Below are 576,716 nucleotides of genomic sequence, written 5' to 3' on the forward strand. Positions count from 1 at the left end.
GAGACGTGCAGCTGTAGCAGCTGCGGCAGATCCGGGACCCGAGAATTAGGTTAGAGCAGGGGGGAAGGAAGTGCCTGGCTCTAGTCTGGGGGCAGGGAGGGGGATTGGGTTGGGGGTGGAGTGCACACAACATTCCAGGCAGCACATCTCAAGGCTGGCCACTCAGCACACGCACCCTAGCGCCTGGAGGGAGATGCGTGTGGCTGTAGTGGTGGCTCCACCTCTGGGACCCAAGAATTAGGTTGGGGGGAATGTTATAGAGGGGGGCCGGTGCCTGGCTTTGGGGGGGTGTGGCTGGCTCTGGGGAAGGGGAGGGGATTGAGTGGAGGGGGGTGTGCTTGGCTCTGGAGAAGGGCAGGGGGATTGGGTTAGTGAGTGCGCGCGCACATGGCTCTTGGGAAGGGGAGGGGGATTGGGTTAGAGCAGGGGGGTGCCTGGGGGAGGGAGAGGGAGGGGAAGAGCAGCCAGCATGCTTCCTGAGACCTGGTATCCCAGGTACTGGCCCCAGATGTCTTTGTCCCCTCCTCCTGGCCAGACCCCCACATGAGTACCTTGCCCCAGCACCCTGTCCCCTGCCCCACCAGCACAGTTGGGGCCACATTAGTGAGACTTTTGAGGGTTTTAGAGTGGTTTTTTTTTTTTTTTTTGCATCTCACTTGTGTAGCCCCGACTGACTTTTCTGTGGGTCAGTGACCCTGACTCAAAACTGGTTCCCCGCCCCTCTCATAAAGACAACGCTGTAACATTGTGTTGACATTTTATTTAAAAATGAAGCTGGGCCAACCCCCCATCTGGCCGCAGCATCATAACACTCCTGCACCCTCACCCCGACACCAAACCTGAGCCTATCACACACTGGAACCTCGTCCTGAGCCTCTTACATCCCCAAACTCCTGCGCCCCACATCCCCAGTCTTCTGCCACAACACTCCCGCACCATCCACACACTGCACATCTGTGTCCTGAGCCCATCATACTCCTTGCCCTGAGCCTCTCATGCACCCCAACCCAAACTCCTGCACCCTCACAGCCACAAGCCTGCGGCTTGCTCAGCACCCCAACCCTACATCTGACCCAACACTCTCCAGCCTGGAGCCCCCTCCCTGAGCCAGCATCCTCTTTATTTCCTCTTGCACCAAATTCCCTCCCAGAGCTTGCACCTCTCACCCCTTCCCAGTGCTTTTTTTGTGAGCCACAATAGCAGTAGAGACAGCATGAAGAGGAGCCGGGCTAAAGTTGTTGAGTCCCCCCCTCCCCCAAAAAAAGAGGGAAGGGAGGGGAGGCAGGGAAAAGTTAACCAAAAAACCCAAACCAAACAAAACAAGAGCAGCACCATGCCCTGGGACAGATGTACCAGCACTGGCACTTTTCTTCTTCCTCAACAACTTTGTCACCACTACTATTGTGGCTCTTCGTCTGGAACAGGTTAGTCACCCCAGGACTAGGCTATGGTTCAAGATATGGCAACTACAGAACTTGCGGGGAGGTGATAGTAATCAAGCTTAGGCTCTATGAAGTTTTGGGATACTCTTTGGGACTTTTGGGACACTAATGCAGAAGAAGCAGAATTTAAGTGTTCCCACTCTAATCCCCTAGACCAGTGGTTCCCAAACTTTTTGGCATCACACCCCTTTTTGATTTTTGAGAAACCCTTACACGCACACACCCCAAAAAAATAGCAGCAAAACTTGGGGTGGGATTGATGGGTGTGTGGGGTTGGGTCACCTTACCCCCCCCCCCCCCAGAATTTCTTCACAGCCCCCCCAGTTTGGGAACCCATGCCCTAGATAGTCTTGCTTCTGGAAAAAAAATCTGCTAGACTAAATAAATATTTTAAGCCACAGCTAAAAGACGAACACTCCATTGGAACTTTGCCCTAATCAATAGTAGCTATGTGAATGTCACATGGGAATTAGATGATAGAGTATGGCTGCTTACTACTGAGCAAATAAAATAAATTATACTTGGTCCTGCTTGGAGAAGACAGCAAGTAAAGTCTGCCCTTATTAATGCAATTATCATTACCCTTATACTTTGTTTTGTGATTATGATATGAAGATCTAAGGTTCTTGTCGCAGGGGTGTTACTGACACCTGGTGGAAGAAATGCATTGGTACAGTCTAAGGTGTGCAATTTTTATCTGGGAAATAGGTTCAGGTTTAATTCAAGTTCACTGTTGCCTCTTGCAGAATATTGGGCTTTTATTTAAAAAAAATCTCCCCAAAGGTAATTTCCATACACAATTTTGTGATGTCCAAGGAGATGATTTATCCTTATAAGTGGATTTTCCCAATCTTGGACCGATAGCACCAATTAAATGTCTCAATGATCAAACCACGGCAGGTGTAACAAATTAAGTTTAAATGAATTAACATCACTAGAAGTAGATGCATTTTGTATGCAATACTAGACTAGTGAAGAATCTCTGTAGCAATTCTGAGCTGTTACTTTCTCAGCTGGCATTGCTCTTGATTTTTAAAGTAATTTAAAACATTCCAGTAAATGACAATTTCAGAACTGAAAAAATTGCTTTTCTAAAAAATAAAAATAGATTTAAGATTAAAGACAGATTTTTTTCAAAGCCACCTAGGACCAATATTCTCTCTATTCTATACGTGGATTTTTTCCATCCAGGCGACCCCTGCACGTACGGCCTAATTGGTTCCTGGAGAACCATGGTAAGTCAAGTCGAACCCTTATTTCCCATAGGCACGTTATAAATGGCGGTAACCCATTTCATACCCTAAAAATACCAAAATTGACTACGAAATGGAGGAAAACGAAACTGAATAGTTCAAATAATGCACAAAAATAGGAAGTGTGGTTAATAGTGGCTATAATATAGATGGGATAACCACAGATGGTTCAGACACCTTGAAAAACAGTGTGCTGAGGTGGAGTATTAAATTAAGAGATCTGTGTTTTGGGCCTTCAAGTAACCTTGCATAAATTCTCTCCTACCTCCAAAAATTCTCTAAGTGAATTTTCATCAGCTCTGCCCTATGAACCTACTTGGGGATTTCAACAGCAGTTAGAAGAGATGAGATTTAAACTCTAGGTTCCTCTTTCCCAGCATAGAGAACTCCCCTGGGTAGACTATCTCGGTATTTTGGAAGGAAAAGAGGTGGGTTTTTTTCATTTTTAATCCTTTAGAAATGAAGTTGCATGGGTTGATGTGTTGTCAGATTTAGCGAGGAGTGTTTTGCATGCATTTTCATTTAAGGTTAAAATACAGCAATCAGTACATACAATCAATAACGTGGCTAAAGGATTTGTCCCAGAGTGCTTTAGAATTCTTACATAAGGGACAGAGAAAAGGCAGTGAGAGAAAAACTTTCAAAAGAAGTGAACTTAAAACTTCTATCAATTTTGTTTTTCATCAAACCACCATGAAAAATTTAAATACTAAGTTTATATTGTTTTGATTTTTCCATATTATAATCCTTAAAAACAAAGGCTTAAAACACCTGTTGAACAGAATTCTGTGATGCAATCTAACATGGATATAGGTCTGAGTTGATCAGTTTGTAGAAGCATGAATGTGATCATCCTTAAAAGTGCTAAAACTGTGCAAGCTCATCTATGATAATCAAATGGAAGAGCATATATAAATTCTAATTTTGTGCGGTAGAATGCAAAGATCTACAAAAATGGGCATTTACATGCAAATTAAAAAAATAAAGAACATGATCAAGTCCTTTATTTCTAATTTATAGAATACACACTAAAAATGAAGTCAGAAGAAGATATACCAAACCAAATGGTTACTTATTTGAGTATGTTATTTTGGTGAATTCCAAGTCAATATTAACCATTCTGTTTCTTTTCGTGTTTCTATAAGTGATCTTTTGATTGATGTGTTTAAATAATTCTGGTTCTTTAAAACACAAAGTCTGGAAAATAACTGTCTTCCTATTATTGGGCCATAGTTCCTGTCCCCACTTCATGTTGTGAAATTCTAAAGCCCAGAGAAAATATAAAACATTTGCAGATTACATTCTCAAAGTATTTTAATTTAATTCTTTGATGGGGTCTAATGCCATTAAGAATTCTGATTTTCAAGAAAGTTGCAATCAAATGAGCTGCCTCGCCCTTTCCAATGACCTCTCTACCAAAAATAAACTACCTCTAATAGATGTTAGTTCAGTGCAACAAAACTTTGTTTTAAAAAAAGGCACAATAAGACTATTATATAATAAGTTTTATTAACAATACGATACATTAGCATTTTTTGGAAAAGCTTAGACCTTGCTAAGCAGTCTTAAATCAATGCAATTATGTAAGGCTATTTGGAGTACAGAAATAAACTACAACACACACACACATACATACACACACAACTTGAATGTAACCCAGCTAATGGTCATGTCAAATCTATAGTTTAACAAAATTACAAAGTTGATTTTCTAATAAAAACAGAGTAAGTGCATTCATAACTAAGCTTGGGACAAAGAAAATACTTCCTAGAAGTCCTGAATAAGACACTTTCATAACTATGAAATGCCATGCAGACTTGTTTACCAAAAAAATTAACTAGGTCCAAATTATGAAGCTAATTTTTTCTAGAAGTTGAAAATACACCCCTTCATACTAAAAATGTCATTATGTAGAATATTCTGTCCACCCTCTCTTATGTGATTTGGAATACTGTTCACAGGCCCTAATCATAACTGCTCTACTGGTGTAGTTATCATAAACAAGGCTTACAAAAAGCAAAAGTTAAATCTACTAACTTTCCTTTACAGAAAGGCAAGTAAATGGCATAAAGGGAAAACATATACTACCTATACATTTTTTGCTGCATAAACTCAGTTTGTAGATTCATATATACTTCCATTCTGTAAAGGATCTATGGCTGTTGCCAATTCAATAGTTCTACCAAGGCACTATACAATCATTAAACCTCTAATATTCTCCAAGATGCACCGAAGAACATTTATGAATGTGTTTAAGTTGGTAAAAAGCCCTGAGTCAGAACTTTCATAATTACTGCAGTTATAGCTATAAAAAATGGCACACAGTAAAACTTTATAGACAACAGTATTTTACTTTGTGAACAATACACATGATGTATTGTAAGAGGAAAATAGTATATGAATCTCAGAAACTTAGGAAAGGGAAACAGGAATGTACAGTACCATGAGGAATGACACATTCCTCTTGTACATCATTTATACAAGTCAGCAATGATCCTTTATGTCACATCTAGTCAGGCACCAACTGATGTATCAAAACTAAACTGCGGTTTTTAAGAAAACTCCCACTTCTTTCCAAAAGTAAAAGAGCAATTACTGTAGAACTGAACACTTTGACATAAAAAAGACAGTTACTAAAAGTAACATTGTAGTGATCTGAGAGAATTTCAGTTTGTGACTTATTCAGCACAAGTTATGGTCCAGGCTCTAAACAATTCACCAGCAACTATTAACAGAGCAAAAATGTAACTTTTGACATTTCATTTGCAATATTGTAGAAAAGCTCAGAGAGAGATATCTAATATTTCAAAAGTAACTCTCTCAAACTTAGTGTTTACACTAGCCACAAATTATAGTACTGCGATAAATAAGTCAGCATACGTTAGTAAAGCGCCACTTGTAGACAATCATCTACAAAGTATCAATGAGTACTCTTATCACAACATAAAAGCAAGAGCAAATCAGATTATTTTTAAAAGGCTAGCTTTGCAACTCTTTAGAACTTGATTTGAAACATTTTAAGACTATGTTAACAAGGCACACAAAATCTCTCTCTATTACAATCTGGCACATTTATAGTTAAATTAGTTTTTGAAGGAACTTTCCCATTTACAAAGTAACTTGTGTTTATTACTTTTAATAGTTTAATTATTTTATGCCCATTTTTCTTACATGGAATTTTACCCTAATCAAAAACTACTTAACTGGTATTTTTTTTTAAAAAGTACATAACAGTGACTCAAATCCTGCAAAGTGCCAAATACCTTCAACTATAGCTGAAGGTGGAGTACAAGAGAGTTAACACCTTTAAATAATAGGTCTGAAAAGTCATAGTGCATTGGCAGTGGGGGGAAAAAAACACCCTGGAAAGTTGAGTGATTAAATTCTGAAATCTTTATAAATTATTTAGCTTATTGTATAGAATCCTAAAATTTAAAAATAAGGTCTCTTTATAGTTCCTTTAATGTGTATTAAATCCAAATGCCTATTTATGGATTCTTTCTTATTTTATCAATTATTTGTTCCTTATTTCAGTAAAATCTGTACAGTCAGCCACAGACATACACTGACCTATCCTCATCTTTCCCTACTTGCCATGATCCCCACTCTGTCTTGTGAGCTGATCACTGTTTCAAAACAGGAAAAAATGTTATCCAATAGAAGTATACAGCCCTTCAGACAATATCAGGTTGCACATATACTGCTAAGCAATGGGAATATATTGTAAAAATATGATGTGCTATAGCTAGTTTCTTCAAAGCTACCTAAATGTTTAGGCTTTAACATACATCACAATCAGGAGTCTAAACACAAAAAGTCTAAAATTTAGTCACAATACAAGTCTTAACATTTATTTACATACACTTCAATGTTTTGGCAAACATTTCTTAAAATCAGTTTTAATCATATCATTGTGAAAGTACTATATTTGACTTCATAATGTCAGTTAGGATAAATTCTCACCTGTAAAATGAATGCCAACACTAGCATCTTAAATAGTAAGTGCTATAATCTGCCTAATTTTTTAAAGCAGTTGTCTAACCTACAAGGCTGGAATTTGTGATATCCAGTAATGTGTTTCATATTGCAATAATGCATGTAATATTGCTCAACCAGGTTGAGCACAAAATATACATGATGAGAAGTGAGTATGTGTTAATGGGGACAAACCATGGACTATGATGTGGGAAGGACTGCTCTTGAAGCAGCATCCTCCTTATATATAAAATCTGTATAAATCCTTAGTTGCCTGCACTGTAGCTATAGTTTTGTAGCTGAGGAACTGCTGAAAAATAAAGTAAATGGGGAACTGAATTCGTTTGATCACCCCCCCCCCCCCCACACACACACCCGATATCTCTGCTCTCCACAGATGAAGTATGTTCATAATTTTACCCAGGTTTTCTACCCTGGATCTCTTGATTTAGTCCTTTAGGACAAAACTTAATGCCCAGTTGAATTAGGTTCATGTATTAGTAGCATCATTAGATTAATGATCTTAAATTGCAGTTATCTAGCTAATCATGTAGTCAATAAGGACCGCTCTGCAGAGCCGCAGTGGGGGTAGCTCCGGGAACCACCTGCACTGCATTTCTGCATTTTAAATGTAAGAGCTGCTGGGTTCTTAGTACATTTAAAATGCAGAGGCACAGCATCTGGACCAGCGGAAGCCAGGACTGCTTGGTTCCAGGCTTGCACTGAGTCCAGTAGCCCCTGTTCATGGCAAACAGCACTGTCCGCCTCAAACAGGGGCTGCTGCCAGAGCAGCCTCTGGTTCGTGGTAGCCAGGGATGGCTACAGTCAGGGGCTGCCCTAGCAGCAGCCCCTGTTGGTGGCGGCCAGGGCTGGCCATGATCAGGAGCTGCTGGCAGAGCAACCCCTGCATGCAGCCAGTCTTGGCCATTGCGAACAGGGCTGCTTTGGAAGCAGCACCCCTGTTCACGGGTGGTGAGGGTGGGGGGGGGGACCAGCTCCTTGTTGGGACTCCTGTAGACAGGGGCAGCTTCACAGTAGCCTCCCCTATTCTCCCCTCCCCCCGCTACCTCTAATAGAGGCAGTGGGGATGAGGGGGGGTAGAGCGGCACCTCAGAGACAGGGGGGTGGGAGGGGTGAACTGGCTTTTAAGAAACAGCGGGGGGGGGGGGAAGAGATGAGTAGTCAATACTCCAGTCGACTGCCAGATAAGCATAGTCGACTACTCGTGACCATCCCTACATTAGATCATTAGCATCATTATATAGTAACATTTGATCAAATTAGTCAGACAATCTGAAAAGACCACGCATAAAAGATAGGCTAGATGAGGGAATCCTCTGACACCCACTGACTTGTTTGTCCCAGAGCTGAATGCTAACAAAACTTAGCACGATATACTTTCTGAATAATTTAAGTATGAAACAATGCTCAAAAATGTATCTGCCCTGGGCTAAAAAACCCAAGTCACAGACCTGAAAAAAGAGAATGAGATTCATATAGAGGGGACCAGTGTTGTGCCATATAAAATAAACTAGTTCTTTTGGAGAGAGATTGACAGGAGAACATGGAAGCCTGCCGCTATGCAAAACCAGCCATAGAAGCCAGATGAACCTTATGTCAAGCCAGGAAAAATCTGCAAGTGCAAGCAGCATGGGCTACCAAACCATTTCCCTAATGGAATTATTCTAATTACCCAAGAACAGAGAATGAGAGTAAGAATTGTCTAGCTTCTCTCAAACTTTAGAATTCAGAAGCCTCAGGTAATAAGGCTGCAACTCCAAAAGCATATAGAATTCCTGGTGCTAAAGAAACTAAAGCAGTTGCAGGTCTGCTAAACTAAGGAGATTTATTAGCAATCAAAGATTTTACATAAAAATTTCTGGTATCTGTCTACTTTAGAACACGTACCAGCAAAGCAGAAAGTTTGCTCAAAGTACCAGCAAAGCAGAAAGCTATCTAAATGACAACACACAGAGTGAGCTATGTGGTGTACATATATGACTGCTGGGACATCAAAACAAACAGAAAACTGGAATGGACTCAAGTGAAAAATTATGTTGTCCAGTTCAAAAATGTATTAAAAAGAACATGGAACTGTTTTGTTGGAACAGAAATGTTGGGGTATGGATTGTTTTATTAGATAATGCATTAAGTACTGATTTTCTAAGAAACCACTGTAGAGTTTCCTTTTACCATGTAGGTTTCCTAAATGCACAATCAAAACTTAAAACACATTGGTAAATTCTTTGAGATTTTTCCTCAAGTCTGCAGAATTCAGATGATCAACACACGTTTATCACAAACTTCAGAAGACTAGGCATTGTATAAGCAGGTGAGTTTCCAGTGAAGAATGAAAACTATTACTTCATTCTCACCTTGATCTTCCCCAGACCAATTCCCGTTTTCATGTCCCTGCCAAATGCAACAGGAGACTGGTGTTAGCTGCAAGTAAGGCACCTAACTGAATGTAGTGTTTATTTCCCAGTCCTTGAAATAAATTGTTCAAATCAAGGCTAAAAGACAGCAAGCACCTATTCCATATTCTATTCAATCAGTAATTCAGGTAACTGCTGAATTGCTTCTGTGCACCATCATTTGGCTGTAAGAGCTCCAAATATAACTACTTTCCTGAAATCTTAACTCCTGTCCCCCCCGACCAAAGCCTGAAGAACATTTGAATTGTGCTCATTTGGGGTTTTGGAGCTGCTGGTAGTTCTAGTCAAAGATCTCGGAGTGTAATTGCAACACAATTCCTTGCTTTCTCCAACAACTAGTTTCAGCTAGCCTAACCATGTGTTAGGAATGCCACAAATTTACGAAAACTATCTTGCTTAATATTAGCTATTAAAAGGTTCTCTCTGGGCTCTAAAATTAATACTTTATTGAGATGAACGAGCAAAATATAATTTACCTTCTTTATTTTCCTATAATTTTTCTGTAAGACTGACTTTATGTAACAAATGCACAGTCAACAACAGAGAAAGAACAGCTGATTACTACAGAATCTAAAGAAAAAATATAGCACTGTTTCCTTATATCATGAGATCCATAATTTCCCTTCTGCTCTCATCATACACTTGTCCTCCAAAGATTTTAATCAACTATACTCTTAAGATGCGAAATTGATAACCAAGCCACACTTTGTTTTTCTTTACAAGGTAGTTGAAAAATAATCAGTACACTCTTCTCATAATTTTATATATTAGTTTAGGAGTTTTTTTGCTACAGGATTAAGAAGTTCCTTATTTAGGGTAATTTGATCCTATCAGACTGAAGTACATTCTGAAACCAAATTTGTGCTTCTTTTCACAGACATTCTTCTCTAAACCCACACTGAGAATATAGTGCACGTTACAGTCAAAGTTATCCACGTGGTTATTCTGATGTAATCTTATAGGAACTGTATGGTACTAAATACTTCTTATATTGTGCTGATTTCACATTACTGTACCTTTCAAAACAATACCACTATGAGGTATAACTTTCTGTCATTTGTCAGCTGAACATATGCTGAAGAGGTTTCAAACATGAGTGTAAAAAAAAAATTGAAAGCAACTGGCAGTATAAAATGTGCATCACGTGATAGCAGTCCATATATACATATAAAAACATTAGAGAGACCAAAACAGAAACTCAAGATTGTCCTTTATACCTGGAGCTTGAAGGGGGCGGAAGGGGGCTTGAAGGGGGCGGAAGAGAAAGAGTGCTTTATTAAGTTAGCTGTTTCTTGATTTAACTAAAGTTTAACTAAAAGTTGCCTATTCAAATACTGTTTTCTGGTGTGCTCAGTCCTTAATGCAATTACAATACAGCACATATATACTGCAGTATTAGAAATCTTTTCATTAGAACCTTTAACTGCCTTTCAAATTAATAGAGATTTCATGACCAAAATGTATGACAATTTGATAAGCTAACAGAAGACACTTGTTTTATTGTTTAATATAAGAGGATTCTTCGTTCTATAGCCTTGCGACATATAGGGCATTCACTCATTCGGTCTCCACAAAGCTGACATGTTCCATGACCACAGAGAAAGATCATATTCTTCAGACGATCCAAACAAACAGGGCACATAGTCTGTAAAAGATTTTGATAAATTAGGTAGTGAACAGCAATTATGAGAAAGCAGTATCAAGTATGCATTTTATTAACTGTAGAAAATTTAATATATGCATCTGTTGAGTGAACAGTGATTATTGTGATAAATTAAATTATAGAACTGCAACAGATTCAATAACCCATTTGCTTTTTTAACATTAATACAGAATAGAAAACTTACTATTTTAATCCTCAGCTTAAAATATATGTTTCACCAAATATTTCATCAACCCTACAGTAGCTTTCTATAAAATCTGATGGCATCATTTAAGTTTACAGCAAAGTTAAGTAAGCAATTTGTAGCACAGCTTTAAGAAATCAGAGATATCTACCAAGCACAGATATTTGTGTATGTAATTCAATGAACAAATTATTTGCCAGCTATACTTCAAATTTCTACTTATTAAGTTACATCCCCCCTCCCCAAATACACACACCGAGCACTTCCTGGACTCAGACATAGTATGACTATGATTTTGCTTTTTAAATATTTAATACTCCCAACATACATGCTAAAAACCATAGGGCTGTGTCTACACTGGCCCCTTCTTCGGAATAGCCATGCTAATTTAGAACTTTGGAATAGGGAAATGCGCGGGGGATTTAAATAAACATGGCCGCCGCTTTTTTTCCGGCTTGGGGAAAAGCCGGAAAAGAGCGTCCAGACTGGCGCGATCTTCCGGAATAAAGCCCTATTCCGGAGGATCTCTTATACTTGAAAGTAGGAATAAGAGATCCTCCGGAATAGGGCTTTATTCCAGAGGATCGCGCCAGTCTGGACGCTCTTTTCCGGCTTTTCCCCAAGCCGGAAAAAAAGCGGCGGCCATGTTTATTTAAATCCCGTGGGGGATATTTAAATCCCCCGCGCATTTCCCTATTCCAAAGTTCTAAATTAGCATGGCTATTCCGAAGAAGGGGCCAGTGTAGACGTAGCCTAGATGTGAACTGATTTTCACTTTTCTTCTCGGAAGCAATTTGCTCACTGATTTCAAATCTTAAGTAACTCTGTATTTCCAGAGATATACCAAACAACATATGAAATACCATCTTTCTGAATAAAAGGAACTGGTGTACTCCAATATCTGCTTTAATTCTGCACTTCCAATGTTACTTGTAAAAGAAGAATCATCACTTGTATAGGGCCATATTCTGCCCTCATTCTGTTTTTTGGATATCCAGATAATATCTATGAAAATTTCATGTTTCAATGGAGGGCTGCTCAGCTTAGCTGAGCCTTTTACCCTAACTCAGATCCACACAACAAACCATTTAAACCAGTTTTTACTACTGAACATAAAGTGAGACCCATTACCCAAACAGATCTCTTATAAATGTTCATGAAAGTTTGTCCCTTAGAGAAACATCCTTGACTGTGCCCGCAGTGTCCTCCACCATGCAAAAATTCAACTACAAAGGGCACATGTTTGTTCCTTCACCATAATCACATTAAAGTTTCATTTATAACTAGTTTATAAAAGGCACATTAATTATTAAAATCTATTTATCAATTGTTATAGTTCAGATTGCTTATAACCACAACTTACATCTACCAAAGAGTTTCAACTCATGTTCTTAAACTGACATCTATAGTGTGCTTATAACCACCTGAGTTGCATGCTAATGACTGTAGCATGCTCATAACTGAACAGATGTTGTAAACCCTTTATAAACTATGCATAATTGAACACTTATTAACTGTGGCCCACATTTCAAACACAAATTTATTTCACCATCACCTTGCACTTGTGCACTTTTTTTTTTAAATCTACTCTTTGAATCACTGCAGGTTTACCAAAGTAGTTTGTTACAACAAGGAAAAGTGTACATATCCTTAGTAGCGTCCACACAATGAAACAAAATTTTAGGCATGCCTTCTATGGAAATAAGCTAAATGCAGGGACAAACATTCTTTAGCGTACTACTAGTTATAATAGCTCATGACTTCGTGTTTACACAGAATTCAAATCAGAATTTGGTCAATTCTCTCTTTTGTCAATCTGAGTGAAATCTGTGTATCTAAGGAACTGCCAGAAGGTATCTCATAGGTAAATCTACACTGCAAAAGAGACTTCTGACATAGCCATGGCTGTCCCAAGTCAGTGGATTCAGGCTCTCTCAGATAAAAATTGAAGTGTAGGGATTGTGCTAGAACCTAGGCTCTGAAACCCCGTAAGAGGGATAGGTCTCAGCCCAGACCCAAATATGTAACTGTGGTTTTTAGCCCAGCAGGCCCAGACCAGTGAGTTTTAAGACTCATGCCAGAAGTTTTTATTGCAGTATAGACACAATGACTGCCAGATAAATCTTTGAACTTTTTGAATGAATTTGCCAATATAAAAAATATGAATTCTCAACAACCATATTTCATAAGAAAATGCTATCAGGGCTAGTAATGGCATCACCATATCTAGTCACAGTTTTCAATAACTCAAAATGTAATCATTTTCCACTAAATCTTGCAAAGGACTGATTGTAAATTAGTCCATCCAGCCCATTCCTCACCAAAGCCTAATCCTCACCTGGTACAACTAAGTATCAGCCGTATAATTCACAGTATAGTAAAATCTCCAAGTACAGAGAAATTCTTCATTAATTACTTATTAACCTGAAGTAGCTTTCTAGAAATGCATGTGCGTAATTTAATAGTCCTCAAGTATCTCTTTTGAAAGGAACACAGAATGTAAACCCTAAATCTCATCCTGCAAGGACAGAATTCAAGTCCTCCTCACTGTATGTCCTTTACCCCTAAGGTTTGATTTGAGGTCTGTTTCTCTCAAATATACTGTAATTTGAAAATGTATATGCACATTATAAGACTCTATAAAAGTGTATTCTGCCTAAGCAATGGTGGAAAAAATAATTTTTGTTTACTTATTTCAACGCAGCACACAATTTAGATGAAATTTCCTGGTGTATTTCAAACTCACAAAATAGCACTAGCACATCATCCAGGTTTTTCCTACTTATAGTAAAAACTGGTGAATATTTATTTCTAGAGACCAGTTTAATTGTTCAGTGTCATACATGATTTAGTTTATTTACTTCACATGGCAACAGATTTAAGGAACTTTGCACAAAACAATCAACCTTCCTGCCTGCTCTCTAGTTACGAATATCAGTGCCTTACGCCTGCTTTTGTAACAAGAACAGCAAACAACATGGCAGATATTTCAACTACACTTTTAATCTGGCCTCTTACTTTAGCACAAAAGTTTGATGTACATCACCTCAGCCCTTTCTGAATAAATTAGGTGGAAATTTTTTTGAGGGGAAACAAATGAAAATTCTGTGCCTGGAGAAGGCATTTGATTTCTTTTTATACATTAGTATTTTCTTCTTTCTGAAACACCACCATAGAAGCACCCAGTCAGTTTTAATCAGTTGTAAACCACAGACACAGTTAAGGGAGTATGGAAAAGTCTTAGTAACAACATGAGATTATCACTGGGATATGATATTGCAAACAAGACAATTTTAGCAGAATATTTTTGTCTGACGTAGGTGACATAAGAACCTACAACAACCTTTTGTTACTGAGAACAGCATGTTTCCAGGCACAAGATATAGGTGCACAGTGACATTACAATAAGTTTAATTTTTAAAGAAAAAGAAATGACATACGTATGGTGAAGGAACACACATAAGATATTTATTACAGACAGATGGTGGTGATTACGTATGAAATGTGGTGGAGGACACTGCAATCTCAGTCAATGATGGTAAACATTCAGGGAATCCCTGAAGAACGATGTGGTCATCATGAGTGGATTTTCCTGACATCAGGCCTCACTTGTACTTGGCACCAGAAATGGTTTTAAAAGGTTGCTGCACTAATACATTAAATTATCATCGAAGACATGAGTTGAAACGTAGATATACCTGCTGAAAAGAACAAATAAGAAGTTTTAAGAACACACAAATACTGAATGTCCCATTAGGAGTGCAGCTTTAAAGGCAGAAATTGAAAGAAAAATGTGTTTAAAATGGAACTCTGTATAAACTTCAGGCACATATTTAAGGTACAACCAAAGAATCTGTTGAAAAATAGCCATTAACTAGCACCTGCAACATACTTTAGCTCTTCTCCCAACAATAAATAGAAAAGTCACCTAGAAGATAAATTAAAAGGTTCCACAAGAGAAAGGTCAGCCAGTTCCCTGAGAAACAAATTAGAATTGCAGACAAGCTGCATTTCAACAAGGTAATTCCTTGACATAGCAGTCAGTTAAGATACAGTGAGAAACAAGCAGTCATCTACATTATGCTGAGAGGCAAAGAAACCAGACATGAAAGTCAGCCTAAAAATAAAATGTACTGCAAAAATGCAAACAATAAAGATCTAAAAACAAGAACATTTAATTTTTTGTTAAACAGTTAACTTTTGATGACCAGAAAAGTAGAAAAACAAAACCAATAAGACACTGTCCTACTCTCACTGATAAATGCATCTGAACTTCCCGATGATGTCAAATCTTTTTTTTTCAGATGTATGAAAAGAAAAACAGACTGTGATAAGGACTACAAAATGTGTTTTGGAGTACTGCTTCTGAATATAATATTTGAAGTAAAAATACTGAAATATCACTTCCAATTGGAAAGGAAAGTTGCATTCACACCAGTACACATATATATTATTGGCTGGATTCAAATCACACTAAACAAAGTATTTAGATTTATGCAGAAATATTTTTATAAAAGTAAGCTCTCTAGAAGCAATTTTAATGGTTTTTCTGGGTACATTTCCAATGGAAAATGATTGACTGAATTTAAACTATCATATGCAGCTTGGAACACCATAGTGCTCAAGAACCAAAAAGTAAAAAAAATAAAATAAAAAAAATCAAACTTATTCTTACTGTCCAAAATGAAAGAAATTAAAAAGAAAAATAATGAAAAGTAGATTAAGAACATTTACCGAATGTTATTGGTGAGAACATTTTTTGAACTGCAGGTTTTAGTATACCTGTCCTTATACAGGCACTTATTAGGTTGGAAACGGCTTTTGAGTTGAACATAAAGATTTTCAATAATGTGGGTGTCAGCCAGTTGCTGGTGGAAGAGTAACTATTATTGACAGGTTTGCCTCTGCGGTTAATATCTGACAGTACATCAGGTCTCAAATTTTCAAAGGCACTTACAGGTGTAGGCTAAGAACTAGGGATCCAAAACTTTCTCTGAATTTTCATGTAGGTCGGTATCAGCCAGCCAGGGTGGTCTGGATTAGCTCAGAAGTCACCCATTTTTGAAGCATTATATGCTACTCAAAATCCAAAAGAGGAGTCAGGCCAGGTCTACACTAGACCTGGGAGCTCGGCTTACGGTATGCAACTTCAATGATGTAAAATATGTAGCCGGAGACGTTTTACCTTAAGCTGAGCAGGGTGGTGTCCCCAGAGTGAGAGGCCGACAGGAGCAATCACTCCCATTGGCTTCTCCCCTGAGTTCGAATTAGTGGGTCTTAACTAGACTCACTAAATCGAACTCCGGAAGATTGATCATGGCAGCAACAATCTTCCATGAACTGTAAACATAGCCTCAGTTCTCATCAGTTTTTTCCATTCACCAAAACATTTCATTTGTGACAAAGGTAGGACAGTCACATTTTAAAAGCAAATCTCCACTGCAGCTGTGCACGCCTCTCAGCAGGTAGCTCTGAGTTAGCAGGCCAAAAATTGCAGTGTAGTTGAAGGCAGCATGTGCAATGGTACAAGACAGATAATGTTCCATAATCCCAGGAGATTTAATAATTCACCACACAAAACATTTGTCCTTTATGTTAATACGTATATTATCTATTTTGCTCATAGTAACTTCTGAATGTAAGAAATACAGGCAGTCCCCGGGTTACGTACAAGATAGGGACTGTAGGTTTGTTCTTAAGTTGAATTTGTATGTAAGTCGGAACTGGTATACATTGTAGGGGAAACTCTAGCCAAACATTTCTCCAGAGCTCAGTTTTATTCTCCCACGCCTCACTTCCCTCAGTCCTTTATTCTCAAACTGAGGTGTCTGCTGAGAAAAGCCGCTCCACGTCTCCCTGGTCTGCTGGGGGGAAGCAGCTAGTGGGGGTTGCCTCACCCCGTTTGTAAGTAGGGATCCGATGTAAGTCGGATCCATGTAACCCGGGGACTGCCTGTATTTGATTTTTTCATATTACACAATATGTAAAGAGAATAGTTGTTGCTAGTTCGAATCATTTCATATTAAGTAATTTAAAAAAATGTAAGAGGAGGACTATAGGGTTTTGCAGAAACATCCATATTCAGTTTGCCTTTTGAAAGTCGAAATCTATCCAAGTTTTTAAAATTTTTTCCTCCTTTTCCAAGCACAGAATTTAAAAATTTAAAATACTTTAAAATCCATATAGTCAGAAATGTAATTACTGCATCTCAAAATTATATATGCAATGTTTTATACCTATCAATTTTTCATATTATAGACATATATAAATATCACTCATTTGACAGTGTGTATGCATTGCCACTGCACATACCCCATTAAATGCCAACTTGTGTCCAAAACTGGTTTGTTTCTGAATAGACAGGCTCACAACTCCTGCACTAGCTGGGCGCATACAGTTTTGTGAAGAAAAATGCACATATTTAATGATGTCCTGTGAACAAAGATCTTCACTGTACACTGTTATGAGGTCAAAAGATTGCGATAATATTCCTCGCCGCCTTTCATTCCTATATTTATTGTTGGGGTCAAGTATGTCAATTCAGTTACAATAAAACAGGTGTGATAAGAAATGAAATGTCAAATGTTGCTACTCATTAAGACCATGTGTGCATACAGAAGTCAGATAAGTTACAAACAAAAAAACAAAAAAAACCCCACAACTTTTTAGCCACACTAGAGCGCATCTTTACTTCACAGAATAAAAATGGCTTTGATTAATGAAAAATTAAGAACTGAAGGGTTTTAACTGATTTTCCTTATTTTGTTTTGGTGTTCAATATAAAGGAACGTGTGGCACTTTTACCTGTTCCTTTATGTCTTGTAACTGCTGTTGCAGTTTCTGTACATCTGCATTGACATTGGTGTTGTCCTTGTCTTTCTGTAAAACTGGAATGTTTCCACTTGCTGTAATGTAAAGGAGAATAATATTAAAAGCACTGAATACATTATGCACCGCTCATAATAAAGAATAATCACTATTCCTATTTATCTGAATTATTGAAGAACGTTATTTCTAGCAAATATATTTTGATAATCAAATTATATTTATTATGACTAGCTAGAATTCCATTCCTGAACTAAAATAATATGTTTATTGGGAAGCTTTATCAGCCTCAGTTTTTGACAAATATTTCCTTCACCATGGCAGCTTAAATGCCAGCAGTTACTTGAAGCTCTGTCTACACTAATGCCCTCATAGTTGCTACCAACCAGTGATGCTGCACCGGTGAAAATTTTTTGGCAAAAAACCAATGTAGACACCAAGATATCCACATTGCTTTATTGTTTGATAATTCCAGTCTAGGTCTGAACAAATACTGCTAAAAATATCATACAAATATTTGTTCAGATTGTTTCTGAACAAACAACTCTGTTTCAACTCATGTTCACTTTGTGAATGTTCCAGGAAACAAGTTTACTGACAGAAACAGCAGAAGTGGAAAGTTTCAAAATTCGAATTTTTAATTTTTAAACTTAAATGTTCATACTGGAAATGAGCGTAAGTCTGAAGACTTATGCTCAACAGTCTGGAAACTAGTATATCACTTAAGTATTCCAATTTAAATTAACAGGTCAGTTTCAAGTACTGAATGCATACAATGAACCACAGACATATTTTTTCACGCAACTCGAAATAACCCTTAGAATAAGTTAATAAATATAAGAACAATATCAGCTGTTTAAGAACTAGTCAAACAGAAAAAGGCAGAATAATTCTGACACCACAAATTATTTGGTGACCTTTACCTTAGACAAATGTTCTATTTCTATTTTCTGGGGATTCTGATTAGTCAGAGACCAAGAAGCCTAGCTAATATTTGTAATTTGTATGGGTTTTTGTGTGTATGCTCACTCGTGTATTTCAATTATATTAACATTTATTCTTAGACTTTATTCCAAGTGTCGGATACATGGCGAGGAAGTTCCGGAAGTTAGTGAGAAGGGTTCAAACCATCACTGGCATATATACACTCTTGTAACGTTTCAGTTTGTTTGGTATCATGCTTCTTGGTTACTGAAACGGCACTTTTCAGACATGATTTTTGCTGCAAATAGCATCTACCACTCTCCTATATGCCAAATGACAAATACTAGGTAGAAGTCAGATACAAAATTACTTTTTTTAAAACTTTATTTCAAAACAAAAGACGTAAGAGATATATGTCCAACCCTCTTTTCTCCAACAAAAGAAGAATGGAAGTATTAGAGAAAAAAAAAGAAGAACACTCACAAATGTCATCAGTGGTATCATCTGTGCCTTTCCCTCCACAACACATAATGAAAGGCACTCTCCGCTCAACCACTGCCCGGCACTGCACACACTTCTTCATCAGGCTTGCACAGTCTGGGAAAAGCATAGATAATTTACTTTCAGTAGCTTGCCAGTCTTTTGATTCTGCTTTTCTATCCATGAGTTTAATCTGTTCATTTTAACCACAGATTACATCAAATGATAATGTGTATTTACAACACTGATGGATGTGTTTACAAAAAATCATGTGAAAATTAGCACAAAGCCTATTCAGAAATTAGGATCCAAAGAATCCATAAACTACACTGTATATGACCTATAAAAATATGCCTTTTGTCTTTATTTCAAGCCAAAAATATTCCATGTTTTACTTACATGCAATGAGTAAATGAGTGTCCATAATTATTACAAAAAGAAATCAAACACTTTGGGTACGTCTAAACTACACCTCTGTTGACAGAGAGATATAGATTATGCATGTTGAAATTGCTAAAGAAGCAGCGATTTAAATATCCCACGCTTCATTAGCATAAACATGGCTGCCACTTTTTTCCAAAAAGGAGCTTTTTCGGGAAAAAAAATGGCAGTCTAGATGCGGATCTGTCAAAAATAAACCCTTTTTCAACAGATCCTGTAAACCTCATTTTTTGAGGAATACAGGATCTGCCACTTTTTCCCCGAAGAAGCTCCGTTTCGAAAAAAAAAGCGGTGGCCATGTTTATGCTAATGAAGAGCGGGATATTTAAATTCCTGCTTCATTAGCAATTTCAATGTGCCTAATCTACATCTCTCTGTTGACAGAGAGGTCGAGTCTAGCCACAGCCTTTGAAGGGTAAATCTATAGCTTTTGCTTGCATCTCAGGAGAAAGGTTGGAATTTTTTAAAGGAGAGAACAATGTCATCATTGCAGCAACACTGTGTTGGTTCTCAACGTAAGAGTTGTAAGCAGTTCTCAGTGAGTACTGGGGCACACATTAACCCTCTGATTCAGCGGACATTCCTTCCTCAAATTTGACAAGAAATAATCTGAAAAAACCTTTCCACGTTTAGAATCTTCACTTCCTAATACAAAGCAGATATTGACAATATGCACTTGATTGATCACACCTTTCACCATGGTAATCTATGTTCTTGCTTTCCACTTCCTTGGGATGTAATCCAAAAGCTCTCTTCTCACACCTATTCTCTCTCCACTGCATACAATGAAAAGAGTCTGGAGCATGACGACTGTGAAGGTAGTGAAAATGTGCCAGACCTCTGAGTCACAGCAAAGCAATAGAAATAATGCCAGATTTCCTTAGCAAGATCAATTAAGCTAGTGCTTATGGAGAGGGCTACCTCCCATCGTATGCAAACCCATCATATCAACCCATCATTATCAATAAAGCAGTTTTCTAGACTATTGACCATCAGTAAAACCTCAGCAAGATATTCCATAAGTTCTTGAAAGTTCTGGTGACAAAATGATCACTATATCCTCATCTTATTGACAAAGAGGAGAAAGTTTCTGGAGGGTCTTTCGTGTTTTTTCTCTCCTAATCAGTTGCTGTACCATATACATCGCATCAAGCAGAGTGATCCATGGTGCAGCAGATTCTCTTTCAAATATGCACCATTCTAAGTCTCTTGGGTAAAGACAGTTCTTGCTGGAACCTTTATATATATGGCGTTAATGGAAGATTTACTTAAAAGTGTCTTTTTAAGCATTGTTTGATTGTTATACCTACTAAGGTTTAATTATATTCACACCGCTAGATGCCCTGACAAAGGAATCATACGACTTGTAAAGATCTCAAAAAACATTTTTTTAAGGCTCATTTATTTGCAGAAATGTAAAATAGAACTTAGATTAGTCAGAATAAAATAATGCAGATATATGAAACCCAAATTTACTTTCTCAGTTTTCTAGTTAAGCAGCTAGAGTTCTGATAGCTGTTCTCCAAATAATTAAACTTTATTACAGGCAGGTGGTTTTATTGCATTCCAACTAATGTCAAAGCTCTGATTACCAAACCAAAAGTCAATTTACTCAAATAGCCTGTAGTTAAGTCAATATTTTAAAAGAATTTTTAACAACTATTTTTAACAGACATCTTTTGTTGCAAAATCATTATTTTGAAAGGTATTACTTGCCAAGGATACGTACTCTCACAAGCACACATGTGACCACAAGGCTGGAAGAGTACAGCTGCTTTTTTGTCTGAGCACACCACACATTCTTCAATCTGCAGAGAAGAACAGTAAGGAATAACCTGGGAAAGAATCTTCTCTTTTTTGTATTTATTCCATTTATTTCCATTTGCTTACTTACAAAGAAAAAGTAGGGAGGAAAAAGAAAAAAAAGCCCAGCTGATTCATCACCTTAAAGTGGGATTTAATAGGAGATTACCATATTTATATCTATGAGTCGTTGTTGGCATTATTTATGCTTTTTTTTCTTCACTACTGCTTATGTAGGAATCATAGATCAAAAAGCTAACACCAGCTTTCTGCAGGCCAATTTGGGAAACTGGTTTAGCAGAACTAAATTTTAATCTGGACTATGAAAAATGTCTATTTAATGAAAAATTACTTACACCTTCAGAGAGGCTGGCCAGAAGGTAGCATCTGGGCAACAATGCTCACTACAATAATCGCTGACCTCCTTTGATCAACACCCAATTATGGCAATTGGTGCGGTTGTCTGGCTGATGGGAGAAAGGTACCCACAGAGATAGCAGCAGGTGGAAGCAAACTTTTCTGATCCATTCTCCGCCATTTCAAAGCCCCTCCTTTCCTCCCTGTTTTTTTCCCAGACTTAATAGTACCATATGTTATCAGTCTGACACTCTGTATGTAAGTAGTTTGCTATATATCATTAATACAGGTCTAACAGTCTCAGAGATCAGGGGCACACATGGCCTTTGAAGCAACTGCATGCTTTGCACTTTGCAGGTGCCTTTGGATTTTGGAAAAACTTCACAAACATATAATATAATTATTTTCTCTTCAATTCACATGACTACAAATGCAGTGTGTCTGGTCCTAGAGTGCCATGGACTACATTCCTCTCAGATAAAATTGATGGAGGGAGGGGGCTCTGTTGGTGCTCCCAGTACCAAAGAAGTCATGCACCTTTAATGTAAATATAAGGACAAGTCTCAGAGGAGCAGCTGTGTTAGTCTGTATCTGCAAAAACAGTAAGGAGTCCTGTGGCACTAACAGATTTATCTGGACAACAGCTTTCATCGGTGAAAACCACTTTGTCAGGGTATGCATCCAATTAAGTGGTTTTTACCCACGAAAGCTTATACCCAAATAAATCTGTTGGTCTTACAATGAATGCCACAGGACTCCTTGTTGTTTGTAAACATAATGTAAGCCACACTTTGTTGGAGAGAGATCAAGGCATTTGTATGATGTCTGGTGGATGCCTCTGGCAGTGATTTGCATGGAGTAGGGATGTTAGATATCAAGTAATTGAATAGTCATCTAACCATATGAAATCATAGTGGTCACATGACTATTCAACAGTCCCTGGAGGCAGGGGTGGGGCTGGGAGCCAGTGTGAGGGAAGCAGAAGCACGGGGTGGCAGGTGAAGTCAGTCTGTGAGGGAAGCCAGTATAAAACCAGCTCCCTTCATGGACCACCTGCCTGCTGCCCAGTGCTGCTGCCTCTGATACAGAGGCCTGCTGCAGACAGAAGCTGCTTCACAGCAGTGTGTCCCCTTGCCCCCCCCCCAATCCCTCCCAGTGCTGTATCTAATAAAGGCAGCAGCATCGGGAGTGGGGTTGTGAAGCAGATGGCACCGCAGAGGCGCTGCTGGGGGGAAACGGCTTTTAAGTTGGCTCTCACCAGTACCAGCTCCTGCCTGCCCCCTGCTACTGGGGGAGGGGGAAGGGGAGGAGAAGGGAGGGAGACAGATCCACAGAGCTGATACATGCAAGAAGCTGGCTTGAAAACAGGTTTCTTGCACACATTAGCTCCACCTACCCCCATCACCCTCCACACTGCTGTCTCTATTATAGGCAGCAGCACTGGGAGGCGGGGGTAAGCGGATCTGGTGCTCATGGGGAGCCTGCTTAAAGCCAGCTCCTCACAGGCGCCTCTGATATAGAGGCAGAAAAAAGGAGGGGGGGGGGGGAAAGGGGGCTTACTGGTTAGTCATATAGTTGACTACACACTGATATCCCTAGCATGGAGTTCGGGCCAAGGCGTGTTCAGATGCTCTGAATTTGAGAACTGAAGAGGTGGAAGACTGCTGACAAGTTTGGGTGACTGTGACTCGACCCATGACATTGCTACCTTAGTAATTCTTATAATAAAGTTGCAGACACTTGCCTAAGTTACATAGATCATGTCTCTGTCCTCATTAGCCCTCTGTCATTTGCAATGTGGAACAAGGGACCATATCAAATAAATGCTGCACTCTGCTTTATCCAGCGAGAAACACGTGAGAGAAACTATGGCACTTGAGACAGGGTAGGTTTTTTTTTAGTCTCTCCTTTTTGCTGTGAATTCTTAAAAAAAAATCTCAACTGTGAGAACTGTGTTCAGTACCTTTGTTCTAGACTGAACTTGTTCTTTACAGATGAGGCATTTCTTCACCCTTGGTGAGCAGAGGGAACAGGTAGCAATATGTCCACATGGGCCAAATAATGTATCTCTCTTCATGTCTGAACACACCATACATTCTTCTAAAGTTTCTGAGTCATTGCTGATCATAGAAGGACTTCGAGAGCCAACCTGTCCACTTATTTAAAAAAAAAAAAAAAAAAAAAAAAAAAAAAAAAAGAAAGCTCACACTCAAGCTTAAGTCAGCATTACAACTATACGCATATTCTGAAAACAATTTAAATCATACTGTACATCAAGTCCTAAGTAATTTTCTTATCTTATGTATGTTACTCATAGTTTGTGCACAGATTATGTCACCCCTTCTATTAACTTATATGTAAAATTCCTAAGGTATCTGGGCATCAGTGTCATCAGCATACAGATTATAGATGTAATTTTTATGAGGTACAGACAGCACAATTTTGTGGCTGACAGGTGCATAGCTTCATACCTGGATAAATCAATCTGCAGAAAAAAAGCTGATAGTGGGCGAAAGAAGCATCTAAAGAAAGAGTATGAAGAGAACACTTCTCTTCCTATCTTGATGTTATTTAGTATTAAGACACATGTATCCCATTAGATTCAGATATTGGCCCACATTAAAACACTACTATATCATGATTTTATATATTTAACGCCTACTTGTATCAACTGAGAAATAAAACCCCAAACGTAGAAGTCTATATTTATCTAGGCCTTTTTCCCCCCCCATGCGGCTACATACCCAGCAGAGGGAGCATCTGTTAAACAAAACTTTACTTCCAGAGGTCTAACCAAAAAAGGTGCTGGTGTACAAGCAAAATAGCCAAGGATTCGTGTTTCAGGCCAAGGACCCATGTTCCCGGCAGAAGAAAATACCTGCCAAACAGGGTCAGATAATTGATTTTTGTGTTTTAAAATTTATTTAAAAAAAAAAAGACACCATGGAAATAATGTAAAAATCAACAGAAATAGCTATTTAGATCTGAGGATTAACGAAAGGAGCCTTTAACCTTTACATGGCTAATGTAAATCTAACCTGGATGGACAAGCAATATCTGAATATAACATTACTTACCTTTATCATGATTTTCAGTAGTGTATTTTCATTAATACTTGAAAAAGAGGCTTTTTATTTTATGTATTCTACTTCAATTGATCTTTTCCAAGGAAATGAAAAAATGTAAAACATGATACTCGGTAATTCCGTATTTTGTTGATATACAGACCTGACTTTTTCTTTGTGACATTTAGCCAATGCTTTGCAGAGGTTAGGATCAGGGCAGAGGTCAAGAGGAGACTGACCCTTCTTATTACGAATACTGAGATCAGCTCCATTTGCTGCCAGAAAGCAAGCAATAGATGCTGCACTCTTCTTCTCTGCTCCCTGGGTGCCAAGTCCCATTATTAACTGAAAGAAATTAAATAGGAACTGACTTGAGATTCTCTATTTAAATATTTGAGAATATAGTCTTATTGCTCAAGGAAAACTGAGCATTTAACACGTGCACATGTATAAGAATATATCTTCTAAATAGCATTTTGATGAGTTCTGAGCATGCATGTGTTCTAAAATAAAAAGCATTGTGTGATAACCCAATTTTCAACCAGGTTAGTTCCCTGCATAGATTAATTCAGGGCTACTCAACTTTGGAAGCCCCAGGGGCCACAATGGAACTCATAGCACATGCTGAGGGCCACAACTTAAGTGTGGTTGTATACATGCAAATGTATAAGAAAACAGCTTCTTTCACATTGAGGGGCATGAATACAAAGATTAAGGCAAGATCACACAACATGCAGGCCCCATTTAAGTCAGTTCTGCTGATATTAATAAAATGCAATGTTTATTTGACTTCCATCCATATAACATTACTTTTTAGGAGCAATGACAGTCCAGGAATTTAACGACTAAAACACATATCAACAGAAGACCATTATAATGACTTGCTATTGTGGAGAGTGATCCCAGTGGAGACCATGTTCAAAGGATCCCACCCATGGGCCATATGTTGAGCCCCATGTAAACCCAAACCATACCGCGGGCCACAAACGGGTCACATGTGGCCCACAGCCCATGAGCCATATGTTGAGTAACCTTAGATTAATTAATTAAAGGCAACAACATTTAAAGACACTGTTTATATACAATTAAATCAAAACAATGCAATCTCTGTCCCCTTGTATTCTGGGGGTCACTGAGCCAGTGCTCCCCAAATCTCACCCTAACTCTGTCACAAAGCTTAATGGTAGAACATCATTCCTCTCCATTTTCTTTATGCCTGTTTTTCTCATTATCCTGCTTTGAACAAACTGTTAAGGAAAAAAATTCAAGGCATTTTGTCTGAATGTGTATCCATTAGGTCATCTTAAACAAACGTTAGCCCCTCAATAATAAAGATCTTCTGTAGATTTAAAACTTTCGAAGTAGGAACTAGAAGAATATAGGACTTAACATTGAAAATATGTCTATACTGGAGGACTATGGACAGCTGGAGAACTAGAAGGATGCAAGTACCAAGGGGGGAAAAAAACCAAAGAAATGAAAGAGAAAGTGATTTCTCTTTCTACTGTGACACATTTTGAATTGAACAGTAAATTGGGAAATGAGTAACGTATGAAAGTAACTACTATAAAGAATACAAGAACAATATTAAATTATATAACAGTCAGCTATGGAACACTCAACAATTTAACACAAAAACGTTCATATTAACAAGTTCTAAGATCAACGGGAACAGAAACTGGTGACAGGGTGCATAAAAATCTCATGAGGATTTTGGTTTTTTTTGGAGAACTTGCCAGCCAATGTCATCATGTATGGAAAAACAAACCAAGACCCTTTACCTCACAGGGCTGAGGACATAGTAACCCCGTTGGTCATGACGATATGCCGGTGAAGGTTTGGGAGGAACAATAAATATTTATTGAAATATTTAAATCCTACTATAGTAGTTTTATAACTGAATTAAGAATGTATTTTTTCCTAATATTCTTATTCACAACTTTTTAATGTTGAAAGGAATACCCTTTTTTTATACATCTAATTTTACTTCTCTTTATTTCCTATTAAAAGTATCCTAAAGTGGTAACTATTAAAAAAATCATCAGGTACCACACAGATGATTTTCTGAGGTAACATTTACTGTATATACTCGAGTATAAGCCGAGTTTTTCAGCACACTTTTTGTGCTGAAAAATGCCCCCCTCGGCTTATACTCGAGTCAGCGTCTCGAGAACTGAGGCGGGCGGGCTCAGCGCGTCTCTGCTGCCGGCCGGGTCTAGCCGCGTGAGCCCAGAGCTCCGGCCCCGGTAACCGAGGCGCTCAGGGCGGGGGGCGCTGCCGGGAGCGGGCTGGGCTCCGTGTGTCGGGGGCCGTCGCTGCGCTCGGACCCTCTGCCGGCCGCTTGGGTTGCGGGTGCGCCCGCAGGTGCTGCTCGGAGCCAGCGGCCTCGCCCCGGGGCCGCCGGCAGGGAGGCTCGGGGAGCAGCCGAGAGGGGCTCTGGCCTGGGAAAGGTCCGGGCGGGGGCGGCGGGGGCTGAGCTGGTTGGGCCGAGTGTCCGAGCGTCTGTTCCCGTGTGTGACTGGTGCTGGCGCTGGGCGCTTTCTTGCAGGCGGCCCTTCAGGGGCTCATTGGATTGGCGGGAGGACTTTGAGCGGGAGTTACGGTATTTTTGATACCATATTGTTTTTGTTGACCCCCTTTTCCACTTACAGAGCTAGGTTATTGTTTTTCTTTGAAATAAATATTCATGTAATTTTATTGGTATCTATCTTCATTTTTTACATTTACCAGTAGCTGCCTCATTTCCTACCCTAGGCTTATACTCGAGTCAATATTTTTTCCCAGTTCTTTGTGGTAAAATTAGGTGCCTCGGCTTATATTCGGGTCGGCTTATGCTCGAGTATATACGGTACATCCCCATCATATTTATACAGGTTGGTATGTAATTAAAAATAATGTATTAATACTGCACAACGCATTTAGTTTTGAACATATGCTTTTTTCACTACAAAACTTTGGTTTAAACTGTTTCTGGAATATTATGTTCAATTACAGTAAAAATGACTGACTACTTAGCAAATGTAGTATATTGTGAATAAAATATTTAGCAACAGAAAAATAGATTTTACTTTTGTTTGCATTTCTTAGCCCTGCAAGAGCCAACACAGACATGAATGTGATACATGAATTCTACTCCTGGTTCCTGTAGGAACAAAACTGTTACCCTGAATTGCATGGTAAAATTCCATCTTATACCTATAAAACCCTATTGTTTCATCAGGTTTTGTAGAGTGATTGGAAAAGGGAAATTCTGCTTTAATCAAGAGAAAGGTTGCAACTGATGTACGTTTGTCTCACAGGTTTTTTATTAGTAGAGGTTAAGTTGAATGATTAAGGAAGAATTCCGCCCAACTTTCAGATCACAGGAGATTTAGCAGAACTGATTAAATGCTCCATTTTTTATTTTAAATTGAGTTAGTTTAATCTACAGTCGCTGAAAAATCACTGTTCACCAATTCATCTAGAATGCTTTTCAAAGCTAAACTGAAGTGTAAGGTTATCATTTAAAACAAGAGTCAAGAATTTTTACTGAGGCACTCCGTAACTACACTATGGCATGTTTATACCTCACTCATCACTTTACCGGTAAGTGGATGTGTAAAAATATTTTGTGTACCAAGTGCAATAAAAGCAAAAAAATCCTGAAATGTAATGTACACACAATAGCAAATATACACATTATAGTGAACCAATGGTAACACAATATGTCATTTTAAAATGTGATTTGTTTTTAAAAATTAATCACCAAAGCACTTAATATTCAAAAAGGACTAGACTAGAACAAAATTCTAAAAATGAGGTAATATATCAATTAAGAGGATTTATTCCTTTAAAAAGATGTATGTATCTAAGAAATAAACTGCAATTTTATCACAATAAGATAGCTGTCTTATTTATCTCTCTCTGCTTCTTCCTAGTATTGATGATCATCCTTAGTTTTTTGGGCGTTAGCAATTGAACTTTGTTCTTTGTTTTTCATATTTGGTGAGACACCAGCCTCATCAGAAGAAACTTCTGAAATGAATTTGTCTGCACATAAATATAGTTTACTAGCTAACATGATTAAACTATAGCTAAATACAATTAACCTGCATAAATTCTCAAAGTTTTGGAGCTAACACACAAAACATAACACCTCAAAGCCACAAAGCCATGAAAGATGTTAAATCAAAGCACATTTTAGTCTTAATCTCTGTACTGTATTAGGTTTATTTGTTTCTATTACAAAAAATTTCTTCCCAATTCCATACAAGTTGACTACCAAAGAAGAGTATGTTAATATTTTTGTGTGCATACCCCCATTTCTTTAAAACAGATGAGTTAATGTGTAAGCATAAAAATGTGCATGATTTCAATATGGCTAAATACAGTAAAACCTGTGTTATCTGGCACGCCTGGGGATTAGGGCATGCCGGTAACTTAAAAATTCTCGTTATCTGAGGGGGGAGGAAAGGAGCCATGCAGGGGCCAGGATGTGGCCTGCTGGGGGTAAGGAGCGGGCACAAGCCCCAGAGGGGGAGGGGATGTGGCCTGGTGGGAAGGAAGCCGAGGGGTGAGAGGCAGAGATGGAAGGGGAGGAGGAGAGAGCCGCGGGGGGGCTAGGCTGGGCTGCCAGAAGCTGTGGGGGGAGCGGAGATGCATGCTGCTTGCTTCCAGCTGCCGTTCGCCTCTCCCCCAGGTACATGCTCGTCTGAGGAGTGGCCCGGCACTTAAATGGCCAGTTTCCTTTTTTTGTTTTTTTGTTGTTTTGCTTTTCCCAGCGTCAGAAATTTGCCAGTTTCTACAGTTTTTAAGTTCTGGATAGCACAGGTTTTACTGTATGTAGTTTGGTGAAGAATGTCTCTAAATCTGTGCTGACAGGTGTAGTTCAACGGTACAGAAACTTCAGACTAGACTACAGAAAGAGGTGTACAGGAAAGAAAGTAATAAATAAATGAATTGTATTTACTGTGTTCTTTGATGGCTCCCAAGCAGTATCTACCTTGCCCACATCTTGCATGTCTTGGAGCTGGCGAAGCTGTGACAAAGTATGATGTCTTAGGGCTTCATGTAGGGGAGTATCTCCATCTTTATCCTGAATATCCAGTTTAGCACCTGCACGGACTAAGAGCTGAAAGAGAAATAATTTTATTTAGATAAAGTGGAGTTTTCCTTGTCTTAAGAAAAAAACATCATTGAAAAAAATCAGTTATTTTTAGCTACCCAAAAAGTCTGAAACTGAAGTTCTGGTTATTTACAGTCACTGGCTATGTCTAGACTGTAGAGCTTTTCCGGGTTACCAGAGGTATCCTGGAAAAGCTATGCCACATCCAAGGAACGTGTCCACTTTTTCGGTAAAATTTCTGAAAAAGTGGACATATTCTTTTACCATCCCTGTAATCCTTGTTCTATGAGGAAGAAGGGATGTGCCTAAAGTGGAGGTTTTTCCTGAAATTTGGTGCCATGTAGACAGGCCAAATTTCGGAAAAGCCTCTTTCGAAAGAAAAGCAGAAAGAGATACGCAAATTTGCGTATCTTTTTCCGACTTTTCTTTGCAGTGCCATTGATCAAGACATGTTGTCCTTATGTGGATTCCACTTCAGGTGCAAACACACTCCATGCACCTGAGAATGGAAGACTTTTCATTAGCAATGTCTGATGGCCTGTGCTGGTGTCCTCTATCTCTGACCTGAGAGAACAAGAGGCAGCAAGGACCAACTATGTCTTCATTTTCTTCTCTACCACAAATCACGTTACAAAGTAATCCAAAGCAGAGGAAAAGGAGGGTGAGTTATGGCATACATGTAGGGATCACACATCTCAAACTTCAGTTATCATAAACTAAGTAACCAGAATTTCCCCTCTTAGTGATGGGCCCCAACATATACTCTGCTTGAAGTGACTCACAAGCTATATTTATTGGAGAGAAAGATACCGCAGACTTCAGGACCACTACACCAAAGGATGTGTCTGCTAGCAAAGCTTGTATCAGGGCACAATATCAAGTAAAGGTACACAGAGAGACCCATAATGCTACTCTACAAATTTCAAGAAGGGGGACTCCATAGAGAATCTACTAAGGTGTCACTGTCCATGCATAGGAAAAGCTGGATGCAACCTGAAATCCATTTAGAATGTCTTTGTGAGGAGACTGCTTACCATTTAGTCTATTCAATAAAAGAGATGAAAAGCTTTAGAGATTTCCTTAAGGGTTTGTCCTCTATGCAAGGAGTATCTAAAGAATAAGACCTCCAGTCTTCTCTAGTGGCATAAAGTTTGGGCAGTAATCAGGGCCCCTGGGGCTCTTTGTATATTTCCAAAAAGGAATGTGGAACAAAGCGTGCAGCCCAGGACTAGCGGGAAGCCCCGCTGACTCCGGGCTGTAAGCAGGTGCCTGCTTTGAAATGTACAAGAGTCTCCAGTGGAGGGAGGCTCTTGTGCATTTCACATCCACAGCACCCTCATGGAGCCTGGGGTCAATCCTGGTTCCATTGAAATGCCGCGCAAAGCCAGGATTGGCTGGAGAGTTCCCTCGGCTTTTCAAAAGGGCTCCGTGTGGCATTTCAGCGGAACCTGAGATCAGCTGGGGACTCCCAGCTTCCACGTTTCAAAGGGGCAGCGCAGCACAGCTGAGCCAGGAATCAGCTGTGTGGCAGCTGCCCCTTTGAAATGCCAGCTTGGGGTTTCAAAGTGGCAGTACAACACAGCTGATCCCCAGCTCAGCTGTGTGGTGCTGCTGTTTTGAAGTACCCCTTCTTCCCCCCACCACCTTTGATGTCTCTATCTGACAGAGGCAGCATGGGGGGGAATTGGATAGTCGCCTAGTCCTTATCATCCTTAGTTGTGACCTTATTTAAGTGGAATCAGGAGAGAGTCTTTTGAATCAACAGAAAGTGCAGCCTGAAAGAAGCCTTGTTGTTAGAGAAAACTGTAGGATGGGTCGGTCATAAGGGTCTCCACGATCACCTACTCTTCTAGTGGACTACTGTCACAAAGTCCACCTTCATAGACAGATGAAGAGGATTGAAATGAAAGATTCATAAAATATTAGAACTCGAAAAGACCTCAACCAGTTATTAACTCCAGTCCCGGGCACTCACGGCAGAACCAAGCACCATCTAGATCATCCGTGACAGCAGTTTGTCTAAGCTGCTCTTAATCTCCAATGATGGAGATTCCACAAGCTCCTTAGGCAATTTATTCCAGTGTTTAACCATCCTAATGTCTAACCTAAATCTTCTTTGCTGCAATTTATGGCCACTGCTTTTGTCCTATCAGAGGTTAAGGAGAATAATTTTCCTTTCCTCCTTGTAACACCCTTTTAGGTACTTGAAAACTGTTGTGTCCTCTCTCAGTCTTCTCTTTTCCAGTCTTCTCTGTTCAATCTTCCCTCACAGGTCATGTTTTCTAGACCTTTAATCATTTTTGATGCCCTTCTCTGGGCCCTCTCCAATTTGTCCATATCCTTCCTGAAAAGTGACACCCAAACCTGAACACAATACTCCAGTTGAGACCTATCCAGAATAAAACAGAGTGGATACTCTAAGTACTGACAATATGAAATCAAGATCCCAAGTTAACATAAGTTTTAGTACCAAAGGAGAGATTTTTGGCAAGGCCTTGCAAAAAGTTCAGTCATACAGGGGAGAATACTCAACAATGTTTTACATCTTTGGTGGAAGTTTAACACCTGCCAAGTGTACTAACAGCAAGCTGAGAGACAGATGCAATCATTTTTAAAGAGGAGATAGTACGCAATGATAGGAATCTAAACCCTTTGGAAATATCAGATGATGCATATAGCAGATGAAAATTTACTCCATTTTGGAGCGTACCAGTTTCTTGCAGAGACTTTCTGCTATTCTTGATGATGGATTGTACCACCTACGAACATAAGTTCCTGAAACTTGCTGTCCATTCAAATACTGGGCTGTTAGATTGAACAATGCTGGGATTGGAATTGAAAGATCTTTCTTTTATCCTGACTCAGCAGGTTCAGAAACTGCTGGATTTATATGCACTGTGTCTTTCATGTTACCCAGAGTCACTGCCTTCCATAGCAGACAGGTATTGATTCCCTTGGCTATTTGGATCACAACAATCTCCACTGTAGATTTCCCCACTCCATATTGATTCCCTACTGAATGGTAGCTGTCTGTGTTGCAAGCTTCCACAGGGCAATTGTCACTTTCTTCTTCACTGTCAAGAGTGGGTGTACTGTTGCACTTCTGGGTGGGGGGAAAAGCAATTCACTAACTATTACGTTACATATGCATCCATTACAAATGCATAGTTCTGCAGCCACTGCGGATCATCTCATAGCTGCATCACTATGCAGTCCCACCAGTCTGTGCTTGTCTCACAGTACCAGAACCAGCATTCCACTATGTCCAGAGGATCAAATGCTGGTGGCGTGTGCTAGTCACTCAACAGAAGTGCTTCGCAGAAGAATATGTTTATGGCCTTCTGAGACTCTTCTTCATTCTGGCAGACCCTGGATACACTCTTGACATATTCCAGCATTAAGCACACCAAGGTTGACATCATCATCGTAATGCTTTGATGCTCAATGGGATCCATGATGGGTTTCATGTTTATGCTGCTATGGCCTGTATGAGCATAACCAGGGGGGAAAAAGGACACAAAAAGACCGTTTGCCGTTGCTTTCAAGCAGGGATTGGGGGAGATGACTGCATTATGAGACACTGATGACATATACCCAGAACCATCCACTGCACAGTTTTGACCTTAGCATGCACTAGGAGCATAATTCAGAATGCAAAGGGACACTGGAACCATGGTATAGCTACTCCCAGTGCATCACTGTCAAAGTCAATGGTAGCCACCCTACAGGTAATGCGCTACTTTGAACAATGTCAAATTCTTGTGTGCATGGGGGGAAATGCACCTTAAGTGACTGCTAAAAAAATACAACCTTATCTTGCAGCGTAGGCATGGCATAACTCACTAAAAGTTATTTACAGAAAAAGAAATTGGAGAAGGAATGCTAGTAAAGCTGAAGACCCTGAAGAGGATATGTTTCATACCCTGGGCAGTACCAAGGAACTGGAGAAGTGACTGGACTGTGTCACCCATTGAGATCTCAATTTAGAGGATAGTGAAGTAGAGGGCAAAGGCATAAAAAAACATCCAGGCTCAGGTTGTAGCTACAGATGTGATTCACAGCTGGTGTACATATGCTCATGCTAGCTTGATGAGAACTGATGTGAGCTAATGTGAGCTAGGGATGTTAAATTTAGATTAATTGGCTAATTGAATAGTCGATGCAATTTGTATCAACTATTTGATTAGCCAATAAAGGCGCCTCCATCTTTGCCACATTTAAAAAAACAAAGCGCTACAGGGAGCACAGGGCTATCAGGGGACTCAAGCAGTCTTCTGCTGGCTCTGTGCTCCCTGCAGCATTTCAAAGTGGCGCGCCACATGGAACCCCGGGTCAGCGGGAGAGTCCCCAGCAGACCCCGGCCTCCACACAGTGCTGCCGCTTTGAAGCATTCCCTCTGCTCCCCACTGCCCCCCGCTGCCTCTTTCTGATAGAGGCAGCGGGTGGGGGGGGGGGAGGCAGGGGAGGAAGCAACTAGTAGACTAGTGTGTCAATCATCCAATAAGCATTTGCTTATCAGATAGTCAACTAGTTGTTCACATCCCTAATGTAAGCATATGTATATCAACTGGGAATCACATCTCTCGTGTGTACTGCAGAAGCAGCTACATGCACATGGAGCACATGTGTAGAGCCCTATGCAGATACAAAATCTGTATCGTATCTGCATCCATCTCTGCAAAAATGAGCTGTGGATATCCGCATCCACATTTGCAGATGCAGATACCAGTGGATGTAAAGCAGATATCTGCGGAGTTCATGTACCTTGATTGGAATATGCATAAGCAGAATCACTAACTGAAATAGAGTATTCAAATTTCATTCTGTATTTTCCAGACTTTGTATTTCAATTCTAATTAGGATTTTTGTTATACTCTAATGCTTTCCATTTTGTTTCAGGAGGAACTTGATTTCAAGCTAAAACTTTGACGGGGAGCTTGGATAAAAACTATGCCAGAGGAACTACACCAGGCTTTTTAAAACTTGAGAGATATCCTACAAGTAAACAGTCATACTTCAGTATCAGTAGGTTAGAAATGAAGGGAGGATACCAAGGAAATCTCTAAGGGTGTGTCTAGACTACAGGGTTTTTTTTAAAAAAAAGTAGCCCTTTTTTAAAAAAAACTTCACCTGCGTCTAGACTGCAGCCACGTTCTTTCGAAAGTAAATCGAAAGAACATGGCAGTTTTTTTGATCACGGTAAACCTCATTTTATGAGGAATAACGCCTTTTTTCAAAAGTACTCTTTTGAAAAAAGGCGCTATTGAATGCAAACTGTATTTTTTCGAAAGAGCATCAAGACTCTCTTTCGAAAAAGTAGCTTGCTTTTTTGAAAAATCTGCTTGTAGTCTAGATGCTCTTTCCCGAAACAGGCTTGTAGTCTAGATGTAGCCTTAGTGGTTTTCATAATATTGTTCATAATTTTTACATTTTCACGATACCTGTCTTTACGTCTGTAAAAACGGCCCAAAAAAATCAACAAAACAATTAAGCACCTATGTACATCTAACTTTATTCAACAAAATAGCTAAACAACTGCTTCAAGTTAAGGGTAGGCTTAAACCCCATTGAAAGCAGCAAGATTTAAGAATCTTCTTAAAGTTAAGCAGGTGCTTAAGTGTTCTTGTGAATAGAAATGGACTGCTGAATCAGCACCTCCATGATGAGAGAGTATAATTATATCCCTCACTGGGGCTTGAAAAGCTCACTTGTAATGAGTAAGTAGAAAGTTTTATTTGCGAGTGTATGGCCTAAAGCCGTAAATCTCCACAGAATCTAAGGTTCAATTAAATTTTTTCTTCATAATAGTTTTCTAGTGAAGTCATTCATATGGCTTTAACATGTATGCTTATAAACACACATTTCCAAGTAAATCCAAATAAAGTCGAACTCTAAGAAAAGAAATTATAAAAATAATGAAGTTATCCAATATCATTAGTAACTTATACTAGCACTTTACATTGTAAAACAACCAATTGCTGAAGAACTGAAGAATTAACCTATCTCCAGATAATAATTGAATAAAGAATTCATAAGAAATTAAACTGCTAGTCACTATACTTGTGAAGGTAATGGTCAAACATGAGCCAATGCAGCACTACTTTCCCTAATGCACAGAAAGATCACAACAATGTAAAAAACAAGATCATCAATTTCACTGCTGCTATTAAAAAACCTGTTGGTAGCCGTTAAAATGTCAAAACATTAACTTCAAACTTCTGGGGGTTAGCAAAGCCATGAATTGCAGCAGAGACAAAAAGACCCAAAAAGCAAACATTTGAGAAGGAGCAAGAGAAACTCCAGTTCTATGATTCTATGAAACAAAACTCCCCTCCAGCAGACAGGATACTCTTTGAGATGGGTAAGATAAAAGACAATTTTCATACACACAATAGCCAGAAAGGTTTAGAGAAAATGAGACACCAGACTTCTAAAGCCCTCTTTCCCTTCTAGAGAGAGATCTGGAACTTAAATTTCTTCAGGCACCTACTAGCCAGAAGGAAGTATGCAAGACTGCCCCTTCCTACTCCCGAAGCAGGATAGCAGCTAGGTAAAAAGCCCTATCATCCTCCCCTTTACTTAGCAAATGGTGTAAGATAGCCTTCTTAATGAGTTCTCTCTGTATCTTATAAGTGGGCCCCATCCTCCTTTCCTTGTATTGCTTTCTGGTAGTCAGTGACTGGTATGTTTTTCTCAAGCTATTCTTCTCACATGGTTGGGATGGGAGGGGGGAGGAGAAGGTGGAAACTTGCAGAAGTTTCTTTTTAGTTACTGTTGGAATCTGCTCTCCTTCCTTGCAGAATGAGCAGAAGTAAGCTCTCTATGCCCTACATCGATCTCAGGGCAACCACAGAAACCCAAAGTCTCTGCTCAACAGCCTGAGCCACTCTTTCCTACAACAGCATGGCTCTTAAAAGAACTATACTATCCTTAACTGCTACTTCATGCATGAGGCTACACTTCTGGAAAGAACCCAGTAGGAATTAATAATGTCAATTCATGGGAGCCAATATATTCTTTGTATGGCTGCGTAAGTTATTTTAGGATTTTTAGTTAATCCAGCTTTGAGGTGTGGATGGTCTGCATGGGTTCCATTTCAAAATTCTTGGACATAAGCACTCCAATCTGATCCACCACACACTACTACTTCAACATGTCTACTCTCCTGATCATATTAGATTAGCAGCATTGTGCCCACAAGGTAGCATGCCAGCTCTAAAAGGGTGTAGAAGCTCACCAAATATAAATTTAAAATGCAAGTGGCATTGATTCTATGAAAAATATTCTTCTGGCGGTAAGAAGTTCCAGATATAGGGCCATATCATATGCTACACTGCAATGGTATCACATCTGTCAACACTTGTGGGCAAGATAAAACGTTTTCTAATAATGATAAATACAAGTACAAGACAGACAATATCTACCATTAGTCACAAGGTATTTTAAGTTTAAAAAAAGCTAGTTAGCTAAGGTTAGATCATAGGAATAATGGCAAAGCTTGTGTGTATCAAGAGTTCTTTACATTGTCTGTGTCTATCTTATTGATGTACTATGATTTTTATGGTCTAAAAATGGTAACCTGTGTAAGTCTGACATCTGGATATCTCAATCTGCAATTTGGTTCAGTATATCACCTAATGATCTGACCAACTAAAATTTCCACTGCAGTTTAAAAAACAAAAATGTATTCTTCCTACCCATCCTAAAGTAGTATTTCATTTCTATCTGGAAGTAACAGCTTTTCAGTAAAGTGTGAGAGTGCTATATAAAATTAAAATAATTACCCTATATGCTAAATATCGATTTCATTGCAACAAGCAGTTTGGGGCACACACAATTTTAAAAGTAATCTAAATATGATCTGAGTGTGAACAGATGCAGTATTTTCCTATTAATCAAAACAAATATTTGGGACTAGCTCCAGTGCCTCTGTTACTGCTCATGGCTTTGCCCAGGTGCAGGATGAAAACTGCCCTTATTAAAAAGTACTAAACAGCTACGAAAATGACAAGAATCAGTGGCAATACGTGTATTTTTCATCCTAGGAAAGGCTTAACTCTCTAGCCTAGGAGGTATTGGGAAAGCGTTTAAAATCCTGGTTATTGCTACCAATATTCCCTCTAATATTTTCCATTCATGTACAGAATCATTTTTATCTCTGGTTATCACCCAGGCAACATTTGACTCTCACTAGCGTGGCCATCCAAGCACTCATCTTACAGGGAACACTGATTGTTACCCTGTTTTGGGAGTCATGAATATTCCTGTATTGACTAGGCCTGATTTTCAAACTAGGCCTCACCATGTGCTTATAATTGTGTTTGCACTGGATTGTCAGAAAAAAGCATTAACAAATGGCAAGCACAAAATAGTAGATATTTACTACGCATACAAAGTGTGCCTCAAAATGATGTAATCAAGCTTTATTTATTTTACTATTTATTAAAAGACAAACTTTTATTATGTGTGTTAATCTGATAGTACAATTATTCAATCTATTGGTTCTGTGAAGCCTAAACAAGCAGTGACAATAAGTGTTCCAAGTCTTCTTTTGTTTTCATTGTATCTAGCAAAGAATGCTACTTGTGAAAGTAACAGATTGGAAAACTGATAACTGCTGTAGTTCCTCTTTCTTAACTCTCATCTCTCTCTCAACCTACCTTTCCCTTCCCCCTTCTTGCCACACTCGATTTTCCACATAGTAGAGGTTACTGCTTAAAACGTCAGACACATAACCTTAACACGTTACATAAGCTAGAGTTAAACATACTTAGTTGCTTTTATTTTTAAATGGCTTTACAAAAATAATTTGTAACTTACACTCTAGTAGTGCCAAGAGCCCATGGTATGGACTGGAACCTCCCCGCCCCCTACTATGGAAGGTATTTTATGAAACACATAACTAAAGCTCATGAATTCTACTTTCTCTTAATGATTAAAGTCACACTGCACAGAATAAAGCTAACCCATGCGGCTTACTACAATAGCTTACCCTAACTATTTGTGTGTGCTGTCGTTCAACGGCAAGGTGCAGTGCAGTTTGCTGATTTACATTCTGGATATCCAAGTTAGCATTGCCCTGAAAAAGATGTTAAGAATGTCAGATTTCAACATTCTATCCGGAAGTAAGGTAGCTAGTTAGAGCATACAATAAGATTCTGAATGTGCTAACTCTTCGATTTGGGAACATGGTAGAAAAAAATTAACAAGGTCAATTTTTTTTTTTTTAGAGTACCCAGCTTTCACTTAGGTACTAATACAAAGTAACTAGCTTTCAGAGGTGTTCAGCACCTACCAGCAATTTTAGGTACCTAAACGGGAAATTACTTTTGAAAATTTGGTCTCAAATTTTAGGTACAAAACTTCTGAAAAAGTTTCCCTGCATGTTTAATTTATGGAAATAAGTTAAGGAATGTAAAACCAATCTTCATTCTCTAAACTTGAATACCAAGAACTTCACATGTTGAATAGTAATAGAGAGGTAGCCGTGTTAGTCTGATCTTGCTAAAACATAAGGAAAAACTATGTAGCACTTTAAAGACTAACAAGATGGCTTAATAGGTGATGAGCTTTCATGGCCCAGACCCACTTCCTCAGATCATATTCTGGAAGAGAGTTGGCATGACCATATATACCAAAGGAAAACAATGAAAAAAAGTGAACACATTATTAAACTGACAAATCAGATTTAGTACAGAAGGTTAGGTAAGGGAGAGGGAGGGAGGGAATAGCTATTTATGAGTCAATGAATGGCTAATCAGGGGTGATAAGTGGGGAAGCTATCTTTGTTGCGATTACGGTAATAAGCATCTTTGTTAAGACCCATTCATAAAGTGTCAAATTTAAACATGAAAGAAAGTTCTGAAGTTTCCCTCTGTTGTTGGTAAGAATCTTCCTCGGGTTAGGTGGCTGTCTATGGGAGACTATGGGTCTGTCCCCCAGAGCCTCTTGGAGTATAAGTCCTGTTCCAGTATAGGTTGTAGGTTATTGATAATGCATTGGAGGGGTTTAAGTTGGGGGCTATAGGTGATGACAAGTTGTGTTCTAATATTGGCTTTCTTGGGACTATCTTGAAGTAGATGGTTTCTGGGTATTCATCTGGCTAACCTCAGGAAGATTCTTAAACACCACCAGAGGACATACCACATTAATACCAACCCTGGAACTTTCCCTGTAACAAACCCCATTGCCAACTTTGTCCACATATTTACTCTGATGACACCATCACTGGACCTAACCATGTCAGTTATATGATCAAGAACACATATTCCTGTTCATCCAGAAATATAATTTATGCCATCATGTGCCAACAGTGTCCTTCTGCTATATATATTGGACATACTTCTCAGACACTTCGCCAAAGAATTAATGCCCACAAATCAGACATCTTCACAAGGAAAAACCAGTTGCTTTTCATTTCAACCTACCTGGACATAGTCTTAACGACCTTTCTACATGCATCTTACTTCAAAGAGACTTTAACACCAGATTACAGAGGGAAACTTCAGAACTTTCTTTCATGTTTAAATTTTACGAATTTAACTTTACGAATGGGCCTTAACAAAGATGCTAATTACCTTAACCATTACAAAGATAGCTTCCCCACTTATCACCCCGATTAGCCATTCATTGACTCATAAATAGCTATTCCCTCTCTCTCTCTCCCTCACTTCACCTTCTGTACTAAATCTGATTTGTCAATTTAATAATGTGTTCACTTCTTTCATTGTATTCCTTTGGTATATATGGTCATGCCAACTCTCTTCCAGAATATGATCTGAGGAAGCAGATCTGGGCCATGAAAACTCATCACCTATTAAATCATCTTGTTAGTCTTTAAAGTGCTACGTAGTTTTTTCTTTTGTTTTAGCAAGAACGTCATAATTATAGGTAGAATGAAAGGGAGAAGGCTGAAGGCTGATGATATAGTTTTTAAACTATAACTGAAAAAACACAATTAGTGAATCCTTAAGCTATAAATAAATGAATTATCCTCAACCGCCTTATTTAAAAGGCTCAACATTCTTAACCCTTCAATTGTGCATTCAGGAGGCTGCTGAACTGCCTGTGGGATTGTCCAATTGGACTGTGAAAGAGGAAAGAGAAAACATTGCTAATCACTTAAATAAATGTTAATGATTTTTAAAATTACTACACAATTTCCAAGTTTTGTACTCTAAATTATTACATTTGTTCATAAAAGTAATACAGCAATTTTGTCTCTGCATCTATTACAACTAAGCCAATACAATAACGATCCAAAGGGCAAGCTTGGCACATAGTACTGGGAATGCAGCCCAGTACTATCCCAGTTGCCTTCTCAGGCATCTGCTTCAATAAGGTTAATCAAAGACATGTGACACATTTCAGTCCTCCTGAGAAGAAAGCTCTACCTGATGCACCAAGAGTTCAGCCACTTCCACATGATTATTGAGTGCTGCCAAATGTAAAGCAGTATAGCCGTCATCCTTCTTCTCATCCACAATCCATGGCCTTGGTAGCTTGGACAGCAACACACGCATTGCACTGAAATAAATATAAAAGGTTGTTACAGAAACATGGGCAGACATCTGTTGGATGACAACACTGTTCACATATCAGAACTATAAACAAGTTGCTAAGTTAAACTGGCAAATTTTAGAAGTATGTAAAAAAAAATCACATTAAAGAGCTTTAAACATAAAAATTCTAAATTAAGATGCTTGACTTAAAAGATAAACCAATTCTGTAAAACATCTGAACAGTTATGGAACCAAGTTTATTGCCCTACTGAAAGATTAAAGAGCAACTGCAATTATATTAAGCTAAAATACACACATGTTCAATTTTTGGAATGGTTATTTATGTATTTCTATTTGAAATTACCAAGAGTCTTCTTTCACTTAATTACACTGTGCTATGCCACTTTAAAATCTCGGATTTTAATACCTGACTAGGCTCATTATGACTCAGAAGAGGAAGATGGTGGCTCCTCACTGAGAAGGATTCTAATTTTTGAGATAAACTGGGAAATGACGCATGCAAATACACAACTGAAATTGTAGGTCGAATATTAATGCAATATATGTATTTTCATAATAATCAGACCAGTGGTCAATCTACTCCAATATCCTATCTCATAGAAGCCAGTACTAAATAGTGAGAAGGTGGTAAAGAAGCTTGTAACAGTTTACTGAGCTTTTAATAATATTTTCAAGTTCATGAGAATATAGCAGTTGACTTCTAAAATAGTTTCTATTTGACACAACTTGTGTCTAGCCTCCAGGCAGTCCCTATTCACAGATATCACAGCACATTGAACTCAGAGCTCATACTAGAAGCTGAAAATGTTTACTGTGATTATTCTAACTAATAAAAGCGTAACAGCTATATTAATTATAGTAATGTTATTCCCATAACAAGTGTTTTTAGAGCCAATGTATCTAGAAGGGATGATACTGAAACTGAAGTTGCACTGCTGTCTGGGGGAGGAGAGTTCAGCTGTATGGAATATCATGTGTTCTATCAAATTTCTGCCCCAAATTACTCTCTCATGGATTCACAAAGAGTATGTTGGACTGGAAGGGACCTTGTGAGGTCATTTAGTCCAGTCCCCTGCACTCACGGCACGACTAGACCATCCCTGGCAGGTGGTTTATCTAACCTGCCTTTAAAAATCTACAATGATGGTGATTCCACAATCTCCCTAGGCAATTTGTTAACCACCCTGACAGTTAGGAAGTTTTTCCTAAAGTTCAACCTAAACTGCCATTGAAGCAATTTAACTCCCTTGTCCTATCCTCAGAGGTTAAGGAGAACAATTTTTCTTCTACCTTCTTGCACAACCTTTTATGTACAGGCAGTCCCCGGGTTACATGGATCCGACTTACCCCGTTTGTAAGTAGGGATCCGATGCGAGGCAACCCCGCACTAGCTGCTTCCCGCCAGCAGACCAGGGAGACGCGAAGCTAGCGCCCCCCCTCCTCCAGCAGACCAGAGAGATGCGGAGCGGCTTTTCTCAGCAGACACCTCAGCTTGAGAATAAAGGACTGAGGGAAGTGAGGTGTGGGAGAATAAAACTGAGCTCTGGAGAAATGTTTGGCTAGAGTTTCCCCTACAATATGTACCAGTTCCGACTTACATACAAATTCAACTTAAGAACAAACCTACAGTCCCTATCTTGTACGTAACCCGGGGACTGCCTGTACAGGTTGAACCTCTCTAGTCTGGAACCCTTGGTATCCGATAGGTGCTGAATCAGAGAATTTACTGAATCATGCAACGTCAATGTTGTCTAGCAGCATTACCAACACTTCCACTGTTTACTTAACTCTTAGAAAACATGTAGGGGTAAATTAGAGTTAAATAACAGCACAGAACTCTAAGAGCCAGGACTGGTGGCTATAAACAAACTCTATGGAACCATGGGAAAGTTGGCCACACCAATGGTAAGTGGACATCCAACTAACTAAAATCATGCCAGACCACGGATGTTGCTGGACCAGAGTGTGCTGGACTACAGAGGTTCAACCTGTACTTGAAAACTGTTATCATCCCCATTATTATGATAAGAACAGATGTTCAGGCTGCCCATGTACCACCCAGTCTGCTACACTCCACCAGACTGACACTGCATATATTCTCCCTCTTACTTATGTAGGATTCAGAGGTAGCATAAAGTGATGTGGACAAATAGCAACACTGATATTTATCATGCATGCTTTTTAAACTTTTTTTTTAATTAAAGGAACGAGTAAAACTCGTCCTAAAGGGTTGTTGTTTTTATTATTAAATTTAGGTGCATTAGGCTCTGGTCAAATGTTCAGTGTGTTTGTGTGTGCATGCATGCACAAACAGTTGGCACAACAGACCTCAAGCAAATCGCTTGAGTATAAGATCCATTAAGGTATGAAGGCACCTGGCCAGGTTTATTTTTGACAAAGAACAGTATTAGCACCTTGCAGAATCTACAAGGATAGAGACACATGCCTGTGACAATGGACTCAGCTCAGACAATAGTGGGACTCTCCACTGCCCCCTTGGCTAGCCAAAGATACTCCTTCTGTGATACATCTTTATATCCTCAGATAAAGAAGTTACATACTGTATACTGACCTTATCTTTTAGGAAGGGTCAGTGTGTTTGTTATCTTTGGGGAATGTTTTTGTACTATCCTTGATATAAGGCAGGTCCCCTGTGGGGCTAAAGCAACACCCTGCCTGTGGGTATTTACCCACTATCCCAGAAAAGCACACAGCACTAACTGAAAAGGACCCAGCACACTAAATACCAGGACCGGCTCTAGGCATCAGCAAAACAAGCAGGTGCTTGGGGTGGCACATTGCCAGGAGCAGCATTCCGGCCCGCAGGAGGAGCAGGGCGGTGGGGAGTCCGGCGGAGGCCGCCCCAAGCTGGGAGCCCTGCACCTGGCTGCTCAGAGCCTGTGGCTGGCCCCGGAAAGCTGGGAGGGTGGGGTGTCACAGTGTCACAGCTGGTGACACTGAGCCCAGCGGGGCAGGCTGCGGCCACGGTGGCTGCTCCCAGCAGCCGGCACACTGGAGTGGAGTTCAGGGGCTCAGCGGGCCCTGGGCTCAGCCGTGGCGGGGCCCCATTCCCAGAGCGGGGAGACCCATGGACGCCGACCCAAGCTAGCAGCCCCGCGCCTGGCCCCGGGGCTCTGTGAGCTCTGTGTGGGCAGCCCTGAGGCACGGCCCATGCTGGGAGGGCGGCCACAGTTGGTGAGGCTTAGCCCGGCAGCCTCTTCTTCGCCTTCGTGAGTGCACCCCCCCCCCCCGGGCGCCCTCCCCACAACTCCCCCTCACTGCCCGTCTGTGTTCTCTCCCCCGCAACTCCCCTGCCTGTGAACCCCCCTTGCCCAGCTGGCCCCCCCCACTCCCGCTGCCTCTCCCCTCTCGGCCTTTGCCCAACAACCCCACCTCCTGGCCCACTGCAACCCTGCTGGGGCCCCGTCTCCTCTTCTCCGCCCCTCTCTCTCTCCCCCCCCCCCCCCCCCCCGGATATCCATCTCCTGTCTGGCTCTCTAAACAATCCCCCCTTCCCCCTCCTGCCACACACACACCCCTACCCAGGAACCCAGGCCGCTTGTGCTGTGTACTGACAATCTCAGCCCTGCCTGGGACCCAGGTGATTCTCCCTCCCCCTTTGTCTGAGGAAGGGAAACTCTGGTGTTCCCAGTGCCCGTGTCCCCAAGTCACTTCCTGTATCAGGCAGGAGAGCTTTATTAAAATTGGAATTGTGATCCCATTTAAATAGGCTTTGTTTTAAATAATGTACCTTAAAATTAAATTAAAAATTGTTATGGCCTAAATTTATCATAACCTATTTAAATAACTTATGAATTACATTTAAAAATTAAATAGAACATGTCTCCTGTCAAGTTTTAAAGAAATTCTACCAGTTCACTAGTGCAAGTACCCAGAACCAGTGTTTACATCAGCAGTAGATTCTTCTGCAGGTGAAAAGAGAATGTTTTTATCACTTTGGTTTATTCAGCTAGTTCAATTCAATGATTAGTTCATTCACCATTGAAAACCAAGAGTTGACGAACCAGAAAAACTTGTTTTCCTCTTCTCTCAGTTAAAAACTAGTTATGAGACCGTTCTAACATCTTGAAGAACATAATGACTAGATTCGATCTGTTAAATTCACTAAGGATATTTCCTTTGTTTAATAAATGAATTTTAGATGCAAAATGTGTTTGGATACTTTTTTTGTTATTTGTCCTTCACATTTAAGGTAGTTTTATTTCATACAAAAATTAAATGCTGGTTTTGTTTATTTTAAATTGAATCTCCATCCAGAGAGAAGTAGGTGCAAATCATATGTTTTAAAAAAAGTAGCCATCACTTAGCAAATAATAAATGGGGTAAAACCTGTCTCTTAGGTGTGCCGATTACACACCTTTTTGTAATAGAATAAAAATGTAAAAATTAAGAATCTGATTACATGTAAGTTACACAATTATTTGGGCATTTATTTAGTTGGTAGCTATACTGAGTGTATTCTCCTGGTTAGTAAATAGAAGCACCAAATTTGGCAAAAAGGTTATATTTAGTTGCAAATCAACATGTTTTAAAGGTTGCTAATCAATAAGACTCAACCACCCTTTAGGAAAAGGTTTTAAAAGTATAATTTAAATGATTAATTGCTAATTTAAACCTAGGTTTTTTGCTTGCCGGTTTAAATTATGATTAAAATTATAGATTTAAATCAAAGCTAATTAAATCAATCCACCCTGCTTCGGAGGCTGTTTGGTCCGTCCCTGAAGGAGAAAGCACAGGGCTGCGCTCATGGAATAGGTCCTAGGCTAGTGGAGTTTTGTTGCCTGGTGCCTGTCTTGTTCTGGACAGTTGAGCTGGGGAGTTGAAACAAAAGTTCTCTTAATCCCTTTGAACTGTTTCATTGTATAATGAGGCTGATTCTTGTCCATGGACGCCAAGAGTTGGACAGCTTATGTGTTGGGGTTGGAGTCTGAGTGATAAGGCTTCTAATAATAAAATCCCTTTGCAGAGTGAGGAGTGGGACCGGGACTCCAGTACTCAGTGATGTGAACAACTGCATGCTTTGGAAGTCTTTAACTGGCTTGCTGTGGATGAACATGCCCTCCCATTGTCTTCATGTGGGGAGTCTCTAGCGCTCTCCTAGGAGATGAAAATGCCTCGGGGTTTGAGCTCCCCCTGAAGCGCACCCCCCACCCCCCAGGAAGCTGCACAAGCTGCATTTGAGCATGCACCCCCAGCAAGCAATGCAAGCTGCATTTGTGCGTGGATCCTCCCCGGACAAAAGGCGGAGGGGGGAATTTTTTTGCTTGGAGCAGCAAAAAACCTAGAGCTGGCACTGCTAAATACTGTTTTTTGGCCATCCAGCTCCCAAACTCAGATGGGATTAGCAGAAGACTCAAGTTCTATCTGGTGATGACATAATAAAGAAGATCAGTACGGACTGAGGCTTATTCCTGTAAAAAGGGGTAGCGGTTTATAGCTCAATTGTAGTTTAGTTTTTATTCATGACACTTCATGGTATGATAGTAATCTTTTTAAAAAGTTATATTAAACAGACTTCACTACATCATTGGCTCACGCTTTGTCTGCACTACAGCCAGGCAATACACTTGATCATGAAATCCTCATGCCTAAGGAAACTCCCATTAGTACAGAATGCTGTACTCCATCTCCTTATTAGCATAGGCTACCACAAAAGGACATCAAACTTGTCTTTAAGATTTCCATACTGGCTTCATACGGAAGGAGGTATTCATCTAAAAGACAATCTAAAGCAATACCATTGTTAACAACTCCTCTTCTCAGGCACAAGTTAACATTCCACAAAAAGGGTAAATTCAGTCTGTTTAGGAGACAGGTTCTCAGAGGGGCCAGTCCAAGATTGTGGAAAAAATTCTTACGTGAACTAAGGATCATCACAAGATCTAACAGATATATTGGTGGTGACAAACAGTGATGGGGGAGTATGCAAATCAAAGGTTTTTTTAATCTTGTTCACCAGAAACAGTGGTATGTCTAGGCTGTTTTTGTTTGGTCTGTAAACTAAAATAAATCATGACTGGAGACAGAGCAGTGCTAATCTGGATATCCAAAATGTAAATCAGCAAACTACACTGCACCTTGCCATTGAAGACTGGAATGAGATATCATAAGTGTGCTTACAGTCAACTGCCCCAAAAGCTGGGGGCAGTGTCTGGTGAAATATAATGTTTAGTTTGCACGGTTTCTAAAAGCATGGAGAGACTGATGAATCCTTTGTGGGAGGAGCTCTGTCACTCAGAAAGAAACCAGGATTGGCTCCCACAAATTCTAGTCTCTATACTTGAATTAATGATGACTTTTGTATGTTGATTCTGAATAAATCCAAAGTTATATGGGTAATGTGCTGAGATTCAAAGGAGCATGATCTGAGTTGACAACTGTTCAGGTAAGGGTAGGTCATGATGCCCAGTAAGCATAAGTGAGCCACTATCAGAGACAGGACTTTGGAGAATACTCTGGGAGCCAGTGAGAGGCCTCTATATCAGTTTCTCAACCAGTGGTACGAATACTTTTAGGGGCACTCGAGAGAAGTCTGGGGAGTATGTCAACACAACTGAAATTTGGAGAATTTTTGTTTTAAGTTTTACAGCACTTTATTTTTGTACTTTTTAAACACCCAAAAATTTCATCGCTTGCCCAGCTATGATTAAGTTGTTTAAACAAATGTGTTGCAATAGTAGAAAAAAACTGTGGGAGTCTGAAAACTGTAAGTACTGGGGGTACTTATAAATTTTGTTAAAAGGGGGTACATATTTAAAAAAAAAAAAGGCTTGAGAAACACTGCTCTATACTAGTGGTGGCCCTGTGAAGCTGTGATTGAAATATCGATGTAAGAGTCTTTTGGATTGAGAGCCAAGAACTAGTCTCACTGTCTCAACATGGAAAAAACTGTTGCTAACGTGACCATCTTGAATTTCTGACAAAGTGACAAATTTGTTGACTGCCCTGAGGTCTAGTATGGGTCTTCCCTTTTTCTTGGGTATCAGGAAGTAACAAGAATAAAAACCTTTGCCTCTTAGCTGTTGAGGTATGCATTCTATGGCTCTAATGCTGACGGGGTGGTGTATCTCATGTCGTAACAGGCTCTCATGAGAAGAGGCCATAAAGGATAGGAAAAGGTATTGTGGGGGAGAGGAGGAAGGGAGATGAAATGGAGTACCATTCTGGCACCCATTTGTCAGAAATTATCCGCTCCCAGGCACCACAGAATGGGACAAGACATCATCCACAAAGATGGGAACGTTGGATAGAGTTAGATGTCATCGAAGAGAGTGATCTCACAGCACATCAACCAACCTCTCCAAACTGATGCTTTACCAAAAACATCCTTCCTCTCATGTTAAGATTCTAAAATAAGATAGAGAATGGAGGAATATTCTCTTTCACCAATGACAAAACCTCCCAATAATTAATTACATTTTGAGGTTTATCATTAAAGAAAAAAACTAAGGACTTGTATTAAATGAAAGATTAGGTCTCCAATCAATCATTTCACACTCCCTATTAAAATTGCCAGAATGATGAAAAATCTTTGGCATCATGTCAGCTAGATAGGAACTAAAATCTAGTTTCTTTTTTTTAAAATTGTGAAAGTATTTATTTTAAAAACACTTTTAGGATACACTTGCATAGGATGTTATCTTTCAAGAATTTAGTTAAAATAAGTGATATAAAAGTAGAGATGTTAAATGTGTTTATTTTTGTAAATGTGTAACCACGAAATTTACAGTGGTTGCATCTAACATGCGGGGAAGAGGGTTGAGGTCAGGCAGGAGCTTGTAAGCTCAAGCTTTTAAGCCAGATCCCTGCGAGCACCAACTCCCACCTGCCCTGCCTCTCCTCCACACCATCCTGCGCTACTGCCGCTGCACTTCCTCAAGGAGGCTCTGCAGCTGGCTCCCCAGGAGCTGCCAGCCCCACACCCAGGGAATTAGCATGTAATCTTCTGTGGGGTGGCCAAGCCAGGCAAAGCCAGGCCCACCATGTCATGGAGGGCTTGCTCTGGCTGGCTGGCCACAGCAACCCCTGCCTGCGGTGGGCCTGTGGAGCAGGAGCAGATACCTGGTAAGGAGTTGATCTAGCCCCTGCATTTAATCATAACTGGTAAACATTGCCAGTTTAGGGTGATGCTTACTAGTTAATGGTTTATCTTTCACATCCACAGTTCAAATTAGATTGAAATATTATAGATTCACCCTGGATTGAATCTACTAATTGAGGCCAGTGTGACATCTGGCTTTTGAAAGAAGTGAGGAGAAAGACACTGGGTTTATAATGAAAAGCTCATTTGAAGCCTCAGCTATGGAACAGAATATTGCTGCATAATGTAATGAATTCAAATTAGACTCTCAGATGCAAGGACCGCAGAAAAATAATCCAGTCAATCTTTTCCTGAATATACTGTAAATCAATTTATAAAAAAGGAACACTTATCAACACCGGGATGAGGTAAAGATGGTTTCTTATATTTATGTAGCTATGTTTAATCCTAAACATTCAAATGTTTCGTTATATTTGGAATTTACTCTTTTCTCCCTGCTGAAAAAACATTTTATGATGTCCCGAGTGCATATAGCTGTTTCACAAAGAATCCCAAAGCATATTTTTCCAAAGGGATTTTTGTCTAGAAAGACATAGGAAGTTTAGACTCAGTTATTTTTTTTTTTTACATACTATTGTCTGTGGTACTTAAATGAAGATTGTTAGCAGTTACTCCCAGCTATTCTCTTCTGCAGCAAATAAACTGTTCCATATTAAAATTAAAAAATTAATTTTCAGATTCTGAAAGCATAGCTACCGTATTTGTTGGAATACAGTATATATTAATGGAAATAATATCTGCAAAATAAATATTTGTAAATGTCTTTCCCAAGAAATATTTCAAAAGTTTTTCCAAAATACTGGCAGGCTACTTAGATTAGTGGTTTTTAAAAAAGCAAATGTATGCATATTAGTATTAAACACATTACCAAAATCACCAGCTCTTTAATAATAAAGCACAAATATTTTCCATTTCCCAAATAATTTCTGATTTTGCTAAGAACAGGAAAACAGCTCAATACTATGTCATAAAATGTAAGATTTATATAAAAATTAAAACTAGATAAATAATTAAACTACAAGGCCACTTAGGCCTGAGATTAAAAAGCCTATTATTATTCACAGCACTTTTCACTAATCCAAAAAACAGGTTACACAATCTATTGTGGCAGCAGGGTTATTTTCCTTTCAAATCTGCCTAAAGACCTTCTCTTGCTACCACCAGAGCTTTTTATTTTATTTTAGCTCCACAGAGTTTCTAAGTATAGTGACAGCCACATCAGGCTTAACTAGTAGCAGTGCAAGCTCAGTGCAAATCTGGGAAATATAAGTGGAAACATGAGAGACGGCTTTATTTGGCATTGCTAAAAAAATATCAGGACAAATGGCTAAGCAGTGTGGGGACAGCAGGATGAATAATCAATGAGCAGAGAGCAAGATAGAGACTCCCTCAGATTCTGGATCGACAATCAACAGCTGAGAGACTATTTTTTGCAATGGTTGACTAAATATGGTCAGGGAAGAGAGAGGCACAAGAGAGCCTGTTTGCCTGGGAGTGCATGTTTCGAATGCTTAGCTGCCTATAAAGCTGTAACAGTTTTGCTCATGCCCTCTGAGTAGGAAATACAGTTAGTTTCTTCTACAGTCTGCATGTGGGAGCCCTGACCTCACTAACAGACTTGACCTCTGGAGATGGAAAGTAGCTTCAACACAGATCTGCCTACAGTTAAGCCTGGAAACTTAACCTCAAGCAAGAACAGATGCAGTGCAATACTTAAGGAGCAGAAAGAAATCTTTATTTTTGGTCACTCCAACTTTTTCTCTGATTATTATCATCTTACAGTGGGCTGAGTTTACCTTCCCAGAGATTCCTAACATCTTTCCTTGGACACTTAATTTTTAGCCCACAAGACACAAGGTATTAATTTCTACGCAACATCATCCATATTTTAATCATTCCAAGAAAAGTAGCAGCACCAAGTAAGCTTCATTGTTCACACTATTTTGCTTTGAAGTTTTATCTATTTAAGGTGGTAAGATACTATATTCACTGACACTCCCCTTATTCCCCCTTGCATGTAACGAAGAGCTGAACAGACAAACACTCAGGATGATATGGCTGCTGCTGATGTATCTCTCTAGGTCATTAGCTCTCTTTCAACTGCAAATACTGCATGATACTAAACTTACAGGTAATAGAATGCAAGGAGGCCTGTGTTATTCTGCACATTTAAAGGATACCTATGACTTTCTGCATGTTTAACTATTTACTAGACTGTTTTATTGTTATAGTAATACCTCTATTCTGGATATCGCATAATTTCAGTGTATCAAGCATTTGTAAAGAGCAGATTAGCAAAAACTCTAAAAATCCAAATATCACAGCAAATATTTGACAGATCTTTTATCAGATATGCTCTGGTAGTATATTGTCATGCAATGATTTCTAAAACTCAAAATGGTTTAATTTAGTGAGAAACATCATCTTACCTTACAGATCACACAAACATTTTAAAACTATATTTTATAACTATATTTTTAAAAAGTCAATAGTATTCACTGCTTAACTCCAAAATATATTTGCCAGATTTTTATAGTGCTCTGCCTTAGATGAACATGAAAACAATTAGTTTTAAACCTACAATGTGCGTGCTGTAATTCTAATGCTGCATTGCTGTTTCTCCTTGTAGTACTGTGCTAGCTACTGCCACACTCTGATTTGCTCTCTATCAGCTGCACTAGCTTTTTGTCATGAGCTGCAGAAATGTTAACTTCCCCTGCTCTCACCTTTTCCGACTATTATTAAATTTACTAATTTGTAAAGTTAATTTCAAATTAGCATTTCTAACACTGGAAAGGCAAAGTCTACTCTTGCTTTAACTGAAACCCACTATTTAAAAAAAACCTACTAGCTATAAATTAGGCAATCATAATCTTCGTCTGGCAGCTTTTAAAAGTCACATCCTGCCAGCCCTGAATTGTTTACTGATCATTAAAAACTGATCATGTACCACTAAACCACATAAAAGAATGTTAGGAAAGAGGATAAATTTCAATTAAAAAAGATGAACGTTTATGCAAACTGTCATTAATATTGCAAGCCTAAAAAAGATTATGCGATTGAAGTAGGTGAGTGACTACACAAACTCAAAAAAACTATTCCAGAAGTGCTGAATAAGCATTGGCTCTCACATGTGACCTATGGCCTGCTAAAAGCCCAAATCCTGTCTCAATGGTTGTTTTTTTTTTAATTCTGTGTCTTCATGTTTTCAATCAGCATGATCATCAGCATTGTGGGAGTTTGGCAGGTGAGGGTTTTTTTTTTTTTTTTTTTTTTGGTTGGTTGGTTGGGTTTTTTTTAAAGTCTGAATCTGCCCTAGAAAGAATCTAGACCTAGGACATGTGGGAAGAGTTGGCAGGATTTTTTGAGGGGGGGTTGGGTGGGGTGACGGGGAGCTTAAAGTTATTTCCTTCCATCATATTAGATGAGTTTATACTTCCATTCAGGATGCTAAATGCAAAATTATACCAGCATGGAAATCTGGCAGAAGCCTCAAAGAAAACTGAACTTCTTATGGTGGACTACAATTATCCACTTCACTGAAGTACTTTGCAAAGCCACTCCTCAATGACATGTCTATCTTCAAAGATGGCCAATCAGAATGAACACCAAGAGACAACAAAAACCTGGACAAGTGCATCAAACGTCCATGTCATCACAGAACATGAAACTGTAATATGCTTTAAGTCACTTTGCAGGTAAATTGCATTGTAAAGTTCAGTCTTAGTAAAAAAGTTAGTTTATAATAATTTTATTGTAAGATTGTTCTTTAAAAAAAAATGACAATATGCATTTGCATCTTCTAACAAGGAAAGGAATGAAAAAGTAAAATACTTTCAGATTCATTTGACAGACAGCTGATCAACTTATGTATTCCTGCCCAGATTACATACTTCTTTATGTACCCATATGAACATACAATGCTATGGAATGTAAAGAAGTATGTATTTTTGGCAGGCACTGAACGACCTGTAAGAGGAAACTAAACTGCAGCGGAAGAAACAGGTCTCCTATTGTTTGAATGACTTTCATGTGGCAAATTAACTTGGGAAGGGTCAGATGACACTGCCAAAGTAAAATGACTTATTGCTAATGAATCATGAAATATTATTCCAAATCACTTACTTAGAGGGTGGATAGAGAAAGTTCCGTTACTGGTTGTAGATAAGTTTTGAGCAAAATTTTAATAATTTCAAAATATACATATGGAAATGCAAATAGTCACACTAGAACACACTGCATAAAATCTACAGAGTATTTACAAAACTGGATTATCAATCTTATTCATAATATTTAAACTCTAACTTTCTAATTAGAAATGAAGCATGTAATTTAAAAAAAAATCTTAAGTGTGCAGACCATGCACTGATTCCAAAATAAAGTTTGCCTAATAATCCACAGAAACCGAGTCTAGTAGTAATTAACAATGTAAGAAAATACTTGGAAGTTAGCCTTTGACTTAGAAAGCAGAGAAGAAATAGGTTGTCAAAATAAATGTAAACTATCATATACAAAATCTTACATTTTAGAGATAAAGTTGTCTTTCTGCAAATCAACCTTTATTAAACTCATTAAAAGCTTGGATGGAATAAATTGCCGTGTCAGGTTCATGCACGTAAAAGTAACAATGCAGAGATTTCTAGGCCAAAGCTGCCATTCAACAGATTATGGCTAATGACAGATTCCAAAATGAAAATGCAGCAATGACAGAACACAGGATTTCTACATTTTTCTGAAAAATGTACTCTAATTTTAACAAAACTTTCTAAGAAATTCTGAATGACATATGAAATTATCACCTAAAATTTCAATTTTCAATTATGAAACCTCTCTATGTTTGGTAAACTACTCAAAAGTTTACCAAGTGGTATGTAATTTATTTATTTCTAAAATTAATGTTAACTAAAATACACCATCACGTTCAGACTCTGACTAAAATAACTTACAACAAAAAAATCTTAATTAATGAATGCATCTACTCATTTAGGTATAGCAATTACGGGAAACTACACATAGTAATTCTTGCATATGATATATTTGCCATACAGGTACAAATGACCCAGATTAAAGAATAAAGACTCTGAGTACAGTCAGTTTAGTATTTTTAAAATTCTGGGATCGTTTCTTGTGTGAGGAAAGGAAACTCTCAAATGTAAGAGACCCAACGATAATTATGCCTTCAAAAACATTAGTATATTGGGATAAGTATGTAATTTTTCAACAGACATATTTTAATTTCCACAAAATACAAAATATTAGGTTTCAAACTTTTTTTAAAAAGTGTATTTAGCTGGAACTGTAGAATTAAGAGTTAGGCAAAAAGGAATCAAACTATTGTAATTGTGTTCATGAGGAGACAATTGCTGTCTTTTTAATTTAACTTTTAATAAATTAGCCTGAAAGTTATTTTCCACGTGATCAAATACCTTGGAATACACATGTATAAAACTCCAACCTCTAAATTACAAGCTGGTTTATAATGGAAAAAAGCTAAATGATAGCAATTCTACTGGGTTTCATAATGTTGTTTAGCTTCTAGGCTTGTAATGGACGGATCTGTGGACAGAGAGCCAAATTCACTACTGGAGTAAATGGTTCATTTGCTTCTCAGAAGCTTTCCTTCTCATGTCAGCAATTGGTTTGATCTTTAATCTACATATTGGACTAATTTTATTAAGGAACAAGCTTATTTTGACAGGTTCTTTATAACAAGTCACTAATGCTGAATCCACTATGCCACAATAACACAGCAATTCAACTATAAAACAAAATGAAAGATCTCAAAGAGATATAAAAGTTAAAATTATATATTGACACTGCTTCTTGCTAGCTCATGTTAACATATCTCTAAGAATACACTCAGTCACTCTAAAATGTCACCTCCAACACTTAGATCAGCTGTTCAATTTTAACTGAGCACATGCTGAACTCTGGGCATCTGCTGACACTGTTGTAACTCAAATATTTCAACTGTGTGACTGACAGGGATAACAGATGCTGACATTATCAAATGCTACACTGCTGTTTTCCATGGCCCCTTTTTTTGCCCCGATATGGCCAGTACATGAAACAGTATTGCAATCCAAAAGCATACTTGAGCAGCTGGATCTGTTAAACAGCTCCTGTGTAACTGGTAAAAATAGAAGCCACTTTCATAGCTGTCTTTAATGCTTAAGTTCAAATGACACACCTGCTATGTTTCTATTAGGATAGATGGTATAAAGAATATATTTACATAAATTTCATCAGCAGATTTCACAACAAACAGATGAAGACAACACCTGAGAGGAGAATTATTAGTGCATGGTTTGAACTAATGTCTACCTGGCAAAGCTTTTAAAAAAAGTCTGAGGTCTTCAAATGCAGTATTTGTATGTTTAGTGATCTACTGCAGTTTACAAGCACAAACTGCCTTTAAGAAAATGCATGAAATATAAGCACGTTTAACTTTACTCATAAAAGATATATTGTGTGTTAAGGAACCATCACACTAAAAGGGCTCAGCAACATTACTTTCAATAAAGAACATTCGAAATTGCTCACGTTGAGTGTTTGAACAAAAAGAGAAAACGTATAAACAAAAAAATTCCCTCATACTATAATGAAATATACGTAAATTCTTACAGTGTACACTAATTAGGAATGTACTGAAAAAGAATGAAAAGTACTTAACATTTATAAGAGAAAGGCTAAGATACTCTTCTTTCCACAACCTAGTCTGTTACTTGTGCTAATCAACTATTGTACTAAAGCAGCAATAAGATACAAGCAGGGAGGGGGCGGGGAGAAGGAGGAAGGAAGTGTTGCTTTCTTCAATGCAATTCAATGTAATGAGTAAGAGGAATAAATGTGAGTAGTTCAAAACAAAACTCCAAAATACTATTCCAAAATTAAACAAAAGGAAAAATGTTTAAAATTGCATCTGACCTTTGACATAAGCCTAGTTTACAGTTACAAACTGTACGTAAAAAAAGATTCTAAGAGAGTATAGATTGGTATATCATATAATGCATTCTTGGGTAAATCTTTCCTTTCTACCCTCCCTCCAAACAAAAATGACTTAAAAGTTAAATCTTCAATTGCTTTAAAACTTAAAAGCAGTGTCAATACGTGTAATGTTTGTAACTGAAAAATCTATATGTATGTGTACAGTAAAACTCAGCTGTTTTGTTATAAAAATTAATCAACTTCCTGCACTCCAATGCTTTGCTAAAGCTGGTAAAATGGAACCAAATCACCTCTTCAATGGATTTGGTCCCCTTCAACCAGCTGTAGCTATGCATTGATCACTACAGGACAGCAAATATTTTCAGCAATGGATTTAACACTTGTATAATAGCAACTTTGCTTCAACTATTCTGGACGAATTAAGTACACTCACATTGTCAACAGTGAAAGTATGGCATACAGTTATACTTCAAGATGTTCCAGAGGCTGTATTTGTAGATAAACAATTACCTGTGTTTCACTTTCTGTTCTTATTTTGTAAAAGTTATGCCAATGATAATTTCTACAAAAAAAATTAGGCTTTCAAATAAATTGATTGTTCACTGATGTATTGCTTCCCAGTTTTTCTTAAGGTTTCTCCTGCCTGCTTTAAATCACACAAAAGGGGGGAAGGGAGGAAAATGTACTTCACCATCCTATTTATTCTACTTCAGAGGCATTATTTTTCTAACAATACTGTCCAAGAGAGGAAATTCCTCAGGGGAGCAACTATATTTGCATCTTGTACATGTTGAAACTTATTTACAAGTAAGAGATAATAAATTTGTCACTGACCTCGATGCTACACTCTAATTCACTACCTAATCAAAGGTCTAACCATGATAGATTTATTCGTTCCCCACTCACATTTAGAGAAGATGTTTGTGAAAGCATTTTCTGAACTTATTTCTATACTTTAATACCTTAAAGTATTTCTCTTCCCAAATTGGATCACATGGTCTTACTTAATTAAGTGTAAATATCAAGCCAAGGATACTCAATTTGAGATATTAATTGTACTATTCTTTAGGTTATATACACAAGACAACGCAGAATCACAACGCTTGCAATTATGGGAACAAGTGCAACACTCACTTTTGACAGCTATATCCTTTAGCTCAAAATATTTGAAGCAACAGACGATTTCTAGACAAGTTAAATATAACTATGGTTATGGTAATTTGGAAAAATATTATTAACCAATAATAGTGGTATTTTAGTTTCTATTTGGTGGTTGAAAAATCTGGTAAAAGGTATGAACATATCTTAAAATTGGGGAAATGTTTTTACAACTTTGATCAATGGGGGTTCATAATCTGTAGGGGAAACTGCATGACCCTCATGACACATAAAAAAGCCTGAAGTTTAAGTTTCTAACAATAAGGTCTAATGTAACAAGGTTGTCTGTTAAATAAAAATGAAGCTTCTATACATATCCTCCATCTATCTTAAACATACTTGTTTCTTCTTTCTCAGCAATTCCTTTAAGCAAGAAGTATATCTATGGTACATACCAAATAAGGGCTAATACATTTTACACACTACTACAAAAGCCAAGAAAACACCATTCTGTATTGATTATTGTTATTTGATACATATATATACAAATGGAGGTAAAATTCTACTTTTTACAACAATTAAAGTAGAGCATCAGGATGCTGATTATTAGCAGTAATCTATATATGACATTAAAACACACTATATCCACACAAGCACATTTTCATAGAAGGATGAGGAGAAAAAAATTCTGAACTAACTAAAACTATAGACCTCTTAACTATGTATTGTCTTTTTCTACTTAATATCTAAGATCAATTAAACATGTAGTGATTTTTTTCAGATTATTAATTAAAACAAAGCATTACATAAGAACATAATAATGGCCGTACTGGGTCAGACCAAAGGTCCATCTAGCTCAGTAGCTTGTCTGCCGACAGTGGCCAGTACCAGGTGCCCCAGAGAGGGTGGACCAAAGACAATGATCAAGCGATTTGTCTCCTGACATCCTTCTCCAGCCTATGACAGACAGAGGCCAGGGACACCATTTCTATCCCCTGGCTAATAGCCTTTTATGGAACCAACCTCCATGAAATTATCTAGCTTCTCTTTAAACTCTGTTATAGTCCTAGCCTTCACAGCCTCCTCTGGCAAGGAGTTCCACAGGTTGACTACACGCTGTGTGAAGAAGAATGTTCTTTTATTAGTTTTAAACCTGCTATCCATTAATTTCATTTGGTGTCCTCCAGTTCTTCTATTATGGGGACTAAAAAATAACTTTTCCTTATCTGCCCTCTCCACACCACTCATGATTTGACATACCTCTATCATATCCCCCCTCAGTCTCCTCTTTTCTAAACTGAAAAGTCCCAGTCATTTTAACCTCTCTTCATATGGGACCCGTTCCAAACCCCTAATCATTTTAGTTGCCCTTTTCTGAACCCTTTCCAAGGCCAAAATATCTTTTTTGAGGTGAGGAGACCACATCTGTACACAGTATTCAAGATGTGGGTGCACCATAGTTTTATACAGGGGCAGTAAGATATACTGTATCTTATTTTCTATCCCTTTCTCAATAATTCCTAGCATCCTATTTGCCTTTTTGACTGCTGCTGCACACTGCATGGAAGTTTTCAGAGAACTATCCACGATAATTCCAAGATCTCTTTCCTGATTTGTCATAGCCAAATTAGCCTCCATCATACTGTATGTATAGTTGGGGTTATTTTTTCCCAATGCGCATTACTTTACACTTATCCACATTAAATTTCATTTGCCATTTTGTTGCCCAATCACTCAGTTTGGTGAGATCTTTTTGGAGTCCCTCACAGTCTGCTTCTGTCTTGACTATCCTTAACAGTTTGGTATCATCCGCAAACGTTACCACCTCACTGCTTACCCCTTTCTCCAGATGATTTATGAATAAGTTGAACAGGATTGGTCCCAGGACTGATCCTTGGGGGACACTACTAGTTATCCCTCTCCATTCTGAAAATTTACCATTTATTCCTACTCTTTGTTTCCTGTCTTTTAACCAGTTCTCTATCCACGAAAGGACCTTCCCTCTTATCCCATGGCATTACAAATAAGACATTAAGAAATAAGCAAAGAAAAATGGCAATACACGAAAACCCTGCAATTCAATATATTTCATGATGTTAGATAAAATATGCTGATATAGGTTGAACATTTGTAGTCTAGCACCCTTAAGACTGACCAATGCCAAACTAGAGAATTGGAAGAATGACAGGAGGTCAATGTTGTCTACCAGCATTACCTACACTTTCACTGCTTACTAGGCTCTTAGAAAACATTTTGGGGTAAATTAGAGTTAAACAACAGCACAGAACATTGAGAGCCAGGTCTGGTGGCTGTAAACACACTTTAAGGGATTGCAGGGGAAACTTGGCCATACCCATGATAATACGACATCCGGCTAACTAAAATCATGATGGACTGCTGATGTTGCCAGACCAAAGAGTGCTGGACTAGAGAGGTTCAACTGTAGTATCCAAGTTAAACCACATTTACCTTAATGATCGACAAACATGAAAAACTATCAAATAAAAGTTAAACCATAATTTTTAATAGCATGCTTCTATTTCCTGTGACCAAATGATGCTGAGAGCGTAAATTTATATGAGACTGAGAGAGACAGGCTAAATGTAAAGCATCCAGTATTGAAGGTCAACATTTAAAGATTATTAGACCTTTATTGAAACAAACAACAAAGCTTTACTAACACACCAACTATCTCAAATCTCCTATTTTTGGGGAGGAGCCACCTAAATCATAACAGAACTCCTCCAGAAAATTGTAGAGTCTTTAGCTAGCGGATCATATCTCCATACTATCCAAGAGCCTTCCCATATGAGGGAAAAACAATAGCGGAGATGGGGAAAATCTTGGATGTCAAATATCTACGATAGGTCTTTTAGAACAACTGCCTTCAATACTACTGACAAGGTGCTAACACACTTAAAGATTCACAGTTGCTCTTAATATGGTCTGCCTGCTGTTTTATTATTAGGACTAGCAACCGGTCATGAAGTGCAATATAGGGGTGTAGTAGACACCCAACTGCTTCTGCATGTCAACTTGGGAAGTGTCAAGAAAACTTGCCATCATCCATCTAATCTTTTAATAGTAAATGTACTGTATAACCCAAGCATTTCTGAAGTAAATTAAATCTTTTTAAATTTGGCAAGAAGTTTAGGCTCTTTTGTGATCTGGTCTTCACAATTATTCATGTCTGTGGCCTTGAGACTGGATTATTGCAGTACTCCTCACACATGTCTATAGCTTCAACCTATGTAAAAATTACAGTTAATCTAGTAAAACATCAAGATCTCACATGACACTATGGGAACTCATAAGATGCAATGACTACACTAGTTTCAAACTCATTTCCAGATAAATATGCTAGTTTTGACTCAAAGCCTTAAGTAGTTTGTCCCTCCTACTTAAACAGACTGCCACTTTTGTTTTTAAAAGTTACAGACTAACAAGGCTATCCCTCTTCTTAAGCTTGTTACCTCTTAAGTCTCCTATAAAGCGTGGGTTTGCACAACACTGAGAATTGTCAAACTAGAGCTCATTTGGATCAACGTGGGTTGGTTCCATACAGGGTACCATCATGGAAGAGAAGGCTTTTCGCTCCCAAAATTTTCCTCTGGGATCAGACAACTTTAGTGGTCCACAAAGTAATTGTCTCAATGAATGAGTGGTTTTGACCCTAAATACAGAGAACTATAGTAATCTAGTCTTGAGGTGAACATCATACGGAAAAGGGATGTAATAGTGAAGTCAATTAACCGATAAGCAAAAGCTTATAGGTTAATGCTTTAGACTACACACGTTCCTCCCCTGGCCCCCAAGTAATTTTTTTAGCAGGATGACCAGCAACCTGTCTCAGTCCTGGCTCGCAATGGGTCTGGGACCTACCCCTGCTGCGGCTCTGAATTTAAAGTTTATTAGGAGCTAGGCTGGGAGGCAGCCCGGCTCAGTTCTGGCTCATGGCAGGTCCAGGAGCACAGACTACCCTGTCCCGAACAGGGACTGTTGCCAGTGTGCAAGGGGAGCTGGTTTTAAAACTGGCTCCCCTCACAGACCAGCTCCCACCTGGCACCCCACACTGCTTCCTCTGATACAATATCAGACACAGCAGCAAAGAGTGGCGGGGGCTCTTCGGAAGTGGGGCTGGAGTGCAACGGCTGCCAGACCCGCCCCGCCCACCCCGTCCCCGAATACTATAGAGTAGTCGACTAACCAATAAGAATTCATGAGGTTACTCGACTATTCAATTAACTGATATTTAACATCCCTAATATGAAACAACAATTTAGCAGGGTCCTCAGAGCAATAGTCATTAAATTCTTGCAAGCTGGAGAAAGAAGATATTTTGGGCTACCACTGCTACCTAGATATCAAGAAGCAGTGATTAATCTAGTACAGTGATCTCCAACCTTTTTAACCACACAATCGCTTTTTTCAATTTAAGTGCAATGTAAGATCTACCTCAAACCCAAATACCCTTGCCCTGCTTCCTTCCTGCCCCTTCTTTGAGGCCCTACCCCTGCTCCACCCCTTCAGCGAGGCCTCACCCTGCTCACTCCATTTCCCTTCCTCCCCGAATCTCATTCACTTTCATCAGGCAGGGGTAGGGAGTTGGGGTACAGGCTCTGGTCTTGGGCCAAGGGGTTTGGACTGTGGGAGGGGACTCCATGAAGGAAGGGAGAGAGGAGGGATAAGTTCTGGAGTGCCCATGGGGATAGAGCATTTGCCTGGGAAGCACAGGGTTGGGGACTTGAATCCCTCCATGCTCCCTGAGAGCATCCAGACAGCCAACACAGCTGCCCCAGGGATGCACCTGGCTCCTCCATTAGGAAGGCAAGATAAGGGACCCTCTGATGAAAGGGAGGTAGAGTGGGCTCTGGAGTGGCCTAAGGGATAGGGCATTTCCCTGGGGAGTACAGGGTGGGGGGTTCAAGTCCTAGCAACCCTGGAAGCAGTAGGATAGTCATCAGCAGAGTCAAGGCAGGCCCACTCCCAAAAGCACCTGGGATGTATAGCAGTGGCTCCATGCACCACCCCTCATCCACAACAGGCCCTGACCTCCACTGGTCACAGTTCTCCATTACTGATCAATGGGAGCTGCAGGAGCGGTGCCTACAGGCAAGGACAGCACATGGAGACCCCCTGTGATGACCCTCCCAGGGGCTGCAGGGACATGCCAGCCACCTACAGGATCACAACCACCATCAGGAAAATTACTCCAGGCATGACAGATTAGGCATTTTAAAACTCACTTCTCAAAGAATTAAATTTAAGCATAAGAGAAATGCAAGTTATGAAATGCACACACCAGTCAAAAACTAAAAACTAAAACCAACCCACTTTGCAAGCAGTAAAAGTAGTAATGATTCCCCATGTACGTGCTGGGTCAGGACAGTGTGTGTTTGTGAGAATGACAGACACACACACAGTGTGTGAGTGTGAAAGAGATTTGCATTTCCAAGCTCCTTCCATGCCGTTCTCTCTGTGTGGAGACAGGGTACATGAGTGGAGGGAGGAAGGACACCCTTACATCAGCACCTCCCCTCTTCTCCCATCCCACACCCTGCACAGCGAGCAGGAGGCTCCAAGGCAGAGCGCAGGAGGCTGCATGACAGTGGGTGGAGGGGCAACTGAAGTGCCAGCACTTGATAGCTTCTTGGCCAAACCAGTCAGGATCACCTGTCAGAGGCTCCAAGATCTACTGGTAGATCCCGATCTACTGAGTGGTGACCACTGATCTAGTAAAATGCAAAGGCTTCAGATTCTGATAGTCAAAATGACAAATGCCTTCAAATGAGCGCATTTAGTGTATTGGCTAGTTTGTGTCTTGGCTAGTCTGTGTCTTGATTAGTTCCTGAAGTGTTTCCTAGCCTATGGTAATGAGTGCTGTAGAAAAAACTTAAGTATAATTTTCCCCATTCTTCAGAACATCATTTCCCCTGGATTAAAAAATGCTTAATGGCTCTTCTTAATAAAGGTTTATTCCATCCAAAATTTCAGCTTTCTAGCTATGGAATAGTTTAACGGTTGTATATAAAAAACTTGTGTAATATATCATAAAAACAATTAGCAACTCAAAGTGGGGTCAGAATTACTCCAGTAATTAACTGTAGTTGCTGTTGGTATTCCAGCTAGAGAAAAGGAAAAACTATTTAAGCAGAATCAGAATTCAAGAAATAAAGAGTATCACTATGGAATTTTGACGAAGTTTGAATATAATTGAAAAATGCTACAGCAATACCAAAATCTTTTCTCTCATTTTTCCTCTTTTAATCAAACATCATGCGCTAAACCAGTGAGGAGCAACCTTAGCTAACCGTATGAATTGCCTTCTTTCATCTCAGTGGGCACAAGATTGTCATAACCGAGTCAGCCTCTCAATATAGAGTAGTTTTGCTAACTGAGCTTGCTTATCTAGAATTTGTAGGATGTACTGACTGAACTGTAGCAGCACTTTGATTGGATGCAGAGGGAGTACAGGCAGTCCCCGACTTACGCAGATCCGACTTATGTCAGATCCGCACTTACGAACGGGGCCCTCTCCCTGGTCTCCAGCAGACCAGGGAGAGAAAGCAAAGCCCCGGAGCAGGCGTGCAGCGGGCAGCCCAGACACGTCTGGGCTGTCCGCCTGCTCCGGGGCTTTGCTCTGCTTTGCTCTCCGTCCCCCTGGTCTGCAGACCAGGAGGACGGGGAGCAAAGCGGCGGAACACGCGGGCAGCGGGCAGCCCAGACGCGTCTGGGCTGTCCGCCGCCCGCGTGCTCCGCGGCTGTGCTCTGCTTTGCTCCCCGTCCCCCTGGTCTGCAGACCAGGGGGACGGGGAGCAAAGCAGAGCAAAGCCGCGGAGCCCGAGGGCAGCAGGACAGCCACGGCGCGTCTGGGCTGTCCCGCTGCCCCCGTGCTCCGCAGCTTTGCTCCGGGCACCTGTGGTACAGCAGCTGGGGCGCTGCCGGTTGGTCCCGTAGCACCGCTCTTTGCGCTACGGGACCAACCCGGCAGCACCCCAGCTGCTCTGCCCCAGGCGTCCTGATTCAGCCACTGCTGGTCAGTTTCAGCAGCGGCTGAATCAGGACGCCTGGGGCAGAGCAGCTTGGGTGCTGCTGGGTTGGTCCAGAGGCGGCGCTACTGGACCAACCCAGCAGCACCCCACCTGCTCTGCCCCAGGCGTCCCCAAGTCAGCCGCTGCTGAAACTGACCAGTGGCTGACTACAGGAAGCCCCTGCCCGGGGCTTCCTGGAATCAGCTGCTGATCAGTTTCAGCAGCGGCTGACTTGGGGTGCCTGGGGTTCTTAAGTTGAATCTGTATGTAAGTCAGAACTGGCGTCCAGATTCAGCCACTGTTGAAACTGATCAGTTTCAGCAGCAGCTGAATCCGGACGCCAGTTCCGACTTACATACAGATTCAACTTAAGAACAAACCTATAGTCCCTATCTTGTACGTAACCTGGGGACTGCCTGTACACAGTTCTCACAATGTGTGCAATCAGGACGTACCTCACTTCATGTGCCCTTGCTTTAAGTGTATGTTACTTTTGTAATACCGGTAGGGAAAAAAATTATGCAGGCAAAAAATAGCAGAATCTGGCAACCCTGTGCCTGGGAATGGTAAACAAAATGTCTCCTGAGCCACACAAAGAACCCCAAATGGTCACATGCGGTTGTCGGGCCACAGGATACCCACCACTGAGCAAAACACTAAAGACAGAAAGTATTTACCTGGGATTCCCTCTTAGTGCAGCATGATGGAGAGCATTAAATCCATTGTTGTTTGTAATGGTAACATCTGCCCCAGCTTCTAAGAGTACAGCCAGGATGTCATCACGCTTTTTACTTATCGCATCATGGAGAGGAGTATCACCTTCAGAATCCTAAAAACAGAAATGTTTTTCTTCAACTTCCATATTTGTTTAAAAAAGAATTTTATGGTGAAAAAGGCCTCACATGTCACCACAGGAACTAATGAGATGCAAATACTAGATAACTTTTATTGCCATTTTCCAGCACTTACAATTGAAACTTCAGTCCAGTCTGCAGACTTAACACCGCCTTTTGGTCAAAATAGTTCTAATAATAAATAATTTAGAAAATAAAAATGAATAAAAAGCTAAATACAAAACAAAAAGACTGTCACTGCCCCCAATTAGCTTACAATCTAAACATAAGAGACGGGGAAGTAGAAAGAAACAATCTCTATATATTTTACAGTGAGTCGGTGTGTCTGTCCGCAAGTCCATTTGTTCAACAACTCCTCTTAAACAGGGCCACCAATTTGGTACACAGCTTCCTCTTCTCCTATCTTAAAGCAAGATCGGGTTTGGTTGTTCCAAGACAACTGGAAGCCATGGGAAAGGGACTATTTTCCATAATTGGTGGGATGTGGTTTGAGAACAACACATTAGAAGAAAGATCTCTGCAGCAGCATTCTGAGTGGATACGATTGGAGCAAAAATGCATTGTCAATGCCAGGGAAAAGAATGATGCAATGACAGATACGAGTTTGTTTTCTCTCACTGTGGTCAGCGCAACCATCTTATCACTGATGCCTGTAAACCTGAGAGTCCTCTTCAATTCAGAAACAGAGAGAAGGAGAATTAAGATATCTGTTATGGTCATGCTGATCTTTAACTGTCTGCTGAATATCCACGAGGAAGTGTCGGATGGATCTCAGTCTGGATAGATTCAAGTGTGGAATAGAGGCAGATCCATGTAATCTGAACTCAAAGAATTATGCATATTTTTCAAGTATGTAGGCAGTTTTCAGTTCAGTATCACCTACAAAAATCATTAACTACCATGTTTTCTGTGTATGTTTGGTATAAAAAGTGTCATGCATCACAAAAAGACAGCCATTAAAACAATTCTTGAAGTACAAGATTTATAAAAATTCAAATGTCTACTGTCAAATTTCAAATATAGAGTTCATAAATTTAGTTTTCATGCCTGTGACATAATTGTCACCCAAAAATTAAAGCTAAGTGCTCCTCTAATAGAAATAGGAATCTGAACAAAGCAGACCAATGAAAAATGTGAAGCCTTGAGGATAATTAAGCTTGTTGTACTTTTAATGAGCAAAAGCGGAGGTTTCATGGGGCAACGCTAAATTTTATAAATAATTTATAGCCAGTATCGACCACACAATACATGATTTAAAGGTTCTAGAAATCATAGAATACTAGAACTTGAAGGAACCTTGAGAGGTCATCAAAACTAGTCCCCTGCACTCTGGCCAGAACCAAGTACAATCTAGCTCATCCCTGACAAATATTTATCTAAACTGCTCTTAAATATCTGGAGATTACATAAGCTTCCTAAGTAATGTATTCCAATGCTTAACTACCCTGAGAGGAAATTGTCCCTAATGTCCAACCTAAACTTTCCTTGTTGAAATTTAAGCCCATTGTTTCTTGTCCTATCATTAAAGGTTAAGGAGAAAAATTTTCTCCTTCCTCCTTGTAACACCTTTGAAGTATATGAAAGCTGCTATATACCCTCTTCATCTTCTCTTTTCCGGACTATAAACCCAATTCTTTGACTCTTCCATCATCAGGTCATGTTTTCTAGATCTTTTATCATTTTTGTCGCAATTCTCTAGAATTTGTCCAATGAATCCACATCTTTCCTGAAATGTGGCACCCAGATATAGACAAAGCACTCCAGCTCCAGTGGAGGCCTAATCAGCACATAGTAGAATGGAAGAATAACTTCTTGTGTCTTGCTTACAACACTCTTGTTAATGCATCCCAGAATCATATTTGTTGCTTGCTTTATTTATTTATTTATTGATTGATTGATTGATTGATTGAATGATTGATTGCAGCAGAGTTACAGTGTTGCTTCATAGTGGACTACAAGCTAAATAAGATTCCTAGATCTTTCTCTCAATACTCTTTCCTAGACAGTCATTTCCCATTTTGTATGTGTGAAACTGATCACTCCTTCTTAAGTGGAGTACTTTGCATTTGTCATTATTGAATTTCATCTGCATGTTTCAGCACAAATGTGAACAAATGGTTTATATTCACTTTTTAGCTGGCTGAGATTTTAGTTTTGAGAAATATTAGTTGATCCATTCCAACTAATCATATTTCTTCAACTTACTGTACGTAAACTAAAATATTTTTTTTGTGCAGTTGGTTGGCTTTAGAGTTAGAAAACTTGCCAGTCAGCTCCAGCCAAGTGTCAACCCCAAATGCCTCCTGCATTCTCAGCAAGTTCAGTGAAATTAATTGCTTAATTACATCCACATATTAGACTTCTCTGCACATGTGCATAATCTAAAAATTTACTACTGTTATAGGCATTTTATGATTTTCATTAGCTCTGGATGGTGTAGTTTCATAGCTAAATGAGTTTATGGCAAGGGCTTTGCAACTTTTCCTTTCAGATGCTGACTTCAGTACATTTTTCTAACCTTTTTCATCTTCACATTTATATGTGCATGCAGCTTCACTGAAGTTTCAGCTCAGGCAGAACATAGCTGCCTTTTTTAGAAGTGGGGAGTTGTTCATTTTTGAGGAAGCATTTCTCTCTTTTGCACTACAGTTTGCACTAATTTCCAATTAGCTTACAGATGCAGCTTCCCCACTCCCTGTGTAATAACAACATGATAGCAGAGATTCTCAATAACAGACTTCATGTTTAAATGGAATTCTGTTGGCAGGCATACCGTCTGATGGGCTCAGCTCTAAAAGTTGTTTTCTTCCTTTTTCTATCAGTCTAAATCTGCTTGCCTTAAGATCATCCTGCAACACTTTTCTTACCAGATTACATACACAAGGGTGCTGACTGGATAAAGAGAGAATTAATCTGCATGTTAAACATATGTGTACACTGTATCAATCACTATAGGTTTAAAATATTATACGTATGCCTAGACCAAGCATTTTAAATCTCTATATAAAACACAGAAATCAATTCAATGTAACACCCTTAAGAGGAAGATTTACAGCATCCATATACCATACTTGCACAAACCTCACAGCTTGAAGACAAAAAACTGAAGTCAAAATTTGTTTTACCTGGAGACTAGGATGGCAGCCAAAGTCCAGTAAAGTCTTCACAACTTGTAAATGACCTTTGTTAACAGCAATGTGAAGAGGAGTTTGTCTGCGTTTGTTGCGAGCATTCAAATCGGCACTGCCTCTGTGCAAAACCTCTATAACAGCACCTTCATCTCCAAAAGCTGCATGGTGAACAGCTCTATCTCCATCTTTATCCTAAAGTATAAACATAAATTTAAAACAAATTCCTTTTATACTACACAATTATAAAAAGACTACTTTAAATTAATCAATTAAGAGATATTTATCACAGTTCCACAATTAGAGAAAAAGCTATCCATGGCATCATTCAAACATTCAACTAATCTATATTAAGTTAAGTTCTAAACTGATCAAGACTCAATAACACATTTATGTACAATATGCAATAATCAAGGAAGAAAACTGTAACATTACCTTGTGACCACTGGCTCCTGCCTGCTCTGCCTCCTCCTCACGCTGCTGCCTCCATGAGAGGCAGGTGAGCCAGGTGGCTCCACGGGAGCCAGCTCCCCATGTGCACTGGCTCCTGCCTCTCCCCTCCCCTGAACTGCTACCTCTGATACAGGGGCAGCAGCGTGGGGTGGGGCAGCAGTGTGTAACCATGTACACGTTCACATCCCCATCCTGGATATTTTCCAAATTCTTGTGCACCGCTTGAGATTAAAAAGTCCAATCCTGGCCCCCTCTCACGCCCCATGCTGTTGCGTCTGTATCAGAGGGTACACCTACACTTGCTCCCTAGTTTGAACTAGGGATGCAAATGTAGGCGACTGAAATAGCTAATGAAGTGGGGATTTAAATAGCCCGTGCTTCATTAGCATGATCTCGCCGGCACATTACTCCGCTCAACAGCTGTTTCGAAAGTGAAACTGCGTGCTGGGACACGTTAGTTCGAACCAAACCCCCTGGTTCGAATTAACGTTACTCCTCGTTAATCAGAGGGGGTATCACAAAGTTTGAGAACTCCTGGATTAACTGGTTATCTGTTCACATCCCTACTTTTAAGTAGTATGTTAATGAATTACTGGTAAGCTATTTTCCCCCTATTTAATTTCTCTTGCCAAAAGATTGAACTTAACACTACTGAACCATTAAAATAAATGCAGATGCTTTTATTTTAAATTGTGGCGTTCCAGGCAGATGTGTGCATTATTTCTAGAACTTCGATAAATTGTTACACTAGGGAAAAACACTGTATCACATGTTTTCTGTTCAGCAGAATCTTAACTGCACTACCTAGAGCGGGGGTGGGCAATTTTTTTGGCCTGAGGGCCATATTGGATACAGAAATTATATGAAGAGTCAAGTAGACAAGCCTGGGCCAAGACATGGTCCAGGCTCTACCCCTATCCAAATCACTCCACTTGCTGACCTTGATCCTAAGAGCTGCTGCAGCTGAGGGAGAGGCGCACTCCTCTGGCTTCAGCAGCAGGTCCTGATTCAAAAAGGGACTATGGAAGCTAAAATATTGCCTTATAACACAAAAAGCATCAAGAGACTGACTAAATGTTAAATGAGTGCAGTGCAAAAGATTAAATGCATTTCATCCCCAAAAATATGGAAGCAATTAATAGATATAGTGGTAGAAAGGAATTAGTGTAATCATGACATAGCTCTATTAAAGCTTAGTACGGATTTAGCCTCTCTAGTCTGGTAACATCCACAGTTCAGCATGATTTTAGTTAGCCAGATGTCCGCTTTTCATTGGCATGGCCAAGTTTCCCCAGTCCCATAAAATCTGTTAACAGCCACCAGTACTGGCTGTCAGCGTTCTGCGCTGTTATTTAACTCTAATTTACCCCTAAGTGTCTTCTAAGAGCCCAGTAAGCAGTGGAAGAGTTGATAATGCTACTAGATAATACTGACCTCCCGTGGTTCAGCAAATTCTCTGGTTTGTAACCAGTCAGGTCCCAAGAGTGCCAGACTAGAGAGGATCAAACTTTAGTAAATAAAACAAATCATATTTAAAATTACTTTACCTCCGCTTCCACATCCACATTCTGTTTCAGAAGCAATTTCAGAATGTCAACATGTCCATTCTGACTGGCGGCTTGCATAGCTGTGTGTCCAGCACACTGTCCATTAACCTGAAAGTATATTAAGAATACAAAGCTGATAAACAGTGTACATCAATACATAAACATCAGCAGGGCTCGCCAAACCGCGGCGAACCCCTTTCACCAGCCGCATGGTTCGGCGCGCTGCACATGCACTGACCGCGCAGCGCGGCTGTGCCGGCTTGTAATCTACTCGCCATGGGCGAGTAGATTACATTAATTGTCGAGCCCTGAACATCAGAAATCACAACCAATAATATCAGCAAATATCCATGTTATAAAAACGGTTTATTGTCAAACTTACACCTCACTTCCATCAAAACTAACGCCTTAAACATCTGAGCAGATTTCAAATAATAAGCAGAAAAAAAGTCCAGTCCATATTTTAAGACAGTACAATCTATTAGTTTTTCCCATCTTCTATACTTATTAGCAAGAATAAAGAAATAATAATGTCTCAATTTTATTAAATTGCTAGCATGAAGATTTTAATCTTCAGGCTGCTGCAAAGGTGGACTTCTGAGGAGAAGCAGATTTCTAAGAAGGGAATCAGTTGTGCTTTGCATAATTTATACAGCCAAGTATATACATTCCTTTTTATTTGTTACATAAATCTGATTTATAATTCAAACTAACATTTAAGGCCAGTGATATCCAACCTCTGCACTTCAAAAGCATGCAATTTTAAAAGAAAATATGCAGGGCTCGACAAATAATACAATCTACTCACCCATGGCAAGTAGATTGTAACCCAGAAGAGCTGGACAGTGCGGCTGGCAAGTGGGACTCGCCGCAGTTCAGCGAGCCATGAAAATATGTATTTGGCAACTGAAACACTTCCTGAACCAAGCTGAGCCCTATGACTCAGAAGGTTTTTTTTCAGCTCATTGTCCATAGGAAGGACAAGAACATCAGGAACAACAAGCTAGCAGCTTGACTGGCACAATAGTCTAGGGAAGTGCCTAGATAAGGATCGTTCTCCCTCTCCAACAAAGCCATCCAGGAGATCAGAGAAATTAAGGACAGTCACTAGTTATAGCTACTCAATTCCCTACCGCAGCACAAGTTAGAATAGTTGGAAGACTGTTTTAACTTTAAAAGCAACATATAGCACAAAAAATTTATTCACTGGGAATGGCTGTAGCACAGTGGCTTCTTGTCCCACCTCTACCTCCAAGGCTGTAGGACAGAGGCACAGGGACCAGCTACCTCAGCTCTCTGCATACCGGGGATTCATCCCTAGCAGAGGATTTGGAATCTAACTGTTCATTAGAAGCTTCAGGGGGTAGCCGAGTTAGTCTGTATAGTATTATAGCACTTAAAGTGCTACCAGACTATTTGTTCTTTTTTTATGTTTGTTCATTAGAAGTCATAAAAAAAAAACCCACTCACATCCACATCTGGTCTCTTTAGCAAATCTTCCACTTTAGCTACATCTCCATTAGCAGCAGCTTTAACCAGCTCTTCATTGAGGTCCCCAGATTCTTGTGTTTCAAACAGTTTCTTCAACAGCTGGGACAATCTCTCTACAGACATTAAACAAAGAATGTAAGATCATAACTCCAAACAGAGAACAACAAATCTGGCTGTTCTTCTATTGGAAGACACTTACACAAGTAGCCAGTTTATCTCCAAATACAGCACCTCAGCACGACAAAGCTTTAACTCACCGACAATTTCTCATCAGTTCAGAAACTTCCAATTTTCCCACAGATGACTAGTTTCATTCTACAGTTAGGGTTCCTGTCTAAGTGGTTTCGACAATACAAATAGATGGGACTAGCATAAGCTTATCAGATAGTCGACTAGTGATGCATCTAATTGCTTCTCCCCATTGCTACCTCAATCAGACAGAGGCAGTAAGGACAGGGGAGGGGGAGAGCAAGAGCTGGTGGAGCTGGCTTAAAAGCCAGTTCCCCCAGTACCATCTCCACATGGGGCAGGAGAGGTAGAAGCACAGCAGAAACAGCACGAGGGGGACTGAATCAGCCTCCGCTCGCACCGGTTCTGCTACTATTATGCTTTTGAAATTTCAAAAGCAGAAGCTGCAAGCTCCCTGCGGGGCTTCCTTTTGAAATGTACAAGAGCCCCAGTCCCCCACTGGCCCCGTGCTCCCTGCGGGGCATTCGTTTTTGAACTGTAGCAAGAGTCCGGTAGGGGCCTAAGGAGGGGAGATAAGGAGAGTTTTAGGGTAGGTGAGAGGAGGAGGGAAGGAAGGAAGGAAGAAGGGAGGGAGTAAGTGGCTTGGGGAGGAGGTTGGGAGGGGAGGGAAGTTTGGGGAGTCCCATCTGTGCAAGGAGAGTGAGAGGCAGAGGTAGAAACCCAGCACTCTCTGCAAGCCTCCTGGGAAAGGGAGTGATGGGGAAGCTGACTGCATAGGGGGTAGGTGGAGGTAAAAGGGGGTGAATGGGTGCTGGCATTGGGGATGAGGTAGAAACGGAGAGTTATGTTTGTGCTTTGTGTCCTGGGCTCAGGTGGGGTGGAGGGGGTGGAAAATTTGTGCTGTGTCCTGACTCCAATCTAGACTGCTGGTGCCTGCAATTTTGAGACGCAGGATTTTATCACAGCCCCCAACTGGACTGAGAGGAACAGACTGCATAGAGTAGTTGGGGGAAAGGGAATGGGTGGGTGCTGGCATCTCTTCAGTGAGGTGGAGGCAGAGGTAGTTTGTTTGGGGTGTCTTGATTCACTTGCTGCAGTCCAGATTGCAGCCCTCTCTGGCTGGCTCGGTTGGAGGGAGGAATGGAGAGAAAAGCAGGCTGCATGGGGGGGAATGTGTGCCAAGACAGTTGCATGACTACATTTCAAAGTTTACATAGATGTTAATGGCTTAAGGTAAGAAAAGAAAAAGATTCAAAAAAAGATCTAAAACTCTGATCTTAATGAATTTTTTAAAATCCTGTGTTACTAATTAATACATGGCATATTGTATTACATAAAGGCAGGGGTGGGCAAAAGGGCCTCCATGGGCCAGATCCTGCCCGCCCAGCTCGTGGATCCATCCTGCGGAGGCCCTGCTGATCCCACGCCCCCAGGCCAATTGGGACCTGGGGGTGGGGGAGCACGGGAAGCCTCCTCCCGCCCTGCCAGGAGCACGCAGCACTTTGAAGTGCCACACACTACTCGCAGGGCAGGGGGGTGGTGGAGGAGGACGAGAGAGCAGAGGAGGCTTTGTGCACTCCCCCGCTCCCAGGCCAATCAGGGCCTGGGCAGCTTCAGGAAGCTTCCGTTGCCCTACTCTGGTCCTGCGAAGAGGGCCACATGCTCTTCATAGGGTGGGAGGAGGCTTCCCACGTTCCCTCATCCCCAGGCCCTGATTGGCCTTGGGGTGGGAGAGCATGCCAAGACTCTTCCAGGGCATGGGTACCTAGTGGGAAGGGGGGGCAGCAAAGGGGTTCCCCCACCCCGACCAATCATGGGCTGGGGATGGGTAGCTCCACCCCTTCCTGATAGGCCCCGCCCCCTCGGGGGTGGCCCAGGGCTACTTAAAAAATGTTTGAATTGGCCCACAGGCAAAAATAATTGCCCACATCTGCATTAAAGGCAGAGGTGGGCAATTATTTGTTGTGGTAGAGTTGTGGCTCTTATGAGTCATAAATACCGAATACTAGGTCTCATTCTATTTGTTTTGTAGGATGAAACCTTATTTGAATGCTCTTTGAAACATGCATTTGTCTACATACCCTGAAGCCATGTGTTAATTTGTTCTTGGGCTTCTACTTTCTGAGTTGGTGATACACACAAGGTGAAAGTTTCAAACACGAGAACTTATCTGTTTTTAACTGGTCTCTGTTTCACTCATTCTTATATAGCATGGATCCCAAACACTCCCCAGAGAAATTGTATAAACCTTAATGAATACCTTTTACTCTCCTTTCCAGTGTCAGTAAATATTGTATTAGTATTTGCAAGGAGATCATGACTATTTCTAGTTGACTCTGATTTGCTTAGCATCTTAAGCTGAGCTATGTGTGGATAATATGCATTTTGGTGTTTGCCACTTGAGTTGTTAGAAAAGATGAGAATACATGTACTCCAAGAGCAGTGTTAATTTTCTTTTCTATTTGATTTCATATTAAATAGAAATATGGTTTTTTGTATTGGTGGTGCACATTCACACACTACCTCAATATTGGTATTGCAAATAGGAAATTTCAACTCGCCCAAAAGAAAATTCAACCCGCCGAAGGATAGAAAATGTTAAGAGGGAACACTGGATGGGATTAGTGCTTAGAGGGGAAAAATAAAGATTTATAGATCATTATATGTTGGATTTCTGCTTTTAAGAAGTTAATTAAAAATTAAGATTTTCCTCCAGGTGTTTATGCACAAAGTGACAGCTATTACAGCTCTACTATATCTCTTACAACAAATTCATATGCATTAGGGAAACTTAATTTTAGCATTCAACAATGGGAAAAAGTAGGAGAGCTACCCAGAATATTTTGGGGGCATCAAAGCCAAATATGGAAAAGAGGAAAGGAGACTGATGGGATGCCCAAAAGGAAAGTACAGGTTTATTAATAAAGACATTTTACAGAAGTCCATCTCAAAATAAACAATATGGAAAAGGCGGATTGGGTAACTGCATTTCTCCTGCCTCATAATTAAGGTTAAGATTTTGTCATGGTTATTTTTAGTAGAAGTCACTAATAGGTCATGGGCAAGAAACAAAAAATAATGGATACTTATAACCTGTCTGTGACTTGCTTAAAGGGGAGGGGGCGGTTACCTGCCTTCTCAGGCACAGGGCTGAAGCAGATAATGTCCTGGATGTCTCTAGAAGCCAAGGAAACTGTGACCTCTATGATAAAATCTTATTCTAACTCATAATACAAGGGCAAGAGGATGTTCTATCAAATAGAAATATGGTAAATTCAATACCGATAAAAGAAAATGTTTCCATACAAGGCATAATTAGACTATGGAAGTCAATCACTGGATTGTGAGGACAAAAAAAAAAGAGCAACATTCAAAAGCAAACTGGATGTTTATATGAGTAATGCTAATTTTGGTCATTCCTATTGAGTACCAAAAAAACAAAAACAAAAACAGGATAAAATATGAAATCTGTACTTCACCCACAAACACTCTGCCTCCCATATTAAAAACAATAAATTTCAATAAAAAACAAGGACTAACATGTTTGCCACACTCATGGTTACTCTATTTAATTGCTACATCTTTACTTCACCCACACCTATTGTCTCTTGACTGCAAGCTTTGGGAGCAGAGATGATGATATGTTTTTGCACTGCCTTGCACAACAGGACTCCAATCCTGACTCAGAGCCATTAGGCACTGTTTCTTTGTATTCTGATAAATGAACACTGGTTTAGATTTTTAGCCAACAGTAGCAAAAAGCACAGTTTTTCAAGAAGAAGATTATCCCACATCTGCCTTCAATAGGGTTTCCTGTACTTTTTACTGAAACAAAACAATGGACTTGATGGACAGCAGGTATGATCCAGCACGGAAATTCTTTTCAAATAGCTTTCCCCAGCCCTCAGTAGAAAACTACTTTACTGGAGATTATTAATCTTGCTTCATGTAGGAGTCATACCAATATTTATCAATTTTTTTAAGTTTATACAATTTTATTTATCAAAAACACTCATTCCCAAACAGCATGCAAACTTACCACCAGATGCATTACTTATAGCAGATCCCGCTGATGCCACCTTTGAGACAGCTGCTGGATTGTATGTCCAAGAGGTCCCACAAACCTCTACTTTTAAGTCACTGTCTGAATAAATCTGCTGGACTCGGCCAACTTTACCTAAAGTCTATATTGAGGAAAAGGAAGAGACCAATAAAGATATTTGGATGTTAGCATACTACAGCAATTTTATAAAGTAAAAGTTTTTGAAATCTCACTTTCACTTCAGTAACATTTTCATCTTAATTCTAATGGCTGAATTATAGTGTAAGCAGATTGTTAAACTGTGTCTACATTGCTACAGGTTGGAACCCACTGGTCCAGCACCTTTAGGACCTGTCCCAAACGAGGGGATTTGCCAAACTAGGGAAGGTCCCTCCCCTCTTGGCCCGGGCTGCCACCAGGCTAGAGCTGCTTCCCCAGACCCACGGGGGCTCTCTAGATGCTGCTGGTCCCGCTACTGCCAGAGCTGGAACACCACAGCAGTGCAACTAGGGCAGAGCTCCACAGCTCCCTGGCTCTGTGGCTGGAGCTCCACAGCTGGGGACAGGCAGAGGGACAGGGACAGAGCTCCATGGACGGGGACAGAGCTTCCTGGCTGCTGCTGGGGCTCCCCGGCTACTAGAGCCAGAACAGGGCCGCGCGCCACAGCCAGGGCCGGGACCAGAGCTCTCTGGCTGCCACCAGAGCTCCACAGCCACTGCCAGCCTAGAAGCTCCCTGGGTGCTGGGGCCAAGGAGCTCTTCTGGGGCCAGGGAGCTGCGCTGAGGCCTGAACTCCCCATCATGCCGCCCATCCTCCCTCCGCCTCCAGAAACGCACTGTGCTTCCATCTAAGTCGATGGTGCCCCCTATGGCACTCCTACCCTGCCACCAGACCTCCCTGTTCCTGGGCTCTGTGGTCCAGGAACATCCACGGTCCATGACACATCACCGATGTTGCTGGACCAGGGAGTCCCAGTTACAGGAGGTACAACCTGTATTAAGTTGGGCTTTCCAGAGTTATACTAGCTCAATTCAACCGAAAAAAGTACCTCTTTTCCTAGTCTAGACAAGGCCTAATGTCAACCCAACTCCAACATTTTGAAGGTTAAACCAATTCCAACTATAATGAAAAATACCATACTAATATACCACTGTGTACACGCACACACTTACAGGGAGCATTGCTTCAGCCCATTCTCCATGACCTCTTTGAAGAAGTTTAATTCGTTCTAAATCATAACAAACTTGAACAAGGTCACCAACTTGAAATTGTGAGGTACCTCCCTCTGCACCTTGAGCAGCATCTCCACTTCGTACAACATTGGCTTTGGTGAGAACAGCTGGATTAAATGTCCACCTAGAAAATAATGTATTTCAAATAAACGATCTTTTCTTTTTTTTAAATGAAAAAGTGGGGGCTGTATTTTAAAAGGTTACTTGTTGTCTTAAGATATGCTTTTGTGTCCAGATTTTTTTGTGATTGAACACTATGGCTTAGCTGCTGTATATTACTTTCCCCACAAATTTCCACATAAATTTACCAGCATGTAATTGTTACAGTAATCATCTGAAAGATGCACCTGAAGCAGTCAGAAAGGTCCATGGTTGGTTCTTGCAGCTTGAGGGGAAAAGCTACTCAGCTATGTAGTGACTGAGCTTTGATTTGCTGGGGAGAGAGAGAGACCCATTGCCTAGGGCAAGGATTAGTGGCTTAGAGTCTGGCATCCCTCTCAAAATACGGGTAAAAAAAGGAAAGGACCCAGGATAACTGGTAAGGGTGGATTGCTCTGGTAAGAATTGTTAGGGAAGGAGGTAGCTTGCAATCTAACTAAAGTGTTTTCTTCCCTCAGACAGAGTGGTGAAACCATTTCAACTAGGCCTGCAGCAAGATACTTGGTTAACAAATCAAACTATTTTGATTTGTACTGTGCAATATAGTGGTTTCTGTGCACTTAATTCTTGTTGCGCTAGATTATATTCACTTAAAGCAGCACATGACAGACAAACATGTGCATGTAGAGTGGGATCGGTAAAAGCCTCTCAGTGGGGCCCAGGGCTTTGATTCAGTCCATGAGACAGTTCCAGGCTCCGCCCCCTAGTGCGTTGCCGGGAAGCAGGAGAGGGACACGAGCCCTTTTAACGGCTCCTATTTAAAGGGCTTACATCTTCCCCACACCTTGCCTAGCAGCCACAGGGAAGGCACGAGACTTTTAAATAGAAGCAGTTGAAGGGGCTCGCATGTTTCTGGCTCCCTAGCAACGCGCTAAAGGCGCAGGGAGCTGCGAGCCCTTTTAAGTGCTTCTATTTAAAGGGCACTCGTTTTCCCCGCACCTGTCGGGCAATGCATTGCCTAGCAGCCACGGGGAAAATGAGAGCCTTTTAAATAGAAAGAGTTAGAGGGACTCACAGCTCTAGTGACTCTAGCGCATTACTAGGGAGCCAGAGACATACAAGCCCTTTCATCTGCTTCTATTTAAAGGCCTCGTACCTGCTGGGTGGCTGCATTGCCTGTCAGTCACCCGGCACATGCAAGCCCTTTAAACAGAAGCAATTAAAAGGGCTCGCAGCTTTCAGCTCCACTGCCCATTGCCTGGGAGCTGCCCTGGAGGCGTGAGCTCTTTCAACTGCTTCTATTCAAAGGGCTTGCGCCTGCTGGGTGGCTGCCAAGAAACAGGTTAGCAGTGGAGGCCTGGAGCTGCAAGCCCTGTTATATGAAATCTAAGCCTCCACCCCAGACAACTCTGGGAGGAGACAGCCCCCAGAACCCTCCCATCTGCTCCTGGTCCTTTCCACTGGCCAGAAGTCAGAGGGCAGGGACCCCAGGCCAAGCAAAGCTCCCAGTAGAGTAGCTCTCAACCCCACCACTTCTGGGTCAGCTCACAGCCACTTCCAAAATTTGTGAAGTGGCCTCCCTTCAAAAATTATTGCCCTCCCCGATCTAGAGCTATTTTTCGGTGGATAGTCCATGTTTGTCTGGTATCGCAGTCTCAATAAATCAAAAGCAAATTTTGTAATCAAGCTGTTGCTTAAAAGGTTACTGTGGTAAAGAATGCATTTGTTCTCAATCAAATGCCTAACGCTTTTGATCACTATAAAATTCCCTCTCCATTCACTTCTGTTTTAGAAATATGGAGATTTCTTATTTTGGAAAAATACAAAAAGATTATAAAAATATGTTGTGTGCTCACATATCAGAAAAGCAACATCCTCTAGATCTTAGCCATTCATGATCAGAACCACATACAGCTCACCCTCCCTTATAAGAGCAACATCTTCAGATACCCAAGAGGTGATAAATTTACACAAGGATATTTATCCTGTTTTGTTTCAAATATAAACACTGAACAAGAATGCTTTTATAATATAGATCTGTTGAACTTACTTGGACTCTTATGATATGTCTACACTGCAACTAGCACTATTCCGAAATAATTTAGTCCATGTCTACACAGGAAGCAGTTATTTCGAAATAGTGTCAAAATACTGTCAAGCTGGAGGGCTTCTTACTCCAACTCCTGTAACTCTCATTGTATGAGGAATAAGGGAAGTCGGAGAAAGAGTGCTCTATTCTGAAATAAGTGCAGTGTAGACGTTCCTAATTTTGAAATAAGCTATGAAATTGACGTAGCTCAATTTGCGTAGCTTATTTCAAGTTAAGCCCTGAAGTGTACATGCACCCTTAATTTGTTCTCCAGTGGTCACATTTGGCAATATGTATTACATATGAATCAAGGGACTGTGGACCTTTATGGTAAATATAAGTATCATATTAGCCTCTACTGTATGGTAGTATACTAGTTCTCAAAAATATTCCCTAAAGACATAGCCAAAAAAAGAAAAAAAAAAACAGATACAATACTGAAAGCTATATGCAACCAGGGCTTCATGCTTGGTGTAAAGGAGCCGTGTAATATTCATATTGTTAAGTAATCATTTTAATTAGAGAATAATTTTAACAAATACCACTATCTGACAAACAACATTCAAATAAAAGCTAAAGGGATTTTTTTTAATACATTATATCAAACACACACAAAAACTGAATTAAAGGCAGGTTAAAAGTGAGAAAATAGCATCTCTCTTTCATACCAAAACTTCTCATACATGTTATACAGGTTTTTATCATTGAGCTATGGTAGATGAGAAGCCCTTATTACATTAGCCAGGAAGAAGATGAGCATTTGTATTTGAATGGTGGTATGCGAGGAGAATCAAAAAATGGTTAAAAAAATTACAGGCTCTGCAACTTGTGAAATTAAAGAATATTGTCATAAGAAATGTTCAAGAACATGTAACAAACCTGTTGCCACTTGGATATTGTACTACTATGTCATGATCTTCATCAATACCACAAACTGTGCCAGTGGTGGTTAAGGTCTCAAACATGCCATCAGTCCATCCCCCATGACCATGCTGCAAAGACTGTACAATTTCCAAATCAAGGTCGATGTTTACCAGATCACCAATCTGCAACCCACCAGGATTCCTGTTACCATTTTGCTCACCTGAAATTGAATGAAAGGAAAGAGGACTCTGAACATCCAAATCAACATCTGTAAGCTCAATAAAAGCAACTTCAAAAAGAAATCTAACAGCTGCCAAATACACAGTTTTAAAGATTTGCTACTTTGCACGTTCCCTTCCCTCTTAAGTCAAGGTTTACATGTGTTGGGTGCTATACATATTAAGGAATTTTTGCACCAAACCTGACTGGACACACCCACACCTAAAAACCAAAATCAGCCTACTACTTTCATAATAAAATATGCCCATATACCACAGATCAGATACTAGAATGGTGAGTGCAGTGTAAGAACCTCTCTTAATAACTCACAAAATATAATAGTTCACGTAACATAAAATAAGCCAGTACAACTAATTAAAGACATTTAGTTAGAAGTTTGAATGCTGATGACTTCATGTTTATGTCTGCAATATTGTATTAAAATGATGTTTAAATAATTCTACAATACTATGCAGTTTTCTTTTGTTATTATCAGAAAAATGTAAAGGTTAAGCACACGCATGTCAGAAATATTAAATAGGAAACCAACTTTAACAACTTCCAAGCAACATATTTGGTATACCATTTAGCAAACATATCTACAAACAATTAAAGCGTATCAGTTAAGATACCAATTATTGTAGCATTTAACCATAGTAATGGAAATAAGTGCTACCATTGAAATCTCATTTATTTGGTGCATTCTTTTAAAAACCATTGATTTACTTTGGTTCAGCTCTCTCACAAACTCTGACTTGGACACTGAAATGTTTCTATTTACTTAAAACTATTGCTTTCCTTCTTCAACTCACCTAGCACAGGACAGTGGTCCCTGTAGAAAGAGCCTCCTTTGGCATCCTGAACACATTTCAGGTCAGACTACAGAAAGATTTTTAGACAACTTTAGTTTTAACAGAGTGAACTTGCAGGTAACAAAAATATAATGAAATAATAGAGGTTGAAAACCTAATGCATATACAAATAAATGCATTCTGCCATTTCTGAGAGGAAAGAAAATTTAAAATATTTTCCAGAATTCTAACAGATCTATTTCTACTACCTATTGCGTTAAGAAGGCCTGGACATTAATAGATTTGATAAGCTTTACCCAGAGTTATTATACGTTTTTAAATGTGATGCTGAAATTAATGCTTTTAGGAACTAATAAACAACAATAACCAAGAGGCCTCAAATTCATAATTACTATTAGAATCGCAAAGAGTAACTTTAAACTATTTCACAATGTTACCTTAATTAAAAACAGAATGCAAGTAGAAGAAGAATATAAAATTAACACTACAGAGTTCATGAATATCTGAAAACCATACTAGACATATTAGCCATGTCTGTGAAGCATCAGCTTGGGTAAGGATTTGTCAGTGTTACCATTATAGAGACTATACATTTTTGTTTAAAATGCTTATGACATTCATTTTAACATATTATGGAGTAAAACTTGCCTTCTAACTTCTGGATTCTGCAGAATATCTGATGAAGTGATAAAATAGCTGTTTTTATTCAGAAAAAAAGCAGAATAAAAGGATATTTTGGTTGCTTTCAGAATTCTAGGTTTAACTAAAACCAGATAATTTTCTTTAAAAAGTTCTACTGGTTATTTCTCCAAAAGGGACTGTTCCATAATATGAAAAAATTAAATGTGAAAAAGAGCTGCCACATAAACCCAATAAAAACTCTCACGATTTCCTCTTCATTTAGCTTCTGCATATCCCCTAATCCAAATTGCTGCCATCTGGTGTTACTCTTTAGGGAACACAATTCCCATCAGGCAAAGGTCATTCTATGTTTGAGGGGAAGGGAAGAGAAAACTGATCGGGCAATGCAATTCAAACTATAGTAATGGGGAAAAGAAAACAAAAGAACAGGTGGTGGAAGATATACAAGTTAAACATGCTTTCACAAAGCCCTTATTTTCACAAAGCCCTTATTTCAGTCTCTCACTTCCCCAAGCCTTTTTGCAATGAGCTATCCTCCAGCAAGAGAGATGAATGGAGATTCATTCATATCTCTTCTAATCCTTAAATTAGTAACAAACAGTGCTTTTTTTGTGATGGTACTGCCCGGTACGCAGTACTGGCACCTCCAGACAGAGCTCAACAACTTTTCCCCTGGAGCACCGGCACCTTTTTTTTTTTTAACCAAAAAAACACTGGTAACCAATATAATGCTTACATCCCTTTAAACACACAATACTACCTCCTAGCTACTAATGTCTCTAGGAGCTAAAAACAGTATGATGCAAGCCCCTTCTTTCGGAATTAATTCTCAAATTCTTAAAGCCGTATGCTGCTATTTAACAACACTACATATACACACACAGGAGAACAGATGCCAGTATAAATATATAAATTTTTTGAACTGTGCACAGTATTTTGCAATGTTATAGCTCCTCTGATACAGTACCATTATTAATGATATATACTGCCAGTACATACTATTAATACTTCCACGAAAGACTCTAGTTGTACATCAAGATTTCATCCACTTTACCAGGATTTTACATGGTAAATACACACAGTAGTCTATGGAGTGTGTAATAAATATTGGTCAGTATCTCAGGGTATGCCTACACAGCAAAGTTATTTCGAAATAACTTTCCTAGTGTCTACACAGCCAAACCACTATTTCAAAATAAATTCGAAATACCGGCGCGCTTATTTAGAATTTGGGAAACCTTATTCTTCAAGGAATAACACCAAATTCGAAATAGCTATTTCGAAATAAGTGCTCTGTAGACGCTTATTTCGAAATAGGGGGCCTCCAGCCTTCCCAGGGTGCCCTGGTGGCCACTCTGGCCTCAACCAAGAACATTTCTCTCCCTGCCTGCCTCCCCGGAGCCCTTAAAGGGGTAGACTCTGGACACAGTGCCTGTGCCAGCTCCAAGCCTGCCAGCCCAGAGCCAGCAGTCACTGACTCTGACCCAGTGGCCCCAAAACATGAGACAGAAAGCCACTGGCAGCCAGCCCTCCACCGCTCCCCAGAAGCAGTCTGCCAGCTCCCAGGAGCTCGCCATGGCCCAGAGAAGGCGGGCGCCTTCCTGGTCCAGGGTGGAGATCATGGACCTTATTCAGGTTTGGGGGGGATGTCCCCAACGTCCATGATCTCTGCACTAGACGGAGGATCGCGGCCATCTATGGCAGGATAGCTGCCAGCTTGGCCGCCAAAGGCCACATGCGAACCCAGGAGCAGGTCTGCATGAAAATCAAGTTGGTCTGGTGAGACCCTCCCACCCCTGAGCCTGAGCTTCCCCTCCCGCTTCTTCCCCTTGCTTCCCCCTTCCAGATTTCCCCTTCCCCTCTCCCACCCTCTCTCGTCCCCTCTCCTGCCTCCTTTCCCCAGTCTCACCAGAGTTTCATTCACCCTCCCACCCCCCCGTTTTGTTAAATAAAGAGAGTTTGTGTTTATGAAAAAACGTGTATTGTATTTTACATCAGTAAGGCGGGGGGGGGGGGGGCAATGGAAGGACGGGAAGGAGGCACAAACTCCCAGTGGGGCAGACCAGGGAAGCTCTTAGTGCTCCTCAGGGTGGAAGCTCTCCCGCAGAGCCTCCTGGATACTGACAGCCCCCCAATAGATCTCCCAGATGGCAGCCTGCAGAAAGTGCAGCCAGGCTCGCAGCAACGCAGCCAAGAGAAGCACCAGAGTCCCCGGGGGCAGCTCCAGCTCCATGTTGCAGAGTGCTGTGGTTTCCCGAGTGAGGGCAAGCAGAGCATGCAGAGACAAAATGCTTTGCTGTCCTTCATTGAAGTAGGCAAGCAAGCAGGGAAACCTGAGAACCGGCTGTACAGGGGGGTCCCTTTAAGCACAGCCATACAAAGACACTCCTGACTTGATGCCCTGCCGGACCTGGTTCTGGCCCGCCTTAAATGCAATTCAGTGTGCACTCAGTGTGGACGCACTATTCTGAAATAGCAAAACGCTATTTCTAAATGCAGTGTGTGTGTAGATGTGTTATTTCGAAATAAACAACTATTTCGAAATAGCTTATTTCAAAATAAGGTTGTAGAATAGACATACTCTTAGAGAATCAGATATAGTACTCGGAGAAGCATAGCCAGTTGGCATAGGCAATATGGATGTTTTATTCTTGGAAAGATAACATTTAAAATACATGTTCCAAGTAAGCAAAATCTCAAATTGTATCAGATTACAGCAATTCGCTCCATGTTCTGTCAACATAACTAGAGATATGCAAATCAAAATCAATAGAACTGTAATCTCCCCTCTTCTTTATATTATGCTTATTCTACTCCTCCTTTTGCTCAAATATTATTTTCTGATTGCCATGATAATAAATATACTGATACGTCATGCACCAAAAAGAGAGTTAATACATTTTTTTTCTTGAGTTGGTAAACTGCAATTTTGTAACACTTATTTAAAGGACACTCACAATGAAAACTTACTCTATAACTTAATCCTAAACAACCCCCACAATTTGGATAAAGCAGTAACAATGGTCAGACCATCAATACCTCTCTATAGTTAAGTTCATGCCATGAAATCATGCCAAAAATTAGTACTGACTAAACTTTAGAAAGACGACTATTTAAAAATAAGAAAACAGGCTAATCGTTCCATGTCAAAAATAACAGCACAAACAAATGTTCAGAGATAACTGTAAAAATAATTAGAAATAGTAAATGTCTACAGTATCAGGAGAGACTAAAAATACCAGGACTGTTTAGAGAAAAGATGAAGGTACACTGAGTAATGAATGATATGGAAAAAGGTGCATCAAACACTCCAAATTACCTTCTCCTCTCTCTACAAGAGCTTTTCAAAGAAAATGAAAGACAGCAAATTTAAAATGGGCAAAGGGAAATACATGGGGCAGCAGGAAACTATATTTCCTAGTATCTTAAGTGATCACATCACTTTCTGGTCATAACATTATGGCTAAAACTTGAAATGTGGATAGGGACCATTTGCTGCAGGCAATGTTGAAGCCTTAGTTTCCATCCACAGTTATAACTGATAAACACTGATATAAATAGTAAGTTACTGAAGAAGTAGATTTATAGCAAGATACATTTTAAATGTATAAAGTTGAAAACTGTCAATATGAAAAATTAAAGCACTTTTTATAAAAGTCAATGTAGTTTTTTTAATTGAAACTTCTTTTAAAAATAAGCTAGTATTCTTTATTAAATGTCTGATCAAACATTTCTGATTTGTATAAAATAGTATCTATCGAACACACATGTATTAAACCATTCTATTTGTGGTTGGGCTATTAAAAGTTTTATTATCTATTTAGCCAATATTCTAAGAACATTAATAATGTATCCAATTATAAATATTCCCCTTTGAGACCATGAACTTGTTTAGTCTGATTATGCCTCTGAACGACTGAAGTCAGATGAAGTGTGCTTGGGCAAAAACTGACAAGTGCTAGAATTTTGATTTTATTCTAACAAACTAAATTTTATCCTCTGAGTGCGAATGTGGTGCAAAAATGTACTGTTTTTCCAAAAGCTGATGTCATCCTGTTAAATTTAATCTTTGTTGCAGGAATATAACAGAAGGACATACTAACTTATATTAGAATATCTCCTCCCTGTAATATATGTAGCCAAGAAAAAAATAACAGAAAGGAAGCAATGATAATGTTCATCAATATGTCTCAGCAACTGACTATCAAAAAAAACCCTTTTCCTTGGGCCACACTAAGGTAAGTGCTTATAAAAAGAAACACAGCAATTAAAAGAAGTCTCATGACCAAATCTGACCCACTCTTTGTGGTTGTTATACTCTAAAAATTAAGAAATCAAAACTAGAAACTTAGTCTAAAGTTTCATATACACTATCTCTAATACAGGAAAAAAAATACTCAAACTAAGTGAAAACGTTTTGAGCGTACTTCACAGTGAAAATTAAATTATATCTGAAAGACTTGCAGCGTTATAATCTAGATACATGGTATTATGGCAATTTTCAAAAACCAAGTTCTGAGGATGTTAAAATTGGGGCCTTCTAAGGAAGTTTAAATAAATATATATTTATATTTTTTTAACCAATTCTAATTAAAGCAAACCATTAATGCCATGAGAAAAATTGTATTTGCAAATGTAAATAGCTATTATATTCAGATAAAAGTCCACCTTAAAGTTCAAATGATTTGTACCAATGTCTAATAAACTTTCAGATCAGCCTTCCTTCCTAATGCATATTCATTATCCATCCAGCTGTATTCACAATGAACTTATTAGAGCATGCAAACAGACAGAAGGATATCACAAAAGGAAAAGAACAAAAGCACAGCATACACTAGTCTTACTACCCTTCCCCTCTCCCAAGTATTTTACCCTTTGTGTTGCTTTACTCCTTACCATGCCCTCGAAGCCAACTCTGTAAAGATTTTTAGCACCATTGTCCCATAAAACATATGCTGCACTGTGTGGGCTTGATGCACTCCAGTCCTGAATTTCAGTTACCTATTGAATTTTAGAACAGAATAATGGGTTACAAGAGTTTAGCAACCTGTTTTGAACTTCATCCACCACTTTCACCTAAAGATAAAATCATGATACAGAAGGATTTACTGGCATTTTTTTAAACCAGAACCCCAATTCCCCTAACTCCATTTTATCATTTTCTACCAACAATGTTTATAGACCGTAATTAATGCCATCCCTAGGATATAAACATCCAGACTGCCACTTCTATAAAATGCATATTTTTCAAGTAAGCTGGTTTAACAATGGTTAAGAATTACAAAATGAAATTTACTGCTTTACAGTGCTTTTTACAAGTACTTACAAGAAAAAAAAAACCTTTCATATATGGTGCTAGGTGATTAAGTCATCCAGTTCCAGATGTGTTACCATAGTTAGAATACATATGATTAATATCGCTTTAAAATAAAAAATCTATTTTGAGGTTACATGAGAGAATTGGTGAAATGTTATTCAGTATATAATTCAATTTTCATTATTGCTTGTAAGTTCCTGTGTGTAGATTTTCATTATCAATAACGGAATTATTTTAATATTTTGAATAATCTGGAAATTTTAAGAAAAAAATACAAAAAAATGTCAGGAAGATATCGTCTCAAGGTGCAGTCTCTGAAACTCTTTTTAACTTATGTTTTAAAAATTGGATTTTAAGTCTGTTTCCCCATAGTAATCACTGGGGATCCCCAAATGGCTAATTCCAGATTGTATATAGATTCTTCATATCACTAAAATATATAGTAACTATGCTTGCATAGCAAAAATATTTAAATTATGCTTAGTAAGTAAAGTAAATGTAATTCAATGCATCAATTTACTAAAACAATAAAAGTTATTCCCATTTTCTATAATCTTTCTTTAACCTATGTCAAAGAAATCATATTCATGCCTTACTTCCTGTTTAAAATCCATACCTGATTTGGCCATATAATTAATTATCCTGAATTTTTTTCTACAATTTTTGTTTCCTAGAGCTATGATTAGTGCATAGTGGAGCACTATGCAAAGTGCTCCACCTAGGAAGGAACAATCAGTTTCACACATACAGAATGGGAAGCGATTGTCTAGGAAGGCGTATGGCAGAAAGGGATCTAGGGGTTATAGTGGACCACAAGCTGAATATGAGTCAGCAGTGTAATGCTGTTGCCAAAAAAGCAAACATGATTCTGGGCCACACTAAGGTAAGTGCTTATAAAAAGAAACACAGCAATTAAAAGAAATCTCATGACCAAATCTGACCCACTCTTTGTGGTTGTTATACTCTAAAAATTATTAGGTGTGTTGTGAGCAAGACACGAGAAGTCATTCTTCCGCTCTACTCTGCACTAGTTAGGCCTCAGTTGGAGTATTGTGTCCAGTTCTGAGCACCGCATTTCAAGAAGGATGTGGAGAAATTGGAGAGAGTCCAGAGAAGAGCAACAAGAATGATTAACGGTCTAGAGAACATGACCTATGAAGGAAGGCTGAAACAATTGAGTTTGTTTAGTTTAGGAAAGAGAAGACTGAGGGGGGACATGATAGCAGTTTTCAGATATCTAAAAGGGTGTCTAAGGAGGAGGGAGAAAACTTGTTCATCTTGGCCTCTGAGGATAGAACAAGAAGGAACGGGCTTAAACTGCAGCAAGGGAGGTTTAGGTTGGACATTAGGAAAAAGTTCCTAACTGTCAGGGTAGTCAAACACTGGAATAAATTGCCCAGGGCGGTTGTGCAATCTCCATCTCTGGAGATATTTAAGAGTAGGTTAGATAAATGTCTGTCAGGGTTGGTCTAGACCCGTCGTCACCAACCAGTAGATCGTGAGCTACCGGTAGATCTCAGGGGCTCTAAGAGTAGCTCTTGAGCACTCTCTGAACTGCGCACCTGCGCAGTACATTTACATTAGATTTCCTCATTTGAGGAGCAGCTACTCACTGAGCAACAACACAGGTGAGTAGCTGCGAGAAATGGTGGGAGCTGGGAGGTCGGGAGGGCTGAAACACCCCAGCCAGCTGACTGTGGCTTTCATAGCTGGAGCTAGGCGCAGTCTCTCTGGGCTGAGCGCAGGGCAGCCAGGCTGGAGGGAAGAGAAGCAGCTGCCCGGCCAGCTGGCCATGGTGCTCAGCCAGGATGCACCACGCTCCACGTGGGCTGGTGCAGAGGAGAAGCTGCCTGGCCTGCTGGCTGTGGCGTTCAGCCCAGAGGAGGCTGAACCGCGCGCCAGCTGATTGGGCGCCTTCCCCTCTGCGCCTGCCCACATGGAGCTTGGTGGCACCTGGCTGAGCACCATGGGCAGCTGGCCAGGCAGCCACTTTTCTTCGCTCCAGCCTGGCTGCCCTGCGATCAGTCCGGAGGGAGCGTGGGTCAGAGGCTTCCCTCTGTGGCTGGTGTAGGGAACTCCCTACCCCCAACCTTGCTCCCTCTCCTCTGCCCCAAACTTGTCCCCCGCCCTCCTGGCCCCCTGTTCCCTCTTCCTTGCCCCCCCAACCCTGCTGCAGAAACCTGCCCCCCCTGCAGAAACTTGTCACCCGGCACCCTGCCCCCCCCTGCAGAAACCAGTTCCTTCTGGCACCCTGTCTCCTACTACTGAAACCTGTCCCCCCTGCTCCCCTCTGCAAAAACCTGTCCCCCCCCAGCACCCTGTCCCCTGCTGCAGAAACCTGTCCTGGCACCCTGCCCCCTCTCCCCTGCCCCCACTGGCACCCTGTTCCCTGCTCCAGAACCCACTAGCACTCCTCCCCAGTACTGTGTCCCCTGCTCCCAAATGACTTTTCTATGGGTCAGTGACCCCTGACTCAAGGCAGGTTCCCTGCCATTCTCATAAATAAAGACAATGCAGAAACTTTTTGTGTTTAACATAGTATTTTATTTAAAAATGAAGTCTGGCCAACCAATTGGGGCCAAGCCCCCATCTGGCCACAACCACTCCTGCACTCCCCCTTCCCCAGACTCTAGATCTGAGCCTATCAAACACTGGAACCTCATGCCCTCAGCCCCTCACATACCCCAACCCAAATTCCTGCACCTTCACATCTGCAATCCTCTGGCTTGCTTATTATCCCAACACTGTCCAGCCTGGAGCCCCCTCCCCGAGCCAGTGTCCCCTTCTCCACTTCCTCCTGCATCCAGATTTCCTCCCAGAGCTTGCACCTCTCACCCCTTTCCACACCCAAATCCCTCATTCCCACCCCAGAGCCTACACATCCTGTCTCAACACAGCAAGGGTCCAGCTAGACTGCAGGAGTTTTTCAGGATTCTGGAGATATCCCAGAAAAACTCTTCTGCATCCAGGGTTGCATCTGTTCTTCCTCTTTTTTAGTGGAAGAGCAAACAGGCTCTTTTGGTCACCCCTATATTCCTCTTTCCACAAGGAATAAGGTGGCTTCCAAAAGAAGGGGTTTTTTTCTGACATTTGGTCCAGTGTAGACAGGCCAAATGTTGGAAAAACCTCTTCCTACAGAAGAATAAAAAAAAAAAAGCAGCAGTATAAGGATTGGGGATAGCAAGTGATGGAGAGAAGAACAGAGAGGGCGGGGCTTCAAGGAAGGGGCGGGGCAGGTAGATCTTGGCTTGGTCTGTCATTTAAAAAGTGATCTTGGGTATAAAAAGGTTGGAGACCACTGGTCTAGACTGTATTTGGTCCTGCCATGAGGGCAGGGGACTGGACTCAATGACCTCTCGAGGTCCCTTCCAGTCCTAGTATTCTATGATTCTGTGACTCATCAACTGATTAACAGAATTGCATCTGATTTTATATTAAGTTCTAACATGCTGAAGTTATCTTTATTCCAAGACAGCAGGCTAGCACAAACTATATCATGAAGAGATCATAATCTCTCTGTACCTGCAATTAAAAAACTTCCAGAATTGTCTAAAATCTAAAAAAGTCCAAATAAAACTGAAGACCTCTAAAACAACAAATCCCAAAGTAAAACCTGTTAAGTAAACACATTTTAAAATAACCTGCTGAGCCTGCCTGTATATCACCTGCTGAGTGATATACAGAACAGCTTGGTTTACTCGACAGTAGTTAAGAGAAAACCAAATCCCCTGTTATCAAGGCTGTTTGAGTAGGTATGTCTGATGATGTTAGTTTTTACATTAGCTCCTGAATGGTCATAAATATCACCCACAATCACTATTTTTATGAACATTCCAAAAACCAAGGGCATTCAGGTAATTTGCAAGTCTCATTTTCATTTTTCATCATTTAAACTCAAGACTACATTTTATAATAACTTTACAGTACAGGCAGTCCCTGGGTTACGTACAAGATAGGGACTGTAGGTTTGTTCTTAAGTTGAATCTGTATGTAAGTCGGAACTGGCATCCAGATTCAGCCGCTGCTGAAACTGATCAGTTTCAACAGCGGCTGAATGTGGACACCAGTTCTGACTTACATACAGATTCAACTTAACAACCCCAGGCGTCCCCAAGTCAGCTGCTGCTGACACTGATCAGCAGCTGATTCCAGGAAGCCCAGGGCAGAGCAACTCTGCCTCGGGCTTCCTGTAGTCAGCCGCTGGTCAGTTTCAGCAGCGGCTAACTTGGGGACGCCTGGGGCAGAGCAGCTCAGGTGCTGCTGGGTTGGTCCAGTAGCGTGGCCACTCCTCGGCGCTACTGGACCAACCCAGCAGCACCCCAGCTGCTCTGCCCCAGGCGTCCTGATTCAGCCGCTGCTGAAACTGATCAGCAGCAGCTGAATCAGGACTCCTGGGGCAGAGCAGCTGGGGTGCTGCCAGGTTGGTCCAGTAGCGCCAAGGAGCGGTGCTGTGGGACCAACTGGCAGCGCCCCACCTGCTCTACCACAGGCCCCGGGCTTTGCTCCACGTCTCCCTGGTCTGCTGGGGGGGACACTAGCTGCGTTCCCCCCCCCCCAGTAGACCAGGGAGACGCTGAGCAAAGCCACGGAGGACCCGGGCTGGACCCGCGGCAATTTCAGATCAGCTGGAAGCGCCGCGGGTCTGGCCCGGGTCCTCCGCCGCTTTGCTCAGCGTCTCCCTTGTCTGCAGACCAGGGAGACGCTGAGCAAAGCCACGGAGGACCCAGGCCGGACCCGCGGCAATTCCAGATCAGCTGGAAGCGCCGCGGGTCTGGGCCCGGGTCCTCCACCGCTTTGCTCAGCGTCTCTCTGGTCTACAGACCAGGGAGACGCTGAGCAAAGCGGCGGAGGACCCGGGGCCGGACCCGCGGCCGCTTCCAGATCAGCTGGAAGCGCCGCAGGTCCGGTTGGGTCCTCCGCCGCTTTGCTCAGCGTCTCCCTGGTCTGCTGGCTCCCCCAACAGACCAGGGAGACGGGGAGCAGCTTTTCTCGCCCCTGAGGAGGCGGGCGGCGGGACCAGGCGTCCTGCCGCTCCAGTCCTCCGGGGCGAGAAAAATCCCCGTTCGTAACTGCGGATCCGACATAAGTCGGATCCGCGTAAGTCGGGGACTGCCTGTAGTAAGTTAAAATTTTAAACTAAACACTAACTGTAAACAAAGTGGAATTTCAGAAGTTTATGGTAAAGTAATCTAAACACTTGTTATCAATAAGTAATATATGATGTACTTTCTTGTTTAACCTATTTTAATTTTTACCTTCCCTCTACGTCCATTGCCACCATCTTGATCTTCCCATTGCCAATCAACTCCTCGTACCACTCTGGCACCTGCAAAGATTCCTCTTGCTGTAATTTTCTTTGATTTACGACGAGACTCCAACAGTACTCTAAAATTAAATATCAAATGACAAGTGTATAAAAGCTATACACAAGAGATTCTGAAATGAAGCATTTAACCAACACTTTGAACATAAAAAGATCCCACAAAATGAAAAGAACAGGAAATGCAGAGTTAAGTAAGCTCAAATTTGCAGATAAACTTCAGCAAATTGTATTTAAGAACTCGGCATTCTGAAAAACCATGTGGTGAAAAGCTCTTCTATGTCTAAATTTTATTTTGTGCAGTATTTTAAGTAATATTAAGCTTGTTTGTGTCTCCAGGGTTTCTAGAAGCATCAAATCACAAAAAACAAAAACAAAAAACAACACACCCACACACACACACAAACCACAGTAACACTTACAGATGGGTATTAGAGATCATTAAGGTCAGAAAAGCAGCATGCAAACTCATTTGTAAACAACATATTTTTGCTCCTCAGGGCTAACTCTAAGCAAAATTCAACATCTATGTAAATCTGTATTTTCCCCTAACTCTGTATCTTTTTATTTTGAGAGTTGTGACACCGTTTCCCCCATATTCATCACTATCATATAATTATGATATGTTCTGTACAAAGCATACCTTGTGCGGTATCATTCTAGAAGACTTGTTCTATTGAATATCAATATCCTGATGGATAATATGTGCTGTCATTGTATGTCACGTTATGAAGTTTTGCTCCATGTGTGTTATTGAAAGATATTATGAAGGTTTAAGTATCCATAGCTAGTCTTTCAGGTACAACTATAAAAAAGCTAGACAATACTAATGGCCCATCAACAAAGGTGGAAGCCATGGAAAGGTTTTATCCTCATCAGGGGACACTTCAGACAGCCTATGGATTATGGCTGCCGTAACTCAATAAGCATGCAGGGGCATGTGACCAAACTACATGATTCTGAACTCCATTTTGGTATCTATATTTTTCCACAAACTGTGCTGGGAACTCAACTTAGAACAAAGGGGTATCTGCCATATGGAAGAAACTATAAAAGGGGAATATAATATTAACAAGTGACCTCACTCCCTGTAGAAATCAACACCTGGAAACATCTGAGAAACAAAGACTGAACAGGGAGAAGTGCTGGACCAAAGCTGGAAGAGAGGATTCCTGCCTGTGTATAAAACATCTACACACTGCTTGTACAACCTAACAGGCTGAGACAATTATTCAAAACCTGTGCCTGTGTTAGAATCAGACTGTGTTTTTATTTGGAAAGTAATAGGAAGGAAAAAATTGTCAAGTGACCTCTGATATGAAAACAAGACAGACAGATTTATAATCAACAACAACAGTGGTCACCAAACAGTAGATCAGGATCTACTGGTAGATCTTGGAACCTTTGACAGGTGATCCTGACAGGTTTGGCTGGGAAGCTATCCAGTGTCGGCACTTCATCTGCTCCTCTTAGCACTGCCATGTTGCTCCTGCCCTCTGCCTTGGAAGTGGTCCCTTACCCATGGGAGCCTCATGTTTGCTGTTCATGGCAAGGGAAAAAGAGGCCGGGGGAGGGGAGGGGGAAGGTTGCTGATGCCCCTCCCCCACCCTTTACCCCATCTCCACAGAGCAGATGGGGCAGGGATAGAGAGAGTTTGCTTCCTACTTTTGGGAGTGGTGCACAGCCAGAGTAGGGGTAAGCCTGCCTTAGCCCCCTGCACCACCACCCAGAAGCCACCTGTGGTAAGCAGTGCCCAGCTGGAGCCCGTATTCTGAATTCTGGCCCCAGTCCTAAACCCCTCCTGCACTCCAAACCCCTTCCCTAGCCCTGAGTCGCCCTGCACCCAAACTCCCTTCCAGAGCCAGCACCCTGAACCCCCTCCTGCACCTCAATTCCCTGCCCCAGGCTCAGCTCAGAACCCCTCCCACACACCAAATCTTTTAGCCCAAGATCAGCGTCTGCATCCCCACCCTTCGCCCCCAGCCTGATAAAAGTGAGTGAGATATGGGGGGGTGGGGGAAGGAGGATATAGTGAGCAGGGGCAGGACCTTGGAGAAGAGGTGAGAAGGAGGTAGGGCAAAGTTGTTTGGGTTTGAACTAGATCCTAGATTGCACTTATACTTAAAAAGGTTCGAGATCACTGAACTACAATCTATTTTTCTGTAGTTAAATATATTTTATATTGTTACTTAAAACAGTGGAGTGCTAGCAAAGTATCTGGGAAAAAAATCTCAGCTCCGTTAACAAAGGCTTTGTGCATATTTCTCTCCATATCAAGGGAACTGTCCAATTGGGTAACAGCTCTCATACACTGGCCAGGTTTTGACCAGGGCAGAACAGTATGGCTCTGGGGTTTTAGGCTGGGGAGCTGAGAGTGTTTTGGTCGAAGTTTCTCTATTGTTTGTTCATGAAGTGTAGAACATATCATTCATTAACACCACTGGGCGTGGCTCCTGCTTGTGAATGTCGGTTAGAGTGTGAGCTTGAGCCTGGAGGGCTTTGCAGCTTGTTACAACCTCACAGAATGGCAGGGAATCCAGACTGGTAAAACTGAAGGCTCAGCTGCACTTGAGTTCCTGGTGGCACATGGTGAGTAGGGGGACCCATCACATTTACATTCTGGTATCAGGCTAATCTGCTCCCTTGTTTTCATATTAGAAGTCATTTGGCAATTTTTTCCCTTCTTATTGAACATTTTGGAATCTTTCACTCATTATTTCAACTTGTCTTCCATCACTCTTATTTGTTTGCAATACAAAATTGTTTAAATAATATCTCCTCATGCCAATCCTCAATCTTCTGAAGAATCTAAGTAACATGCCTCAGTTGATCTGCCTGGACAGGATACTTCCTTGACTGCAAATGGAGGTAGGGACAGAACTGAACAGGAACAATTAAAAAATTTCTCTGAAGAACCATCATTCTGAATGCCTATAATCTCCCGCTCTATTCTCTAAAAGCCATGATGGCATGAAGCCTGAGATTTTTGGCAGACAAAGCATATCTTTAAGCAAAACTTTAGAACCCACTTTCACTCCCCCACAATTTTAGGAAGCAAATAAAACTCTACTGGCTGAACTTATCAGAGCCAGCAGATAAGAAGCCATAGAAGGAATAAGCTGCTATTGCAAAGTAGGGATGTAAAAGTGTAACCTTGTACAGGGTTAGCCAATGAGCCCGGGGTCATCAATTAACGTTCACGGTTACATAAAGGCTCCAGGTGCTCATGCTTAAAAGCCGGCTCACAGCACACAATGGCTCCTAAGAAGCTATCTGCTGCCCCGGGTACACTAGCTCCGAGGGGAGCTGGCTGTCTCCCCGCAATAGCAGCAGCAGCAGCAAGGAGCCCCTGGCCCCTTTGAATAACAGGGCCCCAAGACAACTGCATCCTTTGCCCCACCTCTTGCCCTTTTCCCACCCCCACTTTCCTGGTTGGCAAGACTGTGTATTTATGAGCTGCATCAGCAATGCACAAGTCAAACTGGAGTACAGGAAGAAACTAAAGGGATGAGCCATTAAGAGGACATAAGAGCCCTGCAAATCCAAAGGTATCTGCATCCACAGAAGTACATGTGGATACCTGCAAAAATGAGCTGCAGATGTGGATATGGATGCAAATTTTGTATTTGTGCAGGGCTCTAGGCATAAGTATACGATGATCCTAGGGATTGCTAACACTGCTTATCTCTGAAAATAAGGGGGAAAAAGCCTGTGCTGGAACCCTAAGGCTTTGTATCACAAAGCTGTGTAGTGTAGACAGTCATGTCACTAAAAGTCAGGCAGTTTAAATGCTATTTGTCAACACTTTTGCCAAAAAAAACACTTCCACACCTACAAGTGGGGTTCCTGCTGTCAACAAGAGAATGCTCCTGCAGACAATGAGCTGTTTACACTGTCATTTGCAGGGGCAAAACTTTTGTCTTTCAAGGTTTGTTTGGTTTTATAAAGCACCCACGAACAATAGAAGTTTTGTGATTCAATTGGCAGCATAGAGAAAATCTAACTCAGAAACATTCTGACTTTATTGAATACTTTTTTTTGAAAGAGACTGGAAAGCTCAACTATGAAGCAATATAAAGAAGACTACTCTATCAATGTAATGGGTGGGATTTTAAACAGAAGCAGATTTGAAAATAAAATATTTGTACAGAAATCAATTTCTCTTCCAGGTCATTTTCTGTGTTCTATTAAACATTATTAAATACTTCTGTTCGAGGGATAAAAAAATCCCCCTCCTCCCTGGCCCAACTTCTCCTTTATGCCTCATCTACCAACAAAGTTATAATCCTGTTCCTAATTCAGATATTCTGTTAACATTGAACAGAAAAAATACACTGCAGACTCTATTGGACAGTTTAGTTCAAATTTCATGTCTCTCCAAATGAGTGCCTGCTATGTAAAACCTCTAAACAGTTATGAAAACACTATACTTAATGTGTATTTGTTTCAGGTATATATGAAAAACCAATCTCAGTATTTCACAGAAAGAATTATTTTTCATGGACATTACTTGAAAGAAAGTTTTTTATACAAAAAGAAATACGCCTTCTTTCCCCATCACAACCAGAAATACAGTTTGTAAATTAGAACTCTGACACAGTAATGCTAATGTAATGCTAACACAGAATGCTGTAAGGGGAAAAGAGAAATATGGAGTTTGAAACACCATAAAATTGTAAATCTCAAAGGATTTAATAAATGTCAAACACCAAATTCCCATTTTACAGAGAGAAAGCCTGAGATAGATTAAGGCTGCAAAATAACTCATTGGCAGAACCAGCAACAGAATCTATGTCTTGAACAAATATGTTATGCTGCCAAGGTTACAGTAAACTAAATTATCAGCTAGAAAAAGTATTTATCCTCAATAAATTAGTTCCTCTGTTTAAACTCAGGGAAAAAACCCATACATTTTACCTTTCACTGCCTGGTGTGGTTATTCTATAAAAACGATGCCTCAAGTGATGCTTGTCCCCATGATAACAAACCGTGCATAAATCATAATTTGTGCATTCAGCACATTTCCATCTAATGCCAATGATTGGTTGCTGACGACAAGTATCACACATAGTTCCATCATGCTTGATACCTATAAAACAAGAATGTGACATCAGTACGATTTTAAAATACACAATTTAAATATTCATTGCACACCAACATTAAGTTAAATGTAATATCAAAGTATATTTGAGCAAGCAGGATTCAGTAACCATATAAACCATGCTGATGAAAAAATTACTGATGGAGGAAGAGATCTGCGGACTATCCTTCATCTTTCTGGTTGTTAGCCATGGCTGAAAGGTCTTTCCCTTCCCAAGAACTGAATATACATTACAGGCATTTTAATTTTTTTCCAGCTATACACTCAATACAGATATTTAAGAGGAAAGATAAAGAAGTTTTCCTTAACTTTTACGCATAAATTGTCAGAAATCCCCATCAAAATACTTATCTCTTGGGGAGTTTTAGCTGCCAAGTTAATTCTCTATCAATGGATAAATAAGGAACTGTGACAACTATTGTGCAGTGACACAGTTTATGTTAAGGATCTAACAGCTGATGCTTTAGTCTGATTTATATTTAATACCTGTAAGACAATAAAGAAGCTTAAATCCTATCCATCTATATTTTTTTAACCACACTTTAAAAAATGTATTTTCCCCATGACCAGTAGGAAGCTCTCCTGGACAACTGCCATTATTTCAGTCAATATGCTTTGATTTAAAGCAAAAATAAATTTTGTGATTTTTGGTTACTTGCCAAACCTGAACCATGTGCAAACTACTGGAGTGTTTTCTCCTAAATCTGGCAAAAGAGAGCTTCAAAGCCTCTCCATGCTAATGGCTTTTCCAAGCTACAGCAGAGTAAGAAACAAGCAGGCCTGAAAGTTTTCACTACTGCTGTTCAGAATCCTGTTGAGAGCAGTGAAATGGGTAAGAATCTAGTCAACTTCACTCTACTGCTGTTTAGGAAAGTTATGAGCACCAGAAGCAACAAGCAATGGGACTACTCCGTGGTTAAGTTAATGCAAAAACGGGTGCTAGAGGAGCGTTAGAATGAAGAATCCCTCCCCCAGTTACCCACCTTTGAGACAGTTAAGCATCTCTAACTAAGGACGTAAGCAACCAGTAGATAAGCATATGCTTATCGGGTAGTCGAGTAGTGACCCGACTAGTCACTTCCCGCCCCCTTGCTGCCTCTCTCTGATAGAGGCATGGGGGGAGCGGGAGCCGGTGCTGGGGAAAGCCGTCTTAAAATCTGATTCCCCCCAACACTGTCTCCTCTCTCTGATAGAGGCATGGGGAGGAGAGGGGGGAGAGCAGGGGAGACAAAGGCATAGTAAAGGAGCAGGGAATCATGAGCCAGGAATCAACTGATTCCTGGCTTGTGCTCAGTCCCAGACACTGCACCTTTGCTTTTTAAATGTATTCAGAGCCTGGCAGCTCTGAATACATTTAAAAAGCAGAAGCACAGTGGGGTTAGCTCCTGGGGCTGGGAACTAATCCCAGTGGGGCTCTGCAGTTTCCCCACTTCCCGACTAATTGAGTAGTCAATGGAAATTCCATCGACTACTCAATTACTGATTAAACACAATTTAACATCCCTATCTCTGACATTAGACAGGACACAAGAAAAAAGTACCGGTAAGTGTTCCTTCTCTTGTCCAGAAGAGACAGTGGTTTGTGAATGAAAGCTTCAAATTTATCAGCCACTTAATTTTACTAGATGCTGATATGAAAGATGGAAACCCCCCTTGTGCAAATTACAAAATAGACATAGTGGTAGGAACCAGTTTTCCTTTACCAATGGCTTGGGGGAGAGGAATCACAAAGGGGAGGAACAGAACTAACTGCCTTCCTATCCATCCATTGCTCCCAGATAAGGATCCTCTCACCCCTTCGTTTCTCTTTAGTAGCAAGGACTGGCATTTAGCAAACTTATGTGTGAAAATTTCCCTACCCAGGAACAACAGAAAGAGCCATAAGGGCTGTCCTACCTTCCGAGGATCCCCGGGTATGCCCAAGTATAGGAGACATGTCATTTTTGCTACACTAAATGGTAAAAATGACTCAAAGGCACCAAACTCCTTATTTTCCTACTTTGAGATCATAATGGAGTGACACTGCCCACTTTATAAGCAAAAAGGATACATTCCTATTGCAGACTTGAAAATAAGGTAAGTGACTAGTCAACTAGTCCAGTGTTTCTCAACCTTTTTTTTTTTATAAACTACGCCATTTAAAAAAAAATTGTAAGTATCTCCAGTACCTACAGTTTTCAGACACACAACATTTTTTTCTACCATTGCAACACATTTGTTTAAACAACTTGATAGTAGCCAGGCAGGCTATGACATTTTTGGGTGTAAAAAGTACAAAAATAATAAAGTGCTGTAAAACATAAATCAAAAATTCAGTTTTCTCCAAATTTCAGTTGTGTTGATGTACCCCCCAGACTTCTCTTGAGTACCCCTAAGGATACTTGAACCACTGGTTGAGAAACACTGAATTAATCACTTCCCTCCCCCCTTTCTGCCTCTATCAGAGGAGCCAGTGCTGGGGACAGGAACTAGTGCTGGGGGGAGCCGACTTAAAATCCAGTTCCTCAGAGCACTGTCTCTACAGGGAGCAAGGGAGGTAGCAAAGACTGGGCGTGAGCCAGGAATCCGCTATCCCAACTGGTGCCCAGTCCCAGGAGTTACACCTCTGCTGTCAGCTCTTAGTATGTTTAAAAAGAAGAAGCGCAGCAGGCGGGTGAGAGTGGGCCAGGAACCCGGCACGAACTGGGACAGCTGATTCCCAGCTCATGCCAGGTCCCCCCACTATGCACCAGCCTTTTAAGTGTATTAAGAGCCTACTGCTCTTTCTTCCTTTTAAATGTAGTGCCACAGCAGGAATCAGCTGTCCCTCCACTGCACTTCTGCTTTTTAAATGTATTAAGAGCCGGGAGGTCACAGGTCCATAAGCTAACCCTGCTGTGGCTCCCCCACTTATTAAATGACTGGTTGATGGAATTTTTTCTTCACTCAGCACACAGTCAACTGGTGGAACTCCTTGCCATAGGATGTGGTGAAGACTAGCACTTCAACGGGGTTCAAAAAAGAGCTAGATAGATTCACTGAGCTTAGGTTCATCAATGGTTATTAGCCACAATGGGTAGGAATGGTGTCCCTAGCCTCTGTTTTGTCTATAAATGGGTGACAGGAGAAGGATCACCTGAGGATTACCTGTTGTGTTTCCTCCCTCTGGGGCATCTGGTATTGGCTACTGTTGGCAGACAGGATACTTGGCTAGATGGACCTTTGGTCTGACCCAGCATGGCCGTTCTTATGAAATTCCATCAACTAGTTGATTAAACTAAATTTAACATCCCTAGTCTACAACATTTGTAATCACTTTCTATTCTGCCACTTATCTCATCCCAGGGCTTACCCCAAAGGGACTCAGAGGAAAATCTCCCCATTCCATCCCCCCATACTTTTTAAATTCCTTGGTTGATCCAAAAAATCATCCTCTTATCAGAAATTATTTTCTCTTCTTCTTTACATCTATTTCAGTGATGCACTCCAAATTCAAGATTGTATCATGCTTAATACGATACTGAAGATTTTTTTTGAAATCAAGATGATTTTGCAGCAAATGGGGGAATTAACTTAAAAATACTTTTGCTAAACAAACATTTATGGAATTGTATTATCAGCATTCACCTGGTCAAAATTAATAGAGAAGAACTATAACCAAAACACATGGTTTTATGATGAACCTCAAATATCTTGGCAATCCACAATTTTTCTCTTTGGTTGAATCAAGCTGTCTGTTAGTAGATCAATATAAAACATGTTTTATTGTTTACTTAAATGAAAATGAAGTTTCAACAACTGAAATTATAAAATACTTAAGGCAGGACTTAACTCTTAAGGTAGGTATGTGGAACATGGTTCTTGAAGTGTGATATTTTTAATGAAGCATGTGAAGTTTTTAATCCAATACATCATTTCGAGCAATAATGGGCATATTCACAAAAGAGAAGCAGAAACTCACTTTATAAAACTTTGACAGATCACAGCTAAGTCAGTGATTTTTTTGGCTAAATCTTAAGAATTTCTGAAAGTGGTTTTGATATTTTTGTAGTTGAGATTTATGAATGTTTCCTGTTTCTTTTTGGTTTAACAGCAACATATTTGTAGAAGAAAACTGTAACAAATCTGTAAAGTCTAAACAAGTACACTATATGATAGTGAAATATCTGATGATCGGAAATACAGGTAACAAAAATGCTTCTTATGAGACCAGTCAAGGTGCAGATGAGTTCTTTGCCATTTGAAAACCCAATGGTCACAATCAGATGTTATCCCGCCACAAAAAGATTCACTGGATCTCCATAATGGCAAGATGTCAAGACTGAGGCTAACACCTCTATCCATAAAGCAAAGAAGAAAACAATTACTGCAACAGCATGGTTTCCCAAACTACCTCACCAATGCAGCTCATCTCTGAAATGAAAGTGTCTAGTCAATATCTCTAGTTTGGCAGACATGGACTAAGAATTTCACTTCAGAAGTCACTAAACAATCTTCAGGCACCATTGAGTTTTAGTAAGCAATGTTTCAGAGAGGCAGCATTGTTAGACTGTTTCAGCAGCGAACTAGCCACACTCAGTCAGCCAAATATCCACAATGTTCAAGCCAACTAGCCAAGCTCAACCGGCCAAATAGCCACATGTGGCTAGTGACTAACATGTTGGACACCACAGTTATAACTACCACAAATATTTAAAAGGGTCATCTGAAGAAGTGGGCTGTGCCCACGAAAGCTCATGATACCATCTACATGTTTTGTTAGTCTTTAAAGTGCTACCATACTATTTGTTGTTTTTTAAGTTTATCCTGTACAGACTAACTAGGCTACCCCTCTGAAGCATTTAAAATATGTAATTTTTAAATACAAATATCTTCTGTCCATTATGTGTGTCCAGGCCAGCAAATAGTGAAAACAAATTATTTAATTAAGGTTATTTTCTAAGTCTAAATCTGTTTGACTCACATTTCTTTATGATTTGATAGTAGGAAAAGATTTTGTATTCTCATGAGACAACCAAAAGGATTATATGTGCCATAACGTTCTATAGCAATCTGGTAACAAAACTATAAAGATGCACCAGTGGAAACAAATGCACAGTGTATATTACTGAGAATTCTTTTTATTAGATACAGGCAGTCCCCGGGTTACGTACAAGATAGGGACTGTAGGTTTGTTCTTAAGTTGAATCTGTATGTAAGTCGGAACTGGCGTCCAGATTCAGCCGCTGCTGAAACTGACCGCCAGTTCTGACTTACATACAGATTCAACTTAAGAACCCCAAGCTTCCCCAAGTCAGCTGCTGCTGAAACTGATCAGCGCTGATTCCAGGAAGCCTGAAGCAGAGCAACTCTGCCTCGGGCTTCCTGTAGTCAGCGCTGGTCAGTTTCAGCAGCGGCTGACTTGGGGACGCCTGGGGCAGAGCAGCTGGGGTGCTGCTGGGTTGCTCCAGTAGCACCGCTCCTCGGCGCTACTGGACCAACCCAGCAGCACCCCAGCTGCTCTGCCCCAGGCGTCCTGATTCAGCCACTGCTGAAACTGACCAGCAGCGGCTGAAGCAGGACGCCTGAGGCAGAGCAGCTGGGGTGCTGCAGGGTTGGTCCAGTAGTGCCCATAGCGGGTGCTGCAGGACCAATCCGCAGCGCCCCAGCTGCTCTGCTCCAGGGTCCAAAACAAAAGCCTGGTCTGCTGGGGGGGGGGGGGGGCACACTATCCGCGCCCCCCCCCCCAGCAGACCAGGGACACGGGGAGCAGAGCAGCAGCAGCAGTGGGGTGCCGCGCCTCTGAGGCTTTGCTCTGGCAAAGTCTCAGAGGCGCGGGACCCCCCCTCCCCCGCGGCCGCGGCTTCAGTCCCGGTGCCTGTGGTCTGCTGGGGACCGTCCCCAGCAGACCACAGGCACCCGGACTCAAGCGGCAGCAGCGGGCGGGTTCCCGCGCTTCTGAGGCTTTGCCAGAGCAAAGCCTCAGAAGCGCGGGGAACCGCTGCTGCTGCTGCTTGAGACCGGGTGCCTGTGGTCTGCTGGGGACGGTCCCCAGCAGACCACAGGCACCCGGTCTCAAGCGGCAGCAGGGGCGGATCCCCGCGCTTCTGAGGCTTTGCTCTGGCAAAGCCTCAGAAGCGCGGGAACCCGCCCGCTGCTGCCGCTTGAGTCCCGGAGCCTGTGGTCTGCTGGGGACGGTCCCCAGCAGACCACAGGCACCCGGTCTCAAGCGGCAGCAGCGGCGGTTCCCGCGCTCCTGAGGCTTTGCTCTGGCAAAGCCTCAGAAGTGCGGGAACCCGCCCGGTGCCCCTGGTCTGCTGGAGACGGTCTCCAGCAGACCAGGGGCACCGGAGCAGCTTACGAACGGGGCTTTCTCGCCCCGGAGCTCGCAGGTAGCAATCCGCTACCTCGACCTCCGGGGGCGAGAGCCCCGTTCGTAAGTGCGGAGCCGACATAAGTCGGATCCGCGTAAGTCGGGGACTGCCTGTATTTAAAACAAGGCATGATCGTAAAATTGAGACAGAACACTTGTAGCTATTTATAAAATTAAAATTCAATTGATTTTCAATCAATATTTTAACAGTATATTCTGAAGACTCATAAGACAAGCAATTTCATTTCAAGGTCTCTATCATTAATGAAGATTAATTTCAATATTTTAAGATGAATAAAGATATCATTCCATGATTTTTATTATCTATTTAGGCACTTTAGTTCACTTATTTCAGTGGCATATTATTCTGGTAGTAATGCTGGAGTATAAAATGGATTAATTTTAATTATATATTATGATAAAACATCAGAACTATATCTCCAGAAACATACAAAATGCATTTTGGGATTGCTTTAATGCAGAATTAACTTGATTCATGTCTATACACAAAAATCCTTAACTTGAGTTTGGCAGTGTGCTTAACTTCAGTGGGCTGACCTGTCAGAGGATACACATTAAAGATCAAGTTAGCACAATTCATCGGGTGCCAACTAGGGATGTTTAAATAAGTTATTTTACTAATCGAGTAGTCGAATCTTTCACTACTCGATTAGTCGATAGGAGAAGGCAGCTGGCTCAGTCCCATCTCCTACCGGGACCAAACACCGCTATAGCTCTGCAATTTAAAACACAGTAGCAGTTGGGGGTCAAGCTGTAAGGCTGTTTGATCAGCTGGCAGCAGCCCCTATCTGCGAGGAGTCCTAGTGGGGAGTTGGGACCCTCCACACAGACAAGGGCTGCTATGGGAACAATCTCCCCTGACCCCCCACACTGCTGCCTCTGATAGAAGCAGCAGCATGGCACAAGTGGGGGGGAGGAGGAAAGTGCAAGGGAGATGTGCTGGGAGGAACCTGCCACTAACAGCATTGAGGTGTTGATTCCCAAATTCTAACAAACAATAACAGGAAATTGTGAGGGGTATGAATTACAGAAATACTTAGAGATCACAACTGAGGTCAGGATCCCTTTATGCTAGACAACAATCACATAGTGACAGAGTAAGACACGAAGCAAGCTTAGAGGTGATATGATTTACCCAGGTTAGTAACAGCAGGTTAGTGATAAAATGTATTAGGACTCTGGACCTTTAGATTCTAATGTTGTAGTCTATACTACCTCCCCTTCTTTCCAAATTCCTGTTGCTTCCACACCTGAGGAAATTTTGAAGAAGAGATTTAAGATTCATACACAACTCCAACTATTCCTTGACTTCAAGCAGGTGTTCTAATAAAAGGAGACACTCATTAGCCCAAAAAGTAAACAATAGCTCTATTAATCTTTTATGGCAAACACCTTCATGTGGAGCCTATAAAAAGCAAGAATATGAACTTTCCCCAAAACAAGAGCATGAGAATGCTGTCCTCGGGCTAATACCTGAGGCAGAAATTAAGACTATCCACACGTTCTATCAAACGCACAAAAATCAGAAAAATAACAAAAAATTATGAAAGCCTCAGCAGTCACTTGCAGCCCATGAAAGCTTATGACTAAATAAAATTGTTAGTCTTTAAAGTGCCACAGGACACCTCACTGTTTTCAGATGTATGAGATAGTTTCAGGTTTGACAACATTCCTTTGAAGTCTATACATTGGCTTGGAAACAGTTGCATTTGAGATGTGAATCCTGCATGCATACATACGCAGATGCTTAGTTTTAAGAACTTGCAAGGGCACTTTTTTCAGTAGGACTATTCACAAGTTAAGTGCAAGCATAAACATTTACAAAATAAGGATCCATGACTGAAATACACAACTCACTCACTTTCCTAATTGTTTCTGTAACAATTCATAAAAAATTTTCAGCTTAAGTTTCCAAACAATATCCCTCCTGAACAGCCAGTCCAATCTACCTACCGCACCAAAAGGATATGTACAAGAACAAGTAATTCATTTAGTAACCTGAATATCCATTTGAAGTGTTCAGTATGACCAAAGTTTTCTCTCTATTGCACGTTTGTATTAACTATAGTTATAGGTTTCAGTACTTTAGGAAGTCTGTTAAAAATTAACAAACATAAGTGTTCTACATTATTCTTCTTTGTATAAATAATTTGGACCCTGGACAGAATGCAAATATAAATACATGAAATAAAGAGAAATACAAGGAATTCCAATAAATCTGTCCAGTTATCCTTCCTCAAAACCAATCCTGGCAGTTATATACACATTTTAATTAAAAAAAAAAACTAAGACCACTGGGATTTTCCTTTTTCTGAAAGTTTCAATGAAAATGGGTTTTTTTGTTGTCTGAATATTCCCTGTGCAGTATTTACAACACCAAAATTGCCGCATAGTGCTGATGCAGGAGAGCATGAGAGTCAAACCAAAAGCTCTACCCTCATTGTCCAAGCTGAATCAAAGCATAAACAGTTAAAATACTTATTTAAAAAAATATTTTCTTCAGTGTTAACAGTCTATGGCTGTTTCGACATTAAAAATAAAGGACAAGATACTTCTTGAAAATCAGGAGATGTGTTTAGCTCTAACAAAGAGCTGCTGCCAGACATCTTGCTGCCCTCCATACAAAGTAACCAAACCATTGTGAGAGATGCTTTTAGAACAGAAAGAATAAAGAAATCTTGGGTCACCACCCTCTTTCTCCAGGCCAAACCCATTCCAACAGGACTGCTCCCTATGCGCTATCTAATCAAGATTTAAAAGTCCACAATAGAGACAGTCAGGCTACTTCCCCTACAGCTATATCCCGTCTACAACGCCCCGCGGTTGGGGGGGGACATCCCATCAGCGGCAATGGGAGGATTTCGTATCCTAAAGAGGGGAAGGGAAAAGAAGCCACCGGACCAGTCCCCGCAACACCCCCGCTGTCCCCGAGGACTCCAGCCCGGCTTGCCCCCTAGCAAAGAGGGCGGCCAGGAGGGACGTGCCTCCCTTACCGGTGGGCGCGCTGTCCAGGATGCGCAGGTCGTAGGCCCCGGAGCAGCGGTAATTGGCCGCGGTGCCGTTGTCCCAAACCACCACCACCTCCTCGGGGCTCTCGAAGCTGCGCACGGTGCCCACGTGGCCCTCGCCGCCGTCCTGCTTCCCCCACTTCCAGTCCGGGCCCCGCACCACCCGGGCCCCGACCCCCTCCACCATCACGCGGTTGTTCCGGGCGCTGCTCATGCCGGGGCCGCCCCTGGCCCACGGGCCCGCTGGAAGGACGCAGGGGCCCGGCCACGGGGGGCGTCTCCGCAGGGGCTGCACTGGGGGAGGACAGCGGGGCCTCTCCGCTCTGCTGCGCGGCGGGCGGGTTTCCCCTCCCCCGCGCTGGGCGCTCCCGGCTCGAGCCGCCCGCTGGCGCCGTCTACACGTCCCGGGCGCAGGAGCGAGCCTGGCGGCGGCTCAACCGCTACATCCGGGTACCTCGGCGACCGGGAATCGAGGGGCGGGGAGAGAGCGAGACCACCATCGCCGCTTCATCCTCTAGCACAGGGCGCATGCGCTGCCGCCTGCTAGGGCGCACGCGCACCGGGGGGCCCCGTGCAAGAAAGAACGGTACCTCGCAGGAGAAGGAGGCTCGTCAACGCCACCTAGCGAGAGGAGTTGAGCATTGCACACGGCATTGCGGGCGCATGTGTAACCCACTGGATCGCCCTAGCTTCGAGGATGCGCACCACCAGGGGCTACTGGTGCCTGCGGGAAAAGAGATGCAGGGAGGGGCACACAGAGGGTGGGGCATGTAGGGCACCCCATTTAGCAGCTAACGTTTTGGTAGAGTATGGGGTGCTGTGCGCGCGGCGTATAGGCAGCGTCGGCCCCGGGTGCGTGTTTGGGTGGCCCTGCCCCAGGGTGCGCCGCGTAAGGGCCTGTGCTGGCCCCGGGCGAACAGCATATGGGCAGCGCCAGTCCCAGCTGCGCGGCATTTGGGCAACCCTGGCCCTGGGCACGTGACACAAGGGTTGTGGCGGCCCCTGGGCACGCGACATATGGGCGGTGCTGGCCCCTGGGTACGCGGCACAGTGGTGGCACTGGCCCCGGGCACACAGGCACAGGAGCGGTGCTGGCCCTGGGCATGTAGCACATGGGCGGTGGCGGCCCCGCCCCTGGGAGTGCGGTGCATGGGCTATTCCAGCCCCTGCACACGGCGTATCAGCAGCCCCACCCCTGGGAACGCAGCACAGGAGCAGCCTGCCCCCAGGCGTGTGGCATATGGGCAGCCCCCACCTCTGGGCATGCGGCACAGGAGCGGTGCCAGCTCCGGGAGTGCGGCACATGGGTGTCGCCAGCATCGGGCGCATGGCATATGGGTGGCCCCTCCCCCAGGCATGTGCACAGCCCCGCCCCGGGTGCATGTGTGGCCCCTCCCCTGGGTGCCTGGTGCGTGAGCAGCCCTGCCCCCGTGCACCTGGCAGCCCCAAAAGGTTGGGGACCACTGCTGTGGACCTTTCAATCTGTTGCGGGTGGTAAAAGGCAGCCTTCCCAAGGTGGGGCCTCTAGCCACTATTGCAGTACACGTACATGATAATAATGGTGCCATGCACACCCCGGCTGTATATTTTAAGCTTTCCCTCATTTACTTAAGAGAGAATTCAGATGGTTTTTGGACCATAGCAGCTAGTTTCAACCCGCAGCAGCATCCGCCTCAACAGCTATACTCATTTCAGCCCATACATGGCCCTGCTGGCTACATATGAGCACTGGAGGGAAGAGGTGGGGAATAAGCTATGGGTAGGGTGACCAAGGTGTCCAGTTTTCAGTGTTGAGTGACTAATGCTGTCCTGGCTATTCACTGTGTCTCAGAAGCATCCCGCAAATCTGGCCTCTAGACAGGAAGGGCATGGGGCTCCACATGCTACCCATGCCCCCTAGCAATTGGTCTTCACTCCCATTGGCCGGGAATCACAGCCAAGGGGAGTTGCAGGCATCACACATACCCAGCCTCCCTGACCCCAGAGTCTGGGGACGGAGGAGGATACACGGCCCCAGCCTCCCCAGCCCTGGAGCATAGGGGAGGAAGGGCGGTGCATAACCCCAGCTCTAGAGCACAGGGAGGGAGGAAGATGCATAGCTCCAGCCTCCCTGGCCCGAAGCACTGGAGGGGTGGGTATTGGGGGCAGCAACACTCAACCCCTAGAACACCTACAGCAGGTGTTCTGGGGATAGAGTGTGGACAGGGCCAGGCTGGCAGTTTGGGAAGGCTGTGCCTTCTCCCACCTATTATACTGGACTCCCATGCTGCTACCCCTGCCATGAAGCCCTCTCAGACTTCAATCCCACCCAAACTTGGAGCTCTCTCCTGCATTCAAAACCCTCATCTCTGGCCCTACCCTAGAATCCATACCCCAAGTTAGAGCCTTCACTCTCTCCTGCACCTCATCCCTTGCCCCAATCAAGTGAAAGTGAGTAAGGGTGGATGAGTGCAAGTGATGCAGGAAGGGGGAATTCAGTGAGCTGGGGGTAGGGCCTTAGGGAAAGGCAGTATGTACCTTTTCCCACCTCTGGTCACACATGAAGTTCCCCTGCACAAAACTCTGACTTTCACAAAGTCAAGATCTAGGACAGGGCTACTCAACTTTGGAAGCCCTGGGGGCCACAATGATACAGCACATGCCGAGGGCCACAATTTAAGTGTGGTTGCATAAACATGCAAATATATATGCAAATAGCTTCTTTCACCCGGATAGGCATGAATACAAAACACTTTCCACAATGCCTCAGCACTCTCAGCACCTCCTTCCTGGGGGCTAAAAACACCGACGCCCTGTATCCATCTGTTCCAGCCAGCCCACCTGCTTGTGTCTTTCAATGCTCACCCCGCCAGGGATACACCTCGCCATTGTGGAGCGTGTTCCCAGTGGAGGCCATGTTCAAAGGATCCCATTTGTGGGCAGCATGTTGAGCCCCCTGTAAATCCAAACCGCACTGTGGGCCGCAAACAAACAGGCTGCAAGCCTGATCTAGAATATGGCTCTTAATAAATCCTTACACACACACACAGGCAAACATATTTCACTCTAAAAATTACTCTTGGGTTTCCTTTAATTCCACAGATGCCATGTTGATATTTATCCATCTTAAATAATGTTTTCCACTTCTTTTCTAATACAAAATTATATCATGATTTACAGAAGGCATAGCTAAAGGAAGACTAACTGATGTTATTTGATTGTTTTTGTCTGTCCTTACAAGTATGTGCTATGCTGAATAGTAAGCATCCTAGGCAGGATTTGAAAGAGAGAAGTGATTAGGCAGAAGAGAAAAATAACTGCTAAAAGATAGCTCTCTTCCCTTATAACTAGGTTATTATTTCCCTTTCTGTATTTCCTTTACACGTCAGGGATGGAAGAGCTCATGAAAGCATTTCCTGGCTTTTCTTGCATACAGCTTTCTCACAGTGCAGCATAATTGTGACATAAAACTTCTAAACCACCATAACACTGATCCCATTAGTCATTGTTTCCTCCATTATATTAAGACTGAAATGTTTACTCATAAGGAACAGCTTCTTTAATATGAAACTATGATCTGTGTGCATCCATTCCCTAGCAGAGTTTGATTTCTATTTCTGCAGTGGAAGCCTCAAAAAATTAACATATATCTTCCCAGGAAAGTGTGTCATTCTTAAATTGCTATGCTGAGAGTAAATTTTGCATATACTAAGCTTATAACATGAGTATGTGACGTTTTCCAGCCATTCAGCCAGAGCAGAACACCAATTCACAAGAGTTGTAAATCACAAAGTTACCAGAACATTTTTCTCTTTCTATATGTGGGTGTTTGATGTTCTGAAGATCTATTGATTTCCCTACAATCATAATTTTCTCATTTAATTCATTCTACTTTTTAGATACTGATTATCAGCAAGTGTACAGTTGGTGTTGTTTGCTGAGGATCCAGTGCTCATACTTTTTATTACTCTGGCTAAAATGGTTGAAGCAGTCTTCCTTGTGCCTGAGTTCTGTGTTTTTTTAAAAAATTACTCTCTCTTCCAAATCTTAGTCCTGAAAAAATTCTCATGTTAACAGAAGAACTAATGTGGCAGGATTTTTTGTTCTTTTTTTATTTTTTAAATATAATTTTGGGTTAAGATTAAACTACAAAAAGTATGGGCCAATTCTGCTTTCAAGGAATGAGCTATCCATAGCACATAAACAGATATGACAAGAGTTGAGGCTGTGTGAAGAAAGAGCCCTGGGAGGTAACAGGTATGATGATTTCTCAACAATCATGAGGTCAAGAGAACACATCTAGACAGAGACCAGTCATAGGGCAGTAGCTTAACAGGGTGATCTCCCATGGCCTCAGGGTGACTCTGCAAGCGGCCCTGGCTTCTATTTCTCTCTTCCAGAGTTTCTAATAACTCTGTGCAAGCTTTCCAAACATACATAACCCTTTGAGAGGTTAATTATGAGAATCCCACAACCATAGTCCAAAATTTCTCAGAGAAGTCCAAACACTACATTCAAGGCGCCCTAGTCTAAAAATATACCAAATATAGTTCTGCCATTTTTAACCATGACCCAGCTAGTTGGTATAGATCAAGCATCCGAGCTGCAATGCTGCATCTCTCACCACATCTCATCCCAGCCTCTCTAGCCGAGGTGCATCTCTGCCCTGCTTTATTCTCAGGTTTGGTTCTAGCTCTTGCCAAGAGACAACAGCAGGCTCACCCCTCATTGCATCATTATCCTCCAGCTTTCAGCTCCTTGGGATCTATAGCATCATATCATTGGCCCTTTTTGCTGCTCTCAGCCTTCTTTCCTCTTTGGTCATGGCTCTTTGGCCTGGGAAAGTTTGTAGATGGCCCGTAATTTGGCCCTGCTGCTCAGCTAGGGAACTCTCACTGCTCTCTCTTTCAGGGTCATCTGCTCTTGAAGCTCTCAGCCCCAGCTCTGTTTCTGAGCTCTGTCCCTCTATGCTCTAGCTCTGGGCTTTCCTGTACCTTTGGGCTTACTCTCATTTGTAACTCCCAAAGGCAATCCTGCACGCCCCTCCCCCATTTCACCAAACTATGCATTTGGACTGGAACAGGCAAGCTGAGCTTAGATATCCTGTTATGGTGAGCTACAACAGACAACTGAAACTATGCCAAATGTGCTTTTCCTATGAAAAACAGGAATCAGTACTTTTAACTACAAGCCTCTTCAACCTTTTCCCTTATGGCTTCATTGCCTGTCTTCCCACACTATAAAAAATAAAAAATGCTGATTCTCAGATATCTACGAAAAGTGTCACTTCAGTCACTTTGCTTCTTATTGCATTGAATTCAGATTTTTCATCCATATGTTCAAGGTTCTAAGTTATAGCCTTTCCCTACTCACTTTTGCTCTTTTTCCCTTGTATCGACTTTTTCATATCCAGCTGTGCCCCTAGTTTTATTTTCATTCTTTCCAAGTCAGGTTCTTGAATAGGCCCCATCTTTCAGGGCACATCTACATAGCAGGGCTAAAGCTGAAATAAGCTATGCAACTTGAGCTACATCAATTGTTTAGTTTAAGTTGAAATAGCTGATTTCAGATTTTGGCGCTGTCTACACAGCAGGAAGTACGAGAAAGAGCACTCTTCCTCCGACTTCCCCTCGTAAAATGAGGATTACAGGAGTCAAGAGTAAGAAGTTGTCCAGCTCGACATTATTTTGACATTATGTTGAAATAACTGCTTGTAGTGTAGCTGTAGGCTACGTTATTTCAGAATAATGTACGTTTTTCCGAAATAACACTGCTGTGTAGATGTACCCTCAGTGAGCCAAGTAACCTTCAAATCCCTCCTCAAAATTCACTCCTTTTGGTGAGAATTTTATTACTGATCTCAACTCGAATGATCTCTCGTCTGGCTGGCATCAAAGAAAGAAAAATATGAAACAGGACTACAAAGTGACCAGCTTTTTAAAAAAAAAATGCTCTCTCAAAAACTATTTCCTTTACCTTCCTCTAATACCATAAGCTCACAGACATTTACCTTCCTCCCCCTTCCCCCCCCCCCGCATCTCCCTTCTTTTCTGAAATTTGATTTGTCCTTTTCATATGTGTTCTTTTTTTTAATTGTATCCTTTGGTATATATGGTTGTGACTATTTTCTTCCACTATTTGATCTGAGGAAGTCGGTCTGGCCCACGAAAGCTCATCATCTAATAAACCATCTTGCTAGTCTTTAAAGTGCTACATAATCCTGTATTTTGCTTCCTCTATTGAGTGTTCTTAAAGCTACATCCACCACCATGGTTTGTTGATCATTTGTTAGCATGTCAATTTTATTTGACATTTAGATAACAAACTCTATGGGCCAGGTACTTTTGTATACAGGCAGTCCCCGGGTTACATGGATCCGACATACATCGGATCCCTACTTACAAACGGGGTGAGGCAACCCCGCACTAGCTGCTTCCCCCCAGCAGACCAGGGAGATGCGAAGCTAGCGCCCCCCACAGCAGACCAGGGAGACACGGAGCAGCTTTTCTCAGCAGACACCTCAGCTTGAGAATAAAGGACTGAGGGAAGTGAGGTGTGGGAGAATAGAACTGAGCTCTGGAGAAATGTTTGGCTAGAGTTTCCCCTACAATATGTACCAGTTCCAACTTACATACAAATTCAACTTAAGAACAAACCTACAGTCCCTATCTTGTACATAACCTGGGGACTGCCTGTACTTATATATAAAGTGACATGTAAGTGTATAGAATAAATAATGTCATGGATGAGTCTATAACGGTAATAAAATTTAGTGGGGTTTGGTTGTTTGCTTTTGAAAATTTAGCTAATTAGTAACTGTATTGTTGCCACTATAAAATTTGTGACTACTTAGAACTTTCTTGTTGACACATTTCTATATATAATAGCCACAGTAATTTTGGAGATAGTATTCAGATTCTCCAACTCTGAAAGCACCAGTTATTGCTGTAACTAGAACAGAATCTTCTCTGGAACTTAAGTGGACAGTTCAGATTCCAAACAGTAGATGGCACACACTGGTCACTATTATGTGAAGAGAAAAACACTTGGGGTAGAGGGAAACTGCAGGGAATAAATTCTCCATGATTCCTCCTGTGGAGGTAGGTTCAGTCCCCAAATCTCACTGATTCCTTAAGCAAAATGCAGGACTATGTAGCACTTTAAAGACTAACAAGATGGTTTATTAGATTATGAGCTTTCGTGGGCCAGACCCACTTCCTCAGATCAAATAGTGGAAGAAAATAGTCATAACCATATATACTAAAGGATACAATTAAAAAAAATGAACACATATGAAAAGGACAAATTACATTTCAGAACAGAAGGGGTATGCAAGCTGGGGGAAGGAAAATGTCTGAGAGTTAATGATATTGGAGGTGGGGAAGGTAGATGTCTGTGAACTAATGGCATTAGAGGTGATAATTGGGGAAGCTATCTTTGTAATGGGTAAGGTAGTTGGGGTCTATGTTCAATCCCCCCCGGAGAGTGTTGAATTTTAGCATGAATGACAGTTCAGAGGATTCCCTTTCAAGTGCAGACGTAAAAGTTCTTTGTAGCAGAATGCAGGTAGTTAAGTTGTTGAGACAGTGTCCTTTCTGGTTGAAATGGCAAGAAATTGTTTTTTCTTTGTGATCCTGTCTGATATCTGTTTTGTGGGCATTAATCCTTTGGCGAAGTGTCTGAGACGTTTGTCCAATGTACATAGCAGACGGACACTTTCGGCACATGATTGCATAAATTATATTTCTGGATGCGCAGGAATATGTGTTCTTGATCTTAAAACTCACTTGGTTAGGTCCAATAATGGTATCAGCAGAATGAATATGTGGACAAAGCTGGCAACAGGGTTTGTTGCAAGGGAAGGTACCAGGGTTGGTATTAGTGTGGTATGATTCCTTAAGATCTTCAAAAAGCACATGACTTTCCTCTTCAGATTCCAAAGCTCTTGTCATCCCCCAGGGCTCCTTAGCAACACCACTATTGCATAGTGCCTGCAGTGCAACCATGAATTCCCCCACTTAGTGAATGATTGTGCATTTGGCTGAGTTAGCTGAAAGATTTATAGATTTACATGCAATTAGACAAAGACTTGCACCTCGGGACACTCCCAAGTATCTCATAGACTGGATGGTATAAATTATACTCTCCTGGCATGCTGATTTCTAGATAGGATTATGTCTTAGGCCTTGTCTATGCTAGCACTTTTGTTGGTCAGGGGTGTGATAAAACCCACACCATTAATTGCTTTAAGTTCCAATGATAAAAGTGCCAAAGATGGCACTTGTTGTGGGTGATTTAATTATGCTGGTGAGAGAGTTCTGCTAGCTACACAGGATATCTTACAGCAGCACAGCTGCAGAAGTGCCCAGACCCACGGATGGGGGGAATAGCGGCGGGGGTGCAACTGCCTGAGGGCGCAGAGATTCAAAAGGGCCAGAGCTCCCAGACACTCCCACTGAGACAGTAGCTGGAGCCTTAGGGTTTCCTGGGGGAGGCGCAACATGCTTTGGGCAGCTCATAGGCTAGTCCCAGCCCTACTCCTTCCACCCAAGGCCCCACCCCTCCTCAGGGCACAGAGCAGAGTCCCTCTGCCTTGCCTCAGGGCCTGGCAAAGCTCTTAGGGTTGCCAGGTGTCCGGTATTGATCGGGACAGTCCGGTATTTTCGCCTCCTGTCTGTTAAAAAAAATTAGAAAATACCGGACACCTAAAATGTCTGGTATTTTCTGATTTTTTACCAGACAGGAGGTGAAAATCCTAGGTGCTTACTGGGCTCCACTGGGGAGCTGTCCGGCCCAGCACAGGGAGGCAAGATGGTGGGCTGCTGCTGACAGCCTGTTAGGGCCCCAAAGCCTCAAAAGCGTTTCTTAAAGGGGCCACGCTGGGTTTTTTTATTTTTATTTTTTATGCTTAGGAACTCTCGGGGTTCTTTTTTGTTTCTGTTTTTGTTCAGTATTTTTTCAGAAACCATCTGGCAACCCTACTGATTGTGCCACTGTAAGGTATGTAACGTAGACATAGCCTAACTGCTGAAAGGTAAAGCTTCTGATGCTTTTGCCAAATTAAGGCTTCCTTTTCAGGCATATCTACGGTGACTATACACTCCTTTTTTTGCCGGGACAGTCCCGGATTTAAGAGTTCTGTCCCAGTGTCCTGATAAAGGCGGCAAATGTCCCAGAAAACCCACTGGGATCCAGCTACAAATGGCACCGCCATTTCCCCCCCCCCTCCCGGGACACCCTCACAGACACCCAGCGCTAGCGTGGCGCACCAGCTACGCCCCACCTCCACCTAGCACGTAAGCGGATCCCTTGGTCCTTTGCGTGGACACCCAGGGCCGCTGCTGGTGGCGCACAGTATCTGGAGCTCCAAGCTCCCCTGTCGCACGCACCGCTGTCCAGCATGCCCTCTGCCCCTCCCCCATGGCCCTTCCCTCCTGCTGCAGGACTGCCAGCTCAGTCACACCGCCTCCTCCATTCACAGGTGGCCGCCGCCACTGCTAGAAGGGAAGGGGGATAAACCCAGCAAACCGCTCTTGGGAGCTGCCGCCGGAGTCCCGGCAGGGACTGCGCAGAGCCCAGCTGGAGTGCTGCAAAGCGGGGAGCGTTCGGGCTCTGCCGGTGCGCTCTGTGCACAGCCCTTTCTCCTCCTGCTCCTTCCCACCCCGCTGAATGAGGTTTAAGGGTTATTTCGAAAGAAGGGTTTTCTTTTGAAATAACCGCATCTAGACAGCGTTTTTTATTTTGAAATAGGGTATTTCAAAATAGCAGCCGGACACAATTATGCAAATGAAGCACAGGAAATTCAAATCCCCGCTTCATTTGCAATTTCGCTCGGCTGAATTTGCATTCCTCTCTTGAAAGAGGAATGCAGTGTAGACATACCCCATGTCCGATCCTTCAAACACATTTCCTTGGTTCCTAAGGCCTTGGTTACACAATGCAGTCAGTAACCATTATCTGGATAAAGCAAGAATGTCTGAACTTTGTCCCACTGAAGGCTGCAAACACAGCTATTCAATAGCCAAAGGTCATAAAATGGAATAGATTACAGATGTCCTGTCTTAAATACATAGGTGCAGTGTATCATAATGTTATGAGCTGGATAAAACCTTTTTATCTGGCTGAGTCACTGAGACTCAGGAGTGTGAATGCAACCCTGACATAACATAGCTAAGGATAAATGAATCATAATTCCCACCTAAAATCTGTCCAGGAGTTGTAGAGTATATGGCCCCAGGAGAAGGGGAAGGTAAGGAGAGTTGCCAAATATTGTTTTAAGTAAGTCTATGTGAGGGAAAACAGAAACAGAGGGAAAAAAACCTGAAGAAAATCAAGCAGAAACCTGTAAACATGGGTGATCTGGAGAACAGTCTATAGAGGTTCTGGGTTGGAACACTGGTTGAGAAGTGTCTTGGCTGTGTAAACTAAGAAACTAGTCCCTTTCCTTTGATTGCATCTTCATTCAGAGAAGCAGGAGATTATACATTCATTGGAAATGAATAAAATAATATCAAAGATAATACCAGACTTCAACATGCCTGGGGCCTTGAACTTTGAATAGCTGCTCAGGTCAAAGGGAATAACAGAAAATACCAGCATGCAATGCTCTTAGTCTAAGAATCCTAGCTACTTGGTTCAAAATGGAACATTGCAGTACCCTCGGGCCCCATCTCTGTTTCAAGAAGTGAGGGTAACCTAAAGCTGGTTAGGGAAAATAAATTCCCATGACAATAATTGATAAAAAAATTGTTTTTGCTAAAGACTCTACCATTTCTTTTGTTTGAGGGTGCGGTTGGATTGTCAAAAACAAAAACGACGACACTGGATCAGGGGAATCAGGGGAAAATGTCACCCAGATAAAATGTAGGGATTTTATAATACACTACAAATGTTTAATCTGAGATGGACATTTTTCAATAAAAATGTTTTGAATTAAAAATTTCAATCAGATTCCTTCATGGGCCACATTTAATCTACCTGTGGTTTAAAATACAGCCAACCTTTATGATTTTAAACTTTGCTGCCTTCTTATGGCCCTCATTATAAATATGATAGGTACACAGTTAATGTTGCATCTTGTTTCAGTTTAATTCTTTTCATTACATTTTATTTTACCAGCTTGATAATCAATAATCCTAATTTCTTCCCAATTTTTGTATAACATTTCAGCTACAGGATCAGTGCAAGAATTTTTCCCAGTCTCAGTAGAATGAGACGTTGATGACTTTAAATAAGATTTCATAAAACATGCTAAGCTTTTTTTAAGACAACACATTACTGATATATGAATTTAAAGTTTTTAAGTACAATAGACATTTCACCCACCCTTGTCTATTTTTGAGATATTGTCTCGTTTCCCATGTATTTGTTTCTTCCCCCAAAAAAGTCTTAACTTCTCGTTTTCTTCAGGAAGGATTGAGCCACTGGGCAGATGACAAGATAGAGCAGCGTTTCTCAAACTTTTTGGGCTCCGGAGCCCTTTACTTGCGTAAAAATTTATGCAGAGCCCCAGTGGTCCACTGATTGTATGTGTTGTACCGATCAATGTTTCCAGTTTATCAACCTTGCAGAGCCCCTGGAGATGTCAGGGCTCCGCTGAGCACAGTTTGAGAAACACTTGAGATAGAGGGATACCAGCTCCTGCTGCAGATCAACATTCAATTCTTAGGGACCTGTAGGGATAGAGGCTTTTTAGTTGGCTGAAAATATAGCAAAAGGTAGCAGACCATATGTCATCACAGTAGTGATGGGGCTAATCATTCAGAAGGGGGTGACAGGATGAAATGTGCAATGCATTCCCCAGTGAACAATAGGCTAATGTTGTCCTAAACACAGTTTGCCAAGTGGCCAGTTTAAAGTTGCAGTTCTTTGATCTTGAATGTGTAATCCTGAATTCTCTATTCATTCCTGTCTTTTGCTGAGTCAGATGGCAGATTTTCAATAAGAAAGGAAAATGGGGAAAGATGAGGATCCATGCCAGTCTATTGATGGAATAAACAATGTACTTATACTATAGTTAGGAGGATAGAGAGAGAATCATACAGACAGAGTATTTCATTTAAAGATAGATCACTCATTGAGTCAGGAGACTTGGTTTCTATTCCCTGATACGGAAGACATTGGACAAGTCATGTAGACACTGTCTACTCATTTTCCCTATGAAAAGGAGGCTAATAATACTTTTCTACCTTTGTGAAGTGCTTTAAGATCCATTAATTAAACAGATTATGTAAGTGCTAAATAATATGACAAAATTCATTTTTCTTATTATATAGGAACAGTATCTCAGTCATGGGCAAGAACAACTATGATAACACCTTTTCAAACCTCAGCATCAAGAGTACCAATACTTTGACAACTTAATCCTGCTCTTTTCCACACAAACTACAATCACAATCTCCCAGTGTTCTCTCTTGATAATGGCAATAAAGCAGTGGTCTCTAACCTTTTTAACCACAAGATCACGTTTACAATTTGGCTACATCTAGACTGGCATGATTTTCTGCAAATGCTTTTAACGGAAAAGTTTTCCGTTAAAAGCATTTGCAGAAAAGTGCATCTAGATTGGCACGGACGCTTTTCTGCAAAAGCACTTTTTGTGGAAAAGCGTCCGTGCCAATCTAGACGTGCTTTTGCGCAAAAAAGCCCCGATCGCCATTTTCGCGATCGGGGCTTTTTTGCGGAAAACAAAGCTGAGCTGTCTACACTGGCCTTTTTGCGCAAAAGTTTTGCGCAAAAGGACTTTTGCCCGAATGGGAGCAGCATAGTATTTCCGCAAAAAGCACTGATTTCTTACAGTAGGAAGTCAGTGCTTTTGCGGAAATTCAAGCGGCCAGTGTAGACAGCTGGCAAGTTTTTCTGGAAAAGCAGCTGATTTTCCGGAAAAACTGGCCAGTCTAGACACAGCCTTTAAGTGCAATGTAAGATTCCCCTCAAACTCAAATAGCCTTGCCCTATCCTTGCCTTCTCCGGGGCTTCACCCTGCTCCACCTCTTCTCCGAGGCCTCACCCTGCTCACTCGAACCTCATTTGCTTTCACCAGGCTGGGCGAGGGAGTTGGGGTGCAGGCTCTGGTCTTGGGCCAAAGGGTTTGGAGTGTGGAAGAGGCTCCAGGGTGGGGGATTGGAGCCCAGAATGAGTTTCAGGGTGCAAGCTCTGGGAAGGAGTTTGGATGCAGGGGGACTCACGCCTGGGCAAGAGGTTGGGTATAGGAAAAGATTCAGGGCTAGGACAGGGATTCAGGAAGCAGGCTCTGGCTGGGCACCACTTAACTGAGGTAACTGCTCTGTTCTGCCACCTGGAAGCTAAGGCAGGCTTACTCCTACCCTGGCCCAGCACCACTCCTGAAAGCAGCTGCCATGTACAGCAGTGGCTCCATAGTGCCATGTGCTGCCCCATATCTATAGGTACTGATCCCACAACTTCTACTGGCCACAGTTTCCTAATACTGATCAATGGGAGCTGCAGGAGTGATGTCTGCAGGCAAGGATAGCTTGTGGAGACCCCCTGCTCTGCCTTTTTCAGGGACTGCAGGGACATACCAGCCACTTCCAGGAGCAGCAGTTACCATAGAGATAATTAATCCAGCTGTGATGGGTTAGGCATTTTAGAACTCACTACTCACAGAATTAAATTTAAGCGTAAGAGCGAAATGAAAATTATGAAATACACAGACCAGTCAAAACCCAAAAATAACACACTTTGTAAGCTGTAAAAGTAGTAACAACAACCCCTCACACATGTGCTGGGTTGGGAGATGAGTGAAGGACAGTGTGTGTTTGTGAGAATGATGAGACGCATACAGTGTGTGAGTGACAGAGATTTGCATTGCCAAGCTCCCTACATCTCCTTCTCTCTGTGTGGAGATAGGTACAGGAGTGGGGGAAGGAGGGACACTGACATCAGCACCTCCCTTCTCCTTCCCACATCCTGCACAGCAAGCAGGAGGCTCCCAAGGGGGCAGCTCCAAGGCAGAGGGCAGGAGCCAGCATGACAGTGGATTGATAGCTCCTTGGCCAAACCAGTCAAGATCACCTGTCAGAGGCTCCAAGATCTACCAGTAGATCCCAATCTACTGGTTGGTGACCATTGCAATAAGAAGCTGCTATTTTTTCTGGCCATAGCAGGTGGCCAAAAATTGCAATGTAATTAATATTAACAGGGTTGAGTCCTTGCCTACATGAGAGGTTTTTTTTAAATCTATCACTTTTGCATTCCTAGGAGTTCTAATTTAGACAGGTTCTCAGCATTTTAACTACCAAGTCATCTAATCTGATCTCAATGAAAAGATAACTAAGAACTCAGTTTAGCAGGGTGCTTAACCATATACTTAACTTTAAGCATGTGAATAGTGCCACCACAATCAAATGTGACTACTGGAGTTCTTAAGGTTGCACAGGTAATTCTAGCCTAAAACATAAGCCTATCTACACACATGCTCCCAGCTGTGCCACTCCAGTGGAGCTCCAACGGTGGGAGATTGTACAAAAAATGCTAGTGAAGACAAGGTTACAGAGACCATTAAGACAGGCAACAACGGCTCAAGAGATTCTTAGAACTGTTTTCTCTCTATTCACTTTAAAACTCTACCTCAAGAGAGCTATTGATCTTAGCTATGCCTCTCTGTCATGCACATGTATATATAGGTATACGCACACATGCAAATGAGATGGCAGCTGCAGCTGTGCTCTTTTAATAGGCAACAGAAAGTGATGCATAGTGGATCAGACTGAGAGGGAGAATAATGAATCATTGGATCCTACTCTGGAGTAGACTAGGGAGTTTGGGCCCCCACCTCAGTCAGGCACCTCTTTAGAATCCAAAAGTTGAGATCCTCTCCCAGACTGAGTGGATTGTATAACCATTTTCTAGGCTGATCTGTATTATATGCAGAGGAAAATAATCTTAATGCAGTATGAAGGCTGAAATTTTCAGTCACGAGACAGACAAAAAATCAGAGTTAAGCGTCTTCTAACAATCTAGTAATAGAGTCAGCTGCTTCCCAACACCTCCTTATAGCCAATGGTGGCTCTGCCATACCCTGTGTCAGGGCTCCTTAAATATACTCTGCCAGTCCAGAGTCTATAGAACATTCCTTTCTGGATCTAATTTATTTATGATCAATTCCTCTCCCCTGCATCACTGCCAGGCCTTCCTTCCCACCTATAGTTTTCCCTTGCTTTTGGTAGATGATTCCCAGCCCTCCATGGCTAGAGCCCTGTTTCCCTGCCACCTCAGCATCAGTCCTGGGGCTTCTCCCAGGAAAGAATACAAGAGTTCCAGCTTCACCCTGGCTCTTCCCTGATTTTAGGAGCCTAGACCTCCCAGACTTACCTAGTGGGAATTTTTTGGTCTGTGAAGTCTCATGAAGCTTTCTGTGCACTGCAGCCTGTAGGAGCCTTCAACTCTCTGCAGCTTCAGTCTGCTACAACTTCCTCTTCTTGGTTCCTGTTCCCTTTGGGCTCTTTACAGAGACCAGCTGCCCTCTCCAGAGTCCATTACTGAGGTTCAAGTGGCCTGAACCAGATAACTCTTGAAGCCCAGTCCACTTGGTGATGTACACGTACACTACAGTAGCACATACACCAGCTTTCTCTGAATATACAACATTATTTCATTCTTTGTGCTGTCATATAAGTTCTTCCTAGTAGTCCAATGTATTTCAGTAGAGTTAAAAGTTATGTGCCTATTAAATGCTTTCAAATATGCAATAGGTTTTTGTTACATTTTCATACAAGATGGCTACGTCTAGACTGGCATGATTTTCCGCAAATGCTTTTAACGGAAAAGTTTTTCTGTTAAAAGCATTTGTGGAAAAGAACGTCTAGCTTGGCATGGACGCTTTTGCGCAACAGCACTTTTTGCAGAAAAGCGTCCGTGCCAATCTAGACGTGGTTTTGCGCAAGAAAGCCCTGATCACCATTTTTGCCATCGGGGCTTTTTTTGCAAAACGGTTCTCAGTACTGGCCTTCTTACGCAAAAGCATTTGTGCAAGAGGGCTTTTTCCCAAACAGGAGAGTCATTGTATTTGTGGAAGAAGACTGACAATCTTACATTAGATCGTCAGTGTTCTTGCGCAAATTCAAAGCAGCCAGTGTAGACAGCTGGCAAGCTGCTTTTGCGGAAAAACTTGCCAGTCTAGTCGCAGCCGATGTGTTTATACAGGAAAAAGTGCAGTTTCTTAAATCAGAGAGAATCACTGTCTGGTGATGCAATCAGGAGGATGTCATCCAGGAGCTCAGTTCTTCTCTGTATATATTTCCCTATCCATAAAAGTAACTCCCAGGGTTAAAGTCAGGCTCTATTACTTTGTATTTCTGAAGTACTTTGAAAATATATGATCAGGGACCAGGTACAGCAAGGTATTTAGGTGTGTACTTAAAGTGCCTGAGGACTGCTCTTGAAATCCATGTGCTCAAAGTTAAGCATGTGCATAAGGGCTTTCTGGATCAGGGCTTATAAAAGTACTGAATATATGTGGCAAACAATGGCTTATTGTTATGAAATTGTCAGATAAGTAGATTTCATACACATCAGGGCTATGTCTACACTTGTGGGTTCTTGTGTAAGTATAGCCATTCTTGCGCAAGAATCTGCAGAGTGTCCACACTACCCACCCACTCTTGCGCAAGGAAATTTACAGTATGGTGTGGTAAGAGAGGGCTTCTTGAGCAAGAGCTACGCTCTTTTTAAACAGGTGTAAGCCCTCTTGTGCAGGAGCTCTTGCGCAAGTGGGCAGCGTGGACGCTCAGCAGGGATTTCTTGCGCAAGAAAGCCCTATGGCTAAAATGGCAACCAGAGCTTTCTTGCGCAAGAAAGCGTCCACACTGCCATGGGCGCCCTTGCGCAAAAGCACAGCTCGCACATGGCAGTGTGGACGTTTTCTTGCGCAAGACTTCTTGCACAAGAACCCTTGTGCAAGATGTTCTTGCGCAAGAAGCCATCAGTGTAGACATAGCCCAGGTGTGGCTATTTAGTTGTGTGCTTATGGAAAAAAATGCCCCTACAAATTCCCTAATATACACACCTTAGTGCATGTTGCTGAATTTTTGTGAGTTACTATAAGACTTACCTGGCATTGCTTGGGTCCTTCAGAGGGGGTGCAGGAGTCAGGGCAGGAGTTTGAGGATGGGCAGGGGAGTCAGGGCAGGAGGCTGGGGGTATGGAGAGCAAGGAATCATCATTGGGGTGAGGAGAGGCACAGGGCAGGGATGGAGGAATCAGCAGAGGGTGGGGGTGCAGGAGTCAAAGCAGGGAGTTGAGCGGTGTGGAAGGGGTCAGGGAAGAGCTGGGGGGCTCAGAAGAAGATTTGGGGGCAGCCAGGGGCTGCTCCTTAGGGCCAGCGTGGGGCAGCAGGAGCTGCACCCACCAGCTTCTCCCCAGACCAGACCAGGCAGTGGGGACTGAGCGGCCCATCTGACGACTGCTCCCTGGACAGCAGTTTTAATTGGATTAGACATTAATATTTGAAAAATACCAAATGTAATACTTTATTTTTATGCTAATTCTGTTTATTTTATGCTGTCCCAATTAGTAGGCCACAAATTGTCATCTTTGGGGTTCAGAATTGTCTAATTCATGGGGGAATTCACACTTCTCTGAATTATTGTTTCATGCTATTTGTAAACTTAGGAAGGCATCACTACATTGGTTTGTTCTCAGGCCCCCTTCTGGGAGTTATCTTCTGAACATAGCGTTGCCAGCTTTTCTGACCAGATGGACCGGAGGCCTTTGCTGGGAATGGAATCTGGTGCAAAACTTGGCAATCTTAAAAAAATTACATTTTGATCACATTGCTGTGGCAAGCAGAGGATTTTGCAGTAAGTGTCACAGCACTGAGAAATATTTTAGCATTTCTGCAGCTTAGCATTTGCCTCAGGATGTAGAAAACACAAGCCTCAGAAAGATCAACATCTACTAATATAGTGGGGGACTTCGGGTAACCCTGTCTGATATCAGCCTGATATATCACAAAATTTTACCAGGTTTTAACATGGTGAACAGTATGAACACTTACATAGATGACAATGCAGAGACCAGTACAAATAATGTTCAACAACATGCCACCTACCATGATTAAACACTGGCCTAAAATAGATTTAATCAAAATTAGCTAACACAATACTGAATGTAATTTGTTCTCCACTCTTGCAAGGTCTCAGAGCTCAGGTTTCAGTTCAAGCCCAAACATCTACACAGAAATGTATTAGCCTCATAGCTTGAACACTGCAAGCCCAGATCAGCTTACCACGGCTGCATATTTTTTTATCCCCGTGTAGACATACTCTGACATCTTCCAGGGTAAACAAGACTTGAATGACAAGCAGAAAAACACCTTTTAATGTAAAGTCAGATACAAGCTTTCAGGACTTCTTCACAAAGAAACAAAGTGCATAAACCTAATTTTCCCTTGAAGCATTTCATACTTACGCCACAATTTAGTGGCCCATTAAGAAATGCAGTGAGAACAAAAAACTTGCAAAATTCTTGTCATGCTGCAAACCATTTGCTCTCAGATGCTTGTTTTTGGCAGTCTCTTCCTGTTTCCTATTAGTCCCTCTTCCTCAAGCTTCTTCATTTTGCAAGTCATTCTTCATACAAGCCTCTTCAACTGTCCGCTGCTACCAGCTGGCCTTTCCAATAATGGCTATGACTACCGATCATGACAAAGCTGTCTCTCAAATTTCTGAACCTACTCATAACTTCCGTAATAAAAAAAAAACCAGTAGTTCTCCCTAAAGTCCCCTATCATCACATAACAACTAAGCAGCAGATATAGCAGAGTGCCAAAGGGTAAGTCTCCACAGCAGCATTATTTAGGAATAATTGGTGTTATTCTGAAATAACATAGTGCACATTTACACTTCAAGCCGTTATTTCAAAATAACGTCAAGCTGGAGGACTTCTTTGACTTTGACTCACGGTAACCCTCATTTCATGAGGAGTAAGGAAAGTCAGAGGAATTGTTCTTCCTTTGACTTCCTGTTGTGTAGACGGCGCTAAAAGCGGAATTAAACTATTTTGACTTAGGTATGCAATTGACATAGTTGAAGATGTGTAGCTTAATTTGACTTTAGCCCCACTGTGTAGGTATACTGTGGAAAGGTCTTTGTCCAGATCCCTTGCCCTGGCACAGCTTCTTCAGCCACAGATCACCAGGAGACCCTCTCTTGAGCAATCACCAGTGACTTTTTATTGCTTGTGCCAACTTCCCACCACCTTCTATTTACAGAACTTGTTCCCCCCCAGCAGCTAACTCAGCTACCTTCACCATCTAACTGGCACACATGTGTACACACACATTCAGCCACTCTTTGACTCCTATCCATTCATTGCCCCCACTGGCTGCCTTATATAGCCCTCTGGCTAATGAGGCCCACACCTGCTTCCATTAGCCCTTCAGGCTTGGGCTTGCTCAGCTGGCTGTAATTGGCCTTTTCAGCCAGGCTGTAGTGGCAGAGCTCTTGCTTAGCCAGTGCTTTGTCACAATACTTAAAGGCTATGTCTACACTGGCGGCTTCTTGCGCAAGAAAAGAAGTCTTGCGCAAGAAAACGTCCACACTGCCATGTGCGAGCTTGCCATGTGCAAACTGCATGGCAGTATGGACGCTCTCTTGCGCAAGAAAGCTCTGATGGCCATTTTAGACATAGGGCTTTCTTGCGCAAGAAACCCCTGCCACGTGTCCACACTGCCCTCTTGCGCAAGAGAGCTTACACCTGTTAGAAAAGAGCATAGCTCTTGCACAAGAAACCCTCTCTTACTACGCCGTACTGTAAATCTTCTTGTGCAAGAGCAGGCGGGCAGTGTGGACGCTCTGCGGATTCTTGCACAAGAACGGCTGTTGTTGTGCAAGAACCCACCAGCGTAGACATAGCCAAAGTGAGTTCTCTTTAATTGCTTTTACAAAGCAACTAATTACAAAGATGACTAGCTGAACAATAGATTGAGTACTCTGTTTGAATAACCTGGTTGAAAGACATGCATAGAACATCAAAGAAAAATCTGTTGCTTCCCTCTCAAACCATTAAAGTTACGTTGATCCAATCAGGTATCTAAGGAAAGGTGGAGAAAGAGCGTTGTACATATTGCAAGCTGTGACGTAGTGGGGGTACCTGGCTGGTTTCTATGCTGCTGGCTCTGGGGTAACCCCCACTGGCTGCCGTGGGTACCACGACCCAGCAAAACAGGATGAGTCACTATGCAAACCAGTATGGCCAGACACCCCCCATGGAGAGGAACAAAGGAAGGTGGAATGCTGCCCTGGCTGGGGGGCAGGGCTGGAAGAGAGTTAGTTGCTGGCTGTCTGGGAGCATGGAGGAGACAGCCTAGGGAAAGGGGCTGCAGTTTAGGGGCCCGGTCTCCCCCATCTCAAGGGGGCCTGAGGCATCCTAGCCCAGCTCTGTGACCAGATTACATCTGTGCTGTACTGTATCCTGGAGAGGCAATAAACTTCCTCTATTCCACCGGCTGGTGCAGTCTGTTTGTGCCATTTCGGGGTGCAGGAGACGGGGGACCCCCAACACGCCATCACACAAGTATCCTTGGAATTTTAGACTCTGTTCCTTTGAAAAAGCTATAAAGAAAGTTCAAACTGGGCTCCCTCCCACTATTTACAATTCCAGTGACTCATGGAATTGAAAAAGGAGTGGTCTGTTCTCTTTTATCTCTGAGAAGATGCCAAAGGATTACAGGAAGACTACAGAAATAAAGATATATTGTATGAAAGAACAGCCACTGGCACACTCCCATCTTGCATGGTTATAGAGTCCAGCTCTAGTCTGAGCCCAAACATCTACACCATATTTAAACGGTCCTTTACCCTGAGCCCAGTGAGTCCACGTCAGCTGACACAAGCCAGGCACAGGAGTTCAATTGTGTGATCATACCCAGGGTGTCTCAGCAAAAAAGAAGGCGGAACAAATTCTTTAGCATATGTAGTCCCCTTACTAAAGGGGCCTCTGTTTTTCTGGAAAGACCCTTTGTCTTGCAATCCAGACTACAATTCCCATGAGCCCTTGGGAAAAACAGGAAGGATGTGACTCTTGTGTATGCATGAAAAGAGAGGCCTAGCAGTCTGGGACTCTGCTTTGGAACCAAAGGGGAGCCAGACTGCTGTGGAGGAGTTTACTCCAGTCCAGGGGCTGTTGGATGCAGCCACAGACTGGGACTAGATGCCTGTTGGAACTGGGATCTAGCAGGCTGCTTCCGATAGGCACAGCATGAGGCAGTAAGTTTTGGGCCTTGTTGGGAAAGTGCTGCCTGGGACAGAGCTGCTGTCTAGCTTGGACCAAAGCTCCACTACAACTGCAGTTAATCAGCGTGTCCATGCAAGCAAGAGTCTGGGACTGTGAGTCTTGGGGTGTGCACGCTCTGGGGTGGGATCACTGTTGTCAGTACAAATGTTAGCTATATAAGCTTCAATTATAGTTATGTGTTTTGTTAATGCTATTCATTGCTAATCTGTTAATCCCTGTTTATTTAAGTTAAGTAAAGATTGTTTATTTTAAAGTATTCTATTAGATGTAAATGATTTGTAGTTGTTCTGGAATTAGATCCAGATTATAGTTGGAATAAGTATATTCCTGGAGGCTCTCAAGGCACACCAATAAGTGTGTACAAGGCCAACCAGGTGGAAGCGCCGCCATTGTACATTCATTACGAGCAAGGGACTGCAGCAAGGGGGTGGAAAGGGTTCCCGCCCCCCCAAATTAAATACCATCAGTACTGGGGTGCTCAGGATCTCCTTTTGGGTTAAAACATCAGGCGCCCAGGCACATCTGTGAGCAGGGGCAGATGAGGACTTTGCGGGGCCCAGGGCAGCACAATTTCGCGGGTCCCCCCTTTTGACATGGCGCATGCACAGGGCTTCTTGAAGTGCGGGACCCGGGGTGACCGCCCCGCTCACCCTGCCCTATATCCGCCCTGCCTGTGAGTGTGACCTGCTCCCCAATAACCTGGGGAGGAAAAAGTGGGTTACACATAAGTAGTTGACACAAATTTTGAGGGACCATTCAACATGAAGTGGCCCATTAATATTCCTCCAATGATACGGAGGAAAGGGATGCCAAAGCAACCTCTATTTGTGGGGAGCTCAGGTCCCCCATGGACAGGAGCTGTTGCCACCCCACACTTTTGCCTCCGTATCAGATGGACCAGCTCCCACCCGCCATCTCGCACACAGCAGCGCAGGGTGGCAGGAGGCTCCCCGGGAGTGGGGCTGTGAGTGCACTGGCTGCTGGCCTGGCACCCTGAGAAGCACCAAATAACGGTGTAACTGCTAAGAATTTTAGCAGTTACACAATTACGAAAATAACTGATTTCTAACATCTCTAGTGACAACCAGGGATGTGTGATCAGAGCAGGTTTTATTTCTGTACTGGAGCAGGTTCTCTCAGAGTATTTGGATGGTTCATTCCATGATGTGATCTATTTCTCTGGTGATGTGTCCTTGTTTGCTAATGGCAGATATGAGTAAGATAAGATGTATATCCTGGATTTCCTCCTCAGAGCATCTGTTGTGAGTGTACACAACAGATTACTTGGTGCATTTGGGATGATTACTGAATCTGTGGCCATAGCTATAGTGTAGGTTTCCTTGTTTATATTTTCCATAGAGTTCCATTGTTGAAGCTGGTCATGATGTCCAGGAAATTAATGTTTGGGTGGGAGTGTTTCAGAGAGAGTTTAATTGACTGGTGAAGATTGTTGATGTGGTGAAAATCTGAGGGAGTTTAAGCTGTCTGCCCAGAGAATGAAAATATCATCAATGTATCTCAGGTATATAATTGGTTTTGTGGTGCATTTTTCTAGGAATTAGTTGTCAAGGTGGCCTGCAAAGAGTTGGCATACAGGAGAGCCACTGTAGTATAAAGGCTGTTCCCATGGTTTGGAAAGTGTTTGTTGCTGAATGACTATGCTGCATGGACAATGGCTCTTAAGTGTTGTCAATAAACATCTGGGGAATTCTGCTGGGAACCTGCAGACCAGTAGGTATCCCATGGCTGCTTGCCTAAAGGACATGGGCAGGTTAGTTGATCATGTGATCAGCTCCACTTTGGGAGGTACTATCACTCAGGAGAACAATGGATTTCCCTCCGCATGGGCCAGATTATAAAAGGATCCTGGGGATGTCTCCATCTTTGTCTTCATCCTTGCTCTCCACTCCAAGAAGCACCTTTGCTAAGGACAGAGAGCCAGGAAGGAGTGTTGATCCATCCTAAGATAGGATGTGCTCCAGAGACTTTTAAGCAGGCCTGGCCAAAGAGTTTGCTGGGCCCAAAGCAGTATGGCTGAGCCACACGGCCATGTGGTCAGGGCAGCAAGTGAGCAGGCTGATGGGCGGGGCTGGGAGCTGGGTAGTGCGGGGCCCTTAATGCACGGGGCCCAAGGAAACCGCCTGGCTCGCCTTGCCCAAAGGCCAAGCCTGCTTTTAAGCTAGCAGTTTATAACATCTCTGCTAAGAGCCTGCATCAAGAACTTGGTGACTGATGTATGTAATGTTATTTCCTTAACAATCCCACTCTCAATCTTTTCATTCTTTTATTAATAAACCTTTAGAATTTTAGATTCTAAAGGACTGGCACAGCATGCTCTTTTGGGTAAGATCTGAGGTATAACTTGACCTGGGACACAGGCTGGTCTTTTGGGAAAGAACGGTTATTTACCTTGTAACTGTTGTTCTTCGAGATGTGTTGTCCATTCCAATTAGGTGTGTACGTGCAGCGTACACGTGTCCTTAGAAGTTTTTCCCTCAGCAGTACCCATAGGGACAGCAACCCTCGTGGAATGCGCTCTAAAGGGAGGGGCTAGCACCCCTGCCAGGGAGTAGCACTCCTTGATGTATGTGGTAATCCAAGAAGAGATCTGCTGAGAGGACATGGGCTGACCTCTCACTTGTTTCGCAATGGCCACAAAAAGTTGTGGCAATTTTTGGAATGGTTTTGTCTTGCCTAAATAAAAGGCTAACGCCCTACGCACATCTAAAGTGTGTAAAGCCTGTTCTTTCCCAAACACATGCGGCTTAGGCTAAAACACTGGCAAGAAGATATCTTGGGAGGTGTGGAAGGCAGACACCACCTTGGGCAAAAAAGCCGGGTGAGGGCAAAGCCTGACCTTATCTTTGAAAAAACACCATGTAGGGGGACTCTGAGGTGAGCACCCTGAGTTTGGATACCCATCTGGCAGACATAAGTGCTACCAAGAGGGACACCTTGCATGATAGGTACAGGAGGGAACATGTCGCTAATGGCTCAAACGGGGGCCCCATGATCTCAGAAAGGACCAGGTTTAGGTCCCACTGGGGAGTGGGCTGGCGGACATATGGGTAGAGCCTGTCCATGCCTTTCAAAAACCTGTTGACCATAGGGTTGGTGAACAAGGTTTTCCCCTCTTCCTCTGGGTGGAAGGCCAAGATGGCTGCCAAATGAACCATAAAGGAGGAGGAAGAGAGGCCCTGGAGCCTGAGGTCCAACAGGTAATCCAGGATCAGGGAGACCATAGCCCGCCTTGTGTGCACCCCCTTCTGGGAAGCCCAAATGTAGAACCGCTTCCATTTGGCAAGATATGTGGCCCTAGTGGAGGGTTTCCTGCTACACAGTAGGATTTCCTGAACCCGCTCTGAGCACTGAAACGCCTCCGTCAGCCATGGAGCTTCCACGATGTCAAGGGCAGCGATTGTAGAACTGGGTGGCGGAGCCTGCCCAAGTCCTGAGATATCAGGTTCGGGACCAGCAGGAGGGCCAGGGGTCTCTCGCAAGACAGGCTGAGGAGAGTGGAGAACCAGTGCTGTCTGGGCTATGCAGGGGCGATTAGGATCAGGGATACCCTGAACTCCTGCATTCTCAGGAGGACCCTGTGAATGAGTGGGAATGACGGGAAGGCAAACAGTAGGCCCTCCGGCCATGGAAAAAGGAGAGCGTCTCCTAGGGAACCCCCTTGTCCCATGAGGGAACAGAACCTCGGGCACTTCTTGTTGTCTAGATAGGGAAACCCCCACGCATGGAAAATAGAGGGCCACATCCCACCTTAAGGACCATTTGTGACTCATTTTGGGACATTTTGGGAGCCTGGGAGGTACAAAGCCATTGGGTGGATATCCACCCCGAAACAGAGGTCCCAAAGGCGGATCGCCTCTGAGCACAGGTGAGGGAAACGTGCCCCCCCCTGCTTATTTATATACGCCACCACTGTCGTGTTGTCTGACAGAATGACAGACCTGCCATGGAGATGGGGAAGGCAAACTGCACAGGCTAGGCGGACTGCCTAGAGCTCCATGATGTTGATATGCAGGGAGATCTCTTCCGCGGATCACATACCTTGTGTGTGCAGGTCCCCCAGGTGGGCTCCCCAGCTGGTGTCCAACGCGTCTGAGACATAGCGGATGGAGGGCACTGATCTGGAGAACTGAACCCCTGCGTAGACCACTGCCTGGTGGGTCCACCAGTCCAGCGCAAGGAGGACATGGGAGGGAACTATCACGACCCTGTCCCATAAGTGAACAACCGGCTTGTGGACTCACGATAGCCACATCTGTAACGGGCACAGACGCAGTCTGGCGTGCTGCACTACATAAGTGCAAGTGGCCATGAGAGCCAGGAGACACATGCAGGTCTGGGCGGTAGTCACTGGAAAGTTCTGGAGCACCCTGACTGCCGTCTCTATTGTGAGGAACCTGGAGCTGGGTAGAGATGTTCTCGCCGACAAAGGATCCAGGGTGGCACCCACAAACTCTATTATCGGGGTGGGGGTTAGGGTTGATTTGTCCAGGTTTAGAAGAACACCTAAGTCTTTGAAGAGCCCATGGGCTATGGCAATGTGAGCTCTCACCTGCGACTTGGAGTCCCCCCTCAGGAGCCAGTCATGGAGATAGGGAAACAGGAAAAGGGGCGTTCAGGTGAGGGCAGCAGCCACCACCGCCATACATTTGGTGAAGACTCGAGGGGCCATCAAGATGCCAAAGGGGAGGGCTGTGAATTAGTAGTGGTCTGGGCCCACAGTAAAACGAAGGAACCTCCAGTGGTGGGAGGCGATTGAGATGTGAAAATAAGTGTCTTAAGTCGAGGGCAGTGTACCAGTCTCCGGGGGCTGATGAGAAAATTATGGATGCCAGTGTCACCATTTTGAATTTTGCTTTGGTGATGAAGGAATTGAGGGTTCTGAGATCTAGGATGGGACGGAGGCCCCCTTTGGGACCAGAAAGTAACGGGAATAGAACCCCTGCCTCGAAACTTGTAGGGGGGGGATGCGCTCTACCGCCCCTATCATAAGGAGATGTTGGACCTCTTCTTGAAGCAGAGGCTCTTGAGCGGGGTCCCTGAAAAGGGACTTGAGGTTGGGAAGGAGGGGGCAAGTGGAAAGGGATTATGTAACCCCTTTCCCCTATCTCCAGCACCCATCGGTCCGACATAACAGACTGCCAGGCTTGGAGGAAGCGGGATAAACAGTCCCGGAAAGTTAGTGGGGCAACTGGTAAAATGCTCTTGGGGGTCCCGTCAAAACCCTTGGTGGGGGGCTGAGGATTTGTTGTGGGGCTCCTGGTTGTTGCCTGGAGTTGGGCGCGGTCGGCACCTGTTGTTCCTGCTGTTACCACTCCTGCTCCTATGATGGGAGAAGTCAGGACATGGGGCCTGAGGGGGTGTTCTAGGAACATTCCTATTTGTGAAAGTGCGCCGCTGGATAGCAGGAGTGTGCATGCCCAAGGATTTTAGGGTAGCCCAGGTATCCTTGAGGCCATGAAGCCTCTGATTGGTCTGCTCAGAGAAGAGCGAAGGGACCTCAAACGGGAGGTCTTGGAGGGTGTTTTGGAGCTCTGGGGGAACCCTGGAGCCAGGAACTAGGGCGTAGGACCACACCTGTGGCCATCACCAAGGCAGCGGCATCTGCCATGTCACTTGGAGTGCTACTCGGGAGATCGCTCTCCCCTCCTCATGGAGAGCCTTAGGGTGTTTCTAGACTACAGGGTTTTGTCGACAAAAGTAGACTTTTGTTGACAAAACTAAACCTGCGTCTACACTACTGCTGAGTTCTGTCAACATAACATTGACAGAACTAAGCAGTTTTGTCGACGCTGGTAAACCTCATTTTACGAGGAATAACGCCTTTTGTTGACAGAGTTCTGTCGACAGAAGGCGCTATTGCATCTAAACTGTCCTTTGCGTCTACACTGCCATGTTGACAAAGCAGCTTGCTTTGTCGACAGAACTGAATGTAGTCTAGACGTTCTTTGTCGACAGAAGCTTTGTCGACAGTATCTGTCGACAAAACTTCTGTCGACAAAAGCCTGTAGTCTAGACATACCCTTATACTCTGAGCAGGAGTCCCTGGGGAGCAGGTCCGTGAACTTGTCCATGGACGTCCAGGTATTATAGTGATAGAAATGTAGCCGTGTTAGTCTGGGGTAGTTGAAGCAAAATGCAGGACAATGTAGCACTTTAAAGACTAACAAGATGGTTTATTAGATGATGAGCTTTCGTGGGCCAGACCCAATTCCTCAGATCAAATAGTGGAAGAAAGTAGTCACAACCATATATACCAAAGGATGCAATTAAAAAAAATGAACAAATATGAAAAGGACAATTATAGGCGTAATGTAACAAGAGGACCTGTTGATTGGCGATGCAGTACTGGATACCCCCGGATGCGTAGACTTTCCTGCCTAGCAGGTCAGTTGTTTTGGCCTCCGTGTTCTTAGGGAGAGCAGCCTGCTGGCCTTGTCTTTCTCTGTGGTTGAAGGCTTGTACCACCGGGAGCCTGAGAGAGGGTGAGAAAATAGGTGCTAGTTGCCCCCTTGGGGAACAAAGTACCTCCTTTCGGCTCACTTATCAGTCGGGGGGGATAGTTGCAGAGGTTTGCCACAAGGCCTTAGAAATTTTGGCTACAGTTTTATTAACTGGAAGAGCCACTCTGGAGGGAGCATCAGAGTGTAGGATGTCTACCATAGGGTCCAAGTCTTTGGACACCTTCTCCGCCTAGACCCCCAGACTCCTGGATCTGAATGCCCAGTGCAGGAGGTTGGAGGCCACCGCCCACCCCTACTGACTCTGGCAGCACTGCATACGGCACCTGCCACTGAGATGCCCTTACTCTTGCTGCCGCTCCAGGACACTGCACAAGACTTGGCACGGCACCACCATTTGGCACTGCTACCGGTCCAGGGGGCCCCGGCACCAACCTCTGCGCGAGATGCCCACACCACCATGACACCATCTCGGCACCGCAGCAAGCCAGAATCCATGGCCAGATATGCATTTTTTTCGTCGGCACCCATGTTGGCTCTACTTTGGTCTGCCTCTGAGTATTCGTCTGACTCTGAGGCGGAGTTCACCTGATCCTCAAGAGGTTCCCGGTCCTGTACGCAACACCGCTCCCACTCTCGGCACCATTCCCGGCACTGCAGCCCTCCCCATCTATACCAACAACAGTGGGCGCAGCCTGTTCCGGTGCCGATGTTGCAGCAAATGTGGCCCCCACAATCTCCGGGCCAGTGGCCGTTCTGGACACCCTGAGCGTACCACCAAAGCCAGGGCGTAGATCCACCCAGGCCGGGTTCTATTTCCTCAGGCCCACGAGCTCCTCCTTTGGTGACAACTCTGGCCAGGTCCCTTACTTCGGGCCAGTCACTACCTCCTGGTCAGTTGTCTCCGGGCCCCGGGGGGAGTGTGGCTCCAGTGAGCCAACCTCCCCCATCCTTGTCCCTGGGTTCCTTGCAAGATCCATCGCACTTGGACACCTCTGTAGGAGAGGTCCAGAAGGGGTTATCGTCCTCTTCTCCGGACAAGGCCTTAGGTGATTCTGCACCACCCATGCCCTCCATGGATTCTAGGGCCCACAAGGACCTTCTCTGCTGCTTAGAGGGCTGGTGCTGATTCCCCTCGTGCCACCTGGAGGGTGTTAGGATGGGAGGAGGAGAGGGAGAGGAGGCAATGGGGACCCTCGCTGCCTCTAAGGCCTCCGGCGTGGAGGGCTCAGGGAACTCCTTCATGGGACTTATCTCCCTGTGCTGGGAGGAAGGTCCGCCCGACCTGGAAGGCCTGGGCTCCAGACTTGTCGGCTTCACGTGCCCCGCTGGAGAACACGTCTGGATAGGGACCGGCTCCTGTTAGGTTTCTTTTTTTTTCCTGAGGTGCCGGAGACTGAGACTGGTGCCAGGGCCTCTGCAGTGCCGGAGAGGCGCAGTGCACAGAACTGTTCCATACTGATGCTGGTGTGCTTTGAGAGGCCGGTGCCGGGTCCGATGACGGTGCTAGCCTGAGAGCTGCCTCCATTAGCAGGATTTTGAGGTGTGATTCACTCTCACGCTTAGTATGGGGTTTGAAGGCCTTACAGATCTTACAGGCTTCTGTGAGGTGAGTCTCCCTCAGACACTTTAGACATGATGAATGGGGATCGCCACAGGGCATAGGCCTGTGAAACTTTTTTCAGGGCTTAAAGCCTTGTGGATCGGGCATGTTCTGCCATGGGTGCACGGCGTGCTGTGGCGGGGAGTAACTAAACAGAAAATAACAAAAAAAGTCTTAAACATAATTTGCAGCTTTATACCTGGAGACTAATTGAAAGAACGAGAAGAACAATGCTGAAGACAATGATCGCTGTGAAGAGCTGAGGTTGTTCCAATGACTGTCACAGTGGTAAGAAGGAACTGAGTGGGTGAGGGGCCAGCAGGGGTATATATGGGCCAGTATACTGGCGCCACTCCAGAGAGCTCCCCTGCTGGCCCTAAGGGTACTGCTGAGGGAAAAACTTCCGATGGCGCACACACGCTGCATATGCACACCTAATTGGAATGCACATGAGCAATCACTCAAAGAAGAATGGTTTTCATAGCCTCTCGTGTCAGGAGTAGTGCTGGTTGTGTCACAGGTAAAGCTGGAGTGTCTTAAGGGGGTTGCACATGTGTCGATCGTTGTCTTCAGCATTGTTCTTATTCTTTCAATTAGTAGCTTGGGATAGTAAAATTCCATGCACCTGGCAAAGGACATAAAAAGGCATCTGAGACACCTCAATTTTGTCTTCATTTCCTGCTTCATTTCTCTGGACTGGATTTCTAACAAGGAAACTTTGGACAAGGACTGATGACCTTCTTTTGAGCCTGGCTGCTAGGATTTCTCTTAAGTTTTTGAGTTATCACATCACATATCCTTTCTCTGTGCTTCAAATATATATATTAACACCAGCGGTGGAGCTATTCAGTTAAATTTGGGGGACAGAACCTTCAGGTGGTCTATGCTCTACAGAAGGTCAGGTTAGTAATCACAATGGTCCCTTGTAAGGTTAAAGTCTATGACTCTGTCAGTACATCTATCTCAGACTGAGGGTATGTCTACACTGCAGAGTTTTTTTTCCGGAAAAACGGCCATTTTTCAAAAAAAACCCTTCACTTACGTCCACACTGCAATCACGTTCTTTCAACAAAAAAAAAAAAAAAAAAAAAAAAAAGAAAGCACAGAAGGATTTTTCCGACATTGCTGAACTTCTTTTTACAAGGAAGAAGCCTTTTTCCAAAAAAGCTTTCGGAAAAAGGTGTGTGTGGACAAGGAAGAGGGAATTCTTTTGACAGAGAGGAAAAAGGAAAAAGCACACATGCCGTGGTGGCCACTCTGTCCATTGTAAACACAGCTGAAATGCGAGATAGCATCCACACTGAATGGATGCTATCTTTCAAAAAAGCAGATTGCTTTTTCAATGCACTTTTGCTGTGTGGACGCTCTCTTTTGGAAGAAGTTTTTTTTGGAAAATCTCTTCCAAAAAAGCTTCTTTCGAAAGAAGCCTGAAGTCTACATAGCCACAGGGCTGGCCTTACCCTAAGGCGAACTGAGGCAGCTGCCTCAGGTGCCAGACTGTGGGGGGGCTCCACTAGGACCCAGAGTGTAGAAAATTGTGTCTTCTGCTGGTTCAGCGAGGGGGGGAATGGGGGCATCATTTGAGCTCCCCGACTCGGGTGCCAAAATGTTGTGGGCCAGCCCTGCAAAGCCAGAAGGAATTGGTAAGAGAACCATTTTAAAACAAATATAGTTTCTTTAAAAATTTAAAAGCATAACTTGCAATTCAACTTGTGCTTTGAGAATTAACTGACAACAAGCTGTTATTGCAGAGTAAAAAATAGCTGTCTTAAAGTATGCCAATTAAGTTCACTTACCTCATTTGTGTGAAATAATGACTGTTCCTAATTACATGCAGCTCTACAGAAATATGGCTCAGGGCCCCACTTCTGCTCTCCCTGTTGTCAATGTCACGACTTTCATTGACTTCAATCCAGCTAGATACTGAGCACTCTCAACTCATGTAGGAGTTGAAGGTGCTTAGAACCTAGTAGGCTTAGGCCCTTCATTTACAAATGGACTGCTGACCACGTTTTGGTCCCAATCCTGCTGCTGCTGGGAGTTTTGATATTGAAGTCAGAATAGGTACATGTCCTATCATTGTAATTGCATCCTAATTTTATTCTTCTGTGATTGCTATTGAACTTCATGGCAGGCACAAATAATTTTAAATGGGAATCTTAGGTATTCAGGAAACCATATACAATACTGTGGTGTTGTTGGAGTTTTAATAGGAAAATGTAGATCTTTGTTGCACCCACTGTTGTGTGTGGTGCCCTAAATTAGGTGCAAAGTGGCCTATGTGAGGTGTCTAATGAAAGCTTCTGCTATGCTGATTCTATTTGTATACATGTATGATTTTTGTATGTAAAGTTATGAATATGGGCTCTATACCTATATTTTAAATGTTTTCTGTCTGGGAGACAGCAGCAGGCATTGACCACCTATTGTGAGGGGTGGGGACACAGTGAATAGCTATGCTGCATGCACAATGGCTCTTAAGTGTTGCCAATAGATAGCTGAGGAACAGACTATGGCCCCTTGACTAAAAAGGACATGGTCAGGTTAGTTGATCATGTGATCTGCTCCATTTTGGAGGTACCATCACTCAGGAGAGTGATTTTTTTTTTCCTCCACATGGGCAAGACTATAAAAGGATCCTGGGGATTCCTTCATCCAGTGCTGGTCCTAGCCCTAGGTGATGAGGGTAGCGCCCAGGGTAATGTGCTAATGGGGGAGCATATGAATAGTCTCATATAACCTTACCTGGGGCCAGCCAGCTAAGCAGAAGGGGAAATACAGCAACCAGGGGCAAGGAGGTCAGAGGCACTCACTCACTTGTCTCAGGTAACTCCTGTGTTCTATGGGAGCATAATCAGGGGTGGACGCCCAGCAGGGACTCTGGATTCTCCCTGGGACAGAGGGTCCCCTGTAGAAGCCACGTGGGGAGTGGGTGGGACAGGCTGGGCTGTAAAAGGCTCCCGGTGGGTGGCTGAGATTTGTAGGGATTGAAGGAATGTGTGTGCAGCTTCTCTCTGTGCTCTGGCTGGCTGGGGTTTAGAGCAGCCCTGCTATCTGGATGTGTGTTACTGTGGAGCATGTCTGGGTCCACCCTCCCTTTTTTCCTTTTCCCTCTAAGAGCCACTTATCCAGGAAAGGGCTTTTCCCTGGCTCTGTCAGCAGGACTGGTGCACTGTGCGCACATTTAGCTCTGCAAAGTGAGCAGCAGAATAACTCAGGAGGATGGTGTTGCACCTGCCTGCAATCCTTTCCCTGCACAGAGGTGACACGTGGGGGACATACACTGCACTGAGTCACATTACGACCTCACACCCAGTTTTCTGTCACAGTATGCCTGCCCAGCTCTCTCCCCCCTCCCTCTCTTTCTTGCTGGAGGTAGCCCAGGCCAGGACAGGAGAGATAAATAAGTAGCATGTGCACCAAATAGCTGAGACTGGAGGGCTGTGTCTAGACTGGCAAGTTTTTCCGCAAATTGATCTGATTTTGCGGAAAAACTTGCCAGTTGTCTACACTGGCTGTTTGAATTTCCGCAAGAACACTGACGATCTCATGTAAGGTCGTCAGTGTTCTTGTGGAAATATTGTGCTGCTCCCGTTTGGGCAAAAGCCCTCTTGTGCAAATCATTTGCGCAAGAGGGCCAGTGTAAACAGCACAGTACTGTTTTTCGCAAAAAAGCCCTGATCACGAAAACGGCGATCGGGGCTTTTTTGCGGAAATCCGCGTCTAGATTGGCCACGGACGTTTTTCTGCAAAAAGTGGTTTTGCAGAAAAGCATCCTGCCAATCTAGATGTGCTTCTTCCGAAAATGCTTTTAACGGAAAACTTTTCCGTTAAAAGCATTTTTGGAAAATCATGCCAGTGTAGACATAGCCGAGTAGTAGGGAGGAGGGAAGACTGCTGAGGTTAGGTGAGGGAGGAAGAAACAGTTGCTTTCCCATAGGGGAACTGAGGGAGAGGGCTGGTGGAGGGGTGTATGACACTTGAGTTGTTGGGGGGGGGACCTTTAAATTGTGGCCTTCATTAGCAACTGAAGGTCTGGTCCTCCCTGCTCCTCAGGCTCAGAAGCTTCACTCACTTTTTTGCGGGGGGAGGGGAGGTGCTGCTGCTTCTTTCCCAATGGGAGGCAGATGGGTGGGTTGTACTTAACAGGATGATGAAATTTCTCAGGACAGGGGGCCTTGTCAGAGCTGTTGTTGGACACAGTATTGTTATTGCATCAATATTAACAATAAGGAAATTTTCTTTCCTCCCATCTTAACGTGCAAACCTTCTTCGTGCTTAAGAAGTCACTTGGGTTCCTAGTGTGAAAATAAGAGGATAATGTGCGATTGCTGTGACTCGCACTTTCAATCAGGCCCTTAAACTCAGAAGGAACTTAGTGGGAATATAGGCTCTGCCTCATTCCCCCATCCCTGGTGTTCTGGTTTATAAATATGCTCATTGGAATGCCCTTTTTATTTTTATTTTTTATAACTTTAAGTAATAAATGTTTTTAAGCTTTTTGTCTTTTTATAATTTTCACAGTTGTGGGAAATTATGGGGGTAAGCCAGATAATTTTTTAATGACAATAGAAGATGAGATTCAAAGAGTTCAAGTTTTAAAGCTGTTAAAATACAAACAGAGAGACAAGGTGAATGAGGTAATATCTCTTTTGATTTTGGACTAGCTTTGGTTGGTGGGAGATTAGCCCTTTTGAGATCCACGGACCTAAAGAATAGCTCTCTGGAGTTCCAAAGGCTGTCTCTTCCGCCAACCATATTTGGTCCAATTAAAAATATTATTTGCTCACCTTGTGACTCTCATCCCCGGTACCAACATGACTACAGCAAAACCTCTAATAATCAATATTGTTACCCACCAGCTCTGTGATTCTTGGGAAACTAGAACAAGGTCACCTGTCAGCCTTGTGCTCTTGGGGAGCCAGGGAGTGACATTCATGGAAAACCATTCCCCTCCCTCAGGCCTCTGCTAGAATCAAAGACAAAGCAATGAAAAGGCCGGGGAAGACACACCTAAACTGCTTCAGACCAGGGTGATATAATTAAGGAAACACCCCAGCCTCATTTGCATTAAAGATGGAACAGAGGGACATCTCATTAGCATACAGAATGGAGAGCAGCTCTTCCAAGGCAGGAACCGCAGTGAACTATGGGACACCGAAAGCAGAGAAGCATTGCCTGATGGGAAATCCCTGCTCCAGATGCTAATGAACCTAGGCCTGCTCACACCCAGATTTAGTCATTATCAGACCAATTCTAGTAACGATCCTATTGACATCTAAAATACTGAAACTGCCTAGTTGCATTGTGAGCTCGTTCAAGGAACATCACCCATAACCAGGGGTGATCAGTCTCTAATGTCTCTCCTCTTTCTCTTTGAACTATCCCTATAAAAACTCCTATCCTTGCCCCAAGAAAACTGTTCTGATACCTGGACTTAAACTGCATCAGTTGCATTGAGACTTCTTCCTCTCCTGACTGATCGTGCTGGGGGCTCTGTCCTGCTTTTCTCCTTCCCTCTGGACCCCCGGCTACCATCATCATCTGGGAACCCCGATCAGTGCACAGTGGAGTGGTGAGGTGTCTCTCTCTCTCTCTCTCATCAACTCTCTCTCTAAGCATAGACTCCTGACCCTGCCCTGTGTAAACTGTTATATGGTTACCTAACATTTGTAATCAGTTTCCATTTAGATTTAATATTGTAACCTTTTGATATCTATTCACTACTCAGAAATAAATCACTTTCATTGTTAAACTGGTTGCTTCTCTCTCTTTCTTTCTCTTTTGCTCACTCTTCCTTAAGGGGTGTTGTTTTGGCTTCCCCATTCGCTCTGCAACAACGCTTCTTGTACCCAAGCAAAAGATCCCTGTAGTGCCTAAAATCCTATGGGGTTTGCTCATCGTGTGGTTTACCAGTGAATGACTGCGGTGTGAAAGTGGGGATAGGGGGTGCTGAACCTGGGGGCTTATGAGGATGGCAGCTTAAAGTGCTGTTTAATCCAGCCCACGGAGTCCAAAGGCACATGAGGGTGCAGTGTGGCATTGCTGTGAAACCCAGCCAGCTGAGTCCAGGGACATATGAGGGGGTCAGCTTGTGAGTGCTGAGTACCCAGTCCTCTCAGATGTGCTCTGATTAGTGGGTGTGAGTGTCTGTGTGTGTTGCCAAGGTGGCAAGAACCCCATCCTGAGGTACCTAGTTCCTGTGGGAGAGCTCCAGTGGGAGGGGGAATTGGCAGCAGGGAGAATTCAGCTCCATATGAGAGCACAAGTAAGCACCAACAGCACACTGATAGAATTGTTAACCTTCCCCCGGTCCCATCAGGGTAACCCTGATAAATGAGCATACCCCAGAGTATTGGGCAAATCTGGTAACAATATCACATATCAAGATATACAAAATAAATATCCTAAAACCAGATATGTTTTATTGATTGATTTAACTGTTTGTTCACTTGTCCATTTGTAACAAGCCCAAATTCAGAAGTTTATATCACTCAATTTTAACTCTTAACAAGTTCTCAAGCAGCATTTTTCTTCCCTTACCTGTAAATAATTTAACTATTACTGATGGAAATATTTTGGGTTTGAATGGGAGTGGACTGAACAAAGAGAAAATTGGAATTAAGGAAAAGTGAATCTAGTAGTCTTCCTGGTAATTTTTCTTTATTATGTGGTTTTGTTTGAACTGCTCTGAATCTATGCCTCCCCTCCCCATTTTAATACCTCACTCTCACTACATCTACACAACGAGTTTTCTCAGCAAAAATATGCAAATGAGGGGCTCATTTGCATGAGACGCAATCTCAGTGGCATATTTTCTGCCAATCCATTTTTGCGCTGGGGTTTTTGTGCAAAAACAAACAGTGTGGATGTTTTCTTTTTGCACAAAAAAACCTTTTTTCCACAAGATCTTTATACCTCCTTTCGGGGGGCATACCGATCTTGTGGAAAAAGGGGTTTTTGGACAAAAAGAAAACGTCCACACTGAAAAACCCCAGCGCAAAAACGGATTGGCAGAAAATATGCAAATGAGTCCCTTACTAGCATATTTTTTGCAGAGAGAACTCATAGTGTAGATGTAGTCATTGTGCCCAGAGACTTTTTTCTGTGATTTAATTTGTTTTTCTTAGTTGCTTTGTAATATCTACAACCAAGTATACTTTATCAAGTTTATCTTTTGTTTTGTAATAAAAATCTTTTTTTTTTTTTTTTTTTTTTTAAGGTGATTTGATTCTTGTGTCCTGGAGGTCTGTCGGTCTGTATCTGCATGCCTCTGACTGAGGGGTCAGCTACCAGAGACTGCAGCTTGTTTTTCACTTTTCTTTTCTCTAGCTCTTTTGGGCAGAAGAGCTTGGGTACCCCTAGGGGTAGGTTCAAGTGTTCATCCCCAGTTTTAGGGATTAAAAAAAATCACTTGAAGGTGGCTGGCAGCTTGTTTGTTTGTCTGTTTATTTCTCAGAGCCAGGGAATCTGTGACTCTGGGAAGTTTTGGTAACCAGTGCCTGTAGAGGCAAAGGTTTTGTTGTTGTTGTTTGTTTTTTCTTTTGAGCTCTTTGCGGGCCCCCATCTTCTGCACTTAGGATATGTCTAGATTACATGGCTCCGTCAACGGAGCCATGTAAACTAGTTTACCCGGCATAGTCAATGAAGTGGGGATTTAAATAATCCCCGCTTCATTAAAATGAACATGACCTCCGCGCTGTGCCGACGATCAGCTGATCCGGCACAGCATGGCAGTCTAGACGCGGATCTGTCGGCTGGGGAAGCCTTTACAGGATTGGTTGGCAAACCTCGTTTCACAGCCGACAGATCCGCATCTAGACTGCTGCGCTGTGCCGGATCAGCTGATCGTCAGCACAGCGTGGTGGCCATGTTTATTTTAATGAAGCTGGGATTATTTAAATACCCGCTTCATTGACGCTGCCAGGTAAACTAGTTTACATGGCTCCGTCGATCGAACCATGTAGTCTAGACATACCCTTGGAGTGCCAGAGTGGGGAACAACCCTGACCGCCCCCCCCCTTGCTGCCTGATGCACTCCCCCTCTTGCTGCTTCTGTAAGTGGTCGATAGGATTAACCAATAGACCTAGGCTTATCGGTTAATTGTGTATGCAACAAAACCCTGACATCCCTAGCTTGTGCTAACTTTGGTAGTGTGTTTCATGTCACCTGTTGTAAAACTAGACACATGTCTGGAAGAGCTGGTGTACCCTCTGGAAGAGCTCTATGTACCCCCTTGGCATATCTGACTGATGTGCACTGCCCCTCTGTGCCTCTGCTAAAATTTCAATTGTTAACTGGGGTGCCCCCTCATACTTCCACCCCATTCCTCTGGGTGGCCCTCCCTGCACCCCTTTCCCCTCCCCTCTCCTCGCAGGTACTAGTGGCCTGTGCCCCTAGGGGTATGTGTACCCACCAGCTTAGACAAGCCCATGGCGAGCAGGCCAGCAGCCCTGGGGAGCCCTTTCTTACACCAGGGCTCCCACTTGCCGGCGAGTCCAAACTCACTGCAAGCATGGCCTGGAGCCCCCCCTGCCACCAGCTCCATGCTCCCCATCCCCTCGCTCACTGGAGGGCGGCAGGCTCCTCCTGGCACGCCGCTCTCCTCCCCCCTCCCGCGCCGCTCAGCCCCCTGCCCGCGCGCGGCTCTGGCGCCTTGTCACGGCTGTCGCGCCCCGTCCCCTACTGCGGTCACCTCCGCCCCAGCGCGGGGCCCGGCCGCGGGCAGCCGGAGGGGAGGGACAAGGGAGGAGCAGGCGGAGCAGCCACGAGAAGAGGCGGCTTCGCTGCGGCACCGGCAGCGCCTGGATCCCGGCGAAGCAGCGGGGAGAGGCTCAGCGGCCGGGCTCCCCGCCTCCCCGGGTGGATGTGCCGCTCCCCAGCCCTGCGCCGCCGTGCCGGGCGCTCCCCCCGCGTGTGCGTGTGACCCGCATCCCGCCGGCCCGAGCTGCCTTCGCTGCTATGAGGCTGCTGGAGACCAATCTGCAGGGGCTGACCCGGGAGCTGGCCCTGTACCTGGAGAGCCAGGTGCCGGTGGGGCTCTTCGGCTCCGGGGTGGGCTTGTCCCTGGTGCTGGGCTTCAGCGCCGCTTTCGCCTGCTACTACCTCAGCAGCATCGCCAAGGTGAGTGGGAACAGGCGGCAGCAGAGGGGAGGGACCCACTGACCCCAGGCGGGCTAAACAGGGGGGAGCTGGAAGCCCCATCCGTGCCCCAACCGGCCTCCGAGAAAATGCTGGGTGAGCGCTTTACACCAGGGGCACTGCCGGGTTAAACCGTTAAAAAAGAGACGAATGTCCTTGGCCGTGCTACAATGGATTGCTAAAGCGGAGAGGAGTTTGCTGACCGCAGACACTCTTCAGTGCTCCCCCCCTCCCCCCCATTCACTTCTGGTCTGAAGGCTTCACCTTTGGACAAGTAAGAGCAAAGCCGTGGCCGTGGTGATCTCACTTTCAAGACGTCTAGCGGCAGGGTCTCTCCCTCAGGCTCACTTGTCCTAGGGAGGGCTCCTTCGTTTGGGGGCAGACACTTGCCAAGGGAATGCTTAGGGGGTTTTCCTCCTGTTGATCTTAGGCTCATTAAGTCTTTTTTTCATATCCAGTTTTTGGGGGACAGGGATTGGGGAGAACTTTATCCTGACAGCATTTTTAAGTGTCATTTGTTGTAGCCAGACCTTAGCTAGGAACAGTTGTTTTGAAGGAGAAATTAAGAAAATTCTCCCCCTTCTAAACTCTGTTCTCTGATTCTGAGCATTTACTAACATTGCAGCCAAAGGAAGTGGTTTTCTCCTCAGTACAATGTTTCTATTCCCTGCATTGTCATTCGCTAGATATATACTAGGTACTTTGACAAACAACACAGATACTTCTGTGTTCCCCTGCTTGTATTACACACATCAATAATTGACTTTGAAGGAGTTCACTCACAACAGATTACATCTCCTTGTGGCTGGGTCTGGGTTATTAGTTTTTACCCCATCTGATTCTTCTATTGGTCCTCTCTCTCTCTCTCTCTGAGTTGGCATGCTCCCCCTTCTGGCCATGTCACTATGTAATCCCTTCCCCTACTTCCAGGGTAACAAGACTCACACCAGACAGGCTGTCAGGATGCCACTTCAGAGGCCATTTCATTGCATTTCTAGGTCCTGCACCACTTCCCAGCAGCTGGCAGGAGGGCCTGGCTTCCCATACTACATTAAATTCCAGGGACCCTCTGACTTGCAATCCAGACCTGCTTAATCTCAGTTATTGTTCCCTGTTCTTTCCTACCCCACCTCTGTCTCCTTGCTTATCTCTGGGATTACCAGCAGAGCTTCCATGCCTCGGCTTCCCATGCCTACTTCAGCCTTCTAAACCTCTTGCGAGACTGCCTAGTCTAGGACAGGATACCAAGGCTTTCTCTTCCTTGCTCCCTGGCTAACTACTTTTCCTTCTAGAGAGTGACTACAGATCTCCTCCTTTCAGCCCCGTCTTGCTTTCACTTCCTGGCTTTATACTATTAATCCATCTGAGATTTGTCTGCTATTAGGCCCTGTCAAGCCTTCATTTCCCTCCAGGCATAGTATCTAAGGTTAATTGACTTTACTGGTCCCACATTAACATGGTCAAGGCTTGTGGGGGTGGACCTCTCCATCACAGATTTTCAATTTGGATACAGTGAACCAGAAACGCATCTAGCTGGCCTGATAGTTCATCTGTGGAGAAAGTAGAGGAATGGCAGTGTATATGATTACTGGAAACACACACTGATGCTTTTCCACCAAAGGAAGGATGGCCTTGTGGGTAAGGCAAAGGATTGGGAGTCAGGATAATTTGGTCCTATTCTGGCTGGGCTTTAGGCTGCGTCAAACATTTTTCTTCAAATTTCCCACTGTTGCACTACTGCTGCGGAGCTAGAGAGGACTAAGTGACACCTTGTTTAAAATACCAGCAGCTTGTCAGCACTAGCATTTTCACAGACCTCAAGCTTTCTGTGCAAAGGTTGTGTTTGTTTCTTCATTTCCACATCTGTGAAATGGAGGAAATAATACCTGCCTATCACACAAGCTTATTTTGAGATGTAAGTAATATTTGCAAAGTGCTTTCCATCCTTTGATGGAAGGCATTATGGCAGTGTAAACTATTTTTCATTAGAGATAAGTACTTTAATAGCCAGACTGTTTTGGAAACCTCTCATGAATCCATACCCTTCAGAATCAATAGTGTTGTTCATTGCTTTTTGTTGGTGGTTTTTGTTTTTTGGTGTACTTATGTTTTTAAAATGAAAACAAAAATTAATTTAAAAAAAAAGTCAGCTCACTGATAGACAATGAAACAGCTTTGCCTGAGTATTGTTCAGGGATGCTGCATACTTAGCAGTGGTCTCTTTTCCTAGAAACCTCAGCTGGTGACTGGCAGTGAGAGCTTTTGCCACTTTCTCCAAGAACATTGTCCTGTCGTGATGGAAACTTACTATCCCACAGTGTGGTGCTGGGAGGGCCGAGTGCAGACCCTCTTGCGTCCCTTCATCACCTCAAGACCCCAACTACAGTATAGGAAGTGAGTGCTTCTTTCTTGCAAATTACTAACTTTTCTGCAGCCATATTCTCATTAATGCTGATAGTATTTCATGTAACAAGTAATTTAGGTAACACCAGAACTCAGACATTACAGGAATGCTTGTGGTATAAAAACCTAGGTAGATCTACATGTCTGAGTGTATCCGCGCATTAGGGGGGATACCATTATTCTTTTTCCCAGTACAAACACTTCTCCTTTAGTATTCCTTTTAATTCTACCAGAGCCAAATTCATCCCTTTGGTAAGTGGGTACCATTCTTCTGAGTCCCGGGGATAAATTTTGCCTCTGGGTTTATCGTATGTTCTTGGTTGCTTAAGGTACGACATGAATATATATTTATTGCTCCTTTTCTTATAATCTCCCTTACATACAAATGGGGCTTGGTCTTCATGTCCTTCAAAGCAGCATTTGGCACAGAACCCGAGGGTAATGGAAAAGTGGGTTTGTCACCAGTACGACTCATCTGAGTCTGAAAGCTTCAGGAGGTAGCAGAGCTAGTTTGTAACAGGAAAAACTTAAACAACAACAAATAGTCTAATAGCATCTTAAAGACTAACAAAATATGTAGATGGTGAGCTGTCATCTGAAAAAGTGGGTTGTGCCCACAAATGCTCATGATACCAACTACAGTAAAACTCTGATGGTCCGGCATCTGACGGTCCGGCACTCCTGATGGTCCGGCACCATCAGGAACCCGGAAGTGCTCCGGGCAGCCGGACCATTGGATCTGCTCTGCCCCCAGCTTCCCCGATTCAGCCGCTGCTAAAACTGACCAGCGGCTGAATCGGGGAAGCCGGGGGCAGAGCAGCTGGAGTGCTGCCGGGTAGGTCCCGTAGCGCTGCTCCTCGGGGCTGCGGGACCAACCCGGCAACACCCCAACTGTCCCCGATTCAGCCGCTGCTGAAACTGACCAGCGGCTGACTCCAGGAAGCCCGGGGCAGATCTGCTCTGCCCCAGCTTCCTGGAGTCAGCCGCTGATCAGTAGCAGCAGCAGCTGACTTGGGTACACCTGGGGCAGAGAAGCGAGGGTGCTGCCGGGTTGGTCCCCGCAGCACCAAGGTGCGGCGCTGCGGGACCAACCTGACAGCACCCCAGCTGCTCTGCCCCAGGCGTCCCCAAGAGCAGCTGGGGTGCTGCCGGGTTGGTCTCGCTGCGCCAAGGGTTGGCGCTACTGGACCAACCCGGCAGCACTCCAGCTGCTCTGCTGCAGGCGTCCAGATTCAGCTGCTGCTGAAACTGACCAGCAGCGGCTGAATCAGGGACGCCTGGGGCAGAGCCGGACTATCGGAAGGGGGGGGCTATGAGGGGTCTGGGGTGGCATCCCCCCCACCCCACCCCAGACCCCTCATAGCCCCCCCCTTCCAATAGTCCGGCATATCTGATCATCTGGGACCCCCGGGTCCTAAAGGTGCCGGATTATCGGAAGTTTACTGTACATGTTTTGTTAGTCTTTAAGGTGCTACTAGATTATTTATTGTTTTTAAAGCTTTTTCATCTGAGTCTTGGCTGAGACGGAGGCTACTTCAGTCCCTTGTGCAACATAGAGTAACTTTGGCATGTAATGGCTTCCAAAGGGCTATTCAAAACAACAACTAGAATGGGAGGCACGCAGCACTGCTCTGGCCAGTTCCCCTTTCTTTGCCCCACATTTCCTCTATTCCCGGGTCTGCGAGGAAGGTCTGGGAACACTAACTTGGTGCATTGCCTCATGAGAATTGCCTCATGCTACTTGAGAACTGCCTCATTCAAGAAGAATCCTCAACCGGCCACTGAGACTATCTTTAAGTCTGCTTCTCATTGAATGAAGCTGTCCAAAGCAGACTTAGCAGGGCCCAGGATCTGATTTATGCACTTTAAAATAAGTGATTAAGCAGGTTTTACTAATGTTGTACTTGTAAAAATTATATGCAAGATAGGCCTCATGTTATGGTAATTCGTAAGAGCACTTGAAAGTGTGTATTCATTTCCTTCATCAGAATGTTACTAGATGACAGAAGAATGCAGTATTCTTATAAAACGGACTCAAAACTTAATCTCATGGTTTAAGCGTTGCTTGGTGTATTCCATGCATGGGCATATTGTCCAATTTGTTGTGGTCTTAACATGGGTAAGTTTTAAAAGTACTAATTAGCAAAATGTATTTGTAGACATAGGGAAGTGGTTCTCAAGCTGCAGCTCATGTGACATCCTCAGGGCCATACAAGTAGTGTTGGAAGCAGCCCACATAATACATTATGGGCTGCATATGTAGCTCACAGTGGTAAATAAATTGAGAACACCTGACCTATGTTGACATCCTGGTCTCATCATGTATTTGTCAATAACACACAGCGTAAACTTACCAAGCAAAATCCAAAGCATGCATCTCCCCCAAGGAGATGATGAGAGAAAAAACACAAAAGAAGTTAGTCGCATTGCTTAATGTCCTATTGGATGGCATTGATACCAGAGCAATGAGCATGTTGTAAGAATCTCTATAGAAGCCAGCAACAAAACTCCTATTCAATGGGACTAGGCTTTCACCAGGAATTCACAAAGCACTAGATCCTCAGCTAGTAGAAATCTGCATAGCCCCATAGAGGATATATACTGTACTGACTTACACTAGCTGAAGGCCTGGCCTTTAATGAATTACAATTATATACACATTTTGCTAGCTAATACATTTAATACTAAGATAAGATTAAGGATATACATTCTACAGGTAACATTTTCTGAACTGTGAATACCTTTCCTGGTACATTTTAATAAAAAACTGATCAGTGTTGTCTCTTAAACTGTTCCTTTCAGTGAGCTTATTAAAACAACAGATGGAGGACAGATTTCATTGGATTGGTTTGATAATAATGACAGCGTATGTTATCCTGATGCCAGCACGAGGCCCACTATCTTATTACTGCCTGGCCTCACAGGAACAAGCAGGGAATCCTACATTCTACATATGATCCAACAGAGTGAAATGCTGGGATATAGGTACTCATAGATTTACTGGCTAGCATTTTCCTTGCTCAGCTAAAATTGTATGAATGTGTATGTATAAGATGTCTCCTAGAGCAAATGATATCTATTGGAATCAATTACAGAGGATAATATTTGATGATAATAAATAAGAATTGTATAGAGCACTGTACAGACCTATATCTCTACTGCCATCAACGCTGTGCAAAATGCAAGATGCCAGAGCAACAGCTTTCAGATATACTTTGTTCAAGTATAAATTTCCACGCAGGTGTAAGGGAATGGAAAAATGATTCCCTAAATTCTTTGTGTGTCTTATTAATTATTTTTGTAATCTTTCCTCTGTTCCTTCAAGAGGAGGGCTATTATGTTGAGCTCCAAACAGGTAAATGTTAGAGGGGGCTGTTGGAGGAGGTGCCAGTTTGGGCAAAGGCTGCTGGATCCATATTCACTCAGATTCAGTGACAACAAAGCCTCTATTTGTTGTGTGTAGGGGGGGCGGCATTCCTGCCCTGTAACTGATGGCTAAAGGGTAGATTTTTGTCACCCCTCCCCTGTTCCGCCAATAGTCCAGTTATTCAGCCTTTGAAGCGGAGTTAGGCTAGGGAAATGAAATGGACCATAACTACAGCTCATAGGTGCTATAACTTCACTTATGTTCTGCTTTAGATGAAATAACACGTTGTACTGCTGTGATTAGTCCAGCATCCCTATTTCAAAGCTATTGAATTCTGTCACTGCAGACTTAATCCTGGCTCTGAGTATATTGACTTCTGCAAATGTTCGTGTATGACATTCATGTTTAGCTGCTCTTTCTTCGTGTGGAAGTTCAAATGGTAAAATAACTAAGGAACCTTATCCCCAAAATATAAAACGTGGGTACCTTTTTAAAAAATAGCAATATTATATGTATTGATGATGAATGTGTATACTTCTGGGCACACAAGTGAACGAATTTAGTTTTACAAAAAAATTAGGTCAGATCACAACGGAATAGGGTATGCTTGTTTAATTTTAAGCAATACAATCATTAGATTTAAAAGAAAAATAAGTCCATCTTTTAAAATTTAATTAACTTAAAAAAACCTAAGTTTTTAGATTTGAGAGGACACTAAAACAATAAGCTATATAAAGAAAACAAAAGATTTTAAAATCAAGATAATTCTTAATATCAGAAAGTTTTGCTACCGCCAGAATGAACACATAGAGAGAGGTCCATGCTGCACCAATTGAAAATATCCTTCCTGAATAACCCATACAAAAATCTTAGGTGTCTGGATCGGTGATTTTGTCTTTGTCTTATGTCTACTGCCACATAAACATTATATAGACTGACTCTGATCCTGCAATTTGATTTTCATGGGAAGAAACATGTGTCCATATAGAGCCCAAATGACTTCAGTGAATCTCTAAGCAGGTGTAAGGATCCATCCAGGCAGGTCAGATTGCAGAATAAGAATATAGCTTATTTAGTAGCTAAGTTTAGATTTCTTACTGAAATGCATTTATTTATGTATTATCATTACATTTTAGTTTTAAATGACCTTTAAAAATAAAAGTGTAATACTAAGATGATTCTTGTATTCTTCTATATAATAAATAATGTATATATTCAGATTTACCTTATTCCTTTTTAGATGTGTAGTTTTTAACAACCGAGGAACAGCTGGTGAGGATCTCTTGGTAAGAATCTTTTTTTTTTTTCTTTTTTTCTTTTTTTCTTTTTCAATACAAACGTTCATTGTCTAGACAACACATACTGAAGTCATCAGTGTTAATTCTCAGGGATGGATTCTAATCTAAGATGATCATGTTTGATGTGGCAAACTAACAAATGACTTCTACAGAATCTACCTGTAGTTGGCTGAATGCACATCTCTTATTATATTTATTCAGATTTAAATAGCTTCCATCTTCAATTTTTAATCTCAGTTCTTAGAGTGAAATATGCTAAATTGTGGTTGGTCCGTTAGGGCCTTATAAAAAAACCCCTAGAAATCAATGGAAAGATTCCCATTTACTTCTATGAGTTTCGATTCAGGGTCAGTCCCTTATGAAATTAAGAAATAACTGGTATATATTCACCTTTTAAAAAGACTGTTAATTTCTTAATTGGTACCTACTTTACTTGTAGGGCTCCACATTTCTTAATAAATATAAAACCATAGTCCTTTAATGTTCAGAAATCATATTGTCATTTTTTGAATTTTAGATGGTTGGATGTTATCAATAAAATTTTTCATAACTGCTTTTTTTGAGGATAACATGAATTTTGCAGCAATACATATTTGTACTATAATCTGCACAATAAAAATGTAGCATGCTAAATGGATGTATTTCATGTTAAAATATTTGAATAATTTAATGTCTCTACGAGCAAAATTATCTTTTGTATTTTCTTTTCCAAAATACTGTCGTATCTAAATGTACATTTGTAACTTATCCATTGCAATATTTTCTAATGTTTTAACACAGAGAAATAAGCTTTAGCAATTACTTTAAACCAAATTGTCTGTATAGATGTTAACAGAATCTGGAAAAAAATTAAAACATTTTGCCATTATTAACTGATCCACCATTATGCATTATTGTATGAATGAACCAGTTTTATCTGTCACATTTAAAAAAAAAATAAGCCTACTTTTATTTTTCCCAACAATTACAATATAGTATGAGCTACTAGCAGATTTTTTTTCAGAATTTACACAATATTTTAGAAACTAGTGATAAATTACTGGAATCTTAAAGTTAAGCACTTTTTGCAGCTAAGCTCAAGATGTGCTGAAATATTGTTGAATAAGCTTTGTTTCTTCATATATATTTTGTTGGCAAATTCTGCAGCTGTGTGAGGGTGCACAGTGCTGTGTATTGTTCTGGTTTGCATTTTTTAATCCACTGATTTAAGACAACCTAAAAATGCCCATAATGCTTTCTCTTAACCCATTAAAATGTTTCAGTGAAAACACTGCCATGTTAAGAGTCGCTTTTCTGCATACTTTTGGAGATGTATCTAGAAAGCTGTTTTGTGACACACAAAGTCCTTATTGATGAATTTCAGATTCAGTAAGTGAAAAGATCTCTTGTTTCAATGCTTTGTGTGTATTTCGGTGTAATCAGCTTAACATATTTTATAAGATTTCACAATGGACTAAAACAGCTTAAGTTATAACATTTTTTCTGCAGTTTTTTCACACTTATAGAAAATCCCCAAGTAATGAGTCTGAAGCAGAGTCAGGCAACACAATAACATGTAGTCATGCAAATAATTATTTGTCTTGTCTTTATAGAAAGATTTTACTTTGAATTTCCACTAAAATACCTATTTAAAGGATTGGGACTTAAAAAAAATACTGTATTGTAATGGGTGTTCTATTGAACATTAATCTGTTGGAGTGAATTATTGTTTTGAAATGATCATAAGTTAGAGAAACACAGGCATTTTAATTGAAAAAGCAACAGATATATATATTTTATTAAAAAAATCATTAGAGAAATGGAATATAAAGATGAGACTCTCTCTATTTTTACAGTATTTAAGTCAAGCATGCTTTCTTATGAAAAACATTATACCCTCCTTAATGAAAATAATTTACTTTTCTTTCTCTGTACTTGCCTATTTAATTAAAATAAAATATATTCATACTCAGGTTACAATTAATGGGTTGTAATAAAAGTCTGTGGTAACTCATATAGTTTCGTCCCAATCCCAGTCCCCCCCTCCCTTCTGATATTTTATTTTCAACATCAATATTTTTATATTTTTTGTTAGGTAGCTTTGAATGAATCAGTTTTGTATAATTAAAGTGTTAAAACCAGCCACATATTTCCAAGCTGTTTAACTGCAAGCAGTTTAAAAAAAGAAGCTGAAAATGCATTGTTGCCCCTGGCTCATGAGGTTCTGAATAAGCAAAACTAAAGCATCTTGTACAATATTCGAAACACCTGGAGCAATATCCTAATCCTGCTGAAATCAATGGAAATTTTGTCACTGGTTTCAGTGGGATCAGGATTTTATCCTTGATGTCTTTAATAAGAAATATATGGTTAGAAATTTTTGTTTTAGCATAGATAAAATCCACAGGATACAACTGGGAAAGAGGAAACTATTTTATTGGGTTCTTATTGTACCTCCACTTACACTGACTTCTACAACCCCCTCTACCCAAACTGTGGTCTACATCAGCAATCCAACCGGTAAAACTATAAAGTCTTGTTTATTCTTTGGGTAAGTAGCTGGGAGATGGGACAAATAAAATACAGTAGGGACAAGGCAAAACTCTTATTGAAGGCAGTAGGAGGGTCTCCAGGCCCTAGATCAGGAAGGGATGCCTATTCAGTCCTTGGAAATGCTTAAAGTTAAGCGTTGTCCTCAATAGTAGTACCTAAATATTGACTACTTTAAAAAAAGTTTCCATACACAAATTGAGTTCTACTGAATATTTGATAGCACATTTAAATGTGGATTAAGATGACAAAATGGACACTACACACATTTTAGAGAGATCTTGTAGGCTGCTTCCCTTTCTACATACTGCAGTCTTCATGATCTGCTTTACTTCCTTGTAGATTTGTAATTAGCAATGATGCCTGGTGTGATGTAGTGTTGGTACCTTGCTGGTTGCTATGCCGGGTCGTGGGCTGTGGGTGACCTCCGCTGGCGGCTGTTCGTAGCACAGCCCAGCAGGACCGGGGATGAGTCATAATGCAAGGGGCTCCCAACCTGTCCAACCAGTTGGCTTCCAGGGAGGGAGATGAAGGAAGGGGGTTGAGGCATCTCAAGGGGGGGTTGAGGCATCCTAGGCCTGCCCTGTAACAAGATTACATCTATACTGTGTTGTACCCTGGAGAAGCAATAAACTCCCTCTATTCTACTGGCTGGTGGAGTCTGTTCGTGCCACTACGGGGGTGCAGGAGGCGAAGGAACCCTGACGCGCCGCCACACCTATCAATTTGCAGTAGACTCTGTGTCCAGAATTTGTTGAGTTAATTTCTGGATAGATGGAGCTATTGACCATACATTTTGGCTGTGTCTACATTGGCACCCTTTTCCGGAAAAGGGATGCTAATGAGACACTTCAGAATTGCAAATGCCGCGGAGGATTTAAATATCCCCCATGGCATTTGCATGAACATGGCTGCCACTTTTTTCTGGCTCGGGGTTTTGCCGGAGAAAAGCACCAGTCTAGACGGGATCTTGCGGAAAATAAGCCCTTTTCCGGAAGATCCCTTATTCCTACTTGAAAGTAGGGCTTATTTTCCGCAAGATCCCATCTAGACTGGCGCTTTTCTCTGGCAAAACCCCTAGTCGGAAAAAAGAAGCAGCCATGTTCATGCAAATGCCGCGGGGGATATTTAAATCCCCCGCAGCATTTGCAATTCCGAAGTGTCTCATTAGCATCCCTTTTCCGGAAAAGGTTGCCAATGTATACACAGCCTTCAGCTGTTAGTTGCTGTGCTCAGGAATACGACTCCTACTGTCACTTCTTTCCCAAAATTATGTAGGTTCATCTTACTGTTATTTGACAGGAATGCTAAGTTTGTCATGTTCTAAAAACCATCCAGCTTCCACTTTGGTTTGTTCTTAAGGATGATACAAATGCTTATGCTATTGTTTTCCCTTTTGGCTCCTTACAGACACCAAGAACTTACTGTGCTGCTAACACAGAGGATTTGGAGGCTGTTATTCATCATATTCACAACATGCATGCCTCAGCTCCATTTATGGCAGCAGGTGTTTCTATGGGAGGGTAAGGATTTATATAATAGAAATCCCGCTAGCCTAGTTTGCCAATCATGAAATAAGACTGCTGCTTCTTGGCTGAAGTTTAGTGCAGTTGAATGTTTCTGGAGTGAAATGGAGTTAAATTAGTTAACAGTTAAAAAAACCAACCAAGATCTTAATCAAGGGTTCTGTTCAGCAGGATGCATGATTCAGTGAAGGCTCATTTGCATGGCTGAATTTCATTTCTCAGCCTCCCCAAAACAGGTTTTGCAAATGCATTAGATCTTATTTGAAACAGACATATAAAATAGAACATTTATCCATATAGGCAAGGCTCTATTCATTGTCTTGTTATTTCACTTTTTAAAAAATAGTGTTCCTTTGCTTCATGAGATGTGTGGTAGAATAAAATATAAAACATCTTTAACACATTTTAAAACCTCAGTATACACAGGGCAAGTTGCAGTTTTAATTCTCAGTAGTAGTAGAGATAAAACGTCCAAGGGAGCTAGAGTTCACTTTGACTAGCTAAGATATTAAGTACAATTTGTCCTGTCTATACTAGGGTTTTCAAATGTGCTAGCTCATGTTAAGTAGCACCTTAGAAATATTTTATATTTATTTAGACAAATCTATAATTGCACTGAAAATCTTAAAAATGTGAATCAAATATGACCAATTTAGTGATGTCTCTGTTTGCAGACAGCCTGAAACAATAGTTCTGAGATGTGGGAACTGTTCATTCATCACAATAGATTACTGATTATGAAACTAAGCATGACAATACAAAATGTCTCATGGTTAACAATTTCACTACTAGTTATTTTAGCAGAAACATCCAACTGATAGGCCTGAACCAATGCCCATTGAAATCAAAGGAAATCTTTGCATTTACTTCAGTGGATTTTGAATCAGGCCCAGTGTGCTTATTGCACAATCCCACAGTAGAGATGTACTTCTCCAGTCCATTTTGTTGCAGAGTACACAGACATGGTACTTGTTAAAATGTCACAAATCAGTATTTCACAGATTTCCTTTGAAGGATGTAAGCGAGCAGATGATAAAAAAATAAAACAGGGTAAAAAAAATGAGGAAGTGGATCCAATGTAATATGTTCTTTTCCCTGCCTAGCAGCCTGCAGAAGCCCCAGGAGTTAACTTTACTCTGGTGGGGCTTCTCACTTAAAAGTTAGGTTTTGTTAGATGAAAGGTGGGCTTCGGAGAGCATCTGATTTGGAAGCAGGAAGTAACACTGCCCACAAAACCGGTAAATAAGCATTAATACACAGTGCTGGGCCGCTAGCCAGAGAAGGGGAGTACAGCAAAATTGGAATGCGCAACATGCATTGAAACACAACTTCTTGGGAAAATGTGCTGCAAAGCAACGTTCCCTCTAATTTTTTCCATCAATGTGCAGATTTTTTTCCATCCATGTTCAGAATAAATTTTTGATGTGCACCAACGCACGTGCAAATATGCACCACCAGTAGATACAAAAAACCTAGCTGTGGGTGCCTGGTTAATCCGTTGGATTGCATTTGAATCTCTCCCAAACAGCTGCCCAGTCTCACAGCCTACAGGGAGTACCGCTTCAAGGTAGCAAGGGGAACACTCAGGCTACGTCTACACTACCGTTTTTTTGGAATAAGATATGCAAATCGCACTCGCATTTGCATATCCTCTTCTGATTCTTTATGCGGAAGAGGTTTTGCCGCTATTTGGTCCCATGTCAGAAAAAAACCCTCTTTCGCAAGACTCTGTAAATCTCGATTTACGAGGAATAAGGAGTCTTGCGAAAGAGGGGCTTTTTTTCTGACATTTGGCCCTGTCTACACGTAGTCTCAGAGACCCTCTTAACTTTCATTGGGAATTCTGTAAGTTCAGGGCTGAACTTCCTGCTCCCTCTGTTCCTTTTTAATGAGTTATGCTGAGGATGGGTATAATGTAGTGCTCCTTACTGGCATTTTCCTGCTAAGCCATACCGACTCTTTGCAAGTTACTGGATAATTGGATATGTTCAGTGGATAGTTATTGATGATCATATAAATAAGTAACTTTGAAACGTTTAAAACTTACTGGGCCAAATCTTGCTCTCACCAAGTTTTTACATTGCCTTCAATGAAACCAAGATTTGGACCATTGCAGGGTTTATGCTATTATAAGTATACAATAAGAAATATATATTTAAAAAAAAAAACAAGATTTTTTTCAAAGCCTATTATGGGGTTTGGTTACCAAATTCTCATTAATTTCATGGGCAACTTTAAAAAGCTCACCCTGTATGTCCTGCAAAAGGAGGAAGTCTGTGTTTAGACTTTAAATCCTGGATGAAACTTCGGACTCATACTGCTGCAAACATTGGCCTTATTTTTTTCCCGGGCAGAATGAATGTCTTTAATGCAAGTGTGTGAACATGAATGTTCTGCCTTAATTATGGGATGTCCCAGTTTTGAAGGGAAAGTCATATCCTTCATACTTACGTTTAAGTCCAGAATTGTATTAAGCCCCTAATATTACACAAGTACCAAAATATTGTTTCCTTTTTTCAGAGCAACTTGATATTTTGCTAATGCAGTATATTAATACATGCATCCCACTATGTATTTACAGTTCTACTCTACATGGTCCAGCCCTTACCACTGTTTATTCCACAGCTGCTTCTCCACTGTTACCCCATCATATGGGGAAACATTATTTAAACACTTCTCTTCCCATTACAACCATCTTTGCTGTTATTGGATCAGCCTACCCATGGTGTCTCCAAAAACCTGATATTTCCAGAACAGTTCATTAGCTGAGGGGCTTTCAAACTCTGGGCCGTGGCTTGTAAGAGAAAGCCGCTAGCTGGCTGTGAGGTGCTTTGTTACCTGCTTCTCTGCAGGTACGGGTGATCGCAGCTCCCGTTGGCTATGGATCAAGCCTAGGTTTAACCCTATCGACTAGTGCACTCCCTCCCCCTTGCTGCCTCTGATATAGAGGCAGCAAGGAGGGTGGGGAGAGGTGGGAGCCCATACCTGTGGGGAGCCGACTCTTACACTGGCTTCCCACGAGCACCTGATCTGCGGAGCTGCCTGCCGTCCCCACGCCCACGCTGCTTTCTTCGATAGAGAGGCAGCAGCATGGAGGGTAAGGGGGGGGGCAAGCAGGAGCTGGTACACATGGGAAGTTGGCTTACAATCTTGCTGCCTGTGTATATTGGCTCCCGCGGAGCCGCTTGCCCTCCTGTGCTAATGCCTCGCTATCAGAGGCACCAATGTGCGGGGATAGGTGGGAGCCAATGCACATGAGGAGGCAGCTTTTAAGCCGGCTCTCTTCGTGGAACCACCTTCCCTCTCTCCCAGAGCTGTTATCTTCCCTCCCCCAGTGCCGCTGACTGTAATTAGGCGAGAGATTCTGGGTCATATTTTTTTTTTCTAGTTTTAAATCATTGTTCATATCCTTTGCATTTAAGAGCTTTGCCCACCCTACACACTCTCAGGTGTGAAAATATGGTGGAAGCTAAAGTTCCCAAAGAAGCAGGATGCTGTTGCCAGCCCACATTTATGTCTCATCTGGTAGACTGGAGTTTTCAAGAGTTTTACGAAAAATAAGATATTTTAAGACCTACCACAAACCTCGCCACTTTCTGCTCCAAGAACAAGGCACATTTAGTTGACTTTGCTTTCTCTAATGGAAACAATTAGCAGTGTGTACATATTAAAAACCCCGCTCCCCCCCCCCCCGACACACACACACACAAAATAATCAAAACACAGCACTGCATTCCTCATCCTGGGGAAAGGATGAGAGGGAAAATGAAGCATGTCTGATGTTAGTAACATTATTTAATGCTCTATTGGAAGGCACATACCGTAGTGATGAGTGTGGTGCAAGAACTCATTTAGACTAGGCTTAAAGTTGGCAAATTGTTATGCCTGTGATTATATTTAAATGAGAGATCTAACAATTGGATTTATTTTTATTCTTCTTCGTAGCATGCTTCTTTTAAATTACCTGGGTCAAACTGGCCGAGAAACTCCTTTGATGGCAGCTGCAATTTTTTCTGCGGGTTGGAATGTTTTTGAATCTGCTGAATCATTGGAGAAACCTCTAAATTGGCTGCTCTTTAACTACTACTTGACTACTTGTTTACAGTCCTCTATTAGTCGGTGAGTCACCTCTGAACCATTTAGAAAAGATGAAGATGTTAGTATGGAATATAAGCCAGATATATGGCCTTCTGGAAAAGGACTGCTATTACTGCATTTCGCATAGGCTATGTCTAGACTACGTTCTGTTTTCGAAAGAGGATATGCAAATTCCTGCAGAATTTGCATATCCTCTTTTGAAAATAAAACATAGTTTAGATGTACCCATAATGCCTTCCTTTGTGGGTATAATCTCAGGAAATTCTGAAACTGAAATGTCTCCTTGCTTGGAAGGTTTTCCTCATGGGTGATATTCACTCTTGTACAAGAGAACCAGCTTATATACCATTGCAGTCTCCAAAATATATCTTAGGGTGACTTAAAATAGGCTATGCGCTGTCCCTTTCCACAGGATTGAATTTCACCCCATGTATACAGTGATTATTGTAAGGCTACTCAAGACTTAGGATGGAGGACACCAATTTGATTTTTTTTATTAATTAACCAACATTAACACATTTAGTCTGAGAGCTACATAGACACTAATTTATTAAAAAAATAATCTCTGAAAGCAAAAAGGAGGGAAAAGGTAGCTGATAGGTTGTCTTAAAAATGATCTTTTGTCCCTAAAATCAAGATTCTCTCTTTTATCCGTGTCGCATTTTTAACGACTAATGCAGATTTCACTCACATTCTGTTGTATTTATAAGTGCACGTTACTTAGTGTCTGAAACAGATGAGATAAGACTGAGAAATAAATGTGTTCTCACTCTATGGTATTTACTGCTGAGTATGTATTTGTAAGACAAAGGACTTCTACATCCATAAAATCATTTTTCTTCCCTCTCCCCTCATTTTTTTTCCAGACATCGACAAATGTTAGAGAAATTATTTGATATGAATCTGGTCATGAAGGTAAATAGATAAATAGATCTTTTTTTATTTTGATTTTATATTTTGATGTCCAAACACTGATGTAGTTCCTGATTTGAATTCTGTTCTTCAGGCTAAAACCATTAGGGAGTTTGATAAGCAATTCACCTCAGTTATGTTTGGCTACCGTACAATTGATGATTATTATGTAGATGCTAGTCCATGTCGCAAGCTGAAGTCAATAAGTATTCCAGTGTTATGTCTAAACTCTTTGGATGATGTTTTCTCACCAGGTCATGGTAAGTTGAAGCTTTGTTTCTTTTTACATACATTCATACAGATATAATCAGTAAGATGTAAGATTGCATAGAACTAAAAAACAGGCTATATATCAATGAGATGTATTTAAGTACTACTGTACATCAACCCTGATATTTTTAGTTCCAATTTTCCACTCTGATGAACTTATTGGAGAGGTCTAAATCATGCAAATGCTTAGTGCTTTTGTTGGTCAGCATTCTTGTGAGCCAGCTCCTATAGAACATATCATACTATGATTTACTCATCAGCATACTTGAACTCCTCTGTAGCAATTGCTGTCAATGTGACACAGACGCCCAATGCTTACCACAAAAATAATTTGGTTTCTCCCATTTGATGTTTGAAGGATTTTGAACTCCCTATCTCTAATCTCACATGCATCGCAGCTAGGCCAAAGTGCTAACAGGGCTGTTTTGTTGGTCCAGTGCAGTGGAAGAGACATAGATGATGTGATCTTGTACAGGAAGTCCTATATCAATATTATAGAAATCTGATTGGAGGATGAAGCTGCCCAATAGGCAGAAATGTCAGCTAATAACAGTTAAACTGTAAAAACACAATAGATTTGTTTTAATAGTTCATCTTGATTACCACATAGAACAATCAGGCTTTTTTGGTCGATTCTCTTTTATTAACTAGCATCATAGTTAAAGATTTCTTTGATCCTGTGGGTGCACGATGGCTATATTTTCCTATGAGTGATAATACCGGGAATAAAAGTAAAGTTGTAAAATAGAAACTAGTCAGGTCTAAGAGCTAATTAATTACACAGTTTTTTGCCGTGGACCTCTGATATTTGGAAGTACAGATTGTTGGTTTGAGGCAGGGAAACTTCCTATTGCCATTGTAAATAGACCCTGATCTTCATAAGAAAATCTAGGACACTACAGAGATCATGCAAATAGAATACTGAACTGAAGTTTAAAGGAATGGAAGAGAGATGATGTGTGTCACAATTATGTTAAAGGCTACACAAATATAAAGTAAAGTAGGATTATGCAACAAATGGTTGTAAATCAGCTATGGCTGCTTCAGCAGAGGTACATGGAGGAGGGACAGATCTCTTTTGTTGCTCAGAGGGCTCCTCCACTGGTAGGATCAGGTGAAGATCAGCGACCACTTTTGGCAAGCAACACTTGCCACTCTTGATTGGGAGTGTCTGGGTGTGACCAGAGACCTGATACGCATGTGCTGCCCATTGACTGTGGGGCTATATGGTTTGAGGTACAGGCTGCAGTTGTGTTATGGGTATGGGATCATTAAGCTCTGGTCTATACTAGGGAATTATTTCTAAATAACCCCCCTTATTTCAAAATAATAATTGGAGTGTCCACACTACCAAGCCCATTATTTCAAAATAACAGGCTGGTTATTTCAAAATCTGTACCCTGTTTTTCTTGGTGAATGAAACTAATTTTGAAATTGTTATTTTGAAATAGTAATAGTGTGGACAATCCAGTGCTGCTAATTTGAAATAATTGGCCTCCAGAGGCTTCTCACAGCTGCACTTCTGACCACTCTGGCCACATCTGACATCTCCACTGCTCCCCTTCTCCTGCAAGTTGCAGGAGAAGGGCTTATTGCACGTAGCCAGCTTTGCCAGCCTCATGCAAGATAGCATCCCAGGAGCCGTGAGTGTCCCCAATGCTCTCTCAGAGCCTCCCACAGCTGCCAGCACTAATGCTGTTCCCTCTGCTGCCACTGGACAGAGACGCAGGAGAGTTCTGGTCTGGACTGGTGTGGAGATCCTAGACCTCATCAAGGTCTGAGGGGTGGAGACCAGCTTCCAGGATTTCCACCCCAGAAAGGGAAATGTGGGTGTCTACAGCTGGATTACTGCCAGCCTGACTGACAAAAGCTACGAGACCCTGGACCTGATCTGGGTGAAAGTCAAGGAGCTCCAGCAAGCCTACCATAAGGCCAGGGAGCAGAGTGGATGCTCTGGGGTGGCACCACACAGTTGCTGCTACTTCAAACAGCTGGATGCCATCCTGGGAGGGGGGCCAGTCACTTCCTCCCCACACTGCACCCCCATTATCGTGGAGTTTGGTCAGGACTCTCCCAGCATCAGCTTTCAGGAGAGCAGGGTTGCGGACAAGGAGGAGGAGACTAGCCAGTCCCCCTCTCCCAGGGTGTCTCCCAGGCCTCAGATGAACCCGGGAAAGGCACTTCAGGTGAGTTCTATAACTTTCCCTACACATGCGGAGACCGGCAGTGGGCTATGAGGGACTGAGGGGCTCAGCCTATTCGACTCAGGGGTCACACAACAGCTTGTGCATGGGGGTGCACATGGAACGCCAGTCTGGAGAACTTCACTCCATGATACTGTCATACAGGAACCCCTCAGTCCTTCTAACAAGGTTCCTAGAGAGGCCTGCCTCACTCGAGTCTACACGGTGAGACAACTTCCCACAACAAGCCACCGCTAAGGAGTATGGGGTCATAGAACCACACAGTAGGGCCGCACACAGCACGGGGCCGTGCCTGTACTCAGGCAGCATTCACTCCTGATTGAGCACAGCGATGAGGAGACTGATCCTGGTCATGGGAACCTGTTGAGGCTGAGGGAAGGAGGAAGAGGAGAGGAACACCGCTTGCACTCTCTCTGACAAGCGGTGTCTGCTGCTCACACATACCACCTCCAGTACCCGCCCCCGCTCCTCCAGTGGGCAGAGTTAGAAGTTCTCTCTCTCTGTGGGACATTGCCAGTGTCGGACCTGGTGTGTCCCCCACTTCCACCACAGGCTTCTGGCCTGACTGGCACCTTCCCATGCCTACTTGTTCTTGGGCCATAGGTGTAGCGATGTTCCCCTGAGACGTCTATGCCCCTGCAGGAAAGTGCCCCGTCTAGGCAATAGATGGCACATCACCATATTCTGAACCAAGACCTTCAATGTCAACTCAGAGATTAGGAGTAGGCTTCATACACGGTGTCTCCTGGGATGACTGCCATTGTAACTTCTCTTTACAGTTGGGATAGCTGTGAGCTTGACGTGTCCTCCTCCTCCCATGCCATCTACCCAAATCCACAGGAGAAAATAAAACCCGCAAGTACCTGATGTGGGAGCAGATGGCCTCCCTACAGTCCCTTGTCCAGGGCCTCGAGGAGGAGTAGTGGGAGTGGACCAGTAGCAGAGGAAGACTGCCTGGGACCAGCTGGCACGGCAGCACAAGGCCATGTGCTCTTCCCTCACCTCGGTGATGGAGCACAGGGCCTCATGCATGTAGTGGGCCACCAACCACTTCCCCGCCCCGCAATGGCTTCCCCTCCTAGCCTGCTCAGGGGCCGCTAAGACACCATAATATGTAGTGGTGGGACCTCTCAGGCAGCTGAAGCCTCCCAGCCAACCAGAGGCAGGTGACCTCCACACACAGGTGCCCTCTGCCCATGGCCACTCCAGAACCCACCGTACCTGGCTACCTTCAGAGAGTCCCTTATCCTGCTGCTTTCCTAATGTGGAAGCCCCAGCCCTGAACCACTTTATCCTTCCTTCCCCATTCCAGTCCCTTCCCTGTTGTATAACCCTCCCATTAAACAGTCCTGTTTCTTTCAACACAGAAGACTTTATGATTTGCTCTGCAGGGCAGAGGGGGAAGTGGGAAGGGAGGGCAGAGGAAGGGATAGGTGGGGGAGGAAAGGCACACACAGGGAATGCAGAGGCCCCTTGTAGAGAGGAAGGGGGAGGTTCTCACAGCTGGCTTTGCACAAAACTCTCCCTCAAGGCCTCCCTGGAGAACAGCCCCTTGATGTGCTCTCTGTATGGCTGTGGTGTCTGGCTGCTCTTATGTCCTGGCTGGCTATTCAACCTCTGCCCCCCACCCTGGCAGAAGGGTCTTCCCCTTTCTCTCACACAGGTTGTGGAGCACACAGCAGGCTGTTACCACAAAGGGTATGTTGTGCTCACTGAAGTCCAGGCAAGTGAGGAGATTCCAGAACCATCCCCTTTAAACAGCCAAACACACGCTCCATCACCATGCAGCACCTGCTCAGCCTGGCATTGAAGTGTTCCTTGGTGGGGTACAGGCTGCCTGTCTAGGGCTTCATGAGCCTGGGCGGCATTGCCCTAGATGATGATGGGCATGTCCACTTCCCTGACTCTGGTGGTGTGGTCAGGGAAAAGTGCTGGCATGCATCTTTCAGAACAGGCAGGAGTTCTAGAAGATGTGAGGAGTTGTGCACCTTCCCCGAGCAGCTGACGTTGATGTTTGTGAAGCATCCCTTGTGATCTGAGGGCCTGCAGTACCACGGAGAAGTACCTCTTCCAGTAGATATAGTCAGAGGCCGACTGGCCAGGGCCCAGTATTGGAATGTGAGTACTGTCTGTGGCCCCTCTGCTGTTGGGGAAACCCATGGTGGCAAAGCCATCCACAGTGGTGTTCACCTTCCCCAGTGTGACGAATCTCTGCAGCAGCATGTGGTTGATGGCCTTGGCTACCTGCAGGAGTGTGGCCCTGACTGTGGATTTCCCTACTTTGAACTAGTTCCTGATGAAGTGGTAGCTGTCTGTTTTGGTGAGCTTCTAGAGTGTGATGGCCACATGCTTCTATATGGGGATGGTGGATTTCATGCGGATGTTCTGTTGCCTGAGGGCAGGGGCAAGCCATTTGCAGAGCTTGAGGAAGGTGGCCTTCTGCATATGGAAATTCGGCAGCCACTGCTGGTCATCCCGTCACTGCAGGACAGTGCGGTTCCACCAGTATGAACTTATCTCCTGCCACCAGAAGCAGCGTTCCACAGTGACCAAGTGATTAAGGGGCATGCACAGCAGCAGGAGTGCCAGAACTTGGGTGATCAGTACCTGCAATCCATGCTGGTCCTCGTACTGCTGGAGCAGCATGCAGGCAGTCTGGATGAACTATGCCATGAGGCACACTACAAGGCCCATAAGCCTGGCACTCAGGAGTACAGAGTTCAAATTCTGTGGCCTGTTATTTCAAAATAATGGGCTTGGTAATGTGGACGCACCGCTTATAAATTCGAACTTGGGGAGGTTATTTCAGAATAAGGTCCTAGTATAGACCAGGGCTAAGGACTACTCGTTGTCATGTTAAATAGTTATCCTGAATCGGTGCCATCTATACAGCACCCTAAACTTGAAATAAGATATGCAGTTTGCGCTTGAATCTATTTAGAAATAACTTATTTTGAAATTTGGCGTGTCTACACAGCGCCAAATTTTGAAATAATGCACTATTTCGAGCCATTCCTTATCCTTTGTACAACAAGGTTTAGCAGGATGGCAAAATAGTGTGCCTGTTATTTTGAAATAAAGGGCAGCTTGTGTAGATGTGGGGTAACTAGTTGGGGATACTTCTGGTATCCCGAAATAGCCGTGCAGTGTAGACATACCCAATGAGAATAGTCATACAGTTGCATTGATCTCTCATTTTGTGAGTGAATGTGCTTTCCTTATTGCTAATCTGATTTTTAATTTACCTCTATTTTTCTTTTTTGAAGGGTTATGCTATAAGTACTGAGTGTATCAATGTACTGGCTGTTCACTTCTGAATAATTTTGACAATCTGAATTCACTGAGATCAAACTAAAAATTACTCCTGCATATGTTATGTGCAAATCATTGCAGTTTAGTGTCTAATTTTAGACAACTAATCTAATGCTGTGTTACTCATTTACTACAGTCTCTAATCTAGAGTGAGCTATTAACCTGCTGTGTGACCTTGGGGAAGTTACTGTGTGTGTCTCTTCCTTCCCACTCTTTGCCTATCTACATTGTATATTCTTTTATGCAGGCTCTGTGTCTCGCTATGGCCCACACTCTCAAAGGTATTTAGTAATGTGACTTCCACTGAGATCAAAATAATGGAGTCCAAATCTTGGTTGAGTTGTTTAAGTGCTAATATAATACAAACCTTACATAATAATAAATAATAATTACCCTGTACTGAGCTTGACATAGCTATATAAGCATACTGAACACCTTGCTCTTTCTAACTGTTGGCCCTCTTGGGGTACATCTACACAGCAGCATTATTTCAGAATAATTTGCATAGTTTAATACGATGTTAGCCCTGCAGTGTAGATGTACCCTCATTGTGATAAGTCTGAACTCAGATTCCTAAAGTAAACGTACTTATAATATTATTTGCAGAAATATATTACATTTAAAATGACTTCAGGCTTCATACCTAATAAGAACAGGGCTATTCATGAACAAAATTGTCAGTCCATTTTTATCTGTTGCCAAGTGTTGAAGCATATATATATAAGGCTATGAAACCGACTCTCCTCTCATTTCTGCACTTGTCAATCTGGCTTGCCTTCAGTGGAGTTAAACTTAATATATATCAGTGTGAGTGAGAAGAGGCTCAATCAGTGCATCATTTAGAAATTTGTATAAATGAGGTGAGTTAATGGTGCCAAGTGAGAGATCTTTTGACAGTTTAAGATCCCAATCCTGTAAGGCCATTCTCTGTATTTCTGTTGTATGATTAGGAGGCATGATAGAGATAAATAATGAAATGGGGGACTTATACTTTTCTTTTTTTTTTTAGCTATACCCATTGAAACTGCCAAACAAAATCCAAATGTTGCTTTGGTTCTTACTTCTTATGGAGGCCACATTGGTTTTCTAGAAGGAACATGGCCAAGGAAGTGCACTTACATGGACAGAGTCTTCAAGCAGTTTGTGCAGGCTGTATTTGAGCATGGAAACAAAATCTGTAGCATGTAGCTCTCCAGAGGCATCTTGTTTCAGCCCACTGTTTCAGCACAGTAGCATGATCTGACAAGAGCAGCTCAGCTTAATGCACAAATGTTAATTACTCTATAAACAGCAAATAAGCCAGCAGATGGAAGACCATTACTATGTGCAAAAATACTTTTCACCTAAATTTTTGTAGCAAGGAATAAATATTATGTTGTTGTTTTTGTAGTTTAATATGCCTTACCAAGAATGACCTTAAATAAAACAGCACTCTAAATTTATCAAATTGCACTTAACCAAAACCATTAAGTAAACACATTATAGTTCCTCAGGGTTTTAATTTAATACAGTTCATTTTTAGGAGATTTAATTTAGATGACTTGTAATATAACCATTTTAATAAACTCAAATTTACGTATATATTTTAAAGTATGTTACAAGTTGATCCATTTCTAAGAGCATTGACAAGAGAAATATTGAAATATGAAATCAGAAGAAATAACACAGAAAAAGACCGATTCATCAGAGTAATCTTTAGGCTTAAGCATAAATAGCAGAAGACTAAAACTTGATTTACTGTTTTACCCTGTGAGGATATTCAGATTTAGGGTGGTTTTTATTCTTTATAATGCCAGTACCATATTGTCGTATATGTTTATTTTTAACATTGTTAGCTAATTTGTAGTATTTATATATTTATTACCAAAGGTTCTGTTGAAATATAGTAATGTAATAAACAATGTAATTTTAAGTCAACATATTTTTACTTCCTCATTTATGTAATCTTGTGTGGTGTCATACATACATGTTACACATGTTCCATATAAAGGTGGAAAATAAATTGCTTAATTCTATAATTTAAGTTTATATTTCCCTACAACTATAGAGTTTTGAAAAAAAACACATCAGAAAACTAGAAGACACTGCTGACTTTAAAACCATATTCCCATCTGAAAATTTTGTCTCTGATATTGTCCCAAGTAACACTTATGAAAGAGATTGGGGTTGGGGGTGGAAATCTGTTCTTTTTTAAGTTTACTTGCTTTGTGCTTATGACAGGGCTTTATATATGGCCACTTCTCTCTTTGTTGTTGTTGTTGTTGATGCTCTGATGTCCTTGGAGCTGGTCCTCTTATGCAGTTCTTCTGACATAAAGGGCTATAAAGCTGGCTTCACCACTTGCCTCTGGCTCTTTGCCATCTCCAGCTGAGCTTCTGGCATACTGTTGGGGCTGGAAGGAAAAGATAGTCAAACATAACTTTAGAGCAGCCCTGATATTGCTGCAAGGTTCTGATTTAGTGCTCATTGAAGGTATGGCAGACCCAGAACATCTGGTCCTATTGGAAGGTCCTATTGGTTCTGCTGAGGTCTGGTAGAAGATAAGGATACTGGCCACTGGATGAATAGTTGTGTGTTCCCTGAGGCTATGGCTACACTGTAGCCTTCTTTTGGACAAGCTTATGCAAATGAAGTGCAGCGTGGAATATCGCTGCACTTCATTTGCATAATTAATTAGTAGCCGCTTTTGCGCAAGAGGCTTTTGAGCAAAAATGAGCTGTGTAGACAGCTCCGTTTTGCACAGAAAACCCCCCTCCCGCAAGACCCATTCTTCATGAAAAAATGAGGAAGAACGGCTCTTACGCAAGAGGAAGCTTTTGCACAGAAAGGAGCTTTCTACATAGCTCCTTTTTGCACAAAAGCCTCTTGTGCAAAAGTGGCTGCTAATTAATTATGCAAATGAAGCTCAGTGATATTCCACGCCGCACTTCATTTGCATAAGCTTTTCCGGAAGAAGGCTACAGTGTAGCCATAGCCTGAGTGACCAGGACAGGGGCTGCTCCAGAACAATCAGGAATGTACGGATGGTTTGTGAGGAGCTGGGAGTAAGGTGGTGTGCTGTGGAAGAGCTGGGAGAATGAGATTGGTCAGGTAGCAGAAGCAAGTTGCTGGGAGGGAGCCATCTGGAGAAGTGGCCCAGGGCAGGGCTTTAGCTCTGGTAGTGGAGGAAACACTACGGCTACATCTACATTGGCCCCTTCTCTGGAAGAGGCATGTTAATTTCCAACTTCAGAATAGGGAAATCCGCGGGGGATTTAAATATCCCCCGCGGGATTTAAATATCCCCCGCGGGATTTAAATAAACATGGCCGCTGCTTTTTTTCCGGCTTGGGGAAAAGCCGGAAAAAAGCGTCTAGACTGGCGCGATCCTCCGGAATAAAGCCCTATTCCGGAGGATCTCTTATTCCTACTTCCTGCTGCTGAAACTGACCAGCGCTGACTACAGGAAGCGTGAGGCACAGTTGCTCTGCCCGGGGCTTCCTGGAATCAGCCGCTGATCAGTTTCAGCAGCAGCTGACTTGGGGACTTGGGGTTCTTAAGTTGAGTCTGTATGTAAGTCAGAACTGGTGGTCAGTTCCGACTTACATACAGATTCAACTTAAGAACAAACCTACAGTCCCTATCTTGTACGTAACCCGGGGACTGCCTGCACTGGGTCACGACCCATAGTTTGAAAACCACTAACATAATCCTTTCTTTCTTTGTTTCATATCACTGGACCCTGATCCTGTAATTGTAATGATTTGAAATCAATGTGATTACTAAACATGTGCAGGATTTTAACTATAACCTACATATAAGTACATTGACACACTTCCAGAAGGTCCTTCTGTATCTTTAGAATACTGAACTTTTGTGCAGTGATTTCTTTTTCTTTAGGATTATCATAAATAGGAGCTGATAAGGAGAATCTGATTTACCTGAAGAGTGAGGAAACTGAAGATGCACCTAGGGAAGAGGTTGGAGCAGTCAGCCAATAAAAATGCTGATAAGAATTTCAAACCAGGAAAGGGTTTTTTTCTCTTCTTTATTTGAGATCAGAGCAGTTTCTCCCAGGTATTGAGGGAGATGGGAGACGCATTTTCTCTCTAAGAACGGACTTCTTGAAATGTGTAAGTAGGGAAAAGTTTAGATAGTTCATCGGGGTTTATTGTTTTCCTTGTTTGGGGTTTTGGAAATCATGTCTGAGCTGGCTAATTGTTTTTCTCTTTTGTAACTAAGGATTATAGCCCAGGAACTTTCCCTGAGTGTATGTCACTACATGGCTATTTGCCACCTAGTCAATTTACTATGCTTGCAACAGTAGTTTTGTTTTGATTAACCGGTATTGGTTGATTGTTGTGTCCTTAGGGTTACATGCCTAGTTACCCTGGCAGAGTCCATTGTTTTCTGTGGTTTCCCTCTGTTTTCCCAAATCCAAGCAAAACAGAGGTTGGGGCAGGAGGGAGAGCTTTGACTTAGGAAGGGGATTCCCAAGTGATCTCTTCCCTGGAAAAGGGTTTATTTTATATCTTTTTAAGTACACATGGTTGATGGCAGGAAATGTTTATTTCCTTTTTTTTGTGTGTGTGTGGATCTCAGGGAGACTGAGACCAGACAAGCTTGTCTCTGGGAGTGCTGGAGACAGGTTTTACAGAGTTTATTCTACTAGCTGCCTTCCCCTCCAATCTCTGCACTCGGAGTGTCAGGTTGAGGAATTGAACCATGACAAGGATAATGAAATTGACTGGAACAGATTAGTGGCAACCGCTTTAATAAACCAATCTGTATGGCTATCCTGAACCTTTCCCAATCAGATTTTACAAAGCAACACTGCATGAGAATGGCTATAGTAGCACTGATGGATGATGAATACAAGCAAGACCAGCAAACCGAACTGAAAAAAACCACTCTCGCATTTTTACCGATCTTCAGAATGTTATTGCCTTACGCACAAAGTTGCAAATTTGTTAACATTTTTTTCAATAAATGTTTTGTCAAACTTTTGGATTTAATGTACAATGGCAATGTTATATCCATAAAGGGGTCCCACCTTTATGTTAAAATACTTTATTTTCTGACATTCACCTGAGTCACCATCATATTTTAAGTTATCAAACAAAAGAAGGGAAAATGTATCTGTGAATTTACATTGTTAACATGAAGTATGCAGATATGCTTCTAACATTTTCCAATATGCTTACAAGCTCCCAAGTGATTACAGACTCCTGCTTCTAGAAACTAGCTTGTAAGTTGTTATAACACAGAAGCAGAGCACACGTTGATACATGAGTTGTAAAGTCATACTGGATTATGGTGAGTTAAAGGAGAACCTCTATAGGGAATTATAAATAACATTTCCTGCTATCAGCTATTTTTTAAAACTGCATCTGCTGAAAATTTCCATCAGTTTAGGACAAATTGTTCTTCACTGATGTGTGCATGAAAAGAGGATCTTATAAAGTAAGGTAGATTTTTTTCATTTCAATGTCACTAAAATGACAAATTAGGATTTACAAGTAGAGTATAACATCACTTTACTGCTAAATCTATTCAGCAATTTTCTTCCCAAACAATATTGTGATCACTGAGAAGTATAACCTACAGAATAATCTGAGTTTGAAATATTATAGAAAGCCATTTATTAGCGGTGGTTAAAAAGGTAATTAGAAAATTCTCAAAATGCTCGCTTTAAAAATATTACTTTTAAACTGATTGATATGAAAATTCTCAGAAATTCCATTCTACATACAGACAGTAAGTGCTATAAGTCTGGGAAAAATAACTACTTTAGTCTCTGTTAATATATCCAAAATAAGACACTTCAACTGAACATGGTAGAAAGTCATTATTGAACAGCTCCATCACAGCCTGCCCTTAACAGACGATACTGATTGGCACAAGTCCTAGAATGTGAGCAATTATCTCTTCTATTTTTTTATTTCCTTCTAAAGTAGGTTGTAGATATTCTCATTATATATTTATAGATTTTTTTTATCATAGTAAGTTCTTGACCTCCATGATACCACATTTATGAGCTCACAAATTAATGGTGTGTGTATGTATATTAAAATATTTCCTTTCATTTGCTTTCATCTTATTACTTTGCTGGCAGAAAATTTGCTGTCTGACAATGACAAACTGCAACAGCAATTTGGGAATAATTTACTTGTTGCATATTATTCAAATAAATGTCATCTAATTGTGTGTATGTTGTCCCTTTAACTCCCTACACACTTTTTTTATTGTCTTTAAATTATGAACTCTTTGGGGCAAGACTTGTACCATCTCTCTTTTGTTTGGAAAGCACTTTTACTAGAAAGAAGTTGAAACAAAATATTACTGTTGCCTTATTGTTTCATCTTAGAGAGATGGGAGAAAAGGAGAAATAGGTGTAAGAAAATAATACACTATGGAGAATGGCAGGAATGCACTTATCATATTAGGGGGGAGATGAACATGGGGCTCTCAGTGATAGACTGCAGATGGCCCATGAGATAACAATTAGGGATTTAAAAATGTTAAAAAATATGAACCGTGTAACTATGGGAACCCAGCTGCTGCTAGCCCCATGGTCTCCTGGTTGCTGCTGCTGCTGCAAGACCCTGGAGCCTGTGGGATACTGGTTACCACTGGCTGGGCAGGCTTCAGGATCCCAGTTGCTGTTGCTGGCCCCTCGGCTGCCACCAGCCCTGTAGGCTCCTGGCTGCTAGGGATGTAAAATTTTGATTGACTAATTGAATAGTCAATACAATCTGCTTCTTTGAAATGCTGTGTGGTGCCCAGGGTCTGGGCTCTTCCCTGCCCTCCCACCACTTTCTAATAGAGGCAGCAAGGGGAAGTGACTAGTTGACTAGCATGTCGACTATCCAATAGGCACTTGTTTATCTGATAATCGACTAGTGTTCACATCCCTACTGGCTGTTCACCTCCACTCCTTAGCAGAGTTTAAATGGTAACAGAAACTGATAAGAAAAAATATATTGATTAACTTTTTAAATTTTTGCATCACTCCTAAGAAGAGGAGACTGTCCAGCAAAGAAAGCACAGGAGGAAGAGGACAACAGGAAAGGGAGTGGGAAACCCAGGTTCGGATGGAAAGACTGCCAAAAGAAATATGAAGAGGACAGGACTGGAAGTCCCAGAGCTACAGTCTGGTGCCATAGACTAAAAGACATGGCCACAAATTGTGGGCGGTCTTTTGCCCGTGTGAATGGGAAGAGGAGTTGAGCAGAGAAGTGGTTGTGCAGCTTTTTAAGGTCTTTGGGCGGGTCCTTTTCTGTTATGAGAAGGGCAAGCGGGGACTAGGGTGAGCAGAGGGCAGGTGTGAAAACAGGGATGGGGAGGGGTCAGACCAGCCCCTGCATCTCAGCACCGCCTCTATGAAATCAGGGCATCTGGTCACCCGCCTTGGAGCCGCTGCGCTGAGCTGCCTGCTCTAAATCGCTCGTGTCCGACCAGGTCTGAAGCAACAGCCACTGTAGCGACCAGCCGCTCTCCGCCGGCCACACAGCCCGGTGCTCTTAAGTGGCAGCCGCCTCCTAGCTCAGCCCCATTCCGGCCGCCAGGGGCCGCTCTGACTGCGCCCAGCCCCCCCTTCTTCCTTCCATCGCCAGGGCAGTCTCGTCAGCAGGACTAAAGGCCCGCGGCGCAGTCGCGGGATCCGCCGGAAGTGACCTTGTGCCGGGAAGCGGTTTCCGGACTCGGGAAATGAGAGACGAAACAACAGGAGTCGCGGGCTGAGGACCGTCATAAGATAGGGGCGGAGCAGGGGGCAGCGCGTCCCGATGCCCGGATGTGCGGAGATTCTATCCTCTTGCTTCTGCTGTCCCGAGGCTGCAGGCTTCGCGGTGAGATGGGGAAGGTGCAGGCGCGACAGTGACCTCGCGCCACTCGGCCAGCCTGCGCGCGCCTCGCGGCCCCTCCCCTCGAGCCTCCCCCCAGCAGCCGCGAGAGAGCGGCGAGGTAAGTGACCGCCGGGCGCTACCCGGCCCGCCCGAGGCTGAGCGGCTCCCCCCCCCCCCCCGCGCGCCGTGATTTTACCGCCCCCAGAGTGAAGAGCCGCTTCCCCCCCCCCCGCGTCTTAGTCCCGGCTGCCTGGCCCCCGGCGCAGTGACTGGTGCCCCCCGGAGAGCGCTGCCCGCGCCCTGGAGGCCATGAGGAGACGCCCCCCCCCCCGCTTTGGTAGTGAGGCTGGGCCAGGCTGTGCGCCCCCTCCTCAGCCCGACCATGGGGGGGTCCCTCTGGGCGGGGCGCCAAACCTACAGGCCGAGAGTGGTTTCTGTGTCGGCGCACGGGTGGCACCAGCCCACATGACCCCCCCTTCCCCCCGCAGCTCTGGAGCCAGCTGGGAGGGAAGCGGGCATGTTCCCCCGCGTTTTCCTGAGCCAGGCTTGTTGATCCGCCTCTAACTCACCATCCTTATCTGCTGCCCTGCTTCTTCCAACCTCTCTATGTGGTTAGACTGCACAGTCCTCGGGGCAGAGATTGGGCCCTGCGGCAGGCTGGCCGCCGCTAGACTTCGGAGCCAATGAAGGGAGGTGTTAAACTGTAGTAGCTCAGTGTGGAGGAGGCTGGTGCATGAATTAGTTCCCCTGACAAACCTGTTTTCCATGTAACTCATTCTGGGGGTGGCATTGGTATTGAGCTCTTCTCTGATCTATCTTTCTCTTTGGGGGGGGGCGGGGATCAAGACATCTGTGACTGACTAGCTTTAAAAAAAGCCAGACATTACACAGGACAGCCTGCTCACATTATGAGGATCAATATTTCTACTCCTTGAGGTGATGCAACAGGCCAGTAGTTTATATTTCTTAACAGACATAATAATTTCTTACAAACCACTGCAAGGGATCTGTGCACAAGTTCGTGTGCTATGACATTTGATAATCTTATTAGCAGAAATCATAGTTTTCCTACAGATTAATTTGAGGAAAGAGTAAAGCATGTCCACATAGCTGTTTCTGTCATCTGTGTCCTCAGTGGTGGCTACTTTAATTATGGAGTCAATTGGAAGAAGTGCTATAATCTTATAAATCATATTCACAATCTGGTTTCCTTATTCTGTTCGGGTTTGGAAAACTGATCTTGTAACTTGTGTGTTTGGGTTGCAGGCCCCATCAAAATCAGCTGGCAATACAGAGAGTTAGCTTAAATAAAGGTCAATTGGTTAGCCCCGTACACTGACTTGGTAATGAATCATTTAAAAACTTGATAGAGTGGTACGCTTATTTTCACGGTTGGAAAAAATCTAAATCAATTAGAAAATTTAAATTGGGCCTTGACACAAACTTTTATCTCTTCTAATGAACTAGAAGATATACCGTAGCACAGTGGTCTCCAACCTTTTTACACCCAAGATCACTTTTTAAATGACAGTCCAAGCCAAGATCTACCGCCCCGGCCTTTCCTTGAAGCCCCGCCCTCTCTATTCTCCTCCTCTCCATCCCTTGCTATCCCCCATCCTTATACTGCTGCTTTAAAAAAAAATTCTTCTGTAGGAAGATGTTTTTCCAACATTTGGCCTGAAATGGAGGCTGCCCCGCTCTCCAGCTGATTGGCGGCTTTTCCTCTGCGCCTGCCCACGTGGAGCTTGGTGCACCCTGGCTGAGCGCCATGGCCAGCTGGCCAGGCAGCCGCTTCTCTTTGCTCCAGCCTGGCTGACCTGCGCTCAGCCCGGGAAGCTTGCTCCAGCACAGCTGGAGCTAGATGCAGCCTCCCTGGGTTGAGTGCAGGGCAGGAGGGCTGGAGGGAAGAGAAGTGGCTGCCTGGCCAGCTGGCCATGACGGAGAAGAAGCCGCCAATCAGTTGGAGCGTGGGGCAGCCTCTTTCAGCTGAAAGCCACAGTCAGCTGGCTGGGGTGTTTCAGCTCTCCCGACCTTCCAGCTCCTACCATTCCTCGCAGCTACTCACTTGTGTTGCTCGGTGAGTAGCTGCTCCTCAAATGAGAAAATCTAATGTAAATGTCCTGCGCAGGCGCGCAGTTCAGAGAGGGCTCAAGAGCTACTCTTAGAGCCCCTGAGATCTACCGGTAGATCGCGATCTACTGGTTGGTGACCACGGCCTTAACACCTCTAGCTAAGTACTCGTAGCTTTCTTAAGCAATATGGATAATAATCATTCTTGATGATTTGGATTGTCTAGAGTTCTTAATAGCAGCAGTGAAACAAACCAGAATCTTGTTACTTTCTCTGCTGTTGCTGATGATAATGATATATGGTGCAGGAAAAGTACCATACCCATTTACATGACGACTGTGATGGAATATTTTCTTCCGGTTTGTCTTCTGTTCACTTTTGGAAGAATCCCTAGAGCCCTCCGCAGAGACAAATGTCTACCCATGAATACAGATACCTGCGGATAAACATCAGTATTCCCTGTTCTGCGGGGCTGTACTCCCAAGAGACGCTGTGGCCAATGGAGAGGAGTATGGTTTCTTCATTCTATGGAGCCAGTGCCTTGTGCTGGTGTTTTCTCCCGGCAGTGTGGCTATACCCCCCCCAGCCCTTCTGCCAGCTGCAGTGTTTCCTGTCTGGTGTCATACAGACCATGGTAGACTTGTGTATGCATTCTTAGAGCCCTTAATGGATAAGGGATATAAAGTTTATCTTAAATAAACCATATTCATTTCATCACCATTGGAAATAAGAGAAAGCGTTAAATAGAAAAATAGCAAAAATATTAAAAGCTTGAACACACAAGATGTATTCTTAAGTGGCTGGTAGAGTAATTAGAAAAATTAAGGACTGTTTTTAGCTTCTAATATAAAAATACTGGTCTTCAATGTCATTTTTAGAGGGCTTGTCTGATGCTATAACGTTTCAGAGGTTGGGAGTACAAAGAAATACATAACTTAATATCTGGGAAGGATACATTTGAGAGAGCATATGGTGCTACTTAACAGTGGCATCTGACTATGGTACTGATGGGGTTCCAAAAAGGGCACTGTACAGTCCTCCGCTCCTTGGGGCTTTTAGTAATGCAGTGCAGAGCTAAAACTGAATCTGAAGGGTCCTGATGTAACATTAAGTCAAGACGACAGAATATGGAGGGCTGCATAAAGTCCATGTGTCACTTTTTGCCTGGGACACTCATACTAATTAAGCTAATTATTTGGAAAAAAAATGTAATATACCTAATTTAGAGACTGAGAAACAGAAGGGTAGCTAACAAAATAAACATACTGGATCTAAGTATCTCCAAAATGTTTTATTCTTTATAGGTGACATGTAATGCCTTGTCTACAACCAATTTATAAGGAATGGTTTTGGCACAGCTTGATAAGTTACTTATTCTGAAACATCGATTGCTTCTTATAATTTATCTGTAAGTAAGTAAATATAATATGCTAAACTTAAAATGATTTTAACAAATTTTGCTTTGTGACTAGTATACATTGTAAATAGACAAAATTAATAATGCAGTATATCTCCTTTTATATAATATATATATAATAATGTACTTTAATATCATACGAGTATATGAAAAAGTTTGTAGAAATTTGGTTCAATTACTGTTTTGCAGAAATGGCAGCTCATAAAAGGAAATCTGCAATAGCAGAACCTTCTGCTAAACGTCGGAAGCTAAATAAGAACAGCAAATCATCAACAAAGAAAGAGAGAGAGGTGTCAGCTGTGAAACATGTCTTAAATAAATCAAAGCCAAATAAAAGTGCAGTACAGAAGAAAGCAGTGCTTAAAATCTTGGTCAAACCCAACAGGTCAGTGGTAAATAAAGCCATCAATAATTGTGCTAGGCTGTCCTCCCATTCTAAACTAGTGCAGAAACATTCCAAGCAGAAAGATCGTCAAATAAAGAAAAGATCCAGTAAAACAGTACCTATGAAAAGATCATCCCTAAAATCACTAAGTAGGGTATCTACTACAAAAACATCCTCCAGATCTTCAAAAATTAACCATGCTACCTTCTTGAAATCTACAAAACCTTCCTCCAAAACAGATCCTGAAGGGAAGGACAAGCGTTCTTTGCAAACCAAAGTTGCAGTGGAAAGCAAGAGACAACAGCAATTAAAATCAACTTCAGATATTAAAAAGCATTCATCCAAATCCCAAAGTATTAGGCAATCTGTCTTGCTGTCTGTAAAATCTTTAAATGAAACTACACTTAGGAGCAAATGTGTGGAAATGAAATCTGCAGAAAATAATTCTAAAAGTCCTAAAGTTGTAAAAAGTACAGATAAAAATGTAGGGATACAAGTTCAGAGTTCTAAAAAGGTTCTTGCAAAAAAGTCAACTTCTCAAGATGTTGAACGACAAACGATTACATCTTTGAGTGACAACAAATGTGAACCTGAATTAGGTATGCGCATGATGACAAGATCAGGTACAAATAATAAAATTACTGTCCAAGAACAACCAAAAGCCACAAAAAATAAGGCAGTGCCTCAGAAGAAGTCAGTTCAAGAAATTCCTAAGCCAAGATGCATCATCCCAAATGATCAGCTAATCAGGCGGTCACATAGATTGCAGCAGTTATCAGATATGCCTGCAAGATCCCTTCGTAATAGAGAAATTAAAGAAGGAAAAACTTCAGAAGTGAAACAGGGTATTCAAACAAAAGGATGTATTCAGGGTACTAGAGTTGAAACAGTTAAATCTGTTAAGCGGAAATCAGAACAGAAAAATAAGAAAACAAAATCTAATTTTGTAAGTGGAAATGAAGAAATAACTATAGGAATAACCAATTCTCTTCCAGAGAAAAAATGTAAAATGGACCATAAAATCAAAGATTCCAACAGTTCTCAACATAGCCTGAGAGGCTCTAGATTATTTTTTGATGATAAAGTAGAAATGGTAAGTCCTCTTCAACCAACTTCTGTGATAACAAATAAGGAGAAACAAACAGTGCATCAGAATGTGAAAAGCAGTGTAAAAACAGAGACAGTTTCACAGCCACCTGTAAATGAAAGAGATTTAGCCCATCGGCTGGAGAATGTAGTGAAGTCTAAACGGGTAAGCATTCTGGAACTCTGTGAAGAAATTGCAGGTGAAATTGAGTCAGATACTGTAGAAGTGAAAAGAGATTGTCCCAACACTGAATGTAGAAAAGGAGAAGAGAGACATGCAGAAACACAGCTGCCGCAGACGGTAATGCTTAATCAGAAGGAACCAAATCAGAGCACTCAGTGCAAGCGTTTTTTCCCCAGCAAAAAAGGAATACCTGTCAAATGTATTCTGAATGGCAGAAATAATCCTACAAACAAAAACTCTAAGTGGACCAAAATTAAACTAATGAAAGCTAATAAAATGCATCAAAATAAATTAAACTCTGCAAGTGTTCCCAAGCTGGATTTGTTAACAACTAAAACTGAAGTTCCAGAGTCAAGTCAAGCAGCAGGTGCAGAAATACTGCTTTCAAAGGCCCAAGATAAACTGTCAATGACAAAGCCATGTGAGGATAAAAGTACAACTCATGTACAGGAGAAATTGGGAGCAGTTTCTTCTGAGACAGTCAGAGCTAAAGATGTGACACCAGAAACAAAGCAACCCACAAAAAGAGTTGCTGAAAATGGTTTGTTGGATAATCAGACAAAACATGTTCCTGAGCCAACACCAGATGAGGTAATTCTTTTTATTTCTGGAATATGGTGGGAGGATACTTCTCTAAACTTGTTCTAGTACCTAACAGTGCTGTCTGTGCTTGTGTAACTAGCTTTCAGTAACACTTTTAGTTGCAAAAAACCAAACCAAACAAACACCTTTCAATACAGGAACCTTATCCTGCTGTTGTGTTAACTTGTGCTTTTCCTATAAATCAAATAGGAAGACACCTCTATTATGCTTTACTAAGGGTTAGGGGAGCAGACAGCCTCCGTGGGCCCTGAGGCAAGGTGGAGGCAGCTCCATGCTCCCAGAAAGGACAATGCTGGGATAGCCAGCCCTCTGTGCCCTAGCCCTTAGTCACACAGAGTGCGCAGCGGTGGTGCTCCAGCAGCAATTTAAAGAGCATGGGCTCCCACTGCTACTGCAGCTGCTGGGAGCCTCGGGGCCCCTTTGAATTGCTGACATTGGGACAACTTCCCACTTTGCCCCCTCCTCCCCTGTTGGTGAGTGTGCTAAGGGTAATAGTTTAAAAAAATTATCTTCCAATAACTCAAGTGCATAGCATGACAGGTTGATTGATTAAAATACTATAACTCTCTTGTGCTGAAAGTGTGTATTAAGGGGAATTAGAGGACAAAGGGTTTGCTTAAATGCAGTAGTCTAAGAACATAGGAGTACATAAGGTAATCACATTCTTTCCAAATCTACATTGTTTGAAATATAGCAAAACTTTGATAAGTCTAATACTGCCAGAGATGTATACATGGGGTTGTGTATCAGTTCACTAAGCAAAGCCTTAAAGAGAATCAGAAAGAGTGTTTAAACTGATCTTGTAGGAAATCAGTGTTTTTTACTTATAAGAGATTGTTATAAAATAGAAACAGAAGTTAGTGTGAGATCAAAATCAAACTGCTCTATCATACATTCTATGTGTTGTTCAGAGTTTTAGCTTGCGTTTGGAAACAAGTCCAGAAAACACTCCAGTGAAAAGTACTACAGCAGCACCATCTCTACCTAAGCAAGCCAAAAAGGAGATAGACAGTGAATCTCAAGGTAAAAAAATCTAAAATGTAAATTCTGTGCACTTAGAGGTCTGTTAATGGTAGTGATGAAAGAATCCTCTTCTTTCCAACAGAAAGTTTATAAAAAAAATTTAGTGTCAGCAAGGCTAGGTGTTTATATTGCTCTGCCCTTCCTTACCTGGTAGTCCTAGATCTAAGCCTACTAGCAAAGGTGAGAAATATGGTATCTGGAAACTATGCCCTCCAGGGGCACAGCCTCAGTAATTTAAAAGAATAAAAGTTAATGTTAAGTTTAAATGAAGTGTACTACCAGTACTTGTGTAAAGCACGACCCCGCCCCCCCAAGCAGTTTTAGATGTACACAATTATTGTGGAATTAATCAAATAAATTAGAATAGTATTTGGCCAGTTATAAGAGCCAGTTGAATAACAAAAATATTAATCTGATGCATGTAAAATCAGCTGTTAGTGGAGTACTAGTCGATGGACTTGACTGACTTCATACTTTGCTTTTGTTTTTCCTGCCTGTCTTCACTCTTTTCATTAACTGATGTTCTCATTCATGTCTGTATGTCTTTTTTCCTCCTCCTCTCTACTTTCTTTTAACTACTTTTCGCTCCACAAAACTCTGAAAACATGATGAGATGAATAAGAATAGTGTTCTTTTTTCTCCCATCCTCCTTCATCTGCCCATCTACATGTATGACTTGGAATTTTTACCAGGTACATAATAGTCAGACTTAATCACCTGATCACGAACTGGTGCAAAAAAGTGAGGAAATGCTCAGGTGAAAAGTCTTTTTCCCCTGCAGCTGCTGAGAAAAGGAAGGATGTTAGAATTTCTTCTTGGATGCTGCTCTATGGACTCTATTCCATGTTCCATCTTTGCTACCAGCTTCTGGCAAGTTGATGTCTGAAACTTGAAACTCCATCTTCTCTGATTGCAGGAAAAGGAGTTGCATTCTGTGTTCTATATTTGAGTCTTCTGGCTGCTAAGGGATCGGGGTAGGAGGAGGTCTCAATAGTCTACACCCTCCCTTACTCTGGGCTGATACGTGGAGGAGAGAGAGTATCTGCTATTCAACCCCATGTTCAGCTTTTTGACTGATGCAAAGGGGTGATGGTGGTTATACTGCTCTGCCCTTTCTCCCCACTGTTTTTAAATTCCCGTTCCTTAGTGCCTTTCTCCCTCATAGGTTCCCAAGTTGCAGTAGAATGAAACTTACCTGACTTGTTGATTTTGCTTCTGTTTGCTGAGAGAGATGTTCTCGTGTACACAGTTACACACAGGTTTCCCCCTCCTTACCCCTGCACTGTTGCCTCCACAGAAGAAGCAGTGCATGAGGGCAGGGGCAGATGGGAGCTGGCTTAAAAACCGGCTCTCTTGGAGCTGCCTGCCCCTCGTGCTGCATCAGAATACAGAGGTGGCAGCACCAGTCGGAGATGAGGGGGGTTAAGGTGGGAGCTGGTGCTTGTGGGGAGCTAGCTTAAAAGCTGGCTGCCTGAGAGCATCTGCTCCTGCCTTCCCCCTACTCTGCTCCTACCCACATGTAAACGTGTACCGCTGAAATTTTCAGCAGTTACACGTTTACAACGCATTTTAACATCCCTAGCCAGCATGAGCAGATTGAAACTAAAATTCAGATAATTCTGCTGCTTCTCCTTCTCTAGTGAGGAAGAACCATATTCAGCAACAGTGGATATGGATAACTTTCCTGTAAAATAAGTTTAAAAACTTGTGTAGAAACTTATTTGAATCATGCACTAAACTCACTTTTTTAAATTAAATGCTGCATCTATAATACTGTCTTGCATATCTTTGTAGTGAAGTTAACACGTTTTGCCATTTGTTTAGTTAAGTTTGCTTTTTCTATTAAGAGAAATTTTCTAATGAAATCATAATCCTTGATTAACTTCAGGTTCGGCTCTCAAGCACTTGATGCGCACATCATTCACAAATCAGACCTCTGATACTCTTAAGAGGTATAGTACCTTTTTATTCTTTAAATATATTTATGGACTGACAGTAGTCCTTCCTCCTGGAAAGTTGCTTCCATAATTGATCATAAGATCAATTTTTTCATTCCAATTTTTTTCTACTGCCATATTGAACTTCCATTTGTTTTATGGAGAGGATGAGATGGGGTGTTTTTTTTGTTTTTTTTCCTTCAAGAGACCAACCTCTGTGTCATCCAGTTTGTCAGTGAAAAAAACACTTAACTTCAGCTTTGGCAGAAAAAATAATTAGGCTGGCTGGATGTGTCTCATATTTAAAAAAAAAAAAAAAAAAACCTTTTGGGGTAGGCAGTGTCAAGTTGGCTTTTCTTCTCCATGCAGTGGGAAAGTCCTCTTAAAAACATTTTTGAGAGAAATACAGCCAAAGGATATGCCTGCATTAGGGATGTAATGGGTAACCAGTTAACTGGTAAGCATACAGGTTAACCAGTACCCGGGGGCAGCCTGCTGCTGGCTGCTCCAGCCCTACAGGGGTCAGGAGCTAGTACTCCTGTGTGGGAGGGTTGTGAACAGAAGCCAGCTGTTCCACACGGGGGGGGGGGGGGGGGCATGGAGGGGCAGGAACAGGAACTGCGTGTGTCCCTCCCCTCCCCCCCATATGCATACTGACTCCTGCTGCCTGGATCCTTGTGCACAAAGGGGCTAAGAGCTGAAGCCAGGTCCCCAAATCCTCTGTGCGTACTAGTTGGCTCCTGTTCTCTCACCATGGAGGGAGGATCCTGGTTAATGGGTTAAACCTAAGGTTTAACCAGTTAACTCATTAACCAGGATTTTATATCCCTAGTCTACATAGCTTGTCCACAGACCCTTTTCTAATTGGAGGGGGGAAGGAATTCCCTTCCTGATGGGACTGGAATGGTGGGATCTAGATAGATGCTGTTCTGCTCCTCTTCTCATGATATTGGGCTGATACTAAACCTAAGCATAAGTTGTTTGTAAAGTAAAGTGAAAGTCAGAAGGAAGATTAGTGTAGTTTTCTTTTTAAATAATATTCTGATTGACATGCCTCAAATGCTTTACCAGACATACAGTAGCATCATTTAAATTTTTTTCATGTCTCCTGAAGTCAGTAAACATATTGAGGAATTGTAAAAAAAAGTAGATGTACATTTATAGATGCATTCTTGAAAATATCTAGTCAGAAGGGCTTTATTAAATTGTAAGAATTACAATGATTTGTATGATTAAAATTAGGCATCTAATTGAGTAGGATTAGTCAATTTTTTTCTGACATTAAATATGTTTGTTTTAAAGGGTGTCTCTGCCAAACCATTCATTAGCATCAAGGTGTGGTAGCTTCCTGTCATCAGAGCAGCATAATCAAAAACTAAAAGAAGCAGGAAAAGATGACAAACAACTGATCATAGTAAGTACTTTCCTTCTAAATGTTGTCAACTGTATTTTTCAGATTTGTGTGTCATAAGCCTGCATTTTGAAATTTTAACACATCCTCTCCGCAGTAAATATTTTTGAATGAGCTGTCCCATCGCTTAAATGTAGTTATAGAAATAACACTATGTCTGGGTAACTTTGTAATCGTTAACCATTTTACATTTTCATTTAATTATTGGTATTTAAAATTGGTGCTGGACTGACTAATCTAGAATCCATATTTAAACTAATTCTTCCAAAAATTCTTAAATAGGCTGAATTGCTTTCTCAAATATAAAGAAGAGCTTTATTTGTAAAGGAAAGTAGAAAAGAGGAGAAATTTGAGGTTGATTAGACATGCTAAAACATATTAAGGATACAAGCCTGAAGTCCCACTCTTTCCTAAAGCATGAAATTTGCCTTTTTAGTGGGATTACAAAAGATGAATATTCTTTAATCATAATATACATAAATGCCAGGATGCTAAACTGTTCAAAGGTGTGATAGCTAATGTTTACTTTCAGTTTTCTTAATTATTACCTTTTTAAGTGTCCTGTCAGCAAGGTACTTAGGTGCCTAATTTTAATCCTATAAATAGTCCCCTTTACTTTAGCAGGGCTGAATGAAAGCCCTAAAACCCAGCTTTTTGTTGTACAGTAATAAAAATTTGATCTGTCTTTTGATACATATTCTATGTAAGGAAGAAAGTAATTTTTAATACATTAAAGTGTGTGTGGGGGGGAGTAGCTATGATCTTCACTACTCATAAACTACTTTTTGTAGCTGGCTGTCTTTTATTTTAATAGTTTTCAGTTTTTTAAAAAGGGGAAGGGGTTTGTAGTGCTGTGTCAAGGGGTAAGCCCCCGTCCAGGGGCTCGGCCCCCTCCGACCGGGCCTATACGGTACTCCAGAATCCCTAGGCCAAGGCCCCGGCCCTTCTATTAGGGTATGTACGGTAGCAGAGTCTCAACACGAAAGTCTCGGCCCCTCTATCAGGGCATATATGGTAACAAAGTCCCAACACAAAAGTCCCGGCCCTTCTATCCGGGCAGATACGGTAGCAGAGGCTCAACACGAAAGTCTCGGCCCCTCTATCAGGGCATATATGGTAACAAAGTCTCAACACAAAAGTCTCGGCCCTTCTATCAGGGCATATACGGTAGCAGAGGCCTAGTTGCTCTGCGAAGCCTCCCCTGGCCCGGGGTTTGTTTGTCCAGGGAAGGGGAAAACGGGTGGTAGGGGGACCCGGGCCCTCCCTCTCCACCGGGTCCCAGCCCAGGGCCCTTTAGGCAGGGTCTATGGCTCCTGCCGGCTCGGCGGGGGATCCGGCCGATACACGCCGAGCCAAACTTTGTATCCCTTGCCCTGGGCTGCTTCCTACCATGCCCTGGTTCCCCCCGGGCCCCTTCGCCTCTCAGGCAGTACCTGTCGGGGTTGAGGGCACGCTCCTGCCACTCTGGGCCGGCGGCTGCTTTCTCCGTGTCCCGGTTCAGCGCGGGCGACGACTCTGGACCCAGCAACTGCAAGAACTCCGGTCTGGCCTGGTCTCCTCCTTCTCCCTGGGGCCTTCCCGCCTGCTGGGCTCCTCCTGCCTTTATACCCGGCCGCTGTTGGGAGCATGCCCAGCAGGGTCGGAGGGGCGGGGCCTTCTCTGCCAGCTGGGCCTGGGCTATCTCCTGCTCATTAGTGCGGGGCCTGTCTGCCCCGTCACACACCTCCCCCCTTAAATGGGTAGTTACCGTCTGTTTTGCCCAGGTTTCTTCTTCTCCTAATCGGGAAAAGAAATCGGCATTCATATGAGTCTTACCCGGGCGGTGGGCCACTTCAAAATCGTATGGTTGCAGTGACAAATACCATAGCATTATCCGAGGATTCGTGTCTTTCATACTATGTAGCCATCTCAGAGGGGCGTGGTCCGTGACCAGTCGGAAGTGGCTACCTAACAGGTAATACCGGAGTGCATCTGTGGCCCACTTTACGGCCAGCGCCTCTTTTTCAATCGTGGAATATCTCTGCTCCCGGGGAAAAAGCTTCCGGCTCATATAGAGCACCGGATGCTCTTCGCCGTCCACTTCTTGGGCTAGCACGGCTCCTAGTCCTCTCTCAGAGGCGTCCGTCTGGAGGATAAAGTCTTTAGCAAAGTCTGGGGGGAACAACACGGGTTCTTTTACTAGTCGTTGTTTCAATGTGTGGAAAGCCTCTTCACATTCTGGTGTCCATTGTACCTTTGTCGGCATGGAATTCCGAGTCAGGTCTGACAGTGGTGTCGCCAATGTTGAGAAGTCAGGTATGAATCGGCGGTAGTAACCTGCCAGTCCCAGAAATTGCCGAATCTGCTTCTTCGTTGTCGGCCTCTTCCACTCCTGGAGGGCTTGTACCTTGTCGACTAAGGGTCTCAACGTCCCTCTCCCCACCGTGTATCCCAGATAAGTCACCTCCCTTCGTCCCAAGTGGCATTTCCCAGGGTTTGCCGTGAGGTTCGCGTCCTCGAGGGCTTTTAATACTGCTTCCAGATGTTGAAGGTGCTCCGGCCACGTTTGGCTGTAGACGACTATATCATCTATGTACGCGGTGGCGTATAGCTGGTGAGGGCGTAATAACCGGTCTACTAAACGCTGGAAGGTGGCGGCCGCCCCGTGGAGGCCGAAGGGCATTGTGATGAACTGGTACAGCCCGAACGGGGTGGCGAAGGCAGTCTTTTCCTTGGAGGTCGGGGTCAACGGGATTTGCCAATAACCCTTGGTTAGGTCTAGGGTGGAGAGGTACCGAGCTTTTCCCAGCCTCTCGAGTAACTCATCCACGCGTGGCATGGGGTAAGCATCAAATCTTGAGATGGCATTGACCTTCCGGAAATCGATACAGAAGCGCATCGTCCCGTCGGGTTTTGGGACAAGCACGATGGGGCTGCGCCACTCGCTGCGAGATTCCTCAATCACTCCCATCTCCAGCATCGCCTGGAGTTCTCTTTCCACCAGCCCCCACATCTTCCGAGGTAGCGGACGGTGTTGGTCCCGAACCCGTTGGCCTGGTAGGGTGCTTATATGATGGCTTATCCCTCTGGTCCGGCCTGGCTGGGAAGATAAGACGTGGGCGTATTTCTGGACCAAGCGGGATAGCTCGTCTTTTTGGCCCGGGCTCAGTTCTTCCCCCAGAGTGGCTGGTTGATCCGGGGGTGGGTCAGCGGCCGAAGGCCCCAAGTCTTCATCAGGTGGGGAGGGATCGATCACGAGTCCTTCCTGCACTTTCCATTTTTTTAGTAAGTTTACATGATATATCTGTAGTCCCTTCTTCCTCCCCGTTAACCTCACCTCGTAATCGACAGGCCCCACTCGGCGTACCACCTCAAACGGCCCCTGCCATTTGGCTAGTAACTTGGACTCTTGCGAGGGTAAAAGTAGGAGCACCCGGTCACCCGGCTCAAACGTCCGTAGTTTTGTCCCTCGGTCGTAGTATCTGGCTTGAGTTTCTTGAGCCTGTAAAAGGTTAGTTCGAGCGAACTCGCCCAACTTCTGCAAGCGCTCCCTCAATTGCAGCACGTAGGGGACCGTTCCCATCACCCGGGACTCCTGCCCCTCCCAATCCTCTCTCAGGAGGTCAAGGATCCCCCGAGGTTGTCGCCCATATAGGAGTTCAAAAGGGGAGAACCCCGTAGAGGCCTGCGGTACCTCCCGCACCGCGAAGAGTAAGGCTGGCAACATCTTGTCCCACCCCCGGGGGTCCTCTTCTACAAATTTGCGGAGCATTGATTTCAATGTCCGATTAAAATGTTCCACCAGTCCGTCTGTTTGGGGATGGTATACGGTCGTCCGTAGTGCGTGGATGTTTAACAACCGGCACAGCTCGGCCATCAGTTTGGACGAGACATTGGTGCCCTGATCAGTCAGTATCTCTTTCGGTATCCCCACTCTAGAGAATACCTCCATGAGTCCCGCGGCTATAGTAGCGGCGGTGGTGTTCCGTAAGGGCACTGCCTCGGGATACCGGGTGGCATAGTCCACTATAACGAGGATATATTGGCACCCCGAGCTAGCCTTCTCGAGGGGCCCCACCAAGTCCAACCCGATCCGCTCAAAGGGGACCCCTACCACTAGGGGGGCCTTGGGTACCCCCTTTGGGTTGGTGCGCTGACATTCGGGGCAGGATTCGCAGAACTCCCTCACTTCCCGATGGATCCCGGGCCAAAAGAACCTCTGGGCCACCCGCTGCAGCGTTTTCTCACGGCCCAGATGTCCTGCCCAGGGACTGGCATGGCCCAATCGCAGTACCCCCTTTCGGTACCTGGCTGGAACGAGGAGCTGCACGGATTCCTCGCCCGTCTGCGGGTCTAGGGCCACTCGGTAAAGCCTGTCGTTCCGGACCTCAAACCTCGGTCCTTGCTGACCCCGTTCGCCTCCGAACTCTTTGTCCTCAGCCTCCTGGATTTGTTCCCAGGCTCGGCTCAACGTTAAGTCCTCTCTCTGGTCTCGCATAAAGTCTCCCCGGGCGTCTAGCCACTCCGTCTCTCCCTCCTCTATGGGCGGGGTTGGGGTTTCTGCTGAGCCCGACGTCCCGGCCCTAACTCCCGGTTCGTCCTCGGGTTCGGGATTTTCACCTTGGGCCACCACCGTCCCTGTGCGAGGCCTTCTTCCGGTTTCGGGAGGGTCCTGCTGGGCCCACTCTTGGACCAACCTGCGGAGACCAGGCCAATCTCGCCCCAATATTACCGGATACGCCAGCTGTGGGGCCAACCCTACCCGACAAATCCTCTCCTCGCAGGCATCCGCAACCCTCACCCAGGCCGTCGGGTAGGCCTTTATATCCCCGTGCACACACTGTAGCAGGACTGGCCCCCCTGCGGGTTCGGGGCTCTTTACCAGGCTCTCCTGTACCATGGTCTGGCTACACCCGGAGTCTATCAGGGCTCTGACGAGAGTCCCTTCTACCTGTACCTCCACTACGGCCTTTGCCGGCCCATTTTCCCGGGCCCTGTGCCCTACAGTCGGTACCTGGGCGTATCCACTGTCCTCGGTTGTCTCTGCCTGTAGCCTCCGCGCCTGGGAGGCTAGTAACCCTTCCTTTAGCTCCTGGAGCAGCTGCCCTTGTTGCTCCAGTTGTTGCGCTACCCACTGCTGCAACACCCGGCTCAGCTGCAGGAGTTGCCCCCTCTGCCTCTCAGCCGCCTTTTCTATCAATCTCACCGCCTCCGTTTCGCTCGCCGCCCGGTTGGGGCATTCACCCCACCGTTCCTCCCCTAGGTTCAGGGGTGGCATACCCACATTCTCCACCATGTTGTCAAGGGGTACGCCCCCGTCCAGGGGCTCGGCCCCCTCCGACCGGGCCTATACGGTACTCCAGAGTCCCTAGGCCAAGGCCCCGGCCCTTCTATTAGGGTATGTACGGTAGCAGAGTCTCAACACGAAAGTCTCGGCCCCTCTATCAGGGCATATATGGTAACAAAGTCCCAACACAAAAGTCCCGGCCCTTCTATCCGGGCAGATACGGTAGCAGAGGCTCAACACGAAAGTCTCGGCCCCTCTATCAGGGCATATATGGTAACAAAGTCCCAACACAAAAGTCCCGGCCCTTCTATCCGGGCAGATACGGTAGCAGAGGCTCAACACAAAAGTCTCGGCCCTTCTATCAGGGCATATACGGTAGCAGAGGCCTAGTTGCTCTGCGAAGCCTCCCCTGGCCCGGGGTTTGTTTGTCCAGAGAAGGGGAAAACGGGTGGTAGGGGGACCCGGGCCCTCCCTCTCCACCGGGTCCCAGCCCAGGGCCCTTTAGGCAGGGTCTATGGCTCCTGCCGGCTCGGCGGGGGATCCGGCCGATACACGCCGAGCCAAACTTTGTATCCCTTGCCCTGGGCTGCTTCCTACCACGCCCTGGTTCCCCCCGGGCCCCTTCGCCTCTCAGGCAGTACCTGTCGGGGTTGAGGGCACGCTCGTGCCACTCTGGGCCGGCGGCTGCTCTCTCCGTGTCCCGGTTCAGCGCGGGCGACGACTCTGGACCCAGCAACTGCAAGAACTCCGGTCCGGCCTGGTCTCCTCCTTCTCCCTGGGGCCTTCCCGCCTGCTGGGCTCCTCCTGCCTTTATACCCGGCCGCTGTTGGGAGCATGCCCAGCAGGGTCGGAGGGGCGGGGCCTTCTCTGCCAGCTGGGCCTGGGCTATCTCCTGCTCATTAGTGCGGGGCCTGTCTGCCCCGTCACATGCTGCAACAAAAATGGAAAGTCTTAGTTATGTACAACATTTGTGTAGTGATTCTAGTGATAGGAGGAGAGGATGGGATCTTCATCAAAACATGTGAGAAAACAAGCTTGCACCCGAAACTAGTTCTTAGGGTGGTTTTTTTTTCCTTCAATTAATATTTCTGCCAAAATTTAAAATTCAAGTGTGACACTGTCAGCTTTAACAAAATAACAATGGTAAAAGAAAACAACCTCTGAAGATTAATATTTTGATACATCTCAACATTTGTATTTTTAACCCAAGCCTTGTTCATCAGTGAAGGATGTAGTTCCTTTTAGTCAAATGATAAATGAATGGGAGAATACAAGTCTATAAGTCATTCTGTCTGCAAAAATTGACTTAAAGCCTTATTTAGATTCACAGAAGACTACATCTCCAAGTCAACTTTCTTTGTAAAAAGATGAGAAGTGATAGTTTGGGTATACTTTTTAAAAAATGTTTTTTACTTCTGTAGAACTGCTGGTTGAAAATGGCAATATAATTTAATTTTAAAAAATTCTTGTTTTTCTGAAGTTCATAGCTGGCAATCTTTTTTTTCGGACTAACTCTCTATTTCCAGATATTTTTGTCTTTTTAAAACGTGTCTGTTTAGATAATTAATTACTTTGGAGTAAGCGTGCTTTTGATGTATACTGTGTGTACAGCTCATTTAAAACTCAATTATTGTGTATTATATGTTTGCAAACTATCTTGCAAGTACTATCTAAAATGTTTTCAGCTCTCTTATAACTTCTGGCATACTGTCTGAAGCAGCATTTCAGTATACTCTTTATTTTAAACAAAATAGTTCAAATTGCTGCTGACCCATTCACTACCTATTTAAACATACAACTTTTCAGGTGTTTTTATGCTTATCAGTAGTAACAAAGTTGTTTCTGTGGTGGATCCCGTGATTTAAGTCTCTTGGACATCTATCTACCCCCATATCTCTATTCCCATCTCTTCTAACTTATCAGGAAAAACCCTCTTCTATAATATTGTTCTCTGTTGTAAGATGTTAGAACCTTTTAAATCCAAGAACAATTACCACTTCTTTGCTGTAGTTATGACTTTGTTTGGATTTTGGTTTTACACTGAGCATTTTTTGATCCTCTTTAATTTTAACTGTTTGTACAGTTCTAGTGTCTTTGGGATTGAGGCATGGTACAGGCAGTCCCCGACTTACGCGGATCCGACTTATGTCGGATCCGCACTTACGAACAGGGCTTTCTCGCCCCGGAGGTCTCTCGGGAGAAGAGATGCAACAAGAATCAGCAATAGATCTGTGTTTAAGCAAAGGAATTGTCACAGGCATAGGAAAAGGCCAGGGAGGCAAACAGTTGATCTGATGCCAAGATGCAGACCTGCTACTTACAGAGAGCTGCATGTCATATTTGGTGGAGATGTCACCATCATCCTGCATATCACCATGGACTTCTCCAAGAAGCCTGAATCACAAGCCCCTGACATGAACAGCAAGGACAGAATGGGGTATGTGTGATTAGGGGTCCACCTATGCCCTGAGCCAGGATTTATGACACACTCCGCCACAGCCCAGTCAGTTTCAGCAGCTGAGCATGTACAATTATGGTGTACCTTGACTGGAAACAGCTATTGATATTTCATTAATTTACTCATAGAAGAAGGGGTATTGGTAGCATTTTAAGTCCCTGTCTTTTGATAAGAAAGGAAGAGTTGTATGCTTTTCATTCCCTTGTAGAGTTACATTGAGCTCTTTTAATGAGATTTTCATGGACATGCTCAGCAGTCCTCTGCAAGTACTTAAGGATAGCAGCCTTATTTCTTCCTTCATGATAGGACAGTTGGCAATAACTTTGGCAGTCCCCATTGCAATAAACAAGCTAGTAGTGGACAGGCCTTCATAGTTTCAGGTTGCCAGCCGCATCTCTGCTGTCTGCCTTCATCATCAGGAGTGAGATACCAGCTGAAATTACAATTGCCTGTGGAAAATGGTGCTAGTATTCAGTGCCATTGCTCCTCACTCAGTTTCATGCAACTGAGCAATCCCTTAGTTTCCTTCACCCTTGGTAAGCCTGACTCACCATTGCCGGAGCTGAGTGGTATTGTATACAAGCACTCTGAAGCAAAAAGGTCAGTAAGCACACAATGCTTCAAGCTTTTGGGAAACAAGGAAAGGAATTCTGAATGTTTACTTTCCATTTGAGTATACTGACATTGGTACATCTGTGTTTTCTCTGTAACTGCTGTCATTGCAGCCTTGCGTTGTTCCCCTTCCACAACAGCATAATGATCCTATACTACTTACTTTTAAAAGCTATCTTAAAATGTAAACTTGAGAGAGAGATTACATTTTTTTTAATGCCAAATTAACTTTTGCCCACTGATTGAAGCAATAACAATTTATGAAGATTAGTCATGTTTTCCCAATTGCTTTGCTAAATACCACGGAATACGATTCTTTTTTAAATCTGTACAGTTTTTTGTGTGGGGGCATTTCTTGTCAAGTAGGAAGCCTGGCCACCAACTTCCTTCCAGAAGTATCTGCTTCTTTGGGCAGTACATATGGCCGCTCAGGATTTCCCTCTTCCCACCTTAATTTTGTGTGCATGTGTTTTTGTTTTTGTTTTTGTTGTTTTTAATTATTTTGTGAAGAATCTAAGAAATAATTTTTTCTGACACCCCCCCACCCCCCGGCCTGCCTGTTTTTCTGGCTGGTTTTGCTCTCTGAGCAAAGAGTTGATTCATCTGCTTGGAGCAAAGTATCAGAGGGGTAGCCGTGTTAGTCTGGATCTGCAAAAGCAACAAGGAGTCCTGTAGCACCTTAGAGACTAACAGATGTATTGGAGCATAAGCTTTCGCGGGGAAAAGACCCACTTCGTCAGATGATCTGACAAAGTGGGTCTTTGCCCACGAAAGCTTATGTTCCAATACATCTGTTAGTCTCTAAGGTGCTACAGGACTTCTTGTCGCTTTTGCAGATCCAGACTAACAAAGATCCACTTTGTCAGATCATCTGACGAAGTGGGTCTTTTCCCTGTGAAAGCTTATGCTCCAATACATCTGTTAGTCTCTAAGGTGCTACAGGACTCCTTGTTGCTTCTGTTTGGAGCAGTTGCAGCAAGGGTAATCAGGAGGGAAAGTGCCTCACCCTGTGCCTAAGACAAGGGGTCCCTACTATTTCCTACAATGGCATCAAATGTCTGTTTTACATGGGGAGCCCCCAAGCCCACCAATGGAAGATCCAGTAGAAATACCTTTTCAAAGAACAGAAATTGGGTCATATAAAAAAGTTTTACATTATTAAAAATTATTAAAGCTCTTCTAGGTGTAAACACAGTCTTGCTGTTCGGTTATGCCTGATTGTCATGAAGTTACAAATTAACTGAAAAAGTGGGTTGCAGAATTACAAACTCACATTCTTCCTGATGGAGTTTGCCTGATTTAGGATCTTTAGCCTTTCTGCAGCTGTATGAAAGCAATTTGCTACAATTGTTGGTGTATGTTTGCAGGTGCCCACAAGAATGACTTTAGATAAAGTAACCCAATTTCTGCTATGGCTTGATATTGAATCATGTTGCTCTATAAGATTGCTGAGAACTAGTCTTTGTGTGCCAGTTACTGATTCCCTTCCAAGTCTTAACAGCTCATGCTTCACTTTGCTCACCAGAGGCTTTTGGAAAAGATTCAAGTGATACTGACAAATTGAAGAATGAAAAGAATAAAAGATTACTGTCAAGTCAAATTTTGAAACCGATTTCAGAAACCTTTATTTTGAGTTTTTTTTTTAATGGTATTTCTTCTCTTCTGCTGATGTTTAAGGGTATATCCCAGGGAGACAGACTAGACTACTGTTTCCCAATTTCATTTGGCCACGGAACCCTTTTAAACTCGAAAGAATTTTGCAGAACCCCTAAACAGTCATATATGGGGCTGAAAAAATAGACCACAAATAAGTAAGGATAATAAACAAATGTTAAAGAAGGTCATGAGATCAACATTTAGTTTAACTGCACATAGATTAATCAATCATAGTCAATTTATATTTGTCTGTTAAATTTTTAAATACAAGAAATCATGTGACTATACTGAGGTAAAGTATTCACGAGAGCACTGCTTGTGCACTTCCAACCAAGCAACTAGTATGAGAGCTGAAGCTTTGACTTTGTCCAATGTGGTGCTAGCATATTTGTGTTCAGTCACCCACATGATACTCACTCTCAGGGAGTGTGGATGGGGGGTATTTGCAGTGGTATATAACAGGCGATCACACTACTCAGTGCTGAGTAGTGACATCATCGTCCCCACTCTCTGGCTAAGTTGGCATTACATAGGGACATTTATCGTGGCAAACACAAATGAAAATTGTTTTCAGTAAAATGAATAAATGCTTGTTTATTATTATTATTATTATTTTATGATTAAAATAAATAATAAATGTTACTGTAATGGAATCTTCTCATGGAACCCTTCTTTTCACTTTGTGGAACCCTGGGGTTCCGCAGGACACCATTTGGGAAACACTGGCCTAGACAATCCGAAGAATAATAAAACACTGTTAAGCTACACAGTTGTAAGCAAAACTCATGAAGTCATTCTGCCGCTCTACTCTGCACTAGTTATGCCTCAGCTGGAGTACTGTGTCCAGTTCTGGGCGCCACATTTCAAGAAAGATGTGGAGAAATTGGAAAGGGTACAGAGAAGAGCGACAAGAATGATTAAAGGTTTAGGGAACATGACCTATGAAGCCAGGCTTCATGAACTGGGCTTGTTTAGTTTGGAAAAAAGAAGATTAAGGGGGGACATGATAGCAGTTTTCAAATATCTAAAAGGGTGTCACAAGGAGGAAGGAGAAAATTTGTTCCTCTTGGTTTCTGAGGACAGGACAAGGAGTAATGGGCTTAAAGTTCAGCAAGGGAGGTTTAGATTGGACATTAGGAAAAAATTCCTAACTGTCAGGGTGGTCAAATATTGGAATAAATTGTCAAGGGAGGTGGTGGAATCTCCCTCTCTGGAGATATTTAAGAACAGGTTAGATAGATTTCTGTCAGGGATGGTGTAGACGGAGCTTGGTCCTACCTTGAGGGCGGGGGGCTGGACCCTATGACCTCTCGAGGTCCCTTCCAGTCCTATGATTCTACTCCTCTCTTTCTCTTTTCTGGACACGTGCCTCCTTCCCTGCTGTTTCAGCAACAACAACATTGGTCAGCGTTGTGCCTCAACGTCCAAATTCTTCCATGTAACCCATTGAAAAGTTTCAGGATAGCTCTCCTGTTGCTAGCAAGGTCTATGCATAGGTCTGGAAATAAAAAGGAAAGTTTTCTCCCAGGCCTCAAGATTTCACTCGCTCAGCTGTGTGTAGGATTGAGTGTTGGATGCTCACCAACTAGCTCTGCCAGTTCATCCTCGGGAAAGGGTGCATCATCTGATTTCCAAATTAGAAACCACAGCACTTTCAGTAATAGTAACGATTTCTTTGCTTATTTCTGTACAATTTTCAAATAGGCAGTCCTCTCCCCTGCTGTGTGAGACCCCTGCAACAAGGAGAACTAGTCATAGGAAATGATGGTCTATACACAATATGCTGTTGATATACTAAAAAATGAAAATGTTTTGCTCTATTCTTTCAGTTGTAGTAATGTTAAATGCTAACTTGTAATAAGTTAAAATAATTGCACAGATTTATTGTCTCTAAAATGCACTCAATTTCTACTGCTGTATTGCTCCTTCTGATTTTAGCCTGCCTATCCAGCTTCTCACTGCAGATTTGTGCAGCATCTCACACAGCAGTTTTTTTGTCTGAAGTGTGGTCTATTGCACTTTATGGATTTGGAATAGTGCTTCAGTTATGCTGGTAGGGTTATATGGGCTGCATAAGGTTGAACAATGTAGCTTTAAGAAGGCGTGGCACATTTTCTACTAGTTAATACGTTCCTCTAGTATTCATATACTAGTAGATTTTTTTTAAAATAGTTAATGTATCTGTATGTATTCCCATCCACACACTTAAATGCATATAAAATAGTAACATCAATGAAATCCTAAAAAATGGTCTGCCAGATACCAGCAACATTGCAGTATTTCAGTCCTAATGATTAATGTAATTGGGCTGTATTATGTCCCTGAACATAATTGCTTAGAGAGGCTGATAGAAAACAATATTAGGCATCAGGCAAGGTAGGAAGAATGAAAGATACTGGCAACTTTGGGGATTTCTTTGCAGTTAATGTTTTAGTGACACCCTTGTGGTGTTAGTTTTAGTGTATCACCACTCACTTTGAATACATTTTAACTTCTATAATCATTTGAACAGGCTTAATTGTTTTACAAGACTTGTTACAATACTGTTGATAAATTAAATATAAGAATTGCTTTATATTTAGCTGACTTTCAAATGTACATGTCATCTTTTTGACGTGTCTTCCAACCATCAAAGCAGACTTCCCCTCACCTATCCTAGCCTGAGCATCGGGGACATGCTCTCCATCCTCGAGGTAGCAAAAATTAGGTTCGGTTCAAGTGGGGTCGTAAGGTAATCACGTGCATCCTTCCTCCTGAACTGCCTTTTTTTCTTCCTTGTTTATAAATAGTTGAAATTCAGCACAATCCTAAGGCCAAAGGAGTAGTTTCTTCTGTACTATGCCTTTTAAAAGGTGACCTGGAGATAAGGTCCTCCCCCCCCGCCCCCCCAAAAAAAAGCATCATTCAACTTTCACATTCTTGGAAAATGAATCTCTCCCTTATGCTCCAGCCCCAAGCCAATGTTTGTTTCCTTTGAAGAATTCTTCTCTTTCCTTCTATTATATGCCATAGGAACTGCTGTGCTGGGGATAGGCCAGTGAATCTTCAGGTCCTAGTTTTCTGCTTTTAGCAGTGGACCATACATACACCTTCAGAGAGAGGCTTAAAAATCGTATGCACCTCCTTAGAGCAGTGATGCTTCTTGATGCTTCTTGTCTTATTTTTTCCTTCCACTCTCCTTTCTCTAGTACTCTTCTTTTTTTATGTATGCATTGTGAGCTACAGAGTGAAACTTGTGAAAAATTATTAGAATTAATAGAGCATGGTTATAGTGGTATATTAAGATGTCTCTTTCTTAGAAAATAAACTATTTCTAAAGTTTAGACTTCATTAATAGATGTGCTTCAGGTTACAGTTGTTTCTGTAATGTTCTGTTTTCAATCTTGATCTAATTCTGTTGATCATTTTAACCAAATATTGTTTAAAGTTGAAAGAGGCAAAAGCAAACAGTCTGAAAAAATCAAATCATATTGCAAAAACATCTTCCTCATAATTTCATCTTTAAAAGAGCAGATATTTATAGACTTTACACATTAGATAATATCGCATGAATATTTGTGAATTTAATGTTTTGAGATTAGCACACCATCACTAAAATTTTCCCCAGAATGCTATGATGATTGGATTCTATAGTGTGTGTAATGTCTACTTAGCTTAACTCCATTTTTAAGCTTGTGTTCTCAAACACATGTTGAAACATTGGTTTGATTCTTTTAAAACCAAAATTCATCTGTGAGATATTAGCCAAAGATTGTTCCAAAGAAAAGATGTTGAACCTCTCTGGTCTGGTACCCTTGGGACCTGACTGGTGCCATACCAGAGAATTTGTTGAACCATGGGAGGTCAATATTATGTAGCAGCATTACCTATACTTCCACTGTTGACTGAGCTCTTAAAAGACATTTAGGATATATTGGAGCTAAATAACAGTACAGAACACTGAGAGCCAGGACTAGTGACTATAAACAAACTTTAAGGGACTGCGGTAAACTTGGCCACACCAATGATAAGTGGATATCCGGCTAACTAAAACCATTCCGGATCATAGATGTTGCTGGACCAGAATGTGCTGGACTAGAAAGGTTCAACCTGTATTGATAAGGTTGGAAAGTAACTTCATCCGTATGAATTATTTAGTGCAAATCAACAGAGGCCCTATACTTGAGGTCTTATTTCCTATTAAGCATTATTTATTTTGAGTCCTAGTTCTTTGTACTTTTGGTAATGAAATACTCATGTTTAATCAGTAAACTGCAAAACGAGTACTGAATTGTCTGTGCGCTAAATGAATTTTAATAATAGATTACAAAATAGTGATACTGTTAAATGCCAGAATAAAATTACTGAGTGTTCTTTTTGTATGGGACTGTTTTACAGTGTTAAGGAAAACAAAATACAAAGCTTGATAAGAATCTTCAGAGTTGTGCAGAAAGGGTATATTGTATATAAAATGTGCCTTATACCCATAAAACTCTGGTACAAGTGGGGGGAGGGGGGAAGGATAATGGAAAAACATAGTGCCAGAAACAAAATTGTTACATATTTCAAATTAAGTTATTACAATGGAAATCTGAAATACAGTGGCAAGACATCGTATGTGTTCCATGCATTTTTCCATACTGTTGGGTTTTTTGTTTTGTTTTTTTAATGGTAGTGACTGCAGTATGCTAGATGCTTTCCAGGCACTCAGGTGAGGATGGTCCATGCTAATAAAGCTCACTATCTAAGGATACAAAGGAGTTAAAGTATAAGGAATAACAGTATTTTTTTCATACTAGACAATTAAACTCACTGTAGACAGCAAAATCGGTAAAGAAGTCATTGTCTTAATTTTTTATAAAAGAAGTGAGCAGTCAATGTTTTTTCATGTGGTCCTGCTAGTATGTCTTAACTCTAACCTGGAAGAACTACCATTAACACTTTGGGTGAGGGAGAAGTTGTTTTAGTCTACAGACTGTGCTGTAACTCAGCTGGTGAGCTGGCCATTGGAGGGTAGAATTCTCCCCTCTCTATAGTATACTTCATTTTTTCTCCTTCCTCACTCCTTGTTAGCCCCAGTGCAGAATCTACATGTGCTTATTTTTGCATGCATATCAAATTATGAAAAGATTCTTTGGTGTTAACTGTATTTAAGCTCTATATATATATAATTTTTATTTATTTTTTTTAAATAGGATGCAGGACAGAAAAGATTTGGAGCTGTTTCCTGTAATATTTGTGGAATGCTTTACACTGCATCAAATCCAGAGGATGAAACTCAACATCTGCTCTTCCACAACCAATTCATAAGTGCTGTAAAATATGTGGTAAGGAAACTTCATGTGTTTTTAAACAGTAATAAGCTTTTTTTTTCTTGCTGTACATCAAACACAATTCAGATTACTTTTAATAAACTCTTAAAATATCCCAGTAGATGATAGGATATTTATTTGTGATAAACCTTTTTTGTTAAGGGAGCCTAGCACATGGTAATAAGTCAATTGCTATAAATTTATGATAGTAGCATTCCCATTCAGTTTTATCCTTTCCTTGTTGTATTTCTGAATTGTTTTGTAGGAAAATAAGTCATCACAATTTTTTTAAAGTTTTCTTAAATTTAGCTTTTGATATATAATAGGTAATGCTACAACATTTGGCATAAGAACTACATTTGTCATAAGAACTAGCTGGGGAGATCATTTTCTTTAGAATGCCATCCAGATTACTTCTATTTCACTTTTATATATGTATGCCAAATTAATATCTGTGAATCAGAGTTGGAGTATCTTGGAACTTTGAGACTAGAACTAAGGTGCATTATAGTTTTAATTGTACCGTAACACAGTACAGTCTGTTCTCTAAAATTTAACTGTGCATTCTGTACTCATGCATAATAGGTATGGTAGTCTCAAGTTTAAAACACAAGCTTGAAAGTTTTCTACAATTTCAAATAAATATTTTAAAAACATCTACTTTCGAAAGTTGTCCATATGTATGAAATCCAGAAAAAAACCAGACTTCATAGATTCTGTTATCAGACATGTTACCTTCAGTACTCTACACGCAAGTAGCTAAGACCTCCAGGATAACTGAACTGAGGCCGCCAATTCATTTCATATAGATTCCAAAGAGCAATTAGGCTGCTTTTAATTCTTGACTTGTGTTTGAACCAGTAGTCTAAAAAAGATCCATATACCATTGTTTTGAAACCATCTAAACAATTATTGCCAAATATTGAGGGCGTGTTTCATTCTTTCCTTCGTTGGCTGGCTAAATTCCTAACCCAAATATCTGAGAGAATATTTTCTGAAACGCATTAAGCAAATTGAAAGGGGATGGTTAACAAGAGACAGTGATAGAAGGCAGCACAATATCTATTTTCCTACTTGGTCCACTGTGTCCGTAGTAAATCTGTCCCGTCATCTTACAGATTTTTTGGGTTTTGCATATTCCCCAGGATTCTTTTCTTGATTGACGTAGTAGAATAGATTCTGTAGAAAACAATAGAAAGGCTACTGTGGTATGTCCAGTTTTGAAATGCTTAAATTGCATGGGAAGAATATTTTTATGGACAAATGGAGACAGATGTTGGAATGTAACTGACCTAATAACAAATGAGGAAAGACTAAATGAAGTTGTTTGAACAGCAGTTTTAGTTCTGTAGCCATTTACAGCCACTAGTATGTCAATTATCTATACTTTTAGGTGCTATTGGTAGGAATTCCAGAGGAAATGAATAATTACAGGTTATACTTCCCTTAACTGGGACTCCTGGTCCGTCAACATCCGTGGTCCAGCATGGACCATGGATGTTCCTGGATCACAGAGCCCAGGAAGAGAGAGGTCTGGTGGTGGCACAGGAGCACCATAAGTGGCACTAGCAACTCAGCCAGGAGCATAGAATGTGGGGAGGGGGGGCGAGGGGGAGAATGGACGGCATGGCGGGGAGTTCTGGTCCCAGCAGAGCTCCCTGGCCCCAGCGGCTGGGGACCTCTATACTGGCCATGAGGTCGTGGACCTCCAGCCTTGGCAAGTAAACTCCTACCTCAGCGGCGGCCAGGGAGCTCTGGCCCTGGCAGTAGAGCTCCAACCCCATCTCTCCACCTTCGCCGCATAACTCCAAGCCGCTGCGGAGCTCTGCCCCGGCTGCACAGTCAGGTGGCTGTGGCGCTCCGGCCCTGGCAACAGGTCCAGGGAGAGGCCCTGGGTGCTGAGGCAGCTGCAGGGGCAGGCTGAAGCCCTAGCCTGGCATCAGCATGACCACAAGAGGAGGGACCTTCCCTGGTCTGCCCAGTCTTTTCATCTGGGTCCCAAGCAAGCTCCAACCTGTACTTTTAAAATGCTTTGAGAATTGGAACAGCTGGTATGCTCTCCTTTCCTTGCTATCACAGATATGTCTAGGATAAGAGTGGCACACGTGATAGTGAAAGGAAGAAGAAATTGTATTACGAACAGTATAGAATAACTTTGTATTTCTTCTTCAAGGAGTGTCCCCATGGATGCTGCATCTCTGATCGGAGACTTCTGACAGCAATGCCATGGTCGGTTGCACATGCAGGGAGCTCGCTCATGAAATGTGAAGCAGCTACACCGCCTGCACAGCTGACTGCCTCCTCACTGAGAAGTTACATAGTGTAGCTAGTTAAACAACTATTACCACAGAATTTTTTAATTGTTAATAGTCATTAGTTCAGCTTATCTCCATAGCCATAGTTAAAAATTCTCTTCACAAAGAATAGTGGAATAGAAGTAATTAGAGAATTGAATCCTTGGTGATACTAACACCTGCTGAAACCTTGCTCTCCCTGGGACATGCCTGGCTCACCTGGTTTTAAAAGGTACACAAGCTGCAGGCTGTCCATTTCTATTTCTGATGGATATGAACAGCATGTCTGTTTGGGTGAGGAGAATCCCGTGGAACAGTGCCCTCACTGCAGATGATGATGATGATGATGTGCCCACTCAGACACATTTACTGAGGCACTCCTCTTCCAAACCTAATCAGCAATGGCAACCACCACCTATTCCATCCATTTGGCCATACTGGGACCCATGGGCAGCATACAATTGGCATCTCCAGCACCAAAATCAAATGCACCAACAATACAGTCTCCAGATAGAGTTCAGATGCGGAAGAGGAGGACGTGGACATCACATGTGACGAACACACTCTCACATCTTATCAGCATCCCCTAACAATACAATCATGCCCCCATCACCGACTTCCAGGGATGATTTTAGATCATTCCAAGAACTTTTTAAGAGAGTTGTGGACACACTGGAGACTTCACTGGTGGCTATGCCAAAACACAACATGAAGCTGACAAACATATTACACACATCTCTACATGCAAAATTAGCTATCCCCATGAATGAGGCTCTTGTACCCTGATAAAAACATCTGGCAGATGCCAGCAACAATATTGCTGACCTGCAAGCGGTCAGATAAAAAATACTATGTTGCCCTAAAGGGGCAGACGTCCTGTTCTTCCACCCAGCCCCAAATTCTCTCATGGTAGAGGTGGTAAATCAAAGAGAGAAACAACATACTACCTGAACCATCTCCTGCAACAGGTACTAGAAGAGGCTGGACACAATGGGGAGGAAAGCATACTTGTTTGCAAGTCTCTAGCTCAGAATAGACAATTATTCGGCACTGTTAACAAAATACACACATTGCATTTTTGATCAATTAGCTTCTTTTATTGAATCTTTCCCAGATAACAGAAGGGATTGGTTTAAGTCAGATGTTAACGAAGGGGCACTAATTTCTAGGATGGTCTTGCAGGCTGCGCTGGATTTTGCAGACACGGCATCCAGATCCTTAGCTTCCAAAGTGGTGATGAGGCAAGCATCATGGCTTCAGCTCTCAGGATTCCCAAGAGAAGTCCAAGCAACAGTCAAGGACTTGCCGTTCAAAGGTGCCAAGTTCTTTGTGGATTCAGCAAACACCTCCTTACACACCCTAAAGGACTCATGGGCCACATTAAAGACTCTTGGCATCCACGTACTTGTCACAAAGAGAAAACAGGGCAGGTCATTCACACAGAGGTACAGATCCACATCCTTTAACCAAAAACCATGACACTATGACGACAGTGTTGATGGTTACAAAATAGGTGCAGACCGGAAACATCTCAACAACGACCAACATCCTGACGAGCATTTTGAAGTCTGAGTTGAGGGTCTCTCTCATGAACATGTGCTCGTACAAGAGGCTGAACACCTACTCGGGCTAGGTGCCATAGAAGAGGTATCAAAGGAACACAGAGGCAAGGGTTTTTACTCCCATTACTTCCTCACACCCAAGAAATCAGTAGGGTGGAAGCCGGTATTAGACCTCTGAAGGCTCAATTGCTTTGTACGTTACCAGTGGTTCAAGTGGTTATCAGTGGTAACCCTTGCCACGATTATTCCTGCTTTGGAAAAGAGCATGGTTATCTACCCTCGACCTCCAGGATGCCTGTTTTCATATATTGATACACATGTTGCACAGACATTTTTTTCCTTTCAATATAAAGGACATGATTCCACATGCCTGCCTACACATGAGGCCTCTCCAGGCATGGCTACGCACAGTATAGCAGCCACGCATATAAACAACCAACTTATCATGCCAGCCAAGATGAAGACTTCACTCACGTGGTGGACTCTGCACAACCGTGTATATGTAGGGGTCCCCTTCCAGCGAACCTCACCATCAGTGCTTTACTATGGGGCTGGGGTGCACACCTGGACCGTTGAGTGGTACAGGCTCAGTGGACCCTGGGTGAGACTAAACACATCAGCCTACTCAAATTCAGGTCAGTATGAAATGCCTATACACACTTTCTATCATGATTCAGAACAGACCTGTTCAAATTCTTACGGACAGTGTCACTACAATGTATATCAACCGACAGGGAGGAGCCCAGTCATACCAACTGTGCCGAGAGGTGGTCCACTTATGGGAATGGTGTATCCCCGGAATATACACCTGGTTACAAATTACCTCCCTGGCAAGGTCAACATACTAGCGGACAATCCAAGCAGAGAATTCCCACAAAATCACGAATGGGAAATAAACCCATCAGTGCTAACTTTCCATTTCAAGAAGTGAGGATTTCCAACAGTGGACCTATTTGTCACATATGAGAGTGCTTATCCGTGCTATTGCTCCAGAGCGGGCATAGGTCCTTACTCCCTAGGGGATGCCTTTAGCATACAGTGGAAGGCACTTTTATCCTATTCTTTTCCCCTGTTCCCACTAATACAGTGAGGGTGATCCTCAAGATCAAACAGGACAGGGCCAGAGTAATCCTCATAGCCCCCAACTGGCCCCGACAAACATGGTGTCCATACCTCTTGCAGATGAGCATCCAACCACCGCATCACTTTCCACCTGTCCAATCTCTGCTCACACTACAGTGGTGAGATACACCATCCTGACGTTCACACATTGCATCTCTGATTGTAGATACTAGCTGGCTGAACACCATGGAGAAGACCTTCTGGGAACCAGTACAGCTTATCCTCTCACATTCCAGAAGATCTACGAGAAAAACATATAACACAGAAATGGAAGCGTTTCACAGCCTGGTGCTCGTCCCACAACTATGAGCCACCGCATATGGAGTTATCACAGATACTACAATATCTACTAGACCTGCACAACACAGGCCTCTCCCTGAGCTCTATAAGAGTACATCTTGCCTACATGTCCGCACTCCATCTTCCACTTCAAAGGTACTCTGTTTTTACTCACCCAGCTGTCAAACAATTCCTGCTAGGTCTACATAACATGTTTCTACCACTTAAAGATCCAACACCAGCATGGGATCTGAACCTTATCAACCTCATGGGAAAACCTTATTACATCTGTCAATGAAGGTTGCCTTCCTCGTTGCATTTACCTCCGCAAGATGAATAGAGGAGCTGGGAGCCCTCATGGAGGGACCACTCTCCCTATCTCCCCAATATTCCATAAAGACAAAGTGGTCTTAAGCACACATCCCAAATTCCTCCCAAAAGTACTTACCTCACTTCACTGCAATGAACCAATATACTTACACGTTGTCTTCCCACATAAGGACTACAAGGAAGCAGCGCTCCATACCTCGGATGTCCCGAAGGGCACTTGTCTTCTGCTTACAGCACACAAAAGCATTCCGCAGGACTCCTCCATGACTCTTTGTCTCATCTACAAAGATTATCTAAATGAGTATCTAGCTGCATACATTTAGCATATTCTTTAGCACAAAAGGAGCCCCTACCCAACGTGAGAGCTCACTCCATAAGAGCCATGACTGCTATTACTGTGTCCCTATGAGGTGTCCCAACAGAATGCATCTGCAAGGCTGCCGCATAGGCATTGATGCAAACATTCATGCAGCATTATGTCATCCAGACATTCGCAGATTCAGCAACGAAGTTCGGCCGAATGGTACTCTCGGCCACAGAGTCACACCTTCTGAAGCTCTTACTTTCTAACACAACTACTGCTTCGTAATCACCGAAAGGTGAAAGCACCCATGGGGATGCTCCTCAAAGAAGAAAGGAAGGTTACTCGCTAGGTGCAGTAACTGGAGTTCTTCAGAATGGTTGCCCCGTGGGTGCTCCACCACCCACCCTTCCTCCCCTCTGCTTTGGACTTATATTAATCCAGGTTAGAGAAGGAACTCGGGAGGCGGTCAGCTGTGCATGCGGAGTAGCCACTTGAGATCTTGCGCACCAGTACCCCGCACATGCAGATGACCACAGGTGCTGCTGTCCCAAATCTCTGATCAGAGACGCAGCTGCGCTTGCGCACATAAAGGTGAAGCATCCATGAGGACAACCACCTTGAAGAACTCCAGTTACTGTACCGGGAGAGGAACCTTCCCTTTTAACTTTTGAACTTTTTCACTGCAGAGGATTTTTTGGCATTAAAAAATTCTAGAATTTTGAAAAATGCTGCGGCAAAGTGTTTAGAATAATGGCTGCAAAAACAGTTTGTCGTAAGTGGGACCCAAGCATGCTGTTTTTGCCTTTACCTCTAAGTGATTGAGAGCAACATCTTATCTCTGAAATGAGACTCCAGCTGTGGCTTCTCAAGTAACTTCTAAAGGTGAATGTAGAATAACAGATACTGTGATAACTGGGATGATGATTTTTATGTAATTCTTTAATATAAAAGAGTTGAAAACAAGGGAAATAATTATATTTAATTTAAAAATGCATAATCAACTCTATAGTTGGCTAAACAATGAGAAATTTAATCTAGAACTGAATGAATACACACTTAATTCTGATCATTATAATTTACGCTTGAATATTACAGGCCATTCTATTTCACCTTTTCTAGATTTTCATGTGGTCTTGGTGTTGGGAGTACAGTCATATGATGATGACCATGGTAAAATCCCAGTTAATCAGTTAACTGTTTAACCGGTTAACTGATTGAAGTGAAGAGGGCGGCTGGGGGCTGCTCCAGCCAGGCCAGGCCGGGCAGTAGCTGCTCTGACCAGCCTGGAGTACCTCCTACCCACAGTTGCCTCTGCAGGGCTAGAGAAGCCCCCTGCCTACAAGGGGGAGGGGGATGCTCCTGCCCACTGGTTAACCCAGGTGTGGGCAAAGGCCTCTCAGTGGGCTGGATCCGGCTCGCCTAGGCTTTGATCCAGCCCATGAGACCGTTCTAGGCCCTGCCCCCTAACGGGCATGCGCCTGGGGGAAGGCACTCAGCCCTGCATCTTTTCTCCCCGCAGCCGCTGGAGAAAAATAAGTTGGAGAAGAGGCAGCACTGGGGCTGAGGCTCCCAAACGGCACCTCGACCACGTAGCCTGGGGCCGAACCCAGAGGCGCCTCAGCAACATCGTCCCAGGCTGGGAGTTAGGGACCAAAGAAAGTGAGGAGGAAGGGGATACAAAGCTGACAGGAAGCCAGGATGTGGCTGGGAGAATGAGAACTGTCTGGAGGACAAAGACTGGGGCAAGGAACCAAGTGTGGGGGTCCGATAGCGGGAACTGAGAACCATTAGGAATGGGAAATGAGGGCAGGAAGTATGTGGGGGTGACTGGAAGACAGGATGGGGGAGAGGCAAAGTGGCTGTGAAGCTGCAAATGAGGAACAGACTTAGGGTACGTCTAGACTACATGCCTCTGTCGCCAGAGGCATGTAGATTAGGCTACCAGACATAGGAAAATGAAGCGGCGATTTAAATAATCGCAGCTTCATTTAAATTTACATGGCTGCCGCGCTGAGCTTGTCGGCTCAGCGCGGCAGCCATGTAAATTTAAATGAAGCTGCGATTATTTAAATTGCCGCTTCATTTTCCTATGTCTGGTAGCCTAATCTACATGCCTCTGGCGACAGAGGCATGTAGTCTAGACGTACCCTTAGAGTGCCGGAGGGAGGTTTGGTTCTAGACATGGAGCTTGGAGGGGTGATCCCAGGTCAAGCTGGACACTAAAATCACAAGCCTGAGGAATGAAGACTAAAATTATTGAGGCGAAGAGAATAGAACTGAAACAAGGAGCCAGAGCTGGGGGAAGACAAGATTTTAATAGGGAACGGGTAAATAACATGGCAAAGAGGAGTCTGTTCCCATTAAAGCACAGAGTATAGAATGGAATTTGAGATTCTAGAGACTTTCCATTCTTCTGCTGTCAGAACATATTTGTGAAACCCACTGGTAAAGTGTCCCATCCTGTTGTGTGTGTCTACATAGAGCAGAGGTCACCAGTCTATTGATTGCAATTGACTGGTAGATCATGGAGACTCTGCCGATCGATCACAAGCCTAAGTTATGCTGTATCTGCCTGCCTGACCTCCACACTGCTCCTGAAGAAGCCAGCTGACCGAGTGCAAGCAGTTTATACTAGGGATGTGAAAATGTAACCATTTACACGGTTAACCAATGAGGCTAGGCTCATTGGTTAACGTGCATGGTTACACGTAGGGTCCTCTCACTGCTGCCCCTGAAACAGAGGCAGCAGTGCAAGGGGGCAGGGCGGGATCTGGCTTTAAAGCCAGCTCCCCATGTGTACCAGCCCCTGTGAAGCCACCTTCCCCTTCTCACTGCTATTTCTGATACAGAGGCAGCCACGTGGGGTGGGGTGGGGTAGGGAGGGAGGGAGCTGGTGTGCATGTGGAGCCAACTTTAAGCTGGGTCCTGCGTGCACCGGCTCCCACCTGCCCTCCCTCCCCAGCATGTAACTACTGACACTTTCAGCAGTTACACGATTACATAATTAAATGCATTTTAACATCCCTAGTCTCTATAACCCCTGGGAGAAGTAAGGGGGAGACAGCTCTGTGCTGCTGCCTCTGACTCTAGCCCTGTCCAACCACTTCTGTTGGCTGGGAATAGGCCAATGGGGGTGGCACTTTCAGGCTTCTGGCAGCAGTCTAGCACATGGAAACCCTCTTTTCCCTTCCCCCTTCAGGGGCCACACACAGAAGGTGCTAGAATTCAGCTAGCCAGCGTTTCCAGAAGCAGCACGAGGGCAGGCAAATGTGACTTGCTTGAGGCCTGCTGCAGTTCTGACCAGGAGCCATCTATAGGAAGTGCTTCCTGGCTGCAGACAGCACCTCTACCCTTTGAACCAACATCCAAACTCACTCCCAGAACCCACAGTTCTCCCCATGTCCTGCACCCAACACTCTTGACCTAGGCTGGAGCCCCCTCTACACCCAAACTTGCTTCCAAAGTGTTTGGCTACAGGAGGGAGTGAGGGATATGGGTTCTGAGAGCGAGCTTGGGTGCAGGAGGGGGCGCCAGAGTGGGGCAAACTCTCCAGAGCTTGCACTCCTTGCCTCCTGCACCCCAAAACTGCCCCAGCCTGGAGCCTCTTCCTGCACCCAAATTCCCTCTCAGAACCTGCTCCCATTGCCCTCCTCCAGCACCTCAGCCAGATGAGTGAATGAGGGTGGCGAAGAGCAAGTGAGGGAGGGGTGTGGAGTAGTGACGCCTTGGGGAAGATCTTGAGTTGCCCTTATATTCAAAAAGCGATCTTCAGTGTAAAAAGGTTGGCGACCACTGACCTAGAGCAGTGTTTCTCAAAGTGGTCTGCTAAACCACCCTGGGAAAGCTGCTAATTGGCTGCACCGGTTTGTTTATTTACCAGCGCTGCAGCCACAGAACCTTGCAGCTCCCATTGGCTTCTGTTTGTAGCCAAGGAGAGCCACGCTGGTGCGGCCACTTTGAGAAACACTGACCTCTAGAGGATGTCAACCTACTACTAGTTTCAGTTACTCCATTAGCTTAAATTGCACGGGTCTGTCTGATGAATTTAAAAGTTCCAGCTCTGCTGATAATCAGTGGAGATGTTGATATGATGTCACAGGATAGAAGTTGTTTTTTTCTGACTCATTTTTTAAAAACTAGGAAGTTATAACAATTCTGTGTTAACATTATTAAGGTAGCAAAGTTAAGAACTAGAAGTTGAGATCAGAATTAAAGTTTCACAGACAACTTGAGTTCAGTTATCTATGATTTAATAGTTAATATAATAATTAACTATATTATTTCCAGGAAGTCCATCTTTAGTTGTGGTAGGACTTTGGCTCAGGCATGGCTGTGTTCAGGAAAAGTGTGTGTCTTGAATTACATACTGTCTGAATAATAAGCATAAATCACTGCTTACTTCTGGGAATGTATTTCATAACCCATACTCCTAATTCTTAGGGTCTCCAGAACCCAATGAAAAGTTAGCTGTTTGTAATGGCTATTGGCGTAAAGCATTTAATATCTCCTTTTGAATTTGGGAATTAATGGGGTATTTCTATTGAAGATAAAACTTAAACATCCATCTTCACAAGATGGAGGTAAACTGAAGACTTGTGCTTCATTTCTTAACTACTGAATCCTTGAGGATACATACTCAACACAGAATAATCCTTGCTGACATGTGAAAAAAGTTAGCTCATGCTATTTGACATCCCCTTTCTTTTGCTGTTCTAAAAATGTCTTAATTTTATTTTAACCTGGTAATAGTGTGTACTTACCACCTTTCATCCAAGAATCAGAAGCATTCTACAATCAAAATCTCAACACCCCTTAAGAGGTAATACCTCATTTTACAGGTGAGGAGGATGAAAGCAAAGACAAGTTTTGACTTGTCCAACGTCAACACAGTTGGTGACAGAGCTGGAAATAGGAATCCAGGTTCACCCTGTTTCGGTTCTGCATTCTAAGCAATAGACACGGTTCCTTAATTGTTGATCTTAATTGTCAAGGATGCAACGTACAAAAGTTCACAGTTTGAATTTAATTTCAGAAAGACATTCTTCTTGATCATGCTTTTAACAGGAAAAACCACTTGTGGATTTCCTTACCAGAATTGAACAGTATTAACTGTCTTCTTTCATCCATAACTAAATTATTTCCAAGAAGAATCTGAGTACATCATCTATTCTCCAGGGTAAAGCTTCTTGGGAACCTATTTTTGTACACAAGTCAGGATGACATGGCTCATCAAACAATTTCTGGAATTGTATCACATTTTGCATTTATGTGAACATTGAAATTTGGGAAATTCCAAGTTAATACATTCTACTATGAAGAAGCTTATGTGCTCTAAAGGCAAGCCTATATTAGAGAATTTTGGCATGGCAGACTCTTGATGTGATGGTAACTCCATTTATATACTTGCACAAGAGTTGCTATTTTATATTGAAATTTCACTGACTTGGAGCAAAACTCACAATTGTATCTTGTATCATCACTTTGCACCTTACCAGTGCTAAAGCCACACCCATTGCAGCTTTCCCTGTACAGTGCCATAATGCTGCAATTGTTTCAGCAATTGCTCTGCAACATGCAGTATTTCCTGTACTACTTCATAATTTCTTATTTTGAATATTCAGGTCTATAATTCTGCATACAAGTCTTCAGTTTAATTAAAATGCAATGGAGACCATTTTCAGTCTTATTTCAGAAAAAAGAATTTTCACGCAATAATGATTCCATTTTGAGTTTAAAATTTATCACTGACAAATTGATAAGCTTCAAAATAAAAAAAATCATCTGTAGTATGCCACTTCTTACCTGTGGATTGCTACTGTCTCTCAAGATCCCTTATTTGAGGACCTGTGATAAAAACTACAGGATAGATACCCATCAGGCACTTGTGTTGCAGATGTTGGAAGTGCTGGTTTGGGCAGAGCAAATGGGTTTATATTTCCCCTTTTACAAATTTATAGCTGAAATGTTTGTAATGGTGCAGTTTTCAAGAATCGCTAGTGTTTACATGTGGTACAATATGCTATGATGAATATACCCTTTTCCCTGACTCTGCAGAACATAAGGTGCATAGAAAGATTGTGATAGGTGTACAGAAAGATCTGTCTACGTATTACAGGCATTAATATTTAATTTAGATGTCTTTGTTCATTCCAAACATCTTGTATTACAACAAAAATAAGTAAAATGTGGGCTTGACAGAATGGATGCCTTAAAAGTAATAGAAATAGAAATGCAAGAAGAAAAACCAATTTATTGTGCCGGACAATAGAATCTTACAAAATGTGTTTAAATCCGTAGATGTTACCTTGTGCTCTTCTACAAAAAGGGCAAAGTAGCTGCTTTAATTTTAATGTGGCTTTGTGTGTGTTCTGCTATTTAGTTCAAGGACTCTCCTTTAGCTCCTAGTGATGCAAATGCCTTGCAATTTGATCTTTGAAGCCATATTTTTACTTAATTTATATTTTAATGTGGGTATATGGTGTGTGTTTTCTTTAAAGGGAAATACACCCTCAAAATGCATACAAGATACTGTCATTAAAATTGCATTGGGTATAATCAATTGTTATTGATGCTATATTTACTAATTGGAAGCTTTAATCTGAGCATAATACCAGTACTTTGGTAACTTTTGGTGTGTTTCTATCAGTACTGTGTAATGAGAAGATGTGGCTTAGTCCTTATAATGCATGAACAACAATAACAGTGTTGACAAGATATTTGTTTAAACCTCCACCTTACACTTTTGGAAATGTCTGTAGATAAACTGAAAAAATCAAAATGGGGTTACTTTTTTTTAATCTTTCTGTGCTTTCCTGTAAAATCAAATTATTCTGAATCTTTCATTAAATATTCACAAGGTGCCTGGCAACACTTTTTAAAACATAAATTTTCAGCCTAAATTGTACCCTTTTGTGGCTAAATTCTTAGCCCTGGAATTTGGAAAATAATAATGGCAGTGCTGAAAACAGAATCACTATTTTGTTCTAAAATGTATTCAGTTCCTTTAAAAACATCAAAAAAAATGAAAGAGAATAATAGAATTTTTAAAAAATCCTGAAAATATTTAAAGGCAGCTTCATTTGTCCTTCATAATTTAATGACTGAGTGTATTGAATTTTTCACTGTAGATTAGATTTCTGCTGCTAAAATATTACTTATTTTGAAAGCAGACCAGTGGTAGCAGAATGAGGCAACATAAAACGTACATTCCCTCTCATCTCATAACTAGACACAGAACTCACTAGAATTAGAGCTGTTCTGAAAAAACAACTTTTGAAATTTTTATCTTTCATTTTTATGAAAAATAGCTAACCTATTGCTCTTTGATTTGTACCAAAAATAAAATATAAGGCTGCATCTTTTTTTGGGATACCAACAGGAATAGGTGATAAAAGTTGTCAGACTCAAGCAAGAGTCCAAAAACAGATGGTGGCTTAATCTTATTCATTATTGTTTAAGAGACTTTACGTTCGCTCTAGCTGGAAATCAGCTTCTCAGGAGTGCTGTTGTTTTATTACTTTCCCTCTCTGTTAGTGTTCAATACTATCATTGAGAGGGGAAGGGAACAGAATTGAAACTAAGCTTGTGTGACATCTTTGTAATACTAGTGCCCAGCAATAGTATTTTGTTTGGGAAAGAATGGTTGAAAATATCAAGATAATTTAAAAAAGTAGAAATAACCCTGCTGAAAGTTGCTCTGTTTTGTATAGTACATATGGCACTGATAGTGACAAATCCAGTTATTTGCTTTTTAGTCAGCTAAAATTTTATTTATGCTAGATGTTATATGTCTGAGAAAATCGTTCCATCTCTGTTAGTGCATCAAAGGCTTTTTACATAATGGTGCTTTGTGTTAGACTTACAGGTCAGCTAGTTTAAGTGTTCTTCATTTCTTTTGTATTCAATATTTTCAGAAGCCCACCAAAGCAAATCAATTTCTGGATCCGTCCCATCTTACTAGATTTAAGTGGCTTTTTTGTTTGTTTTTTTCCATGCAGGTACTGGTCATTAATCACCATGAGTGTGGATCTGAAGAAGAATTAATTACCTCTATTTTTTTGAGTATGTTTAACTTCAGATACACACAACGTAGTCTCCTTCCCCATTAGATTCTTAGAAGGTAGTTATAATACTTTTTATAGTCTCCTTCTTGTGGCTTTGATAGTTATGATCAATAATAAAAAACCCTGTTCCTTAAATTTTGGGCAACTGCATGCCAGTCAGTTCATTTAAAACCTCCTGGAGGTCTTTCGCATGCCAGAGTGTGTATTTGCGGAGGTAACTGTGTTAAATAATTTTTAAAATAAAAACTTGATTTTCCATTTCTGGACTCTGGAAAATAGATTTCTTGTAGGTTGGGAAATCAGTTAATTAGAGAGTTTGTTAATCCCAGTTGAAATTTAGTTTGAACTACTACAATTTTGAAAAAATAAAATAAATCATCCTTTTGGAAACTTTAAATTAAATTTCATGAATTGTGGCTGGTTATGGTTGATATATAAAATGTTGAATGAGATCGCATTATGCCTGCTATGTGGATAAATAAGGATGGCTGATCAGGTTGTTTACCAGCTATCTATCACTAATTAGTTATTGCATAGTGTTTGTATAAGCTGACTATGCATCTAGATAAATTGATATATACGTCAATTTTGTGATTGTAAAAGGATTATCTTTTGTATCAAATAGATGATTGATTGATTGTTTATTTACTTAGGGGTGGAAGAAAGAGAGAATTTTGGCTGAATATCCTGATGGCAAGATAATAATGGTTCTTCCTGATGATCCAAAGTATGCACTTAAAAAGGTATGTGGAAATGATTTAATTTCTTCTAAAGTATACTCTATCCTACGTAACTTTTTGTAAGGACAATGATTGTGTTAAAGTTAATTTATTGTGAAAAAGTTTATTATGAAGTTTTGAGGCCAAAAATATGAGAACACTTCAGTGCAGGCTTAGAATTACAACTTACACTCATTACCCATCTGAACCTGATAATTCAGCCCTATGTATTCACCTTATCCTTAATGAAACCCTGGGTTATGACAATAGGGGTAATATGTAATTGATTAATAAACAATTGAAGGGGAGAGTTGTGAGAAATTGCATTTATTTTGTTTTTCTTCTGAGAAATTATAAATTATCATAAGGGCTTTCTCCGCAACTGATGTATATTATTAGAATTTTTTTACTTCAACTAGAGTTTTGAATATGGAACAACTGACAAACTCGGCCTTTGAGAATAGTAATTGGTTGTGAAATACCAAAAAAAACATGCTTTTGTAAAATGTTATTGAAGTTTTAAGTCTGTTAAACTGAAATACTACTTTTAAATAGAAATCTAACCTTTTTAACAGAAGGTTTAAAATCTGCTGAAATACATATAGGAATGAATACTGACATGGATTTAATTGTAGTTCAGATGCTGCAATCTAAATTCAGCTAAAGGCTGAAATGAATTGTAACATACTAACATATATCTTTTAGTATCAAAAGCTATTGCTTTTTTTCCTTTTCATTTTCAACAAACTTTCTAATACCCACAGACTTGCTATTGTACCAGTTATCATAATGAGTAGAGAAGCATCATGATTTGGGTAATGACTAGAAGTTTGTATAACTACTTTAATTCACATTTAAACTTATGGAAAATATTACAAGCAAGAAATCATTACAGCTTATACTTGCATTTTGGCAGAGCACTACTGCTCTGCAATATTAAATGTAAGACTTGTGATTACTACTTCTGTTATCTCCTATCCAAGGACTTCAGCGAATACGTCAACACAAAAAATTGATAACTTGTTGCAGTTCGAAGTTCATGAACTTGATGGTTTTACTCCACTCAGTGTATCAATGGGAGACCTTTAGGGATAACATGTGTTTTGTGCTCCAGATAGCATGTTTTGTGAAACCTTTTTCTGCAACTTTTGTTTTTGCAGCTTCTCCTCTCGTTATTTTTAATGAATTGGGTTGACAACTGATTGTCCTGAAAGAAATAAGTGTAAGGTGGGGATTTGAAATGCACACGTCAGGAAACTAAAGAATTCCGTGATAACCTTAGCTCTCCAGTCTTGTGTAACAAAACTATTATCCTAATGAGAAACTGAGACAAAATTTTCTAAATTAGCACGTCCCATTTAATAGTAAATATACATATATACTGCTCCCACTGCTTACCTTTTGATCACATGAAATATTGCACCTTACACTGAATTACCCCACTTCTTTTGGATTAAAATCTCAGTTTTAATAGAAGATTAAGATAAGACTTTTCCATCTGGCTTATGTATCAGATGCTGTTGAGCCTCTAGTGGTGTTCCTATACAGCAAAAAAACCAACAACCTGCGCCTGCCCTGCTCCAACTGACTTGGGCTTACATGGCTCAAGCTGTGGGGCTGTTCATTACTGTGTATATGTCTGGACTTTAGGCTCTAGCCTGAGTCCTTGGGACACTGCAGGGTGAGAACCAGGCCTGGTGACACCTGTCACTGGGCCCTGGGTAATGTGTGCAGAGGGTTTGGGCCTGGGGTTCCTAGAAGGGATGGGGCCTCAGGCAGATGGGGTGAGGTTGGGGCATGTAACCTTCAGAGTCACCCGGTCCATGCCTTCCCCATGTCAGCTCTCAGCATTGCACGAGGTTCTGGCAGTAATTTAAAAGGCCCAGAATCCTGGGCTCTTTTAAATTGTTAGTCCCCAGGACAGTTGTTCCTTTACCTGTCTGTCTCCCCATTAGTGCCCCTGGGGGAAGGGTCCCAGAGCTTGGGCTCTAGCCCAAGCCAAAAAATCTATACAGCAATGAAATAGGCCCGCAGCACAAGCCCTCCGTGCCTGAGTCAGCTGTGGGTTTTTCTTTTCTGTGTACAGTATACACATTCTAACTAGGGATGTGAATGATTAGCCCATTGTGGCTCGTGGGTAGGGGCGCTTCAGCCCGGTCAGAGCAGCCTCCCCCCTCCTTTTAATCAGTTAACTGGTTAACTATTTAAAAGGGATTTTATATCCCTAATTCTAACAGAGAGAGAGAGTTGTTTCAAACTCCTAATTTAATTTGCTAGCGAATTTTTTTAAGACACAGCATACTTCTATGCAAAGAAATCTTAAGGCTGCAAAAAGTCTGAAATTTTGTATCACTTATTAGTGGTGATTTCAAATATTCGTATGCTTAATACTGTAAATCAGTTGATGTAGCAGTAGTTCCGGTTTGGTTTATAAAACTGCAACTTCTACTTAGCTTGGATGAGGAGATGAAAATGATAGCATCACCTTTTGAAAGTTAAAATGTGTGTGTGTTTATGGATAAATAAAACAGCATATGTAAAATTAATATTTGAATTTTTGCTCTAATATTCTTATCTAAAATATGCAGCAAACTCAAAATTGCTGGTTTTGTGTTCACATTTTGTCTGCTAATCCATTCCTGCTCTTCATATTCAGACTTAGAGGGAGAGCTGTCTTATTTTTATGGCTCTTAAAAAACATTTTTTATCTAAAATTAAGACTTGAGAGTAGTAATGGCGCTTGATTTGGACACTAGTCTAATTCACTATTTCGATTTAGCAAAGTTTGCACTTGATTCTAGGAATTCTGTTTCCTGGCCTTAAAGACATTCATGATAATGGACAACATTTAACATCATTTGAAACTACTGGAAGTTGACCAAAAGAAAATATTTGCCATTAAGTATTCTTTAAATCCATATATTATATCTAGAGTAATCCTTCAAACTTCTGGAAAAATACTTCCCATCTGTTTAATACATCTGGAACCACTACCTTTCCATAAACATGTAGCAGCTCTTTTTGGGTGGTATATCTATATATAGTTCTTCTGCTGTATGTTAATTTTAATTTATTTCTTTTTGATAGGTTGAAGAGATTAGAGAGATGGTAGACAATGATCTGGGGTTCCAACAGGCTCCACTCAAGTGCTATTCTAGAACAAAGACACTTCTCTTTATTTCTAATGACAAAAAGGTGGCTGGTTGTTTAATTGCAGAACATATCCAGTCGGTAAGTGATCAAATTCCAGAAGTGCAAGCTTTAGGAATTGTGTTGAATAACTATGTTTTTTAGGTATTTCTAGAACAACAAAATTCAGTTCTCACCATTAATGTCTAAGACTATCCCATTTTAAGGTGTTCAGGGTTTTATTTAAGATAGCTAAACTCATGGATTCTACAATCTACTGGAAATTCCAGCACTTGCAAATCTCTATCCTATACCATGCTGTCATATACAAAGGAACTCTTCTGGGGACAGAAGATACTCACAATTGTGTTATTAAAAAGATCTCGCTAAGGTATTCTTTGTCAGACAAGTAAGACTTTTCCATCATGGGCATTTATAAAATGTAGTTGTTCATGTCTCCATGTACTTAAGGTTTGATCTTACAGACTTGTGGCAATAGACACCCTAATCCTCCCCAAAAGTACTCTAGGATGGTGGACAAGGAACAAAAAAAGCAAATTAAAAATTCTAAAAAATAAAGTTAATTTTAGGAATTCTGTTTCTTGGCTTTAAAGACATTTATAATGGACAATATTTAACATCTTTTGAAACTACTGGAAGCTGACTAGTTAATTTTTAATAGTAAGTAGCAATTAAACTGCATGTTGTTCACTATCACATTCAACAGGAGAGGTAAACCAAAGAACACCATATATGAAATCTTCCCTAATACTTTTGAATTTTCTACTGTTTTGAAATTTAAAGGGACAGAAGTGAAACTTAAAAAGTTGAGACTGTAACAATGGCCAAACTGCCTCAGAGCAGTGGTCAGGATTCTTCTGACAGTGTCTTGTCTTCTATCAGTGGTTGGTGCCGGATACATCAGAGGAAATTAATATAACAGGACTATTATAAAATGATCTGTCACCCAGTCCCAGCTTCTGGCAGTTGTAAGCTTAGAGAGACTTTAGGAAGAGGCTGTGTCCTTGGGCACCTTGGCTAATCCTCCATGAAATTATCTAATTTTTTTGAACCCAGTTATATTTTCAGCTTTCACAGTATCCTCTGGCAATGAGTTTCACTGTTTGACAGTGCATTGAGACTGTAATGAGAGAACATATTTGTACATTAACATGCAATGTCCATTTATTAAATAAGATGTATGTAACTGACATGTTTGTTTACAGGAGATTGGATTAGCTTGTACAAGCATTGCTAACATATTATGGAGTTATGAATCATGCTGTTAAAATCTCACATTATCTGCAGGGCTATAGAGTTATAGAAGAGAAGATTCCAGAAGCTAGCTCAGAAAATGAGAAAATCATATTTGAACGACAAAAAGCCTGGTGCTGCTCAACATCTCCTGAGCCAGCTATCTGTGGAATTAGTCGAATCTGGGTGTTCAGTATGATGCGTCGGAAGAAAATAGCTTCTCGGATGATAGAGTGTCTTAGGTAATTTTTTTTTTTAAATGGTAGTAATTTGGGGTGCAGTCTTTGACTTAGCATTGAGGCTTTTTGTCTAATATAATCTTTGGCTTTGTTTAAGATCTTTTCGGTGAATTTGTAGATATAAACCTAAAACTGAAAGTTGTGCTCAGTTTTACATGAACTTTTAATGATTGCATTAATGTCGTAGGGCTAAAAAAACGTAGTTTGACTATAATTGTAAAGAATCAAACTAGCTGTCAGGATGTTGTCCAAAATGGACTAGTCAAAATGGATCAAGGACAGACTCTTCAAGAGTGCCTGAATGACTTGTAAAAATGGCTGTTAAACCCTAAATTCTGCATTATGTCACCTAATATATTAGTTACATCTTCTGGATATTGGGGAGTAGGAATAGGCACAAAAATACATGGCTACTTACTGCATTCTTCTTACCTGCCTACACCTCTCTTTAAGTGGTGTTCTTTAGTCTGAATCTGATGGGTTTTGCATCATTCAAGTCCATTGAGCCTTACAGTAGATTTTTGTTTCCATGGTGTTTCCTCTCCACAGTAGGCCCTGCAGTCTTTGTAGATCAACCTTTGTATTAGTTTTTTCTAAAGCTGGAAATCTACCTTCAAGTGAATAACTACATTTGATAATTAGTCTTTAATTCTGTTTTCAGAGATCCTTTGAGTTCAAAGCCCTTTGCAATAGGCTCTTCTGTCTGATGTAAACATCGGACAGATCTAAAAAGTAAAGAATCAGAAATTCTTTGTCCAGACCTTCACTGAAAAGGGGCTTTACCTTTCCTGCTCCCAGATAGAACACACTGACAGGGAGAAAGCAGAAGTCCCTAACTGGGTCCAGGGTGAGTGGAGAGCTAAGCTGTACAGCCATTTTTACATCAACCTGACATTATCACTGTGGAATATAATGTTCTTTGCTGTGACTACTCCAGCATTTCCAGGAATAAGCTTTTTCTTGTATGGGGTTCCTGCAGCTTTCTGTAGCAGGGTCCCCATTGATGGTTGCAATCTTCTCTTCAATTGGAAGAAAGGTTTATTTTCATAAACACTAGTTTTTAGGGATGCACTCTGTTGAACATAGGGGGTCTTCTTTTTTGGCCCAGTTTCTGAATTTATTATCCCCACCCCACTTAACTTTAAAAAAAAAAAAAAAAAAAAAAAAGGTGCAGAGGTCTCTGAGACAACCTTTTAAAAACAACAATTATTTCTGAGTCATGGAAAGACTAAAAATAGTTTAGAATTGCTTGAGACCATACTCCCTGTTGGGTGACCTGTGATAATCAAAATGAAGAAGATGCCAGAAACAAAAGCAGCAAAAAATCTGTAAATTATTTTCACCCAAGTCCAAGTAGGAATTTTCCTCACTTTACGTAACAGCTCATTACATCAAAATGCTCCTTCATTAAAGACCATTGTCCTGCTGGAAAGAGCCCTTCTGTCAGCTGACAAGATCCTGATCCAGAATAATGGAGGTATCTTCAGTAGGCATTGGTTAGTTGTTTCACTCGTCTTTCTAGCTTCAGCAGACTCCTCCTTAGCAGACATGTGTTCCATAAGAGTAAGATGAAAATCTGTAAGATCTGGGGAGCTTCCCCAGATTTCTAGCTAGAAATACGGTCTTAAGTGCAGTAGTGAGAAAGTGACTGCTAGCCTTTCTTCAGAATAAAATTCTCTTGATACCAGTATATATTGGGTATTCATAAAGCTAGGGATGTTAAATTTAGTTAAATCAACTAATCGACTAGTTGATGGAATTTCCATCGATTAGTTGATAAGTGGGAGAGTTGCAGTGGGGTTAGAGCTGGCAGGCTCTTAATACATTTAAAAAGCAGAGGCGCATTGTCTGAGACTGGGCATAAGCCGGGAATCTGCTGATTCCTGGCTTGCACCCAGTCCCTGCTGCTCCTCTTCCTCTCCTGCCCCTCATGGAGAAGGTGATGGCTTTTAAGGTAGCAGAGATTGGGGGGGAGGGGGGGCGGAAGAGGCAACTACTCGAGGGACTAGCTCATGCTTATTGGATAGTCGACTAGTCGCTTACATTCCTACACAAGACTTTTTTTTACATACACATGCTTGCGTGTGTGCGCTCTGTTTTCACCCTGCCACAATTCTATTTGGTTGAAATATGATTATTGATAGAGCCTGTCCAGATAACGCTGCTGCTGCTTCTCTATCAGACGCAGCAGTGCACTGGAGGGGAGGTGGCTCTGTGGGAGCTGGTGCTTTTAAGCCAGCTTCCCCCAAGCACCATCTCCTGCCTGTCCCTCTGCGCTGCTTCTGCTGATACAGAGGCAGCAAGGCAGGGAGGGTTGCATGTAGGCATTAGGCTTAACCTAAACAGTTAGACGCTGATATCCCTATCGTACACCTACTTAAGCACTTGCTGACTTACATGTAAAGATTTAGTTGTTTTTCTGATAGCTGTTCTGGTTCAGAAGACAATGCTAGGACTCTGTAGTTAGTAATGTTTGACACAGGCTCAGTTTTTATTCAGAAATGAAACACTATCTTTTTGTACATCATAAGAAACTGCCTTGGCTTCATTCTTTTCCTAAGTGTCTTCTGTGAAAAACTGGTAGCATCATCTGTGTCCATAGAACCCTCAGACCTCTATAAACTCAGACTTCTGAAAAAACCTCTCCTATCTTCCTCCTAAAAACAAAAATTCACTGGCCTTGGAAGGATATGATTTTTATTGTTAAATGTGGGTAAATATAGATTTGTCATACAGACTGACATTATATTGATCAAAATTTACAGATAGGAAAAGAATGTGGCATGAGAACGTAGAATTTGATTTAAGGATATTTACTTTGTATATTGTCAATTGATGTTTTAAATGGTTGTAAATCTTTAACTTTTTTAATTTCAGCATCTACTGTAACTAAGTAATTGTCTGATTCCTCTCCATTTCCTGCAGTGTGGAAGTTTAAATAGATATCTAAGAATTTTTCTATTTTTTTTTATATCCATCAAAATGATAAAACCAGCCAAGTTCTAGTTATCTCCTAGTTGATGGGGTAAGTGGGTGTGGAGAGGAGGAGATGGAATATCCTCCTCCATCCTCTGAGAGCTACATTGAATTAATAGCTTTGGCCCAAGAGGTAATGGGAAATATGCAAGGCAGGTACCTGCCAACAAGTTCACTTGGTATACCTTAAAGTAGATACCCTAGATTCTTTCAGTGCCTTTAGCAGGAAGGTACCGCGTGCTGTGCTGTTATATTGAATTCAAACTGTTCTTCTACTTACGTTAAAATCATTTTCTTGAGCTCCAAATTCTCTCTGTAAGGGATTGTGAGGTTCAGTAGCTGGGAATATTAAAAATGGGCGAAGTTGTTTTCCTGTCTTGCGGGGTGTGGGGAAGCTTTCTTCTTTTGTTCTATGCATCTGATCCTGCCTACCCATTTTTAAAAATTGGAATCTCAGTTAGGGATGTTAAATAGCGATTAATCTACTAGTCGATAAGCACTTCTGCTTTCCACCTTTGAAATGTGCATGGTACCCTGTCTGAAATGGGCTTATTGGATAGTTGACAGGATAGTTAACTCTGAGTCCCCTACTGACCCCTGCTCCTTGCTGGCACTTCTGCTTTGAAATGTACAAGAGTCCCCAGCTGATCCCAGGTTCCACCTGGCACTGCTGCTTTGAAATGCTGCAAGGAACCTGATGCTGCTTTTAAGTACTCCCTCTGCTCCCTTGCTGTCTTTATCTGATAGAGGCAGCAAGTGGGGGGGGGGGGCTAGCTGACAGGATAGTCAACTATGATAAGCATAGTCAACTAGTCCTTTACATCCCTAATTTCCGCTATAAAATACAGAATTATACTGTAGTGCACATGCATATATTGCATACGCCATAAAGTATGAATTCTGTTTGAAGTGCCCCAAATACACTTTTAAAATATATTAGGGAAGTTGCTGTGGGTGACAGTTCAGAGAAAGAGACCCCATTTCAGACAGGGTTCCATGGAGGCTAAAGACCCAGTATAAGGATCAGGTGACCTGAAAAATAATTGAAGAAAGGTAATGGTCAAAATACAAAAATATACTTTCACATTATCACTTAATGGAAAATAACCAATTTTCTTTTTTAAACAGGAGTAATTTTATCTATGGCTCATACTTAAGGAAAGAAGAAATTGCTTTCTCTGACCCCACTCCTGATGGAAAACTCTTTGCAACTCAGTACTGTGGCACTAGCCAGTTCCTGGTATATAACTTTGTCAATGGACAGTATCATACTTAGTGCAATTTCTTCAGCAAAAGGTACTGGGAGACTTCTGCTAACAAATACTGTTTGAGTGCAGACCTGAACAGGAGCCATTTTTTTATTACAACAAACTCAGGACTGGTAACAACTAAAAGGTTGTACTATTTTATTAAAAAAAATGTAAATTGTGCAGTAATAGGCTAACTTTGTTTTTTAAAGAAGATATTTTGCTATCTTTTACAGAAGTTTATGATGTATTTTTATCTATAGTCATGTTTTACATGCAGCAGATATTGTTCATAGTGGACTGTAAACTAATGCAAGAACTATGATCTCACTGAGTACATACTGAAGTTCTTAATGTGGTAATATACCAGTGTTGCTTGGCACTGCAAGCTTTAGTATTTTACCAGTTCTAGATGTTTAGTAAGGTATTTAAAAGATCATTTATCAAAATTTAAAACTGTGCTCAATTAGAATTTAAGTATTTATAAGCAATAGACTTGACAGATTAGATGGTTCTACTATGCATTAATATAAGGTAACAGATTAAATTAACTAATTTTTCATTGATATGAATAAAGAAGTTATGCATTATGCAAAAGGAATATTTAGCACTAGTTTGTGAAAGATGAATTTGAAAAACAAAACAGGTGTATGCTGCACCATTCTTCAAAAATGCTGAACTGGGTATATGCCTTTATTAGTGGACTTCACTTTGTACCTCCTCTATAAAGCCCTCCACTTTAAAGGGTTTATAAGGCGAAAAACTGCTGTGGCCTTTTTCCATCTGTACATAATGTAGATTAAAAAATAAAGTTTTTGATAGCTTCCCTCCTCTCCCCCCCAAGTGATGCTATCAGAGTTAAGACGTCATCTTTGGTGTTTGTTCTTGCTTCATGTGAATGTTCAAACAGTTGGATTAACATCCCAGGTCAAAATCCTTGATTAGAATCTTGCTGAATAGTTTTATGGGCCAAAAAAAATCAGTTTTGGGTCAATGGAAACTAAGTTTTAACATCTATAAAACCAAAAATTATCAGGAGAAATTTTCTGTTTTGTAGTTTGCTACAATTTTGCTACACATGAAGAGCAGGAAGGGATAGGAGAAGAAATAGGAGTAAAAGGAACAGGATTACACAAAAGGCAAGCTTATTACTGAATTGCCACATACAGCAACTTTCTGTGGAAGACAAAATCCACTATAGAAATCTGCAAAGGGGCAACATAATTGGCTAACACCTATATCGGACATTCTAGTGGAAATGCATACTACTTTGACCCAGAAAGACCCCATAGATCTTGTGATGTGGATCTTGATTCCTTCTGGGACAGAAATGTCTTTTCAACCATAGTCTGATCTATATAGCAAGAGACCTTGGAGTCTGAGTCTCTGGTACTTCTGATGGAAGAAAACAAGGAGGACACCTGACTTCCACATGGGTCCTGTAAGCTTGATCAAAACAGAGTAAGGTTCCTACATAGAGAAGTCTGACTGTTCCAAAACTCATTGGGCAGATGTTATGGGCACTGGAAAATGGGTTTTAATGGAGCATAGAATAGTGATACAGAGTTTTCTAAAGGATTAATGCTTAGGGCTTTGAACACAAGTAACAGATCCCATTTTAGGGAAGATAGGTTGACCACTGATCTAGCCAGTCTGACTTCTCTGGGGAACCTGGATAGCAGAGGGGACCTCACCAGTATTTGCAAAAGTAGTTCCAGCTATAGTTCTGTCATTTAAGGGAGCCAAGAACTTGTTGGCCAGTGCAGAGTTAACACTATCAATTATTTTACTACTTCTCCAGATCTTTTGGATCATTTCCTGTAAAAGGAAAGGGTGGCAACATGTATAGTAGGACTTGTAGCATTTGTGCCAATAGACTTGTGATCTGCTTCTCTGGTGTGAAATATTTTGACTGCTTTGCATTCTTGTGATGGGAAATGCATTGACAAAGGAATGAATATCTGCAAGATCATGGCGAAGTCTCTCTGCTGACATTGTACTGGCTAAGCTAGTCTGCCTTTTGGGTCAGCCCAAGAGATCAATGCTGTGGTCTTTTTTCCCCTCCTATTTTGGGACTCAGGTATGCTCCCTATCCTGTCAGACTGGAATCAGTGGTGAGAACTTGAGAGTGCTAGAAAGAAGATGGAAAATTATCCTCATCTCAGCACGTGGAGAACCTGTTACAGGTTCTGCTTTTCCGGAAAAACTTGCCAGCTGTCTACACTGGCTGCTTGAATTTCCGGAAAAGCACTGATGCTCTAATGTAAAATCATCAGTGCTTTTCCGGAAAAACTATGCTGCTGCCATTCGGGCAAAAGTCTTTTTCCGGAAAACTGTTCCGGAAAAGGGCCAGTGTAGACAGCACAGTAGTGTTTTCCGCAAAAAAGCCCCGATCACGAAAATGACAATTGGGGCTTTTTTGCGGAAAAGCGCGTCTAGATTGGCCACGGACGCTTTTCCGGAAAAGTGTCTGTGGCCAATCTAGACGCGCTTTTCTGAAAATGCTTAACAGAAAACTTTTCCGTTAAAAGCATTTCCGGAAAATCATGCCAGTGTAGACGTAGCCGTGGTGTATTCTTGGAACAGCTTAAACCTAACAGGGCTTTCTTGCTGAAGGAATGAGAGTGTGTAAAACTAACTTGAGAGCAAGTATAAATTCAGCAACTTGTCCCACCTATTCATCGTGCAACACTTCTAGGTGGCAGTAATGACAGCAACAAATTACCAAATTTCTAGTGTATTACGTAGAACAATGTCCGCCTGAGGTCTAGCTTGAAACTCCTGAATAAATTAGTTTACAATTTTAACTGCAGTGACTTTTTTTTTTTTTTAACAACTGAAAGTAAATCAATGGAACTGTACCTAGCAGTTGTCTGTACCAAGCAAAGAATTCCTGTCTGGGTACTAAACTGTTATCCCCATCAGAAGGAATAGCCAGAGCCTTTTGAAACACCTCATATCCCAGCACAAAGCTAACTTCTAATCCTCTGTACTCAAGTTACCTTTCCTGAACATCTAAAATAGATACTGTGCAACAAATTACTTACCTGACTGAAAGCCAATGTATCCCACCAGTTTTAGCACTATTCACCACAGTCACTTCCAATTGTGAGATTGTGGCATTTTTGGAAGTGAGTGCTTTGCTCAGATACTGAAAATTAACTGCACAATTGCTCGCTAGTGAATAAATGTGGGATATTTTAAAGGTAGTTTAACACTGATATCTTGTAATCAAAATTAAATGCCCATTATTATGCAATGAATAAAGAAAATAGTGTTAAATGGCAATTTAATGTTCATCAAATTTAATGAAAGCACATCATAAACATATTGTAACCACAACTGCAGACAATTTCAATTAATAAACAATAAAATGTGAGGTAGACTGACTAGTGAAGCTAAATTCACCACGTTTTGGTTAAGAATTTTTCACTAAGAAGGCAACATTTTAACCCCCTTCCAAAAGTCACAAAAAGCAATTGCATAAATTACAGCAAGATGTATCTGAATAGGATTTTCATTCAAATTTTAGTTTACATTCAGTATTAACCTCAATCTTGTCCAGATTTTATATTTCAACAGGTAAAATACAATGCTGGCCTAGTTAATACATTCATAAGAGTGATCTCGATGAGGTTTAAAACCAAAAACAGAACAGTTGTACTCTAGCTGTCAAAGTATTGTCTCCTTCTCATGTATTCAAAGGCCTATGAGCTGTTGTTTTCAAGCATACCGACTCTGGTTTCTTTAAGTAAAGATTTATAGTGATAGTGTCTTCAAAGAAAGTGTTCTCCACTGGAGAATAAAAGTTACAGAAACCAATAGCTTTGATAATGGAAGGCAGATACACTAGCTTTCTGATTTAATTCTCAACCATCAGGACAATTTTGCACCACTTTACCACAGGGCTAAATAATCATCAAAATAGTCTCAGCACCTGGAATTTTAAGAACTTAGTGCAAACATCAAGTACACAAACAAAGGAAACCACTTTTGAACATTTTATATTCTCTGACTTGCAGAACACAGGTAATATTTCTAAAATTTTTACCACAGACTAAAACTCAAAATTCCATCAGCCTTAAGCCCTTCTAGCAAAACAGATGTACTAAAAAGGATTCTGGTGTAACTAAAAGCTTCAAAATACATCTCTGGATCCCTACGTCTGCTAAATTTAAAATGAAGATATATTTTAAAACATAAGGCTAGTCCTGTATGAAGGACAATTCAAATACTTAAATCTAAAGAAAAAAGGGTTGTTCATTTGAAATATGCTACATTGGCAGCCTCACTATTAAGCTACATTAAAATTAACAGATATGCAAACCATTATTTTCCTTTTTAGCTTCAGTCTAATATATTATGTTTTTCATTCGCTGTAAACATTCATCTTTTCACAAGATAAGAAAGTTGCTTGATTAACACTTTGTTCAGAATGCAGTTTTGGCAGGCCCTTCCTTCTCAGTTGATTTGCAGGTCACATACAAAGGGGTGTGGCGTTAACTTCATAAAAACATAAAAGCAGTGGTTATTATTGATTTTTACCATCTTACAGAGGAGGCTGCTTTTTTTTTTAATTAAGGAGTTGGAAAGAGGAAAGTGGGTGGAGGAAAGGGTATTTTTATATAAGATATGGAAATCTCAATTGAGTAACCACTATAAAACAGTGAATACTTCTAAAAATATTAACTGCACTAGGTGAATATACCTATAACCCTGAAACCAAGTGCTAATGCACAAGGTTAATTCTAGACCAACAGAAGAGCAATTATTTTAAGAGACCACAGTAATGTGTTTTTAAACCAGAAAAATGTATGATCACTATAGCCAGTATTTACAAAAGTTTAACATTCAATATGAAAGGACCAACTTGTGGGTACTGTATTCAAGCAGACTTTTGATGATGGGCAGATTCTCTTTGGATTCATCCCAGCTCACTTGTGAAGTGATTTTCAGTGGGCTACGGAAAAGTTCCAAATCATTATGCTTTGCCCTATTTTTGCTCTCTAGATACCAAATTCAGTTCATATCTGCTGCTACTCTCGAACATTGTCTTACTATTTATGATTCACTTCTGGATGGGGTACATAAGATCTCAAAAGAAGCAGCAACATTAAAAGTCTCACCTCAGGGCTCTACACACATTTGCAGGTGAATGAGGGAAAGCTACTCAGCGCAAAATTGCATTGTTTTTGATGTACAAGAAATTGTACCAGCAAGATGGTGATGTTTCAAAATTTAATGCTATAATAATCTGAAGTCATTTTGCTGGTGTTTAACTATCTCAGAGTAATGTGCATATGAAATCTTTTTTCTCTTCATTATGCTGGCCAGCCAGTTACTCTAATTGTAGAGCAGAATTTTTGTTAAAAAGGGTGAAATGAAGTTACTAGGAGAACCTGCGTGTGTGCTCGATGCCTGCAATGCATTTACTGATTTGTTCAGGTTTTAGTAGTAAACTTTTAACTCCTGTGGAAATTTTGCGAAAGATACAGTTTCAATACATACACAATTACAAGTTTTAAAGTAACACTGCACAGAGAGAACAAGACTACTCTTTTTAATACAAATATCTAAAGTTATTTTGTTATTTCAAACCCCTGAGTATTACTGTACCAAAGTACAGATCTGAAGAGAAACGGAGGAGTCTCCTCAGCATATTATTCAATGGTGTGAGTCTGGTGTTACACATTCAGGCTAGTGGATGCTGAAGTCAGTTTCTTCCCTAGCTTAGCATAGTACAAAAAAAAAAAAAAAATCAAGAGAACTCTTCATCAATCAAAATATGTCCTCCTTCCACATCACAGCTGGTAGGCTGTGTTGTTAGTTTCATTAACTATGACTAATGTAGAATTAACTTGAATCCAAGCTCCTGTAATTGTAACTGAAGTGATAAACATATGCCTAAAGATGAAGCCTACTTTAGAATTTTGGTGAATCCTTTAGAGTAGACTAGATCAATATTGGTTGCACTTTGCTCCACAGTGATTGTACTTTGGTTTTTTCTTCTATTCCCCCCCTCCCCTCCCGGCCAAACCAAAAAAAAATTCTTGTAAGTTCTCTTCCCTTCTTATTTGGTCTTCTAGCAACTTTATATGTGGCGTCCAGTGAGGAAATACAGTGGTTTGTCATCAATGCTGTTGGCAGTTTGAAACTCATCTCGGAGACGAAACTGCCATTCATCTTCCAGCTCCAAACGGACTATTGTTTGACGTAGAGAGCTTCTGTCTTGGCATATGACACACAATGTGGCACCTTAAATTGAAAACAAGGATACAGCTTTAAGTAAGACTTCAATTTTTTGCCTTGTTTTCAGAGAGAGAAAATAAAAACTTTCCACTACTTGGCAGCCTTTCCTATACCAAACATTTATAAGCTTCCAAATGTTTTTAACATAGCTGACAAGAACAGCGTACCCAATATGACCAGTCTCAGATATGGCTAGTGAGCCCTGAGAGATGGCAACTATCTCTGCAAAAGTACACACACCTGTACTGTTTTCTGTCAAACAGTGGGAAGAAAGTGCAGTAAACTTCCGATAATCCGGCACCTTTAGGACCCAGGGGGTGCTGGATTATCAGATATGCCGGACTATCAGAAGGGGGAGCTATGAGGGGTCTGGAGTGGGGTGGGAGGGGATGCCACCCCAGACCCCTCATAGCCCCCCCTTATGATAGTCCGGCTCTGCCCCAGGCGTCCCTGATTCAGCCGCTGCTGGTCAGTTTCAGCAGCAGCTGAATCGGGGATGCCTGCAATAGAGAAGCTGGGGTGCTGCCGGGTAGGTCCCGCAGCGCCGAGGGGCGGCGCTATGGCACCAACCCAGCAGCACTCCAGCTGCTCTTGAGGACGCCTGGGACAGAGCAGCTGGGGTACTGCCCGGTTGGTCCCGTAGCGCCGCCCCTCGATGCTGCGGGACCAACCTGGCAGCACCCCAGCTGCTCTGCCCCAGGGGTCCCCAAGTCAGCCGCTGCTGAAACAGATCAGCGGCTGATTCCAGGAAGCCCCAGGGCAGAGCAGCTCTGCCCCGGGCTTCCTGGAATCAGCCGCTGATCTGTTTCAGCAGTGGCTGAATCCGGGACCCCTGGGGCAGAGCAGCTGGGGTCCTGCTGGGTTGGTCCCGCAGCGCCGTCCTTTGGCGCTGCAGGGCCAATCTGGCAGCACTCCAGCTGCTCTGCCCCAGGCGTCCCCAAGAGCAGCTGGGGTGCTGCCGGGTTGGTCTCGCAGCCCCGAGGGGCAGCGCTACGAGACCAACCCGGCAGCACCCCAGCTGCTCTGCTCCTGGCTTTCCCGATTCAGCTGCTGGTCAGTTTCAGCAGCAGCTGAATGGGGGAAGCCTGTCCGGTTGCCCCAGCACTTCCGGGTTCCTGATGGTGCCGGACCATCAGGAGTCCCAGAGCATTGGATGCCGGACTGATGGAGTTTTACCGTATTGCAAAATGTGTTTTGACATCCGGCAATTAACAATGAACTAGGGATTTGGTAGGAGAGGAAAGGAAAGTCTCTTTTTACAGTCCAAACCTGAAATGATGCACTCACATGGTCTGTGTCTACACTGGCACGATCTTGCGCTAAAACTTGCTGCCTGTCTACACTGGTCACCTGTCTACACACTGGCCACGTGTTCTTGTGCAAGTAAACTGACATTCTAATGTATGAAATCAGGGCTTCTTGCACCAGAACTCTGACGCTCCTGCTCAGGAATAAGCCCTTTTGCAAAACTGTTCTTGCACAAGAGGCCAGTATAGACAGGCAACATGAATTTCTTGTGCAAGAAAGCCCTATGATTAAAATGGCTATTGGAGCTTTCTTGTGTAAGAGAGCATCTACACTGGCAAGGATACTCTTGCGCAAAAGCACATGCCAGTGTAAACGCTCTCTTGCGCAACTACTTTAATGCAAGAACTCCTGCGCTAAAGAGTTTTTGCGCAAGATCACACCAGTGTAGACGTAGCCAAGCTGTTTGGCAAAGCCACTTCAAATAAATGAAGATTTATGGCACGACTAAGGGAGCTTTATTTATTTATATTGCAGTAGTTCATACAGTACTAGTCAGGGATTAGAGCCCTACTGTACTGTACTGTATCTATGCTGGAAAAAAAAAGGTGCACTTAACTTAGGTTAGCTAACATGGATTAAAATAGCAGTGAAGTCATGGCAATTGAGGTTTTTTTTTTACACATTAGCGGTTAAAACCTAAAAGGGAACCTAGGGTTGAATATGAGCTACTGTGTTTCAGTGTCTTCACTGCTATTTTAACTCAATTTAAGAACATTTTCCCACCCCCATTTTTCCCCTTTTGCAGTGTAACTATGCCATGGATGGGCAATATTTTTTTTGGGGGGGGGGGGGCACTCCAAGTTTTTGGTAAGTAAGTGGTCATGGGCTGCATTTTTCTGTGGAGGGGCTACAGGGTTTAGGTTGGGTGCAGAAGGGTGCATGGGGTAAGGGACTAGGGTGCAGGAGACAGTGTGGGGTCTGAAAGGGTGTTTGGGTGGAGAAGAAGATTGTGATCTGGGTCGGGTGCAGGGCCTGGGAGGGCGTTTGGGTGCAGGAGAGGATTCTGGCCTGGGGGAAGGGTGTAGGAGGGGGTACAGGGTCTGGGAGGGAGTTATCTGGTGCAGAGGGTTTGGATGGTGACCTGGGGGAGGGAGTTGGGGTGCAGGAGGGGTTGGGGTGCCAGAGACAGGCGTTGGCTGAAAGGAGTTTAAGTGTCTCCTGGCCAGCAGGCTGTTGCACCTCCAGCCTGCTTGAAAATACAGGCTGCTCCCTTTGTCCACAGTCTCTCTCAAAGGTGGTGCTGCCCTAGTCTCTCAGGTGACTCAGCTCCAATTGGCTGGCTGTTAATAGGAGCTGAGCGTCTGGCTGAGGTCAGTTCTTATTGGCCAGTTATTTCTGGCCAGTCGGACCTGAGAATTGGGCTGAGGGTGGGAAGATCGCATGCAGCTTTCCCCTCTCTGCAGAGCACAGCCCCACAGCGGCTGTTTCAAATCACGGCAGCTGCATGTGCCGGGGGGTCCTGGCAGGGTGGGCCGCGGGCTAGATCTGGTGGCTTGGCAGGCTGGATCCAGCCCCCAGGCTGTATTTTGCCCAGCCCTGAATTATTCCCATCTACTAGGAGCCTTACAAACATTACAAAAAGACTCCATGACCCAGCAAAGGTTTCTACTCATGCAAGTCTGGGCAACCCATCAGAACTCCTGGGATTTGCTTCTTCCCGCACACTACTCCAAAAATAAAATTAGACCATTTTCTAAGTGACTAGACCTGCATAACCAGTCAATGATTTTAGGACTGTAGACACTTAATCATGGTTTATAGCAGGGGTGGGCAATACATTTATAAAGGGGCCACTTCATAAATTTCTGGAAGTTGCAGAGCCTTGGGCGGAAGGGGAAGGGCCAGGAGATTTCTCATGCTTCTCTGCCCACAGATCCTGATAGGTTCAGGGGTGGGGGAGTATGTGAAGTCTTGCCCTTGGTGCCTAGAGAGAATCGCCAACTGTTTTAAAACAGCTGGTGCTTCCCTCTAGGTACCACAGCAGCAGGAGACTTCAGGCATGCCTCCTATCCCTGGCCCAATCAGGCCCTGATTAGCCTGGGGGTGGGGGAAACATGCAAAGTCTCTTGCCCCCTGCCCCATCTCTGCTAGGGGCGCTCAGTGGCTGGAGGAGAACCACTGACTGGGTAAGGAGACTTCACGTGTTCCCCCAACCCCCAGGCCAATCAGGGCCTGATTGGCCTGGGGAGCAGCAGGGTGACTGTGGGCTCAATCCACCAGCTTGGTGGGCCAGATCTGGCCAGCAGAGGCTGTCTTGCCCCCGGTTTATAGGATTAATTTGAACTTTCAAAAAACCTTCCCCAAAGTCCCTCCCAAAAAGCTATTAGTAGTCCTGTGCTGAGAGACAAAGTACTGTCATGGATTAAGTACTAATAGGAAGAAAACAGATCAGAAACAAATGGTTTATTTTTGCTATCACACGAGGCTAACTATAGGGTGCCTCAAGACTACTGCTGTTTGATAGTTGCTCATCATGCGCATGACATGGTAGATGCTATCCAGCACTTGAAAACAAAACACAAAACCTTCATGACGTGTCCTTAAAGAAAAGTCAGAGATCCACAGTGAGGTGACAAAAAATGCAGAGGATACATTTCTGAGGTGAATCAACAGAGAAACCTGTGAGTAACTTCAGAGGCAGCTAAACAAAACAGCATGACAGAGAAAATTCAGTACTGACAAAAGCAAATTTAACTTTCTTATATAGGGTTACCAGATGATTTCAAAAAAATACCGAACACACTTGATCTCAGATGGGGGGTGGGGCTGGTCAGGGGGAGCGGGGCTGGCCGGGGGGGAACCGGCTGGCAAGGAGTGGGGCTGGTCGGGAGAGATCGGGGGGGGGGGGGCTGGTCAGGGGGAGCGGGGCTGGCCGGGGGGGGAACCGGCTGGCAAGGAGCGGGGCTGGTCAGGAGAGATCGGAGGAAGGACCCATCCGGTGGGAAGAAGGGCTGGCCAGGAGGGGATTGGGGGCAGCGGGGCTGACCGGGGGGAACTGGCCGGCGGGAAGCGGGGCTGGTCTGGGCGCATGCAGATCCTGGGGTGCTGCCTGTCCCCATGGTCCTGGCAGGGCGCACAGGCCAGTCCAGCTCCAGGGATTCCATTCTGCCCCGCCCCCACCCCCGCCCCCTTCCTCTCTACTGTGTGGTTGCATCCTGCCTGTCTGGTAGACAAGCTCACCACGCAGCATGACCGTGTCTACCAGCCAGGCAGTACGCAATTACGTACTGATACTCTAGATAATAATAAAACTTAATTAGAAAATACTGGACATTTATATGTCCAGTATTTTCTCAATTTGTTTCCCAGACAGAAAGCTCAAATACCGGATGGTCCGGTTCAAACCCGGACACCTGGCAATCGTATTCTTTTACATGTTATTAGGGTCTGAATTACACTGTAACCATCCAGGAAAAACGATCTACATGTTACTGTGGACAGCTCAGTAAAGATCACTGCTTAAACATACAAACTAAAAGATCAGGATGTAAAAGAACAGGATAGGAAATAATAGTTGGGGCGAGGGAGCAATCTACATGCTAAAGTATCCTTTTTTTGCTCAAATCTAGGGGGCATAATCTAGTCACTGAAAATATTATGCCACAAATTGAATCCTTGTTACCCTAACTTGTAACACAAGAAGTGGACATTCAATGAGACTGAAAGGCAACAGAGTTAAAACTGATGAAATACTTTTCCACGCAATGAGTATTTAGACCTCAAAACTCATTGCTGCAAGGTGTCACTGAGGCCAACAGTTTAGAAGGATGCAATATTTATATGGACAACAACATACACAACTGTATTAGACAAGGATTTTTTTTAAAACATAGAATCGGTAGTATAACCCTTTATAATTAGAGCATAAGACAACCATTAAAACAGGTCAAAAGAAAGTATTTGGATATTCACTACCATAATAGTTTGGAATGGATGAAATGCTTGTCCTATCCATTATGGCAATATCTTTGTTCTGATCTCTATTCCCAAATAATATGTTAGTGAAGTACTCAGCTGCATGCTGCACTGACTGAACCACCACTTATACGATACCTATTTCCAGGGCTCGACAAATCACTGAATCTACTCACCTGTGGTGAGTAGATTTCAGCCGGTCACCCTGTTCACCAGCGGCGCACGCATGTGCAATGCAGGACTTGCGCATGCACAGTGCGGGGCTGGCAAGTAAGTTTCGCCGCCGTTTGTCAAGCCCTGCCTATTTCCATTTGATGCCACTGTTAGTGCTGTTTATCAAGGCTTTTCTTCTCTTAGATAGCCTTGTTCTGATGGTGGCAGCTATACAAATAAAAAACAAGAGCAGACAGAATGCTCCAAGAGGAATGCAACATCATGGCTTATGAAGATGTAGAAGTATATGGATCCATTTCTTCCTCTATATTTCATTTTGCTTGTAAGCTATTACTTTGTCCTGAAAGCAATAGATACACCCAGTGGAGAAATCATTACCTTTCAGGAACTTGAACTTCTTAAGAAGGTCGGCACCTACGAAAGAGTCACAGAGATACAACAGGAGTCCACTGAAAAACACTCCCTCACAGTTGACATTGATGGAGTGTGGGCGGGAGCTGATATAGCATATTGCCACCTGAAACCAAAACAGAAAGAATGTTTTAAGAAAACACATAAGAGAATCTTATGCAGAGGTTGCACATAAAATAATTACAAAGAGGCCAGAGTTGGTTGATATAAGCTATTAAAAAAATGCACAATCTTGGATACAGTTTGGGGTTTTGTTAGAATTTAAACAGGAAGATGGCCTAACGACAGTCACAGAAAGCACTGAACATTATCTCATTTGTTACCTTTTCAAGTTTCTAGCTTAAAAAAACCTCTGCTATGAATCTCATTCACTCTCACCTTTTAATCTCTTCCCACTACTAAAAAAAAACAAAAACCTTTATACACGGTAATGGGATTTTCTTATATTTCAAAGATACATCAGTAAAGCAAATAAAATGGTGCACAGACTAATATCTCCATTCAGGGTATGTCTAGACTGCAGACTACCTTTGCCGCCTCCAAGGAACACTTCTGTTCTTTTTTTCCCCCCGAAGAGCAGACCATTTTTTTTGGCATCCCTGTAAACCTCGTTTTACGAGGAAGAAGGTATGTTCCAAAAAAGGGGTTTTTCCTCACAATTGGCCCAGTGGGAAATGTGGGTTTTTCCCACAGTTGACCCAAAAAGAGGCGGAAAAAGCTACACAAATTGCAGTTCGCAATTTGCATATCTTTTTCCAGAAGAACTGTGTAATCTAGACACAGCCTCAGCTCCTGGTCTTTGGATGGGATGATTTCCAGAAGAAAAGTCATGTCTGCAGTTAAGATTATAACCTATGGCAGTGGCTCTCAACCTTTCCAGACTACCGTACCTCTCTCGAGTCAGATTTGTCTTGTGTGCCCCTCAAGTTAAAACTGTACAAATTCAGATAAAAATACAACAGTGTCACAGCCACACTATTACTGAAAAATTGCTTACTTCCTCAGTTTTACCATATAATTATAAATCAATTGAAATATAAATACTGTATTTCCATTTCAGAGTAAAGTATAGAGAGCAATATTAACAAATCATAGTCTATGAAATTTTAGTTCATACTGACTTTGCTAGTGCTTTTTATATAGCCTGTTGTAAAACTAGGCAAATATCCTGATGAGTTGATGTACCCCCTGGAAGATCCCTGAGCATCCCCAGGATTAGATCTATTCCTGGCTGAGAAACACTGATTTGAACACCCTTCTGAAAGTGCCCGCTGTAGACTAATTTAACTCCATTCTTTTCCATTACCTCACAGACTGAATAAAAACTTCTATGGCGTGTAATAGTCACCAACAATTGTAATATTATTTCATGTGTTCTGATGAGATAACATTTGAAGCGCATCCTATTAAGAATAAAAATACAAAAGTGGTGTAGAGAGGGTTCTATTAAAGATGATGATAATTAAACTGTGCTTTACTGAAGTGAGCAATCGGGCTAGTGCAACAGTGTAATATTAGAAACTGGCCAAGCAAGAATAAGGTTGCAGCCCATGTGAATCAGAAACAGATGACAAAAAAAGCAATAAAGATTTGGGGGATGCATGTCTTAAAAAGTACACAGATGACTCTCAGGGTCTGTACAGATAGCTAATGGCAAACCAGCGCCCAAGCACAGGGGCTTTAATTACAGACAATTCTTACATTATTAGTTGTGATAGATTACAAAGATTGAGGATGGCTATCAACCTAATAATGAAAGGAAGGGAGTAAAAAGAGGGATGACATGAGCACTGGTGAGAACAAAATCCAGATAATGAGAACAAAAATCAATCAAGAAACCAAAGGACATGAAGGGAAGAGAAACATTGATAGCTTCTGCACCAATGCTAAGAGCCAGGTAATAAACAAAAGGAATTGCTCATTTTTTAGCATAAATTTGATCCAGCTCATATTATTGAAACAAGGTGGGATGATGCCTATGATTGGAATGTTAAAATCAATGGTTTTAACATATTTAGGAAGTTTCAAGTGGTCAAAAGGGAATACAGTGAGACAATCTGTCAAAAATGGTTATTACGTCTTTTCAAGTCACTGATCATTCAGAAAAACATGATCTTGAATGCATATGGATCAATATCCTAAGAGATAAAACCTAAGGTTGCTGTTTGCCTCAAGACAAATCACATCAGGAAACAGGATGTCTGCTTACTTATGCACTTATCTATAACGTGGATGGATGGAAAAAAAACCCTATGTGATCCTGGGGATTTCAATCTGAGTAATATATGCTGGATCCTTGGAATTTCTAAATATTATCAACTCGAAGAAATTCTATTTTAGGCCTTCTCTTGACAAATGAAGAGGTACTGATCATAGAACTAACAATTAATGGCAGCTCGATCATGACTTGATAACATGCCAACAGAATAAAGTCAAGACCAGTGATTTATAGATATATGGTACTTTGAAAGAGCCAATTTCACAAAGATGAACACAATTATGAGCCAAATCAGCTGGGAGGATGAATTTATTCCTAATTGATAATTGGGACTTATTTAAGAACACTTTACAATTGAGGAAAAAGGGTGTACTGTTTAAAGAAAACAGATCCTAGCATACAGAGGAAGTGAGGGCCATCATAAACAATAAAATAAATATGAAATACTAGAGGGCTGTGCCCCCTGCTCGCTACGCTCACCAAGTCCCCCTCTTGCTGGCTGCTTTTGCTACCAGAGAGCCTGTTAATCTTGCATTGAGCCCAGCTGCGCCCTTCTCCACTTCTGCCCATCACACCCCTGGATGGGCCCCTCTATCTGAATGCTCTAGCTCATCTAATCTGCTCAGGCCCTTCAATCGCCAGCCAGTCCCCCCTGCCTGCACCCTTCCCGCTCCTGCTCCACCTGCCAATAAAATAGTCCATGGTCCACAGTCTACCCCATCCTTCCATCTCTACTCCTACCTCCATTCCTACCCCCACCCTCCTCCGTAACTCCTCCCCTTCCCCACCCCACACTGCCTACCCCTAACTCCTCCTATATTTCTACACCCCGATCCTTCCCTAATCCTCCCCCCTTTGTACCCTTACACTGCCAATCCCTCTGCCTCCATTCCTATATCCCTCTCACCCCGTCATCCTCCCCTTTCTGCACCACCCATCCCAACATACACTCTTACCCCTTTCCTCCCTCCCTACACACACCCTGCACCTTCCCATGAACAGGCAACCTAACCAGCAAAGAAATGGCACCAGGCCCCGTGCCGCTTCTACTGTGGGCCTGTTTCCATCTGGCACCTCAGGCCCTCTGGCTGCTGGGAAGGCGCCCCCCCCCCCCCCCCAATGTTACCAGGTCCAGCCACCCCGGAGCCTCTACCTGGGGTTTCCCTGTAAGCAACGGCGGCAGCGCTACCGCAGTTCCATTCCCTGCAGCAGGCTGATCCACAGCGGCACCCAGGTCCTGGATGGAATTGCTCCCTGCCCCAGACACTGGGGACCGGCAAAGCTGCCTGGCAGCCCGACCTGGGTAGATTCTGCCTCCAAAGGGTCCTGCCCCCTCAGCTCTGGCTGCAGCCTTTTGGGAAGTGGAATTTGCCCAGACCAGGCTACCAGGCAGGTTTGCCATCTCCAAACACTGTCTGGGGCAGGGAGGCTGTGGGAGGACAGAGCCTGCAGGATGCAAAGTGACATGATGATGTCACTGTATCGCCCTGCAGGGAAATTTTTTTTTTTACATCGAGAGAAAAATTAAAGAATTAACAAGATTTATAGTAATGAATGTAAATCCAAAGCTAGGATTTGCAGAAAACTGATAATGGAAGCAAAGATACACAAAGAAAAATCTCTGGTCAGCACAATTATGGAAAATAAGATTGTGTCAAGTATATCAGGAACACAAAACATTATAAACAATGGTATTTGTCCACTACTAGATAGAAATGGTATAATTCTCAATAATGCGGAAAAGGCTGAGGTGTTCAATAAGCACTTTTATTCTGTCTTTGGGAAAAATGAGATGATGTAGTCATATCATATGATACTTTCCATTTCATAGTTATACTTGCTAAAACAGGTTGTCAGGATAATTTGCATTCAAAAGTTTTAAAAAAATCTGGCTGAGGAAGACAGAAAAAAATCTTGCCAGACAGCTAATGCTGGTTTTCAATGAGACTTGGAACACCAGGAAAATTCCAGAAGACTAAAAGAAAGTTAACATTGTGACACTATGTAAAGAAGATAAATGGAAAGACCCAGATAATTATAGAACTTTGCAGGGGGGGCCTGGGCTTAGTTTTTATGAGGTGCCCCTATGCTCTGAGTTGGGGCCAAAATGAGGGGATCAATGTGTGAGAAGGGGCTGCTAGGGAGTCAGGTGGAGGTGCGGCATCTGAGCAGGAGATAGGGTGCAATAGTGGGTTGGGGGTGCAGGGTCTGGGTGGGAGATTCGGTGCAGGAGTGGGATGGAGTGCAGGGTCTGGGTGGGAGGGCCAGGAGATTTGGGCGCCTACCTGACACAGTTCCCGGGGGCAAGTGGGTCTGCATCACCACACTTTGCAGGTGACGCCCCCTGATGCTTCCCTGGGCCATGATTCTCACGCTGAGTTTCCTCCCCCTTGCCAGGCAGGGCTCAGGGCCCAGATGGGGCCTGTGGCTTGTTTTGATCTGTCCCATGAGGCTTGGGGGTCCCGTTCCCAACAGTGGGGAGCCAACACTAGCCTTCCAGCCTCGGGGAGACACCAAGGTTTGCAGACTTGCTGTGTGGCTGAGTGCCAGAGTCAGCTCCCCGCTGTGAGGAGGGAGTCAGAGCCTACAGGACAGATCAGTAATTAAGCTCTTGAACTGTTTACCAAGGGTTGTGATGGATTGTCCATCACTGACAATTTTTTAATTAAGACTTAAAAAAAAAGATATGGCCTAGGAATTATTTCAGGGAAGTTCTATGGCCTGTGTTACACAGGAGGTCAAATTGGATAATCACAATGGTCCATCTTGGCCTTGGACTCTATGAAACTATTAGCACAGCACATATCTTTCAGCCTCATGCTCCCAGTGTTCAGGCAGCAGAAGAGACTTGCTTCTATTCCTTTCCATGCTTACAGAATTAGTCTTTTACTTTGAGTAAGAGAGACTCAAGTTCTGGGTTCAATACTCTCCCTGATGATTCTAAGACATCATCATACGAAAAGAAAGGTTTGAAAAATGAAAAGTAGGGAATGTGGCAGTTTGTATTTGTGGAAGATCCCATTCCCCCCTGGAAATATTTTCTACCTTGGGTCCAATGTTCAGGTAGCAGTCAATGGCCAGCACAGGATTCTTGAAGTTATGGATGGCCTTTGGAAAGAGTTTGTATGTTGCGTGCTGAAGGAATTTCTCCAGAAGGAACTGAGCTGGGGCTGCCAGCAATGTGTGTTCACTGTCTGGGGCGCAGACATACTGAAGAGGCAGTATTGGGGCCATGCTCTCCGATACCTGCAATGAAAATTATGGAACCTCTTTCAACCAACACAAAGATGTAGGCTGCATCTTGGCTGGATGTACAGTTTATCTTTTTGTGGCTAGGTTACTGTAATCCCCGTTTGCTAAATAAGATGAAACCCCCCAGATCATGCAATCCAGTGGTGCCACATGGAAATAGCAGAAACTGGGTTTTATTTGTTCTCTGATATTTAAGTGCATTTGTAAATATCTCAGTGCAAAAGGACAGAAAATAAAAATACAAATAGTTTAAATTAAAAAACAACACTATTTACTACAATGCCCCTCAGCCTCCCTCCTCTCCCAACAATCTCAAGAGATTCAATTTTCCCCTTATGACCCATCAGGCAAATGACTTTATCTACAGAATGGCACACAGTTACAATTCCAACTCTGTTTGATACCCAAAGAATAATTAGCCATTCTCCCTAAGCATTAAAATCTGGGAAGTGTTAATTCCAGTGTCCCAGACCAAAATAAGATTGCTAGAGTACAAAACAATCACAGCCTTTGTAAAACGGTTCTTAACAACAGCGACTGAAGATCGCCACAAATGACTAGAGACTGGAATACAACTAATACATTTATCCATCCTACATGAATTTAGAAAACCTTTAAATTTGAGTTTAGAAAAAAAATCCCCTTCTGATTAGAATTTAGATTTGAAAATGTCCTAATTCAAGCCTTACTCTGCCAAAGAAATCTGTGAATTAACTGACATTATTTAAATCAGCTTTCAAATCCCACTATGGTCTTGATATTTGCATTATAATGCAGGAGTTGTGGTATCGTGACAGTAACATCAAAGACTCCCGTCCCAGGATTTCTGCTCCAGATGGAGCAAAATGCAGGACAATGTAGCACTTTAAAGACTAACAAGATGGTTTATTAGATGATGAGCTTTCGTGGGCCAGACCCACTTCCTCAGATCAAATAGTGGAAGAAAGTAGTCACAACCATATATATGCTCCAGATGGAGAAACTGTTAAATATTTATTACTACTTGTATTGAGATAGTATAGTACATAGTGGGTCCAGCCATTGTGCTTCATTTTACAAACTCAGAACAAACTTTCTTTGACACACTAAGTAAACATCCAAATTTTGACTTTCATGGAAACAATGGCCAAGTACCAATTCTGTCTCCTGCCCATAGCTTTCTTGATTCAAACATGCAAATCTCACCATGATTTTTGGCTTAATGGTAAAGTCCTTTTGCCCTCCAACCTGGATGTGTTTCTTCATGAGACTGAAATTGTTAAAGCGGCAGATGAGTAGGCCACTGCTGTTTGTTCTCAGGTTAAAATCTACATCTTCACAGAAGTACCTAGATATTAAACACATATTCACGAAATTGTTTGTGTGTCTGCAAAGAGCATCAGATCTGTTTATATTCCTTGAAATAAATGATAAATTATATTCTTTGTGTAAACAATCTGTGATGTATTCTAGAACTCTATGCACCCACCACCTCTTGGACTCTTTCACCAATTACTTTGCTATAAAAAAGCAAATTCACTTACACAAATCATCTACAGAGCACTTCAAATTCAACTTGCTACTGGCCCTTGCAGACTGATTTTAATAAGAAGAAAAGTCTTATTTTTAAAGTATGTAGTTTGGATAGCCGTCTTCTTCTCCCCATCGACTGACTGCAAACTCTTTTTTAACTTTTGGCTAGATATCGTTCAGCATTGATCTGTCTGTCTCTATTTCAGAATGGATCCCTTCTATAAGACATATCCAGGTGAATTGCTTTTTTTGGGTGGAGAGGGTGCATACAGAAAAGTTCTTCATTAGTTCCCATAATAGAAGGACTAGAGGACACCAAAGGAAAGGAATGGGTAGCAGGCTTCAAACTAATAACAGAAAGTTCTTCTTCACAAAGCAAACAGTCAACCTGTGGAACTCCTTGCTGCAGGAGGCTGTAAAGGCTAGAACTAGAACAGAGTTTAAAGAGAAGTGAGATCAATTCATGGAGGTTGGGTCCATGGAGTGGTATTAGCCAGGGGATAGAAATGGTGTCCCTGGCCTCTGTTTGTGGAAGGCTGGAGATGGATGGCATGAGACAAATCACTTGGTCATTGTCTTCGGTCCATCCCCTCCAGGGTCCTTAGTGTTGGCCGCTGTCGGCAGACAGGCTACTGGGCTAGATGGACCTTTGGTCTGACTCAGTACGGCCATTCTAAGCTCAGGGCTCAGGGTTGGGGGTCTCAGTGGACCACCTTGATTTTCATGCAAACCTGCTCCTGGGTGGCCAGGCTGGCAGCTCTCCTGCTCTAGACGGCCGCTTTCCTGTGCCTAGTGCGGAGGTCGTGGACGAGGTCCACGATGTCTGCACTGGACCAGGCGGGTGCCCGCCTCTTGCGGTCCTGGGCAAGCTCCCGGGAGCTGCCAGCCTCGTCCCGGGAAGAGGGGGAGGGCTGGGGGGCATTGGGTGGCTGGCTCGAGCCATGCCAGGTGCAGGGTCTGCTGGCTGGGTGCTGGCAGGCTTGCACCTGGCACGGGCACCGTAGCCAGCCCGTGCCCCTTTAAGGGGTCTGGGGCCGGGAGGGGGGCAATAGAGTTTCCCAGGTGTTGGCCAGAGTGGCCACCAGGGAAAGCTGGGGAGGACTAGCCTCCCACTAGTTCGAATTAAGGGGCTACACAGCCCTTAATTTGAACTAGCAAGTTCTAACTAGGCTAGCAAGTTCTAACTAGGCTTAGTCCTCGTGGAATGAGGTTTACCTAGTTCGAACTAAGCGCTCCACTAGTTCGAATTAAGTTTGAACTAGTGGAGCGCTAGTGTAGCGCCTATCAAAGTTAATTCGAACTAATGTCCGTTAGTTTGAATTAACTTTGTAGTGTAGTTATTTTAGATTTTTGCAGTTTTACTCTTGAAATCACACATACAACAGGGTTTTTTTAAAATCACACACAAAACATCCATTTGCTCGCTGCGTATGCTTATCTCTGCATGCACTTCCTGTTTCTTAGAGAGAAGGGTGGGCTAACTCTCACTTTGAAAAGCTCATTCCCATGGGTATAAGAGGCAGGGGAAGGCTTTGCCTTTTCAAACTGCCAAGCGTGACCCAACCCATACTCTTGCACCCTGCTTCAGAGTAGTTCTCAGGCTGCCCATGGGCTTCAGACATGATGAGGCAAGGGCCACATGCCACCTACCCTCCCCATGCTCCGGGGCTGGGGAGGCTCGGGGGTGGGGGCTGGAGACTTGCCCCTTTGATGGGATGTGGCTTGTGGAGGAAGGAAAAGCTGGAGCCCTGCCCCTGTGGTGGTAGCTCCTGAAGGGCCTCAGGTAGAAGGGGTGGGGCTGAGGGTTGCCTCCCCCAGTCTTAGGTTCACCCACTGCCCATGCTCATTTCTAGGTAACAGGAATGTGACATAAGTAACTCAACCAATCATACAGTTGATTTTAGTTCGTTTGAATACTGCAGACCTACCACAATACTGCATACATCATTCCATGGCTTTTTAAAATAGGCTCTTCTGGCTATGACCTCCCAGCCATGACAATACCACTCTTTTTTCACTATGGCTAAGAAACCTGGCTATTAGCTGGGAGTGAGATTTTTTTTTTTTATGGTCTTTGTTAAATCATTTTTGCTCACCTGTTTAGATCATATTGCACGTTCTGTGTCAGGTCTATGTTGAGCAGGATGAAGTCATGCACGTGGCACCTGGAGAATGGAGGTTGCGATCCCCTGGAATTCAACTTGCTGTTCCATTTCTGAATGCCCAGTATTGCATAATGAACAATTTTTGGTGTAGCTTCAATGTGCTGTAGAACATTCTTCAAAGACACATTCTTACTCGTCCCTCCGGGCTCCATGGATTGGCTATGAAATGTAATCATGTACCACATATGTTTTAAATCTCTGCCACTATATTATGATGTAATGTTTAAATCAGGATCTTTGTTGTGCTAGGTGCTGTACAAATATATAATTATATATTCATGTTCACATACAAAACATTCCCATTATTACAAATGGCTAATGTAAGTGCCAATCATCCCCACCTCTGCCCCTCAATCAAACACAGAGACTTTCCAGGGCTGGGGAGTATTACTGATAAGACAGAGAGAGAGGCAGAAGGAGGGAGAGGAGTGGGAATGGGGCATGCTCAGGGGAGGGAAGGGGTGGAGTGGGGGCAGAGCAGGGATGGAAAGAGGTGAGGGGAGGCTTGGAGGAAGGAATGGAGTGGGGGTGAACGGGGTTTGAGTACCACCTGGGTAGAGAGGAAGTTGGTGCCTATGAATCATAATATGAACTGATGGACAGAAAACACTAACCAGTGTGAGATAATTGGAAATAAAATGTAGAATTATATAGTGTTATTCATCTGAAATGTCATGCCCGAAATACTAGCGCCTTCGAATTGTTACTAAGGGCATGTCTGCCATGCACTCCGAGGTGTGAGTGCAGCATTTCCATATGGAACTCAAACAATAGCAGTGAAGCAGTGTCGGCCTGGATTAACCTCTCAAGTACATGCCCAGAGTCCTGGGCAGGTCTGTATAGCCTGTGCTACAGTGGCTTCACTGCTATTATTATCTGACCTAGCTAAACCAAAGCTAATTGAGTTACAGTCCCATCTCTGACTGTAGTGTAGATGTACCCAGAGTGATAAGCAGAATATGATTTGGAGATTCTGCTTAGACTGTTTTAAATAGCCAATTTTTTAATGCCCACCAAGTGCTATTGGCTCAGGCTACAAAGCATGGATCCAGGTCAGAATACTGCAAAAGTTTGGGATTGTCTGTGTCTTTGGCTTGCACCCATCTCTAGCTGTTCCATTGTTTGAGAGAAGCTAACTTACCTGGACTGTTCTTGGACACTGTGAATGTTCCACAAGACACAAGAGTCATCCATGACAACAATGAATGGCCAGACACATTGACGTTTGACTCCTAGCTCTTCCAAGCGGTTTCTCTCCAGTTCTAGATTGTGGTAGGAAAGTTCCTTAATAAGGAATCGTGCAGCACCTGGGAGGACATATGACACAGAACAATTTCTGTAGGTCTCTAATGAGAACGTTCCTGCAGCTTCTGTTTTCAATACAAGAAAGGGCACAGCACCTTGAAACTCACACAGTGAGAAGCACATCTTACCACGCATACTTTTTCAAATGTATTTGCCAATCTAGGCCCACCTAGGAGAGGCTAAGGCTACATCTAGACTGCAGGCTTCTTGTGCAAGAATCTTTTATCAGAAGAGATCTTCCAAAAAAGTTCTTGCGCAAGAGCACGCCCACACACAAAAGTGCATTGAAAAAGCGATGCGCTTTTGCGAAAGAGAGCAGCCAGACTGATTAGAGGCTCTCTCGCATAAAAGGCCACCTGGAACCAGTTCAGACAGGGCTTTAGGTCACCAGTTGCTTTCAAGTGCTGTTGCTGGAGCCCTGCAGAGACACGTGCTTAAAGGGACCCCCCTCCCCGGTAAGCTGTTTCTCTGTTCCTGCTGTGTGCTTGCCTACCTCTTCGAGGGACAGCAAAGCTTCAGCTGTGTCTGCTGTGGTTGCCCTGTTCTTTTTTTGGATGCCACAGCTTTTTTTGTGTGCACTATGGAGCCGGAGCTATCCCTGGGTAGGCGATGGCCCCACATGGCCAAGCTGCAGTTTTTGCAGCACTTTCTGCCAGCTGCCTTCCTGTTCCTGGAGGACCTAATGAGAGGGGTAACTAGTGGTGTCCCCCAAGGGTCAGTCCTGGGACCAATCCTGATCAACTTATTCATAAATGATCTGGAGAAAGGGGTAAGCAGTGAGGTAGTAAAGTTTGCAGAGGATACAAAACTGTTTAGGATAGTCAAGACAGAAGCAGACTGTGAGGGACTCCAAGAAGATCTCACCAAACTCAGTGATTGGGCAGCAAAATGGCAAATGAAATTTAATGTGGATAAGTGTAAAGTAATGCACATCGGGAAAAATAACCCCAACTATACGTACAGTATGATGGGGGCTAATTTGGCTACAACAAATCAGGAAAGAGATCTTGGAGTTATCGTGGACAGTTCTCTGAAAACTTCCACACAGTGTGCAGCGGCGGTCAAAAAGGCAAATAGGATGCTAGGAATTATTAGGAAAGGGATAGAAAATAAGACCCAGAATATCTTACTGCCCCTGTATAAAACTAAGGTACGCCCACATCTTGAATACTGTGTACAGATGTGGTCTCCTCACCTCAAAAAAGATATTTTGGCCTTGGAAAGGGTTCAGAAAAGGGCAACTAAAATGATTAGGGGTTTGGAAAAGGTCCCATATGAGGAGAGGCTAAAGAGACTGGGACTTTTCAGTTTAGAAAAGAAGAGACTGAGGGGGAATATGATAGAGGTCTATAAAATCATGAGTGGTGTGGAGAGGGCCGATAAAGAAAAGTTATTTATTAGTTCCCATAATAGAAGAACTAGAGGACACCAAATGAAATTAATGGGTAGCAGGTTTAAAACTAATAAAAGAAAGTTCTTCTTCACACAGCGTGTAGTCAACCTGTGGAACTCCTTGCCAGAGGAGGCTGTGAAGGCTAGGACTATAACAGAGTTTAAAGAGAAGCTAGATAATTTCATGGAGGTTAGGTCCATAAAAGGCTATTAGCCAGGGGATAAAATGGTGTCCTTGGCCTCTGTTTGTCAGAGGCTGGAGAGAGATGGCAGGAGACAAATCGCTTGATCATTGTCTTCGGTCCACCCTCTCTGGGGCACCTGGTGTTGGCCACTGTCGGTAGACAGGATACTGGTCTGACCCAGTACGGCCGTTCTTATGACCTGGACCCCGAGCTCCTTCCGGGGACCCTCTCCATGGCTGCGGCTGCTCCACTCCGCTGTTGAGAGAAAGTTCTGGAAGCTGGAGACCAGTTTGGACTGGTGGGACCAACTGGTCCTGGAGCAGTGGGATGACCAGCAGTGGCTGCAGAACTTTAGAATGAACAAGGCCACCTTTCTAGAGCTCTGTGCCTGGCTCGCACCTGCCTTGCGGAGACACGACACGCACCTGTGGCCCACCATCCCCCTGCAAAAGCAGGTTGCAATTGCCCTCTGGAAGCTCACCACCCCAGACAGCTACCAGTCAGGGGGCAACCAGTTTGGGGTGGGGAAGTCCACCGTCGGGGCCTTGCTTATGCCGGTAAGGAGCTCGTGGGCTGCAGTCCCTGCACAGCGGGAGGGGAGAGTGCTGAATGAGGGGGACCCCTCGGGAAAGGGGAGCTGGGGACTGTGGGGGGGTGGAGGGAAAGCCCTGTCCCCAGAAGTTTGTGCCATCCCACCCTCACACAGCCCTGCTGCTGGGGGGGGGAGCAGCCTCTTAGGAGGTGGGCCCTGTGGTGTTTGGGGGGGGGGCAGAGGAAGGGAGGGGGACGGGCACCTCCCAAGGGCTCACGCACCCCCTCTCTCATTCTCTGTTTTGTGTGTTTGTTTGTTTGTCTCCTTCTGCAGGTGGTGAGGGCTATCAACTCCCTGCTGCTGCAGAGAGTCATCCATTTAGGAGACCTAGATGCAACTGTGGCCAGATTTGCTGTCCTGGGGTTCCCCAACTGCAGGGGAGCCATCGACGGGACACCCATCCCCATCCAAGCACCAGACCGTCGAGCGACTCAGTACATTAATCGAAAGGGCTACTTTTTGATTGTCCTGCAGGCCCTAGTGGGCCACCGGGGACAATTTATGGACCTTTTTATGGTGTGGTCGGGCAGGGCACACGATGCCCGAGTGTTCAGAAACTCAAGCCTCTACAGAAAGTGGGAACCTTTTTCTCACCCCAGGACTTCGTGGTTGGCAACATGCACATGCCACTGTGCATAGTGGGGAATGCGACATACCAACTAATGCCCTGGCTAATGAAACCCTACACCAGCCACCTGAATCCCAGCAGGAACCTGTTTAATACCCACCTGAACTGAGCCAGGATCCCGGTGGAGTGCACCTTTGGCGCCTCAAGGCATGTTTCTGGTGCCTCCTCACCCACCTGGACGTAGGGGAGCACAACATCCCCGAGGTGGCGGTGACGTGCCGTGTGCTCCACAGTATGGTGGAGCGGAAGAGGGAGGCCTTCCTCCCAGGGTGGGAGGGGGCAGATGCCATCAGCGAGGTCCATGTGTTTGAGCAACCCCGGACAGCCGCCAGACCCATCAGTTGGGGGTGCACATCCAGGAGGCCCTGAGGGAGAGGTTCTCTCAAGGACCCCAGTAACTGTCCCCAGGGACTCCCCAACAGGGGCCTCTGTCTTGCTGCTCTATCCCTTCCCCCCCATAGCCTCTCCCTTTGCCCCTTCCCTGACCTCCCAATAAACACGCCTGTTTGGTTTTAGAACAAAAGCAGTCTTTTTTTATTAAACATTCAGAAAAGGTGCGCAGGGGAAGGGGGGCTCTGAACTGGGGGGGGGGAATCATGACTGGGAGAGAGAGTGAGGTGGCTCGATGTGCCACCTTGGGTGCAGGGACCTCGTTGGGGTTGTGTGGGGCCAGGTGGCCGGGGGGAGGGGCAGGAGGAGGGGCCATAGGCATCACTTGGGGAGGGGGCATGGGTATTTCTAGGGGAGGGAGCAGAGGCATGGCAAAGGGTGGGATCAGAGGCATAGCAGGGTGAGCAGGAGGATGGGCAATGGCCATAGGACGGGGGCAGGAGGGTGGAAGCCAGGAGCAGCAGCATCAGGCGGGTGTTCCGCCATGCGGTATATGATGGCACACATGGTGTCGCAGTGCTCCATCATCTGGTCCCAGGCATGATCCCGCCACTCTACATTTGCATGGACCCTGTGCACCAGGGTCTGACGGATGTTGTGCGGGACGCTGATGTGCTGGCGCATCAGGTCCTCCTGCACCCTGGCACGTCTGCATGTCCCCCGAGCTCTGGCGGGTGGCTGCGGTGGTGTGACTCGGCCTTCCGTCCCGGCTGTGGAGCACACACGAGAGGGAGAGGCGGTCAGTCATCCCTGCAGACACATTCCCTGAGGCCGTGCCCTCCTCTGTGAGCAGCAACCGACAGTCCATGGCCCAGAGGAGGGGGATGTCTCAGGTGCAAGGCCATGTGTGGTCTGCATAGCAGGCTCTGTCTCACAGGGGCTCCAACATGCCCAGAGGACCATACTGTAACTCCCCCCCCACGCACACACCATGGACAGGCAGGCAAGGGAAGTGTCCGGCCACAGTGGGATCCCATGGGCGGCAGAGGAGCTGGGAGCAGCCTGGTCCTCCCTGGGGCCTGCACACACACCTGCGGCACACTGGGCTGTCTGTGGGAGTGGCTGCTGCTTCACACGTACAGGCCTGCCTGTGTGTGGCACTCCTTGGTCCACATGGGGTCGTGCCTGTGCCCTTGTGGCTAGCCTGCTTTCAGCCGGGTGCGCCCCTCCCCCAGGGGAAGGACGTGTGGGGCCTCCTCTGAGCCTGGCAGCAGGATCCCAGGCGTGTTCAGGGCTGCCTGATGTGTCCATATGCCACACACTCACGCTGCACATGCACGGATCGGAACATGATGTGCAGCCCAAGCGACACCCGCCCCCCACTCCATGTGCGCCCATCTCCCGTGCCCTGTGTGTGAGACAACTCACCTGAAGATCCCTCTCAGGCATCCGAGGAGGCCTGGGAGACATCCTGGCTGACCTGCACCAACTCCCAGGACAGGGTGATGGTCTCCTCCTCTTCTGGCTGGCCCTAGCCCTCCTGCTCCTCCTCCGGGGTGACCTCTGGCCAGACAGCTATGGGGGTCTTGACCCCAGAGTCCACCAGGATAGGTGGGGAAGATGTTTCCCTACCCCCCAGGAAGTGGTGCAGCTCCTGGTAGTAGGGGCAGGTGTGGCATCCTGCCATGGAGAGCGAGCTGCACTCTGTTGCACGGACATATCCCTGGTGGAGCTCCTTGACTTTGCTCCGGACCTGATGCATGGTCCAGGCTGGGTGTCCCTGCTCTGCCAGGGACGCAGCCATCCGGGTATAAATGTCCGGATTCCACCTTTTGGCCTGGGGATCTTGGAGAGTCTTCTCCTCGCCCCACAATTTGAGGAGGGACTCTTATCTCCAGGCCAGACCACGTCAGGGTGCACCTCTTCGTCCACCTAGGGGGGTCTGGGGACCCCACCTGTTGCTCCCTTGCAAGGCCAGGAGGGTTGCAGGGGGCTTGACGCTTGGCCAACGGTATCCTGGCCTGTGGCAGGGAGAGTCACGCAGTCAGGTGCTGCTCTCTGGACAGCTTCGTGCCACAAGGCTTGTCCAGGGTGCCTGCAGCTTTAAGAGGGGCCAGGAGACAGGAACTATAGAGATGTGATTAGTTGATATGGAGTGGCCACTAGGGCACCTGTGCTTTATCCTGGAGGCCTCTTCTTGCAACAAAAAAAAAAAGCCCTCCTCCCCTTCCACACAAGCCTTTTTCCAAAAGAGCTCTTTCACAAAAAGGCTTCTTCCTTGTAGAAAGAGAAGTAACAATTGTGCAGAAACTCCTCTGTTCTTTCGATTTACTATCGAAAGAACGTGCTTGCAGTGTGGACGTTACACGAGTTTTGTCAGAAAAAATGGCTGTTTTTCTGACAAAACTGTAGTCTAGACATACTCTCAGCGGGCATCTTCAAATATTATTGATTAGTGCCAGCGTGTTTGGCATTGCCCAATCTACAAAAAGAAAGATTATACCCCCTTTGGGATAGGGAACATGTAAGAGTCAGATACAGAGAAGTTAGAAAATGCAGTGAGGATGAGTTAGGGTTGCTGATTTTTCTGTTTATTTCACAACCACTTTGTGTGGGCGCAAAGAAACATAGGGCATTTTAAGAGCAATTTGAACCAAGAAAGAGTATAGGCAGAGTACTGACCATTTGGGGAGGGTTACACACCACGCTCCAGAAACACCGTAGAAGTGGGGAGAGGGGGAGGAGCAGCCACTTCTTCCCACCCCCTGCTTTGTTCCCTCCTCTATGTCCCCCATCCACATCCTCTCCATCTCTTCCCCTGCCCAGTGCTTACACCTCTGGGCCTCTCTCCCCAAAGCCCCTCAGCCCCACCTGGCACCCATGGCTCTGCACTTCTTCCCCCTAAAGGCCCCCCCGGCTTGGCATCCATGAATGACCCTCTACTGCCCAAGGCCATCCCGCCTGGCATTTTCCTCTGTACCTCTCGCCCTGATGCTCACCCACCAATTGCTCCTCTCCATGTCAGAGGAGAGAGTGGTGGGCAGGCTTCAGGGGACGAGGCGGAGTGGGGATGGGGCTATTGTCCTCTCCCTCCCTTCTAGGGAGCTTCACTTCCGGTGCTCCCAAGGCAGCAGGCTGGCAGGCCTCCAAGGGAAGGCATCACATCTCTAGCAGTTTACCACCTGCATGGCCAGCCTTTTGGGGGGAAGAGAGGGTAGCCTCCCCCAGCCACCTATTAGCGTCATCTCATGTGAGTTGGAGGAACTCAATCCTTTACGGGAAGAGTTCAACCTCCAACAGGGCTGGACCTAAAGTTCAAGTTCAATTTACCTTCCTGAACCTACAGTGGCAGTTTCATCTTGTTAAATAGTCCCATCCCTTGCAATTCTCAAACTTGATCTTTTCAAAAACTATGGATTAACAGGAAACAATCACTGGTGGACCAGGAGTTGCGGTCAGGATAAGAATGACTAAATGAGACTGGGTCTGTGGAGTATGGAGGGAAGATGACTGAGCAGCAGAGAAACATGCAAGGGCAATAAAAAAAAACAGGCCACAGGAAAAAATATAAAGAGTTATGTTGAGAAAGGGACCACGGAGGACAGAAGCCCGTGCAAGATGCAAAAGAAGAGAGGAAACAGAAAAGTCTGATTGGCCATGGAAGAAATGAAGAGCAGAAGCAGATAGTTTGATTAACTAAGTTCAAAAAGGAGAAAACAAATATTGCATTAAAGGGAGTTAAAAATATATTAAATATTTCTCTAATATCTCTTTCTAAACAATCACATGCATGCAACTGCTGTAGTTATGTTTTCTGTGATCATGACAAGAAGGGCAGGCACTGAGTTCTCTATCCAGGTGTAGGCCATATCGTAAAACAAGTTTAAAACCCCCTGATTTCATTGTAATACATTGCCAGTGCCACTTACCAACTCCAGCATTGTTAAACATGCCCGGCAGGACCAGCATGATGTGGTTGGGCCAGTATTTACGGTAGAGCGGCATTTCATACTCCTTGACCACTAGGAGGTGAAGGTGACTGATGCCTTCCATAGCATGATAAAGGTTCAAGAGGCCATGCTCATGGCGGCCGCTTGAAGGAGTGAAGATAGGACTCTTTACCATATTCAAATTCTGCTGAAAGATCAAAGAGGAAATATTTAACTCGCTCTAGAAAGACTAGTATGTCAACCGATTGACCCATTCCAGCAGAAAGAACAGAATATCCCAAGTAACAATTATTTTTATTATTAACTGCAGCATCTATGACATGCTAGTTGAGATAGTCAAGAAGGAATGATCCTTGCCCCAAGAAGCTCACAATCTAAGGACAGTCCAATGCACAGGTCATGGGAAGACATTAGACAAAGGGGGAATTTCTTTTTCAGGCAAGCCAACTAGATTCATGGTAGGCAGCCAGAAGGAAGATGTAAGAGGCGCGCACCCACCTTGTCCGACACAAGAGGGAGACGCATGCTTTCCAGGTGCTTTCCCTGCTTGCTGAAGACAAAGTGGCTCTCCTTGGACTTGGGTATTATAAAATGAAGCTGAATCTCTTCTCCTAACATTGAGGAGGAGAATGTAAATGCATGCAGGGTGGAGTCAGTCATCTGTATTCAAGAGAACAGCGGGAGAAAACAGTCAACATGCTAAATCAGATATGGAGGCCACGCATCAACAGAAACATGGGGCATGGCAATTTTAATTGCATTTTGAAATGTTGGAAGCAGCTAGAAATGAATGGCAAATATATTTTCCTTTGGAAACTGAAAGTGTCTTTGTTATAGTCATATTTTCTCCTTATCCAGCAGAACTAATTGGGCACTAATTGTGAGTCTAATAACATAATCATCTTCCTACACCAGCCACATGGCCCAATCAACTGTGCTCCTGTAAAGCTTAACATTAGAAATTATTGACAAATGTACACAAAACACTGGAAAATTAGCCAGGAAACAAACTAACCTATCAAACTCTGCCCAGGACATTAAAAAAAATACACACATATACATGTATGAGAGAGAGAATATGAATGACAGAGGCCTATACCCACTTCTTATAAACATATGGCCTACAAAAACAGGTTTCCATCACAACGTATTTAAAAGGCCAAGCTTTCAGAAATCCTTTGGGACCCACATTACACAGGTATATAAATCATTATCTTTTAAATTACCATCAGTTTCACAATATGACAACGCTTCAGAAAAATCACAATAATGTTGGACTGTAAATACCCCCCACAGAACACATAATTTATGCACAACAGATCCACTTATTCCACACAGTCAATTCAGTCCTTCCTACCTTGAAATTAACTGGAAATTATGAACATCAGTTTGCCTACAAGCTGTCTGAAAAGCAAAGTAGTAAACCTAAAAGCACTTTTTGCAGAAAAACCTTGGTGATCTTCTTCCATTTCCATTGCTGTTTAGCAATTAATGGCTTTAACTCTTTCTTAAACTGTTACTGAGAGCTTTTACAACAATATGGTGATCATCAGCATGAGTTAATATCCTTCTCACTGTTCATTTTAAAATCTCTGTTAAGTGTTTCACTGTCTCTTGCCAATTATACAACAAAGCACTTGAACATTTATTCATTTAAGTATGTGCTTAACTGTATGCATATGATTAAGCATTAAAGCACAGGTTAAGTCTCACAGATTTCAGTGAGACATAAGCCCATGCTTAGTGTGTTGCTGAATCAGGGCCAAAGTGAAACTAGCTGAATGACTTCTCTTTATTGTGTGCCTAGTTTTGTGTGTGCAATCATCACAACTATACGTGCAAATCGGGCATGCACAAACTGGTATTCCAGTACATGAATATTATTTGCACAAGGAAATATCTGAGTGAGCATACAGCTGCTCTGACTGTAGGCACACAGCAGGTGGCATGGTATAGGCAAGCTAGACATACATGCAAACCTTTTGTTGTATTCATAATGTTTCTTCTCTTATGCTTTATTCCTATTGCTACAAACAAACAATATTTTGTGTTGAAAAGGCTATTTGGTCCCCCTATTCATTGCTGTATTCTTCTCAAATGGAAGGACTTTAAGTGCAAAGCCCAGACAAATCTCTTCCATAACCTCAGTTGATCACAGGTGCTGGTCTGAAACTGAGAGAATCACATGATCCTATCCTAGGATAGGTGATGGTCCAAAGTTCAATACCTGTGGGGGCGCACTTAGAAAGACCAGAGAGGGATTATTAAAGGTGCAGCTAGTCCCATCACTGTGACACCAACCTGTGGTACAGGATTAATATCCATGTATTGGTGGCACTGCTCACAGTGGTGAAACGTATTGTAAGCTGAATATTTGGTCAACATCATGGACACCGTCTCTCTCTTTCTGGGCTCCTCAGCTTTGGTTTCTTTGTTTGCTTCTGTGTACAAAGAAGATAAATGACATGCATTTTAAGACAGCCAAGAAACATGCAGATAAAATGTAATTCTGAAACCACTTTGAAGAAAAACTGAGCACATTTTGTAGATTAGGTCTTTCCTGAGCATTATGCCCAGTCAAACCAACAAAATCTCTCATTCTAAGCTGGAAAACTGAAAGAACTTTTACTGACCTTGTTTTACCCTTGACAGTTGTTCTGTGTACACTGGACTCACAGAACCATACTTGGGATCATGCACAGTCAGGTCAAAAGTTATTTTACTGAAGATCTCAATGTCAGGCCAGTGATCATTGCTAGACTGGGTGATCTCACTACTTTCTGCTGAACCTGGAACGATACATTTTGTGTAAGCAATGGGAGTGGACCTGTGAAACGTGTTTCTTTGACAGTTGTTTGTTTGTGTCATTGAACAGGGATTCAAAAATAAAAGACATTTTTGTGTCAAACATGCAAACCAAAACTGAAATATTAACTCTCATTAAACCATTTAAAAAAATTCTTTGGAAACGAAGCAAGAGTGAACAGGACTGGATTAAGATTATGAAGGGCCTACGGCTAATGAAAAAGAAGGTCCAAAGTATGAAAGAACGGTTACTTACCTTGTAATTGTGATTCTTCGAGATGAGTTGCTCATGTCCATTCCAATTAGGTGTGTACGTGCAGTGTGCATGCGCCGTCAGAAGTTTTTCCCTCAGCAGTACCCTTAGGGCCAGCAGGACAGCCCCCTGGAGTGATGCCGATATATCGGCCCATATATACCCATTGGCCCCTTCACCCACTCAGTTCCTTCTTACCGGAATACTCTGGAGAGAAGGCGACGGATGGGGATTTGGAATGGACATGAGCAACACATCTCGAAGAATCACAATTACGAGGTAAGTAACCGTTCTTTCTTCTTCAAGTGATTGCTCATGTGCATTCCAATTAAATGACTCCAAAGCAGAACCTATGGAGGAGGGCCGGATGTTGAAGCCACAAAGGAGTGGAGGACCGCCCTGCCCAGGGCAGCATCTTCCCTGGCTTGATGTGTTAGCATGTAGTGATTGGCGAAGGTATGAACAGAGGACCATGTCGCGGCTCTGCAGATGTCCAAGAAACCTACACCATGAAAGCGGTGGAGGCTGCCACGGCTCTTATGGAGTGCGCTCTAAGAGGCGGGGCTGGTATCCCTGCCAGCAGGGCACAGCACTCCTTGATGCAAGTGGCTATCCAGGACGAGATCCTCTGGGAGGACACGGGTTGGCCCCTCGTCCATTCAGCAATGGCCACAAAGAGTTGTGGTGAGTTCCTGAATGGTTTTGTCCTGTCTAAAGAAAAGGCTAGTGCCCTACACACATCTAAAGTGTGTAAAGCTGGTTCTTTCCCAGAAACGTGTGGCTTGGGGTAAAAGACCAGCAGGAAAATATCCTGGGAGGTGTGGAAAGAAGACACCACCTTGGGCAGAAAAGTTAGATGGTAGTGGAGCCTAACCTTGTCTTTGTAAAACACCACATAGGGGGGATCCGAGGTTAAGTGCCCTGAGTTCGGATATTTGCCTGGCAGACACGAGTGCCACCAGGAGACACACCTTATAAGATAGGTATAGGAGGGAGCACATCGCTAATGGTTTGAACAGGGGTCCCATAAGCTTGGAAAGGACCAGGTTTAGGTCCCGCTGGGGGATGGGCTGGCAGACATGTGGGTAGAGCCTGTCCAACCCTTTCAGAAACTTGTTGACCATTGGGTTAGCAAACAGGGTTTCCCTCCCTTCCCCTGGGTGCAAGGCCGAGATGGCCGCCAAGTAAACCTTGATGGAGGAGAGGTCCTGGTGCCTGAGATCCAACAGGTAACCCAAGATCAGGGAGTTTGTAGCCCGCCATGGGTCCACCCCCTTCTGGGAAGCCCAGATGCAGAACTGCCTCCACTTAGCAAGGTACGTGGTCCTAATGGAGGGCTTCCTGCTACCCAGCAGAACTTCCTGAACCCGTTCTGAGCACCGAAGCTCCTCCACCGTCAACCACGGAGCTTCCACTCTGTCAAGTGCAGCAAGTGCAGGACCAGTCCGAGTCCTGAGATATCAGTGCAGCAAGCGGAGCCTGCCCAAGTCCTGAGATATCAGGTCTGGAAGCAGCGGAAGGGTCATGGGTCTCTCAAATGACAGGTGGAGGAGGGTTGAGAACCAGTGTTGCCTGGGCCATGCGGGGGCGATTAGAATCAAGGATGCCCTGAAATTCCCGCACTCTGAGGAGGACCCTGTGAATTAGCAAGAATGGCGGGAAGGCAAACAGCAGGCCATGCAGCCAGGGGAGGAGAAGAGCATCTCCCAGGGAACCCTGCCCCTGCCCCATGAGAGAGCAGAACCGAGGGCACTTCTTGTTCCGCCCTGTGGCAAATAGGTCTAGATGGGGAGACCCCCATGCACAGAAGACAGATTGAGCTACATCCCACTTCAGAGACCATTTGTGTCCCACAAAAGATCTGCTCAGCATGTCTGCCAGGACGCTTTGGGAACCCAGGAGGTACGAAGCCATCGGGTGGATATCAGCCCCGATGCAGAGGTCCCACAGGCCAATTGCTTCCAAGCACAGGTGAGAAGAACGAGCCCCGCCCTGCTTGTTTATATACATCACCGCTGTCATGTTGTCTGACAGGATGAGGACAGTCCTGCCCGAGGTGGAGAAGGAAAACCACACAAGCCAGTCGGACTGCCCGGAGCTCCCTGATGTTGATATGCAGGGAGATTTTGTCCGCAGACCACATACCTTGCATGTGTAGGTCTCCTAAATGGGCTCCCACGTCGGTGGCCAATGCGTCCCTGACAAGGCGAGTGGACAGTACTGGTCTGGAGAATGGGACCCTCACGTAGACCTCCACCTGGTGGGTCCACCAGTCCAATGCAAAGAGAACAGGTGCAGGAACCATCACCACTCTGTCCCAAGAGTGGACGGCCAGGTTGTGGACTCACGAGTGCCACATCTGTAGTGGGCACACACGCAGTCTGGCATGCTGCAGGCGGCCATGAGGCCCAGGAGACGCATGCAAGTCTGGGCGGTAGTCACTGGAAAATTCTGGAGCTCCCTGACTTCCGTCTCTATTGTGCGCTGGGTAGAGAGGCTCTTGCTGGGTAGAAAGTCCAGGTTGACACCCACAAGCTCTATTATTGGGGTGGGAGTTAGAGTTGATTTGTCCAGATTTACCAGGAGGCCTAAGTCGCCGAAGAGTATGCGGACTATGGTGATGTCAGCTCTCACCTGAGTCTCCAAGTCCCGCCTCAGGAGCCAGTCGTCTAGGTAAGGGAACACCGGGATGCCCCTTTTCCTGAGCACGGCGGCCACCACCGCCATGCATTTGGTGAAGACCCGAGGGGCCATAGAAATACCAAAGGGGAGGGCCGTGAATTCGTAGTGGTCCGGGCCCACAGTAAATCAGAGGAATCTGCGGTGGTGGGAGGCGACTGAAATGTGAAAGTAAGCATCTTTTAAGTCAAGGGCAGCGTACCAGTCTCTGGGGGCTAACGAGGGATTTAAGGACGATGCCAATGTTACCATTTTGAATTCTGCTTTAGCGATGAAGGAGTTGAGAGCTCTGAGGTCTAGGATGGGACGGAGGCCCCCTTTGGCCTTTGGGGCCAGAAAGTAACGGGAATAGAACCCCCTCCCCCGAAACTCAGGGGGAACATACTCTACCACCCCTATCGTAAGGAGATGTTGGACTTCCTCTTGAAGCAGAGGCTCATGAGAGGGGTTCCTGAAAAGCAACTGGGTAGAGGGCTGTGAAGGAGCGGGCGAGAGGAAAGGGATTACATAACCCCTTTCCACTATCTCCAGCACCCATTGGTCCGACATAACAGACTGCCAGGCTTGGAGGAAGAGGGATAAACGGTCCCGGAAAGTTAGTGGGGAGACTGGGAAAAAAGCCCTTCGGGGTCCCATCAAAACCCCTAATGGGAGTCCGGGGGGTTGTTGTGGGGCTCCTGGTTGTTGCCTGGAGCCGGGCGTGGTCGGCGCCTGTTGTTCCTGCCATTACCACTCCTGCTCCTACGATGGGAGAAATCAGGATATGGAGCCTGAGGGGGCGCTCTAGGAATATTCCTATTTGCGAAAGTGCGCCTCTGGATAGCAGGAGTGTGCATGCCCAAGGATTTTAGGGTAGCCCGGGTATGCTTGAGGCCATGAAGCCTCTGATCGGTCTGCACAGAGAAGAGCGAAGGGCCCTTTAATGGGAGGTCTTGGAGGGTGTTTTGGAACTCTGGGGGAACCCCAGAACCCTGGAGCCAGGAACTATGGTGTAGGATCACACCTGTGGCCATCACCCGGGCAATGGCATCCGCCACATCGAGAGCTGCCTGGAGTGCTGCTCGGGAGATCGCTCTCCCCTCCTCGTGGAGAGCCTTATACTCTGAGTGGGAGTCCCTGCGGAGGAGGTCCGTGAACTTGTCCATGGACGCCCAGGTATTATAGGCGTAATGTAACAAGAGGACCTGCTGATTGGCGATGCGGCACTGGATACCCCCGGATGCGTAGACTTTCCTGCCTAGCAGGTCAGTCTTCTTGGCCTCCCTGTTCTTAGGGGTGGCACCAGCCTGGCCTTGTCTTTCCCTGTGGTTGATGGCTTGTACCACAAGGGAGCCCGGGGGAGGGTGAGAAAACAGGTGCTCATTGCCCTCTTGGGGAACAAAGTACCTCCTTTCGGTTCACTTATCAGTCGGGGGGATAGATGCAGGGGTTTGCCACAAGGCCTTAAAAATTTTGGCTACAGTTTTATTAACTGAAAGAGCGTTCTCTGGAAGGAGCATCAGAGTGCAGGATGTCTACTATAGGGTCCAAGTCTTTGGACACCTTCTCCGCCTGGACCCCCAGACTTTGGGCCAGGCAGCAGAGAAGGTCCTGGTGGACCCTAGCATCCATGAAGGGCACGGGTGGTGTGGAATCGCCTAAAGCATCGTACGGAGAAGAGGTCAACGACCCCTTCTGGATCTCTCCTACAGGGGTGTACAAGTGCGAGGAACCCAGGGAAGAGGAAAGGGAAGGTTGGCTCACCGGAGCTGTGCTCCCCCCGGAGCCTGGAGACAACTGACCAGGAGGTAGCGTCTGGCCCAAAGTAGGGGACCAGAGGTGTTGCCGAAGGAGGAGCTCATGAGCCTGAGGAGATGGAATCTGGCCTGGGTGGATCTACGCCCTGGCTTTGGTGGTACGCCCAGGGTGTCCAGAATGGCCACTGGCCCAGAAGTTGTGGGGACCATGTTTGCTGAAACATTGGCACCGGAAAAGGCTGTGCCCACTGTTGTTGATATAGGTGAGGAGGGTGGCGGTGCCAGGAACGGTGCCAAGAGCGGAAGTGTTGCCGCAAATGGGACCGGGAACCCCTTGAGGACCAGGTGATTCCGCCTCAGAGTCAGACGAATACTCCGAGGCAGACCAAGGTGGAGCTGACGCAGTTGCTGATGAAGCTATCACCTGTCTTGCCATGGATTCCGGCTTGCTGCAGTGCCGAGGTGGAGGTGGTGGCATGGTGGTGCGGGCGTCCCATGCAGAGGTAGGTGCCAGGGCCACCTGGACTGGTAGCGGTGCCGAATGATGGTGCCGCGCCAAGTCCGGTGCCATGTCCTGGGCTGGCAGCGAGGGTAAGGATGTCCGGGTGGCAGGTGCTGTGAGCGGTGCCGCTGGGATCAGTAGGGGTGGTTGCTGGCCTCCAACCTCCTGCACCGGACCTTCAGATGCCCTGGAAGGGGGTCGGTGCCAATTCTCCTCGTGCCACCTGGAGGGTGTCAGGGTGAGATGAGGAAAGGAAGAGGAGTCAATGAGGATCCTCGCTGCCTCTAAGGCATCCGGCGTGCACCACTCTCAAAAGCATCCAGAAAACTCCATCCCAAGTCCTGTTGTGTCCCTTCTCTGCTCTGTGGAGATAGGATACTGGATGGGAGAGGGGGCACCTTGACATCAGCACCCCTCATCTCCCTCCCCATCCTGCACAGCAAGCAGGGGGCTCCTGAGGGGACAGCTCCAATGCAAGGGGCAGGAGATGCACAGCAGTGGGGGAAGGAACAGCTGACCTTCCGGCCCTTGATAGCCACTTGGCCAAACCAGTCAGGATCACCTTTCAGAGGCTCAAAGATCTACCAGTAGATCCCAATCTTCTGGTTGGTGACCACTGGCCTAGGCAATGAAGTGCTCGGCTGTCAGAGGATGAATATTGCAACATTCCCCATCCTGCTCACCTCTTTCAACCTTGTGTTTCTATCCTCAGCTCTTCACATGGCACAGTGCAAAGCCAAGCCCGTCTGCAGGTGTTTCCCCCAGCTATGGACTCTACAGCACTCTCCCTGTTCCACTCTTGACTGCAGTCTGGGAGGCAGTCAGTTTTTATTATGTAAAAAAACCACTCTGGTGTAAAAGCCACCGAAGTAGAGGAAGTAATAGTGGGAAAATTACATTGGGTGGCATTGTATTGTAGGCTGTCTTGCTCTAAAAGCTGCCTCCCAGCGTTGCACTGGCTGAGGAAAATGAATCACTGTTTTCCCATTGAACCGAAACATCACTGGGACATGGGCAGTGTATTCACGCTTTATCCCTGGGGGAGAGCTCTCTCAGTGATAAAAAAAACCCACTCCGAATAAGCATTGGTAGCTTTATCACTGGGAATCATGCTGGCACTTTTCAACACTAAAACATTTATCACTCGGAAAGGTGGTTTTTTTCATACCCCGAATGACTGACGTTTTAGTGCTGAAAATGGCCGTGTAAACACAGTCTTAAGTTTTGAGCTGGGGCAGAAAAAACGAGGACTAACTTCAGGTTTATTCAGTTTTAAGTTTTTGGAATGAAGCCCAAGAGAAATCAAATGTGAAGTACTTTTGTGAAGTACTTTTATGATAGATTGAACTGCTAGAGACCCAGTAAATGGACAGAAAAGACGGTTACCTTTTTCTGTAACTGGGGTTCTTTGAGATGTATCCCTCTTATGCATTCTACATTAAGCGTGCCTGCTTGCCACGTACACTGGTGCTAGAAGTTTTTCCCCTGACAGCACCCATTAGGGCAGTGGTTCTCAAACTTTTTGACCTGTGGCCCACCCCCCTCAATACAAACCTTTCCACATACCATCAGCCAACCACAACGACAAAATGAGTGCAGAAGTGGGCTGAGGGTACAGGGTTTGGCCAGGAGGTAGGGCGCAGGAATGGGGTCTGGGAGGGAGGTTGGGCATAGGAGCAGCTGACAGTGGGGGGCTCGGCTGGGGGGAGGCTGCAGGGTCTCAGTGGGGACGTGTTCACCAGGGATGGAGGTTCTGGGTCTGGGCATGAAGAAAATGGGGGAGCTAAGCTGGTTTCTCTCTCCCCACCACTGCCCGGTGTCCATGGCCTCCCACTGCTCCCATTGCCCATGACTCTGGCTAATGGAAACAGCAGGGAAAGCCATCCATGCGCAGCTGTTCCCCCAGCCGGGGGGGAGGAAAAGTGGCAGTGCACAGAGCCACTTGCTCTCCCCATGAACTGGATCCAGCAGTAAGGCTCGGGGATTTCTCCCTCCCACCCTCAACTCCCCACAGCAGAAAGCCTGCACTGGCGCTGCAACCTCTTGCTGGGGGGGGGGGGGGCTCTGAGGTTGGAGCACCACCATGGGCTTCCCGCTGTAGGTGAAGGGGGCTGAGCTCGAGCCGCACCCCACTTGCATGGACCGTAGTTTGAGAACCGTTTCCATAGGGGAGCACCTGTGGTGCGGGTGATGGCAGTGAAGGTGTGAGCCAATGACCATGTAGCTGCCTGGCAAATGTCCTGGACCGTTGCTGAAGAGGACTGTGCCCCAGTTGAATGAGCTCCCATAATCAGCAGTAGGAGAATCCCCACTAGATCACAGCCAGTGCAGATGCATGAGGTAATCCAGCTTAAAATTCTATGGGTGGAAACAGGCTGGTCCCTCATCTGCTCTGCCTTAGAGAGGAACAGTTGCATAGATTTCCTGGATGGCTTAGTCTAGTCTAGGTAAAAGGCCAGGGCCTGTCTCAAACTAATATGCGAAGGTGTCTTTCCTCACTCGATCCCACCTGGACCAGAACTGGGGACATCAGCAGTTCTGCCTGGTTGCAAATAGATCCACTCAGGGAGTGCCCTACTTCTGGAAGATCATATGGGCCACCTCCGCGTGCAGTGTCCACTCATTGTGAGACAAGAAATGTCGGCTCAAGTGACCCAGAGAGAGTTCTGGGCACTCAGGAGGTTGCAAATTTCTAGGTCGATGTCATGACTGATACAAAAGTCCCACAACTTGAAAGCCTCCAGGAAGAGGGCTGAAGAAAGGGTCTCTCCCCTCCGGTTGATGCAGAACATCCAGGTTGTGTTGTCTGCGAGGACTCTGACAACCCTGTCTTCCAGACGAGACTGTTAGTCTGTGCACGCAAGATGGACTGCCCTGAGTTCCTTGACATTTATGTGCAATGTCATTTCTTCTGGACACCACAGGCCTTGGGTCTTGACATCTCCGAGATGAGCACCCCCCGCTGAGATCCAGTGCATCCAACACTAGCTCAGTGTAGGATGACGACCCTGGAATAGGACTCTTTGAAGGGCGTTCATCAGATCAACCCATCATTGAAGAGAGGCAAGTACAGTCTTGGGAATGGTGAGAACCTTGTCCAAATAATCTCTCGAATGGGAGAAGACGAGGCCAGCCACGTCTGCAGAAGACTCATATGAAGTCTGGCATATCGTACAATATAAATGAATGATACCGTGTGCCCAAAGAGAAGTAGGCACATTGTGGCGGTCATCATGAGGAACCTGGAGACCTCCCCAATTAAGTCTGTTAGGGCTCTGAACTGTTCCACGGGAAGGAATACCCTGGCAGTTACAGAGTAGAGTACCATCCCAATTATTCCATCTTCTGTATCAGTATTAACATGGATTTCTTGTCATTTGTCAACAGGCCTAGAGCATGGTACACGGACAGCAGGAATGTCATGTGACTCTGCACCTGGGACTTGAAGCTGCCCTTGAACGGCCAATCATCAAGGTCTGGGAAGATCTGGAAATCCTGATGCCTGAGGTAACCCGCCACCATCAACATGCATTTGATGAAAACCAAGGGCGGTGTCGACAGGCCAAATGGGAGGACTGCAAATCAGTAGGGCTCTTGATCTACCATGAAATGGAGGAAATGCCTATGGCCCGCAAAGATGGGAATATGGAAGTATGCATCCTGAAGATCCAAGGCAAAGTATCAGCCTCCGGGATCCAGACAGGGGATGACTGAAGCCTGAGCGACCATATGAAACTTTAGTCATGCTAGGAAATGGGTTAAGTCTCACAGGTCCAGAATAGACCTAAGGCTTCCCTTGATCTTGGGAATAAGGACATAATGTGAATGGAAGCCCCTGTTTCTATGATCCACAGAGACCCTTACGCTACTTGCAGCTGTACGAGCTGTTGCACCTCTTGTTCAAGAAAATACTCATGAGAGAGGTCCCTGAAGAGCGACGGGGAAGAAGGGCAGTTAGGGGGAAGGAAGTAACTGGAGGGCATAGTCCTGGGAGACAATACAGAGGACTAAGGCAGCCCAAAGTTATCAATGCCAATGTTGGGGAAAAAACAGAAAGGCAGTTGGAGGGGGGTGCAGAAGGTCTGGATTGACTGTGCAGACTGGTGAAGTTGCTCATTTCATGAAAGTGGGCGCTTGATAGCCTGCTTGCCCTACAGGGGCCAGGCGGTGAGGCTGGCTGAGGCAGGCAAAAGGAGAGCTTCTGAATGGAGTCCTGCTCTGGGGATGGAGACCCAGTGGGACTGAGCACAGGCTTGCTGCATGACTGGGGAGTCATGGGAGTGTGGGTGGCTAGCACTGACAGAGTTAGTATCTCTTGCACTGGCTGCAAGGCCTCCAGCATGGAGGACACCAAAATGTGGCTAAGGGTCCTGCTCAAGGCCAGCACAGAATGGGTTGAGCTGCTCCATTGACCTTGGCCCTGCGAGCCAGAACGGCCCGAGAGCTGCCCAACATGGGTCTATGAGCCTCTGTAGACTTTATTTTGCTGTTTATGGGATGGGGGTGAACCACCTCATACTGTCCTCTTCAGCTTCTTGCTAGTGCCAAAGAGTGGTGCTGGCCGATAGACAGTACTGCAGGAGCATTGAGCATGGAGGCCTTGGTGCTGAGTCAGATTGGTGTGCCAGTGCTGGAGTCAAGGCTGATTCCATAAGGAAGCATGCAGACGAACATCCCGCTCTTTTTTGGTCCTTGGTCTGAAGGATTTGCAAATCTTGCACAGGAATTGCATGCAGTGTCTGAGTGAATCTCTGATATGAGCTTCACCCAGGCACTGCATGCAATTCCTGTGTGGGTCATTGACTAGGATGGGCCATTTGCAGGTATCACAAGGTTTGAAGCCCAGAGACTTGGGCAAGACCCGATTCGGGCAAAAGTCTCCAAGGAGACCAGAGTACTAAATCTACTAGTAACTACCACAATAGAGAACTATCTACACAAACAAGAAACTGTCAAAGAAAAAATTGGAATTCTCTGATTTTTAGCACAATACGATACAGTATTGAACACAGGGCTTCACAAATCTGAAGCTCCTCAATGGAAGGTACCGTAGAAGTTCAAGTACTGCTATCCAGAATGGGATGTTGTGTTTTGTCTTCCCTACGAATGTGTGGAAATTCATTCCTTACACATGGGAAAGGCAATAGTTCTGGCTGGAGCTGAACAGAGCATGTGCAGGTCCTGTGCAAGCTTCCCACCCTACCACTCTGGTGCTGCCTCTTCCCCCCACCATCGTCTTGCTCTGCACCCTGACAGGCACACACCAATTGCCCAGACATTGGACCCAGCACATAGAAAATGGGCCTGGGTTTGAATCTCAGAGTCTGTCCTTTCACTCACCAGACTTTCTAAGTACCTGTCCCTATGGCATCTAGATTTTGAAATCAAGGCTGGGATAGGTCTGAGGGGAGTCGGACAGAGCCCCAGCCACTCCTTGCAGGGGAAGAGGAAATTCTGTCCTCTCCTACCTCTAGCCCAGTTGGGACTAACAGCTGATCCCAGCTCAGGGTATGAGTCACTGGCTTAGGTGTCTTCAGCCCAGTGATTTACCACTATGCCAGCTGCTATGGATGTTTGAAATGATGTACCTGCACTTCTAAGGAGTGGTGTAAGACAGCTCTTACATCTTCCCTCTGCTCCCTGTCCAAAAGTCATTTTCTGCAGGGAACCAAAGAAATCTGGGAGGAAGAGGGAGACATGAATTCTGAACAGATGCAGGGACACAGAATTTCCCCAGAAGTAAAGAAAGAGCGAGAAAATTGTTCTCTTTAACCTCTGAGGATAGGATAAGTAGCAATGGGTTTTAATTGCAGCAAGGGTGGTTTAGATTGACCATCAGGGGAAAAAATCCTATCAAAGTAGATAAGCACTGGAATAAATTGCCTAGGGAGGTTGTGGACTCTCTGTCACTAGATTTAACACGGGTCCTACAATTGACAGATAATTGCTTTTGCTGTTATATATACCTTGGATTCTGTAATTTCCACTCTAACTCATCTGATGAAGTGGGTTTTACTCACAAAAGCTCATGGTCCTATGTATTTGTTAGCTCCTAAGATGCTTGTTTTTAAAGTTACAGACTAATACAGCTACCCCTTTTAGACTTTTGAAAGAGCAGGTTAGAGTAGACAAACCAACCAGTTATGCATCCAACTTATAGTAGTGCCATTCTATTTTACTGAAGAAAATTTCTGCACACGAGGTTCTGAGAACTAGTACTTACTAGTATTAATTTCTTCTTCATCATACACATCTACCTCCAGCAATCTGATCAGCATGCGAAAGAGAATCCTAAGGAATTGCAAGTAAGACCCAGTTTTTCCCACCTACAACAAAAAATAACAACAATAAACAGAAAATTTAGCATTAAAGGAGGGCTACATTTGAAACAGATACATTGGGCTTTTCTTCTCTTATATGGCTATTCCAGTGCTAGGACAATTTGAATAAGACACTGCCTGTCACAAAAAAAGCCATATGTAAGCCTGCAGGGGTTAAATTTGTATTCCTCTAGGCCAGCTATGAGCCCGGCTGGTGAAAACACCAGGTGTTCTTTATCAGACGGCCTTCAACAGATCCAACTCCCCTTGCTTGCTAGCTGACAATAGAGTATGGGATAAAGAATATGACCTCGGCTCTCAGCCCCGTGGGAACGTTGAGAGTGGCATTGGACCAACTCGTGCACACTCAGTAAGTTAACAGCTAAGGTTTAAGATCACTGGGAATCCTACCCCGCTAGGAGTTCCCACCAGGGACCTCGACTTTGGAGACTGTACTAGATCTCTCAGCGGGAGCCACGTCCACTGAAGCCTGGTGTGAGGTGACCGGAACGGAACTCTCAACAGACTAAATGGGCGTAAGCATTTCCAAGTGCCTGTTACTCTTATATGCATTGTCTGCCTATGCTTATTTGTATTCCTTTGCAGTAGCTGTGTAACCATCTGGCAGTGTTAAGCCTGTAATAGCAGTGATGTAGTGAGATTAATAAAAGCAATTATCTATCCCTAATCAATTCTGTCTTGAAGCAAATCCACAACCCTGTTGAGCCCTGGCCCTGTGACCAGACACTGCCAAACAGGAACTTAGATACAAATTCTGCTCTCATTTGCACTGGTGCAATCCCATTGATTAAAAATGGGATAGCAGTTAAAAAGATCAAATTGAGAAGTGGTTAAGATAGTTTCATGCCAGCCATGGCTTCTGAGCAGATATGAAAGCATCTTTGACAATTCCAAATACATTCTCCAAAAAGCACTCTCAGGAGCTATTGCTGCATGGACTTTTAAAGATTAAAACAGTGTCCTCAGTTTTTAGCTAACACTAGCCCTTTTTGTTTTCCCTAAAAACTCTATACTGATACAATTACCCAAGATGGGGACAACTCTCTTACTTGCGGGGGTCCTGTCAGAAGCAGACGTCGTGGGTGATAACTTCTAGAGCTAGCAGTTTCGCTCTGATTGTTGTAATCTGCATGGTGTTGCCTGGCTGTGGTCCACTGCCTGTAGTAAAGAGACTGCTCCTCACCGTTCATGTCTTTGTGAAGGAAAGGTCTCAAAGAGCTCAGCCAAGACACATCGGCATGAGGCAAAAGAGAAGATGAGGAAGGCAAGTGCCCACTTTTCTGTGAGCCAAGGAGACAATAGGCAGCTTTAGACAAGATGACAATGCGTGGCAGTGCTGCCCGCAGGATCTTGCACTCCTTGACAGACTGGCTGGGCCACCGGAATGTCCGGGCTACAGAAGAAGAGGATAATTTAGAAGTAGTGCTGCTTGCCATCTGGTTGCCCAGAGAGTCACATTCTTGCTTCAAGGTCTCTCCAGCAGTGAATCTTGGATAAGTACCTTCATCAACTGAACTAACCGCCACGTTCTGAAAGTTAAGGGATGCTGGTGGCTTCTGAGATTTGTCTGCGGCACTGGAGGAGCTCACGCCATTTTCAGCTATTGAACCTGGTGGAATGAAGCAAGAAATAACAAACAAACTCTCATTGACACTGCTCAGTAAATACAACTAAGAATGACTCCATTTGCTGTCCGCTATGGTGCCTAGAAATCATCAATTGGTTGGCGTTCATGTAATTCTACTGAAGTCAACAGAATTACGGGTTATGCATTGATTGATGGATCTGGACCTATTTCTCTTCATCACCATACCCCCGGGGGAAAAACCATTCTACCAAATTAAAAGGTATCAGTAGTACTGTCTTCTGAACCCCAGCGTACATTGCCTCCTATGGGCCATGCTCACATTTAGGGACTAGAAAAAGCAACTGTGACAGACAGGGCCGTGCTGGTTCGGCTGGGGAGCCCAGACCAGTATAGAGGTGGCTTTCTCTGCCACCCCGTCATCGGGCTACCCTGATAAGTGAGTGATTTCTGCCAAGGGTGGTGTGGCCCCCGAACAGGGTCACCTAAATGGGTGATCTGTGGATTCCGAGCCACAAAACAATCAGTCCATGACCTTGCAGTCTCCTGATGGGGCAGGTGATAGTTATTTGCGGCAATCAAGCTGCAGCCCCCAGGACGGGGCAAAGTAAGCAAGTAGCTACAGTCTTGTGGCCTGTAGGCTGGGGCACCAAAACAAACTAGCAGTCTTGGGGAATTAGCCCCCTTATCAAGGTGACGACAAGGCAAGTGAACAGCCAGTCTACAGGCCTCGTGACTTTCTCGGCTGGGACGTAGGTCAGGCAGCTCCCTCAACAGTTGTGGCTCAGTTTCCACAGTGGTTTCCACAGCCAGTGGCTAGCCCAGGGTATGTCTACACTACAAAGTTAGTTCGAACTAACGGACGTTAGTTCGAACTAACTTTAATAGGTGCTACACTAGCGCTCCGCTAGTTCGAATTTGAATCGAACTAGCGGAGCGCTTAGTTCGAACTAGGTAAACCTCATTTTACGAGGACTAACGCCTAGTTCGAACTAGCTAGTTCGAACTAAGGGCTGTGTAGCCCTTTAGTTCGAACTAGTGGGAGGCTAGCCCTCCCCAGGTTTCCCTGGTGGCCACTCTGGCCAACACCAGGGAAACTCTATGCCCCCCTCCCGGCCCCGGACCCCTTAAAGGGGCACGGGCTGGCTACGGTGCCCGTGCCAGGTGCAAGCCTGCCAGCACCCAGCTAGCAGACCCTGCATCTGGCACGGCACAGAGCCACCCACCCGATGCCCCCCAGCCCACCCCCTCTTGCCGGGACCAGGCTGGCGGCTCCCGGGAGCTTGCCCTGGACCGCAAGAGGCGGGCACCTTCCTGGGCTAGTGCGGACATCGTGGACCTCGTCCACGATCTCCGCACTAGGCACAGGAAAGTGGCTGTCTAGGGCAGGAGAGCTGCCAGCCTGGCCACCCAGGACCAGGTGTGCATGAAAATCAAGGGGGTCCACTGAGACCCCCGACACTGAGCCCTGAGCTTACAATGGCCGTACTGGGTCAGACCAAAGGTCCATCTAGCCCAGTAGCCTGTCTGCCAACAGCGGCCAACCCTAGGGACCCTGGAGGGGATGGACCGAAGATAATGACCAAGCCATTTGTCTCGTGCCATCCCTCTCCAGCCTTCCACAAACTTTGGGCAGGGACACCACTCCTACCCTCTGGCTAATAGGACTCCATGGACCCAACCTCCATCACTTTATCTCACTTCCCTTTAAACTCTGTTCTAGTTGTAGCCTTCACAGCCTCCTGCAGCAAGGAGTTCCACAGGTTAACTATTTGCTTTGTCAAGAACAACAACTTTCTCTTACTAGTTTCAAGCCTGCTACCCATTCCTTTCCTTTGGTGTCCTCTAGTCCTTCTTTATGGGAACTCAGGAAGAACTTTTCTGAATGCACCCTCTCCACCCAACCCCTGCTTTTAGAGACCTCTATCCTGTCCCCACTCCGTCTCCTCTTTTCTAAGCTGAACAGTCCCAGTCTCTGTAGCCTTTCTTCATCTGGGACCTGTTCCCAACCCCTGATCATGTTAGTTGCCCTCCCCTCTCCCAGCCTTTCTCTTCCCCTCTCCCACCTCCTTTTCCCAGTGTCCCCCAGTTTTTTTCAATAAAGACAGAGTCAATGTTGGAAGAAACGTTATCTTTATTTTGTACATCAATAAGAAGAGGGGCTAGGGAAGGGTAAGTGGAAGGAGGTGAGGGAGGAATGGGGTACGAGCCCCCGATGGGGAGGACTGGGCTGGCTCTGCGGGCTTCTGGGGGTGGAAGCTCTCCTGCAGCCCCCCAATTACTCCCTCTCCCCAGATGGCAGCCTGCGGCAAGTGCAGCCGGGCTGATGGCCGAGTGGTGTGATGTGCCCAGTGTGGGCACTCAGGGCACTCCAAGCCAGAACGTCTTTGCAAGCGGGGCACCCCTTAGAACTGTGTGTCCGGGGTGGGGGTCGGGACCCTTTAAGCGCAGCCCTCGGCTAGCCTGAGACAGCATCTCCATGCTCTAAGTCCTCCTTTTATGCCCTGCCGGCACTGCTTCCGGCCATCCTTAAGCCCTGTTCAGAGTCCACTCAATGTGGACTTACTAGTTCGAACTAGCAAAACGCTAGTTCGAACTAGTTTTTAGTTCTAGACGCGTTAGTTCGAACTAGCTTAGTTCGAATTAACTAATTCGAACTAAGTTAGTTCGAACTAGCGCTGTAGTGTAGACGTACCCCCAGATACCTGAGCTTTGCCACCAGGGGTGTTGTAGGTACTTCAGCAAGAGCTAGCTGTGTACTCTCTTCCTCTTCCATGTCCCTCTCCAATTAACTGCCTGGGGCTGCCTTCTTTTATCTGAGTTCTCCACATACAGCACACACAGTGGATAAGAAGGGGTGTGGCCTCCTGAACACACATTACTTGGCCTGCCCATGGTGGCTCAGCATAGGGCTGGTACACCCTGTCATAGAAAGACAGCCTTCAAGTTATCGTATGTGAGGGAGACTCAGTAGGTGGCAAAGGCTCTACTCAATTGACTAAAGGCAAAAAAGAAGGACACAGTAGGGAGAGCTGAGATTTTGCCTGGGGGAAAAGTGTCTAGATTTCACCCTATAAAAAGAGTCTCTCTGTGGTGCCTCTCCAAGCTGGGTCCAGTCCTCTTTCCACACCCAGTTACCTCCACAGAGCTGACCCAGCTCAGGCCAGAGCCTCTTAGTCCTTGCAGTGGGCATAACTCTTACTTATTTTGTTGGGGTGGAGGGGAGCAAAAGTTCAGACTCCGAACAAGTTTCAAGTGGGATCAAAAAAAGGTCAGGGGTGGCTAGGTAGCAGCTTTACTTGAAGCAGGTAGCCAGGTCAGTCTCTCCCTACCGAGTTTACCTCTGGGTTTGCTGGACTCCTCACAGATCTGGCGTGGGGGAGGAGAGGTGTCTCTGGCATAGGTGTTCCTCCTCCTGCTTCAGGAGCCATTCCCTTCTCATGGCTTCCCTCTTGCTGACTGCACATTCCTCCTTTTAAAGCCTTGCTCCCTACCATGCATGACTGGCAGGGGAGGGTTACCCTAGCACAGAGCCTGCCTACTCCTTTGCCTGTCAGTGCAGGGTTTACACACAGTATCACATATCCATCATAAAAAATGTAAGATGGATCCCTGTACTTTCTGCCTTTATTCAGGACCAGTTCTAAATGTTCTGATGCTCTAAACAAGCAAACACCTTTCCTTTGTAGCACACAGCTATGTCCACACTGGTTATTTTATTTATGTATTTGAATATATAAGATCTTCAGATCCCCCAAAAACTGAAGGTGTGGCAACATTAAGTAAAATTATATTTAAAATAATCACAAATGAGCCACAAGGCTACATTAGCTTAACTTCCCAACCTAGTCCCTTCCCCTCACCCTTGTCAAAAGAATACAGCGTGAAACGTGCACTTTGGCATGAGATAGTTAGACTGATAAGATGCTGCAAATGACTTTTTTATTTTCTAATCTGAAATCAAACACAGCTAATCGCTGACATTTTACTCAATGCTGTTCTCATTTTTTAAAAATGTGATTCAAGCATTACTCTCCAGAGCAAATGTAAAAGCAATAACTGACCTGAGGTTCCAGTGACCACACTGCTGTTACTCTGAGGTCTCTCCAAGTCTATCAGCAGTTCATCAGAGTCATTCTCACTAATGTTAACCTTCTCATGCTCCTTCTCACTCAGGTCAAGAGCTACAATAGACCCTCGAATTGCCTCCTTTGAAACATAGCAGCATGCCAGACCTACTTCTTGCTCTAAGGCAGTGCGAGTTAAATAGCTTGAGTCAATTAGTCGGAGGTCACAGTATTTCAATGACCTAGAGAAACAAACCCAAAAAAGAGGATGTTTTATATTTTCTGGCCTTTAGAGAGTCACTCTCAGCATTAAATAGCTTATATACAATCTGTTTGGAGTCCATTAATCACTGGAAATCTAATTAGTTTAAAATACTCCGCACATGAGCTGTGTTCCTTGGTACTTTGTATAGTTGTTCAGTTAATTATGCAATACAGACACCCTCCCCAAACTAGTTCTTCATCTTTCAGAAACCAATTTTTTTTCACCAAGAAAAATCTTTACCAAAAAGGAAGCCTTTTAAAACAGCAACTTTCATGCAACATTAACAGCAAAATTGTTATTTCCAATCAGTTATTTCCAAATTGTTATTTCCAATCAACTGAAAGTTGTACATTTGTTCTTACAAACATTTTCATTGTTCTTCAGACATTTTCATTGCACATCAATTCAAATGGTACCTAGGGAAAGTTTCTCCTAGAGTGTCCTTGCCAGTGAGGATAACAATGCAAGGCAGGCCTTCTAAATCCTGGTAAGTACGAGGGACCCAATCTTCCTGTTCATTTCCCCTCCAAGCCTGCAAAAAGACAATATTAAATCAAGTCTGGGGTCCATTTTTTTTAAACTTTAATTTTAACCCAGTACTGTAGGTCCTATTTTTAATCTCTGCACATTATTCATTGTAATCAACACTGAAGAGAGGGGACAATCTAAGGGCGATTGTGCATTCTGCATTGTAGCCAACTGTAAAAGCACAACCAGTGCATGGTATTGACACAGTATCACATATCTAGGGGGTGTCTGTCGGTGAATAAGCACACCTACAGTTAATGTGTTGGATTTCTTGTCTGAATAGACACAAACATTCTGAAAGTAGTTTATGGCCAAGGAGAATAATTTCCCCTCCTGTATAAAAAGACCTGCATCCATTTTTGCTTTACTCTTCTACTTAAGGGAATAAAAGTACACTAAAGGCTTGTTTAACCAAACATTATTGTGGAACTGCTGCAGCCACTGTATACTGCTTTAGCATGGATACTACCTATGCTGATGGGAGGGGTTTTTCTATTAGCGTAAGTAACCCACTTCTCCAAGATGCAGTACCTAGGTTGACAAAAAATTCTGTCAACCTAGCACAAAATTCTGTCAAACTTGCACTGTCTGTATCAGGGGCTAGGTCAGTAGTTTATTTTATAGACTCTCAAGAAACATGGCTATGCTGATATAATTTCCCAGTGTACACCGAGTGGCAAACTCTGGGTGTTATGCATGGACTCAGGGGCCAGAAATCCTCACATGTGGATCAGCTCATGACTGAGCCCTTTGGGCTTCACAGTCTTCTTCCACAGAGTAGAATGGCTGGTAGTTTCAACCCCAACTCTGCTCCTCTCCTAGTGCTCTTGTACAGTACAGTACAGTACATCTCCCCCATCCCCACTCCTTCCCCTCCCTCCCTGAGCTTGAGTGCCGCAAATGAACTATTTGCCGTGCTCTGGAAGCCCTGGCAGGGTAGAAGAGGAGTTACTGAGCACAGCTGGATAACGTGTGCTAGGTGCAACCTCCCAGGATCTTGCTTCAGCTCATGCAGCAGAATCTTATTGGTTCTGCTGCATATAGTGTGCCCAGAACCCTTTGAGGATGGAAGCAGGATGTGATCGTATAAGCTTTACGCCTGTAAAGCAACCGTTACAAGGAAGCTAGGCCTCAAGCAAAATGTACCGCAATGTTTTTATAATCTAGTGGGGGTATGTTCTCTGGATCATAACTAGCTTTTATTTGCAGAGAGGGGGAGAAAATCCACTGTGCCACTACCAAAAAAAAAAAAAAAAAAGTAAGGCTCCACACAGAAGTTTACAAGTATTAGTTCCCAAGTTGCATTTACATGAGTGCTGCTGTTTGCTCACATACAAAGCCATTTGTGGGTGGGTGGGTGGGTGGCAGGCAGGCAGAAAGAAAGAGCACACTAAATTTCAACATCTAGTATAGGTTGTACCTGCCTGGTCTGTCACCCTTGGGACCTGACCAGTCCCGACACAGGGAATTTGTCAGACAAAGGAAGGTCAATGCCAGCTCTCTGCTGCCTCCAGCTGCAGGGCTCTGCTCTGGCAGCAGCAGAGGTGCCAGCATTGACCAAGTAGGAGTCGGGCGGGGGGAGGGAGAGACCTCAGGGCAAGAGGCAGGGTGGCTGCAGAACCCAGTGGTTGGGGGCCAGAAGAACAGCCCAGTGGGAATGCACTAAGCCCCATGGCCACCAGGCTGCACTTCTGGCCCCCACTGTTGGCCACAGAGCTGTTTTCCTGGTCCCTGGCTACTGGGCTGTGTAGACACCTTACCTCTTCCCCCAAGCATCTCCCTCATCCCCACTCCTCCAACTCCCTCCTTGAGCTTGAGTGCCGCAAATGAACTATTTGCCATGCTCTGGAAGCTCTTGGAGGGTAGAGAAGGAGTTGCTAAGCACAGGACCTGGCTTTTCCCTGAGAATGCTTCAGCCCAGGGGTACCTATGGGGATGTCAGACCATGGATGTTCCCAGACAAGGGAAGTCCAGACTATAGAGATTTAACCTGTATTTATTTAAAAAAAAAAATCAAAAGCACTTGCTTTAACTGGAAGAAGAAAAAAAAATCTGCCTCTGCAAATGCTGAAATCAAATTATACTGTCTAAGTGCAAAAGCGAAAGCTAAAATCTAGCTATTACTGCCATTATATGAAGGGTACCATTTGAGAAAATTGACACTTGAGGTCAGAGTTATCACTAGGCACCTCCGCAACAGTATGTCTCTTCTTCATAAATACTAGTTGGAGACTCAAAATGTTCTACTGTGGGTGATTTTAAAGATGAAGGTCTTTCTCACTGTGAAAGGCCAAATCAAAATTAAGCCTTGATACTTTAGAATCAATACATATTAATACTGCAAAATATGATTCAAATATTTCCTCTCTCTCCTTAATAATGGACAATAATCAGCTCTGAATGAGATTTCTATAACTTAGTCTTGCAAATTGGTCATGAAAATTTACCAGCTGAGGCACAAAATCTGATTTGCTGACTGAACCATGAGTACAATGTACAATGATTAAAAAAAAAAAAAAAAACCCCACACTCAATCACCCAAGTGGTCTGGCAGAAATCTGCAAGGCTGATACTAACTTGTAACCATGCAGCTTCAGAGGGCACCTAGTTCTATGTTTTATGGAACAGGTGCATAGTAAGAAAGAACTTTTCAATGACATTTCCACTTAACTTTTCTCTATTCTCCTATATATGGCATTCGCTCTCTCTTTCTTCTCAAATGTCATGTATTATGAGTCATTTCTTCTCAGGCAACAAGAACAGGCTTAAAAAGGAAACACTCAACAGTAGATCAATGATTCAATAGGATGTCCTGCTTTCCAGTGTGAAAAACCTATGACTAATTTTTTCCCTTACCTACCCAACTTTTTGTATTAGTTCAGTCAGCAGATTCAAAGGCAGACATGTTCTGCCTTGTTCCGCGGGATTCACGGATGTACAAAGAAAAGTGATGCATTTACCCTAAAGCACATAACCAATTTTGAAAATTCTGGAGAAAGTGCAGGAAAGCAAAGTGGAAACTGGGATTAGGGAAAAGAATGCAATACCTTCTGGCTAAAAAAACCTCACCGACAGGATCAAATCCAGTTGGTTTAGGTCTTTGGACTTAATTTGGTTTGTTTCCTCCAAAGGTGAGAAACCAAAGAGAAGACCAAAACACTCTGAGGCCAGGACTCAAAAGGGATAGAACATAAGAAGGGTAGCTCCAGATCACAGCACCCAGCTATGACCAATGCTGTGATGCTGTGCTAAGCACTGGTATCTTGATGCGTAGGGAAGGGCAGAGTTAATAGGACCCTTTCCAGCTGGTGCTATTAAAAGCTGTTCCACAAACTGGTCCTTCCTGGTCCCATTGAAGTCAACGGCAAAGCTCATATTGACTTTGATGAAGCCAGGATTTCTCTCATAGTTCTTAAAAGATGGAATTCAATATCCCAAAGCTGCTCTCCCACTCCAACACATCCTACTATGGGTCACCAAATGAAATTAATAGACAGCAGGTTTAAAACAAACAAAAGGAAGTTTGTCTTCACACAATGCACAGCCAACCTCTGGAACTCTTTGCCAAAGGAAGTCGTGAAGGCCAAAACTATAGTGGGGTTAAAAAAAGAACTAGCTAAATTAATGGAGGATAGGTTCATCAACGGCTATTATCCAGGATGGGCAGGGATGGTGTTCCTAGCCTTTGTCAGAAGCTGGGAATGGGCAACAGGGGATGGATCACTTGATGATTACTTGTTCCGTTCATTCCCTATAGGGCATCTGGTACTAGCTACTATCAGAAGACAGGATACTGGGCTAGGTGGACCTTTGTATGTCCCAGTATGGCCGTTCTTATGGTCTGTAGCCAGAGTTCTTCAAGGTGCATGGTGCCTATCTATATTCCACTCTGGGGACACATGCGCATCATGTGCCCAAGATCAGTTTTCAGCAGTGTTCATTAGTCCATGCCCGTGCCACTCACCTCCTCTGATCTGAGGGCATAAGGGGCAATACGAACCAATCACATCCCCTGTTCCTTCTCTGTGGCAAATCAAGTCATGATCCCAAGCAGAGAGGAAGGAGGGCAGGTAGTGCAATATGGATAAGGACTGCACATCACATAGAACTCCGGTTTCAGAACAAGTAAGCCACGGCCCTTTTTTCTTCAAGTACTGGTCCCTGTGTATGTTCCACTCCGAGTGACCAATGAACAATATCTATTGTGGAAGCGGGTGCAAACACAAGTGCGAAACAGACAAATGGAGGGGTACCCAGGCACGCGTCAGTTGTTGAAGCCTGACCTATTGCATAACTTCTGGAAAAGTTATGCAGCAAGATTCATGTAGCAATTCTGTAGCATTTGCCAATGGAAACATCTTTCACAGAGGCTATTGAAACGGTCTGGGCTCTGGTAGAATGAGCACCCTGAGGTGGGCTATTATTGGCTGCATCCAGAGATCCACTTAGAGAGTTTTTGTAATGAGACAGTTCATCTGTTCTGCTAAGGAGACAAACAGCCTTGGTAATTATCTGAATGGTTTTTCTCTCTGCAGACAGAAAGTCACTCTCTGTGAATGCCCATGGAATGTAGACAGTTTAATTCAAAGTGTGTAGTTTTAGAAAGAAGGTAGATAAGTTAATGGTTTGAATGAGGACAACGTCCAAAATGCCTTTTGGTATAAATTTAGGATGCAGTCTCAATGTGATGCTTGATCTCTTTGTGTAAAACTGTGTCTAATGGATCTGCCATAAGAGCCTTTAGTTCTCCCACAGTGACTATTAGGCAGACAACTCTTATGAAGAGATGGCACAGTAAGCAGGTTGCCATTGGTTCAAACAGAGCTTTTGTGAGCACGGATAAAATGAAATTAGTGTCCTGTATTGGAACAGATTTTGCTTACAGGTTGAAATGTCTGAAAGAAGCATTTGTGGAAGTGGATCGTTACAGGATGGGCAAAAATGGAGCAGTTATCTATCAGTGCTGATAGCTGCCAAGTAAGCACGTATTGAGCTGAGAGAGAGTTCTATGGGCTTTAGGGATAGAAGGTAGCCAAGCAGTCTGATTCTGCTGGGAAAGAGTGGCAATCAGTATTCCCTACAATCTGTGTGCTTTGTGGCCACTAAGGAGACAGTCAAATACTGTCCAGCTGATTAGGAGAGTGCCCACAGCTATGTTTTTTGTACTGGTGGTTTTTATTTCCCTTTTTATAGATAGGCACTATATTTGCCCTTTTCCAGTCTTTTGGAATCTCTCCTGTCTCCCATGATTTTCGAAAGATGATAGCTAAAGGCTCAGATACCTCCTCTATCAGTTCCTTGAGTATTCTAGGATGCATTTCATCAGGCCCTGGTGACTTATAGACATCTAACTTTTCTAAGTGATTTTTAACTTGTTCTTTTTTTTTATTTTATCTTCTAAACCTACCCCCTTCCCACTAGCATTCACTATCAGGCATTCCTTCATCAGACTTCTCAGTGAAGACTGAAACAAAGAAATCATTAAGCATCTCTGCCATTTCCAAGTTTCCTGTTACTGTTTCCCCCTCGTCACTGAGCAATGGGCCTGCCCTATCCTTGGTCTTCCTCTTGCTTCTAATATATTTATAGAATGTCTTCTTGTTTCCCTTTATGCCTATAGCTAGTTTGAGCTCGTTTTGTGCCTTTGCCTTTCTAATCTTGCCCCTGCATTCCTGTATTGTTTGCCTATATTCATCCTTTGTAATTTGTCATTGCTTCCATTTTTTATATGACTCCTTTTTTATTTTTAGAGCATGCAAGATCTCCCGATTGATCCAAGGTGGTCTTTTGCCATATTTTCTATTTTTCCTACACAGCAGAATAGCTTGCTTTTGGGCCCTTAACAATATCCCTTTGAAAAACTGCCAGCTCTCTTCAGTTGTTTTTCCCCTCAGTCTTGCTTCCCATGGGACCTTACCTACCACCTCTCTGAGCTTACCAAAATCTGCCCTCCTGAAATCCATTGTCTCTAATTTGCCATTCTCCCTTCTACAATACCTTAGAATCATGAACTCTATGATTTCATGATCACTTTCACCCAAGCTGCCTTTCAAATTCTCAACTAGTTCCTCCCTATTTGTTAAAATCAAGTCTAGAACAGCTTCCCCCCAGTAGCTTTTTCAACCTTCTGAAAAAAAAAAAAAGTTGTCTTCAATGCAATCCAAGAACTTATTGGATAGACTGTGCCCTGCTGTGTTAGTTTCCTAACATATCTGGGTAGTTGAAGTCCCCCATCATCACGAAATCCTGCACTTTGGATGATTTTGTTAGTTGTTTAAAAAAAAGCCTCATCCACCTCTTCCACCTGGGTAGGTGGCCTGTAGTAGACCCCTATCATGACATCACCCTTGTTTTTTCACCCCTTTTAGTCTAACCCAAAGACTCTCAATATGTCTGTCTCCTATGTCCATCTCCACTTCAGTGTAAGTGTGTACATTTTTAATATATAAGGCAACACCTCCTCCCTTTTTCCCCACCTATCCTTCCTGCGTAAGCTGTACCCTTCTATACCAATATTCCAATCATGTGTATTATCCCACCAAGTCTCTGTGATGCTAACGATGTCATAGTTGTATTTTTTTATTAGCACTTCCAGTTCTTCCTGCTTATTACCCATACTTCTTGCATTTGTATATAGGCATCTAAGATACTGATTTGATCTTGCCTTCCAACTCTGCCTTGTCCCTCCTTTCTCTGTGCTATTATAGCCCACACTCCCTCCCATTTCCAAACCATCTCCCAGGTCTCCATGTTCTTCACTTGGGGAGAAAGGTGCATATTGATGACTTAATCAGGGAACCAGAAGAACTTCTCCTATGGAGTTCTGACCCAAGGCCCTCCTACAACAGTAATTCACAGAGTCTGTTCTTGTAGGACACACACAGTTTTCAGTACAGGCCTGTCAACAGTAAAGATGTAGTCTCGTGTATGGGTTATGCCAGCTGACTCAGGCTAAGATGTTTCACTGTCTTGTAGACTCAGGCTGACCCTGCTGGGTGGGAAGGTCCTGGGCTCATCAGCCCAAGTCAGATAGCATGGACCAGGCACAGGTTTTTCTTCCTGTGCAGAGATATCCTTAACATTTGGAATGAATCTGAATGATAGATCTGGGAGCAGGGGGAGGGAGCTCATGTTTACAGCCCTTATGTGCACACTTCAGCACCAGTATTGGGTTTTTCCGAGCACCCAACAGGAAACCAGAAAACAAATTTGAGACCCTGAAGTTTTAACTGGCTTCCAGAGACATTTTGTCCCCCACTATGTGGGGGAGAGGGGAGGAAGACACCTGGAGGTTCTCAAGCCTGGTCTGTTCTCTCTCCACTTGTATATTACAAGATTTTAAAGGGGGTAAAACCAGCCACTGTGAAATCCCCCTGACATAAGGGTGTTCCCTGGATGGCACTGAGCTACTGAAGAAGCTCTACATTGTCCCCATTGCAGCTGTGGGGAACGTATTGTAAAGGCTGCAAACTGGCATGAACTGCTAATTTTTGTCTCCAGAACAGCACTTCAAAATGGCTGTTGTAGCCAGGCACAGGTTAAAGCAGTCTCAGTACTTCAAGCTGCCCTTACTCCTGTTTTTGCTTCCTGTAACAAGAGTAGCTTGGATAGAATGGCAAATAAGCACTGAGGATACAATTATATATGGATATGTAAAACTGAGTGTCTTGCAAAACAAAACAAATCAGAAGAGCCTTTCATCTTAAAGCAGGGAAAATTATCTTCTACACTAATATCTATGGTTCTATGAAAGGTAGTCACTCTCCAGTCGTTTTAATATGGGTAATAAAATCCATTTGGGAGATTAACTTTGCTAACAGCATCATGCACTTGCAAATACATACTAGCTAAAGAAATCAAGTTTTCAGTGTGGTACACATTAAGTTGCAAAGAAGAGGCCTTTGCTATGCAATTGACTGAGAAAAGAACAAATTCTATGCCTATCAGGATGCTTTACTAGCTAGAGAGAAGGTAGAGAACAGTCAGAAGGAAGGACAGAATAGATGACAAATAAATGGACAGAATTAGTTCACCTAATTCTAGTTCATCCTGGTGGGATTTAAGATCAGTTGTCAGAGAGTCAAGGAAGGAATCAATCTGTTTTTTTAATGAAGGTTGTTACATGCTGTTTGTTTTTCAACTTGTAGAAGTTAGATAACATGCTATAGTTTACTTCTTGGACTAATCACTTCATTTTTTTCCCCTGCACATTAAAATGGTTAGGAAGATGAAAAGTATACTACAGTCACATAGAAAGTACTATAGTAAATATGCCTATTTTCCACATAATATCTAACACAGCTGTCCATAATGTGGAGGTAAACACAAGAATTTTACTTGAGCCCTGCAGTGGGACTGTGATTACACAGGTCCCACAGGACACACTGCCATAATAGTGTGAGTGGGATACAAAAAAAAAATAAATCAAACTACGTGGAAGTGGGTGGGAGAAGGTATTAAGGGGTGGGATGGAATTAAAAAAATAGTCCCTCACAGGGCTTTAATCTGTATGACAACACTGACACAAGTTATAGCCTTGCACAGAAACATTTAATTCCTACTAACCTTTAATCGTGTCACAAAGTGCTTAGCAACAGTAAGTTCTGAAGCTGGGTTCCCAAGAAGAATCTCAAAACGATATTGCAGACCTAATTTGTCTCTCACTTCTTGTAACCTCTCTCTTGCCAGCATTGCTAATTGCACGGACGGGACACGAATGATAAGCATGTGGCCACAACCACTCTTATTCTTTCCTGGTGAAGTGATGAGGTCATCCATTATGCTGAGTGTCTCTGGGGTGCTGTGGTCTCTAAGGGAGGCCATGGTTGTGAGAGCCATCAGGGCTTCAGAATATTGTTGAATAAGAAGGTAGCAGCGAATCACCATGCTGTGCAGCCTGGGATACCTTCAGAGAAATACAGTTATTATGCTGGTTAGTAAATATGTTCAATAAAATCATCACATGAACATCAGCTCTGACATAAGCAGACCAGGGTGGCAAGGAAAAGGAGCTCATTTATGTACAGTACATAAATGTGGAAGTCCTCAACTTCTACTAACAATTATGAGCTGTAAGTGCATCATGTTATTTATTTAGGCATACACGACATGTACAGCTATAGAAAAAGGTACAATGTAACTCAGACACTGTTAATATCAGTACAAAACACATATAGCACAGGTGATCATTCAGTCTCACTTAATACTCTAAGGTTCTTTTGTTTTTTAACTTGCATCATCATTGGAAAGTTTTGTGAAAGAAGGACGTTTTAAGGGGGGATATAAATGTACAGCATGCACGCACCCCATTCATGTCAAAACCAGAATTACTGATGTGCTAGTGCAGGAGCACACTTTGATAGATATCAGCCACCAGCAAACAAACAGTTTGGTTTTCAAGCAAGACAGTAACAGTCTTTTTTCTCATATTGGAGCTAAATGCAGGGACTATAAGTCCAAACAAGAAGGACCAAATGCTAAGAAAAAGTGAGAACCAACTGAACTTAGAGAAAGCCATTTTATTTCTAGTCATTGTAACAATCGCCTACTCTATTCAATAAATATGTAAATATAATAGGAATAAAAGTTGGTTTGAACAATAATAAATGACAATATATACAGACAGCATGCTGCACTGATAAGAACAGCAGTGATAAAAATGTTAGTAGTGCCTTAGTTTCTATACTTGGCTTCTCTCATCTATATGTAACACCTCATCCAGCTTTGGCTCTGTGGAACTGGATTGCTTTTTTGTCCATAAAGGGATATGGAGATATTGCTAGTTTGTCAGGTCCTCATCAGCAAACACCAAATAGTCTGCTCTGTGACATATGAAATTCTCAGTTCATTTGTTAGTGTACTTTGTCCACATCTGGCTAACTCGTTGTCACACTCTGCAGTGAAACCACAGCATAGAAACTGAATTATCCTCTCAGCCTTCTAGATCAAGACTAAGGCAAAATGTTAAAGCTGAATAAGCATTACCTGGACAAGCAGAGGACTTCAGTTTACAAGGCTTTCAATCTGGCATCTTACATCATTAAATTCATTACAAAATAAAAAATAGAACAAACTCCTGGCACTCCAGTACCAGGCTTCCAAATTCCAAAAGCATCATGCTTATGCTTAAATATTTTTAAATAACTGGTGCATTTTTGGAACCCTGTCCCTGAAATGTCAAAAAAGTTGTAACATCTACATTTAGTTTCTTCCAGGTTATGCACATGTAAGAGTGGTGAGACAATGCAAACTGTAAACAGGATCCATACTGTCACTTCCTAGAGAATAACACTAGATACACTAGATAAAAATTGAAGAATACAAAGAAAATATCTGTGTGAACTTTGATCAGATTCCATTTATGACAAAGTGACTGAATGCCAACTATAAGTAGTATATATTCAGGACCAAATTTTCAAAACTGGCCATTTAAATTGCACTCACATTTGCACCTGTAAATTTTTGAGGCAAGAGGTGAAGTAAGGCATCCAGTTTTTAATAGGTGGCTCATAAAAGATATCCCATTAACAAATCAAAGTGTTTGTTCAGAATGCTACCTAACCATTTCTTAATACTCATTTACACTGTGACATTGTCTCTTGGCCCATTTGTGATAGGCATGTAACCTTGGATCATGGTAAAGCACAATTCAAAACTCTACCTTTCTAAGAGTGTGTTCACCATTTTTTCAAAGTTTTCATCACATCTCAGCAGAGGACTCATGATTCCCCACTGAAGAGATTGGCTGTATTCATTCAAGCCAAAATACAGTTTCTCCTCACTGCTCATTTCTTCCTGTTCCAAACAAAGAGATCACAAACAGAATGAAAGTTAGACAATTTGCATTTCCCCTGTATTATGAAACTAAGTATTTTTCATGGGAAAATATATCTGACTGGTACTCTTCCCAGTAATTACTTCTTCCAGTGGAAAAAAATGTTAAATACGTACTGATAATTAAACATTAATTAAATGTGTTAAATATACTACATTTACCACTTCCTCTCCCCTCCCATCCCCATCTATAAGGCTTGTTACCCTGTCAAAGAAAGCTATCAAGTTGGTTTAACACGATTTGCTCTTGACAAAGCCATGCTGATTTTTACTTATCACCTTATTCTCATCTAGATCTTTGCAAATTGATTCCTTAATTGTTTGCTCCGTTATCTTTCCTGGTACAGAAGTTACAATGACTGGTATGTATTTCCCTGGGTTGTCCTCATTTCCCTAAAGGCTCAGGTGTCTCTTCAATCAGCTCCTCCAATATTCTAGGATGCTTTTCATCAGGCTCTGGTGACTTGAAGACATCTTGTCTGAGTAATTTTACTTGTTCTTTCCCTATTTTAGTTTCTGATCCTACCCCATTATTACTAGCATTCACTCTGTTAGGCATCCAGTTGCCACCAACCTTCTTGATGAAAACCAAAACAAGTCATTCACTTTGCCATTTCCACTTCTTCTGTTGTTGTTTTTCCCTCTTCACTGACTAATGGGCCTACCATGTCTTTGGTCTTCCTTTTGCTTCTAAGGCAGTGGTCTCCAAACTTTTTAACCACAAGATCACTTTTTCAATTTAAGTGCAATGTAAGATCTACCTCAAACCCAAGTACCCTTGCCCTGCTTCAGATGAGAGTGAATAACACTGTGTGTTTGTGAGAATGACAGACACAACCCAGGCTAAATCTAGACTGCAGGCTTCTTTCCGAAGAAGCTTTTTCGGAAAAGATCTTCCGAAAGAGAGTATCCACACTGCCAAAGTACATCGAAAAAGTGATCTGCTTTTTTGAAAGATAGCATCCATTCAATGTGGATGCTATCTCACATTTAAGCTGTGATTACTATGGATGGAGTGGCCTCCAGGGCACCTGTGCTTTTTCCTCTTTCCTCTTCTTTTGAAAGAAAACCCTCTTCCCCATCCACACAAGCCTTCTTCCGAAAGAGGTCTTTCGCAAAAAGGATTCTTCCTCGTAGAAATGGAGGAAATTACCAATGTCAGAAAATCCCCTCTTTTTTCGATTTTCTTTCGAAAGAACGCAATTGCAAGTGTGGACATAATTGAAGTTTTTTCGGAAAAATGGCCGTAGTGTAGATATACCCCCCAGCGTGTGAGAGTGACAGAGATTTGTATTGCCAACCTCCCTCCATCCCATTTTCTCGGTGTGGGGATAAGGTACACAAGTGGGGGGGAGGGACACCCTGAGATCAACGCCCCCTCTACCTCCCACACCCTGCACAGCAAGCAGGAGGCTCCCGGGGGGCAACTGCAAGGCAGAAGGCAGAAGCAGAAGGACAGTGGGTGGAGGGGCAACTGAAGTGCCAGCACTTGATAGCTTCTCAGCCAAACCAGTCAGGATCACCTGTCAGAGGCTCCAAGATCTACAGGTAGAGCCCGATCTACTAGTTGGTGACCACTGCTCTAAGGTATTCATGGGCTAGTACCATCATGACTATAGACTGATTATGGGCAAAATCAGTTTCCTTTAAACTTTATCATTGGCCTGCTAGTGGTCACTCAGCTCCCATAACTAACGACTTGTCTTCACATATAGTGCTGCAGCTGCAGCTATGCCCCTCTAGTGTGTTAGTGAAAATGCTAGTACCCCAGTGAGGAAGCATCTCCAGTCAGCATAGTTAATCCATCTCCCCAAGAGGTGATAGCAATATTGAGGCTCTCTCATTGATATATCATGTCTACACTGGAAGTTAGGTCAGTTTTCTGACCCCCTAAGTGATATAGTTATACCAATATAGGTCTGTAGCGTAAACCTGGCCTAGAAATAAATATTCTGTTAGCCTTTTTACACCTAAAATAAATTCAAGATGTTCAACAAATTTTAAATTCTGAGTTTGCTTATCAGGGCAAAGGAGAATGTGCTGTTCCTAAGTCTAAATATCAAAGTGGCTTTGGTCTCCAATGGCCCCAGGAGAAAAAGGCTGGGATTCCACTATAACCTTAGGTGTAAACAAATCTCAGTGAGGAAAAGAGATTTTTGCCAAAGGTTTCTGTTTATACACCTGGGTTATGCACTCTAGAACGTGGGGAATGTAAGGCATCGTATAACTCTTAATTTGACAGTTACACACTTACCATACTGTCAAATTGTATCCAGTGTACCTCGTTGTTAGAGTTTATTCTGGACTGCTGTGTTTGCAGGGCATAAGGGAAAGAGCTGACTTGAAGGACAAGGAGATTGAAAGCTTCAGTAACTTCTCTGCAGTTAATAACTCTATCTGCCAGTCCATGACTGGGCTCCCCATGTGATAGAGAACTTGAGATGGCACTGTGGGAATAAAAACACACAGAATGGCTTCATTGCTGCATTCAGATTTAGCTGGTAACATTAATATCTCCAGATGAACAGGGAACCAAAAGCCCTAAGTCATCAGGCTCTCTGAAAAAGAACAAGAAGAAAAACCAGCAAGGTGATGTGCATTGAAAACTGCTGGAGAAATAATGGAGCAAAGTCCTCCATTGAGAAGCAACTAAATCAGCCTGCCAATGTAAAGAATCAGAGTATAGGAAAGTTAAAAAGAAGCTAAAAAAGAAAAGGAAGTGTCTCAGCTGGATTAGTCTGTTACATGAATGGGGATGGAGCAGGCATGCAGGGACAAAAATGAACCAGATTGCTCAATCAGGAGCAATTCTTATATAGTGGATTTTGAGGGCACATTTTTTTTTCATTTTCTGTCTTCACCTGATGGCAGACAGACATAACTCCCAGCACAGCAGGGAGACCCGAGGATCCCCCGCCTCAGCGGCTTTGCTCCTGTCTCCCTGCTGTGCGGGGACCTACCCGGCAGCGCCCCAGCTGTTCTGTCCCAGGAGTCCAGATTCAGCCGCTGTTGAAACTGATCAGCGGCTGATTCCAGGAAGCCGGGGGCAGAGCAACTCTGCCTAGGGCTTCCTGCAGTCAGCCGCTGATCAGTTTCAGCAGCGGCTGAATCTGGAGCCAGTTCCGACTTACATACAAATTCAACTTAAGAACAAACCTATAGTCCCTATCTTGTACGTAACCTGGAAACTGCCTGTACTGCTGACTCCGGACTGCATGTGGGTGCCAGCTTTAAAAATGTACAAGAGTCCCTAGCGGGGGCTCATGTGCATTTCAAAATGGCAGCACAGCATGGAGCCCCGGGTCAGCGGGGGACTCAGTCTCCCGCTGACTCCAGGCTCCATGCCGCGCTGCTGATTTGAAATGCCATGCGGAACTGAGGTCAGCTGGGGACTCCGCAGCTGATCCTGGGCTCTGCACAGCATTTCAGCTGAACCTGGAATCAGCTGGTGACTCCAATTGACTATAGCTTCATGCAGCATTTCCCCAGCTGATCCTGGGTTCCGCGGAAATGCCACACTACAGCCTGGGATCATCAGGGGAGTCCGCAGCTGACCCCGAGCTCCACTGCCGCACAGCTGATCCCCGGCTCTGCTGTGCGGCACTGTCCCTTTCAAATGCCGAGGTTACATTTCAAAGGGGCAGCACCGCATAGCTGAGCTAGAGATCAGCTGTGTGACACTGCCCCTTTGAAGTGGCCCCTCTTCCCCCCCTTAGCTGCCTCTACCTGATGGGGGGCGGGGAGGAACAACTAGTCAACTGACTATCCAATAAGCATTTGCTAGTCCTTAACATCCCTAGTTATGGTATGAACATGACTGATGTCTCGAAGAACACCAGTTACGGAACAGATAACTAAGTGTCTTCTTCAAATGATTGCTCATGTCCATTCCACATTAGGTGACTCCAAATAGCCACCCACAGAAGAGGGTTGGAGTTAACGGCCTCACTGATTGCATCAAAGCTCTGCCAAACACATCATCATCTCTGGACTGCTGAGTGAAAATACAGCGAGATGTAAACGTGTGCACCAAGGATCACCTTGAAGCTCTACAGATGTCCTGAACAGGTACATGCACCAGAAAGGCTGCCATAGACACCTGAGCTCTGGTTGAATTGGCCTGGACAATCTGGGGTGGAGGGATCTTTTCCTGCTCAAAGCAGGTCCTTATGCAAGAGGTGACCCAGTTGGAAAGCTGCTGTGTGGAAACTAGCAGGCCTTTTGTTCTATCTGCCACAGCAAAAAAGAGCTGCATTGACCTGCAGAAGTCTTAGTACATTCCAGGTCCTTGCTAGGGACTCAAAAGTCTGAAGTTGACCCCAACTTGAATATTAAATTGCATCTGAATTATAGTTTTAATAAATATCTAGGCTACACAAAGATTATGACTCCTGTTTATGAATCTTTAAAGAGAAAACAGGCTGCCAGATCATAATTTTGATTGATTAAAAATCATGAATATACAATAGAAAATTGTTTGTCTTTGTTATGTGAAACACTTACCTAGTTAAATCGATGTGTGCATTGTCGTGAACCAGCACAAACAGAGTGTATGGATTCTGCTTCACTCGTCTCATAAAAACTTCAAACTTAGTTTGGATTTCATTGTCTAGCCGTACTACATATTTCTCAGCTTTCTGATAGGCTGTTCCGTTTTCCTCTAGGCCCAAGTCAACAAGAACACCTTCCAAAAAGAAAGAAAAAATTCCGTTGCCATTATCCACAAATAAGGCCTTGTGTATACCACAGGGTCTTGTCAGTGAAAGGCAGCTTTTATTGACAGAACACTATACACTGCAACGCTACTTTTGCCAATAAAAATCTCCTATTTTCAGAAAATAAAATGACCTCAACAAGAGGCAGAGAGCTTTTTGTGGCAAAATAATACCAACAAAATGTCAGTGTAGACACTGCACTTGGTTTTGTCACTACAAATGGCCTCTAGGAGATGCCCTAGAATGCCCATCCCAACCAGTCTGGTCAGCAGTTCAAATTCCATTGCCCTGAAGCCAGATAAACAAGCATCCACACCTCCCCCTTTAAAGGCCCAGACCTTTTTGAAATTCCACTTCCTGTTTGCTGTGTGTGGAGCTCTCACATCACATCTTCGCAGCTGACTATGGCAGTTTCACATAGCAAAGTCTCTCTCCCCTTTGAACCACTGAAGAGCCGTTGGATCTGCTGAGTATATGGGGAGAGGAGGCTGTTCAGTCCCAGTTCTGCTCCAGCCATAGGAATTTGTATACCTGCAGGCAGATTTTCTCTGAGTTTTCTGAGAAGGCTAAGGATGTGGCACAGTGCAGACCAAAAATACAGGAGCTGAGGCAGGCATACCACAACGCGAGACACAAACCGTTGCTCTGGCGGTGTGTCCAAGAACTGCCACTTCTATCGGAGCTGGATACCATCCTCAGTGATGATCCCACTTCCACCACCAAAGATACTTCAGAGGGGCTGAAAGTAGCAGGCAGCAGACCTAACCCCAAGGACAAAGTCGTGGATGAGGAATTGGGAGAGTGTTGTGGAGCCCACCCAAGGCAGTTGTCACAGCAAGACAGAAAATCTTTTAATCTCTAGAGAGGTCTAGCCTGGCCCAGCACTCCATCTCCAGCGAGGATGATGCAGCAGAGGAGATCCCTGCCAACTGATCTTTTTTTGAGTTCATGCTGCTTGCTTATATGACATACAGCTGTCCTTTTCTCTGCATACTGTAGAAGCGTGTGAAGGGATACCAGCAAGGACTGCTTATACAATATGCTTCATATATGCAGAATGACCATGGATTGTGTGTTTGGCAGATTAAAAGTGTGTGGTTGATGCTTTTACAGCAGGTGAGATCTAAAAGAGGAAAACATTCCCATGGTCATAGTAGCCTGTTGCAAGCGCCATAATTTCTTGTGAAGCTAAAGGTGAAATGTTTAATCAGGGATGGAATGCTGACACAGACGGGCTGCTCAAAACCAGCAGCCAGGCATATAGCAGGGGTACAGGAGGGGCACAACAGAAAGCTTTGATCCAAAATTTTGATAATGAGCTCCGGTAATTTGTATTTCAGTACAGTACTGTGCCATGCTTCATTCATTTTTGTTAGTTTATTTTGCTTATAATTGTTTTTGATAGCTGAGTGGGATTTGTAATAAGCAAATTATTAAAATTTATGTAGGTTTTACTACCAGCAGCAATCACTATTTGTAGGACTCAAAGATAAGTTATCTTTCAGAGAGTTTTTTTTTTGATAAGAACCAATTATCACACAAAATGTTTGGTGGGAAGGGTTAGGGAGGTACTAGTACTGGACAGGGGAGGCTGTCGTAGCTGTGCGTAAGTCCAGCTATCATTTTGGAAGCTGTCTGGTACCAAGACACTCCAGGAAGTTGCAAACAATGTGTAGGGGGAATTTGGGGAGGGCATGAAAAACAGTTCTGAAATGGCTGTGGAGGTGGGTAAGCACACATTTGTTCTGCCTGGAGTATATTAGGGGACTTTAATGTCTGTATTTGCACCTCCATCATTCGCTCCTGAGCCTTTAGAATATGCTCCTCACTATCCTTCCTGTCCCACCTTTTTATTTCTCTTAACTCCTTGAGCTCTCTTTTTTCTGACTCAGAGGACTGGAACACCTCTTGGAACATGTCCACCTTGGTCGCTACCTCATGTAGTGGAGGCACTCCGCTGGTGTGTAGGGGGTTGCCCTGAAGGCCACATCTGCAGAAGCACAAGAAACAATTCACAGAAGCATAATTGTTGATTCAATGCTGTGCATGAGCTATTGTAGCAAAATACAATTCTAACACACCAATCACTTTCTCTCTGTCTTTTTTCATGCAGACTTATCAGTAAACACCCTAAACATGGTCATCCCAGGTGAAGGGTGGGCATTAAAGATGGGGCAAAGGGTCATGTTTTCATGTATTCAGTGAAGGCAACTGAGAACAATATAGTAAATTCTACCACCACTGTCCACAGATGGAGGTCACTGAAGCCAATCTCTCTCCTGAGCATAAGTAAGGATGAAAGGGTGCATCTGCTGCACAAATGCAGTCTCAGACCTGGTCCCTATGCTGCTTGCTTTGATCCCTGTGCAAGTGATTGCTGAGTGCCTCCAGGAAAGTTTCTTAGAGATTTCTCTGAAGGATTCCCATGAAATCTCAGTGTGTATTAACATGCTGTTCAGTCACATTACTTAGCTGCAAAGGGAATGTGGAGCACAATTAATCACTGGTCTTGCACATTTCTATTCCTTCACCCACTTCTACAGTATACAGAGCAAAGGACAGCTGTACATCATATAAACCAGCAGCATGAATTTAAAAGATCACGTACGAGGGATCTCCTCTCCTGCATCATCCTCACTGGAGATGGAGTTCCTGAGACAGGCTAGACCTTTCCAGAGTGGAAAAGACTTCCTGACTCACCACGACACAGCACGACTCTTTTGTGGGCTCCACAACAGCCTCCAACTTCATCTATTTATCCACAACATTGCCCCCAAGGTTAGGTCCATTGTCTGCCACCCGCAGCTCCTCCAAAGCGTGCTGGGTGGTAGAGGCGAGATCATTGCTGAGGATGGCGTGCAGGTCCTGATAGAAGTGGCACTTCTTGGACACAGTACCAGAGCAATGGTTTGCCTCTCTTGCATTCTGGTATACCTGCCTCAGCTCCTTTATCTTTGCTCTGCACTGCACCATGTTCATAGCTTCTCTCACAAAACCCACAGGAAATCTGCCTGCAAGTATACAAGTTCCTACAGCTGGAGCAGAGCTAGGACTAAACAGTCCCTCTCCCCATACAGTCAGCAGATCCAACAGCTTTGCAGTGATCAAGAGGGAGAAAGCATTTGCTGTGTGCAGCCGTCATGGTCAGCTGGGAAGATGTGATGTGAACGCTCCACACCAAGCAAACAGGAAGTGAAATTTCAAAAAGGTCTGGGTCTTTAAATGGGGAGGGCAGATGCTTGTTTACCTGGCCAAAGAGCAGCAAAGTGTGAACTGCTGACCAAAGTGGTTGGGATGGGAATTGTGGGTCTGGAGGCCATTTACAGTGACCAAGTACAGTGGCTACACTGGTACTTTGTTAGTATGATTTTGCTACAAAAAGCTCTATGCCTCTCATTGAGGCCATATAATTTTGTCAGCAAAACAGGAGTTTTATTGGCAAAAGTAGCATTATAATGTGTACATCTCTACTGTTCCTTCAATAAAAGCTGCCTTTTGTCAACAACACTCTGTAGTATAGACAAGGCATAAGTGGGATAGATTTACTTTCACTGTGGTGAGTGAAAGTTATTTCCTCCTGCTAAATTTCCTCCAAGGGGATGGATTTATGAGCACTCCAGAGACTCATAACTTTACTAGAAAAAATCATTTAGATCTCTGTAATGTAACAGAGTCAATATGGCCCTGAGTCAGGTTAGACTCAGTGACACAAAGTTAAGTTTCTCTGTATTTAGTTAATGCTTTCTTCCTACTGGACGGACACCTGAGAAAAGATACTTGGGCATCCCCTTCAAAAATTCATAAGCTTACAATGCCTCTTGCTTTCTATTCCCTGAGGCAAAACTAAAATTGCTAGCATATTCCTCCCTCTTACTTTAGTAGGCAGGAAGTACAGTAGCAGCTTTCTTGGCTCAATTAAAGCTGTTTTGGGAATTACATTCAACCTATGCATAAAGAATAGCTGAGAAAGAACCTTTGCTTAGGGCACAGGAGCAACAAAACAATAAACAGTGTTAGACTGACTAAATAACAGAAGGAGAAAATAATAATGCCATTATATAAATCAGTGAGGCACCCTCTTTTCAATTGTTGTTAAATTATTGTCACTATCTCAAAAATAAGACCAAAACAGAAAAAGAAGGGATGCAAAGATGGACAATCAAATGTATTAGATGTATGGGAGGCTTTCTGTATCAGGAGAAACTGAAAAAGACTCGGACCCCCATTTTAATTTTTATGGGGAAAATAAAGGAGAAGCCTTGATTCCAGGAACACTCAACGTAGTTCCACATGTCAATCTCATACACCAACTAGGGAAATGTGCTCTAGATGAAATTCTGGGTGCACAACTAGTTAAAAAACACACACTCAGATTTGCAGTCAAACCAGGAGGACGTATATAGAGGGATCAGACAGAGGTCTCTACTGCGTCTGGTACTAATCAATATTTTAATTAATTATCTGGATAATGGACTGGAGGGTGTGCTTATATATTTTAGAGATGACATCAAGTTAGAAGATATTGCTAGAATAGTGTTTCTTAAACTTTTTAAGACCATGGAACACCAAACAATTTTTTTTTATGTGGAACATCTAGGGTGTTTTTTGTTGAGCAAAAAAAGAGCCAGGGAGTAACTGAAATGCTGTTGTGGCCCCTTTAATTACCACGTGTCCCTACCGAGCTTCCATCAGGCGCCGGGAAAAGTAGAAAAGACACAAAAACCAAAGTAGTATAAAAAACAAACGAGGTCGTGGTACACCTGCGAGTTGCTCACGGAATACTAGTGTTCCATGGAACACAGTTTAAGAAACACTGTGCTAGAGCATTTTGGAGGACAGGATTAGAATTCAAAATTACCTTGTTAAATTGGAGAACTGGTCTGAAATCAACAAGATTAATTTCAACAAACAAATGCCAAGTATTACTCTCAATGAAGGAAAAAATCAAATGGACAACAAAACGGGAAATAATTGATTAGGCTGTAGCACTGTAGAAAAGTATCTGGAGGTTATAACATATTACACATTTAACAGGAGCCAATAACATAATGCAGTGGCAAAAAAAAAAAAGCAAAATATTCTAGCTTCACACATTACTCGGCAGAGGTGAGGTCTCAGCTATTGTGTCTTGTTTGGGGCACCACACACTAAGAAATATATGGTCATATTGAAAAGAATCCAGAGGAGAGCAACAAAAAAGATAAAAGGTTTAGAAAACTTGACTTGTGAGGAAAGTTTTAAAAAACTAGACATGTATAGTCCTAAGAAAAGAAGACTAGGAAAAGGGAGAGGCAACAATTTGAAAACAATCCTCAGATAAGTCAAGGACTGTTAAAAACAGGACTATGATCAATTGTTCTCCATGTCCACTGAAGATAGGACAAAAAGTAATTTGCTTAATCGTAGCAGGGGAGATTTAGGTTAGAGGCATTAACCAACTCTCTATATGGACAGTTAAGTACCGGTCTAAGTTTCCAAGGGAGATTGTAAAATCCCCATCACTAATTTAAATTTTGTTAGGAAATATTTTTATAGTCATGACTTTTTTCTGATGAAAACCAATTATAATTATTTAAACCCCAGTATAATCTGGTGTAAAAAGTAATGCATGCAGCTAATCTAAATTGCAGGATTGTTTATGCAAAATTTAGTATCTGTAGGTAATTGCAAAGTATGACTTTATTTTGTACAAACAAATCCACAAACTCTTCAAAATATATAGCTTAGTCCTTTACATAAATAGTCCATAATCATCTACTATATATTTGAGAGAGTTTGCCTATGTGTGTGTCTATCTGTTCAAGAACTCCTCCTGAACAGTAAGATCTAGGACCACCAAATTCACTATCCAGCTTCCTCTTATCACAACTTAAGCAAGGTCAGGGTTTGGTTGTGCCAGGGAAATGGGATGTGCCTTGAATGGGATTGTTTCTCATAAAACCAAACAGAAAAGAGACAGAATCACCAGGCAGGTGAAAGGGGCTGACTGGGGGGTACCCCACCATCCAGGACTGCCCCTGCCCTAAGCCTCCCACCCCCCAGTTCTGCTTTGTGGGGAGTGGGGGTTGAAGCTCCACTCCCCAATTCACACTGGAAAGTTGCTGGCTGTTCATCTTCCTCAGGGAGCATTCCTCAGTCTGGCTGGGAAGTGCAGGAGGCAGATGAACTTGGATCTTCCCCAGCCAGGGGACATGCACTCATCTCCCTATTGTACCTGCTGGAGCTGCAGTAGCTATGAAGAGGCACCTCTCACCTGGCCCCAAGCTGCTGCCGTGAGAGAGGGCTGGGGTTGTTCTCTCCCCCCAGGGCAGCCTGCACACTGAATTCCTAATCTCCAGCCTTACCTCAGAGCAATGATTTAAATGAAGTAAAGCAAAAATTAATTCAGTTATGGACCCAAGCAATACTTGGTAACTCTTCTGATATTAAATATGACAATTTTTAAAAAAGGATACAAACTGTTATACTTCAGACCCAACCACTAACTGTTAGGGAAAGGAAGAAGGGTCCTCAATAAGCAGGTCATTTCATTAATTGTCCACTAAAGGTTTCTTGTACATTCCACAGAAATATAGGCTATTGGCAATAGCCAGCCATAGGACACTGGACAAGACAAGACCAACGTTTGACATATGGCATGCCTGTGTTCTTACGAATAAATCACACCCAAAATCCAATAAACTATTGTGAGGGCAAAACGAAAAGCCATTCGTTCATCCTTGTTATCTTGTTTCAACTGCTAGATGTTACCTCAGATCATAGCTCATCTAATCTTCAGGTAAATATGGCAATGCCTTCAGGATGCGGAGTTTTTTGGAACTTACAAGTGACACTAAATAACTCAACAAAGCTAGGACCTCCAGAATACATTTTGAAACGTTTTATTTTAGCACAATATTACAGAATAGATACACACCCAGATTTTATTTAATATACTACTTTCCTCCCCATCTCTTTACCTGATTGTCGAATCCGTTGAAGGGTTTGCTGGACAAGGACCTCTGAACGAGGGACTATAATGATGAAGTCCACTTTGCTGAAGTGGCCCAAATCCAGGCTTTGATTGCCACTGTCTGCTATGGCACATACCTGGGACAAAAGCTTTCTGGCAACTGTAAGCTGTGGCTGATAAATTTGGAAGGTGTCAATATCCAAATCTAGTTAAAAAAAAGGCATTGCGATTTAAATTATTTTATATTAAATAACAGCCTTCTGAACTCTGGTTTACATAATCAACAATCATCAACAGAATAAGTCCTAAATTTATGGTGAAACTGGTGCATGTCACCACCACAGAATCTACTTTTCAGGTCAAAATTTGGCTACAAACAAGATGCTGTCTTCAGTATAGTGGCCATTTTTTTTCAGCACATGAAGTGTTTTGAAGCTTACAAGACTGCAACCCAATGAAACCTCAGTGACTATGTAGCAAACTGCAACCATCAAGGGAACAGATGCATATGCAGTTCTAATCTTCTCTTGCCACATACAGTTCTTTGAACCTGTGGACACATCAGCCATGGACTGCCGACACTGCTGTGCTCAATCACCAATGAATGACACTGACACCTACGACTCTGCTGTAACAACACTGAAATGCTTCTCACTTACTGGGTGGCAAGCCATTTGGTGAGAACTTACCTGTAGAGTTGAACCATTGGAGTTTCTACTAGGGATGTTAAAAAGCAGGGCTCAAAAAATGTGTAATCATTTACACTAGGGATGTTAGCATATAGAAGTTTAAACAATTAAACGATATGGGCTTATTGGTTAATCCCCATGACTACATGCACTTCCCCTAGTCCTCCATTGCTGCCTCTGTATCCAAGACAGCATGAGGGGCAGAGGCAGGACCTGGTGCCTGTGATGAGCTGGCTTTAAAGCAGGATCCTCGCACACACGCCAGTTCCTGTGGAGCCACCTATCCTCTTCTCCTCCTCCACCCCACCGGCCGAGGCAGCAGCATGGAGGGTGAGGGGTCAGGCTGGAGTTGGTAGACACGGGAAGCCAGTTACCTAGCCAGCTCCCCATGAGTCTTGGTCCTGTGGAGCCACCTACTACCCCACTTGCTGCCTCCTACAGACACAGCAGGGTGAGGCAGGCAAGAGCTGGTGCTCGGAGGGGGGAGCTGGATTCCCAAGAGCACCAGCTCCATGGACCCACCTGTATCATAAGCAGCAGCTAGGGGGGATGGGTGGGGAGCGAGGATGCCGGAGCAGCCTCTATCCACGGAGAGCTCAGGGTCCCCAGTGGACAGGGACTGCTGCTGTCCCATGTTACTACCTCTGTATCAGAGGCAGCTGTGCAGGGCAGCAGGCAGGAGCCAGTCCATGCAGGAAAGAGAGATTAATAGTGGGATCCCCTACAGATCTATATTGGGACCAGTGCTGTTCAATAAATTCAGAAATAATCCGGAGAAGGGGGTGAAAAGTGAGATGGCAAATTTTGCCAACAATACAAAATTATTCAAGACAGTTAAGTCTTGAATAAGCTGACTGCAAAGTGTTAAAAAATGTTCTAAAAAAACCTGAGTGTCTGGGGGGTGAAAAAAAGTGTATGAAATTCAATGTTGATAAGTGAAAATAATACACATTGGAAAATAAAAGCCCAGCTGTCCATATAAAATGAAGGGTTCTAAATTAAGTGTCACTACTCAAGTAAGACCTTGGAGTTGTCATGGATAGCTCTCTAAGAACATCTGTTCAGTGTGTGATGACAGACACAAAAGCTAACAGACTATTTGAACACATTAGGAAAAGGATATGTAGTAAGACAGAAAATATTATGTGGCCACTGTATAAATCCATGGTATGCCACACCTTGAATACTGCATGCAGTTTTGGTTATCCCATCTCAAAAAACCATACAGGCAGTCCCCGGGTTACGTACAAGATAGGGACTGTAGGTTTGTTCTTAAGTTGAATTTGTATGTAAGTCGGAACTGGCTCCAGATTCAGCCACTGCTGAAACTGATCAGCGGCTGACTACAGGAAGCCCTAGGCAAAGTTGCTCTGCCCCCGGCTTCCTGGAATCAGCCGCTGATCAGTTTCAACGGCGGCTGAATCTGGACTCCTGGGACAGAACAGCTGGGGCGCTGCCGGGTAGGTCCCCGCAGGACCAACCCGGCAGCACCCCAGCTGCTCTACCCCAGGCGTCCCGCAACAAAAGCCTGGTCTGCTGCCGGGGGGGGGGGGGGGCGCACTAGCTGCGCACCCTCCCCCCCCCCCCCCCAGCAGACCAGGGAGACCTGAGCAAAGCCGCAGAGGCGCAGAGGTCCCGCCGCCTCTGCGGCTTTGCTCCTGTCTCCCTGCTGTGCTGGGGGAGTCCCCCCCCAGCACAGCAGGGAGACCCGAGCAAAGCCACACAGGTGGCGGGACCCTGCTGCCCATGTGGCTTTGCTCCTTTGCCCCGGAGCAAAGCTGCACAGGCGGCAGGGTCCCCCGCCTCTGCGGCTTTGCTCCTGTCTCCCTGCTCCTGTCTCCCCCCCAGCACACCAGGGAGACCCGGAGCAGCTTTTCTCGCCCCGGAGGACGAGAAGAAGCAATAGATTCTGAAAGACTGAGCCCTTAGAATTGAATCTCTAGGGACTGGTTGAGAGATTTGTCCATGTGCCAACCAGATCCTCCTCTGTTGCAAGGGGAAGAGAAAAGTGGGAGCCATTCCCATGCCTGTGGGCAGTTACCCTCTGAGAGCTCCCCTGAGGGCCACCAACTGAAGGAGAAGAGGAGGGTAAACATCAGTCAGTGTGGTTCCCTACCTTTTAAACCTCAGTATGTAGTTAGCTAATTATGTCTAACGGTTCTGAGTTTATTTTCAATTTTGAAATTGTATTATTTTAAATTATAAATTGAGGGCCAATTTTCTTCTCTTAGGGTGTGTCTAGACTACATGCCTCCTTCGACGGAGGCATGTAGATTAGCCAGATCGGAAGAGGGAAATGAAGCCGCGATTAAAATAATCGCGGCTTCATTTAAATTTAAATGGCTGCCCCGATATGCCGATCAGCTGTTTGTCGGCAGATCGGGGCAGTCTGGACGCGATGCGCCGACAAAGAAGCCTTTCTTCATCGGCACAGGTAAACCTCGTGAAACCAGGTTTACCTGTGTCGATCAAGAAAGGCTTCTTTGTCGGCGCATCGCGTCCAGACTGCCCCGATCTGCCGACAAACAGCTGATCGGCAGATCGGGGCAGCCATTTAAATTTAAATGAAGCCGCGATTATTTTAATCACGGCTTCATTTCCCTCTTCCAATCTGGCTAATCTACATGCCTCCGTCGACGGAGGCATGTAGTCTAGACACACCCCCAGTGTTATTACCTTTTATAAATTAATGGGGGAAGCACAATTGAGGCAAAGCCAAGAAAAAAAAAACACCACACCAGTAATATCCTGACAGTCCAAGAAAACGCCCACCTTGCCTCTTTGTCTGGGGGAGAGACCACACTTTGAGGGCCCGTATCTTACTGATCACTTAATTCATCAAGCCACCCCTTACATGGTATTCCAAATAGGTTACTCCTTTTGTAATCATCTTACATTTTGCTGGCTTGGTCATAAGTTCTGCCTCATGTAAGGCTTTTAACACCGTTCTTAAATGCTGTAAGTAGTTTTCCCAGATAGATTGTAGGAGACAATATCATCAGTGTAGGCCACCACATATTGATGGTGATATTTGGGGATCTTATTCATAAACAACTGGAAGGTGGAAGCTGAAAAGTATGGTCTTAATATTGGAAATGCCACAAATGGGTAGAGGAAAGAGTTTGCTCTTGCAAGGAAGGGGATAAGGTGATCTGACAGGAATCTTATTGATAGTGTTTAGGTGCTTTGCTGGTCCTAGCCATTCTAGTAACTCATCCTCCATTGACACTGAATTTTGTGATGCACTGACCTTCCTGAAGTTGATTCAGAACAAAACCATGCTGTCTGATTTGGGAACAAGAACTATGGGGCTCTTCCATTTACATTTGGATTCTATAATCACCGAGGGTATGTATACACTACCCCACTAGTTCGAACTAGTGGGGTAATGTAGGCATACCGCACTTGCAAATGAAGCCCGGGATTTGAATTTCCCGGGCTTCATTTGCATAAGCGGGGAGCCGCCATTTTTAAAACCCCGCTGGTTCGAACCCCGTGCAGCATGGCTACCAAGGGCATGAACTAGATAGTTCGAACTAGGAAACCTAGTTCGAACTACCTAGTTCGTGCCCCGTGTAGCCGCGCTGCACGGGGTTCGAACCAGCGGGGTTTTAAAAATGGTGGCTCCCCACTTATGCAAATGAAGCCCGGGAAATTCAAATCCCGGACTTCATTTGCAAGTGCGGTATGCCTACATTACCCTCCTAGTTCGAAGTAGGAGGGTAGTGTAGACATACCCCATCTGCCTTCAGCATTGCTTGTATGTCTCAAACAGCATCCAACATCCTTCGTGTCAATGTCTAGAGTTTTCGTTGACAACCTGGCCTGGGCTAGTTTCTAGGTGACATTGGATCAACCATGTTTTCCCTGGACCTTTGAAGAACCCTGCTGCAAAATCCTCCATTACTTGGACAAGTGACTTCCTTTGTGCAGAAGATAGACCCTTATCCTCTTGCTGTTGTCGCTAAAGCTTCACCACTGGTTATCTGGTTCTGCTGGAATAGGAGGCATTCTAACAGCCTCCCAGCTCCTCCAAGGTTTGAAAATGCTCATAAATCAAGAAGACCTTGATTTCATTCCTCCACCAATATCGTCTGATCTCATAGTCCATGGACTTTACCTGCCTGACAACTGTGACTGGGCCCTGATGTTGGGCTATTAATTTGGGCTTGGCTGAGGGCAGTAGTAGAAGAACATGATTATCCATCTGTAAAATCTGTAGTCATGCCCCTCATGGTAACAGTGTTCTTAGGAGTCCTGGGCCTTCCTCAGATCCTCCCTGGAAAACACCCCTCACATTTCCAAATTGCTCCCTTAACTGTAAGATACATTAGGCCATGTTTAAGCCCCCCATGTCTTGCTCTTCCCAGCCTTCTCATAGCAGGTCCAAGACGCTTTAAGATGGCAATCATAAAGCAACTCAAATGAGTAAAACCAAAGAGAGGTTTGTGGGACCTCCATTATGGCAAACTGGAGCAGTTGCTCCTATTGCCCACAAAAATAGCATGTTAACAGGCTGGGGTTGCTGGCCTCTTTCCTAGATGTAGGGAAACCCACTTGCAGGAAACTGTCCTGACCTCTATCTGTGAGCCCTGCTACAGTTATCTGGGGTGGTCTGCCAGTCCCACTGGGAGAATTGCACCCGCCCTCCTTGCCTCTCTATGGCTGTCTCAGACCTAAAGGGCAGTCCTCTCATCCAGGAGGACTTCTTTAGGATCAACCCCCTGTGGTTGACTGCTGAGAGTTCTCTCACCCTCTCCCGGGTCCCCTGCCCTACTGATGTATGGGGTGATTCTGCCTTTCGGTGACCCTTCCGCTCCTCCGTTAACCTGACTGCTTCTAATAGTGGCCCTACGTGATTCTGTAGCATCCACTCTCCTGTCCTCCATGGGCAGTATCTTTATAAATTGCTCTGCCACACTAGTCTCAGACACTTGAGTCCCCAAGTGTTCCTCTGGGCAGAGCCACTGCCAGCAGCATTCCTTCAGCTGATATGTTACCTTTGGGGCCTATGTGTCTTGGGATCTATCTTGGTCATAAAGCATTGGCAATGAGTCTGTTCTGAAATATCCAAACAGGTAAAGATGGCGGATTTCACTTGCTTGGAATCTTTCATCCACTCTGAGTCCAGATTATGGCAGGTGCACGATACCAGAACTGTTAAGTATGGTGGCAGAATTGGAATCCATTGAGGGGGGTGTCTGATTGCTAGTGCCACCACCTCAAATGTGACTGAAAAGGCTTCAAGATCATCCTCCAGTCTGACTGTGATGAGCTTCACTGGTGCAGGGGGAAGCACTCCTTCAATGGAAGCATAACTTCCCCATCTCTCCTTGTGAGCATAGGTCCGGCACTATCTGCTGTAACATTTCCTTTGGGTGCTCTTGCCGCTGGGTCATCTGTTTCTTCCGCAGGTATTGTTTTGGGTGCCTTTAAACTGCTGCTGGATCAGCCACTGCTACAGCAACTGCAGTTGCTTAGTAGCTTGCTGCTGTTTCTTCACTGCCCACTTATACCACCACTCTGGTTTCATTGTGTGTGGAGCAGCTGAATTCAAATCACCTTAAAGGGTTTTTTTTTCCTTATAGCAAGCATAATATACCCACGTTCTCCACCATTTGTGTGGGTAGTGGGGGACTCCCTGGTTCCCTTTTCTCCCCAAGTCCCACTGTCCTTTGTCCAGCTGGGAACCCTTAAGGGAGCTCTCTGAGGGCAACTGCCCACAAGAAGGGGGCTGGCTCTTCCTTTTCCCTTCCCCATGCAAGAGGTGGAAGACCTGGCCGGTATGAGGACCAGTCTGTTAGGAAGCCCCTGAAGGCACCAGTTCAAAAGTCTTTGTCTATTGCTGCTTCACAGGGTTTATCTTCTACTCCTCTTCCTAGAGCGTATTGCTTTGTCGTGAGCCATTACGGCTTTAGGACAGTGTGTGTCACAGCTATCGCCTCCTCAGCTAGACGTATCTGTTACCAGCAGTCTCTGGGTGGAACAGACATCTTCCTGTTCATCACACCTTCCTGTGGTAGTTCCCCACATTTAAGCTGAGCTCCTCACCTCCGAGGTGAACACAGCTTGCCAGTATGTCTCATCAGCATGGAACAGGTCCAGAGGAGATCACTGGCTTCCTCCATAACAGTTCAGGCAACTCATTACAGGGGGGCCGGGCTAAAGCTTCTCCAACTACACTGGGGCACTCTTCCATTCAGTGCAGTGGCTGCTGTCAATAGAGCCTGGCTGGGGAAGGGCAGCAATGGCAGGCTGCTCCCCCTCTCCCGCACAGACTCAGTTGCCTGAGACATCTCCCCACCACTCTCTTGGGCACTTTCGGCCCCCGTCCCCAGAAGCAGAGCCTGGGCAGGAAATGGGCTGCAGCCACCATTCCCCAGCTAGACTCTCTCCCAGGCAGCTGTTGCTGTGCAGCGAACATGCAGGAGAGGAAAGACTCCAATATACTCAGCCCGTCTTGGAAGCTAGTCTGGGCAGTGTCTGCTGCGTCCACCCACCCCAGCCAGCTGGCTAAAGTGTAAAGAACAGTGACCAGGAGCCAGAAGCCAAAACACGCTGGCGGGCGGGGAGAGGGAGGAGGAACTGACACAGCAGGAGGACCGAGTCCCTCCTCACCCACAGGGGGTGGGATAGAGAGAAGACACATGGAAGAGACATTGCTTGGTCTTCACTAGAATTTTACCTTGCTTGAGTTAAGAACACAGTGAAGGCAAGATCTCATCAAGGTTTCAAATGTATCTATCAATTGCCTAGTTACTGGCAACAAAGGCATCGCTGTAAATCAGTAAAACAGGTCAAAATCTGCCAGACCAAGTCATTCAGCTCTGTAGAGCAAGAGCTGAGCCTCTGACTGGGCGGGGCTGATTAATCATCTGTGAAGCTGTGCTGCCAAGCAGCTTAGAGGGAACACTGATCAATATCACTTACTTTGCTAATACTATGATATAAAAATGAAACAATCATGAAATACTATATTTACTGGTAATATTCTGAAAAGATAAGAGGTAATTAAAGTCATCACTAAGGCAGCTAATCCATCTTCAGCTCATCCATTGAGCCTATATATTACATTATATGTCAGACTGAGCAATAGAATTAAATAATCATGGTATTTGCCCTTCTAGGGCACTTTTGATATAAGGAACATAAAGCACTTTCCCAACATTAATTAAGCCTCATAGCACATCCACATGGTAGGTACAATCACCAGTTTTATATATATATGGAAACTGAGGTATGTCAAAGCTAAAGTGATTAAGACACTTGCACAGGGTCACATAAGCAGTCTGGGCAGAGTGAGAAACAGAACGTACGTTTCCTGTGATATAAATTCAAGATCATACTTCCTGTCCAGGCATAAAAAGCTGAAATCAGTCCAGAGGGTCAGCAATAAATGGGAATTTCCATATGCTCAATTTAGTTTGTAGCACAAAGATAGAGCAAAGATATTTTAACTTAAGAACTGCCAAATGTAGAAAGAGGAAGTTTTCTGTGCTAGAGTAAAGTTATTACAAAAGACCTCATGCCAACATTATTGCTGTGGTTTTCCTTTTTGCATTCAGCCAGTGATACTAACACTTTCAGCCTGGCTGAACAGGGTCCTCAGACTACTTTGTGGCAGATGCATCTTATGAAACCCAGCAAAAGAAAAACATTACCCAAGTCTTGTGTTGAAACCATGGCAGCTGCCTCCTGCGATGACACACATTCATTAACATTTCCATTAAAAGGGATTACAACATTGTCTCCTCGTTGCTGCTGCATTTTCTCTAGCAACTTGTCCAAATCATCACCTACGTAAGAATTTAACAAACAAAATGTGTCTGGAAGGAATTAAAGATGAGTGATGAAAATCTTTGTAACTGATGTGTTGCAGTATGTCACATTCACTATCCTCAGTTTTACTAGTGACTTGGCATTTGCAAAATGTTTAACTCCAAAAGAAAACCAGAGTTGGATATTTCACAGCTCTTCCTTTGGAACTGGTAGTAATATTTGATGAAATCAAATATTGAACAAATGCCCTTCAAATATGTTGACTGAGTAGAACAATTCAACTTATGAAGTGGTTAAAACGGACTGAAACAGAATGGGGAAGCTCTCAGGGCCCAGCCAAGCAGGAGAGAAAACATGTCTTAATGGTCATTAACCAAAGCAATGAGAGGATGGGAGTTCTCCTTTGGCATTTAATAGGGGATGGGGAGCTGCATTTTGCCCACTGCTCCTTACGTTGACTCCTAAACAGAAGGTAACACAGAAGAATCAGGAGATTATTCTGTTAGTAGAAACTATCCTTAAACTCACTCACCTAAAGATGTGTTTTTGAAATGTGATGCCAGGAAACTAACTTTTCCTGTGATGAGCTCATAACTGATCTCTTTTAAAAACTCACTGGTTGTAAGCATGCTCTCTGCCAGTGCTCTAGACTGATACTGACCTAGAGAACAGAAAGGACAGATTGAGGTTAAAAACAGTGCATTCTCATTATAAATCCCCCAGTGTGTAATGGCCTTGTGGAAGTGATGGGCTCTACTAATGTTCAGCCTTTGGCTTCCATCCCCTTTTGTATAAGAAATTGTATGGGGGAAATGGGGCAATCAAAAAGAAACACAGTCAAGTCTATGCTGATGGGACACAGGAGAATACAGTAAAACCTATGTTATCCAGCACGCTCAGAGATTAGGGCGTTCTGGTTATCTAAAAATTCTGGTTATCCGAGGGTCCCATCAACCTAGGAAAAACCAATGGACAATAATAGTAAAACTCAAGTTTTAATACTGGCAGTTTTGTAGTGTGAGGCAGTTGGTTTAATTTCTATTTTAAGTTAAAGATGATTAGTACTTCTTAAATAAAAAATTGTTAAGCCAGTCATGGTAAACCAAGCCAGGCCTGTGTGCCTGACGGTGTGACAGTATTGTGGCTGAGGGCAATGCAGGTTAAAGTTTTCTGGTTAACAGAGCGCCGGATAACAGAGGTTTCACTGTATTTTGTGCCATTTTAGCACATTCTTTGCAAAGCTATTGTCCATAGTCGTGCTGGTCCATGAGCTATTCTCTGGCAAAAGGAGATATACAATGTAACCACTTGTTTTTCAGAAGGGATGGAAAATTCTGGTTAAAAAAAAAACGAAGAGGAAGTTGCCCAATTTCTTTTCACTCTGGTAGACAAGACTAATTTGTTTATGTAACAAATGGTGCAATGTAGTCACAAATTCATATAAGGCGCACACAAATTTATTATAAAGGCCTGCTCTGAATAAAAAAAAACCAACCAAACAAAAAAAAAAACCACACACCTATCTGGCAGATATAGTGCCCTGTATTTTATATTTAGAGCCCTACCATATTCAGTGATGAAAAATGTGTCATGTACTATTAAATCGTTTAAGTGCTTTTATCCTATACCATACAGATTTCACCAGAAAGACCAGCATTTCTCAAATTTGGGGTCCTGCCTAAAAGGATGCAGGAGGATCACAAGGTTATTTTAGGGGAGGTTCATGGTATTGCCACCCTAATTTCTGTGCTGCCTTCAGAGTCAGCAGCTGGTGAGTAGCAACAGCAGGTTAGGTGCCTAGCTCTGAAGGCAGCACCCCGTCAGCAGCAGCACTGAAATAAAGCTGTCAACACTGTATCATGCCACGTTTACTTCTGTGCTTCTGCCTTCAAAAGGTGGGTGGCCAAAGAGTGGCAGCTGCTGACAGGGTCTACCTCTGCAGACAGCAGCACAGAACTAAGGGTGGCAACACCATACCAAGCCATCATTACTTCTGCACTGAGGCTGGCAGTGGCTCTGCCTTCAGAGCTGGGCTCCCAGCAACTCACCACCACTCTCCAGCTGCCCAGCTCTGAAGGCAGTGCACGACCAGAAGCAGCACAGTACCACAACCCTCCTACAAAAATCTTGAGACCGCCACAAAAAAAAATTCTTTTCTTGGATCAGGACCCCTACAGTTACAACACTGTGAAATCTCAGGTTTAAATAGGCGAAATCATGAAATTTACTATTTTAAAAAGCCTCTGAACTTAAAATTGACCAAAATGGACCATGAATTTGTTATGACCCTATTCATATTTGTTATGCGAAATTACTGTAGTCTAGTAATTTGCATTAGGTTGTCAGCATTATGATGTAAGAATTGTATAGCTGTCATGTAAACTATGGAAAGAGGTACACACTATTTTGAATAAAGGACACTTTGGGTAATTTCCCAAGACAGCTATTCCAAAGAGCAAGGTTTCAGATATCCCAAGTAGAGTGACTCTGTGATGTTAGTGAATCTACTTCAGGGAGGAGCTGCTGGAAGAAATTACTTCACAAAATCCTGCTAGAGTAGGAAGAGAAAGGGGTAATATTATTGCACAGGTGTAAAAGGGGAACAAAAACTATTAAGAAAAGATTAAAGATGAACCACTTGATCAAAATGCTTAATGCAACTGCATTTGTAACCCCCTCATATAGTAAAGTTACTCACCTAAGACTACTACACAGAACTCATTTCCTCTATTCTTTGATGCACAGATTGCAACAACATAATCTGGTAGCCTTTGCTGATGTTTCATTTCATTGAGAGATCTCAGAGTTTCTGAAATGCCTTCAGCCAGAGAATTCTGGGTAACGACCACATGCACCAAGTCCCGAGATACACTTGTGATTAACCTAGCAAGCCAAGGGAGTTGACCTGGTGACACTGAGATACACTGACCACTCATTTGCAAGGATCGCTCTCTCAGTGTGAACTCCTGCATAGCTTTCAGCATGATCTGTTCAAATTCCTCCCTGAGGGGTATCTGGTCAGGACCTGCAATAGAAAAGATCACCATCTGTCATCAAAAAGTTGTCACACCAAGATCAATCACTTGCTCATCCATTTAGGACATTCTTTTAGCACAGTATTAGCATTATTCATATTTTTAAATGGATACTTAGCAACATGCACGTGTTCTCATTTCTTCTCTGTACAAGCCATTTTTTTAGATAACAAATTGTCATCTCTTTCCCATCTTCTTTGCCCTAAATAATCAGACTACTGAAAGCTAGACACAGCTAGCCTCCCATGGTTCTGAAATAAAAAAAATCTCAGCATTCACTCTCAAACTTTAATCACGCCCATGCCAGTTACCACAGATATCAGCGTGTCCAGCATTCTGCTTTTCCCCATTATCTCCACAGGTAAACTGAATGACTCCATATGTGTTACAGTAGCCTCTGTCTTCATGCGGTTTCCATTGTACACAGGGTTTACAGTTTGGTTTAGTGGCTGTCAGCAACCCCGCTATACAAATCATTTCAGCGCCCATGTTTGATTCTGATTTTTTCAATAATGTAATGTAACAAAACTTCAAACTTCTAATCTTAAGAGTTGTATATATTAAGGGTTTTCGAACTCTGGGTCACTGCTTGCAAGGGAAAGCCAATAGCTGGCTGCGAGATGCTTTGTTTATCTGCCCCTCCACAGGTACAGGTGATCTCAGCTTCAGTTGGCTGTGGATTGCTGTTCTTGGCCAAAGGGAGCTGCGGGAAGAGGTGTCCTTGGAACGGCAATCCATGGTCAATGGGAGTTGGGATCGCTTATACCTACCGAGGTGCAGGCAAACAAAGCATCTCACAGCCAGCTTATAAGCAGCAACCCAGAGTTTAAAAACCCCTGATATATACAATGCTGGAACTTGTTTGCTGGGCTTTCAAAATTCATGTCATGAATCTGAAATGGTGAGTTAGAGGCTTTATACCTCAGTATCGATCCCTAGAATCACCCACATTTATTAACATTTGCCTCATTAAAACAAATCTGTTGAGCACTTCCAAGGATATCCTCGCACAGGGAAAACAATATATATCTATATAGATATAGATATAGATATAGATATAGATATAGATCAGAAAATATAACCATATTTTGCCAAACTCCCTCCCTAGTGCCACAGGCAATAGATTCACATTTCAGCAATTTGATCTTCAATACCGAAGAGCAGCCATTCTGCAACTAATTTATATAAAAGGCCCAAATTCACTTCAGGGTTATTTCAAGGCAAAATATATATATACACATATATAGTGGGTAAAGTGAAAAGGAAAAGAACTAAAAGGAGTAGTTTTCTGGTATGTGGAGAAAGAAATTGTTAGAGTACTTTGCAAAAAATCTGGAAGCAGCTTTTCATGACAAAAGCCTACCCATATACCACCATTGCTAGCTAATGCACATTTGTTAGACACATTAATATTGTATTATACCCAGGATGTGGGCAATTACATTAAGTGAATTCTCTTCTGTCTTTCCCCCTTTCGGTACATATATCTTTATAACTTCCCTTTAGAATGGCTTCAGTTTCTGAGATTATAAAAATATCACATCTCAGATCACTGAAGAGAAGAGTAGGGGGGAAATAATTGGTAATGGTTTGCTAAAACTGTTGTTGAAGATCTGGAGGGAGAAATGATCACCATCATGAAAGACTGCACAATATCTGCAACGTACCACAGAAAAGAACTAATCACTACTAAAAGCAAAACTGGCCAAATGAGATCAGTTACGTAAGACAAAAATTTTGGAGCTCAAAGGAGATCAAGTAAACCCAAGACTGATGGAAGCAATTATATAAATGGGAAGATCCCAAAGCAAGAAGGACTTAGTGAGATTCTAAGTGATGTCATTATACTTAATCAAATTCATCCCCAATTTGCCACATTAGAATGCTGCTTAAGAACAAGACAGAACTGCATTTGAATAAATAAGAGAAAAAAAATTCAGAATTAAACTACATCGTCAGAGTCAGCAATATGGAAATATTTGCAGATTAACAAAGAGTCTATTATCATAAGTAAAGTATAATCACATGGTCCCTAAGTTATCCTTCTTCATGGTGATAATCTAGTGGTATATGTTTCCAAAGTACTGATGGATAGTCAACAGAATTATGATCAGATGGAAAAAAGAAATTTAGATATTGATCTTGATTGTGAACCTCTTCATGAGCGTAACTTGAACTTCTCGAGCTAGAAACAGGCCAAATATTGCTGTAAGGCTCAGTTCAGAAACCACTGTGCAAAGTACCATTTAAACTTCAAAAAACAATAATGATATTTCAAACATGCACATTAACTGTAGAATTCAATTTGGTAAAGAACTTCTTAATGCGAACATGTTTTCAAGAGTGTCCGTAACCAAAGAAAGCAAGAAGCAGCAGGAAAGAGGCTTTGATGTAAATTGATTGAAGTGCTACCAAATTCTGAAAAGCACCAATAAGAAACAAATAAATTCTAAAACGGTGGCCAGCAAAAACCAAACAAACAAACAAGCAAAAAACAAAACCCACCAACTCCATACAATTTACTAGGGAGATGAAATTGCTACATATGATGAGATTCTGTTCAAAGGACATTGCATCATAATACCTGAAAACATGAGGTTGAAAAATAGTAAGTATAACCCACAATGTCCATAAGGGCACTCTATGGTGTACTAAAAGATGTACCACATTTCACCCATCAATGTTGCCATCCAAGAAAAAGGCTGTCAATGTGAAGTTGCAATGAAGTAAAGAATGTAAAAGAACCACTGAAACCACACAGGTTTCCTAACGGCTTTTGATCTAGAAAAATTACAATTTGTTAATGGGGTTACTGCTCAGTTAAAAAAAACACCTTAGGTATTGCACGATACAATGTTACAACTCACACCAAAAATTGCATTTTTCTACAGATGAATCAACAACAGAAAGTGGCCCACAACCACAAATGGCTCTGTTTTGCAACAGTCTGTGGTATCAGCTTAGGCACATTATAAAAAAAGCCCTCATCTAGGCACAGTCAAAATGAGTTAGCTGAAAAAATCGGCATAAAGAGGAAATAAATTGATAACAAAAAAAGAATTCCAGAAGGCCACAGCATATTACCACACGACTCACAATCTTTGTATCACCTGTTCAGAGAGATTAATAGGCTATAGGCATTGGCACTATGGTTTTTGCCCTCACAAGTTTCTTGAACCAAAGGCAATTAACTCTCAAAGTTATGGAAGAGTTAGCAGAAGAGAAGAAAATACTGTGACAAGAATGCCAAACAATTACTCACCAAACTAATAGGAGAGAATGTTGGGTGGCTCCCTGCCAAGTAAAAGCTACATCATCTGCACCAAAAGTAATGAATCATAAATCATCCCAACCACCAGTAAAGAAGAATAGGAACCCTAAACAAAACCAGAGATGACATGGACTCTCTTTTTCCTGTGAGCATCACAACGCTAAGAAAGTGTTCTTGTGGTGATCCAAGCAATACATGCCCACCCACCTACTGACCATGAAAAACACCAGGAGGAGTAAACACAACAGAGATTATTTTATCTGACACTGGTTATGCAATACTGTGCCCAGTTCTGACATCTACAACTCAAGAAGGATGTTGGTAATTGAAGCAGGTTCAGAGAAGAGCCACAGAATGATTAAAGGATTAGAAAATATGCTTTACGGTGATAAGAGTCAAGGAGTTCAATCGATGTAGCTTAACAAAGGCTATGTCTAGACTACATCCCTCTTTCTAAAGAGGGATGTAAATTAGACATACTGTACTGAAATTACAACAAATGTAGCTGGGATTTGAATTTCCTGTGCTTCATTTGCATAATCATGTCATGGCATTTTTTTGAAAAACGCTATTTTGAAAGTGAAATCATGGTCTAGACGTGGTTCTTTCAAAAAGAAAAGCCTTTTTCGAAAGATCCTGTAAATCTCATTTTTTGAGGAGTACAGAATCTTTCAAAAAAGGCTTTTCTTTTAGAAAGAACCGCGTTTAGACCATGGTTTCACTTTTGAAATAGAGTTTTTAGAAAAAACACTGTGATGCAATTATGCAAATGAAGCGCAGGAAATTCAAATCTTAGTTTAATTTGCAATTTTGATATGTCTAATTTACATCCTTCTTTCGGAAGAGGGATGTAGTTTAGACATCCCAAAGAGAAAATTAGGAGGTTGACTTTCCCAAGTACCTACATAGGAAACACTCAATAATGGACCCTTCAGTCTAGAAGAAACAGGTACAACATAATTCAATGGCTCAAGGTTGAAGCTAGACAAAGTCAGATGGGAAATAAGTGTAAATGTTTACAGTCAGAGTAATTACCAGTTGGAACAACTTACCATGGTTGTGTGGGTATCTTCATCTCTGAATTTTTAAATCAAGACTGGCTGTTTTTCTAAAAGATCTGCTCTAGGAATTACTTTGAGGAAGTTCTATGGCCTGTGTTATATAGGAAGTCAGACTAGATGATCACCATGGTCCCTTCTGGCGTGGGAATCTATGAATTTATGATGCTCCAGGTGAAGGAGATCCTGGATAATTATTCTAAGAATAAGAAGTGGCAATGTGATCAGAAATCAGTCAAGATTCAGAGATAGTTGTTAGCAATAGAAATGTGCAAAAAATAATCTGTGCCAATAACAAGGCCAATAAAACAAAGACAGCCTCAGAAGGTGGCATTCATTTCTCTGCTTCCAAGGCGCCTCTGCATCTTGCTTGTATGAAGCCAATTTGCTCTAGATGACAAGATGAACAGTCTCAATTAAATGTTCTTTTGGGATGCTTTTCAAGCACCCAGTAAAAAATTATTTTACCAGTGGTCAAGAATTTTCCTTATTGTTAATTCTTGACATCAAGAAAGGAAAATTTCACATTGGCTATGTCTAGACTGGCATGATTTTCTGGAAATTCTTTTAATGGAAAAGTTTTCTGTTAAAAGCATTTTCAGAACAGAGCGTCTAGATTGGCACGGACGCTTTTACGCAAAAGCACTTTTTGTGGAAAAGCGTCTGTGGCCAATCTAGATGCGCTTTTCCGCAAAAAAGCCCCAATCGCCATTTTTGTGATCGGGGCTTTTTTGCGGAAAACAAATCTCAGCTGTCTACACTGGCACTTTTGCACAAAAGTTTTGCGCAAAAGGAACTTTTGCCCGAATGGGAGCAGCATAGTATTTCCGCAAAAAGCACTGATTTCTTACAGTAGGAAGTCAGTGCTTTTGCGGAAATTCAAGCAGCCAGTGTAGACAGCTGGCAAGTTTTTCCGGAAAAGCGGCTGATTTTCCGGAAAAACTGGCCAGTCTAGACACAGCCATTAGGTTTTATGGGAAAATCCTACAGAATTTAGAAGGGAAGCCTCCAGTAGAACTATAAGATATTTATGCTAAAAGTATTCATAATTTAGTGGAGAACAATAGCCATTCTATACATTTACCCCCATCCAGTAGAATAATATAGCAATGAGATAATTTTCTATCATGTTCTCTTATACAGGTCAAAACATTTATGGAAAGGTTTTCCTTTTCTACTACATTTTTGCTAGGTATGTTAAATATTGGTTAAATGAATAGTTGATAAACCTCATGAATTCTTATTGGTTATTCAATCATCCTCTAGTACCCGGGGGTGGGGCGGCAGCCAGTGCACTCCAGCCCCACTCCCGAGGAGCCCCCTGCAACTCCACGTTGAGGTCTCTGTAAAAACCAGCTTCCCACATGGACTGGCTGCCTGATACAGAGGAAGCAGCATGGGGTGGCAGCACCCCGTCTGGGGAGGGAAAGGGCTGAGCTCCCGGACCTGGCATGAGCCAGAACTGAGCTTGGCTACCTGTTCGCCTGGCTCCTAATAGACTTTAAATGCAGATCCACGATGGGGATAGGTCCCAGAGCCGGCATGAGCCAGGATTGAGCCAGGCTGCTGGCCAGCCTGTTAAAAAATTTACTGGCGGGGGGAAGAAGGGTGCATGTAGTCTACAGCATTAACCTATAAGTTTATCAACTACACTATTACAGCCCTAATTTTTGCATAAGAAAAAAAGGAAGAAGCCCCCGAAAGAGGCTTGTTCACAAATATTTTTAATATATTCAGCAGCTATGAAAAAGTATTGCGCAGGAAGGGACAGAGAGTGAGAGAAAGAGAATGTGACTAAGTTCTGTATGTGCCACCTGGCTTCACAATGCAGTTCAAATGCTTTTCTTATAGCTAGTAAGACACCTTTTACAAATAAATCAACCACAATGGAAGACTATCCTAGTCCATAAAAAAACGCTAGCCTGGCCTTCTGTAAATTTCCCAATGTCGAGTTAGACAATATATTACTTACAAAATGGCCTATTATCTATAGAGGACATGATCTCTTTATGCCCGTGAGTATCTTTCATGCCCTTGAGTATCTTTATTCAGCTGAGTAGTTTCGTTGAAGTCAAGTACTATTTTAAGCCCCTCTCAGTTGCATCAGTCCTGATCTACAATTTCCATGTCATTTTAATCCTTTGTCTTCCTTGAAGCCAATGGAACTACTCACTTGAGAAAACTTTCTTACACATCTATTTGAAGGATTGGGCCGGTAAAATTAAAATTACTAATCCATGCCTTATATCATAAGAGTTTCTGATTTGGGAGAAATGCCCGTGCAACTACTTTTTTATCCGCTAGTGTACACAAACACTACAGAAAACAGACAGAACTATCCCCATAGCATGAATTAACTTTAACAGTGCTTGAGTACGAGTTCTCCAAATCAAGAGAAAACTATAAAGAGATAATTTGGCAGTCACAAATGTTTTGCCAGAGTTCTATATATACACACAGATGTACTCTAACAAACCAAGAGATAATGAGGATGACAACAAGACAGACTTAGTTTATAAATCGTTACCCTACAACAGGAACTGCACGAGCTCCAAGGACTAGCTATAAACCTATTACATAATTTTTGGTTCTCATAAATAAAGGAATTTAAAAACACAACAGGGTTTAATGTTTCAATTGTATGTCATTTTAGTGAGGTAGCTTGACCTCCCTCTGACCCTGAAGGGGAAGAACGCTCCAAGACACCCTGCTGGGCAGAGCCAGAGCAACCCATCCCCAGGAAACTAGAAGTATAAAGGCTGGAGCTTAGAGCTCAGGTGGGCCCCAGACACAGAAAGAGCCAGATTCCTTCCCTGAGCTCTTCAGGGAAGAGAAAAACTGGCCAGGACCACTGGCAATCCCAGACACTGAACAGATAGACTCATAGACTTTAAGGTCAGAAGGGACCATTATGATCATCTAGTCTGACCCCTTGCACAGTGCAGGCCACAGAATCTCACCCACCCCTCCTAGAATAATCCTCTCACCTATATCTCAGATATTGAAGCCTTCAAATACTTTGAAGGCCCCAAGATACAGAGAATCCTCCAGCTGTGAACTGTACCCCATGCTACAGAGGAAGGTGAAAAACCTCCAGGGCCTCTGCCAATCTACCCTGGAGGAAAATTCCTTCCTGACCCCAAATATGGCGATCAGCTAAACCCTGAGCATGTGGGCAAGACTCACCAGCCAGACACCCAGAAAGTTCTCTAGTAACTCCTATCATCCCTCCATTGACCTATTTCCCACTGATAATGAATGGTCAATTAGTTACCAAGATCATGTTAACCATGCTTGAGTCTTTGTTCCCTCAAGACCCTGAGGAGTTGACCCCAAGTCAGGCAGGCCCACAGGGGGAACTGGGAAGTAGCCCGGGGTAGCTGACCTGGGTCTGGCTGAGGAAATGGAGGTAAACTGAGTCAGCATGTTTTAGTCTCGATCCTCGCTGACTCACTGGCAGCTGGACCTGCCACTGTTAGGGCCCTGAGCTGGGATGCAGTGGAGCGAGTATGCCTCTGTCCCCCTCTGCCACCCCAATCAATCCCTGGGTGGCAGTCTCCCCGTTTTGGGGCAAAACACCCGCGCTTGGTCAGCTCTCCACAAGAGCTAAGAGATCTGACAGCTGGCTCAGCCTACAGATGTGAAAGGTTAACCGGTGGGGCCTGGAGCAGCTCCCTACCTGCCATGGGCAGGAGACTGCTCTCTTCTGAAGCACACCCTGTCCACAGCGTGCTGGGGAGCCCCACAGGTAGGGGCTACTCCCAAGCGGCCTCTGACCACGAGAGCCCAGGCCCACCACAGACAAGATCTGCTCTGGCGGGGGATGGGAGACAGCAGCAGCACTACTTTGGGGGATGGGAGTTGGCAGAGTTTGTTTTCTAGAAGGATATGCTAGATATGCCAAATCCTCATCCCTAGGGACAGTGGACCAACATACAAGCATTTAGCTCGTAAAGGAAAAGCACATGACAGCTTCAACCAAACACTGAGAGGACAACTACCACTAATCCTCAGTAGAGAGCAAAAAGTAAAGCAAATAGGCCACCTATGCAGTGACTGGTACATTGTTGGAAAATATTGAGAGGACTACCTGTGCTATTGGGGCTATTTTTCCAGTTTTCCATTCAGAATAGTACTGCCCCAGCGAGGAAGGCACATTGGCAAACCATACAGTAAATAGACACGTTCAAGACAAGTCTGCTCTCAATTATGGCCTCATCATCACTTGTGCATGACTGAGAACAGAAGTGTGTGTGAATGCATGGCATATTACATGCATGCTGAGGGAAACATTTATCTAGCACAGAAAAAGTCACGAGTCCCCCTTACAAAATCACAGTGTATCTCATTATGACTAGCAGTCTCAGTTCAAGGGTATTCCAGGACTAAAATGAAAGGAAAGCTGCAGGTCAAGACTGACGCAGCCGAGAGAGAAGGCTTACGTAGCATATGCCGGCACTATTATCTTTGCCTACATTCACTAACACCATGAAAGGATCTATCCACAAAAGGTTAGAAAAGCTGCACCTCGCTAGGCTACCCTAAATTCTGAGTAAAGCACATATTAAACACATCCAAGAAAAAAAAGAATTTATTGTGTACTAAATAATTTATTCTAGTTTGCACAACAGAGGTAGTTTTCATGTAAATGTTGCAGTCCCCAACACAATGGTGAGAACACATCTGTAAGCACCTGTCACATAATTGAATGAAAAAAAGGACTGAGTGCTCTTAGGGATGTGAAGAGAGAAGGTTTAATACACAAAGCAAAGGAAATATTTACAATGCAGAATCATATTTGATTTTCACTAAGGTGACACTGATCACAGGGAGGAAAGAGAGCGTATCACCCTTCAAATTGACCTCATTTTCAGGTACATTTGCAAAGTTGCACTGGCACTGGCTGTAGGTAGAGACTACTTATCTCTTCCAGCAGCAAGATTGACAGAAAACTGGCTCCCAGCAAGAGGTAGGACACCTTGGAGATGAAGGCAGAAAACAAAAGTAATAAACCATACAAACTGGAATGAATATGAGAAATGGCTTACCTAACCGGACAAGATACTGTACAGTTAAAAGAATCATGTTCTCCACACTTAGTAACTGACTGCCAGTCAACCCCAAAAGATCCAAATCCTTTTTCTCCAGCTGTGGAATCTTGTAGCAATTCACCAGCAAGGGACTTACTACAATATCACCAACATTGCCATAGAAATAGGGTAAAGTGCCATAACCTTCAAAAACAAAAACAAAGACATTCAAAACCTAATATTACACAAAATCTTGCAACAGTAATATTCCTTAACTTCTGTTTAATGCTACATATCAAAAGATGGGACCACAGTGACCAAACCAGGCAGAAGAAATCAAGTATGCCAGCAGTGTATTACCCTGTGTATGTTATTGTCTGCATACCCCAAGGTAGTAATTATTTATTCACAGACAAATAGTAAAGTAATCCATACAGTTGTTACCATGACCTTTAATTGCATAAAGCTCTCATTACCTATAAATCAGTGTGCAAAATCTGTCAAACAGCAGTACAGAAATCTTAACCTAGTAAAAGCAGCACAAACTGAATTAAATATGCTTCAGACACTGCTTTACTGTGTACTGTTAGGATGAACATCTTAGCACTTTTTACCCACATTAAACAAACTATGAATGAAAATAAAATATTAAGACATTAAAATAAGCGTCTTTCTGTTAAGATTAAGAATGGCAAAGATAGAACTATTGACTACAGTTTTCTCATATACATTTTTCTTTTAAAAATAGATTCTCCACAATATTTGGTAGATCATCAATCCTGGTACATCTGGTACTGTACTACAAATGAAACTCTCTTTTTTAACATTGGGCCCACCTGAGGACTGCACTGATAATCTGCCAGGAGCCCAAAGGCTGCTCTTACTTTTCCTGGAATTAAGATGACTACAAGAACCCGCATCTTTCATAAGGAAATGCAGCTACTGAAATTACAGAACTGTATACATTACACTTCCATAAAATAACCCCTCCTCCCCACATACACACACACTTGACTGTAATCCTAACCTTCCAATCTTTATTCACATAGGTAGCTCCATTACCTCCAGTGAAACTATGTATAAAGACCAGTTGTATAACAATGGACTTTTAGGAATTTTTCACCTTTTAATTTAGAATTAATTCTTTGGATCATATGGGCATATATGGTTCCCTAATATGCAGGGTGATTTATACAAAGGGATAATACTGCACTGAATTGAACAATCTTGGAATTAACCCTTGGAGTTTTTGGCACTATTCACCAATATGAAGAACTTTCATTATTATTATTTTGGAGGAACATACCTCAAAGAGACATTTGCACAGTAAAAGTCACATTTTAAAATAACAGTAATGTCCTTACATATGGTACATTACTAACAACACGCATTATACAGGTGAAATTTCAATATTCTCATTTATTATTTAGACACTGGGAAAAAAGAGCTAGTCAGTTTTGACTGATCAATTCAACATCAATTTCACTTTCTTGGTTTCAGGTAATGGCACAGGCTATAGTGTTGAACGTAAACACTTGAAAGAAATGTTTATTTGTCTTGGGAAACTGTTTGCATCAGAAAGTTGTTTTAATTTCAAATAGTCTATTCTTAGATTCTGTAAAAGCTTTGTTTATTCAAAACACAAATTTAGGGTCTAATCTGCTCTGGCCAGGAATCTTTCGTATGTGAAGTCTTGGCAGTAAATCACCCAATTTCTCATTATAAATATTACACAATTAACACAAGAGGCTGCTGAAAGTCTTACGAAACACAGCAACCTTTCTGTTATACTTACTGGCTGATCATAAAAGTGAATTTCACCACCCCCAAAACCTCAAATCCCAGAGGGAGCATGCTATTATTCAAGAAGTACAATGTTGCTTATCCAATGTGAGACTTACCTATGAGAATCACTGGTCTGATTCCTGAGTTATTCAGTAGATTTTCAGGAACTATTACAGTCTCCCCTGCAGGGATGGGCTGAGGCTGTAAAATTCCAGTTAACATGGATTGAGGAACTGGGACTGACAAAAGGGGCTCTATAGAATAAAGAAAGAAAAACTTCCATTACCAAGAGGCTCATACTGTGATTTGCCCCATGAACAAACAAAAAACACTCCTTTAAATCTCTAACTGCAATAAAATTCAAAACACCTTTGCATTTCCTATTACAGTTTTAAGGAATTTAAATTAAGACCCAATATCATTTCCTGGCCCCACCACTAAAATACAACTTTTTTTTTAACTACTGTATTGTTTGGTGGAGAGGGACAGGAAAAACCCAGGTTTGAATATGCATCTTCTCACAAACCTAAGTACTAGGAAAATTGTCCACACAGGCAACTTTTCAGTGCTACCTGTCAGCATAAAGAAGGAAGAGAGATCATGCTCACTTTTGACTTACAACATGTAGGCCAAAATTTCATTGCTGTTTGCATACCACTTTATGCCATTCTGAAGCCAGGAAGATGAAAACTACACTTCAGTCTTGAAAAAACAACAGCAGCTTTCAAAAGAGGGAAAAAAAAGCACTATGCCTTGTAAATCTGTCAGTGTAATAGCTACTTCATAGGGATGTTATGAGGCTTCCTTAAATTGTCCATAATGAATTTTACAATTCCCTGGTGAAAGGTGTTAAAGAAATTCAACTTTTTAATTGTGAGAACTTGTCAGTTTCTAGAAGTTCGTTTAACTCAGAACTTCCTTTCTGAGAACAAATGATACATTGGCATGCAGTAAATCTATACAAGTAAACTGGCAACAACAACAGAGAAGATGGTTTCTAACCACAAGTAACTGGCCACTTACAAAAGTTGCTCAAGGGCTTGTCGGTAAAAGTGTATTCATGGCTAACACAAAAGGACTTAGTGGTTGAGTGAGAAGGCATAAGTCTGGGAGTCAAGTGATCTGGGTTCTAACTTTCTGTATTACCTTCAGCAAGTCATTTAGTACAAGGTCTTAAGAAGTGGCTAGTGATTTTGGGTGCTCACACAGGGTATGTCTACACTTCAGGGCTTAACTCGAAATAAGCTAAGCAAATTGAGCTACATCAATTGTGTAGTTTATTTCAAAATAGCTTATTTAAAAATAGGGAGCGTCTACACAGTACTTATTTCGAAATAGAGCACTCTTCCTCCAACTTCCCTTACTTCTCGTACAATGAGGGTTACAGGAGTCAGAATAAGAACTTCTTCAGCTTGACAGTATTTTGACACTACTTCAAAGTAACTGCCTGTGGTGTAGACACAGACTAAGTTATTTTGGAATAGCGCTAGTTATTTCAAAATAGTGTTGCAGTGCAGCCATACCAATAGACACACAGAGGGCAAGGCTTTCAAAAGTGCTGTGCTCCCATCACTCCCATTGAATACCACTGTGGATGCTCATGCTCTCAAAGTCAAGCCCAAACTGAACACAAAATGGAGGCATCCAAAAATCATTGGCAGTTTTGAAAATTTGGGTCTTAACTTCTTGCTTCTTTCACCTTTTCTACAAAATAGGGACAAATGATACTTACTTCCCTTTGCAAAATATCTTGAATGCTACAGCTGAAGAGTGCTATTATCGTAGGAGTTATACATTTTGATGTAATGTTTTATAAATTGTTAATATACTTTTTTATTTAACCCAAACTCTTTATCTCAATATGGATGCCAACCTTCTATGTCCCTGATAGAGCCATAATGATTCGCCATCCCTTCACTGTCAAGATTCCAAACTGCGATCATCATCCCTTGAGCTAAGAGTGAATTGACAGGATTTTCATGTATGCCATTTTGTTCCGAGAGGCCATGCAGGAGTGGAGCATCTGTAGTATGCTGGGTTGGTCTGGGAAGTTACAATCTCAAGGTGAGGACGAATGGACATTCCATATATTTGGGTTTTTATTTGTGTGTGTGCACGCGTGTGTGTGTACACATACATACACACAGACAATCAATTTTGGAAGCACTAAGTTATGGACAGTTAACCATGTGTTTGTATTACTAGTATCCTCATCCTCACTTTTCCCTCTTCTCATTAACTGTCATGTTCCCGTACTGACTCATTTTAAATTAGATTGTAGGCTATTTGGAGCAGGCACCATCTCATCATGTGTGTTTATACAGAATCTAGCAAAACTGGGCCTCAAACCCGAGTGAGACCTGAGGTTATTCCTTCAGTAGCAGTGATGATGTGTCCTGCACAACATTTCAGAGAAGCACTATTATGCCACTGAGCTAGATGAGCACAAGTTATAGTCATGAGAATTCACATAATCGTTTTAAAAAAAAAAAATCTTACCTGTTCTTGCAAGAGGCCGAATTGTCGGAACAGGTACAACTAAACCAGGGACAGGTGGGACTGGTGACCCAGGAGACCATCCCCGGTGTCGTTTCTTTGGTGGCCCAGAACTAGACATTGATGCTTAAGAGGAAAAAATAATTCAAAATACTCTTCTTCCTATACCCCATTTACATTCAAATACACAAACTCCAGGCTGGATTTTGACCTCATACCTTTTTATGTTGGCATAGCCATAAACACTATTGAGTTAGAGGAACTTTCAATTAACATAAAGCCACATTCTGATCAGACAAATACTAGTACAGTAAAACTCCAACTGTCCGGCATCCAGTCGTCCGGCACTCCCGATAGTCTGGCACCAACTTGAACCCAGAAGTGCTCTGGTCAACCAGACAATTGGAGCTGCTGTGAGCCCCTGGGTGCTCGCGGACGGGAAAAGGGAAGGAGAGAAGAGGGGAAAGGGATTATATCCCTGTGACAGGTCTGCCGGGACCCGCACTGAGACTGGCCGGGGGGTGGGTGGGGAACGGTGTGGCGAGGGGCGAACCCTCTGCCATTTTGCAGGAAGGCAGGGGAAGCCCCATGCAGTCTCTGAGAGTTTCCGGGAGCGGAGCGGGCTCCCCACCCCCCATACTGCAGTAATTATCGCCAAGCAGGGGGGTGAGGGGCAGCGCTGCGCGACCAACCCGGAAGCACCCCAGCTGCTCTGCTCTGCAGCTTCCCCAAGTCTGCCGCTGCCGAAACTGACAAGTGGCGGACTTGGGGAAGTGACGAGGAGCAGAGCAGCTGGGGTGCTGCCGGGTTGGTCCCGCAGCATTGCCCCTCATCCCCCTGCTGCAGTCTGGGGGGGTGGGGTGGGAAGCCCACTCCCCTCCCGGAAACTCTCAGCGGTGGCGCAAGGCTTCCCCCGCCTTCCTGCAAAATGGCGGAGGGTTAGCCCCTCACCACACCGTTCCCCGCCCACCCCCCGGACACAGTGCGTGTCCCAGCAGACCCGTCACAGCCCCCCGCCAGAGCACCTTCCAATACTCGGGCATATCCGATAATCCGGCACCACCTAGGTCCCAAAGGTGCCGGATTATTGAAAGTCTACTGTATCTAAAATGAGGTGTTTATCATTAGCATCAACAATCATGTCAGCAACACATTAACCTGAAACAAACAGGTATGCTGGAAAAGAAAACAAAGCTGCAGTTTTCTGGCTTAACAGCACATGCAGTAACGAGTTCAATAATAAAAACACAGATTTTCTTTTACCTTGATCTACAGAAAAACACCCAGGGCTAGGGGAAGTTGAGTGAGGCATAGGCCGAGAGAATGTAGAGCTCAACACATTATTTCTTCCTCCACTACTGTTTCCATTTGCAACATCGCCGGTGCGCAGTGTAAGTGGGGCTAAATACAACAAAATACACAGAGAATGAAGCTTTAGACAACCTTGAAAAAATAAATCCTATTGCAAAATGTAAAGCAAAGAGAGAACAAGATTTGTGACTGAATGAACTCTAATACTGGGGCATTTTCAATACAATGTATCCATCTCACCAGGAACGGGGCTTCTGCAGTTCAAGGGGGAAAAATGAAACAAAACAAAGCCAAAAAAGATGATGATTTTGAATAGTAATAGAGAGGTAGTCGTGTTAGTCTGATCTTGGTAAAACAAAAGGAAAAAATATGTAGCACTTCAAAGATTAACAAGATAGTTTATTAGGTGATGCGCCCAGATCTGAAGAAGTGGGTCTGGCCCACGAAAGCGCATCACCTAATAAACTATCTTGTTAATCTTTGAAGTGCTACATATTTTTTTCTTTTGTTTTATCAAGAATTTTGAAGCATTTTTACTGGAAGTTACAAATGACAGGTGCACCTGCTGCACGTGACACAGTGGGGCAGGACCCGTGGGAGTTTTTGGGGCAGGCCGACCCCTTGCAGTGTGTCAAGTGCAGCCTCCCTGCTGAGTCCCCTGCGCAGAGGGAGGTTGGTGTTTCAGGGTGATCTTTCACCAAAATGCTGCGACTGCTTTGTGCTACCCACTTCCATGCTGGACCCACATTTCTTTATTGACAAAGAAAATTTGCAGCATTTTAAAATACTGTGGGTATAATTTTAATTTTCTGCTGCAGAACTCCCTCAGGGTATGTCTACACTACCCTCCTAGTTCGAACTAGGAGGGTAATGTATGCATACCGCACTTGCTAATGAAGCCCGGGATTTGAATTTCCCGGGCTTCATTAGCATAAGCGGGGAGCTACCATTTTTAAAACCCCGCTGCTTCGAACCCCGTGCAGCGCGGCTACACGGGGCTCGAACTAGGTAGTTCGGACTAGGGTGCCTATTCCGAACTACCGGTACACCTCGTTTCACGAGGAGTAACGGTAGTTCAGAATAGGAACCTAGTCCGAACTACCTAGTTCGAGCCCCGTGTAGCCGTGCTGCACGGGGTTCGAAGCAGCGGGGATTTAAAAATGGCGGCTCCCCGCTTATGCTAATGAAGCCCGGGAAATTCAAATCCCGGGCTTCATTAGCAAGTGCGGTATGCATACATTACCCCACTAGTTCGAACTAGCGGGGTAGTGTAGACATACCCTCAGGAGTAAAAATCTCTAAGGGTGTGTCTAGAGTACAGGGTTTTGTCGACAAAACTATACCTGCGTCTACACTACCGCTGAGTTCTGTCGACATAACGTCAACAAAACTCAGCAGTTTTGTCGATGGTGGTAAACCTCATTCTACGAGGAATAATGCCTTTTGACAACAGAGTTCTGTCAACAGAAGGCGTTATTGCATCTACACTGTCCTTTGTGTCTACACTCTCATGTCAACAAAGTGGCTTGCTTTGTCGACAGAACTGGATGTAGTCTAGACGCTCTTTGTCGACAGAAGTTTTGTCAACAGTATCTGTCGACAAAGCCTCTGTCGACAAAAGCCTGTAGTCTAGAGGTACCCTAAGAGATTACATAAGGTCATTCTTGGAGACTAACATGTGGACAGGGTAAGAGTCTCACCTCTTTGAGAGCTATTTAAAGGTGCCACATTACTCAAAGTTGATTTGATGGGGTTAACCAAGGAAATAACTGGCCCCCGTTAAACTATAGTGACCAGACTGTCAAGTTTGAGAATCAGCACACTATGAAGGGTGTAGAGAGCAATGGCAATGCCAGATGTTGATGTCCAGAGTTTTTGAATGGTACACAAATTTGGGGATTTGGATAACAAACGTGCCCACTGCTACACAGACAGCTCCTCACTCTACTCGTGTTCCTGTAAAGTAAATTATTACCTGTTGCAAATGTCTTTCCTACAAGCTGCACAGACAAAGCCAGTGGTTTCACTATGTTCTTGTTCCGGGATAGGTCTTGAGTTCCACTTATATTAACAGCAGAAGATGATTTTGCCGGACTGAATACTGAAGAGTCTGATAAAAAACAGTTTGATTAAATCACTATTTGAAAATATCTATAAATATATCAGTACATGCCTAAGAAGTCATCACATAAGGATTTACCTCATGAATTAATATTAATCGATTAATATTGTAGGCAATGCTAATAGTACGGTACACTGCCAGAATGATCAAATGGAATCAGGAGGAGAAAAAAACTGACATCCAAACAAAAAAGATTCTAAGGATGCAGAGTGGCAAGCACAGAATTAAACAAACCACGTGACATTATGACCACGGAGTCAAAAGTGCACTAAACAATAGAAAAGCGAAGATTTTTTAATGGGATCTGAAAATTGTCATAGATCAACCAGTGCAGGAAAACAGGCTGAACACAGCTGCAGGAAAGATGGGTTAATGGACATCACCACACCAGGAGACAGAAATATAAAAAAGAACCAAGAGAAGATGAAGTATGAAGAATTCAGCCATGAAGTGGAACAACTACAGAAAACTAGACTAAAAGATGATCCCATCAACTAATGGAGCACTTGAAATGGTCCCTAGGGTATGAATGAATAGCTCAAGAATGCATTAGGAATGCAAGAATTCCAGAAGAGACAGTGCTTTTAGACACTGCGAGGATTTTGAAGGAAGCTAAAGAAGGAGGAGTGCATTTAAGCACCTAAAATACAGGAATTGCATGGAGGACTTAACAAAACTTCTGATTATCCAAACCAATGAAGTTGGATCATGGTCGGGATTTATACGTGACTCACGGTAAATTTTTGACAGTACTTTTCTCCTTTTTATGTTTAAGGATCGTGTATGTTGTGAAGGCTATATGTTTGCAAAATAAAATCTCCATATCTTAATATTGAGGGATGATAATATCACTGTACTATTCCTAAAAAGCAACTCTTCATCATGCTTATTAACACTTACATAATCCACATACCATTTTTCACATGTAAAACACTTTCCAAATATTCATTAACTGTTCTTCATAATAGCTCAATGGGATAGGTGAGTAAAAATTATTGTCCCATTTTGTAGATAGGGAAGATGAATCAGAGAGGTTACGTGACTTGCCCACAGTAGTAAAAAGAGCATGTATCAGAATTCAAGGGTTCCTGATGCCATATCTTATATTCAAACTATAGTTTGAACCTTTCTGGTCCAGCACCCTCAGGACCCAACTGATCCTGGATGAGGGATCCAGGACCAGTGGAGGTCATTTCTGGCTCCCCTGCTGCTGGCCCCACTACTTACCCTGCCCCTACACTGGGCTTACGAGGTCCCCTGCAGCTCAGCTGAGTTGCACGCCAGCTCCCAAACCCTGCAACCCTTGCACTTAGTGCGGGCTCTTGTCCCACCCCCACGCAACCTAGCTGACTCTCGGATCCTGGAACATCCGTGGTCCTTTCTGACCACGGATGTTGCTGGATCAGAAAGTTGGACCAGAAAGTTGCAATGTATAGAGGTGCAACCTGTACTAGAACACACTTTCCTCAAAGCACTTTTGAGAAGTGGATAAGAATTATTATTCCCATTTTATAGGTGGGGAAATCACAGAACAGAAAGTTTAAGTGAATTGCCCAAGATCATACAACAAATCAGTAATAGAACCCAGCCTTTGACTTCAAGACCTCTGATCAAACCATTCGACTTTTAATACCAGCAACTCCATTCAGATCAAATTCTTCACTTTTTATGTGGACACACTGCCATCTCTAAATTCTTAAGACAGAGCTGGCAAGGAGCTGGGGTATGGTGGGAGAAGTAGAACCGTATGGGCAAATAATAGAGTGTAGGGGGAGCCAGAGTGGATGAGGAGCAAGACTATGATTAAGAAGCAGAGGGCAGAGGAAAGAAAAACTCAGACAGTGAGCCTGGAGTGGAAAGAATTGGACTGGCTGGGCAAGAAGACTGGGTTACAATGAGAAGTCTGGGGAGTGGAGGCTGGGACTCTGTGCAAGGAGATTGGAACTGGGACAAGGAGTCGTGGATGCACAAAAGACAGGACTGGGACAATGGTAGTTTGGAAAGGATACAACAGGAGTCATCAGGCTTACAGAGCAAACGGGCAAAAGAGTCTATGCCTACCAAAAAATATTGTCTTCCACAACCCAGAATGAAATTCAAGATAATCACCAACGCACATAAATGTGAAAGCCACTGGCAAAGCAAGCATCTCAATTTACTAGTGCTATCAGTTACTCTGTTAGCTCCAGCAGCACAGGTCTGTTTGGTTCATCTAACAGTTCAAACTCTGTTGGTGAACCACAAAGGTGACCACCTGTCATTACACTGAGTTTCTGGCTTGCTCAGTTCACTTCTTAAAAAAAATTATATAAATACAGTTTATGAAGGTTGCAGATTCTAATGCTCTAAAGTTAGGAAATACCAGCATTAAGGTTGCCTGTCTAACCTGAATTTGGGCTCCTGGGTGTAAGCATTATATTCCACTATTTAATTACATGATCACATACTCAGGGGTAAGGATGTTAAACTGTGGTTATCTAGCTAATTAGTCAATAGGACTGCTCTGCAGAGCCACAGTGGAGGTAGCTCCAGGAGCTAGGTCGAGCAGGGATGGGGCATCCTGTCTCATGCCAGCTCTGGGAGCCACCTGCACTACAGCTCTGCATTTTAAATGTAGTTTAAACTGCAGAGGCGCAACATCTCAGACCAGTGCCAGCCAGGACTGCTTGTCTCTGCCTTGCTCTGAGTCCGTTCCAGGGCTGGCCGCAAACAGGAGCTGATTGGCAGTAGCAGACCCTGTCTGAGGGGGGGCCCAGTTCCCCACTGGGACCCCTGCGGATAGGGGCTGCTTAGCAGTAGCCTCACCATCCCTCCACCTGCTGCCTCTATGAGTGCCAGTGGGGAGGGGGAGCAAGTGGCACCCCAGAGACAGTAATGGGTAACCAGCTTTTAAGCCAACTACCCCCAGCATCAGCTCCTGTTCACCCACCTCCACTGCTGCCCCATAGGGCTCTTGCTACATTTCAAAGGCTGAAGCACCACAGTAGAAACCGGCGCGAGCGGGATGGCTTCAGTCCCCATTCATACTTTCCCCACCACTGTGCCTCTGCTTTCCCTGCCTCCCGTGGAGACGGTGCTGGAGGGAACTGGCTTTTATGACAGCTCACCTCAGCACTGGCTTCTGCTCCCGCCAATGGGACCGGGAGGGGCGGGGGGAAGCTACTAGCTGAGTCACTACTCGACTATCCGATAATCTTATGCTCATCAGATAGCCGACTAGTTGCATACATCCCTACTCAGAGCTGGCAACAGACTTCACTGGGCCCTGGGCAATGTGGTACAGGGGGCTCAGCTCCAGGCCCCGCAGAAGGGATGTAGTCTGGGGAAGAAGGGGAGGAGCTATGGGCAGCTACTGTTATAAAATAATTGTTTGAACCTCTCCAAAATTTCCCCCAGATGTGAAAAATTAAGATTAAAAAACCCCTGAAACATGCTTACAAATAAGCACTGATATTATATGTCAAAATATAAAAATACTGAATTCTACTACAGGTTGGACCTCCCTGGTCCAACACCCCTGGGACTTGACCAGTCCCAGACAAAGGAATTTGCCGAATCAGGGAAGGTCTGGGGTGGGAGGGGTGCCGCCAGCATTTCCACTGAGATCCTCTCCCCAGCCACCTAGCACCGCTGTCCCCAGCTGCCTGGCTGCAGCAGCCCTGAGGGCTCTGCAAGCTCCAACAGCCCTGCTGACTGTGGGCTCTGCAGCCTCACCCCCACCCCATGGACTCCAGTAGCCCCACCGGCTTCCTGACCTTTCTGGCTGCAGGCTCTGGTGCCCCATGGGCTCTGATGCCCCACTGGCCTTGCCCACTGACTCTGCTCCCAGCTGCCGGCAACCTCTATGCTGGGGCTCTCTAGTCTAGCAACATCTGTGGTCCTGCTAGACGATGGATGTTGCTGGACCAGTGAGTTCCGGACCACAGAGGTTCAACTTCTAATTGTAAATCATAATGCATACACACAATGGGGCTGTATTCAGGTTCACAGGCAACCTCAACTCTAGAATTTCTTGCTTTTGAACTACTTTACTTTGCAGCCTTAATGTTCTTTTAAAATACATGCGCGTGTGTATGTGTGTGTGTGTGTATATAGCGTGTTTGTATATAAAATCTGTGCAATAATCATATAACTTCTAAGGTGACTAGAGACTTGTACTTCTTGTACTTTACTTGCAAAGCTAGAAAAAGAAAAGTACTCACAATTTCAAGTTCAGACCTCAGGAAAGAAAAATGGTAATAAATAGAGCATAATTTTAGAAAGCAACCTAATTTTATCACACCTAACTGAAAGCAATAGAGAAAGTAGTTCACCTGAATGTATACATGCCATGGAGACTTCAAGGGAGAAACATGAACTCTCCTTACAGTGGTCACACAGTATTATACCCTATAAACAAATATGGTGGGCTTTTCCCCCTTGTCAAGTGGAATTTGGATGTATGAATGTGGCACTATCTTCACTGGGAAGGTAACAATGGTAAGAGATAAAAAGGATTTGATAACCGTGACCAGGGAACAAACATTGATACAAAAGGACAACAGAAAGAAAACCATGGTGAGCTGATAAGAAGAAAGCAGGCTATCAAAGGTGTACCTATCAACTTGTCAGCTGCAACCAAGACAAAGCTAGGTAAATATTAGATTACTTGTTATGTCTTTAAAATGGGGTTTTGTGTGCCTGCACATTTCCCAGGCAAGAACCTGGAGGCCATGGCATCACAACATTCTCATTCCAGATTCAAAATACAATCTAAGTAGGAATAAATCCCCAAATCTCAAAGTGTCCCTGAACACACTACCTAATATTTGCCATCCCAATAGGAATGCTAATGTTCACTCTTATTTTTGGCATCCTTCATAAGCAAATGAATTACTGAAACAAGGTTTTTTTTAAATATTGCACTTCATATCATTCCACGTACACCTATGTTCTACCATGTGCATCCAATTAAAATTCCTGGATAACTGAATTTTTTTTTTTAGAGATCCTGTTCTGTCTTTACATCGTTCAGAGACAGCAGAGATGTGTACTTTATTCAATCATGGCTCATCTGAATAAAAGCCTCGTGTTTTCAAAATCTAGCAAATAAAGAAAAGACAATCAACTACACCAGATAAATCAACTTTAAAAGCTGCAATAATCTACAAAGCATACCAAAGAAAAAAAATCACCTTTAGAGTGCAGAAGAGAAGCTCTTTTAGGTGAAACTGTTATGGTTATTAGAAAAAAAATCTTTATTTCTACTTAAATCAATGTACAGCTCCAAAAGGTAAGAATTTCAAAGCTTTGGCAATATGGCTATGATGTGTTTTAGCTCACTTTGAAAATCACTGAAATGTAACGTAACTTTTATCACAATTCAATTGTGAGAGTCTGGAAGAAAACACCCAGACAGAGGAAGGGAATATCAAAAATAGTAGGCTGTTTTTCTTCAATGAAGAAAAAGATGTCAGTTCAAGGTACCCATTCTGCTAAGGATGCTTACTATAAATTAGTATGTCATAACCTTTGGGACATCAGTGATAGATAGATAATCAAATGGACTAAAAACATTAGACTATTTCAGCATATTATTAAGAGCTAAATTTATACCAGTCTCATCTGCTCCTTATTAGTATCAAAATATATATATTGAAATTTGTTTTTCCATCTTTAACCTATAAATGATACACATTAAAATCTACTTGGCAACCCTAACCAGGAACAAGTGAGGTACTTCATCACCCTCACAATGGTCATTTCTACGGCATACAGCATTTTCACAGCCCCTACCTGTCTGTGTGAACCCTGATTTGTATCCATTAGCTCTTCCGCTCTCTGGGGTCATGGATGGCGATACTGAAGAATTTGGTTTAGCAGAATGGCTAGCAGCAGATGATTGTCTGCTTCTGCATTCTGGAAGTGAAGCAGCTATAGTACAGATTAACAAGGCCAGGCTTTCAGTGCAACAGTTTAGTACAATGGTGTAAAACACTGACAAATGTTACAGCACATACATGCAACAAATAGCAAAGCTCAGCTAAAATATCTCTCAGGATTCAACCAACCTAATTTCATTATTTAGTCACAGAAACCTGGCCCAAAACACTCAGCATGCCAGCAAATCTGTTATGATCAGAATACCAACCTGATCCTGGGAGGTGTCAAGAGCCCTCAACTTAAAGCTGAAGATATTCACCCAAGTTGCACCGAAGGTGCAAAACAAGCTAACAGAACCTGAGTACATATGATCCCTCTTTCCATTCCCCTGAGATCAGTGCCCCCAGATTTTATCTTATAATGCTCTTTGTGGGATTAGCTGTTCTATGAGTGGTAGCATGAATTTGTAAGCGATAAAATCAACAGACCAGTAACAGAAACTGCTGCTGGAGAATAGGCTGACAGCTACTCTGCCAGATGTTGGAAGAAAACACCCAGACAGAGGAAGGGGTTATCAGGTTGATGGACCACTTTATTTCTGCAGAAGGGGGGATTTGAGGTCACCGTTAGGCTTGTAGCAGGGTGGGGAAACCTCCTGGGAAAAATCCTGGCTCCACTGAAAGCAATTAGAGTTTTGCCACTGAGTTCAATGAAGCCAGGATTTCACCCCCTTACTTATTAAATACTAAGCCCGCAAACTTTTAAGATTCACCCTACATTACATAAAAACATTCTATACTGTGTTCTAGCAAATAGGAGATTCTTTACCTTTCCAGCAGATAAGGGGTCCCTTTGACAGTACACCTTGGGAGCTTCTTACTAGGTAGTACTTTAAGTGCTTCTGCTTCTTTGGTTGAGTGGTTAGTTTCAGGTTAATGTGGTTGGAAAATTCTGTGAAGTATCGAAATCCCCTTTCTCCACAGCCTATACAATTCCCAGAAAAGCCTGAAGGAAAGGGGTGGGGAGAGGTACACGAGCAAAATGAATTCATTTGACATACACTACAAATCCTACCATTTTAGAGGTTTTAGCCTTACCTGAGTGTACTAATTGATACTTCCATTCATATGTCTACTGTAAGATTCACACACAGCACATAAATGACAAGACGACAAACAGAGACCGACTTTTACTGCATCACCACATAGTTAGAGAATTCCTTTTCTCCAGCTGTTGATAATTTAGGCCCAGCAGCTACCTCTCAATCTTCCACACTGTCCAGTTCCACAGAGGGCAACATGTTTTCAGAAGTGAGCATAATATGTACTTGAAAACTGGGAAAGTGATTACATAGGATTAGCTAACCGACTCCATGTTGGTACCTTTCACCCCTGCCCCTAGCACATGGATAGGAAGGACCAGCTCCAATAAACATGCTACCTTCCCCAAAACTGACTGGTCCAGAGTTTTCTATATAAAATTAATGCTTCCTAAGGCAGCCTGAATTCCCAGTGGTCTCTCTCAAACGCCACTTTAGTCTTCCCGAAGAAGAAGCCCTCAAAGTGTGTATGTAGGGTAGGGGAGTAATACTTCAGTATTACTAAGTGGTCAAATGTAAAAGTGTGACTGTGTCCCAATTTTCTTACGACTCATGATTTTTTCCCCTTTATTAGGGTTTTAATAAGGAATAAGAAGAATACATAAGAAATCATTTAATCCCAAATCCTTAGTTTTACAGGGACAAATTCAGTGCTTTCATTAAATTTAAGAGATTAGAAACACGACAGATTAGGAATACAGCAGAAAAACTGTGCAGAAGATCATTTGACAGTAGATACACTGAAATTATTTTGTGCAAAAAGCAGAATTACAGGTTTGAAGTAGGGTTTGTAAGGTGGTGCTAAAGAATTAGGGCTATGTGATTTTCACTGAGGTCAATGGAAATTATGCACAAACAGAACTGGCTTTTGAGTAATGGATGGGGAAAGGCTAACGGGTTATTTCTAACTATATGACCTCGCATTTGGCTTTTCTAAAACATGTTTGAATAAGCCCAGTTTATCCATCAATCAAGATTGTTCTGTACAGCTGACACGTTCTTAATATTTGCCAATTTACTAATTTTTGCATCCCCTGCAAACTTTACCACGAAAGTGTTTATATTTTCTTTTTAATCACTGATAAAAATATGGAGCACCACTAGACCTAGAACAGATCCCTGTAAGCAGATGCGTTGGAACTAGGGATGCTGAGGGTGCTGACACAACCAGAGCTGTCCCGTCCCTAGGATGGTTTGGCATGGCTACCCCAGACCCTGCTCTTTGGGGGGCGCCTGGAATGGCCACCTCAGCCATTCTATGGACGTGACAGTCTCCCACGTTATCCCTGGGGACATTACCAAGACAGCCTGGAGCATTTCCAAGGAGCCTGGCATTTGGTGGCAGCAGAGGTTAGGTCCCCAATACATTCACCACAGTGGCAGGAAGAGGAGCTACCTGGCAGCCTGCTCTGCTCCACTGCCATCTCTCAGTCCCTTGCGCTCTGCTTCACTGCAGTGGCAGAGCAGGGACAAGGGGTGGAGCTGGAGCAGGGTCTAGCTATTCCTCCTAACTTGCAGTTACCTGGATCATCCAGCTTACCTTTTTAAATACTGCATGATATGACTTCTTTTACCCACTATTCCATGATTTATTTTGTTTTTTAAATCAATAATGGGCTCAGAGCTCGTGAGACAATTATTTCACACCTCTTGTATATATTATTAGAATTTTATATTTTTAACTTTAATAGCTCACTGGCAAAGCAGACATGAATTGTTGGCTCCTTGCCAAATAAAAGATGGTAGGCAGCATAAGACTAAACTAGTAAGGGAGTAAGCAAGTTAAATTTTGATTAATTAACTAATCGAATAATTTGCTGGGATTTCCATCAACTATTCAATTAGTCGATAAGGACTAGCACAGCATTCCGCCTCTGAAATGTACAAGAGGCCCAGTAGGGGTTCTTGTGTGTTTCAAAGACTGAAATGCTGTGTGGAGCCCAGGGCCATCAGAGAGTCCTGCTCACCCAAAGCTCCATGTGGGTGCTTCCACTTTGAAATGTATAAGAGCCCCAGTGGGGACACTTGTATATTGCAAAGCTGGGACACCACGTGGAGCCGGGGGTGAGTGGGGGACTCCTTGCTGGCCCTGGGCTCCACACAGCATTCCAACTTTGAAATGTACACGAGTCCCCACTGGGGTTCTTGTGAATTTCAAAGAGGAAGCACCACAAGGAGCTTGGGGCCAGCAGGGAACTCAGAGTGATAGAGGCAGCAAGGGGGGTAGCAACTAGTCAACTAGTGTGTCAACTATCCGATAAGCTTTTGCTTATCGGATAGTTGACTAGTCAATTAGTCACTTACATCCCTAGAAGGGAGGGTCTTAAAAGGAAAGAGATGTAATTGGTAACACAAAAGTGGAAAAGACTGAGCTAGAATAGGAATAAGCGGGGGAGATACAGTGCGGGGGGGGGGGGGGCGAGGCAGATAGGGTAATCTGAATGGAGAAGGGGCAAACAATACGGTATCTGTGAAGGACAAAAAGGAGGAGGCTGCAATAGTTAGGATGCAAGATAATTATGGCCCATACTAGAGCTTTAGCTGAATAAAGCTGTTAGAACTTTAGTGTAATTTCTTGGTTATTGAAAAGTCCATCTCAGTGTATTCCAGGTACCACAGCAACTGGGGGGGGAGAGAAAAAGGGATTCAACATGGTGCCAAGAAATCAACAACCCTACATCATTGTTCCTCTTTCAGGGTACGTCTAGACTACCGCGTTTTGTCGACGGAAGTTTTGTCGACAGATACTGTCGACAAAACTTCCGTCGACAATTTGCGTCCAGACACATGGAGTTCTGTCGACAAAGCAAGCCGCTTTGTCGACAGAACTCCGTAGTCTGGACGCAGTGTTACAGGCAATAACACCTTCTGTCGACAGAGTTCTGTCGACAGAAAGTGTTATGCCTCGTAAAATGAGGTATACCAGCGTCGACAAAACTGCGGAGTTCTGTCGACGTTATGTCGACAGAACTCCGCGGTAGTGTAGACGCTGGTATTGTTTTGTCGACAAAAGTCCACTTTTGTCGACAAAACTAGGTAGTCTAGACACACCCGAAGTCACAGGGCAAGCGGGAAAGTCAGGTGGGCAGATGCATGTCTCCAATTACCAAGAAAAGTGATTCTGTAAATTAATCTTTTAATTATTATAAAAATAATCTGTGCCTGCTTATGCACATTTCTTATTCATGAAATAGAAACAATTGTAAGCAGTTAAAATTAACTACAGACAGTCCCCGAGTTACGCGGATCCGACTTATGTTGGCTCCACAGTTACTAACGGGGCTTTTCTCGCCCCGGAGGACGGGAGCGGCAGGCCGCCCAGATGAGCCGTGGTCCCGCCGCCCGCGTCCTCCGGGGCGAGAAAAGCTGCTCCCCATCTCCCTGGTCTGCTGGTCAGACCAGGGAGACGGGGAGCAAAGCCTCGGAGGCCGCCCGCGGCGGGATAGCCACGGCACGCCTGGGCTGACCCGCTGCGGGCGTCCTCTGCGGCTTTGCTCCGCGTCTCCCTGGTCTGCTGGGGGGGGAGGGCCACTAGTGCTCCCTCTCCCCCAGCAGACCAGGCTTTTCTGCCCACGATGCCTGGGGTAGAGCAGCTGGGGTGCTGCTGGGTTGCTCCAGTAGCGCCGAGGAGCGGCGCTACTGGAGCAACCCAGCAGCACCCGAGCTGATCTGCCCCAGGCGTCCCCAAGTCAGCCGCTGCTGAAACTGACCAGCGGCTGACTACAGGAAGCCTGAGGCAGAGTTGCTCTGCCCCCGGCTTCCTGGAATCAGCCGCTGATCAGTTTCAGCAGCAGCTGATTTGGGGACGCCTGGGGTTCTTAAGTTGAATCTGTATGTAAGTCGGAACTGGCATCCAGATTCAGCCGCTGTTGAAATTGATCAGTTTCAGCAGCGGCTGAATCTGGACGCCAGTTCCGACTTACATACAGATTCAACTTAAGAACAAACCTACAGTCCCTATCTTGTACGTAACCCGGGGACTGCCTGTACACTTCATATTTATGCCCCAGCACTGCAACTGACTTTGTGCATGTCAATTCCTGTGGTTGTAGAGCCACAGGCAGTTACTTGCGGGACAAGGCCTTATTTTGAATGTGCTTTGAAAAGAAGTTCAGTTCTAGATTTGGTTTCATAAATACAGAAAACACTTCAACATACCACTAAGAAACATTCATTTCTTGAATCAACGTAGTATAAATTTAAAACCAACCTCTAGTTGTTACCAATTGTTGTACCAAGAATAATAATGAAAACTATTTACCTAAAAGTGCATTTTTTCCATGATCATCTGGCAAAAACCGCTTGTCAACAGCACAGACTAAAATATGCTCAGGAAGATTTGGAGACTTGGCTCCTACCAGCAAGAAGCCTGCTGGGATATCAATTTGTTCCATGCACAGCGATACTAATCGCAAATCCTTGCCTGCTTGACAAAAACCTGAAAAGAAAAAAGAGGTGATTAAATGTTTATGAGTAGTTTACTGTCACTTTTGCTTTTGTTTGCTTCAGCTATGCAAAGCCGCCAATGAAGATGTTTCCCATAGTGTAGAAATATCTAATTTAAATATTTTAGAACACACATACAGTATGTAAATATACTATCACTTGGGAGCTAATCCAAAACCTACTGAAGTCAGTGGAATGATTTCCACTGAGCATAGCTCAATATGGGCTTTGGATCAGGTCATTAATAAGGATACAGATCCACTGGCTGAGGGCGTCAGAGAAAATAAATAGCCATTATTTACCTAAAAGACTTCTGACTGGAGAAAGCAAAACTATGCAGATCAGAAATCAAATGGCTAAAAGGATTATATCTTTTCCACCGTTTAAGCCGAATTTTAAATGGAAGAAACCCTAACACTCAAAAATATTTAAAAGCCCTATGATATGTTAAACTCATCTACTGGTTCATTGCCATCTATACCATACATGTCACTTCAAACTAAACAAACAAAAAGTTGCAAGTTCATAAAAACAAAGCAAAGAAACCTCTTAAATTATTCCCAGGGAGTTCTAGCTTCTTTGCAAGAGACTGTAGGCTTTTTAAGGGGGTCAGTCTTGATCTTTGTGTTTTGATGCTAAACAAATATAATAATAAAAAAAGACTGCCATATTTATTAAGTGTTTATTACGAAAACACAGTAAAAATCATTAGTACTTTATGTAATTTGATCCTAAATTATATCTACACCCACCCTTTATGCTCAGGTATACAGGAATTAAAAAAATTAAACAATTTATTATTCAAGTAGAAGGATTGGCAGGGCTTCAACTTCTATTTTCCATCTGTGTATACATTGACTTTTTTTAATATATGCTTATAAAAAGTTACTGCTTATGTGATGCACTCCATCATTTAGAACTTTATGAGGTTTCTTTGAAGAAAAATAGGCATGTAAAAGCACAGCTCAGCAGTGAGTTTTTCAGAAGATCGTTGTTGTTTGTTTGCCCCTCCCCTCATTAAAAAACTATACACAGCCATATTAGACCTAAAGACATTTTGAGAAACTCAAAACTTATTTGTTTAGGCATAGTTGATGTTATCATTGGTTCATAATGTAGGTTAAAGTTGATGATGGTAAAGTTGACTTTGAGTTCTTTTTTAAGTTTAAAAATAAAAATCCCATTTATGGGCAAGTAAACCATCCAATGCATTGGACTTACAAGGATCAAAATGACTGGCTACTTTCTCTCTTGACATAAGACAGTGAACCTCCATTTTAGTTCCTAAACTATTTACACCCACAGAGAATTTTGTCCTACTCTCTTCCCTGAATAACTTCTAGTTCTGTTTTGAAAACAAGACAGACAGACACCAGGGGGAGCCTTCTTCATCTCGTCTCATCCACAGAAAGGGATATTGTGACAAGGGACCTTTTGGTCTCTCTCTTCACAGGCAATGACACTATTAGTGGAAGCATTGTAAAGCCTGGTCTAAGCCTATTTTTCACTTCTGCAGGTGCAGAAAAGGTGCGACAGCAATAAGAGGCTGGCCTGACCCGTCGGTAAGCTGCAACAGGAGGTTGTAAGTCGCGTCGTTTCAGAGAAATAGCAAATAAGCGGTATGAATACTGGCTGACAGGGAGCATGGTCTTCCCTTTGCCACAGTAGCAGAACCTTCTTGGTGTGCAAAATTAAAGTAAAGCCAAAAAGTAAACCCAAAAAGCCGTTTTCAATGCCCATTTGTGCAGACACAGTACAGTTTACCAAAACACATTTCAAAATACCGTATCTGTTGTAGGAAACTATTATCAAGCTTATGAATTCAATTTTAACAGCCAAGGTATTACCACCTATAATGTAAATATGAAAAGGCATATGTACTTTAACACCGTAAGCCCTGTAAAACTTCCAGCACATCCATCATTTTATCCTTGCAAGTGGTACCCTCAACAACAGTTTGAGTCATGCTGCATGGACGCCACCATTTTGTAATGGAATTTCCCCAAACAGTATTACCTCACATACGTGTGTGAGTTCACACCAGTGGAGGCATTCCGGTAGCACACAGCTTCCCTCAGTACTACACCACTGCTTGAAGGAAAATCTTAATTTTTAATCTAACAGAAGATACGCAATATTCCCGCATAAACAAGTTTAGTGCACTCTAGGAAGATTTCAACGTAGACAACGTACAGGAGTGGGAATGTAATCAGGTTGTTCTTCCGGGTAAATTTTATTATACTCAAAAGATAAAATACCTAGATATATTATAGCTAAACTTGTCAAAGAAGCAGTATTTCATTAGATACTCAGATCTCATTGACATTCAATTGAAGTTGAATGCTTAACTCTCTTTGGTACCTTTGAAATACTAACCAATACCCCTGTTTAAAAAAATAAATAAAGTTACCCACTGATGATAACAGGGGTCAGCAATGAGTAATTCTGCTATTATACACAAGGCTTATGATACAAAATATATGATGCTTTTAAACAGAGTTTTAATAATTACATCTTAGTACTGTCTTAATTAGGACATTTTATTAAAAAGTTACCTATTGCACTAATATGGACTGTTTAAACTTTGTTCATGTTAGCACCACTAGGAGATCCAGGCTATCCAGGGTTTCGGCTATCAACAGCTTGCAGCACTTTTTAAACCTAACTTGCCAAAATCAGTAGGTGTCACTATGCTGAAAAATCTTGTTAATGGCTCAAAAGCACACCTACAGCAGGTCTACTAATACTAACATCAATTCAGCTGCACTCAGGTTTGTACTAGTAGGAATTTTTGGATAAAATTCCATAGTATGCACATCATCCTGACTTTGACATTGAAAAATTGTTAATAGGAACACAACTAATCTGTGTTTATGACAAATTCATATAACCAGTTCTGATGAGATCTTGATGTGAAGGAGAAAACAGGAGATCCTCAAAGCCCTAGAGAGAGAGCCCCAAAGAGAAAAGGAAACCAGGAATAACATTTTAATAGTCATCTTCTGAGCATGGACCACTGCTCCAAGACCTGTTTTATACCATAATGTCTTTAGCGGTACAGACTGAAACTAGCTTATGTACCAAACACTATAGACTCTGGACAACAGTATCTTATCTAATAGACTGTTTTATCTACATTAAATATCATGCTCACTATTCAATTAGAAAAAAATAAACTCTATTCTATAACTGCTGTACATACATAGGCTACAGTGGTACAGTTTACAATGTAGATATGTTTTCTAATATTTACACAAGATAATAGATGAGATGCTACCATTAGTGCATACATAGATATTCACAAACTGCAAACACTTCTTATGGAACTGTTAAAATATAGTGTCACCTCACATACCTTTATAATTGTTCTCTTGTTTTATTTTTTGTTTATGCTATTAAAAATAGCTTCACAAATGCAAAATCCAAAAAGATCTGTGAACATAAACCCAACATTTATACAAGGTTTACCATCTAACTTAAAAGTCTGAAAAGCCATGAAAAAACGGAGCTGATGCTAAAAATTAGGCTTACTCTCAGCATAAACAGGAGGTTGAAGAAATGACTGCTATAGATTACACTAAGAACTGAATTTCAATCTTGTTTTATGCATTTAATTCACACCCTTTATGCGTTTAATTTACACCTTTAGGATCTGTAGTTGACTTCAATTTGTGCGAGCAGCTTTATGTGCAAGTTGTTAGAGATGTGTCAAACACAAACTTTTTTTTTTTTTTTTTTTAAACACAAAAGCTTTAGGGGATTTCATGTTTTGATATCAAAAGCCAAATCAGAAAAAAAGTAGATACATAATTTTGGCCAGGTATCTCTGTGTTAGCTTAAAAAAAGGTTGTGGGAGAATACCTATCTGCTCTATGAAGAAAAATCTTCACTTTTCTTCCAAAGAAACATAGGCACTTTACCCAAGAGCCATCCATTATTCTTCTTTTCCACCCACATAAAAAATGCTTCTTTAGCAACAAAATGGTTAATTTGTATTGAGTATTTTTGTTAACTGTTTTCTCAAAAAATTCCAGTAATAACGTTTTATGTTTCTGGTTAGCCAGCAGTTCACAGCTCTACTTTTTTCCTCCAACGTTTTTGTATTGATAATTAAATATGAAACAGATATACCAATAGCCATGTAAATATCAACAAGGGCATGTCTACACAGCAGCGTTATTTTGGAATAACTGATGTTATTCCAAAGTAACGTGGTGCGTGTCTACACACCAAACCCACAGTTTAGAAATAAATTTGAATTACTCCAACTTCTGTTAACCTCATTGTATGAGGAGTAAGGGAAGTCAGGGGGGGAGCGCACAATAAGTGCTGTGTAGATGCACCCAAAGACAAAATAAGCTATTTCGACTTAAGCTACGCAATTGACGTAGCTCAAGTTGCATAGCTTATTTCAAGTTTAGCCCTGCTGTGTAGAGATTCCTTAAGTGACACATTTTTAAAACTTGCACCTTGTAGATTTGGAAATGTAACCCTTTATTTTTATATAGGTACCTGCTTATGCACAGTTATGCATGAACAGGGATAAAAACACCTTTTAGCTGTTACTTGTATAACAAAATTAGCCATTATATTTTTTATAATGTTTAGAAAATAATTAACAAATAAAAACATACAAATGAGCTGTTTGGTTCCCTTCCCGCCCCACCCCCACTCCAACTCCCCTCCTTTTTTTTTTTTTTAACCTAGGGATCCTCCACTTTGTTTTAAAAAGCAGCAGGCACTTAAAACCTGATTAGTAATATGCAAAGAGCCAAAAGCAATGGAAAAGAAGAATAATCAATTGCTCTTTGGGACATCATCTGCATTTCTTTGGAAGAAAATTCAAATGTTTTCCTTCATGCAAGCATGTTTGCATTCTATAATCATCTCTTAATTTAAACTACCACAGATCTATCTGCCCAATAAGGAATAGTCTTGCCTACACAGCTGTGAAAATACTAGCAAGAGTGTTAAAATCTTTTGAAAGCAAAGATTTCCTATTTTGGTCTCCTCTCCCCCCCGCCCTTCAAAAAAAAAAAAAAAAAAAAAAAGTAACAAACATCAACCTTAGTGTGGAGTACACAACCCTATAGATGTAGTGCAAAAAGCCAGGATATCTGCATAAGAAATTCGTTTCTAGGAATTACATATGAATTGCAGTTCACTGTCACTCACTCTTGCAACTTCACAGCAACTCATCAAGTGTTAAGTATCTGCTTTCTTAATTGCCTCTGAAATTACTTTTGCCCTCAATTTACCCCAGGTAAATTGAGGATTTACTAACAAAAGGAAGGTGCTACTATTGTGTTTTACACATATCTTGCATACAATGCCATTCCACAAATTAGGACAAGCAAGTTTTTAAGGCACTGCAATCAAGAGGTTAAGAAAAGTTTACTGTATTACCTAGTTGTACTTTTGAGGTCATTATGCTAAAAACGGGTAGCACTTTATAGACTAACAAAACATGTAAATAGTGATAGAAATGTAGCCGTGTTAGTCTGGTGTAGCTGAAACAAAATACAGGACTATGTAGCACTTTAAAGACTAACAAGATGGTTTATTAGATGATGAGCTTTCGTGGGCCAGACCCACTTCCTCAGATCAAATAGTGGAAAGAAAATAGTCACAGCCATATATACCAAAGGATACAATTTAAAAAATGAACACATATGAAAAGGACAAATCACATTTCAGAACAGAAATGTCCTTTTCATATGTGTTCATTTTTTTTAATTGTATCCTTTGGTATATATGGCTGTGACTATTTTCTTCCACTATTTGATCTGAGGAAGTGGGTCTGGCCCACGAAAGCTCATCATCTAATAAACCATCTTGTTAGTCTTTAAAACATGTAAATGGTATCAAGAGCTTTTGTGGGTATAACCCGCTGAAGTATTTCCATTGTAACCTTCACAGAATTTTATAACTGGGTTATAAAAATCAATTTAAAGCTAAAACTTGTGTCCCCCAAAAACCAAACACTTTCTGCGCATATTGCTAAAAAGGGGGGCTTTATTTTTTACAAACAGAAAGAATGAGTATGTGAACTTGTCACCATACAATGGTCTTCCAATAAGAAAAATACTACTGCTACTACCACATTAGGAAGAATGCTCAAGAAAAATGTTACTTATGGGACATCTGCATTTTATTATCAACAATAATACAAACTAGTTGATGTGCATCTGACTAATGTACAAGTCAGCAAAGAGAATTTGGGTAATTATGTGATTTCTTAATAAAAATTAGGATATTATATGGACTATGAAAGGGTCATGGGTGAAATCTTGTCCTCCTTAAAAATAAATGACAACTACCATTGACTTCAATAGGGCCATGATTTCACCCAACGTTAGGTACAACCACTGAGATATGTAACCCTGAAGTATCTGTGTAATCAGTACAGTTGAGTACAGTTCATGAATTGCAGATTCAGGCACCAAGGACCCACTACAGTACACACTCTGAGAAGCTCCACGGACTTCAATTATTAATTTTTCAACTATTAATTTGAATTCTATCCTAATAATACTTGTCTTTTTAAGCACCTGCTGAGTTGCTTTAGGGATACCATGAAATGGAAAATGGAAAATGGAAAAATCTATATGATCACGTACAGGAGAAAAGGTGGTCACTGAGTCAATTTCCTTGTTTAGGTGAGGTGTAGAAAATGAATTTGTTTAGGTCCCCATGCACTTGTAACAATACATACAATCTATCAACTGAAGTGGGTTCAGGGAAGAACCAAAAGGATAACCAGAAAATATGTCTTAGAGGGATAGACTCAAATAGCTGTGTGATAAATGGGAGGGGTATTACCCTTTTCTAGACACCACAGCCATTCAGTTAACTTAATTGCCTGTAAGGGTTCAACCCAGAGAGTCCTTAAAAGTCTCCAGGAAGTGTTGGCAGGGAGTCAGCAAAGCCAATGAAAAGAGAGTGTGTTTTGAACTGAAGCAGGATCCTCCTGCTGCAGTTTTTTGTGTGATCAGAGCAAGAGCTGGAAGAGTGAGTTAATCCAGGACAAGACATGGAATTTCCACAAATATCCATGGCTAGGAAAGTCTAAACCTTGAAACAAGCAGAACAGGGAATATTTAGTTAGATGTAATCAGGTTATTTTATTTATTTTTGGTTTTGTTGAACCCCCTCTCCTCTTTGCTGAGCCCAAGTACCCCCTTGTACACTGTAACTTTTAAACTGAATCCCAGGGAAGCAGTTACCTATATTTTTAATATGTCTTTTTTCAGTTGCTCTAACACCAAGCAACCAAGTATGCTTTAAAAAGTATGTCTTCTTTGTTTTGTTAATAAAATAAAATCACCTTTTTTCAGACTATTGTGGTGGAGTGAAGCAACCTCACCACTGCCCCAGGCCGAGGGAGGTTCAGGGGGGGCGAAGACGCCGGCACCCGCACTACATGGGAAGCAGCAGGGCCGGCCTTGAGGCCATTGGATGGGCAAGGGGGAGGGGTCGCATGGGAAATGGGGGCTTCACAGGCAGCCGCAGGCCCCCTCCGGGAGCGTGACGTCAGGCGGGCACCCAGAGACGCCCATAGGGAAGGGGGTAAGGCCGGGGAGGAGTGTGACATCACCAGCCGAGCCCAGGGACGGAGGTAAAAGAGGGACGCCCAGGCAGGAGAGGAGAAAGGAGGAACAGGAGGAGGAGTGCAGGGAGACAGAGGCACTGGAGAAGAGGTGTGTGGGGGAACCCGGGAGCGGGGGCACAGCAAGCGCACATTGCACCCGCTATCTGAGCCCGGGCAGTGGAGCTGAGCAGTAGCCCAGGGCGGGGTCGCGAAGCCTGCAAGCAAACGCGTTTAGGGGCAACACCCCCATTTGCTACAGTAGGGAGCTTAGCTCCCTGAGTTAGGGCCCTGGGTCGGGGCCTGGGAGAATGGGTGGGCCCAGGCCCCCCACTCCACCATCCGAAGGCGATTCTCGAGGCCCAGTCGGAGCGGTTCACTGGCCCCAGGGCGATCTACCTGCGTTTGCCTCTGAACTAGACGGCGACTGGGTGTGGGAAAATGCATGATTAAATAAAAGGGTGAAATTCGCATAAACTACGAGTGCAGACTTGTGACAACTATGATCTGATTCCTGTGTCCTAGAAAGCAGAAGGTTCTGTGTGCACACATCTGAGACTGAAAGGTCAGTTATTAAGAAATTACAGGTTGCTGTTTTTTCCCCACAAGCTCTCTCCTGAGGAAGGAGATGTCGGCAGACGGATGTAAATTAGATGTATCCAAAGTGCAAATGAAGCCAGGATTTAAATAGCCCACAGTTCATTTGCGTAATGGTGGCCGACGCTTTTTTTTTTTAAACGGGGCTTTTCAGAAGAAAACACAGCAGATTAGACGGGGCATTTTTGACAGAAATTCCCTGTTTCAAAAGATCTTGTACTCCGAGGACAGCGGTCATATCATCCCATGCATAATAAATTCAATACAATCCATCTTAAAACTAGTTAGGTTGATTTCCCCCCACTAATCCTATTGTAAGCCTGTTCCAGAGCCTCACTCCTTCGATGTTTAGGAACTTTCTTCTAATTTCTAGCCTAAATTTATTCATGGCCAATTTATACGCATAAAATTTTTAGCTTAAGCTGCTTTCTCCCTTTCTGTTATTTACCTCTTTAATATATTTATAATGTGTGTCTACATAAGGTCTGGGAGTGAGCCTCCCATGCTGGGTCCACACAACTGTGCTAGTAGCACCTGCGCTAACATTTTAAAAATAGCTGCGTGAATGGTACTTTTATGATGCAGCTCAGACTGTTGTTTGGGTTCTGAAGCCCACTCCACAGCTGAGAGCCCAAGCTCAGGTTTCCAGCTGAGACAAATATACATATTTTTTCTAGTGCACAAGCATGAACCACCACAAGTCTGTCAACACAGGTTGTGAGACTTGCTCCTGGCTGGTTAGAAATACCATAGACAGGAATCATATTCCCCTCTCACCCTTCATTTTGTTAAGTTCTACAAGCCAAACCCAGATTTCCATTCTCCTGCTCATCCTAGTACCCAATCTATGCAACCATTCCAATTTGAATTCAGCTTCCTTGAACACAGGTTCCCAGACTGGTGGCGAGGAAGGCATGGGTGATGGTGGCACAGTATATAACATGAAAAGAAAGATCACATTCTCCAAGCCAAAGATGGAAGGAACATGCCTGACAAGCACTGTTGGCTAGACAGCTGGAAGCAGCCAGGTATCCAACTGGTCTCCAGAGTTGTGCAACTTAGGAATCAAAAGCAGGAACATTTCACACCTGAAGGGACCAAAATCACTCCCATCATCTGTTCAGGTTGTTTCTCACAGTCTACCACTAGCACTTTATGGCTTTAACTAGGTGGGCTTCTACCAGCTAGCTGTCAATCAAACCCAGACCTTGGCCAGTCCCTGGGAATGCAAGCAACCATTCCCATGAAATAGAGACACAGAGCTAAAATCACCCCCACACGCCTAGTACTCCAATGAGTGAAGCTGGGAGCAGGAAAGCAATTGCCCAGAAGCTATCAGAGACCACTAAGAGAAAAAACAACAATGCCACTATACAGATATCCTTGCCAAGTCCCACACGCATGTCAATGCAGCAGCATCATGATACATGGTATCCTATGCTATGACAGATCTAAGTGAATCAATATTGGATCTTGGTATATTGCTACAAGACTATCATCCAGTGAGACCAACTTAACTTCTGTCCCATTCCCAGGTGTGAAAGTAGTAAAAAAAAAGAAAAAAAAAAACAACAACAAAAAAACCTTCTGAAAACACCAGCCGATGTGAATACTATAGCTCAAACTTCTCTCAATAACTTTCCCCAATTTCTAATGATAGCAGAGGATTTTGGGATTCAAAGCTTTTGGGTTTCCTTTTTTCTGGAGGACAAAGATGCTCACCTAAGAAAAATTGATCCAGAAGGGATCAATATATAAGAATTATTTTAAAAGTTAAAATTTGACATCACTACAAAAAATTCTATTCTAAGTAAGTTCTTTTCTTTAAGGAATTTTGGGGTCTGTACAGTATCATACCAACAATATAAACCAGTTACTTAATATTTACTCCTAACAGCCCTCTCTCCAACCATTCTATCCACATTCCACACAATATCCAACATCATTTCCTTACTGCTTGTGTTTTCAATAATTAGCACTGTCAACAATTCTGTGTATTCTTTTTAAAAAATTACAGGCAACTGAACCTCTTACACTCTTAATCAGATACCCAAAAGTCATCAGTAATGCTCACGTGAGTCAGTACTCAGTAAATGTAAGTAAAGTGTTCACTATCTGTCTGTTAGTACCTAAATAAGGGTCATAATGAAGCCTAACCACTGCTCACAGATAATACATCCCTTTTTATATCTTGTACCAAACACGTTATTTTAAACAGATATTTTAACATATTTTGGAATTCTACAACGTCATACAAAAATTTGAGGCTGATCCTCTGTTTGTTACTCATGGAAGTCATGAGCAACTGGCATAATTTTATAGGCTTTTAAAAACATTTAAAATAGTCTAAATGCTTTAAAACCTCTTGTTAAATGTATGTTTGAAAAATGTTACAATACATTCTATTCTGGGACATAATTGAAAAAGCAGCCTCATTCCAAAGCCAACATTTTATTACAGTTCCAAACTTTTGAACAGGACTATTCACGTGAGTAAAGGGTTGCATTACTGGTCCCTTTATTAAGATCACTCTGTTAGTCACCAGACAATAGCACAATTCAGCATATTCATCTGATCAGTTTCCATTATCATTAGTTTCTAACCTTGAACACTATAAATGACAAGGCAAAATAAATTAAGTACGGGAATAAAAACTAACCATCAGTAGTGCAAGATCCTTCTGGGGCAGGTTTTTGTGAATATGGGATTGGTGGACTACTAGAATCTGACATGTCTTCATCCTCCTCTTCGTCTTCCAATTCATTAACAGTTTGGTTATTAGAAAAATCCAGACTACCATTCTGTGTGTAACGATGTACCAATTCCTTGTCCAATTCTTCCACCTTTGGTTTCACATCTAAAAAGAACACAAAACCAGAATCAGGTCTACATCCACAGCAGTTTGAAGCAATATTATGCTAGGAAACAGAATGCCACAACCCTCTTTCTTTTGAGAGGCTCAAAAGATGGATTCTATGTCATAATGCAATTGAATTTTAAGTCAAAGAACTGAAATGAAATATTTTATAACCACAGTCCCCTAGTGTTTGACAATTTGAAGTGTACCATATTTGCATAATTACCTTCTGGCAAGAAAGGAGGTTGGTCCGGGTCCAGGTAGAGTTGAGAGAAAATTGGCCGTGGGACAACACTACTGCATCTCAAAGAGGCTTCTATAGAGTTGTGAAGAGCTTCTTCAAAACGGGCTGATTTCAGTTGCCCTGCATATGAATTCCCCATGATCTACCAAAATTTAAAAAAAAGATTGCTATTAAGGGAGTAGGGAAATATATATACGATACTATTTGCTCAAACAGATCATCTATGAATGAATACGTCATACAGTATAGTACTCAAGAAAGATTGAGAGTAGCAGTAACATTTCGTAGGTTAAAGCAAAATGCAGTGAAAAAGCCAGATGTTCCCATTTGATCTTGTTTGAATTTGGAAGCCTCCATTATTTGCTTGTTTCAGTAAGAGCTACTACTGCAGTCAGCACATCTCAAATACAGATGTTAAACAGTTAATCAGTAAGTATCGGAAAGCATGAGGCTTACTGGTATGCTTATCAGTTAACCAGTCCTTGCCAATGAACTCTGCCAGTAGCCAGCTACACTGGCAAAAAGCAGTCCTGGCCATGGAGGAGCTGGGGGGCTGGGCAGTGGGACCCCACAGAAGGACCTCATAGCTGCAGCGGTACCCCACAGCCACATTGGGTCTTGGCGATGGGCCACGTGGCAGGCCCTAGGTTAAAACGGCTAACGAGAGAAAGCACTAGCGTTTAACTTGTTAACCGCTTTAACATCCTTAATCTTAAATACATTAGTTACACGCTAATTCCCCCATCAATTTTACCTCAACACTTCTATCTGATGCAGAATTTAATGAAAGGCAGCTGAAATAATCTGAAGTGATGTGAATGAGTTTTAGTACAAGGTATACAATCCTACCTTTACTCTCTTTCATCTGTGTCTTCTGGGATTTAAGAAGGTGGATTTTGGTAGAGAACACAGGAACATTAAGAATGTACAAATTAGCTTCTCATTAAGGTCTTATCTAGACTATGTGGAACAGGAGAAAGAGGATATGCAATTCCGCGGGAATTTGCATATCTTCTTCCGATCGCACTTTCGAAAGCAGAGCTTTCGAAAGTGAAAGTAGTTTAGACACTGCTTTTTTGGCGAGCCCCCTCCCCTTTGTCAGAGCGGCTTTTCGATAAAGGGGAGGGGGCTCGCCAAAAAAGCAGTTTCTAAACTACTTTCACTTTTGAAAGCTCTTGCGATCAGAAGACGATATGCAAATTCCGCAGGAATTTGCATATCCTCTTTTGACTGTTCCACATAGTCCAGATAAGCCCTTACTGTCCATTTTTGTGCCTGTGTTAGGAATGTGAAAGTGTAACCATGTACACGTGGCTATTTGGCCAGTTGAGTGTGGCTAGTTCGCTATAGCAGTAGCCACTATAGTGGCTACTACTTCAGAATTGATTGGACACCATGGCCTGGCTAATTGGTTAAATGTTAAGTTTAACTAGTTAACTGATTAAAGGGGTAGAGGGAGGCACTCAGCTGATCATCGGCACAACGCGGCAGTCAAAACGCGGATCGGTTTTGTCGTGAAACGAGGTTTACAGGATCGGTTGACAAAGGCTTTCCTTGTTGACCGATCCGCGTCCGTCGGCACAACGTGACAGTCAAGACGCGGATCGGTCAACAAGGAAAGCCTTTGTCAACCGATCCTGTAAACCTCGTTTCACGACAAAACCGATCCGCGTTTTGACTGTCACGTTGTGCCGACGATCAGCTGAGCCGGCACAACGTGGCAGCCATTTTTAGTTTAATGAAGTGGGGGATATTTAAATCCCCGCTTCATTGACTATATCGGTATGTCTAATTTACACGCCTCTGTTGGCAGAGACATGTAGTCTAGACATACTCTAAAGGTGCTAAATAGACCCTTTCAGTTTTAACCATTAAGTGGTGGTACAACCCAAGTAAGATTTTACAATGACATGAGGAAAAACATATACCAACTTATAATTCTATCATTTGATTGGGTCTTTAGAGCACACAGTAAGCATTACAGACACACTCAGTATCCACTAATCACAGGCAGTACTGTGACTGAATTATTGTAGAATTTTATTCCAAGTTAACTTCTAAGCTATTTAATCAGACAAAAAAAAGAACTGCAGAACAACCTTCCACTTGATCTAATTCCCCTTCCACCTTCCTGATGTAGTCTGGTTCTATGACAAAGGAAGCCATGTGGCCTATTCAATTGGACACAGCGCTGGACTGGAACTCAAGAGACAGAGGTTCTGTTTCTAGCTTGGCCACTGGCTTTCTAGGTAACCGCTTAACCTCTTTGGCCGCAGCTTCTTCATCGATAAAATGTGTATGATGATGGGACTTCCTCTGTAAAGCATTGTAAACACCAATGATGAAAAGCACTGTATTAAGTATTAAGTATGATTTCAGAAAGAACATTTTAACAGGAAGGATGGCTCTGCAGTAAAGTGCTAGCATAGACATGGGAGATCTGAGTTTAAGTCCCTACTTTAGCACAGACTTCCTGTGTGACTTTAGGCAAGTCACTGAGTTTCTTTCTGCCTCAGCTCCCCATCTGTGATATACAGATAAAAACAATTTCCTGCCTCAGAGGAATGCTGTGAAGATCAATACCCTAAACAGATTGTGAGGTGGTTTGAGACTGTGTTTAGGGGTCCATAGCGTACCAAGAGAAATTGCTGTCTTCCATCTATTTGTAAAGTCCTGTGCATAGGTAGGATAGGGGAAGTAGGTGCTGGAAAATTGATCTCCTTACTGAAGCAAAACTAAGTTTGCCATGACTTGTCTGTGGCAACATTTGTACATGTGGTGGAGGAACAGATGGTGGGTAACACAGCCAAATTCCCATTGACTTCAACAGTGTCAGGATTTTACCCGGCATGAAGTTAAGTTGATTAAGATTTCATTTCTTTGCTTTCAAATCATGTGCCAGGTATGTTATAAGCACATTATCCTTAACTCATACAATAGTGCTATTATGTAGCTACACAATTTTGACAAACTTTATTAGATGGCATATTAAACTCTAAACTTCGGAAAGTCACAAAATTCAGAAGTTTAAAACACAAACCAGCTTTAAAACTCAATCTTGCCCATATCCTCAACCATGAGTAAACTATGCTAACTATGGATCTATGAGAAGCCCCGTGACTATTTCCAAATTCTGGAAATTATTAAAGTAATTTATTTTATACCCTGGACAACTGACCTGTAATAGTCATAGTCTATTTAGACTGTTGTGGAAAACGAGGCATGCAAGGGTCTGCATGAATAGCCTTGTTGGTGGATGGCAATGATGACCTAGGTGCAAGCCAGGAGACTGATTAATAGCAGCATTTCTTGTTTGTTGAAAGGAGGCCAAGCAGATTGGGCACCGTGATTTACAGTGGTATTGTTGATAAAGGACGGTGTTAGTGAACTGCAAGATGTGAAAATGTTGGTCTAGTTTCTGCAAGTAAGTTAAGAGAGAGATTGGTTTTCAATTTTTTGTGGAAGGTGGACATAAAGAGCTTCCAAGATGAAATGGGGGGAGAGGGGCCGTTGACAATTAGGTCTATCAGCACTAATAGCAGGGGGTTGGCTGAACTGAGCAGGGTCTCAATTGAAGAGGAAGGCTAGCTCTCAAGGAGTTAATCCCTTGGAGCAGGAAAGATAACAAGGCAGCTGATTTCTTAAGGAAGCCTGAGGCAACTAGGACAGCTGGGCCTTGTTTGGAGTTCAAGGGAACTTTAAAGGGACAGGGCTCCTCAGAAAAGAAGCAGCAGGGAAGCTTCTGCAAGGAAGGGGAGTCTGGGTATGGTTCAGCACATTCATAGCAAGCCATTGTCTAAGTGAGTTTGCCTAATTTAGACTGTTTGTTTGGGCTTCCCTTAAAAGACTAAAGCATCTTAAGTGGTTCAGGACATTAATAACCTTGTCTTTCTTCCATTGAACAGGCTAATACAGTCATGGTTCTATTGAGAATCTTATTTTCTTCCCCTTAAATAATCTGTGGGTAATTTATGGGGCACAGCTGGGTGATTCACAGGGACTGAACCACAACACTGCCACAGACAGCAATAAAACAAATATTCAACACTTAAAATACTTTCTCTCTTCTAAAGCACAATGCAAACAAAAGCACCCAACACATGTTGGCAGGCCTGAGGGAGAAATAGATTTATGAAAGACCAGGGGAGGGTAGCCTCAGCTCACCCCTGCTGGCAGGAGGAAAAGAGAGGAGAAAATGATGCTGAAGGGTTATACGAGTACTAACTTGCTGGATGCAGAGAAGGAAAACCAGAGCACAGTACAGAGCTTGCAAATATTTGGAATGTTCCTGGAGTAAAACTGAGGTGCTTGCTTCAGAGTGAAAAAAAGCAGGACTAAGGGGGGGAAAAAATCAGACTGTAATAGAGGAATTAAAAAAGAATGGAGATTTGTCATATGGGTTCCAGTCCAGATGAACTACAGCAAGGGGGGTTGGAAAGAGACTGGGAGAATAATAAGTCAACAGGATAATTTGGGGGAGGGTAGAGAGAACTGGTGTGCCTGATTGAAAATGCTGCTGCAGACACACAACCCCACCCTGAAGCCTATTGGGGGCTGTTGCTAGTTTCACTTGGACCCTGTACAATCCTGGCTACAGCCCCTGCAGAAGAAGGAAGATGCTGGATCAGCTAGCTCATACAGGAGTAATGAAATGGAGAAGAATGTTTGGGTAGGTGGTCCAAACTCAAGATGATTTACACAGTAGCATGGAAAGAATACAGAGTACGAATAAGGGGCCAGGAAGAGTTTATCTACGATTGAAAATAAACACCCTTACACCATGTCTCTGAGATACAGAAGTACAGGCAGTCCCCGGGTTACATGGATCCGACTTACATCGGATCCCTACTTACAAACGGGGTGAGGTAACCCCGCACTACCTGCTTCCCCCCAGCAGACCAGGGAGACGCGGCGCGGCTTTTCTCAGCAGACACCTCAGCTTGAGCATAAAGGACTGAGGGAAGTGAGGTGTGGGAGAATAAAACTGAGTTCTGGAGAAATGTTTGGCTAGAGTTTCCCCTACAATATGTACCAGTTCCGACTTACATACAAATTCAACTTAAGAACAAACCTACGGTCCCTATCTTGTACGTAACCCGGGGACTGCCTGTACAAAATCTCAAAGGCTCCCTGTGGAACATGTATCCTGTTATCTTACAGAGCCCCATATGTACTCCCCAATTCTGCAGCCACTGAAGCTGCTGCAGAATTCACCAATTGCTACAGAACTGAGCTCTAGAATCCCACCTGTCATTTTAAAAACATGATGCATTATTCATTTATGCAAATGATACGTCTCACGAAGTCATGAATTTTGTGCTACCATTTATACAGCCAAGCAGTTCAGTCAAGCTCCTGTTAGAGCCACAGACTGGCATTTGGCCACATGCAGTCACCAACAGACCCTTCTATGGCCTGGAGAGCCTCCTGGATGGAGAAGGGGGGACAAAGTAGCAGCCCCTCCCTGCAATTCCTCCTCAGCTGTTGCTCTTGGATGCACTACCTTGGAGTTTGCCGGTACCACCTGCAAAGGATTGGTACCCTGCACTATGCACCCTCCTGGGGCCTCTGGGCAGCAACTCTGCAGACACACAGTGCTTGTCTTCTGGTGTGTGCAATGAGATGGGGGGAACCTTGGACTCTGCAGATGAGTTCCTGACCCATCTTCTCTTGGCCAGCAGGACTTCAGGGCTCTGAGGGCAGGGCTGGTCTTACAGGTGGCAACCAGAGGGCACAGTAGTCAAATGGCAAGGATGGGGTGAATCTGGGGTGTGAGAACACAGAAGGAAGCTCAGAGCCATGGGAAGAATGCTGAGAAAGGGAGATAGTTCTATTGTGTTTAGGTCCAGTAAAGAAGAGATAACTGTACATGACTTTTATTACTGAATCTGGAAAAAAACAAAGAAATTATAACAATTGGACATACATGTGTACTTATTTGTTTTCTTAAAGTTAATTAAGAATTTTAAGAAAATTTGTCAAAGTGGCCAGCAGCAAGAATTGGTGGCCACATTATAAGGCCACCAAATATTTGTTGTGAGAGCCCTTGCTCTAGATCAACAATCGTGATAGTACAAGGACAACCCCTTACAGGCCTGGAAGCTCTCAACACCCTAAAACAGTGGTTTCCAACCTTTTTACACCCAAGATCACTTTTTAAATGACAGACCAAGCCAACATCTACCGCCCCGCCCCTTCCTTGAAGCTCCGCCCCTTCCTTGAAACCCCACCCTCTCTATTCTCCTCCTCTCCATTACTTGCTATCCCCAATCCTTATACTTTTCCTTTTTTTTTTTTATTAAAGGTTTTTCAACATTTGGAAGTGGTGCTCAGCTAGGGTGCACCACGCTCCCTGTGGGCTGGTGCAGAGAAGAAGCTGCCTGGCCAGCTGGCTGTGGCCTTCAGCCCAGAGGAGGCTGAACCGCGGTCCAGCTGATCGGATGGCTTCTCCTCTTCGCCTGCCCACGTGGAGCTTGGTGCACACTGGCTGAGCGCCATGGCCAGCTGGCCGGGAAGCCGCTTCTCTTCACTCCTGCCCGGCTGCCCTGCGCTCAGCCCGGGAAGCTTGCTCCAGCACAGCTGGAGCTAGACGCAGCCTCCCTGGGCTGAGTGCAGGGCAGCCGGGTGGGAGCGAAGAGAAGTGGCTGCCCAGCCAGCTGGCCATGACGCTCAGCCAGTGTGCACCAAGCTCCACGTGGGCAGGCACAGAGAAGCCATCCGATCAGCTGGAGCGCAGGGCAGCCTCTTTCAGCTGAAAGCCATAGTCAGCTGGCTGGGGCGTTTCAGCCCTCCCAACCTCCCAGCTTCCACCATTCCTCGCAGCAACTCACCTGTGTTGTTGCTCGGTGAGTAGCTGCTCCTCAAATGAGGAAATCTAATGTAAATGTCCTGCGCAGACACGCAGTTCAGAGAGGGCTCAAGAGCTACTCTTAGAGCCCTAGAGATCTACCAGTAGATCGCGATCTACTGGTTGATGACCATGGTCCTAAAATGCCCCCTGAAGCCAAAAGTTTTGTAGAAATGCTTTTTTGCTTTGGTTGCCTCAAATCTTATCCCCACTGCCTGTGGTAAGATTCAGTCATAAAGCTGCTGCATTCCCCCACATCCTCTGAAATCCATATTCCTCTTCACCTCCCAATCTCTGTCATTCTTGAGAGTACGTCTTTTTTTTTTTTTTAAGTACAGTAAACTTCCGATAATCCGGCACCTTTAGGACCCAGAGGGTGCTGGATTATCAGATATGCCGGACTATCAGAAGGGGGGGCTATGCGGGGTCTGGAGTGGGGTTGGAGCGGATGCCACCCCAGACCCCTCATAGCCTCCCCTTACGATAGTCCGGCTCTGCCCCGGGGTCCCTGATTCAGCTGCTGCTGGTCAGTTTCAGCAGCAGCTGAATCGGGGATGCCTGCAACAGAGCAGCTGGGGTGCTGCCGGGTTGGTCCCGCAGCGCCGAGGGGCAGCGCTATGGCACCAACCCAGGAGCACTCTAGCTGGTCTTGGGGACGCCTGCAACAGAGCAGCTGGAGTGCTGCCGGGTTGGTCCCACAGCGCTAAAGGACAGCGCTGCGGGACCAACTCGGCAGGACCCCAGCTGCTCTGCCCCAGGGGTCCCCGATTCAGCCGCTGCTGAAATAGATCAGCGGCTGATTCCAGGAAACCCGGGGCAGAGCTGCTCTGCCCGGGGCTTCCTGGAATCAGCCGCTGATCTGTTTCAGCAGCAGCTGACTTGGGGACCCCTGGGGCAGAGCAGATGGGGTCCTGCCGGGTTGGTCCCGCAGCGCCAAGGGGCGGCGCTACGAGACCAACCCCGCAGCACCCCAGCTGCTGTGCCCCAGGCGTCTGGATTCAGCCTGCTGGTGAAACTGACGCTGCTGGTCAGTTTCAGCAGCGGCTGAATCCCAACGCCTAGGGCAAAGCAGCTGGGGTGCTACCGAGTTGGTCCTTTGGTGCTGCGGGACCAACCCGGCAGCACTCCAGCTGCTCTGCCCCAGGCGTCCCCAAGTCAGCCGTTGCTGAAACAGATCAGCGGCTGATTCCAGGAATCCCGGGGCAGCGCTACGAGACCAACCAGGCAGCACCCCAGCTGCTCTGCTCCCGGCTTCCCCATTCAGCTGCTGGTCAGTTTCAGCAGCAGCTGAATGGGGGAAGCCTGTTCGGCTGCCCCAGCACTTCCGGGTTCCTGATGGTGTCGGACCATCAGGAGTCCCGGAGCATTGGATGCCGGACTAATGGAGTTTTACTGTACTACTTCTGCCCCATCTGCCCCATCTCCCAGGCAACGAATATGCCCATCAGTACTGCACCTTTTCAGAGGAGAGCTACAGTTCCCTCCAGGTGTCACCTGCAGTGTTCTATCCCACCGAATACAAGGGTAAATTGAGGTAGCAACTTCAATAAAGGGGAGACCGGGGGAGGGGGGAATCATTTGTCCTTTCAGTCATCCTGGGCAAGATCAGATGATAGGCTATATTTTATGCTCTTTTTAAGTCAAAATCCATTTGGATATAAAGCTATGAAAAACAGCTTATGAAAACAATTTGGTGAGAAGAGACACTAACAATGGAGCCAAGGGCCAGAGATGAGAGAAGAAAAAGAGTGCTTATTGGTCATTTCTGGGACATCATGGAAGTTAAGGCAGGAGACTGAAATTGGAGAACACAATGAGTAATTGGTTATAAATAAGAGCTCACAGATGGTTTTCTTTAAAGTGGTTTGGTGATCTGTAGAGAATTTCTGGAGAAAAATAAAAGTTCTTCATACAACAGGGCTCTAAGATTTCCAGTAGGGATGTAAAATCCCATTTAATTACTTAACCGGTTAAACATTAAATGTAACCAGCTAACTGGGGGCAGATAAGGGGACTCTGCAGCACAGATAGGGGGCTGCTCCAGACCAGTTGCTTCCGACTCCACTCTGAGCCAACAGCTCCCAACCTGTGTAGGCTAGGAATAGGCAGCCTCTCTGTAGCAGCCTTCCGCTTGCAGTGGACCGTGGGCTGCTCCTGGGTTACATTACCTGGTAAGTATTACCCATTGAGGATAGTGCTTACTGGGTAACCGGTTACCTGTTCACATCCCTGATTTCCAGCAAGATCAAATTCACTCCCTGTAATCTGAAGGTTAATATATCCCTTGCGGCAGACCGAAGGTAGTGGGTACAGGAGTTTGGTGGAGGGCAGCTACACAGGTAGTTGGGTGAGTAGGTTCCTGTTCCCTGAATAGGCTGCCAAAAACTGCTGCTCAACAACCAAGACGGGGGGCACCTGAGACTCATTAAGAGCCAGCCTGCAACAGCAGCCAGGTAAGGCCTGCTGGTCCGCAATAGAAGACTTCCCTCAGGTAAGGTGGAAGAAGGAGAGGAGGGATGGACTGGAGAGTAGACACACAGAGTGGAAGCAAAAGTATAGGTTGCAAGCAGGAGGGGGTTTTCTCCAAGATGCCAGAGAGAATCTACTGTGGGAGGAGTTGGGGAAATAACCCAGGGAGAGGCTGCTATTCTGTGGGGATAAGGCAAGATCCCCACTAGTGGCTGCCAACTAGAGCCCTGGGCCAGAACCCTGAATAAGTGGGCAGGGCCACCACCAGGGAAAAGGGGACCTTAGGACTGCAGAAGGGTTTTTCCTTCCAAGCTAGTGACTGGCCTATGATAAAAATGGCTCATGAAGCAAGGAACACACACCTCAGAGAAATAAGAGGCAGTAGGAGGGTCACCACAAGCCTCTGAGACATACCAAAAGACCTGCCAGGAAGCGCAGGACCTAGGGGGCACAACCAGAGCTCCACCACACCCTATAAGATGAACATCAGCAGAAATCCATACTTTAAGGGTAGTGCATACAAGTCAAGTTCATCCATGGTTTGGTGAAATTCCACTCTCCATCTGACACATTTTACCCTCAGAACAAGAATATATGGCTATGGATTTGGTGTTCCACATCCATTAGCACTGTGACTACATTGTGCTCTTTGATACACAAGGGAGGTCTTGAGAACATGTCAGTTCTGAATAGTGCAAAAGCACAACAGAATTAAACAAATCTATGACACATAATAGTAATATTAAATAGCTGAAAACTTCACTGTACAGCATTTCCAAGCAGCTGGAAGATTTCTCTTAAACCCTGCACTGACAGTCTGGGAGAGCTGGATGGGGTCTTTCAGTTCTGACCACAGTTCTGAGGCCCTGTAACAGAAGACAGAGCCAGACATGATAAAATCTCAAACACCTGTCCCCTAATGAGGGAGCTTTTTAATAGAAAGCTTCAATGACCATAAAACACTGGGAATAATCTATGATTTGCAGCAGCTTCCACCATTCCAGCTTCCTTGTCTTTCATAAAGGGGAAAATTAAAGCGAACAACAACATTTTACATTTAAAAAGGATTAGTTTTGAGGGCTGTATCTCCAAATTGTGCAGTGAAGAGCACAGGGAAAACATGATGGCTTGCTCACCATGACTGTGACGAGCTTACTTTCAGCTCTTAGCAGTCAGTTCAAGCAAGGATCTGAATGTGTGGTCTGTGCATTCCCATTGCTTTCAATTGGTTTGCACAGGTTTAAGAATTTGATAGCCCACACTGTTGGTGGTGCTTAACGACTTCTACAGTAATATCTCTGCAGCACCAGGAGGAATAAAATACTATTAAAAATCTTATTTTCATCTGAAGAGTAGGCAGGAATACCTAAAAGCAGACAAACAACCGTGCATGTGCGCACGCGCGCGCGCGCGCACACACACACACACACACACACACACACACACACACACACACACACTTGAATAGAAAAGTGTGGTGTTACTCAGTACCTTTTCAGGGTAAAAGCTATGCATTTAGTGAAGGCCCTAGTACCGAATAAACAGGTCATTAGTATAAACTAGATATACACACCGTTGGCCTCTGGGTGGGTCATGACCTCAAAGACTATTAAGAGGAATAGAGGCAGAGTTTTTGGTGAAATTGGGGGAGGGGGCAGGGGGGGTTAAGCAATTTTACAATTGCCCTGATAACAAATGCAAAGTCTGATGCAAACACCATACTCTAGCTTGGATATATCAAAGTCCTTTCCTGGTTATTAGCCTAATAATGTAAGAATGTTCTCTAAAATGCATAATCTGAGGATCTCATCTAGTCTAACCCTGAGGAAAACTTCCCTTCAAAATAAAAGAAAGTGCCTTGGTAAAAACACTAAGCTACTCCTGGGACTATTTGCGGTTTTTGTGCCTCAAAAAGGGGCTCACAAGGAAAAGAAGATCAAAAGTATTTATACTGTAACATATTTGGAATTTGCTGCTTTGCTTATATCTAGCAATTTGTATGGCTTCATTCACAACGTCGTGCCTTTTACTTGATGCGCTAGGTGGGATTTTGTTTTTTAAACACTTTCTTTTCCTATAGTAGAGTACCATTAGGTTCTCTATTTTCACCATACAAATACACATACAGCAAAGGTGACAATAGTTAGAGCATAGTTTGCCCTCATCAAAGCCAAAAGTGGAATCTTTTAAGTCTAAAGAAGGTAATCAGCCTTAGCCTAGTAATTGGGGGGAAAAAGCTTGGTTACCAAGAAGACAGGTCAGGAGGACCACTCAAATTTGGGAATCTTCTCATTAACAGAGTTTTTTTGCCTCACTAACACTCTTCATTTTTGGTACGCTGTTGGTCAGTAGATCTTCACCAAATCATAAGGTCTGGAGACATATGAGTCCACTATAGCAGAGAATAATTTATACCTCTTCCTGTGATAAGCAAAGGCAAAAATAGCAAAGTCTTGTCCAGCAAAATTGTTCTCAGCAGTGGGAAATCCAGTGGATCCAGCTTGTTTTTATTGTGTCACTATGCTCTGCAGTAATGGTAAGTAGCTTAGCTAGTGTTCTGTGCATAAAATTAGATATACAGGCAGTCCCCGAGTTACACGGATCCGACTTATGTCGGATCCGCACTTACGAACGGGGCTCTCTCGCCCCGGAGCTCGCAGGCAGCGGGACCGCCCAGAGCGCAGCGGTCCCGCCACCTCGACCTCCGGGGCGAGAAAAGCTGCTCCGGGTGCCCCTGGTCTGCTGGGGACCGTCTCCAGCAGACCAGGGACACCGGGAGCAAAGCCGCAGCAGCAGCGGTGCCCCGCGCTGGGGACCATCTCCAGCAGACCAGGGACACCCAGAGCAAAGCCGCAGCGGCGGCGGGGTGCCGCGCCTCTGAGGCTTTGCCAGAGAAAAGCCTCAGAGGCGTGGCACCCCGCCGCCGCTGCGGCTTTGCTCCCCGTGTCCCTGGTCTGCTGGGGGGGGGGGCGCAGCTAGTGCTCCCCCCCCCCCAGCAGACCAGGCTTTTGTTGTGGACCCTGGGGTAGAGCAGCTGGGGTGCTGCCGGGTTGGTCCTGCAGGGACCTACCTGGCAGCCCAGCTGTTCTGTCCCAGGCTCGAGATTCAGCCGCTGTTGAAACTGATCAGTGGCTGATTCCAGGAAGCTGGGGGCAGAGCAATTCTGCCTCCAGTTTCCTGTAGTCAGCCTCTGGTCAGTTTCAGCAGCAGCGGCTGAATCTGGAGCCAGTTCTGACTTACATACAAATTCAACTTAAGAACAAACCTACAGTCCCTATCTTGGGACTGCCTGTAGTTCATAATCTTAGGTTAACTAACTGCTTGAGTCTTCAAAACTGTGCTGGGAACCTTCTTGTGAGATTAATGTACTTTCTATTTCCTGGACAGGAAATATTACAAAATGAGAATTTTTGCTGATGTTTCAGTTGAGGTTATGGCTCAAGTCAAATGAGGGACCCATTCTAATCCCTTTGGCTACGTCTACACTGGCCCCTTTTCCGGAAGGGGCATGTTAATTTCAGCTATCGTAATAGGGAAATCCGCGGGGGATTTAAATATCCCCTGCGGCATTTAAATAAAAATGTCCGCCGCTTTTTTCCGTCTTTTAGAAAAGCCGGAAAAGAGCGTCTACACTGGCCCCGATCCTCCGGAAAAAGCGCCCTTTTCCGGAGGATCTTATTCCGACTTCCGGAAAAGGGGCCAGTGTAGACGTAGCCTTTGTGTTGATCTTGTGGCAAAAAGGAAAAGGAAAGCTGGTATACCAAGCCTGTGTTGGGTATCCTGAGAGATGGGATATCCTTGGATGGCATAGAGATAATTTAGGAATGAAGTACATTCCAAGACTCATAGTATGTAGCTTTCTTTCGTAGAAAAGCCCATCAACAGAAGGAAGGAAAAGAAAAACATTTACTCTAATAGTTTATTTATGTGAAGCTATGCTGGAACAAAAACACTAGACGGGTGAATGAAAGACAGTGCTTGTGTCTGCACAAAAGCGTTGTGGTGTTAAGAGAACTTAAGACACACATACAAACATGCTAAGTACTTTCCAATTTAAAGTAAAATGAAATTTATAACAATAGACTAAATTATATTATCCCTAAAAGAGCAAAATTGTCACTGAAGTTATTCCTGAGTTTTGCTCAAATTTTAAAGCAATTATTTTGACTGAAATAATTAAATGAATTACTAAGTATTGTAATATGAAAGAACATAGCTAGTTATGTGCATACTATCTCTTATAAAGATTCATAGAAATGACCTCGAGAGATCATCTAGTTCTTTTTCCACTCTCCCCTCCCCCATGCTGGAGCAGGGTCAGCATACCTAGACCATTCCTGACTGGCATTTGTCTAACCTGTTTTTAAAACCTCCAATGAGAGAGATTTCACAATCACCTTTGTCTGTTCCAGTGTTTAACTATCTTTGGATGTAGAAAGTCCCCCCCCCCCACAACTGCTAGCCTAAATCTTCTTAGTTGCAACTTAAGTTCATTATGTTCTGGTCTGAGGGCTGTTCTATGGGTATATCTTCTACACTGCAGGCTCACAACAAAGACGTGGTAGAATACATATACTTCACATACCCGCTAACAGTGTAGCCCAGTGGTTTTCAACAAGACCCAGGATTGGGTCGTGGAATGTCAGGCAATGGGTCTCATTGCTCAGAGTGATCAGGTGACCAGTGGGGGGTGCTAAGGGAGACTCCTTGCCTGCTCCGGCTCTGCAGACTGCTCTGTGACCTAGAAGCAGCCGGCAGCAGGCCCGGTTCCTAGATTAGGCGGGGGGAGGAGAGCGAACACATGATTCCACGCACTGTCCCCGCCCTGAGCACTGGCTCTCCACTCCCATTGTCTGGGAAGCTGCTTCTGGCTGCTTCTAGGGTACAGCACGGTCTGCAGTGCCAAGAGAGGCAGGAAGCCTCCCTTAGTATCCCTGCTGCACTGCTGAATGGGAGCCACTCGAGGTAACCTACTTCTGCCCCAGCCAGAGCCCCTTCATACACTCCAAAGCTCTTGTCCTCATCCCCACCCCACAGGCCACGCTTGAGTCAAATGATGTTGGGTCACAGGCATCAACAATTTTCTTTAACTGGGTCATTAGGAAAGAAGTTTATGGTTTTCAAACAATAAAAGACATGCCACAATTCCCATAGCTCTCTACATAAGCACAGCACAGCATGGCATCCTGCTGTTTCCCCACTGTCGGAGTTCTTCCCCCTGAAGCGAAAGACTCAGGTAGCCGGGAGAAGCTCTGGTTGAGGGGAGGAAGTGGAGAGAGGGTCCTACAACTGCCTTTTGGTGGTGCCTTGCCCTGCTGCAGAAAATGGCAGCTCACTACAGTGGAGAACCAGCTCTGGAGCTCCTGGAGCATTTCCCTGCCAACTCTCATCTGCCAGAGTGTTTTCCTGTCACATGTAGCTACACACCATTTGTGTATGCAGCTCTCTTTTCACTGTGGCATGCCACTGTAGGCTGCCAACAATGTATAGTGTAGACATACCTTATGTTACAGACTTTGGCTGGTTCCTAATAGTCACAAAGAACTGAAAATTCAGTCCAGAATCAGCAGGAGCCTGGTATTTCAACTACTGTACACTCATTCTTTTCAAAGCACACCCTCTTTACTGTACTATCATAGAATACTAGAACTGGAAGGGACCTCGAGAGGTCATTGAGTCTAGTCCCCTGCCCTCATGGCAGGACCCAGTACTGTCTAGACCATCCCTGACAGACATTTATCTAACCTTCTCTTAAATATCTCCAGACATGGAGATTCCACAACCTCCCTGGGCAATTTATTCCAGTGTTTAACCACCTTGACAGTTAGAAAGCTTTTCCTAATGTCCAACCTAAACCTCCTTTGCTGCAGTCCATTGCTTCTTGCAATTGAAGCCCATTGCTTCTTGTCCTATCCTCAGAGGCCAAGGAAAACAATTTTTCTCCTTCCTCCTTGTGACACCCTTTTAGATACCTGAAAACCACTATCATGTCCCCCCTCAGTCTCCTCGGGTATGTCTACATTACCTCGCTAGTTCGAACTAGCGGGGTAATGTAGGCATACCGCACTTGCAAATGAAGCCCGGGATTTGAATTTCCTGGGCTTCATTTGCATAAGCGGGGCGCCGCCATTTTTAAAACCCCGCTGGTTCGAACCCCGTGCAGCGCGGCTACACGGGGCACGAACTAGGTAGTTCGAACTAGGCTTCCTAGTTCGAACTACTGTTACTCCTCATTTCATGAAATGAGCCGCGCTGCACGGGGTTCGAACCAGCGGGGTTTTAAAAATGGCGGCGCCCCGCTTATGCAAATGAAGCCCGGGAAATTCAAATCCCGGGCTTCATTTGCAAGTGCGGTATGCCTACATTACCCTCCTACTTCGAACTAGGAGGGTAGTGTAGACATACCCCTCCTTTCCAAACTAAACAAGCCTAATTCTTTCAGACTTCCCTCATAGGTCATGTTCTCTAGACCTTTAATCATTCTTGTTGCTCTTCTCTGGACCCTCTCCAATTTCTCCACATCTTTCTTGAAATGCGGTGCCCAGAACTGGACACAATATTCCAACTGAGGCCTGGAATAGAGCGGAATAATGACTTCTCGTGTCTTGCTCACAAAACTCCTATTAATGCATCCCAGAATCATGTTTGCTTTTTCGCAATAGCATCACGCTGTTGACATATTTAGCTTGTGGTCCACTATGACCCCCTAATCCCTTTCTGCAGTACTCATTCCTAGACAGTCGCTTCCCATTCTGTGTGTGTGAAAGCAATTGTTCCTTCCTAAGTGGAGTACTTCACATTTGTCCTTATTAAACTGGCAACAGGTAGGGTTTAGGGTACGTGAGCTCCTGCATCAGGTTTTATGGCACTATAGCATCTCCCTTGCACTGGTGTTATTTATTCTCCCAGGAAGAATTAGATAAATTTTGTGGCCAAAGTGAGCCAGAGGTGAGGTGTGCCACAAATTAGCCATACTGCACCAAATGATCAGACACATTGTATCCTATACCTCTTCTTCATCTACTAAATGTGTAATTCTACCAAAAACACAAACAAGGTTTGTTCTCTCATGTTCCCTCTCTTAAAAGAAACTGGAAAACAAACAAAAAAAATCCACAAAATGATTCTATGGATAAAAAAATGCAAACAGCTCAGGGAAATCAATTTGCTGTTTTTGGCAGACCTGGATAAAAGTAGGCAAATTTATTAGAAATTCCCTACCACATTGAGTTAAAACAATGCATTGCAGATAAAATACCTTTTTCCTGGTTTTTAAATCAGGCTTCAAAAAAAGGAATCACTGATGGAATTAAACATCTCTTTGGCTAAGTGTCTATGCCAGACTATTTATAAATGTTCTGACTAGATCCTCAACTGCTTATAAATAAGAATAAAAATGAACATAACAGGTATACTTTATCGTTTACTTTCAGTATGTGAAACCTCACTACAGTCTTCTGCAGTTAACAGACCTATTAACAATCACACTTTTAAGCACAGTCAGCCATTGCTCAAAACAACAAAATAAAATTATTGGACATTTGTTTTCATAGCCATTTCTTTGCCAAAAACAGTGCACTAGTAAAGCAAACAAAAAAATATGGGCATACAAATATCTTAAAAAAACTAAACTCAAAACTATGTCAAGGTTAATGCTATATGTGCAATTTTCTGTGAAACAGTCTTATACTGTTGCATAATAGTGGCCACATGGCTCATTTCATTTTTATTAAATAAATCCTTCTCTCTCTCATTACTTTTTGGTGGAAACAATCATAAATTGCTGAATGATTTGAGGATTTATTCCTAATGGTTTTTCTTATTTATTCATCTATGTGACGTTCATTTATAGTGCATCAAGGCTGAGTCTTTACTTTCTCTTTTCCCAGAAATACCAGAAATTCTTCTGTAAAATAAACAAATATCTGTCAAGAATATCTGGAACTACCAGAGGCTGGGAGAGATCAAAGATTCAAATCACTAATAGGCACTGTGTGACCTTCCAAGGTGTCACAGGAGACCAGATTTTTCAATACAGAGGCAACTCAACAGAACAAACTAAAACAGTAAATAAAGAGAAGCGTCTTTTTTTAAAAAATAATAAAAAAAGGAGTAGCCGTCTGCATTTGTGCTATCTTTCTAAGCCAAGGCTACCTCAGCAATCCAAAGACTAACATCTATTTTCAGGATTTGAATTTATTTTCTAAGCTACAAAATGCAATACACAATGGTTCATGATATGGGGGGAAAACAGTTTTTAACTAAAAAGCTAACCAAAGAAATTTATGCAATATAGGAATTAATAAACAAAGAATCGCAAATGTTTGTTAGCATTTGCTTATTTGCCTATTACAAATAGTTAATATTCACTTCAGTAACTAGTGCTTTTGGGTTTTGTGGCTAAGAAGAAGAGGAAAGTATATAGGACTAAATTATTTATTTTAGACATTTTGCTGTGCATCCCCTATTAATTTTCCCTCACAATAAAGTTTCTTAGTGGTATTTACTATCTACACTCTGTGCCTACCACACAAGCACAACAGTCACAATTCCTACATTCACACTTTGATTCAGGCAGATAAAATCAACATTAACTGTCAGCATCCAATAGGAAGAAAATACATCTTACTTGTACAACTTTCTATCTAGCAGGTAAAAACTCAATTTAAAAAAAATAATATTTTTTACTTTTGGAGCATTTTTCATCAATGGATGGCTAAGTGTTTTAGAGAGATCTATACGATCTGCATTTTATATATGTTAAGTATCATCGTGCTACAATCCTTAATATTGTTTGGAACCCCTAATGGTACTGTCTAATCTATGCCTTTTCTGATACACACATGATCTTGGATGGATACATATCCCCTAACAATTTTCTATAAATGTATTAGTAAGAATCTAGCTTTGTGTTTAGAGACACAGGTACAAGCCTGGAGATATCAGGCCAATCCAGTCTCTGTTAAAATCCATCCCACTGTATAACATTTTTCAATCTTTCCACTATGCTATAGACTAGTTTTTCATCGATAGTTTGTTGTACAGAAATTAAATACTAAGGGTACATCTAGACTACAATCCTCTGGAGACAGAGGCAAGTAGATTAGGCATAGGAAAATGAAGCGGCGATTTAAATAATCGACGCTTCATTTAAATTTAAATGGCTGCCGTGCTGAGCTGATCAGCTGTTTGTCGGCTCAGCATGGTAGTCTGGACGTTCCGCAGTCAACATCAAAAGCATTTGTCGACCTCCCAGGTATGCCTCCTGAGATGAGGTTTACCTGGAAGGTCGACAAATGCCTTTGATGTCGACTGCGGAGCGTCCAGACTACCATGCTGAGCAGACAAACAGCTGATCGGCTGTTTATTTAAATCGCCGCTTCATTTTCCTATGCCGGGTAGCCTAATCTACATGCCTCTGTCACCAGAGGCATGTAGTCTAGACGTACCCTAATTGGTGGAGGCCTGGAAATTCAAAATGAAGGTTGATATTCCTAACTCCTGTACCTCCCCTTTGCATACTCCTTAAACTTACACCCCTTTGTCTCCTGATGAGTTTTGAATGGGGCATAAAAAAAAAAAGTAAAAGAATGTGCCAGTTTTAAAGCAAAACTAAGCTCTTATTTAAACAGGGATTATGTTTAATAGGCAATTTGTATTTTAGAGGGTTTACTCATTTCCAAGATATTTGTTTAAAGGTGCCTTAACCTTGACATAAATTGTGCCAAACATCTGCATACATTAAGTTAAAGGGTTAATAATTAAACCCTTTGGACAATCATGCTTCACAAAAAAGACAAGTATTTCTTTTTTCCTGGTATGACACTATATCTACTTGATTCCAATTGTTCTACAGATACACAGATTATTTGATATCCACTCTTTCTAATGTATTATTTTAAAGATCAAGATTGTATAGTTGTTATAACACCACCACCATCACCTCCCATCTCCTAAGCATCTATTTCTTCCTATTCTAACTATGATCGCTTGTATAAGATGGTAAGATCAAAATCTGAGACCTTGGGATTGTGAGCTGTGCCAAAATCCTTTTCTATAACACGCATATTCTTTCCTCCACCCCCTTTGCTGGGAACAGGGCAACCTTTATTACATTTTTTTATATATATTTTACAAGGTCTTGACTCTGACATTGATTTCCTATCTGCTTCATTGAAAAGTGTTGAGAATTAACCATTTGTGGATAATAAAAACAAGATTATGCCAAATAAATTATAGGTATTCCTCAGTCAAAAACTATTTTTCTCTTTTGTTCAGTACATAGAACAAATTAAATAAACAAACAAAAGCTTACCCAGACAAGTTTAAATATTCACAGAATAAATATTAATGGATTAAAATCAGCTACAGTTTAGACTAGATGACATGCTATCAGTAATTTCAGATTTTCCTGTTAAAAGAAACACACACACACAAAAACAAACTTACAGCAGCTAAGCAACTTCCCTAAGGAATAGAAATCTTTAATTTATTAGTAATTTTTCCTTTTGTCTTTTTCAAATATTTCACTCACTGTGTTAACTTTGATATCAAAGTTGAACAGCCCAGAATTCTTTTCAGATAGAGAAACATTACAATGATAATAATTTGGGAAGCCAAAGTCCATTTTAAAATGGTCCATTCAGTCCTGTAGTGACTGCACTATGATAGCTGACCACATTTGGCAAGGCTTAGCCTTTCATTCAGACAAAAGCAAGCATTCCAGATAAATCAGCACTTTTTGCCATCAGACTCATAAAACCTTTTCTCAACGTAGATTTTCAAGAGAACCCTTTAAGATTTTAGGATGCTGCTCCTTTTACTAAGTAACAAAATACACCCTATGGTGTCTCATTGACCCCACTCAGCCGTCCTTTGACCTCTTCAATTGTTGTTGCCTAACTTCAGGGGCCACAGAATTTGCCTCCCATATCAAAAAAAGTCTAATATTGCTTCCTCCTAGCACCTGGTGAAACAAAATGCAACAGGCTTCCCCCCCGCCCTCCCAGGCTACTACTATGTTCCAGATGTTCCCAGCTACAATGTTACAGAGAGCAGGTTTTGATATCTGTGTGGTAACCATGAAGCAACAATTAGGACCTGGACTGTGGCAATGACCCTCCTGTTATACTGGGCCTCAGTGCAGCCCTTGCCCCAAGGATATAACAGGTCATAAAGCAGGAATAGATCTTTGGCCTCCTGGAAATGCTGGGTCACTTAAATACAACAAGAAACGATAGGAGTCCAGTGTCCTATTTTGAATAAGTCAAGCCTCTCCCAATCACAGCAACATCAGAAACATCAGAAAATACTACTGTGAAACTCTCAGCTGGAAGTACACATCTATTTTTATAAGTCATAACATTCAACTAGAGGACTCAAATTCTCCACCACCATTGTTTTAACACTTCTGAGATTGCAGAAAAAACATACAGTGAGTGTGTGTGTTTAATATACAAACCTACGAATATAATACATGATATATAACTTCCTATGCAGTTATTTGACTACCAGAGTTTGGAAACTTGCAAAGTTCTGAGGTCAAACATCAAGCAAGGAATGGCAGTGGAATCAAACAATTATAATAAAGTAATAAAGTTGAGGCTATTTTAATACATAGAAAAGCAAGTACATAGAAAAGAAAGTATTTAGAAACAAAGTCTTTTCTAGTGAGCATTTTTAAATTAAGTGAATGAATTTTAAAAAGTTTTTGGGAGAGGCTGGAATAAGAGCATAACAATTGTTAAGAAATAAAACTTTTACAGTTGCAGCTTCTCAAAACACAGTTTTTAAAAGTTGATATTTAAGACAAAGTATACAAAAACAAACATCATATATTCCACATTATGAATGTGGTAAGTACTGTACCTTCTTGTAATCCTTTTAACCTTTTCGAAATACATTCATGATTAAGGGTTTTAGCCAAGAGTTTAGGGAAATCTGCTGCCACGTTATCTAGGTCTTTAAAGTTCTTAAACCTGCAAAATAATGAAGGAGGGGGAAAAATAATTGATGGCAGTTCAGATTCAACATATACAAATAGCAACAAGACATTAAAACCTGCCTCAACATGATATTAAAACCTGCTTATCAAAGTTCACATAGGGCAAAACTGGTCAATACAGAGATGCTCTCAGATAGATCCTGTTCCTAATTATATGTTTACAAACCCTACAGCACTCTTTCTTCACTGTGCACACAAGCTGACAAAAAAGAAAAATGTGGTGGTGTTTTTTAAATGGCCATATAAACTATATTGCACTTGCTGCAGCATGTTTGTGGCTCCTTTTGTGCCATTAAAGAACAAAAAGCATTCAAGTTCCTTTTGCAGAGTAAGGATCTGATCCATCACATTGTTACTAAGTGCAATGGCAGCAGGATCAGGGCCTAATAGTGGAAGACATAATCACTTAAAGGAAAATTCTCCAGGCAGAGATCAATACTTAGTGATAACCTAAGGAGTATACTATTGACACACAGTGCTTTTAAAATATACCTTTGTATGTGTTTTGGCATATATAATATGCATCAAAAATTATTTCCAAACAAAAATTAAGTCAGAGATGGATTGCTAATTTCTCCCTTCTCCCATACTCAAACAGCTACTGTAAATATAGTTTTAATACAAGAAAAATATCTAAATAGCCCAAGAGGATATCAACAGGGGCTGTAGCAACCAGTAAGTAAAAAACGTGATGTTTTAAAACACGTAATACAGTATGTAAAATTTATCATCAGGAGGGAAAGCCTTAAATAGACTTCTTGTTGACTGGCTTATATTTCACATACAAGCACTCCCTAGTCACTCCAGCCAATTCATTTTCTCTGTATTAATGGACCATACTCTTTCCTAACTGCTTGTAAATGGAAGATTCTCCTTAAAGCTGACAGCAGAACTTGGTCCAGTATTGTCAGGCAACTTATAATTGTATATGTTTAGAAAGCATGCTGATAATACAAAAATTAAATAAAAACGAAATAAAAGGGTTTTCCAACAATATAATTTTGTTTTTTTTCTTTTCTTCAATACTAAAAAAGGAATGGGCTGTTAAAGATTGACACTCTAGCTTATGGATCTTATTTTATCAGGATAAATGTGTTTTACTGTAACATGAAAAGCCTACACAACTCTTTTTTCCCCTGAACTATAGTTCTTACTGCACTACCTCGCCATGCTATTAGCCTAGCATGGATCATTTCCGATCAAATCATAAGAATCTGCACACACAAAAAATCATGATTTTTTAACAGGCCCATGATTCAATTCAAACAGCTCTCAGATCTGAACTTGCTATTTTTTGCCACGTGCTGAACATTTCACCTGCTAGTAATGACATTTTTGTATTTTCTTCTAATTACACCCAAAGCTAAGACCTTTGGCCCTAGGCCACAGACCTCTATTGAGGCTGCACACATCCTCTTAAATGCCCTGATCCTTTGTTGTCACTCTTAGTCTTTCATCTATTATTTACATCCATTCAGAAGGGAGATACTCTACCATTTGTGAAGCTTTAAAGCTTCTAATCATCTTAATTTCTTCGCCTTTCAACCCATGCTTCCCCTCATGGACCAATGCCAAATAATGTGACAAAATCATTTTTCAAGCTTAGATCCCTCCCTACCCCTTGTCACATATGGGCTCCTCTGAACGTAAAAATTCACTTTGTTCTAATCGGATAGCATCTGCAAACTGGGACTTTTGCTTCTTTAAAAAAATAAATATTATATATATAATTTTTCATTCAGTTCAAAATGTCCAACTAAGTCAGAGAACTTATAACTTTTCTTTTTATATTAAACACTCTGAATTGCAAATTGCTCATTAAACAGCTTCATTTGCATCTCCAAAAGCAAAATTATTAATATTCTCGTTTAATGCTGGTGCACAAAATTAAACTAGCATTCAAGATAACAGAATGGGGGAGACACCAAGATAAATAAAATAGTGTCACAACCGGCTTTTTGGGGGGGCGGGGGGTTGGTGGTGTTTTACTTTTTGTTTTGAGTATTGACATTTAAAATTTATCCTAAAGCTAGAATGAAAGCTATAACAAAAAAGCACAATTTCTTCCTCAATCTACCACACTATTTTGACTGTCTGTCCCCCATATTCAAATAAAATCTAAAAGCTAAGCAAATACATTTTACCATGATATAGAAGACTTCCTCGGACCACTACAGCCACTGACACTCAGAATATGACAACATGTGATCAATCTTGGTTCTTTCTTCTATATTGCTCGGCTTACTCTTGATTTTTAACAGTGTTTCCTTGTTGTCTGTCCTCTCTGATCTCTGAATGCTCCCAACCCCCTTGCCTTTTCTTATTTTCACCATTTGCTTCAGCCAGCAGTTCACTTGAGACCAATCCATCTTATAATGCCTAAAGTGACAGATGCTCTTAGGAATGACCATACTGCTGAGTGAACAAAAGATAACATCACCTCTACGAACTCAAGGGAGAAATACAACTGCAACTTTAAGATGGGGTTGTCCTGACGGACACTGCACCATAAACCCCTCAAGTAAAAAAAGAATGACTGCAAAGAAACGGAATCTGACACAATCAAAGGCACAAAAGAGTACTCCCCCCTCCCATCCGCTGTTGTTGTCAATGGCCTTTTCACTACTTACTCTTATGGAAAGAGTCCTGTAACATTTAACCGTGATGAAAGCAATAGGTTTAAACAGGAACTAGATAGGACTCCATATAAAACTGCTCTAAATGCTCTCCAAATTGTAATAGAAAATGATGATTTTTCAACACAAATTTTAAACCATACTATTGAGGATTATAGCAAGAACACAATTATTTGTTAATTAAATTTTACAGGATGGATTAAAACTTCTACGGAAGAGTGATCTATTAATAGAATTCTGGGGGACTTTTTCATAAAGACAATCTTCTATTCTGGAGAACCAAGCACGGGAGATACACACATGTCTACGAGAGAAACTGATCTCCTTCAAGTAACTGTTTTAATCCCAGAAGTATTAAATCTGTTTCACATATAAGTATTGTTTACTACAGTTCAACAAAATTTAGACTAAGTTTCCCTGTACATTTTACAACAGATTTTTCAATTAAAATAGCAAAGAATAATTATTTTAAGAGATATTTCTTACACACAGTCCATAACATATCATGCAATTTCAATCTAGATTATAAACATCTGACTAACAAAATAAGCATAGCATTCACTACACAAAACTATGTGTTTTTCAAGAGAAAAAAAATAAAAACAATTCTTGGAGGTGCTAAAAAAATCTCTTCTGCAACAAGAAGAACTAAGTTATATTAACATCTTCCAGCCAAAAACTACCGAAAGAGATGATATTGACAAACTGAATTTTTCCTTTCTGATGGAAAAGGATGGTATAAACTCAGAGTCAAGGAAATCTTTTCCTTCTTTGCCATCAAGGTTTTAAAAAGCATCTTATGTTCACCCAGTAATGGCAAATATCCATCCGTGACTGCAGGATACAAAAAACACTGAGATCACATGAGCATTATACACAAAAACCATCTAAAAAACACAGAACAAAGATCAAGACGGGGGTCAACTAAGCCAACATCTTGTGATCAATAGTAACTCATGAAGAAGATTACATGTGATCTCAATGTGCATTTCTTTACCATATTCATCAGCTGTATAGCAATTTACAATTGGTATGCAGTGTGTAAAGAAAAAACAAAATAAAAAAATCCAAACACAAAACACTGTAATAAATTGTCATATGCAATGTGCTGCATGCCAAACATTGCTAAGGATTTCTTTTCCAATGATCAGAACAAACAAAGTTTTATAAAACAGATATCATCAGATGCTTCCCAACAAACTGAGGAGGATGTTTGTTGTTGTATGTGCACTCTTAGACCAGGTCTACACTATAAATTTATACTGATATAACATCACTCAGGGCGGTGAAAAATCCAAATCTTTGAGCAACAAAACTGTAATCGACCTCAGCCCTGCTGTAATCAGTGCCATGTTGCCAAGAGAAACCTGTCAACATCCTTCTCATGGAGGTGAATTAACTATGCTAAGGGGAGATGCTCTCCCATGAGCACAATAGTGTCTTCACTGCTTAAGCGCACAGCTGCTGCTGTAGTGTTTTAAGCACAGATCTGCCCTTTGGCTCAGACCTTGCATCAGGATTCACTAACACAGACCCCTACACTCAAACAGAGCCCCTTTGACTTCAGCAGAGGCAAGGGTCTACATTAGCAGAACCTGGGGCAGGATTGGGCCCTCAATACCCTAAGCTCTATTATAGGTAATCATTTCCACAGAGGGTGCCATGTAATGTGGTTTCATTTCCTCATATTAAGAGCCTCCAAAGTGTAGAGAGTTAAACAACAAAGGAAGGAAATTGTCTCTTTCTTCAATAAAAGCCACAGCCCAGATACCCAAGAGTAGGTGATGATTATCACCTCACCGAATTCCTCCCAAATAGATCTCGTGAGGGTGAAGTTTGCCTTCCTACTGGGGATGTGAACGTATAACCATGTAAATGGTTACGTGATAAGCCTGGGTCATCGGCACCATTCATGGTCACGTGCACGATCCCACTCCACTCCTGGGGAGAAGGCTGCCACCCTGCGCTGCTGCCTCTGTATCAAAGGCAGCAATAAGGGGGTGGCAGCCAGCTCCCTGGGAGCGGGGCTGCAGACAGGAGCCAGTGCTACCCCATGCCGCTACCCCGATACAGAAGCAGGAATGCGGGGCAGCAGACAGCTCCCCGGAGGCAGTGCATGTAGGCTGCCAGGGAACCGCTGCGGGTGCATATAACTGAGATTTTCAGCAGTGATGCGTTCACACAATTAGCCACATTTTAACACCCCTACTTGCTACATGCTCCTACATCCTGTCCAGGATCCCTGCTTCTTTCACCACCCATGCTGTCAGCACTTCTGTTGTTGGCCAATGCCTCACATTAATCTGAGTGCTCGCTTAGAAGGAGGAAGTTTGCAGAAAAGCATCGTTTGATACGTGTGATGAGGAGGGGGCTGCGTGGAATAAACCATGCAGTTGCCTTAACCCCCTGACCTGCCCAATGTACACCACAGCCCATGCAGATCTTGATCTAGGTAGACCTTTTTTCAGCAGGGAATGGGAAGAGAAGGAGTGTATCCAGTATGTGGAAGAAATAGGATGAAAACAGGACAGTAGAGAAACATCCCTTCTCTGAACTGAGATCTAATTTTGCCATTTATCACAGTTTTGTCATAATCCATAGTATGAGGATTATTATTATTTTAAAACTTCCACTCTTGGTGGCATGTGATTACGTGAGAAATCCCAGCTTTCTTTTAAAAAAGATTCCAGCCCACATGATTATAAGAGTAAAACTTGACCTCTAAAAAGATTTTTTTTAAAAGCAGACAAACAACAACCAAAACTGATTATTTAATAAAACCTTATCATTGTAAAAATCTTATGTTTTGGGGGAGGGCTAACTCATGATTTTCAATACTTTGATTTGTCAACACAGTGGATCTCTGTGCAGGATCCAAGCCAAAACTGAACTGAAGACTATCTATTTTTGATTCAGTAAGGCAGGATTTCATGCAAGTAGTCACTCACAACTCCTGAAGTTATCTGTTCAGTGGTTAAGCACAATAAAAAGGGAAAGCATTTGTAGTGCGTAAGCCATCAATTTTTCCAAAGCACTTATTTTAATCATTGTGTAAAAAGAAACAGATGGTCATAAATAACAGAAATAGACCTAAACCAAACCCCCTGGCTGTTAACCTTGCAAACATTTTATCTGGAAAGAGGAGACTAGAATATAGGAATCCAAAACTGCACATGGCAGGTCACACCAAAAACCTGGGTCCAAACACCATTGAATATTGGGGTGTGTGAAGTTCAAATCTGAGGTTTGCAGCTTACCTGCGCTTTGACAAAATTAATACTAAAACAAACATATTGCAAAAATATTTTTATGACCACTCTGGTTCTGTGAAAGAAATGAGAATATGAGGTTTGGGGTAGTTTATTTGTTCATAATTTATTCCAATGGCTTTATGGCCAATGAGCCACTACAAAACTTCAAATTGTTTTTCATTACAATGAATATGTGTGTGCACATGTTTGGATTACACATGCTCACAATTTTTACAATATTTTACTTAGAAATCTATTTACTGACAAAGAACTAATTTGCACTTTTGGATAACTTATCTTCAAATATACTTCTTTATATTAAAACATATCTTAGTTAAAAAGGGGTTTTGATATGTTTCACTAGTACTGCTACATGTCAGTTTGCAAATGAATAATATGCTTTACAACATCTCTCTTCAGCCAATACCACTGAAAAGATGCCTTGAAAACAATCCAGACAATCTTAATATCTAATACGACAACAACGTGCCATTTTTATTCACACTGAACATTTTTAAATGCATATATTTAAAATCGGATCTCACCCCAATTAGACCAACAGCCTAGTAATAAGTAAGTGTAACAGCCTAACAACATTTCACTTACAGGTAACTTGTGTCATTAATACTAATTACTGACACTGAGGCATGACCTTGAATTGACAGCTCCATTAATGCAAGTCTTATTGGGGAGGGTTTCAAAAAGCCTTGATTAAATTAACTACTTTTAAACACAATGGGATCAATATGCATGCAGAGAATGTATGCCCCCATGGCAAGTTCTTCTTGCTTGATTGATCAAAAACAAAACAAACCCCACCCCAAAAAAACCAAAAACCCACACACTGGCTTTCCAGATCACAGCCGGTGCCAGAAATCCACACAGAAAAAAATCCATCAAAATGAAACTCTGAAAAGGTTTACCCTTCACCAAACCATTTGCACTTCAAAAAGTCCTTAAGTCCTTCATCTAAACCCCAGGGTTGAACCATTTCAAAAATGAGAGAGGAGACCAGTTGTAATTTATCTTCCTTTTGGCCTCTGGACTGTCTGCCAACTTCAGAAAAACATTCTGTAGCCTTGAATATGTACCATTTTATAAACAACTCTGATTCAAAACCTTACTTGCGTAATTTGACTCTTTCTGTCAGATGCACCAACTATCTATAAAGCAAAAGTTTAGCTTCAGCTCCTTGGCACAAAAGCTCATAAAAAGTCTAAAAGCAATTAAACATCAGGTAAACCAACAGGTTTGAATTTATATTTTAGAATACAGTTTGAATACAAAATAACAGACTTGATTCTGATCTCATACATGTGAGAATCAGCTGTTGCTCCACTGAAGTCAATGCAATTACACCAATGCAACACCTATGTGAACTCAGAGTCAGTCTCATTAAGATGTCAGCTAGCATAAACACACTTTCCACTTCATATTCATATCCCATCTTATACATGATGATTCAGGACACAAAATATACAACTTTCAAAGCATTTCTCAAACTTCTGCACTTCAATATAGATTACCAATTCCAAGGAAAGTGGGGATTTCATGCATCACAAATCTCTGGGTGAATCACAAGGACCTTCTATGCAGCTGTCAGGCCACTAACCAATCAATTATTCTTAGTTTATATGTTCGACCCTCATTATTAAATATATCCTGTAACTGTATTTTTTATACAGTAACATTTTTCTTCAGTAAAACAAACACTAAACAGTGTTTCTGCTATTCTTTGATCAGAAATTCCAGCTCCTGCCATCCACTGTGATGCATAAAATTTGGAAAACTGTCAAGCACAAATTGTCTGCTATGAATGACACTTCCTCAATTCTTTCCTCCCTCCCCTCCCCGTTATATTCTTCATCACTAGGTAGTCGAGAGATGCAGTTAATCCAACCTAAGCCCTGATATGGTAAGCGCTTGGTTAGTGGAAGAACTCTTCCATTGACTTAGTCATCATCTGTTGAAGAGATGAGTTTACTCTAGCAATGGAAAAAATCCTATAGCATTGCTTCTGTAGAACTTGTAAAGAAGACATACTAAAGCTACTTCTATACTATGGTCAGGATCCATGCTCCGAGATTCAACAAACTGATCGCAGTTCTCTCTACATTCAGACCTGGTACTCTACCCCCAATATGGAGAGTAAGGTAAGTTGACAGAGGTGCACAATATACATGTAAATTTTACTGAAATGTGCATATGGAATATTAAAACTTCTGCTAAAGCCTAGTTATTAAAACATTTCCAGTTCCCTATGTATCACACGGGTTCACATTTCTAGTCTAGATATACAAAATTGTTTTTTTTTTAAAAAGGGATCCATCTCCCAGTGTTATAATCAGATATACAAAAGTACAAGGAATATTTATTGTTAAAACAAATGATAATTATAAAGAAACTCTGAGGATTTAAAAAGTAGCAATATATCTTTCTGTATACATTTATAAGCCTTGAACCAAAAGTAAATGGCTCCATAACAAATGGAATTTACTACATTTCTTACAACACAGCTGGTAAATCTGCTCTAAACATTGAACTCCTAAGCAATGAGGAGGAGACTATAAAAACACAAACAGAATATAGATTGTCTTTTAAAAGAAAGCTGAAAAAGCAAAACAAAAACAGACTACCCTGTGGATTCATTAGCAACCAGGGTGGCAGGCCATAGTCTAATTCCCATATAAAACCTCATGACTACCTGCAGAGCGTGAGAGTGCAAATCACATTAGTGGAGACACCAGATGACCAAAGAAAGCATTTGAGGCCTGGTAAAACCAGTCAACAAAAGGCAGCATTCCAGATGAATGCCATTGCTAGAATCAGTATTGTCAGATGCCTGGATTGATAACCCAAAAGCAGATTAGCTGCAGGCAACAAAAGAGTAGGATGAGAAACAAAGGGGTCATTCTGACACACAGAAATCATCTTCATTAAGCCATCTTAACTTTATGTGTAATTATAAAAACTGTTCTTACTTTAAGCGACATTTGAGCCGCCGAAGCTGTGATAGTGCAGAGACTTAAAGACAAGCTACTGAAGGTAGTATGTTCTTGACTGAAGCTAATTTACCAGGCAATTTTTTTGCTCTCCCTTTGAATCTTTGTGACATTTTAAAGATCTATAATGATTTTAAGATTGTTGTACAGATCATTTCAGTTTATTGTCTGACTCAGATTGCGGAGTTTGATAAGCAAATGATTCACTACATGCAAATACAACTAGAGGACTCCTCAAAGTACACAACTATTTTTTAGAGGGATAGCCGAGTTACTCTGTCACAGGAAAAACGTAAAACACAACAAATGGTCTGGTAGCACTTTAAAGACTAACAAAACATGTAGATGGTATCATGAGCTTTCGTGGGCACAGCCCACTGACAGAATACTTATGTAATGTGGGGAAGGCAAGATTCAGCCCATGGGGCTCGATCCAGCTTGCCAAGCCTTTTAATCAGGCTCACAGCCCACCCCACCAGGACCCTCGGGAATGGAGCAGCACCATGCCACTCAAAGCAGCTGGTGGTTCCATGTGGCTCTTTATGCCATGATCTGGGGAGGGAGGGAGCCAGCTTTTCACAATGCCCCTACCCCAAGCACAATCTCTCAGCTCTGACTGGCCTGAAACCAGCAAATGGAAGCTAAGAGATTGTGTTGGGTGTGGGGGCAGAGTGTGATGCCTCCCTCACCCCTGTGCGCAGTGCGGAGAGCCACATTGAACTGCCAGCCACTTGGAGTGGTCTGGGGCTGCTGGCAGGCAGGAAACCTGCCTGAGGGTCCTGCTGGGTTGGCCAGAAGCTGCCTACGTAAGCACCTACCAGTAAGAGCCTGCCTCTGGCACTCCACTCTCTTCCATACCCCAACTCCCTGCCCCATGTCACCACCCAAACCCTCTGCACTTCCCTGTCCCAGTTCAACTCCCTCCCAGACCCTGTGCTCCCTCCTACATCCCTCCCCTAGGCCAGAATCCTGCACCCATCCCTCCACCCAGACCCTATACCCCAATCCTCTGCCCCAGGTCACAACACCCTCCTTCATACAAACTCCCTCTCACACCCTACCCATCTCCTCCACCCCAGTCACCTACCCTGAGCACCTTCTGCACCCAATCTCTGTTCCAGATCCCTCCACAATAAAGTTAGGCCCCTAACCATTTACCAAAATCTTTGAGCTTTCCCCCACCTCCCCATCAAAAATTATTGCCCTCCCCTGATGTAAACAGAGGTTCCTTTCCTTATAATGAATTCACTCTCTGCAGAGGTATGCACAGTACAAATGATAAAGGTCTGGAGACTAATACAGAAGACTTCCGATAATCCGGAACCTTTGGGATCTAGGTGGTGCCGGATTATCAAATATGCCAGACTATCAGGAGGTACTATAAAATGGTTATGTATATACTGTATATAAAGTGTTCTTAACCCTTTTTATTGTACATACTGTATACAATATACTGTAATGTTTTAGGTTTTTTAAAACCCTTTTTTACCCTTTTCGCTCAATTCAGCTGCTGCCACTGTTACCTTGTGACTCAATTTTTGCCGAAGCTCACTCACTAGGCTCTTGCCATTTTGATGCCGGACTATTGGATGCTGGACTATTGGAGTTTTACTGTACAGGCAGTCCCCGGGTTACGTACAAGATAGGGACTGTAGGTTTGTTCTTAAGTTGAATCTGTATGTAAGTCAGAACTGGCATCAGCCGCTACTGAAACTGATCAGTTTCAACCGCGGCTGAATCTGGATGCCAGTTCTGACTTACATACAGATTAAACTTAAGAAACCCAAGCGTCCCCAAGTCAGCTGCTGCTGAAACTGATCAGCGGCTGATTCCAGAAAACCTGGGGCAGAGCAACTCTGCCTCGGGCTTCCTGTAGTCAGCCGCTGGTCAGTTTCAGCAGCGGCTGACTTGGGGACGCCTGGGGCAGAGCAGCTGGGGTGCTGCCCGGTTGGTCCGGAATGGCGCTGCGGGACCAACCCGGCAGCCCCCAGCTGCTCTACCCCAGGGGTAGGCAAGAAAAGCCTGGTCTGCTGGGGGGGGGGCACTAGCTGCACCCCTCCCCCCCCAGCAGACCAGGGAGATGAGGGTGGCGGGACTGCCCAAGTCCTCCACGGCCTTGCTCCGTCTCCCTGGTCTGCTGACCTGGGAGACCCGGAGCAAAGCCGCAGAGCATGCGGGCAGCGGGACAGTCCAGGCGCGCCACGGCTGTCCCACTGCTGGCGTGCTCCGAGGCTTTGCTCCCCATCTCCCTGGTCTGCTGGTCAGACCAGGGAGACGGGGAGCAAAGACACGGAGCACGCCCGCAGCGGGACAGCCCAAGCGTGCCTGGGCTGTCCCGCTGCACGTGTGCTTCAAGGCTTTGCTCCCCATCTCCCTGCAGACCAGGGAGACGGAGAGCAAAGCCGCGGAGCACGCCCGCAGGGGGACAGCTCAAGTGTGCCCAGGTTGTCCCGCTGCGGGCGTGCTCCAAGGCTTTGCTCCCCGTCTCCCTGGTCTGCAGGGAGACAGGGAACAAAGCCTTGGAGCACGCCCGCAGTGGGACAGCCCGGGCGCGCTTGGGCTGTCCCGCTGCGGGTGTGCTCCAAGGCTTTGCTCCTGTCCCCCTGGTCTGCTGGGGGGGGGGGGGGTCCAGCAAAGCCGCTGGACCCCCCCCCCCCAGTAGACCAGGGACACCCAAGCAAAGCCGCCGCCTAGCAGCGGCTTTGCTCCCAGGCAAACAAGCAAAGTCGCCCGGGGGCAGCTTTGCTCGGGAGTCCCTGGTCTGCTGGGGGGGGTCCAGCGGCTTTGCTGGACCCCCCCAGCAGACCAGGGAGACCGGGAGAAGTTTTTCTCGCCCTGGAGGACACAGGTGGCGACCCGCCGCCCGTGAGCTCTGGGGCGAGAAAAGCCCCGTTCGTAAGTGCGGATCCGACGTAAGTCAGGGACTGCCTGTAGTAGGAAAAAGTCTGCCACAACAGTAAAGAACTCTCTCCATCAAAAACAAATACAGACCTTTCACTTTATTCTCAAGAGTACAAACAACAGCTGTAGGATGGAAGGGAATTTTGGGTAATAATATGAAAAGTAGTAAACTACTCTGATTGCTTCAGACATCCTATCTATATTAAGTACTGCCACAGGCAGCTATGGGTAGTAGTACTGCTAGGGTTTCCAGAGCAGCGTGGGGTACTTAACCTCCTCTACTTAGGAAATTTAATACTGCTTTTTGAGCAGTGGTGCTAGCAGTGTAAACTAGCAAAGACACAGTGCATGGGATTTCACTAACTTAGCACTAAGCCTGCCTATTTTTTAGACTTTATACTGTTTATTGTATTGGCGCAGCTGTATTCAAATGTTGGTAAGACATTTCCAGTGTAGATAACTCTCAAGTTAAGGTTGAATCCTGGACCTCAGTTGACTTACAGGCTATCAGTAAAGGGGAAAGGTGGGGATAGGAGAAGAGGACTATCCAGATCTTCGTTCAGTTAAGGAGGCTTGAGGTAGAACAAGAAAAAGAAAACTAAAAGACCCGAAATACAAGAGACACAAGCCTGAATTTTCATTTATATTATGTGCCCTTTAACACTGCTTTAAAGTAGGTGCAAATTACGTGATGTACCACTCCAAGACTCCTATATAGCATCAGACCAATGTAAGGAGGCCATTAATGTAACTCAGAATCAGGCTCACAGACTCCAAGCTAACTGAAACAAAGGGGCAATACAAGAGGGGCTGATAGATCTTCAGAGTACTCTATAGTGTGGATATTTGTCTCAAAGCTGCTATAACAGCAAATCCCAGGATAGGTGTGCCCCATTAGTGTAAAATGAGTCTGATACCAGTGTGACTTACTCTATAGTGTCGAACATTTGTACCTTGGGGGTTTGACAAGTGTAGCCACCCCAGTACTAATCCTGCCAGTACATGCGGGCTATGTATTGAGGAATAGAGAAAGATGGAAATTTTGGTAGGGAGATCCCGCTAAGTCTGCTAAGAGGTTGTCTACACATTGAGCTATTCCAAAATAGTTGTTTGTTTACTCCACTTTGAAAGTGGATCAAACTAGAATAAGTAAGATGATTCTAGAATAAGAGTGACCACACACCATGAATAACTGTTGTATTTTAAATTCTCGTGCTACTTTAATCCAAATTAATTTTCAAGTGTAGACAAACTCTGAGTTGAGAGAAGAAAGCAGGAATTATGGTATATTATTAAATGCTGGAGGGAAGGAAACTATTTGGCATGATTGTATGAGATAGTAGAATTAACTTCTGTTTTAAAAAAAGTAAGGAAAAATACTAATTACATAACTATTTGCTTTCCCAAGTCAAAGACTGAGCAAATGGACTGTTCTCATCTGGAGAAGCAAATTTTGTAAATCAAGAACCTTGTTTATAGTAACTTCTACTGATTTATAGACATCAAAACTCTGACCAAGAAATTGGCTATTGTTTAACTCCTAGAACCAATGACAATTATGTCAGAAACAAAAAAGGTAACGTTATCAGATTTTATTCCAAAATGTTATGAACTATCCACCATCTGACAAGTCTAAAACCAGAACCTATTATATTTTCCAATTGTTTTAGGAGACATCTTTAACCTAATGTCATACTGAAATCCGAAATGCACTCCACTGACAATGTGCTGTACAAACATATTTCCAGTCCTGTGTTGAAGAATATGTGCAATACAGTGATCTGGATACAAATAGACTTGTAAGATCATGCACTTCATTGTAGCTTTTATATTCCGTACAGAAAATGGGGTGCTCTTTGGATGGGCGTGGTGCTGTCCTCTTAAACCCACAAGTGACCTTTGTACTGAGTCATCTCACAGGATTCTAAACAAAAAGGCAAACTGACTGACTTGTGATACAATAAATCATCTTTACTTAGAAGTTTCATTCAAGCAGGCCCCATATTCCAGCCACAAAAGCTTTTCTAAACAAGGCTTATTCAAGTGTATGTTCTTTGGAGTGTTCTGAGTTTCCTCATTAGAAAGTTATTCCAGCAGAACAGACTGTTAGGACTTACCACTTCGTTACTGAATGCCTGTGCAGCAACACACAACAGTATTTTTAGCCAGGTCTGCTGTTAAAATGTGTTTCAGGAATTCTAGCTATTTTGACATGGAAACAAACTCCTGATTTACATTTGCTGCTTTTTCTTTTTGGCTGGGACTGTCACAGTTCAGTCCTGGGTAACTGGTTGAACTGGTGGGGGGGACACTGAACAGTTGTTAATGTCAGCAGTGCAGGCAGGAGGTCTCTGGCGGAAGATGTAAATACACTGATCAATTCCTAATTGAACTGGAGAGCTAGAACTGGATAAACGCAAAGGCTATGTCTAGCTTGCAAGCCTCTTTCGAAAGAGAGCGTCTAGACTGCACGCGGAACTTTCGAAAGAGCAAGCCGCTTTTTCGAAAGAAAGCACCCAGTGAGTCTGGATGCTCTCTTTCGAAGAAGCCCTATTTACATTCAAGAATGCCTTCTTTCGAAAGAAGCACTTTCGAAAGAAGGCGTTCTTCCTCGTGCAATGAGGTTTACCGCCGTCGAAAGAAAAGCCGCATTCTTTCGATTTAATTTCGAAAGAACGCGGCTGCAGTCTAGACGCAGGTGAAGTTTTTTCGGAAAAAGGCTACTTTTCCCGAAAAAACCCCTGAGTCTGGACACAGCCCCAATGGCTCAGAGTGGAACAGAGGCCTGCACGTCTGGAGTGCTTCTGAGTTCAGACCAAGGGCAATGTGTGTGTGGGGAGGGGGGAGAAGGGCATACAAGGGGCTAATGTGCCCCAAACACCATGGCTGTGTCTACCCCTTTCCGGAAAAGGGATGCTAATGAGACCAGTCGGAATTGCAAATGCTGTGGGGGATTTAAATATCCCCTGCGGCATTTGCATGAACATGGCTGCCGCTTTTTTCTGGCTCGGGGTTTTGCCGGAGAAAAGCACCAATCTAGACGGGATCTCGCGGAAAATAAGCCCTTTTCTGGAAGATCCCTTCTTCCTACTTGAAAGGAGAAATAAGGGATCTTCCAGAAAAGAGCTTATTTTCCATGAGATCCCGTCTAGACTGGCGCTTTTCTCCAGCAAAACCCCGAGCTGGAAAAAAGCGGCAGCCATGTTCATGCAAATGCCGCGGGGGATATTTAAATCCCCCACGGCATTTGCAATTCCAAAGTGTCTCATTAGCATCCCTTTTCCGGAAAGCGGTGCCAATGTAGACACAGCCCATAGGTGGGAAGGGGCTGGCCAGGAGCTGTTGGGAGCCCTAGTGCAGGGCCTGGGGCCCTCAGAGGCAATCCGCCCCCAACTTACCAGCAGTGGAAGCAGAAGAAAGTGCCCCCCGCCACTTTGCTCTCTAAGCAAATCCATTCCAGGGGAGGGGGCAGGACTACCACGCCCTATCCGAAGGGAAGCAGAGAGACGTCGTAGCTGGTAGAGAAAGAAGCTGGGTCACCTTGCTCTGCTTACCCCATCATTACCGGTGGGGTAAGAAGTGGGGTGGGGGTGGAGCAAGGGTGGGAAGAAGTGGGAATGGGAAGAAGGCAGGGAGGGGTGGAGCAAGGGCAGGGACAGGAAGGGCCTGGGATGGAGGAGGGTTGTCCCTGCCCGGTGGGGAGGGAGGGGTGGCTCATGTGGCTGGTAGGTCCCTGTATCCCCCCCCCCCCCCCCTCGCCAGCTGCCTCTAATTCACACACAAAGCTGAGTTATAAATGGGCTATCGGAACCAAATTGTTCTCTACGTGAAAGTATGTTATGTACAAAGAAGATCCAATGGCCTGTCATTTAGTTTGCAGCAAGCTGGGATGTAAATCTGCCCCATGCCAGAAAGCCTTCCACTAAGGCTGTGTCTAGACTGGCAAGTTTTTCTGGAAAATCAGCAGCTTTTCCGGAAAAACTTGCCAGCTGTGTACACTGGCCGCTTGAATTTCCGGAAAAGCAATGACGATCTCATGTAAAATCATCAGTGCTTTTCCAGAAAAACTATGCTGCTCCCGTTCAGGCAAAAGTCTTTTTCCGAAAGACTTTTGCGCAAAAGGGCCAGTGTAGACAGCAGAGATTTGTTTTCCGCAAAAAAAACCCCGATCGCGAAAATGGTGATCAGGGCTATTTTGCGGAAAAGCGCGTCTAGATTGGCCACGGACGCTTTTCCGCAAAAAGTGCTTTTGCGGAAAAGAATCCTGCCAATCTAGACGTGCTTCTCTGAAAATGCTTTTAACGGAAAAGTTTTCAGTTAAAAGCATTTTCAGAAAATCATGCCAGTCTAGACCTAGCCTAACTGTCTGGATGGCCCCTTCTGACTCAGACTAATAGTTACTTAGTGCATGTTCATCTAAAACTAGCAAAAGAGTCAGTTGTGGGGAAGTAGGGGCCATGTGAGCAGTTACTAGATGGCAGGCTAGTGCAGGGCAGATTTACAGCCCCGCTGAACACACATGCAATGATCACGCGACAGAAGGCAAAGGCAGAGTTGAGAAGGGGAAATCACTGTGCCCTGGGCAGCCAGTGAGCTGCACTGGTCCTGCCACTCCTTGGACAGGTGGGCTAGCAGGGAGCTGCTCCCAGCCTGGGCCCTTCATTTAACTGGTTACCCCATAAGCATGCCGGTAAGGTTAACATTTACCGGGTAACTGGTTATCCTTTTACATCTCAAATTAGAACACATACTCATGTAAAGCTGTGCAATGCTCCCTTCTAACATCCATGAGCTACCTGCTTTGTCCACTACTTGTAGGATTTACTGGAAAAGCAGCCTGTCCTTGTGGGGAGTTGGAGCCAGGGTGAGTTGGTAGCCCCTATCAGCTCCCCTGAGTTCCCTATAAGTTATGCACCTAGGCCAGTGGTGTAGCAAGGGGAGGTGGAGAGGCAGTCGCCCCAGGGCGCGCGCCATGCTGGGGGGGGGCACCAATTTAGTCTCCCTCCACTCCCCCTGCCATCCCTCGGCTTCCCTACTTTTCCTCTGCCCACAGCTGCCGGCTGAAGCCTCCTCCCCGCCTCTCTGCCCCCAGCCCAACTCTTCTCCATCTCCGCTGGCAGGTTAGTGCGTGTGGGGGCCCAGCCCCAAACTGGAAGGGACAGGAGAAGATGCGGTACAAGCTCCTCCCCCTCCTCCCAGGGTCAGGCTCAGCTGTGGGCTAGGTTCAGGGCCCCACCACACGGCAATGGAGGGAGCACAACATTTTCCTTTGCCCCCGGGGGCATAACACCCTCCCTACACCTCTGACCTAGGCAGCAGCTGTGCTCTAATTCATAGAGCCTACATCACTCAAGAGAGTGGATCAGGCTGCAGCTGGGATGCTCTGCTTCCCATTTCTGCAGTGAAGCAGAGTGACTTGCCTGGGACATGGTGGCAGGGCAGGCTGCTGCATCGCTCCACTTCTCAGAGTTCTTGCCACTACAGTGAGGAGGGGGCGGGGGAGGAGAGACAACCCCTGCTGCCAGTCCTAGGCTCCCCCTCCATGGTAATTCCCCAGGCTGCTGTGGACCCCACAGCAAACATCAGTATGGGTAACTGTCCTGTTCATAGGATGGTTGAGGTGGTCGCCACAGGGTCTCCCAGAGCGCAGGGTCAGAAACAGCTGCCCCAAATCATCCTATGGACAGGATGGCCCCACCTCCAGAAAGATCTTTTATCTGATGCTAGGTGGGGAGACTCATGCTGCAAGCCCCTTCTGAGTACTGCAGACTAACAGCGTGCACAAAACATCAGCAAATGAGAAACAGAACTGGGAGAGTGGCTGTGTGGGGGAGAGATGGGGAGCGCACTTTTCAGTGTTGGATTGTCTGCTTGCTGTGAGGTCATGAACGAACACGAACACGAACACACACACGCTTCTCTCCTTAGTCCCTAGCTGGGGGAAGAGGAGGGGCAGACAAAGGTACTGCCTTTCCCTCTCCCTGTGCTGTATGATTCTCCTTGGCTTGCTGTTAGCTGATGCTCTGTTTGAAGCAGCATCAACTGTTGTTTTCTCTCTTCTCACAGCCTTTACTGTGAAGCCAGCCCTACCCCCAGCTGATGACATAGGGCCCAGCTGTCAGCAGGGAGGGAGGGGGAAGAAAGGACTCTGACAAGTCCAGCAAAAAAACAACAACACACACACACACACACACACACACACACACACACACACACACACACACACACACGAGAGATTGGCGATTTGTTCCTCATGCTCCTCACTTCTCTGAAAAATAATGATCTCAGTCACTCTTTATTATTTAGAAAGAGGGAGGCAATTGCTTCTTCATGATCAGGGCTGTTCAGGTAATGACCTGTGTGTCCAAAAGCTAACAATGCTGGTTACTGCACTCCTCCAGTGTGATCTGGAAAGAATCCAGTGCACGACTGATTACATTTCATGCACTGTGAGTTTAACCTTTGAAACGTGTCAATCAATGAACAGGCCACTAGGTAAGGTCAGTGCAACCTTGTCAGTCCCAGTATTCTCTCACTATTTGCACAGAAAACAACTGTGTGTTCAGAGACTCTTCCCTGTTAAATATAAAATACACCATGAAGACAGCAAGGAACTACCCCTGGGTATTCACCATAAATGAAATTAGCTCTCAGCTGTGCAAAAACCAACTCTCTTTCAGAGCAGTGCTTGCATGAAAAGAATTTTTGTTTTCTTATCCTGGAGCAACAAAGAGCACCATATTTTTCTTTATCCAATCACCTAAGAATTATTGGATTTACAGGCGACCCTGGCACTTACGACCTAATTGGTTCCTGGAGAACCATTGTTAAGTCAAGCCATCGTAAGTCAAACCCTTATTTCCCATAGGCGCAATGTTATAAATTGCGGTTCCATTCCTGGAAACCCATTTCATATCCTAAAAATACCAAAATTGACTATAGAAATGGAGGAAAACTAAACTAAATAGTTCAAATAATGCACAAAAATAATTAAAAAGTGAAGACCAATGTGGGGCGGAGACATGCGCAGTTCAAACAGCAGCTGCAGACTGGTGAGTCTGACTGACCTTGTGCATTTCCTGTTTTGGGATGACGCCTCTGCACTAGTTAGGCCTCAGCTGGAGTACTGTGTCCAGTTCTGGGCGCCACATTTCAAGAAAGATGTGGAGAAATTGGAAAGGGTACAGAGAAGAGCGACAAGAATGATTAAAGGTTTAGAGAACATGACCTATGAAGCCAGGCTTCATGAACTGGGCTTGTTTAGTTTGGAAAAAAGAAGATTAAGGGGGGACATGATAGCAGTTTTCAAATATCTAAAAGGGTGTCACAAGGAGGAAGGAGAAAATTTGTTCCTCTTGGTTTCTGAGGACAGGACAAGGAGTAATGGGCTTAAAGTGCAGCAGGGGAGGTTTAGATTGGACATTAGGAAAAAATTCCTAACTGTCAGGGTGGTCAAATATTGGAATAAATTGCCAAGGGAGGTGGTGGAATCTCCCTCTCTGGAGATACTTAAGAACAGGTTAGATAGACATCTGTCAGGGATGGTGTAGACGGAGCTTGGTCCTGCCTTGAGGGCAGGGGGCTGGACTCGATGACCTCTCGAGGTCCCTTCCAGTCCTATTATTCTATGATTCTATGACTTACGACCCCCCGCATTTATGACCATTTTTTTCATGCAAGAGAGCTCCTAACCCCCCCCCCCATTTAAGTGCACTGCTCACATTTACGACGGTCCCTAGAACAAGGCGAGCTGTTTTATACTACAAACCTTATTAAATGACACTTTTATTTGTATAGCCAGCTTCAAATTGTAACTCAATTTTTAGAGAAACTAATTTGAAAGGTTGTGTACCACTTTGACTTCTATAGATTAAAAAATGTTATTGTAAGTGCTAAAAATATCTAACATTGAAGTTTATAAACCATCTCCTTTCAAGCTGTGTGTTTAATTTTGATGTTTTTCCATGCTGCATGGCAGGGAGATAAAAAAATCCCACAAAAGCTTATGAAACATGTGTGCAAAGTATATTTTATTATAATAATCATCTGTATTATCACAGAACTCACAAGTCCTAGTTATGCAAGGCATTGCACAAACACAGAAAAACAAAAGATGGTCTCTGCCCAATAATGCTTCAACTTAAGTATTAGAGATGGACACAGTGAGATGAGATGGAGAGTACAGGGAAATAAAGAAACAATATTGCTCAACATATTACCAAGATGCCAGCTGCCTAATCATTATCAATTATTTTGTAGACATCACTTCAAAGAAGTATTCTGAGAAGAGATCTAAAGGAGGATAATGAGATAGAAGGAGCTTCCCATGAACCTCTGCAAAGCTAAGCATGAGGAAAAAGCACAAAGGTGCCTGTTAGAAAATTTAACAAGTGGATGATGAAAGTTGCCATCATTGGCTGATTGGAGGCAGAACTCAACATTTCAATAGTGAATGAGAGAGGATAGGTACAGTGGAAATAAGCCATGAAGGGCACTGAAGGCAAAAACAAATAAGCCACGAAGGGCACTGAAAACAAATAGCTTATGTTTGTTGCAACAGAGAAAGGGGAGCCAGTGGAAGAATGCAAAAGGAGAGGCAAATTTGGGAGAATGATCTTTGCATCGGTGCTCTTGATGGATATGAATGAGGCAAGATTGCATTTGTCAAAACTAGAGAGCATATGTTGTAGTAATTGAGACATGAATGGTCCAAAGCCTGGATAAGGATTTTAGCTGTGTGGATGGATAGGCAAGAGGGGTTCTTAAGAGATATAACAAGGAAAGAATCAAATAAAATTTTGGCATAGCCTGCAAATGGGGACCCAGAGGGAGGTACAAGTTGAAGACAAAACCCAGGTTACAGGCTTGAGTGACAAGCTTTATCCTGTTGCTGCCCACGGTAATCACAAAAGAAGGTTGGGGAAGAGCTTAGGGGGGAAGATTAAGAGCTCTGGGCCTGAGCCGATGGCTAGACATCCACGAAGAGATGTCAGAGAGACAGGCAGAGATTTTAATTGGACAGAAGGAGACAGATGATTCACTTTACAGCCTGTCAGTACTTCTCACAGAAGTTCACACAGGAAGATTATGTCAAATGAATTTGCGAAGCCAGCGGGTTCTTTGTTTCCAACCATGATAGGGTTAAAATATAAACTTTCATTTTTAAATGGCAATACATGGGAGTCCAACCAGACTAAGTACCTACTGATAAAAGTGATCCTTACTCATCCAGACAGTTCAAGTGATTTTAGTGGGACAGTGTGCCAGAGGACTGCTTAGGTGAGCCCAAGTCCAATCCAACCAAGTGCCCAAGCACATCCCATTACAAATGCCCACAAGCTTGAAGTTTATGTATGTGCTTAAATGCTTTACTGGATCAGTATCTTAATAACTACCAAAAATAAAATATGTTCTATGTCTTCCTACTCCCAAGTGTTAACCTGTAGTCCTGTCTTCTTTGATCAACTAATAACAAGTAAGAAATTTACGTGTGTTACTGCAATGTAACTTTTGAGTTTTAAAACAGTTGAATTATTAGAACCTGATCCAAAGTAGAAAGACTTACAATGACCCCAGTGGGCCTTGGATCAGGCTTTTAGCGAGGAATTACGGTATACTCAGCCACTAGAAGGATAACTGGACCTTCTGGTGCAAATTATTTATACCATCACCACCTCCAGAACACCCATAGAATAGATGCCTTCAAAAGTATTTTGACTATATTTATTTACCAATTCCTAATTACTAAAACAGTCATGATTAGGTTGTTCCTAGAGCTGAAGAGGTTTCCATTATTCATTGTCAGGCAAAAAGTCTTGATTCACAAGCCATCAGATGGATAATGTGGTCTGTGAGCCAAAATTTTGTAATACTAGAACTTTCTTTCCTTTCCAGTCTAAACAAATTGTTCCTAATACCCTTTCTTTCATGAACTCATGAGCACAAGGGTTATAGCTATGTGAAATGTAATTTCAAGCTCACAAATTTCCTATATACCAACATAACATATGATGTTGTATATTCATGATTCTACATATATTAAAGCAATGAACAGATGCCAAGAAAAAAGAACCTATGAATTGAATACTGGTGAACTGAGACTTTGCAATGTTTAAGAATATTTTACATAAAGATCTAACAGGGAATGGACACACAAAGCATTTGGAAAAAGAGGGATAATTTAACAGCATGTGCCTCTACCAGCTGACATGTAAGGTCAGACACATCCATGTTTTTATATATCTGGTTTTGTTCCAATTCCTCCATTATAAATGGTCGTAGTTCACCACATCTTAAAACGAAGCCAGTTTGAGAGCATTTTATCATTTCCTTAAAAGGTTCACACAGTACCAAACGCCCACTGGATTATTCATAAGAATTGATTAATATATATATATAACAATGTAAACATTAAAGAAGAGTGTCATCTGAATCACAGTTAAGACATTCCAAGTCACACAAGGAAGACAGACCCATAAATCTAATGGGGCTCACTAAATACAACTGAAATAGCACAATGAATTTCAAACCTTACAAGGATGGAAAAAAGCAACCAACAATCTGCAAAAAGCGTACCTCATGTATTCTTCAGCAATAATCTTTATTACCAAAGGATTGTATATTGCTTTAAAAATAAGGTTAAATTAAAAATGTAAAGATAAGACAATGTTTTGCTGGGCACCCCAAGTCCTAACGTACACTGGCCACATTTTTTTGACCCTTCAAAATTTCAGTTAAAAATTGTCATAATTTTCAACTAGCTCTAATCTTAACGTTCCTACAGAAGATAGTATAGTGATATGGGCAACACAGAACAGAACGGTCTTTAGTTTTAAAAAGATTTTTAAAATGTCTACTTTTTATTTTCCTTTTCTACTTATAATTAGCCTGTTAGGAACAGTAGAAACTTGCTTTTGATACATTTTGAAAAAAATCTTCTGGAAACTTAAGATCATTTTATTTTTATCATTGTATTTCATGCTTAGTTGAATAAAAAACCTGAAAGGATAATAGATCAAACAAAATAATAATACGATTGCAGTCATACTCAACTGCAGTAACAAAACAACAAAGAAACAATTTGTTTTTAAGCTTAAGAATCATACACTAAAGGGAGCATCCTCTACACATTTTCCAAATTACAGTCATTTTGATTCTAAAGGGTTATTGCTTGAAAAAAGTTTTCTACGGCTCTTGCTTATTTAAAACCGGATCTTTAAGATTCCAAGCATCTTCAACTCATAATGCTTCAACAGGAACTGCAGGTCTCACAATCACATCCTTACTGCACTTGAAACAAAAAACTCTGATTAATCAATTACTGGTTGAATCTCACAATGTCACGGATGTAACTCCAAAGATGTTGAGGAATACTTAGACAACAATGAAATAGTATTGAAAACTTTTAAACTTCTTTCTTTGAAAATTCTGCATCACAGATCAGAAGAATGACATTCTAATCCAACAAAATGGAAAAAAATGTTGCTCCCACATGAGCATAATTAATCTTCTGACACCTTGACAAAGAAGTTCCTTGATAGTCCTAGAATGGGTTTTTCTGATTTCCTCCCAAGACAGGAGATTGTCTTTATCCATCATCCCCTCTTCCTGATTCCTTCTTCCCAAATATCCACATCAGCAGAACGGTCTATCAGACTAGACAGCAAAAGAGAAAGGTCTGAATGATTGATAGGGTACCAGTGCTATTTAAGTGCAGGAATCTATTGTTAGAAACTTGCTTTACAGCAGTTAACCAAATATAATGGTAACCAATTCAACCATTGTACAGCTAGACTCAACCCAAACTAATAAGGGAAGTTTAGCTAATTACCATGATCTGATTTTAAAGCCAGATATGTATTGAAACTGAATCTGCCAGCAAAACTTAAAGACCTGAAGTGTTTAAAAAAGCCCCTCACGTGGTTGCATTGTTCCATGCTTGCTATCTTCTCTGGGTGAAATCCTGGTCCTATCGCATTGACTTCAATAACATTGTGATTACATTTGAAACTTGCTGTGGGTTTTTGCACCCACGTTATGTGCAGCACAACAAATATTGTGCAAGCAGCACAAACACTACATTGTTGTTCCATAATTAAGGTAGTTTTGCTTCATATCATTGCTGCCTCACAGCACAGTGATGTTGCAAAATAAGCACTCGGCATTCTAGTCAGATCCCACATGGTTGCTAATACGAATTCAGGGGTTTTTTGAACTGTGCATGAAGGACTAGCAGAATGAGACTAAATCTTGGGACTTGGGGGTCAAGATAAATAAATAATTCCCAGGATTACTCACTTTTCATGCCATCATCCATCTACATTTTGCAATCTAGGGCCATTTTTAGAGCACTGTCACACAGCATGGAGGACACAGTAGTGGACACAAAGGGAGTGTGGGGAGAGTCTGGCCACTCAAGCCGTGCTGGACTGTAGAAGCTTTTCCTGACAGCCAAGGAGGGGCTGAAAGCAGGGCATCTGGACTCCCCATGGAAGAGGCTGCTCTGGACACTGGAGCAGTTTCTCTCTGTGGGGCACCCAGGCCTACCACAGACAGAGTCTGCTCCAGATGACCGGATCAGCCACTGACTGTGGCAGGCCCCCCCACAGGAGGCGAACTGCTCCAGCCCCCACCAGTTAGTGGTAAACAGGAACCGGTAAGCATCACCCCTGAATGGGTAGGGTTGCCAGGTGTCCGGTATTGTACCGGATAGTCCGGTATTTGCATGCTCTGTCCGGTAAAACAAAGTCAGAAAATACCGGACATGTGCAACGTTCACTATTTTCTGATTTTTCCGGCTGTGCTCCGGACGGAAACCTGGCGTGGGAGGGGGGAGCGACTGGGAGTCCTGGCTGGGAAGCTGGACTGCGACTGCCGCCGGGAGCCCTCAGTTGGTTGAGTGAAAGGAGGAGGGGAAGCCTCCTCCTTGCTCTTGCGTTGCCAGGAGCCTGTGCGGGACAGGCAGCAAGTGCCCAGGTCAGTCCCGCTCCCCGCCGGCCAATTTGCTCACCCCCCCTTCCCGGCTGGCCGGTTCTCCCTCACTTTTCCTCCCTCACTTCCCCGGCCAGCCCCCCTGCACCCTCCCAGCTCTGCTTCCCGCCCCCCCTTCCTCCCGACCAGCGCCGCTGCACCCTCCCCCCCGCCAGCTGTCCTTCCAGCTGTCCCCCCTTCCTCCTGGCCAGTGGTGGCCCGGGGGCCGTGGCGCTAGCTCTGCTTCCCACTGGCCTGGCCTCTTCCTGATCTCCCCTGGCCAGCAGGCCCCCCTCCGCACCCTCCCAGCTCTGCTTCCCGCCCCCCCTTCCTCCCAGCCACCCACGCGGCCCCTGATCCCTCCCCAGCTGTGCTTCCCGCCCCGCCCCCCCTACTCCCGACCAGCCCCGCTCCCTCCCGGCCGGTCTCCCCTCCCCCGATATCCCGCGACCAGCCCCATTCTGCCTGACCCCCTCCCCGCGACCAGCCCAGCTTCCTGTTGGGCCCCCCCCCATCTCTCCTGGCCAGCCCCGTTGCTCCCTCCTTCCCGGCCAACACTGCTCCCTTCCTGGCCAGTCCTCCCCCCTCACCCCCCAAAATGAAACGTGTCTGGTCCCCCCCCTTTTTTTCCTTCAACAAAATTTTTTCCCAGTGTTTTTTTTTGGGGGGGGGGGAGGGGGCGTTCAGTATTTTTGTTTCAGCCATCTGGCAACCCTATGAATGGGTGATGCTTACCAATTAACCAGCCTACTTTTCACATCCCTACCCTGGAGAAGGAAGAAGAGACTAAAATCAAGAAGCTGCACTCTTAGACCTGTAACTGGAGCAGTTTCAGTCAGTGGAGAACCTCTTTTAGACAGAGCCAGCTATCAGTGAAGGGTGTGTGACAGGCCAGCAGAGCAAAACTGGGATTACCAGCTGTGACAGCAGAATTTATTTTTCTTGCAATTCTGAGCTGAGCTCACCCAGGAGTGCAGCGTCTGAGCACCAGCATGAAAACTCCCCTCCGCAGAGAGGAGAGTGTGACTATTGCCTTGGGGAAGCCTGCCATCCCCAACTGCTTCTGGCCAGCATCTAGACAGTGTCGTTTTAGGAGATCAGCCATTGGGGGAACTGGGACAGAAGCATTTGCTGCAATCAAGAAAATGCTTCCCATCCTGTCATTGGGCTGGGCAATGCACAGGAAGGTCATACGTCATTTTGGGACTCCAGCTGGGCCACTGATATGACTTCTGTGCTAGGTTCCAGAGTTCATCAACAGAAACATTTCTTCATGGCACTGCAAGGTCTGTTTCAGCACTGTGGATGTCTCACCAATATTTACATAGGGCAGACTGGAAAGATCCAAGACTTCCAGATCTTTAAAACACATGGGACAGTTTTCTGGAATGAAAAATTGAACTGCTCCCATGCTGTCTATGGGCATTTGATAGCCTTGCTATTCCTCCAGTGATTCTGAGAGATCCAGCCTCCTCTTCTTCTATAGCTTACAAAACCTTTTACTGGGCAATTGGACGGGCAACAGGAACGGTCTGACTAATCCCTATAATATGCAGAATGACAGTAGCAATATGTAGTGGGAAGACAGAAAGGCAGATGGAGAGATCTTGATGTCGAGGCTGGAAAATGCTGAGAAATATCTGCTTGGGGCAGCTGCTTGATGTGATTTGCATAACCTTTGGGGGTGGGAAGAGAGTCTTGCTGATGGGAGGAGGTTGGCAGACTTGCTACACATTCTGAATAGTCAGACAAGATGCCTCTGACAGTGTTTCTCAAAGTGGTCCTCAAAAGCACTTTGAGAAACCTGCTAACTGGCCGCACTGGTGTGTTTACTTACTAGCGCAGTGGCCATGAAGCCTTGTGGCTCTCATTGCTATGGTTTGCCGTTAGTAGCCAAAGGGAGCCACCAGCCCATGCCGCTTCCCGTGGCTCCCCCACTCCTATGGGTCACATGCTTCAAACTGGAGCAGCTGTGCTGCATGTGTATCTCTGTCTATGACCCCTGCTCTGCAGAGATGAGATGCAGGGGCAGGGACATTAGCACTTCTCTCACCTCTACTCCCGCCCCCACTCTGCACACCTAGCAGGAGAATCTTGGGAGCAGCTTGGCTGCAGAATGGAGCAAAGTGGGAGAAGGGGCAGCTGAACACACACTGCCGGCTGTAGTATGCACCTCTACTAATCAGAAGGGTGGGCTGCAGAGAAATGCTTGGCAGGCTGGAACCGGCTCTTGAGGCAGAGTTTGTCCACCCCTGCTCTATAACATGCTGTAATGACTCAGGAACACAGTTTGAGGGAGACACTGCTTCTACTTTGAGGCAAGGGGCTAGCTAGGATCAGTGCGTATGCATTTTAATAAGGCTTAAATCTAGATTACTGCACTTGTTAGTATGGAGGTGCAACGCAGCAAAGCTTTGTCCATGCCACATTCTAGTACCCTTTGTGAGAATATTAACAGTGGATGGATGGATGTTGGTGCTGTTCCATTTGAAGGTGCAGTAGAGCTGGACATTTACATGAATTCCATAATCATTCAGTATACAGGACTATGTAGCACTTTAAAGACTAACAAGATGGTTTATTAGGTGATGAGCTTTCGTGGGCCAGACCCACTTCCTCAGATCAAATAGTGGAAGAAAATAGTCACAACCATATATACATATATGGTTGTGACTATTTTCTTCCACTATTTGATCTGAGGAAGTGGGTCTGGCCCACGAAAGCTCATCACCTAATAAACCATCTTGTTAGTCTTTAAAGTGCTACATAGTCCTGTATTTTGTTTCAGCTACACCCGACTAACACGGCTACATTTCTATTGCTATAATCATTCAGTGTGATGGAAATGGGTATTTTTTGAATTGTTTTAAAGCCAGGACTACAAAGACATTTAGAATGTATTTTTAATAAACAATTTTGAGTAGGAAAAAGCTAACAACAAATACCGTGCAAATTAAAAAGAGCTTAAAACAAACCTTCAGACGTTGCAAAGAGCAGCAAGCAGACAAGTTTCTGACCCAAGATCACAAATGTATGTACACAGGACACTCATAATTGTTCTCTGCATCTTGGGATGGCAGTAAACCAAGTATCGCCCCTGTTTCTGGGCCCTGTTGCTGTGAATGATGCATCCCAATAACTGGAAGTCTCAGAGGTAGAGGCTCCAGGGGATGCACAGACAATGGTGTAGTCCTTGACCAGAGAGCTACCATGTTCTCCAGGAGAGTGATTTGCTTCACTGTTATCCCCAGCAGCTGTGCTTGTGCATTCCAACCATTCCCCTGCCCTTTTGTCTCTTCTCTGTCATGCTTCAGGAAACCTTCCCTCCACTCATCCCTCTTTTGTGATTCATACATAAGGTCACTCTACATGTCATCCTTTCAGCTCCTCCTTCCTCCTACACAGACTGGGCAGCCTTATCACTTAATATTAGCTCCCCTGCCTTGGTCACTGTAATATGTAAACCACTATGAGGGGGAAAAACAGAACACTAGTTATGGTTGAAACTGAAGTCTTTGTGACAGCAGGCTTGTCCAACATCTTGGATGAGCTTGAGACAGATGTTTTCACAATCTTTCCCATTTGTGTCTGTGCTGTCAATATGTAGACAGTGGGTAGTTGTTCTGCCCATTTGGGAAAAGAGGTAATCCACATGAGATTCAGAACAGATATTAAGGCAGGAGCTATTTAACGATGGTACAGCAGACTCAGATTAGTAATTGCATGTAGGGATATCCATGTGTAGATGACACGATTAACACTTATTTGTTAATCCTGTTGATTACATGCATCCCCTCTCCTTGCTTCCTCTGATAGAGAGGCAGCAGCAAAGAGGGTGAGGGGAGCAGGTGGGAGCTGGTAGGCGTGGGGAGCTGTATTTTAAGCCAGTTCTCTACAAGTGCCAGCTCTGCACACCTGCCTACCTTCCCTTGCTACCTCCAGCTCCATGGTTCCACCTGCCCGCCCCTCTCCCCCAGGCTGCTGCCTCTATTAGAGGCAGCAGTGCAGGGAGGTAGGGCAGTGAAGACTGCTGTGAAGACCCCTCTGTCCACAGCAGGCCCAGGTTCACCACGGACAGAGGTTGCTTCGTGGCAGCAGCCCTTGTCCTATCCGTGGGGGGGGGGGGGGTCCAAGCAATCCACAGTCAAGGGAGCGTACTGGCTGTTGGCCCTGTCCCCAGAAGCTGTTGAATAGTCATGTAACTGCTACAATTTCATTACATACTAACATCCCTAACTGCACATGTACCTCTGTAGGCAAACGATGAGATGGAGGTGGGGGGAAAAGGAGAGACGGCACTGGCAGAGGCAAGGTAATAATTATGACTGCACTTCTGTAGAATATTTTGGCTTTCTTGATGCATGTTCCCAAAAGGCAAAAAAGGGTTCTGTTCTCCAAGGCAACGGGCAAAACAGTGCAAATAGACCACACTGCCCATTTGCCACAATAGTGTCTCCAGGAGGTGCAACAGGAGCAAAAGGGGAAACACAAGCTTACATGTGCAGTGATGAGAGAGATGCACTGCCATAAAACCTCTATGACAAATTAGAGCACGGGTCTTTTTAGCTTAAGGTCTCTTGAATGACTGATTAGCATAAAACGTATTGCCAAATTTACAGAATTCTGCAATAGTTCATGGGGAGGAGCTGATACCTGTAAATCCCTTAAAATAACTTTCTTTTGAGAAGTGTTATGTAACTGTATTTCTCTCTCAGCTCACTGGGTGGACGAGACCAGAGATTTCATCATCACTCTCCTTCTGGTTTGGCCATCAAATGCAATGAAACTCTTGCAAATACACAGCCCAGAGCTGTATACAGAAGATGTAGAGTCAAGACCCTCCAGGCTCTCGGAAAGCTCCTATTGTTGTCCTCCACAGTCTTCTAACCTAGCTGGAGCACCTTTCCTTGTGATGCTTTGGCTTGGAACCCAGTTGTACCCTCTTTCCTTCATTTTTTTTCCAGACAGTTGTCTGTAAGTCTGCACTTTGTGATGGCTAAAATTCAAGTAAGCCTGTGCATGCACCTCTCTGCAGCAAGCAATCAAGCCCAGGACCTCAGCATGAGACCATACTGAAGCATGAGGCACAATTGTTCAATGATCAAGAGCAGCATATGACAGGTCTGCAAACACTACAGCAGCTGTAATCACAAAAGATAGAATCTGGCCACACTCTAGCATTTAAATGGAGAGGTGGCATCCGGTCAGAATGACCCTGGAGCAGTAGATGACTCAGATATCCATCAAAGCAGTGTAGGATACCAGTGAAAGGACTTGGCAGATGTGTAATTTTGTTTCCGGATGGGGATGGAGCCACATCTAGTTTGCTCAGTGTAAACCCACATCTCAGTAACCCAATTTCCAAGTGCATTTAAATAATACTCGCTACAAAGCCAGGTGGTTTGCAATAAAAAAAATCGTTTGTGATCACCACTGTGATCAGTTATTTAATCCAAAATAACTTACAAGTTAACCTGCAACAAATTTCAAGTATAAAGACTAGATTTTCACCCTTTGTTATTGCATACTTGCAGTTAAGACATCAAATGTTCACTTGTGAAGAAAATATGAGATTTGCTTTGGGGGAATACATTTAAAAGACTATTTTAAATGAAGTATGTTTCACATGCAATGAATGAACCTTCTGCTATACTAGCTTTGATAAAATTGCATCAATATAACCCAGGACAAACAGTCCAATACACATATGTAAACAAATACATATAGATCTTTAAAGAGCAGAATGCTTTCTAGTTTCTCATTTATAAGGCACTGTGCAGACTAAGTGACAAAAATCAATCAACTGGAGGCAGGGTTATAAGAGCGTGCCTCATTCTTTTCTACAACCACAAACAAGAAAAAAAATACAAGTTGTGTTACATGCTCAGTTTTCCTTTAAAAACAGTCCTTTGTTAGATGTAGTGCATGAAACAAGCCAGTGCAAGTCAGAGCACAGCAGGGCACAGCTCTCTGGGAACTGCTCCCAGGCAGGATAAAAGTGAGCGTGGCACAGTTCTTAGTGACCTGGTTCAAGTGGAAGTCAGGCTAGAATCTGCACAGAGCTACAGCTAGCACACCCAATAAAAACAGCAAAAGGTTACAGCCGTCTGAGTGTTCTTTTGTTGAGGTTGCCAAGAAAAATTAGACACTAGAACTCACTGATCCCTTATGTTTATCTGCAGTACTATGACCTTGACTGCTTAGTTCTGGACTCACCTTATAAAATATTTGGTCATCCTATCTGTCATTGAATACTTCTGCAAGCTAGTCTTCTTCCACAAGAAGGTCAGAGAAACCAGACAAAGCAAAGCTTTATCAAGCATTTTATCTTATTTGCTGTAAACGCAACACTTAGCTGAAATTTATTAGTCAAAACGCAAAGAGACCTCTTCCCCCCCCAAATTCCATAAAAATTGTTAAGATTTCCACTTTATTGGCATCCCTTTTTCAAAGCTAAAATAAAATATCACTTTTTTAAACTGAAAAGTTCTCTCGTCCTGTGTACAATCAAAGGTTATAGATCAAGTACTGGAATGATGCACTCTCTCATTTACTGTTTATGAAGTGTTTAGCAGAGGAAGAATACTGGACATTATTATTTAACTGAGAAAATTTGGGGCTTAACTCTCTTCAGCTAAATAAATAGGAAAGCTCCAATTATTATAAGCCCTGAAGTCTGGCACATAAGTTACTCTTGCTAGAGCTATGCAAGGTTATGTGACTACTAAAGTAATCACAAGATGTAAACGCTCCCAAAATTGTTCAAATTTCACATTCAAGTATGGTTTACCATCATAGTGACTTCCAGGTAAAAATCTGAAACTTCTGAAAAAGGCTAAATAAGCACAGGAAGATAGTAGAGCCTATGTATTTTATTTTTGGGTAAGGAAATCTAGTAGACAATAAAAAACAAACTTTGTAAAGTTAGAACTATGCAGCTTCATTAAACTTTAATAATGTCCCTCCTGTGTTTTTTCAGTCACATTAAGACTAATTTTTAGGTACAATATTAAGCCAACATGTGTCGTTATTGTTACAATAAACCAGACATTTGGAATCTACCAAGGAAACATTTCATTAATTAAACTTTTATGCAGTGCAATACGTTAACATTAAATATTACAGTATGTGACATTGAAAATAAATAACCATCCACAGGCTCTTTCCAAGCATCAAATGAAAATGCTCTTTGCAAAAATCAAAACAAGCTATGGGTTTTCATGCTGTTCATGCCTCTGCATTATATTATACAAGATTTTTTAAATGCTTTTTTTAAGTATATTTAAAGCAAAATATAGTGCATATTTCAGGATCATGTTTAAGTTCTGGGAAGAGAAGAAAATTGTAACCATGAAATTATGTTTTTGCTAAAGTTTTGGACCTAGCTGAAGGTTAGGCATCCAGTCATTTTACCACACCTGGTGCTAAGACCTAATGTGAGTTCCCTTAATGGACTTTTGGAGAGAGCCTAAACAAAACGCCAATAAAGACAATCAAAATAGACATTTGCCTATTTTCATATTTGACTCACTGATGTGTAATCTTGTTTCCATGACAGGACCAGTGATCTTGAACCATGGTATGCCCACAACTAGAATACTGTGTACAGATGTGGTGGCCTCATCTCAAAAAAGATATATTGGCATTGGAAAAAGTTCAGAAAAGGGCAACGAAAATGATTAGAGGTTTGGAACAAGTCTTGTATGAAGAGAGATTAAAAAGAGTTTGACTTTTCAGCTTAGAAAAGAGGAGTCTAAGTGGGGATATGATAGAGGTCTATAAAATCATGACTGGTGTGGAAAAAAGGAAGAAGAAAAGTTATTTACTTATTCCCACAATATAAGAACTAGGGGTCACCAAATGAAATTAATAGACAGCAAGTTTAAAACAAAAGGAAGTTTTTCTTCACTCAGCACAAAGTTGACCTCTGGAACTACTTGCCAGAGGATGTGATGAAAGCAAGGACTTTAACAGGGTTCAAAAAAGAGCTAGATAGTCACTGATGGACCTAACCTCCATGAATTTATTAGCCAAGATGGGTGGGAATGGTGTCCCTAGCCTCTGTTTTTCTGGATATTGGTGACAGGGGAGGAATCATGTGAGGATTACCTGTTGTTTTCCCTCCCTCTAAGGCATCGGATATTCGCCACTGTCAGCAGATAGGATACTGGGCTGGATGGATCATTGGCCTGACCCAGTATGGCCGTTCTTATGTAAGGCATATGTATCCAATACATATGCCAAGCCTCTGAAGCTGACAACTTTGAGTATTGCTGTATATGACCCCTGCAAGAAGGCTCCTGTATGAAGTTGGTACAAGTTGCACCACTACTGTAGTAATGCTATCACAATGCTTTTAAACAATTCAGAAATATAAAATAAGACTGACTCCATTCTCGTGTTCTCTGGCCTCAAAATCTACATAGAGGAAATCACCATCTACTGCAGGGGGATTCTTGAGCATGGGTTAAGTCTATACACAAAAATATAAAGCCCAGGAAGCTCATGCTTCAAAACAGGGGCGGGGAACCTTTTTTGGGTCAGGGACCGCTGATCCACAGAAAAATCAGTCAGGGGCTGCACACAAGTGGGAAGCAAAGGAAAAACAAAAAACAAACAAAAACCCCTCACTGATTGAGAGGAAGAAAGACACTCCTCGCATTCCCCTTGCACACCCGAGTTTAGGGGGTCCCAGCCCAGTAGATTGTGTGTGCTCCAGCCCTGTGGAGGAATGGCGGGGGGGCTAGAGTGCCAGCGCGGGCTCCCTAATATTTGAGGGAGCCCTGAGCTTCGCAGGCCAGATCCAGACAAGCTGGGGCTGCTTCCGGTCTCTGGGTCTGAGGTTTCCCACCCTTGCTTTAAAATGAAGATCGTTAATCAGGCGTTTGCTTCTATGAACCCCTCTCAGAACAGCTAAACTCAGTGCCTTATAGCTACCAGAATAAAGCACCCAGTATAGGAAGGAGTCTAGAACATTTTTCTTCACTCCTTATAAAAATCCCATGCGTGGAATACTTCTAATGCCACGATTAATGCTTTTTTTTAACCTTATCCTTTGATCTGGTTTCACCAGCCAATTTTTCACCTAGGATTTATTCTTTTCCTTCTCATCAAGAAGGCTGCAATTCTCCATCATTACTTTGGAAGGAACATGCTGTCCTCATGCCCATTACTTTGTAGTGAGAGTGCAGATCGATTATTTATTATGTGAAAGAGTATGGCCTCGGTTTGTGTATCCATTAGGTGCTTTGCCAAACTGAATATGGCGGATCTCAACTATGAGCTTGTCTACATTTTAAATGCTACAGCAGTACAGCTGTGCCATTGTACAGCTTCAATATTTGTAGACCCTACCTATGCCAGTGGGAGGGATTTTCCCATCCATAGGTAATCCACATCTCCAAGAGCTAAGTTGACAGAAGAAGAAGGTTAGATCAGAATCACTGTTTCACTCTGGGGTCTGGGTTTTGTACATCCCTCAGCCATGTAGCTGGGTTCACCTAACTTTTTAAATGTGGAACAGACTTTAAAACATAATAAACACCAACCATCCCTGTTTAACACTGCTCTGTGGTATTTATATTAATGTCTCCTGCTGCTCAGTCTGAGTTTGGCAAATGATAAAGTAAATCAAAGTGCTTAAGTGGCATGTATAAAAGGAAAAAACAGCAATATGAAGTGTCTCCTGGAGAATTAACATGGATTAGCACAAGCTTCTCTTCCTAATGCAACTGAACACATGCTACTTTAAATGCACTAAATTTTCAGCCTCCTAGTAAAGCAAGGACAACAATTTTTAAATCATAGCCATATAATAAAGTTTTAAACCTCCAAATTATGGTAGAGCAGGAGATGGAAAGAGACTTATTAGCTTATCTAGTCCATCTCCCTGCCAGATTTGTTTTCTTTGCAAGTTAATTGGTAATATGATTTAGAGAGGCTGCAATTCAAAAGTACTTTCCATCCTATCTATCCTGTAAGTGGAAGAACTGTGATAATATGTAAAATAAAAAACATGGAAACTTGTATCTTTGTAAGTCAATACCATATACAGAAATAAGGTTTAAGATGACAAGTCATTCAGTTCTTTTGATACAAAAACACAACTGAATGTTCATAATTGGCATTTAAGCATTTGCCCACTTAGTGTATGTAACAGGGAGTTCAAGCAGTCAGATAAAAATTATCAACATTTAAAAATCTTCAAATACTCAATGTATCCTCAAAATTACAGCATAGATCCTGAATTATATTTGACTGTAAAAGCCCTTAGTTGAATTAATACTGGGCCACCTATAATCTGAAGTTTAAGTCTTACATTCTCCCTCCATTCGTGTGTGTGTGAAGCCACATTCAGAATACTAAACTTTTAAAATGATATTTCAACAAGCGAACAGTGTTAACTGATTTCAAAACCTAAAACCTATCAAGCCCATTTTTACTGCCCCACGTCTTTAAATTCAGCGTAGAAAACAGGATCTTCTAGAAATATGTGGAAATTGAACACAAATTGTTCTAGTCTTTCAAATAGTTAATCCAAATCCTTGTTAAAAATTAGAATTCAAATACTCTTTCCTGGGCCCTGGTCTATACTAGAGAAAATAACTCCCCTTATTTCAAAATAACAAGCAGAACATCCACACTACCAAGACGGTTATTTCAAAATAATTCCTGCTTTCCTTGGAGAATAAGCCTATGTCAAAATAGTTATTTTGGGAGTTATTTTGACATAAATTCCTAGTGTAGACATACCCAGGGAGTGCCAGAAGGTTAGACTCTTGAAACCTGAAATTTCTAACGGGTGCAGACAAGACTGGTTTAGCAGAACAATGTTTATTTCGCAGTCCTTTCTACAGTACTGCTTCTGCCAGCGCTGTGGGTGGTAAAGATACACATCAATAAAGATCATCAGGTGAAACTTCCCTTGGGGGAAGCTAGCTCCCTTGTCCACTTCAGGCACTGCCCACACTCCATCCTCTCACTGCCTCGGGTCATGCCCCCTGCTGACCCCTTACACTGCCTTCCTCCTCTCCTCCCCACCATAAGGCCCCTCAGCCCACTGCTCCCTGACTCTCTCCTCACCCCCTGCTCCTCTCCCTCATAGAGGTGGAGAGGAGAGGAGAGGAGAGGAGAGGAGAGGAGAGGAGAGGAGAGGAGAGATGCCCTGAGTGGCAGGCAGGAGTATCTTGCAGAGGAGGGAGAGGAAGAGAGTAGCAAAGCAGTGAGTAGTGGGAACCTCCAGAGAGGGAGGAGAACAAAGGATGATGGAGGCTGGTGGGGGCCTCAGGGGAGAGGAAGCGTTGGAGAGCACGCAGGAGCACCCTGGCCCAAGTATCCAGCAGAGGGGCCGTGGCAGTTACACTGGGAGAGGCATTCCTGCCACCAGTGGAATTGATTATTCTAAAAATTTTAGAAGACATACCTTTAGGTATCACCAGCTCTTGAGAAAAATCACCAACAGCTGATTCATGGACAATTTTTTTTTTAAAATCAGGGTTTAGAAAAAAGCCCCCTGTGCATTTGATATGGAATTTGGAAAAACAGTTAACACACATTAAAAAAGAAGAAAGGGAATGGGGAAAGTTTTGTTCCAGTCTTCATCCACATTAATTCAGCATCTGAGTTTTAAGAGGATTTGTGCTTGTTCAGTGCATGCTGTTCTCATCATAAGGAACATTTACAGCAATTCTTATCTTCACATGGTACGTTGTGTTCAGTGCCATTCAAGCATGCACTCCAAACAGTAAACTAGAAACCAAAGTAGATATGCTGAAATGAATAAAGATTGTTTTTACGTAGATTTACTACAGCAGTGAAAGGCAACTTTACTATTGCTTTATTATTCCTAATCTCTCCATGTACCTAAATTAATAGAACAACCAGGAGAGAATGCTCCATTCCCTGCCTTTATGTAGGGTAATTATTTTGAGTTTTGAAGGCTGTGTTTGCAATTTGTGTATTCAATTAGAATTGCAATGTACCCATTGAACCAATGCTTTAACTATTTTTCTTCACACAAGTACTCATTACTAGATGCTTGTCCAATTAGCAATCCCATCCAAATATAGATCATAGCCCAGTCACTCACTGTAGTGGCTTCACTGAAGAAATCATATTAATTGACAAGGCTCTTTTACAGCACAACATTCTACTCTAGAAAATATGGAATCAACCACACAAAAAAGTAGCTCACCAAACATATTTTACTCTAGGTTCACTTGCAGAATACCCAGTCCTCACCAGAAATGTTTCTTTGGCAGTAATGACTCATCCTACCTTCCCTCCCGTAGAGCTTTACTACAACATTAAAAACTGTTAATTCTGGACAGGAATAACTGCACAAACAGGTTTGTGCAAAAGTGATTTTAGTTTGGAAAGGACTTCTGTTTAGATGGCATCATTTCGAGAGTCATGAGGCATCGGTCTCATTTTCTGAGGAAAGTCAAAGCATGTTTTTATATATATATATATATATATATATATATATATATATATATATATATATAGTGTTCTTTTTTATTCCATCTTATGCCTGTAATGGTTAGTGGATGATATGAAGTATTTTTAGCCACTCATGTTCAGAAGCAGCAGTAAATATTTCACATTACTTAAATATATTTTCAAAAGAAAGGAAAAATATAAACTATAGAGACTTGCAAATCTAAGGAATTTATACTTGACTTGCATTCTTTACAGTATGGTTTTAAACTACAAACCCTTTGTAAGTACATAACAATACGACAGGAAGTAGCAAAGTCATAATCAGTAACCTTAGATCTTTTTGAAGTGCAAAGAAGCAAAGTGACAGCCTACTGAGTAAAACTAACATCACACCTCTAGAGAAGTAGGTAAGTGATGAGAGAAAATGATTAACAGCTATTCTATTGTACACTGAGAATTTCAAAACCAGTTACAAGTTCCCTTGAATGAGATACATTTACACTTACTAAGTAGATTGACTCTATGCACTTGTTTCATCATTCATTTTGGTTTTTGAAAAAAGTGAAAGCTACCAGTGTTGCTGGTATCCAAAAGACTTGAATTATTCCACACAGATTTTTTTAAATTTTTCTTCAGTATAAATGAGAAATTAGCCAGGTTTATATAGCGTTGCCAGATGGTTTCTTAGGACACACTTGTCATTACATCACAATCTACATTAAATCTTATTTAGAAAATACCGGACATTTATATTTTCTCAATTTGTTTCCCGAACAGAAAGCTCAAATACTGGATTGTCCAGTTCAAACCAGACACCTGGCAACCCTATTTATAAAACAAATGTTGCATTTTTATTTTTATTTTAAAAAAAGATAGCCAATATCAGCTCTGAGATGTTGCACAAAAAAGTCCAAGTGCACAGAGGAATATGCTTGTGTGTGTGTACACATAAGAGGAATTATATCAAATTAAAATTATCAAAGAAAAGTAAACCTCCATCTGTATTCTATTAATTCTCTTTTAATTATTCAATGAATTTATAAAAAAAGATATGAATGCAAATCTTATAGTTTTCTCTATGGTTGTACTGGACTGTCTTGCAGTGTAATTTAAATTTTAAAAAAACTCACTCTGTTTTGTCAACTTCCAATCTAGTCAATTTTTTTCAAAAATAATTTCAGGTAATTTCCTGTCCGCGGGATACTCTGCGAATGTTGGGTTTTGCAAGCAAATTGTTTCAGACAGCAACAGAGAAGGAGAGAAAGACAGGACCTCACCCTCATGAAAAACACGGAACACTTTTCTACTGACTGACTTCAAAGAGGAAAACGGTACAGAAATATGACGGGGGAGGGGAATAATTTCTGATTTCTCATTGTGGATATTTTTTGGAACAACAGTACCTTAAAAACAGACAGAAGTGTGATTTTTTTAAAATTGGTGTCAATTAAAAAATTTTAAAAAGAAATCACGCAACAGCTACCTCAGCACAACTCTTCAAGGAACTGCAGTGTAACTACACTTAATGCGCCTGACATTTGTGATAACACTGCCCAGGTGGATAATGTAATATTAAGGTATAAAATGCCACTCATCTTGTCTGCTTTTTCTCAAGAACTAGAATGGTAACAGTTATTCAGGGGTATGCTGGAAGCCTCTGTGTGCATGAAATCTTAACTACTTTCCCAGGGAAAGAGGAGAAGATACACAAGATAAAGTAGGGTAATGAAAAATGCTTTTAGCTACCTGAACGCTAGAGAGCAATTAAGGGCCACAGAAGACTGAATCATATAACTTTTTCCTCTGCTACCACAAGTACAGTATTGTTACAAACTCAAGCTATAGTGAAATTACACCAACTTGAAAATCAACTTCATGTTTAGCCTCTATTTTTCTTGCTCTGTTGTTTCTGGTCAAATATTAGGAAATCAATGAGAAAACATCATTTGAAGTGGGCTATTTATCATGCACCAAAAAGGGCAAGTACCCCATAAACTGCAGTGATCTGTTTCCTATTAGCATCACACAACAGAAGGCAACATTATTCGCATTAACAAATTTTACAAGCTCGGTAAGTAAAGAGTATAAAGTTAGAAAGTGATTTATTTTTGGCTGCTATAAAATGTTCATTATTCATAGACAAGAAACCTCTTTTTTTAAAAGGAAATTCTGATGCTAAAACTTTGAGGTTACCAATAAAGAGTTTCCAGGAGGCGGGGGATGGGAGGAAAGGACAGAGGGATATGAAGAAAGTTTACATCCCTTCCAATTGTTTTGGAAGTGAGTAACTCAGCTAAGCCAAATTAAATATTTGTGTTTCACAAACTACAGAACTGGATCTTTCCTACCAGTAAAGGTAGGAAAGTTTACCATCACACTCTATGTCTGTGTCACAACAAAGAGAAAGACACAGTATCCAAGTTAATATCTTTATCACCACTACCACTACCACCACCACCACCACCGACAAGCACATTTTCCTACAATCCAGAGAGTAAGGCAGAAAGAGTAAAGGAGAATTTTAATCTTATGTTACACAAGAGGTCAGACTAAATCAGGGTTGGGTAATAAGCAGCCCACAGGCAAGAACAGGTTCACCAGGATGAGCCCCGGGTGGGCTGCCAATGCTTTATTTATCTGTGCATCCACAGGAATAACCATTTGCAGCTCCCATTGGCTGTGGATCACCAATCCAATGGGAGCTGTGGGAAGCAGTGTCCCAGTTTGTGTCACTTCCTTCAGCTCCCAGTGGTTAGGAATGATGATCTGTGGCCAATGGGAGCTACAAGAACCCGTAACTGTCGACACACAAGTACGTAAAGTGTTGTCAGCCCGGCAGGGGCTAGCCCTGGCAAACCTTCTTCACTTACTGCCCACCCATGGGCTAGATTATTATAATAGTCCCTTCTGGCCTTAAAATCTTTTAATACAAATAATAAACCTTAATAAAAGACACTCAGCAAACCCACAGGGTGCAAGCCAAGGGATTAAGATCCTAGAAAAGTAAAAAAAAAAGTGTACTCATAGCTAAGCACCAATTATGCCACAAGTTGTATATTTTATTCTTTCAGTCATTATTGATACAGTATACCTGTATTTTCAAGAGGCTACTGTTTTTTAAAATCTCTCTCAACTAACTATACTGTGTTTAACCAAACTACATGGTTTTTCAGGTTTATTTTATACTAGGGGTGTAAAATCCTGGCAAATGCTAACCAGTTAAAAATGAAATGTTAAACATTCCGGTTAACCAAGATCTCGCAGGTAGGGTGACCACAGCATGGCATGGGGGCCTGGCCAGGCTGGAGTGCCCTCCCCGTCACTTGCCGCACAGTGGGCTTGGCTAGGCTGCTCCAGCCTGGCTGGGCCCACTGGGCCACCGGCTGCTCTGGCCAGGCTGGGCCCATTGCACTACACCACAGGGCCTGCTCCAGACAGGCTGGGGCATCCCCTGCCTACATTGTGGCTAGCCTGCAGGGCTGGCTCACAACATTTTGGCACCTGAGGTGGGGAGCTCAAATGACACCCCATGCCCCCTTTTCTCCTGCCTGCCTGTTATGTCTCTTGTGCCCTCCTTCCTTCAGTACAGCACTGCACCATCTCTCTGTATCTAGAGCAGAGGGAATACATATGCACCAGCAGCAGACATAATTTTCTACATTCTGGGTCCTAGTGGCCCCCCCGCACAGTCTGGCACCTGAGACGGCCGCCTCAGTTTGCCTCATGGTAAGGTCAGCCCTGCTAGCCTGGCTCTGCTAGAGAGCCCCCCCACCCAGGCCACTGGTTAACTGGTTGCTCAGTAAGCATCACCCTGTTAACATCCCTATCTTATACCCCAGAAATACTTAAAATAAAATAGATGCAATCTCACACTTCGCTGGCATATGTAAGTTATAAAGTTCAAACACAATCTCTTTCTTTGCAACAGAGTTCTATAAGAAACACCAGCAGTGGTCAAAATTCAACAAAAAGGACATCTAAAACATTGATCAAGTATTCGGAGAGCTCAGCTGCATACCACTAGTAAGCCACTACTGACAAATGGGTAAACTGCAATTTTGCTAAGGTTTGTATCTTGGGCAAATCAAGTGGTTTTTCAGAGTGATGGTAAGGACATGTTCATGTCACAAAGGTCACACACTCACCATATTTCAAGTGTTTACTCCAAATAATGGAGACACTATAGCATTTCAAAGAAAAAGTTGTGAAAAAATGCTAATATGGACAAAACATTTTTTCCCTAGCAGCATTCTTGGTAGCTGAATTATTTTGGTTGAAATGTCCCAAACAAATTAAAACAGAGGTAGGCACCTAGCATGGAAAATTTCATCTCAAAACAGTTAGTTTGCCAAAGTTACAAAATAACTGAAAACAGGGTCTCATAATGGGAAGCGTCAGGCAATCTTACTATGATTTAATCTTATTAATCAGCCCTGCCTATAATTTAATAAAAAGCACTTTGTACAACAAAAATTCTTGTTCTCTCTTGTTTGTTTATACGAGTCACTCTTTGATTGTGGGATAGTGATAGAAATGTAGCCGTGTTAGTCTGGGGTAGCTGAAGCAAAATGCAGGACAATGTAGCACTTTAAAGACTAACAAGATGGTTTATTAGATGATGAGCTTTCGTGGGCCAGACCCACTTCCTCAGATCAAATAGTGGAAGAAAATAGTCACAACCATATATACCAAAGGATACAATTTAAAAAAATGAACACATATGAAAAGGACAAATCACATTTCAGAACAGGAGAGGGATGCGGAGGGGGGGGGGGAAGGAAGGAAGGTAAGTGTCTGTGAATTGATGATATTAGAGTTGGGGAGAGTGGGATGTTTGTGAGCTAATGGTATTAGAGGTGATAATTGGGGAAGCTATCTTGGTAATGGGTAAGATAGTTTGAGTGTTTGTTCATTCCTTCTTGGAGAGTGTCGAATTTTAACATGAATGACAGTTCAGAGGATTCCCTTTCAAGTGCAGATGTAAAAGGTCTTTGTAGCAGAATGCAGGTGGTTAAGTCATTTGATTGTGGGGTATGTCTACACAGCAAAGTTATTTTGAAATAACAGCCATTATTTCAAAACTGTATTAGGGTCTACACAAGCCAACCACTATTTCAAAATTAATTTGAAATAGCGGAGAGCTTATTTCGAACTTGGTAAACCTCATTCCATGAGGAATATCGCCTATTTCCAAATTGCTAATTTCAAAATAAGCATTGCGTAGATGCGGAAAAGGGGCTATTTCGAAATAAGGGGCCTCCAGCCCTTCCCAGAGTGCCCTGCTGACCACTCTGGCCCCAACCAGGAAAACTCCTCTCCTCTCCCTCTCCCCAGAGCCCTTAGAGGGATAGACTCTGGCCACAGTGTCTGTGCCAGCTCCAGGCCTGCCAGCCAAGAGCCAGTATTCGCTGCCCCTGACCCAGTGGCCCCAGCATGAGCCAGGCATCCAGTGCCAGCCAGCCCTCCACTGCTCCCGGGTCCTAATCCCCCAGTAGCCTGCCAGGAGCCAGAGAAGGCAGGCACATTCCAGGTCCAGTGCGGAGATCATGGACCTGATTGAGGTTTGGAGGGATGCCTCCAACATCCATGATCTCCGCACTAGACAGAGGAACGTGGCTGTCTACAGCAGGATGGCTGCCAGCCTCGCCACCAAAGGCCACATCTGAACCCAGGAGCAGGTTCAGATGAAAATTAAGGAGCTGCAGCAGGCCTATGAGAGCTGCCCCCTGTGGCCCTGGCAAACAGGGGCAGACCCAGGCAGCTGCCCCTAATTTGACACCCTGGACTACATCCTGGGGGGAGGGACGGTGGGTGCCCCCAGGTGGTCATCGACCCTGGGGCACCAGGGCACGGAGGAGAAGGAGGAGGGCCAGGAGCTGCAGGAGCCTGGAGGGAGCGTGCCGCGCAGCCAGGACCCCCGAGCCGTCCCAGCCCCCTCTACACAGAGGCAGGGGACATCTCCTTCCCCCCCCACACACACAATATAGAACACAGGAGCATGGGTGCAGTCCTGGGGCAACTCCCACTCCCGGGGATAGCAGGATATCCAGAACATAACCTCTGTGCAAGCACATTGGCTATGATGGTGCGGAGAACTGTCGTCCTCGACTTGCAGAGGGGAACTGGGCTTCACCCACTGTGTCCCCAGGGAGAACTGACCACTTCTCTTGTTTCTCCACAGCCACACCAGCTGCGAGTGCAGGGTGCACCACACCGCCCAGGCTATCCTCCTGCACCCAAGGACTCCGCAGGCTCACCCGTGCAGTGGAGGGGTACCAGCAGGAGCACCTGGGGGCACTGCAGACCCTGCACTGCACTCTCGACCACTGGGTACAGAAGACCTGCAGCTCCGGCGGGAGCAGCTTGCCCAGGGCTGTGCCATCTGTGAGCACATGCAGACCCTGGTGCATAGTATGCTGCCTCCTGCTGCTCCAGTCCCTGCTGCCTCCCCAGCTACCGCTCCTCCTCTCACTCATTCTCCCCCTCCTGCTTCTTCCTTCACACCCTCCCCACTCCCGTGAGGACACAGAGGCCCCTGCACCAGTAGTGCTGGGAGACATTTGGGCCGGCGAGACCTCCAACCCTGAGCCCTGAGCTTCTCCTCCCACTTCCTCCCCTGCCTCCCCCGCCAGCTCCCTCCTCCCAGGTTTCCCCCTCCCCTCTCACACACACCCTCCTCCCCTCTTCCACCTTCTTTCCCCAGTCTCACCTTAGTTTCATTCCTCCCCCCACCCCAGTTTTGTTCAATAAAGAGGCTTTGTTGTAATGAACACCTGTCTTTTATTATACAGCAGGAAGGGGGGCGTGGAAGACGGGAGGGAGGAACGAGGCACAAGCCCCCAGTGGGGCACACCAGGGAGACAATTACTGCCTGCAGAACGTGCTGCCAGGCTCACAGTAACACATCCAGGAGAAGCACCAGAGTGCCCAGGGGCGGCTCCATGCTGCAGCATTGTGTGGTGTCCTGAGTGAGGGCAACCAGAGTACGCAGAGAAAAAAAATGCTTTGCTGTCCCTCAGCAAGGTAGGCAAGCAAGCAGGGAAACCTGAGAACTGGCTGTCCAGGGAGGTCCCTTTAAGCACAGGCCTCAGATAGCCTCAGGCAACAGCCACACAAGGTAACTCCCGACCTGATGCCCTGCCAGAACCGGTTCCGGCCAGCCTTAAATGCAATTCAGCCTTCAATCAGTGTGGACATGCTATTTCAAAATAGCAAAACGCTATTTCAAAATGCATTTTGTGTCTAGACGCGTTATTTTGAAATAACATATTTGAAATAATGCTGTAGTGTAGATATACCCCCTGGAGAAAAAGCAGTCTGAGTTGCAATAGGCAACCAAAAAGGGTCAACACAAAAGCTTTTCTTTCCAACAATCTGAGAGCTGATCTGGCTTTATACCAATTTTGCTTCTAAAATGGATTGCCATTTGTAGTTAGAATTACAAATTCTATTTCTTAGAGTGACTTACTGAACAAATGCCAATCTCTTTTGAAAGCCAAATTCTCATCTTACCATACAGTGAAATAATACTGTAATTTATTTTGGGAGGAAATAAAAGAGCAATACTTTTATAAGGTTGATATAGTTCAGTTTTAACATCATATCCACACAGTTCAGTTTTAACATCATATCCACACAAGAGTTCATAGATTTTGAATATTCATCAATTATCTTTTTAAGGCTAGGCTTGTCAAAGCTTTGTCTAAAATGGTTCAGTTGGGTTTGGTCCCAGTTTGAGCAGGGGGTTGGACAGGATGATCTCCTAAGTTCTCTTCCAACCCTAATCTTCTGTGATTCTATGAATCTTTAACTGCAGAGTGAAAGATTGCCAAGATCTATCCTAATGAAAGCTAACAGATTTTCTAATTTCTAGGAAAATAAAACCTCAGCTGCAGACAGTGAAGAGGGAAAAGATGTATTAGGTCATCTAGTCCATCTTGTCACTTCAGGATTGTTGCCAGATAGATTTTCTAGTGTTATGTCCAGCGTAGATTTGGTTCAGTGATGAGAGTTACATTCTCTCTCTTGGAATATTATTCCATAGTTAAGTACAGCAGTTCTCCGAATGTGATCTATGAAGAACTATTTAGTAACATGGCGTGGACTCTTTCCCCCATGTCTACCTTTAAACTACATTCAAGGCCAGCTACAATAGAGATTTTCAGAAAATAAAATAAACTTCAGATTTTCAGTCAAGCTCAGCGCCAGATTTTCAGTAAAGCTCAGCGCCCAATGTCTACACTACAACGCTATTTCAAAATAACTAGCACTACTCCAAAATAACTTGGTCTGCGTCTACACTGCAGGCAGTTATTTTGAAATAATGTCAAAATACTGTCAAGCTGGAGGACTTCTTACTCCAACTCCTGTAACCCTCACTGTATGAAGAGTAAGGGAAATCAGAGGAAGAATGCTCTATTTCGAAATAAGTGCTGTGTAGACACTCCCTATTTCAAAATTAGGTAAGCAATTGATGTAGCTCAATTTGTGTAGCTTATTTCAAGTTAAGCCCTTCAGTGTAAACATACCCCCAAGAGATCCCGTTTATGCACCTTAAATGGCTAGACTTTCAAAATAACTCAGAAGGAACATGTGGACAAGAGGGATCCACTAAATATAGTATACTTAGATTTCCAAAAAGCCTTTGACAAGGTCCCTCACCAAAGGCTCTTGTGTAAATTAGGCTGTCATGGGATGAGAGAAGATCCTTTCATGGACTGAGAACTGGTTAAAAGGACAGGAAACAAAAGGTAGGAATAAATGGTAAATTTTCAGAATGGAGAGGGGTTACTAGTGGTGTTCCCCAAGGGTCGGTCCTAGGACCAATCCTATTCAACTTATTCATGAACCATCTAGAGAAAGGGGTAAGCAGTGAGGTGGCAAAGTTTACAGACGATACTAAACTGTTCAAGATAGTCAAAACCAAAGCAGACTGTAAGGGACTCCAAAAAGATCTCACCAAACTGAGTGATTGGGCAACAAAATGGCAAATGAAATTTAATGGGGATAAGTGTAAAATAATGCTCATTGGAAAAAATAACCCCAATTATACATACAATATGATGGGGGCTAATTTAGCTACAACTAATCAGGAAAGAGATCTTAGAGTTATCGTGGATAGTTCTCTGAGACAGTCACGCAGTGGGCAGCGGCAATCAAAAAAGCAAATAGGATGCTGGGAATTATTTTAAAAAGGGATAAAAAATAAAACAAAGAATATCTTACTGCCCCTATATAAAACTATAGTACACCCACATCTTGAATACTGCTTACAGATGTGGTCTCCTCACCTCAAAAAAGATATTTGGCATTAGAAAAGGTTCAGAAAAGAGCAACTAAAATGATTAGCTGTTTGGAATGGGTCCCATAGGAGGAGAGGCTAAAGAGACTGGGACTTTTCAGTTTAGAAAAGAGGAGACTGAGGGGGATATGACAGAGGTATATAAAATCATAAGTGGTGTGGAGAGAGTGAATAAAGAAAAGTTATTTACTTGTTCCCATAATATAAGAACTAGAGAAGACCAAACGAAATTAATGGGTAGCAAATTTAAAACTAATAAAAGAAAGTTCTTCACACAGCGCACAGACCATCTGTGGAACTCCTTGCCAGAGGAGGCTGCAAAGTCTAGGACTATAACAGAGTTTAAAGAAAGAGCTAGATAAATTCATGGAGGTTAGGTCTATAAAAGGCTATTAGCCAGGAAGTAAGGAATGGTGCCCCCTGGCCTCTGTTTGTCAAAGGCTGGAGAAGGATGGCAGGAGACAAAATTGCTTGATCATGGTCTTCAGTCCACCCCCTCTGGGGTACCTGGCACTGGCCACTGTTGGCAGACAGGATACTGGGCTAGATGGACCTTTGGTCTGACCCGGTATGGCCATTCTTATGTTCTTATGCCCTGTTATTTTCCATTTTGAAAATCTGCCCTCCTTTCCTCCCCCATGGTTAGCCCTGATCATTTCTGAAAAATCCAGCCCTTCATATTTTCCCATTACTAATTTTCAACATAAAAAAAATATTTCACAAAAGGGGGAGGAGTTGGTCTATGTAATGCAGTATTTCTTAAACTTTTTAAGACCTAGGAACACCAAACCACTTTTTTTTTAAATGAGAAACACCAAGGATTTTTTGTTGAGCCTCCCCCCCAAAAAAGGGGAGGGGGAAGACAACGGACGATAGTGACCAAAAAAAGTTGCCTTCCCCTTTAAGGGTGGCCATTTTGAACTCTGCTGTTCTCCACTGCACCCCTCCAACTGCCTCATGGCACACTGGTGTGTCACAAAACACAGTTTAAGAAACACTGATGTAACGGGAACTGTCCACAAAACACTGTTAAAGGACTATCTATGCTTAGAGATGTCAACTCTGACAAACTAATTCAATAATTTTTCCTCCAGCATGATGTACTGTCATTTTCTTAATATATCCTATTAAAATCTCCCAGCCTATTTTCAGTAGTCACTGGGAGATTGATGCAGATTCTGAGACACTTCAGGCCAATCCCAGGAGGGTTGGCAACTCTAGCCATGTTATGACAATGTTTGAGAATCTCCGACAGAATTAAGAAGTTTGATTTGATAGTCTCCTTACATCAACTTAATTTCACCACATTGCTCCTACTAATAGTCCCTTGTGTCACCATAAACAAACTTGCTACCTCCACAATGTTTATTCCCTCCAATTATGTCTACAGGAACTAGTGACTACAATATGGCATAGTATCAGCAAAATTTCAAGCAAGTCTAGTGTTATTTTAACATCCCTGCTTAAGTAGTTTTCCCATCCATGTATTCCTCAGTGGACCTAATACATATGTATCACTTGCAAGCTCATCTTGCTATTTTCAATACAATTTACAAACACATTGTTTCATAAAAGTGGTCTCTCACTTTTATGAAATTCACTAGTTGACAGAAATATGCACTTTGGATGTGCACGTGTGTTAGTTAGGGTTGCCAGGTAGACCCCGCTAAAAAAAACGGACACACTTATCGGGAGGGGGGGGAAGCAGAGCTGGCGGGGGAAAATCGGTGGCCGTGGGGCTAGAAGGGAGGATGGGGGGGGGGAGAACAGAGGAAGATGGGGCGCGTGCAACCACTGGCCTCAGCTGGAGTCCTTCCAGCCATGCCCCTGGAAGGCACTCCCTTTACTTGCCAGCAGAAGCCGGGGCAGGGGCGGAGCTGGGAGCCACTCCCCCCACCCGGCTTCTGCTCACAACCAGAGGTTCCCAGCTGGGAGGCGGGGCCGCAATTGGCCCTGGGAGCCTCTGGTCCCATGCAAAAGCTGGGCGGGGCAGGGGGGGAGGCTGGGAGTCCCAGCCCCCGCCCCACCCCACCCCACCCAGCTTTTGCACGTGACCACAGGGCTCCCAAAGCCAATCGCGCTCTGCCTCCCAGTCGCTCCCCCGCCCCCGTCAGGCTTTCCTCCGGCGCCCAGCCGGGAATTCACGAAATGCTGGACATTGCACGTGTCCAGTATTTTCTGAATTTTTCTACTGGACAGCTGGATAAGGGGGTGGGGCTAGGGATGTGGAAGCTTAACCAATAAGCATCTCCCTAAATGGGTAGTGCTTCCTGCAGGGCTACTCAACTTTGGAAGCCCTGGGGGCCACAATGATACTCACAGCACATGCTGAGGGCCACAACTTAAGTGTGGTTGCACGTACACGCAAATATATGCAAATAGCTTCTTTCACACTGACAGGCACGAATACAAAGATTAAGACAAGACTACATATCACACAGGCCCCATTTAAGTAAGTTCTGCTGATATTAATAAACCCAAACGGCACCGCAGGCTGTAAACAAATGGGCCATGGGCCACATGCGGGCCATGGGCTGCGTGTTGAGTAGCCCTAGCTTACCGGTTCCAGTCAATCCGGAGGGGCTGGAGCAGCTCCTGCTCACTGCAGGCAGCAGGCTGCTCCAGTCCTGCGGGGCCCAATAGAAACGGGGTCCTGCCCAGGGCAGACCCGGCCCAGCTCCCCCACCATAAGTTACACGCTGGTTTCCTGTGAGCAGGGCTGGACATGGAGCGGGCTGCAGAGCCTGCAGCAAAGCCTCTCTAGAAGCAGGGCCAGCAGCCCTTGCTGGCTCCACTCCTGGGGAAGTGGCTTCATTGTGTCCGTAAAGCCTCCCCAGGAATGGAGCCAGCAACCCCTGCTGACTCCAATCCCAGCAAAGTGGCTTAGCTGTTGTAGTGAAGTATCCCCCAGAGTAGGGCCCAGCAGGGGTTGGCAGCCCCGCTTCAGGGAGGCTCTGGAGGATAAGGCTTATTTAAGCTTTATACCACAGAGCCCACAGTGTGTAATCATTAGGAGTTTTAATGGATACACTTACCTTTTTTAATTGAATTCTTACATCTCTGGGGGGACATAGAGCAGCCCCCAGGGCTACTGTCACCACCACCCAGACCTTGTATGCACAGGGCTGCTGCCAGCCCCCTCGGTCCCAGTGGCTGCCACCCAGGCCTTATGCCTGGCTTCCGCCCTGGCCCGCAATGCAGTGAGCCCAGTGCTGCCTCAGGCAGGCTGCCAGCAGGAGGCTGATCTCAGGTGCTGGTTAACTGTTATCCAGTAAGCATCATCACCCATTACCTGTAACCATCAGTTACATCCCTAATACAGCTTTCCCCTGCCATGGTCAAAATCAGATTCATTGTTAAAATTCTGAGCAACCTACAAAAAGCCATAAAATGAAACAATGAATTAACAGTGATGAACAGCAATTGTTAAAATGTTAACTATTTCCAGGGCAAGTAACTGAATTCAGAATTTCCGTTTTTACTGCCAGAATTTTTTTTTATCTTGCAGAGAAACAGAATAGGCTTCAGATTCCATGTTAGGGAGCAAGAAATAAAAATGACACACTTAATTCATAGCTGAAAATATTTTTGTTCACATATAGGAGCAAACTTTAAAAATAAATAAATAGTGTATCCTTTCTGGAGAGGTAAGAAAATTGGACAATTATTTAATATAGTATCCTTCATATAGGTTCAAAACCAAATGCCATATCCGTGATTTCAATTTAACCAGGTGAAAAGTTAGGTTATTTTCAAATCTCAGAGAATCATAGTATAATAATAGTGGTATCACGTCATATTTTATGGAACATCATGAATGAGCCACTATAAAGCTTGGTAATATCTGCATTTCATTAGGATATATGAATTTTTTAATTTAATATATAAAGCGCACAGACATGCCTATTCTGTACTTTTCTGACAAAGGGATGGGCTAGTCCATTGCATACATGTCTATATGTATTAATACCTTAGCTCCAAATACAACCCAAGTATGCAAAGACATTTGTGAGAGTCTTGGGCTGCTTTACGTACCAATTTTTCCTAAATCTGTTTGTCTTTGCCAGCAGTCAAGACACAAACAAGCACTTCACATGATGAATAAAAACATGTATGTACTTGAAAGTACAAAACAACTGGACAAGAACAAGCTGTACATTAGAAGGAAAAGAATATCACTCCAAGCCCAAAACATATCACAGTTAACATTACTTATATTTTTCCTTTACAACGTGGTAACAGTCTCAGGAAAGTAACAGCAGTGTAAAAGAATACAGCTAAGGAAAAAACATGCTCATGTAGTCTTATTTTCCATGGATAATCACTCTCAAAATTTCTAAAGCCAAAACCCACATAACATTTGCATTACACAAAACCCAAGTCATTGTGTAGAAACCATCTGTACTCACAAAGCAAGGAAGATAAGTCAATAAGATGACCCTTTAAGATCTGTCTACTTCAGTATTGGTTGCCAGTATGCAGCTGGCATTAAATAAAGTAGTCATGATCGTGACCTTTGCATTTCTACAAACATTAAGCTATTGTCATGAGGAAGACCTCTTTGGCCTCATAATTCAGAAGCTGTTAACAACCAGCAAGAACACAGCATGTTGTGTCAGTAAGCAAATAAAGTAAGAAAAATTAGGCACCACACACACACACTTTCAGAAAGTTCAGAATAAACCTGTCTATATTCTTAACAATGATTAAAAGCTTTGCCTTAAAAAAATAACAGTCCATGCCTCACAAAAAAATAAAAATAAAAACACACCCTACACGTCTTTTATCTGCTAGCTTACAAGCAAATACAGGAAAACCAGACAAACTGCATGTTTTCAGGCATCCTACAAGATATCTTATTGGTTCATTGTGTTCTACAATGGTTCGTCTCCATCTCTCTCCCAGTTTCCACAATAAGTGCTAGATTATGGCTTTATGAGCCTACAGCTTGGGTGTGTGAACAAGGGCATCACATTAACAGTAGGCCCTGGAAACATTCTGCCTACAAAGAAATCAAAGGAGCCTCTGGGTTAGCATAGTGAGTGGGCCACTGAACCCACACTTCCTTTGGGAAAAGGCACAGTCTGTTTCCCTTAGTGCTAAGCCCAGTCTCTGTCTGTCTGTCAGTACTAAAGAGAGTGTCCCCAGGGGCATCTAGCACAACAGTTCCTAAAAACGGGCCAGGAAGGAGAACAAGGAACAGGCTTAGTTTTGTTCCTTGTGCATGTGTCTTCCTCCTTCATATGAAGGGCTACAAAGGGGAGTGAATCTGGTCAAAAGTCAGCCCAAGTCTCAAACTCAGTATTGACAATAGAAAGATTTCTGAACCTCAATAAACCTTTGGGTGTATATGGCCTGAAATTTATAACAAAACATGTTATATCTTTCTTGTTTGTCTTGCCCCTTTGATCCTAAACCAGGACATTTTCACCTCGTATCAGATTTCATTATAGATCTTTCAGAGTGGTACCGAGAGGTTTAAATGTCAAAACATGTCTCGAATCCTCATGTAATTCTTCACCCAGAAGTGAGACAAATATATAGTTCAAAACTTCTTACTCTTTTCATTCTACTCATCATTTCTATACTTACTTGAGAATACATAAGCAGCAAAAGCAATGAACACAACGTGTTTTAACCCACAGTCAAGTCCTACAATTTGCAACAGTTTCTTCAAGTCTATCTCCTGGCTCTTGAGCAATTTGAAAATGAAGTTCATTTTGTAGCTGTTCTAATCATTTAGGCTGTATTGCTATATGCCAAAGGGTCAAAGATTCCATATGAGAAAAAAAAGGAGCCAACATGAATTTTTAAGTTGAACTCTGGAAAAGATACTTGATATTAAAAGCTGTCCAAAGCAAGCAGTTTGGCCATTTAAGTAATCATCTGCTGACCCAACTTGCCTTTATTACACCCACGCTAAAGAGTAAGGCCCTCTTTCTTTTCTTCCCGCCCCCTCCCTCCAATGTCTTTGCCTCTTCAACACAGACCACAACTCCTCTCTATGCCTCTTCAATCTAGGGATGTGAAAGTGTAAACGTGAACACGGTAACACTCAGCCCCTCCCCCTGACTGCCTCTGTATCAGAGACAGCAGTGCAGGCCAGGGGGAAACGGGAGCCAATGAATGCGAAGCCAGCTCCCTGCATGCACCAGCTCCCAAGGAGTTGCCTCTCCTCACCCCGCACTAAGCAAGCTCCCCGTGATCACCAGCTCACACTGCCATCCCTCACCGATGCTGCTGCTGCTGCTGCCTCTGATACAGAGGCAGCAGCTGGAGTGGAGGGACAGGTGGTTCCATGGGAGCCGCTTCCCCCCAGGTGTAAATGTGTAAGCACTGAAATCTTCAGCAGTTACATGTCTACCTAAATGAACACATTTCAACATCCCTACTTCAATCACATTTTTTTTGCTATAAATTGAGACTTTTTTGCAATAAGCAGCAACCAATCTTCCATGCTTGATGGTCTTAATATTTAATGCACCACCTCTATCACTTTAGGCTTGGGGTTCTCAAACTTCTTTGCGCCCCCTTTTGACAACAAAATTACTTTACTACTCCAGGAGGTGGGACTGAAGCTTGAGCCCACCCAAGCCCCACTGCCTGGGGTAGGGGGATCCAAAGCCCAAGCTTCAGTGATCTGGCCATAGTCACAGCAGAGGCAGTAAACAGTACACCCAGAACAGTATACGTAGTCTCCCCATGTACAAATACTTCAAATGATATTGCACCCTTCAAATGGGTATTTTACCCTTTGTAGTTACCCCTGTAGCAGTAGATATATAGAAGGTTTATGCATGGATATTTTGAAGGTATGAGCCATCAGTCTGGAACCCTTCTGTACTATTCAGAGTTGAAGGTCATGCAATAAATCACTCAAAAGTCAATTTACCTCAGATTTACAATAGGTCTTGCATTTGGCCTGTGGCCTCTGTGTCACTATTTCAATACTCTCCGCAGGCAATACATTAGCAAACAGGTGACCTTCTTGCAAATACCTGTTAGAGTTGTAGTGCTTCACAAGGACAAACTGAATTACACTGAAAACAACATGTTCCACAAATAGCAGGTGGAGCCACTAATAAATGCTAAGAGTGGTCAGACCAATTGTGTACATTACAGGTCTTCAATCTTTTTATGCCCAAGATCACTTTTTAAAGTTCAGTGCAACTCAGAATCTGCTCTGTACCTTCCCAGAAGCCCCATGCTTTCTCAAACCCCTCCCCCACCCACTCCATTGCCCCTCTGTCATTTGCTGTCTCCCACCCTCGCTTACTTTCACTGGTTTGAGGGAGGGAGTGTGTGGTCTGGGCCAGGGCCAAGTGGTTCAGATGCAGGAGGAAGAGAGGGGTGAAAGTTCTGGGAGGGAGTTTGGGTGCAGAAGGGGACTCCAAGCTGGGGCAGAGTACTGAGATGTAGAAGTGGCACACAGTGATGGCTCTGGGAGGGGCAACTCCAGGCTATGACAGTTTTAGGTGCTGGCTCTGGGGGAGGGTCAGGTTTGGGACAGGGGTGCAGGAGGAGATGCGAGATGTAAACTCCAGCCAAGAGGCACTTACAGCACAGGCAGCTCCTGGCTGGTAGCACAGCAGGGTTCAGAAAGACTGCCTGCCTGCTGTGGCCCCATGCCACGCCCAGAAGCAACTAGCTGCAGGCTCATCTCTCTCCTCCCCTTGGGGGGCAGGGAGACAACATGTCTCCCCATGCTGAACGCACCCCAAGCACTGTTCTCATAGCTTCTATTGGCCAAGAGCCAGCCAACAGGAGCAGCGGGTGTGGACAGCTTGCAGAGACACACTGGCCCCCTCCCACCGAGGGGAAGCACAGAGACAAGCCTTCAACCAGACATTTCTGGGAGCAGCATGTGGTCAGGGCAGGCAGGCAGCCTGTCTCAGCCCTCCTGCACTGCTAGTCTTCAGTGTCCCAAAGATCGCTATCGACAGGTAGGGGACTTCTGGTGTACATCATTACCAAGCAAGAGATTTAAGTTCACCACTTGTAGGACCACTACTGAAGCAACATATTCAGTCCACTCTTACTATCGGACACTCTCAAAGACAGTTTATCATCAGCGGAACATTGGCCATTATATGGCTCCAGTCGACACCAACCAGCATTCCTTGGTCTGGTGGAGTTGCAAGTGTTATAACCAGAGAAGAACTTTTCCTTTCTGTGTGAGGGTATGTCTACACTACAGAGGAATGTCCACACTGCAATTGCCTTCTTCCACAAGAAAAATCTAAAGAACAGAAGGGTTTTTCCAGCATTGGTAATCCTCATTCTATGAGGATGAAGCCTTTTTGCGAAAGTTCTTGCTTGCCGGACTACTTAAGCAGCTAAGGGACTGTGCTGCCACACAGCTTAGAGGGAGCTTTGATCCCCATATGCATGGAGGGGCGAGTTCAGCTCAGCCCCCCTCCACACATACAACCAAATCTTTACCTTGCTTTAAGCTATGTAAGAGGAAGCTGTATACCGAATTTGGTGATCCTAGCTTTTACAGTTTAAGAGGCATTCTTGAATAAACGGACAGAGGGACTCGCTCATTCATAAATGCTCTCAAATATATAGTAAATTAATGCACACTCTCTGTGCTTTAAGAATGGATGTACTGTCACTTAAAAACCTGTATTTAGTTTCTGGGTCTCAGTTCCTTAGTGCTGTGGCTGGGAATTCTATACAAGCAATGTAGTCAGCTTATGGAAAGGCAAGAAAAAGAAGGAATTGTAAGTACTAGGGATGTGAATGAGTAACCGGTTAACTGGTTACCTGGTAAGCATCACCCTTGTGTGGTGGGGCTTACCAGGAAATGGTTAGCCAGTACGCGGGAGCTAATCCAACCCTGCATAGCTTGGGAGCCAGCCCTACCCTATGGGGGAGGTGGGGAGGAGTTAGGAACTACATGTGGGGGGCTCACAAGCAGGAACTGGGAATCCCGCATTTGGGGCTGCTGGCTTCTTCTGCCAGCCCCCACACAAGAGGGGGAAGTGGCAGCTTCGTGCAGGGGGGCTGGGAGTGGTATCCTGCCTTATTGGTCAACCAGTTAAACCAAAGGTTTAACCAGTTAACTGATTAACCAGGATTTTACATCCCTAGTAAGTACCTTGAACTATTCTCTACAGAACCTCTGATCAACTAATTGGATTTAAAGGAATACCCAGGGCCCTCCACTCACCCACTGAGTGAGAATACTGTGTCGTCTACATGAAGGGTGGGACAACAAAGATTTTTAAAAATTAAACTACATTTTTTTTTAAAGTAAACTGAAGTCAAGTTTAACTTGAAAGTTTGTTTAATTTGCAATCGAAAATCTGTACTGAGGCCCATACTTACTATAATATACTGAATCATTTAAATTAAATTAAATAGTATTAAGTTTTAATGAAAGTCAGGTCATTCAACTGGTCAAGTCACTGGCTAAGCACATAGAACTAGGGAGTTCATTGAAGTGCTAAACCTGTTTCTAACATCAGTAGCCTCTTCAGCATGTGCAGTGAATATTTTCTTCATTTCTATTTATTCACTTTGGGTACGTCTACATTGCAACGCTATTTTGGGATACTCGAATATCTGGAATAGCTATCCCACGTCTTCACAGCAATCCTGTTCTTTTGGGCTTGCTAGTCCGATGTCCCCATAAACCTCATTCTATGAAGAGTAAGGAACGCTTCAGAACAGCGCTTTATTTTGAAATTTGGTAAAATGACGAAATATGCTATTTTGAAATAGCATCAAAATAAGATATACAATTTGCGTAGCTCAAACTGCGTATTTTATTTTGAGTTACAGTGCAGTATAGATGCATCCCCAATTCAGTTTAATGACTTGTTCATTCAAAGTTGAGAAATTGAACTTGGAACTAAAAAACAAAAACAGAAATGCTTGTTTTCCCTCTTCCAATCTCTGCATGAATAAATAAATAAATAAATAGGGATCAGCTCTGAAGTCCTGAAAAATAATGGTGACCAAAGACAATGGATCCAATTTATTGATGAAGTGGGTTTTACTCCTGAAAGCTCATGATTCTCTATATTTTGGTTATTCTCTGGTCCCACAGGACAACTTCTTGTTTCTAAAGTTACAGCTTAACGCCGCTACCCCTCTGAGATATTATTACTGTTCACTGTTTCTGCATGGATGCCTATTAAAAAAGTTTACCAGTGGGCCAACATTAAGATTACTAACAAATCTAAGAGTTTGTGGGATCAGTCTAAGTTAGTCTAAAGTCTCAGTCTTACAACCTTTACACAGAGCAGTGGCATCGTTCAAATTAAGAGGTCTAATTTCAGGAGCAAAGAGCATTAAGAGGGAACATTTTCCCAGCCTGGGATTCAGACTTTTTAGATTACTAATTTAAATATGAAAAAGGCACAAAAACAGACTGTAAATTAATGTCTTGTAAAATACTAGGGTATTTCTCCACTGAATAAAAATTATTCTCAGGATAAATGCTGTGGGCAGGATGAATTAGGAGACTTGACAGTTGAAGACTAACAATTAAAATACTTGAATTTTTAATTTTAAATAGTAACCTGTATTTTTTTATATATCTAAATGTTTCTTCCATTTAAATGCTACAAAATGTGGTACAGTGTGTTGACAAAAAACAGACAAATTTTCTGTGTCAAAGATGGCATGCTTACAGGATTCATGCTGAGCAATATTTGTAAACTACCAGAAAGTATAGCAACATATATATGGTTCAAATGGCAGCACAGACTCCATAACAAAACATCTATATCAAGAACGAACCAGATCCCACTGTGTAGTTCTTTAGTACAGAAATTCTTGCACTGACACAGATACAAATGTGATTGATCTTAAAGAACTAAAGTAATTACTAAGTAAATAAGGTCCAAAAGGCCAAGAGTAAAGACATTCCATGAGCAACCAAACTATGTGAAGAAGCCATAGGCAATTTCAGACTTGCTATTAGAATGCCATACAAATCCAACTGCCATTTACAGTGTAAATCCATCTCCAGGCTAGTGTCTGGATCTTTCTGTGGGCAATCACATTCTATCCAAAGTGATAGGTATTGTACAGTCCACTTCTTAAAGATGGAAGTGGGGAAGAAATCCTTATGACTTAGCATCTGAAAAGTGTTAGAATGTCTTCCAATATAATTCTGAATTGTAATAGAAACCTTAATACAAACTTACAATGTTCTCCTCAAATCCTCTCACCAGGAAGGAGGACCAGATTTGTTTGTTTTAAGAGGGGGGGGGGAGATCTACTGGTTGTTTCCCCACATCCCACCCCATTACTAATCATTTTGGGAAAAGGAGGACGAGTACATTTAATACTTGGGCTGGTACATTTCCATAATAATTTTGCGTAGGCAAATGAAAAAAAAAAAAAACACAAATTTTTCAAGTATTTGGAAAACTGGAACTGAATTTGTGCTTTGGGGAAAGTGATTACTCCTGCAATTGTGCTGAAATGTACTTCAATTGGTTACAATTTTGGAAATATACAAAAATATGTATTTCCTTTAAAAAGATACACATTGGTGATAAATATTCTTGACTCTCCTAAAATAGGTATAATGGAAAAGATAAGTTTTCAGGTGGTATTTAAATTAACAGATAATGACATCTTAATTACTACAGTAGGGAGGATATTCCATTTATACTGGGTGCATCATGCCTGCCGTTATTTACTGGTACCCTGTATGAAGAAGAATCTATTACTACTAGCCAATTAGCCCGTCATAAGACGGGATTTTCAGGTCTCTCCTCCACATCGGTCTTCTCTCCTGAGCCCGCCCGCCCGCCCTCTCTCTCTTCCTCCTCCTCCTCCTCCTCCCCCTGCCTCTCAGCTCTCCTCCGCCTTCTGCCTCTCTCTCCATCTCTTTCTTTCTCTTCTCCCCCTCCTGCCTCTCACTCTCTCTCCGCTCTCCTCTGTCTCCGTCAGGGATGCGCACGCCCAGGTAAGTCCTGCTCCCCGCCGGCCGATTCCATCTCCCTGCCCCCCCACCAGCCAGTTCCTCCTCCCCATTTCCCATGGCCAGCTGACCTCGACTCCCACCCCCGACCAGCTTTGCTTCCTGCCAGCTGCCCCTCCCCCATTCTCCCCTGGCCAGCTACACTGCCTCTGACACCCCCCTCTTCCCACCAGCTCTGCTTCCTACCCCCACCGCCCTCCTCCCAGCCAACCCCGCTCCTCTCCCAGCCGGTCCCTCCCCCCTCCAGCCCCCGATCAAAGATGTCCATTTTTTTTAACCCTACCCTAGTGACGTGTATGGCCAGGGGGCAGATGCATGTACGTCACCGCCCCCTTCCCCTCCCGCTGTGGCGCTCAGCTGAGTTCTGTGCCACTCAGCCGGGCCACCACAGGGGAGCAAGTGGCACAAGCCCCTTACAAAAACACAAGTAAGCTTCCTTTGGATTACAAAATACTATCATACCTAATTTTAATTGCAACAAAAACAAAATAAATAATCTATTCTTAAAACTTCCAAATACACATTTTCTTTAACTAAATCTAATACAGTGCAGATTTTAAGATGGTATGTTTTACAGTAAGTGTATTAGAGAAACAGTATGTGATCATATAATACCAGAGACTCAGTTGAATGAAACCATGCAAGTACCATGACACCAACCAACCTGGCCTGGCGTCCAGTCCTATTCAACATCACCCCTCCTGACATCAGGTGACAAGTCACCTTGCAGAATTTGTTCCTTAAGGTACAAGACATGTCACATCTACACTTGCTTAGAAAATTATTTAATCCACCAGGCTACCATCTCAGCTGAAGGCACTGGCTTTGGACAGTTCCCCTAAACAACCTCATCATCAGACCCAGGTAGCAAACCAGGAGGCAAAAACAAGCATAACCAATGCCTAATCATGACAGTCAACAGTACTACCCCCTGGTTTTTATCTTCCACATAATCTTTGTGTAACGCTCAAATCACATTAAATGTGAAGTGATCTCTTGTACAGCTAAATAGGGATGTGAATCTTTACCCAGTTAGGCAGTGTGGCAAGGGGCCTGCCATGGTGCTGCTCCAGCTGGGCTGGAGCAGCCCCTGCCTGCAAGGCACCCTGGCTGGGGTGCTCCAGCTCAGCAGGAGCCAGACAGGGCACCCCAGCCAGGCTGGAGTAACATCCTTGCCCTCCTTCCCCTTTAAATCAGTTAACCTCTGAAACAATAAGTTTAACCTGTTAACCAATTACTGTACATGGTATTTTACATCCCAACAGCTACTGATGTTAAGTGGGGCATTTGTGACTCCCTCCATCCTTTGCCACTGTGGGTTTTAGAAGATGTGGGCCACATTTTCTGGCTGAGCCCATTGGGAAAGATTGCCTGGTTCCTTCACGGACTTGCATAATGTATTTCCCTCATCTACTGAGTCATTAAGACATTTAGACTAAAACCCTTGATGTGATCACTTATGTAGATGCAATTTTATATACATAAAACACATACATATAACATCTATATGACACTTTCACGAAAGATAATGCTAGAAAATGTACATTTTATACAATTTCCCTATCCTTTTATTGAGAATGAATAGAATATTGTCCAAGATACCAAAAATCAAACATAATTTACCACTCATCTCAACTATTGTGTCAATAGGTCTGCCAAATGGAATGACTGCTATTAACTTCATTCTTAGCAAGACTGAACCCTTATCCTGGTTGGTTTCTTCTAGTCAGACTGTAAGCTCTTAAGGGTGGGGTCGGTCTTTCAGTATGTGCTTCTGTATTGTAGTTTGAATTAATTATTCCTCCAGGTTCTGTATTAATATGCCTATTAAGGCATCTATTGGCAAAAACCATTCCCTGACATTTTTTATTGTCACGGAGATAGTTGCTGATCAGTATTTCAGAATACAGGCAGTCCCCGACTTATGCGGATCCGACTTACGTCGGATCCGCACTTACGAACGGGGCTCTCTTGCCCCGGAGCTTGCAGGCAGCGATCTGAATCTGGACTCCAGTTCCGACTTACATACAGATTCAACTTAAGAACAAACCTACAGTCCCTATCTTGTACATAACCCGGGGACTGCCTGTAACTGAAACTGACATGATTATATTGTGATTTATAAAAAATAAAATATGAAGAATTTTAAAATGTCATGTACAGATATTTTAATTTGTTGGTGTGTAATTCTTCCAGAAGTAAGAGATTTCTCCTTTAGGAAGAACATTTTCCATGCGCTGTCTTTTTCTGGAGGATTATTTTAAAGAGTTAGAGCAAAATATCTAGGCCACTTTTGAACTATAAGTATTTTGTTGATTTCAAAAATTGTTAGGGACTAGAAGAAAAATAGCTAATATTTGAGAATTGGCACTGAGGCATGGCTCTCTGAATATGAGACACATCCTTTCAGGGGAGGGGAGTAAGTAGGCTTGGTGCCATTCACAGATCACAAGGATTCTATAAGATCCATCTGTATTGTGGGGGCTCAACTGGTTGCTCTGTGCCTCCTCAAGAGCCCCTGGATATCCTGCCCATTTGCAGAACTCTAATAGCACTGCAAGGATTATTCTCTGTGTATTGCTACCTCTGAAACTCTCTTTTCTCTCTCCCTCTGTGGGCGGAGGTTACCATGGAATGAAGGCGATTTCATATGATACCTCAAGCTGTATTAAGTTTCAAATATTCTTCTTGAATTTGTGTAAGAGTGATGGGCACCCTCCTTTTTCAATAGACAAATTCATGTGGTATCCTCAGCAGATCTAGGGTCATAACTATGACACCTTGGTGACTGCTTTTAGAGCAAAGGAATTTACAAGCTCCCTATGTAAAACTTACAACTGCTGCTGGCTGAACACTGCTATCATGGGGGGCTTACAAATTTCCCAAGCATAAGAGATGAGGATTGTCACTCTCCCTCTAGTCCCTTCTTTGTACAACACTCAGGAAATTAAAAAAAAAATCCACAGAAGTGTGACATTAAGGTTATACAATTAAGAGTAACCCCTCCCCCCAAAAAAATTAAGACTCCATCAGCAACATTAATTCTGCTGCATTGCACATATATAGGTTTTTCCCCCTTTTTTCTGATTTTGATTAACTGTACATCTTATTGCTGTACTAGATGCACAGTTTGGCATTATGGTTGGAACTGTAAGCATTTAATGCCTTTATTATTTAGTGTTGCTTTTTGTATTGATATATAGACTACAAGTGCCTGTAATGGGACCCTCAATGGGTTAAGGAGCCTGGCAGTTAGCATCCACTCTGACGGGCTGTGAGGGAAGCCTGGATCTGCCCACTCCACCAACCTCCAATCCAGGGCCCTCAGAAGGGCATTTGATCACCGGGAGGGGCCATCTGACGTACCTTCTCTGGGTCACTTCCTATCACCGACTCCTTCCCTGAGCTTCCAGTCCAAGATAAGGGAAAGGAAAAAGGAAACCAAACTGCCAGCCTCAGCTGGGCTCCCCCATACAGTTCTGTTCCTTCAGGGAGGTTTCTCCAGCCTCTTTTTACAGAGGCCTTCAGAGTAGCTCTGCACTCCTTCCCAACCTCCCCTTTCTGAACTGAACTACTCACTTTTCAACTCTGTCTCCAGCTGGAATATGCGCTGCAAGCAAGGCTAGTTGGGCTCGGTATAGTCCTTTAAACACCTTCTACCCAGAGGACACGGTGACTGGGTGCATTACAAATCAGGGATGTTATATCTAGTTTATTTTAGTATTCATGTGGCCGCAACTATTTTTAGCAGTTACACAGTTACTAAAATGTTCGTGTGGAGGTGGGGCCGGCAACCAATGCGCTCCCATCCCCGCTCACAGGGAGCCCCCTGACGCCCACACTTTTACCTCTGTATCAGACGCAGCAGTGCAGGGCAGCAACAGTCCCTGCAGCAAAGGGGGTGCGCACACATGTAGTCATTTGGATTTACCGATAAACCCAGGTTTATTAGTTAATTGTTTAAACAACTATATGATAACATCCCTATTACAAACACATACATAGATTCACTAAGGGTCTGATCGAAACAAATGAATCACATCAAATTCAGAAAAGATGACAATCCATTTTCTGGGGGAATTCATATTTGCATGTTACACATACCTTTTTAAAAGTTAAATGTTGTGTAAAATGCTTGGTGAGTAACTTCCATGACCTTGATTACAGAGGGTAATGCAGCCTGCATTCCGCATCTTGTCTCTCTCCTCAACCACCCACCTGTCAACCCTCTTTTCTGGGATTGTATGCTCTGTAGACACAAAATTTGCTACTCAAGCAACCTCATAATCTTAAATTAAGAAAGTTACACACTGTCCGAAATGGGTATCAGCAACTGATGTGGACTATGGTTTGACTGCTAGGCTACCAAGAACAAACTGCATTTACCACAATTTATGATATAGGCAAAATGGTGCTCAACAAAGTTTGTTCTGGTCTACGTGATCAGCTCAACTAAATCCATCATCAGTTCAACTGCACCCACCAATAAGCAATTTTCCTAATGTAGTCTCTCCTGAAGGTATTTACTCAGTACAATTCTACCCCCCAATGAAGCCAATGGGAATTTTGCTATAAAATTTTTGGAGCCAGGTTTCCCCCCACAATATGTAATTGTTAATAGATCTTTTCAATATACTAAATGTGGTTATAGGATACTGCACTAGCTTTGTTTTCAAGAGTCTTCTTGGATCCTTCTGAATGAAATGCACTAAGTAATTACTAGATTGCTAACAACTTTGATTTATAAGTAGTTCAGAAAGATGCCATTGCATAAGTCTTTTTGTTGTGTGCATTCAATTTTGAGTGGATTAAAGCGCTGAGTATGACTGCTACAAATAAAATTACAAAACAAATTCATTCAAAGCCCATTTCAGATAAGAGTTTCAGGAAACATTGATCTTTGACTTAGTGAATATTTTTGTAGAGTTTTGCTGTTCTAGAGATGGGTACAAAAACATTTTTCATAACAAAATCTGACTACTTTTTATTAGTAGGAAGAATTCTTCAAAATAAAGAGTCAAGCTTGACATGTAAATGATAATAAATACGTAATTTAGCTTTGCTAAATTGGAAAAGGGATTTTAAAATAAAATGACTTTTAAAGAGGCTATAAGAGTTAATATGCACTGTAAAAAATTACATTAAGATGCAATTATCTTTCAAGGAGAGTGAACAGATATAACACTGCACAGCTACTTGGTTAATTTACTTAAATTCAACTACAGGGTTGGAGAGCGATTAGAAATGTAAGTGATTAACAACTTTGGAGCAATAACTTCTGAATCATATTAGCTTCTGTTTCCCGTCGTCTTCAATTCCAGTTTACAACATTCTTCTAGCTTTTTGAGCCACTTAGCTCTGGAGCAAAGAGCAAAACAAGCTCTGCTGGCAAATCTGAAGAGCTTTTAAAGTACACCAGCCCAACAGCACCATATTGATTTCTCTCTTTTTCCTCTATAAAAAAGAGGGGAATTAAATGTAAAAAAAACAAAAACAAAAAAAACACCTAGATCCATCCAGCATCAAGCCTGCAAAGTTAACAGAACAATTGCAGAAGTTAAGGTTGAATCTCACAACCATAACGCTGCTCCTCTGCGAATACACATTATTTTTAGAGAATGTTTCACATTATTTTAGAAATACTTATACAAGGTTAAACTTTTAATAAGTGTATTAGAGAAACAATGTGATCATATAATTAAAATCTGTATGACAATCAATACAAGAAGAAATAAGACTGCAAGTTCAAACTACAACTTTTTACTTTTCTTGACTTGAATATATAACATTTACCATCCAAGGTTCTCAAAGTATTTCAGAAATATTCCCTAAAGTATCTTCCAAGCAGGTAGTTAAGCATAATCCATATTTCGCAGAAGGGAAACTACATTACTGAAAGATTAAATGATTGAAGCAATGATAAACAGCAAGTAACTGGCCGAAATCCACTCAGAATTCAGTTCATGATATATATCACCAGTTTTTGAGCCCCACAAGAGCCAAATTTTGTACTCGTTTTTGAAATATAGATTTTTTTAAACCCAGGTTATGCCAACTGTGACAGTACATCTTCTAAAGCTACTTGAGGTCCTGGAGAATAGTTTCTGTTCTGAGCATTTTCAAGTCTGTTTCCTTCATGCCCCAATTTTCAGCAGCTTGTAAGTATAAGCACACGTCTGCTTGACAAAGCTAGTTTCCAAATAACATCTATTGCTATTATGCCACTACAAAGGTCTGTATTAATTTAAAAATAAAACTAATGGAGAAAAAATATTAAGTGACCATACATAAAAAGGCAGCAAGTTTTTTCTACAGATATCAGTAGAAATTTAATGTGACTAACAAGCACCAGGTAATTGTTTTAATTGTGAAACAATCAGAAATGAATCTGAGACACAAAAATCAGATGCAGATCTGTATCCAAACTCCCAAAAAGTTATTTTGCTTGGTAAGGGTAGGAGGAGTTTCAGATGTACTGCTTTGACTCCCTCTCATCTACAAAAAATGAAAAACTAATTCCCGTGTTAGGGGCCACAGTAAATCATAATTGTAACAGGCAGCAGAAATTACTGGGAGTAGTTAAGTCAACATTATTCCAGTAATAAAAATATTTCTTCCATTTCAATAATATTAAGGGTCATAACTCAAAATGCAGTTTTCCTTATAAAAGTTGACTATTAGTAGGTATAGCAACTTTCATGATGACACATACCAAATTCCTTTGTGTGAATTAACAAAATTGTAATTTCATAGTGATTGCTGGAAATGCACATTGCTGTGATCGCTAGCAAAACTATATTACCAATGGGAAATTTAAAGGTATTTATAATTAACATTTTCCTACTCTTAAGGTAGTCAGCTAAAATGTTGTTTGAGATAAGTATTTGGATCCAGATTCTGAAAAACAGCACTGCAGATTTGAGACAGAGTAACTGTTTCATGACATCTATTTCCACTATATCCCCTTTTTGTATTTTTAAACCTCCTTTCAAAAGGCATTTTCTGAATTGCCCTAATCTGAAAACAGCAACAATAAGTGTAGCAAATACTTGACAATGAAGATGTAAAGCCTCCAAAAACCGGTTACCTTAGTAACAACGAGAATGTAGATGAATAAGAATACACAGACTGTCAGGACATCATTTCAGATTCCATGGGATTTGGGTTGAAATACAGTCAGCTTTCATTAGCTTTTTGTTTTTCTCAGTAGGTCCTTGGACTTTGAAACAAAACCTGAATGACAGCTATGAGCAATTCCAGCCTCACTCCTGATTAGCCATGCCAAACAGAACAGCTCTCTCTAGTGTAAACTTTCCAGGCATTTGTAGCAAATATGTCCTGAAATGAACATGACTGGAGTTCCTCCAACCTAAATTAGATCACTAAAATACAGTGGTTTTTAAAATGAAAAAAAAAAACAAAGCCACATTCTGCTGGGATTTACATTAAGTTAATTTTTAACTCATGGGGGGTGGGAGGAGGGAAGCATTTCCTCAGAAGAATTTTGTCATCTTGGGAAGTTTTTATTTATAGACTTTTCTATTACACTAATACAACTAATGAACATTAATGAATTCAGTCTAATGCTCAGTGAAATAGTGACTATTATCCCCATTGTACACATGGGGAAACCAACACAGGGGCTGCGTCTAGACTGGCATGATTTTCCGCAAATGCTTTTAACGGAAAAGTTTTTCTGTTAAAAGCATTAGTGGAAAAGAGCGTCTAGATTGGCACGGACACTTTTGCACAGAAGAACTTTTTGCGGAAAAGCGTCCGTGCCAATCTAGACGTGGTTTTGCGCAAGAAAAACCCGATCACCATTTTCGCTATCAGGGTTTTTTTTGCACAAAACAGTTTTTAGCTGTCTACACTGGCCCTCTTGCACAAATACATTTGTGCAAGAGGGCTTTTTCCCGAACAGGAGCAACATAGTATTTGCGCAAGAACACTGACAATCTCACATTAGATCGTCCGTGTTCTTGCACAAATTCAAGCGGCCAGTGTAGAGAGCTGGCAAGTTTTTCCGCAAAAGCAACTGCTTTTGCGGAAAAACTTGCCAGTCTAGATGCAGCCAGATAGTTTAAGTGGCTCTTCCAAGGTCACAGAGGAAGTTTGTGGCAACAGAGAAACAGTATCTAGATTTTCTAATTCTTAACCCAGTACCTTAACCACAAACTTATCCTCCTTCACTCTCTGGTACCCAATAAATCAGGAAAGCAAGCATGGAGAGGTGAGAGAGGAGGAGAAGAAGAAGATCAGAAAACATTGGAGGAAAATGAGCAATAAATCCAGCCATATAGGTTACACTAGAACAAGGATGGGCAAATTTTCTACACTTCGGCAGGTATCAGACAATCACAGCTCGTTGGCCGTGAATTGCTGTTCTCAGCCAACGTGAGTGGCAGGAAGCAGTGTCCTACTCAGCGCCGCTTCCCGCCACTAGCATTGGCAGTGAATGGAAATCCACAGCCAATGAGAGCTACGATCATCCAATATCTGCAGAGGCACAGGTAAACATAGAGGCAGTGACCCACCAGGGACTAGCCCTAGCAACCTGCCATTTTTTAATTGCCCACCCTGGCACTAGAACCAGTTCCCAAAACAAAGCACAGCTTTGTCAAGCTCTATGCATGTAAAAAAGTTGCCTCAGACAAGTGTGTATGATTTTTGTAATTACTACTAAAGGATGAACCTCTCTAGTGCATCACACTCTGGTCTGGCAACATCTATGGTCCAGCATAATTTTAGTTAGCCAGATGTCCACTTATCATGGATGTGACCAAAGTTACCATGGTCCCATAAAGTTTGCTTACAGCCACTAGTCTTGGCTCTCAGTGTTCTATGCTGTTATTTATTTAGCTCTAATTTACCCCTAAATGTCTTCTAAGAGCCCAGTAAGCAATGAAAGTGTTGGTAATGCTGCTAGACAATATTGACCTCCCATGGTTTGTAAAATTATCTGATTCAGCACCAGTCAGGTCTCGAAGGTGCTGGACTAGAGAGGTTCAACTTGTAGTAGTAGTAGTAGTAGTACAACTACAACTACAACATAAGTGTGTACAGGGAAATCAACATTTGAGAAAAATCAACTGAAAAATTCATGTCACAGAATATACAGATTTAAAAGACTTGGATTTTTCATCTTAGAAAACAGGAGACTAAGTGGGGGGGATATGATAGAGGTCTATAAAATCATGACAGGTATGGAAAAAGTGAATAAAGAAATGTGATTTATTCCCACAATATAAGAACTAGGGGTCACCACATGAAATTAATAGGCAACAGGTTTAAAACAAGCAAAAGGAAGTTTTCCTTCACTCAGCGCACAGTCAACCTGTGAAACTCCTTCCCAGAGGATGTGGTGAATGCTAGGACTTTAACAGGATTCAAAAAAGAACTAGATAGATTCATGGAGGTTAGGTCCCTCAATGGCTATTAGCCAGGATGGGTAGGAATGGTGTCCCTAGCCTCTGTTTCTCTGGAGGTGGGTGACAGGGCAGGATCACATGAGGATTACCTGTTGTGATCCCTCCCTCTGCGGCATCTGGCACTGGCCACTGGCAGCAGACAGGATACTGGGCTAGACGGACCTTTGGTCTGACCCCATATGGCCCTTCTTATGTTCACACATACCCCACAGCCATCCAAAACAATTATCTTTCAATCTCAACTAAATTTGTATCTGGAAAGATACAAATATCTGGAAAGAAGACTAGATTTTAAAAAGTTAAAACTAAAATGTGGCAGAAGTTCCAGAGAAAAAAAAATACTCTTTACCAGAAATTTCTGCTGATGACAGGCACCAGGTGACACATTAGATAATCTTATTGTATTACAGGTTTGGAAAAGCCATGATGTTAAGGAACCTGTAATAGAGCAGCAAAGACAAATGAGACATCCTCTTCACCTCTCCCTAGATTTGCCTCAACATTATCTTCCATATGAGCTTGGGCCAGAGTCTCTGCCTACTTATACATTCTGCAGCCTCATACCTAGGCAAAGTGAATACACCATGGAAGTACAGTGCTACCCAAATAAAACAAACAGTTTCCACTTTATACTTTCTAAAACAGATTATCCTATGGCAGCAGTGTAAACTTAGTGGCTTCCATAAAGTACCCTAATTTACACTATCAAGCTCCCTTTGAACAGGTGTCCATGCCCACAGCAGGTGCAAGGCAGACAAGAATACTGCCTCTCTTATTAGTAGAGGTTTCACCAAATAAGTCCTGACCTTTGCAAATTCAGAGTGGGATTCCTAAGGGATGCAGTCACCCATCTCCAAGTTTATTTTCTTATGTACTAAATTCAATGTGATAGAGCTGCATTTGTGAACTTTCCATTCATACAACAGTTACCGATGCCTGGAACTGCATGAACATTTTTGCAAAATCCACACACTAACAGGGACAGGAGAGAAAAGAATGGGAACAATATGAACTTCCTGGCTTTTCCCCTTGGTCTAGCATCGGGGAAGGGACACAGGGAGAGGAATGCACATACATGTGCAAACATGCCTTGCCCTTATGTAGCCAGAGTCCCCTTCGGGCACAGCACTAGGGTACAATCTGACCCTTTGTGATAAAAGTAAGATATTTTTAAAACAACCCTTTCAGAGTTCAGATCTAACCAGGACTACACCTTTAAACAAACAACTCAGGTAATCAAGAAGAGAAAGATGTTTTGACAACTCTAAATACATGCACAGGCAAATGTTTCAACTATAATTAAGAACCTTTGTTTATCTGAAAACATGGTGGAGGGAAACATTCTTCAATACTAAATTCAACCTACTTTTTTTGTACTGACTGTAGCCATTCTCCAAAATTTAAAAAGATAATTTGGCTAAACTTAAAAACGAAAAAACAAGAGGCTAGTGACAGTGACCTTAAAAGAACAAAAAACATTTAGTGGGTCTATTTTGTGCTGCCACAAGCCAATGCAATGTCATCAACTGTACTCTTATCTGTAAAGAGTAACAATCAATTGTTTGACAGAAACAAAGCACAGCTCAACAGGAAATCAACCAATGCAGGACAGATGGTCACTGATTCAAGTTTCACTCCTCCCTACTCCAAAAATAGGCTTAAGAGGCATTTTCTGTTACCAAGCAACGGGCCACAGGAAGGCATAAATCTCTTACTACATGTTATCCCCCTCCCCCACCTCCAATATAAATAGATTAATCTATTAAAATATAGTATGTACCAAAACTGGTTTTTAAATGGATAAGTAGCAGGCTCTCTTCGCTTGTTATTTTCAATACAAGATCGAGATAGCGTCCATTTCCTACCTAACCTGGCTTTCAGGAAAGTATTTTGTACATTACTAGGCAAGCATCCTACTAGCAAAGTACCTTTCAAAACTCTTTAAAGATATACTAACACAATGTTAGCAAATAAACTTCATTGTGATCAACTACTGTTTTAATAAAGTCCTAATAAGAATTCTAATGGTCTCAGGAGTCAATCATTTTTATGACTTGATATGACACATCTTACACTTATAAAACCATCATTCATCTTCACCCTTCTCTAAAAAATTCACCAAAGATTATATTTGTTTATAAAGGCGTGTTAAAAATTATATTAATCCACAAATCTGCATCAGCAATTTTATCCTTACAATGTAAAAGCAGTGTTTTTCTAAGACATATTTGACACTGGACTAAGCACAACTGGATGCTCTGAATCCATGAATCTGTTTTCATTGAACTCCAAAAACAGAAAGAAACATTTCTTATAAGGTCTTCACATTTACAATTTATTTCATTTGGCTATAGAGCAAATGGCTCCTATATATCTGCAATGAACCAAAATACAGGTATTTTTCAGGGATAAAGCAGGAAGGAGTTTGAAAAATGCTACCAACATCAGATCTCTGCTCAGTCTCAACAAAAACAACAACAAAGAAGAAGAAAGGACCAAGTGTATTTGTGTGAGGAGAGACTGGAGGAGGGGAAGAGTGGGGGGAGATAGGCACGGGTGTAAAAAACAATGGCTCTGAAATTCAGATTAGGATCAAGAAAGAATAAACCAGTTTGTTTGACCCCATATCATACAAACTGGTAATGAAAGGGCTAGCCACAAAAGAGATGTAGTTATATTTAGGCATACAAAGAATAATCTGCAATAAAAGATCTACAATTATGACCCCCACACAAAATTAAATGGAAAAATAGCAGTTTGTCAACAGCTGGGTAATCATCCTTTAAAAGTGTAGACCCTTGGATTACCATTGACACATACTTATACTACAAAAACATATGGCCACATAAAAAAGCAGGGGAGGGGGAAGGTTGTGACAGCATGTGGTCTGCAAATGCTTTAATTTATTTGCTCATCAACTACTGCTTGCTTTCTGAGCCTTTTCTGAAGAGCTGATGCTTGGAAACAGTGAATCTTATTTTCAGCACTGATTTCATATAATCATTTAAAATGAGTTTGATACTCGTCGTGCAAGAAAATGTAGACAAGCAGAGTCATAGATGGTATGATGACAGCCTGTAAAGGGCCCATTTTACTAAGAAAGTATGTTGGTCAAGACATTGGATAGGCTTGACTCTTCAGCTACTGCAACAGTGTCTTTCATAGAAACAAGAGACAGGCACAAGAGACACATTTTAAAGGGATCTAAATATGAACGTGCTTTTTGGATGCACTGGATTAAGTTCCTAAGGGCCAAAGTCACAGTCCTGAATGAGACTGCGTGGGTGTAAACCAACAGCAGGATTTGCCTTTTTGTCTCCTTCAAAGTTCCCGAGTTAAAGAGTGCAGCACCATAGCATGGGCGCTAATCCACGTCCAGGGTCCTGAAGGGAGGCTTGAAACAAGAACCAGGAGGCCCAGTGGTAAGAAGAGGAAGATCTAGCTCATATTTGGCACTTTTCATATGCAATAAAATCACTTTACAAAGAAGGTCAGTATCATTATCCCCGTTTTACAGATCTAAGACACAAGGAGAGGAAGTGACTTTCCCACTGACACGAAGCAGGCTAGCAGCCCTATCAGGAATACTACCCAGTTCTCCCAATCGAGTCATGAGCTCTCGACACAGGTTCACATTGCCTACCCCAAGTGAATCAAATTGGAAATGAATGTAGATAAAAGAAGGACACAACCAACACATTCTATAACCTTGATTTAAAAAAAAAAAAAAAAAAAAAAAAGTAACTGAAGCCTGTTTTTTACTGACATTCCTCTTTCTTCATCATGCACATTCATTATTCACCAACAAAAATATAAAAACTTATCGAAGTTTGCACAATTTGACAACTATGTTAAATTATAGGCATATTAACTTGGACAGTTTCTTTTAACACCAACTAAATAGCTTCAGTGGATAGCCGAGTTAGTCCGTACAGGATAAACTTAAACAACAAATGGTCTGGTAGCACTAGTGGGCTGTGCCCACGAAAGCTCATGATACCAATTAAATAGTTACTAGTGGGAATCTTCTGCAAATCACAACATGAAATAACTAAATTTTAAGTTATGGTTTTATTTGTGCTTTCATGCATTTCTGAAACAGGGAAACAGTCATGGAAAAAAGTTAGCTATTTCTAGATTTTCTTTCACTTTAGCATTTCATGTATAGCATATGTATATGAATTGGTTCAGATGAAAATCCACTGTTTCTGAGATAAAAGTCTCCAGATACATTTAAATGTAAATGTAATGCTCACATAGTAGTGGTACCATTATAAAACCACACAATTTCCAAACTACATTTACAGTACTTCACATCTCTATGTATGCTGGCACTGAATGTTCCCAAGCAGGTTGTTGTTTTTTTAAGTTTGTGTTAACAAGTTTAAACACAGTTTTCTTGATCTGTCTAGAACGATCACTATTTTAGAAACCCAGGTTCCTTCACATGCTCTAGGGTATTTGGCATAATATGACCTTCTACCCTAAATCAGGGCATTCTTCAGGGATATAATCTGAAACCTTGAACTGATCCAAGCCAGATTCCCACCCTGATTTCCAAATAGTGTATCATCATCCAACTGAGCATAGAACACAAGATAGTGAGTTGGTTAGGTTTTGTCTAGTCTGGCCAGGTGAACTATGTTTATGTTACCTTAAACAACAGCTCCACCGCAAGTCTTTCCACAGTAGCAGATGAGTCCGAATGTCAACCTAAGGAGCAAAGTTCAAGATCCTGAAGAGTCCAAGGCAATAAGCCATCAGGAAAAAAATCCAGTTAAAAAGAAAGAGGGGAGGAAGGGGAGAAGAAGCAAAAAAGGGAAATTATGCTCATTATTTAAAAATTCTATTAAGTAAAACAGCAAATAGCTACAAAAAAAGTAAAGAAAAGATCACTAAATGTCTTGTCTATATCTAGAATTTAGATATAGGTAGCTAATAATCAATGTGGTTGTACTGATGCAAACCCCAAGTACTGGCAAGGAAACCCAAGTCAGTTAAATCACACTAGGACGTGTGAACATATTGTTTCCAATATCCTCTACAAAGAAGAGATCTGCCTGAGCTCTTTCCTAATCCATTTGCTGCCAGCCTGTTCTTTGGAAGGAAATGTTGTTCTCTGTGTTTCTCCACATTTCTTTCTTTTTCTCTGGCATCCTCTATTATAATATTTGAACAAAATGGAGAACAGTAGTACAGACAGTTTAAGTAATTTAAGTCACACAGGAAGCCTGCACTACATCTGGGAACAGAACTCAAGTTTGAATCAAGTGTCTTTACTGAAAGGCTATACTTCTTATGGGGGAAGAAGATTCTTAGGTTCTATGAACCACATGACCAACTCATAGTTTAGATGGCATAGAAAAGTAAGGAGCATCAAGGATAGAAGTATTTTCATGAGTGTATCCTTGTTCTTGTCCCCTCCATGCACTGTCCCAAGAGCACCCTGTGCATGCCCTTTTGGGGTGGTCTTACAGCTGTAACAGTTCTTCTCTATGCAATACTAACTTGCCAGAGAACTTCAGCCCAAAACAGAGAGTGTCTCTGTGAACATGTAGTCTACTATGGCTGATTTCTGACTCCTCCCCTCTGGCTGGCCACATACACCAATTTTTCATGGAGACTCAACCACATGTTGTTGGTACAGAGGATTATTTACTTATCTGGAGCATGGGAAGAAGTACATTGTATTAACTCAACCCCTCTTTTCATAGCAGGAGATTTAAAATAGACACACACACACACACACACACACACACACACACACACACACCGACATTTGCCCACCAGGTGCACAGCATTCTGTTACAGCACAAGAGGCAAACCATATAAGTTTATACTAAAGATGAAAATCAAGCATACACAACACACACACACTTCTAATGGCTGAGCTGTATACTGATGTATGCCATCTAAGCTATATATCAGATGTGGCCAAACTCACATACCCTCCCAGCCATGTACAACTATCTTCAGAAATTCATGAGCTGGGGCATGCCTGATGGGTCTCCAGCCCTGCTTCTGATGAAGTCCCAAGAACCCCCCTCCCTGCTGAGAAGAAGCCCTGAAAACTCTCCACTCCCCCATTGGCACAGAAGCCTCTACTCACCCTACTATATGGCAGAGGTCCCACACTCCCTCTCAGTTTGGTAAGTGGAGAATGGGGGGAGGGACTGTGGAGGATCAGAGCTGCACTTGAAAAAAAGCCTGATGTGGTTGTAAGCCACAGTTTGGCCACCCCTACTACATATGATACAAGAGGAAAGATGGCATAATCATTTTCTAATATTTAGACATGTATAAGTCATCTGCAACCAATCATACTGCAAGCTGTAGAGTCCTTTCAAGCAATTATTTCATGTTACTGTTTCCCTGTCACGTTGTGTTATTTAAAAAAAAAATCCCTGATTTGCAAAGACACACAGATGTCTCTACTGAGCAACAATGTAATCTCATTTCTGTAGCTCATTTTCCTCTTTCCCATTCCAGATGTCAAACTAGTGAAGCTGTTATATACAAATCCACCATTAGTGCATGAGTGCTTTGGAGCAGGGAACTATTATGTTCACTGTACATTGCACAGTACACTTGTGGGCACTTTACATTATGAAATAAAAAATTTCTGCTGAGTTTATGTTCCAACATATGGGGCGAGGGGTTTGGTATCCCTTGCTGTTTTATTAGGAAGAGGACTGCAGCTGGCAGGAGGTTGTCAAAACAAGTAATTAACCACTAAAATAATTTACTAAGAAGCCATGGTAAATTTTTTTTTAATTATTAGTGGCAATTTTTGAATCAAGATTGGATACTCGTCTAAAACACAGGCTCCAAGGATTATTTTGTGGATGTCAAATGGCCTATGTTGCACAGGAGGTCAAACTAGATGATCAAATGGTGGCAATCAACCTTTTATCTTTGTGGAGCAGATGATCCCTTTTAGAATATGGAGGAACAAAGGTGCAACAGCCTCTAATCACAATACCACCAGCTCCCAAAACTGGTAACACAGCTGGAAGGGAACATTAGGACCTTGATAGTATCACCCAGAGCTAGTTTCACAGTTTTACAGTAATTATATTTACGTAAAAACAAAACCACACACCTATTAAGTTACCAAACAAAAAAGAGTCCACACCCTAAAATTAAGTTAATTATATAGCTTAACTATCAATGCCCTCAGGAAAAGCACTAGGAAAAGGTTTGACCATATCCTAAAGGTCAACACACTCTAGGTTCCATCAGGCTAGCAACAGAAATTCCAAAGCTGAAGCCAGTCTATCAAAAATATCCTACCACCAAGCCTTCAAATGTACAAAATGCTCGAGAGAATACCTTAGCCGCCCTCAACTAACTCAAAACATACATGCAGAGAAGTTGTTTCGCAAGAGGCCAAAATCAAATCCTATATGTCTTTAGAATAAATAAATAAAATAAATATCAACAGCCTGAATCACACTCAGAATCAATTAGGAAGCTGGTGCTACCCTAGGAGATCTGGTGTAATAGGTGGAAAAGGTATAAAAGGTTCAAAGAGTGCTACCTTTGGAGAACTGGTGTAATAGGTTTTAGGTGACGGGCACTGCCAAGGAATCACAAAGCTGAATTCTGAGCAAAAAGACACAGAAAGCACTAACACAATGTTCCAGTACAACTTATATAGCTAAACTAATTTAAAATAGCTACATGAAAGAGATTTCGGAAGAACTTTCACGTTGTTCATCCAAACTGAAGCCTAATCTTTAAGAGCAATGAGCTCTATGGATCAGCCTTTGTTACTAAAAGGTAAATAACATCCTCTCAATGCATTTCACACCTCAGTTACATTCAGGAATTAAATTTCACTTCACATCAAAGGGCCCTGATCATATATGCCACTCACACAATTGTTCTTAAAGAAAGCCACTAAAGGTGAACCACAAGCTACAGTTGGGAGGTGGAATTTGAATGTCTTTATAAAACAGTCTTAGAGAGCTGAAGTCACCAAAGACTTCTTCATGGAATCACTATGACAGATGTCTAAATCTCATATGTAATAGTATCTTAATTCCATCAACAGTGTTTTGCTATTGATTTTATATCTGATTAAAAAAACTGATATGGCTCTGGAGTGGCTCACATGGAGAATATTAAGTCTTTTGTCACTAACACAAAACAACAACCCTTCAAACCCTGAAAACCATAGCATTGTTGATTTATTTTCACAATATAGAGCTTAAAATCACGTGTTTTTTCACAAAATTCTATTAACTATTGTAGAACAACAGTAGCAATTTCCCATAAGTTTAAATACGTCAAATGATTTAACTGTTTAAAATACCTTTACAGGCAGTCCCCGAGTTACGCAGATCCGATTTATGTCAGATCCGCAGTTACGAACGGAGCCGTCTCCCTGGTCTCCAGCAGACCAGGGAGAGGAAGCAAAGCGGCGGAGCACGCGGGCAGCGGACAGCCCAGACGAGTCTGGGCTGTCCGCTGCCCGCATGCTCCGCGGCTTTGCTCTGCTTTGCTCCCCGTCTCCCTGGCCTGCAGACCAGGGAGAGGGGGAGCAAAGCAGAGCAAAGCCGCGGAGCCCGAGAGCAGCAGGACAGCCACGGCGCGTCTGGGCTGTCCTGCTGCCCCCGTGCTCCACGGCTTTGCTCCGGACGCCTGTGGTACAGCAGCTGGGGCACTGCCGGTTGGTCCCGTAGCGCCGCTCTGGGCGCTGCTGGACCAACCCGGCAGCACCCCAGCAGCTCTGCCCCAGGCATCCTGATTCAGCCACTGCTGGTCAGTTTCAGCAGCGGCTGAATCAGGACGCCTGGGGCAGAGCAGCTTGGGTGCTGCTGGGTTGGTCCAGTAGCGCCGAGGAGCGGCAGCGCTACTGGACCAACCCAGCAGTTCCCCAGCTGCTCTGCCCCAGGCGTCCCCAAGTCAGCCGCTGCTGAAACTGACCAGCGACTGACTACGGGAAGCCCCTGCCCCGGGCTTCCTGGAATCAGCCGCTGATCAGTTTCAGCAGCAGCTGACTTGGGGATGCCTGGGGTTCTTAAGTTGAATCTGTATGTAAGTCAGAACTGGCGTCCAGATTCAGCTGCTGTTGAAACTGATCAGTTTCAGCAGCAGCTGAATCTGGACGCCAGTTCCGACTTACATACAGATTCAACTTAAGAATAAACCTACAGTCCCTATCTTGTACGTAACCCGGGGACTGCCTGTATAGTAGCAAAGTCCTTCAGAGCAGACACAAATTCTTTCTATTAAATCTTCATGAAAAATTCAAGTGTTAGCTATTAGTTGATAATATATTTAAAACAAAAAAAATCCACTTACCCAATCCCTTATTATCTATCAAGCATGTCCCAAAAGAGTTTCAGGAAAGCCATGACATCACAGCATTATACAGTAGAACAGGAACCAGCTGCTGTGATTTTGAGAGATAATCAAAACAATAATCACTTCTATAATGAACCTTCTTCCTTTTCATTATTGACACACTATGTAAAAATCCTTCCTATATCGGACTTGAAGATCCTCTTAAAAATTACAAATTTCTTAGGCCAGAGAAGGTCATTAAAGTAGAGTAATAAAAGTTGTTTAAAAAGGGAAGAGACATTGTAGTGGGGACTAAAACTAGAAGAGTCAGTTTCTACTGACATGGATTATGAAGATCCTACTGCCTTCATTAATTTGATAATGGTACATTTTATACAAAAGTCACATTTTATATATACAGTACTTACACTTTAAAGTAACACTGATCTGCTAAAAATAAAGTTCTCAATTAAAACTTTACATCTACCTAATAAAGCAACATTCCTTTCTGTATGATTAATGCTAATATAAAGGCTTCCTGATTGATAGATATTTGCTACAACTACCCCTTCTTATATTTTCAAGCCAAATAGGATTACCAGTCTCACCTCTTGCATAACATAAGCCACAGAAACTTTGCAGAAATTTCTGTATCAGCCTCATAACTTCCATTTAAACTATAGTTTGGAAAAAAGAGAAGACAGAGGGGACATAATAGCGGTTTTCAAGTACCTAAAAGGGTGTCACAAGTAGTTGGGGAAAATTGTTCTCCTTGGCCTCTGATGATAGGACAAGAAGCAATGGGATTAAATTGCAGCAAGGGAGGTTTACGTTGGATATTAGGAAAAACTTCTTAACTGTCAAGATGGTTAAATGCTGTAATAAATTGCGTAGGGAGGTTGTGGAATCTCCATCACGGGAGATATTTAAAAGCATGTTAGACATCTATCAGGGATGATCTAGACGATACTTGGTCCGGCTGTGAGGGCAAGGGACTGGACTTGATGATCTCGAGGTCCCTTCCAGATCTAATATTCTATGATTCTATACTACATTTTAAAAAGGCACTCATTTTAGATACTTCAAGATGATGGAGAATCACCCACATCTCTAGATAATTTGTTTCAGCGGTTAGTTACTGTTAAAACAATTGTCTTGTGTTTCCAAGGTTTTTTTTTTTTTTTTTTTTGCTACAATCAGGAATCTCTTCCCGACGTAGATATTTGTAGACTATGACCAAGTCACTTAAAAATTCTCTTAAAACACATGTTGAGATATCAGAGAAGGTTAAGTGAGGACAACTAGACATTAGTAGTCAAATAACAGTTCTAATGCAAAATTCAGGGGCAATTCCACCTCCATAATCCTAAATTGGTATTTCCCTGTTTATGCATTCAACAATCAAATTTGTCCTCTTAATAAACAGAATGACCAGAATGGTTTTGTAGTTATCTACCACTACTACCTTAAGAACTTTTCAGTGTTGCTGCATTCTAAGATACTGTCTCCCATGTTTAAGTGTAACTGGCAAACATGTGTGACCTTGTATTTGGCCATATTTAAAATGCATGTTATTCAAATGAGTCCTCTTCACCAAACTATCCAGATTAGTCTGAATAGCTGACCTGTCCCCAGCACTTTTTGACACCTCATCAAGTTGTATCATCTGCAAATGTTATGAATAATGATTTTATATTTTCTTTATTGATAAAGACATTGAATAGCATTGGGTCAAAAAAAAACTCAGAAACACCACCACAGAATGAATCTCCATTTAGAGTCAGTTTTTAAAATCATGTAACCAGTTTTTAATCCAGTTAACATGGATGACATTGACTTTGTACAAAGCTATGAACTCATCCTAGTTCAAATTGTATTTTGTTCACTGACATCTACTCTATTTGTATTTTATAGTGTCACCAAAAATAACCTCAAAATTCTCTCACATGGAAAACCTATATGAATTTATGATAAACATAAATAATAATGTAATGCTGATATTCCATCACCATGTCTCTCATCATTGTAGCTCCTATTCAACCATCTTAACACATGCCAAACCCCACTGAAGTCAAGAGGAGATTGTGGTGTGCAAAAACGAACATCATGGGCCTTAATTTGCATTTTAAAATACATTAACTATTACTTTTTTTCTCCTCAAAAAAGCTGCTTTTAAAAAAGAGGTTATACTAGTCACTGTTCTTATTAGTTATAACAGATGTACTCTTTTCAGAGTCTTTGTAAGGGAAACTTCTGAGAAAATATGATTTTTCAAAACCTGCACCACACAAATACTACTGCAATGGTGAAAGTTTGTCATCATTTTACATCATTATTGTTAATGTAACATGACTATTCAAATGGCTTCAAAATATAAGAACAATTTTCACTGCTTGTTAATGAGGTGAAGTTCACAGCACTAACCCCCACAAATGATATTCTTGTCAACATGCAGAGGCCTGTTCCTGTCTCTCCATTTGTTAGCTATACTTTATAAACAGTTCCCCTTTTCGGGCTTATCTTCTATAAACAACTGAAAATGTATTTTTCTAAATTCAAACACTTCTTACAAAAAGAGAGGCAGTGCAAGAGTATGCAAAATTGCAAGTCCCAAACGGGAAATATCTTCTAAAGTCAACATACATAACATATAAGAAAGATGACAGTGCACAAGTATGCAAAAATTGTTTAAAGCCTTGCTGGGCCGATATAATCTAAGGCGTAAAACCAAAGCTCCGATACACTTTCACATTAAAGATGTCATGACACTTTTCACAAGAGTAAGGATGTGATTTCCTGGCATCTTGCCCAAGTTTCAAGTTTTGTCAATTACCTCCCCAAATGCCCCCTGTTGTTTCAATTAGACATGGTATTCTTCTTCACTTCCCATCTTGAATTACTGTGGACTGTTGCTAAGCCTGGTTAACAGCTGCCACATTTCACCCAGAGTTGGCTGCATCTTAGTGGTTGGTAAAACAATTAGAAATAGAACATGCACATAGAACCTAAAAGCACTTTAAGATCTTTTGGAATAAAATATGAAACATAAAAGAAAGGCACACTACTCTTTTTATTTTCATCCAGGTTAGATAACAAAAGATCCTTGACAATATGTAATGGAATTGTGGGGAAAGACCCTTTAGATTGTCTTGTTTATCCCACTACTAATGCTCAACTGTTTCCTACAGTTTATTCTTGAGTACTATTTCAGTCTAGTTTTAGATGACTCAGCAGTTTACAGCTATCTCAACAAGACTCCCCCACACACCCACATCAATTAAAAAAATATTTTGCTCACAGTTATCCCATAGCTCATAGGCTTATCTGTTTGAATTATGCTAAACAATTCCTCTTCTTCCTTGTGTTTACAAAGTGCAGAAACCCAGTTCCACTGAACTTTCAAGGACTAGAGCTAATATTTATGGTCTTAAGAGAACTTTGAACTAGCCCTGATTCAGGGTGTGTTTTGAATTTCTGCAAACATTTCACATAGCTATACTATCATCCCTTTGTTCTGTGTTATAATGCCTCTGCACACAATAATAAAAAAATCTCATTTTTAACCATTATGTCATAATACAAGCTCAATATTCAACTTGCCCGTTATCTTTCAGCTCTCTCAATATTCTTTTTGCAATACAATATACACATAGTGCAATTGCAATGTACACCAAGGGCTAGATTCAGAAGGAGTTTAGGTTGGAGGGACTTAGGATGTCATGCCTAACTTTTAGGTAAGATGCTAGAAAAATCAAGGGGACTCACCAAGCCTGGGATAAGAACCTAGTCTCCCTATACAATGAATGGGGAGGAAAGATTCCTGAAAATGGGATTCACAAAAACCAGTGTCCTAGATAGCTCCTTGCCAGCACTAGTCAATGGAAGATGCCAAACACCTGTCTGTCTCTATCTCTCTCTCATATAGGTACCTACATCCAGCTCCAGCAAGGTATCTCCCTCTGCTGGGGATTCTTATCTGTAAACCCTTTCCTGGCACAGGTCACCTACAGAGTTTTGGCACAAAGCCCAGGGCAAAGGAGGACATATCAACTCCCTTATAACTTTTAGCCCAGTGGTTAGGGTAGCTTCCTGGGATGTGAGAGACCTCCCATTCAAGCCCATCCTAGGAGAAGGGACATAAACTGTGATCTGCCATCTCTCAAATGCATTTCCCTAGCCACTGGATTATGGGATATTGTGATGTGGGATTCCCTAAGTTTCTCCCATTGAAGCTGTTCCATGGTGATAAATACTTAAGAAAAGTCATTGGAGCAGGGGGACTGGATACGGAGTCTCCCACATCACAGGTGACTGATCTAAACACCAGGCTATATTGTCATTCTTATTCTTGCTGGCTTTGTCTGGCATAATGATTCTTTCACTGTTTATTCACAATGCAACACCTTCAACCACATGAGAACATCCCATATCCCAGTTAGGGCACTCACCTGATGTGTGAAAAATCCCTTCACCCTCTCAAGTATGTCGTAGTGGTCTCTCACATGAGTACTCTAACCACTGGACTAAAAGCTGAGAGAGCACTACTCCCAAAGTTTGTGCAAGCTTGCCTATAAGGACCCAAACCAGTAGGCATGCTCAGAGTGCACCTACTGGACTGGGCCTTGCAGGCAAGTCAGGCAGGCAAACACTTATTTTTCTCCCATTTGTCCATCCATCTGAGACTTGGCTGTCCAGATAGCTGAAAAGGGCTGAAACATGAATGCTAAAAGGCAAAACTTTACTGAAAAAAATGAGGTGGCAAGTTTACATCTATCAAGCCGTGTAAAGATTTTTAGATATCAGTGAGACCTGATTCTGGGATTCGGACATCTAATGTGGCAGCTAGGCCACCTACTCCTTTCACAAATCTAATCCTACTGCCTTATTACCTACTCCCAATATTTCTGATAGGCTGTAATACTGTAATCATCTAGGGTGAAAAAATGTGAGGAATCATGCAAAGTATTTTATACAAATATTTATTTTATTAAACAATTTAACAATACATGCTTTCCAGACACTGAAATTTCAAGACTATGTAGCATATTTTTAACCTTGCTGTACAGTTGTACTTTCAGGTATGAAACCAAACCCCTGTTCACAGTTAAGCATACACTTAATTGCACTCATGAGAGGAGTCCATAGTTTCTGTAGAACTACCTATATAAGTAAAATTTTGCATATGTTTAGATTCCAACTCTGAAAGCATGAGATATTTTTTAATCTTATCTCCTGAAAGGCTGGGGAATTTTATAAAGAGATTTTTTTCTTCCTTTGCAAACACAATACAATCAAAACAAACCAATTCCGTAGCATTTTGTTTTAACAGACCTCCACTATCAATTTCTCTTGGATAAGGGTTTATTAATGTTTTCATAGAAAAAAAAGTTTCTATATTCCATCATGGGGAAGTAACATTGAATTAGTGTTCACATAATAGGTTTGGCAATCAATGCAAGGCCTTCACATTTATTTATAGGTCAAATAACAAACAAAAGAGGAAAAATAAGAGAGACTATACTGTATATTTAGGGCTTTCAGATGAAAAGCTGCTGAAATCCTTTTACCTGTCCTTCAACTTGTGAGGGCTTTGTGAAGTGCCACCCAAGCTCTCTCTTATCAGGTCAAGTGCAAGAAACTATTGTCCATAGGAGTTAATGTCTATTGAGTGTATTAGCTCTAAATAATTATAAAAAAATCCTTCATTTGTGACTTCCACTAACCTCAGATTATGAAAGAGTGCTGTTCTCTTTAATATCTCTTTATGTATCATTTTAAATTGTTTTGTTATATTTTGTCTGAATTGTGTTATATTTGTATGAGAAAACAAAAGTAAGTAATGTATTTCCCTAAAACCATTCTTTCATGGGGAACCCACCAGTGTCACTAATTCTGGGAAACCATAAGGCATGTTTTGATCTCTCACTTTCAAAGTATTTGCCAAAGACAGTAAATATTTATGGTTCTGATCCTACAAACACATATGTGCTGAACTTTTAGGTATGTAACCTAATGTGCTTAAAGTTCAGTACACACATAAGTGTTTGCTGGTTTGGGGCCTACATGAGCACAACATACTTTGGAATTTGAACACTTCTCCATGTAAAACATACATGATGGGTTCAAGTTTTCTTCTCGGATATTTCAAACTAATAAAAGGAATATTATGAATAAAAGGGAGGAATTTTCAAGTTAGTCGGATGCTTTTTGAAAACTGCATCCCAATTCGACTCAAAACCAGTTTCCTAAACTTATTTTACACAAGCAAAGAATTCAGGCAAGTGAGAGTAAGAGACCATAAAGGAAATCATGAAAAGAAAGCCAGCTTGTACTTCAAAGTGACAGGGGGGTACCCTGTACTCTAGCAGACCTATTATCAGAAGCATTTGTCCCGTTTTTATTATGTGGAGCTACTTAAACTAAGCATAGCTGGACAATCCATATAAGTAAAGCCAGCAGCCAAAAGAACTTAACCAACTGCATTAGCAAACTACTATGCAGCCATCATCCCATTATGTATCTATCCCTTGCCTCGTGTGTCAGAGTAAAACGACGGTCACCTCCAACTGTCAACATCACAGCGGTGTGTGCACACAGCAAATGATCCATCCCCAAGCCATACAGCCACAAGGAATCCCCCGTGCGCCTTCACTGTCAAAATACGGGCTCGGACGGGTCTGCCGTCAACAAGCCCCACCCGAGGTGGCCCTGATCCGCCCCCGACACTGTTCCTCGAGCTCCACCGGCATCCCGCCCCGCAGCTGAGCCGCCTATTGGCGAGCCTTTGGCCTAGTCACTTTTGGGGGAGGACGAACGAGGCGGCAGAAGAACCAACCACCTGCCCCCCCCCCTCCCTCCGAATCCCCCCACGCCCAGCGGCGGCCCCGCGCAGCCCTCCCGAGGGATTTCCACGCCGCGCCGCCGGGCGGGCCAGCTGCCCCCGCGCGAGCGCTCCGGGCGCTGCAGGGTAACAAAGGGCCGGAGCCCCGCTGCGCGGCCAGGCGAAATAGGCGCTGGGCTGACACGGCCCCGTCCACGCCACCCCGCCCGCTCCGCGCCCCGCGGGGACTGACACCGCGAGCGGCCAACCCCGCTACCTTTGTGTGTCCCCCGCGGGGCCGGGACCCGAGCCGCAGGGCCCGGCCGGGGCGCCCCTTACCGTGCAGGGTCCGAGCCCCCTGGTGCCGCACGCCGAGAGGCTGCGCCGCGAAGCCCCTTCCTGCGCTGCCGCCGCTGGTTTCTCCCGCTGGGTCTCGGGCTCTCTCCGGCTGGAGGAGGAGAGGGGAGGAGACGGGGGCGGACCCCGCAGGTGCCGCCCCTCTTGCTCTGACAGCAGGGGAACCGATTGAGCTGGAGCCCCGGGAGGCAGGGGAGGTGGAGCTGGGGGTAGTCGGAGCCGGGGGCGGAGGGGGTCAAGAAAGGTGGGTCGCGGCGGGGGGGGGGGGGTTAGAAGGGTGGTTCTAGGGAGGGGGGGTCAGGGCTGGGGAAGGAAGAAAGTGCGGGGGGGGGGGGAGTCGAGCCGGAGGGGGTCTGGGACTGGGGTGTGTGAGGAAAGTGGAGCTGGGGTTGGTCAGAGTCTTTCAGGGAACGGGGGGAAGGTGAAGGGGGGGGGGGACAGTTGACGAAATTCAGAAATCTACACGCAGACTGTGAAGAGGATGCTAAGCCTGGAGCACAGCGGGGCAGGGTGAAAGACGTGGGACATTGGCGGGCATGGCAGAAGGCTAGGTAAGGATAACAGCAAAGCTGGGGCCAAACCCACAGACCCGCCATGGAGAATCATGACAGATGATGTGCCCCACATGGCAGAGACCCTGTCAGTCCCGCCCCTCCCCCCCCAACTGTGGAAACTTTGAGTGAGCCAGGTACAGGGAGCCCATACAATACACAGTGGGGAGAGGAGGCTGCCAAAGAAGATGCAAACCATGAAGCTAGTCAGGAGCTCCTGGAAACTCCACAAGAGTCAAATTAGATCTACCAGGTGAGGACAGCTTATAAAATGGAAAGGTGCTCAGTAAGTGTATATATGAATTATTCCTTATAACAGGGTGGGCAATAATTTCTGGCGGGGGGTGGGCACTCCAAGATTTTGAAAAGTGGTTGAGGGCTGCACTCTTCCATGATATTCATGGAGGAAATGCGGGGTCTGGGATGGAGGTTCAGTGCTGAAAGGAGCTTGGGGTAAGGGATTGGAGTGTGGGAGGGAAAATGGAGTCTGGGAGGGAGTTTGGCTGAAGGAAGCAGTTGTAACCTAGGGCTGAGGACTGGAGTGCAGGGGGTTGGGATGTGCCCTAGGATAGGAGGGGATTGTGACCTGGGGCAGGAGAGTGGAGTGTCAGATCTGGGAAGGAGCATGGTTGCAGGAGTGGGGCAGAGGGTTTGCCCATTCCATCTCTACATCTAGACAGGAAAGGCATAAACTTTTGATTCACCACTTTATTTATAAAATGTTTGAAAATCCATTTAAAAATAGTCCACATCTGATCATGGTTATTCTTCTTTTTTTAATCAGCTGCCTTTGGCATGGTTACCTTAAAAGCTGCCCCTTCCACACTGGCTGAATGTCTGATTCACTTCAGGCAAAAAAGAAAAAAAGAAAGAAGCAGACTATGAAAGATATATGCCCTGTGAGATTCTCCAGTCCTTTTACAGCTTTGAACAGTAAGGCTGGAAGGGCCAGGAGGACCAAGGACTGCTGCAGGAGAGTCAAATGAACCAAGAAGTGCAGCAGAAAGTGCACTGTGATACTATGGCTTTGCTCAGGTAACAAACTCAGAAGTTGCAGGATATTACTAAGTTACATGACAAAGATCCTAAATGTAGCAACCTGTGCAATCCATGAAAGACTCCATGGTTATTCTCTGCACTCCCCAAGGTAATAGGTTACAGCATGGTATCAACCCTTACTCCTACCACTCCACACTAAAGGAAAACAAGGAGAATCTAAACTCACCTGTGATAGCCACAGGATCATTTGAAAAGCACAGCACACTAACAATGTGTTTTTAATATGTAAACATGTGTAAGCCAGTGGTTCTGTTCTGCCATCTATTGAGGAATGGGAGGAAAGAGCCTCATGAGCAGACCTTATTTGCATAGATGATCAATAGGCATATCAAAGTGATTGATTTTGGCTGTTTTGCATTAAAATTCACTTGTGTCATGGATACAGCAGTAATAAAATGCTGTCATCCCTATTCCCTAATTATATAGGGAATATACTGTATTTAATATGCTGTAATTGATGGGTTGCCATAATTGTTACTTCACTTGCTAAGCACAAGGCAGTGAGGGTATGTCTACACTACCACCCTAGTTCGAACTAGGGTGGTAATGTAGGCAACCGGAGTTGCAAATGAAGCCCGGGATTTGAATTTCCCGGGCTTCATTTGCATAAAGCCGGGCACCGCCATTTTTAAATGTCCGCTAGTGCGGACTCCGTGCCATGCGGCTACACGCGGCACGGACTAGGTAGTTCGGACTAGGCTTCCTAGTCCGAACTACCGTTACTCCTCGTTTCAGGAAGCCTAGTCCGAACTACCTAGTCCGTGCCGCGTGTAGCCGCATGGCACGGAGTCCGCACTAGCGGACATTTAAAAATGGCGGCGCCTGGCTTTATGCAAATGAAGCCCGGGAAATTCAAATCCTGGGCTTCATTTGCAACTCCGGTTGCCTACATTACCACCCTAGTTCGAACTAGGGTGGTAGTGTAGACATACTCAGAGCGACATCCAACTACAAGGGGGGTGGAGTGGGAGAGAGATATAAGTGTTTCTTTCTGGGTTCTTGCTCCTTTTGACTTTTAAGGCAGAGCTGACTGGAATCCATTCAGAACTTTATTTCTAAGTTACTACTATCTAGACTTAGGTACTGGGTAATAGGTCTGGTGTGAGAACAGTATTGTGGTGAAAGACAATGGAGAAGAGGTAGTAATATAGAGTTGCTCTACTAGCCAGTGAAATCCCTAAGTTCTGACCCCACTAAGAACTGGGCTAGATGGTAGAACATCAGAACACAGTATTTACAGTGAAAGGTGGCATGGTTAAAGATATAGCAATGGCATGAAGAGCAGCCTCTACACAGCAAATCCGAAAGATGTGATTACTGATAACTGATAAATGTGGTTATGTTACTGTAGGACCAAACTGGATCAAGGACGTTGCAGAACAGCAGAGACAGCAACAAGACGTGTCAAAGGCAGTGGCAGCAAAGCAGCATCAGTGGAGGAAACTGGAGGTCGGCCCATCTGAATGCACCCCTGGACTTGGGCACTTTGCTCATGTTGGACAACAACCATGACTGGAGTACAGATGAGAGAAAGAGAGTGGTATGTTAAAGGTTGTCCTTTGTTGCATGAATGTTGGTCCTAGGATATTTGGCAGACAAGGTAAGAGAGGTAATATATTTTATATGTTCCAATTAAAGATATTATCTTGGTGACCTTGCCTGTTAATTCCTTGGATGTCACTCCATGAAGTAGGAAACTGAGACAAAGGACTACTGCTCAAGGAAATGGGGAATGGCTGTTTGCATAATTAAATCATTGTTGCTGTGTTCCTTCTCTCTTTAAGTTTTCTTTTGTTGTATATAGATTCAGGGTATATCCACACTATGACATTAGGTTGAATTGATTGACGTTGACTTGTTGCATCCAAGTTCCTCACTATGCACATGTAGTCAATGGAGTGTGTTCCCACTGCCACAGCTAATAACTCTAACAGCAATGCACTGTGGATAGCTACCTCACAGTTCCTGACACCCATTTGTATTCTGGGTTAGGCTCCCAGTGCCTGATGGGACAAAAACATTGTCATGGGTACATATCATCAGCTTTCCCCGATGCACTTATCTCCTCCCCTTCCTCCCTTCTTGAGAGCAAGGGAAAACAATCTTTTCATGCCCTCCTTTCCCTGGTTATCCATGCAGACACACTAGCACAGCAAGCATGGACCCTACACTGCTGCAAATTTCTGTGACCAGCATTGCTAACATCATGGCATTATCCTGTAGTTTGTCCAGAGCCTAGCCAGGAGCCACCTGCACAAAGAAGAATGTGAGATGACCATATGCACAGACATGCAGGAACCCACTGAGTGGAGCAATTGGCATATGCTGGCAGCAGTCAGGCATGTTGACACAGTGGAATGCTGATTCTGGTTCTGGGAAACAAGCACAGACTATTAGGACTGCATAGTTAGGCAGCTATGGGATGATGATCAGTGGCTGCAGAACTTCCACATGCATAAAACTACTTTCATGGTTCCTTGTGAATTGCTTCCCCCTACCCTGAAGCGCAGTCATACCAGAAGGAGACCCGCTCTGGGTATGTCTATGCTACAGAGGAAGATTGAAGCTGCTGCTGTTGATCTTCCAGGGTTTGAATTAGTGTCCTAGTTAAGACAGCTTTCATGAGGAGTAAGGGAAGTCAAAGGAAGTGTTCTTCCTTCAACTTCCTGCAGTGTAGACAGAGTCAAAAGCTGAGTTAAGCTACTTTGACTTCAGCAACGCAATTAACGCAGCTGAAGTTGAGTATCTTAATTTGACTTTGTCACATAATGTAGACATACCCTTTGAGAATTGAGAAGAGCATGATGATAGCCCTGTGGAAGCTCGAAATGCCAGATTGCTACTGGTTAGTCAGGAATCAATTTGGAGTGGGTAAATTTCCAATGGTGTCTGCTCTGATCTAGTAGCCAGGGCAATCAGTACCCTTCTGCTAAGAAGGATAGTGGCTCGTAGGACATAGTGGATGGCTTTGCCGCAATGGGGTTTCCTAACTGTGGTGCAGTGATAGAACGCACATCTCTATCTTCGCTTCAGACCACCTTGCCAAAGAGTACATCAGCTGCAAGGGGTACTCAATGGTTTTGCAGGTGCTGGTGGATCAGAAGGGCTGTTTCACTGACATCAATGTGGGATGGTTGGGAAAGGTGCGTGACGCAAACATCTTTAGAAACTCTGGCCTCTTCAGAAAGCTGCAAGATATTACTTTCTTCCTCGACTGGAAAATTACCATTGGAGATGTTGAAATGCCAATTGTTATCATTGGGGACCCCTTTCTCTCATGGCTCATGAAACCATATCCAGGCAGCCTGGACATCAGTAAAGAGCAGATCGACTTCAGGCTGAGCAGATACAGAATGGTACTAAAATGTGCCTTTGGCCATTTAAAAGCATGCTGACAAAGTTTATTGACTAGGTTAGAGTTCAGCAAAAGCAATATTCCCATTGTTGCTGCTGCTTGCTCTGTGCTGTGCAATATCTGTGAAATTAAGGAGGAAAAGTTTCTGAAAAGGTCAAGGGGGTTGAAGCAGATTGCCTGGTAGCCAATTGTGAGCAGCCAGACACCAGGGCAATAAGAAGAGCACATCAAGGTGCACTGCGCTTCAGAGAGGCTTTGAAAACCAGTCTCCTGAATGACCAAGCTGCCCTCTGTTGTACAGATACTGCCCTGTAAATCAAGTGCGAGCATACCTAGGGTCTGATAATGGAGGTCTGATAATGCAGAGCACAAGGATACATGGCTTATTACAATCACCCTGTGTAGCAATCAAAGCTGTGGGAATGACAGCCTTCTGGTCCAGGAGCCATCCTGGGAGTTGAATTAAAGGCTTCCCAGGCTTTCTAGAATGTTTGAGAGAGGAGGATATGGAACTTGGTGCATCTCCATGAGGTGCAGGAAAAGCAGCTAGAGCACAGAACCCCCTGAACCCTATCAGGTGTCTCATCAGCTCTGTTTGGTCACCCATTAGCCTCAACATCTCATCCTGCATCATACGCTCATGCTTTTCTAGCCTCCTGTTTAGTGGGGATGACCTCAAACAATGTTTGCCTTCATGCATTCTGATGTGCCTTGTGAATGTGGACAGACGGTGTGAGCTTGTTAAATGTTTTGTCCCGTATAAGTTTTTTCACCTTCTAATCTGTGAAAGCCTAGCTGTTGAAGAAGTGGGAGCAGCATGGCTATTCTCTGGGATGATCCCTTCAAGCCCATCATAAGCAAGGTAGCAAACCCGGGGTCATAATTTGTTGGGGATGAGAAAAAGAAAGGTGGATTGCTTCAGGTGTGATATCCTACCATGAAGGATAGAATAGACCAGCCCTCCCCAGAAACCTTCTGAGAAGGATTGAAGAGTACCTCAATGAGAGCTTTGTAGAGATGTGCAGGGAAGATTCACAGCTCCATCTCCAGACACACTTAACAAACTTTTCCTGGGCGCGCCTGTTGTGTAGGCAGACTGGCCACCACTGTGTCCTACTTATGACAGATCAAAGATTAAACCCAATTACAGTTAGTCATATGATTGCAAATGTGCACTCACCAGCGGTGCCCTCTCCATCATCAGGGTCTAGCAATATTAGGACCTGGGAGGTGACTGGTTCCAAAGTTAGAAAAAGGTCCTGGCTGTTGGTGAGATCAGATCCTCCACTAGCCTGCTGAGCATTCTCCTCCTCATAATCATCTACAATTTCCTCTTTGTTGTTTCCCAAAGTTACCTGAAGAGTTGCTTGGGAGGGATCCATGGACAGTTTTGGGACAGTGGTTGGGTCCCTCCACTAGAATCCCATGCAGCTGCTCATAGAAGGAGCATGTCTGAGACTATGACCTGGACAACCATTTACTTCATTTGTGTTCTAGTATGCTTGCCTGTGCTCCTTTATTTTCATGTAGCACTGCTGTATCCTTTTTCTACTTTGCCTTGTGTAATTTTGGCATAGATATCAGCATTTCTTCTGCTTCAGAGTTGTGCCTGCACCGATTGCTCTCCCCACGCAGGGTCCAGTATTGCCTGCATGCTTCATGCTAGAGCTTATTTGCAATCCTGGGCATTTATGCTGCTGGGCTTGCTGGCCAAAGAAGAAATACAATTCTTAAGTTCCCAGGGCTTTTTCTGCATACCTGGTTGTGCAGAAGAGTTGAAAGTGCTGGCCAGAGTAGTCACATTGGGGCACTGTGGGACACCTCACAGAGTCCAAGAAAGTCAAATTGAATAGCGCTGTGTCAGCACTATCCCAAAATCGACTCTGAAACGTCAGATTTGGCGCTACTCCTCTCCTCAGGTGGAATAGCAATATCTACTTTAAAAGCCCTTAAGGTTGGTGGAAAGAGGTTGGTGGTGTAGATTCATAACAAAAAACATAATGTGGCTAACTTCAACCTAATCTCATAGTGTAGACCAAGCCTCAGTGCTTGCAAGAGGGGAAGAACTGCCTATTCAAGGTACATATCACAATTCCCAGATACCTGGATGGGAGTTGGAGCTTGTTTTGTAATTTTAAGAGACTCTGTAGACCTTGACCGTAGACCTTGACCACAGCCCTTGTGGCTGCTGACACCAGTTGGCAGAAGGGTTATATACTCTCTTTTTTTTTTTTTTTTTTGCCTTGTTTTTTGTATGTACCATGTTATAGCACTGCAGAAATGTTTTTAACTTTGTATAGTTGAATTTTAACTTTGATTCCTATTTGTTTGCACACAGTACAATTAAATTTCTTTGAAACAAGTTATATTTATTAATCAACACCAAGCATAACTTCCACAACACAAAAAGTGGTGAAACACAAATTGAGAGTCAACACTCATTCAGTTGTGAATAAGGCTAAGAACATTTTGGAGTGTCTAATAGGAGTGTCTTATGTAAGATGGAGATAATCATCTCTCTCTATTTGGCACTGGTGAAGCCTTACTTGGAGTACTGCATCAAATTATGGGCACAGTTTAGATGTGGACTAGCTGGAGACAGTCCAGAGGCAATCAAACAACAATGAAAAAAGTTGCAGAAAACTTGATCTATGAGGAAAGATTAAAAGCTGGACATGTTTAGTTTTGAGAAAAGAAGACTGAACACTAAAGCTAAGGATAATTAACGAAGTTTGTGACTTTAAATGTTTATTTAATATGAAGTCAAACAAAAAGAAAATACTGCAAAATGTTCAGTAGCCATCTTACTCTATTTATAGCCCTCTCCCCGACCCTACCCCAGCTAGATATAGAGTAGATGAACTTCCTTCCAGTCTTATGATTCTATTTATTACTGTCAGAATTCAAACACCAAAAGGATGTTGGAAGGTTTGCTAGCAATATCAGAAGTATGAGATCTAGCAGAAAAGTTTGAACTACAGCATCTTTCAACTTTTATTAGGATACTAAGACATGAACACAGTGCATCAATGCAGGAATGCTGAAAGAGCGAAAGATGTATCTAAGCCTCCTCTGTATCTTCTGTATTTTCCATCTTGCCAGAAGCAAGTCCAGCTTATACTGAGTGTAAGTAGAAAGAGCTTATTTTGAAATTTGTCTCTGTTCACACAGCACCAAGTTTCAAAATAAGGCACTATTCCAACAAATCCCTTAACCCTTGTGGAACATGGGTTACAGGGATGCCAAAATACTGCACTCTCCAGGGTTTATACAATGCAGAGGGGAGAAATGACACATCTGAAATATTGTGGCTTCATAACTAGATTTTCTTTGCCCCTTCTTTAAATTTCTCCTCACTTTCTCTATATTTCATTTACACAAGCCTAGGATATTTCATTTACACAAGCCTAAATCAGTTGGAACTAGATCTCCTCTAAGCACTACTTTCCATAAAAATTAGCCAACGGAGGCCAAACATAAAAATAAAAAGCACTCCCCATCCTCTGTTGAGCTGAGTGTGTGAAATGCACAACATTTCCCCAATCTTCCTGGCCTCTGAAATGAAATACTTTGATCAGGAGTTCAGCTCAGAACCATTTTTTGGCTAGAGCTTACATTTCTATCTCAACCAGAGATGATATAATATCCCTTTTACCTGGTACATTAAGATGTAAACATTCACTGATAACTTGCCTCATCTGTACTCAGAAGGGGTAGATTAGGTGTTACAGTCCTGTTAAAATATTAGTCTGTACTTTGCTTGATGCATATGAACTAGAACTCAAATTTCAATAATAAAAATGTAAGCATGCTAATGTTTCATATGGTTCTCCTCTCTAACTAATCTACCAAAACCTTTAATATTAAACTTTACTTGAATTTGATATTCATATTCCATGGACCTGATCTTACACCTAATTGAAGTCAATGTCAAAGTTCTCATTTACCTCATTGGTGCAGGATCAAGCCCTGTATGGAACAATATTTTTTTTGGTATGATGAATCTAAAACTTTGTGGATCTGCATGAATCATAGCACTCTTTATTTACTGTTTGTAATATAAAGTATTTTCTTAGTAGTAGTACTGCAGTAGCTTCTCTAGGCACCTCTATGTCACAATGCATAAGGGATGTTCTTTGCCTCAAGGAGCTGTATATTAAAGAGTGGGGTGGAGTAGTAGTATTAGCCAGAACAGCTTTGATCAGGAGTTCAGTTCAGATCCCTCTTTGGCTAGAGCTTACATAATAGTATTAATAATAGTAATATTAGCTAGAGTTCATAGATGGGGAACTGAGGCACAGGTAGATTATGTGATTTCCCCATGGTCATGCTAGATGTCTATGGCAGAACTAGGAAAACAATGTAGAGCTAAATCCCAATCCAGCGCTTTAACTATACCATTATCTTTTTTCAGTTTCCCTGTACTTACTGTACTACTAAAAAGCCTCTAAAAATAAACACTTTTTTTAAGCATCTACTTGCATCAAGGTTTATGGCATTCATGTCCAACATTGCTGCCAGAGAGAAAATTGACATACAAGATAACACACATGAAGATGAAAGATGAGAGGGAATGTTAACATACTTCCTTTATCTCTCTTTCCACTGAATCACTCTTGTAATACAGCCTAAATTGAGCAACTGGCCTGTAAGATATTTTGGTTTTGCAGTGGCACACAATCAGTTAAGCTGTTTTAAGACACAAATGTCTGTTCTGTATACTGCTAGCCAGTCAGTAGGCAGACTTTGTAGAATGCTCAGAGTTAATGGGGCAATTATTTCACTGAAGGAAAAAAAGCCCATGTTATTTTCTGTAATAGTGCTGGAGCCAGTCCATGCTCTCCAAATGGGCTAACCCCCCTCCCCCCCCCCCCCCCCCCGGCTATTTCCAAGACCTACTGACTCTAGAGATTACTTTCAGGTTCTTCACTTATTTTACAGCTGGCTAATCAATAGTTTGCGCTGTAATTACAGGTTTTTTTACTCAGCTTGGCAATTGACACTTCTGTCTTGCAAGTGAGATATTTTTGAGTGATTATGCTGGTGAGAATACCAGTAGCAACAGAAAAGGTGTTAACATGCCTAACTCCATCAACTTCATGAAGAAACTTGCACAGATACAAATAACCACCATTTTCATTAACGCATGTCCTACCATTGACAGCTAACTGCTTTTGCTGTTATATACACCTTGGATTCTGTTATTTCCACTCCGACTCATCTGATGAAATGGGTTTTACCCACAAAAACTCATGATCTTATATATTTGTTAGTCTCTAAAGGTGTGTCTAAACTACATGGCTCCGTCAATGGAGCCATGTAGATTAGACAGATAGACAAAGGCAAATGAAGCCGCAATTTAAATGATCGCGGCTTCATTTAAATGTACATGGCTGCCGCGCTGAGCCGACAAACAGCTGATTAGCTGTTTGTCGGCTCAGCACGCTAGTCTGGACGCTCCCCTACCGACATCAAAGCCCTTTGTCGGCAGCCCCATTATTCCTCGTGGGATGAGGTTTACCGGGGCTGCTGACAAAGGGCTTTGATGTCGGAGGGGAGCGTCCAGACTAGTGCGCTGAGCCGACAAACAGCTGATCAGCTGTTTGTTGGCTCAGCGCGGCAGCCATGTAAATTTAAATGAAGCCGCAATCATTTAAATCGCAGCTTCATTTGCCTTTGCCAAAAAAACAAATCTACATGTCTCCGTCGACGGAGCCATGTAGTTTAGATGTACCCTAAGGTGCCACAGGACTACTAGTTGTTTTTCAAGATTGGTGGTTGATCCAGAAGAACCTGTAGAACATGTGTGGCTTGGTTCATAGGAGAGCTGATGACCAAACCTCTCTTCTGGACTTTTTCCTTTTCTCCACTATGTTTGATTTTTTTTAAATTTAATTTTATTACAGACTGTAAGGTAGAACTCTGTGAAATGCTGGCTCTGAAAATGAAATAACTTGATCTTCCCCTTTTTTGCATATGTAGAGCTACTCTGAATAAAAGGAGCAATTTGTGCCAAAGAATTGTTCTAACACATTAAAATTGAGCATGAAGTTCAGATATTTTTGTAAATTTTCATAAGATTTTCATGGTGTATTTCTGAGATTTCAGACTAATCAATTTGTGCTCCTGTCATCACAGGGTCTAATCTAGATATGACTTTTGCGTATGGTTGATTGAAACGGGTTACATGGTTTAAGTCATATAGTTCCAGTTCTCCAATTGTCACAGCCTACCTCTGATGGGACAGAAGAAGCCGTTTTGACTGCTCTTAGAAGATATAATGTTCCACTCTGTACTACTCAGCAAGATGTTCTCTGTATTGTTAATTAAAATTTTAAAAAAATATAAAGCTTGAGGACAGACTTTACCTGAGAAACGTGTTACTGAAGTTTAAATAATTCATAAATCTCGTTTTATTTTCTAAAGTATGGCAGGGAGTTTTCTGCATGTACCAAGCTTGTCATGCTGCTTCATCCTAGTTGTAAGGGATTTCCACAGATCAGAGAAAACATGGACAGGGCAATCATTATCATGATGTCCTGTAAGGTATACACTGCTTTAGCTGCTTTTGTGGCACTTGGCCTAGTATTTTCTTAAGGAGATCCAGATGCAAGGTGCTCTTCCTTGCCACCAGAAGAAACAGGAACTAGTGATACAGAAGAATTCTGTACTGTAATGCCAGAAATACTTTATGAATAGTACATAATGAAAGAGTTTAATACACTCTGTCTAGGCTGACGAGTACATCAGTTTTCACCTGCCATTTGCAAATTTGTTCCTTATGCAAAGCATGCTATCTTATAGGCATCTGATGATAGCACAAACCTGTAAGTGGTAATTATGCTGGTGAGTCAAGATATTCTATTCTTCTTCCTAGTGGAGAAAAAGCTTTTTTGTATGATTCAGCAGTCTGAGTAGGCAGATGACAAAATGGGGCTATCACTATTGAAGGGCACTGCAGTACATGCTACAGAATTCTTGAGAAACCAGTGACATGCAGGGAGTACTGTGTCACATCCACAGTTTAAAAAATATGACAAATTGTGGAAGGCAGAGAGGAAATATGATGTCTGAAGTTGAGCTTGATGGGTAAACATGCAGGTATGAGAGGAATGATGACAGTAGAAAGAAAGAGGGGAATATGTGCGGTTAAGGGAGAGGATGAGAGGAAAGAAGGGCAGGGCAAGTGTTGTGACGTGGCTAGAGGATACTAGAAAATATACATGGAAAGAGTGAACATTGAATACAGAAAATATTTTTATATATAATATATAAATATATATAAAAATTAAAGCCACAAGGGAGGAACTTTTGGAAGAGACATGAATGGATTAAAAGAACTCCAGTTAATCACTTTCAGTTTAATTCATGAAATGGTGTGTCATTTTACTCATTTTGGACATATCCTTTCCATGTTGTGTCTGGCAAAGTTTGGTTACAAAATGTTAGAAAACTATTTCAATATGAATTATGAGCCTCAGTATAGACAGGACCTGGGACACACTACAGATTTGTGAGGGTAAGAAGGAAAGTGTTTACTTTATTATGTGAAAACAATCACCATACTCAAACTGTAGTAAGACCCCTTCTAAGATTAGTTTAGGTTTCAGACACCCAAGATCCTTCTGTCTCCCACCAGCTGAAGAAAAGAAACATTGATTATTTACATTGTAAGTCCCTTGGGATAGAGTCTGTCTTTTTCTAGTGTCTGTGCAGCACTGAGCACAATGGGGTACTGGTCTATGACTATGCTTCTGAATGCTGCAATCATACAAATGTATTATAAGTTTGTTATAACAAACCAGCATGGCATATCTTAAGATGGCTCAATTATCCAGGTACCAAATAACCTTGATGGTGATAAACCAATCTCTGTTTGTTGTTTATAGAGCTAGTCAAACTATCATGCCAAGTGAAACATAGCTAATATTATGAACACATGCATGTCATCAATAAGTGATGATGTATGTAAAAAATAAAAAGCATTATGAAATATACATAGCAGATTTCAACTTCATAATTTTATTGCTGTGAACCTCATCCTCCCTTCTTCCAGTACCAGTGAGTCACTGTCTTATGTCTAGCATGGGCATCCGGTAGCCTAGGCAAGGGGAAGCTTTGCCTTCCCAAATGGCCAGGCATAGCCCTATCCACACACCACCCCAGAATGCCTGCTGTAGGCATTCTAGGGGTAGAGTGTTGCTACCTCCAGTGTCCGCCGTCCCCAGTGCTCCAGGGAGGCTCAAGTCGCATGGCCTTCTCCCTCCCCAGTTCTCCAGGGCTGGGGAGGCTTGGGCACAAGCACTCACCCCTCCCATCTCTTTCTCAACCTGTGGAGAGAGGGGTGCATGCACAGTTGGCACGTTACCCTGCCTCCACCCCTCCGCGGGGTGGGAGATTGGGTGGGGGCAGGGCTGTAAGTGGGACAGGAGGCTTGCCTCCCCCAGCCTCAGCTGTACTAACTGCCCAGGATACAAGTTTTTAGGGGAAAGGACTGTGGCTTTGCTCTTTCTGTACTCTGCTTTCTATATGTTGGGTGGTATGTGTGACAGTAAATGCTAGATCTGAGAGTTCAGGAAACCGAGCATGAGAAACAACTGGAATTGAATTTTGAATCCAGGGGGCTTCATTCTTTTCTTATCCTTTGCTGCAAGATTTACCTGGTGTTGCTCAGGTCCTTAACTCAAGTTTTGTTTTCTTCATTTAAATCATTGTTCTGGGGTGGGGCTGGGAAGCAAGAGGGGTTCAGTATGCAGGCTGCCCCAGGGAGAGACAACCCCAGCCCTCTCACCACAGCAGCTGAGGCCAGGTGAGAAATGTCTGTCCATGGCTCCTCCCAGCTGGGGGACAGACAAGTAGGCACACAAATGGACAAACTCTCTGAAATATATAGAAGATAGTTGTTCTTTTCTCCACCACTTCTCCCTGCTGCTTGAATAGTATCATAGCTGTCACTATTCCCATCTCTGCCTCCCTTGCTGCTTCCCTGTTTTCATTCTGCAATATAACTCCTTCCTTCAGATCCCTCCCTTCCCATTTTCTGAGAAACAATCAAATTCCATACACATCCCATTATCCTGGCACAACCAAATACTAACCTTGTTTTTAAGTTATGCTAAGAGGAGGCTGCATACCAAATTTGGTGGTTCTCTTATCATTCAGGAGGAGTTCAACAAATGCACTCAGGGTATGTCTACACTACCCCGCTAGTTCGAACTAGGAGGGTAATGTAGGCATACCGCACTTGCAAATGAAGCCCGGGATTTGAATTTCCCGGGCTTCATTTGCATAAGCGGGGCTCCGCCATTTTTAAATCCCCGCTCATTCGAACCCTGTGCCGCGTGGCTACACGCGGCACGAACTAGGTAGTTCGAACTAGGCTTCCTAGTTCGAACTACCGTTACTCCTCGGGGAATAAAGTTTACTTGCTCCAGGTGAATAATTATTTTTTCTGATGCCTATTTACCATACATAATAAAACTACTTACATGTGTTGCAAGGCCTATCATATGGCTTGTGTTAGTCACAGATTAGAAAAGAGCAAGAGGCAATTTAACTAAGTGTTAACATTAAAAAGTTCCTAGTTCTTCAGCCAGTAGGCTAAGGAAGATTTAATTAAAATAAAAGACGAAAGCTCCAAAGAAAACAAATTAAACAAATGAGTTTTTGAAAGCCTATAATTTACAAGATCTCTCTCTTCAACTATTATCAATATCAGATTAAAAAACCAGGGAATCTTCATATGTAAATATATCAATACTGGCAGCTTTTTGTTGGGAAGTTTATCTTGAGCCTAACAGGTGAATGGCAGTGAGTTTACTTGCTTTTCTATTTTCAAATGAGGCTAGAGGGTGGCTCACTGTTTCTGTATTAAACAATACTGTATTTTACTGTTAGTGATTCACTGCTAATTAACTAAATAAAGGGAATGTATATATATAACTATAGCACAGAAGGTACTCCTGGATCCATGTTAGATCTGTAACTTAGCAAGTGGTCATTTTAAAGCTGAAAAATAGAGATCCCAAAGTACCTAGGTAGTATTTCCACATTCATTGTCATAGTTCAAAGGTTATAAACAGACACAGGCTTTGCTTTCTCACTCTTTATAACTAGAAACCACACTGGTTTGTTCCTGTGTGTTGAACTGATAGCATTGGTTTGAGTTTTGTTTTTCACTAAGAGCATTTTTAATCAATAAAACACATGGTCAAACTTTCAAAATGTGGCTTTCAATTTTGTGTGTGCGTTTGTATGTCCAGTTACCATATTTTATGCAAACAAATATTAGTACATGTAAATGAATTGGTTGGGGTCTAATTTAAGGATGTTAAATTTAGGTTATTTTAGTAATCAAGTAGTCAATAGAATTTTTATCGACTACTTGATTATTTGATAGGGGAAGGCAGCCCTGCTCAGTCCCGGTTTGCATCCACTGTGGGTCTGGAATTTAAAAGTCAATAGGAACTGGGCAGCCTGTCCTACAGCTCCTACTGCATTTTAAATTGCAGAGCCACAACAGAGTTTGGTCCCTGACGCAGCGCGAGCAGGGACTGAGCTAGGCTGCCTGTCTACCCAGCTCCTAAATTTTATAAGAACTGGACAGGCAGGAAGTCCAGCTCAGTCCCTGCTCGCACCTGGTTGGGGTCCAAAGCTGCAGCTCTTCAATTTCAAATTCAGTAGGTGCTAGGGGGCAGGCTGCTAGGTTCCTAATGCCTTTCAAATTGCAGATCCTCAGTGAGATTTGGTCCTGGCATAAGCCGGAACTGAGCGGGACTACCTGCCCAGCTGGTAGCAGCCCCAGTCCTCAGCAAGGGTGGGAGAATGCGAGTAGTCGACTCGACTACCCAATAAGCTTAAGTTTATCAGGTAGTCAGCTAATCGACTACTCTCTTACATCCCTAGTCTAATTACATATGCCTTAAAATCTATTTGTAAACATCTATTATTATACATAAATGTGGCAATTGTAAATATTTGTCTTAATACTCCCTCTCTATTTCTCCCTTTTGTATGTCTCCATATAGCTATTTCAGGTTATTATATCTAGGTATTTTAGATTTTTATATCTTATAAAACTATTGTTTTAAATTATTTTAGTAGGTTTAAGTGCACTCTGATCATTCTGTGGCTTGAATTAAAAAAGGCAAAGTTCAGACAGACAGTGCTCTACTGTGTGTGATGGAATACTAATATTTAACAATATTTCCTATGTTACTTCTGGATTTGTATTGGACAGAAACTATAACTTGTGCCAGATCATATGGCTCTGTAACATGAAAATATAGTAAGTAGAATAAGAACACTCAGGCTATGTCTACACTGGCGAGTTCTTGCCCAGGAATATCTTGCGCAAGTATACTGGCGTCTACACTGGCCAGAACCGCATCGTAAAAACGCTGAGCTCTTGCGCAAGAAAGCGTCCACACTGGTGGGAAGCCCTTGCACAAGAACGTGTCTCTGGAAGCAAATCTGCCATGTCAAGATGTCACCAGCAGCGTCTGTGGACATGCGCCAGACCCCCACTGGGAAACATACTTAAAGGGACTCCTGGATGGCCATTTCCCTGTGGCTACATGCTCAGGCACCCTTTTGAGGGAGCAAGAGCCAGGACAGCACCTGTCACCTCTGTTCCTGGCAAGTGCCCCGGGGCACCCTCACTGCCACAGTCACAGCCATGAAGCAGGAGGAGGACCCCAGCCAGCAACATCTGCTCCTCATGGCCATTACAGAGCTGTGGAGCTCCTCCACCAGGGAGCCACATTGCTCCAGCAGGAGCCACAGCTGCAGCTGAGCTCGGGAACCCGCACCCCACCACTGACAGGCGCCTCTGGAGCTACGACACCAGTAGGGACTGGTGGGAGCACCTGGTGCTGGGACAATGGGGAGACCAGCAATGGGTGCAGAACTTCCGGATGCGCAGGGGGACATTCCATGAGCTCTGCACCTGGTTCACCCCTACACTCCAGAAGCAGGACACCCGCCTGCGCCGCGCCATCCCCGTGGAGAAGAGGGTTGCAATTGCCCTCTGGAAACTGGCCACCCCAGACAGCTACCGCTCCGTGGCGAACGAGTTCAGGGTGGGCAGGTCCACCGTCGGCATGGTCGTCCGGCAGGTAAGGCCCTCCGTGGACCATGGGCTCATCCTGCGGGAGGGAAGGGGCCAGACCAGGCGGGGGGAGGCTGTAGGGGCAGGGGGAAGCCCTGCACACAGGGGGTCATGCTGTCCCTCCTGTACACAGCCCCGCTGGTGAAGGAGGGGGAGATCCCGGGGGGCAGAGGGCCCTGGCCTGCGTGGGGGGAAGGGCCATCAAAGGGAGGGTGAGCGCACCCCAGCGGCCCATGTATGCACTGTGTCTCATTCCATGCATCCCTCTGCAGGTCGTCAACGCCATCAATGACGTGCTGCTCCAGAGGGTGATCTGCCCCCGTGACGTGGACACCACCATTACCGGCTTCGCCAGACTTGGGTTCCCGAACTGTGGGGGAGCTGTAGACAGGACCCACATCCCCATCCGGGCGCCAGAGCACCAAGCAGCCTGGTTCATAAACCGGAAGGGCTACTGCTCCGTGGTGCTCCAGGCACTAGTGGACCACCAGGGCCAGTTCCAGGACATTTATGTGGGGTGGTCCGGGCAGGCCCACAACGCTCGCATCTTCAGGCACTCAGGCCTGTGCCACAGGCTGGAGGCGGGTACCTACTTCCCCCAGTGGGAATTCATCATTGGGGATGTCAGGATGCCGGTCTGCATCTTGGGGGATGTGGCCTACCCCTGATGGCCTGGCTGATGCGGCCATACACCAACCACCTGGACCACAGCCAGGCCACCTTCAACAGCCACCTGGACCGGGCCTGCAATCCCATCGAGTGCACCTTTGGCCATCTGAAGGCACGGTTTAGGTGCCTCCTGATCCGCCTGGATATGGGGGTGCAGCACATCCCGGAGGTCATCTCAGCATGTTGCGTGCTCCACAATATTATTTAGGGGAGGGGGGAGGCCTTCCTCCCGGGGTAGATGGTAGGTGAGGGCCAGGCCTACCAGCAACCCCACATGGCCGCCACCCGGCAGACCAACCACCACGGGGTTTGGGTCCGGGAAGCCCTCTGGGTGATGCTGGACCAGGGCCCACAATAGGCCACTCCTACACCTCTGACTGCAGGGATGCCCCTCTGCCCCCAATTTTCGCTCCCATCATCACCCCTTCCTGCCACCCTTCTCTCACCTCCCAATAAATAAAATGCACTTGCTGTACATAAGGCACTTTTTTATTTACATGGGGAAGGGAGTGCACTGTGCGGAGGGTGAAGGAGGGGACCCTAAACTGAGAGGAGGTGGGGGAGGGGACCCTGAACTGGGAGGAGAGGACCCTGAACTGGGAGGGCCTCATGATGGATAATGGAGGCCTCTCCCACCCCCACAGGTGTGGGGGCGCCTCTGCCCCTCGTGCTGGGTTGGGGCAGGCTGCACCAGAAGGTGCCAAAGGTGGGGGACCTCGGGAGGGGGCATGGGCAGGGCAGGGGGGACCTCAGGAGGGGGCATGGGCAGGGCAGGGGGAGAAGCGGGTGGAGAGCTGGGAGTGGCAGAGGGGGGCCTGGCAGCATTGGGCTGCTGCACAGGGCCCATCCAGTCGGCAATGGTGCCCAGGAGAGTGCAGACCCGGTCGCAGCACTCCAGGTACTGGCCCCACACCTGCTCCCGCCACTCCGCATCTGCGCGGATCTTCTCTCTCAGAGCGCGCACCATCCGCTCAATCGCGCAGACGTGGCGGCGGAGCAGGTGGTGGCGGTCCAGGGAGCGCTGCGATAGGCCCTGGATCCTTTGTGCTGGCGGGATGGGGCTGGAAGGTCCCCCGCTGGCTGCGGGTCCCACTGCAGGAGAAGCAGAGGAGAGCAACATGGTCAGTGAGCCCTGCCCCAAACGGTGTTCCAGAGCCCCGTGCCCTCCTCCCAGGACGTCACGATGCCTGGGGACAGGTGTGGCTGGTGAGGGGGAATTCCCCTGGGGCAGCAGGAGGGGGGGGTCCCAAGGTGGCCCAGGAGCCCCCAGGGGAGCCGCATGTGCTGGGGGGGGGGGGGCCTGTTGTGCCTTCCCCAGGGGAAGCTACAGTGTCCCAGAGGTGGCCATGGATGTGTGCTGTGTGCAGCACCCTTTAGGCTGTGTGAGGTAAGGCCTGCAACCCTGGGGCTGGCCAAACCTCCCCCCCCGTCCCGGTCTGGTCGAGCGGAATCCCTGGGGTCCCAGGCATGTGCTGGGGCTAGCTGCCGCTTCTCTGTGCCACTTGGTCTGGCTGCATGTAGAGTTGCCGGATGGTTTCAACAAAAATACCGGACACACTTGACATTACATGACAGTCTACATTACATCTTAGTTAAAAAATCCCAGACATGTATATTTTCTCATTTTTATCCTCTCAGTTTGTTTCCTGAACAGAAAGCTCAAAGACTGGACTGTCCGGTTCTAAACTGGACACCTGGCAACCCTAGCTGCACGAGGTTGCACGTGCTGCATGCCTCTGCGCAGCATGAGGCCAGGCTGTGCAATGTGCCGCTTCCTCTCCCCCATCCTGTGGCCCTCCCCCCCCTTCTCCAGCACACTTGCGAATGGTAGCCACTGCACTCACCAGACAATCCGTCGTTGGCTTTGGAGGATGCCCAGGACACATCCTGACTGGTGCTGGGCCGGGATGGTGAGGTCTGGCTGCTGTCCTCTGCCACCTCCTCCTCCTCGTCCGAGGACTGGTCTCCCTCCTCCTCCTCCTGTGGCCTGGATCAGACCACTGGGGTGGCCACCGCCGTGTCCACCTGGGACAGCAGGGGAGTGGCCCCTTTGTCCCCCAAGATCTGGTGCAGGTGGTGATACTGGGGACAGGCAGTGGCTCCGCCACCCCCACGCTCGCTGGCCTGCACTTAGTGAGGCACAGGTCCTTCACTTTGGCCCAGACCTGTTCCAGGGACTGGGCCAGGTGTCCCTTTGTGGCCAGCGCCTGGGCCATCTGGGCAAAAATGTGTGCATTTCTCCTCTGGGACTTGGGGTCCCGGAGGGCCTCCTCCTTTCCACAGAGGTCCAGGAGGGCAGTCACCTCGGCGGTGCTCCAGCATAGAACCCGCCACTTGCTGCCCCTTCGGGCCTGCTGGGTGCTCTGGGGTGGCTCATCCATGGGGTCTGAGGGACCTGGCTGAGGCTGGGAAGCTGCCATTCCTCCCTCTGGCTGCTACCCGGGTGGCACACAGCAAATGGCTGTGCTCCATGCCTGTGCCTTGGAGGGGGGCCAATTAGGGGGAACCAACGAGTGGTAATTGCCTGTACAGAATGTCGGAAAGGCCACCTGTGTTTTTCACTGGAGGCTAATTCTTGCGCAAGTAGGCGCTTGCTGAACGTCCACACTGCCCTCTTGCGCAAGACCGCCTGTGCAAGAGAGCTTAAGCCTGATAGAAAACAGCGTAGCTCTTGTGCAAGGAGCCGTCTCTTATCATGCCGTACTGTACATTTACTTGTGCAAGAGCGGATGGGCAGTGTAGATGCTCTGCGGATTCTTGTGCAAGAACGGCTGTTCTTGCGCAAGAAGCCGCGAGTGTAGACATAGCCTCAGTGTTCTTTCACTAATGACCTGAGCTGGGATTTGAATTCACATCTATCTGTGGGAAGACATCTATACAACAGGACTTAACTTGAAATAAGCTATGCAAACTGAGCTACGTCAATTGCATTGTTTATTTCAAAATAGCTTATTTTGAAATAAGGAGTGTCTACACAGCACTTATTTCAAAATAGAGCTCTCTTCCTCCAACTTCCCTTACTCCTCATACAATGAAGGTTACAGGAGTCAGAGTAAGAAGTCCTCCAGCTTGACAGTATTTTGATATTATTTCAAAATAACTGCCTGCTGCGTAGATGTGGACTCAGTTATTTCAAAATAACACTAGTTATTTTGAAATAATGTTGCTGTGTAGACATACCCTAAAACTCTGGGGCTATGTATAGACAGCGGGATACTGTAAGTTTCCCAAAATAGCAATTCCGCATCTTTAAATGCACTTGTTACTTAAAAATATTTCAAAATAGCGGGTGTGCTATTCCAGCATCCCTGTAACCTTTGTTCTATAAGGTGTAAGAGATTTGTTGGAATAGCACTCTATTTTGGAATTTCAAAATAAGCTATTCTGAAATAACCTTAAAATAAGCTACGCAGTTTGCATAGCACAAATTGTGTAGCTTATTTTGAGGTAAGGATGTTGTGTCGACGCACCTTAATACATTATAATATCAAGCCTCAGAAGCTGTGATAGTGGATATAATCCTCAGACATGTCTGACAGAGTGAGAGCCTGATGGCTGTAACAAGAGGTTTCAGTTCACATTTTATTATATGATTTTTTGTGCTAGTTGCTCAGTACCCCCTGCGAGCTTAAACCCAGAACTTTTATTGTCTGGAAAGCAGGAAACCTGTCTTTTTTGTACTGCTGCTATAAATATTTCTGAAAGCAGCAGCAGTTGTGTCCATGATGAAAAAGGAGAAAAATCAGTAATAGAAGAAAAATGCAGCAATACTGTGCATTTTATTTTACAAAAATGACTAATTCACTAGCAAATTAATCTATTTCATTTTGATTGTTATTTTCAATTATGCTAAAACCCAGGATTTGAACAACTGGTGAGAAAGAGGATGTCCAGACTAAGCAAAACAATCTCCCTGGGTTTCCTAATTTATGTATATGTTTCTTGTTCAACTGAGATGGCACAAATCCGCAAAATCTATGGCTGCATTCCCTTTGCAGCATTTAACAAACGGTAAAATCCAAACCATAAAATATTAAATCAAACATACACAAAGGGATGCCCGATGGAAATTCCCATTTCATTATTGGTATACACAACGAGAACAGATATACATCTGGCTTGACCAAACACTTCAATCAAAAACATGGTCTCTCCACTGCCTTTGCTCAGCTCTGCCACCTGGGCTAAGGCACTTCAAAATGTTCATGGTTCCTCAGGCATACCGCTGCCAAGCAACATGTTAGACCAAGAGCATGCATAACAATCATGTGCCATCTCTTCTCTAGGAAGTCTGTCCTTTGTCACATCACTGCCAAGCATACTTTTCTTCCACTTTACCATTACAAGTTGACAGCTGTCTGCCAATGAAATAAATACTTGGCCAGTAAAAGAAAGAGATAAAATGTTCGCAGGTACTTTTGGTTCCCAATGATACAGTCTGTACTGCAGCAATTAACTTGAAAAATCATAATGTCCAGGTGAGGTGTCAAGATATATATAACACACACATACTGGCTGCAGGCACTCAGTAGGAAAGTTGTCCAATGACTAACTGTGAGAGGGGAGGCAGTGAGGTGATGAAATGGTGCTGTCAAAGGGATCAATGGAAGCCTTATAGGAGCCGCTCTCCCCCTGCAGCAGCAAGTGCCTCCAGAGGGGCCCTTTCCCTCAGGGCAGCAGCACCCCTCTGTCAACAGCCCACAACAGCAGCACCTTAGTGTTACATCCAGGGAGAACTGGGGAAACCAGACCCACCTTAATCCACAGGGGTCCAACATAGGGCTCTACAAAACCGATTAAACCAAAGGAGGGTTTAGGTCTCTATGTTTCCCAACACATCCCTGGGTCACTTCCTACCAAGGAACCAACAGCTTTGCCACACCCCTGGGCAACGTGGTAGGGGGGGCCTTGGTGCAGGGTGCAGGGTCTCTGCCAGAAGGGGCAGGGCTGAAGGTAGTCAGCCCTACAGCTGCCCAGAGTGTGCAGCATAGTGCTTCAGCAGCAATTTATAAGGCCAGGGGTTCCACAATAACATTGGTGGCAGCCCTGGGCTCTTTTGAATTGCCGGGCCCTGGGGCAATTGCCTTTCTTCCCCTTCCCCCACCATTGGACCTACTTTCTACCCTTAGGCCTGCTTCTGGTATCACCTCAGCTGGTAGCAACCCAGCATGCTCTTAATCCCCACAGTCTACTAGATCTCGGTGACATAGGCAGGGTTCTGAATCTCAGCAGTTCTTCTGTGGGAACCTGCTGTGCACATCTGAGCTCCACCTCAGCCAGCCTGAACTGTTTCCCTTTCATAGAATATTAGAACTGGAAGAGACCTCAGGAGGTTATCAAGTCCAATATCCTGCATCCGTGGCAGGGCCAAGCACCATCTAGATCAATGTTTCTTAAAGTGTGTTCTGCGGCACACCAGTGTGCCACAATGCAGTTGGAGGTGTGCTGTGGAGAGAACAGAATTCAAAATGGCTGCCCTTAAAGGGGACAAGCCTCCTTTTTTTTTTTTTTTTTTTGTGTGTGTGTGTGCCCAACAAAAAAATCCTTGGAGTTCCCCATAAAAAAAATTATTGTTTGTGTTCCTCGGTTTAAGAAACACTGATCTAGATTATCCCTGACAGATGTTTGTCTAACCTTTTCTTAAATATCTCCAATGATGGAGATTCCACAACCTTCCTTGGTAATTTATTCCAGTGTTTAATCACCCTGACAGTTAAGATGTTTTCCTAATGTCCAACCTAAACCTCCCTCGCTGCAATTTAAACCCATTGCTGCTTATCCTATCATCAGAGGTCAAGGAGAATAATTGTTCTCCTTCCTCCTTCTAACAACCTTTTAGGTACTTGAAAGTTGCTGTCATGTCCCCTTTCAGTCATTGATTTGCCATACTACACAAACCTAATTCTTACAATATTCCCTTATATGTCTTGTTTTCGAAACCTTTAATAATGTTTGTTGCTCTTCTCTGGATGTTCTCCAAGTTGTCCACATCTTTTCAAAAATGTGGCACCCAGAACTGGACTCTACTCCAGTTGAAGTCTGGCTGCACATGTTCCATTAAAACAGACTGTTCTGGCAGTATGAGCTATGGAGGCACCAACATTGGCACAAAAAACTCCCCTGGTGCTGTTAGCATCAATGCCAGTTGATACTGGAAGTGAGATTCAGCACCTCCTCATGACCCTGTTCCAGGGAAGAGGAAAGCAAAGTGGAAGGATTCTGATTCACAAAAAGAACCTAAGGAGAACAAGAAGAGGGGACATAGTTCTCCTCCCAGATGTATGTCACCAACTGTCTGTGTCAGGCACACCAATTTATATCTCTCCGGCTCTATTTCCCTTCTTCGGACTGGAGACTTTTGAAACTTTTGGCTACCTCTCCTGTACATCTCTCTGTGCAGCAATATTTGCCATTGGTATCAATCTAGAACATCCTGGAGGAGCATGGGATTCCCTCAGAACCAACCATGGAGCCTCCTGAGACTCCTAGTCTTCCCTTGCCAAAAGCTCTACTTGGAAGACATTATGCTGGTCCCCCTGTGTTCCTTTCGGGACTCAACAGAGGCTTTGTTCAATGTCAAACCAGACGTGTACTTTGGCACCAGGAACAGCATTATTATAGATGTCACACCTGATACTGGAGACATCTCCATCCATACTGAGAGCTTTTCAGGCACCATCCTCATCTAAAACACCACTGCCTTAAAGGGAAACCACGTTTCAGTCAACACAGATACAACTGGCACTCAGTCCCAGTACTGGCACTGTCGCCTTCACCAAAAGAGCAGCACATGTGTGATGACTGGGAGGAGAGTCCTTCAGAGGAAATAAAGCAGTCTTGAGAAACATACCAAAGCAAGTCCCTTTAGTATCAAATTAAGACTTCATTTGTCTCCCCTTCTGGTGAACAAACACAGTTTCTGGAGCTGATGGGGAAAATGGCTGATGCCCTATATTCCCTCACCGTCCCACCTCCAAGTTTCTTAGAAGAAAGACGAATGCCTTTTCCTTTATTAGACTACCTCCCCCAGCATGGGACTTGAACCTGGTCTTATTGTTGATAGGACTGCCTTAAGACTCCCTCTCTCAAGCTTTCTGATAACACCGTTTTATCAAAATGGCATTTTAAAAGTGCTTACATCTGCTAGAAGGGTTAGCAAGCTTAGTACCTTGATGGTCTTTCCACCATATACCGTAGTACAGCAGTTCTCAAAATGTGGGTTGGGTTCCCAAAGTAGGGTGCAACCCCACCCAACCCCATTTTTATGGGGTTACCAGAGCTGACTTAGACTTGCTGGGGCCCAGCGTTAAAGCCTGAGCCTCCCATTACTTCCTGCTTAATGGGAGATGTGTAAGGGGAACCTATTAATTAAAAAAACTCTTTCCCACTCGATGTATTAAGCATTGTTACTCTTAAGCCAAAAAGCCTCAATCTCTTGGTTTTAAGATGCACTCCGCTAGCATCATGGTTTCCTCAGCAGCTTATCTGGGACAGTTTCCTATTATAGAAGTTTGCACATCAGAAATGTGAAGCTTTGCTCATGCTTTTATTAAACATTACTCATTTGACTTAGCATCGCATGCCAGCATTCATTTAGGGAAGGTGCTGCTATATTCCTGCTCTATTTTTGCCTACTGTTCCTTGCCTACCATTCCTCTGATGGGGGAATTATTTGATAGTTTCTTATAAATAGGAATGCACAGCCATCCTTGAAGGCAGAAGAGTTACTAATAGCTCCTATTCCCCAAGAGGTGCCTCAGTGCCATTCCCCTCTATGGCAGAGTTCTTATGAAGAACCCACAGCTGTACCCAGGCCCAACTCATTGCCTTCAGATTATTCAACTAAGGTCCTCTGATAGGCTGAAAACTGCAGCAGGCACATTCTTGAACTCTGCAGCAGGCCTGGGGTAATTTAGTGGAGTTATAACTTCCAGGTCTACAGTTCTCTTTGCACTCTGCTTCTTGTTCTTGGCCCTTGTCCCAGCTGATAGTCTACCTCTGAAGCTTGATTCCTGGACGTGGTTTTTGGCTTCTGACCATGGCTCTGCTCTTGGCTCTGTTTTATATCCTGGGCTTAGTAATTTGGCTCCTCATTTAGGCTCTGATCCTTACAGCTAGTTACACAAGATTTCCCATGGCCTAACAATTCTCTTTAAGGATTCTGCAGTCTGAACAAAGGACTGAGGTGTTCAGACCTATGTAGAGGGAGTCTGTGATGTCATCCAGGTGTGAAAGAGCTCCTGCATCCCCCAGCAGATATGGCCTTTTAATAGAGAGCTGCAGCTCAATGTTAAAAAGACTTTGATTCTCATAAGTGTGGATTCAGAGGCGCAACTCACAACAATTATTACTAAATAACTCTTTTCTTTCTCACATGTCTGGCTTTTATAGATGCTACAGTCCTTGTACAGCTGAAATGTTTCTTGCAAAAAGTTTTGGGTCATAGTCAACTGTTAAAATATCTGAAACTGCAAATACACTTGAATGTAGGATGATAGCGACACCTAGTGTTGCTCATCCAAATGTATTTCACCGTTTCCATTGTAATGTAGGATTTGTTATTGTAGAGTGAAAATAGGGCCAAGGTAACACTGTTTGCAATGATGGTGTGCTTTTTTACTGGAGACAGAGGGTAAATAACATACCTGTATATTCTAGGGAAGTGTGTTGTGATTCTCTGATTACTATCACCTCAACTTCCTACAGGACATGACGCTTTCTTTGCCTACTGTTCAGGGTTAGGTGACCTAACCCTGCTTAAATTTATACATTAGCATAATCATGCCCTAAGGTCTATGATTTCAGAAACAGTGCTCAGTGTTGATCTGCACTATATTAAACATTCTAATCTGTTATACATCGTGCTATTTGGTCAGAGCAGTGAGGGTTTTTCATAAATCCAGTGTTGGGTTGATATCAGTCTACTTTTTTAAAACAAAAACACTTGGAAAATGTAGACTTATTTACAATGCTAAAAGAAAAATCAGTGAGCAGATTTTTGTGTGTGTGTATCTTTTGGTAGACTATACCAGATGGTATTACTTTTTAATCTAAAGAGAACCGAAAGAGTATCCATTAACAGTTTTAGGTCCTGAAGAAAAGATCTGCCTTGCTTGAAAGCTTATCTCTCTGATCAATAGAAATTGATAAATAAAAGATATTTCCTCACCTACTTTGTATCCCTAATATCTGGGAACAACACGGCAAATAGCTTTAATATAGCATTCTCAGGTATAACTCTCAAAACTATTTACAAAGGGTGCTAAGTATCACTGATAGAGGATGGTGGGGGAATGAAGTAAAGAAAGGGGAAATAACTTTCCTCCAGCAAGTCAGAAGCAGAAGTGGTCTCTGAACTCTAACTGCACTGTCCTATCCACAGGTTTACACTGAGTCTCACTATTATAGGCTATTATTACTACTGAGAAAAAACAAGCTACAAGGGAAAAGTCACCCACAGCTGTAATGTAAAGGTGATAAATTCTTCACTGTTTCAGTCTTTTGTGGGGACCAAAATACCATGGCTACATAAATTAAATGGGCTCCACAGCTATCTTTCAAAAGTTATCGTTAATAATATTAAGCCAGGAGCCAACGAAGTATAATTTGATTTAACCTTAGAAAATTATTCTTTAAAAAAATTGTTCACAACAGGTAAAAAATGCAAACTTTTCTGTAGAGATGCTGAATGTCCCACTCAGGTTGCGAGGATTGTACCCTAATCTTCTCCTCCTCCTATGCATACTTTAGAATCTTCACTCCCTTGGGATACGTCTACACTATGGGCTAAAGTCAAATTAAGATACACAACTTCAGGCAATTTAATTACCTAGCTGAAGAAGTACCTTAACTCAGCTTTTGGCGCTGTCTATACTGCACAAAGTCGATGGTAGAACACTCTTCCTTTCACTTCCCTTACTTCTTGCCGGCATCCACAGGAGCGCCCCTCTCAGTTTGAATTATCTGTCTTAACTTGACTACTAATTTGAATCCTGGAAGATCGACAGTGGCAACTTCGATCTTCCTCTGTAGTGTAAATGTACCCTTGATGCCCTCTCACAGCCACCTTATATCTTAGGAAGACTGGAAAGGACTCACTATGGCTTAGTCAATGTAACTTAATATTACACGGCATTAATAGTAACATGATATCCCTGCTATTTGCATTGTGTTCTTAGAAGGCAACTTTCTTAATATTCAAACTTAATGTTTTGTTTAAAGCAGGGTGGCCAAACCACAGCTTGTGAGCTACAATGACTAAGGAAGCTTCAAAACCCATGGCTGAACCATTTAAAGGGTTGAGATTAAAATTTACTCACTTCAAATGCAAATAAGTCTGGCCTTTCCACTGATCAACAGCTGCCCCATGCCTTAAGTCTAGGAACCCATTTCCCAAGAAATTGGTCATCATTACAGTGTTTTTGACTTGTAAAGTTATTTCCTGCTAAACAAATGAGATTAAGTTACCTTACATGTAAAATACTTACACTACTCCCCATATCTAATCCAAATAAAATGTATCTCTGGAAGATGGCTTAGTTGTTGGGAAGTCTAACAGCAGGACTTAGGATCAGATTCACTGTTGGTACTACAGAATAATTAGAGGGATGAAGAAGCAGCACTTTACTGTTACAATTACGGCCCTAAACTGGAATTATTTGTCCTTCAGTGAAATTATCTACCCCAAAGCAAATATACACACAAACAAGGGATATATCTAGTGTTTTCAAAGATTGGCTGTCTATCTCAATTTTTTTGGTAAGGTATTCAAACTACAGAGGCTGCACCTTCCCTGTCCCAAATTACCATAATTTGCAATAAAGTTAGAAGCAACTTTGGCTTTCTTTATACCATCACCACACTAGCAAATGAGTAAGAGAATAATCTCTGTTATTGGATTGTCTGGCAACCAAGAACTGTTAAATAGGGATGTGTTTAGACATTGTTGACATCAGCAAATGTTAACAGTGGCCAATAGCTCAAGGGCACAGTTTTATTCAAAGGCCCAGTTCTACTTCTGGGATAGGGAGCAAAGGTAGGTTCACTGTATCTTGGCTAACATTACATCTCTCGTCAAAATACATTCTAATGTAATGTCCAATGCTCTGACCATAGTTCTGTTTTTTAAATACTTAAGAGGCAACTGGATGCTATTGTGATAGGGCCCAGGTAAGTATCTAAATAAACCTAGAATAGTGATAGAAATGTAGCCGTGTTAGTCTGGTGTAGCTGAAACAAAATACAGGACTATGTAGCACTTTAAAGACTAACAATGTTATTCTTCTAATAAACCATCTTGTTAGTCTTTAAAGTGCTACATAGTCCTGTATTTTGTTTTAAATAAACTTAGTATTTAACAGAGGTTTTTTTTTAAAGCCTTATCAGGTGCCCTAAGCAGGAATATCACAGTATAAAACAGATCTGTTCTATTTATATTAAGTGTTAGAATCCTGTATTTCTGATATCAGAAACACTGTAGGTATGTCTACACAGCAAAGTTATTTCAAAATAACAGCCCTTATTTCAAAATAACTTTCCTAGCGTCTACACAGCCAAACCGCTATTTTGAAATAAATTCGGAATAGTGGAGTGCTTATTTCGAATTTGGTAAACCTCATTCTACAAGGAATAATGCTAAATTCGAAATAGGGGGCCTACAGCCTTCCCAGGGTGCCCTGGTGGCCACTCTGGCCTCAACCAAGAACACTTCTCTCCCTCCCCCCCTCCCCGGAGCCCTTAAAGGGGTAGACTCTGGCCACAGTGCTTGTGCCAGCTCTAAGCCTGCCAGCCCAGAGCCAGCAGTCACTGCCCCTGACCCAGTGGCCCCAAAATATGAGCCAGAAAGCCACTGGCAGCCACTGCTCCCCAAGAGCAGTCTGACAGATCCCAGGAGCCCACCAGGGCCCAGAAAGGCAAGGGCCTTCCTGGTCCAGGGCGGAGATCACGGACCTTATTCAGGTTTGGGGGGGATGCCCCCAACATCCATGATCTCCTCTCTAGACAGAGGAACACGGCCGTCTATGCCAGAATAGCTGCCAGCCTGGCCACCAAAGGCCACATGCGCAGGATCAGGTTTGCATGACAATAAAGTTGGTCTGGCAAGACCTCCAACCCTGAGCCCTGAGCTTCCCCTCCCCCTTCTTCCCCTTGCTTCCCCCTTCCAGCTCCCTCCTCCCAGGTTGCCCCCTCCCCTCTCCCACCCTCTTTTGTCCCCTCTCCCACCTCCTTTCCTCCATCCCAGAGTTTCATTCCCCCCTCCCCAGTTTTGTTAAATAAAGCGAGTTTGTGTTCATGAAAATATGTGTATTTTATTTGACATCGGGAAGGGGGGATAGGGAGGGGTAAGTGGAAGGATGTGAGGGAGGAATGAGGCACAAGCCCCCAGTGGGGCAGACCAGAGAGGATCTTAGTGCTCCTCAGGGTAGAAGCTCTCCCTCGGGGCCTCCTGGATACTGACAGCCCCCCCGATGGAGCTCCTGGATGGCAGCCTGCAGAAAGTGCAGCCAGGCTCACAGCAAAGCATCCAAGAGAAGCACCAGAGTGCCCAGGGGCAGCTCTGGCTCCATGTTGCAGAGTGCAGTGGTGTCCCGAGTGAGGGCAACCAGAGCACGCAAAGACAAAATGCTTTGCCATCCCTCATCAAGGTAGACAAGGAAGCAGGGAAACCTGAGACCTGGCTGTATAGGGGGCGGAGAGGGGGGTCCCTTTAAGCACAGACCTCAGATAGCCTCAGGCAGCAGCCCCACACAGTAAGTTCTAACCTGGTGCCCTGCTGGAACTGGTTCCAGCCAGCCTTAAATGCGATTCTGAGTCCAATCAGTGTGGATGCGCTATTTCGAAATAGCAAAATGCTATTTCGAAATGCATTTTGTGTGTAGATGAATTATTTTGATTCCCGCCGGCCAGTTCCCCCCCGCTCTTCCCCTCTGGCCAGCCTCGCTCCCCCCGACCTCCTCCCGGCTAGCCCTACTCCCCACCAGCCGGTCCCTCCCCCGATCTCCCCCAGCCAGCCCCACTCCCCCCGACTCCCTCCCAACCAGCTCTGCTCCCCACCGGCCGGTTTCCTCCCAATCTCCCCCGCCAGCCCTGCTCCCCCCAACCTCCTCCTGGCCAGCCCCACTCCCTCTGACTCCCTCCTAACCAGTCCTGCTCCCCACTGGCAGGTTCCCCCCCAATCTTCCCAGCCAGCCCCGCTCCCCCCGACCTCCTCCTGGCCAGCCCTGCTCCCTGCCGGCCAGTTACCCAGCCTGATCTCCCCTGGCCAGCCCTGTTCTCCTCCACTCCCTCCTGACCAGCCCTGCTCCCCACTGGCAGGTTCCACCCAGATCTCCCCCACCAACCGCGCTCCCCCCAACCTCCTTCCAGCCAGCCCTGCTCCCCCCATGGCCGGTTCTCCCCCATATCTGAGATCAAGTGTGTCCTGTATTTTTGTCAAAACCATCTGGCAACCCTATTTTGAAATAGTTATTTCAAAATAGGGTGTGTGTAGACAATGCAGCTGTGGTTATTTTGAAATAGGATGTGTGTAGACTAGGGATGTTAAGGACTAGTCGACTAACCAATAAGCAAATGCTTTGGAGCATGGCTGGAGTGCTGTGATATCTGCAAGGGCAACCGGAGCAGGCAGAGAAAAGGCTTTGCTGTCCCTCAAGGAGGTAGGCAAAGGTGAAGCGCCTGAGGCATGACTCAACAGGGGGGGTCCCTTTAAGCACAAGCCTCAGCTAGCCTCAGACAGCAGCTATTTCCTGATGCCCTGCCCAAAGTGCTTCTGGAGACCCTTAAATGTGATTCAGGCTCCAGTTAGTGTGGACATTCTATTTCAAAATAGCTCAGTGCTATTTCAATGGGCATTTGTAGTGTGGATGCGCTATTTCAAAATAAGTTATTTCAGAGTTTTTATTCCTAAATAGCTTATTTCAAAATGAGCGCCTAGTGTAGACGTACCCTGAGTGAATATGTAAGTATGTGCTTCACATGGCACAGGCCTGATTCTGTCTGGGGCTTCTCAGCTGTTGCAGTCACCTCAACTCCTGTTTACTAATGAGGGCACTTATCTCACAAGATCTGGTTCTGTGGCAGTGATATCCAGCAAATATGTAGTTCTGATTTTTCATCCTTTTTATGCATAACTATTGTTCTCACACACTGCTGAAACATGAACCTCATATTCCTAAAAGAAAATTGCTTTAAAATCAAAACTAGAGGTTAAATGTGGCTTTTAATTTATACACAGGTTCATTTAAATAACTTTAATATAAAGAAACTTTTTACAAGAAAAAATAGTTAATTTTTCTGTCTGACCCCAGGTTACCTCTTGTTTTGACTGCCTTTGAAATTGATGCAGTTTTCTCAGCCTGACAAAATTAGAGCTACAGAAAAACTTGTTTTAATTTTCTATTTACAAAAGAAACAGGAGGTGGGCTTTTTTGTTGTTTTGTTTTAGTAGAAATACCAATTTCTAACTGTGACAACTCCAGCCCAAGTATGTTGATGAAGTTTCCAAAGGAACAAACAATGTCTTGGGTCACATTTAAATCAGGTCAGCCAAATCTAGGATCAGGGGAAAAATTAGCTCTTCATCTGTTCTGGAATGAGGTCTGGCTTCACATTATTGTTATGTATAAAGATATCTCTTGTGTGGTTCAAACTAAATTTTAAAGCCTCAACATATTTATTTATGCCATAATATATATCATTAAGGATTTATGATATTTGAAGTCAGTTAATATAAGGAACTTTGCATCTTCATAGTGCTGTACAGTCCCAATAGTTGCTGCTTAATACTTAGGACCTGATTCTCCTTTCATTTATACTGTTGCTTCTTCATTGATTTAATTGGAGTTACTTCTTATTTAAACCTACTTAAGAGCAAAAGAAAAGAAAACCCAGTCCACATATTTAGAACCCAGTTTTTCTTTAAAGTGCAACCACACAATGTGAGGAATTCAGACACACCAAGGTTTCTGCTACACTTGAAGAATATGGAGTTCTCTCAACTTTATGCACTGTCGGTCCCACTTACTTGTGTGATAGGAAAGTGGAGATTTGACCTCTCCCTATCCCGCCCCCTCAGGAAAATAATGACACTGGTCATAGTCCTCTCAACTCAAGCATTGTTTGTGCACCCCATGTTCAAGGACTTGGACTGTGTCTGGCCTTGTCATTAGGTTCAGGAATGGGTAGGAAATGCTTTCTGGGCTCTTCTCTATTTGTGAATCTTTGTGGAGACAGATAGAATGTGATTTAGTGCAGGGGGGAGAGTAAAATAAGATGCAATAGACAGGATTTTGTGGGATATAATGGAATATGGAGCCAGTAGGAGAAAAATTGTCTTAAAATTGCTATAACCTAATAAATAAATTCCTGGATTCTAAACATCTGTTTTTAGAATTAAATCTGTCTCTGAATTGCCAACAAAATTAGCTGGTTTTAATAGGACTTGAAAATAAAATAGTCTATGTTTTGCTAACTCTGTAGCCGTAGTTAACTAAGACTATGTCTACACTGGAGGCTTCTTGCACAAGAACATCTTGTGCAAAGGTTCTTGTGCAAGAAGTCTTACGTAAGAAAACGTCCACACTGCCATGTGTGAGCTGTGCTTTTGTGCAAGAGCGCCCATGGCAGTGTGGAAACTCTATTGCGCAAGAAAGCTCTGATGGCTATTTTAGCCATAGGGCTTTCTTGCGCAAGAAATCTCTGCCCAGCGTCCACACTGCCCTCTTGCGCAAGAGCTCCCGTGCAAGAGGGCTTACACCTGTTAAAAAAGAGCGGCGCTTTTCCGCAAGAAGCCCTCTTTTACCACCGCAAACTGTACATTTCCTTGCGCAAGAGCGGAAGGGCAGTGTGGACGCTCTGCGGAGTCTTGCCCAAGAATGGCCATACTTGCGCAAGAAGCCGTGAGTGTAGACATAGACTAAGTCAGCGTTTCCCAAACTATGGGCCAGGGCCTGGAAAAAAATACTGGGCCTCAGCATGGCTGGTGGCTGCCGACAGGGCCAGCCTTAGGCCGATTCGGTTGAATCGGGCCCCGCACCCGTGAACCCAGAAGTGCCGGTGAGTTACAGAGCCGGGGACCCTGCTCCATCAATATGTGGAGCTGGGTCTCTCCCCCGGCTCTGCCTGGAGCGGGCCCAAGCCCCGGCCCTCCTCCCCTGCACGTCCTCCCCCCCACCCCCTGAGCGTCCCCGCCGTGCGCAGCTCCTCCTCACCGCCTGCTGCTGCCCATGTGCAGCGTTGCACGTGGGCGGGGAGGATGCCCGGGCATGACGTGATGTCACGGCCTGGGATTTTAAAACTCTTCAGAGGCACGTGGTGGGGCCACGCTGGCTCCGGGTTCAGCCTCCAGGACCTGACCACGGTCTCCGACCCTGCAATGTGGAAGGTAGAAGGTAGGGAATGGGCTTGAGTGGCAGCGGAGAGGAGAGGAAAGGAGAGGAGAGGCGGCAGTGGTGGGCTTGGGTGGAGGAGGTGGTAGCGGCAGCGGCAGCGGCAACGGCAGCGCGGGGGGGGGGACGAGAAGGGGCTTGGGTGGGGGGAGGGGAAGGCACCAAGGGACAGGGTGCAGGAGAGAGAGAGACAAATGCCAGGGGGCCAAGTGCAGACAATGAGGGAAAGGGCAGGAGGGGAGGTGTCAGTGGGAGGGGGGACAGGGTGATGCTGGGAGAGGAGAGGGGAAGGGCATTGGGGGCTGGAGGAGGAGGTGTTGGGAGAAGGCTTGAAAGAAGGGGTGGGCATGAGGAAGGCCAGGATGGAGCAAGTCATGTGAGGGCACAGAGGGGCAGAAGGGGAACGGTACAGAGAGTGGTGAGGGGGTGGGTATCAGGGAAAAAGAGGGCAAAGGGGCAGGGGCAGTAAGGGAAGGGGGAGGCACCAGGAGGGTGCAGGGGTAAGGGAAGGTGCTGGTGCCAGAGGATTCTGGTGTGAGAAGAAGGGGAGAGCAGGCCACTGGAAGCAACACTGGACAGGGGAATCGGGGCAGGCTGGGGAGATTGGGGGCCCAGTGGAAGCAGGGCTGCCGAGGGGTGCGAGGTTGGGGGCAGGGAGCTGGCCGGGGAAGATGTGGGGGGTCGGAGGGAAGAAGCGGCCGCCGGAAAGAGGACTGGATGTGGGCAGCAGGGCTGGCCAAGGGAGATTGGGAGGAGAAGCAGGGGAGAACTGGCTGCCCGGGAGGGGGTTGGGGGAATTGGGGCTGGCCAGAGGCACAGCAGGGAGAGCAGGAGGGAGGAATGAATCGGCCTGTGGGGAGCGCAGGGGGTCAGACTAGATGATCATAATGGTCCCTTCTGACCTTAAAGTCTATGAGTCTATGAGTGGGCCTGACCCGGTCATAAGTAGATCTTGGGACGCTGCCCCCATTCCCCTCTCCCCCCGCAAAGCACAAAGCATGAGTTAATCTGGCCCAGGGATTCTATTGTCTCCCCCCCCACACACACACCCCTCGTGTAGTTGCAAACTGTCTGGCTGGTAGACACACTCATGGAGCCTGAGCACATTTACCAGCCAGGCAGTTCGAAACTACAAACTGATACATTTAGTAATAATACAACTTACCTAATGAAAAAATACCAGACATGTTATATGTCTGTTATTTTCTCAGTTTGTTTTTTATGTGTTTATATTTTTGGGCTGCAAAAAGCAGTACTGAAAAAAAAGGGTTCCAACTAAAGACCAGGCCACAGGGCCGTATTGACCCCAGTAGTGGGGTGTTGCAAGGACTGGGCCGCAGGGCTGTTGTTTTAACCCCACTAGAGGGGAGGGCTTCAAGGACTAGGACCCAGGGCTGTATTTACCCCTGATAGAGGGGAGTTATACTAAGACTGGGCCTTGGGGCCATAGTGACCCTGTTAGGGGGGGAATGCTATAGGGACTTAGGCTGCTGGGCAGCATTGACCCCATAGAGGGGGGTCTGATAATCAGATGCCGGCCACTGGGCCATACAGACACTGGTGAGTGGACCTATGGTGGATTTTGACTGTGAGAATCTGCCTGAGGGGAGTGCACCCCTTGACAGTTAGTATGCACTATATTATTGAAACTGTTAATTTTTGATGGAGAAGGGCTTGAAGCTTAGAGTTCAGATACAAAATCCCATCTGAACTTTTCTCCAGTTCTAGGGTTGCTTGAGTCTAGCTGTTTAGTACAAATTTGGACTTCAAATTTGCAACAATGGTTGGGAGTAGGGAGTTAGATCGGAGGTTTTAGTTCAGGTCAATTTCTAATCCTAGCTCTAATCAAAACATAGGGAACAAAAAGGGATGCATGCTAAATATAAAGATAAAATCAAGATGCACCTTCCTTACCCCTACCCCAATTAAATTCCAATTACAGTATGTAACATTTGTTTCAAATATTCTGCCTAGATCATGAGTTTATGGAACTGCTCAATTGCCTCCTTACTACTGATCTCATCAGTGCCTTTTATATGGTAGACAAGAATCAGAGATGACAAAGACCGTGGCTGTTAAAAGGTACTAAGTAAACAACTAACTTGGCCCTATGACGTTATTCAGACAGCAACATTCATGGATCTAACAGCAGCAAAGTGTTCTCTCTGAAAATGTTGCCTCCCCCACATCAGCCCTTTTTAGATAGGATCCTCTCTTCAACTTTGACCGTTGCTCTCATATTGCAGTGGGTTTGCCCTTCAAGTGTTCCCAGGCATGGAGATCAGCTTTGTTTGCTTTCCTCATGTGCAAAACTAATTAACCAATGTTTGTTTCTTTTGTGTTTTCAGCCTTCAGATAAAGATATTAGGTTAATGGATATCGAAGGTGGAGGGCAGGGGGCTGAGATAATAGGGGGCAAGTCCAGGAATCCGTTAACACATACAACTCAAGTTAAAGATGTAAACTAGAATGAATGGGTGAAGGCCATGTAGCTATATTAAGAGAAACCTTTTATATGATGATTTGTTGATATAGCTACTTAGAAAATATTTGCTTCTGTCAGAGGAAAATGCTTCTTTCTGTTGCTCAAAGTAGCTCCAGATGCTGGAGTTAGTGTATGGGATAAGCAACCACGTGAGACAACTTCATTGCCTTGGTTTGTCTAACATTCATGTTTCAGTATTCCTAAGGGACACATTTTTCAATCTGCCAGATTATTCTGCTCCACATATGTGGTGCCAAATTAAATCAAACTGGTGAGAGATTCCCACAGTAGAATTTCCTCTGTGCAGAGGAAACCTCTGCTGGTATGAATCTGACTGAGGTGCTGCTCTCATCTACCCCAGAGTCTCAGCTGTGAGCAGGAATTGTGTCAAGCTGTGAGTAGGTCTCTGATGGAGCTGAGATACACTATGCCTGATCTGCCAGGGGTGCAAGCTCTATTATCAGAAGATACATTTATTAATTTCTTTCTAGGCTTTCCTATGGTACATATTGTTACAAGACGCTCCATATTTATGGAAATATGATTATGAATATAACAACTGGAATATGCTTTACACAAGATACTTCATGTGAGATCACTGGAAAGGTTATGATTTACTGAATGTGTTTATCGTGTGTGTGTGTGTGTGTGTGTGTGTGTGTGTGTGTGTATCATTTCTGTATCTGAAGTTAGGAATATCGACTGTACATTTATGATTAATGTGCTCAAGATGGGAAAACCCTATTATCAATCCATCAGATACAACAGGGAAGAAGCCAGACACAGAGCTAATGGCCCATTAGCAAAAGACAGTGAACTGTGTGAGAACTGGGGTTTCCTGTAAGCATGAGAATCAGCCTGTAAGTAATGGCTACTGGCTCTGCAATAACCTGTGACAATGTAGCCTGATACTGGAATCCATCTTGGTTTTCCTCAGGAAGGGAAGTGGGAGTCAGGCTTAGGAGACAAAGGATTGCTGTCTTAAGTAAATCCTATTTTAAGGGTGGGAGTGAGGTACTCCAGGTGGTCAGTTCTCCCTGGCTCCCCACCCAAGATGTCCACTGAAAACAACCAAGACTGAACTGGGAGGAGAAACTGGACCCAGGCTGAATAATAGTGTTAGAACTATATGTAGGGTGACTTCTTACATGTAACTCTAAAAAATGAGTATTAAGCTTAGCTTGCATGTTTGTTTGTTTTACTCAGTTACTTTGTTCTGTCGGCTACCTCTTATGACTACTAATCCTATCTTTTTATACTTAATAAAATCACTTTTGTTTAGTAATAACCCCAGTATAAGTTATTTCTACCTGGGGAAGCAAGGATGGTTTGTGTACTTGAGTGGTGGGAACAGGTCTCATTCACATTGTGCTGCTTTATCTGTCTGCAGCCCTGGGGGTGTGACCATCCCCATGTCTCATTTGAAGCAAACTGGAGAGCTGGTCCAACTAGACAGGGTTACAGAGTGGCCAGGTTGTCAGGGGAGCCAAGCTCAGTGGTGTCTGAGCACATCAGATGACAGTCCCCTGGAGGTCCCGATCTCTCTCACTCATCACTATAGTATCCAAGTGCTTCTCAAACATTAAGGGCTCGTCTACACTGGCCCCTTTTCCGAAAGGGGCATGTTAATTTCACAGGTCGTAATAGGGAAATCCGCGGGGGATTTAAATATCCCCCGCGGCATTTAAATAAAAATGTCCGCCGCTTTTTTCCGGCTTTTAGAAAAGCCGGAAAAGAGCGTCTACACTGGCCCCGATCCTCCGGAAAAAAAGCCCTTTTCCGGAGGATCTTATTCCTACTTTGAAGTTTCTCTCACCACTTTGAAGTAGGAATAAGATCCTCCGGAAAAGGGCTTTTTTTCCGGAGGATCGGGGCCAGTGTAGACGCTCTTTTCCGGCTTTTCTAAAAGCCGGAAAAAAGCGGCGGACATTTTTATTTAAATGTCGCGGGGGATATTTAAATCCCCCGCGGATTTCCCTATTACGACCTGTGAAATTAACATGCCCCTTTCGGAAAAGGGGCCAGTGTAGATGTAGCCTAACTTACCTTCACAGCTGCCCTGTGAGGTGAGGGGATATTATCCCCACTTCACTGATGAGGACTGAGGTACAGAGACTACAGTGAAAAGTATCCTCTAATTTTGGGTGCCCAATTTGTGATAGCTAGGCCCTCATTTCCCAGAGTACTTAGCATTATCTAGAACTCTATCTATTCAAAGCAAAGCACCCACTGATTTCAGCTGCAGTTGTGTGAAAGCTCAGCGATTCTGCAAATCAGCGATTCAAGTTGGGCACCCAGAAAAGATGAACACACATAGAGTGACCACCTGGGAAAATTTTGGTTTTTGATTTGCCCAACATCAAACAGGCAAAGGCTGGGTAGAATTCAGTTCTTCAGGGGAGCATTCCACTGCTTTGACCATTAGATCCTTATTCAGGGCTACTCAACATGCAGCCCATGGGCCGCCTGTGGCCTGTTTGCGGCCCGTGGTGCAAATCGCAGTTTATGGTGCAGTTTGGGTTGATATGTGTTTTAGTAGTTAAATCCCTGGACTGTCACTGCTCATTAAAAGTGCTGTCATATGGATGGGAATTGGGTAAATTTTGCATTTTATTAATATCAGCAGAACTGACTTAAATGGGGCCTGCGTGTTGTGTAGTCCTGCCTTAATCTTTGTATTCATGTCTGTCAGTGTGAAAGAATATATTTGCATGTTTATGCAACCACACTTAAGTTGCAGCCCTCGGCATGTGCTGTGAGTATCACTGTGGCCCTCGGGGCTTCCAAAGTTAAGGAGCTCTGTCCTTGTTGCTCTTCCTACAAACCTCTGAATTATTCACTGCAAAAATTTCAAATACTGGAAGCTGGTCCTAGCTGATATTACCAGACCTGGAGACTTGTTGGATGATGTCCAGAAGGACTGTGTGAAGCCTACAGTGCTCAGCTAGTGCCCAGGTTTGTCAATCCTGTATCGCCTGTTGTGTGCTTCAGGAGGTGAATGGAGCCTTGCCTCACACTTTCCTCACTTTCTTCAAGCGTGCACTTTGGATGGATGCTCCCCACACACCCATAGCCCTCTGGAACTCCCCCTGCCTCATGAGTCTTCCTGACCATGTCTGATACATAATCTAACTTGTCTGAATGAAATCCAGCCATTCCATTTCCATATCATGCCCAGGAAACATCTGTAAACACGTGTCATATCATCCACTTCCTCAGCCTGGTGTCCTACCCCAATTTCATGCTGCCCCAGGGAAGCCTGTCTCTACTCCATTCTGCTTCTATACCCTGCTGGGTTTATTAGTTGGGTATTTCCTCTGTGGAGCTATGAACACAGGAGTATACCTGGTGTGGTTTAGAAATCTGTCTATACAATTTATTCTATGTGAGATTATGAACTCTTTGTAGGTATCTCTATGAAATTACAAACTCCATTTTTAAGGTGACAGCTAGTTGCCTTCCTTGTTATACTTTTACCTCTGTTGGACTGAATTTTCAAGGCAGAGTGATACAAAGCTGACAATAGAAGGTTAACTTGGAATGGTCCTCTCTCTATTCAACTACAAACAACTTAGATAATTGGCTCTAACAAAACTAATTTAGCAATCGGAGTGGAAGAGACCAGAGATCATCTGAAGAGGCTGATGCGGTAGCCCTCTTTCGGAGGGACTGGAAGGTTGTAAAAGCACTCACAGGGGCAAGACATGGGCACACATGGGTAGTTTGGATAGAAGTTGACTTATTGGCCATTTTTCATCAGTTCAGCATGGGTATGTCTAGAGAGTGATGCAATTTCAGGATATGTCCGGTATCCCGAAATAGCATTTTCCACATCTTAGCAAAAAGCCTGTTATTTTCAAATATATTTGAAACAACGGACTTGTTGTTCCAATGTTCTGGTAAACTTATTTCCACAAAGATTAATGGATTTGGAATAGCAAGTCAATTTCAAAATAGACTCTCAAAATAAGCTACGCAATTTGCGTAGCTCAAATTGCATAGCTTATTTCAAGCTATGTGGAGCTCTATAGATGTACCCCATGAGGAAAGCTGCCACAAGAGCCTGATAAGGCTAGGGGAATCGAGGCTAGGGGAAACCTGACTATCTGAAAATAGGTGGTGTCCCATGGAATCCCAAGGGAAAGGCAGGTTTGAGGGACATTGCATTCAAGATTTTTGTTTTCTCCTAAAACGATCTGTACTTTCAGCATTTTTCATGCTTAAGTGAAGAGCAATAGTATGTTGGAACCCTATCCAAAGTCTCTGCATGTGGGTGTGTGATAAGTGTTTAAACCTATCATATTTCTCTTTGGTAGAGGTGCATTTGCATTGTGACAACGCTTTTAATGATATGATCATATACTGTTTTCTTGATAGAACCCCTGCCTCATTCACTGCACAAGTTGGGCATGCTAGGGCGGAATTAAGATTGCCTGGCAGCCTTAATTCTGGCATTTTCTAACCTTCAAGTGCTTGACTTTGCAAACCTTAAAGGAGATATTTTATGTAATTGTTTGTCTATATATATATATAACTGTTAATGTATTGGTAAATGCAAAATAAAAATGAGATTCTGGTGGGGGGGGGGGTAATTCCTTCGCAGCTGTTTGATCTCTGCTTGCTTGTTTTAGCAGCTGTTTGCCTGTTTTTCTTAGTATGTAAACTTCAAAGTCAACCAGAGTTCAAGCTCTGGATGAAGACCATATAATGAAAACAATGGTTACTAGTGTATATATAAGCAGTGTCATAGATGGGCCACTCTCTTTATATTGATTATCCTCAGGATGTGGAGTAGGATGACTAGGTGTCCAGTTTTTACCAGAACAGCTGGTCAAAAAAGGATCCTGACAGCTCTGGCCAATCCTGCTGACTGGGCTGTTGACTGTCCAGCTGGAGGTGCTGCACAGCTCCTGGGAAACAGCTGACACATCCCCCTTCTAACTCCTAAGCATAGAAAGAGGAGGATCCACAGGCTGCCCCAGGAGGATCCACAGGCTGTCCCAAGTACCACCCCTGCTGCTTCCACTGGCTGGAAACCACAGCCAATGGGAACTATGGCAATGGTGCCTGCAGAAGGGACAGTGTGCAGAGCCCCCTGGCTGTGCCTCTGCCTAAGAGATGGAGGGGGGGCAGCTACTTTTAGGAGCTGCTTAAAGTACGGATCACCCAGAGCCTGTTCCTCTGGATCTAAACCTAAACCCCAATCCTCTGCCCCAGCCTTGATCCCCATCCCAAACTCTGAACCCCTGAGCCTGCACAGTCTTCCCCTGTGCTCCAACCCCTATCCCCAGCCATAATCCTCCTCCCACTCTCCAAACCCCTCAGTCCCAACCCAGAGTATTTTCCTGTACCACAATCCCTTCATCCCCAGCAGTCCAGAGTCTGCCATTCCAGCCAGAGATCTCCCACCTACCTCCTACACTCCAACCCCCTACCCCAGCCCAGAGCCCCTTTCCACCCTGAACCCCAGCTTGGAGTTCCCTCTCACACTCTGAACACCTCATCCCTGGCCCCACCCAGAGACCATACCCCCAGCCTGGTGAAAATGAGCAAGGATAGGGAGAGTGAGCAATAGATGGAGTGAGTGGGGTCAGAGCCTTAGAGAAGGGACAGGGCAAGGGTGCTCAGTTCTATGTGAGTAGAAAGTTAGCAACTCTAATCTGGTGTGAGCCCTTGTAGCCTTGGGCAAAACATTTAATCCGAATTTTTCCTATAGAAATCAAGTTCTGCACATGTGTCATCAAATTTCTTGAGGAAGAATGAAGGTACAACATAGTAGCAGATAATTTAGTTCTCTGAGTTGCTGTTTTTCATTATCACTAGGCCATTCTGGAAATATATTAATTGCTGGGAAAAGCTTTAGTGTTTTGTTTTATGTGGATCTTAAGGGTGTTTTTTTTTTTTTTCCTTTTCGTCATGTTCTATTTCTGGCTGTGGGATGACAAACTCTAGAGATGGCAACATCCATAATGGAGTATTTTATTTAATTACATGTTGTCACTGTACCAAATACGCATACAGTTCTTGATTCTCCCCCCCTCCTCCACCATCCTTTTGAGGAACATCTGCCTACTTCTCTCACATCTGTCTTTGTGGAATCAGGCCACAGTGCTCCCTATGCATTGGCATCTACTAGTGCAGAACCTGGCAGAAGGCCATCAGCAACAGAAAGACCATAATAGGCATGGGATTGTAACAGTACAAAGTGCTAGAGAGCCCACAGGCAGCCTGTATAGCCATGGAAACTGGGAGTCACACATTCACACTGCAGCCTCTGCCAGTGCATCTCCTACAAGGGGCCATGTAGAAATTATGAGGAAGATTCTACTTGTTTACATCAGTATAATTCCACAGTCCATTCCCTGTAGTGAGGCAGAGCATCCTCTCTGAGTACATCTATACTGTGGGCTAAAGGTGAGTTAAAATACGCAGTTTCAGCTACATTAATTGCAAAGCTGAAGTCGAAGTTGCTTAACTTAGCATTTGGTGCTGTCTACACAGCAAGAAGTCAAAGGAAGAACGCTTTCCCTTCAACTTTCCTTACTCCTCATGAAATGAGTGTTACAGAAGTCTGGGTAAGAAGCCCGTTATTTCAAAATAACAGGCTTGCTGTGTAGATGTTCACTCTGTTATTTCAAAATAACAGGAGTTATTTCAAAATAAGTATGCAGTGTAGACATAGCCTCAGGGACTGAGGGGATGGGACCCTATCTACCTACTGGTGGATGAAGCCTGACTGGGCCTACCTCTGGCACAGAAACTGAAAGGTGGGACAGGAAGAATGGAATGTGGGGATTTCACCTCAGTTGGAAGAGAGCCAAAAAGAAGTAGGATGTTTCTGCCTTGCTGCTGGAGCAGGGACTGAGGTGAACCAACTCCTGTCACTGGATGTGGACAATAAGGAGCTGTTAGGAATGCTGACTGCTGAGTACTCAGCAGACAGAGAATCCCCTGGAGTACAGAGTCCAAACTCAGATTGTGGTAGGATGTAACCCCGGGAAACTAGACTATAGACGGTATGAGTCAGTATGTTTCGGCAGGATCCCCCTGATTAAGTGGCAGGATTCCCTGACTTTTAAGGAACCATTAGGGTGTGTCTGGGCCCCACTGCTGTCAACCCCACCTTAGGTTAAAAAGACCGTCTGTTGTCTGCTCTGCCAGAGAACCGAGATATAGACTGCTACTCTCTGACTCACCCAAAGGGTGTTTGCTGTCTGTCCTACCCAGAAGGCTGGGCTAAAGATGGTTATTGCTCTGCCCTGCACAGGGGGCCAGAGCACCAGACTGTATTTCCTCTCAACAAAGGAGGCTTAGTTAAAGACTGATTGGACAGGGCCTAGAAACAAAGGACCAGGGCAGTAAACTGGTGATTGGCTAATTTCCCTGCTAATTGACTTTGACAGTTGCATGGTACTGAGGCAATATGGCCTCCCTCCAAGCCCGAGGGAGAAGGACAGTTGCCAATGGACTACACCACTGGTTCCCAACCTTTTCGAGCATTCGGACCCCTTTTTAATCTATTAACATTTCACAGACATACACCTACCCCTCGCTGCCCTGGGAGAGGCGGGGAGAAAGGAAAAGAAGGGGAAAAAAAGAAAAGTAAGGATTGGGCCCTCCTTAAACTTTCCACAGACCTCTGCAGTACTGTCATGGACCACCAGGGGTGTGTGGACCACCCGTTGGGAACCACTGGACTACACTAAAGTTTTTCAAAATGTACATGGATGTGAATAAGAGCAGATTCTGTCCAAAAAGCTACTCTTGACCAATATAACTGTCATGGAAGGCAGAATAGGGATCAATGCCTATCCTGCCACTGGATGGCTTTCCCACAGAGTGGCCCTTGCTTTTCACAGGATGGTATAATATACAGCATTTGCACCAAAAAGGATAAATCTCTCTAGTCCATTATGTTGAACTTAAGGTGGGATAGTTTGTGCTTAATATTGTGACAAGTATTGGATTAGAAAGAGGAGCTTCCAGGTCCTGCATGGAATCAGACTCAAGCCTAGAACCCATGATACGTAACCCTAAACTACTTACTGGCCAGGACTGAGTATTGCCAGATTCTACCTCAGCCTGATATGACTTTGATAGACATTACAAATTTATAAGAAAAAGGGGGAACATTTTTGAGGTAAGGTGGTTTTTTTTTTTTTAAATGACAACTATTTAAAAAATTGCTCACGGGTTTGGAATATTACAAGTATATTGCAGTGGACATGGGTTAGTGGACAGAGTGATAATGTGATTGTTAAAGGAATAAATGTAATTTATCACACTGATATCACCACCAGATATGCAGCGAATTTATATATAATAATCATACACTGGGGCTATGTCTAAATTACGGGGGTTTTCTGGAATACTAGAGGTTCCCTGGATGTGGCAGAGTTTTTCCAGGATATGCGTCTACTCTTCCGCTTTTTTTTGCGGAAGAGCAGATTCGCTCTTTGGGAAGCCTTGTCTTCCTCCTCTTTGCAGATGATACCAAACTGTTTAGGATAGTCAAGACAAAAGCAGACACTGAGGGACTCCAAGAAGATCTCACCAAACTGAGTGATTGGGCAACAAAATGGCAAATGAAATTTAATGTGGATAAGTGTAAAGTAATGCACATCGGGAAAAATAACCCCAACTATACGTACAGTATGATGGGGGCTAATTTGGCTACGACAAATCAGGAAAGATCTTGGAGTTATCGTGGACAGTTCTCTGAAAACTTCCACACAGAGTGCAGCGGCGGTCAAAAAGGCAAATAGGATGCTAGGAATTATTAGGAAAGGGATAGAAAATAAGACCCAGAATATCTTACTGCCCCTGTATAAAACTATGGCACGCCCACATCTTGACTACTGTGTACAGATGTGGTCTCCTCGCCTCAAAAAAGATATTTTGGCCTTGGAAAGGGTTCAGAAAAGGGCAACTAAAATGATTAGGGGTTTGGAACGGGTCCCATATGAGGAGAGGTTAAAGCGACTGGGACTTTTCAGTTTAGAAAAGAGGAGACTGAGGGGGGATATGATAGAGGTCTATAAAATCATGAGTGGTGTGGAGAGGGCTGATAAAGAAAAGTTATTTATTAGTTCCCATAATAGAAGAACTAGAGGACACCAAATGAAATTAATGGGTAGCAGGTTTAAAACTAATAAAAGAAAGTTCTTCTTCACACAGCGTGAAGTCAACCTGTGGAACTCCTTGCCAGAGGAGGCTGTGAAGGCTAGGACTATAATAGAGTTTAAAGAGAAGCTAGATAATTTCATGGAGGTTAGGTCCATAAAAGGCTATTAGCCAGGGGATAAAATGGTGTCCTTGGCCTCTGTTTGTCAGAGGCTGGAGAGGGATGGCAGGAGACACAGCGCTTGATCATTGTCTTCGGTCCACCCTCTCTGGGGCACCTGGTGCTGGCCACTGTCGGTAGACAGGATACTGGGCTAGATGGACCTTTGGTCTGACTCAGTATGGCGTTCTTATATTCTTATGTTATGTTCTCATCCCACCAGGAAGAAGGGCTCTGCTGAAAGAGGGATTTTTTCCCAATATTTGGGCCAGTGTAGATGGGCCAAATTTCGGAAAAGCCTTTTCCGAAAAAACTAGTGGAAAAAGGTATGCAAATTGTGGAGCGCAATTTGCTTAACTTTTTCTAATAAAGCCCCATAGTGTAGACATAGTCTAGGATTAAAAACCTGATCCCTTTGAGATCAGGAGCCAGAATACTGGCGAGGAGGGAAGAAAGAGGGGTCTAGTCCCTTCTCTTAAAATAGACTTAATCTTTCACAAGTCACCTAATCTTTCTATCTCAATTTTCCCATCTGCAAAATAGGGATTTGGTTACAAAGGTTAGTAGATATAATATGTTGGTAAATACAAAATCAAAGGTAAGAATTGCTGGGGGTTTTGGAACTTTCTATTTGATTTCTATTTGATCTCTTTGTAAAGTGCAGATACTTGGATGAATAATATAATTACAGATTATTATTGCAAAATAAGTGTTGGAGTTTGATTTTACTGAAATTCCTTATGAGCACTCTAGCAGACAATATCAATATTCTGGCCTGCAACTGCCTTCTATATAGGACCAAGCTATCCCATAATGTACAGTTTTAAGAAGGAAGAAAATTCTTATTTTCACGTCTCCCAGTGATTAAGTTCTGTGGCCGCAGTAAAGTTAAAATCCATCAATATACTGTAATTCTTACAGAATGGATGAAACAAAATCCTCTTCCAAGTTTAGGAAGAAAGAAATGAGATATTAACCAGTTATTCTTTCTCTCATCCTTTTTAATCTGAAAAGTTAGCTCATACACAGAGACATTGATTCATATTAGTTCCCACAGTTAGATAAATGCTTTGCTAAGTTCTGGAAAATTCGTTATGGCATATCTACTTTCTACTGTTTGTCTTTCCTTACGGTGGGAAAATTCAACAGCCCTTCAAATTTTGCATTTAGCATCCTTGCAGCTATTTCTGAATCTTGAATGACTGGACAAGGGTCTGTCTACACAACAGGGCTAAACTCAAAATAAGCTATGCAACTTGATTTACGGTAACTGTGTAGCTTAAGTCAAAATCTCATTGGGTATGTCTACACTACCCTCCTAGTTCGAACTAGGAGGGTAATGTATGCATACCGCACTTGCTAATGAAGCCCGGGATTTGAATTTCCCGGGCTTCATTAGCATAAGCGGGGAGCCGCCATTTTTAAATCCCCGCTGCTTCGAACCCCGTGTAGCGCGGCTACACGGGGCTCGAACTAGGTAGTTCGGACTAGGGTGCCTATTCCGAACTACCGGTACACCTCGTTTCACGAGGAGTAACGGTAGTTCGGAATAGGACCCTAGTCCGAACTACCTAGTTCGAGCCCCGTGTAGCCGCGCTACACGGGGTTCGAAGCAGCGGGGATTTAAAAATGGCGGCTCCCCGCTTATGCTAATGAAGCCCGGGAAATTCAAATCCCGGGCTTCATTAGCAAGTGCGGTATGCATACATTACCCCGCTAGTTCGAACTAGCGGGGTAGTGTAGACATACCCATTTAGACTTTTGGCGCTGTCTACACAGCAGTTATTTCAAAATAGAGCACTCTTCCCCTGACTTCTCTTACTCCTCATACAATGAGGGTTATAGGAGGAAGAGTAAGAAGCCCGTTATTTTGAATTTATTTTGAAATAACAGGCTTGCTATGTAAATGTGCATGTTATTTCAGAATAGCTGATGTTGTTCCAAAATAATGCTGCTGTGTAGACATAGCCTAAATGTTTTGCTGTGCACCTTATTTTTTTGTTTAAGTTATAAAGAGTAAAAGCTGTTAAAAATAATCAAGATAATGCAGCTGGAGATAGTGGATCCACTTGCTGCAGACAGACCAAAATAAGATAAACCACATAGATTACTTCTACTCCCTCCCAGGGAAAAAAACACAATAATAAGTGTACTAATCTTTCAGCTCCTAGCAGCTGGTCATAATGTGGTATGGTTTTTTTGCCACTAGAGGGAAACATTACTCAAAAAGCCAGTATATTTCAAAGTTAGTTTTGTGAACATGTTAGACCTCCAGGGATCTTGTCTTTCTAAAGGTTTTTACTATTCTGTGATTTATAGGCTAGCTCCATCAGGGGCATTTGGCTAACAACTTCTGGAGTGATCACATACTTTAGAATGAACTGGGAACAGTGATCAAAGAAGTACTCTGTTTCAAAGCTTACTTTGATCAACACTGGAGAGAGGAAAACTCTTTTAATCTAGAAAAGGTATTATAAATGTTGAATAAAAGATGGAGTGATGCTGACAAACTGTAAGAGGAAAAAGCAGGCCATTTTTCTCCAACCTGGATTTCAGTGGGTGTCCATGGAACCACAAAATTCTACATAAGGAAGCTTATTTCAGATTAAGTGGACAAATGAAAATATAACACGTGTTAGGAAGGTGAAGGGTGAGGAAAAACATGGATTAGGGATATAGTACAGGATCAAAGGGGAGGAAAAGTTCCAGAAGCATAGGACCCTTGGGAAGAATGCAGGTGGGACAGTATGTCACAGAATTTAAGATAGACTCTCAGGTAGTCAGGGACTTCTTAGGTTATGATTAATACCTTCAGCTCTACATGGAGACCAATAGACAGCCAGTCCAGACCCCTCCAGACCCCTTCTATGTCATCTTCTCCTATGGAGGTATCGTGCTTAAATAAGTAGCTGCATTCTGTAACACATTCAATCTCTGAATGATTTTGTAGTACAAACTTATGTACAATGCATTGTGATAACCTGATGTACTCATTTCTAAATGGAAAACTCAAATGTGACCAATGCCAAACTTCCTCTGTCAGGTTATGTCTAGTCTACATCCCTCTGTTGGCAGAGGGATGTAAATGAAGCACTTTGAAAGTGCAAATGAAGCCAGGATTTAAATATCCTGTGCTTCATTTGCATAATCACGTAATGGCGCTCTTTCAAAAAAGCGCTATTTCTAAATTGAAACCGCAGTCTAGACGCAGTTCTTTCGAAAACGGGGTGCTTTTTCGAAAACGGGGTGCTTTTTCGAAAGATCCTGTAAACCTGAGATCCTGTAATGATCTAGACTGCACTTTCAAAATTGAAACTGGAGACTAAGGGTGCGTCTACACAGCAGCATTATTTCGGAATAACGGCCGTTATTCCAAAATAACAATGCGAGCATCTACCCAGCAATTCTGTTATTTCAAAATAAATTTGAAATAACGGACAGCTTATTTTGACTTCTGTAAACTCATTTCACAAGGAATAATGCCTATTCCAAAATAGCAATTTCGAAATAGCTGTATGTATTGATGCTCCACTGCTACTATTTCAAAATAGCTCCTCCCCAGGGCCATTCAAAATAATTACTCCCTAGTGCTTCCTGGGGCTCTAAATAAATGTAGTGTGTCCACATTAGGGAAGCCTGCCTTGGACTAATTTTGAGGCTTCCCTGTAGTGTAGATGCGCTATTTCAAAATAAGATATTCAGAGTATTTCTTCTGGAATAACTTATTCCGAAATAAGTGTGCAATGCAGACGTATCCTAATAGTGCTTCTGCCACTTTTTCCAGTTGTCACCATCATATTATTTTGGTCTTAACAAGGCTGAGCTTCACACAACTCATTCATCCATACTCCAATCTGAGTTAGACATTGTCTGAAGTAAGGATGTAATAGTATAGTCAATTAACCGATAAGCAAAAGCTTATAAATTAATGCTATAGACTACACACACTTTCCCCTCACCCCGCCAGTAAATTTTTTAGCAGGCTGGCCAGCAGCCAGGCTAAGTCCTGGCATGTGCCAGATCCAAGACACACCCCTGCTGTAGTTATGCATTTAAATTCTATTAGGAGCCAGGTGGGCCAGCAGTCTGGCTCAGTTCCGGCTTGTGCCAGATCCGGGAGGTTAGACACACACACACACCCCACACAGGGGCTGCTGCCGTCCCATGCTGATGCCTCTGTATCAGAGGCAGCAGCACAGGGCAACAGGCAGCCGGTCTGCAAGGGAAGCAGGTTTTTAAACTGGCTCCCCTCGTGGACCTGCTCCTGACTGACACTGATACAGAGGCAGCAGCATGAAGTGCCAGGGGGCTCCTTAGGAGTGGGGCTAGAGTGCACTGACTGCTGGCCGCATCCCTGGGGAATATAGAATAGTTGAGTAACTGAAAAAAATTCACAAGGTTAATCGACTATTCAATTAACCCATTTTAACATCCCTAGTCTCAAGTGCAAAACCATGTAATCCAAATCCGGACATAGAAGCAAACATCAAACCCTTTGACTTTTTACTAACTTTCCTAATGAACCCATATTCACTGGCCCTGTATAATTTAGGGATGTTAAATATCAGTTAAATGAATAGTCAATTAACCTAATGAATTCTTATCAGTTAGTCAACTATTCTACAATCCCCAGGCAGCCCCTGTCTGGGGGGGGGAGGGGTCTGAGCTCCTGAAACTGGCACAAGCTGGAATTGAGCCAGGCTTCCTGACCACCTGGCTCCTAATACACTTTAAATGTAAAACCACAGCGGGGGTAGATCCAGGACCCAGTGCAAGTCAGGACTGAGATGGGCTGCTGGCCAGTCTGCTAAAAAATTTACTGGCAAGGGGTATGTGTGTGTGTGGGGGGGGGGGGGAATGCATGTAGTTTGTAGCATTAACCTATAAACTTTTACTTATTGGTTAATCGGCTATACTAGTATATCCCTAATATAATTACCTGGCTACTCATTGTAGCCAGGCATATTTCTTGATAGTTCAAATGTTTTGTTTTGGTTTTTTTAATAGACACTCCCTTTTTTTCTAGGTGATGCTGTGGATTTTTAGACTTGTTTTAACATTCAGAAAACATTAGCTGGTTATAACTTCAAATTTCAATACATTTTAGATATGATGTGAGAAGGAAGTAGTAATGACTTCACCAAGTTCTGTAGTTCATAAAACAACACTAAATATGTACCTAACACACTAAACTATATCTTTAGTGAGATCAATTTAAATGACCACAGATGTACTTGTTTAATGGAGATACATGCAGTGCAAGCACTAATTCCAAATTACATGCTTGCAGATTTTTTTTGGCTTCACAGTGACAATCCTCTAGATTTTCTTCCTTAGTTTCGGTACAGGTAGGTCCTCCTTGCTCCTGCATCCTCAGGACCTGAGCGGTCCCAAACCAGGGAGTTTTCTAGACCAGGAAACGTCAGTGCTCCCCCTGTTGGCCATGAGTCCACTCCTAGGCTATGTCCAGACTCAGGGGTTTTTTCGGGAAAAGTAGACTTTTTCCGAAAAAACTTCCCCTGCGTCCAGACTCAAGCCGCGTTCCTTCGAAATTAAATCGAAAGAACGCGGCTTTTCTTTCGATGGCGGTAAACCTCATTTCACGAGGAAGAACGCCTTCTTTCGAAAGTTCCTCTTTCGAAAGAAGGCGTTCTTCAATGTAAATAGGGCTTCTTCGAAAGAGAGCAGCCAGACTCACTGGATGCTTTCTTTCGAAAAAGCAAGCCGCTTTTTCGAAAGTTCAACGTGCAGTCTAGATGCTCTCTTTCGAAAGAGGCTTGCAGTCTAGACATAGCCCTAGACTCTGAGGCTGGGACTGCCCAACCACTGCTGCCCCACTGCTCCTGGGGGCTCCCAGGGGTTCCTAGCTAGGACCACTGGTCTACCGCTGGCCCCGCTCTGCTTGTGATTCCCTGGCGTTTTCCAGTCAGGACTGCCTAGCTGCCGCCGTCAGCCCCACTGACGATGAGGGTTCCCCATTTGGGACTGGGATTCCCTAGACACCATTGGCCCAGCCACTGATGGCCCAGCCAGGGCTCCCCAGCTCCTGTGGGACTCACAGATGGCTCTGCTCCCAGCCTCCAGGGCTCTTTGTTCCTGCCAGATCACAGATGTTGCAGGAGCAGAGAGTCTTGATTTGAGAGGTTCAACCTGTACTAATAAGGATACTGTATGTACATTATATGAAGTTATCCTTATTGGCCATTTTGTCCCACACCCTAAGCACATGCACATGACAGATGGTTAGCTATTATGGAAACCCTATGGAGTCCTGGTGAATACATACTGCCATCCTTGAAATGTGAATGCAATTTTATACCAAGAATCTCAGTTTAAAGGTATAGCATAGAATGTGTTTATGAAATCTAGGACCATAAACCACTGGGCTCCTCCCATAATAGAGGCTATTACTTCTGGACATTTAGCTACCACTGGAGCAATCCCTGGAGTTACTTTGACTAATCTGAATTAAATGGTTAAGGTCTAGGTTTTACCATCTGCTTTCAGATTGGGCCAAATGGCTTCATTATTTGTACTTAGTTGTTCTACGACTCTTTGATCCGAGAACCCTTGAATAGTTTTCGTTACACTAGGTTCTGTTTCTTTGAGATACTTATTCTGCTTTTGGGGTGGGAGATCAAGTCCAGCAATTAAAACTTCTGCATTCATTCTCACATTCTGCTTTATTGGTGGCCCAAATCTTTTTATGTTTCTGTTCAATTTCTAGTACTTCTGCTGGGCTGGGCCATTCTAAAAGCTAGTTGGGCTTTTTGTTTCTAGTCTTTGCTTTCTTGGACCAATTTCTCCTGCTCTTTTTCCTCTTGCTTCATTCATTTTGTGAATCAATAATCTGAATTTTCAGAGTTAAGAGTTGCTCCTAATGTATCAATTTCTATTTTTAAGCTAACTACTTCTTTATCCTAGGTCTCTTTTCTTAACTCTTATATTTCTCTTGTTAGTTGAACTAAATCCAGAGTACTGACTACAATTTGTAGCTATTGTAAAGAGCTTGCTTTTTCTTTTTACTGTTTTTTTTCTGAGAAAATTCCTTTTTTCTTACCCCATTGTTAAACACTTGCTAGTAAGTATTAGGTTGGGAACCTCTTTGGTCTCCAGCAGTGAATGATGGATTACTTGCTCAAATACCATGCTCATCCAAAAGCTTTGTTCAGCTGCCGGTTTATAATAAAAGGTAACAATTTTTCTCATCATAATAAACTCTTTGCAGGCCTTAATGAAAAGTATAGCAGATATATTAAAGTAAAATATATGTTTAACAACAACTACATTTGCTGTACAAATGATGAATATTTGACCAGATAGCCCATTAACTTCCTTGAAGTGGAGGTGTAGGCGTAGGCGTAGGCGTGTGTGAGGCACGTATGATGGCACCACAGAAAAGGGCAATACAGATGTTAGTACAATTAATGCTAAGGGATTTGGTTTGATTTGGTGTTTTTAATTTATCTGTAAAGTATAGGAAACTAATTAGCTATCTTTGTCTGTTAGAGATTGCTTGCTGAATTATTTCAGCCAATAAGTTAATTTAATTATCTGTGCATACAAATATAGTGTTTTCAATCATTGATTGCATAGCTATAGCATAAAGAAGCTTTCTATAGTATATATATTTCAAACGTTCACATGTTTGATATTTTAAAATGGACATTTTAGCAAATTACATTCTCCTTATTAATACTGGTTTTTATACCAAATTTGAAGTTCTAGGGCCTGACTCTCCATTGTGTCAAGAGTTTTATGATAGTGATAGTTAAAGTCAATAGAGTTACACTGATGTAAAATTCATATAATGAAATTGAGAATCAGTCCCCTAAACTTCGGTCATTTGAGTTCCTCAGTGGAAAAAACTGTCTTTTGCGATGAGAAGTGGCAAATATGATTGGGTAGGGTTTCTTTTTATTTTTTATGAGAATAGAAGGAGAGATTAATCCTTCTCAAAACTCTAAAACTGAAAATTTTGCTAAAACTTGTAAAGGAATATTCATCTTCTAGCAGTTACTGAACAAACAGAATTTCAGCCTAAAAGATTTTGGAATATTATGAATGTGTGAAAATAGAGGTAGAATGAAAATCTCTCTTGGTTGTTCTACAACCAATGCAGCTTCACTGTGCTAACAATGATGGCAGTGCTAGTGTAAAATAATTGTCAGTATTTTATCTAACTGCTTAGAACAGGTATAAACAACATCAGTGCAATAATAACTTGAGAATTTGAGAGAGTTTTGAGTGTAGACAAATCCTAATAGTACAACAGCTATAATTAATTATTTAGAACCTCCAAAAATTACTACATTAATTAATTGTTCTTTATACATGCAACATTGCATTATTTGTTGGCAGTGATATCTGCAAATTTCTTTTTGCAACTTTTAAATACCTCACTAACAGGTAGCTACAGAAATCGTATGGATTGAAAATAATTTTAAATATACAGGTCTTTTGAACTAAACTAAATCTTAAGTACCTTTTTATTCATAAAACATTTGATGAAATGTCATGCATTGCACTGTACATTTTTTAAAATAAAAACCAGTTTAAAATGCAAAAACAAGACAAAGTACATTTGAAGTTCATGATAAAGTGGGCAACAACTTCTAATAAACAATGTTTCAAAACTTTATATTCTGGATTGCAAGAAATATGATTCTGCAATTTTCAGCCACAGAGGAGTCATGAAAAGCTATTAGAGTTCATTTTACTCTAGCTCTTTAGTAGTGCATTTTGTAACCCTGTATTTGATAACATCCTCTGTTAGTCTGAAAGTCAAAATGGCTGATGTGAACCTAAAAATTGGTAACCACAAATCATAGTGATGTCGGAACTAGAGACGTGGACATGTAGTCAAGAACACAGTTAACGGATGAGCCTGGGCTCATCAGTTAACCTTCTTGGTTACATGCAGCCTCTCCCTCTGCCCCCCTCCCACTGTCTCTGTATCCCTTTGAGCTGTCTGTGCCCCACCCCATCCCAGCTGCCCTCCACAGAGAATTCTCACCTGCCCCCTTGAGCTGCTGCCTCCGATACAGAGACAGCAGCATGGTGGGGGGTAGCTTGGCAGGAACCAGTACACACGGACAGCCAGCTTGAAAGCCAGCTCCACACGCATACTGGATCTCACCTGTTCCCATGCTGCTGCCTCTTGTAGAGAGGCAGCACAACAGTGGTTGGGGGATGGGGGGGGGAGAAAGGACAGGCAGCTCCATAGAAGCTGGTGCCTGGGGAGGGAGAGGGAGCCAGCTTTTAAATTGACTCCCTGTGAGCACTGACTCCCCCTAGCCACTGCTTCTGGGGGAAGCAATGGCGAGGGGGAAAATGGGGGAGAGGTGGCTCCAAGGGAGTTAAGACACATGGTGACTATATGGTAACTAAGTGACAAGTGACTATATAGGGTTTGATGACTGCATGTGTAGGTAGCTATCTGGCTGGGAGTTTAGATGTATGTGTTGACAGGTACATGTATAGCTGCTGTGCTGTGCTATTTGTACAAATGTGCCTATGGGACAATAGGTATTTGAATATAGGTATCTTACTGGGGCTATCTGGGTGGTAATGAATGAGTGGCTATGTGGAAGTGAGGAAAGGAAAAATGCATGAGTGCAGAGAATTAATAAGTCTCTCTGAGCGAAGGGAAGGGATAGAATGAAAAGGTTGAAAAATTCAGAGCAAACAGAGGTCTACTAATAAAAAGCAAATGTCATTTATAACTAAAATCAAACAAGAAAAAGAACAGGTAAAATAGCACAAAATAAGGCTGTATTTGGATGGGGGAAAATGTAAATTAAAGATAAAGGCAGTGTGCCTTCAGAGACAAGGAAGAAAATTCAGTCCATACTTTGATTTTATTTAAGAGCTGTGGAGTCAGAGGAAAAGCGATGGAAGTTTACGTTTCTTTGAAGTGTGGGATGCAAGAAACAGAAATGGAAGCATATAACACACTAGAAGACTTACCTGGTATTGCCTGGGTCCACCTGGGCTGCACACCCTGGCTGCTGGCTTTTCCCCATGTCAGCCAGGAGCAGGGAGGGGGAGGAAATGTATACTCTGGCCACCAGCTTCTTCCTAGTTCAATTGGGGCGGGGGTGCACCCTGGCTTCACCAGAGCTGGCCCAGGGGGACGGGCCACACAATCCAGCTGCCAGTTTCACCCTCGGACCGGCCTGGGAGCAGCAGGGTCTACTCAGTGGGTGGCACCTGCTTCTCCAGGGAGGCCGGGGTGTCAACTGCTGCTGAACAGTGGTTTTCTGCTGGGGCACTTGTTGCCTCCGTGGTCACTCCATAGCATAACTCCCTCCTACCAGACCCCTTCCTTTCCATTTTATGAGAAACAATTGAAATCCAGGCACAGCCCATTGTCCTGGCACAACCAAATCCTGACCTTTAAGTTAGGATAAGAGGAAGCTGCATAGCAAATTTGGTGGTTCTAGCTCTTATCATTTAGGAGTTCTTGAACCAACAGACAAAAAGATGCACATTTCTAAAATATATATATAGAGAGAGAGATATTAATATTGCACGTGGTATTACAGAAACTTGACCCTTAGAAATAAAATAACATATGAATAATATTTATATTCATCTGTGTACAGCAATAAAGTGAGCACTATAAACTGTCTTTCAAATAACCATGTAACTTTGGAGAACATGTTCTCCGATAAAGGATAGTGTTTATAGTGTTCATAGTTTCAAAGAATGATTGTTGCAAGATTCAGTTAACATTAGCTGAAGCAGTAGGTATTCGCTGAACTATTAAAAGTTATAAATATAACAGATAAATTATGATATGACAAGTGATAACTACGTCTGCATTTTGAATGCATCTAGTAAACTCTGGCAAATACCCTCCCTGTCCCCCCCCCCAAAAAATAAAGTTCCAGATATATATCCCATTAACCTTCCCATTTGGAATATATATCATTCCTGTAACTTGTTTTTCTGTAACTTTTAGTATCTCTACAATTTCAAAATTGTTTCAGAAAAAGGTAGAAGAGATGATAAAAAAGGTGATGCCAGCACTTGTGATATCTTTGTTTTCTATCAGGCTAAGAAAAGTTCTGAGTGGAGAGAAAATAGGCTTTGAAATTCTCAGCAGTGTGAGATCAGAGAAGGAATCTACACTACAGCTGTGATCAAGGGAGCAGAGAAATGTTCCAGTCTGTGCTACTTCCCACAGCTCCCATTGGCTGGGAACAGCAATCTGCAGACAATAGCAGGTGCAATTGCCCGTAACTGTGGAGACACAGGTAAATATAGCAGTGGCAGCCTGCCAGGGGCTGCCTGGCGAACCACTACCATTTTATTGTCCACCCCTATCTTAGGTTGACTTACTGTGGTAGGGCAGATATAGCTTTAATAAAATGTTGGTAGTTCTGCCTGTAATTGTATGGTCCAATATCTCCAGTTCAGTGTTTCTCAATCTTTGGTGTCTGAGTCAGTTGTATCCACGGAGCACTTAGCCACGATCCATAGAGTCCTGGCTGGTCATAAAATTCTTACGTTTCTTATTTCCTGTTGCTAAATTGAAATAATGCATTAAATACTTTCCCTGTAATATCCATATAAGCAACTGTTATTGTAGTTGCGACAAGATCATATATGTTCATAAATGGGAGGGGAAGAAGGCTGCACAGTTGTGAATAGGGGAGATAGTGGCTTATAAGACAAACTCTTCATCATGAGACCATGCATTACTGTGACGGGGCTGGCCAGCCCCACACTGAACATGGGGGCGGAGAGCCCACCTATTGGGTAGAATACGCCCCTCCCCTGCAACCCTGCTGGGCATGCTCGCAGTGCAGCCCAGGTATGAAAGGCTGCAGGGCTGCTCAGTTGGGGCGGGCCACTGGAGGGGAAGGAGCTCCTCTCCAGACACCAGAGCCACAACCTTTGCAGCTGGAACAAGAGGCGCTGGACCAGTTACCCCTGCCACTGTTGTCTCCGGGACGAGCCAGACCACAACACCGTTTGCGCTGTGCAGCCCCCCTAGAAGCTGTCACTGCCCTGGCTACTGCTGTCTCCCAAGCCACGCCTGCCAACATTGCTGTGGTAGCCGGACCCACATCCACAGGTGGGACCACTGGCAGCCAGGGCGAGGGGGTAGGAAGCAACCCAGGGCAGGGACCAGGAAAGGACCCAGTGGGCTCGGTGAGTTTCGGGGAGAACTCCCTGCTGAGCCAGTGGTGGGAACCGCCCGCCACTGATAGGGCCTTGGGTTGGGGCCCGGTGGAGAAGGAGGGCCCGGGCGCTTACCCCTTCCTCCCAGATCCTGGTCGACAAGGGGATCCCATAAAGGACTAGGCCACGGGGCCTGTATACAAAGGACCAGGCCGCTGGGCCTGCAGTTAAAGGACCAGGCCTTGAGGTTGAAGGGAGCGGGGCTGGTGACCCCGCCACAATTATCATGGCTAATCATTTCATTAATTCAGTTTGAGGCAATGTAGATTTTTGTTATAGTAAAAGTTGCTTATGCAGAAAATTCTTCATTCTTCCTCTCTTACACAAATGGATGCTGTAAGTACTATCCAATAGTAACAACTTTCAGGTTCACGTTATTTACCTAAATGGGCTCCAGTATCCTGTCAAGAGCCAAGGATCAGATTTTAGCCATCTATTTTTCTGATTTTAAACAATTAAAAAAAAAGATGAAGCTATATATTGCACAATACAAACACATTTTAGAACAGCAAAGACATTTCACAAGTTTTAAATAAATCATAAATATTACAAAATCCCAAGGTACAAAAAATTACACTTAAAATTTTTCTCTAGTCCATGCTAGATGCAATAATTATCTTTATAGTTTTCAAGACTCTTACTTTGTTTTCTTGCATTAATGTGAAGATAATCCAGAACAATACACTTAATCTTTTATACAGAATTTGTAAGAAAAAAACCATTACATATAATAAAATGTCTATGGGATGTAATATTTTGTTTCAGGGGCATAAACTATTAACTGCTGCCTAGGTTTATGAAGTTTAGGCCAGGTCTGCAAGTGAAAATTGTACTGGTATAACTAGCTTGCTTATGGGTGTGGTGGTTATACTGGTATCACCATCAATATAGATGCAGTTATATTAGTATAAAGATGCTTTATATTGATACAGTTTATTTCACTTCTTGAAATAAGCTCTTTTATTCCAGTATAGTTAAAGCAGTACATCTTTCTAGTGAAGGCCGAACCTAGTCCTAAGGACAGATTATTCCATAGTTGTCCATTGTGGAGTTTTTTGCACCTTCCTCTGAAGTATCTACAAATGACCATTCTTGAAGATGTGACACTGGACTCAACTGACCATGGATATAATGTGATATTGAAGTTTCTGCCCATTAATTAGGATTTTTTTGTATAATGTTAGAAACATAACTTAGTGTCACGTCCATACAATGTTAACCTGTTACCAGGTGATGCTTACCGTTTATGGTTAACTGGTGAGGGCTGGAGCATCCCCCCACCTGCTGCGGGCAGGGGGCTGCTCCAGCCTGGTGGGGTTTCCCATGGGCAGGGATGGTCCAGCCCAGCAAGAGAAGCCCCCTCCCACAGCAAGCCCAGCCTGACCAGAACAGCATACCACAGGTGGGGGCACTTCAGCCTCCACCCCCATTAAGACTATTAACCAATTAAACATATTTAACCAGTTAACTGATTAAATAGGATTTTACATCCCTAGTTCCCAGTCCTGTTCCCACTGACTTGAATGGGAACTGGATTAGCTGCAAGATGATAATCCATATTGGATACAAAGTATATCTATGGATACACACTTTTAAAAGGACTTCACAGAAACATAGATATTTATAGTCATTTCTACAAATAAACATACTTCGAATATGTTCCTTACTTATTTAGGTCCTGGTCCAATGCCCATTCAAGTCTAGAGAAACACTTCCTTTGGCTCATGCCTTTAATCAGTCTGAGTTCCAAAACACCATGTGGGAATAGAAAGCACCAGCAAGAGAGATTGTCTCCCTAATCCATATACTTCAGGATTAGTTGAAATTTAATATAAGCTCATTTTCAGATGTTAACTTTATTTATAAACAAAACATCTTCAAATATAGGGGTGTGCATACACCGCGCTGAAGCGGGTAGGGTTAAAATTCGGTGGGCAGAGAATATCCCACCCCTTCACCTTCACCCAGAATGGGTATGCTCCAAATGCTGGGGCAGCATACAAGGCAAGAGATCAGCTCAGTCTGGGTTGGCTGCAGAAAAAGAAGGACCTCTAGGGCCCCACCAGCCAGCAACCCCGACAGCGGGAACCAGAGCTCCTGAAAACTGCTGGTACACAGTGCCAGAGGAGCCCCAGGGAGAAGTGGCTACCAGGGAACCAGAGGATCCAGCGACCACATGGGATGCTGACCTACTGGGCACCAGTAGGAAGTGACCCAGAGAAGGTGCAGGAGCGACCTCTTCCACGCACGTAAAGTAGGCATGTTTTGGCTGGATTCCCCGCTGAGGGAGTGGTAGACTGCTCTGCCGCTTACAGGGCCCTGAGTTGGGACCTGGTGGAGTAGGTTAGGCCCGGGTCCCCCTACCGAGGCAATTACCTCCAAACCCCATTGACTTTAGCCGATAGGCTGTATGACCCTGGGATAAGGGCTAACTATAGACTCTGGCTATTAGGCCGTACTGCCCTGTGACAGGAGCTGACCACTATGGACCTTGGCTACCAAGCCGTGCTGCCCTGAGATAAAGGGCCTATCCCCATTGACTTTGGCTACCAGGCTGTCTCCCCTGGAGTTAAAGGGCCAGCCACTACTGACTTTGGCTATTAGGCTGGGCTGCCCTGAGTTAGAGGGCTGCTCCTCATTGACTCTAGCTATTAGGAGGTACAACCCTGGACCAAGGGTCGCTGCTCTTACATGGAGAGAGAGAGAGACTGCTGACGACTGAATGGCCGACTTGGCGGTGTCCACACCCCTGTATACTGTCCCCTAAGGGATAGCGTGTGCATACGCTGCGACACCTTTAATATACAGGCAGTCCCCGAGTTACGCGGATCCGACTTATGTCGGATCCGCAGTTACGAACGGGGATTTTCTCGCCCCGGAGGACTGGAGCGGCGGGACGCCTGGTCCCGCTGCCCGCCTCCTCTGGGGCGAGAAAAGCTGCTCCCCGTCTCCCTGGTCTGCTGGGGGAGCCAGCAGACCAGGGAGACAGGGAGCAAAGCGGCGGAGGACCCAGGGCCAGACCCACGGCCGCTTCCAGCTGATCTGGAAGCACCGCGGTCCGGCCCAGGTCCTCCACCGCTTTGCTCCGCATCTCCCTGGTCTGCTGGGGGGGGGGAGGCGCAGCTAGTGCCCCCCCCCCCCCCAGCAGACCAGGGAGACGTGGAGCAAAGCCCGGGGCCTGTGGTAGAGCAGGTGGGGCGCTGCCAGTTGGTCCCGCAGCACCGCTCCTTGGCGCTACTGGACCAACCCGGCAGCACCCCAGCTGCTCTGCCCCAGGAGTCCTGATTCAGCTGCTGATGATCAGTTTCAGCAGTGGCTGAATCAGGACGCCTGGGGCAGAGCAGCTGGGGTGCTGCTGGGTTGGTCCAGTAGCGCCGAGGAGCGGCCGCGCTACTGGACCAACCCAGCAGCACCCGAGCTGCTCTGCCCCAGGCGTCCCCAAGTTAGCCGCTGCTGAAACTGACCAGTGGCTGACTACAGGAAGCCCGAGGCATAGTTGCTCTGCCCCGGGCTTCCTGGAATCAGCTGCTGATTAGTTTCAGCAGCAGCTGACTTGGGGACGCCTGGGGTTCTTAAGTTGAATCTGTATGTAAGTCAGAACTGGTGTCCAGATTCAGCCGCTGTTGAAACTGATCAGTTTCAGCAGCGGCTGAATCTGGATGCCAGTTCCGACTTACATACAGATTCAACTTAAGAACAACCCTACAGTCCCTATCTTGTACGTAACCCGGGGACTGCCTGTAATTACTAAAATTTTTCTTCTTTCTGGTCTTTTTAATTATGTTAGTGTTGTTCTAGTCTACACTGCTTCTGTCATCTCCCTCAACACAACAGTAGCTGAGGCCTTCCAGTAGTACAATAAATGATGTAGTTAATATCTTTTAGGTGTAGTTTGTTTCCTCTCTCATCCTCTCCCTCTGGGGAGAGGGTTATATGAATAGTGGAGTGTTTTGGTGATGTGTGTGGTTTTGTTTTTTTGTTTTTGTTTTTTTAAATGTACATGTTGCTATGTGTCTGTTGGAGAAGGCAAGTTTGAATCAGTACATCTTGGAACAGAAGGTTAGGAGTTTCTCTTGGTCCTTAGTTACTATGGGAATTAATTCTGCAACATTGGACCAGCTTCCAAGAAAGCCTTGTCTTCTGTACAAACAAGCTTTATTCTTATAGCAGAAAGTTCCACTGGACTTGAGGTAGGGATGTTAAATATTGATTAATTGAATAGTCGAGTAACCTCATGATTTTTTTATCTGTTAGTTGACTACTCTATAGTCCCCAGGGGCAGGGCTGGTAGCCACTGTATCAGAGGCAGCAGTGCAGCATGCCAGGCAGGAGCTGGTCCATGAGGGGAGCCAGTTTAAAAACTGATAAAGAGGCAGCAGTGTGGGGTGGCAGCAGCCCCTGTCTAAGGGGGGGGGGGGTCTGAGCTCCTGGACCCGGTGTTAGCCAGAATTGAACTGGGCTGCCAGCCTACTAAAAAAAACTACTGGCAAGGGTGGGGGGAGGGAAATGCGTGTAATCTATAGCATTAACCTATAACCTTTTGTTTATCGGTTAATTAGTTAATCAACTACACTATTACATCCCTAGCTTGAGGAGTGGATTTGTCAACCACAGTTTTCAATCCAGAACTTTTGGCAGTCTCTTAAATATGATGGATAGAAGATGAATCACTTGATAATCTATTCTGTTCATTCCCTCTGAAACACCTGGCATTGGCCTCTATTGAAAGACCATAGGTCTGACCCAGATTGGACATTCTTACGTTCACTGGCCCAGGCTACAGAGCACCTTGTAGATAAGATGCAAAACTTTGAACTTAACTCAGTATTCTATGGGACATGATTGTAGAAAACTGGGAGCTGGCAGGCCTCCCCTCCCACCCCCGTGCTGCTTCTGGCGTGATGTGAGGCTGTCGACTCTCAGCCCATGTGGGCTGGGAGCCAGCAGTCTGGCATGGAGTCAGAAACAGCCAGGGTGGAGCAGCCCCTGCCAATGGGGTGGGGGCAATGCCAGCACAGCTGTGGTGGGCAAGGTGGGGCCCTCCAGCCCAGTGGGCTAGAACAGCTTCCTTCCACCTGGCTCCATTTAATCAGTTACCTGAGTAAAAAAAATGTTTAACTGGATAACTAAACAGGATTTTACATCCCTAGAACAGATAACTGGTTTCATATGAATTGTTTACTTTTCATTTTCTGTTGACTAAATGGGTATTTGAAGCTGAAGTTTGGCTATAGCTTAGTAACTTGGTCTAATATGTGTCCTGAATTGTGCCTTAGGGTATGTCTACACTACAGCGCTAATTCGAACTAACGCATCTAGAACTAAAAACTAGTTCGAATTAGCGTTTTGCTAATTCGAACTAGCATGTCCACATTAAGTGGACCCTGAACTGGGCTTAAGGATGGCCGGAAGCAGTGCCGGTAGGGCATCAGAGGAGGACTTAGAGCGTGGAGATGCTGTCTCAGGCTAGCCGAGGGCTGCGCTTAAAGGGACCCGACCCCCACCCCGGACAGACAGTTCTCGGGGTGCCCTGCTTGCAAACCAGTCCTGGCTTGGAGTGCCCGGAGTACCCACACTGGGCACATCACACCACTCGGCCATCAGCCCAGCTGCACTTGCCGCAGGCTGCCATCTGGGGGGGGAGGGCAATTGGGGGGCTGCAGGAGAGCTTCCACCCCCAGAAGCCCGCAGAGCCAGCCCAGTCCTCCCCATTGGGGGCTTGTACCCCATTCCTCCCTCACCTCCTTCCACTTACCCTCCCCTAGCCCCTTTCCTTGATGTACAAAATAAAGGACAATTGTGTTCAAAAATGGAATCTGTCTTTATTGAACAAAACTGGGGGAGACTGGGAAAAGGTGGTGGGAGAGGGGAAGAGAGAGGCTGGGAGAGGGGAGGGCAACTACAATGATGAGGGGTTGGGAACAGGTCCCATATGAAGAGAGGCTAAAGAGACTGGGACTTTTCAGCTTAGAAAAGAGGAGACGGAAGGGGGACAGGATAGAGGTCTCTAAAAGCAGGAGTTGGGTGGAGAGGGTGCATCCAGAAAAATTCTTCATTAGTTCCCATAAAGAAGGACTAGAGGACACCAAAGGAAAGGAATGGGTAGCAGGCTTCAAACTAGTAACAGAAAGTTGTTCTTCACAAAGCAAAGAGTCAACCTGTGGAACTCCTTGCTGCAGGAGGCCGTGAAGGCTAGAACTGGAACAGAGTTTAAAGGGACATGAGATCAAGTGATGGAGGTTGGGTCCATGGAGTGGTATTGGCCAGGGGGTAGGAGTGGTGTCCCTGTCCAAGGTTTGTGGAAGGCTGGAGAGGGATGGCACGAGACAAATGGCTTGGTCACTGTCTTCGGTCCATCCCCTCCAAGGTCCCTAGGGTTGGCCGCTGTTGGCAGACAGGCTACTGGGCTAGATGGACCTTTGGTCTGACCCAGGACGGCCATTGTAAGCTCAGGGCTCAGGGTCGGGGGTCTCAGTGGACCCCCTTGATTTTCATGCACACCTGCTCCTGGGTGGCCAGGCTGGCAGCTCTCCTGCCCTAGACGGCCACTTTCCTGTGCCTAGTGCGGAGATCGTGGACAAAGTCCACGATCTCCGCACTAGCCCAGGCGGGTGCCCGCCTCTTGCGGTCCTGGGCAAGCTCCCGGGAGCCGCCAGCCTGGTCCCGGGAAGAGCGGGAGGGCTGGGGGGCATCGGGTGGCTGGCTCGAGCCGTGCCAGGTGCAGGGTCTGCTGGCTGGGTGCTGGCAGGCTTGCACCTGGCACGGGCACCGTAGCCAGCATGGGCACCGTAGCCAGCCCGTGCCCCTTTAAGGGGTCCGGGGCCAGGAGGGGGGCAATAGAGTTTCCCTGGTGTTGGCCAGAGTGGCCACCAGGGAAACCTGGGGAGGGCTAGCCTCCCACTAGTTCGAATTAAGGGGCTACACACCCCTTAATTCGAACTAGCTAGTTCGAACTAGGTTTAATCCTCGTAAAATGAGGATTACCTAGTTCGAACTAAGCGCTCCGCTAGTTCGAATTAAGTTCGAACTAGCGGAGCGCTAGTGTAGCACCTATGAAAGTTAGTTCGAACTAACTCTGTAGTGTAGACACCCTTATTTAGGTACACTGACATCAGCAGATACCTCATTAACTAACTTAGCCATAGAAATTTAGACCCCAATCTCATTTCTGTCTGTGAGCATAAATACACAATTAAGGGATGAAGGACCAGCCTCCAAAAAATCCAGGGGCCAGTTAAAGACAAGCTAATCCTTTCTAGCCTTTATTAGATGGTGGCCACAGTAGGACACATGTCAAGGTGGGTCCAGGCAGCATTTGCCAATTTAGTCTTTAATCTACCTCAGCTTTGCTCCTTTTATGCTAACTCTTACTTGAAATTTCATTTATCTAAAAGAGGAAGTTACTCACCTTGGTGTAGTAATGATGTTCTTAGAGATGTGAGTCCCTGTGGGTGCTTCACTGTAGGTGTCGGGCTCGTCCCGGCGCTGCAGGTCGGAGTTTTGAGCAGCAGTATTCAGCTGGACTGTGTATACACGGTAAGCATCTCGCAGCATTCACACTGTTTTGGTGCGCATGGTCTGGCTCCCGTCAGTTCCTCTTGTCCGCCCAAGTGTCTGAAAAAAACAGAAGTGAAGAAACAGGAGACTCCAGAGCAGGGAGGAGGGCAGGTAATGGAGCACCCATGGGGACACACATCTCTAAGAACTCTCATTACTGCACCAAGATGAGTAACTTCCTCTTCTTCTTTGAGTGATATCCCCATGGGTGCTCCCCTGTAAGTGACTCTGTAGCAGTACTCAAGAAGGCGTGGATGGTGGGTTCTGGAGTCATGGTTTAATTGCTGTTGAAAGTACTGCTGAGGCTAATGAGGAGTCCGTAGCCAAACAGTGCACAATCACATAATGCTTCATGAAAGTGTCATTTGACAACCATGTGACGGCACGACAGATGTCCCAGAGGGGAACTTCGCATAGGAAACCTGTGGATGTAGCTACAGCTCTTGTGGAATGAGCCCTAGGTTGGGATGGAAGCAGCTTATTGCATATGGAATAGCAAATGGTAATGCATGAAACTATGAGCTTCGTGATGTGTTGAGATGACAGTGGTTTGCTACTGGAGAGGTCAGCAAGGGAAACCAGTAAGCGTTCCATCTTGTGAAAAGCTCGAGTTCTATCAATGTAAAATGTGAGTGCTCTGCATATGTCGAGGGAGTGGAAGTTTGCTTTTCAGGGTGAGGTATGGGGCTTGGTATAAAAGGAAAGAAGGACAATTGGTTCATTAATGTGAGACTCAGAGCACACCTTGAGGATGAAGGTTGGAGGGGCGGGTGTAGAAAAATGTTGTCCTTGTTAAAAGTGTATGGTAGTACTGCCATCAAAGCTGCAAGTTCATTGACTCTGCGTGCAGATGTGATGGCAAGCAGAAAGACCACCTTCAGTGTCATCATTGGGAGTGGTAAAGTGGTCAAAGGTTCAAAAGGTGATCGAGTAAGGATGTCCAGCACTAGGTCCAAACTCCAAGATGGAGGTGGGGGGTCTGTGAAGCAGATTAAGGTTAGTCAACCCCTTTAGGAACCTCTTTGAAGTTAGGTGAGCAAACACCAAAGTGCCGTCTATAGAATGTCTGAAGGCTGTAATTGCTGCAAGATGTACTTTGAGGGAGGCAGTGGCTAGTCCTGAGTGTTTTAGGTAGAGCATATATTCAAGGATTTGATGAAGGGGTGCTACATATGGATCAACATGCATAGTAGAGCACCAGAAGATGAACCTATGCCACTTAAAGGTAAGTAGATCAAATGGTATCCTTTCTGCTGTGCATCAAGGCCTCTTTAACCTGTGCAAAGATCGTTGGATGCGCAGAACCAACTAGGAACCAAGCTGTTAGGTGCAGGTCTTCTCCGGTCCTAGGTCAGTAGATGGCGGAGTCTGGGAAGGGTATATGGTGGGTGCAGAGACATCTGGGAAACCAGGGCTGGCAAGCCCAGGAGGGTGCTTTGAGGATTCCGCTGGCTCCATCTCTCTTGATCTTCTGGAGGACCCTGAGAATAAGCATGATGGGGGGGAAATGCATATAGGCGGGGGCTCCCCAGTTGAGAAGAAAAGCGTCTCCTATGGATCCCCAACTAATGCCTACTCTGGAACAGTAATATCGGCATTTTGTATTTCTGTAGGAGGCAAAGGGCTCTTTTAAGGGGACACTCCAGTGATGGACGATACGTGGGAGTATGTTGTGCCGAAGTTTCCACTTGTAGTCCGGTGCGAAATATCTACTCAGGGAGTCCGCAGCAGCATTACTGATGCCAGGCAAGTAAGATGCTATTAGAGTGATCTTGTTGTGAATGCACCAGTTCCGGAGGCACACTGCTTCTGTACAAAGGAATCAAGACCAAGCGCCCCCTTGGCAATTTATATAGTACATCATGGCGATGTTGTCAGTGAGTATTCTGACAATGGTGTTGCGAATAAGCACCTGGAAATGTCTGCAGGCATTGAGTTCCAGTATGTTTATGTGGCGAGCTGCTTCTTGTGGTGACCATCATCTTTGGATAGACATGCTGTACATGTGGGCATCCCAGCCCACAAGGGAGGCATTTGTAATAATGTGGGCAGAAGGCTGAGGTTGATGAAATGGGACTCCTGCAAGGAGATTGAGTGGTTTGGTCCACCATCTGAGGGAAGTTCGAACATTGGATGGTGGAATCACCCTTTTGTAGACATGGTATCTTGCTGGAGTATAAACAGACACTACCCAGTGTTGAAGGCAGCGGAAGTGTAGTCATGCATGATGGACTACATAGGTTGTAGGCACCATATGGCCCATCAGTTGTAGGCACATAAGTATCGGAACTGTAGGGCTTGTAGTAACTACAGCAACTATCCTAGATGGCTTGGAACCTCTGGATAGGTAAGTAAGCTCATGCTGTGGTGGAGTCGAGGCGCACGACTATGAACTCCAAAGTTTGGGAGGGCTTGAGCATGGATTTCTGGTCATTGATGATCAGACCAAGAGAATCAAAAGTCTATCTGGCTACAAGTATCATGTGGTGTGTCTCCGCTGAGTGGCCTTTTATAAGATAATCATAAAGATAGGGGGAAATTATAATGCCCAGTTGATGCAGATGTACCACTACCTAAGTAATTTATCACAGGGTACTGTATCATCTTTATAGGGGAAGCCAAAGAAACCTATCTACTCTATTGATATTAGGGTATGTCTACACTGCCACCCTAGTTCGAACTAAGGTGGTAATATAGGCAACCAGAGTTGTAAATGAAGCCCGGGATTTGAATTTCCCGGGCTTCATTTGCATCTCGCCAGGCGCCGCCATTTTTAAATGTCCGCTAGTGCGGACTCTGTGCCGCGCGGTTACACGTGGCACGGACTAGGTAGTTCGGACTAGGCTTCCTCGTTTCACAGAGCTTCTCCTCGTTTCGGAAGCCTAGTCCAAACTACCTAGTCCGTGCCACGTGTAGCCGCGCGGCACGGAGTCCGCACTAGCGGACATTTAAAAATGGCGGTGCACGGCGAGATGCAAATGAAGCCCGGGAAATTCAAATCCCGGGCTTCATTTGCAACTCCGGTTGCCTACATTACCACCCTAGTTCGAACTAGGGTGGTAGTGTAGACATACCCTCAGAGTGTATCTATTTGCAACTCTGTTTGAGAACTCCTCTTAAATGGTAAGAATTAGGGTCACCAAATTTGATATGAAGCTTCCTCTTCGCCTAACTTAAAGCAAAGTCAGGGTTTGGCTGCGCTAAGACAATCAGAAGCCCCAGAAAAAGGACTGTTTTCCATAAGATGCAAAGGGAGGGGCTGATGTTTCAAGGGACATGATATGAGAGTGGGCACTGGGGGCAGTGAACCTGCAGGGAGAGGAATATGCAAAGTGTCCACTGGAGACAGCTGTACTATCAAGGGAGTGGCCAACAGGACTGGGGCTCTGCATTTTGCCCACCAGCATGCCAGTAAGTAGCTGGGAGGTTGGAGGGGGGGAAGGAAAGGGGGAAACAAGTCTTGGGCAGGCAACAGAGGAGAGCACACCTGGGGCCTGTTGTTCTCCTCCTCCTGACCCCCACCAGGCCACCCTCTCTAGTCCCTCCTCCACAGCCCCATGGCCCTGCCCTGAAGGACCCATCCACTAAGTCTGCTAGTGTTTTTATATTTCACTGATTTTTCTATAGCAATCAAGGGAAATTATATGCAGTGAAAAATGCACTCTCTATCTAGCAATTAGCACTCACATCTATATTAACTTTTATACTTTGTATCCTTAAAACCACAACACCTAAACATAATACAGAGAATATAGGCAGGACTAAATGAATATAAAAACAGAGATTTGTGTTTTCCTAAGAATATTAACTTTGTCTAAGAGGCATAGCTATTTGGTTACATAAAAAGGCATCTTGTATCAGTAGAGAATATGTGCTTTCAAGAAGGTTTCTCTCTCATTAACTTGCTTCATCTATTCGGTGTTATCAGGGCATATGTATTGAGTAACTTCCATTTCACTCACCAAAAGTTAGCTAAATCTAAAGTAAGTGAAGCAACAAATGCAGGAAGAGGAAATGACCAATTTTCAGTTTACATCAGAATAGCTGAAAAACAATTACATTTCATTTTACTGTGACTATATGTTATAGGATCTTGTTACAGGGTGGATTGGGCCCTTTAAGAGAGAACTACTCCAGCCCAACTCATTAACAAGCCTCTATGGGTAAGTCTACACTACCACCCTAGTTTGAACTAGGGTGGTAATGTAGGCAACCGGAGTTGCAAATGAAGCCCGGGATTTGAATTTCTTGGGCTTCATTTGCATAAAGCTGGGCGCCACCATTTTTAAATGTCCGCTAGTGCGGACTCCGTGCCGCGCGGCTACACGCGGCACGGACTAGATAGTTCGGACTAGACTACCTAGTCCGAACTACCGTTACTCCTCGTCCGCACTAGTGGACATTTAAAAATGGCGGCACCTGGCTTTATGCAAATGAAGCCTGGGAAATTCAAATCCCGGGCTTCATTTGCAACTCCGGTTGCCTACATTACTACCCTAGTTCAAACTAGGGTGGTAGTGTAGACATACCCTATGAAGCCTACTGGAGAACAGGGTGCCCCAGAGGATAACAGGAAAAGGAAGGTGGACTAGTGTGGCTAGGCTGGGCTACTGGGAGATGGAGGATTTTCTGACCTCAAATGAAGACACTCTGGAAACTGAAGCATTTATTAGAGAGGGAAAATGGATACAAGAGGCAGCAGGATAAAAAAGAGTAGAAACATCAAAAAAGCAAAGTTGAGAAGGGAAATAAACTTATAAAGTTATATTTGTGAGTTTTCTAACCAAAGAAAAAAAACTAGGGGATTTTAATCCTGTGACAGTAGCTGTCATGTCTCAAGCACACCTCATCCTGAGGCAATGTGGGCCAAATGCCACCATCTGTAACACAGCCCTGGGGTATAGGCCAGCACAGTCTAATGGCTAGAGTTAGTAGTTGGGGCAACAGCCTCCCTAGGGGGACCCAGGCTCAACCAGTCCACCAGAGATACCATTCACACACACACCCTGGGTCACTTCCTGATAGAGTCAGTGTGGGGATGCTCTATGTGGCCTCCGGGTCCTCTGGTTCCACAGCACCAGCCTCTCCCCAGGGCTCCTCCAGCACTGACAGTTCAATGCAGTCTCTGGTTGGGTCTCTCTGGAGTCCCTATAAGAGGTCCTTCTCCTCCAGTGTCCAACTCCAACTGCTCCCTTTTATACTGCTCCAACCCTTGGAGCATGCCCAGGACACCACTCTGCAACTCCCATTAATCAATACTGGAGAACCATGGCCAGTAGAAGCTTTGGGGTTTGTGCCTGTAGATGAGGGGCAGCACATGGAGCCACTGCTGTATATGCCAGCTGCTTTCAGGAATGGTGCAAGGCCAGGGCAGGAGTAAGGCTGCCTTAACTCCACTGCTCCATCTCTGGAGCAGCTGTCCGGCTGAGGCAGGGTGGGGGCAAGACTTCCTCTGCCCACAGGGTATTAAACCCTCCTAGCCCACTGCAGGGTATACACATTCCATCACAGTAGCTGACTGGATTAAAACAAGCATAGTGGTAGGCAGTAGGAGGCTACCAGAGGGAAATATTTTAGGTAAATGAAAAACAAAGTGCAAGCTGATAAAGTGCTAAAAAGTAAAATAGATAAAATGTTAGTGACTAATTAGAAAAGTGACTAATTACAGAATCACAGAACTGGAAAGGACCTCAAGAGGTTATCGAGTCCAGTCAAACTGCAAACTGTGTCATTCTAAAAAGAATATGATAAACAGTGTTGAATGAATAGACTATCTACTACATAAAAAATGAAGGTTTATTGAATTTATAATAGAAATTATAGATTGTACATCACAAACTGTGGGAAAAAAACCTGAAATTACAGTATGCTCAGTGGAAAAATACTTGTATGTTAGTACCTTGTCAATGGACTGTTCTCACAATTTTGAAAAAAGTTAAAGATGGAAAATGTCTAGTATAGCAATCTGAGTCTTTTGATGGAACGAGCACAGGCTGATAGCACATGGTCAAAAACTAAAAGAAAATACCATAGAAATGAAAATTAAACCAGATGTTATATGTATCTAGAAAACATTTAATGTTGCTTTTAAAATTTCTGGGCATTTTGCCTTTGAGCAAGACCAAAATCTAGGAATAGGAGGAGACATCTGTACTTTCATAAAGGAAAGATTAAACTACATAGTAGTAAAGAAGAAGAAGTCTGGAATATAATGCTGTTGAAATCCCAATACAGAAGCAGAATACTACTTGAAGGATTTATAATATATAAAGCCCTGTGAGAAATTAGGTGTGGAGTTAAAAGAAATAATGAAGAATGCTAAAAGAACATATATTATATACAGTGACATAAATAGTCATAATAAATTGTGAGGAAGTAAGACAACTGATGAAAATGATGCTTGCTTAGAAAAGTATTTTCACCCGTGAAATCTAGCTTTAAACAAGGGCACCACATCTTGATTTAATGCCATATATGGTAGGTTTTCCTGCTCAGACCTGAGAATTAGAACAGCAGTATTGAAAGTAAATATACTTGGGACATATATAAGGAACAAGGAATGAGCAGTGATCATTTCCCTATGCTTTTCAAGGACAAGGTAAGATGGAAAGTAAAGGAAAATTTCCCACATAGAAGTTTAAGAAATCCATTCTACATGTAAGTATACTGAATTTGTGAATGATCATTGTATGAATTATGACAGAGAGAACTTCAATTATGCTGTACCAAAGGGATTAATAGCAGCAGCTACTGTAGCCATATTTAGGCTACTGAAGAACTCCAAAGCAGAAAACTCTCTTCCATAGTGGAATGAAAAGTACAAAATGGCAGTTAAGGAAAGGAGCAACATCTACAAAAAAGCAAAAAATTACAATGAATACTGAAGATCTTATGAAGTATAAAAGAAGGCTACAACACAAAGAATTGTTTAAAAAAATCAATTGGAGGAAGTACTGTAGGCAGAAAAACAAAGATACTAAGACATCAGAAATATACAAGCAAACTGAAAGAATGAATGGAATTCAGACCGAGTTCTAGGTTGACAGACATCCCATGTCTTATTGGGATTGACAACATAGTAAAGTTCTAATTATGAGCGAGCAGAAGTTATAGCAGGTGTGTAACGTTGAAAAACAAAGTGAAGTTTCCCACCGCATTAAAAGACAATTCTTTGAAGAAAATCAGGGTCTGTTATGCCAGCGGTTACCAATCACTGGTCTGTGGACCAGTGGAGGGCTGCGAACTGCTGCATGCTGGGCAGTGGCACTCTACAAGCCTACATCCCCAGCTGCTAATGAGCCCTACCCGCTGGGGAGCACCATTCCCTAGAAGGTACGCATGGGCAGCGAGTTATATGGGCTCGTGGTGCCCATGCTCCAGCAATATTCAGAGCCAGGGGCCCTGCTCCACCAATATTTGGAGCTGGGTCTCTCCCCCGGCCCTGCTTGGAGCAAGCCCCAACCCCCACCTGCTGGCCCCCCCGCGTCCTCCCACCCTGGCCCCAGCGCATCCTCCCCGGTCCCGGCCCTGATGTGTGCAGCTTTCAGTCCAGTTCCCCCTTGCTGGCTGCTGCTGCCATGCGCGGCATTTACAGGTGAGCGGGGAGACACCTGGGTGTGACGTGATGTCACAGCCTGGGACTTTAAAACTGCTCAGCGCAGCGTTGCGCCGCGTGGCCTGGCTCCTGGTTCGTAGTCCAGGGACTTCTGGGGCCCGAGCGCAGACTCCGGCCCTACAAAGTGGAAGGCAGAAGATAAGGGAGGGGGAGAGAAGGAGAGGAAGGGGCTTGTGCAGAGGGGGAGGGAGAAAATAGGGGAAGGGGTGGGAGAGGAAGGGGCTTGAGCGGACGGGGAGGAGGTGGGGGAGGGGGAAGAAAGGGGAAGGCACCAAGGGACAGTGTGGAGGAGAGACAAATGCCAAGGGGCCAAGTGCAGACAATGAGGGAAAGGGCAGGAGGGGAGGTGTCAGTGGGAGGGGACAGGGTGATGCTGGGAGAGGAGAGAGTAAGGGTATTGGGGCCTAGAGGGGGAAGGCGGAGGTGCTGGGAGAAGGCTTGAAAGAAGGGGTGGGCATGAGAAAGGTGGGGATGGAGCAAGCCGTGTGAGGCCACAGAGGGGCATGAGGGGAATGGGGGCAGAGAGTGGTGAGGGGGTGGGCATCAGGGAAAAAGAGGGCAAAGGGGGCAGGGGCAGTAAGAGAAGTGGGAGGCACCAGGAGGGTGCAGGGCTGAGGGAAGGTGCAGGTGCCAGGGGATTCTGGGGGTGAAGCAGAAGGGCAGACACCTGCAGGGAAGGGACCAGCACCAGAGGAGAGAGGCAGGGCAGGTGTGTAGAAGGAGGTGTTAGAAGAGGGGATGAGGAGGGGTAGCTCACATGATCAGAGTGGGGCACCTGGAGGAGTGGGCACAGGGGGAGAGAAGGGCTGGTGGAGGGGGGCAGGTCGCAGGAGAGCTGAGGGCAGTGAGAAGGGCAGGAGTCAGGACAGCAGAGGAGGATGAGGAGTTGGGGGGCAGCAGGCACAGGGGAGCTGATGGAGCAAGGGAAGGAGCCATGGCAGCAAAGAGAAAAGGTAAAGGTTTATAAAATATTTATTAATAACTTGGTTGCCACAGTGGCACATCCAAACAAGCCACATGAACTCAGAACTGATGCACAACACAAAATTAATTCTGCTCATGGGAGGAAACTCTTAGGCTATGTCTACACTGGGGGCTTTTTGTGCAAGAACACGTCCACACTGCCATGTGCGAGCTGTGCTTTTGTGCAAGAGCATCCATGGCAGTGTGGACGTTCTCTTGTGCAAGAAAGTGCTGATGGCCATTTTAGCCATAGGGGTTTCTTGCGCAAGAAATCCCTGCCAAGCATCCACACTGCCCTCTTGCGCAAGAGAGCTTACACCTGTTAGAAAAGAGCATAGCTCTTGCACAATACGCCCTCTCTTACCACGCCGTACTGTAAATTTCCTTGCATAAGAGCAGGTGGGCAGCGTAGCTACTCTGTGGGTTCTCACACAAGAACGGCTGTACTTGTGCAAGAAGCCGCAAGTGTAGACATAGCCTTAGAGGGAACACTTTCCCCAGCCTCTCTGCCTCCGAGTTAATGTCACACACATTGGGTTAATGCAACTGCAGGATAGTTGCATGAGGGGAGTTTGGTGGGGGCCAAACTAATCCCTGTTGGTAGGAGGATGGTGGGAAAAGTCCTTTGAGAGGGGTGACATGAAGCCTTTTACTTCTGGTCATGTGTCCATCTTGCCCCGAGCATGTTACCTCCAGAGGCCTGGTTAACGGGGTTAGGGGGTGTGGTTAACAGGGTCAGTGGCATGGTTAACAGGGTCAGGTGGTGTGGTTAACAGGAGTCAGAGGGTATGGCTAATGGGGCACCACCAAAAATTATACTAACCTGCCACCCCTGAAGGTACGTGCATGCATGTGCACTAAAAATTCTGCTCCCACTCCTCCCATGGTGAGTGGCTCTGTGGGCTGCCTCGTGTGCTGCAGCTGGAGCCCGCCCGTGGTGAGGCTGCCCCTACTGGGGGGCGGGGGAAGGGAGCCCAGGGACCGCACATGTGGGCCTTGCTGACCACGGATCACACAGCAACCTGTGCATGTGCTGTGCCAGCTGGGCATGTGACCCCGTCTGGCTGCCACACAGGGGCCTTGGCCCGTTACCCACACTCATGCTGTCCTCACCTTGCAGACGGGAACTGGGCTTCACCCACTGTGTCCCCAGGGATAACTGACCACCTCTCCGGTTTCTCCACAGCTGCACCAGCTGCGAATGCAGGGCACACCACCCCGCCCAGGACATCCTCTGCACCCGGGCCAGCAGGCGCACCCAGAACAAGGAGGGATACCAGCAGCAGCAGCTGGGGTTACTGCAAAGGCAGGTCCACAGCCAGGAGCATTGGGTACAGGAAGACCTCCAGCTGCAGCGGGAGAGCTTGTGGAAGCTGCGTGACCAGGGTCGTGGCATCCGTGACCACCTGCAGACCATGGCGCAGAGATTGCTGCCTGCTACCGCTCCAGCTATTGCTCCTCCTTCCACTCCTGCTCCCCTTCCCGCTTCTTCCTCCCTCCCGTCCCCCCTCCATACCCGCTCCCCGCCGGGGACGCCGAAGCCCCCGCACCCACAGTGCTGGGAGACAGGTGGGCCAGCAAGACCCCCAACCCTGAGCTTCTCCTCCCCTTGCCTCCCCCTTCCAGCTCCCTGCTCCCAGGCTTCCCCCTTCCCTCTCCCACCCCAGTTATAGACAACAAAGAGAGGGTTTTTTTGGCAACACATGTTTTTATTTGACATCAGAAAGGGGGGCTAGGGAGGGGAAAGTGGAAGGATGTGAGGGTGGAATAAGGCACAAGGCCCCACTGGGCCACGCCAGGGAGACTTCACTCTTCCTCTGTCTGGAAGCTCTCCCACAAAGCCTCCCAGATACCGGTAGCCCCCCTGATGGGCCTCCCAGCTGGCAGCCATGCAGGGCTGCACATACAGGCTAGCCAAGTGGTTGGCCTCTGCCATCCAGCCTGGAAGGAAAGCCTCCCCCTTTCGCTCACACAAACTGTGCAGCACACAGTACGCCGCCACCGCATGCGGAATATTCTTCTCGGAGAGGTCAAGGTGGGTGAGGAGGCATCGAAATCAGGCCTTCAGTCAGCCGAAGGCCCCTGTAGGGGTTCCGACTGCCCCTATAGCATCGCCCGTCGTCGACTTTGGGGAATTGGCTCTGCCAGCGGCGACGCTATTCGATTCGGGCCACTGTCCTCCGACAGTGTCCACACAGCCTGGGTTTTACCCCTTCCGGGGATAGTTCAGGGCGTCCGAGCACAGGTGGAATAGTCTAGTTCCCCCTCATTCTGCGCCCTTATCGTCACCCCCTATGACGTGTCTATGATGTGCTTTTCCTGCCGGTTTCCAACGGCACCAGTCTAAAACGCTCCTTGGTTGCTTTTGCGGGCGTTTCTTTCTTAGCTGTTCTGAGAGGGGGCAAAGGGTAGAGAAGGGAGAGGGGGGCCCGGGCCCACCCTCACTTCTGGGCCCCAGCCCAGGGCCCTAAAGGACACGGACCGGGTTCGGTCTGGGTCCAGCTGACGGGGGTGTCCTGCCGAAACCTGCCAATCTGCGGGGTTTTTATATGGCTGCGCCCTGGGCTACTTCCTTTCCATGCCGTCGCCCCTTCCCTGCTGCTGGCTTACCCGGCCCTCCGTGAGCCAGCCACTCGTCGCTCCAGACGACCTTCCGGACCCCGTTGCTCCACGGCGACGAATGCTCCAATCCCTCGCCGTTTGTCTTCCTCCACACCCACCTCCTCCCTCACACAGCCCGGGGCGGCTTTTAAAACTCCTGCCGCGCCCAGCGCTGGAGGGGGATGTCATTCTGACGTCACCAGCTGGCTCCACCCCTCCCGCAGTGTCTGTGCCACCGCCGCGCCTGAGATGGTCAGCTGGTCTGTGGCGTGGGTACACCCGGCACAATGCCGCTGCGCGCTTCCCCGCTGCCCGAATAGGGCTTTTGCTGCGGGGGTTTTAGTGCGGGGTTGCGGGGCCCCGTCACACCCCCTCCACCACAATGTGGGCCCTGCTGAGACTGGCATTAAAGGCCTGCTAGGAGGGGTTGAGGTGTCCCATGTAGGGCTTCATGAGCCAGGGATGTAGCAGGTAGGCCGCATCCCCCACCAGGCAGACAGGCATGTACACGTCACCGACCCTGATGTGGCGGTCGGGGAAGAAGGTCCCGGCGTGCATCCTCTGGCACATAGAGGAGTTGCGGTATGCCCGCACGTCGTGTGCTTTGCTGGACCAGCCCACGTTGATGTCCAGGAAGCGGCCTCGATGGCATAGGCCCTGTGGCCAAACAGACTCTACTCCTGTAAGGGCTCTGGGGTTGGGGGGGGAGGGGAGCAGAAGAATTTTCCTGATTTGGCCCAGAGTGGCCACAAGGGCACCCTGGGAAGGGCTGGAGGCCCCTATTTCGAAATAAGCGTCTACACAGTGCTTATTTCAATTTAGTTATTTCAGATTTGGTATTATTCCTCGTAGAATGCGGTTTACCAAATTTGAAATAAGTGCGCCGCTATTTCAAATTTATTTCGAAATAGCGGTTTGCCTGTGTAGACACTATTAAAGTTAATTTGAAATAATGGCTGTTATTTCGAATTAACTTTGATGTGTAGACATACCCTATGAGAATTTGGGGGAATTTGATAGGCAAACTATGGCATAGAGTGTTAGATCTCCACATGCTGTTTGAGTACTGTGGAAGCAGGAGTTGAAAGACAAGGAAAAGCTGACTGAAGTTGTGACGGGGCATACGGCCCATCTGTGCTGCCCCGCACTGAGATAAATGCCAGACGGGGGACTGGGCAGACAAGCGGGGTGGTGGGCGGCAGCAGGTCGGCCGTGGGGAACCCTGGGGCCGTGCTGACCGCGTCCAAGGCAGCCGCGGACGGGGATTGGAGGCCCGGGCAGACGCGCCCTGATGACGCCCTCCGTGACGTCATCCGGGAGTGCCCGGAGAACGGGACGGTGCATGCAGGGGCAGGGCCAGCTGGAGACGCCAAGCCGCGGCCCTTTCAAAAGGCCTGGGGGCAGGAGGACAGAGGGGGGAGCGGCTGGGAATGAGAGCATCCCTCCACCCCTCCTAGTTGGCGGACCAACGGCGGGCAGCTGCAGCTTTCCATCCCCCTGAGAAGGCGACCAGCGGTGAGTTTATCCCCACGCTGGGGAACCAAACTTTGACCGGGAAGAAGTGACCCAGGGCAGGGCTGTGGTCCCCATGAGTGGAGGGTTTAGGGGTCTCAGCCCCCTCCACTGGCAAGGGACTAGTGTCCCTGTCTTAGGGCCTTGGGTCGGGGCTCGGAGAGAGGGAGGGCCCGAGTCCCCTTCCCGACCCCTGGCAAGTAAGCGGGTCTGAATACGGCTATACATAGCAATACATAACAATTAGAAAGGTCTCGTGGGGAGGACCGCGGATATGGGACAGCTTCCCACCCGAACTCGGGGTGAGTCCTGGTAATAGGGTAACAGAAGTCAAAACTAAGTTTTGAAAATAAGTTATGGATGGAAAGTCATATGTCCAAATGTGGATTTAGATTTTTTTTATAAACTTAAGGGTAAAAAAGAGACAATAAGTATTAAAAACAAAGTATAGTGGTTCAGAAATGAAACGTGGAGTCAGTTTTGTCAAATATATACAGATGGGTTCAGAAAAGAAAAACAGGAAGAGTAGGAATGGCATTACTGCATACCAAAACTGGGAATCAGTACATCTAAAAGACTGTCTGACTATATAGCTGTCATAACATCTGAACTACTAGTAATAATGCTGGTATTAGATTGAATCTGGGATGTTTGCCCAGCAGCTTTTTTTTTTTTTTATTCAATTCCAGGCCTTACGGCATTTTTTAAAAAAGGGTGTCTCAGTATGTAGAAGTGATTTAATCAGTGAAGTTATATTTCTAATAACAGAGTACAGAAAGCACGTAGCATTAGCTTCGATGCCAGAACATTTTGGGATTGAAGGGAACAAAATGGTGCACAAACAAGTTAAAAATGCTGTAAGAAATGGAAGGATTAAAATAAAATACTCTTGGGTAAACAGGAATTCAAAAGCCTAGTACAGAAAAATTTAAAAGAGGAATGGCAAAAAATGTGGATTAATGAAAACAGCAGCAGCAGATGTTTTTTAATTGTTCTCTATATTTAAGGATTACAACATAATTCAGGACCTGAATAGGACTGATGAAGTGCTTTTGTTTAGCATACTAACTGCCCACTGTGGCTTAACTCTTTTCCCAACAAGAAGACATATTGTCCTTTCCTTAAGGTGAAAAAATAATTGATCACCTTTTATGGGCATGTAAGGGCTCTGATAAAGAGAAGGAAAAGCTTTTTGAGGAATTAAACTGTCTTAAGGTTTTAAAAAATTGCATTATATGATTTAGTAAAAACATTGGTGAAATGGAATACAGGTTGAACCACTCTAGTCTGGCACCCTTGGGATCTGACTGGTGCCAAACCAAAGAATTTGCCAGACCACAAGAAGTCAATATTGTCTAGCAGCATTACTAACACTTCCATTTAAGGGTAATTTAAAGCTAAATAACAGCGCAGAACACTGAGACCTAGGACTAGTGGCTATAAACAAACATTATGGGACCACGGGAAACTTCGCCACACCTATATGAGTGAACATCCAGCTAACTAAAATCATGCTTGGGTAAGGCAAGCAAGGCGGTAACTTTGGGCCCTGCACTACCTGGTGCCCACCCAGCTGGCCACTCGCTGCCCTTGCTGGGAGCTGCCTACCCATGCGGCACAGCCAACCACAGCATGCTGCCTTGAACTCGCAAACTCTTTGACCAGGCCTGATCAAGGATGGATCACAGTGGATGTAGTGGACCAGAGAGTGCAGGACTAGAAAGGCTCAACAAGTATTATTGAAAAGGTGATGTTACATGATTTGAAAGACATGGGGCAGAGTGAAAAGATATAAACTGCTAAGTACTGAGGAATCATGGCAGTTATAGACTATTCAGTCAAGTCTACTTCACCAGAGAAAAAAAAAAGATGTGACAGAGGAGACCCTGACTTGGAGAAGTGTTTCCTAGCTGGTTGGTGAACTCCAGCTAGGAAAAGCTAGATCTGGCAGCTTTTGAAAGAGCAGACTAGGACTAAAGAAGAACTCTGGGTGCAGCATCTGGAGCAATCCTCCGCACCCAGGGCCCCAGACGCAGGGCCTGGACAACCACCCTGCCTTTCCCTTGCTTCATCCCTCCCCAGCAGTGTTCCCTGCAAGCTGGGCAGCAGAATAGCTTCACAGGTGATTAATCAGTTCCAATGCATGGAGCCCTGACTGGGCAGGGCTGATTAATCACCTGTGAAACTGTACTGCCGGGCGGCTTAGAGGGAACACTGCTCCCCAGCCCCCCTTACGCCTTTCCTTGAGCAACATACGGCCCTGGGAATTATAGAAGCCTGGTTCAGTGGCACAAGGGTTACTTACCTCCCCTCTTCCCCACTCACAACATGGGTGGCAAGAGCCCGTGTGACCTGGCAGCCTCCTCTGGCTTGCTGCACCTTGCTTTTCCACGGGCGACAGGAACTGGAGTGCCCCGGGGTGCAGCGCTCTGCTTGCTAATGCACACAGCAAACCAGGAGAGGATGGTGGGGCAGCCTACCTGTGGAGTGGAGGAGGTGACTCCTCCTTCTATCATGCCAGGCTCCTGTAATCCCCCGGTCTCGCCCATCCATAGGATGGTTGAGGTGGCCTCAAAAGCATGGGGTCTGGAGCAGCCACCCTGATTCATCCTATGGACAGGATGGCTCAGTGTGGTACAAGTCCTCATGTGACATCTGCTCAGCTCTGGGCCTGAGGCCTCTGCACTCTACCTGTCCCTTCCCTATCCCACATTGGTGGGGAGGGTCCTATCCTAACATAGTGAATGCTAGTGGGAATGCGGTAGGTTTAGAAGATAAAATAAAAAAAAGAACAAGTTAAAAATTGCTTTGAAAAGTTAGATGTCTTCAAGTCACCAGGGCCTAATTAAATGCAACCTAGAATACTCAAGGACCTGATAAAGGAGGTATCTGAGCCTTTAGCTATCATCTTTGAAAAATCATGGAAGATGGGAGAAATTCCAGAAGACTGATATAGAGCCCATCTATAAAAAGGGCAATAAGAACAAGCCAGGAAACTACAGACCAGTCAGTTTAACTTCTGTGCCAGGAAAGATAATGGAGCAAGTAATTAAGGAATTAATCTGCAAACATCTGGAAGAAAATAAGGTGATAGGTAACAGCCAGCATGGATTTGTAAAGACCAAATCATGACAAGCCATTGATGACTTTCTTTGATAGGATAGCAAGTCTTGTGGATAAGGAAGAAGCAGTGGGCGTGGTATACCTAGACTTTAGGAAGGCAGTTGATATGGTCTCTCATTATCTTGTTATTAATAAACTAGGCAAATACAACTTAGATGGGGCTAATGTAAAGGGGCGGAAAGGCATAACTGTCTGGATACCCATTCTCAGAGAGTAGTTATTAATGGTTGACAGTCATGCTAGAAGGGCATAACAAATCTGGTTCCACAGGGTTTTGGGACCGGTTCTGTTCAATATCTTCATCAATGATTTAGATATCGGCATAGAGAGTACATTTATTAAGTTTGCAGATGATACCAAGCTGGGAGGGGTTGTAAATTCTTTGGAGGATAGGGTCATAATTCAAACTGTGTGACGCTGTTGCAAAAAAAGCAAATATGATTCTGGGATGCATTAACGGGAGTGTTGTGAGCAAGACACGAGAAGTCATTCTTCCGCTCTACTCTTCACTGATTAGAGCTCAGTTAGAGTATTGTGTCCAGTTCTGGGCACCACATTTCAAGAAAGATGTGGAGAAATTGGAAAAGGTCCAGAGAAGAGCAACAAGAATGATTAAAGGTCTAGAGAACATGACCTATGAGGGAAGGCTGAAAGAATTGGGCTTGTTTAGTTTGGAAAGCAGAAGACTGAGAGGGGACATGATAGAGGTTTTCAAGTATCCAAAAGGGTGTCACAAGGAGAAAAATTATTGTCCTTGGCCTCTGAGAACAGGACAAGAAGCAATGGGCAGGGGAGGTTTAGGTTGGGAATTAGGAAAAACCAGTGCTTTTTATATATATATAAAAAAAAGGTGTCAGTACTAGGGTTTGGTCAAAAAAAAAAAAAAAAAAAAGAAAAGAAAAGCATCAGGGAGATGCTTTTTAAAGGAAGCCCCTTTAATTGCCGTGTGTCCTGAGCAGGCTTCCATCTGGCACGGCATGGAGTGAGTGTTCCCCAGGTCAGCTGGGGGCTGTGCTGTAGAAAAGCGGCGAGTGCTCTCAAAAAAAGATGACAGTACGTACTGGCACAAAAAAAAAACAAAACAAAAAAACACGCTGGGAAAAACTTCCTAACTATAAGAACAGGTTGGATAGGCCTCTATCAGGGATGATCTAGAATGGTGCTTGGTCCTGCCCTGAGGGCAGGGGACTGGACTCAATGACCTCTCAAAGTCCCTTCCAGTTCTAGTGTTCTATGATCCACACTGGATACTGATTTCTTAACTGCAGCAGCAAAAGGAGTCCATGGCCCAAGAAGACACTTCCTCCATTGTGTCTGTATTGGTATTTCCCCCAGCCCTGCCTCCAGCCCTATCTTCCTGCATGGCTGTACAGACCTCAGCAGATGTGGCTGTGTGAAAGGAGCGGGGTGGTATACGCCAGAGGAACTGCCAGCATGGGATTGCCCAGCTGTCTCTTGTTCCGTTCTTTTTGCCACTGAGGTCCCTGCTGAATGTGCTCCCACCACACATGTGGGGAAGGGCACGTGACCTTTCTTGTCCTTCCCATTTGTCACCATTAGCTGAGTATGAATTTTTATGTTGTAACATTGGACTTTAGTTTGGAACCTTAGGGATACTTTTGAACTGTTTCTGTTATTAAACCAGTCCCAAGCAAGGGTAACATTAGTCATGAAAAAGAGTGTGATGTTTTGAAGTGGCCCCAAAGACAGAAAATAAGAGGCAGGATGCTATAAGTGCCACCACTGGCTATGGACGGGTGCTTAGGAGATGGCTGACCCTGTTACAGACCTGTGGAATAGCTAAGGCTCCAGTGCTGCATACATGCACTTAATTCTATACATGCACAATTCTATATATACAAGTAGCTTCAATGAAGTTACACATGTATGAATAAGTGTCTCTTTTCAGAGTGGGACTTAATACATTATTTAGGTTACTAATGTGTCTCCAGCGTGCTCGACCTAATGGCTCTATGCCCTTGGTGTCTGCTGTACAATTTCTCTTCTTTCTGCTGCTTTTGTAGCGGAATCTGTCTCTCTCAGTTTTATTTAAATGTATCCTTTAACTGCAATTTTTAAAAACTATTATGGCTATAAAGATTATTTTAGCTGTATTTTAAACAGATTACTTGCTGCATCACATACAAAACCTTTGCACAAATATACACATATAATAGGCCTTGTCTTGTATATGATATGTTCTCTGTGGATGGAGGTTGTTCAAACAGAACACTGCTATTTCAAAGAACAATCAACAATTCAAGGTTTTGTGGTAGCAGCCAGCAAGTGTTCCAGAGTATGTGTACTTCAACAATAACTTTGTATAATTTATTTTTATTATTGGAGATATATAGTTATGGCTAAGAATTAAAAAATAAATGACCTGCTTCTACACTTCATAGAGAATATCGCATCATTAAACTTTTGCTTTTCTAATGACTAGTAGTCTTCATAGACTTTAAGGTCAGAAGGGACCATTATGATCATCTAGTCTGACTCCCTGCACAGTGCAGGCCACAGAATCTCGCCCACCCCTCTTAGAATAATCCTCTCACCTATGTCTCAGATATTGAAGCCTTCAAATACTTTGAAGGCCCCAACATGCAGAGAGTCCTTCAGCTGTGATCTGTGCCCAATGCTACAGAGGAAGGCGAAAAACCTCCAGGGCCTCTGCCAATCTACCCTGGAGGAAAATTCCTTCCTGACCCCAAATATGGCGATCAGCTAAACCCTGAGCATGTGGGCAAGACTCACCAGCCAGACACCCAGAAAGTTCCCTATAGCAACTCCTATCATCCCTCCATTGACCTATTTCCAACTGATAATGAATGGTCAATTAGTTACCAAGATCATGTTATTTCATCCAACCATCCCCTTATCATAGAATCATAGAACTGGAAGAGACCTCAGAAGGTCGTCAAGTCCAGCCCCCCGCTCTAGGCAGGACCAATCCCATCTAAATCAACCCGGCCAGGGCTTTGTCAAGCCGAGACTTAAACACCTCTAGGGATGGAGACTCCACTACTTCCCTAGGTAACCCATTCCAATGCAATCCAAAACAAGTTTTATATAACACAGTTTGCAACTGCAACAGAAGGCAAGGAACTGAATCTGCACAGGAACTTCTTGATATGTAACGAATCTATACCATTTGAGTAATAATTAAAAAGTGATGATCCTTGTTGGAATTACAAATAAATATTTGTTCATAGATACTTTACTTTGTAAAAATGAAGCAGCAATTCAAGAAATACTGTAGAGGTGAAGTGTTCAATACCATGTTTTTTTTAACTTCTGATGTATTATTTTTACTTTGTCAGTCTCTGTTCCACGTGTGGGTCTTGGCTGATTGTATATGGCAGAATATCGCATCTCGGGGCCTCCTGTAGTATGGATTGTGTGCAGGGAAGCAGACTTTGCACCGGAGACACTCCATCCCGGCGGCCAAATGTCCACTCTCAGTCTACGTGTCCTGGATATGTTGCTGTTTTATGCAACTACTTTTTCTGCTTGCAGTGTACGGTAAACTTGAAACTGGAGAGTCGGGAGTGGAAAGATCACAAAGTCTCAGTTTCTTGACTCCGGATGGTGCAAGGCTATACCAAGAATTGTACCTCTCTAATCAACATAATTGGTAGAGGAGCTCTGAAAGCATAGTGTGTGAGAGCACCCTTGCAAAACAGCAACATCCTTTTAAAAGTGACATCAGCACATTTTATGGGGAACAACTCTGAAGCGGTCTACAATATTGAAAGCGCAGACTTCGCCAGCTTCAGTTTCCCATTCAACTAGTGCCGTTGCTCCTTTTTCTGCAACTGCACTTAACTTCCTTATGCAATAGACAACCCCTGCCGCAGAACGGTCCCTATCCTGAAGCTCACCCCGGTCTCTAGTTTCCGGCAGTTTGGAAAGACGGGGAGAGAGGCTGGAGCAGGACATACCACAACCCTGCTACTCCCTTGCAGCTTCTCACCTCCTGCCACCTCAACGTTCCACTAGCGCTGACTGGCCCACGAGAAATCGCTCGCGCACCAGCGGCGAACGCTGCCGGCGGCTCGTGGGCATCCATCCGGGTAGCGGGCGCGCGCTTCCACCCGTCACGTCAGTTCGTGCGTGGGCAGGAAATTCGCTCGCGCGTGCTCGGCGGCAGTTGAGCGGTGGGCTTGGGGGAAGCGCGAGCTTTTTGGTCTCTGCACCGCTTCCTCCCTCTCCCCTCCTCCCCCCCACTCACTGGCGCATGCGCCCTGGTTCCAGGCCCTTCGGTTTAAGCGGAAGGCGGACATATTTTTGAGTCTCCCCCTCGCTTACTGAGGCGGCTGCCCCTGGACCTTGCGTCGCTCGGTTCCTTCTGCCGGAGAAGCGGCTTCCTCCGACGGGCCCCTGGGGGAGAGAGATGGGCCAGGAGCCGGGGCTGGAAGTTGCGGCGAGTTGAAGCGCGGCTCCCGGCCGGGGACTGAAGCGGGCGGCGAGTCCCTGCGGGGCCGGTCAGGAGGGGCGCGGGGGAACCGCGGAGGAGCCGCCGGGGCCAGGCAGGGCGGAAGATGCCGCTGTCGCTCCGCTGAAGCCGCTCGTGCCCGAGGGCTGTCGCCGCGCTCTAGAGAGGCCGCCTGCTCCCCCGGAAGTGGGGGCCAGGGAGGCCTGCGCAGCTGGCACCCCCGCTGCCCGGAGCAGCCTGGGCACAGGGCGGGGGCAGCGCCTTTCTCCGCACCCCCGCCCCAGGGGCTCCATGGAGGGAGTAGCTCCGAGGCGCTGAGGAGTTTCCTGTTTTCATGGTGGTTTTCGCTTCAAAAGAAAACTGCTCTTCGGGAGCTGGCGCCGAGCAGCGGCAGCCGCGAGAGGAGGAACCGCTCCGCTGGCTCCGAGGGCGGCCGCCTGGCTGGCGAAATGCGGCTGGTGAGACAGAGGTGGAGCAAGGAAGCCTGCAGGGTTGTGATCACAGCCTAGAAACGCGTGTGTGCGCGTTAGGGGGGAAGCAGCTCTTCCTGCCCCACCCTCGGCTCTAAATCTTGGGGGGCGTGTGAGGACTTTCCTCCCCCCCCCCTCCCGTCCTGACTTCTCCGATCTAGGCGATACTCAGGAAGAATCGCAGCCTGGTGGTTTAACTTACTTTGTTCTGAAATAAGGAAAACTTTATCCTCGAAAACATGTCGACAGGAGAAAACTTTGAGTCTCGGTTTGAAAAAATCGATGTAATGTTAAGGGACCCCAAATCTGAAGTGAACTGTGACTGCTTACTGGTAAGTAGCGTGTGCATGGAGATCCCTCTGTGCCTTGTTTCTATGAATCTGCAACCATGTAGAATCAAACTCTACACACTTTGCTTAGCCGCGTCACTTAACTCCTACTTATGTTTGTTTACCAGTGATAAGTGCTATATTGTGTGCGAGTATCTGAAAGGTGAGTGAATCTTCTATAAACGCTCGAAGTGTCTGCTTAGTCTTCACTCCTCCCCCTTACGTTTCCTATACGTCATATGTTCTTGTTCTAGCTCTTTGACTTCGCTACGTTTATAGGGGGCAATGTTCAGGTTATTGCCACGTCTGAACCTAGACAGTATCCTGTAGCTTGTCGAGGTATATACACTTTCTTAATTGTATTGTTGAGAAGTGTGAGGCTTATATGCAACTTAGGAATCCTTTCATTTGAGAATCTCAGTAAATACTTACTGCTCATATACAATAGTGCTGTGCAACTACTAATTTTTACAGTGTTGCAGTAAAGGTGGTGAAAACCATCTTACATATGGGGAAAATAAACATGGGGTTAAGTGATTTGCTGAAGATTTCCAGGCAAGCCTGTTAGAGTGCTGGGAGAACTGGGGGCACTGTTTTCGAGTGGGGAACTTAAGGTCCGGGGGCTGGATGCAGCCCCTGGCTTGCCTGGATCTGGAGCTTGGGGCCCTGAGGCTTGGGGCTTCCCCCATCATTGAGGAGCCCACTCTGGTGAGGGGTGTTTTTTTTAATTGTTTTTCTCACTTGTGTGCAGCCCCTGACCTGATTTTTTTCTATGGATCACTGGCCACTGACCCAAAAAAGAACAAGGGTGGGGAACCTACTTGGTCCTATAGCCCTGGTTGCTTCCTCAATTCTTTAGTGTCTTGACACATTTCAATATCATAATGAGTTACACATGCTAAAACAAAAGATCTCTAGCTCTTGAAATGGTTTTCTCAAATGGTAAAGTCTGACGACCATATGAAACTGTGTACTGTTTCTTTCTGATTGCTTTGTAATGTAAATTTGAAATAGACTCGTGTGGCATGGATGCCTTAATTTTACAGTTGTTATACCTCATAATGATGAGTTATGTAAGTTCTGCAAAATTTCTTGCTGGAGTGAAGTCCCCAGTGAAATAAAATAGATGTTTTTCAGTATTGTTGTGGTGAAGGGCAAGTAAAGTAGATTTTGTACCTAATAAGCTGTAGAAAAGCTGTGTTGGAGATACACACAATTGTTCTTTTTCATAGTTGTTACCTTATACTTGTGGCAAGATTCAACCTCAGATGTAGGCAAAAAGGGTATGTGGTACCAAACAGAATGTGTACATGTTGAATGCAGTGATTTGAAAGTAACCATTTGTAAGCCAAGCTGAATCTACTACTTAATTATGGAATTTTGAAGTTCTAACATTTTGTATTTTAGCCAACCAGATAAACTTCTCTTAAGCTACATCTAGACTACATCCCTCTGTTGCGAGAGGGGTGCAAATGAAAAACTTCAAGAGTGCAAATTTAAATATCCTGCACTTCATTTGCATAATCATGTAATGGCGCTGTTTCAAAAAAGTGCTATTTTGAAATTGAAACCATAGTCTAGACGCGGTTCTTTCGAAAACAGGGTGCTTTTTCGAAAGATCCTGTAAACCTCAGTCACGCCATTATGTGATTATAAAAATGAAGCGTGGGATATTTAAATCCTGGCTTCATTTGCACTTTCAAAGTACTTCATTTACATCCCTCTGCCAACAGAGGGATGTAGTCTAGACGTTGCCTTAATTAAAAGTGAGTGGGGCATAACTATTACTATTTCATGTAACTTCTGAGAAATGCATGCTCTAAAAGATGCAAGCGTCAATTTATTTTTGTATCAATATGAATATTTTGTTGATGGCGCTACAGTCTAACATAGTTGAACTCCTAATGAGTAATAGTATTATATAAGTATGGAAGTACTGTTCTTGCTATTCATTAATTATTTTTTAACAAATTTTAATACTTGTATCTAACATAGGTGTATCTGTGGTGTATATTTTGTTTTCACCACAGCAAGTCAAATATTTCCTCTATACAACGCTTGCGGTTTTTATGCTAGCTTTGAGTAACAGATCACTAGAACATCTCCTTGTCCACCTCATAAAACTGACTACAGACATAATATGGGAACTGTGGCACAGGAATTACAATAATGTTGTTACCTCTTATTCCTACCACTTGCATTATCAAAGTTTACACCCAACATATTAGACCGCAAATATGTCAAGGAACTTGGTTACACACATCGCTCCAACTTGTAATGTAAATTGGACCTTACCCATATTTCATAGCCTTCTTTTGCCTCATCTCTTAGGTTCACTGACCTACTTATGATGTAGATAGGGCTTGTTGTTAGCTCCAGCCCAAGACTTGACTCTTTTAGTTTTGGGGTCTTACAGGACAGATAAGTGGGATTAGATTCATGTTTGAATAGAACAAAGCAGTCTAAAACTTATTTTTGCTGACTGACAGGAAATGCTTTTTTTCCCCTAATAGTATTAATGTCGTAAGTCCTTTGTATCTTGAATATAAAATCATTGCTGACTGGATGCTGACTCCATGTCTCATACAGCTGCTTTTAGTGAAAGCCTACTACTGCCAGAGCATTTAAAATCTGTACACTAATTTAAGTTGTCCTAAGATCTTGGGTATGTACTGGTTGATATCAATCTGTCACCACAATTGGGATGTCAATGTGTAATTGACTATACGATTCACTGATAAGCCTAGGCTTATCAGTTAATCTTGTCAACTACATGCTGAGGCAGTGAGTGGGAGCCAGTGCCCCAGAGGAGCTGGCTTTAAGCAGGCTCTCCATGAACACCAGATCTGCCTGCCTATCCTCCACCCCTGTGCTGTTGTCTCTGCCTTTCAAGCTGGCTGCCCATGTGTTCTGGTTCCGTGGACCATCTGCACCCCCCCCCCCGCTGCCTCCCCCATCAGCTCCAGCTCCACGGTGCCATCTGCCCATATCCCTGCCCCCTTGCTGCTGCCCCTATTAGATGGAGAAGGGGGGGAGGAGTGGCCGCTTTGCAGAAGCAGCCTCTGTCCACGGGGATCCAAGCTCCCATGGAGCAGCTTCTGTCCGTGGGGCACTTAGACCCCCCCCTTGGACAGAGGCTGCTGCCACCCTGCAGCTCATCTGCAAGGGTAGCTGGTTTTTAAACTGGCTCCCATTGTGGACCAGCCACCCTGTTCTGTCGCTTCTAATGGCAGGGGGGAAGGGGCTGGGAGAGCACTGGTTTCTGGCCCTGCCCCCGGGAAATATCCAATAGTCATATCACTGTGTTTTTCTCCATAACAGTGAAGCATCTCCCAGGTGGGGTGAGCATTGAAAGATGCAAGTAGACGGGAAGGCTGGAACAGCAGGGTACAGGGTTAGTCCCCAGGGAGAAGGTGCTGGGAGCGCTGGGGCAGTGCTGGCACAATTTGGGAGGTGCTGACTGGCTTACACTGGCCACGTTTGGGTCCGGCACTGCGGCCAGGCAGTCCTGCCTCTGTCTCGCATGGAGCGATGGACTCCCACGTGGGGATGTCAGCCCTGCTGGTAATCCAGGACTGGGCTCCTGGGCACCTGTCCTTTTTTGCCCCTCGTGTCTGCCATGACTCGTCCAGCTCCCTGCCCGCCGCAGGCTAGAGTGTTCTGGCTTGGAAACTTTTTTTTTGGACACAGAAGAAGCCTGAAGCTTCAAGCTAAACAACCAAATCACTGGTATACAATTTTCTTTTTAATAAGAAACATTAAAAATGGCAACAAAGAAGAGATGCTTGTTGGATGAACACAGCGGTTCAACCCTGTTTGAGAGATGGAATTCACTTTTGCAGAGGTAAATGGAAAACTGATGTGTCGTCTTTGTCAAAAGACTGTTGCTGTGTTAAAGAAAACAAACCTGCAACGGCATCATGAATTTTGTCACCCTGAATTCAAAGACTTGTATCTACTAGCAATTTAAGAAGAACTAAGATACGTTCCTTACTGAAGGATTTCTGTACTCAACAAGATATGTTCCATTCACAAGTTAAAGACAGCGATGCCATTGCAGAAGCCTCCTTCAAAATGGCTTGACATATACCGAAATCAAAAAGACTCTTTACTAAAGGTGAATTGCTGAAGCAGTGCTTCTTTGACCGCAGCAAATCACTTTTTGCAGAATTTAATAACCAAGAGGATATAATTAAACAAATATAAAAACTGCACATGTCTGATTCAACTGTAGTAAGACTAATTGAAAGCATTTCAGGCGATCTATTTTCAAAACTGCTAAAAGACATTGAAAGCACTGAGTATTTCAGTTTGGCGATGGACAAATCTACTGATCGTTCAGACATATCTCAGCTCATTATTGGGGTGCGTTTTCTCAATGGCAAAAAGTATGATGAAGCACAGTAAACATTTATACCTTTGACTGGTCACACTATGGGAGAAGACATTTATTCTGCGCTGGTGGCATTTTTTGAAGGACCAGGAATATACATTGACTTTTTTAAATAAGCTTACTTCAGTAACAACTGATGGTGCTCCCTCCATGGTTGGAAAACAGAAGGGGTTAATTTGTTTGCTGAAGAAAAATCCACAGTTTCCAGATTTCTTTTCATACCATTGCACCCTGCACCAAGAACAGTTATGCTGCAAACTGAAAAGAGGATTTCTCAAGAGCACAATGGATCACAATCATTAACTTCATTGTTGCAAATGCCTTGAAACATAGACAATTTCGAGCTTTAGTTGAGGGTTCTGAAACACGGGATGGTGACTTGGCAATGCTTGCAGAAGTTAGATGGCTGAGTCGAGGCAAAGTGTTAGATAGGTTTATATATCTACTGCCTGCTGTAGGAGTGTTTTTGGAGGCAAAGGATCACCAGGATTTACTGTCATGTTTAGATGATGAGAGATTCCTGCTAAACGTGGCTGATATGACACACCACTTAAGTGCACTCAATTTTAAACTTCATGGCAAAGAAAAAAACCTGCTTTCTCTGATGTGTGATGTTTCTGCATTTGAAACAAAACTGGCCTTTTTTTTTATCAGCTTCATGAGTGAGACTTTACTTACTTTCCCGTCCTCAACTCACAAGTGACACAGCTGAGTGAATGTGCATTTTTTGGGGGGGGGGGCCTGATTTTTTACGGAGTATATCTCAGAGCTGACAACCGAATTTTCTTTTCACTTTCTAGATGTCAAATCCCTGAAGACAGTTCTTGAATTTATACTCCATTTTCAATTGAGGTCAGTAAAGACAGTCTTACATTCAGCAGTGAGATCTGGTGATGAGAGGGCCACATTTGAAGAAGTGATGATAGACCTGCAAAACAATTGTTTTTTAAAAGCTAGGCATAAGGAAGAGGACACTGAAACATTTTGGATGACCTATGTACAGGAAGACAAGTACCCTGCATTACTGAAATGTGCCGAAAATGGTGCTAACTGGCTTTGGGTTCATATATGCCTATGAAAGTTCATTCTCCTCCATGGGAATCAAGTGAAAATTGTGCACCTCTCTTAGGCTATGTCTACACTGCCATTTTTTTGCAGCAGAAGATATGCAAATCGCACTCCTTTGCATATCTTCTGCCGGTCCTTTTTTGGAAGATATGTAAATGAGAGCACGATTTGCATATCTTCTGTCGCAAAGAAATGGCAGTGTAGACGTAGGCTTACTGATAGACATCTGACCAACTACTGCTGCTACAATACAAGCCTGATGTGAAACAGCTGGTGAACAGTTTGTAGACACATTCTTCACATTGATTGTACTTGTACTCCAGTAAATTCCAGTACTGCATTGGCAGTTTTTGTTGATCTATTAAAATTGTGAAGCCAAAACAAAGAAGTAGTCAATATAATGGTCTTCTGTTGATATGTGTTTTAGTAGTTAAATTCCTGGACTGTCATTGTTCATTAAAAGTGCTGCCATATGCAGGGCTCGACAAAACATTGAATCTACTCGCCCGTGGCCAGAAGAACCAATGGACAAGAGTGATGAAATATAAATTGTAAACATATACCTGCTGCTTGCTCTTTTTCTGTGAGTTCTAAGTTAGGAACTGGAAGAAGTAAGATGAAGTAATCAAATGAATTACTATGCCTACAAAAAATATTGGGCATGGGAATGGAACAGGCCTTGACGTACAGATGGTAAGTAGATAGAGAAATGTATGTTTAGTCACGATCAGAATATTTTGCTGCTTGGTTAAACTTCTCTGTGAAATCCATGTGCTTTCACATTTCCCCCCCCTCCCCCCCGCCCCCATTCACTATACCTAAGCTGTGCCAGAGATACCATTTTTCTTTGTTTAATCTGCTTTTTTCTCAGTTGCTCTATAATACCTAGCAATCAAGTATGCTTTATCGCAGTGGCTCCCAACCTTTTTGAGCATACCAGACCCCTTTTGAATCTAATAAAATTTTATGGGGGCCTCCAAACAATATAGCTGTTTTCAAATATTCCATTACTTGATAATCATTAGATAACATGAACTATTATACGTTTCAAAACTAATATAGTAATATTGAGAGCTAATACAGGGTGTCCACATTGAAACGTAACAGCATTGAGGTGTCTTATATTTTTAGTGAATAATGCGAATAGAAGAATATGTACACAACTTACAGGTAATATGTTTGTTACATTTGGCCTATGGGTACACATTATTAAGGTGCACATGTGGAATGTGTACCATTCTTAGCATGGACTGTGTCACATTGATCCTCAATTTCCCTCCACACATAGTCTAATATTGCAGGTGTCAGTCTGAAACACGGAAGAACATAACAAAAACAATGTGGTATCTGTGCAAGATTCAACTTTCTCCCATGCATTATAATTTTTTTTTAGATATGATTCAAAGTTGTTACACTTCAGTGTGGACACCCTGTACTTCACTTAGTTAATGAGGTGGCTGATGCTGTAGAGCTGATGACAGAGTATGGACGTCTGGTTGGACTGATTACCCTCGCAGCCTTAGATCTGATTTTCAGTCAGCATCAATTTTAATGGAACCAGTGCGGAAAATTCAGTCTAACAAATGCAAATTGTTGGAAAAGAGATCAAGTATTTTACAGCCTCGTAAGAAAGTTCTGGATACTCAGTAACAACTTGTAGCCACAAGTCAGTCAAGAGCTTGTGTTTGAAGACAAGCTTCAGTGAGTTGTCACGTGATTGTCTTGTTTTTGGTGTGTCAGACTTCGTTGGTAGCCATGTCCACAAATGGGAGTCTGATCCTGTTGTTGTTCGTGTTGGTGATAGGAAAGTGCTCACTCATCTGTACTTTGAGGTTTTGCAAATGCTCTCTGATTACACATTTACATTATCTGTGAGTTGCATTTCTGAGCTGGCCAAAAAATTGGACAGATTTGGCAAAGAATCATAGTTAAATTGATCAAGTAAAGATGTCCACAGGCCCAATTTCTTGATCATAGCATCAATTTTGTCATTGAACTGGAAGATGGTCACATTTTTTCCTGAAAACTTAGATTAAGCCCATTTAGGTAGTTGAAGATATTGGTTAAGTAAGCCAATTTAGCTAGCCAAAGAAACTCAACGAGGTGATGAAAGAGCTCAAAATGATGGTTCAGCAAAAAAAATCCTCATTTCATCACGCAATTCAAACAGGCACAAGAGAACCTTCCTCTTGAAAGCCAGAGAACTTCTGTGTGAAGAAGTTGGCTGTTATCACTGCCCATCTCATCACACAAAGCAACAAATAGTCTTGAATTCAATGGATAGGCCTTGAAGAGATTGACCATCATCACTGACTCATCCAAACCTGTCCTTAGGTCAGCAGGCATTTTTTTAACAGCATTTCCCTGTGAATGCTGCAGTGAATGAATGTAGCTAACACTGTCACTGCTTTTACTTGAACAGTTACTTCAGTGTTCTGGCTGGTTATTGCCCAAGCTCTATTGGTACTGATCCCCACACATTTTGACCAGTCAATATCATGCTTCCTCATGAAATTGCTCAACACATCAAATATAGCCTAGCCAGTTGTGTGTGGGGGCAAAAATTTGCAAAAGAAAGTCCTCTTGGCTTAGAAATGTACTTGCCATGTTTCGTTTGTGTGATGCCGAACATTAGCTGGTTTTAAGCTCTCGTTTGACAGCACTTCCTTACTTTGTAAGCATAATGGACATGGTTCAGATTCATTGCCAATCCATATAAACCGTAATTCCAAGTATACATCGCTATATTTTTGCATTTTGTGTTTACTTGTGTTTTGAAATGGAACTTGATATTCCACAATGGTCTCCGGTTCCTTTCTTTTCAGCATCCCTGTCTTGATCCACTAATCCATTTTTGCTATCCCAACTAAACCCTTCCCACCACTCTAATAGCTTTTGAACGGTTAGAATGGGATAACGTATTCATGTAACATAATCACGGAACTAAATATCTAATATATATATTTGTGTTCACATAATATACGAATTAGTGTTTTACACTATACATTTCTTTTAATTTCTATTTTAATCTTTCTGTGGACCCCCCTAGAGCAGTGTTTCTTAAAATTTTTGAGACCACGGAACACCAAACTTTTTTTATGCGGAACACGAATGAAAATTTTCTTCAAAAAAAATTGTCAGACAAAAACAAAAAAGAGGTCACGGCACACCTGTGAGTTGTTCACAGAATACCAGTTTTCCGTGGAACATAGTTTAAGAAACTCTGCCCTAAAGTACTGCCACGGACCCTCAGGTGTCCATGAACCACAAATTGGGAACCACTGCTTTATTGAGTTTCTTTTTGCTGTGTTAATAAAACCACCTTTTTTAAGGAGATGATTTGATTCTTGTATCCTGGAAGGTAACAGGTTTGTGTGTGTATCTGCCTAGGCTGAGAGGTCTGCTATTAGAGATTGCAGTTGTTTTTTCTGTTTTCTTTTTTTTGCTCTCTTGTAGTAAAAGAGCTTGGGGTGGGTAGTCTTCTGGAAGAAGTTGAAGTGATTCTTTCAGAGTTTTGAAAGAAGGAGTTGGACACTTGATGTGGTAACCTATCTCTGTGTCAGTGAATCTGTGGCTCTGGGGAATTCTTGTAAGCAGAGCCTATAAAGGCAAGGTATTTTTAAGGTCTCTTTCAGGCCCCCACTTTCTGCACTTGGAGTGCCAGAATGGGGAACAATCCTGACAGCATCCTACCTTTTTAGGTGTAGGAAACATGTTTTTTTTTTATAGTTGTCAAGTGCTTCCTACCCCCTTTCTTCCCAACTTGCTTACTTTATATGTGTATTTCCTTGTCATGTAATTCTGTATCATTCAGATTTGTGCACATCATGGACAAGTTTCTCTGTAATCTTTGCTGTCCTTGTAATGAAATCTGAAATATGATATGAGCATAAGACAAGGAAGACAAATGCAAAGAGACTGGGAAGTGCCAAAGAAATGAAGGGGTAGTATGATGTGTGAAAAGTGACATCAGAGCTGAAGAAAAACCTATCCTGGGGAAGAGAAGCTGCACTGGCCAGTAAGAAGAACAAAGTGAACTTGGGAAGAAAAATACGAATGCCGAAAAGACAAAGAATAATAGGAAGAACAAAATTCACACTGTTTTATTAACTACTTAATTTATCTGTCTTCAGTTAATTTTATTATGTGTTGGTGTGGTAGTTCTACAGTTTCACTTTCTTTAAAAAATACGTGTCAGAGGGCATCCGGTAACTTCTCAAGATATGAAGCCTTGAAAGTTTAATATGTAATGTTGAAACGATCAAATAAATCAGAGGGTGTATTAAACAAGTAGTAAGACATTCTAGGGTGTGCACTAATGACATACTGGTGCACACCTAATGTAGTAAACAGGGCTAGAGGCAAAATAAGAGACAAGCTATTAATGCAAGCTGTTTGACTAAAAACATTAAACAATTAAAACTTATGTTTGTTGAATATACTCTCTACAGTTTGTATAATTTTTGTATTAATGAGAAAATGGTCCAAACCTTTGTTCTAGTACTTCAGCACTTTCTGAATAAAAATGTGTTGCTCTGAAATGTCTCCTACTTTTTATAAGACACACGTAAGTTTTTTAAAATGGTTTGGTAAAATTCCATTTGTCTATTTTTTGATTTCTGAGTACAAAAAGGTCTAACTTGTTTTCATGCCTTAACTATCATTCAGACATTTGATTAACTCGCACAGCTTACTTTTCAAACTTCAAACTTATCATAGTCTTAATCCTCAGAACACTAAGTTCCTGTTGATTTGTTCAGTAAATTGGCTTAAAAATAACTGTTTGACAGAAATGTGTACTGCACTATCCACTGCTAATTTTATCGAGTATTAGAAGAGGTAACCGTTTGTTTCAAAATGTTTTTGTACAAATTCTGGATTATGCAGTACTTTTCCTAGCAGTTTAAGGATGTGATGTAGATGTTTTGATCTTTCTTAGGTTTAATGAAATTACTGACCCCATGTTAATGGCCCAAACTTACACTAGTGTGATTTGATTTACCCATTTAAGTCTGCCTTCCCCAAAGAGAGATCTATTTGCTTTAAAATATTTAGTATTAACTTTCTGTTGCTATTAGAATATTTTTTCTGGAGATTTAACCACACCCTCTTTCAGCTAGCACTAATTTGAATTTTTTGCAGTCATATTCCTTTCCATTCTCCCTCTGTATAAAACTGTGATGTTGCATGACATAGTGAAAGAGATGCATTGAACCATGAAAGAAGTAATATTTCAGATAGGGATGTGAACGGATTAACTGTTACCAAGGAGAATAACTGGTTAACCTGCACTGGCTCCCAGCTGCTAGCCCTGCTCCTGGGAGCAGGGCCAGGAGCCAGTGCATCCTAGCGAAGAGTGCAACCATAAGCGTATACTGGCTCCTGCTTGCCCTCCTAACCTCACCCCGCACTGCTGCCTCTATATTGGGGAGGGAGCAGGTGGGTCCGCAGAAGGTGGTGCTCTTGGGGACCCAGCTTTTAAGCTGGCTCCCACTTGCTCCCCAAGCTGCTGCTCCCCAGGCAGCAAGGCAGGGGGTGATGGTGGTGTATTCATTAGGATTAACTGATAAGATCAGGCTTACCAGTTAATCATGTAAATGGTGGGACATCCCTATTTATTACCCAGTGCAGATTCCTGTTTTATGTTCCAGGCCTTGGAGCATGTCACATATCAAGTTTAGGTGGGGCTAGTTCTGAGCTTGATTACTGGGTTGCAGGGGGAGGATGTCCCTGGCATGGACCTCTTCCCCCTCCCACACTTTTTTTAAAAGAATAAAAAATGGGGGCTGATTTGATGTGCATTTTTCCAGTATTTTCAATGAACCTCTCAAAGTCCGCATTACCGAGTCTGCTTTACGATTGCTCTTGCATACCGTGGGGTCAGCCCCTTCATTTGTCCCCCGGTTCAGATGTTTGGCCATTGATGCTGCACTCCATCATTCCAGTATCTGTTTAACTCTGTTTTCGAAAATAACTAAAGATGAGTTATCAGTGGAGTCCAGTTTAAGGCCTTCCTGGACCTGTACATCCAGATAGTCACCAGATTGCGTGAATGGCAACTGGAATGTAGAGAGCCCACCTAACTCATGCTCTTAAACTAAGGTTGTGCCCTCCGACCCAAGCAAGCTAAATTTTGGTCAAGTTCATACTAGATGACAGTGGATGGCTCCATCTATCCCTGGAGGAGCAGAGTATAACAGTTTCCAAGTGTCTCGTCAAAATTGCTGCTAACCTAATGATAGAAGAGACTAATTCCACCCCTAGTTAGGGACCGGAGATTGGGTACCACTAAGGAGAAGCCTTGTGGTTATGCTAACCCATCTATCTCCATATTTACGGATTCCCTTGCAGTTGTGGATCCTGCAGATTTTTGTGTGCAATGGACCTTGATTGATTGGGAGCAACTTTATGAATTTTTTTTCTGTGGCGTAGGTGGTAGTAGTATAAGCTAGCTTTACCCTAGATGGGGTAGAAAAAGTGGATTGGTCACTACTTGCTATGGATGCAGGTACACCTAAGACTTCACAATTGGAAGTGGTGACTGTGGAACACTGCAAAGTCCTGAGATGTATCCTTATTTCCTCCCTAGGTTTCCCTCTGATTTTTTTGGGGGGGAGGGAGCCGCACCCTGGCTTATTGTTATGGTCCCAATGTCTCATTGCCTTCCCATAGATCTTTTATTGGAAGAAGTATGTTTTCACTAGCTGGAGTGACTCGGCGTTGCTCAGTCCCGCTCCCCGCTGGCTGATTCGCTTCCCGTCCCACCAGCCCTGCTTCCTGCTGGCCGTTGCCCCTCCTCCTGATCTCCCCTGGCCAGCTCTGTTCCCACCAGCCCTGCTGCCATGACACCCTCCCCTCCCTCCCAGCCCTGCTTTCCGGCCCCCCGCCTTCCTCCCAGCCAGCCCCGCTCCCCTCCTGGCCGGTTCCTCTCTCTCTCTTCTCTCTCCCCCCCCCCCCCCCCCCCCCAATCAAATATGTCTGGTGTTTTTTTTGTTTTTGTTTTTGCCCAAGCCATTGTGGGGGTTGGGTGAGTCCTGGACGGCATGGGGGGGCTGCAGGCGGTGGGCATATGACCTAGGATGGGCGGGGCTGCCCATGCAGTGAGGCGGGTTATTTTTTATTTTTACAGGTTGAAATCGGGCTCGATCAGGTCCAAAAGTACCCTAACCTTTCCTCCAGAAGAAGGTTTTATCCCATGGAAAATTTGGTTGCGGTATGTCTTATAGGGTACGTCTACACTACATGCCTCTGTCGGCAGAGGCATGTAGATTTGTTTATTCAGCAAAGGTAAATGAAGCCGCGATTTAAATGATCGCGGCTTCATTTACATTTACATGGCTGCCGCTCTGAGCCGACAAACAGCTAATCAGCTGTTTGTCGGCTCGCCGCTAGTCTGGACGTTCCCCCTGTCGACATAAAAACCCTTTGTCGGCAGCCCCGTTATTCCTCGTGGAATGAGGTTTACCGGGGCTGCCGACAAAGGGCTTTGATGTCGACAGGGGGAACGTCCAGACTAGCGGCGAGCCGACAAACAGCTGATTAGCTGTTTGTCGGCTCAGAGCGGCAGCCATGTAAATGTAAATGAAGCAGCGATCATTTAAATCGTGGCTTCATTTACCTTTGCCTACAACCCTAATCTACATGCCTCTGCTGACAGAGGCATGTAGTGTAGACACAGCCATAGTGTCCAAGTTATTAGAGTACAAACATACAAACATTCTCCTTTGTATATTATAGAAGATTATGGCTTTTTCTCCTTTCTTCGCATGACCAAAATGGGTCAGAAAACTGAACTAGACTGGTGTCTATAATCCTATGATATATTTAATGATTCAGACCATGGTTCCATACTCTTGTACAGATAGCAACATGCAAACTTTAGAAATCATTTAGGCTTTAAACAGTCTGCTTCATGAAGACCTCTTTGCTCACCCTGACCTTTACAGATTTGATTTTTAGTCTGGTACCTGAGTGAGCCATTGTGGATACTTTTAGAGCAATGGTTAACTTTCTGTTAACCCTAGAACCTTCCATAAGCACAGTGTATGAGAATGCGGGTTTCCTCTAACTAGTATATAAAAAGCAGTCTAAATCAGTTTTTCGCATCTGTTGAACAGCCATAGAACTTTGTAAAAACTTAAAACAACAACGAATAGCCTAGCAGCACCTTAAAGACTAATAAAACATGTAGATGATCTCTTTGGTTAGCCTTTAAGGTGCTGCTAGACTATCCGTTGTTGTTTTAAGTTTTTCCAGTTACAGGCAGTCCCCGGGTTACGTACAAGATAGGGACTGTAGGTTTGTTCTTAAGTTGAATCTGTATGTAAATCGGAACTGGCGTCCAGATTCAGCCTCAGAAGCGCGGGAACCTGCCGCGGCTGCGGCTTTGCTCCCGATGCCCCTGGTCTGCTGGAGACGGTCCCCAGCAGACCAGGGGCACTGGGAGCAGCTTTTCTCGCCCCGGAGGTCGAGGTGGCTGACCGCTGCCTGTGAGCTCCGGAGCGAGAGAGCCCCGTTCGTAAGTGCGGATCCGACATAAGTCGGATCCGCGTAAGTCGGGGACTGCCTGTAGTTTGTAACTCAGCTATCCTTCTGAAGCTTATAGAACTTTGTATTCTTCTCCTCCGTGAGGGATTAAGCCTCCTTTACTGAAAGGTTCTGTCCTCTGACTTTTGGGGTTATTAATCCAAGTTTTCTGCTGGCATCTGTTTTTTTCGTTCTTATTGCATAGCAGAATCACTGTGGAATTGTAGCATTTCTTCAGACCCTTTCAATGCCTCGTTTGTAAACTAATCCTCCTTGTATTTTTCCTTTTCCTTTCTTGTAGCAGTTGTTTCCTAGTAGTTGAAAAGGGTTGGGAATTTTGATAGTTAAATAGCTCTATCATTTTTTTCCTGCAAAATAAGTTGAAGATCTTGCTTAATTTGTAGGTCCAATTATTACCTGTGTGCTCAACTATTTAAAAAAAAAAAAAAAAAAGCTGAACATTCATAAAATGACTAGATTGTTGATGGAGGGGAAAAATAAAAGAAAGCTAGACTAGCTCAAAGTAAAACACTTGCTGAAATAATGTGTAGGGACTAGGTTTAAAATAATGCCTGATAAATAAAGTGTGGGAGCAGAAATCTACAAATCGGAATCTGTGTATTGGAAATAAGCCTAAGTGATGGACAGAACTAGAGGATGGGCTATTCTGCGAATCACTCCTGTTTGGGGGTTGCCAGAAAGAGACTAGGTGACTGGACATGGATGTTGCTAAGAGAAGGGAATGGAGTCAGTTTAATTGCAGCAGCCATTTCTGCGACAGCCATGGGCCTTTTTCATTCTGATTCTGAAAATATCTTAATCAAACTGGGCGGGAGAGGATTTCAGATGATTTAACATTCAGCATAGGCTAAATCTTTAATATTACCCTGGGGGGAGGGGGGGAAGATTCTGTCACCAACCTTTCCCTATTATGTTGTGTGTGGTTTTTTTTTCCTCTCTTCCCTGCCTTATTTTTTTCATAGCTAAGATTATATATTGCAAGTCTGTGCCCAGAAAGCCAGCTAAAAGAGCTACTGTAAATATTCTGTTACAGTACAAATTTGTCAGGTTTTGAAGTGGCTAATAAGACCATGTGGTAAACGTGATTTATTTATTAATAAAGAAGTGAAATGTAGTGAAAGTCAACAGTAGAGTCAGAAACTGAATTTTCTTTCTTTACTGATCTTTTCTCTTTTTTGTGGCATTTTGCCTTTTAGGAAATGGTTTTGAATGTTAATAACAGATCTGGCCCATCTCAACTAAATTTTTTGCTCTTTCCCAAAAAGGACAGTGCTTAGCAGTCCACCTAAGAAACTGTTAGAAGTTTTTTCCATTTGAAATTTGCTACACCTACACGGAAAAGAAACAAAGGATGTTGTTAAAGTAAAAGCTTTATTTAATATTTTGTATGTCAAATGCATTGTTTTCCCCTCTATCTTTAATAAAAGAGAAAAAGGATTTGTGATGGTTGCTTTGTATCATAGCAAATACATCTGAAGTGCCTCTATACCAAACCCTGAAAACTCACTTAAAATTCTTGAATGTTGGACAATGACAGGCCCATATTAACATCTGTGACTCTTTGGACCATTTATTCAGTCTGAATTTAATATAGTAACCTCCAAGAGTGACTTGTACATAACTTAGTTTAAGTAGAAATTTTTGACTATTGCCTTATTTTTGTTTATATCTAAATATTGAAAGGGGGTAGCATTAGTTAAATGTAAAATAAGTTTAACTGCCACAGACTAAAGGAAGGAGAAAGATAACTTTGTTCATTTTTCATGATGAAGGTCTTCAAGAAAGTTTTAGAATCACTACGTGGTCTTTCAGCGGATCACATCATACGTATCAAGCATGCAAAGCATCCAAGAAGAATTTTCTTCAGAGGGGCATCAAATTACATTCTGTAAAGGGCTAATCAGAATCTTAAGCTGAGAAACATAGAGCTTTGTATAATCAAACTTGAAACATGTGGTAGGTTGAGATCCGCAGTTTTTCATCAAAGTCTACAAGCCTTTCAGTTATCAAGGCAGTCTTTGATTGTTTGTTTCCCTTGATCTAAATGCAGTAAGCAAATAACTTTAAAAATAAAACTAAAAGGACTTGTTTTTTTAACTTCTAAAGGGATTGGGTATTGTGCTTAATACTTCTTCCCTTCTATATTATAAAGCCTGGCCATTACTGCTTGCTTCTTCTCTTGATCCTCATATATGAGGGGGGAAATTACATTCCTTACAAAAAAAGCAAGTTTGTAAGTATCAAGACTATCCAGTGATCTGAACATGCCACATCTGTAAATCAAAATTGCCCCTTTACCTTAGTCCATCTCATGCTTTCCACCACATTGGGCTGCCCACATTTTCCATGCTTGCTTACCAACTGCCATGTGACCTAAGTCCTCCCATTTCAAATTAAAATTTTCTATAATTGTACTCTTCTAAGTCATGCCAGGTCACCCCTTCCCCTTTCTTGTTGGATTTTCTGGCTTCTGAGAGCCATAATTGGTAATCAGTTATGATCCATTCATAACACATGCCCTAGCCATTGATGTTTTCTATACAGTAAAACTCCAAGTGTCCGGCAACCAGTGGTCCAGCACTCCTGATAGTTCGGCACCAACTGGAACCCGGAAGTGCTCCGGCCAGCTGGGCAATTGAAGAAGCCAGGGGCAGAGCAGCTCCAAGTCAGCCGCTGCTGAAACTGACCGGCGGCTGACTTGGGGAAGCCGGGGGCAGAGCAGCTGGGGTGCTGCTGGGTTGGTTCTGCAGCGCTGCCCTCTCCCATGCTGCACAGTTCCTTGCCAACCCCTCCCCCAACCCCACCCCAGACCCTTTAAAATCCCTTTCTGGTACTCCGGCATATCTGATAATCCGGCACCCTGTGGGTCCTAAAGGTGCCGGATTATCGGAAGTTTACTGTATAAATTATTTGTGATAGAGGTTTCGGCTTGGCCATTTTCTGTCCTCCTTGTTGGTTTGTTTTTCGTCACAGCTTACTCCTAATGTTTTTCGCAAGCACTTAAGATGAAATGCCTCTAACTTCTTAGCATCTGTTTACTTAAGTTGCCAGATTTAACTGTCATAGGTTGATATTGCGTTAGTGACAGCTGTATAGATGATCTACTTTCCGCTAGCTGTTAATGGTTGATTTTTTTTTTTAAAAAAAAATGTTTAATCCATATCTCCAATTACAGTGGTTTTCTCCATTGTTTCTTTAACTTCATTTGTGCATGCTTGAGAGTCCTTCAGCATTTTCACTTCTTTTTTTTCTTGGCATGAAGATTATTTTCTTTATCAATAATTTTTATTTCTCATTATTAATGGTTTCTACTTGTCTAAATAATACTCATTCAACCACCATGGATGCAGCTTGGACACCTTGTTGCCCTTTCCTTCTCAGTTCCTTACTCCTCTGCCAAATTATTGGTCCCTGAACATAAGAGTAGATTTCCAAAACTGCCTATGAACTAGGACACATTAATCTTAGGATGTGGAGTTGGTGTTTGATCTATTCGCGTCTTTGCTTCTTTATCACCCTGTCATTGGCCTTTGCTTGCTTGTTTTTAGCTATGCTGGTCTTTGCCTAATTTTTTAAGTTCTGAATTAAGGTGGTGTTTAACATGAACACTAGATATCTATTATTATAAAGCAGGGCTCCTCAACATGCGGCCCCGCAAGTCGCATGCGGCCTGAGGCTCATTTGTTTGCGGCCCATGGTGCAGTTTGGATTTATGCAGGGCTCAACCAAAACAAAAATGTAGTCAATATAATGGTCTTCTGTTGATATGCATTTTAGTAGTTAAATTCCTGGACTATCATTGCTCATGAAAAGTGCTGCCATATGGTTGGAAATTGGGTCAATATTGCATTTTATTAATATCCGCAGACCTGACTTAAATGGGGTCTACATGTTGTGTAGTCTTGCTTTTATCTTTGTATTTATGCCTGTCAGTGTGAAAGAAGCTATTTGCATAGCTATTTGCATGTATATGCAACCACACTTAAGTTGAGGCCCTTGGCATGTGCTGTGAGTATCATTGTGGCCTCTGGGGCTTGCAAAGTTGAGTAGCTCTGTTATAAAGTAACATATCTCATTTAATCAAATGTTGACTAATCTTATAGTAGATCACTAGTCAGATAACTTAGCTCTTACAAAAAAAGATTGTGATGCAAGAGTTGGAATGGCAGTTTGGGTGAGTTGTTTTGAGGTACAGTAATGCTAATCAAAAAGCATGTTGTGTGATCCTTCCATAGATGGATTCCATGTTCCAAAAGGCATTGGTGTAAATTAAGTCACGAACCCATGCCTATCTTAAGGCTTGGGGGGAAAAAGTACATGTTCCTGCTCTTTACTTCTGGATGTTATTTGTTTATATTCTGATAGTGCCTTAACTAAGATTGGGGCTACATTTTGTTAAGCTTTATACAGAGAAGGGATATGATAGTGTAAAGGTGTAAAAGGTTAACCAACTTTCAAATTACATGCAGGCCCCCCTCTTCACTGCTACCTCTATCAACAGCAGCACGCAGGAGGAGGGGAGGCAAGCGAGAGCTGGCTTTTAAGCTGGCCCCCCATGTGTGTTGGCTCCTGTGGAGCTGCCTCCCCTCCCTCCTATGTGTAAATGTGTACCTGCTGAAAACTACCAAAATAACATCCCTAATACAGAGGCAGACAACATTTGATATCTAAAAGGGCATGATAGACAGAAAGTGAGAGTTATTTTTTATTACCTGAATAAACTGAACATCGTGATGAGATGTGAACTTTGCTTAAGCATGTTAGGCATTAAATGTGTACAGTTTCAAGTAGATCTCTAAAGCATTTCTGTAAATCTATGCTGCATATAGTGTTGAGTCCATGTTCGATCCATAAGCTTGAGCTCATAGAGGTGAATCTTAACCTTTCTTTATCCCTCATTTTTATGGATGGGGGAAACTAAGATACTGAGGGTATGTCTACACGTCAAAGTTAAGTCGCAATAATAGCTGCTATTCTGAATTAACTTCCATAGCGTCTATACAAGCAAACCCCTATTTCGAATTAAATTTGAAATAGCGGGGCGCTTAATTCGACTTGGGCATTATTCCTCGTAGAATGAGGTTTAACTAACTCGAATTAGCTAATTTGGAATAAGCGCTGTGTAGATGCTTAATCTGAAATAGGGGGCCTCCAGCCTTCCCAGTTTCCCCTGGTGGCCACTCTGGGCCAAACCAAGAAAACTCTTCTCCCTCCCCCCAGCCCTGGAGCACTTAAAGGGGCAGACTCTGGCCATAGTGCCTGTGCCAGCTCCAAGCCTGCTGGCCCAGAGCCAGCAGTCACTGCCCCGACTCAGTGGCCCCAAAACATGAGCCAGCAAGCCACCAGCCGCCAGCCCTCCACTGTGCCCCAGGAGCAGTCTGCCAGCTCCCAGGAGCCTGCCAGGGCCCAGAGAAGGCAGGCGCCTTCCTGGGCCAGGGCGGAGATCAGGGTGGACTGTACTCAAGTTTGGGGGGGATGCCCCCAACGTCCATGATCTCTGCACTAGACAGAGGAACACAGCCATCTATGGCAGGATAGCTGTCAGCCTGGCCTCCCAATGCCACATGCGAACCCAGGAGCAGGTTTGCTTGAAAATCAGGTTGGTCAGGCAAGACCCCCCCAACCCTGAGCTTCTCCTCCCCCTTCCTTCCCTTGCCTCCCCCTTCCAGCTCCCTCCTCCCAGGTTTCCCCCTCCCTTTTCCCACCCTCATTCCCACCCCAGTTTTGGTCAATAAAGAGAGTTTGTTTTTGACAAGAAATGTGTTTTTATTTGATATCAGGAAGGAGGATTTGGAAGGGGTAAGTGGAAGGAGGGAGGACACACTAGGGAGGCTCTTAGTGTTCCTCAGGGTGGAAGCTTTCCTGAAGGGCCCCCTGGATACTGACAGCCCCCTGATGGACCTCTGGGATGGCAGTGTGCAGAAAGTGCAGCCAGGCTCGCAGCAACACGTCCACGAGAAGCCCAGGGTCAGCTCCAGCTCCATGTTGCAGAGTGCTGTGGTGTCCCAAGTGAGGGCAACCAGAGCACGCAGAGACACAAATGCTTTGCTGTCCCTCATCGAGGCAGACAAGCAAGCAGAGACACCTGAGAACCAGGGGGCGGGGGAGTGGGGTGTCCCTTTAAGCACAGGCGTCAGCCTCAGGCAGCAGCCACACACACACAATCCTGACTTGATGCCCTGCCTGACCTGGTTTTGGCTGGCCTTAAATCCAATTCTGTGTCCAGTCAATGTGGATGCAGTATTTCGAATTAGCAAAATGTTAATTCAAACTGCATTTTGTGTGTAGATGCGTTAATTCGAATTAGCTTTATTCAAATTAACTATTTCGAATTAAGATAACTCAAATTAACACTGTAGTGTAGACATACTCTCTCAGGGTAAGTGACTTGGCTAAACTGACACAGGAAGTCTGAGTATAGCTGGGAGATCTAGATTCATTTCCGAAGTCCCATTCTAGTGCCTTGACCACAAAACCACCACCCTTAGAAATGATTATTCAGACCAATAGAGTAAAGTATAATTTTGTGCCTGGTATATTGGGCACTTTTTCTTTAAAAGGAAAAAAAACACCTAATAAGTGATCATTAAGCTGTCATTTCTTTCTATTTGCATTAGAGCGTTGATACTTCCAATTCATTTTACATTACATAGGAAGTGATATTGCAGTGACAGGCACTAGGAAAAAGTTCACAACGAACATGTGGTTTCTAGCACATATTGTGTACTAGTGTGATGGGATAGTCTGCCCCTTGAGAGAGACTATCTGTTGGTCAGTCCACCCTGCTAGCTTACTGGCTCTTAAAGAATTGAAAGGTCCAATTATAGAACAAGGACTAGGAAGGTATTAGGAAAGTGAAAGTGGTCCTTGGGGTAAGTACCAAAAACTCCTCCCAAATTTTACTTTTTGTTTTGTTTTGATTTTTGTTAAATAGTTCAGGGCCTGCAGTCTTCTCCTTACTATCTGAGGATGAGATGAGGATTCAAATAGATGGTGCTTCCTCCATACTAGTACACAATGAAGAGAGTAAGATGTAGGGATGTTAAAATGTGTGTGGTTTCCCCCCCTTTTTTTGGGTAAATGTAATTCAGCAGTTACATATTGACACAGTGAAGGAGCTGGCTTTTAAGGTAGCTCTCCATGCGCACTGACTCCCATGGAGACATCTCCCCCCATTCTCTCATGCTGCAGAATGTGTGGGAGGGTAGAGGTGCCCCCACAGGCAGCAGCACAAGCTGTCTCCCTGCAAGCATCTGCCCCACCCAAGCTGCTGCCTCTGATACTGAAGCAGCAGCACGCGTGGGGAGGGTTTGCATGTAACCATGAAGGTTAACTGATAACCCTGGCTCATCGGTTAAACATGTACACTATCCTATCCCTAGTCAGAATGCTTGTGCAGCACCTTGAGTTAACAGTAAATATCAGGAGTAGGTTGGCCTCAAGACTAAATGGATACAGCTGAAAGAGACAAATTTCAAACCAGCTCCAAGAGAAGAGCTGGGGACTCTTGGTTAGGAGAGGGACAATAATTGCTTGAACTAAGCAAATTTCAGGAGGTCAGCTGGTACCCCAGCCATGAAAAGACATGAAGGCGAGAGAACTTAGAGAGATGGGAATAGAACAGAGATGGTAGGCTTCACTTCAGAGGAACCCTGAAAGCAAAATGCATGTTTTGTTTGTGGGCCTCATGTTAATGACCCTTTCTGCATGAGGTTTTGTAATACCCTTTTAAGGATTGATTAGTTTATAGTAAGTCAAGCCTTATAAATGCCCAAAATGATGTTATTGGCTTTCTGATAAGGGAAACGGAAGCAGTGAGTAAGTGTAATGCTATGCTAATTCATGGGGAGAAGGGGTTCTCACATGACAGGTATACCCTATGACTAGTATAGTGTAGAAGGTTCTGCTTGGAGTAGTTTGTATGTGAGGGGTGAATTTGTGTAGGGTAGGGATAGATTAGAAGGAGGGCTTGTTATTGCCATTTTAGTTCTGAGGGAAAAGCTTATTAGCAAGGGAGGTTTTGCACTCTTCCTAAAAGCTATTAGACTTCAGATTAATCTAGTCTTTGTAAAGGTTTTTTTCCCCCTTTGGTATAATGGATCCCCTCAGCTGAGTATTTTTGTTCCAGCTCTCATTTCTCCGTACTCTTAGTTAGAGATTTTTCTGCTCCTTCTCATTCAACAGTCCAGTGGGTTTCCTTCTGCTATTCAGATCTGACATGTAGAATGAATAATCAGTTACTGTTTCCAGTATTTCTTTACCACTCATCTGTCATCTTCCTCCTGGTTGCCTCCTGCACTTTCCTCAGTATGACTGTTCCTCCAGCTGCCTGCATTTTCTCATAGAGTAGTTCATCAGCTGGAGGAATGGGAAACACTTTGGGTGTGGTTGTGTCTAGAGACTTTCATTGGCAGGTCCATTGTGCCATTGTTGTGCTGCTAATCCTTAACTATATCTACACTGCTAATAAGTCCTATGTCAGCTGACACAGGAAAGTCAAATTAAGGCACACAACTCTAGCTAGGTTAATTTGAGTTTCCATGTGGTCTCCACAGCAAGAGCAAATGTTTGTCAGTTTCCCTTACTCCCTGGCAAAGAGCAGGAGTTTTATTTAGCAGGTCTTAATCAGACTTCAGAAGATTGATTGTGGCAGCATCGATCTTCTTTGTAATGAAGACAGTGTCAGGCCCCAGGGACTTGGGCTCTGAGACAGTTTAATTGAAATATATAGACTTCTGAGTTCAGGTCTTAGCCTGAGCTCTGACAACTTTTCACCTCATAAGGTCCTGCAACCTGAGCTCCAGCTAGAGCCCAGAAGTCTACACTGTAATTAAACAGTCATTCAGCCAGAGCTCTATGAGCCCAAGTCAGCTGGTAGGACCAGACGCTGTTGTCTAATGACATTGTAGACATATCTTCAAAGGCTGACTTTAGCAACCTCAGTCTTACTTGATTCTAAGCACAGGTGGTAGAATTTTCAGCAAAACCTTTGACAATTGCAGCAGGCCAGGAAGTTCTAAGTTCAACTTTTTCTTGGGCTTAAGTTTTTGTGTAAAACAAACCATCCAAAACTAAAAGAGAATCTTACCTTGAAAGGAAGATACATACTTCTAACGTGTATGTTGACACTAAAAGTTGTCTGGTAGTTTATGAAGCCCTGTGTGTTGTAAAAGGGGAGTTACAAAAGTTAAGGTGTGTAGTTTTTATATTGCTGTAGGTAGAGAAATTGAAATTATGGTTGACTATAATTCTTTCTTGGATTTTCAGTGTTAGAGGAAAACTTGTTCTGATTGACTGGGGTAATCTTAATTTATTTTAAGTAATGTTGTGGTTTTGCCACTGTCCTCTGATAGATACTACAATATATGCTTTATACCGGGGTGACCAAAATGGCTTGCAAGCCACATGAAGCTGTTTCATCATTAAAGTGTGCTTGCAGAGCACCTCCATACCCTGCCCAATTCTCCGTCTACAGATTTGGGGTTGGGATGGGAGCGGGAGAGTTCAGGATGTCTGCCTTGCTAGAAGGTGGTCTGAAAGGGTTTCTGGGGTGGGGTGGGGTGTCTCAGATCTTCAGCACTACAGGGTAAACCTGTCCTGGGGCCCAGGAATTCAGCAGAAGCAGGGCTGAAGCCAAGAGCTCAGAAAGATCCACTCTGGCTCTAAACTTCCGAAGATTATCATATGAAACTAGGAAAGTCAGTAAGTTTCACCACCCTTGCTTTATACTATCATGTATCTTACATATTCTGCATATGTTTGAACAGCTGTTTTAGGAATGCCTTACTCCCAATTCTATTGCAAATGGTGTTTTCTGTACCTGAACATTCTGATCTGCAATAAAGGATACACGAGGGCTCTTCCAGGATTAGAGAAAAATGCTGGATCCTAGTGGTAAGCAGGTAGTATTTCCTTCTAGTCTTGCAAATATTGGACTTTAAACTCACCACATTTAAGAACAGGAAAGACCAGGACTGAATGTTACTTGTTTTGGACCTCAAAACAAGTGTGATTTTGGTAGAATAATGCCATATGAGGAATACTAAGGAAGTTTCCTTTTGTACTTTTCAAAAATGCCCAAAAAAACCCCAGCTACTTAGAAGCTGATATGTATTTTAGAATGATCAAAAAACAGGACTAACAAGATGGTTTATTAGGTGATGAGCTTTCGTGGGCCAGACCCACTTCCTCAGATCAAATAGCGGAAGAAAATTGTAACAACCATATATACCAAAGGTACAATTTAAAAAAATGAACACACATGAAAAGGACAAATCAAATTGCAGAACAGAAGGAGGATGGGGGGGGGGAGGTAAATGTCTGTGAGCTAGTGATATTAGAGGTTGATAATTGGGGAAGCCATCTTTGTAATGGGTAAGGTAATGGGCTGTGGGGGAAGGCCACTTAATACATATAATTGAGGGAGGGCAGGATGGGTATAGCTTTTTAAGGGACATGGTGGCACAAGAAGTTCTTCAGTTTGAGGTACGCTGATAGTAGATGAGCAAAACCCTTCAGAGCTGGGTGCCCAGCTAGCAACTGCTGCTCTTCACTCTGCTGCCAAAACAGGGTAGTGGTGGTATAAGTACGTGGGAGGAATTATAAACAACTATAGATACAGAGTAGGGGTGCCTGGTCAGATAAATTCGAGAACCATTGCTTTAGCATAGTTGTGGAGATCAGTGCTGCAGACTTTAGAGTCCTGAATTTAGAGTGGGGTAGGCAAATACCAACCAGCAGTCTGGATCCAGTCTGTCAGGGTTAGCTCCTGTAAGGGCCCCAACCCCAATATTTTCTCTAAGATTTTCCATCTGTGGATGGGTTGAATTTTTTTATGGGCATGTTGAAATTTATGTGCGCCACCAATATTGAGGTGGTGTGTGGATGTGTACCCACCAGTACAAACAAAAACCATACATATAAATATATATTTTTAAATAGTTCGTAAGTATGGAAGAAAATATGTTAAAACAAGGGATAATTAACAAGCAGCAATGCTTATGACTGTGTAATATGAAATCAAATAAAAAGAAAATTAACACTACCCTTTTCAGAAGTGGGTTGTGCCCTCGAAAGCTCATGATACTATTTATATATTTTTGTTAGTCTAAAGTGCTACAGGACCGTTGTTGTTGTTTTAAGTTTGTTTGTTTGGTTTTTTTTTAAGTCCCAGACTAACATAGCTACCCCCTCTGAGATTTTGTATACAGACTTTGTAACAGACAAATGCATGATTCAGAGATCTTGCAAATAAGGTTTCATCCAAAAAACAGCTGGCATCACACCTAGTACTTGCTGCTTCTGACTCGTAAGAGCCAGCACTCTACCAGATAGCAAAGATTTGGCCTTAATGCAATATGGTTTACCATGTATGTATTAGTAACATGGGATTTTAAAAAGATCATTAAGATCAGAGTTGTAGATATCTGCAACACTCCAAAAAAATCTGTTAAAAGAATCTTTTTCTTTCTTACCGTAAGCCATTAACACAAGGGTGGGCAATATTTTTTTATGTTAATGGAGGAGGTGTAGGAGTCTGGGGTGGAGGGTAGGGTGCAGAAGGGAGCTTGGGTAAGGGACTAGGGTGTGGGATCTGGGAGGGAGTTTGGGTGAAGCAGGGAATTGTGGACTGGGGTGAGGAGGGGTTGCAGAGTCTGGTGACTTGAGGGGGGTGGTGTAGGGATTTGGGCTGTGACGAGGGATAGCAGATTGGGGGGCAAGATCTGAGGGGGCTGTGACTTGAGGAGGGATGTAGGAGGGGATGCAGTGTCTGGGAAAGTGTATGGGGGCTGGTGCCGGGGTACAGAAAATTTAGGTTACATGGGGTAGAGAGGCAGAGGGTTAGGGGAAGGAGGGACAGAGGGGCTGGGATGCCAGAGATAAGGTCTCTCAGCCAGACACTAGCTGGTTCCAAGCCAGCAGCCCAGCAGGTTCCTTAGCCAGGGTCCCTACCTTTCAGTCCCTTTACATGCCCGGGGAGTTGCAAGAACCACATTTATTGCTCTGAACTGAATGCTGTGAGCCTGGGCGATGAGGGAAGAGGGACACTTCACATACTGCCTGTCCTGCAAATGGGTAGCTTCTATTGGCTAAAACCAGCCAATGGGAGCTATTGGCCCAAACTGGTCAGTGGGGTGGGGGGCAGCATAAGAAGCTTGTTTCCCCTCCCTCCAGGCTTTCAACATTCTCAAACTCATTCTGGGCCCTGCATCCAACTTTCCTGAGTGCCGGGTGGGGGCAGGGCAGGCATGGAGCCGGTTGAGGCTCTGGCTGCTGGATCTGGGCCGCAGATCATCTTTTGTCCAGCACTGGAGTAGAGGCTGGAGCCAGCTTCTCCATTTTTAGCAGGCAGCAGCTGCTGCTGCTGCTTCAGCTCCTCTAAGAGGGCAAGGGCCCTTCATCCTTTCCCCAATCGATCTGTTGAGCTCCCTGCCTGCCTGCACGGGAGCTCAGAATCTCTGCGCAGGGCTCAGAAAAGGGTTGCATGACAGTGCAGGTGCACAGCTTACAGGGAATCTTGCCCATCACTATATTTATCTGCAAGGCCACAGGTACTAGCGATCCCAGGTCCAACTCCGTACTGCTTCCTATTGCTCCCATTGACTGGGATCGGTGATCCACAGCCAACGGGAGCTGTGATCGCCACTGCCTGTGGCTGTGCAGGTAAAGATAGTGGCTGCAGCCCACCAGGAGCTAACCATGGCAAACTGCCACCATTTTAGTCCCCGCCCCTGCTTTGTGTCTGTACTAATGACCTATTAGAAACAAAATTCCTTTAATAGAATTTGAGATTTTTTTTTTTAAGTTTAAACAAACTAGTCAATTACATAAGATGTTCAAAGAGCATTTAAAGTTGCAAAGTCCCAACGTCTTAGGAAATACCAGAATCAAAGTTGTCTCTTCAGCCTTAATTTGCCCTTCTTGTATGCCTTATGATAGTTTTAATTGTACTATATTGGTCTTAAAAAAACCTCTGCTTGCTATGGCACAGCGAATAAGAACTGAATATATGCTTATTAGAACTGTCAAGTGATTAAAAAGTTAATTATGATTAATTGTGCTGTTGAACAAAAATTGAATACCGTTTATCTAGATGTAGTGTAAACTCTATAATGAAAAACGAACTCACAAATGTAGAATTATGTACAAAAAATAACTGCATTTAGAAAAACTGTAAAATTTTAGTTTATTGGTCCATTCACTCCTCCTCTTTGTTCAGCCAATCACCAAGGCAATCAAATGTATTTATTTACAGTGTTTTTGAGTGCAGATATGTAACAAATTTACATTTGCAAGTTGCACTTTCACAATAAGGAGATAGCTCTGCAATGCTTTTGAGGAGAATTTACTATTTCTTTTGTTTTTTACAGTGCAAATATTTGTAATAAAAATATAAAGCGAGCACTGTACTCTTTGTATTCTGTATTGTAATTGAAATAAATATATTTGAAGATGTAGATAATTTCCCAAAATATTTAATAAACTTCAGTGGGTATTCTAATGTTTATCAGAGCAATGAAAATGGCAATTAAGTTTTTCATTTTTTGAGTTAATCCTGTGAAACAGGAGAGCTGTCAATCAATTGCAGTTTTTAGGTATTGGAATTTTTCTGGCTCTACTACAGATTTCCTGATTTTTGGGAAGACTTTCATAATACACATGCAAAAAAGATCCAAATTAAGTTGGTATATACAACCTAATTTCTGATGTTTCCTAGCATTTCGGTGCTTGACATTGTAACATTAATTTTTGTAATTTTTTTTGTGGTCTCTAATTACACCTTTGTGTGTTATTTAGGGTTCTATGTATCTTATTCCTGTCATAGTTGTGGAAGGAGAAGGTAATCTGTAAGAGAGAGTATCTGTTAAAAGAAATGTAGATCAAGTGATGCTTTGGGTATAAGCTTCTTCATATCCACAGAGTTATGCTGTGATTGTTTAATGTCTTAAGTGGTGAGATGACTCTTCACTTGGATGGTGATTGACAATGACTTAGAAATATACTTCAACCTTTTCAGAGTTTTAAAAAAACTTTTTATTACTTGTGGGCACTGCTGGCCAATGTTCCCTTTTCTTGTTCAAGAAAATGCAGAAAAACTAGAGTTCTTAAGTCTGTTACTTAAATTCTTTCCACTTCTTTTTTCCCCCCTCTTTTTTTCCCCCTTTTCTTTTTTTTCTCCCTTCTCTTTTGACAGTGTCACATCTGTTGCCCTATTGCTGTGGCAGAGGCATGATTTAAAAGTTAGTTCTTGTCTACATTTGCAAGTTTTGTCACCAAAACCCCCTTTTTGTGACAAAACCAAGAGAGCATTCACATTGAGATGCGGCAAACACTCATTTTTGGCAATAAAAAACTTCTGCACAAGACTTTTGTGTCTCACCTTGCTATTATGGTCAACAGTCATGTAGCCTATACTGTAGTAGGTTTTTTGGTCAAGTTTATTGATATCCAGCATGTTTTCTCTAGGGATGTTAAGATGCATTTAATTATGTAATCATTTAACTGCTTAAAATGTCAGTAGTTACATGATTACACACAGGAGGCAGCAGGGGGAGGGGCCGGAGTTTGGTCGGGGTGTGTGTGTGTGGCGGGGGGGGGGGGGGGGAGGAACTGGCTTAAAAGCTGGCTCCCCGCATGTACTGATACAGAGGCAGCATTGCTGGGGGAGGAGGGCCTGCATATAACTGTGTACGTTAACCGATGAATGCATTGGTTCACTGTGTAAATTGTTACACCTTCACATTCCTAATTCCCACACTGCCTGATAAGCCACTCTGGCCAGTGTTTTGAACTCTGCTGCTCTGAGTTAGGTAAACTGATGCACCTCTCCCGCCCCTGAAAACCTTAGGAACTTTAAAAATCGCCATATCCTGATGTCTGGCTCACTGTGTTGTAGTCCTCATGGTATCTTCTCAGGGAACTATGGGCGGGTATCACTCAAAACGCTCTCCTACTTGGAGGGATGCAGAGTTTTTGAATCTTATCTGTGTGTGTGGTGAAGAATCGGTGCATTCAGAGCTTTGAGTGACCCAGAGTGACTGGGACACATATGGTCACATTACTCGAGCCCTGTGTCAGAAGGAATATAAGCAAGACACCTTGAAATGCAGAGCCAAGGTAAACAAACTCCTTTGGCTTCTGGTATGCCTAATGGAGGCAAATAATTGGTCTGGGTTGCACCTAAATCATGCCGTTTTTATAAAGAGCTGATGCAATGCTGGGTGGGAACCCCTTGTCAATACCCAAGGGGAGCGTGAATACTTCACATAGCACAGAATCAGAAATACTTGTTCCAGAGACTGAAATTATCGATGAAGGAGTGGAAGTGGACAAAAGGGAGAGTTAGGGTTAATCTGGTGGCAACCAGTGTGCTAGGCAGTGAAGATTTGTTTTCAAGTCCCAGTGTTTGCAAGGACTCTCGGCAACTGGATGTGGAGCACGAAAGAGATGCGGGGGAAGAGATGCAAGGAAGAGATGCGGGGCCATGAAGCAAGGGAAGAGATGCAGGGTATGTTGCTGTGCAGTCAGGGGGTGGCAGTCTGATTGGTGGCCATGCGGGGTACAAAGTTCTAGTGCAGCCAGGGAGAGGGAGCTGCAGTCGCCTGGGGTGCTAAGATGCTCTAGTCTAATACAGTTGGAGTGTGGGGGCGGGGGGGGGGGGTGCTGGCTCTGTGAGGTGCTTAGTCACTGTGTATTTCCAGTTGGGGGTGGGATGGGCGACGCCAGCACAGGGTGATAAGTAGCTCTTGCAGTGGAGTGGGGGAGCGGTGGATGGCAGTGTGGGGCTAATGGAAGCTATCTTTTGAGCTGGCTGTGTCCTGCCTGGGTCTGCTTATGTCCAAACAGCACATTGATGCACACAGAGATATCAGTAGAATCTTGCTGAGAGATGGTGTTGAACCTTTGCCCAATGTACTTATCAATTTTCTCATGGAGATTCCATGGCAGGGCTTGCCATTTCCACATCACTGTGGTACGACACTCTCCCAAATCATTCCACCGTGCTGCCAGAACCATGGTGGTGCAGAGTTTTGCCGCATACAGAGCAGTGCACCCCCTCACATGCAGAAGCTGAGCTTTAGCTGTTAACAGTCAGTGGGGATATATCAATTAGAGTACCCTTAGCCTGTGGACAAATGTAAGATTATTATAAATTGTTTCCATGTGCAGCTGCTGCGCAAGCCCAGGCTGTACTTTCTTGGGGAACCTGTGCCTCACACTCATTCCCCACCTTTACTCCCACATATAAAACCCACCATGATCAGAATAAGATGGATGCAGAAGGTTACCAACGAGGAATTATGTAGGAAGATACAGCCATAAGAGAACTACTGCAGAAGGTTATACAACTGAAGTTACAGCTATTCGGGCATATCTGCAGAATGAACGACAAGAGAAAAGTTAAGACCCTGGTATTCAGCATAATGTCTGAATAGGAGAGGCAGACCCCACAGGGAATGGGTAGATGATATAGTAGATTGGTGTGGAGCTAATCTACAGAAACTAAGCCACTCCAGACTGGACAGGGAAAGATGGAAGGAAATAGTGAGGGAGGTATCAGACACCAACAGGCGTTGAGCCCATGGTCGATGATGATCAGAGGGTCTGGAGAAATGTATGTTTTGCCTCTAGGGTAACAAGAAAAGTGGCAAGTTTCGATCAGAGACATGCATGTTAGTGAAATATTACAATTTTTATCATGAATGGAACAGTCATTTCATTGTTAATGGTTACTTTTCCAGACCAGACCTTGACGTCATGCATGTTCACTAGCAAATAGACTCCATAGACTAAGGAAAAAACCACAGAACACCACAAAGGATCTGGTCAATGCTGTGTTGCATCACTCAACACTTCAAGCAGAGAAGAGAGCAAAGAAGAGCTACGGAGATCAAAGTGAGAACACCAGTTAGTGCATGCTAAAGCTCATGGAAGACCAACGTGAGATGCTGAGGAGTCCTATCAAGATGCAGAGTGAACATAACCACAGGCCCCACTGTCAACACATGCAGAAATCTTTTTGCAGCGATCATCCTTCTATGGCTGCACATGCAAAGTTCTTTATCCAGCAACCTTTCCTCTGTCCACACACTCATTTTCACAATCAAATAACCATTTTTTCCCTACTAACTCCAGTCCCTGTGAAAAGCAGCTGTAACTTTTAACAGATGGATGTTAATACTCTAAGGTTTTCCAATAACCCTTACCACTGAACATCCTGGCTGAAAGACATTAATAAAGACAAATGTTTAAAGACACGAGTTTTGTTTTGTGTGATACAACCCTCACCAATGGCTTTGATCCCCTGTAGAAGCATAAAATATCCCTTGGGTTTCATGGGAATGCCTTGCTTAGGATAAGCAGTAGGATGAGGCAGGGAAGCAACCCTAACAAACAGAAATGTCAGCGCCCATTATTGTTCAAGTGGTTCCTCAGACCCTGACAGCATGAATGTCTGCCTGTTCAAACTGTGCATCCAGACAGTGTGTCTCATTTTTTCCATCTATGGCTTTACTTTCACACAAATTATGTAAGCAACAGTAGGCTGCCACCATGTTGGAGATATGATCCTCCAAAAGGTCCGGCCTGCCATAGAAATGCTTCCATCTAGTTTTCAATCTGCCAAGGCACATTCAACAACCATGTGGCATCAGCTTAGCCTGTTGTTCAATTAGTCCTTACTGCTGTCCAAGTGCCCCATACAAGGCTTCGTGAGCCAGGGCTTAAAGGGGTAAGCCGTGTCACATGGAATCAATATAGTGATTTCCATATTCCCCATTGTAACGTTCTGATCTGGAAAGTAAGTCCGAGTATGCAGCTTTCTGAATAGACCAGTGTTACTGAAGATGTGTGCATTATACAGCTTTCCAGAACACTACACATTTATGTCTGTGAAATGCCCATAGGGATCCACAAGCACTTGAAGCACCATGGAGAAGTAAACCTTACGGTTGATATACTGTGAGGCAAGGTGGGGTGGTGCTACAGTGGGAATATGTGCTCTATCTGTTGCCCTGCCACAGTTTGGAAAGCCCATGTTAGCAAAGCCAGCTACTGTCATCCACGTTTCCCAGAGTCAGTCCTACACAGTAAAATGTGATTTATTGAACTGCACACTTGCATAAGTGCTGCCCCGACCAGACTTCCCAGCTCCAAACTGATTTGCAACTGAATGGTAGCAATCAGAAGTCTCTGTCTTCCACAAAGCAATGGCAACACATTTCTCTACTGAGAGGGCAGCTGGTTTCCCTAGCCCAAAAGCTGTCTTTGGTGCACAACTAATCTGTGACAGCCCAGTGCAAAGACAGTGTCCCTGTCAACATTTTTGTCCAAATCCGAGTCTTTGTCCTCTATAATGAATTGCTTTAAGAAGCTGTGCTGCAATATACAATGTCCTAAGTACATACAAGACAGCATGGGAGAGAATTGTGGGATTCATTATTTCTCACAGCAGATGCTGGAGTTTGCAGTAAAGACTGTCATTCAAGTGGTGTAAAAGGAGTGTTGGGAACTAAAGAGGACATTTTTCATGTTCCCAAAATGCACAGCACTATGTTGTACATTCCCAGAGTGCTTAGCGTCTGACTGAAGGTGATGCCTGGACAACTCTGGAATGCTCTCCCACATTGTTTTACTCTATCTGTAGACAGGGTGTTAACAATGTGACCATGAAATGTTAACAGTAGGTGGCAGAAAAAACAGTTTGACTGGTTTTCACTTTTGGTGACTTTGCATGTCGACAGCACTTTCCTAGCCAAACCTTCCCAGTGTAGCTGTGGCCTTACGCTGTCTCTCCTGGCACTTTGGGCATTACGACTTCTATTGCTTGGGAATGGGAAGGCATAGATAGATGGCTTTATTTTGTTGCCAGGAGAAAACTCTCCCAACAAAAAAGAGTGGTTACATAAGCACACCTTACAGAACTGTGCTACAACAGCATAGCGGTGCCATTGCAAGGTATGCAGTGTAGCTGTAGCTTTGTATTCCATCAGTGGTTATGAACTTGTTGTCCACAGACCCGTGGGCATATATTGGGATGTTAAAATGTGCTTAAATAATCATGTATTACAAGTGTATGTGGGTAGTCGGCTCCCAGGCTCATTGGTTAACTGTGTATACAGTTACACTTTCACAACTCTAGTATCGATAGCTTATATCTAAGATTTTCAAAGAAGTCTGCAATTTTAATGTGAAAAATTTGAAATTTTTAGGATGTTGAAAACCACTGTATTAGATTTTGAAACTCCTTTTGCAGTAATTACTTAATTCTACTAAAAGCTGTATTCTCAGCTTGAAAATGCTTTTTGAAAATTGTTGAATACGCATATTGGTTCTTTTATGTTGATGGTGATGAAATTCCATAAATTGTGTGGCAGTATTTCCAGCATTTGGCAGTACTTCACATGGAATCTTTAATAACATGAAATCAGCTGGTGATTTAAGATATCTAAACTTAAATTTGAAAATCAGTCCTGCTGAGAATACATTTTTTTGATGGAGGAATTAATGAAGTGTAAGAAAACTGAATGATTTTGTCTATTGAGGAAAAACTTGTATTCACCAAAGGGCACAACTGAGCCTTTTTATAACACATACAAAACAAGCCTATACAATAGCTAGTGGCTGCTGTATAGATCTACACAATACACTTATTTTACAGTTTAACAGTGCTAAGGTCTTGTTCAGTTACCTATTTTAAATGTGTGTGATTGCTTGCAATGGAATACTGCAGAAATGTAGCTAGTGTCATGACAGGAAGTTGTGCATTCACGAGCATCTCAAGTTGAGTGCTCTTTGACTCTGCAACAATTCAGTCTATTTCTGTTGTGCAGCTTATACGCTTGGGCTACACATGACGACAACAACAACACAAAGTCCATACTTGAAAGAAATGTGAATAGTAGTTCACAGGTACTTTGTGATGTTGTTCTTGACCTTAATTTGTATGTTGCCATAGTTGTTTTTTATCTCCCTATTTGAGGGGAGACTGGGAACTTGCTACTGTTCAGGTATAGAGCCACCATCACTTTCTCAGTTTCAGTTAGTAATGCTTGTTCAGTAAAAGTACAAAATTGATGGATTCTTCTAAAATTTGAGTTGTGCACTAAACAACTGTGTGTGTGTGGGGGGGGGGGCAAATAGGTCTGTCCTTTTAAAGCTATTTTATGACGTGTAAAAGAAGGCCTGAGAGGTTAGTAATGAAGTGATGGGAGACTTTTAAAAAAAAAAATTTTTTTTCAGAGATTAAAGCCATCCTGGACCCTGAGGATCATCTGGTCCTACCATCTGTGTAAAATACCATGGAATTTTGCAAAATGATTCCTGTTTCAGACCCATAACTTCTGAAAGACATTCATTAGTTTCAGAGGGGTAGCCATGTTAGTCTCTTTTTGCAAAAACAAAGAATCCTATGGTGCCTTCATGACTTTTTTTTTTTTTTTTTTTTTTTTTAATTTAGGCATAAGTTTTTGTGGGCTGACAAAATACATGAAGTGGATACTTCTGTTTGGCAGGCGTATATACAGCTGGTCCCCGAGTTGTGAATGGTCGACTTACGACCATTCACAGTCACAACCAAAGGTGTCGTAAATGGCTGACCCCGAGTTATGAACGTGATCCGCACTTACGAACAGCGCGGTCGCGTGTAACTCTATGGGATCCGATTTACAAATGAACCGAGTTACGACGAATTGCTTGGTCCATAACTTGTTAGTAAGTTGGGAAGAGGCTGCACACACATGCAAAGGTGAATGTGTTACATTAGGATGGGGAGGACTAGTGCTAACAAGGTCAATTTAATCAGGATGGATGTGGCCCATTTCCAACAGCTGATGAGAAGGTGAGAGTATCAGGAGGGAAAATGACTTTTTGTAGTGAGTTAGCCACTCCTAGTCCTTAATCAGACTCAGTATGATAGTGTCAAGTTTGTGTATGCAGTTTCATGCTAAAGTCTGTCTTTGAAGTTTTTTGCTGAAGTATGGCAACTTCCAAATCTATTAATTGAGTGTCCAGGAAATAGAAGTACTTTCCTATCGTTTTTTGGATGTTACCACATTTGATGTCTGATTTATGTCTACTCTTTGACCAAACCAGTATTTCTTTACGCAAATGTAAATGGCAAAGGGGCATTGCTGGGATATGGTGGCATATTAGTTAGATGTGCAGGTGAACAAGCCCCTGATGGCATAGCTGCTGTGGTTAAGCCCGATGATAGTGTCACTTGAGTAGAAATGTGGACAGAATTGGCAACAGGATTTGTTGCCAGGATTGGTTTGGGGTTTAATGTTTCTGTTGTGTGATTGTTTCATGTTGGGGTGCTGTCTGTAAGGGAGGATTGGCCTCCTGATAAAAATCTTGTCCAACCTTACTTACTTATACTCAGTTACAATTCTGTACCTTTTTTATTTCTGCTCTGAATCTGTATAGCTTCTGAATCCATTCATTGAGTCTAATTTTCTGTAATCAAATGGATAATCAGTATACAATCAAAATTGTTCAAGTAACCTCTAAATGTTTTGTATTAAACTAAACAGTTGAAGCTTTTAGTTTCTTGAGTTTAAGGCAGAGTTTCCAGAGCTCAAAATACTCAACAGTTCGTTCTTGGCATCCTTCTTAGGTGGCATACTCAACAACTCCTTTTCTGCATCCTGCTTTGGGCTGTAGAGGGCTTTCCTTTTGTAC

General features: G+C 43.3%; 5 protein-coding genes and 2 long non-coding RNA genes across 30 annotated transcripts in view; 5 read left to right on the top strand and 2 right to left on the bottom strand.

Moving 5' to 3' along the window:
* Positions 1–4,185: 4,185 nt before the first annotated feature.
* Positions 4,186–107,973, bottom strand: MIB1 (MIB E3 ubiquitin protein ligase 1). 4 transcript variants are annotated; one of them, XM_006139056.4, is made up of 21 exons: positions 107,417–107,973; positions 97,888–98,059; positions 92,906–93,035; positions 87,230–87,334; positions 81,692–81,758; positions 80,676–80,880; positions 77,549–77,732; positions 76,374–76,518; positions 72,125–72,258; positions 70,655–70,762; positions 68,652–68,849; positions 65,350–65,501; positions 41,345–41,477; positions 38,944–39,030; positions 29,796–29,957; positions 25,011–25,192; positions 23,746–23,938; positions 21,352–21,430; positions 19,185–19,298; positions 17,757–17,857; positions 4,186–10,750 (listed from the first exon to the last, which is right to left on the bottom strand). In XM_006139056.4, the coding sequence occupies exons 1-21, from the start codon at positions 107,643–107,645 to the stop codon at positions 10,610–10,612; spliced, it is 3,021 nt and encodes a 1,006-aa protein (XP_006139118.1). In that variant the 5' UTR covers positions 107,646–107,973; the 3' UTR covers positions 4,186–10,609. The 4 variants fall into 4 exon arrangements, with proteins under 4 accessions (XP_006139118.1, XP_006139117.1, XP_006139119.1 ...); XM_006139055.4 differs by having other exon boundaries at positions 4,186–10,753; XM_006139057.4 differs by lacking the exon at positions 4,186–10,750 and adding an exon at positions 11,630–14,653.
* On the top strand, positions 50,969–57,627 carry LOC102445141 (uncharacterized). 2 transcript variants are annotated; one of them, XR_003087339.2, is made up of 3 exons: positions 51,121–51,514; positions 53,042–53,293; positions 57,613–57,627. It is a non-coding gene; the product is annotated as an uncharacterized LOC102445141 (long non-coding RNA). The 2 variants fall into 2 exon arrangements; XR_333106.4 differs by lacking the exon at positions 57,613–57,627 and having other exon boundaries at positions 50,969–51,514; positions 53,042–57,149.
* Positions 107,974–128,504: 20,531 nt separating the features above from the next.
* ABHD3 (abhydrolase domain containing 3, phospholipase) lies at positions 128,505–169,725 on the top strand. 3 transcript variants are annotated; one of them, XM_025179433.2, is made up of 9 exons: positions 128,505–128,637; positions 148,120–148,283; positions 151,095–151,277; positions 152,900–152,945; positions 156,897–157,009; positions 160,958–161,131; positions 161,977–162,025; positions 162,117–162,282; positions 168,818–169,725. In XM_025179433.2, exons 2-9 carry the CDS (start codon positions 148,186–148,188, stop codon positions 168,994–168,996), a joined length of 1,008 nt encoding a protein of 335 aa, XP_025035218.1. In that variant the 5' UTR covers positions 128,505–128,637; positions 148,120–148,185; the 3' UTR covers positions 168,997–169,725. The 3 variants fall into 3 exon arrangements, with proteins under 3 accessions (XP_025035218.1, XP_075777024.1, XP_006139116.1); XM_075920909.1 differs by lacking the exons at positions 128,505–128,637; positions 168,818–169,725 and adding exons at positions 145,381–145,871; positions 165,276–168,808; XM_006139054.4 differs by lacking the exon at positions 128,505–128,637 and adding an exon at positions 145,382–145,871.
* A 5,776-nt stretch (positions 169,726–175,501) lies between these two features.
* ESCO1 (establishment of sister chromatid cohesion N-acetyltransferase 1) lies at positions 175,502–230,318 on the top strand. Of its 9 annotated transcripts, none has more exons than XM_075920906.1 (11): positions 175,502–175,637; positions 179,009–179,116; positions 179,311–181,367; positions 182,291–182,402; positions 184,291–184,354; positions 185,642–185,753; positions 200,917–201,048; positions 215,641–215,730; positions 218,794–218,937; positions 220,144–220,331; positions 224,433–230,318. In XM_075920906.1, exons 3-11 carry the CDS (start codon positions 179,313–179,315, stop codon positions 224,578–224,580), a joined length of 3,045 nt encoding a protein of 1,014 aa, XP_075777021.1. In that variant the 5' UTR covers positions 175,502–175,637; positions 179,009–179,116; positions 179,311–179,312; the 3' UTR covers positions 224,581–230,318. The 9 variants fall into 9 exon arrangements, 8 of the variants coding, with proteins under 8 accessions (XP_075777021.1, XP_075777020.1, XP_075777017.1 ...); XM_075920905.1 differs by having other exon boundaries at positions 179,009–179,112; XM_075920904.1 differs by having other exon boundaries at positions 175,615–175,752.
* GREB1L (GREB1 like retinoic acid receptor coactivator) lies at positions 227,834–454,464 on the bottom strand. Of its 9 annotated transcripts, none has more exons than XM_075920893.1 (35): positions 454,317–454,440; positions 447,176–447,266; positions 369,852–369,961; positions 348,650–348,809; positions 348,226–348,423; positions 337,197–337,373; positions 332,665–332,841; positions 331,750–331,887; positions 325,828–325,962; positions 323,805–323,942; positions 322,545–322,667; positions 320,162–320,299; positions 318,279–318,464; positions 308,565–308,891; positions 306,399–306,527; positions 305,749–305,883; positions 297,406–297,603; positions 290,235–290,415; positions 287,986–288,178; positions 285,559–285,692; positions 283,464–283,803; positions 274,787–274,902; positions 274,103–274,347; positions 269,503–270,062; positions 268,336–268,438; positions 256,771–256,926; positions 256,439–256,578; positions 254,636–254,797; positions 254,117–254,324; positions 246,897–247,062; positions 245,687–245,914; positions 243,264–243,405; positions 241,872–242,072; positions 236,576–236,714; positions 227,834–230,806 (listed from the first exon to the last, which is right to left on the bottom strand). In XM_075920893.1, the coding sequence occupies exons 4-35, from the start codon at positions 348,804–348,806 to the stop codon at positions 230,643–230,645; spliced, it is 5,934 nt and encodes a 1,977-aa protein (XP_075777008.1). In that variant the 5' UTR covers positions 348,807–348,809; positions 369,852–369,961; positions 447,176–447,266; positions 454,317–454,440; the 3' UTR covers positions 227,834–230,642. The 9 variants fall into 9 exon arrangements, with proteins under 9 accessions (XP_075777008.1, XP_075777009.1, XP_075777013.1 ...); XM_075920894.1 differs by having other exon boundaries at positions 447,176–447,263; positions 454,317–454,436; XM_075920898.1 differs by lacking the exon at positions 447,176–447,266 and having other exon boundaries at positions 331,750–331,872; positions 454,317–454,464.
* Positions 454,465–454,709: 245 nt separating this feature from the next.
* LOC102443799 (uncharacterized) lies at positions 454,710–463,468 on the top strand. Its single transcript, XR_333105.4, has 3 exons — positions 454,710–455,138; positions 455,670–455,920; positions 457,296–463,468. It is a non-coding gene; the product is annotated as an uncharacterized LOC102443799 (long non-coding RNA).
* A 75,805-nt stretch (positions 463,469–539,273) lies between these two features.
* Positions 539,274–576,716, top strand: part of ROCK1 (Rho associated coiled-coil containing protein kinase 1) — a 145,628-nt gene continuing 108,185 nt past the window's right edge. The window contains exon 1 of one of the 2 annotated variants that reach the window (XM_006139046.3): positions 539,274–541,030. In XM_006139046.3, the coding sequence (XP_006139108.1) occupies positions 540,938–541,030 (93 nt within the window). In that variant the 5' untranslated portion in view covers positions 539,274–540,937. The remainder of the gene's footprint in view (positions 541,031–576,716) is intronic. The other variant, XM_075920910.1, reaches the window with a different exon arrangement.

The sequence above is a fragment of the Pelodiscus sinensis genome, chromosome 2, assembly GCF_049634645.1.
Source record: "Pelodiscus sinensis isolate JC-2024 chromosome 2, ASM4963464v1, whole genome shotgun sequence".
NCBI classification, from domain to species: domain Eukaryota; kingdom Metazoa; phylum Chordata; order Testudines; family Trionychidae; genus Pelodiscus; species Pelodiscus sinensis.

Coding starts and splice junctions, on each gene's coding strand:
- MIB1 (XM_006139055.4), bottom strand. CDS start 107,645: ATGAGCAGCGCCCGGAACAACCGCGTGATGGTGGAGGGGGTCGGGGCC. Junction 25,193..29,795: donor GGGAGCCATCAAAGAACACA/GTAAATACAATT, acceptor AATTTCTTTCAG/TTAATAATGGGACTTGGCAC. Junction 10,754..17,756: donor TACAAGACATAAAGGAACAG/GTAAAAGTGCCA, acceptor CAAAATCTTTTA/CAGACTATGTGCCCTGTTTG.
- ABHD3 (XM_006139054.4), top strand. CDS start 145,710: ATGAGGCTGCTGGAGACCAATCTGCAGGGGCTGACCCGGGAGCTGGCC. Junction 148,284..151,094: donor CCCCAACTACAGTATAGGAA/GTGAGTGCTTCT, acceptor TGTTCCTTTCAG/TGAGCTTATTAAAACAACAG. Junction 161,132..161,976: donor TTACAGTCCTCTATTAGTCG/GTGAGTCACCTC, acceptor TTTTTTTTCCAG/ACATCGACAAATGTTAGAGA.
- ESCO1 (XM_075920901.1), top strand. CDS start 175,575: ATGCCCGGATGTGCGGAGATTCTATCCTCTTGCTTCTGCTGTCCCGAG. Junction 181,368..182,290: donor CTGAGCCAACACCAGATGAG/GTAATTCTTTTT, acceptor TGTGTTGTTCAG/AGTTTTAGCTTGCGTTTGGA. Junction 185,754..200,916: donor ATGACAAACAACTGATCATA/GTAAGTACTTTC, acceptor TTTTTTAAATAG/GATGCAGGACAGAAAAGATT.
- GREB1L (XM_075920892.1), bottom strand. CDS start 348,806: ATGGGGAATTCATATGCAGGGCAACTGAAATCAGCCCGTTTTGAAGAA. Junction 236,715..241,871: donor ACCTGAACATTGGACCCAAG/GTAGAAAATATT, acceptor TTTTGGTTTCAG/GTGGCAATATGCTATATCAG. Junction 230,807..236,575: donor GAAGTTCAAGTTCCTGAAAG/GTAATGATTTCT, acceptor TTTCAATTTAAG/GTGCCACATTGTGTGTCATA.